The sequence below is a fragment of the Microcaecilia unicolor genome, chromosome 6 (genome assembly GCF_901765095.1).
Source record: "Microcaecilia unicolor chromosome 6, aMicUni1.1, whole genome shotgun sequence".
NCBI lineage: Eukaryota > Metazoa > Chordata > Amphibia > Gymnophiona > Siphonopidae > Microcaecilia > Microcaecilia unicolor.
In genome coordinates, this window is record NC_044036.1 from 336,304,035 (window position 1) to 336,845,478 (window position 541,444).

Below are 541,444 nucleotides of genomic sequence, written 5' to 3' on the forward strand. Positions count from 1 at the left end.
GAGTTTTAACTGTATGCGGAAACGGATAGGAAGCCAGTGAAGTGACTTGAGCACGTAAAAGCTAGCAGAGCACTTGGCACTATTCCATCAATTATGTGCATATATCTCTAAGGTGCCCTTTTACAAGCCCACTGTGGACTTACCTCATGCCAATCTGGAGATACCGCCAGCCCAACACGGGCGCCGGCGGTAGTTCTACCCCCAGCGCGTAGCATTTTTGGCACTAGTGGAAATATTTAAAAAATATTTTTGCAGGGGATTACCCAGTGGTAATCGAGCAGTGCCGCACACTACCTGGTTACCGCTGGGTTAGCACAGGAGCCCTTACCCACCACCTCAATGGGTGACAGTGTGTGTGTGTGTGTCCCCCCCCCCCCCCCCCGCATGGCCACACGGTAAGACCAATCTTACCACATGGCCATGTTTTTTTTTCAGCGTTTTTACCTGCTGCAGTAAAAAGGACCTCAGTGTGGAGCAAAAACGGCCCCTACCGCTAGCGCAGAGCCATTTTTACCAAAGCTTTGGAAAAGGGCTCATTCACAGAGGAGGGCCTGGACAAGTAACATTTATGCACATAACGTTTAGTGGTGTTTCCCAAGTTGGTCCTGGAGTACCCCCTTTCCAGTCAGGTTTTCAAGATATCCACAATCCGCCGGATTCTGTATAATCACGCCTCACTTTCTGCGCCAGAATCAAAGCATATTCTATAATGATGCACATAATTTAACTGGCTTAACAAACCAATCACCATTTTTAACAGCACTTAACAAGCAACAATGAGCACTAATTGGCAATATTTAGAATTTACGCATATAACTCGCTAAGCATATTCTGTAACGCACAGCGCCTAAATCTATATGCCGATATTTACGCACATTTCCTCGGGTGTAAATTGATACGCGTAGTTCCAGGCACTGGGATAACAATTAAGCGTATTCTATATACTGCACCTAAATTAAGCATCGCTTATAGAATGCGCTTAGGTAGAAATTTATTCCATGCAGATTTTTCAGGCGCCATGTATAGAATCTAGCCCAATACATACGCATAAGACTGATTTGCATACAATAAAGGCAGTGTATGCAAATCAGTCTCTTTCATACATCTTCATTGTGGATATCTTGAAAACCTGACTGGTAAGCAGGTACTCCAGGACCGACTTTGGAAACAGTGCTTTATAAAACACTGTAAAACAACTTAGCAGCCGGCTTCTCCTACATAAGCGCACAACTATGGAATGGGCTCCCAAAAGCTGTGAAAACAATCCACAACCACTTAAACTTCAGGAAATCACTAAAAACCAACCTCTTCGAAAAGACCTACCCCAACGACCCCAAGTAACCCTCTTCACCTACCAACACAGCATGACTATGATCGAACAGGACAACACGCAATCTTCATCCATTCCGACCCTCCACTTATACCTCATACGATCACTATACAACTTTGTTATCCACCGACTGGGCAAACGCCTTTGACGGTACTATGTAAGCCACATTGAGCCTGCAAATAGGTGGGAAAATGTGGGGTACAAATGCAACAAATAAATAAATAAATTCCATGCTTAAGTAAGCTGAGGCTGCCAGCTGGATCTAGCTTCACCCAACACAATTGATTGATTGATTGATTATACGCAAGCACTTGTAGTATTACTTTTATGAGGGAATGCAAGGGGAGGAACCCAGGACTGGATCAACCCTGTGGGGCGAACCTGGATTCAGCTGGCAGCGTTGACGTTGAGTTACCCTACTATTCTATCGGACAGTGGTTCCCAAATCTTGTCCTGGAGGCACCCCAGCCCGTCAGGTTTTCAGTATATCCACAATGAATATTCATGAGAGAGATTTACATGCAGTGGAGGCAGTGCGTGCAAATCTCTCTCATGAATATTCATTGCGGGTATCCTGAAAATCTGACGGGCTGGGGTGCCTCCAGGACCAGGTTTGGGAACCACTGCTATAGGAACACTTAGGTTAAGGCTGCCAACTGGATCCTGATTCACAGGACAGGGTTAATGCAGTCCTGGGTTTACCCCAGCGCATGCTAGGAATTGTAGTCTTGCTTTTCGTAGGGAATATAATGGGAACGTCAAGTTCCTGCGTGCAAAGGGGTAAACCCAGGACTGATCGACCCTGTCTGGTGAATCTGGATCCAGTTGGCAGCCTTAACTTAGGTGCGTAAGCTTTCTTATAGAATATAGGCTCACATCCTGTGTAAAGTGGGCACCTAGTTATAGAATTGCCCCAATAGTCCATAAAAATAAAGTAAAACAGCAGCAAAAAGTATCCATTGTGCTCAATGGATGTGGAGGAGTGGCCTAGTGGTTAGAGTGGTGGACTTTGTCCTGGGGAACTGGGTTCGATTCCCACTGCAGGCACAGGCAGCTCCTTGTGACTCTGGGCAAGTCACTTAACCCTCCATTGCCCCATGTAAGCCGCATTGAGCCTGCCATGAGTGGGAAAGCGCAGGGTACAAATGTAACAAAAATAAAATAGATACTATTGGAGATTCTACATGGAATGTTGCTACTATTGGAGATTCTATACGGAATGTTGCTATTCCACTAGCAACATTCCATGTAGAAGGCTGCGCAGGCTTCTGTTTCTGCACGGCCACACTGGTGATCTGCAAGGGCCGACTTCTACATGGAATGTTGGAATAGCAACATTCCATGTAGAATCTCAAATAGTAGCAACAGTGGAGGAGTGGCCTAGTGGTTAGAGTGGTGGACTTTGGTCCTGAGGAACTGAGTTCAATTCCCACTTCAGGCACAGGCAGCTCCTTGTGACTCTGGGCAAGTCACTTAACCCTCCATTGCCCCAGGTACAAATAAGTACCTAAGCCGCATTGAGCCTGCCACGAGTGGGAAAGCGCGGGGTACAAATAAAAAAAAATAAAGTATTTACAGTGCTTGATCTCCTGTGAGATGTGCTCTCTCCTCTATTCTCCTGCATCTCTTGGGTGCCTTCACTGGAGAATGGGTTTTGAACCCCCTCTGCTCCTTGGTAAATGCCTTTTCACTGTCAGCTTTTAGGCCATAAGATACCCCGTCTCCAATCTCTGACGCTCCTCATGGGCTGTGCAGTTTTTTAGTGCTTAAGCGCAGTGGCGTTCCTAGGGAGGGCGGTGGGTGCGGTCCGCCCCGGGTGCACGCTGCCGGGGGGGGGGGGGTGCCGCTCGCGCCTATCCTCCGTTGTTCCATGCTTCTTCTATGCCCCGGAACAGGTTACTTCCTGTTCCGGGGCAGAGAAAAAGCATGGAACAACGGAGGACAGGCACGCGCGATATATATCTCGCCGATGCACCCCACCCCCCGGCGAAAGGACACCCCTGCGAAGGAACACCCCCCCACCCCGCCGGGTGCACGCCGCCAGGGGGGGGGGGAGAGGGGGGGAGAGAGAGAGAGAGAGAGAGAGAGATCTCTCTCTCTCTCTCTCTCTCTCTTCCCCCCCCCCCCCCCCCCGGCGGCATGCACCCGGCGGGGGGGGAGAGTTCCTTCGCGGGGGTGTCCTTTCGCCGGGGGGGGGGGGGGGCCGCGCTGCATCGGGGGGGGGCACTGCACCCGGGGGGTGGGGCGCATCGGCGATCCGCCCCAGGTGCCAGCCCCCCTAGGAACGCCACTGCTTAAGCGAGTCCCTTCACTCCTCTCTAGGACTCGAAACTCCTCAACAATTTGCTCCCCATGCTCAACCTTTCTGGACTTGAAAGCAGGATGTACCCAGGATTTTGAGTCCCACCTCCTATCACACAGGCTTCCAATCCTTTCTGCACTTCCGATGTGGAACTAGTCTGTGGTCTTGGTGGGAATCTCTCTCTCTCAGGACAATACGACATCTCCCTGATGATACCTCCTTTCTCAGCTGGATTTCAGACTTCCAATCCCTCTCCTCTTTAGGAACAGGCCCCGCTCCTGGTCTTTCCCTTCTCCGCTTTTCCTCCTTTGTCTCTTGGGTTGAAGACTATCGTTCTGATAAGCCACCACCATCCTGTATACTACATTTTTCCTCCTTACTGGACTCCTCTGTTAGAAGAAGACAATGCTTGTTTGTATACTTCCCTGCAACTCTTAAGGATCTACAGATATTGGGCTACATCCCCCAAAACAAATCACCCCTTCATTGTGTTGACTAGAGCAGGACCCAGAATGTTTCTCGTGTCACTGCAAGGCACATTGTGGTGCCCTGATAGACTATCAAGAGAAATCGAGCTTTCAAAGACCTATTGGTAGCTCCTTGTAACTTGGACAAGTCACTTAATCCTCCATTGCCTCAGGCAAAGACTTAGATTGTGAGCCCACAAGGGACATATCTACTTACTGAAAGCAACTTGCCGTGAGCTACAACCGAAAAAGATGTGATCGATAAATGAGTGATTAGCCTACTTGACGGGCCTTAATTCCAAACAATTCTATTTGATATTTATATTCTGCCATTTTAGAAATACTATCCACGAATTATCTTGGGCAATTCACAAGCTAATGCTGTGTACGATTCGCATTTCATACAAGCAGTGTGCCTCAGTGATAATTTGCACTGCCCTATACTGTCCAGAAACTATTTCCAAAATCACAATTTAGCTGTAGGTTTGAGATGAAGCTCAATCAAATTTTCACACCCATTCCTTGAGGGCTGGAACACACAGCAGGTCAGAAAATGTGTTGGCTTTTGTTAACGCTGTCCTGCTGGTGGAACGAGCGTGGCAAAATGCACATGCAAGCAACAGCCATAAGGCAGTGAAATTGGCAAAAGTAAGAAACTTGCAGGGGAATGAGGAAAATGGGGGGGGAGGGGGGGAAGTGCTATGGTTCAAAAGAGCATTACCACATCCTCCTCTGGGAGATCCTCTCCGATGATTAAATATGACTTTTTTCCCAGGGTCGCCTTGCTTAAGCATCCCCAACTTAAATAAACTTCAATGAGATCTTATGATATCTTTCTTTCTTCTTCCAAATCTCCCTTTCACAGGCTTCACATTTTGGCACCATGAAACTAAAAAGGTTATTATCGCATGAAATGCTGTTTCTACTTCATGGATTATTGTTTCCCCAAATATTCAGAAGACAAGTCAGCTTCCCAGAATCCTTTTGCCCCATTCTTCACTGCTCTCTCCTCGATTCCTAATCTCACACTTTCTGTCCAACCGGTTCTGTACTGTGTATTTGTTTCCAGATGGATTATCACCATGGTGATGTCCGAGTGACTACGAGCTTTAATCTTTTTAAGATGTGTCAGAATGTGGCAGGACGGCTACAGCAAGCAGAATGTAAGAACGCAAGAAAAGCCAGACTGAGTCAGACCTAGATCCATCATGCCAAGCATCTTGTCTCCAGCAGTGGCTTTACGAGCTCACAAGTACCCTGCTTGGCTAATAAATATGTATAGACTTTTTCTCCAGGAACTTCTCCATTTTCTTTTCAATCCCTCTATAGTGGTTGCCTTGATCACATCCTCCAGCTAACAGATTCCACAGCTTAATTATGTTTTCTATCGTGTAGTCATTAATTTCATGGAGGGTCATCTTGTTATATTTGAAAGATTAAAAAGCAGCTCCTTATTTAACTATTCCATGTTCCACCCACTCAATGATTTTATCAACTATCATGTTCCTTCTCAGTCACCGACCAAGAAAGGGATCTCGGCGTTGTTGTTGTTGATACGTTGAAACCCTCTGCTCAGTGTGCTGCGGTGGCTAAGAAAACAAATAGAATGTTAGGTATTATTAGGAAAGGAACGGAAAACAAAAGTGAGGACGTTATAATGCCTTTCTATTGGTCCATTGTGCAACCGCACCTCGAATATTGTGTTCAATTCTGTTCACTGCATCTCAACAAATATATATAGTGGAATTAGACAAGGTACAGAGAAGGGCGATGAAAATGATAGAGGGGATGGGACAACTTCCCTATTAGGAAAGGCTGAAGTGTCTAGGGCTCTTTAGCTTGGAGAAAAGACGGCTGAGGGAAGATGATAGAGGTCTATAAGATAATGAGTGGAGTTGAATGGGTAGATGTGAATCATTTGTTTACTCTTTCCAAAAATACTAGGACTAGGGGGATGCGATGAAGCCAAAAAGTAGTAAATTTAATACAAATCAGAGAAAATATTTCTTCACTCAACGTGTAATTAAACTCTGGAATTCGTTGCCAAAGATTGTGATAAAGGCGGTTAGTTTGGTGGGCTTTAAAAAAGGTCTGGACGGCTTTCTAAAGGAAAAGTCCATAGAGCATTATTAAATGGACTTGGGGAAAATCCACTATTTCCAGGATAAGCAGTATAAAATGTTTTGTACTTTTGGGGATCTTGCCAGGTATTTGTGACCTGGATTGGCCACTGTTGGAAACAGGATGCTGGGCTTGATGGACCTTTGGTCTGTCCCAATGTGGCAGTACTTGTGTACTTATCTTTTCTCCAAGTTAGCCTCTCTTGATAAGGGAGGTGGCTCCAACCCCTTTACGATTTTTGTCACTTTTGTCTGATCCTTTTCTAAGTCCACTAGAACCTCCTTGAGAAGAGGTGGCAGGAACTGTACACAGTATTCAAGATGTAGTCAACCAGGGACCTATACAGAGGAATGATTTAGTTCGGCAAAACCGTCTTCTTCCATCTGTTATGGCAAAAGAAAATAATTGACTATAATATGACAAGAAAAAATTAAGAGGACATTTCTTATTTGACTACATTAATATTAGGCATTCTTCAAATGTTCATCAGTATGGTTTAAGTTCAGAGTTGGGTGTTGGTTCAGTTGCAAAGGAATGAAATACAAAGAAGCTTATGCTACTACCTTTGCGTACAAAAGTACACAGTTATGGAACGCACTACCTATGGCACTGAAAACCATGAATAATTTAACCAGCTTTCGCAAATCTTTGAAGACACATCTCTTCAACAAAGCCTACAAAAGACACCCTTAAGGATATAAATCACCCCTTAAACTACCCAAACACATCAAAAACACCTCTCATACGACATCTCCATCTAACCCACCTCATACCCTTCAGTTCAGTATTTAAGATCATGTAATGTATCTAAGAACATGCAACGACTGTATCATAACAACACTCTGTAAGCCACATTGAGCCTGCAAAAAGGTGGGAAAATGTGGGGTACAAATGCAATAAATAAATAAATAATTAATTAAAAGTTTATGTACATTAAAAAGTTTTTTTTTTAATTTCCTGTATAGAAGGGTCTAAAAATTAGCAAGACCACAGAATGGCAAAGTGTGATATTCGGGTGCCAGGCAAGAGAGGACGACGATGTGGCCTGATGCATTGTACTGTCACTGTCCTTCTCGTAGGTAGTGTGAGAGAACTATGATGAGGAAGGAGGGTGGTAACATCTACCCACCACCACATGTTCGGCCTAGCACCCGAGTCTACTATGACAATTCCATGGGACGGGCCAATTCTACAGAATCATGGTAGACCAGTAAACCTGATTTTGTGGTTATCTTCGTTATTCTATGACAATATATCTGCTGAATGTCTGGACAGGCCACATCTAAAAACCAGATATATCTAACAGAGGCCAGTGTGCCTCTCTCAAAAATTCCCTGAAACTTGAAAAGCACACGGGAAGATATAGGTCCCTAATATTCAAAAGGAAATAACCACCAACTGAATATTTACCAGAAAGTTATTACTTTTTTTTAATAGATAAAATCCTATTTAATAGTTTTCACTTTTATCAGTAAGAAATATGGAACCGATACGTTTAATACATTTTTCATTCAGTACAGGGTAAATAGCTGGCAATATTATACTATACTCATTGATTACACATAAACTCCAGTATCTCTCTATATAAAAGGCACCACCAACGTTCTATGAAGCCTCCAGCCGGAAGTGTGAAGGGGGAGAGATATCCGGTTTCCCCATGAGTGTCTGCCCCGCCCTCACTCTCTCTGTAACACAAACAGTGAAGGAAAACACAGCAAAGCACGAAATCAAATCGCTCTCTCTGTAACAGTGAAGGACTCAGAGGGGGGAGGGGAGAGAGGGCAGAGGGCAGGGACACACACACTCCCACATGCACACAGAAGAAAACCTTGCTAGCCCCCATTTCATTTGCATCAGAAACGGGGCTTTTTTACTAGTATTTTAATATATACAAAATATCTTTATTGAAAAAATGTGCCTTTAACCATTAGCACTTATCCTACCTAAAATCAATACTACAATCATTCATTCGCCAATCACTCGTACTACGAGTTGATCGGGTAGATGTGAATCACTTGTTTACTCTTTCCAAAAATACTAGGACTAGGGGGCATGGAATGAACCTACAAAGTAATAAATTTTAAACAAATTTCTTTATTCAACATGTAAGTAAACTCTGGAATTCATTGCCAGAGAATGTGGTTAGCTTAGCGGGGTTTTAAAAAGGTTTGGACAGCTTTCTAAAGGAAAAGTCCATAGACCATTATTAAAATGAACTTGGGGGAAATCCACTGCTTATTTCTGGGCATAAACTTTTGTACTTTTTTGGGATCTTGCCAGGTATTTGTGACCTGGATTGGCCACTGTTAAAAACAGGATGCTGGGCTTGATGGACCTTTGGTCTGTCCCAGTATGGCAATACTTTTGTACTTATGCCTCTGTTTTTGACTATCGTCTTCAACTCTCAGTCTCAGGGACAGTGAATTCCAAGTATTATCTAAGAGAACTATTAACCTCATTGAACCTATATAACCTGTAATTCTATTTACTTTTAGATAAACGCAAACCACACTGAACCTACCATTACGCTGAAAAATGTGGGGTACAAATGCAGAAAAAAAAAACAAGCCAGCAAGGAGTAGCCACTGCATCTGCTTGCGACTCTGGGTAAGTCACTTAATCCTCCATTCCCCCAGGTACCAAATAAGTACCTGTATAAAAATAAGGCAGCCAGCCTCATCATGATCAATAATACTCAATGTGGAAACTTAAACGCGTGAAACCATTCTTCCCGAGGGCAACATTTCGCAACCTGATACAATCAATTGTACTAAGTCACGTGGACTACTGCAATGGAATCTATGCAGGATGTAAAGAACGAACATTAAAGAAACTTCAGACCGCCCAGAACATGGCAGCCAGGCTTATCTTTGGAAAACCCCGATTTGATAGCGCAAAACCCCTCTGCGGAAAACTACACTGGCTCCCAATCAAAGAACGTATTGCTTTCAAAATCTACACAATGGTTCACAAAATTATCTACGGTGAAGCCCCGGGATACATGACAGACCTGATTGACCTACCGACCAGAAATACTTCAAAATCAACACGAACGTACCTAAACCTGCACAGGACTCAAATACAAATCAACTTACGCATCCAATTTTTCCTACATAAGCACACAATTGTGGAACGCACTTCAAAAAGCCTTGAAAATTATGTACAACCACTGTCAGGAAGTATTTTTTCACGGAGAGGGTGGTGGATGCTTGGAATGCCCTCCCGCGGGAGGTGGTGGAGATGAAAACGGTAACGGAATTCAAACATGCATGGGATAAGCATAAAGGAATCCTGTGCAGTAGGAATGGATCCTCAGAAGCTTAGCCGAAATTGGGTGGCGGAGCAGGTGGGGGAAGAGAGGTTCGTGGTTGTGAGGCGAGGATAGTGGAGGGCAGACTTATACGGTCTGTGCCAGAGCCGGTGATGGGAGGCGGGGAATAGTGCTGGGCAGACTTATACGGTTTGTGCCCTGAAAAAGGCAGGTACAAATCAAGGTAAGGTATACACATATGAGTTTATCTTGTTGGGCAGACTGGATGGACCATGCAGGTCTTTTTCTGCCGTCATCTACTATGTTATGTTACACTTCTGGAGAACAGTAAAAACTTGTTTAAAAAGACATACCCTGCCAACCCAACATAAAAGCCTGACCGCTGCAACACAACACAAGCAAAATACAGTATGGACACAACACAATTCTTCCGTGCACGACGCCCCTATGTGGCTAGACCACACGAAGCTTATCTTATCTCAACATCACTCTGTATTTGTTTACGCAGGAGTCTGCAATCGCATCTCCGGCACTATGTAAGCCACATTGAGCCTGTAAATAGGTGGGAAAATGTGGGATACAAATGTAACAAATAAATAAAATCAAACAAACAAACTCTTGGTTCAATATAGACAAATGTTGGCTTCAAGTGACCAGAGATTGTTAATACATAAAGGTGAACACAAGGGGGAGAAGTGTATCTTCTCTTTCCTTTCAATACCCGAGTTTATCCGCGCGTCCCCTGATTTTCCCCCTAATAATTACTTTTTGAAATCGTAAACCATTTAGATGTCTAGGTATGTATTAGTGGTATAATCAAATAAAGTTGAACTGCAATATGTAATACTGCTCTGCGCCCAGGCTCTTCTGGAAGGCGCTCAGATCTGAGCAGATAGAGATCCATAAATGTTTGGCACAGCACAGTTCATCGTCACAAAAGGCTGGGACAGAATCATCTCTGTGCCTGAGAGATTTGCTCCCCTGCATTGTAAATGTATCACACAGAGGATGTGCTGTATTTCATGATGTGTTAAATAATGGCAAGCTCTACAAATATGCGTACCTATTTTCAAATAACGTTTTCCCTGCATTCATTAATCAAAAGATTGTAAAAACCACATCAATCCCTGTATGACCATTAAAGGCTGGAACAGCCCTTCTCAGAGCCGTGACCTCATCTGAATCTTAATTAGCTTTTTTGAAAAGACTCCAAAACTTATAGATAGAAATGAAGAAATCTGGTTCTCTTTGCATTCCAACAAACTAAGCTCCCGTTTGCCCAGATTTTCCACATCAGTAAAAAGCCTCATTACTAATTAACACATTCCCACTTAATTAGAGCAAAAGGAGGAAGTGAAAATCAATTCTGGATGAGTTTCCCAGTGCTTTCCAAGAAGACCCTATTAAAAATGCCTCCCACCCCCCACCCCAAAAAAAAAAAACACTCACTCACATGCACACACCCATCGGAGTAAATTCCAACCATGGACTGATCTGAGCCCTACAACTCACCCCCAATTGATCTACTGGGTGAAAAGCTTGCTTCTGAAGGACTGATTCAATCATTACACAAGCATTCCCCCCCCCCCCCCCCCCCACCCATTACAGTGAAAAATGAAGAAAAGTCAAGCAAAAATCACCTGTCAAAAGTTTTGGAAAAAACCCAGTAAGGGGTTCTTTTACTAAGGTGCACTGAAAAATGGCTTGTAGCAGTGTAGGCGTGGGTTTTGGGCGCACGCAGGTCCATTTTTCAGCACGCCTGTAAAAAGTGTCATTTTTTTAAAATTTTTTGCCAAAAATGGTTGCATGTCAAAAATCAAAATTACCACGCGTCTATTTTGGGTCTGCGACTTTACCGTCAGCCATTGACCTAGCGGTAAAAAGACTCGTGCGGTAACCAGGCGGTAATGAGCTAAGGCTGCTACGCGCATCAAGTGCCACTTGGCGTTCATCCGATACGTGTGTCCGAAAATAAAAATAATTTTTTTGGACGCACATATCGGACGAGCGCCAAAAATGAAATTACCACAAGAGCCACGCGGTAGCTGGACAGTAACTCCATTTTGGCGGCTTAGTAAAAGGGTCCCGAAGGGACAATTTTATATGGTGGTGCCTGGAGGGAGGAGCTATAAATTGCCAGTTAGGCTCCTATGGCCACTGGATGCTATTCTATGACGTAGCACCCAGGTGCCATAGTTGCTTAAACTGCAAGGGGGGGGGCATACTGTACGCCTGGGTGGAGCAAGGATGGGCCACAGATCTGTCTCCCAGTCTCACATGTAGTTTAGAGAATACAATGAACTACATAAGTACATAAGTACTTAAGTAATGCCATACTGGGAAAAGACCAAAGGCCCATCGAGCCCAGCATCCTGTCCACGACAGCGGCCAATCCAGGCCAAGGGCACCTGGCAAGCTTCCCAAACGTACAAACATTCTATGCATGTTATTCCTGGAATTGTGGATTTTTCCCAAGTCCATTTAGTAGTGGTTTATGGACTTGTCCTTTAGGAAACCGTCCAACCCCTTTTTAAACTCTGCTAAGCTAACTGCCTTCACCACATTCTCCAGCAACGAATTCCAGAGTTTAATTACACGTTGGGTGAAGAAAAATTTTCTCCGATTTGTTTTAAATTTACTACACTGTAGTTTCATCGCATGTCCCCTAGTCCTAGTATTTTTGGAAAGCGTGAACAGACGCTTCACATCCACCTGTTCCACTCCACTCATTATTTTATATACCTCTATCATGTCTCCTCAGCCGTCTTTTCTCCAAGCTGAATAGCCCTAGCCTCCTTAGTCTTTCTTCATAGGGAAGTCGTCCCATCCCTGCTATCATTTTAGTCGCCCTTCGCTGCACCTTTTCCAATTCTACTATATCTTTCTTGAGATGCGGCGACCAGAATTGAACACAATACTCAAGGTGCGGTCGCACCATGGAGCGATACAACGGCATTATAACATCCTCACACCTGTTTTCCATACCTTTCCTGATAATACCCAACATTCTATTCGCTTTCTTAGCCGCAGCAGCACACTGAGCAGAAGGTTTCAGTGTGTTATCGACGACGACACCCAGATCCCTTTCTTGGTCCGTAACTCCTAACGTGGAACCTTGCATGACGTAGCTATAATTCGGGTTCTTTTTTCCCACATGCATCACCTTGCACTTGCTCACATTAAACATCATCTGCCATTTAGCCGCCCAGTCTCCCAGTCTCGTAAGGTCCTCTTGTAATTTTTCTTGCATTAGTATTCTATAAGGAACACTGGCACAAACCGCATGGCACTCCGGAGCCTAGACCAAGGCACTCATTTATAAATCTGCCTCTAAATCCCAGCCTTAGCAATTGATTTTGTTCTCTAGCGTATCCACGTTCTGTATTGATGCATTAAAACTGTTCAGATGTTTCGCAATGGGCGTGATATCAAATTATTCTAAGCCATAAAATCATAAATAAAAAAAGAAACGCCTCTACGCTGAGTGAAAGCAGGTGGAAAAGCACATAGGACCAAGAGACTGGAACTCCTGAGTTCCAATCCCTAATCATTTGAACAGCTCAGGAACAAAGTCACTTCATGTCCCAGTACTTTCATTTACCTATCCAAATGTGGCTAATAATATTTCTCCCTCCCTCCCTCACGCCAAAGCTGTGTGCTGCATAGGGACCAGCTCTGTGGGTCCTTGGGTACCCCCAATACTCAGCAATATTGTGTCCATTGGCTTTAGTGCCCCCAATTGTGTTGAAAATTTGGCTCCTATGGTGTGGAATTCAAACTCTGAATTCCCCATGGAAATATAAATATCTTTATCACAATAGCACTGGTTTATTAAAAAAAAACTGGGCTTGAAATCTCATTTCCTTACTCGTAGACCGGTTGCATCCGTGACCAGCCCAAGCCAGAGGGAACTGAAGTTAAATAAGCCCCTGGACACTTTGACTGCCCAACAGGAAGGATGATGGTCCCTGCAAGGTCAGGGCAGGGGATCACCTGAAAGTCAGGGAGGGAGGCCTGGTATGTTCACAGTTTGAAATCCAAAACAAAAAGATGGTGTGGGGGGGGGGGGGCGGAATCTGGAACCTTCAGCACCATGGATCTTCTGATACACTGTAAAATATTACTCTCATTTCCACATTTATTTATTGGAATTCGTGGAGAGATTCACTCATCAAGGTGGTTTACAGCAGGTACAGCTTAACATAAACCTTAACATTTTGTTAACAGCTTATTCATGAAGTAAACTTTTGCCCTTCAAGACTAGATCCACACATAAGGTATCATCGCTCGGTTGGCGTTTGGAGGGGGTTTTCTCGAGGGCCACAGCAAGATCATAGAATCCACCCCAAAGCGGTCCCGAGCGATTAATCTGTGAATCATGTGCTGAGAGAGAAAAGATCCTGAAGCGCCAAGAAATGCAGTTCGAGAACAAGAAAATATGCCAGAAAGATACAAAAAATATATATATATTTCCTGTCATTTTGGATGCCACAGGCTAAGTTTAAAAGAGCTTCCAAACACACCTGGATAGGTTGCTTATAAACATTACGTCTTGCAAACTCCAGAGGGAAGCGCTTTGTACAAAGCAAGTTTTAAGGTAAACATTAGAAGTAACTTTGGGTGATTGCGATCATACTCCAGATGCCCTGAGTTAAGAGTGAGGTTCATTTCTGTCCTGGTATTCATCACACTAATCTATTTGGAGAAATTGCCCCACCACCCCCTCCCCCAGAATTACTTCACATTTATACATTGTACAGATGTATGGAGGCAGTATTCAATGCTAGTTAACCGAGAGGGAGAGTCTGGTACCCAGTTACCTAGTGCTGACCAGATCTCAAACAGGATATTCAGAGGTACATAAGTATTGCCATACTGGGACAGACCAAAGGTCCATCGAGCCCAGCATCCTGTTCCCAACAGTGGCCAATCCAGGTCACAAATATCTGGCAAGATCCCGAAAAAGTACAAAACATTTTATACTGCTTATCCCAGAAATAGTGGATTTTCCCCAAGTCCATTTAATAACGGTCTATGGACTTTTCCTTTAGGAAGCCGTCCAAACCTTTTTAAAACTCTGCTAAGCTAACCGCCTTTACCACATTCTCTAGCAATGAATTCCAGAGTTTAATTACACGTTGAACGAAAAAAAAGTTTCTCCAATTCGTTTTAAATTTACTACATTGTAGCTTCATCGCATGCCCCCTAGTCCCAGGGCCGTGCCAACCCAGTAAGCGGGGTAAGCACCGCAGGGGGGCGCCTGCCTTCAAGGGCGCCGCTGTCAATCGAGTTGTATTTCAAAATTTAAAAAAATAAACCATACCGCGTTGGCACGTCGGTGCCTATGCGCATGCTCTGCTGCCTTCCTGCGTGCAGCGCTCGGGCTCGGCTCTTCTCCCTCACTCCCCATCAGCACCTAGACATGTCCGCCTGCGAGCTCTACACCCGGGTAAGTGAAGCGGGGAATCTATCTCTTCAGCTGCTCAGCGAGTGGCGGGGTTAGGGGCGCGTTGAGAGAAAGGAGATGCCACACGGGGGGGGGGGGCGCCAACTGATAGTCTGCAGGGGGGCGCTAACGACCCTAGGCACGGCCCTGCCTAGTCCTAGTATTTTTGGAAAGCGTAAACAGACGCTTCACATCTACCCATTCAACTCCACTGGTAGGTAACCAGACAACGCCAGTGAATATCCTGTTAGTGGCAAGGGGGTCTAGGGGTGCCGATATTCAGCAACAGTACCCGGATAACTATCTGCTTAACTTTTTTTTTTTAACTGGTGTGTCACTGGTTTGTATTTTTCCTTTTATTTTTTTTATTTCTAAGATTGATTTACTATTTTACATTCCTTTCTTTCTTGTTAAGTTTTGTCTCAGGTTTTTTTTGTTGTTGTTGTTTTGAGTAGGTATTTGTTAAAGCATCTTGATGCGTGTGAAAGGCAGTGTATTAAATTTGGCCAATAAATACCTTATTGCAGAATATCACTACTAATGAAATATAGACTTGCAAATCATTTCAAACAGCTCCTGTCTTTCCTGGAACTTTTTTTTTTTTTTTTGTGGGGGGAGGGATTGAGTCAGGGACAGACCTCACCTATATATATATATTCCTATTGAACTAGCTTTCACAGCATGCCATTGACTTCAGTGTAACTGGGTAGGTCTGGCACACTGCCCCGAGACAGGAGGGAAGACACTTCACACTTTGGGCAGAACCGGGGGAGGAATGGCACCTCTGTACCTAGCCAAAGTTTCCCCTGCTTCAGCAATCACTGGTCTGGCTATAAAGGTCAACATAGGTGGGGCATTACAAAGCAGCTCTTGTCAGAGACTGAAAGCTCTCTTTTTTTTAATTCTCCTTTTTCCACTGAATGTTGAAATAACGGACACCGAAAATATTTCCTCCTGCCTCTTCTCCGTCTCTGTCTCCCCCTCCTCCTCTCCTTGTAAAAAGTGGGAACACCTTCAATATAGAAACTTTTAATCCAAGTATGAACAACAGTCAAGGTCTGGGAAAAGGCGATTATGTTTTGAAACCTTTGGTACCCCGAGGAGAAGACGAACTCGGGAACAGCGACATTAACAGGCCAGCTTCAGCAGTTTAGAACAGGAAACAAATCATCTGAAGTGAAAGAATACGAAATGGTTAATATAATCCTGCGGCTCTCCTGCTTTTTCGCCAGAATAAATCTAAGGGTGTTTGGGGGGGGGGGGGGGGGTTGTGCTGTTCAGCATTAGAAAACCGGAGGCAGCACCGGCCCCTAAACTTGCCCAGGATAAATACAGGTAATTTTGAACTGAAGCAGAGAGAGTGGGACAAGAGGTTAGGAGCAAGACCTGTTATGGATGGAATTTCAAAGAGAACTAATTTTTAGGCTTTTTACTTAAGGGCCCCGGTTCACTAAGCCACACTGGCGGCTTAGTAAACAGGGCTAAAAATTAGTGCACGCTAACGCTAGACATGTGATAGTAGATGATGGCAGAGAAAGACCTGTACGGTCCATCCAGTCTGCCCAACAAGATAAACTCATATGTGCTACTTTATGTGTGTATCTGACTTTGATTTGTTTCTGTCATTTTCAGGGCACTGCCCAGCACTAGCCCCGCCTCCTAACCACTAGCCCCACCTCCCACCACCAGCTCTGCCACCCAATCTCCGCTAAGCTTCCGAGGATCCATTCCTTCTGAACAGGATTCCTTTATGTTTATCCCACGCATGTTTGAATTCCGTTACCGTTTTCATCTCCACCACCTCCCGCGGGAGGGCATTCCAAGTATCCACCACTCTCTCCGTAAAAAAGTACTTCCTGACATTTTTCTTGAGTCTGCCCCCCCTTCAATCTCATTTCATGTCCTCTAGTTCTACCGCCTTCCCATCTACGGAAAAGATTCGTTTGCGGATTAATACCTTTCAAATATTTGAACGTCTGTATCATATCACTCCTGCTTCTCCTTTCCTCCAGGGTATACATGTTCAGGTCAGCAAGTCTCTCCTCATACGTCTTGTAACGTAAATCCCATACCATTTTTGTAGCTTTTCTTTGCACCGCTTCAATTCTTTTTACATCCTTAGCAAGATATGGCCTCCAAAACAGAACACGATATTCCAGGTGGGGCCTCAGCAATGACTTGTACAAGGGCATCAACACCTCCTTTCTTCTGCTAGTCACACCTTTCTCTATACAGCCTAGCAGTCTTCTGGCTATGGCCATCGCCTTGTCACACTTTCGTCGCCTTCAGATCCTCAGATACTATCACCCCAAGATCCCTCTCCCCGTCTGTATATATCAGACTCTCACCACCTAACACTCTTTGGAGTTGTATGGGGTGCATGCTGCAGAGCCAATGACTGAGCTAAACTGGTTAGAAGCAGAGGCCACCTCCATAACAAAATAGAAACCTACCCCTGTACCCCCACCCAACTGTGATAAAATCTGCAAGAGTTTACATAGAGAGAGGGGGGGTAATACTTTGGAAGTCAGAATCCTTCTTCTGTTGGATGGAGACCACAGGGTCAGCCCCACCACAGAAATGCTGGGGAGTCATGAAAGCAGCAGGCCATCAGGGTCACCAAGAAGGGGGAGGGAGCAGGGGGAAAAATTCCCAGGGCCCGGCCAACAAAGGCGCCCGGCCCTAGCATGGCTCTCCTGCTCCTGTGTGCCACAAGGCAGAGTTAAGCCCCTCACTACCTCTCTACCCTCATCTCCCCTTACGTTCCCGCCTGAAACCTCCGCTCACAGGACAAATCCCTCCTTTCAGTACCCTTCTCCACCACCGCCAACTCCAGGCTCCGCCCATTCTGCCTCGCCTCACCCTATACCTGGAATAAACTTCCTGAGCCCTTATGCCAAGCCCCCTCCTTACCCATCTTCAAATCCTTGCTCAAAACCCACCTCTTCAATGTTGCCTTCGGCACCTAACCTTTATACCTTTCAGGAAATCTAGACTGCCCCAATTTGACTGCCCCTTCTTGATTGACTGTACACTTGTCCTTTAGATTGTAAGCTCTTTGAGCAGGGACTGTCCTTCTATGTTAAACTGTACAGCGCTGCGTAATGTAGCGCTTTAGAAATGTTAAATAGTAGTAGTAGTAGAGTTATCACGCTAACTCTGCTCTGCCAGTCGCAGGTCCTACTTCCTGCCACATCCCGCCTCCTGTGAAAAGTACTTCCTGTTTGGATGTGGCAGGAAGAAGGACCTGTACAGCAGAGAAGACAAGTAAGCAGGCCTGGGCTGGGGTGCTTGCACCCGATGCAGAAGTAAATAAAAGAGTGCTAAAAAGTTTGATTTCCTTCCAGGGTTAAAGGCGTGGAGGGTAGAGTTATGGGTTTTTCCAAGTGTGCTGGGTAAAAGTGAGTTGCAAAAAAAAAAAAAGCAAGGGGAAGTAATAGAAAAAAATAAAAATGTCCTAAAAGCTCAGTGGGACTGAAGTTTAGTGTAGTTACTAGAACTTTATCCTACCATATCTAATTTCATTTAGGCCCTTACAAACACACAGAAGTCACAGAGTGGAGGAGTGGCCTAGTGGTTAGGGTGGTGGACTTTGGTCCTGAGGAACTGAGTTCCATTCCCACTTCAGGCACAGGCAGCTCCTTGTGACTCTGGGCAAGTCACTTAACCCTCCATTGCCCCATGTAAGCCGCATTGAGCCTGCCATGAGTGGGAAAGCGCAGGGTACAAATGTAACAAAAATAAAATAGATACTATTGGAGATTCTACATGGAATGTTGCTATTCCACTAGGAACATTCCATGTAGAAGGCCGTGCAGGCTTCTGTTTCTGTGAGTCTGTCGTCCTGCACATACGTGCAGGATATCAGACTCACAGAAGCAGAAGCCTGCGCGGCCACATTGGTGATCTGCAAGGGCCGACTTCTAGTGGAATAGCAACATTCCATGTAGAATCTCAAATAGTAGCAACAGTGGAGGAGTGGCCTAGTGATTAAGGTGGTGGACTCTGGTCCCGAGGAACTGAGTTCGATTCCCACTTCAGGCACAGGCAGCTCCTTGCGACTCTGGCCAAGTCACTTAACCCTCCATTGCCCCATGTAAGCTGCATTGAGCCTGCCATGAGTGGGAAAGCGCAGGGCACAAATATAACAAAAATAAAATAGATACTATTGGAGATTCTACATGGAATGTTGCTACTATTGGAGATTCTACATGGAATGTTGCTATTCCACTAGCAACATTCCATGTAGAAGGCTGCGCAGGCTTCTGTTTCTGTGAGTCTGACGTCCTGCACGTACGTGCAGGACGTCAGACTCACAGAAGCAGAAGCCTGCGCGGCCACATTGGTGATCTGCAAGGGCCGACTTCTACATGGAATGTTGCTAGTGGAATTGCAACATTCCATGTAGAACCTCAAATAGTAGCAACAGTGGAGAAGTGGCCTAGTGGTTAGGGTGGTGGACTTTGGTCCTGAGGAACTGAGTTCGATTCCCACTTCAGGCACAGGCAGCTCCTTGTGACTGGGCAAGTCACTTAACCATCCATTGCCCCAGGTACAAATAAGTACCTGTGTACAATATGTAAGCCGCATTGAGCCTGCCATGAGTGGGAAAGCGCGGGGTACAAATGAAACAAAAAAAACTTTATCCTACCGTATCTAATTTCATTTAGGCCCTTACAAAAACACAGAAGTCTATAAAGATATTCATAAAAGCAGGAAGAAGAAACACTGGGCCTCTCCGCTTCCTTCCGGAGAAGCTTGCAAGAACTTTTGTTATCCTGATACTTGCAGAAGATTTGGTGTGCTGTGTGAAAAAAAAATTATTTTTTTTTTTGGGGGTGGGGGGTGGGTTGATGTTGCTGTTGGAATGCTGCACACACTGAGGTGACAAATCTGCATTACTCATTTCTTACTCTTCTTCAAACCCCATGACCCCGGTCGATGTTTTCCTCACATCCTCACCCTTTTTTGGTTTTCTTGGCAGGGTAAATCGGAGCCTTGGCTGGGGCCCAGAGTCTCTGCTAGGCTGTGTTCCTGCCGTACAGACACCTCCGTGGGCAAACAAGTGGTGACACACAAGACTGATGCCGGACACATGATTACTCAGATGCCAAGGGCCCTTCGCCAGCAGGAGAGATAGAGCAGGTGGCACAGGGCAGGGAAGCCGAGTTTTAAAAAGGAAAAACAAGCTTGGCAGGTCAGGCAACTGGGAGAAAGTCTCTGCAGAGAAGGCTATCTTAGGATGAATTTATATACAGTACAAATGAAAGGTAACCTTATGCAATCTGATTGGGCCAGTACGGAGCAGCACCAGAACCAGCACATTGTTCTTTGTGTAGCCTGTAATTTCATCTTATGGTCATTATCACTATTACATATTTTTTTTCTCTTTCCTTTTGTTTTAAACCCCTGGAGTGGAGGAGTAGCCTAATGGTTAGTGCAGTGGACTTTGATCCTGGGGAACTGACTTTGATTCCCACTGCAGCTCCTTGTGACTCTTACTTAACCCTCCATTGCCCCTGGTACAAAAGAAGTACCTGAATATATGTAAACTGTTTTGAATGTAGTTGCAAAAACCTCAGAAAGGCGGTTTTATCAAGTCCCATTTCTCTTTCCCCCTTTCCCTTATGACATCACAATATCAGAAGTGAGCCAAGCCATTGAGACATCACTGATGAGGTTGGCTCTTATTGGTGGAATGAGTGGAGGAGTAGCCTAGTGGTTAGCGCAGTGGACTTTGATCCTGGGGAACTGAGTTTGATTCCCACTGCAGCTCCTTGTGACGCTGGGCAAGTCACTTAACCCTTCATTGCCCCAGGTACAAAATAAGTACCTGTATATACATAAACCGCTTTGAATATAGTTGCAAAAGCCTCAGAAAGGCAGTAGATCAAGTCCCATTTCCCTTCCCTTATGACATCACAATATCAGAAGTGAGCCAAATATCGGGCAATCAAGCCATTGTGACATCACTGATGAGGTTGGCTCTTATTGGTGGATGAGGTTGGCTCTTATTGGTGGAATGAGTGGAGGAGTAGCCTAGTGGTTAGTGCAGTGGACTTTGATTCTGGGGAACTGAGTTTGATTCCCACTGCAGCTCCTTGTGACTCTGGACAAGTCACTTAACCCTCCATTGCCCCTGGTACAAAAGAAGTACCTGAATATATGTAAACCGCTTTGAATGTAGTTGCAAAAAACCTCAGAAAAGGCGGTATATCAAGTCCCATTTCCCTTTCATGTATTGTTTTGGCCTTTGTCAAACCAGTGAAATTTCCTGAATTTGGATCTGAGTTTCCTACGGCACTTAGGCCTCGTCTTCAGAAATCCTCTAGTTACAATGCCTGTTGAGGAGTGTACCACGTCTTTACTGGTACGAAGTTTCAAAGAACCATGCTTGTATTGCTTCTATTGAAAGGATGCTACCCCATATGAGAACGTCAACTGGTTTAGGATTTGTAATTTTTAAAGTCCCCCCCTCCCCCCAGAGGTGGTCAGCTCAGCTGGAATACACCCCAGTTGAAGATAGAGCACAGTGCAGTCCTTTTTAACTTGTTGGATTTCCCTCCCTCACTCCCATTTTATGCCTTCTCCCACATTCCTGCCCCCCCCCAAAAAAAAAAAAAAAAACTAGGCCTAATCACAGCAATACAATGGGTTGTGCTGTTCCTTACAACTAGGGCTTTTCCCTGGGGATGGAAGCTCAGTCTCTTCAACATCCCCAATAGCTCTTCAGTTGATAATCGGAATTGGGGCCCGACTCTCCTGCCTTTCTAAATCTCAGCTCAAGATGGCTTACAATCATAGTAACATAGTAGATGATGGCAGATAAAGATCTGTACAGTCCATCCAGTCTGTCCAACAAGATAGTAAGGGTTTACAATGTAATATTGTTAATATAAGTTGGCACTTCTTAGGCACCAAATATGTAAGCAGGTCATGGAATACTAGTTACTTACTTACACGGGTCATTGGTGCCAAGTTCCTGGAGGAAAATTCCATATAGTCTGCTATTGAGACAGACATAGGGGAAGCCACTGCTTGCCCTGGGATTGGTAGCATGGAATGTTGCAACTATTTGAGTTTCTGGCAAGTACTTATGACTAGGGTTACCATATTTGGTCCCCCCAAAAAGAGGCCACATGCCCCGCCCCCACCACACCCCCACACCCTTTCACACCCTCGTTCCGCCCCCTGTCACATATTCCCCTCCCCCTGTCACACACCCCATCACCCCCTCTACTCCCGTCCCCCCTCTTCCCTTGCCTTACTCTACTGCCCTGGTGGTCTAGTGACCTCTTCAGGGCAGGAAAGAGCCCCTTCTTTGCTGCCCGGAGCGCTGCCCTGCATCCTGTTGCTTATCTCGGTGCTGATTCAAAATGGCCGCCGAGAGTTGAAGTCTCACGAGGTCGCTTCAACTCTGGGTGGCCATTTTGAATCAGCGCCGAGATCTGCAACAGAATGCAGGGCAGCGCTCCGGGAAGGAAAGAGGGGGCTCTTTCCTGCCCCGAAGGCGGAAGAGGTCACTAGACCACCAGGGCAGTAGAGTAGTAAGTTAGGAAAGGGGAGGGCGGAGAGGCTAGCATAGGACGGCCCACCCTCCAGCCTGCCCGTTTGTCCAGAAAGCCCCCTCTTTCCTGCCCGGAGCACTGCCCTGCATACATCCTTCCTGTTCGTGATCTGAGCACCGATTCAAAATGGCCGCCAAGAGTTGAAGTGACCTCGTGAGACTTCAACTCTCGGCGGCCATTTTGAATCGGCGCCGAGATCAGCAACAGGAAAGATGCATGCAGGGCAGCACTCCAGGCAGGAAAGAGGGGGCTCTTTCCTGCCCCGAAGAGGTCACTAGACCACCAGGGCAATAGTAAGGTAAGGGGAGGGGGTGATGGGGAGGGGAGGGCGACAGGGTGTGTGACAGGGGGGAGGGGAAAATGTGACGGGGCAGAGCGTGTGGTGGGGGCAGGGCATGTGTCCTCCTTTTTGGGGGACAAAATATGGTAACCCTATGTACACCAGTATTCTATAAGAGCTGTTATAGCCGCATTGTGGCAGTCTATATTGAGGCACTAAGGTTATAGAGCAGGGGCATAGCTAGGTGGGGCCACGGGGGCATGGGCCCCCACAGATTTAGCCTTGGCCCCCTCTACTTTCAACCCCCCCCCCCCCCCGCCACTGACCCTACCACGCCACTTTTGATGCCCCCTCCCGCCGCTGTCAGGTAACTTTGCTGGCAGGGATCCCCAACCCCCGCCAGCTGAAGTCTTCTTCAGCACCAGTCTCCGGCGCCTTCGCTGATCTGTTTCTGTCAGTCCTGACTCCTGACGTCCTGCGTGCACGTCCTGTATGTAGCCCCGTGCAGGACCTCAGGAGTCAGGACTGACAAAAACAGGTCAGTGAAGGCGCCAGAGACCGGTGCTGAAGAAGACTTCGGCTGGCGGGGGTCGGGGACTCTCGCCAGCAAAGCTACCTGGCAGCGGCGACGGGGGAGGGTTGGTGGCGGGAGGGGTGGGCTAAACTGTGTCCCCACCCCACCTCAGGCTCTGGACCCCCCTCCTGCCGAGGTCTGGCTATGCCCCTGTTATAGAGTTGCCCTACAAATCTGCTCCTGAGTCCTGAGACAATGGAGGGCGAAGTGACTTGCCAAAGGCATCAGTAGGAGAACTGGGATTGGAGTCCTGGCTTCCCTTCTTCAGTAACAAGTCAGCTACTATACTAGCCCAGAGAAACTGCTGAGCCATCAAGGTACCCTCTTGAATTTATTTCATTTCTGTCCTCTACATACGTTTTGCCACTTGTAAAATGGATTTTTATTTCACTTTAGCTCCCACCCTCTCTTTCTTTTTAAGCAATAGTTCACGGTAAGCTACATTCAGTAAATATTTTCCTGCCCCTGGGGGGCTCACAATCTAATTGTGTACCTAAGGCAATGGAGGATAGAGGGGCCCTTTCACTAAGCCGCAAAGGCGTCTTCGTGTGCCGAACATGCGCCAAATTGGAGCTACCACCCGGTTACCGGCTGGCCCTTGCGGTAATTTCAATTTTGGCGTGCGTCTGCTACGCGCGTCTGAAAAATAATTTTTATTTTCTGGTGCGTGTAACAGGCGCACGCCAAGTGGCATTTGACGCACATAGGTCATTACTGCCCAGATTCTTTACCGCTAGGTCAACAGCTGGCGGTAAGGTCTCGGACCAAAAATGGACGTGCGGCAATTTCGATTTTGCCACACGTCCCATTTTCGGCAAAACACAAACATTTTAAAAAGAGGCCTTTTTCTACAGGCTCGCTAAAAAATGGATTGTCATGCACCCAAAACCCGCGCCTACACTACCGCAAGCCATTTTTCAGCGCGCCTTTATAAAAGGACCTCTAAGTGACTTGCCCAAGATCACAGGAACAGCAGTGGGATTTGAACGAGATACCCCTGGATGTGAAGCCTAGTGCTTTACTCAGTAAGCTACTCCTCCGTACTACAAATAACGGAATGCACTTCATGATTAACAGTCAAAATGCTAATCAGTGGCGTAGCAAGGAGGGCTGCCATCTGGGGCGGTTCGCCGTTGCACCCCCCCCCCAGGTGCAGCATGATGACACCCCCCCTCAGCGCATCAACACCCCTCCCCCCCGACCCAGTGCCTACCCTCCTCAGCTCCCTCCAACCAGCTGAGTGAGCACCCTAACTTTAAAGAAATTTCGGAAGCCGTGGAGAGGCGAGGCGCAGTGCCTCGCACCTGCAAGTAAAAGAAGCGAGGATCGTCATCGGGCCTTCCCTCACGCTGTCTGTCCCCACCCTTGCGGAAATAGGAAGTTGCGTCAGCGGAGGGGCGGGACAGACAGCGTGAGGGAAGGCCCGATGACGATCCTCGCTTCTTTTACTTGCAGGCGCGAGGCGCTGCGCCTCTCCTCTCCACAGCTTCCGAAATTTCTTTAAAGGTAGGGTGCTCAGCTGGTTGGAGGGAGCTGAGGAGGGTAGGCACCGGATCGGGGGGGGTGTCATCGTGCTGCACCCGGGGGGGGGAAGCTGGCAGGGAGCACCCACCCCCCCCTGAGCTGACACCTGGGGCGGACCGCCCCTCCCGGCCCCCCCCCCTTGCTACGCCACTGATCCTAATATGGAACCAGGTCCACCCAAGGCCTGAAGTCCAGCAGGTCCAGGCCAACTCTTCAGGCTAACATTTATTTTCATGAGCTGCCTTGTGACTCAAAGTTGACAATCCTCATTCCATTCTGGGGAGTGGAAACTTACAGTGTGCAAGCTTCTCCTTTTCCGCTAGTGTCCGGGTGCTGAAGAGAATCCCTATGACTAAAATAAGATGAGGTGGGGGGAGGGGGAGGGGGGGATTATGAATGAGAAGGACAGTTTCCTCAGCTGATAAACATAGAGCAGCCTGCTGAAACCTGCCAGCACTAAAATCAACATAAAGTATGAGGCAAGTACTGAAATAAACTCCACACCAGTAGCCTAGCCAGACAGCAGATTTTGGATGGGGCTAAGGGGGAAATGGTGGGTACTAAATGTACGCTCCCATCCCCCTCGAGCACTCCCCTCCCCCCCCCCCCCCGACTCAAGGTTTAAAAGAAATTAGAAGTACCTGGATTGGTGGGGATCCCCAAACCCTGTCAGCTGAAGATCACCCCGATCAACATTGGGAGAATGAGACAGGTTGATCATGTTCCCAGCAAGTGAACTAATAAAATAATTAAATTTTAAAAAAAAAGATGCTTCAAACATTTCTCTGAATTCCAAAAGTTTACTTTCAAACCTCAGCATAATGTTGCATCATCACTACCAGAAGAGAAACAGGAGAGGAAAAATGTTCTGCGAGAGACAGCCAGGAGGATAACGTCACTGGTGCTACACTCTGCTTAGGAATTATATATATATATATATATTTTTTTTTTTTTTTACATTTGTACCCTGCACTTTCCCACTCATGGCAGGCTCAATGCGGCTTACATGGGGCAATGGAGGGTTAAGTGACTTGCCCAGAGTCACACCAATGTGGCCGCGCAGGCTTCTGCTTCTGTGAGCCTGACGTCCTGCACGTACGTGCAGGACGTCAGACTCACAGAAACAGAAGCCTGCGCAGCCTTCTACATGGAATGTTGCTAGTGGAATAGCAACATTCCATGTAGAAACTCCAATAGTAGCAACATTCCATGTAGAAACTCCAATAGTAGCAACATTCCATGTAGCATCTCCAATAGTATCTATTTTATTTTTGTTACATTTGTACCCTGCGCTTTCCCACTCATGGCAGGCTCAATGCGGCTTACATGGGGCAATTGTCATCATTACCTCCATCAGCTGGTGCCTGGTGTCATTTTTGATAAGAAGATTGGCAGCTAAAACAATAGCGCATCAGTTCTCTATGTGGTCGTCTTTCATGATGGCAGGAAAAAAAGCGCCCATTATGGCCTATCCACACCCACTGTTCCCCTGTATAATCACTTCCTCTCCCCCAGAGATCCTCTGTGCTTGTCCGATAGGGTCAAGATATGGAAACTAGAGAATGACACGGGAACAAAAAAAGAGGACATGTCCGGGTAAATCCGGACATATGGTAACCCTAGGGAGGGGGGGCAGAACCCAGGGGGAGGGGACCCATTTTGGCCTGCCTCCCCTCTGCCCCCCCCCCCCGCTGGAAGATACGTTGGCTGGCGAGGATCCCAACTCCTGCCAGCTAAAGCATTTGTCCCGCGCTGGTCTCACATATTTCCTGATGGCCTGTTCTGTATTCAGTGCCATGCACCTCTTTTAACGAAAATGAGCATGCGCGAGCGTGCACAGCGCTGAAAACAGACAGAAGCCAGGCAATGTAAGACCAGCGCGGGACAAACGCCTTAGCTGGCGTATACAATAAGACAAACCAAAAGAGCATACTACAAAACCAAAAATAGGACCAGACTACAAAGACGCACATAAATTCTACCAACTCGTGAATAAACTTTAGACACCACACAGGTGACCACAGCCAGCACAGACACCTCATCGGCAGACCAACTTGCCAAATACTTCAATGAGAAAATTATAAAACTTCGATCCACATTACCACACAATACCACTGACCATGAAAAATGTATGGATTACCTGGACCCGACTCCCGGTGAATACCCAGCAGACGTCGAAGAAACCATCATTCAAGCACTCAACAAATTCTCCAAAACCCACTCCAAACTGGATATCTGCCCCAGCAGCCTAATAAGGTCCGCCCCCAAACGCTTCATAACTGACCTTACATCACACCTGAACTACATGCTACAACACGGACTTTTCCCCAAGAACAAAGGAAATATACTACTTACACCCATACCCAAAGACTTAAAGAAAAAATTAAATGACACAACCCACTATCGACCACTGGCATCCATCCCCCTGATAGTAAAACTAATGGAAAGTATGGCAACCAAACAACTCACCGATTGCCTAAACAAATTCACAATACTACATGAATCACAGTCAGGATTTCGATCCAACCATAGCACTGAAACAGGGCTAATCACTCTCATAACCAAATTTAAACAACTAATTGCAACTGGAAACAATGTGCTACTCCTACAATTCGATATGTCCAGCGCGTTCGACATGGTTAGCCACCAAATACTCATGAACATCCTAGACTACTTCGGGATTGGAGGAAACGTACTAAGATGGTTTGAAGGCTTCCTAACAGCAAGAACTTATCAAGTGATTTCTAACTCAAAAACGTCAACACCATGGAAACCTGAATGCGGAGTACCACAAGGATCACCGCTCTCACCAACCTTTTTTAACTTAATGATGACACCTTTAGCCAAATCACTATCCAACCAAGGACTCAACCCGTACATCTATGCAGACGATGTCACAGTATACATCCCGTTCAAACAAGACATAACCGAAATCACAAATGAAATCACACACAGCTTCCAAATAATGAACTCATGGGCGGACGCATTCCAACTAAAGCTAAACACAGAAAAAACACAATGTCTCATCCTGTCCTCACAATACAACACAAACAAGCCCAATACCATAAACACCCCAAACTACACCCTTCCGGTCTCAGACAGCCTGAAAATTCTGGGAGTCACAATTGACCAAAATCTCACACTCGAAGACCATGTGAAAAATACAGCAAAGAAAATGTTCTACTCAATGTGGAAACTTAAAAGGATCAAACCTTTCTTCCCAAGGGAAATATTCCGCAGCCTAGTACAATCAATGGTGTTAAGCCATCTAGATTACTGCAATGCCATCTATGCCGGATGCAAAGAACAAATCATTAAGAAGCTTCAAACCGCCCAAAACACAGCAGCCAGACTCATATTTGGGAAAGCGAAATACGAAAGCGCCAAACCCCTAAGAGAAAAACTACACTGGCTCCCATTAAAAGAACGAATTGCGTTCAAAGTTTGCACCCTGGTCCACAAAATCATTTACGGGGAGCCCCGACCTATATGTCAGACCTTATAGACTTGCCTACTAGGAACGCAAAAAAATCATCACGCACATTCCTCAGTCTCCACTATCCCAACTGTAAAGGGCTAAAATATAAATCCACACACGCGTCCAGTTTCTCATACGTCTGCACGCAGCTGTGGAACGCACTACCGAAGGCCATAAAAACAACGCAAGTCCTAACCATCTTCGAAGGCTACTGAAAACAGATCTTTTCAAGAAGGCATACCATAAACATCCATCTTAAAAACCAAATAATAACACTATACACGATATATACAAAACCGATATCTTATCTCATGAATGATTAACCTCTTTGCTATCAATGATCAAACACTACCACCTTAAACCTTATGTCAAACAGGGTCTCGTGGCCTAGTGCTTAGGGTGGTGGACTTTGGTTCTGGGGAACTGAGGAACTGAGTTCGATTCCCACTTCAGGCACAGGCAGCTCCTTGTGACTCTGGGCAAGTCACTTAACCCTCCATTGCCCCATGTAAGCCACATTGAGCCTGCCATGAGTGGGAAAGCGCAGGGTACAAATGTAACAAAAATAAAATAGATACTATTGGAGATTCTACATGGAATGTTGCTATTCCACTAGCAACATTCCATGTAGAAGGCTGCGCAGGCTTCTGTTTCTGCACGTACGTGCAGGACGTCAGACTCACAGAAGCAGAAGCCTGCGCGGCCACATTGGTGATCTGCAAGGGCCGACTTCTACATGGAATGTTGCTAGTGGAATAGCAACATTCCATGTAGAATCTCAAATAGTAGCAACAGTGGAGGAGTGGCCTAGTAGTTAGGGTGGTGGGACTCTGGTCCTGAGGAACTGAGCTCGATTCCCACTTCAGGCACAGGCAGCTCCTTGTGACTCTGGGCAAGTCACTTAACCCTCCATTGCATTGCCCCATGTAAGCCGCATTGAGCCTGCCATGAGTGGGAAAGCGCGGGGTACAAATGTAACAAAAAAAAAGTGTTACAATCCAATTTACTACTCAGGAACCTTCATGCAATACCATCATGTATGTATGTACATGGTATATATATACCATGTTGTGTTCCATATATGCTATGTTCCATGTATGTTACCATTTGTAATTCTGTTATTGAAACTGGCAACCGCCACTATGGCAAATGTAAGCCACATTGAGCCTGCAAGTTGGTGGGAAAATGTGGGATACAAATGCTACAAATAAATAAATAAAACTGGGGGCCCCAGGCCCCCCCGTAGCTACGCCACTGCCTCAGTGTCCCAAATAAGCCCTTTTAAGCTGCGATAAGCGCGTGCGAGTGCTTACTACAGTTTAATAAAAGGAGGCCAGAGTGTGTATTTGCAAGGGGGCTACACATGGATCAAACTCCCACCTACACAAGTGATTTGCACAATACTATTGCAAATGTACAGACGTTCAAATATTTGAAAAGTATTAATCCGCAAATGAACCTTTTCCAGAGGTGGGAAGGCGGTAGAACTAGAGGACATGAAATGAGATTGAAGGGGGGAAGACTCAAGAAAAATGTCAGGAAGTATTTTTTCACGGAGAGAGTGGTGGATACTTGGAATGCCCTCCCACGGGGGAGGTGGTGGAGATGAAAACGGTAACGGAATTCAAAAATGCATGGGATAAACAAAGGAATCCTGTTCAGAAGGAATGGATCCTCAGAAGCTTAGCACAGATTGGGTGGCAGAGCCGGTGGTGGGAGGCGGGGCTAGTGCTGGGCAGACTTCTACGGTCTGTGCCAGAGCCGGTGGTGGGAGGCGGGGCTGGTGGTTGGGGGTGGGGCTAGTGCTGGGCAGACTTCTACGGTCTGTGCCCTGAAAATGGCAGGTACAAATCAAGGTCAGGTGTACACATAAAGTAGCATATCTTGTTGGGCAGACTGGATGGACCGTGCAGGTCTTTCTCTGCCATCATCTACTATGTTATGTATGTTACACGTCTCCAACATTTAGGCACAAGCATTTGTACCGGCTCTATGGCTATGTGTATACTCAGCTGGGGGCTAGAATAGGCTCCTGCCAGGGGCTCTGCAGGCACCCTGTTAAAATTGCCTTTAAGAGTTTCCATGGGAGGCCCGAAATCATGGCTGCAAGCTGTGCATATCTAGAATAAAATCTTCCATACATGGAAGAGTTTTCTGCGAGATCATTTCATACCATTTGCACAGCTGACAGGTGATAAAGCATCCGACTGGTTGATATTATTCAGGGAAGGTTTCTCAGGTTTCTACTACAGATATTTGCCATAAATGTTGGGAAAAGGAGGACTTCATGGGCCAGCGAAGTCTGCCAAGCTGCCTCTGTCTACTGCGACGCTGCCAATACTGATCCGATGCCAGGCCTTCCTGTCCTCGCCCACCTCACCAACTGCTACATCTGTCTGAGGCCAGGCCCTGCATGTTGCCAGTTTGCTCGATTCCACATCTAATCAGACTTAGCACTGTGCCGTTTTTAAATATTTGGGGTTTTTGTTTGTGTCTTTTTCTATCTGAAACTAAAACAAAGATGTTTCATTTCTGCATTTTAAATATGCACTAAATTTTAGAACTAAAACAATTTAGTAAACAAATATAAAAGTGTGGTTTCCCCCATGCACCAGGGGCGTAGCCTGACAACAGATTTTGGGTGTAAGAAGTGGGTGGGCACCAAGTGTTCTCCCCCCCCCCCCACACACACTAAAAAAATATATCTGCTGGTAGGAAAATGGTTCTTTCCATCTTGGCAGTCTGCAGCAGGCATGCATTGAAAACCGAGCATGCACAGGCACTGGTATCAGGACTGGTCTTAGCAATTGTGGGGCCCTGTGCAGACCGGTTCAGTGGGCCTCCCACCCGCCCGCCCGTGCCCGGCTTCCCCCGCCTGTGCCTGCCACCATAAGACATAATTTATCAGTTTAAAAGGAGGTTTAGAGATCTCGGAACCTCACCTCACCCTATACCTCGATATGCATCCGCCACGTTTCAGTAAAGAGCGGCAGACAGCGGCACAAATTTTCATATCCCGTCAGCTGCCGAGCCCAGAGCCTCCTCGCTGCTGCATCCTGCCCTTGCGGAAGCAGGAAGTGACATCAAAAGGGGGCAGGATGCAGCAGCGAGGAGGTTCTGGGCTCAGCATCTGACGGGATATGAAAATCGCTGCCTGATGCTCTCTACTGAAATGTGGATTCACATTAAAGGTACGGAGCAGGGAGGTGTCCTGAGACAGGAGGACAGACGTGCCAGAGATGCGGGGCCCCTAGGAGCGTGAGGCCCTGTGCGACCGCCCCTGTCGCCCCTGCCTGGTATCGTGGAGAGTAGCATTTTTGTTACCATCGGGGGGGGGGGGGGGAAGTCTTCAGTTGGCGGAGCTTGGGATCCCCACCAGCTACTGCTAAACACGTGCTGCTCTTGGGTGGGCCTGAAACCTAAGTGGGTGGGCCCTGGCCCACCCAGGCCCACCTGTGGCTACGCCACTGCCGTCCACTTCACCACCCTCCCAGCAACAATTATTTCCTCACAATTTCCCTATTGCCTACACATAATTTCTTTTTTTTGGGGGGGGGGGCAGCAAGGCAGGAACAAACACTTTGAAAACCTGCCCTGATCATGCCCAAGTTACAGGCCTTTCAGTCTATATATTCTGAGGTGCTACACTTCCAGGTTACCAGAGTTTTGCTCACTACAGAAGTTAAGCCGATTAGTGTATAGCAGGCCCACACCCTCCTTGTTTCCACTTGCATCTACACCCCTCCTATCCCCTGGAACCTGTCCAGTCTGCAAAGACAAGTAGGACACAGCTGGGAACAGTACGACCAGCACTTCCTGGCACTCTGGAGTGTATCCTTATGTACAGATATGTACAAATAGGTTTGATAGTCCCAATCATTTATCATCCTCCCCTTCCTCCAAATACTTAGCAGTACAACATTACTATTTCCGCTTTCTCCTGAACCCCCAACCCCCCTCCTTCGTTTTGCAAAAGGTCCCCTTTTCTTTGCTTGTTTTTTCACCTTTTGGAGTAGACGAGTAGCCTAACGACTATGGTCTGAGAACCAGAGGAACTGGGTTCAATTCCACTGCAGCTCCTTGGTAGGGTTACCATATGTCCGGATTTACCCAGACATGTCCTCTTTTTGAGGACATGTCCGGGCAACAGGGCGGGTATTGCCAATCTGCCCGTTTGTCCAGAAATCCGGACAAACGGGCACATTGCTAGCCTCCCCTTCCCTTACTTACTACTGCCCTGGTGGTCTAGTGACCTCTTCCGCCTTTGGGGCAGGAAAGAGCCCCCTCTTTCCTGCCCAGAGCGCTGCCCTGCATGCTTCCTTCCTGTTGCTGATCTTGGCGCCGATTCAAAATGTCCGCCGAGAGTTGAAGTGACCTCGCGAGACTTCAACCCTCGGCGGCCATTTTGAATCGGTGCCAAGATCAGCAACAGGAAGGAAGCATGCAGGGCAGCACTCCAGGCAGGAAAAAGGGGGCTCTTTCCTGCCCCGAAGAGGTCACTAGACCACCAGGGCAGCAGTAAGGTAAGGGGAGGGGGGTGACGGGGAGGGGGGTGATGGGGTGTGTGACAGGGGGGAGGGGAAAATGTGACAGGGGGCAAGGCATATGTCTTCCTTTTGGGGGGACAAAATATGGTAACCCTACTCCTTGCGACACTGGCCAAGTAATTTAACCCTCTACTGCTCCAGGTACAAAATAAAGTACCTGCATATAACTTGCAAGTCACTTTGATTGTAACCACAGAAATGTAGTATATCAAATCCCACCCCCCTTTAATTGTAAACGACTTTTATTCAGGATCAAGCATATCCAACATCTAACAACAAAATATCAAGTCTAGACAAGATCTTCAATCAAAAATAGCAGAACAATAAATCAAACAACAAAAAGCTGGATAATATTTGATCCCATTTTTGTTTTATGAGAATGTGCCCCCTACCTCCCTCCTCATTACCCTAGTCCTTGGTCAAAGCAACAGTGTGTGTTCAAAATCACCCCTCTCCACCCTCCAACCTCAGGGCCGCCGAGAGACTAAGCCAGGCCCAGGGCAAGGCTGCCCTGCCGCCCTCCCGCTCCGAGGCCACCAGTGCTGCAGTCCCAAGTCTCCACCCACCCACCCCCAGCCCCGTCGACAGCTCCCCCTCCATCTACCACCGGGCCCCCTGCATTGAAATCAGCAGCGCCTCACTTCCGTATGAAAGTGGCAGATCGCCTCCCTTCAGGTCTTCCCTCACTGTGTCCCGCCCTCGTCTGATGTAACTTCCGGTTTCCACAAGGGTGGGACACATGGAGGGCCTGAAGGGAGGCGATGCGCTGCCAATTTGAATGCAGGGGGCCTGGTGGCGGACGGAGGGGGGCTGTCGACGGAGCCGAGGGCGGGCAGGCGAGACCGGGGACTACAGCGCTGGCAGCCTGACCCCGGGCCCGGGAAATTTTGTCCCCCCTGCCCCCCCCCCCCTCTCGGCGGCCCTGTCCAACCCTACCACCCTAAGCGTAAACGAAGACTAAGATGACCTGGTATCTGGACTCTTATGATATCCCATCTCCCTTTAAATTTGAGGACGAAAAATGTTCTCTCCTCTTTTACTGACTTTGTATAACTGCTGGACTGGCAGTAGCCTTTTCGGTTTATTGCAAGCCACATTGAGCCTGCAAACATGTGGGGTATAAATGTGATAAATAAATAAAGAGGTACAAAAGCTCATTCTGCCTCGCCTCACCCTATGCTTGGAATCAACTTCCTGAGCCCTTACGCCAAGCCCCCTCCCTACCCATCTTCAAATCCATGCTCAAAGCCCACCTCTTCAATGTCGCCTTCGGCACCTAACCTTTATACCTTTCAGGAAATCTGGACTGCCCCAATTTGACTGCCCCTACTTGACTGACTGTACATTTGTCCTTTAGATTGTAAGCTCCTTGAGCAGGGACTGTCCTTCTATGTTAAATTGTACAGCGCTGCGTAACCCTAGTAGCGCTTTAGAAATGTCAAGTAGTAGTAGTAGTAGTAAGTGTGATTTATGACAATTACAGCTCAGCATGGTCTTCCCAAGTCCATCCAACAGCAAGTTCCAGAGACAACGTTTATGAAATCACTTCCTCCTCCTCTGGTCAGCTCCTAATCAAAGTTTATTTTATCCACAATATCCAAAGTTGTAGGCAGGACACAGAAGAATTAAAATGGGTGCATAAAAGAGAAAAGACGACACTGGGAACATATAATAAAAATTGTCCTTAAACTAATAGACAGAACGCCACATTCACGTCAGCAGGTAAGAGATCAGCCATTAAATCATCTGGATTAAATGGAACGGTCCCAGCAGATCTTAATGGAGTACACGAGCGCAGATAGATGTATGGTTTTATTTATATATACGTAGAAATGTATAAACCTCAATCACATCACACTCAATACATGATGGATTAACGCTAGCCTTTTACACTTAAAGCTTTAGATATTAGCAGCACAGAACTGGAGAGAGGCCATCGGAGCAGTGAGCCAGCCGGCATATTGACAGCCTCATTTTGAACAGCCTGCACACCTGGCACACAGGCAGCTAGTCCAAAAGGAGACCTGAAAGAGGAACCTCAGGCAACAGGAAGCAGGTAGGTCAGGATGTTCTTAGCACAAAGCAAAAATCAGATACCAGAGGAAACAGGAACCATATGATCATGTTTCCAACCTGACACCTGAAGGTAATGCTTTCAAGACGACGCCCTTCTCAGCGGATTGCATTAAAAAAAAAAAAAAAAGTTATTTTTGCAAGTTTAAAGAACTGCATGTCAACCCTACCTTTTTAAAGAGAGTCAGGCATTTCCCATTCTTATTCTGGAACATAAGACAATCCTCACTATTACAGACATCTGGGGCCCAGCAAAGGCTGGATCAAAGTCAGATGATGCCCCTCAGCTCAGCCCAACAATGGAGCCCCTCAGCCCTTCCATTGCTCAAGTGAAAAGACATTAAAACTAAGTGCGGAGAAACATCATTATTATATGAAACAAAACATTTATAAATGATTAGAAAAACACAAATTCATGTTGGCGAATGGGCGTGGCAGACCCAGAGTTAAAGGCATGATAGCTGGGGGGTGGGGTGGGGGGAGACTGTGGTGGCAGAGCAGGTGGGGGGAAGAGGGGTTGGTGGTTGGGAGGTGTGGATAGTGGAGGGCAGACTTATACGGTCTGTGCCAGAGCCGGTGATGGGAGACGGGACTGGTGGTTGGGAGGCGGGGAATACTGCTGGGCAGACTTATACGGTCTGTGCCCTGAAAAAGACAGGTACAAATCAAGGTAAGGTATACACATATGAGTTTATCTTGGGCAGACTGGATGGACCGTGTAGGTCTTTTTCTGCCGTCATCTACTATGTTACTACTATGTGGTGCCCTAAGCACGTGCTTATTTTGCTTAACTCAATGTGGATGCTCAAACGAGTGAAAGCTTTCTTCCCGAGGGAAATATTTCGCAGCTTAGTACAATCCCTAGTACTAAGCCATCTAGATTACTGCAACGGAATCTACGCGGTATGTAAAGAACAAATCATAAAGAAACGCCAAACTGCTCAAAACACAGCAGCCAGGCTTATATTCGGAAAAACAAGATTCAAAAGCGCCAAACCTTTATGAGGAAAAACTACACTGGCTCCCAATCAAAGAACGTATTGCGTTCAAAATCTGCACCCTGGTTCACAAGAACATCTACGGCAATGCCCCGGGATACATGATAGACCTCATAGACCTACCAACCAGAAACACAACAAAATCAACACGAACATACCTAAATCTCCACTACCCAAGCTGCAAAGGACTCAAATACAAATCAACCTATGCATCCAGCTTCTCTTATATAAGCACGCAACTGTGGAACGCTCTTCCGACCGTCGTGAAAATAACATACGACCACTTAATCTTCCGGAAACTCCTAAAGACTTACCTGTTCGAAAAGGCATACTCAAACGACCCAACCTAAATGCCTTAACCCCGCAACACAACAATATAAATGTTCATATTGGACATAACCTACTCTTCCCCTTGACCCCCAATATGTCCATCAATTCTAATCATTATTCTGTCATAACCTCACTCTGTATTTGTTCATACCGGTATTGGCGATCGTCTCTACGGTACTATGTAAGCCACATTGAGCCTGCAAATAGGTGGGAAAATGTGGGATACAAATGCAACAAATAAAATAATGGTTAATTCAAGGGTGGGCCTAGCTGACCATCATATTTAAAGAAACCCCACTTGACCACTCTACTGCATTTCACCGTCTTTAAAGATCATGTCCTTCCATTGATCCCCTAATCCCTTTCTCAGGAGCTTTCAAAGCTATTGGCAAGGACTGTTCAATCCTTTAAGCTGCTTTTATAAAACATATTTAAAAGTAGATTGTAACTTCAGATAGAATAAAGCACATATCCCAACATATTTAACCGCTCTGGGTGCTTGGATGTCAGCGTCTCTGCTTCTGAAGGGTCACAGCTGGGGTCTAGGTCTGAGAGCAGCAGGATCACTGTGATGTACCCTGCATTGCCTGCCCTGCTCTCTCTTCCCCCTCACGTCCTGCACGCTCCTTTTAGTGAAATCCAGTTTCACTTAAAGGAGCGTGCAGGACGTGAGGAGGAAGAGACAGCAGGGCAGGCAGTGCGGCAGCGCCGGAGAAGGCTTCAACTGGCAGGAGTTGGGGACCCCCGCCAGTCAAGGTCCTTTGCTGCAGCAGTGGCTGGGGAGTGGCGAGAGCAGCGGGAGGGCGGCAGACTAAAATGTGTCCCCCCTCCCCACCTCGGGCTCTGGCCCCCTCCCCACTGTGAGGTCTGGCTACGCCCCTTAAACAGTATCCCATAAGAGTAAAACATAAAAGTGTAACTATAAGTCAGATTATTTCTCTCTCACATAGGTCTGAAACAGTAGCACCTTGAAGCCTTTCTTGGTAATATTTCTAAGATTAATTGGTATAAAGTTCCAGAATTTTGCAGCCTGAAAAGCAAAACAATTAAAAAGCTTCTTTGAAGTAATATTTTTAGGACTCGGGAAATCAAATAGTGCAGATTCACAGCTTTATTACCTTATAAAACATACGTCTAGCATACATCTTCACAAACTTCATGGTACAATGCACAAAAAGAGAATGCATTGCTGTGTCTTACCATCCCTCCCTCTCCATCATGCAACTTGATGCAACATTCTCTATGAAGAAACAAGTTCAGAATATGATTTCTAAAGTCTTCTATAAACTTAAAATAGACATATTAGATCTCCCGTCACAGTAGAAAACCTTTCCCAAGGTTGTCCAATCAGTACTTTGTCAGAGTACTGTAACGGTTTATTTTTAGGAATTTAGAGTAGCTCGTTGAAAGCTTTACAGGTTGCTCAGAACTGCATCGCTAGAGTGATCATGGGGAAATCACAGTACGATCAAGTTACTCCCATTTTGAAGTTTGCACTGGCTTCCTGTAAGGTTTCGCATTGAGTTCTAAATGTTATTATTGCGTTTTTAAGTATTGAATGACTGTATTTCTTAGTTCCACCTAAGATATTATCAACCCCGTGCTCTTAAGATCATCTCAAAAGCAGTTACTTGATGTTCCATCTTTTAGGCAGGTTCACTTAGAAGAGTAGAAGTCGTCTATATTTTACGTTAAAGGCCCTAAATTATGGAACAACTTGTCTACGTCATCGGTCCTTGCAGAACATTGTTCAGCTTGAGAGAATTAAAAACCTATATGTTCATTCACGCATACGGATCATGAGTTTAATACTGTATTGTTTAAGTTGTAGTATGGTATTAGTTTTATATGTTTTTGTTTGTATTGTTATATTTTACTTTGTATGGAAGTTAGGAGTTACGGATCAAGAAAGGGATCTGGGTGTCGTCGTCGATGATACGCTGAAACCTTCTGCTCAGTGTGCTGCTGCGGCTAGGAAAGCGAATAGAATGTTGGGTGTTATTAGGAAGGGTATGGAGTCCAGGTGTGCGGATGTTATAATGCCGTTGTATCGCTCCATGGTGCGACCGCACCTGGAGTATTGTGTTCAGTACTGGTCTCCGTATCTCAAAAAAGATATAGTAGAATTGGAAAAGGTACAGCGAAGGGCGACGAAAATGATAGTGGGGATGGGACGACTTTCCTATGAAGAGAGGCTGAGAAGGCTAGGGCTTTTCAGCTTGGAGAAGAGACGGCTGAGGGGAGATATGATAGAAGTTTATAAAATAATGAGTGGAATGGATCGGGTGGATGTGAAGCGACTGTTCACGCTATCCAAAAATACTAGGACTAGAGGGCATGAGTTGAAGCTACAGTGTGGTAAATTTAAAACGAATCGGAGAAAATTTTTCTTCACCCAACGTGTAATTAGACTCTGGAATTCGTTGCCGGAGAACGTGGTACGGGCGGTTAGCTTGACGGAGTTTAAAAAGGGGTTAGATAGATTCCTAAAGGACAAGTCCATAGACCGCTATTAAATGGACTTGGAAAAATTCCGCATTTTTAGGTATAACTTGTCTGGAATGTTTTTACGTTTGGGGAGCGTGCCAGGTGCCCTTGACCTGGATTGGCCACTGTCGGTGACAGGATGCTGGGCTAGATGGACCTTTGGTCTTTCCCAGTATGGCACTACTTATGTACTTATGTACTTATGAATTTTGTTCCCAGCTTAGAATGGCTCAGATGTAGCAGGCTAGAAATAAAGTTGTTGTTTTTTTAATTATTATTATTAATCATCATTATCTTCATCTCCCCCATCACTACCAGCTTTTCAGGGAAAGTCAGTGGCAAGGGTATTTGCCTCTCTCTCTCCTGCCTCTCTTTTCTTTACAATGATTCAACATATAATCTTATCAGGGTCCATATCTTTGAGAAATGACTACTACTACTATTACTTAACATTTCTAAAGCGCTACTAGGGTTACACAGCGCTGTACAATTGCACAAAGGAGGACAGTCCCTGCTCAAAGGAGCTTACAAGCTAAAGGACAAAAGGTACAGTCAATCAATTTGGGGCAGTCTAGATTTCTTGAATAGGGGTATAATGGTTAGGTGCCGAAAGCGACATTGAAGAGGTGGGCTTTGAGTAAGGATTTGAAGATGGGCAGGGAGGGGGCTTGGCGTAGGGGCTCAGGAAGTTGATTCCAAGCATAGGGTGAAGCGAGGCAGAAAGGGCGGAGCCTGGAGTTGGCGGTGGTCGAGAAGGGTACTGAGAGGAGGGATTTGTCCTGTGAGCAGAGGTTACGGGTAGGAACGTAAGGGGAGATGAGGGTAGAGAGGTAATGAGGGGCTGCAGATTGAGTGCATTTGTAGGTTAGTAGGAGAAGCTTGAACTGTATGCGGTATCTGATCGGAAGCCAGTGAAGTGACTTGAGGAGAGGGGTGATATGAGCATATCGGTCCAGGCGGAAGATAAGACGGGCAGCAGAGTTCTGAACGGATTGAAGGGGAGATAGATGGTTAAGTGGGAGGCCAGTGAGGAGTAGGTTGCAGTAGTCAAGGCGAGAGGTAATGAGAGATTGGCAATGAGTTTTGTGGACAGTGTGTTTATCTAAAATGCATTGTGTGCCTCTTTCCAAGATCTTAAAATTGCACGTGTAGCTACATCAGTCCGAATAGAAATCAGTGCCCAGTGACTCGTTTCTCTCTACAAAGTTCCCCCCTCTTATATATTTCCCATGTTAAGCACCATCTTCCTCTCCTCGATGTCCTCACTCTCCCCCCCAACCCCCCATCATCCAGGCTGGCTCCCGCCAGCTCCCATTTTGTGTTCTACCCCGCAATCCAGCTGTTAATCTAGTACTACCAACCCATTGCTACTGATCTTCTGGAAGGAGAACTCAGAATTGGAGTATAAAGAGAGAGAACACAAGATGGAAAGGAAGGGAAGGAAAGGAAGAGGTTGAGATGATCCAGGAGTGAGGAAGATAGGTCTGGATATAGATGAGATATAGGGGGGAGGGAGGGAGGTTACAGGATAAAAATGGAGAGAAAGAAACTGGGTAAGGATGTATCAGAGGACCAGGGCGGGAAAGAAGGAAACCAAGGTGGAGGAGTGGCCTAGTGGTTAGGGTGATGGACTTTGGTCCTGGGGAACTGAGGAACTGAGTTTGATTCCCACTTCAGGCACAGGCAGCTCCTTGTGACTCTGGGCAAGTCACTTAACCCTCCATTGCCCCATGTAAGCCGCGTTGAGCCTGCCATGAGTGGGAAAGTGCGGGGTACAAATGTTAAAAAAAAAACCAATATAAGAACGCCTACGCCTGGAATAAACTTCCTGAGCCCCTACGTCTTGCCCCATCTTTGGCCACCTTTAAATCTAGACTGAAAGCCCACCTCTTTAACATTGCTTTTGACTCGTAACCACTTGTAACCACTCGCCTCCACCTACCCTCTTCTCTTCCTTCCCGTTCACATTAATTGATTTGATTTGCTTACTTTATTTATTTTTTGTCTATTAGATTGTAAGCTCTTTGAGCAGGGACTGTCTTTCTTCTATGTTTGTGCAGCGCTGCGTACGCCTTGTAGCGCTATAGAAATGCTAAATAGTAGTAGTAGTAGTAACAAGAGAAGAGGAACTGGGAGAAGATAGCAGGAAGGCAAGCCTAGAAAATGGAGAATAAAAGGAACAGAGTAGGAGAATGAGTTTGAGGGGGGGGGATGGAGTATTAAGGTATGCACTGTTAGAAGAAGAGGAAAGAAAAAGAAAGCTCCTAAGATTAGGAGACACACAAAGTCCTACTCAGTTCTTCTCACCTTGATTTATACATGAACTGTCAGGAACCAAGACAGATCTGCACCCAAGGGATGATGCTCTTCTTCCACCGTCACCAGAGCTGTCAAGTCCCTCGGTTTTCAGAGACCATTTTAGACCAGTCCCAGACAACCCCACCCTAATGAACTGTGGACCTCTGTGGCAGTGATTTCAATTAGCAGAATCATGGACTACAACTCCCGCAGGATGGCCAAAATGTCTCCAGGTTTGCTATTGACTGAGGACCTGGGAAATCCGGCCATCTAAATTCACACAAGACAAGAGAAAAAGGACCAGACATGGCTAACAGGGGGTGGGCGTTGGGGGGGGGGGGGTGTACTCATGAGGTACAGCTTTGCAGTGGTTGAGTTTGGGTTATCACAGAAACAAATATTTGGGCAGAAACAGCAAGATATGCTACACTTCCAGATCAGTTTCCTTCCTGCCAATTTCTTAAAGACGGAACTGCGATTGTACCCCTGACAAGACGTTGCATGGCTTCCTAATCCTGCAAAGAGATTAACTTTTTATTTGGAATTCTTTTGCTGAAATGTAGCAGTTGAAGCTTTCTTCCCCCAATCATACTTTTGGCACACAGAGCAGAACTTGTTCAAGTGGGCAGGAGATGTTTTGTTTAGAAAACAGATGAATTGAAAAGGAGGTGGCTCTTTCGTAGAAAAACTGAACGCCTGTCCAACGTACCCCGGGTACACCCACATATATATAGACTGGAATGTAACGTGTACTAGGTGAAGATGCAAATCTTGATACAGGGATTAAAATAATAGGATAAATAATGAAAGAAAAATAAAGTAGAAACTTAAATTAGAATTATATTTCCCTGACCGTTACAATGGAGACTGGTTATAATAAACCATCTCCTCTTTCTTTCAAAGGTCATGCAATGAGGTGTTGATATTCAAATAATTTAAATGGTCAGAAATGGCTTCTGGCCATTTAAAATCACTTGTCTGGGCATATTCAGCGGCATTAAACATATAACATAGTAACATAGTAGATGACGGCAGAAAAAGACCTGCACGGTCCATCTAGTCTGCCCACGATAAACTCATATGTGTATACCTTACCTTGATTTGTACCTGTCTTTTTCAGGGCACAGACCGTATAAGTCTGTCCAGCAGTATTTCCCGCCTCCCAACCACCAGTCCCGCCTCCCATCACCGGCTCTGGCACAGACCCCGTATAAGTCTGCCCTCCCATATCCTAGCCTCTCAACCACCAACCCCTCTTCCCCCCGCCACCCAATTTCAGCTAAGCTTCTGTGGATCCATTCCTTCTGCACAGGATTCCTTTATGCCTGTCCCACGCATGTTTGAATTCCGTTACCGTTTTCATCTCCACCACCTCCCACGGGAGGGCATTCCAAGCGTTCACCACCCTCTCTGTGAAGAAATACTTCCTGACATCTTTCCTGAGTCTGCCCCCCTTCAATCTCATTTCATGTCCTCTCGTTCTACCACCTTCCCATCTCCGGAAAAGATTCGTTTGGGATTAATACCTTTCAAATATTTGAACGTCTGTAAACTGGACAGTGCAGCAGAAAACGTGGACATTCTGGCAGGGGCGTAGCTAGGTGGGGCCACAGGGGCATGGGCCCCCCTGCAGATTTAGCCCTTGCCCACCTGCTTTCACCCCCCCCCCCCCCCCCGCCGCCGACCCTCCCCCACCACATTCGACCCCCCCCCCCCCTCCATCAGGTACGTTTGCTGGTAGGGGTCCCCAAGCCCCGCCAGCCAAAGTCTTCTTCAGCGCCAGTCTCCTGTGCGTTGCTGATCTGGATTCTGTTTCTGCGAGTCCTGACGTCTTGCACGTTCCTACGTGCAGGTCGTCAGGACTCACAGAAACAGAATCCAGATCAGCGAATGCGCCAGACTCGGAGACTGGCGCTGAAGGGGACTTCAGCTGGCGGTGGTGGGGGGAGTGTTGGTGGCAGCGGTGCCAGGAGGGGGGTCTAAAATGTGCCCCCTCACCTCGGGCTCTGGACCCCCCTCCCGCTGAAGTCTGGCTACGCCCCTGCATTCTGGGGGCGGAGTCAGCACTTAGCCGGTTAAGTGCCAATATTCAGCCCTTAAGAGCCTTCTATAAAGGTTACGTTTCTAAAATTACGCTGCTAAAAGTTATGCTCCTAAACTTATGAGCCTAATCTATGCTCCAAGATAATTTAGGAGCATAAATTTAGAGCATAGCTTTTATAGCATAAAGCCCTAACCGGTTAAGATAACCGTATGAATAGACACACACAAAACACAGTCCTATCTTTATAAGGTTCATTATAGCTGAATATCGCACTTGAAGGCTATGTTTTTTCTGGCCATATATGCCCGGTGCCTAGAAACAGCCTAACATTGAATATCCAGGAATAAAGATGGCGGTGCTCAGCACAACGCTGCCCACCGCTGGTTGAATATTGACCTCTGAGATCTTAACGTCTATCCTCAGATGCTTTATGATCAAAACCACTGATTTGAGTAGCCACCCTCTGAACCAGCTCCGTCTTTCCATATACTACTACTACTACTTAACATTTCTAGAGCGCTATTAGGGTTACGCAGAGCTGTACAAATTAACAAAGAAGGACGATCCCTGCTCAAAGGAGCTTACATATCCTTTTGAAGATGGAGTCTCCAGAACTGCAAACAGTAACTCCAAATTCTGCTTATGAAATTGTTTTTTTTAGGCCTATTTGCTCCATGGATAATCAGTCGATATTCTCAACTTTTACTGGGATGAAATGTAGGGGTCTGTTTACTAAACCATGCCAAGCAGTTAGCACGAATGACTATCCATTCTAATAAAAATCCCATGCAAGCTGCTCAGTATGAGCAAGGATGGGATTCGGGCTGGTTATGGGGTTGAGATGGGACATGGCCGCCTCCCCGACAGCTAGTGTACAGGACCAATAATCCCGCTAAGCCGTGCAAGGCTCTTCCACCTACTTTCTTGCCTGTGATTGCAGTGGTTCAATGCCACTCCAGAGGACCTGCCTGTCTTTAGCGACTGCAAGCACAATATCGAAACATCACCCCACCCCCCCCCCACCCCCACTAGAAGAAATGAGATTGGAGGACTGCTGCACAGCTTAGAGCTAACAAAAGTACAGCCATGCTAGTGGAAGTCCTGACGGGTAGTGTGCAGTAAAGTGACTTCAAGAGGTGGTGTTAAGCGTAGCACAGTACCAGCAGGCAGGTAACATGGCCATGGCCCTGAGGGGGGAGGGGGAAGCCAGTGGTGTGCTGGAGCGGGCTCTCACGGGCTCGCGAGAGCCCTTTGTTAAGTTTTTAAGAATTTTGGGAGCCGGTTGTTAAAGTAGGCCTCCCCATGGCTACTTTAACAACTGACTCCCAAAATGTGGGCTTGGGCCCCCTCCTGAATTCTCTTTTACTTTGCTGGCAGTGACGCTGGCCCCACCAGCCAAGTAAATAGACTGCTGCTGCTCCCTGCTCCTTGTTTCTGACTCTGAGCATCAGGCTGGGACTTTTCATGCAAGCGCAAGAAGGCTCCATCATGCCGCTCAGAGCCAGAAACAAGCAGCAGAGAATGGTGGCAGTCCATTTATTGGCTGGTGGGGCTCGGCCAAGGTATGCCTAGCGTGCCCACACAAGGGAGGGGAGAGAGAGGCATGTATTCTCCCCTCCCCCCAAATTTCAGGGCGGGCTATGTCCGGAGAGAGAGCCCGTTGTTAAAAATTTACCAGCACACCCCTGGGGGAAGCCATCCCGTCAAAACCAATATCCACCCAGAACTTCAACTTGTCTATAAATTTTGACAAACTCCCCCTCAGACACTTCCCCCAATAAGCCTCCCCTTTATTTATGACAGAGTGAACTCCTAGATGTAGTACTGCGAAACTACCACAAGGAGTCACAGATGTCATTTTGACCACCAGTGGCTACAGGATAGGAGCAGAGGGGGATCGCTCCCACCTCGTCCAGTAGATTGCAGTTAAATTCACTTATGCTGTCCTAAGTTAACCAGCTGTCTGGGACGCATCCCTGAATATCAGCAGTTCCTGGTTAACTCTTGGCAGGACACCAAATGCCAGATACTCGGTGTCAAATATCCAGATAGGCGTGAAATATCCAGGCATGTTAAAAAGGTACCGACCATAAGGTCTTTCCTAAACAGAAGAGAATGGTCAATTAAGTCAGTTTCTGTATTCCGTAGGGTGCAGCAACCGAGTTTCCCACAAAGCAGATGGCGGAAAAGTAACTCCATTGAAAAAGCACTCATTTTGCACTGCTATGCGAGCCCAGAATAAGTCAAGAAATTGCAGGTTGTTTTGCAACGTGCCGTAGGGTAACCAATACAAGCAGTGCTACGATATCCCAGGACGTTCAAAAGTTTCTTTTGAGTCTGACGTCGCTGCACGTTGTACGTGCAGGACGTCAGACTCAGAAAATGTTTCTGAGTCTGACGTCCTGCACGTACAACGTGCAGCAACGTCAGAGTCAAAAGAAACTTTCGTCGGCGCCAGCTTCAATGGACAAATGAAAGGACCAAAGGCAGCCGGCAGTGGCAGCGGCAGCGGCAGGAGGACGCGGACCTCGGCTGGCGGGGGTTGGGGTCCCCCGCCAGCGAAGGTAGGCAAGCAACGGAGGGGGAGGGTTGGCAATGGTAGCGGCTGGGGGGAGGGGGATCGGCAATGGCGGTGGCGGGGGAGGGCTATAATGTGCCCCCTCACTCTGGCCCTGGCCCCCCCTACCGCTGCAGTTCAGATACGCCCCTGATCAGTAGCTGTAACAACTTCATGCTGTTCCTATGTGTTTAAATCTTCAGTGTGGCACCGAGACCCTGAAGCAGCATTGCGAAACGCTGGCCACCGTCGGCTCGGGGCTTAGAAGGTGAAGACAGCACAGCATCAGTTGTGGCAACGCGGTCCAAGAGTACCACCTTTAAAGATAAGTGTTGGTACCAACATTACGTGTGATGTAACATAAGTAAGTATAAAAATCGATAAACACAGTTATTTAGATACTATCAATACTGCAGGACGCTATCAAACATATAAATGGCAAGTGACCGACTCACCTGCAAATGCGCAGTAGAGTCAGAATGCTGAGAGTGTAGAAGTCCAAACCCTGCCTCCCCCAGCAGTACAGCCCAATAGGGAGGAGGGCTTGGACATGGGCGTGGAAATCGGAGGAGGAGGGACCAGGGAGGGAAGGAGGGGGCGTTTCTGTCTCGATACACACGCAGAGGAGCAAGCCTTGCACACGGTTCTTTCGGACCCTTGTGACCTGCGACACAGCCGCTGAGCGCCGAAACGCAGCCCGTGCCGGATCATTCTTTGAAGATTGTTTCCCAAGTTGTGTGATTAAAGCAATTTTGTCCCGAGTTTGAAGGCTCCTGGGGCTCTCTCTTTTGCTGTTTGGACTTTTGTTCCCTCTCTTTGCTGTGCTGTACATAAGGCTACCAGCAAAATTGACCAAGAGACCACAGGCTCTTCAGAATGCAACAGCACGTCTGGGGTTGGAGAGGGGGTAGAAACATGTGCTTGCCAGTTGGTGTAACAGTTGGTTGCCAGTAATTAAGAGGGTGAAATTAATGTATTTATTTGTTGCATTTGTATCCCACATTTTCCCACCTATTTGCAGGCTCAATGTGGCTTACATAGTACCATCAAAGGCGTTTGCCCAGTCGGTTGATAACAAGTACAAGGTTGAAATGTGATCGTATGAGGTATATGTGGAGGGTCGGGAAGGATGAAGATTGCGTGTTGTCCAGTACGATCAAAGTTATGCTGTATTGCTGGGTGAAGAGGTTTACATGGGGTTGTTGTGGTAGGCCTTTTTGAAGAGGATGGTTTTTAGCGATTTCCTGAAGTTCTGGTGGTCGTGGATTGTTTTCAGGGCTTTTAGGAGCCTTAGTCCCGACATTTAAAGTCTTGCATACAGTTCAGCCAGTATACCTTAGGAATAGTATAACGTGGTATTATTCTAGAGCAGTACCACTAAATAGTAATCAATGGGTGGGCTAATCTAACAAGACTGATGTAATAGGTGGTCTTTGAAATTGGTGGGAAGTATGGAGGTGCCCCAGGACCTTCCTTCCCTTAAGAAAGTCCTACGACAGCGTTTCCCCAAGTCCACTCCTGGAGTAGCCCTTGCCACTCAGGTTTTCAGGATATCCTCCAATCAGCTTGGAGAAGAGAGGGCTGAGGGGAGACATGATAGAATCATATAAAATAATGAGTGGAGTGGAACAGATGGATGTGAAGCGTCTGTTCACGCTTTCCAAAAATACTAGGACCAAGGGGCATGCGATGAAACTACAGTGTAGTAAATTTAAAACAAATCAGAAAAAATGTTTCTTCACCCAACGCATAATTAAACTCTGGAATTCGTTGCCGGAGAACGTGATGAAGGCGGTTAGCTTGGCAGAGTTTAAAAAGGGGTTAGACAGTTTCCTAAAGGACAAGTCCATAAACCACTACTAAATGGACTTGGGAAAAATCCACAATTTTGGGAATAACATGTATAGAATGTTTGTGCGTTTGGGAAGCTCGCCAGGTGCCCTTGGCCTGGATTGGCCGCTGTTGTGGACAGGATGCTGGGCTCGATGGACCCTTGGTCTTTTCCCAGTGTGGCATTACTTATGTACTTATGAATACGTATGAACTTGATTTGCATGTACTGCCTCCATTATATGCAAATCTCATTCATGCATATTCAATGTGGATATCCCGAGAACCGGACAGGCAAGGGCTACTCCAGGACCGAACTTGGGAAACAAAATGACCTCCAATTCAGAAAGGAACTGAAAAAAAAACATTTTTTTTTCAAGAAAGCTTAGGACTAATCTCAGGCGCCAGTAAAGTACTCACCTACGCCAAATGTCCTGACCCACCCTAACCCCTCTACTAATTTGCAAAATGCTTTTGTGATTTGATGATCATCTTGTGTCCCTGGTTTTTCCGACGCCTTCTTCAACTTCCCAATGTCATTTGCCGTCTAGGCTCTATGTGGGATTCCTTTCGGTTTTCTTTTTGTTTCCAATTCAGAACCAGAACAGGGAGAGGTTAGGGGCAAGGCACTGCCCTGCCATGCCCTAGGCCAGTGAAGGTGAACCTTTCAGACACCGAGTTCCCAAACAGCAACCCAAAATTTATCGCAAAGTGCCCACAGGGCAATTTAACAGGTGGTGCATTCCCCCCTCCCCCTCCCTCGTCCCCCCTCCCCCTCCCTCGTCCCCCCTCCACCTGCCTCCGAGTTCCAGGGCCCTCTTTCCCTCCCTTCCTTTGAGTTCCAGGGTCCCCCCTCTGTTCGAGTTCCAGGGTCCCCCCCCTCCCTCCCTTTGAGTTCCACAGTCCCCCCTCCCTCCATCCCTCCCTTTCGAGTTCCAGGCCCCCTCCCTCCAAATTTTAAGTCATCTACTTTACCTCGTTGGGGTTAGGGCGGCAGCAGTGGTAAAAAGCATGCAGGCTCGGCCCTTAGTTCCGTTTTCCCTTCTCTCTCAGCTCTGGCCCCGCCCTTGCGGAAACAGGAAATGAGGACGGGACCAGAGCTGAGAGAGAGAAAAGGGAAAACGGAACTAAGCACCGAGCCTGCATGCTGCCGCTCTAACCCTGACTAGGTAAAATAGATGACTTAAAATTCGGAGGGAGGGGGCCTGGAACTCAAAGGGAGGAGGGAACGAACTTCCAGTGGGTGAGGTGACGGCGCACGTGCCCTCTCTGGCACGCGTGCCATAGGTTCGCCATCACTGCCCTAGGCAGACTACCCCCTACCAAAGTAGCTATTCATTACTGCAGCAATTCATTACGTCTACTGGTTGCAAAGGTTAGCCTAGCACACACCTCATGCACTGAAAATATCGCTTATCTTAAAGGTCAACCTGGGAACCCGCAGTCTACATAACCAACTACTGGCACCAAGTAGAGCCACACAAGTAAACTAATAGAGACCACCAACTGCTAATTTACTAATAAATGAAGTATATCTTCAAATGCCACCAGGGCAGGTGATGTTTTTTTTCCAGTGGTAAAAACCGACAAGAGTAATTACACAGTGTTTTCAGTACCAAGTTAAAGTTGAATGTGTAATTAAAGGAATTTAGAACACTCCTGAGAGCCGATTTAGCAACAGGGAGCAGCCCCTTCCCACCTCAGCCTCGACTCATGTGGCTTTTTAAGATACAGGTCTTCAGGCAACATCAAGAAACTTTGTTTGAGAACCATGAAAGTATTAATCCTCTAAAACATTACTAGAACTTTTTAAGCTAGTGAGCAGGAGTATGGAGTGGTCCCTTGAAGAAGGTAAGGATTCTGACGAGCTCCGAAAACTTTGGTCTTAAAATTTGGACAATGGCAACTGGGAATTGTACAGCACAGTAGATCTGAGAGGTGATCAAGAAAGGGTCCTTAAGACCCTCGTTAAACTGTCAAAACTTCAACATAAGCCTAGCTCAGTTGCGTTAATATGCATTTTTACTTTCTGTAATCTCTTATCCATAAGGATTAATATGGATATGGCCCCCACAAGTCTGCCAGAACAATGAAAGTTATATGAAGTTTGTTGCCCACGATAAGAACATCTCACAATAATTACCATTTCAGTCTTATTTTTATCAGCATCATTTTAGGGTGTTAGTTCAGTCTTTGGTGTTGACTACTGTAATTCCTTATGTGTTGGATCATCAGTAAAACTTGTGAGGAAATTGTGTTCAGTCCAGAATACAGCTACCAAGCATTAAATATGACCACGTAACACCACTGTTTTTGGATCTGCACTGGCTCCCAGTGGAACTGTGGATTAAGTTTAAGCTGTGTTTAGTACTTAAACCCTATATGGAGATGTACCTGATAATTTTCCTTTTTTAAAAATCAATCTGTTGGGTGGGCAGGTTGGAACTTGTAACCGTGACAAGGTATCAGGTGAGTTCCCACTCACCAATTCCCCCAGAGACAATTCCCACTGGCCCCCCCACCCGGGACATTTCCCACCTAGCCTGTAGCTTCTTTCTTGGAGTCTGAAACACAGAGGTTAGAGCAGCATACAGATGTGCACAGAGGCAGTGCATCTTTTCTAGCAAAAAAGGTGCCGGTACTCAAATGCCAGGCCACCCTTCAAGGATGAGGGTGATCACTGAGGAACCCACCCACAATAGCCAGGCCTCCTGCAACCAGTCACAGAATCTATGACAAGGCAGAATTGTTGTGTAGAGCCTGAGCTCTTTCATTAAAGCTTGTGGTCCATGGGTCAATTTTAGCAGACAATGGAAAAGGTGCCGGTACTCAGTACCCCCAAGTACCCCCTCAAAAAAAGCCCTGCACAGAGGACATATAATAACAGAATACATTTTCATAGGTAGAGTAGTAATTTGTTATAAATCGTAATCGGTGTGTCATTTTGAGGGGCTGAATTAGGTTGAAACCTAGTGTGGGGGTGGGGGAAATTGCCCCCCCCCCCCGGGATGTGTAAAAGAATGTAAGGTGGGGGGGTGAGGGTGTATTGGCCACCAAAACGATGTGGAAGAGAAAAGGGAGGTTTGTCCTACTGGGATTTTTTGGGTTATGGCTGGGAATTGTCCTCCCTGGTGTGGTGGGAATTGGATCAGTGGAAATTGACCTAGAACCCGTGACAGATTGCTTTTCCATCATGTAAAGTATCAAGTATAAAAATGTGGTTCAAGGCTCTTATTGCACCGTTGGAACCTGGAATTCTCTGCCTCTAAGTATTAGTCAGTTTCTCATATATTGCTTTTCGTTAGAAAGTTAAGACATGGCTGTTTGAGGTGTCATTGTAATTAGATTAATTATAGGATGAGATGATTGTATGTTACTTTTTTTTTATGATTTTATGTAACCTGCTCTGAACCTGGCTAAGAGATTTAGCGGGATATAAAACTTCAGTACTATAAAATATATTATAATATCATTTACCTAACCACAGAGTGAGTTGGAAATACACTTGGTCAGATCAGTTTTGAAACAATAAAACAGACTTTGAGGCATCAGATGACCAAAACAACGGTGCAGAAAAACTCATTTGAGAGAGAAGTAAAATAAGGGCTGAACAACAAATGAAAAAGGAACGCTGAAAAGATGCAAATTCCCAATTCCTCCTCCGGCTTGCTCTGCCTTATTCAGCACAATTTGCTCTCATGTAACTGTGTTGTACAGTGCTGTGTATCCTAAATCTGCAGAAGTGTTCTCTGCTTGCTTAAAAATCAAAGCATCACATGCAGAGGCGTATCTGGACTTCGGCGGGGGGGGGGCCAGAGCCAGAGTGAGGGGGCACATTTTAGCACCACCACCCCGGCGCCGCCGACCCCCCCCCCCCACCACCACCACCATTGCCGGACCCGCCCCCGGCCAACGACCCTCTCCACCCCCCTCCCGCCGCCAACCCTCCCCTGCCGCCGTCGCCTACCTTTGCTCAGCCGAGGTCCTTCCGTTGCAAAGCTGGCGGGGGACCTTGGCTGGCGGGGGTTGGGGTCCCCCACCAGCTTTGCAACGGAAGGACCTCGGCTGGCAGGGGTTGGGGTCCCCCGTCATTAAAGATAGGCGACAGTGGGTTGGCGGCAGGAGGGGGGTGGATAGGGTTGCCCAGGGCCAAATCTACGGGGCCCAGGCCCCCGTGGCCCCATGCAGATACGCCCCTAATCACATGCTCTGCATCTCCGCTCCTGGTAAAGGCACAATCTCCGAGTCTACTACATTTGGAAGCCGCTGCAGTGCATGCAACCTTCACAAGTTTCTCCTCTCCAAATCGCATTGAAATGGCTGGCAGCCAGGCCTCAGGTAAGCACAGGCTTGCAATTATAGTTGGCCCAAATCCGAAACAAACACTGTATCAAAATAGCCCTTAGTGCGTCTGCGAACAGCCTGTGTAAATAAGGGCGAAAATCTGGCCACAGATGCTGCTTTCAAACACGTTCTAACAAAATAATCTCTCTTTTTTTTTTTTTTTTTTTCCACCAGAGTCTCATCAGTGAGGCCTGCCTGTCCTCCAAAAGAAGGAAGGCAGGAGAGGTTACCTGAAACCCCCCACTGGAGGGGGAGGTTACAGCTACTGCCTTTGCAGCACAGGGGGCAAGAAAAAAAAAAAGCAAGCTTGTTCTCAGGAACTCGGCAACTGGAAAATTCACTTACATTAAAGAGCTACAGTCTTAGGCTAGATTAACCTTTGTGTGGCTGACATTGCAAACATCCCTTACACAGGGTGCTGTGTATTTGTTCAAACAATAGTTCTGTTTCATTCGACAGCGTTCATGTTGTTGCATCTTTAACAGTAAATCTCTTTTCCAAAAGCTGGAAAAGCAGTTAGAAATCAGAAACCTGCCCTGCACTATGCTGAACTGGAAAAGAAGTTAAGTTGCCTTTTCTTAAAACAGTCTATGACCGACAATAAAGTCTAAAACTGTAAAGACCTGCCGGTTAAGTTCAAGTTTTGAAGAGAATCCCAAGATTTAATGAAACTTGTTAGCTGGCAAAAAGAAATTCTGTGCTGTCAGACAGTGCCGTAGCAGGGGCGGCTGGCACCCGGGGCGGGTCGGCGCCGCGCACCCCCCCCCCCCCCGGGTGCAGCACGGCGCCCCCCCCTCCGGTGCGCACCCTCCCCCCCCCCCCCCAGAGCGCATTGTAACTAACTTACTTTGGCAACGAGGGGCGGGCGGGAGAACCGATCCGCCTCCGAGCCCACGTTGCTGGGAGCTGCGTCGGCTCCATTGGTTCCTTGCTCTCTCTGCCCCAGAACAAGAAGTAACCTGTTCCGGGGCAGAGGGAGCAAGGAACCAAAGGAGACGACACCCCCCCCCCCCCAGCGACGTGCGCTCGGGGCGGACCGCCCCACCGCCCCACCCTTCCTACGCCACTGCTGTCAGATTATCATGTAATAAAAGACTGGTTTGAAAATCCTGGGGTGGTAATTGCACCCCCACTTTTGCAACTACCACTGGATTGGTTGAGTATCAGGTGAATTTTCGAAACAGAAGGGCGCCCATCTTCCGACACAAATCGGGAAATGGGCGTCCTTCTCGCCAGGGTCGCCCAAAATCGGCATAATCGAAAGCAGATTTTGGGTGCCCTCAACTGCTTTTAGTTGCAGGGATGACCAAAGTTCACGAGGGCGTGTCAGCAGCGTAGCGAAGGCGGGACTGGGGCGTGCTTAAGAGATGGGCGTCCTTGGCTGATAACGGAAAAAAGAAGGGTGTCCATGACAAACACTTGGGCGACTTTACTTCAAAAAGGTGCCCTAACTGACAGATGACCACCGTAGGGAATCGGGGATGACCTCCTCTTACTCCCCCAGTGGTCACTAACCCCCTCCCACCCTCAAAAAAAATCTTTAAAAATACTTTTTTGCCAGCCTCTATGCTAGCCTCAAATGCCATACTCAGGTCCATCGCAGCAGTATGCAGGTACCTGGAGCAGTTGTAGTGGGTGCAGTGTACTTCAGGCAGGCAGACCCAGGCCCTTCTCCCCCTACCTGTTACACTTGTGGTGGTAAATGTGAGCCCTCCAAAACCCACCAGAAACCCACTGTACCCACATGTAGGTGCCCCCCTTCATCCGTAAGGGCTATGGTAGTGGTTTACAGTTGTGGGTTTGGGGGACTCAGCGCCCAAGGTAAGGGAGCTATGCACCTGGGACCTTTTTCTGAAGTCCACTGCAGTGCCCCCTAGGGTGCCCAGTGCACTACGAATGCTGGCTCCTCCCATGACCAAATGGCTTGGATTTGGTCATTTTTGAGATGGGCGTCCTCGGTTTCCATTATCGCCGAAAACCAGGGACGACCATCTCAAAAACGACCTAAGAACGACCATCTCTAAGGTCGACACAAGTTTCAAGATTTGGGCGTCCCCAACCGTATTATCGAAACAAAAGATGGACGCCCATCTTGTTTCGTTAATATGGGTTGCCCCGCCGCTTTACGGTGCTGTCCTGCAAGGACGTCCTCATGAAAACTTGGGTGCCCCGTTCGATTATGGCTCTCTATGTGAACTCCATTGGCATGATAGGATGGAATTGGAACCAGTTATATATCGGGCTTCTGAAGAACGTCAGGGGAATCAGCCTACAAGTTACTTATTGGCAACTGTGCTAACGGACTACTGATGGCAACCATCTCCTCTTGAGGTGGCAGTAGGATTGGCTTCCGCTATCAGCAGTACGGACAGGTCAACGCCTAGTAAAGACATATGTACATAAGTAATGCCACACTGGGAAAAGACCAAGGGTCCATCGAGCCCAGCATCCCGTCCACGACAGCGGCCAATCCAGGCCTAGGGCACCTGGCAAACTTCCCAAACGTTAGCTGTCACAGCTGGCCACACCTCCTCCCACCCATCACACCCAAGCCCAGCCCACTCCTGTCTTAGGCAGCTAAGGCAGGATTTATACTGCCAAGGCCTCTGTTATAGGGGGGATGTGGTAACAGCAGTTAGTATATCTGGGTTAAAAAAAAAAAATTGGACAAGTTTCTGGAGGAAAAAGCCATAGTAGACGCGGGGAAGTCACTGCTTTGGTAGCGTGTTGTGTGCCAAAGTGGTAATTCCCAAACCTGGTCTTGGAGGCACCCCAGACAGTCAGGTTTTCAAGGATATCCACAATGAATATTCATGAGAGGAGTTTGATAGAATGGAGGTAGTGCATGCAAATTTACCTTGCGCATATTCTGAAAACCTGACTGGCTGGGGTGCCTCCAGGACCAGGTTTGGGAACCCCCAATTTAGCACATAACATGGTTTAATTAAAAGGCCCCATAGAGCAACAGACAGTAGCCCAGGCCTGCTTTACTGTCCATCATGCCAATGACATCACGTTAGCAGCTTAATGCCCTGTAGCAAGATCTCCGTACCTTACTCACCTCATCCAACCTAAGCACCCCCCCCCCCTCTAAGTTAAAAAGGAGTACACACACTGAAAACGTCCCAAACCTGGTGCTCAAACAGCCAACTTAACTTGGATAAATGGTTTCCGATAGCTGCCCTCCTACTATATCTACAGACAAGTTACAGAAATCTCATTAGAAGAACTTTGTTCCACGTAGCTCTGCTAATCCAGGATTTGTTCTGCTAGAAACAGCAGTGAATTTAATCATGTGAACTCCTACCAGGCTTTTCTTGGGCTGGGTAGATCCAGGGATTATAGAGAAAAAGCTAGATTTACCTCAGCCTAACCTCAGCACATAATTTATTTAGAGTGAAGGCTCCTGTGACTGAGCTCATCTATACAAAAAAAAAAAAAAAAAAAAAGATACAAACTAAGCTTAGTAAACAGGGCCCTTGAAGTATAATGGTTACAGGTTTTGAACCGATAAAAGGCGACATGTAGTTAGTTCAGTTTTGACCTACTACTACTACTATTTAGCATTTCTATAGCGCTACAAGGCATACGCAGCGCTGCACAAACATAGAAGAAAAACAGTCCCTGCTCAAAGAGCTTACAATCTAATAGACAAAAAATAAAGTAATCAAATCAATTAATGTGTACAGGAAGGAGGAGAGGAGGGTAGGTGGAGGCGAGTGGTTACAAGTGGTTACGAGTCAAAAGCAATGTTAAAGAGGTGGGCTTTCAGTCTAGATTTAAAGGTGGCCAAGGATGGGGCAAGACGTAGGGGCAAGTACCTGGCAGAAACCCAAATAGTAGCAACATTCCATGTAGAACCCCAAAGAGTAGCAAGATTCTAGAATTCTAAAGAATAACAAGATTCCATGCAGAATTTCAAAGAGTAGCAAGATTCCATTCAGAATCCCAAGTACATAAGTATATAAGTATTGCCATACTGGGACAGACCGAAGGTCCATCAAGCCCAGCATCCTGTTTCCAACAGTGGCCAATCCAGGTCACAAGTACTACTACTACTACTACTATTTAGCATTTCTATAGCGCTACAAGGCGTACGCAGCGCTGCACAAACATAGAAGAAAGACAGTCCCTGCTCAAAGAGCTTACAATCTAATAGACAAAAAATAAAGTAAGCAAATCAAATCAATTAATGTGAACGGGAAGGAAGAGAGGAGGGTAGGTGGAGGCGAGTGGTTACGAGTCAAAAGCAATGTTAAAGAGGTGGGCTTTCAGTCTAGATTTAAAGGTGGCCAAGGATGGGGCAAGACGTAGGGGCTCAGGAAGTTTATTCCAGGCGTAGGGTGCAGCGAGACAGAAGGCGCGAAGTCTGGAGTTGGCAGTAGTGGAGAAGGGAACAGATAAGAAGGATTTATCCATGGAGCGGAGTGCACGGGAAGGGGTGTAGGGAAGGACGAGTGTGGAGAGATACTGGGGAGCAGCAGAGTGAGTACATTTATAGGTTAGTAGAAGAAGTTTGAACAGGATGCGAAAACGGATAGGGAGCCAGTGAAGGGTCTTGAGGAGAGGGGTAGTATGAGTAAAGCGACCCTGGCGGAAGATGAGACGGGCAGCAGAGTTTTGAACCGACTGGAGAGGGGAGAGGTGACTAAGTGGGAGGCCAGCAAGAAGCAGATTGCAGTAGTCTAAACGAGAGGTGACAAGGGTGTGGATGAGGGTTTTGGTAGAGTGCTCGGAAAGAGAGGGGAGTTGGCCGGTGTTCTGTTTGACTAGGTGGAGTCTTCAGGAAAGAATATTCTTTTAAAAAGTAGGCTTTCAGGTGTTTGCAATAAGTTAGATAGTTGTTTATTGATTTTAGGTCTTTTGGTAGCGAGTTCCAGAGTTTGATGAAGATATAAGCAGTGGCATAGCTAGGTGGGGCCACGGGGGCCTGAGCCCCCCCCAAAAAAATTTGCTCTAGGCCACTGATTGGCTGGTGGGGGTCCCCAACCCCCACCAGCTGAAGACTTCATCCAGCACTGGACAAAGTCTTCAGCTGGCAGGGGGTTCAGGACCTCCGCCAGTCAAGGTATTTGCAACAGCGGTGCTTCAGTTGGCGAGGGTTGGGGACCCCGCCAGCCAACATGTTTACAGCGGCAGCAGCGGGCGGCAATCAAAATGTGCCCTCCCACCTTGGGCTCTGGCCCCCCTCCCACCTCGAGGTCTGGCTACGCCCCTAGACACAAGTGAAGCTGGTCAAGTGTGTAGATTTGTATTTTAGACCTTGGCATCTGGGATAGTGCAGGGTGATGGGAAAACAGCATACGCCTACACATTCCCTCCCGCGGGAGGCGGTGGAAATGAAAACGGTAACGGAATTCAAACATGCATGGGATAAACATAAAGGAAACCTTTTCAGAAGGAATGGATCCTAAGGAGCTTAGCCGAGATTGGGTGGCAGAGCCGGTGGCGGGAGGCAGGGATTGCTGCTCGGCAGACTTATACGGTCTGTGCCAGAGCCAGTGGTGGGAGGCGGGACTGGTGGTTGGGAGGTGGGGATGGTGCTGAGCAGACTTACACGGTCTGTGCCAGAGCCGGTGGTGGGAGGCGGGGCTGGTGGTTGAGAGGCGGGGATAGTGCTGGGTAGACTTATACACCCTGAAGAGGACAGGTACAAATCAAGGTAGGGTATACACAAAAAGTAGCACATATGAGTTTATCTTATTGGGCAGACTGGATGAACCGTGCAGGTCTTTTTCTGCCGTCCTCTACTATGTATGTTACTATGTATGTTACATTCGTGTTTGAAAATAGGGAAAAGGTGGAGCTTGAAGATCACAGATAAATGCAGGAGCAGTACAAAGCATAGGGAAAAGCTGGAGAGGGGGGGGGGGGAGATAACGTGATCCCAAAGAGATTTCCAGGGGCAATTTAAGGACAGATAGGGTCACTGTTCCCATCCTTGTCATGCTGTATAGTTGGGGGAGGGGTGAATTAAGCTTTGGGTAAATTTGCACACCTTCACTCACTTCTACAGTGCAAGTTCCTGATAAATTTTATATTCTGAAAAGTCTGCAAGGTGTGGAGGAGTGGCCTAGTGGTTAAAGCACCGGTCTTGTAATCCAGAGGTGGCCGATTCAAATCCCACTGCTGCTCCTTGTGACCTTGGACAAGTCACTTAACTCTCCATTGCCTCAGGTACAAACTTAGATTGTGAGCCCTCCTGGCACAGAGAAATATCCAGAGTACCTGAATGTAACTCACCTTGAGCTACTACTGAAAAAGGCGTGAGCAAAATCTAAATAAATATATGGAATATTGCTACTATTTGAGATTCTAGATAGAATGTTGCTAGTGGAGGAGTGGCCTAGTGGTTAGAGCACAGGTCTTGTAGAGGTGGCCAGTTCAAATCCCACTGCTGCTCCTTGCGATCTTAGGCAAATCACTTAACCCTCCATTATCTCAGGTACAAACTTAGATTGTGAGCCCTCCTGGGACAGAGAAATATCCAGAGTACCTGAATGTAACTCACCTTGAGCTACTACTGAAAAAGGTATGAGCAAAATCTACATAAATAAATAAGACACAACAGATGACCAACGAAGCTACTTCTGAACAGAGGTGAAAAATGGAAGTTGAAAGCTTTGAAACCAAGGTTCAGACTGGTTATTCTTCTTACGTCCTGGGTGGAAGTACGAGGTCCATTTAGATAATCCGAAATCAGTGGTCAGTCTGCATGGCTACAGACACCCGATGCTATCAGGGAATGCATAAAAACACCCCTATGTACACCAGTCCGAGTCATTCCAGACTGGAATTAGCATACCCAGGGCTTTCCACTTCCTGTGGTATTGGTTAATAAAACTCACAGTATGTACCAAAGTGGCTTAAAATCGTTACCCAAATGAGAGCTTTAAAATATTCCCTATAGTAAATGATTTACACACACAGAAAGAAACATAGTTCTTTAATACATAAGTGTTGCCATACTGGGACAGACCAAAGGTCTGTTTGTGCTTTTTGTGCCACCAATGAGAAGTGGAAATTTCTCTTTGTCTGTACATTAATTCTTAGATATTAGATACTTAGCAGCACTGAAACTGCTTGGTTCAGGCCTTCATAAGTACAATGTACACCTCCACCAACAGGTCCATCAAGCCCAGTATCCCGTTTCCAACAGTGCCCAATCCAGATCACAAAACAGTACATAAGTACATAAGTAAGTACATAAGTAGTGCCATACTGGGAAAGACCAAAGGTCCATCTAGCCCAGCATCCCGTCACCGACAGTGGCCAATCCAGGTCAAGGGCACCTGGCACGCTCCCCAAACGTAAAAACATTCCAGACAAGTTATACCTAAAAATGAGGAATTTTTCCAGTCCATTTAATAGCGGTCTATGGACTTGTCCTTTAGGAATCTATCTAACCCCTTTTTAAACTCCGTCAAGCTAACCGCCCGTACCACGTTCTCCGGCAATGAATTCCAGAGTCTAATTACACGTTGGGTGAAGAAAAATTTTCTCCGATTCGTTTTAAATTTACCACACTGTAGCTTCAACTCATGCCCTCTAGTCCTAGTATTTTTGGATAGCGTGAACAGTCGCTTCACATCCACCCGATCCATTCCACTCATTATTTTATACACTTCTATCATATCTCCCCTCAGCCGTCTCTTCTCCAAGCTGAAAAGCCCTAGCCTTCTCAGCCTCTCTTCATAGGAAAGTCGTCCCATCCCCACTATCATTTTCGTCGCCCTTCGCTGTACCTTTTCCAATTCTACTATATCTTTTTTGAGATACGGAGACCAGTACTGAACACAATACTCCAGGTGCGGTCGCACCATGGAGCGATACAACGGCATTATAACATCCGCACACCTGGACTCCATACCCTTCCTAATAACACCCAACATTCTATTCGCTTTCCTAGCCGCAGCAGCACACTGAGCAGAAGGTTTCAGCGTATCATCGACGACGACACCCAGATCCCTTTCTTGATCCGTAACTCCTAACGCGGAACCTTGCAAGACGTAGCTATAATTCGGGTTCCTCTTACCCACATGCATCACTTTGCACTTGTCAACATTGAACTTCATCTGCCACTTGCACGCCCATTCTCCCAGTCTCGCAAGGTCCTCCTGTAATCGTTCACATTCCTCCTGCGACTTGACGACCCTGAATAATTTTGTGTCATCGGCGAATTTAATTACCTCACTAGTTATTCCCATCTCTAGGTCATTTATAAATACATTAAAAAGCAACGGACCCAGCACAGACCCCTGCGGGACCCCACTAACTACCCTCCTCCACTGAGAATACTGGCCACGCAATCCTACTCTCTGCTTCCTATCTTTCAACCAGTTCTTAATCCATAATAATACCCTACCTCCGATTCCATGACTCTGCAATTTCTTCAGGAGTCTTTCGTGCGGCACTTTGTCAAACGCCTTCTGAAAATCCAGATATACAATATCAACCGGCTCCCCATTGTCCACATGTTTGCTTACCCCCTCAAAAAAATGCATTAGATTGGTGAGGCAAGACTTCCCTTCACTAAATCCGTGCTGACTTTGTCTCATCAGTCCATGTTTTTGTATATGCTCTGCAATTTTATTCTTAATAATAGCCTCCACCATCTTGCCCGGCACCGACGTCAGACTCACCGGTCTATAATTTCCCGGATCTCCTCTGGAACCTTTCTTAAAAATCGGAGTAACATTGGCTACCCTCCAGTCTTCCGGTATTACACTCGATTTTAGGGACAGATTGCATATTTCTAACAGTAGCTCCGCAAGTTCATTTTTTAGTTCTATTAATACTCTGGGATGAATACCATCAGGTCCCGGTGATTTACTACTCTTCAGCTTGCTGAACTGACACATTACATCCTCCAAGGTTACAGAGAATTTGTTTAGTTTCTCCGACTCCCCCGCTTCAAATATTCTTTCCGGCACCGGTGTCCCCCCCAAATCCTCCTCGGTGAAGACCGAGGCAAAGAATTCATTTAATTTCTCCGCTACGGCTTTGTCCTCCTTGATCGCCCCTTTAACACCATTTTCGTCCAGCGGCCCAACCGACTCTTTGGCCGGTTTCCTGCTTTTAATGTATCTAAAAAAGTTTTTACTATGTATTTTGCTTCCAACGCTAATTTCTTCTCAAAGTCCTTTTTTGCCCTCCTTATCTCCGCTTTGCATTTGGCTTGGCATTCCTTATGATCTATCCTGTTACTTCAGTTGGTTCTCTTCTCCACTTTCTGAAGGATTGTTTTTTGGCTCTAATGATTTCCTTTATCTTACTGTTTAGCCACGCCGGCTGACGTTTAGTCTTTTTTTCCCTTTTTTCTAATACGTGGAATATATTTGTCCTGAACCTCCAGGATGGTGTTTTTAAACAGCATCCACGCCTGATGCAAGTTTTTTACTCTGCGAGCTGCTCCTTTCAGTCTTTTTTTCACCATTTTTCTCATTTTGTCGTAATCACCTTTTCTATAGTTAAACGCTAGCGTACTTGATTTCCTAGTAAAATACATTTTATCCTGCTTATCCTAGAAATATACAAATACAAAATCAATGGCTATGTTTTGTTCCCAAGGGGGCTCTGTATGAATACACAACAATAGTAGGACAAAACTTGTATGTGGCAATATATATCTTATAGGCTGTAGAGGTTATCTCATAGCATTTTTAGCGACTGTGTATATCAGCGTATCATATGCCTCACACGTCTGCAATTGTAATCATAGACTACCTCCAGCCAGCCAGTAGTTTCGTGTTATATTTAGACTTTTAATTGAAACGTACTGCTGTCTCAAAAACTTAACATTATTGCACACATAAAAAGCAAATAATGCACCAATTCGACTTAACTTAAGGGCTCCAGACTTTATGTGTTGTCTTCGGTAGTGAAAGTTCAACAGTTTGAATCCCAAATTTGTGGAGCCCTTATAGGCAACTCCGTTGTTGTGGTAAGCCCGACAGGACCCTGTTTCGCGGTCTCAAGCTTTGTCAAGGGCAAAAACCTCTATAAAACGGAGAAAACATATTTAGTTAAAAAACATCCGACTTAACATAACTTATTTGCTAGAAAATACAGGCGTATGGACTTACAGCAACAGTGTCTTCTATCTGAATCGCCAAACTAAAAATGGCGTTGGCGTTCATATTATATCTGTCATAAGCTCCACCTATCGACGCTACGTCTCAAACAGCTGATCCGTGTAGCGGAAGGAATTTAAAGAGACAGGTCTAATAAAAAATAAACATTTAAACCTTATAGTTCTCATTTAGACAAAAAGATAATCAAACCCCATACTGTTCCTTTTGGAACACCATCTCTTGATACTGCATCTTGAACCGCTCATTATTGTGGCGAATATAATTAAAAGAAACAATTCCAATGGAGATGAGCATTCAAACCTTATGGTTCCAGTGTGTTCAGATTAAAAATCCATTGTGTTTCTTTTTGTAATAATAGTCTGTTGATATTACCCCCGCGGGAACTTAAGGTGACATGATCAATCGCCATACATTTCAAAGATTCACAAGAATGTTGTTGTGTGATGCAATGATGAACAAGGGGGGCTCCAATGTTACGGGCTGAGATTCTTGATCTGTGTTCTATCATTCTTTCATTAAGAGATCTGTTTGTTTTCCCAATATATACCTTGTTACAAGGGCATATAACATAGTAGATAACGTGTGGGGTCCGGCAGTTTGTTTGATGTTTAAGAGAAATAGTCCGGCCATTATGATAAAAATCAGTGGTCTCTATGGTCAGTGGGCAAGTTTTGCATCCATTTCTATTGCATTTCTTGTGTCCACCCTCCATATTAGAACCTATGGTGGTGCAAACTGACAAATCTGCAGGGCTTAGAATTTCCTTAAGATTACGTGCCCGAGAGAAGGCCATCCTGAGGCGGTGATCTTCAAAAACAGGGTGAGCTCGCATAATGTCCCAATGTTGTCTTATAATGTGAGCAGCTGTTTCACCACCTTGCATATATCTCATAATGAAAGTCATGGCTGGATCTTCTTGTGCATCCAATGTCTTTTCTTGTAAAAGTAAGTCCCGATTTAGGTATTTGGCTCTTGTATAGGCATTTTTTAGAACCGCTTTGGGGTAATTGCGCTGCAGTAGTTTGGAACCCAATGTGTTAGCCTGTTGGCGAAAATCGTGTTCATCAGTGCAAATTCGTTTGAAACGTAAAAATTGCGAAAACGGCAAACTGTGTTTAAGATTTTTAGGGTGACAACTGCCATACTCCAACATCGTGTTTCTATCAGTTGGTTTGATATGTACTTTCGTTTGAAAGCAGCCTGCTCTTAAAATGATTTCTGTATCCAAAAAATGGATATTCGTCTCAGAGAAAGATGCAGTAAATTGAATCCGTGGGTGGCACTTATTCAACCATACCTGAAAATCCATTAGTTCACTAGAAGTGCCCTTCCATAAAACAAAGATGTCATCAATGTATCTACGCCATATTATGATGTTATGTCTGTGTGGGGAATATAACACGAAACTACTGGCTGGCTGGAGGTAGTCTATGATTACAATTGCAGACGTGTGAGGCATATGATACGCTGATATACACAGTCGCTAAAAATGCTATGAGATAACCTCTACAGCCTATAAGATATATATTGCCACATACAAGTTTTGTCCTACTATTGTTGTGTATCCTAGAAATAAGCAGCGGATTTTCCCAAGTCCATTTTAATAATGGATTGTGGACTTTTCTTTTAGGAAGATAACTAAACCTTTTTTAAAACCTGCTAAGCTAAGTGCAACGAATTCCAGAGTTTAATAACGCGTTGAATGAAAACATATTTTCTCCGAGTAAAGAAGCGATTCACATTTACCTGTTCCACTCCACTCATTATTTTATAGACCTCTAGCATATCTCCCGTCAGCCGTCTTTTCTCCAAGCTGAAGATCCCTAGCCATTTCAGCCTTTCCTTATAGGGACCCTCAATCAGTTCGTTCTGCATCATTTCTTTCTTTTTTGGATGATATTTACCTCTGTCAATTAGTTAAATCTCCTACTCCTGTAGGAGGTCATTTTATTTTATTTTTGTTACATTTGTACCCCGCGCTTTCCCACTCATGGCAGGCTCAATGCGGCAGGCAATGGAGGGTTAAGTGACTTGCCCAGAGTCACAAGAAGCTGCCTGTGCCGGGAATCGAACTCAGTTCCTCAGTTCCCCAGGACCAAAGTCCACCACCCTAACCACTACTAGGCCACTCCTCCACTGTTGCTACTATTTGAGATTCTACATGGAATGTTGCTATTCCACTAGCAACATTCCATGTAGAAGTCGGCCCTTGCAGATCACCAATGTGGCCGCGCAGGCTTCTGCTTCTGTGAGTCTGACGTCCTGCACGTACATGCAGGACGTCAGACTCACAGAAACAGAAGCCTGGGCAGCCTTCTACATGGAATGTTGGTAGTGGAATAGCAACATTCCATGTAGAATCTCCAATAGTAGCAAAATTCCATGTAGAATCTCCAATAGCATCTATTTTATTTTTGTTACATTTGTACCCTGCGCTTTCCCACTCATGGCAGGCTCAATGTGGCTTACATGGGGCAATGAAGGGTTAAGTGACTTGCCCAAAGTCGCAAGGAGCTGCCTGTGCCTGAAGTGGGAATCGAACTCAGTTCCTCAGGACCAAAGTCTACCACCCTAACCACTAGGCCACTCCTCCACTGTTGCTACTATTTGAGATTCTACATGGAATGTTGCTATTCCAACATTCCATGTAGAAGTTGGCCCTTGCAAATCACCAATGTGGCCGCGCAGGCTTCTGCTTCTGTGAGTCTGACGTCCTGCACGACGTCAGACTCACAGAAACAGAAGCCTGCGCAGCCTTCTACATGGAATGTTGCTAATGGAATAGCAACATTCCATGTAGAATCTCCAATAGTAGCAACATTCCATGTAGAATCTCCAATAGTATCTATTTTATTTTTGTTACATTTGTACCCTGCGCTTTCCCACTCATGGCAGGCTCAATGCGGCAATGGAGGGTTAAGTGACTTGCCCAGAGTCACAAGGAGCTGCCTGTGCCTGAAGTGGGAATCAAACTCAGTTCCCCAGGACCAAAGTCCACCACCCTAACCACTACTAGGCCACTCCTCCACTGTTGCTACTATTTGAGATTCTACATGGAATGTTGCTATTCCACTATCAGCCCTTGCAGATCACCAATGTGGCCGCGCAGGCTTCTGCTTCTGTGAGTCTGACGTCCTGCACGTACGTGCAAGACGTCAGACTCACAGAAACAGAAGCCTGCACAGCCTTCTACATGGAATGTTGCTAGTGGAATAGCAACATTCCATGTAGAATCTCCAATAGTAGCAAAATTCCATGTAGAATCTCCAATAGTATCTATTTTATTTTTGTTACATTTGTACCCTGCGCTTTCCCACTCATGGCAGGCTCAATGCGGCTTACATGGGGCAATGAAGGGTTAAGTGACTTGCCCAAAGTCACAAGGAGCTGCCTGTGCCTGAAGTGGGAATCGAACTCAGTTCCTCAGTTCCCCAGGACCAAAGTCCACCACCCTAACCACTAGGCCACTCCTCCACACTAGAGCTGATCATATTGCATGTCGATTCCATTAACACACTAGTTTTTAGGTTTATACGAACGTTATCTTTACCCTGGACGGACCACTTTCTGCTACTTTCTACTTTTCAGTTTCATACTCCTCCTCAACTGCCAGACCAGAAATGTTCCTCACCTTTTCCCCCCAAATTTGTGTATCGAGATCCAGCCGCTACTGAACCGCTAAATTCTTTGTTTCCAGAGGCGTAGCCAGACAGCAGGTTTTCTCTACAGCCCCAACACTGCCACTTGCTCCAAACATTTATTCATTTGAATTTGGATTTTGCTCACACCTTTTTCACTGGGTATTTCTCTGTCCCTGGAGGACTCGCAATCTAATTTTGTACCGGAGGCAACGGAGAGTTAAGTGACTTGCCCAAGACCAGAAGGAGCGGCAGTGGGATTTGAACCAGCCACCTCTGGATGTCAAGACTGGTTCTCTAACCACTAGGCTATTCTTCCACTTCATTATTTTTTATTTATTTATTTATTAGGATTTATTTACCGCCTTTTTCAAGGAATTCACTCAAGGCGGTGTACAGTAAGAATAGATCAAATATGAGCAGGAGGCAATTAGAGCAGTAAAAATATTTGAACAATAATACACAGTATGGCATGGTATACTACTTGCAATGACAACACAATGTACTAGAACATTATAATTGGTAGTGAGGGATAAGGCAAAGTTGTAACATATAGATGAGTAAGAAAGTAGGAAGAATTAGAAAGTAAGGTGATTGATCTGAAGAAAGTTGCACATGAGGTCAGAGAGGTGGTTAAATGTTATCAAAGTCCCTTCAGCAGGGCCGCTGAGGTGGGGGGCAGGGGGGACCGGTGCCGCAGTCCCCTCCACCCGCCCCCCTCCGTCCACCACCGGGCCGGGCCCCCCTGAATTCAAATCATAGCGTCTCACTTCGACTTCACTCCGTGTGAAAGAAGCACAGCAGCGGAAGTCTGCAGATCGCCTCCCTTCGGGCCTTCCCTCCCTGTGACCCCGCCCTCATATGACATAACTTGCGCGAGGGCGGGACACAGGGAGGGAAGGCCCAAAGGGAGGCGATCTGCAAACTGCCGCTGCTGCGCTTCTTTCACACGGAGCGAGATCGAGGTGAGGCACTATGATTTGAATTCAGGGGGGCCCAGCCTTGTCCCGGGCCCGGCCCAGTCTCTTGGGCGGCCCTGCCCTTCAGTGCTAAATTCAAAACCTGCCTGCTGAAACCAAGCAGTGGCTCCAAGTACCAACCTCTCTTTGGCTAGTACATACTCAGTAGCCACACCTCTGTGCGCCTCTTGGCGTATCACACTTCCAACTACACTTTGGATGTAAACAGCCAAATCAAGAGGAAAAAAAAAATCCCTCGACTTAGTCAACCTTTAGAGGAAACAGTTAAGAACGCTAATAAATATTATCGACAGTCCTTGTGCTACTCCAAGTCTGACACTTTGAATTTGTTCTGTCTGTGCATGATAGTTTAATAATATACCAAAAGTTGGTTAGGATTAGTGAAAGATTTAAAAAAAGAAAAAAAAAGCTCTTACAAAAGAGTCAAAGTCCATAAAAAGTGAAGTAAGCCAATATTTATTGAGAAACAAAATCAATTAACGTTAAAACGGAAGTGCGTTAGGACCCAACATGCCAAGTTTCGGCAGCGCCTGCCCCAGGGCCCAACCGAGGCACTCCAAAAACAAACAGAATGGGCAAGATTAAATATGCAGTTTACAAGGTAAATGCCGTATTAATCATTAATTAAAAAGTAGAACATTGCTTAGAAAGCAATCGTATGTTTGAAATTTTTCGAAAACTTCTTTGCAACGCCATTACCAAAAGTGTCTTGGAAAGGAGGTAATGACGACATGAAATTGCTTTAGATTCAGCAGATTACAGTTTTCAATTACATACTGATTTTACAGTTTTATATAAGATTATTCCCACTCCTATATTTTCCCCCATCTGTTTCTCATTATTGGTCTGAAGTCAAACTCATCACATTCTTATTTCTTTTTGGGGTTTTTGATCCTCCAAGTTTCCTTATTAGTTTTCTTATCGTCATTTACAGGAACTTAAGAACAAACCGTCTCCCACAAGAGAGATTTAAAGCAAAAGTTCAGCATCAACCAACCAGGTTATAAGTACATAAGTGTTGCCACACTGGGACAAAACCAAAGGTCCATCAAGCCAGCATCCTGTTTGCGACAGTGGCCAATCCAGGTCACAAATACCTGGCAGAAACCCAAGAGTAGCAACATTCCATGTAGAACCTCAAAGAGTAGCAAGATTCTAGAAACCCAAAGAGTAGCAAGATTCCATTCAGAATCCCAAGTACATAGTATTGCCATACTGGGACAGACCAAAGGTCCATCAAGCCAGCATCCTGTTTCCAACAGTGGCCAATCTAGGTTACAAATACCTGGCAGAAACCCAAATAGTAGCAACATTCCATGTAGAACCCCAAAGAGTTGCAAGATTCTAGAATTCTAAAGAATAACAAGATTCCATGAAGAATTTCAAAGTGTAGCAACATTCCATGTAGAACCCCAAAGAGTAGCAAGATTCCATTCAGAATCCCAAGTACATAAGTATTGACACACTGGGACAAACCAAAGGTCCATCAAGCCCAGCATCCTGTTTGCGACAGGGGCCAATCCAGGTCACAAATACCTGGTAAGATCCCCAAAAAGTTCAATACATTTGATGTTGCTTACCCCAGAAATAAGCAGTGGATTTTCCCCAAGTCAATTTAATAATGGTCTATGGACTTTTCCTTTAGGAAGCCGTCCAGACCTTTTTTAAACTCCGCTAAGCTAACCGCCTTTACTTTTTATTTTATTTTGTAGCATTTGTATCCCACATTTTCCCACCAATTTGCAGGCTCAATGTGGCTTACATTTGCCATAATAGTGGTTGCCATTTCCGGGTAACAGAATTACAAATGGTATTGCATTAAGGTGCATACATACATGGTAACAACCATGGAACATAACATAAATGGAACAGATCATGGTATACATATACACATTATATGCATACATACATGGTGAAGAAGAGTAAATTAAGGTAGTACATGAAGGTTCCTGAGTAATAAATTGGATTGTAACATACATAAGGTCATCGACTATAGAGAGACCCTATTCAACATAAGGTTTAACGTGGTATAGCTTGATCATTAATATCAAAGAGGTTAATCAGTCATGTGATAAGAGTTCGGTTTAGTATAGATCGTGTATAGTGTTGTTATTTAGTCATTAAGATGGATGCTTATGGTATGCCTTCTTGAAAAGATCTGTTTTCAGTAGCCTTTTGAAAATGGTTAGGTCTTGCGTTGTTTTTATGGCCTTCGGAAGTGCGTTCCATAGCTGCGTGCAGATGTATGAGAAACTGGTCGCGTATGTGGATTTATATTTTAGCCCTTTGCAGTTAGGATAATGGAGATTGAGGAATGTGCGTGAATCCTTTTGCATTCCTAATAGGCAAGTCTATAAGGTCTGACATGTAGGTCGGAGCTTCTCCGTGAACGATTTTATGGGATTTTACCACATTCTCTGACAACGAATTCCAGAGTTTAATTACACATTGAGTGAAGAAACATTTTCACCGATTTGTATTAAATTTACTACTTTGTAGCTTCATCACATGCCCCCTAGTCCTAGTATTTTTGGAAAGAGTAAACAGACGCTTCACATCTACCCTTTCCACTCCCTCATTATTTATAGACATCTATCATATCTCCCCTCAAGATCACCAGGTCCTCCCCAACTATATTTTGGGCTCTTCCTGTAATATTTCTCATACACTACCGTTTGCTTTCTGTGCAGGGAGGGGGGGGGGGTTTGGTGAACGGTGAAGGAATCTTAGTTGGGTGTTCACCGTTAAACTCGAGGGCCCTTTTGCTAAAAAGGTAAAGGGCTACTGCTCGGGTAGAACGCGGCAACACAGCATCGCCACAGGCACGCCCAGGCACCCTGCAGTTTTGTTTTGCCGTGCACCGTTTTCCGTACAAAAAAATAATTTTGTATTTTCTAGCACAGGGGGAGGGGAGGAGGCATGCCTGGCGGTAAATCAGGTAGCGCCATGTGTGTGATGGGTTAGCATGTGATCCCTTACCACTTACTAAATAGATAGTAAGGGCTCAGGCAGTAAATGGCCACACACTGATTTTTTTTTTTTTTTAGTGCATGGCCATTTACAGCCTCCATATTGAAAATAGGGGTTTTTTTCTGACATGGAAGTTAAGTGTCCTTGGCACATGACAATCCCACGTGCCCATGCTACTCAGGCCACTTCCTACTACAGCTTAGTAAAAGCTAGGAACCAAATGGTACATAAGTAATGCCACACTGGGAAAAGACCGAAGGTACATCGAGCCCAGCATCCTGTCCCCGACAGCGGCCAATCCAGACCATGGGCACCTGGCAAGCTACCCAAACGTACAAACATTCTATACATGTTATTCCCGAAATTGTGGATTTTTCCCAAGTCCATTTAGTAGCAGTCTATGGACGTGTCCTTTAGGAAACCCTTTTTAAACTCTGCCAAGCTAACCGCCTTCACTTCTAACCACCCAAAATAAGAAATCTATGGGAATACACTAGATTCCACAAAATCCTCAAATCATTCCTATTCAAACAAACCCTCACAAAGAACGACCATATCTCAAACAATTAATTATTACCTGAATTGGTTATTACTCTATTTACCATTAACTTTCTCTTTGCTTCATGTACAATTTCTCATTCATAATAAGATTTTCTAAATGTTAAACATCCATAGCTATACGGTCTGTGCTGGGGCTGGTGGTTGGGACCCGGGACTAGTGCTGGGCAGACTTATACGGTCTGTGCCAGAGCTGGTGGTTGGGAGGCGGGGTTGGTGGTTGGGAGGCGGGGATAGTGCTGGTCAGACTTATACAGTCTGTGCCAGAGCCGGTGGTGGGTGGCAGGGATAGTGCTGGGCAGACTTATACGATCTGTGCTGGGGCTGGTGGTTGGGAGGGGGGACTAGTGCTGGGAAGACTTATACGGTCTGTGCCGGGGCTGGTGGTGGGAGGCAGGGATAGTGCTGGGCAGACTTATAGGGTCTGTGCCAGAGCTGGTGGTTGAGAGGTGGGGTTGGTGGTTGGGAGGCGGGGATAGGGCTGGCCAGACATATACGGTCTGTGCACTGAAGAGGACAGTACAAATAAAAAAGTAGCACATATGAATTTATCTTCTTGGGCAGACTGGATGGACCCTGCAGGTCGTTTTCTGCCGTCATCTACTATGTTACTATCTCATTATACTCAACTTCACATGAAATACGTCCTTATTCAAACACAGTGGTCTAATTAATCAAAGGCGCTTTAATAGGATCGTCAGATCAGTGCGTCTGCCTCTATAGTGGATGAGCCAAGCATGTTTAGGAGGCAGTACCGCAATCCTCATCGACCCCAATGTTTGTTTGTTTTTACTTATTTTTTCATTATAATATTCACTTTTATCATTTATCCCAATTTTTCCACACTTATTGTCATCTTTAGATTCCAAATTAGTACTTAGCTTTTCAGCTTCTGTAAATAATACATAATGGAGATCCGATGTCACCGACATAGATCCATAGACCGACAAAGTAGATAGACTAACGGCTTATTTTCTAAGTGTAGTAAGCATTTGCAATTATTCCAAAAATGAACATGCAGTAGCTGCAAGATCTGTGTTAACCTTTTGGGGATGCTCCTGGCATCTTCCTGTACACTTAAGAGACACCTGCCTTAATGCATGTGACCTGGGCAGCAACTAACGCAGTGCAGTTAGATTGCAACCCCTGTCCAGGTGACATTAATTGTGCTGTGTTATCTGCCATGTGAGCAGGTTAATATGTAATAAATTAGCTCTGTGTTAACTGTAAAAAAGACAGTCCCCAGCCATTTTCCACCTCATTCCACATTAGCTGTTAGTGTGGAAATTAGCTTACATTAAAACTGCTGAGGCACCCTGTTAATAGCTAACATGTTAGAAACTAGGCCTTACCGTCTTATTCTTTGTCATTTTTGTCATACTGAGCTTTTAAGCTTCAGTTATTGTTAATGTGTCCATTTCTTGAAAGTATTCTCAGATGTCTTTCCATTTTCTTGTTCTTCCATTTTCTTGAAAGTATTCTCAGATGTCTTTCCATTTTCTTGTTCTTCCGTTCTCTTGTTCTACCAACACCACTAATTGGGAGGTCAACAGAATCCTGATGTGAAAATATCCCGTTGTAGACAGGGGCGTAGCCAGATGGCTAATTTTGGGTGGGCCTAAGCCCAAGGTGGGTGGGCATGCAATTTGCCCCCCCCCCCCCTCCGGTTTGCTCCTCTCTCCACCCCTCCCTGCCCACAAACCCCAAATATTAAATAATTGAGCTGGTTCCCCAAACCCTGCCAGCTGAAGATTTTCTCCTCTTCCTCAAGCAACCAGCACTCTTCCAAACAGCAGCCGGCAACACTTGCCTCAAACTGATGTCGCTACTGGCAGACCATGCATGCTCAGTGCTTTTGCATGTACAAAAACTGAGTATGTGCAGAAGGGCTGGTCTCAGCGTCAGTTCAAGACAAGAGCTGCTGGCTGACATTTGGAAGAGCGCTGGCTGCCCAAGGAAAGAAAATCTTCAGCTGGCAAGGTTTTGAGATCCCCACCAGCCACAGCAAGAGTGTCACAATTTTGGGTGGGCCTGAGTCCAAAGTGGTTGGGCCCTGGCCCACCCAGGCCCACCTGTGGCTACACCACTGGTTGTAGATAAAACGTAAGAATAGCCACACTGGGTCAGACCAGTGGTCCATCTAGCCCAGTATCCTGCTTCCAACAGTGGCCAATCCAGGTCACAAGTACCTGGCAAAACCCAGATAGTAGCAACATTCCCTGGACAAGCAGTGAATTCCTCCATGTCCATCTCAACAACAGACCATGGGCTTTTCCTCCAGAAACTTGTCCAAACCTTTAAGCCCAGATATGTTAGCCACTGTTACCACATCCTCCGACAGCAAGCTCCCGAGCTCAAAACTATTCTTTGAGCGATGTCCACCAACTTCTTTTCCTTCCCGACATAAAAATAAAATCAGACCTTATAATTTCAGTATCCAAATTAACCCACAATAGTAAATCCATATTTGGAAAGATGAACTTCTGAGCCCGGCAATTTTCTGAGCCCCCACTGAGTAACAGTATCACATGCTTTCATTGACAGCTAGCTAGAGGGCCTTGCTAGTCACTTCCAGCCCTGAAGGAGAATACATACCAATGATCTAGGTGTTTCCCTATGTTACAATCCCTCCTGCTCTTCTAGCCATGGTCCTTACCAGGCGTCCACATACCACAGCAGCTCCAAGAACCCACGAAGCCTGCACCCAGAGACCAACCATTCAGTGCTGCTATTGAGACTAGTTAGCTTAGGTTTGCCAGAAAGTTTGAAACTGATATCATCCAGGCTCAGAACATTTTCATATGCCGGTCCAAGCTTACGGAACCCCTTGCTACTCACATGAAAAGAAAACAGGGGCTGGGGTTTTTCTTTAAAATGTGTGCATCATTCGTATTCTTTAGTACGAGTGTTTTATTGTAAATTTGTAGTGATGTCATGCATTAAACTACTTTGGGAGTTTTTTTTATTGGAAGAGGCGGTCTATAAATATGGGAACTACATTATGGATAACTGGGATTCCCTCCCTCCCTCCCTTTCACCTAGGTGTCTGCAGCACCTCCAGCCAAGTCCAAGCAGGGAAGCTGGCCTCAAGAATCAAACCCAGGTCCCCTGGCAGCATTTACCCCCGAGCCAGCAGGTCGGCCCTTCTGAAACTTTGGAAATAGCACTTTGTTCAATAAATGAGCCACTGAAGGCGAGGTATTGTACTGAAGAGCAGAAATGGCCATTTAAGCTAAGACAGGCTGTCTAACACAAACAGAGTAGAGTACTCTTCTGAATGTAATTGGGCACCTTTCCTGCTAGGGAATCTTCCAGAAGGAAAAACAGCAAGTTTCCCTCACTTGGCCACATGAAAATGTTCACTGGCAGGGCTCAGATAATATTTGATATCCTGCAATCAAAGCATGCCGCCGTCGCTCCTGTGACATGTGCCGCTCCCAGGTGCTAAAAGCTTTCTAATACAACAGATATCGCAGCTGTTGGCCACAGCCCAGGTAGAGAAAAAAAATAAAATAGTTCCTCACAGGTGTTAAAAAGCTCTTTGCTCCATTTTATTGCGAACAGTTGAGATCAATGCTAGAGATAAACCCGTTCGCAAGAGGCTTAGTTCTATCCTCCCTGGGATCCACCAAGAGGGAGTTCCTCACCAGGAGTCTGTGGGAGTAACAGATTTCAAAAGCATAAGTACATAAGTGTTGCCACACTGGGACAGACTGAAGAGCCATCAAGCCCAGCATCCTGTTACCAACAGTGGCCAATCCAGGTCACAAGTACCTGACAAGATCCCAAAACAGTACAATACATTTTATGTTGCTTATCCTAGAAATAAGCAGTGGATTTTCCCCAAGTCAATTTAATAATGGTCTATGGACTTTTCCTTTAGGAAGCCATCCAAACCTTTTTTCAAACCCCGCTAAGCTAACCGCCTTTACCACATTCTCTGGCAACGAATTCCAGAGTTTAATTACATGTTGAGTGAAGAAAAAACAATTCATATTAGATTTACTACTTTGTAGCTTCATCGCATGCCCCCTAGTCCTAGTATTTTTGGAAAGAGTAAACAAATGATTCATGTCTACCCGTTCCACTCCACTCATTCTATCATATCTTCTCTCCAAGCTGAAGACAGGGGCGTAGCCAGACACCCAAATTTGGGTGGGCAGAAAAACTCTGCCTTGTCCTACAAGTGATTTGGTCTCTCCCTCTCTTGCCTGCATCCATATGGTCTCTCAAACATCCGCTCTTCCCTGAATACCTTTTAAATAGCAGATTTTCACCAACAGCGAGCAGCAACGAATACACACTGCTCATGCTGGCCCCACAGCCTTTCTTCTGATGCAACTTCCTGTTTCCGCATAGGCGGGAATACATCAGAGGGAAGGCTGCGGGGCCGGTGCGAACAGTATGTATCAGTCGCTGCTTGCAGCAGGCAAAGATCTGCTATTTAGAAAGGTATGCAGGAGGGACAGTTGGGAGTTTTCGGCTGGTGGGGCTTGGGAATCCCTGCCAGCCACATTATAGATGTGCTGCTACTGGGTGGGCCTAAACCCAAAGTGGATGGGCCTGGGCCCACCCGAGCCCACGCCACTGGCTGAAGAGCCCTAGCCGCTTTAGCCTTTCCTCGTAGGGAAGTCGTCCCATCCCCTTTATCATTTTCGTCGCCCTTCTCTGCACCTTTTCAAATTCCACCATATCTTTTTTGAGATGCGGTGACCAGAACTGAACACAATATTCAAGGTTCGGTTGCACCATGGAGCGTTACAAAGACATTATAACGTCCACATTTTCCTAATACTAAACGTTCTATTTGCTTTCTTAGCCGCCGCCGCACACTGAGCAGAGGACTTCAATGTACCCTGTTTCCCCAAAAATAAGACATCCCCTGAAAATAAGACCTAGTAGAGGTTTTGCTGAATTGCTAAATATAAGGCCTCCCCCGAAAGTAAGACCTAGCTCCAAATTGTATCTTCTGCCTCCCGCCCCCCGGCTGAGCCCGCCCTCAATTCCCCGACATATTACCTTCCATTCCGTTCCAGACACGCCGCCCTGCGTTTAAAGCTCAGCTGTTATTTTAAGTCGCTGCGGCAGCTTGAGCCCAGTCTCTCCCGTCAGTGTCCCGCCTTCCTCTGATGAGGTATTTCCTGTTTCCGTGAGGGTGGGACATTGAAGGGAAAGGCTGAAGTCGAGCCGCCGCTGCCCTTCCCCACAGACGTTTGGCAGCCTCCTGACATCTTTAAAACTGGGTGAGTGTCCCAAAAGAAGGTACATGGGGGGAAGGGGGAGAAGGGGGAATTAGGAACCCTAAGGACTAAGCTTACTTAGAATGCTGTACTTATCTTACGGTAGGTAAATGGAGATTCTGTGCACTGTATTGCTCAGTCTCCTTCTTTTTCGTTGTAGGAGGATTGTTGTGCCAACTCATGTTTCACCAAGCTGTATCAAGGCTTCCCCTTAATTTACTTAATGCTGACTTCTTGTCCTGCTGCTGTGAAATTAAAAAGGCTGCTGAAATTCTAGGAAGCTACTGCTAAAAGTTGCAGTGGCCATTTTACTGTAGTAAGGTATTTTGAACAGCTTGTAGCCTCTGCAGCTGATATTGAGGTAAGCTTTGGAGTAAAGAACTGCAATAATCCAATCATGTTACCGTGTTTCTCCGAAAATAAGACAGTGTCTTATATTAATTTTTGCTCCCAAAGATGCGCTAGGTCTTATTTTCGGGGAAACAGGGTATCTTCAAGCAGGTTTGTCAGCAGTGCTGTGGCCAGTAGAAAAGAGGAGGTGATGCTTGCCTCTCTATAAGACTCCGATGAGACCTCATTTTGGCTCCTATGCTCAAAAACCTCTGGCACTGTATGGAACAGTGCCGGACCAGCATGGGGAAAAAAATGTCCTGATGCTCAACGCTAATGCTATGCAGATCGGTGCGCTGTTAGCATTGAGAATTAGGAAGTTAAGCGGGAGGACTGTGCCGAGCTGTCTCTCGCCGATACCTTTGCTTGTTCTGATAATATAAATTTGGATGTTCTACAGAAATAGTATGGGTTTAATTCCTGCTTATTGAGCTCGCCAAGATAATAATTAAATTATTAGGGCTTGCTGTCTTTCAGCGCATTTCGACTACAGGACAATGAATGCAACAGAGCCCAGCTGTTGAAATTTACATGAGACACATACTCTGCCAAGTTCCTTTAGAGGTCCATATGGTTTGCAATAAGACTAACACTGGGCATTCCCAGAGAGCTAAAGATTCATAGTAACGTAGTAGATGATGGCAGAAAAAGACCATCTAGTCCGCCCAACAAGATAAACTCATATGTGCTACTTCTTGTGTATACCTTAACTTGATTTGTATCTGCCATTTTCAGGGCACAGACCGTAGAAGTCTTGCCCAGCACTAGCCCCGCCTCCCAAACACCAGCCCTGCCTCCCAATCTCGGCTAAGCTTCTGATTCAATCTATATATGCTATTATTACTTATTGAATAACTGAAAAATATGTGGCGCCCAACGGGGACCATGCAGTCACTTGAAACAAGAACTTTCACATCAAACTCATTTGAAAACAGATAGTGTTCCTTAAATCAGGTTAAAGGAAAACCCGCCACCAGGTTTTTATGGGTTTCTGAGCTAGATTAGTCCACATTCATAACAAGTGAAGGAAAGGGCTCGGCAAAATCCAAAGAGATACATCTTTGAACTCCTGCGCACACACACTTTTTGAGAATATTCTCCTCGAGCATTAAAATACTTCCACCCCTGTGCAATGCAATCCTGAACCACCAGAGAAACTTGGGCTTCTTTAGGTTCTACTGCCGAGCTTGTCCTTCAACCACCCCAGGAAGCCTGCAGAAGTCTCTCTCCCGCATCCAAAAAGTTACCTTGCCTGTGGATACTGCTGTCGGGGCGAGTTTCTATTTCTCTTGGCTTGGGACATGTTCATTCTTTACACTCCTGGAACTCTCCTAATGGGTGAGGAAGCCCCCCCTCCCCACCACACACACACACACTCCTGCTCTTCTGTGCTTTCCTTGTGTCCCACACCATCTTGACTACCGTTCTCTGTTCCTTGGTCAATCACAAAACCCCAAAAGAAGCCTCTATATCCTTCTACCCCATCACCGGTAAAGGGGCAGCACTGTTACATCACTCAACAGAAACCCTCCCTGATCCAAAAACTTGTTTCAACATTCACATCCTGTGCTGGAGCTGGTCACATACAGAAGAAGCAACAGCGAGTCTTCCACCTTGAGTGAGTAAGGAGGGGAGATTTTCATGTGATAATAACATTTAATTTTGAACAGAAAGGTGGGAGTGGAGGAGTGGCCTAGTGGTTAGGGTGGTGGACTTTGGTCCTGGGGAACTGAGGAACTGAGTTCGATTCCCACTTCAGGCACAGGCAGCTCCTTGTGACTCTGGCCAAGTCACTTAACCCTCCATTGCCCCATGTAAGCCGCATTGAGCCTGCCATGAGTGGGAAAGCGCAGGGTACAAATGTAACAAAAATAAAATAGATACTATTGGAGATTCTACATGGAATGTTGCTACTATTGGAGATTCTACATGGAATGTTGCTATTCCACTAGCACATGGAATGTTGCTATTCCACTAGCAACATTCCATGTAGAAGGCTGCGCAGGCTTCTGTTTCTGTGAGTCTGACGTCCTGCACGTACGTGCAGGACGTCAGACTCACAGAAGCAGAAGCCTGCGCGGCCACATTGGTGATCTGCAAGGGCCGACTTCGCTAGTGGAATAGCAACATTCCATGTAGAATCTCAAATAGTAGCAACAGTGGAGGAGTGGCCTAGTGGTTAGGGTGGTGGACTTTGGTCCTGGGGAACTGAGTTGGATTCCCACTTCAGGCACAGGCAGCTCCTTGTGACTCTGGGCAAGTCACTTAACCCTCCATTGCCCCATGTAAGCCGCATTGAGCCTGCCATGAGTGGGAAAGCACGGGGTACAAATGTAACAAAAATAAAATAAATCTACAATGGATTACTTCGAAAGACTGGTATGACAATTTCGTGACCCTTTATGCCAGGTGCGGAGGGTATAAAAGGTCTGCATGAAACTCTTGCCACTTCTGCTCTGAATTCTCCTCCGCTCTCCACATGATTGCCTGCTTAGATCAACATGGGTGGAATATTATCTGTTAACCTGTCAAAATTGCTTTACACTTCCCTTTCATCTCAGGCCCTATGGAATTTCCCTAGTGCAACTTCTGCCTTCTCTCACCTTCTTCCCTTCCCCCCCCCCCCCCCCCCCCTCACCTCTTCCTGCTCCTGAGATCTGTAATTAAATATTGGTCGGGGTTCTGTTACCTCATGGCACTGCTGTTTACAGAGCAAAGACTAATAGGCCAAGGACATGCCCACTGCAGGTTGTGTGCTTAGGGATGAAGGCTGAGCTGCCCTCGCGCCGAAGGAAGAAGTACCGCTGGGTACATAATGATAAAACCTTTATGTACCATCAAATCCCATTAGCACAGGTCGATGTACACAAAAGACAACAAAGTAATTCAATCCACTTGACCTATATAAAACCATAATTCATTAACATTAAAAAGAACCTAGCTTTTTAAAAATATTTTTATTGAGTTTTTCAAAAATACAGCAAACAAAAGACGAAAAAATATAAGAGGAAAGAAAACAACTTGTACCATACAATACATGATATACATTAAGCTGAGTTCAAACATTAGTCGATACAGCTAGACTACTGATAAAAGAAAGAGGTCTAAGGTTTTCCATTTCTGAGTAGCATTATTGGGCCCAGGTATAATATTTAAGGACAGTTGCTCACATTTTTTGTACAATAAGACCCAATTCCACCAAAGAATAACATTAACTGGAGAGTTATCTTTCCAGTGCGATATTATTAATTTCAACGCAATAGAGACTAAGAAGTCAACTAACAGTTTGGCGCTCTCCGAAAAAATAAATGGGGTACGAGTGGACTTCCAGATTATATACTTTGGTAGAAAAGAATCCTGAAACCCAAAAATCCTTTGTAACTTATCCCAGACGTCAGTCCAGAATAACCATGTGACTGACTTTCGAGATATTTCTACAGGAAAGAGGTTTCACAGGCTGGGGAGGACCACATTAAACAGTTTTTTTTTTTGAGAGTTGAAACTAAACAGGTAAATCAGTAGGGAGCTCAAATTTATATATTTTCAACAATATTTAATAAGATGGGCAAATCCCATTGAGTATCTTAAAAGTGAGAGAGAGAAGTTTGAATTCAACATGGAGCGGCCACTGGCAGCCAATGAAGACTTCTCAAAAGTGGAGTAATGCACTCAAACATTAGATTTATATAGAACTAGCCGTTATGCCCGTTAAAACGGGCGAGATTTCCAGCTACCCTCCTCGCCAGGTCGCCGCCGCCCCTCCCCCCCCCCCCCCCCCCCCCCCCCCCGAGGTCGCCGCTACCGTTCCCCCCCCCCCCCCACCAGAGTCGCCGGCCCGGGCCCTCTCTTCGCGATTCAACTTACAGCGCCGAAACCGCAGCAGGCAGATCAGCTGAGATGCCGTCGGCCTTCCTTCTCTGCCTGTGTCCCGCCCTCGTGTGACGTAACGTCGGCGAGGGTGGGACAGAGGCAGAGAAGGAAGGAAGGCCGACGGCAGCTCAGCTGATCTGCGTGCTGTGTTTTCGGCGCTGTAAGTTGAATTGCGAAAAGAGGGCCCGGGCCGGGTGGAGGCGGCGGTAACTCCTGTTGGGGGGGAGCGGAAGCGACCTCAGCGGTTCCCTCCCTCCCTCCCCTTCGCGGTTTCTCTCTCTGTTCCCCCCCCCCCCCCCCGTCATCACGTATTGACGCGGGAGCGGGACAGAGAGGGAAAGTCTCTACTGCGCATTTGCAGGTGAGTAAGGTCACTCGCAATTTATATGTTTGATAATCTTGTCTTACCCACAGTTTATCTCTTCTAAGTGTCCTGGGACAATTGAATCAAAGTATTTCTCCCTCCTTTTCCTTTTTTATATCGGGATCAACCGAAGCTGCTTCAGATGTTTAAAAATATTTAGATACTGGAATAAAAAGCTAAATGCAGAGGACGCAATAACCTCCAGGCATCATGCAAATTCAGATCCTCCATGAGCTTCAACAAGACTGGTCTACATTTAGACGAGGAAGCTATGCAAGTGGATTTCCTGTCCAACATAGAACTCAAAGTAACACTGAAGTCTCCACCTATCAAAACAGGCATACGAGGGTAATGAACTATAGTTTTTCAGCAATTTTTGTAAAGAAATGTGGGTCATCAGTAGTTGGGAGCATAGACACAACCAAAAAAAAATTTGTTTAGTCCCAAGTGAGGAGACAGGATGCTGGACTTGATGGACCCTTGGTCTTTTCCCAGTATGGCGGTGCTTATGTACTTATGACCATCTTCCTTCTGAGTCCGAATTAGAGGAAATAACAGAGAAAGGTACTGAAGAGTGGAGGAGTGGCCTAGTGGTTAGAGTGGTGGACTTTGGTCCTGGGGAACTGAGTTTGATTCCCGGCACAAGCAGCTCCTTGTGACTCTGGGCAAGTCACTTAACCCTCCATTGCCCCACGTAAGCCGCATTGAGCCTGCCATGAGTGGGAAAGCGCAGAGTACAAATGTAACCAAACTAAAATAGATACTATTGGAGATTCTACATGGAATGTTCCTACTGTTGGAGATTCTACATGGAATGTTGCTATTCCACTAGCAACATTCCATGTACAAGGCTGCGCAGGCTTCTGTTTCTGCGAGTCTGACGTCCTGCACGTACGTGCAGGACGTCAGACTTGCAGAAGCCTGCGTGGCCACATTGGTGATCTGGTGATCTGCAAGGGCGAACTTCTACATGGAATGTTGCTAGTGGAATAGCAACATTCCATGTAGAATCTCAAATAGTAGCAACAGTGGAGGAGTGGCCTAGTGGTTAGGGTGGTGGACTTTGGTCCTGAGGAACTGAGTTCGATTCCCACTTCAGGCACAGGCAGCTCCTTGTGACTCTGGGCAAGTCACTTAACCCTCCATTGCCCCATGTAAGCCGCATTGAGCCTGCCATGAGTGGGAAAGCGCAGGGTACAAATGTAACAAAAATAAAATAGATACTATTGGAGATTCTACATGGAATGTTGCTACTATTTGAGGTTCTGTTGCTACTATTGGAGATTCTACATGGAATGTTCCTGCTATTGGAGATTCTACATGGAATGTTGCTATTCCACTAGCAACATTCCATGTAGAAGGCTGCGCAGGCTTCTGTTTCTGTGAGTCTGACGTCCTGCACGTACATGCAGGACGTCAGACTCACAGAAGCAGAAGCCTGCACGGCCACATTGGTGATCTACAAGGGCCGACTTCTACATGGAATGTTGCTAGTGGAATAGCAACATTCCATGTAGAATCTCAAATAGTAGCAACAGTGGAGGAGTGGCCTAGTGGTTAGGGTGGTGGACTTTGGTCCTGGGGAACTGAGTTCGATTCCCACTTCAGGCACAGGCAGCTCCTTGTGACTCTGGGCAAGTCACTTAACCCTCCATTGCCCCATGTAAGCCGCATTGAGCCTGCCATGAGTGGGAAAGCTTCAGACTAACACTAAGACTTGAACTCAGCTTTGTGTATTTTATTATGCTGTACTATATTTGTTTTTGATGTATCTTTAAAATCCAATAAAAATAATGTAAAAAAAAAAAAAAGCTAAGTGCTGCCCTGAGTTTTCTCTGCCTCCGTCATCTCCTGAGTAAGGGGTAAATTGTCACTGAAAGTTAGGCGGCAGGATGACGCATGCTAAGCGTGAACCCTATAAACGGCAGTTGCGTGCAGATACTAGCATAAGCCTGCATTTATGTGTAACTTTACTACTACTACTTAACATTTCTAGAGCGCTACTAGGGTTACGCAGCGCTGTACAAATTAACGAATAAGGATGGTCCCTGCTCAGAAGAGCTTACAATCTAAAGGACGAAATGTCAAATTGGGGTAGTTGAGATTTCCTGAGAAGAGATGTAGTGATTAGGTGCCGAAGGCGACATTGAAGAGGTGGGCTTTGAGCAATGATTTGAAGATGGGTAGGGAGGGGGCCCGGCGTATGGTATCGGGGAGTTTGTTCCAAGCATGGGGAGAGGCGAGGCAGAAAGGGCGAAGCCTAGAGTTGGCGGTGGTGGAGAAGGGTACTGAAAGGAGGGATTTGTCTTGAGAGCGGAGGTTACGGGTAGGGACGTAAGGGGAGATGAGGGTAGAGAGGTAAGGAGGGGCTGCAAATCGAGTGCATTTGTAGGTGAGTAGGAGAAGCTTGAACTGTATGCGGTACCTGATCGGAAGCCAGTGAAGTGACTTGAGGAGAGGGGCGATATGAGTATATCGGTCAAGGCGGAAGATAAGACGTGCGGCAGAGTTCTGAATGGACTGAAGGGGCCCGAGCTCAATGACTGGCGCAAGTGCTTGGGCCTAACATGATTCCATAACCCATGCACGTAACTGCCTGATGGGCCCCCAACCTGCCCATACATCCCCCACGTTCACACCCCCTGGAAGTTTCATGGTCTGGAATTTTTCAGTGCAACTTCTAGAATAGCAACTAAGGGCCGTTATACACACACAATTGCTTTTTTTTGTGCCAATTAAGGCATATTATAGCCAATAATTAACAGGGCCAATCAGGCAGGGGCGGTCACACAGGGCCTAGCACTCCTAGGGCGCGCCCCCCCCCCCGCCCCCCGCAACTCTGGCACCTCTATCCTCCTGTCTCAGAACACCTCCCTGCTCTATCCCTTAATGTGCATCCACATTTCAGTAGAGGGCAACGGCAGCAATTTTCATACCCCGTCAGCTACTGAGCCCAGAGACTCCTCACTGCTGCATCCCACCCCCCTTTTGATGTCGCTTCCTGCTTCCGCAAGGGCGGGGATACAGCAGCAAGCAGGTCTCGGCAGCCGATGGGATATGAAAATCCCTGCCGCTGTCTGCCGCTCTCTTCTGAAATGTGCTGGACGCACATCAAGATATAGGGTGAGGTGGGGTTCTGAGAGCTCCAAAAACCTCCTTTTAAACTCTGATAAATTATGACTTATGGTAGCGGGCGGGCAGGCGGGCAGGGGGCCCCACTGAATTGGTCTGCACAGGGCCTCACAATTGGCCCTGGCTGTTGACTCCAATTTAACAGCCAATTTCTGAAGTAACATGTGCATCTGACCTTATTTACATAAAACTTTGGGGGTACAATTTGTGCATTAGGTGGAAATTTGAGTGCACACGTTTGTAGAATTAGGGGATAAAAGGATCTGAAATGTCTCAAACGCTCGCATCAGCTTCCAATAAAGCAGCTCTGCGTTTTACTCTGAACCAGTGTGCGGCGGTCAAAAAAGCAAACAGGACGCTAGGAATTATTAGGAAAGGGATGGTGAATAAGACCAATATTATAATGCTTCTGGTCAGGTATACACAAAAAGTAGCACATATGAGTTATCTTGTTGGGCAGACTGGATGGGCCGTGTCTCTGCCGTCATCTACTATGTTACTATGTTATGTATCGCTCCACGGTGTGACCTCACCTTGAGTATTGCGTTCATTCTGCCTCGTCTCACCCTATGCTTGGAACAACCTTCCTGAGCCCTTACACCAAGCCCCCTCCCTGCCTGTCTTCAAGTCTTTGCTTAAAGCCCACCTCTTCAATGCTGCGTTCGGCACCTAACCCTTACCGTTCAATGAATCCAGACTGCCCCAATTTGACTGCCCCTATCGGACCGACCGTTCACTTGTCTATTAGATTGTAAGCTCTTTGAGCAGGGACTGTCTCTCTTTGTTAAACTGTACAGCGCTGCGTAACCCTAGTAGCGCTCTAGAAATGTTAAGTAGTAGTAGTTCTTCAGCTTGGAAAAGAGACGGCTGAGGGGGAATATGATTGAGGTCTGTAAAATCCTGAGTGGTGTAGAACGGGTAGAAGTGAATTGATTTTTCACTCTTTCAAAAAAGTACAAAGACCAAGGGACGCTCAATGAAATGACATGGAAATACTTTTTAAAGAAATAGGAGGAAATATTATTTCACTCAAAGAATAGTTAGTTAAAGCTCTGGAACTCGATGCTGGAGAAATGTGGTAACAGCGGTTAGTGCATCTGGGTTTAAAAGGAGGTTTGGACAAGTTCCTGGAGGAAAAGTTCAGAGTGTTATTGAGATGGACGTGGGGAAGCCACCACTTGCCCTGGGACTAGTACCATGGAATGTTGCTACAATTTGGGTTTCTAAGGAAATAGAGTGGGAAGTGGACCAATGACTTCAGGACAAAGAGACTGAGATGATACTCATGGAGCAAACTTTATTGTAGACTCGACACGGTACTGTGTTTCGGCCACAGGCCTGCCTCAGGAGTCTTTAACAGTGTACAAATGCTGTTTAATAGGTTGAAGAAAGAGGTAACTTGTCGTTACACTAGTTTTGAGCTTCACCAGGGGCGTAGCCAGACAGCAGATTTTGGGTGGGCCTAGGCAAGAAGTGGGTGGGCACCAAGCGTTCTCTCCCACCATCAAAAAAATCTCAGCTGGCGGGACAATGCTTCTCTCCACCTTGGCAGCCTGCAGGAGACATGCGCCGAAAAATGAGAATGCGCAGGTGCCAGTACCGTGGAGAGCAGCGTTTTTGTTACCATCAGAATGAAGTCTTCAGCTGGCGGAGCTTGGGATCCTCAACAGCTACCGCTAAACGTGTGCTACTGTTGGGTGGGCCTGAGCCCTAACTGGGTGGGCCTCGGCCCACCTGGGGCTACGCCACTGAGCTTCACGATCTTTAAAGTCCATTTTGAGACCAAAAAGCATTGGATATTTCTGTGGTAATCTCCCTTGTGCATTATCCAAGACGGACAACCTATTAAACAGCATTTGTACACTGTTTAAGACTCCTGAGGCAGGCCTGAGGCCGAAACACAGCACTGTGTCGAGTCTACAATAAAGTTTGCTCCGTGAATATCATCTCAGTCTCTTTGTCCTGAAGTCATTGGCCCACTTCCCACTCTATTTTCTCGGATTTTCTCCTCCTGGGATTTAGTGTTCATCCACTCCTGTGGAGACTCTACCCCACGATTTGGGTTTCTGCCAGGTACTTGTGACCTGGGATTGGCCACGGTTGGAAACGGGATACTGGGCTAGATGTCCATTGGTTTGACCCAGTATAGCTATTCTTACATTCTAATGTCATCCGAATTCTACAGAACCCTCATCCAGAAAAGGGCTGCCATGCAAACAGAGATTGGAGGGTGGGGTGTCTTTTCCACATGTTACATAGTAACATAGTAGATGACGGCAGAAAAAGACCTGCATGGTCCATCCAGTCTGCCCAAGACAAACTCATATGTGTATACCTTACCTTGAATTTGTACCTGTCCTTTTCAGGGCACAGACCATATAAGTCTGCCCAGCAGTATTTCCCGCCTCCCAACCACCAGTCCCGCCTCCCATCACCGGCTCTGGTACAGACCGTATAAGTCTGCCCTCCCCTATCCTCGCCTCCCAACCACCACCCCCTCTTCCACCCAATTTCAGCTAAGCTTCTGAGGATCCATTCCTTCTGCACAGGATTCCTCTATGCATATCCCACGCATGTTTGAACTCAGTTACCGTTTTCATCTCCACCACCTCCCACGGGAGGGCATTCCAAGCGTCTACCACACCTTGTTGAATATTGCTATTTGAAATGTTACAGCTCTGATATTGAACCAATCACCTCTACTCTTATACCAGTATCAAATCATAAATCAGATGAATAATCTTCGTCCCATGACAACCTTCTGTAAGGCACCCTGTGCGCGCCGCGTTCCAAGTTATTGATAAAATGTCCCAGCAGTTTCTAAATGAAATTAGAAGTTAAATGCCAGCCCTGGGGAACTCCTAAAAGCCGTGGAAAAGAAATATATGGAGACACGAGGAGTCAGTGCGTCTCCAAAAGTTAAGTAAAAATCTGATTGGACTTTATACAATTTGCAGGGAGGTTTTTTTAGCCAATGAGGACTGCATGAACTTCCAGAATTGATCGGCTTCTGTAGCCAAGGAGGAGGCAGTTGAGGCCCTTTCCTCCCATTTTTAGTAAAAATAAGTTTGATCGGCCAAAAAGCTGACAAATTTTTTGGAAGAGGGTTACAGTTTGGAGTTGTAGAAAAACTCTTAAAAGCAGTCAGAAAAAAAAAGGCCAGATACACCAGAGCTCATCTAGAAATTTCAATGTCGATTACCTAAAGCTTCACAAACAGATTAAGGCTCCTTACAGAAAATTCAGCCACTCGCTGCCACTCCCTTGTTTGCTGCATTTTTAATTGTATTTTAGTTTCAGATTTTATGTTGAAATAAGCGATCATTAGTGTACTTGTTTTTATATGTAATTTCTTTTTTATGGACAAGTCACTTAACCCTCCATTGCCCCATGTAAGCCGCATTGAGCCTGCCATGAGTGGGAAAGCGCAGGGTATAATGTAACAAAAATAAAATAGATACTATTGGAGATTCTACGTGGAATGTTGCTACTATTGGAGATTCTACATGGAATGTTGCTATTCCACTAGCAACATTCCATGTAGAAGGCTGCGCAGGCTTCTGTTTCTGTGAGTCTGACGTCCTGCACGTACGTGCAGGACGTCAGACTCACAGAAGCAGAAGCCTGCGCGGCCACATTGGTGATCTGCAAGGGCCGACTTCTAGTGAAATAGCAACATTCCATGTAGAATCTCAAATAGTAGCAACAGTGGAGGAGTGGCCTAGTGGTTAGGGTGGTGGACTTTGGAACTGAGGAACTGAGTTCAATTCCCACTTTAGGCACAGGCAGTTCCATGTGACTCTGGGCAAGTCACTTAACCCTCCATTGCCCCATGTAAGCCGCATTGAGCCTGCCATGAGTGGGAAAGCACGGGGGGGGGGGGGGGGGGGTACAAATGTAACAAAAATAAAATAGATACTATTGGAGATTCTACATGGAATGTTGCTATTCCACTAGCAACATTCCATGTAGAAGGCTGCGCAGGCTTCTGTTTCTGTGAGTCTGACGTCCTGCACATACGTGCAGGACATCAGACTCGCAGAAGCCTGCACGGCCACATTGGTGATCTGCAAGGGCCAACTTCTACATGGAATGTTGCTACTATTGGAGATTCTACATGGAATGTTGCTACTATTGGAGATTCTACATGGAAGGTTGCTACTATTTGAGATTCTACATGGAATGTTTCTACTGGAGGAGTAGTCTAGTGGACTTTGATCCTGGGGAACTGGGTCTGATTCCCGCTGCAGCTCCTTGTGACTCTGGGCAAGTCACTTAACCCTCCATTGCCCCAGGTACAAATAAGTACCTGTATATAATATGTAAGCCGCATTGAGCCTGCCATGAGTGGGAAAGCGTGGGGCACAAATGTAACAAAAAATAAAATAAATTATATGCTCTTAGAAATGTATAAAATTTAAAAAAAAAAGCAAGAGAGCTTACATGACTCAGTCAAGGTCCACAGACCCTGCCCAGTAGAGATTGAGTTTCACTACTCTGCTGCCTTCCAGTCTAACGCCATGGCCCAGGCGCGTTTACAGTCCTGGAATATTCCTGAATCTCAGCAGGAATTCCAGTTTGCCTCTCAGTAATGCTGCATTCCGCAGCCTAATACTCAGGAGCTCAGCCAATCGTCATTAAGGCAAAACACTTGCATTCTCACAGGAGAAGCAAGACTCCTGTGGAAAGTACAGAACTGGGTCTATGATGCCTCAGGGGTTCCTCCTGCGTATTAAGGACAATGACTGGGTCCTCAGAAGCTGGTTGAATAAGCAGAAGGACTGGGCCCGCAGGGCTTCCCACACTGCAGTAAGGGCAGGGACTCAGCTCCGGCTACATGAAATATTTCTCATAGCTGCAGGTTGATGTATCACTTTGTACACAGACACTGTGCAAATATTTATGTTACACCGGATACTCGGATGCTGAGCAATCAGACTGCCTGCAAAACTGGGCGATAATCCCCTAGTGACAACGTTACAGACTCTGAACGGACTCCCAGCTCCGAGCAGAAGCACTAGAGTCGAGCACTAGGTTGCCAGTCACTTCAAAGGCATTTCCTACATAAGGAAAGATTTAGGTACAGAACTGCAGTTTTTGAAAAACCGCTCAACACATACATGCAGAGAACTATGCAGATGTAGCTGGTACATGAAACAGAATAATCGGCGGATAGAGACCCTACGGTCATACCAATTACTGAGCTGTGCTACCCCTTCCTCTCCCTAAGAGATCCTGGGGGGCTGGTGCATTCACTCTGCAGCTCCTCAGTATCTCTCCACTCATCTCTCCCTACATTCCTCCCCGGGAACTCCGTTCACTGGGTAAATCTACTAGTACTACTACTATTTAGCATTTCTATAGCGCTACAAGGCGTACGCAGCGCTGCACAAACATAGAAGACAGACAGTCCCTGCTCAAAGAGCTTATCTGCACCCTTCTCCTCCACTGCTAACTCCAGACTCCGTTCCTTTTATCTTGCCTGGAATAGACTTCCTGAGCCGGTACTTCAAGCTCCATCTCTGGCCGTCTTCAAATCTAGGCTAAAAGCCCACCTTTTTGATGCTGCTTTGAACTCCTAACCCTTACTCGCTTGTTCAGAACCCTTATTTTAATCATCCTCACTTTAATATTCCCGTATCTCGTTTGTCCTAATTAGATTTGTAAGCTCTGTCGAGCAGGGACTGTCTCTTCATGTTCAAGTGTACAGCGCTGCGTACGTCTAGTAGCGCTTTAGAAATGATAAGTAGTAGTAGTAATTCAGATACAAATCTCCACCAGGAGGCTATTCCAAGAATTCAGCACCTTTTTCATAAAAGGAGAATTTCCTTAAATTGATCTCGAGTCTACCTGCTTTCACGTTCATCCTACGTCCCCTCATTCTAGAGCCTCACGTCAACGAAAGACCCACAGAGGTATGTAAGTGTATCATAACTCTTCCTACCTATCTAAAAGTATATGGGGTTAAAATTGAGACTACAGCAGTCTGCTGACCACCGCAGGCAGATTTGGAGACTGGATTTTCAGTGCTGGGCCAAAGCTGTAGCTGCCTGAAGTTAACCGGGTCTAGCCAATGTAGCTTGTTCCGCTGGAGCAACTTCATCCTGTTTGAATCTTTTTGTAGATGTGGTCTCCAAGTTTATAAAAACACCATGGTCTCTTTTTTGCTAGCCATTCCTCTCCCTGTGTACCAAAGCTGTTTGGCCACATTAAGATGTTGAGATATGATCACCCTCCCTCCCCAAGTCCCACTTTTCATTCTTGCACAGAAGTACTTCAACCTCTATACTTCTCCCCTGGGGTTTTGCAGACCAAATGCACAATCCTACACTTTTAAGCATGAAATCTTAGCTGTCAAATTTGAGACCAAGTAAGAGAAAGCTTTCAAAAAGCTTAACTACAAGAGGTCTCCCTGAAATAAAATGAAACAGAATTCTTGTGGGGAATTTTACCAATCTTATTTCACTGTCATCTGAACTATCTGTAGTTAAAAAGAAAAACACACTTTTCCACAGTAGTTAAACAGGAAATGAGTAAAATATGAACCACTGAAAATGTCTGGCGCTGTGAGATGGAGGCGAGCAGCATCCCAGGCCAGGGAGAGGAGGGGCAGGTTCCAGGTGTGTGCAGTGCTGCTTCCCTCAGAGGCAGGAGAGAGAGAAGGAATGAGTGGAACAATACTGCCATCCTGAGGCCAAGACATACAAGTTCAGGCGGCAACTATGATCCCAGAGCAGAAGGTGCGGTGCATGAGGGAGAGGAACAGATCAACAACAGACTTTTGCCAAAACCTCCACAGCTGTAAACTTGAAATTAACAGTAACTGTCATATTACAGAGCAGACAGTCTTACATCCCTTAGGAATAAAATGATATAATAACTTTCTTTAAGCTCCCTCTTGGAGTTGCCTTCATTTATAGGCTGAACACGTAATTCTGCAAACTTGTGTGCTCAAGTTTCCACTAGCATGCAAATTTTCAAGTGCAAGTTATAGAATACGATTGATTGGATTCAATTGTGCAAGTAACCCCTGAATCCAATAATTAGCTGTTAATTGGAGGTAGTAGCCAACCAATGGCTATAATTTTCCATAATTATCAACCAGGTGCATAACTGCCCTCAATTGCTATTCTATAAGTTGTGCACTCAAATTCCAGAATGTGCAGCTTCAAAGGGAGCGTGGATCTGGGAGGGGCATGTGCGGGTCAGGAGGGGGTGTCAGAGGCATAGCAAAGGCATGGACGTCCTTCTCACAGAAACATCCACCTTTTGGATGTCCTCCACTACCGTCGCAGGGACGGAGGCGAAGGACATCTTTCACCCATACTCAAAAAAAAAAAAAAGCCATACCTGATGAGCACTTGGACGTTTTCACCTGGACTTGTGTTTTTCTAAGGTTGTAGATGGCAATTTAATTAAGGTTGTAGACGGTTACTATACACGCAGCTTGTCTGCATGTATGAAGCCATCTTTGGCATGCACAGAGCAGCCACACATAACGCTTGGCTGCTCTGCACTGGCTTCCCCTCCTTAGGAAGGAAATCGTGTGCAAATGAGCTAAAAGCGAGCAGCTCATTTGCATGCGATTTCCTTCATGCATGCCCGTTCCTTTCCAAATCACTAAGGGATCGGTAAGGGAAGGGCTTTTTCTGTTCAGTTAGTGGGACCAGTGCACTACGAATGCTGGCTCCTCCCATGACCAAATGGCTTGGATTTGGTCGTTTCTGAAATGGGCGTCCTCGCTTTCCATTATCGCTGAAAATCAGAAATGACCAAGTCCTAGGGACGACCATCTCTAAGGTCGACCTAAATTTTCTGATTTGGGCTTCCCCAACCGTATTATCGAAATTAAAGATGGCTGCCCATCTTGTTTCGATAATACGGGTTTCCCCGCCCCTTGCTGGAGCCGTCCTGCGAGGATGGCCCCAGGAAAACTTGGGCGTCCCTTTCGATTATGCCCCTCAGTATCTAGTTTCGGCATTCCTCCATCATCTCAACTCTTGCTTAAATCTCCTATACATTTGGCATTTCTTCTATCAAACACGTTTACCCACTCCTACCCTAGCTGAGATCATAATTAACCATCTCTCCGACCTCATGTGCACCTTTCTTTAAATTAGTCACCTTATTTTCTAACTCCTCTTACTCTCTTACCTATCTGTATGTTCCATCTTTGCTTATTCCCTACACTGTCAATTAAAATATTCTATTACATATTGTGTTGACATTGTAAGTAGTAACTATGCCATACCTTGTATTATTTGAATATTTTTACTGCTGTAATGGTCTTATTGCTCATGTTTGATTTATTCTTATTGAACACCGCCTTGAGTGAATTCTTTCAAAAAGGCAGTAAACAAACAAATCTCTTCATGCATGTCCCTCTTTCACCCCCAGCCGTGCAACATATCTTGTGTCATCCCCACCCCCACATCAACGTCATAACTTTCCATTTCAGAGAGACAGGACTGGTACGAGCCACCAGAGGCACACACAGGACCAGTGCCGTAGCGAGGGCTAATGGCACCCGGGGCGGGTCGCCGCTGTGTACCCCCCCCCCCCCCCCCCCCCCGGACCACATTCTTACCTGCGGGAGGGCCAATCCGCCCTGAGTGCATGCCACCCGGAACTGCGTCGGCCCCGCTGGTTCCCTGCTCTCTCTGCCCCGGAACAGGAAGTAACCTGTTCCAGGGTAGAGAGAGCAGGGAACCAGCAGGGCCGGCACCCCCCCGAGCGCGTGCACCCGGGATGGACCGCCCCTCCCTTCCTACGCCACTGCATAGGACAATGGGCCCATGCCTGATCTGTTTCTTTGCAGCCACAGAGTCAAGGAGGCAACAGCTGAGTGGGTGAACAAGCAGCTGGGCAGCAGGACAGGGAAGGTAATGGTTGTGCGGCAAGACAGCGAAGCTGCCTCAAGGATGAGAGGATAACATTCCAATCAGTAAACACAGTTTATTACAAATTGTTCTAGACTCGACACAGCTGTGTTTCGGCCGGGTAGGCCTGCGTCAGGAGTCTATTAAAATAAACATATAAAAAACTAACAAGTACAAGGGTACAACACAATATAAAAATGAAATATAAAATATAAAAAAGTTAAAGTTAAAAACCTTGACACTGTTCTTGAGATTAGCAATCCATGATAGCAAAAATAATATAAAATGATACATATCTAACTATATAAAAGAGGTGACCAACTCACCCGCAAACGCGCAGTAGAGAGCAGCTGTTCTGCACATGCGCAGCACGTCACAGGTCTCTCCCGACGTCAGCTGATCATAACCACAACACCTACTAATTATTTCTAAAGCGCTATACTAAACGTACACAGCGCTGTACAGCAACCCTCCTCTCCCCCTGCCCCCTCCAGGCACCCATGTCCAGCGACCCTCCTCTCTCCCCTGCCCCCCTCCAGTCACCCATGTCCAGCGACCCTCCTCTCCCCCTGCCCCCCCTCCAGCCACCCATGTCCAGCGACCCTCCTCTCTCCTGCCCCCCTCCAGTCACCCATGTCCAGCGACTCTCCTCTCTCCTCTGCCCCCCTCCAGTCACCCAGGATGTCCAGCGACTCTCCTCTCTCCCCTGCTCCCTCCAGCCACCCATGTCCAGCGACCCTCCTCTCTCCCCTGCTCCCTCCAGCCACCCATGTCCAGCGACCCTCCTCTCTCCCCTGCCCACCTCCAGCCACCCATGTCCAGTGACCCTCCTCTCCCCCTGTCCCCCCTCCAGCCACCCATGTCCAGCGACCCTCCTCTCCCCCTGCCCCCCCTCCAGCCACCCATGTCCAGCGACCCTCCTCTCTCCCCTGCCCCCTCCAGGCACCCATGTCCAGCGACTCTCCTCTGCCCCCCTCCAGTCACCCAGGATGTCCAGTGACTCTCCTCTCTCCCCTGCCGCCCCCTCCAGCCACCCATGTCCAGCGACTCTCCTCTCTCCCCTGCTCCCTCCAGCCACCCATGTCCAGCGACTCTCCTCTCTCCCCTGCCCCCCTCCAGTCACCCATGTCCAACGACCCTCCTCTCCCCCTGCCCCCCCTCCAGCCACCCATGTCCAGCGACCCTCCTCTCTCCCCTGCCCCCCTCCAGTCACCCATGTCCAGCGACTCTCCTCTCTCCTCTGCCCCCCTCCAGTCACCCAGGATGTCCAGCGACTCTCCTCTCTCCCCTGCCGCCCCCTCCAGCCACCCATGTCCAGTGACTCTCCTCTCTCCCCTGCTCCCTCCAGCCACCCATGTCCAGCGACCCTCCTCTCTCCCCTGCTCCCTCCAGCCACCCATGTCCAGCGACCCTCCTCTCTCCCCTGCCCCCTCCAGCCACCCAGGATGTCCAGCGAATTCTTCGGGGCAGGCAGGAAAGAACCCCAGTCTTGCCTGCCTGCTGCCGGCACTGACTCTCCCCCGCTGCCGGATCGCTCTTCAAAATGGCCGCTGAGACTTCAGCAAGAATTAGCACATCTAAGTGGTTTACAATCCTTAACGGAACAGCAGGACAAAGGAAAATTGGTATAGAACACAAGGAAACCTATGTCGAGGGCACCCAAAATCAATATGTGGCCAAAACGTGCTGCTCAGTTTCAGCCAGAACCAAAGCCGAAACTGAAACTATAGCCCTGCCCCCTGCAAGCCCATTTCCCCCCCCCCCCCCCCCCCCCCCCCGGCCAGCCTGCCCCCTGAACAGAAAATCCTCCTAGGCTGCCCTCCCCTTCAAAAAGTCCTGCTGCATAGTGACCTCTCCTGCCCTGTCTACTGTGTAGTCAAAGGGCCAGCCATGACTTCCTGTGGCCAGCCTCACGAGACTGCCGCAGCTTAGGGTTACCATATGACCGGATTTACCCGGACATGTCCAGGCAACCGGGTGGGTTTTGCCAATCTGCCCGTTTGTCCGAATTTCTGGACAAACGGGCAGGCAGACGCCCATTTGTCCAGAAATCTGGACAAATGGGCAGATTGCTAGCCTCCCCTCCCCTTGCTTACTACTGCCCTGGTGGTCTAGTGACCTCTTCCGCCTTCGGGGCAGGAAAGAGCCCCCTCTTTCCTGCCTGGAGCGCTGCCCTGCGTGCAGCCTTCCTGTTCGTGATCTCGGCACCGATTCAAAATGGCCGCCGAGAGTTGAAGTGACCTCGCGAGCCTTCAACTCTCGGCAGCCATTTTGAATCGATGCCGAGATCACGAACAGGAAGGCTGCACGCAGGGCAGCGCTCCAGGCAGGAAAGAGGGGGCTCTTTCCTGCCCCAAAGAGGTGTATAATTATGGTACAGCCAGAGACCCCTCCACTGGAATGGTGGAGGGCCCAGTCATAGAGCTCAGGCCATTACAGACCTTGGCTGAGTCAGAAATCTGATGGCTGACATAACTGGGAGCTTCCTGGAAAAGTATGGCCTAGTTTGTAGCCCAGATTGAGGCCTAAAAGTTAAGTCAATAGATATGGAAACAAAATGGAGGATTTCAACACAAAATGGAAGCCCGTATCTGTTACAAAGTGGAATTTTCTCTAATGTAAGTTAGAAAAACAAGTTGAGAAATAAGTGAGTCATAGCAGGTGCAAAGAAAATAGGGAACTAGCTGTTCCAGAGAGGAGGGAGACTTCCTGTGAGCAGGATTGTGGTCAGCTGGTGTGAGAAAGGAAAGGCGTAGCAAGATAGAAGCTACTCATTAGCATGAGCCAATCAGTGACAACCATGACATTAGCATAGATCCAATCAGGTATATCTACTGTCATATTATCCATATCCTGAGGGCGCCTATAAAATTCAGGGTAGTTCCTGGTTTAAGTTAGAGAGAAAAGGGTTGGCACTCTCTCTCCAAGGGAAACCAATGTGTCCAGCAGAATTGACAAATTACCTAATTGCTTTCCCTTGTAAAACCTCTAATTGGTGAAAGAAATTATAAAACATTAGCAAATAATTAACACCTGTTTGCAGCTTATTATATTCCTATAATTAATTGATTGTACATGCCTTGTCAATCACTGATTTGACTTATACCTTGGCAAATAAACTCCTCATTCCAAATGATGATTCGTGGGCTTCACTTAATGATCAAAGGCTGTAAGTATAAATGCATTGTATAACTTGTAATCTAAATCCAGTTTGTCATAAGGCTGGTATCTTTTCCTTAGACCTAACGTCTCCCTTAGAGGCAATAACTCCTTGAGTACCCCAGTATTAGTGCTATTTAGAGATGGAGTCAGATTTAAGGTCACTCCAGCCTTCTTGGGGGGCTCGGGACCCCTAATTTCTCAACAGAGGTCACTAGACCACCAGGGCAATAGTAAGGTAAGGGGAGGGGGGTGGAGAAAATGCGACAGGGGCAGAGCGCGAAAGGGGTCGGGGCATGTGTCCTTTTTGGGGGACAAAATATGGTAACCCTAGGTTGAAGTGAATCAATTTTGTACTCTTTCAAAAGTACAAAGGACTAGGGGACACTCAATGAAGTTACACAGTACTATTTCTTTTTAAAGAAATGAGAAAAAAAATTTTTACCCAATATTTAATTTATTTGGATTTAATAACCACCTTTATGAAAAGATTAATTCGTTGCTAGAGAGGGTGTGATATAAGCAGTTTGTGAATCTGGGTTTAAAAAAAAAAAAGTTTGGATAAGTTCCTGGAGGAAAAGTCCATAGTGTGCTATTTGAGATGGACATTGTCCCTATCTCTTAATCTTTCCTCCTCACTCTCACTGCTTTGTTTTCCCTTCCTTGAGTTTCCCCCTCTTCCCCTTTCTGATTTTATTTATCCCTACGAAAAAAAAAAAACTCTCTCATGGTAAGAGTTTCTTCTCGATTGCGTGGCCATCTTTTCCTAACTCAAATTTCTCATTCCTTTCCAGTTACCAGGTGTTTTAGACCGTAAATCACTTTGAACTGCTAGCAATGGCAATACAGTGAATGCACAAGCTAAACTAAACATGGGGAAGCCACTGCTTATCCCTAGGATCAATAGCACGGAAACTTGCCATACTGGGCTAGATGGACCTTGTCCGAGCCAGTATGGAAGTTCCTAAGTTCTTGTAGGTGGTCTTATGACGAAAGAGTTTTGGGACAGAAACTGAAGATATGCCAAAGATATGCAGTCATCCTTGTATTCCGACAGTAGAAATAAATAGTCCCAAGACAAGAAAACTAGATTAGTATAACTGTCTGTGCAGCAGGTTAAAAGTCCTGACCGACAGGGTGGGCACCTGAATGATGCAGGGGGCGTGACTTGCTTTATAGATCCTTTGATCTCTAGGCTACCAGTTCAAATCTCAGCTCAGGTGGACAGACATATAAGAGGCAATTTACAGAAGGTGAGCCTTTCACATGAAGGTAAGCTCTGGAATGAGAGGGCATGAGATGAAGTTAAGAGGTTATAGGCTTAGGAGCAGTGACGTAGCAGTGGCGGTCCTAGGGTCGGCTGCCACCCGGAGCGGATCGCCTGCGCACTCCCCCCCCCCCCACACACACACAACCGGGTGCATTCTTGGCTGCTGGAGGGTGCAGAGAGCAGCCGCACGCCTGTCGGCTCCGCTGGTTCCCTGCTCCCTCTGCCCCAGAACTGGTTACTTCCTGTTCTGGGGCAGAGGGAGCCCGCGAAGCCGACAGGCGCGCGCACCTGCTCTCTGCACCGTCCAGCAGCCAAGAATGCACCCGGGTGTGTGTGGGGGGGGGGGTGCGCGGGCGATCCGATCCGCTCCGGGTGGCGGCCGACCCTAGGACCGCCACTGCTTAGGAGTAATGTAAGGAAATATACTTTTTCCACAGAAAGGGCGGTGGACGTGGAGAGACAAAGTATCTGAATTCAAGAAGTATCCCAAGATTTCCGACCTGTGATTTTAGGGGGAGTTAATACTTCCCAAAAAGTATTTTGAAAGTCAGGTATTTGTCCACTTGTGTTTGTTACCCAAAGAATCTCTGTTTTGTTTGGATTCATGCAAAGTTTGTCGTTGTTCGCCCATTCCTGAGTTGCGGTAAGGCAGGCAGCCAGTTTACATGGTTCAATGGGCAGAAGGAGTTGTACATCATCAGTACAGATGTACAATTTTGTGTCCATCGACCGAAGCAGCTCAGCCAGAGGCTTGAGGTAGATATTAAATAAAATGGGAGACAGGATGGATCCCTGTAGCATCCCACAGTTCAGTGCTCAAGGTCATGTGTTGTTGCTGAACTGATTGTTGTCTGTCTGACAAATAGGATTTGAACCAAGTACTGTGTCACTGATACCTGTGTTTCTGCCAGTCTTGTAAGCATGATGGTATGATCCATGGTGGCAAAGGTCAACTGAAATGCTAGACTTTGCACATAATTTATAGTATTGTATAAGGTACATGTGTAAGTGGAGCCCCAGCCAAGGCTCTGTCTCTGTACACCCACTTTGCAAATATGAGCGCTACGGGTAGACATGAATCGTTTGATTACTCTTTCCAAAAATAGAAGGCCGAGGGAGCATGGAATGAAGCTACAAAGTAGTAAATTTAAAATGAATCGAAGAAAATTTTTCTTCACTCAACCTGTAATTAAACGCTGGAATTCATTGCCAGAGAATTTGGTAAAGGCAATTAGCTTAGCAGGGTTTAAAAAAAAGATTTGCCCAGCTTCCAAATAGAAAAGTCCATAGACCATTATTAAAGTGGACTTGGGGAAAATCCACTGCTTATTTCTGGGATAAGCAGCATAAAATGTATTGCACTGTTTTGGGATCTTGTCAGGTACTTGTGACCTGGCTTGGCCACTGTTGGAAACAGGATGCTGGGCTTGATGGACCTTTGGTCTGTCTCAGTGTGGCAATACTTATGTACTTATCAGAATAGAGCTTAAAGTGGACCTGTTGGCACCTTCACACATATATGTTACTAGGCTTAATATTATCCTCCAGATTCTAGAAATGGTGCCCAAATTTGCATGTGACCCTGAGATCTGCATGCAAATAAGTTAGCTAACAATTGATGTTAATTGGCTCTAATTTTAATTTGTGTGCAGATCCGGCTGCAAATGATTCTATAATCCACACCCTATAATCCACACCCAAATCTTCTTGCATGCAACCCAGAAGGGGGACCCTCCATAGCCAACACTGCAAAATTAAGTAATAATGTACTCTGAGTTTTGAAGATTGGAAAAAAATAAAAAGATTATGTTCATAGAAAACAATTTGATAAGGGCCAGTGACTATATTGGTGATGGTGTGTGGTAAAGAATTAAACCATCTGATCCCCACCTTGGAGATCTGTAAAAATTAATTCATTATAGTATATGCAAGCTTGTCTTTTGAAATTGATATATGTCCATCAAGCTTATGAATCAGCTTTTATAGTTTGCTGTTATATATATATTGCTGTTATATATATATATATATATATATTCTTTTGTTACATTTGTACCCCACGCTTTCCCACTCATGGCACGTTCAATATGGCTTATATATACAGGTACTTATTTGTAGTTGGGGCAATGGAGGGTTAAGTGACTTGCCCAGAGTTACAAGGAGCTGCCCGTGCCTGAAGTGGGAATCGAACTCAGTTCCCCAGAACCAGAGTCCACCTCCCTAACCACTAGGCCACTCCTCCACGATTGATATTCTAAATAAAGCATGTGTGAATGTCGGTGCCTGTGTTTTGGCTCCTGTCTTATTCCTACTGCAATACACACTGGGGCTCAGCATCTGTGACTTCACTAGACTACACACATTTCAACCAATAGTGCCTCATTTTGCTGCTTTCCCCTTGAAGCAGTCCACACAAAACTTTAATCTGAGGTGAGCTCACACACAAAAGCCATTGCTAGGAAAGGCTCCATAACAGAGCTGCCCTGTTCTAGGAGCAAGGGAAACGATGGGGCGAGCAAGGCGCTTCACTGGAAAGCCAACATTTACCTAAAAACTGAATTCAATTTCTATGCCCAAAGTTCTGGAAGTCTGTTCCATTTATTTAGTCAAGTTACTAGTTCCCAAACCTGGTCCTGGAGGCACCTCAGCCAGTCAGGTTTTCAAGATAGCCACAAGATATTTGCATGCAGTGGAGGCAGTGCATGCATCCCTCTCTCAGGAATATTCATTGTGGAGATCCTGAAAATGTGACAGGTTGAGATACCTCCAAGACCAGGTTTTTTTTTTTTGTTACATTTGTACCCCGCGCTTTCCCACTCAGGGCAGGCTTGGTTGTGGGAACCACCAAGTAAAAACATCAAAACCCCATCTCAGGAGCGAAAAGCATTAGTGCGATGTTTAATAAGTACATAAGTAGTGCCATACTGGGAAAGACCAAAGGTCCATCTAGCCCAGCATCCTGTCACCGACAGTGGCCAATCCAGGTCAAGGGCACCTGGCACGCTCCCCAAACGTAAAAACATTCCAGACAAGTATACCTAAAAATGCGGAATTTTTCCAAGTCCATTTAATAGCGGTCTATGGACTTGTCCTTTAGGAATCTATCTAACCCCTTTTTAAACTCCGTCAAGCTAACCGCCCGTACCACGTTCTCCGGCAACGAATTCCAGAGTCTAATTACACGTTGGGTGAAGAAAAATTTTCTCCGATTCGTTTTAAATTTACCACACTGTAGCTTCAACTCATGCCCTCTAGTCCTAGTATTTTTGGATAGCGTGAACAGTCGCTTCACATCCACCCGATCCATTCCACTCATTTTATACACTTCTATCATATCTCCCCTCAGCCGTCTCTTCTCCAAGCTGAAAAGCCCTAGCCTTCTCAGCCTCTCTTCATAGGAAAGTCGTCCCATCCCCACTATCATTTTCGTCGCCCTTCGCTGTACCTTTTCCAATTCTACTATATCCCAAAGAAGAGACAACCCACAAAAGATGATGCAATATTAAATATGGGTAACAGCAAGAGAAAAATTCAGAATTGCATGACACCGGCACAGGGCACATGCTATGTCATCGTGACCTAGGTGAACACGTCACAGAAGGAAGAGATTATGTGTCTGCCTTACAGTTGGTCAGTGGGAGTAGTTGACAGTGGGAACATTCTCCCTTGGAGTCTCTTCTGCTCCTCTTCTCTGGTAATACAAATGCTAAGCTGTGGCTCATTTGTTCTGGGATTTAGGCTGTTGTGGCTGACAGGGGTTGGGCAGCTTTAGCTCTGTACAATGGATTCCCCTCTTGCACTTTTGTCTGCCTGTCTGTTAACCCAGCCATGATGTTCTGTTGCTGTCACAGACAGGAGAGCTGGACAGTGTGAAAACAGGTGCCTTTTATTAAATCTAATAAAACCTACTTAGAATATCAAGGTGTTATTGAAGTCCCCCATCTTTTTAAATTTCTGTCACTAGCACCTACAGACCAAAGATCCCTCGGCTGTCAGGATAACAACATGGGATAAGAAGAAATCAAGTTCATAAACTCAGTTCTTGCATAAATTAAGGGTGGAGAGAGAAGAAAGTGTGGCAAAAATTTCAATTCTACCATTATGTGGACTCTGCAGTGCTATCCTACCTTACCTTCCATAAATCTGCAGAACAGCAATTGGACACTAGATGGCAACCATGCACTACAAATGGAATTACATTTGGGCAGCTCTTAGGATGTTTTAAAAGACAAACCAGACTATGTTTGAAGACATCTGCAGGTTACCTCCACCATGCCTTCTTTGGGGTCGATGGACATCGGCACCCGTTAAATATGGGTGCTATGGGAAAATTTACCGGATGTGACCAATGCACAAAGGGGATCACATGCAAATGAGATACGCAGATCCCTCGTTTGAGTGTAGGTCACTGTTTGCAACTTGGAGCTGTCAAATACATTTCACAGGACTGCCCAGTGTACTTGACAGCTTGCCACGGACAGCCCAATCAGGGGTTTTGTTTGTTTGTTTGAGCTGTGGGGGTGGGGGCTTGAGGAGGAGTTTTAATGGAGTCCAGCATGCCTTCGTCTCGAGCCCCTAGCACAGTTCAAAATTCCCTGGTGGTCAAGTAAGCCCACCCCCACACACACACACACACCTCTTCCCCTTCCAACAAATAATCCCTAGTGGTCCAGTGGACCCAACCCCCCCTCCCCCAGCAAAGATCTACCCTGGTGGTCTAGTGTCCCTCCTCCCCTCCCTGTATCTTAAAAAAGTTGGGAGGCAGAGAGGTCCACTAGACTACCAAGGAATTATTACTTTGGGGGGGGGGGGTCAACATCCACTGAACCACCAGGGAATTTTTTTTTTTTTTAAGATTTGGGGGTGTTGTGGGTAGGGTCAGGAGGGGAGAGGTAGGGAGCACAAGCAGACAACTTTTGCAGCTGCCCGTTTGTGTTTCCCTCCTCTGACAGCTCTAGAGCAGCCATATAATTAGCTCATTGAAGCTAGGCACTCTAGAGCTGTGCATTGCCTGGAATGCTCAGAATACTAATGAGCTCATTGTAATATATTTGCATGGGGTTGTCGGTGGCTGCTAATGGCACACATTAGAACCATGGAAAAGGCCTTCGTGCATTACTCATGAAATTAACATTTGCTTTAGACTGGCGAACAACTAGTCTAAAGTAAAATGTTGACACCACAGTAAGCTTTGTGCATGGGGCCTTTAGAGGTACAACAATCATTTTCGGAGCTGTTTTGAGGGGAGGTGCTCTGCTTGGTTTCCATGCTCCTGCTCTTTAGAAATCCACTACATCCTGCTCCCATTTGAATCACTACCAGTTTTACCCCCACCCTTTCTACTGGGAGGACTTATAGGCAGCTACTAGACTTTCTTTGACAAGTATTTACCAACAGCTCTTTTGATTCTACCATCTTGTAATTTATATAAATGGTCTGAACCAGGGGCGTATCTGCGTGGGGCCACAGGGGCCTGGGCCCCCGCAGATTTTGCCCTGGACCCCCCTACCACCATCAACCCTCCCCCACGGCCACGGAGGACGAAGAAGAACTTTAAAGACCTCGGGTTGGCTGGCAGGGGTTGGGGTCCCCCGCCAGCTGAAGAAATATTTTTAAAGGCAGCGGCAGGTGGAAGCGGATCTCGGCTGGTGGGGATTGGGGTCCCCTGCCAAAGGTAAGCAACGGCAGTGGGAGAGGGTTGGCAGGGGGGTCTGGCAATGGCACAGGGGGGTTCGGTGGGGGGCTAAAATGTGCCCCCTTCCTCTGGTTCTGTCCCCCCTCCCCCCTTCCACCAGAGTCCAGATACGCCCCTGGTCCAAACATTTTCATCTTTCTTGATTCAGATTAAGTAGAGGAGTGTGGTAGCCGTGTTAGTCCACTCTTAAGGTTATCAATAGAAATCAAACAAAATAAAACATGGAAAAGAAAATAAGATACCTTTTTTATTGAACATAACTTAATACATCTTGATTAGCTTGTTGGTCAACATTTTACAGGACCAGGACACTGTACCAGTGATTTCACAGTGAGAATCCTCAAAGGTAACTTTAAAACCATACAAGAACGTAAGACCTTTGAAGTCAGAATGATTGAATATTTTAACACCCAACAGAAAGGACTTCAAGGATCTGGGGTTCCTAGCCCATTATAAACCATAAAGCTGTATGTCTCTGTTGATCACCCTCCCCTCACCTATCCACACCCACCCTGTTAGAATATCAATGATATGCTTTGATGTCCCCATGCATACCTCCGACCCACCCCCATCCTCTCACCCTGTCAGACTGTCATAGTAATGCTTGAATGTTTTCACTTATATACACTGTGCTTATTTCCGATCTGAGGAAGAAGGGCAACCTTCGAAAGCTAATCAAGAAATGTATTAAGTTATGTCCAATAAAAAAGGTATCATCTTATTTTCTTTTCCATGTTTTATTTTGTTTGATTTCTATTGATTCAGATTAAATGAGCAATAATTGAAAATGTACCAAACAGGAAGGCTTTGCTTCTCTCCCATATAATTCCAGTTTTATAGAAAAAAATGCACGTCTTACTGAAATTTTTTTTTCCCATTTGTGTTAATGGCACTCAGGTGCATGTTGACCCTTTGGGGATTCTTGTCTTGTCTTGTCTGATCTCTGCAGTTTTACTTTATTATCAACGTTTCTTATGACTGCTTGCAATGAACCAGAATGAACACCAGAGGGCACGAGCAGCTACAAAAACAAGAAACCCATAGAAATCCGATTGAGCTGGGAGAACCACTATGCAATTGTATATGTACATTTCCAAACTGCTTCCGCGGTCTAGCTTGTGGGCTTAGTAGCACCAGTCATGAAGACAGACCAGTGATGTAGCCATGGGTGGGCAAAGTCCCACCACTTTGAGCTCAGGTCCACCTAGCCGTGGTACAGCTGGTTTGCAGACAACGGGGGATCCTCAACCCCCACCAGTTGAAGACTCCTGGTGATGCGGCATCTCATCTTTCTCCAACCCCCTGCTTCAATAACTTAAATCCTTCAGTGCTAGCAGCGACTCATACCAGCCAAGTCTTCCCTCTGATGCAGTTCCCTGTTCGCAAGGCCAACAAGTGACAAATGGAAGGCTCAAGATCAGCTCAACCAACTGGTATGAGTTGCTACTCGACATAGGTCCAACACTGAAGAATTTAAAAAGGTAAGGAGGGTTTAGGGGAGCGTGAGATGCCGGGTGAGGGGCAAGGTTCCTGTACACAACCACTTGAAGCTCAAGCCCACCCAAAATTGAGTGGCTGGCTATGCCCATGAGGCAAACCTAATCAACGTGGAGTGGAGAAGTGACCTAGTGGTTAGAGCACTGGTCTTGCAATCCAGAGATGGCCAGTTCAAATCCCACTGCTGCTCCTTGTGATCTTGGGGAAGTCACTTAACCCTCCATTGCCTCAGGTACAAACTTAGATTGTGAACCCTCCTGGGACATAGAAATATCCAGAGTACCCGAATGTAACTCACTTTGAGCTAAGTTGGCATTATGATGGCACAATTGCTGTTTGGGCACCCAAGTTTAGTTCAGTCATAGTACAAAGGCTCTGCATCCTTTGGGCAATGTGCTATCATGGTGGCGAAGAAGACTATTTTGACAGCTTGGCTCTCCCTTGAAGGCCCCTCTACACAACAGCAGAGAGGGCAGATGATACACTTGATGAGAATTGAAAGAAATGGAACTGAGCTCGCAAATGCTGATAAGAGCTAAGTAGAGGAGGGTGGTAGCCGTGTTAGTCCACTCTTAAGGTTATCAATAGAAATCAAACAAAATAAAACATGGAAAAGAAAATAAGATACCTTTTTTTATTGGACATAACTTAATACATTTCTTGATTAGCTTTCGAAGGTTGCCCTTCTTCCTCAGATCGGAAATAAGCAAATGTGCTAGCTGACAGTGTTTATTAGTGAAAACATTCAAGCATTACTATGACAGTCTGACAGGGTGGGAGGATGGGGGTGGGGCAACCTTCGAAAGCTAATCAAGAAATGTATTAAGTTATGTCCAATAAAAAAAGGTATCATTTTCTTTTCCATGTTTTATTTTGTTTGATTTCTATAGATTCTACATGGAATGTTGCTATTCCACTAGCAACATTCCATGTAGAAGTTGGCCCTTGTAGATCACCAATGTGGCCGCGCAGGCTTCTACATGGAATGTTGCTAGTGGAATAGCAACATTCCATGTGGAATCTCCAATAGTAGCAACATTCCATGTGGAATCTCCAATAGTATCTATTTTGTTTTTGTTACATTTGTACCCTGCGCTTTCCCACTCATGGCAGGCTCAATGTGGCTTACATGGGGCAATGGAGGGTTAAGTGACTTGCCCAGAGTCACAAGGAGCTGCCTGTGCCTGAAGTGGGAATCGAACTCAGTTCCTCAGGACCAAAGTCCACCACCCTAAGCACTAGGCCACTCCTCCACTGTTTCTACTATTTGAGATTCTACATGGAATGTTGCTATTCCACTAGCAACATTCCATGTATAAGTCGGTCCTTGCAGATCACCAATGTGGCCGCGCAGGCTTCTGCTTCTGTGAGTCTGACGTCCTGCACGTACGTACGTGCAGGACGTCAGACTCACAGAAACAGAAGCCTGCGCAGCCTTCTACATGGAATGTTGCTAGTGGAATAGCAACATTCCATGTAGAATCTCCAATAGTAGCAACAGAATCTCAATAGTAGCAACATTCCATGTAGAATCTCCAATAGTAGCAACATTCCATGTAGAATCTCCAATGGTATCTATTTTACTGTCATAGTAATGCTTGAATGTTTTCACTTATATACACTGTCAGCTAGCACATTTGCTTATTTCCGATCTGAGGAAGAAGGGCAACCTTCGAAAGCTAATCAAGAAATGTATTAAGTTATGTCCAATAAAAAAAGGTATCATCTTATTTTCTTTTCCATGTTTTATTTTATTTGATTTCTATTGATAATGATAAGAGCTAGAAACTTTCAGCATTGCTAGAATCCTCTTTGGTTGACGCTGACACCGGCAGCTAGAGGACATTTAATGAACATTTAAAGTTGCGAACAAACAGGTTGGAGGTCTCTAACAGTGTGAATCCTGAGAGTGGGGGGAAGGGGGGAAGAAAATGTAAAATGTTGATGAAGAGAAAAAGTTGTATCTTAAAAGTTCTGTTTGGTGAATTGAATCTGTCCCTCTTCAATAAAATATATTTAAACATAAAACTCACCTTGAGCTACTACTGAAAAAGATGTGAGCAAATCTAAGTAAATAAATAAAAACCTAGGATTGTGTGTGCTACATTTTGAATCCGATGTATATACGGCTTGCAAATCAGTGAGGTCTGCCTCCAGGGAGCCTGAGAGCTGACCCCTCATAGTATACAGAGCAAAAGGTTTAAAGCCCTGGTAGGAGTGATGAAAAGCAGCCAAAGAGATGCACTAGGTGGTGAGAGAGTTCCAAACCCAAAAAAGCTGACACTGCCCTTGAACAGAGTGATCAGAGCTGCATGGTAGAGATGGGGGGGGGGGGGGGGGGGGGATAAAGGATAGACTAGGATGGAACAGTTGTGCTCGGAGTAGACCAAAATGCAAATGTTGGGCCAGTGGTCATCCCGATTTAACGTACCGAACCTTTTTAAAAGACCTGTGTGATTGACATAACCGTCTATGCAGGATCATATACGCACTATTATAAAGAGGTTTTGTTTGTTTAACTAAGAGTGGTGAGGCTTTTGTCATCTGTCCTTAGTTTGACTGATTGTAACAGTTCGTTAACGGATGTTCCAAAATAAGTTCTAAGGCTGTACAATCCTATATAATAATTCTCACCACCAATGTGGGACTGCCTGTGTCCATGGCTCCTGGAGTTGCTGAGCTAGGCTCCGTAGCCAGGATGACATCACTAGTACTCCTCCCCCTGCCTGGGAATCAGCTGTCAGTGCGCTGCTCCCTGCCACTTCAGAGCAAGTGGCAGGGAGCAGCGAAACAAAAAACTAAAAGCACAGCACCACAGAACCCTCCTCCTCGGCGCATCACCCAATTCCCCCCCCCCCCCCCCCCCGGGCACATCAAATCCCATCACCACCCGCAGATACCAGTAGTAACGCTTTCCAGCCGCTGCTGCTTCTCCTGTTGAGCAGCAGCGGCCGCTACAAAAAGAAAAGAAGTGATAAATGTTTTTAAACCCAGCCCAAATCATTCGCAAATGCTCGAGTCTTACAACGCAGTCTCTGCAGCCGCTCCTCCTCTTGCCTGTCACGTCACTGCGCTCCTTCGGGGTCTTGCTCCAGGGGCAGTGGCATGCAGGCGAGAGGAGGAGCGGCTGCAGAGACTGCGTTGTAAGACTCGGGCATTTGCGAATGATATGGGCTGGGTTTAAAAACATTTATCGCTTCTTTCTTTTTGTAGCGGCCGCTGCTCAACAGGGGAAACAGCAGCGGCCACACACCGTTACCCACTGCCAGCTGCGGGTGGCGAGGGGGTTTGATGCGCCGGGGGTGAGGGGGGTCCACACTCACTCACTGTCTCTCACATACACTCTCTGACCCACTCCCTATCACACACACACAGTCACTGTCTCTCACACACACTACATCTCTCTGTCACACACACACACAGTGTCTGTCTCTCTCTCTATGACACACACACACTCCATCTCTCACACACACTCTGAGGAAAACCTTGCTAGCACCCCTTTCATTTGGGTCAGAAACGGGCCTTTTCTACTAGTTTACACAGAATGCAACCGTGAGATTGATTACTGGGCATTCTAGATGAGAACATAATTGCACCTGGTTTGATGGCACTGCATTGGTGGCCAATTGAATTTTGGATACATTATAAGATAGTGTTGTTGGTGTTGAAGGTTGTGATAAGATTCCTCCAGCTGCATCATCTACTTTGCATTTGCATCAACCCTCACGTACTCTGCGGTCAGCAGTTGCTTATTTGATGGATCAGCCTTATTTTTGTACGATACGTACCTTGAAGAGAATCGATCAATCGATCGTCAATATTTTATGTAATGCGACTCAAAACGTGGAATGAATTACCACTGCATATTTGCTCTCTAAGGGACATGAAAGATTTTAAAAAGTTTCTTTAAAGACCTTTATATTTGGTCAGGCTTTGTCTGCATGTTTGACTTATGAACTGATACAGTGAATCTTAAATTATGAATCTGTGGGTTAATGTACTGTATATTTTGGTATGTATTAGACTGTGAATGTTGATCTGTAGTCTGCCTAGAATCCTAAAGGTAATGCGGAATAGAAATTTTGAAAATAAAAAATACGTTTATATTGCTCACATTTTACAAAATGTGCATGTGTAAAATATTAGCAATAACTCTTCCCCTCCAGGTAGCCTTATGCACATCCATTACTGGAACAGGTTTCCCAAAATGTGTGTAAATACCCTAATTCGTGCAAGAGGCACTGTTTTAACTGGAAATCCCTTTTAAGAATTACCCCTTTTCACCTTCTGAATCTCGTTACTCGAGACCCATTTTCTGCAGATACCATTTCTGTACACATAGCACTGTAACCGCTAATCAAGTTTAAGAAAAAAAAAAAAAAAAAGTCTACCCACAATACTATTTAGGCGATCTGGGGGGGGGGGGGGGCAGAGCAAGGGCAGGGTTTGAACTTGTGCAGGCTTTTAGATGTTCAAAGAGTACTTACAATTTCTTCTAAATTGCATGATCTTAACATTAGGTGCAAATTGTGTGTGTTAAGTTCTGGGTTAATTGGTACCTCCTGGTACACTCAGGGGTAAATTCAATATAGGTCACTAAAGGTCAAGCGCCAAAAAACTAGACACCAGCCTGATAGTCTATAATTGGCAGCGTTGTCCACAGTTATGCGCCAAACTTTAGACGTGACACCATGTCTGTGGCTGGTGAAAATAGTGGCACTTTATTACAAACATTACATAAGTATGTAAGTATTGCCATACTGGGAAAGACCAAAAAGTCCATCAAGCCCAGCATCCTGTTTCCAACAGTGGCCAATCCAGGTCACAAGTACCTGACAAGATCCCAAAACAGTACAATACATTTTATGCTGCTTATCCTAGAAATAAGCAGTGGATTTTCCCCAAGTCAATTTAATAATGATGGTCTATGGACTTTCCTTTAGGAAACTGTCCAAAACCTTTTTTAAACTCCGCTAAGCTAACTGCCTTTACCACATTCTCTGGCAACAAATTCCAGAGAATTCCTACCCATCCCCACCCTGTTAGTCAATGAAATGCTTGGATGCAGTGGCGTTCCTAGGGGAGGGGGGGGCGCCGCATGTGCCTGTCCTCCGTTGTTCCATGCTTCTTCTCTGGCCCGGAACAGGTTACTTCCTGTTCCGGGACAGAGAAGAAGCATGGAACAACGGAGGACAGGCACGCGTGGCACCCCCCTGGCGGCGTGCACCAGGAGGGGGGGGGGTTCCGCGCTGCGGTGATCCGCCCCGGGTACCAGCCCCCCTAGGAACGCCACTGCTTGGATGTTTTACTTATATATACTGTTATCTACCACATTTGCTTATTTCCGATCTGACGAAGAAGGGCAACCTTCGAAAGCTAATCAAGAAATGTATTATGTCCAATAAAAAAAGGTATCTTATTTTCTTTTGTTTGATTTCTATTGATTACCTTTAAAAGTGGACTAACACGGCTACCACACCACTCTACGTTGAATGCTACTACTACTACTTATTTCTATAGCGCTACCGGACGTACGCAGCGCTTCACACTTGAACATGGAGAGACAGTCCCTGCTCTATAGATTTACAATCTAATTCATTTTCTCAGATTCATTTTAAATTTACTATATTGTAGCTTCATCGCATGCCCCCTGGTCCTAGTATTTTTGGAAAGCGTGAACAGACGCTTCACATCAACCCGTTCAACTCCACTCATTATTTTATAGACCTCTATCATATCTCCCCTCAGCTGCCTTTTCTCCAAGCTGAAAAGCCCTAGTCGCTTTAGCCTCTCATAGGGAAGTCGTCCCATCCCCTTTATCATTTTTGTCACCCTTCTCTGCACCTTTTCTAATTCCACTATATCTTTTTTGAGACGCGGCAACCAGAATTGAACACAATATTCGAGGTGCGATCGCACCATGGAACGATACAAAGACATTATAACATCCTCATTTTTGTTTTCCATTCCTTTCCTAATAATACCTAACATTCTATTTGCTTTCTTAGCCACAGCAGCACACTGAGCAGAAGGTTTCAACACATTGATGCAGTATGTGCAGGAAGTCGGAATGCCCCCCCGACATGCCCCTTCCGCATTTGCACACACGAAGTCATGCGCACTAATTATACAATAGAGACATAACATTTATGCATGCAACTGCAAATTAGTGTCTTTAGTGCTTGTTAATGGCAATTACGTTAGGAGCACGAAACCCTGCGTATCCAATTGCATGCCTAATTTGACCACCATTTATGGAATTGGGGTGGTTACTGCACACAATTGGCAGCCCGTTACAAAATCATTTTCTAGATCAGTGGCTCCCAAACCCGGTCCTGGAGGCTCCCCAGCCAGCTTTTCAGAATACCCACAATGAATATTCATGACAGAGATTTGCATACACTGCCTCCACTACATGTAAACCTCCATCCTGAAAACCTGACTGGCTCGGGTGCGGGAACCACTGCTCCAGGCGATGAGGGCCAGAGGTGCCGCCATCACTTTTGCAGGATGTGGTACCCTCTGTGCATTTACTGTGGTGTAGGATAACAGATCACTTTGAGGGCGAGGGGGTGGGGACAAGGGATTTTTTGGGGAAAACATTGACCGCCTCCCAGCACATTGCTATGCAGGCATCTACCACCCTCCACCTAGACCCTGCCCATTAAGTCAAAGGAGCCAACTGAATGCTCCCTGCAGCTAGTGCTGGGGAACAGTTTAGGGGGTGGGGGGTCAGGAGTAGTTCTGGGAGACCCATCTTTCACTGAGTAACTTAAAAGGGGATTTTTTTTTTTTTAATGCCAAAGGCACTGACACAAGATGAGATCACCTCCCATCGGAACACTTGGTCTATATTCACCCTCAAATCCTGCTTTCCCTCCCTCAAGCTCGCTGTATCTGTGCCAGACCTACCTAAATTCTGCTCCTGTATGAGATGACTGAATGGTAACCCCTGATAACTGGAGATATTGGACTGAAGGAAAAGGTGCCCTGGGTTTTACCATGACCACCTTGCTAGGAATACGGACCTGAACTGAGCAGACATCCTGCTGGGTCTAAACTCTTGCAGCATGCGGCTCATTCTTCCCGGCGGGAGACCTCTTTCCCCTGGGATGTTGGTACTTTAGAGCTGCACGAAGAGAACATGAAATACAACACACAGTTCCAGCTTCCCTGTGTTAATCAATGTGATGAAGTTTTGTCAGTAAAGGCTTTGGAGTAACAGAAAGCAAAATATCACCCTGAAAAATCCTCAAACCAAAGACAAGGTGGTGAGCAGCATCCAGGTAACCTTCAAACATCTTAGAGGCAACTGTAGGCAACAGAGTTCACCTGCCCATAAAATGTAGGCAGTGGTTTATCTATTGCCTGCATCACATACTGGCAAATGTGTAACAGCTGCTGCCAAAATATACAGACTATATACAGCTGTTATACACACCTGGAAATATTAAGCAGACAGATGGAGAACTTAGCTAACAGAGAAAATGGGCCAGAACTCTGCACAGGAGCGTATTCACATTAGACACCATCCTTTCAGCTGTAAAACAGCAAGAGACTTAGCAGCTGTGTCGACTTGTACAGAGCCATTTTATCTCCTGCATCCAGTTCTGCTTAGGCCACAAATGTGTATTAGCAGGCAGTTTTCTGGAATTCATTATCAGAGAATGGGGTAAAGGCTGTTAGCTTAGCAGGGTTTAAAAAAAGGTCTGCACAGCTACCTAAAGGAAAAGTCCATAGACCATTCGTAAATTGACTTGGGGACAATCCACTGCTTATTTGTGGGATAAACAGCATAAAATGTATTGAACTTTTTCGGAATCTTGCCAGGTATTTGTGACCTGGATTGGCCACTGTTGGAAACAGGATGCTGGGCTCAATGGACCTTTGGTCTGTCCCAGTGTGGCAATACTTATGTACTTAAGTGTAAGTCTCATAAGACCTTTTTATACGTGTTCAAAGCACTCCTGAGTAAAATGACTAGGGATGAAACCAAAAGCTGACTATCCCCCTTCTTTGCCTGCCATAGTTGTATATGTGCCAATGTCAAATTAAGCTTACTCTCAAAGGCATTCCAGAGCCTATCTGGGTAACATGAAATGCTCTTATGTAGCAGGACACAAGCGCCGATGCTGGGGGGGGGGGGGGGGGTAGGACCAATACTCCAATTTGTCCCTTGGAAGTAACCAGGACAACGTCCCTGTTACCGATTCCCTGCCCACTGGAGTGATGTGGTCCATGTCTACCTCACTAGCGTTAACAGACCTGTTTTTTGCAACTTGTCCAGACCACCATTATTTATTTATTTAGATTTTGCTCACACCTTTTTCAGTAGTAGCTCAAGGTGAGTTACATTCAGGTACTCTGGATATTTCTCTGTCCCAGGAGGGCTCACAATCTAAGTTTGTACCTGAGGCAATGGAGGGTTAAGTGACTCGCCCAAGATCACAAGGAGCAGCAGTGGGATTTGAACCGGCCACCTCTAGATTGCAAGACCGGTGCTCTAACCACTAGGCCACTCCTAAGCTATTAACTTTGACCACATCTTCATCTTCCCATAATCGATGCTGTAGCTTAAATCGTGCACTGGCTGGAAAGTTTGTTTTTAGCATTCCCGTAAAACGTTAAAAAGAATTTTTAAAATTGTTCCAGGGTTTTAGTGACTGTGGGAGAGGAAGAACAGATTAACTTTCTTCTGCCACATTCTCTCTGTAGTATGGGAGACAAGATTTGTAATCGGTTCATTTTCTGTAGTTTAATATATTATAGAAGACGAGATCTCACGTCAGTATGAAGGGACAGGACTGAGCGTATGACCTCATGTGTTACGACTGCAGGGGACATCCAACACAACATGAAGGCATCAGGTATTGTACAAGCTGCCCAGCCACTGGCTCGTTTCCCAGCCCTTATGTAAGGCAAACTCGTTAGGATACCTAAACCAGCCCTGGGTACCTAAATTTACCAAGCTTTGTCGCCACAGCATCTGTGCAGTAATCCAGTTTATTTTCCTTAAAAACACCTCCGTTTCATTTTATATATTAACCACTCAGCAATTCCTCCTTCTTGAGGTTGTGCCACCAAGGAATTGATTTTTTACTAACTAGAAAGATGACTGAGCACTGGGTACTCACCTTCCAAGCAGTGGCGTAGGAAGGGGGGGTGGGGCGGTCCGCCCCGGGTGCACGCGCTGGGGGGGGGTATCGGCTCGCTGGTCCCCTGATCTTTCTGCCCGTGTTCCGGGGCAGAGAAAGCAGGGAAGCAGCAGAGCCGACGCAGCTCCCAGTGACGTGCACTGGGGGGCGGATTGGCCCTCCCGCCTGCCCCCCCCCCCCCGCTGAAAGGTAGGGTGCGTTTCAGCGGGGGAGGGGGTGTGCAGCGGCAACCCGCCCCGGGTTTCAGGCACCCTCGCTACGGCACTGCTTCCAAGACAGAAACCAGATCAAACACAAACTACAGGTCAATAGCGGATCGAAGATGAACCAGAGATTAGAGGAGGTTAATAAAGAGATCGAGCAAAATCGGAAAGGAGAAGCAGCAAAACTGAACCCCAGGGGAAAGCGACATGCACAATTTGCTACCGGGCTGTCACGGTGCCCTATGCAGTGAAGGGGAGAGATCAGAGAAACCCCGCAGGTGGCATGCAAAAGATATTGGACTTTTCAGCCCCATGTAGAGAGCTCTGAGCTATCCCTGTGTCTGCGCTGTGAAAGGTACAGACCCAAGGCTTTACCCCAGACATTGGACTTTTTGTTTTCCCAGACAGTGAGCTGACTGACCCCCTGTGACTGGCAAAGGTAGGAGCAGGCTGAAAGGACGGCCTGTTTTTACTTCTGAAAGGTGGCACTGGAGCAAGGGGAGGTTACAGTGAAGCATTGTACAGTGTGGGGGGTGGGGGGCCCAGGTGGTCACCAGACTGGACGACTTACAGGGTACCACCAATCGGATCCCTGTGCTCACAGGGACAGTCTCAGACACTCCACAACCAAAAAAAAAAAAAAGTATTCATGGAAGGTGAAAGCTATGAATGCACAGCTGGATGTATCCTTGAAGTAAAAAAAAAAAAAAAAAAAATTTAAGGAAATGAACAGAAGGAAACATGCAACTTGAATGTTAGGACTATTGGAGAGAGGAGGACAAGACCGAGAATATCATTTTGTCTGTGTAGGCTCTTGATGTGTCCACCCCTTGAGGATTATGGAGAGTTCTGGTCACCCCATCTCGAAAAGGCTCAGAGAGAGGCAACAGAAGTTATCAAAGGCAACGACACCCCCCCCCCCCCCCCCACACTACTTATGGAGAATGACTAAACAGGTTAGGGCTCTTCAGCCTCCAGAAGAAACAAAAGGCTGAAAGGGGATATGCTGGAAGTTTACGAACTCATGAGTGGTATGTGTGGAACAAGTGTTTAACCTGTCAAACACAAGAACAAGAGGGTTTTGCATGAACTAATCACTGGCAGATTGAAAAACCACAAATGTTTTTTTCCCCACATAGCACATTTAAGCTGTGGAATCTGTTGCCGGAGGATGTGGTCACGGTAAACAATATAACAGGATTTTAAAGAAGTTTTTAAGACAACTCCTGGCAGAAAAGTCCAGAAAAATTATTAGCCAGGCAGACTTGGGAGAATTACTTCATCTCTGGGAAACATCTACTGTTTGGGTTGTCAGGTACTTGTGCCGGGCTCCATGGCTTTCCTTATGCAATGGTGGTGGGGGGGGGGGGGTGGTTAGGCACAGCCGGTGAGGCACACGCCAATTGGACTAACCCAAAGAAGTACTAGTAGCTGCTGCAGTAGGAACCCTCACCCCCACCCACCCCCCACCCAACATCCCCAGTATGTGAATCATGTATTAAGTGATGGATGACTTTTAGTATCTGAGACACTAGACACAATGGGCCACATTTAGTATACGACTGAAAAGTCAGAGCTGTTCTATAGACTGCTCTGGGATCTGTGCCGGGCGAGGATTCCCGCACCCAACTTCAGGCACGAGGACCGACGCCACCTGAAACCTGGTGTAAATCTCAGCATCAGCATACAAGTTGGGTGCAGGGTCCCCAATTCTATAAAACGTGAGCGTTATCTTTTGAGAATGGCCCCTCCCCATGGCCACACCCACTTCTGTATTATGCACTGTGGAATTTGGGCGCCCAGGCTTACGGAATAGCACGCAGCCAGATGTGTGCGCAACCTCTAAGCGGCACCAATTAACATCAGTAATTGGTAGATCCTTCAAGAGGTAGTGTGTCATGATTTAGGCTCTAAAACCCTTTCTGATGATTTGGTGCCACTTCAGGAAGGCCAATACACAATCTCTCCACTGCAAAACACTATACACAAACTTGTGCAAAAACACACTCATAACCTTACCAAACCATAACAGTACTAATTCCAAGGACAGGACAAACTACAACCTTATGCATGGAAAGGCAGCACTGTAATTACACCGGGCTCTAACACACCAGTACACAACCTAGTGAAAAAAAAAAAAAAACACAAAAAGGGCTGCAAATACTACACGCTAGCAGAATACTGCACCTTGATCACACATGAAAAAAAAACCAACAGATATGAAGGCAAAATACTGAACCGGAAAGTTACCTCAAGAAGTCAGACTCAGCATGCAGCAATACAAGAAAAACAAACTTACATGCAAAATATCACAGATGCACATTTGTAAGAACTATTTCTGGTTTGCTAAGCAATTCTATCTCCAGACACAAGGAGTGGCGATGGAGGCCACCCTAGCTCCACCTGTAGCTACTCTATATATCGCCCAAATGGAATCAAGATCTATTTATTTGTCTCCCTATTTCCAATACGTGAGGCTATGGAGACGCTTTTTGGACGATATATTTTTCTTGTGGACAGGCTCGAAGCCAGCTTTATTGGAGTTTGTGAGCTGGCTGAATACAATTGGATGTTAATATCTCTTTTACCTTGCCTGTTCAGAGTACATCTATAGAATTTCTTGATCTTATATAAGGCAGGGAATAGATTGCATACATCCCTATATCGTTAACCAATTAAGTAGGAATACACTTCTCCAATTTGGTATCTTTCATCCCTTTCATTCAAAATATAATCTTCCAGTAAGCCATTTTTAAGAGCCAGGAAGGTATGCTCTACGTTAGTTGAGTTCAAGAGACAAGCTGCTGATCTAAAGGAGAGATTATCCTAGATCGGCTATAAAGAAAGCATATGTTAGAGCTAGGTTTGCCCAGAGATCACTTTTATTGAAAGAGAAAGTGTGGAAGAAGATCGTTTGACATGCATATTACCTTTTACAGACATCAGTAAAAAGATCTCAAGTGATTAAAGATCATTGGCACGTGCTCCAACTGTATGCATGTTTTGTAGATCCACCCTTGACGTCTTTCACTAAAGGCAGAACACTGGAAGAACGTCTAAGTAAAAATAAGTTTATGGATTATAGAGCTAGAAGTACTGCTCAGGGGGGTCAAACTAGCTGTGGACATTGTCAGTGGTGCTCACTAGCCATTATATTATTGGTGATAATAATGAGAAGTACATCAGTGACCAATTGTGAGAGTAGTAATGTGGTATATGCAATCGTATGCCCCTGTGATCCGATATATATTGGCAGGAGTGCTCGCTCTATTAAGATCCGTTTGAATGAGCACAAGTCGAGGATACAAACTCAGAATGTGCAAGCATAGGACTGAAGATATTAGAGGGAGGATTATTGAATGTTTAGATGATCGGGAGGAGGGTGGGTCCATGAAGAAACTCAAACTTTAGAGAACAACTTAACATCTTTATGTTACAGTTACCCCGAAGGGTTTGAATGCAGAAATTGAATGGGCAACTCTTATCTTAATTAATTTCCAACTTACCACCGATAGCATTGAAGGGAGGAGGGCTATCGGTGGAATGCCATGAGGGGTTGGGGCTTTAACTGTCGATACATCATAGAACAGCCGATATTTAATTAATTTGAAAAGACGCTGGCACCATCTTGGCTTTTGAATAACTTTTGCTGAGCGGAAGCTAATAAGATCATAGGGTAAGTTTGGGGGTTTTGGATTAAATAATGACGCTCTCTAGAAATAGGTTAACTGCTTGGGTGTGGAGTGCAGTTAAAAATGAAGTTTCTTGTGTTGTAGGGGATGTTCTTGAGACAGCTCATTTCGGAGCAAAACGTGCATGTCGGGCAGCTGAACCCCTGGGTCTGATAAAATTAAAGAAAGAAGATAAGTTCAAATTTAAATTATGGGCGTGAATAAATAGAACGAACAAGTTAAGAATATTTAAATGAGCCAATGAAGAGGTTGATGTTTGCTAATATCACCAGACTGAAAAATTGCTGGTGATTGAACATCACTGAGGTTCATGGGAAATATATGTTATTATACTGAAGATTTGAAGAGTGTTGTTGCGTATTGAATATTACATACAAATTGATTTTGGACTGGATAGTAAGAGCCTATATATGTGTGGCATTTTCCAATTAATAAATTCTAAATAAAATACTTTTTTCTACCTTTGTTATCTGATCATTTAGTTTTTCTATTCGCTTTGGTCCCAGTGTCTTCTTTCCATTTGATATTTTTTCTCTCACCATGTCCACCATCCTCCTGTGTCCTTATGCGTCCTGTCTACCATCTGTAGCCCTGTCCCTATCCTTTCTCCAGTTTCAGCATCTGCCTTCAAAGTGTTCCGATCCAGCACTTAAACTCAGCAATTTTCCCTCCATCCATGTCCAGCATTTCTCCTCTCTCCCTTTCCACTCCATCCGTGTGCATCTCCTTCGTCTTTCCTTCCCTACAGCCTAGTCTCCTGTGTGCTCTTTTGGCCACTGCCGCACAATGGTTAGGAGATTTCAGAGTACTGTCAACAATGACACCTAGATCCTTTTCTCGAGGGCTGGCTCATAAGCTGGACCCTATCATCAGGTAACCAATTCGGATTGTTCTTTCCAATTGCACCTCTTTGCATTTGTCCACATTTCTACATGAGATATTTGCATACCAATCTCTCATGCATATTTATTGCAGATATCCTGACAACCTGATGGTGTGCCTGGGTCGAGAAGGCCTGAACTAGGTGCTCACATTGCTACATGTTACACAGATAAACATATAGAACTTTAAAAAAAAAAAAAAAAAAGATGCACACACACACTTCGCCTGGATAAGCCAGTATATCGCTTAAGCATGATTCTGTAAATACACAATGATTTAGCATCATGCACACATGGGTGAGAAATAAGCAGGGCTTCCATTTATGCCTGGAACTTACAATATTCTGCAAGACATCCGTGTTCCTGCCGCATTTAGGTGCCTGAACTCATGCAGTCTGACTGCGCAAGTGCCGACACCCAGTGGCGTAGGAAGGGGGGGCGGTCTGCCCCGGGTGCACGCTGCTGGGGGATGTCTGCTCCACTGGTTCCCTGCTCTCTTTGCCCCAGAACAGGTTACTTCCTGTTCTGGGGCAGAGAGAGTATGGAACCAGTGGAGCCGACGCAGCTCCCAGCGACGTGCACTCAGGGCAGGGAGGTCTGCCCGCCCCATTTGGTAAGGATGCGCGCAGCGGTGAACTGCCCTGGGTGTCAGCCGCCCTCGCTACAGCACTGCCGACACCTGGATGTTAGGCTCTGGGTTACACTAATATACAATGAGTAACAAAGTGAAGACTGCGCAAAAAGGATCTCAGGAAGTCTTTAATATCAACAGCTCAAAAACGACCCGACATGGCCGTGTTTCGGCACACAGGCCTGCATCAGGGGTCTATTGTATCTCTTGTGTTGTGGCTGATAGCTTAACCAAGAGGGGTATAGCTGTGTGGCTTCCGTACGTTAAAAAGAGCTCAATGCTGCAGAACACCGTGATGGCGAAACTCTGTGACGTCAATGAAGTAAACAATTTGAGAGATCCTTTGTGCGTAGGCCTCACTTTTTTACACATTGCTTTTGTAATGTAATATAACATTTATACCCCCGTACTTTCCCACTTATTAGCAGGCTCAATGCGGCTTACATAATATAATACGAGAACACAAAAAATAAAACAGCTAAATATCCGATATAATAAAACGCACCTCCAACATTCTGAAGCTGACTGCATGGCTGAGGCGTTCCTGCTCTCCGTATCCATCTCCTGAATTGACATCACGTACTTCCAGGTTCGTCACAAGCAGAAGTGACCAACCACACAAGGTTTCTCGGCTTCAGAATGTTGGAGGTGCATTCTATTAAATAGGATTGGTCAGTTCCTTGAAGCACAGCCAGAGCTCAGCGTCCTGCACAGTAACGCTCAGACACCAGAGAGAGGGAGGAAGGGAGGGAGGGAGGGGGGGCCTGACACCAGAGAGGGAGGGGGAGGTATCTCTGTCACACTCTCTCTCACAGTCAGTCAATGTCTTTCTCTCTCTCACACACTCTGTCTCACACTGTATCACATTCACTCTCTATGTGACACACAGTCACTCACACACTCTCTCGCACACTGTGTCTCACATATGCACCTGCACACACTAATTCTCTCTCTCACAGACACATTCACACCCAGACTCACACTCTCACACACACATTCACACCCAGACTCACACTCTCACACACAGTCACTCTCAGGAAAACCTTGCTAGCACCCATTTCATTTGTGTCAGAAACGGGCTTTTTTTACTACTAATATATAAAGAGGTGAACAATAAAAGTGGGTAATATGGGTAAAGGAGGAAGGTGGTAGAGGAGGGAGTGGGAAGAATGTGTAAATTGGGATAGTGTGTTGTAAATTAAGGAAGAAAAAATAATGATGGTTGGGAGAGGGATGAATTCAAAAGGATAAATGAGGAAGCATATTTCAAGTTCAGTCAAATAGTCAGATCCGGGTATCTCAGATGGGATTCCTAATTTAAGTTAAGTCATTTGTGTAGGCTTGCTTGAAAAGGTGAGTTTTTAGCAGCTTCCAGAAGGGTAAATGGTTATTGACTATTCAGATCGATCTTGGTAAGGCGTTCCAGAGCTTGCTGCCCAAAACGGAGAAATTAGATGCATAATATGTTTTGTACTTGATTCCTTTACAGTTGGGAAGACGTAAGTTTAGATAAGTTCGAGAAGATCTAGAGCGATTCCTGGATGGAAGGTCGATTAGATTGTACATGTAGGCTGGGAATTCTTCGTAGATAATTTTATAAATCATCGTGTAGACTTTGAAATGTATACGTTCCATAGCAGGGAGCCAATGAAGTTTTAAACAGATAGGTGTTGTGCTCTGAAACCGCGACTTCCCAAAAATAAGTCTGGCTGCCGTGTTCTGGACAGTCTGGAGTTTGTTGCACGTGAGGGTTTTCCTCTTACACTAACCTAGAATACGATCCATAGATCGTACCATCTGCCCTCAGGACACCTAAATGGAGGCATTCAGTTACAGAACTGTCCTCATACCAAGAGATAGCAGGAAGTCTCTAAACATTGATAGAAGAAAACCTTCCCAATACAGGTCTAAATATCGCCAGAGCTTGAAAATGGTGAAGTGTCCTATGTCAACCACAATAGCTCTTCCAGTTCAGAGTGAGCCCTTTGTTGTGGGTTTTGGAGCGGGACGGGTGGGGTCGAGAGGCGGACGTTCAATTTAAATAGCTGAACTGGCTCTCTAATGGAGGAGTTACCTCATAGTTGAGCCCTCCCAAAATTCTACCCACCTTTCCCCAACTAACCCAATGCTTTTGCTCTGGCACAAATTCAGATCAGGAGAGTTGACAGTTGGCAGGTGCAAGAAAGATGGTGCTTGTCCATTTGCTGCTGGTATGGGAAAGTTATTGGGAGCAGAGGAATTCATGACCCATCTATCTCGTGTAATCCACGTAGAGCAGCAACTCATTTTGATTTCCTTAGGATTCAAATAAATCCAGCAAACAGATGAACTGTTACCCTCAGCTATACGCAGGAGTGGCCAAATGGACAATTATATAGCTTTTCTGTGAGAAAAACATACAAGAGAAGGGAACATGGAAAGGGTCTCTTACCTACCCCTGACACTTCTCAGCTCCGCCTGCCACTTTCCCATCTGAGACATGGATTTTTTTTAACCACTACTACTGTACTCCTAAAATCTAGTAGTGGTATCACCTAATTTTTATTTATTTTTGTTACATTTGTACCCTGCGCTTTCCCACTCATGGCAGGCTCAATGCAGCTTACATGGGGCAATGGAGGGTTAAGTGACTTGCCCAGAGTCACAAGGAGCTGCCTGTGCCGGGAATCGAACTCAGTTCCTCAGTTCCCCAAAGTCCACCACCCTAACCACTAGGCCACTCCTCCACTGTTGCTACTATTTGAGATTCTACATGGAATGTTGCTATTCCACTAGCAACATTCCATGTAGAAGTCGGCCCTTGCAGATCACCAATGTGGCCGCGCAGGACGTCAGACTCACAGAAAGAGAAGCCTGCGCAGCCTTCTACATGGAATGTTGCTAGTGGAATAGCAACATTCCATGTAGAATCTCCAATAGTATCTATTTTATTTTTGTTACATTTGTACCCTGCACTTTCCCACTCATGGCAGGCTCAATGCGGCTTACATGGGGCAATGGAGGGTTAAGTGACTTGCCCAGAGTCACAAGGAGCTGCCTGTGCCGGGAATCGAACTCAGTTCCTCAGTTCCCCAGGACCAAAGTCCACCACCCTAACCATTAGGTCACTCCTCCACTCAGACTGTAGGTCATGACCCTGTCCTCACTGTTGTCTATGGCTCTATTTAACACTAGACTGATTCTGGGTGCCTCCTTCCTCCTAGAATGCAGCAGGGCGTGAATTCTAACAAATATAGTACTTTCCCCATGACTGATGGGTTTCAAAGGGACACTCTCTGTGAAAGATTCCCAGCTATCCCTCTCTCATTACCACTACTGCTGGTCACAAAACAGGGTAGGGTTCAGCTTCAATGTTACCGTTTGGGTTTTTGGGGGGTAGTAGGGAAATACACGTAGGGTCATCCATTTGGGCTGCAAAAACCCAATGGAATGATATAGTTTAGGGGGTGAAGAACTTTTGTGCATGAAAGAGGAGCGGGACTTGGGTGTGATCGTATGCGATAAGTTGTCCAAACAGGTAGAACAGGCAACGGTGAAAGCTAGAAGGATGTTTGGGTGCATAAGGAGAGAAATGGCTAGTGGGGGTGGGGTGGGGAGAAGGAGGTGATGATGCCCCTGTACAAGACTCTGGTGAGACCTCATTCAGAATATCATGTACAATTCTGGAAACTGCACCTTCAAAGAGATAGAAACAGGATGAATCTGTCCAGAGAGCGGCTACTAAAATGGTCAGTGGTCATCATGAAGTGTACGGGGACAGGACTTAAAAGATCAATACGTATACTTTGAAAGAAAGGCAGGAGAGGGAGATGGCTTATCTCAACTACAGAGGAGGCCAGTCTTCCAATTGAAAGGAAGTTCTGGAATGCGTGGGCACAGGATGAAGGTGAAAGGGGGTGGACTCAGAAGTAACCTGAAGAAATGCTTCACAGAAAGGGTGCTGAAGTTGTGAAACGGCCTTCCGGTGGAAGCGGTGGACATGAAAACAGTATCTGAATTCAAGAGAGCTTGGGACAAGTCCGTAGGATCTCTAAGGAAGTGATAGGGAGAGTAGGTGGCATGGATGGGCAGACTGGATAGGCCATATGGTCTTTATCTGCCTACATTTTTCTCCGTTTCCCCTGGGTGGACTTCTAAGGTCTGTGTCCCAAATATGAAAGAGTAGACATAGCCGCTGTCCCAATTATGGAAAGATGGATTTAGATGGGCTAGAGTGGGCTTTGACGTCAACAGCACCAGCGCCAGGCAGACTATGGTCTGACCTGAGAATAGCAGGGAGATCAGGAACAAGCGAGTGTTGTATCACATTCGTATCACATGCTGTTGAGTATCTGAGGGGGGAGAGGAGACACCTTAAGGTTAATAGTGAGTAAAATATTGTTGGTTTAATCATGTATTGGTAAGGAGTGTGACTGCCCTATCTGTGGTGCCAGAAGTTGATGGAGTATAACCTACACAGACTGGAAGGGGAAGCTCTGGACCCCTTATTGGGTAGGCTGGATGGACGATGCAGGTTTTTATCTGTCATATTATATTACTAGGATTACAGCTGGATTAAGAATTTTGGGCATGTTTCCCGTACTACTTTGATTTTGTCGGAGGATGGCACGGTCATCCCTGGTATAGCCACACAGGAAAAACAAGGGGCATGAAAATGAGAAACGCTGCAAGAGATTACAAGAAGGCTGCTGGGCCTCTGTTCTCTTAACACACATTTAAAAAAAAAAAAAAAAAACGACATCTTATTTCTCTGAACGCCTTCTGTTCTTTGAAAAGCCCTCTCAAATTGGTGGGGGGAGGGGAGAGAGAAGAAAGATCCTGTGTCTTTAAGAACTGCTTCTATTGTCTGCTCAGGACAGAGACCCTTCTGTAAGAATCTATAGTGGGGGCTGGGGGGGGGGCCCTCCTTTCCGATGCCCTCCCTCACCCATTAAAAGACCATCAGAACAAACCCCCCATTCTCTCCTGGAGAGGGTCCCCCCTGTCTAAGGCCAAGTGACTCTTAAGGCTCGCCATTTATCCATGGCCACTCGGTTTACAAAGAGCCCTGAAGTGTCAAACAAACTCCCTCAGACCCCAAACTGGAGACAAACCTCCCTTTGTCACCCCTACAGAGAGACAGACTGTGTTGAAGAGCGGGGGGGGGGGTCTCTCCAGTTTCGGAGGGTAGAGAGATGCAAGTTCTGTATTTCCCCTGCTAGGGCAAACTTGTTCATTTAAAATGGGTCTCTGTTCTGCTTTTTGAGGAAACCAATATAGAAAACTAAATGCAACAGAAAATCAAGGCCAGCATTAGAGCCTCAAAAAAAAAAAAAAAAATAGATAACTAACCCTATCCCAGCTAGCTGAAGTACAGGACATTCATACTACACAAAGCAAGTAGAAGCATTACATTGAAGGAGTGGCCTAATGGTTAGTGTGGCAGGCTTTGATCCTGGCAACCTGGGTTAGATTCCCACTGCAGCTCCTTGTGACCTTGGGCAAGTCACTTAACCCTCGTAAGCTATTCCCCTACAGTTCTACTGAAGCCCTTGGAGTTGGCATGGCTGGAGGTAGCACATGTTCCTTTAAACAGACAGGAGCTGACAGGTCTGATCTACAAGGTCATTGTGACATCACTGTAGGTGAGGACCAGACAAAGGCAGTCGTTCTGACGAGAGGTGGGAGATTTTGGAGCAGGGGCATAGCCAGACCTTACGGTGGGAGGGAGCCTGAGGTTGGAGACACATTTTGAGTGCTGCCTCCCCCCGTCAGCTGAAGCCTTCTTCAGCGTTGGTCTCTGGTGCAGCCGTGTTCGCTGCCCTGCTCTTCTTCTTGCTCCTCCTGTGCATGCTAACGCTCCTTGAGGAGCGTCAGCGTGCACATGAGCAAGAAGAGCAGGGCAGCGAACGCGGTAAAGGAGCATCAGCGTGCACAGGAGGAGCAAGAAGAAAGAAGAGCAGGGCAGCGAACACGGCTGCGCCTGAGACGGCGCTGAAGAAGGCTTCGGCTGGCGGGGGTTGGGGACCCCTGCCAGCCAAACCAGGGGCCCGGATGAAATTTGCAGGGGCCCAGGCCCCCTGTAACAATGCCCCTGTTTTGCAGATACTATTTAAATAAATGCTTAGCAGTTTTAATTATCCCAGCAGCATGCTCACTCTGGGTTTTAGGGTCAAATTGGAAACAGGCCCTAGTGCAGCGGTTCCCAAACCTGGTCCTGGAGGCACCCCATCCAATCAGGTTTTCAGGATATCCACAATGAACATTCAGGAGAGATTTGCATGCAGTGAAGGCAATGCTTGAAAATCTCTCTCGTGAATATCCTGAAAACCTGACTGGATGGGGTGCCTCCAGGACCAGGTTTGGGAACCGCTGCCATGAGCGGATTTTTTTTTGTTTTAATATATACTAAAAAACAGATCGATTCCAGCAACTGGTCGCAGGAGGCTTGGACAATTCCCTTTCTAAGCCAAAATGCGTTCATTCTGAGCCTGCATAAGGACTGAAATCACCTTGAGATGGCAGAGCACTAGAACAACAGGGTAGCCAAAGTGTGTGCAAGACACACTAAAGCATTAGGGCATGAGGAGCGATTTCAGTGGGAGGAAATAAACCGACTCTCTTATGAAGAACTTCCAGAGGTAGTTCTGGTAGTTTGCAGTGGTAAAATGACAAGAGGCTGGTGAAAACTCATACGCCAACTTCTTTGACTCGTAAGCTTCAGCACAGGCGAACACTTCCATCGCATGCTTCATTTTAAAGAGATATCTCTAGGCAGCATCAGCCTTATGTATTTTTATAAACTTGTAAAAAAAAAGTGGCAAGACCAGTAGAGGGAACTCACCGTTTCCGATGAATCCAGCTACCAAGGGAGGAGTGGCCTAGGGGTTAGAGCACCGGGCTTGCAATCCAGAGGTGGCTGGTTCAAATCCCACTGCTGCTCCTTGTGATCTTGGGCAAGTCACTTAACCCTCCATTGCCTCAGGTACAAACTTAGATTGTGAGCCCTCCTGGGACAGAGAAATATCCAGAGTACCTGAATGTAACTCACCTTGAGCTACTACTGAAAAAGGTGCAAAATCTAAATAAATAAAGATTCTAGAATTCTAAAGGATAACAAGATTCCAAGCAGAATTTCAAAGTGTAGCAACATTCCATGCAGAACCCCCCCAAAGAGTAACAAGATTCTTTGGGTTGGAGTGGCGGCCTAGTGGTTAGAGCACCAGTCTTGCAATCCAGAGGTGGCCAGTTCAAATCCCACTGCTGCTCCTTGTGATCTTGGGCAAGTCACTTAACCCTCCATTGCCTCAGGTACAAACTTAGATTGTGAGCCCTCCTGGGACAGAGAAATATCCAGAGTACCTGACTCTAACTCACCTTGAGCTACTACTGAAAAACGTGTGAGCAAAATCTAAATAAATAAAGGGCAATGCACTAGTGCCAAAGGTTTTAGTTGTAAAGCTGGTTCATGCATTAGGTGTGTGCGATGGTAGGTAGGGTATATACAGAAATCTCAGTGGAGCTCAGGGAGTCCCAGGATCTCTACTTTTTAATATGAAAGATTTTTTAAAAATTTGCATATACAAGGTCAGTGGTTCTCAACCCAATCCTCGGGACACACAGGTATCCATAATGAATATGAATTCAATCTAAGAAAGTATTTCACAGAAAGGGTGGTGGAGGCGTGGAGTCGAGGTCTGTGTCAGAATTTAAAAAGGCATGGGATAAGCACGTGGGATCGCTTAGGAAAAGGAAGAGAGAGTTTGAGGTTACAGAGGATGGGCCATTTGGCCTTTCATCTGCCATCATGTTTCTATGTAGGATATATTTTCACCTCAAGGAGGTAGTGCATGCAATTCTCTCACGCATTTTCATCGTGAATATCCTAAAAACATGACTGACCGTCTGGCTGTTCACCAAGGAACGCATTGAGAAGCACTGTACTAGGTTTCCAGTTATATTCATGATAGATAACCAGGTTGGCATCGAAACTCCAGACACAGGTTTGGCAGGTCCTGAAGTAGGATGTCCAGTTCTACTTGGGCACATCGGTAACTGCATGGAAAATAGAACAGTGGTTCTCACCGCAATCATATTTTATTTATTACATTTGTATCCCACATTTTCCCACCTATTTGTAGGCTCAATGTGGCTTACATAGTACCGGAGAGGCGTTTGCAGACTCCGGTGAGAACAAATACAATGTGATGTTGTGGTTAAGTAGTTCGATAGAGTTAATATGGTGCAACCACATTGGGTATCCTGCAACTGAAGATGTGTGTCCAGTCTGTACCGTGATTTAGTTACGTTGTGTCGCAGAGATCGGGCATTTAGGTTGGATCGGTGGGGTATGCCTTTTTGAACAGGTGAGTTTAGGTTTTTCCGGAAGTTTAGGTGGCTATTCGTATTTTTCAAGGCTCTTGGGTAATGTGTTCCACAGTTGTGTGCTAACGTAGGGAAAAACTGGACACGTATGTTGATTTGTATTTGAGTCCTTTACATCTTGGGAAGTGAAGATTTAGGTATGTTCTTGCCGATTCGGATGTGTTTCTCGTCGGTAGGTCGATCAAGTATCCCGGAGCTAGACCGTGGATTAATTTTATGAACCGGTGAGCAGATTTTGAAAGCAATTTGTTCTTTGGTTGGAAGCCAGTGTAGTTTTTCGCGGAGGGGTTTCGCACTATCAAATCATGTTTTACCAAAAGATAAGCCCAGCTGCCCTGTTCTGAGCAGTCTGCAGTTTTAGGATTTGTTCTTTGCATCCCGCGTGTATTCCGTTGCAGTAGTCAGCGTGGCTTAGTATCATTGATTGTATCATGTTGCGAAATATTCCCCTCGGGAATAAACGTTTCACACGTTTTGAGTTTCCACATTGTGTGAAACATTTTCTTTATTGTGGTTGTGGCTCGGCTCTCTAGTGTTAAGTTGTGGTCAATGGTAATACCGAGGATTTTCAGGCTGTCTGAGATGGGGAGGGAATGAGACAGTGTGTTTTTTCTTTATTGAGTTTTAGTTTGAACGCCATTGCCCAGGAGCCAATGACGTTCAAGCTGATCTTGATCTCGTTGGTGATATCTGACTGTTTAGATTTGAAAGGTATGTATGAAAGAATATTTAATTTTAAACCTTCATGTTTCAGAACACATTTACTAGAATAGTTCAAAAAGAACGAGGCTCCCATATCTAGGGTTTTCTCTCTCATACTCAAAAACAATTTTCTAATTTCCTGTGTCTGCTCAGTGTGCTGCTGCGGCTAAGAAAGCAAATAGAATGTTAGGTATTATTAGGAAAGGAATGGAAAACAAAAAATGACTTATATGGTCTGTGCCAGAGCCGGTGGTGCAGTGGCCTAGCAAGGGGGGGGGGGGCTCCCTGCCAGCTCCCCCCCCCCTCGGTGAATCGACACCTCCTGCACCCTACCTTTAAAAAGAATATCGGGAGGCGCTGCTCCCTGCACATAAAAGAAATGTAGACCGTCGGGTCTTCCCTCGCTGTCTGTCCCGCGTCCGCTGACGCAACTTCCTATTTCCGCAAGGGCGGGACAGACAGCGAGGGAAGACCCGACGGTCCACATTTCTTTTATGTGCAGGGAGCAGCGTCTCCCGATATTCTTTTTAAAGGTAGGGTGCGGGAGCTGGGAGGGGGGTGTCATTGTGCTGCACCCGGGGGGGGGGGTGCAATGGCGAACCGCCCCGCCCCGGGTGGCAGCCCCCCCCTGCTACGCCACTGCGGTGGTGGGAAGTGGGACTGGTGGTTGGGAGGCAGGGATAGTGCTGGGCAGACTTATACGGTCTGTGCCCTGAAGAACACAGGTACAAATCAAAGTAGAGTATACACAAAATTACTACATATGAGTTATCTTGTTGGGCAGACTGGATGGACCGTGCAGGTCTTTTTCTGCCGTCATCTACTATGTTACTATATGTTATAATGCCTTCTTACCACATTGCTATTAATGAACAAGTACCATTACTTTAATCTCATGTCGAAAATTATTTCTTTGTAATTAATGACCTAACATATGTTACAAACCATGTATGAATGCACCTTAATGCAATACCTTTTGTAATTTTGTTAACCGGAAATGGCAATCGCCACTACGGCAAATGTAAGCCACATTGAGCCTGCAAATTGGTGGGAAAATGTGGGATACAAATGCTACAAATAAAAAAAATAAAATAAAAAATTTGTATCGCTCCATGTTGCGACCGCACCTCGAATATTGTGTTCAATTCTGGTTGCCGCATCTCAAAAAAGATATAGTGGAATTAGAAAAGGTGCAGAAAAGGGCGACGAAAATGATAAAGGGGATGGGACGACTTCCTTATGAGGAAAGGCTAAAGCGGCTAGGGCTCTTCAGCTTGGAGAAAAGGCGGCTGAGGGGAGATATGATAGAGGTCTATAAAATAATGAGTGGAGTTGAACGGATAGAAGTGAAGTGTCTGTTTACGCTTTCCAAAAATACTAGGACAAGGGGGCATGCGATGAAGCTACAATGTAGTAAATATAAAACGAATCAGAGAAAATCTTTCACTCAACATGTAATTAAACTCTGGAATTCGTTGCCAGAGAATGTGGTAAAGGCGGTTAGCTTAGCGGAGTTTAAAAAAAAGATTTGGATGGCTTCCTAAAGGAAAAGTCCATAGGCTGATATTAAATGGACTTGGGGAAAATCCACTATTTCTGGGATAAGCAGTATAAAATGTTTTGTACATTTTTGGGATCTTGCCGGGTATCTGTGACCTGGATTGGCTACTGTTGGAAACAGGATGCTGGGCTGGATGGACCTTTGGTCTTTCCCAGTATTCTTATTTAATACATTTACACCCCACATTTTCCCACTACTTGTAGGCTCAATGTGGCTTACACAAACCTTAGGGTAGGCTATGGTTCTGAAAATATCATTAAACATTGTAGTAGTAGTAGGTTATTAGCATATTGGTAACATATAAAACATACAGATAACAAAAGATAGTGAAGGATTATGCAATGTAATAAAGTCCATGGATTATGCTGAAAACAGGTGGAAGTACATTAGGTTGAGTCTGTAGGGTATGCCTTCTTGAACATGGTGGTCTTCAATAGTTTTCTGAAATTTTAGATAGTTCTGTGTTGATTTTAGATTTCTAGGCAGTGCGTTCCACAGCTCTGCGTCTATGAAGGAGAAATTGGATTGTACTTAAGGCCACTGCAATCTGAAAAGCCAAATACTTGGTTATCAAAATCCTTCCAGATATGTAAAAATGCAACCCGTTCTGCACTGGAAGGGAGACAGCACAGAGAATGCAACGGCTCCTTTCGCCCGATACCAGCAGCCGTATTTACTATTCACGTCCAATAACCGATGCAGAAAAGAGAAGTTAGTGTTCTCACAAAGAAAGATTAACCTGCTTCAGTGATTCTCAGTTTCAAAATATAGTGAATCCATCTAATAGGTCATTCTACCCTGGGGAGGACTGGGTTCATTGCAGGCAGGTTGCCAGAATTTTATGACGCCAAGTACAAGTGTTTCCCCGACATGCTACCTTGAACGCTCATGTATCTTACAACATTGGTCTTTTATGCCGGATAACTCACCTTTGTCAAAGATGTTGTGACAAACTGGGGTGAGGCAGTGAAAGGAGAAGGGAGCAAGAACTGGATATAACCTTTTTCCTATAAAGATTTGCATTGCACTCTAACAGAAGAGAGTTTCAAGCCATGGCTTTCACCACAAATGCACTCGATCTGCAGCCCCTCCTTACCTCTCTACCCTCATCTCCCCTTATGTTCCTACCTGTAACCTCCGCTCTCAAGACAAATCCCTCCTTTCAGTACCCTTCTCCACCACCGCCAACTCCAGGCTCCGCCCTTTCTGCCTCACCTCACCCCACGCCTGGAATAAACTCCCTGAGCCCATACGTCAGGCCTCCTCCCTGCCCATCTTCAAAGCCTTGCTCAAAGCCCACCTCTTCAATGTCGCCTTCGGCACCTAACCACCATACCTCTATTCAAGAAATCTAGACTGCCCCAACTTGACATTTCGTCCTTTAGATTGTAAACTCCTTGGAGCAGGGACTGTCGTCCTTTGTTAAACTGTGCAGCGCTGCGTAACCCTAGTAGCGCTCTAGAAATGTTAAGTAGTAGTATTACATACAGCAGTGATTTAACCAGAGCTGAGATTGTGATGTCATAATGCCTCATTCCACCAATGCCTAAGAGCCAACCTCATCAGTGATGTCACAATGGCTTGATTGTCCTATATTTGTCTCACTCTTATCTATTAGATTGTAAGCTCTTTGAGCAGGGACTGTCGTCCTTTGTTAAACTGTGCAGCGCTGCGTAACCCTAGTAGCGCTCTAGAAATATTAAGTAGTAGTAGAAGACAATACGGGCTACACCTAAAGAGAGTTAAAGCTCCCACAGCGATTAGGTCCTAGGCATTGGCCTAGAAAGAAAATTTCAGTATGGGACACAGGTTACAACTTAAACCTTTAGTTGTTTTTCCACTTAAAAAAAAAAGTCCCACTCACTGTGGCTCATTTAAATTATTACTGCAGACAAAGAAAGCCCATCCCTCCAATATTCAAAACCATTTAACTGGCCAGGAATGGCACCTGGCTGGTTACGTGGTACATAGTCGGCTATCTGGCGATATTCAGTGGGGGATAACCAATTATCTCCCACTGAATATTGGTGGTTAGTGGCTATCGATTTTTAAAGCCGGTTTAGTGGCGGCTAACTGAGGATGTGGTCCAGTTGATATCCGGTGCTACTGAATATCCCTTGACAAAGCTCGGAAGCAAAACAGGCACCTGTCGGGGTCCAGTGAGTTCAAAGCACACCGGAATCTACTATAATAAAACTCACCCTCAACGTTCTGAAGTCACTCAGTCACTCCCTGAAGGGTTCATGGATTCATGGTGGTGAAGCCACAACACTGACCATGTCTCTCTGCCCCGCCCTTGCATGACGGACCAATCAGAAAAAACACCCTCAACATTCTGAAGACAACATTCTTTTTATTTATTTATTTATAATTTCAACATATTATACAAGCATTCAATCTTGTTCCAGAAAAACAGAGCATATATAATACTTTTAGGAAACAACATAACAATTAAATCTCTTTCTTAGACCACCTATTCAAAAAGGGGGGTTAGGTATAAGTGGTGGAAAAATAACAGGAAAAACAATTTTAACATAGATGGCCTGGTTAACTTCACGCTACTATAATATTAATCCAGATTTTCTCATTGGTCAGAAACTATCTGGTTACTTTCTTCATGTCAAGGAAAACTTTTAACTGTTCCGATTCAAAGAACACATATTTTTTATCTAAGTAATTTATCAAACATTTGCATGGATAAGACAAAATAAATCTTGCCCCCAACAGTCTAGTTTCTTCTCTATAGGCTAAAAAAGCCTTTCTTCTATCTTGTGTGGTTTTCACCACATCTGGGTAGATCCATATCTTATCTCCAAGAAACAATTTAGTTGCATTTTTAAAGTACATTTTCAATATGGCATTCACATCCTGTTCAAAGACTAATGAAACAAGCAAAGTCTTCCTGATTAGGATTTCAGTTGTTGATTGTTCTAAGAAGGCAGTTAAATTTTGTAAATCTCCAGGAGCCTTCAATTTTTCTCCCCTTTTTAAATCTGGTAAGTAATATATTTTATTAACTGGGGGAATCAATTCTGGGGAGTATAGAAGGTTTTCCATCAGAAACTTTTTAAACAAATCCTTCGCATTGATTTCAGAGGAAACTGGAAAGTTCAAGAACCTTAAGTTTAAACGTCTGTTATAATTTTCAAACTGTTCTATCTTTCGATGGATTACCATTTTGTCCTTTATAAGCAAATCAGATTTTTCTTTCAAAATCGATAATTCCTGTTGAACAGCTATATTAGTTTTTTCAGATTCTTTTTTAAAAGTATCCAACGCTGAAGTTACCAAATCTAGTTTACTTACAATTGGGGTCACAACAGAAGTCAGCGTCTGTATCGCCTCCCAAATAGTATCCAAAGTTACCGCCTCAGGAGTCTTAAGCTCTACTTTGTTCTGTTCTCCCAGCGCCTCATCTTGAATTCCGGTGGACAGGTCATCTGTTGCGCCATCTTCAGACGCCTCTAGACGGCCTAATCCACTTCTAAGGCCTGCTGGACAGGGCGGGGGATTAATCTCCGGCGAGGATAATGATGTCTCCACTCCCCGTGGGAAAGACGCTCCACCCGCGTCTCCCAAAGCGGGAGATTGACTCAAGCCGGTCTGTCGTGGAGTGCTGGTTACATACTTCATCGTCGTCTGCACTGGGGCAGGTTCGGAATTCGCCACCGGTAAGCCCCTTACTACCCCTTTCCTTTTGGTGTGTGGCATTTTAGGTAGGTTTTGCGGTAATCGTCTTCACCTTGGGAAAAGTCAGCGACGGTGTTCAGCGTCTACCAGTCCGTCCGCCATCTTGACACGCCTCCCTTTTGAAAACAACATTCTGAAGTCACTCAGTCACTCCCTGAAGGGTTCATGGATTCATGGTGGTGAAGCCACAACACTAACCATGTCTCTCTGCCCCGCCCTCGCATGACGGACCAATCAGAAAAAACACCCTCAACATTCTGAAACACAAAGGACCATCACAACACCGTTCCCAGGCAACACTAGGCAACGTAAGACGGACCAATCAGAGGAAACTACGTGACAATAAGGGAGGAGCATTCCCCAGCAGAATGGCTCATTATCTGTGCAGCACGGAGAGCACAGAACCACCGCTAGAAAAAACAAAACAAAAAAAAAAAAAAAAAAAAAAAAAAAAAGACAACAACCTGCACACACACCACACCCTCACACACAAAATAACTCTGACACACACACACAAAAAAAAAAGCCGCATGCTAGCGCCCGTTTCATTGGTTTCGGAAACGGGCCTTTTTTACTAGTATTCAGATAAGTGACCACTTTAAGCCTGCCATGGTTGGCACAGTGATGTGAAGATTGATTACTCTCACACACACATATTGCACAAAAATAAGTTCACTCAAGAAGCATCTATCTACCGCTTATCCTAGAAATAAGCAGTGGATTTTCCCCGTCCATTTTAATAATGACTTATTGACTTTTCTTTTAGGAAGCTATCCAAACCTTTTTTTTAAACCCCGCTAAGTTAACTGCTTTTACTACATTCTCTGGCAATGAATTCCAGAGTTTTAATTACACATTGAGTGAAGAAATATTCTCTCAGATTTGTTTTAAAATGTACTATTGTAGCTTCATTGCCTGCCGTCTAGTACTAGTATTTTGGGAAAAAGTAAACAAGCGATTCAGGTCTACCCATTCCACTCTGCTCATTGAATAGCCAAGTTTATTTTTGGCTGGTTGGTTTAAAGATAACCAGCTAAGCCAGTATTCAGCATTAGCCAATTATCTTTAAACTGGCCAAAGATGACACATTATCATGTGGCTTTAAAAATGTATAGATAGCCACTAACCAGCAATATTCAGTGGGAGATAACCAGTTATCCCCTGCTGAGTATTGCTGGATAGCAAGCTATGTACCATTTAACCGGCCAGGTGCCATTCCTGGCCGGTTAAATGGTTTTGAATATTGAAGGAAGGGGGTGAATATCCAGGCTTAGCCAGTCTAACTCCTGTAATCTGAATATCAGCCCCCACGTTTTCTGCAAGATTACTCTAAATGTGGCCACTTGACGGAGGTCAGGCAGTGGTCTTAGTGCTCATGTTTATCCTGTGTTGCTCAATCTTCAGCTTTGCCTTTATTGTTTAGGGCCGAGTCTTACCATCAAGGTTTTGTAGGGTGCCAGGCCTAGTTATCTTGCTGCTAAACTAATCCAGGGGTGGGCAGAGTCCGAAGGCCACAACCCAGTTGTGGAAACCTTGAAAACACAATGAAGAAGCAGGAGATTCACTTGCATACAACAGAAGTGGTGCATTAGGTCGTGTAAGAAAGTTTGCGATCATGTTACCCCTACTGTATTTAACACCTCATTGTTACCAATATCCAGTGCAATTTTTCTAGCAAAAAAAGGTGCCGGTACTCAAATGCCAGGCCACCCTTCAGGGGTGGGGTGATCACCGAGGGATCCACCCCACAATAGCCAGGCCCCCTGCAACCAGTCACAGAATCTATGACAAGGCAGAATTGGTGTCTTGAGCCTGAGCTCTTTCATTAAAACTTGGGGATCATGGGTCAATTTTAGCAGACAATGGAAAAGGTGCCGGTACTCAGTACCCTCAAGTACCCCCCCTGCCAATATCTTTTGGAAGTCAGTTTAAATTGCTAACTATGGTACAGAAAACATACTATGATCAACCATCTTATTTACAGTCTATACCGTACACACCCTCAAGGGTGTTACAATCGCTGCATGAAAACATAAGTACATAAGTAATGCCATACTGGGAAAAGACCAAGGGTCCATCGAGCCCAGCATCCTGTCCACGACAGCGGCCAATCCAGGCCAAGGGCACCTGGCAAGCTTCCCAAACGTACAAACATTCTATACATGTTATTCCTGGAATTTTGGATTTTTCCAAGTCCGTTTAGTAGCGGTTTATGGACTTGTCCTTTAGGAAACCGTCCAACCCCTTTTTAAACTCTGCTAAGCTAACCGCCTTCAGCACTTTCTCCGGCAACGAATTCCAGAGTTTAATTACACGTTGGGTGAAGAAAAATTTTCTCTGATTTGTTTTAAATTTACTACACTGTAGTTTCATCGCATGCCCCCTAGTCCTAGTATTTTTGGAAAGTGTGAACAGACGCTTCACATCCACCTGTTCCACTCCACTCATTATTTTATATACCTCTATCATGTCTCCCCTCAGCCGTCTCTTCTCCAAGCTGTATAGCCCTAGCCTCCTTAGTCTTTCTTCATAGGGAAGTCGTCCCATCCCCGCTATCATTTTAGTCGCCCTTCGCTGCACCTTTTCCAATTCTACTATATCTTTCTTGAGATGCGACGACCAGAATTGAACACAATACTCAAGGTGCGGTCGCACCATGGAGCGATACAACGGCATTATAACATCCTCACACCTGTTTTCCATACCTTTCCTAATAATACCCAACATTCTATTCGCTTTCTTAGCCGCAGCAGCACACTGAGCAGAAGGTTTCAGTGTGTTATCGACGACGACACCCAGATCCCACCCACCCAGGTTGCCAAGGGTAAACATAATACAAGTTTTTTTTTCTTTTATGGGGGGGGGGGGGGGGGGGGGGGGGGGGGGAGGGGGGGTTGGCACCGGTTATATGGAATACTGTTCCAAATTATAGTTGAAGCTAATTTTTAAAAATATAATTTTTTTTTTAATAGGTGGGGAAAATGTGGGACACAAATGTAAAATAAATAAAAAAGTGTTAACCACAGAGGTAAATGAGGGCAAGAAGATAGATCAGTGGTCCTATTAAACAAAATGAATACGTTTTATTTTGGGGTTTTTGTGATTTTTTTTTTTTTTGAGAGATTGTTTCAGGCTTTCCTCCTATCAAATGGATTTTACTACCAAAAAGTGCATGTTATCTGCAGCAGGGCCCTTAGGAATAAAGTATGCCCTGTGGAAGATAACTCATGATAATCATTAGTAAAAGACCCCCTTAATAAGTACATAAGTACATAAGTAATGCCATACTGGGAAAAGACCAAGGGTCCATCGAGCCCAGCATCCTGTCCACGACAGCGGTCAATCCAGGCCAAGGGCACCTAGCGAGCTTCCCAAACGTACAAACATTCTATACATGTTATTCCTGGAATTTTGGATTTTTCCAAGTCCGTTTAGTAGCGGTTTATGGACTTGTCCTTTAGGAATCCGTCCAACCCCTTTTTAAACTCTGCTAAGCTAACCGCCTTCACCACTTTCTCCGGCAACGAATTCCAGAGTTTAATTACACATTGGGTGAAGAAAAATTCTCTCCGATTTGTTTTAAATTGAGTTTTTTAAATTGTTTTTAGATCTGTATAACAAAAATGCATGGAGAAAAAAAAAGTTGACATTTTGTAAGCATCTGACCCTAATTCAGCTTTTTAAGTTAGTTATTTTTACTTGACCAGGTCTTACATTGCAAATACATTGATGTAATTTGTGTATTACTTATATTCGACGTTTGCATAGTAGCACTTTGGACTTTATATATTTTGTTTATGGGACCTTCTGCAGCTACTTACCTGTTCAAAAAGGCATACCCTACCGACCCAACTTAAATGCCTGAACCCTGCAACACTACGAAACCAAAGCACGTAATGGACATAACGTAACTCTTCCTCTCTACGATTCCCTAATGTGTCTGTTCCACATGAACCTCATTCTACCACCAACATCACTGTGTAACTGTTTATACCGGAGTTGGCCAACGCCTTGACGGTACTATGTAAGCCACATTGAGCCTGCAAATAGGTGGGAAAATGTGGGATACAAATGTAATAAATAGAGGTCATGACTGCTCTGCATAACGACAAGAAGCACAGCAGCCTCTACCTTGAGAAAGCCAGATGTGGGGAAAGTGTCCCTGCAGGATTTCCATGGGACAGACGCAAATACGCTGCAATAAATATGGTTTAGATAGGGCAGAAAATGAGTTTCCGGAAATGTAGCAATTTCCATGGCTTGTAAGAGGTCACAGTATCTGCATCTGTGCACAGTCCAAAGAAAAGGAAAAAGGAGGAAAGACTCAAGACCTCACAAATGTGTAAACATAATCCACCATTAAATGGTTTACTACCTTTCAAAAGCCAGTGTTGATTAGTATAAAGATGTACAAGAGAGCTCACAAGGCAGACAGACGAGGTAAGAAAAGAATCTTTAGTGAAATCAGCCTCCCCCCCCCCAATAACCTGCCCCTTTCCCTTTAGTATAGGTCAGACCGAGGTATTACCCCCCCCCCAATAATCTGCCGCTTTCCCTTTAGTATACATCACCCCTCCCCCAATAACCTGCCCCTTTCCCTTTAGTATAGAACAGACAGTCAAACTGAGGTAGCACCCCCCTCCGCCCCCCAATACTACTACTACTTGACATTTCTATAGCGCTACTAGGGTTACGCAGCGCTGTACAATTTAACAAAAAAAAGGGGCAGTCCCTGCTCAAAGGAGCTTACAATCTAAAGGACGAAATGACAAGTTGGGGTAGTCTAGATTTCTTGAGTAGTGGTTAGGTGCCAAAGGGGACATTGAAGAGATGGGCTTTTAGCAGGGATTTGAAGATGGGCAGGGAAGGGGCCTGGCGAGGCAGAAAGGACGGAGCCTGGAGTTGGTGGTGGTGGAGAAGGGTACTGAAAGGAGGGATTTGTCTTGAGAGCAGAGGTTAAGGGTAGGAACGTAAGGGGAGATAAGGGTAGAAAGGTAGGGAGGGGCTGCAGATCGAGTGCATTTGTAGGTTAGTAGGAGAAGCTTGAACTGTATGCGGTACCTGATCGGAAGCCAGTGAAGTGATTTGAGGAGGGGGGAGATGCGAGTATATCGGTCCAGGCGGAAGATAAGACGAACTGAAGGGGGGGGATAGATGACAAAGTGGGAAGCCAGTGAGGAGTAGGTTGCAGTAGTCGAGGCGAGAGGTAATGATAATCTGCCCCTTTCCCTTTAATAGAGAACAGACACAGTCAGACCAAGGTAGCAATCCATGCCAAGAGGTCATAATGCAGTCACGTCACAAGGCACCGAGATGACTTGGTGAAAACGGTTTTGGGAAGGAGGGAGGGTTTGTAGACAAACCTAGCAAAATACTTTCTAAGCATTGCTTTCCTAGTAATGGTAACTACATCATGGTATCCCAGTGTGTGGCAGGTGCTAACTCCTTCCCTCTCCATGTCCTGAAAGTTCTCAACGTCAGTTGAAGAGCTAAGAGTCTATCCTCAGCTCCAAAAGGATGCAATATTCTGGTTTCCTCATTCTGAAGTGATTTCCCTTTTAGATTTTACAAAGACAGAAGAGGCATTCCAGTCCCATTGGATTTCTCCTAACAGTAGCCCAGCATAGAGGCCAGGTAGAAGCTTGGCACCAACTCAAATAATGATTTTTGGGGGGGGGAGGGACCTTCAACAATTCTTCAGAACTGAAAATGTGATTTTAAATTACTGGATTTTATTCAGAATGCTTTGAACATCTTTCTGCAAAAAAAAAAAAAAAAGATAGATACACACACACACACACAGGGATCCTTCTTCTGGATGAGGTTTAACCTGCAGTAGTTCCTCCAATCCCAAAGTCATCCCCACCTCCTGAAATTATAATGCACCTCTAAATAGAAAACGAAACCGACACAAACTTAGAGAGATAGATGCTTTTCTGTCTTAAGCCCCGTTATAAAGTTCTAAATGTCAGCTTCACAAAAAGAAAATGAGTAGCGATTGGAGATTTTAAAATAGGGATGCAGCTTTCTCCGAGTTAATCACCCATGTTTATTTCTCTCCCTGGTTTACCCTGCTAGGGAGGCAGTGCCAGTGTGCCAGACAGCTCCCATGACTGGGGGTGGTCCTTGTTGTAGGACTTTTAATAAGGAGACCATTCATGTTTGTCACAACTCGTACAACACTACCACTGTACATCCCTGCATCATGGACCCTCTCGTTAGCTTTCCACTCCAGTTCTAAAATTGGTATTACTCTGGTACCAGGATCCGGAACAGAGCCACCCTTTACAGGAGCCGACGCTAAACTGGTCCTGGTTCCAGTCTCTCAATATTATGCCAAAACCATGACTAGACAGTAAATATTCAAAAAAAAAAAAAAAAAAAAGAGCTTGCTATGTTGAAAATCCATCAGGTGTCAGGATGGCGATGTTTATATCCCTTTTAGGTAAGCTTGTTCAGGTTTGTTGACTCACCTGGGAATCCAAACATGTCTAATTAGGGGTGGCAGGAAGGAGTTGTTTTAGAAGGCCAGCTGAATAGGAGCATTCAAACACAAATACTAAACCAGTACCTCCAGGCTGTACAGACCCTGAGAAACGGCCCCATAGTGTGGGGTGGAAAATCCCAGCAGCTTCAAATCAAGGTTTCCAGATTCCTTTTACAGAAATGCCATTGCTATCACCTCTTTCAGTAAATCCCCAGGCACGACATATTAACATTTGAAAGCTCCAGTTGTGATCTCTGAAGGATAGGAGTGTTAAGGTTACACTGGCATCACCCAGACATATTTACATGTACAGCAAGTATATTTTTCCAGGTACATTGGGCAAGACAATCTTCAGATACTACAGACGATTGTATAAGAACATAAGAATAGCCATGCTGGGTCCGACTGAAGGTCCATCCAGTCCAGTATGGCTCCATTTGCATGGAGTCAGCCATTGGGGCAAGTCACTCAAGAGATGCCAAGTCAGGTCAGGTCAAAGTCCCCAGTTAAGGTCCAACGTTTCCTGAAAGTAGACCTTAGCCAACCTACATCAGCTCAGCTGAGCTGTGGCTTGGCTTTATCAAACTAATTCCTAGATAATCAGACCTATCAATAGCCACTTTTAGTTCCAGTACCGTCAATTCCTACCACTCCCAAGTCATGGGCTTATTTTGTCTGCGACATTCTCCCAAGTTCTATAAATGGTGCAGAAAGGTAGGTGAGCAATTGGACGCTCGGTTATAGAATAGGGCAAGTTACACATGCTCAGTACTAAATCGGCAAATCATTGGTGATAAAAACCAATCAACTGGTATCAGCTAGCACCAACTGCCACTAATTTGTAGTTGTCCATGTAACAGACGCAAGACCCCTTCCCTGACAAACAGTACACCTAAATTCTCACATGCAAATCAAAGGGGGTGCATTAGTGTAGAAGGGGCGTTCATACTATTCTAGCATCTACTGCTAATGATTTCTGTAGCGCTACTAGACAAGACAGCACCTACGAGACCATTTCTTCTCAGAGCTTGTAATCTAATCAAGACAAACAGGACAAATATGGGATAAGTGAATTACTAATTGTGGGAATGATTAACAGACATAGCTACAAACCCAGCTGCTTTCATAGTAACATAGTAAATGACGGCAGATAAAGACCTGTACGGTCCATCCAGTCTGCCCAAGAAGATATACTCACTTTACATGGTATGTGATACTTTATATGTATACCCGAGTTTGATTTGTTCTTGCCTCTCAGGGCACAGACCGTAGAAGTCTGCCCAGTACTGTTCTTGTACTAAGTTCTGAAGCTAACATCGAAGCCCCTTAAAATATACACTCCAGCCCATCCCTATCCAGTCACGATCAGGGCATAGACCGTAGGTCTGCCCAGCTCCCATTTTGTTTCCCAATTACCGGCATCACCACCCAATCTCGGCTAAGATTCTATGGAACCGTTCCTTCTAAACAGGATTCCTTTGCATTTATCCCACGCATGTTTGAATTCCATTACCGTTTTCATCTCCACCACCTCCCGCGGGAGGGCATTCCAAATATCCACCACCCTCTCCATGAAAAAATACTTCCTGACATTAGTCCTGAGTCTGCCGCCCCCCCCCCTTTCAACCTCAATTCATGTCCTCTAGTTCTACCGCCTTCCCATCTCCGGAAAAGGTTCGTTTGTGGATTAATACCTTTCAAATATTTGAACGTCTATCATATCACTCCTGTTTCTCCTTTCCTCCAAGGTATACATGTTCAGGTCAGCAAGTCTCTCCGCCTAGGGTTTGCAACGCAAAGCCCATACCATTTTCGTTGTCTAAGCAACACCATTTTATGACACGGCATAAGTGTTTGCACGAGTTACACTTCTATTCTAACACTGTTTAGTGCATTTCTACCGTTACATGATACTAGCTTAGCCCCAGGTTTTGGCACCTTTAAGCAGGGGCATAGCCAGACCTTGCAGTGGGAGGGGTCCACAGCCTGAGGTGGGGGGGGCACATTTTAGTCTGTGCCCCGCTGCCACCCCCCCCCCCCCCCCCCCACCGCCTCACTGCTCTCCCCGCTGCCCTCCACAACTGCAAATACCTTGACTGGCAGGGGTCCCTTGCCAGCAAAACCAGGGGCCCAGATGAAATTTTTTGGGGGGGGGCTAGGCCCCCATGGCCCCACCTAGCTACGCCACTGCCTTTTTTGGAAAGCGTGAACAGATCTTAAGGATGTCGTCACTTAAACCACCATTGCTTCAGCAACAAAGATTGTGAGCCCACTAGGAACCGTAGTATCTGAACATCTCACATTGAGTTACTATTGAAAAAGGCCCAAGCCAAACCCAAAATCTTCTCTTCTGGAGAAATAGCTAACACAGGATACAGTATAGAAGCACAACAGCTGGCGACCTGGAACACTGATACCAGGTACACCACCAAGGAGCACAATGCAGTTAATGGACTCAGGCCCAGATGCATCAACCATACGTAAAAAAAAAATCTAAAACGTTAAAAGTCCTTAACGAATTTGAAAAAACGAAGCATGCACCAAAAAAAAAACACAAGTTGCACATGTTCGGTGCGGTATTGGAAAGTACAATGTATCAAAGATTCGTAATCCCTGTCGGTAATCCACCCCTAAAGCATGCGCAGAGCAGCCAAGAGTTATGCTGGCTGCTCTGCGCATGCCACAAACATCCAAAACAGCAACAACAACAACAAAAAAAACACAAACGCGTGGCTCCCCGCTTCCCCCTGCATCAAAAATAAAAACACACATCAAAAAAGGATCTGGAGGGGGCAAAGGCACTCGTCAGAAGCGTCCAGTATGGACGGCCTTGCCCCCCCCCCCCCAAGGTCGCCGCTTCCGCTCGTATAAAATAAAAAATTAAAACAAAACTAAAAGGTTTAGCAGCCCTGGTCCCCCTCCCTTCCTGTCTCTCTCTGTACTCCTCCCATAGCGCCACCTCCCGGCATCCTCCGCCCCCATACCCCGCCCCCCTGAGCTTGTCACCACCGCTCCCCCCTCTATCGGACCCCCCCCTCCGCCTTACCGGCCCACGCAGCGCCTCTCACCTCTGTGTGAAGGCGCTGCACGGAATGAAACAGCTGATCGGCGATCACTGCTGCCTCCTCCGACATCTGTCTGTTCTTCCTGGGCCCGCCCTCCTCTGACATTAGTTATCTACGTAGGTAACTTACGTCAGAGGAGGGCGGGCCCAGGAAGAATAGAGAGACGTCGGAGGAGGAAGCAGTGATCGCCGATCAGCTGTTCTTGCCCGTGCGCCTTCACACAGAGGTGAGAGGCGCTGCGCGGGCCAGTAAAGCGGAGGGGGGGTCCGGGGGTGGAGGATGCCAGGAGGCGGAGCTATGGGAGAAGGAGTACAGAGAGAGACAGGAAGGGAGAGGGACCGGGGCTGCTAAACTTTGGGTTTTTTGTTTTTATTTTTTTTTATTTAATACATGCAGAAGCGGGGAGCAGCGGCGACCTCGGGGGGGGGGGGGGGCAAGGCCGTCCATACAGGACACTCCTGATGGGCACCCTTGCCCCCTCCCAGTCCTTTTTTGATTTTGTTTTCGTTTCATTTGTATTGTATGCAGAGGGAAGCGGGGGGAGGGGGGGAGCCACATGTTTGTGTTTATTTTGTTTTTCCAACGTGCCAGCTTGGAATTTTGAGGTGCAGGGGGAAGCGGGAAGATGACAGCTCAGGCCATTGGAGCCGACTCTGTGGGTGCTTGAGCACCCCCAATATTGAGAAAATTCCTTTTGTGTGTCCAGGGAGGGGTTATTTTCATTGGGCTTAGCACCCCCAATAATTTTGAAAAGTTGGCTCCTATGGCTCAGGCCTTTACGACTGCTCTGACCATACCTTTAATATGTCACGGTAAATGATTCGGTGTAATCGTCCGTATGGTTAGTGCATCCCGAATCACCCACATTACAATGGTAGTTACTCTTTTGTATTCCATTTTCGTTAGCTGCTTGCTTTGTCGGAAAAAGGCCTTTAATGCATGCAACAGTTAGGAATTTCTTTGTTAAAGGGTTGTTAGAGGGTCGTTAAGGTTAAGTGCATCTGGGCCCTCAGTGCAAACACTTTACAGTAGCTCATTGCAGGTTCAAGCCCCAGACACTGCAGTCTTACCATAACTTTGTGTGTTCTTTCTTCACAGTCATTACTTTACTAGATTACTTTAAGAGCCAGATGCACAAAACCTAATGAGCCCAGAACTTGCGTTTTAAACTGGTTCCCGGCGCTGCTCACCTTCTGTAGCAGCGAGAAGGGTATTGGGGACCTGCGAGTCGATCCGGAGTTCGGGACGTCCCTTTCCATTATGCTCCTCTTCCAGGTCTCTTCAGCCAGAGTGTGTGTAGCTGACACCAGCAAGCTAGATGCGCTTTGATTGGCTGAAGAGACCCAAGAAGAGGAGCATAACCGAATGGGACATCCCGATTCTCTGACTGGCTACCAAGGTAATGGTGAATGCAACGGAGCTACAACGGAGTAGCTCATTTGCATTCCCTTTCCTTAGTGGATTCCCATTCCCTACCAATTCGCTATGGAATCTGTAGGAAACGGGAATTACCGACAACTTTAGTGCATCTTCCTCTAAGTATAGGAGTAAAGGGAACTGGGACTTGCAAAAACCTCAGAAAGGTGGTATATCAACTACATTCAAAGCGGTCTACAAATATTCAGGTACTTATTTTGTACCAGGGGCAATGGAGGGTTAAGTGACTTGCCCACAGTCACAAGGAGCTGCAGTGGGAATTGAACTCAGTTCCCCAGGATCAAAGTCCACTGCACTAACCACTAGGCCACTCCACAATGACTTTTTATGAGCATATATATTCATGTTTTTTTTATATATTTTTTATGTTTTTATACAGTTCTTTGCTTTATGTTTAGCTGCATTTGTATGCAAAGGCATTGTGCAGAAGCCCAGCTCGTGTTTGATGCTGTGGTTTTGGTGTCTTCCATGCCTTTTTATTTTTATTTTGGTTACTCATACCATAACTCCTACCATAGCCAACCAACATTTCAACTGCAAAATAGCCACTTCCCAACACAAGCTGTTTTGAAGCCAATCCAACTCTAACCTAGAAAAACTGTACTATTGATTTTTTTTTTAAGTGCAGCCAGGGGAAGGAAGAGACACTATAATAGTGTGGTTCGTCCTCTGGCTAATTGGGGCTAATATTGCCAAGAAATGCAATGAGCCATTCTTCCAGCACCAGCTAAGCCAGATCATTAACGGGTGGAACTGGGACTGCCTTACTTATGACTATCAATCTTCTCCCACCCCTGACCATCCCCTTAAGCTGTATTCCTACATTAGTAAATACATTGAACAGTACAACAATTAGAAGTATAAAAGTCACAACTTTGTTTAATAATTTATAAAAATGCCCAGAATCAAAACCATTACACCCCAAGCTACTCAGAAATATTGTTAAAACAAACCTCTCCCCCCCCCCCCCCTTCTCCTCACCTTGTCAGCTAAGTAGCCAGTCCACCCACCGCTCCATATCTGACAAAATCTTCAATCCTCCCAGCCCGGCCTTGGCTCCATTAACCATATCATGAACATACCATGACATCAAGTCTTGATCCCTTCTTCGATTATGGCTCATCCCCTATGAACCAGAACCCTACAGCTTGGGTGTCCACCCGTTGCGACAGCCACAACAGTAGGAAAAGGAGTACCTTAACCTCCCAACAGGAGCTAAGCCGTTAGACCAAACCTTGAGGGTGGTGGGAGGGTAAGCAACCTACAAGGCGCAGGGAAAAGCCCTGACCCTCAGTCTAGACTTGTCTTAAGCAAGTTACTTGGGCAAACCCACCTCACTTGAAGATCCATCCAATGAGGACCAAACCTTGAAGGTGGTGAGAGGGTAAGCAACCTACAAGGTGCAGGGAAAAGCCCTGACCCTCAGTCTAGACTTGTCTTAAGCAAGTTACTTGGGCAAACCCACCTCACTTGAAGATCCATCCAATGAGGACCAAACCTTGAAGGTGGTGGGAGAGTAAGCAACATACAAGGCGCAGGGAAAAGCCCTGACCCTCAGTCTAGACTTGTCTTAAGCGAATTACTTGGGCAAACCCACCTCACTTGAAGATCCATCCAATGAGGTCCAGCGGATGTGGTACCTATAAAGAGGCCAATCCAGTTGCCTGGATCCACATACCAGTTAGAGAAATGACACAGGGATGGGGACAGAAACTTTGTAGCCATATCATTTGCTACTTGACGCCTGTTAATGAACCGGCCTGTTATTTATGTTTGAGTGATGCAGAGGACGATATTTTGATTTTTTTTTTTTTTAAACAAGCAAACTAGCACAATTTGCATGGGGGAACCTGTACATTCCTGCTACCAGCGCATTTTCTAAGAAGACAAGTTGCTCGTTTTTATTATTGTTTTCCATTTGTAATTTATACACAGTTGCACAGCATACTGTTCCTGTTTATAAATAAAAAAAGATTTAAATATAAAATAAGTGTTCCTGGCTTCTGCAGCTAAGGACAGTGCCCACGGGGATGGGGTGGGGGACAGGGCCAAACTTGGTCCCCGTGTCATTCTCCTTCTCCCATCTAGAAACTTCCTTCCCACCTCAGCTGGGATATTGCTTCCCAGGTAAGTAGCCCAGTCCACGCCCACATCCATCTCTTCCATATGCTCAATGCCAAGTATGTATCATTTTTTTTGCAACCCCATCCCATTTCCCCTACCCAGGATAGCGCCCCCTCTGCTAAACTGAAAGCTATGTCCACCACGGGGTGACTAGTTACTTGCGTTAGGGTTTCTTCAGTCACTACCAACTTTACCTTTGTAAAATCGCTTGGGGGAATTCGAGGGATGAAACTAAGTCGCAAAACAGCAAAAAAAAAAAAAAAAGTTACAGGCGTGAAGCAAAAAGTCTGGGGGAGGGGTTGGGACTTTTACATGTCTAGCCCTCACGCAGGTAGTACCCCCAGGAATAACTTACCATACAAGTTTGCATGTCGGGCCCCCTAAGGAGTACCCAAAAGAACGGCATGAAACTATACAATACACGCACAGATCTACCTTTCCGGCTGACTTTAACAAGGGGGCAGACGAAATGTGCTTTATTAGACACGCAACTCTCGTTTTGACTTTGGGTTTTTGTTTTGTTTTAGATTTTTCTACCCCTCCCCTCCCCGGGGAATACAACTGTCACCATCTTAAGGATTGTAAGACCCTATACCTTTCAGGAAATCTAGACTGCCCCAATTTGATGACCCCTACTTGACTTTGTCCTTTAGACTGTAAGCTCTTTGAGCAGGGACTGTCCTATGTTGAATTGTACAGCGCTGCGTAACCCTAGTAGCGCTTTAGAAATGTTAAATAGTAGTAATGCGAAAGCCAGCCTAAACTGAAAAAAGAAAAAAAGAAGGCAACCAACGATCCCACTTCCCCCACCAAAACCCTACGCTGTCTCTCTAACCCAGTCTAAAACGGGTCCGTTGTTCCTTTTCTCACAGGGCTGGAGGCTTCTCTGAAGCAGCGCGAAGGGGTTAAAGTATGCGGGTCACAGGCCTTCTGGATCGGAACCTTTTTCCTATTACATTCTGCAAACTAACGGGACGTATCCAATTAGAAATAAGTGCAAAGAGGTACAATTTTTCATTAAAACACAGTCAACCGGACCAATATTAAGTTAAATTCGAAAGAGTGAAAGTGACTATTGCTTAAAAACAAAACACACAGGTTGGGGGGGGGGGGGCACCTTTTTACACGAATTCTTCATTCTGACACGTTAACAAACCTTTAACGTGTGAAAAGGGTTATTAAAACGAAAAAAAAGAACGATGCATACCTGAGGCAAACTTAACCCTGACTGGCACCTGTCACCCCTTATGTACTATAAGAGCTTGCATGGGGGGGGGGGGGGAGAAATTATTATAAATCCACTTACCTTCAGAAATACAGTCACATAAGCCCCCGCAAATGGTATTCCACAGAAACTAAAAATCCAGGTTTCCAAAGTTGCATCTTAGCACCGGGGCCTCGGAGGGGTTTAGCACCCAAAGTTGCTGGTGCCGATTCATATTCCATCATAAAGCAGGTCGACCCGGGCTCCAGGTCAGAACAGACTATCCCTCCCTCCATTTCCTTTAACTACGGGCGATGACCAGACATAAGGACAAGAGGAGGTTTCCCCAGACTTCACGTAACCCTAAATATTCCTCTGCCGCTTCCCCCCAGCTAGTTCCCCTCTTGCATCCTGGTGGGATTTCAGGCTGCCCAAGAGCCACGCTTCAAACCCCCCGCATGGCACCGGGAAACCGACCTGGATGAAAGCTGCCAATCATCCCGTTTAAAAGATCAAAAAATTCCCAAGAACAACTGAAACATACAACCTCCTTTGGACGAGAAAAAAAAAATCCATAAAAACAGTTGCACCAGAGATAAAACATCCAAACTCGATCAACCACTAAACCCAGGGGAAAAAAGATCCAGGACAGGCTTAAACTTGCCGTGCAGACAATCCCAGGGAGCCACCAGTGCAACCTGTGATTAGCCTACACACCGTCTGCTGTGCCCTAAAGCCATTCCAGCTTTATATAGCAGCGCCTGCCCCGCCCCCTGCCGCTCAACCTCCTGGGAAATGTAGTACTGTGAGGGCGGAGGGAGCACCTGTTCCATTATTAAAGGAAAGGAAAGGATCGGCTACCTGGAGTGGGACTGGAAGGCGCTCGCTCTGCCTCAAATCCCCTCCCATGTCCTTAATTCAGCCCCAAAGGGAAAGAGCCTAAACACCAGCAAAAGACAGAGGCAGAAACCTAAAAGAAAAATCAGAGCAGAGAGGGGAAAGACTAGCCACTGAAATATTTGACCGGTCCAGCCGGGTTTTCCCAACCAGAAATTCATCTGTAAGAGAAAAACAAGGTGAAAGTTGCTGCTTTTAACTCCTAAACCTTCAACTGTCCCCTATCCCTGATGTGTCCTGTCTGTCCTAACCCTTATCCCTTACTTGTCCTGTCTGTCTGTCTGTCATAATTAGATTGTAAGCTCTATCGAGCAGGGACTGTCTCTTGTGAAGCGCTGCGTACGTCCGGTAGCGCTATAGAAATGATAAGTAGTGAAAGTAGCAAATGACGCCTCCCTTACAGAAATCACCAGCAAACGGTTTAAATCGAGCCTTGAACCAAAAAGGTTTAGGGGGTCACCATCAAGGTTGTTATTGCCCCACCTCACTATTGACAGGTCCATATTTCCCTTAACATGCAACAGTGAACGCCTGGACATGGTGGGATCCTTATTTCGCTTTTTGAAAAGTGCAGAAAAGCAAACGCGGGCATCTGCTCCCCACAGCCCCCCCCCCCCCCCCCCCCCCAGAATCTCCACTCTATCGCTATCCGGGTAACCCACATTCGTCTAAGTTGCGCGCGCATCCAGTGGACTGTGCTGCTCGGATGCCCAGTCAGGAGAAGTTAACATCTGCAAATAATCGGCACAGCTGGGCTGATCAAATGAAAAAAAAAAAAAAGCGAGGGGGGAACTGCAGTTCAGAGAAAAGCCATTACTAAAAAGCTGGCAAAGCCAACGTGTTCCGGGCACTATATAGTGGAAAATACTTCACCGACTTAATTGCTGTGAGAGGCATTTATTCTTTGAGCCACAGAGCGTTCGGTGTGTAATACTCTGCTTGTCTTGGCCAGATTTTAAGAATAAAACGAGGTCACGTTGGCTGAGAAGGTCTGAAAGTTATTTTCTAGGAGGTTTTCTTCTCACGACCTTCGCAGCCCCATAGCTCCCCTAGAACAAATCCCAGTTCAGGAAATGCTAGCACAGCTGAGATCAGCAAAAACTGTTTCAGGACAGTGGATAGCAGGTGTAGGTAGGAAGGATGCTCATCCACCACTGAGCTGTGGAGCTGCAATCACATACAACCACAGTGCAAACTGTACTTAAGTACATAAGTATTGCCATACTGGGAAAGACCAAAGGTCCATCAAGCCCAGCATCCTGTTTCCAACAGTGGCCAATCCAGGTCACAAGTACCTGGCAAGATCCCAAAACAGTGCAATACATTTTACTCTGTTCATCCCAGAAAGAAGCAGTGGATTTTCCTCAAGTCATTTTAATAATGGTCTACGGACTTTTCCTTTAGGAAGCCATTCAAACCTTTTTTTTAAACGCCGCTAAGCTATCCGCTTTTACTACATTCTCTGGCAACGAATTCCAGCGTTTAATTACACGTTGAGTGAAGAAATATTTTCTCAAATTTGGTTTTAAATTTACTACATTGTAGTTTCATCGCATGCCCCCTAGTCCTAGTATTTTTGGAAAGCGTGAACAGACGCTTCACATCTACCCGTTCAACTCCACTCATTATTTTACAGACCTCTCTCATTATCTCCCCCTCAGCCACCTTTTCTCCAAGCTGAAGAGCCCTAGCCGCTTTAGCCTTTCCTCATAGGGAAGTCGTCCCATCCCCTTTATCATTTTTGTTGCTCTTCTCTGTACCTTTTCCAATTCCACTATATCTTTTTTGAGATGCGGTGACCAGAATTGAACGCAATATTCAAGGTGCATTGGGAGCCATTTAAGAAAAAAGGCTCAACCAATTTCTGGCAAAATGTGAAGCAGAGGAGAAGGAAACCCATTCAATATCTGTATCATTACTGGTCAATGACTGGGTTTGCCCCAGTATACTACATAGGCAACTGGGATAGCCCCCTCCCGTCTCATTCCCATATAATCTCAAATGATGACCAACACATATACAGTGCAATCTGCTTAAGTGCAAGGGTCTGAGACCAAAGAAATGTATGCAGTTAACCGGAGCGTGCACTTAACCGTTGTGACCCAAAGAAGCTTGACATCTAATAAACATATGTACAGTACTGTTTATTGTTATACGTACAGTATACAGTCTCCGTTAACTGACGTTAGGCTTACTTGAAGTAATCAGTTATAGTCCTCTGTACACTATTGGGTCTGTGAGTGCCAGAGTTTCTTCCCCCTCCGTCCAAATCATAAAAATGTCATCGATGTACCTATAGTATTTTAGAGGTTTGGTCTGGTATGTATTCAGAAATGTCTCTTCCAGCTCAGCCATAAAAAGGTTGGCATATTGGGGTGCTGTCATGGTAACTTTAAAACAATACAGGAACGTAAGACCTTTGAAGTCAGAATGATTTAATATTTTGACACCCAACAGACAGGACTTAGCAAAGATCTGGGTTTTCTAGCCCATTATAAACCATAAAGTTGTATTGCTCTGTTTATCACCCTCCTCTCTCTTATCCACACCCATCCTGTTAGACTATCTCTGAAATGCTTTGATGTTCCCATGCATACCTCCTACCCATCCCCACCCTGTTAGACTGTCAATGAAATGCTTGGAAGTTTTTCTTATATATACTGTCATCTACCACATTTGCTTATTTCCGATCTGACGAAGAAGGGCAACCTTCAAAAGCTAATCAAGAAATGTATTAAGTTATGTCCAATAAAAAAAGGTATCATCTTATTTTCTTCTCCATGTTTTATTTTGTTTGATTTCTATTGATTACTTTTAAGGTTTGAAGGTCCCTTCTCATTGTTTCTACTCCCTCCAAGGTATCCACTCTATTGGCTATTTTCGTGTCATCCGCAGAAAAGCACACCCACAAATATATTGAACAGAATAGGCCCCAGCACCGACCCCTGAGGAACTCCACTGCTCACCTTCCTTTCCTCCAAGCAGATTCCATTTACCACCACCCTCTGCCACCTGTCGGTCAACCAGTTTCTTATCAACTACCTTTCGTAAATCCCTCAAGACATATCTCTTCAACAAAGCATACAATGAAAACCTAGAACCTTACTAATCCACTGCTGAAAACCTACTGTTCACTATACCTAATAAACGCCTCCCTTCTACTCTCTACGTCTCCCTTAACTAACCTCTGTACTACAATAATTGTACCTGACATCCAAGAATAATTGTGTTACAAAACTATGTGAGCCACTTTGAGCCTGCAAATAGGTGGGAAAAGGTGGGATACAAATGCAATAAATAATAATCCAGTTTACCACTTTCGGTCCTAAGTTCAACCCTTTCAACTTATTCACGAGTCTTCTGGGAGGGACCATATCAAAGGCTTTGCTGAAGTCCAAGTAGATTACATCTAGCGCACGGCCTTCATCCAGTTCTTTGGTCACCCAGTCAAAGCAGAGGCGTAGCCAGACAGCAGATTTTGGGTGGGCCTAGTCAAGAAGTGGGTGGGCACCAAGTGTTCTCCTCCACCCCCCCCCCCCCCCCCATGCGATGAGGCCAGTATCAGCAGCTTAGGAAGCTTAGACTGCTGAAGTGGAGAACAGTGCTTTCAGCACCATCAGGGGGAGGTCTTCAGCTGGCGGAGCTTGGGATCCCCACTAGCTAGCACTAAATACGTGCTGCTGTTGGGTGGGCCTGAGCCCTAAGTGGATGGGCCCCGGCCCACCTGTGGCTACGCCACTGAGTCAAAGAAGTCAATAAGATTCATTTGGCAGGATTTTCCTTTGGTAAAGCCATGTTGCCTCGGGTCCTGTAACCCATCGGCTTCTAGAAAGTTAACTATCCTTTCTTTCAGCAGCAACTCCATTAGTTTTCCTACCACCGACGTGAGACTTACCAGTCTGTAGTTTCCCACTTCTTCCCTGTCTCCACATTTGCGAAGAGGGACCACATCCGCTCATCTCCATTCCCGCGGAACCTCTCCCGTCTCTAAAGATCTATTAAATAAATCTTTAAGAGGTCCTGCCAGGACCTTTCTGAGCTCCCTCAGTATCCTGGGACATATCCCATCCGGCCCCAAAGCTTTGTCCACCTTCAGATTCTCCAGCTGTTTATAACCTCTTTCTTCCGTAAATGGCGCAGTATCTACTCCATTCCAAGATGTTCCCTCGGCAGCCGACCTCGGTCCTTCTCCAGGATTTTCCTCCGTGAACACCGATGAAAAATAATTGCTTGTGCGGTTTGAGGATTATGCCACTGTTGGGTGGGCCCTGCCCACCCATGCCCATCTGTGGTTATGCATCTAGATGTAGCTAAATAAAATCTTGACTGTCCTCAGCACAGTGTAAACTCCACATGAGGAAGCGTATTCCAGGGGAGCCTGTTCTGGGATGGCTAAAACAATCCCAAGGGTTTATGTTTATTTGCAGGAGAATGCCCTGTTGAAAATTAGAACCCGTTAATTAGGAGATCACTAGAGAGTGCTGGAAAGGAAAACTGTTTTCCTATTTAATTACTCTTCTGTTCTACGTTTCAGTTGATTGGATAAATCTGCTCGCTGAACAAGGGAAGAGGATTAACTACTTGTGAATGGATGTAAACAGATGGGGCATCCTTCTGGCTTTGAGGTCACCTTTTCTACCTATTTGGCCACCTTCAGATCATGAGACACAATCAACCCCAAGTCCCGCTCTTCTTTCGTACACAGAAACACTTCAACCCATAAACTGTACCGTTCCCTTGGATTCTTAATAGAAATCAAACAAAATAAAACATGGAAAAGAAAATAAGATGATACCTTTTTTATTGGACATAACTTAATACATTTCTTGATTAGCTTTCGAAGGTTGCCCAAGTTCTTCTTCGATTCGGAAATAAGCAAATGTGGTAGCAGATAGTATACATAAGAGAAACATCAAAGCATTACTTTGACAGTCTGACAGAGTGGGATGGTGGTGGTATGCATGGGGACATCAAAGCATTTCACTGATATTCTAACAGGATGGGTGTTGGTAGGTGAGAGGAGGGTAATAAACAGAGAAATAAACAGAGAAATACAGCTTTATGTTTTATAATGAGTTAGAAAACCCAGATCCTTATTAAGTCCTGTCTGTTGGGTGTCAAAATATTCAATCATTCTTACTTCAAAGGTCTTACGTTCCTGTATTGTTTTAAAATTACCTTTCAGTATTCTTACTGTGAAATCACTGGTGCAGTGTTCTGGTCTTGTGAAGTGTTGGCCCACAGGGGTGGGGGCCTGACTGGCACCGGCTATTTTCATGTGATGTCTGTGCAGATTGAATCTTGTCTTAAGCATCTGGCCTGTTTCTCCAATATAGCATCCTTCGTTACATGTTTTACACTAAATGATATGATATATATATACCACATTGGAAGATGGATTCTTGTACTCCAAGTGCATGAACCTGCATTCTTAGCATTAAATCTTAGTTACTATTGCTTCCCCACTCCCCCCCCCCCCCCCCCCGGAAATATCCTATGAGAAATATATCTACTTTTGGCATCTGCCAGGTACTTTCACCCCAGATTGGTCGCTGTCGGAGACTGGATGCTGGGCTCGATGGACCTTGGTCTGACTCAGAATGGCTTTTATGTTCGTATGGGGCACATTGTCCCCCATCAGAGGGTCTCAGAACTCTCTCTTTCCTCCCCTGTTATGGGTAAGAATTCTTGTGTCTGTCTCATGTTTAAGAGCCAGCCAGGACTATGCAGTTAATCACAGGGCTTTTTTTTTTTTTTTACTAACCTCTAGGATTCAGCAGAACATTCCGGGGTTGGAAATAAAAGTAGCAAAAAAAATCTACATTTCTGCATTTCACAATCACAAAACCCCCAGGCAGCTGGCAAATGCGGATGGGTGTGAAGATGTATCAGCAATTTAGAATGAGAGACATTCTTAATTTATTTATTTATTTATTTATTTATTTGTTTGCATTTGTATCCCACATTTTCCCACCTCTTTGCGGGCTCAGTGTGGCTTACAATAAGATATGAATAATGAGAATACAGTTGTTACACATTGGTTATGGGTTACATTGTACAAGTTATGCGAGATAATCGAATTATCATTAGGAATATCACAATGGGACATCAACAGGGAGACTTTGGGAGGAGACAATGGGAAGCTTAAGGGCAGTGTTAAGACACAGAGGCGCATGGAGTACATATTCCTGTAAGTATATGTATGAGTAATGTGGAATTAGGGGGGATGAGCGATCATAAGTGGATGTGTGATGCATTGATGTAAGTGAGTGTGGACTCTATGTGTTTTGTTTTTTTCCGTAAATTGTCTCAAACAGATGGGTCTTCAGTAATCTGCGGAAGGATGCTTGTTCGTGGATCGCTCTTAAGTTGCATGGCAGTGAGTTCCAAAGCTGCGTGCTCGTGTGAGAAAAGGTTGACGCGTGTAGCGTCTTGTATTTCACGCCCTTGAAAGTAGGGAAATGGAGGTTGAGGTATGTTCGGGAAGATCTCCTAGCATTTCTGGGTGGTAGGTCAATCAACTCGGACATGTAGGCTGGGGCTTCGCCGTGAATGATCTTGTGGACTAGTGTCCTCTGTGTCCTTGCTACACAGATTAAAATGAATTAGGGGAGACACAAAGCTGAGCAAGGCGCTGCCAAAGGGAAATAGGATCGCCTCCCTGAAATAAATTTGGCAAGAAGTTATGGACCTTGACAAAGATCACAGAGAAAGGGGGAACCCCTTTACTACCACCGGCCCAACTTGTTCCACCTGCAGCGCACATCGGCAGTAATCGGGCAGCGTCGGGCACTGCTCGATGATCAACGGGTTAGCACGGGAGCCCTTACCACCTCCCTCAACGGGTAGCGGTAACCGCTCCTCCCGAAATGGCTATTTCTTTTTTCAGCCTTTTTACCCGCTGCGGTAAAAGGGGCCGCCCTGGTGCATGCAAAAGCACCCACTGCCGCTAGCGCATGGCCCCTTTTTACCACAGCTAAAAGGTGGCACTGGCAGTTTTAACGCATGGGTTTCCCGCATGCTCCGGCTCCTTTTTAGCGCACCTTTAAAATGGCTGAATTTCAGTTTCTTCCATTAGTAGGCCACACGCTCGTTTCCAAATCAGCGAGTGGCCATTACCGCTTCCAGTTTAGCAGGTGGTAAGGGCTGATGCGCCACTCGTGCAGTAATCAGGCAGTATTTTCTAACACAGGAAATGGCATGTGGCAAACCCAGGACTACTGCAGGGTGCCTGGGTACGCCCAGCGGTAGCTCTGTTTTGCCGCACTACACCCGCACGGTATCCCTACCATGCCTTCATAAAAGGGCCCCTATATTTGGTCATTTTACTGTTGTTTTGCCGTAACAAAATTGTCAATTTTATGTTAAACCAGGGGCGTAGCCAGACCTCGGCAGGAGGGGGGTCCAGAGCCCGAGGTGGGGGGGCACAGTTTACCCCATCTTCCCCTCCCGCCACTTTCAATCCCCCCTGCTGCCACCAACCCCCCTGCCACTTGACCCCCCCCCCCGCCACCGACCCTCCCCCGTCACCGCCAGGTACCTTTGTTGGCAGGGGTCCCCAACCCCCGCCAGCCGAAGTCTTCTTCAGCGCCGGTCTTCGGCGCCTTCGCTAATCTGTTTCTGTCAGCCCTGACGTCCTGCGTGCACATCCTGTATGTAGCCGTGCAGGACGCACATGCAGGACGTCAGGAGTCAGGACTGACAGAAACAGATCAGCGAAGGCGCCGGAGACCGGCGCTGAAGAAGACTTCGGCTGGCGGGGGGTTGGGGGCCCCCACCAGCAAAGGTACCTGGCGTCGGCGGGGAAGGGTCTGTGGAGGTGGGATTGAAAGTGGCGGGGGAGGGTCGGTGAAGGGGGTGGGTCAAAAGTAGAGGGGGCCAGGGCTAAATATGTGGGGGCCCATGCCCCCTTGGCCCCACCTAGCTACGCCCCTGTGTTAAACTATACCTGCTGTACACCGCTTTGGGTAAATCTCTCCATAAAGGTGGTTAATAAATCCCAATAAATAAATGAATAAAAGCCCTGTGCGGAGCTGCCAAGTTACCCTTTCCAGGAAGGAGACTTTCTGGCTGGTTCTGGAGTTCTGCCAACCTCATCCTGGTGCATTATGGGACCTGCAGCACTGATTTCAATGGATAGAATCATGGACTTCAAATAGTACACTGCATTGGGATGTAAGTTTAAAATCAGGACTGGCCAAAAAGTCTCCCTCCTGGAATGGGTAACTGGGCAGCTCTGCCTGTGCCATATTCTGGGATTCCCCAGCTCCAGTGACTCTATGGGTTCTGCTTTGCACAGATCTGAAAAGCTTTAGAAAGCCTGAGCCACATACTTTGCATGGCCGCAGATCCATTCCAAAACAGAAAGCCAGTGTGTCAAAGCCATTCTCTCTCCTCCTGCCCCTCCCCCCAACTTCCTTGTACCAGGACAACATTCCTGAGCCTCTGCTGAGTTAATAAATCAGATACACCAGACCTTAAAGGCAGGAGCAGTAACTGAAACAGTTCAGCAGCTGAAAAGAGGATGCAAGTTCACAGGCTTCAGAAACAACTCTACTACTACTACTATTTAGCATTTCTATAGCGCTACAAGGCGTACGCAGCGCTGCACAAACATAGAAGAAAGACAGTCCCTGCTCAAAGAGCTTACAATCTAATAGACAAAAAATAAATAAAGTAAGCAAATCAAATCAATTAATGTGAACGGGAAGGAAGAGAGGAGGGTAGGTGGAGGCGAGTGGTTACAAGTGGTTACGAGTCAAAAGCAATGTTAAAGAGGTGGGTTTTCAGTCTAGATTTAAAGGTGGCCAAGGATGGGGCAAGACGTAGGGGCTCAGGAAGTTTATTCCAGGCGTAGGGTGCAGCGAGACAGAAGGCGCGAAGTCTGGAGTTGGCAGTAGTGGAGAAGGGAACAGATAAGAAGGATTTATCCATGAAGCGGAGTGCACGGGAAGGGGTGTAGGGAAGGACGAGTGTGGAGAGATACTGGGGAGCAGCAGAGTGAATACATTTATAGGTTAGTAGAAGAAGTTTGAACAGGATGCGAAAACGGATAGGGCGCCAGTGAAGGGTCTTGAGGAGAGGGGTAGTATGAGTAAAGCGACCCTGGCGGAAGACGAGACGGGCAGCAGAGTTTTGAACCGACTGGAGAGGGGAGAGGTGACTAAGTGGGAGGCCAGCAAGAAGCAGATTGCAGTAGTCTAAACGAGAGGTGACAAGGGTGTGGATGAGGGTTTTGGTAGAGTGCTCGGAAAGAAAGGGGCGGATTTTACGGATGTTGTAAAGAAAGAAACGACAGGTCTTGGCAATCTGCTGGATATGAGCAGAGAAGGAGAGAGAAGAGTCAAAGATGACCCCAAGGTTTCGAGCCAGATGTGGCCCTTGAACATTAGAGTCTGTTACTTCCGCCACAGACATCTTATAAGCAATGAATAATAAACACTGGAAATTAAATAAACACCTATAGGAAATCACCAGACCAGACGTGTGGGGTGGAGTAAATCAGGCCACAGCCTCATTTATTAATAAGTGTTGTTGTTTTTTTTACCTGAGTTAATACAATACAAAATTCTTATATCACAACAAAAACCTGGACTGCCTGCCATCAGCAGTTAGAAGTCCGACAGGCTTATTTTCGAAAGAGAAGGGCGCCCATCTTTCAACACAAATCGGGAGATGGGCGTCCTTCTCTCAGGGTCACCCAAATGGGCATAATCAAAAGCCGATTTTGGGCGTCCCCAACTGCTTCCCGTCACGGGGACGACCAAAGTTCCCGGGGGCGTGTCGGAGGCGTAGCGAAGGCAGGACTGGGGCGTGCCTAACAGATGGGCGTCCTCGAGTGATAATGGAAAAAAAGAAGGGCATCCCTGACGAGCACTTGGCCGACTTTATTTGGTCCATTTTTTCTTATGACCAAGCCTCAAAAAGGTGCCCGAACTGACTAGATGACCACCGAAGGGAATCGGGGATGACCTCCCCTGACTCCCCCAGTGGCGACTAACCCCCTCCCACCCTGAAAAAAAACAACTTTAAAAACTTTTTTTGCCAGCCTCAAATATCATACTCAGGTCCATCGCAGCAGTATGCAGGTACCTGGGGGGGGGGGGGGGGGGGGGGGAGGAGTGTGTCTGTGTCAGCGGAGGCACAACAAAAGCATGGACGTCTTTCTTTCAAACATTTTGGGCATCCTGAACTGCAGCCCCCCCCCCCCCCCCCGACAGGGACAGTCAAATTTCAAGGAAGTGGAGGAGTGGCCTACTGGTTAGAGCACTGGTCTTGCAATCCAGAGGTGGCTGGTTCAAATCCCACTGCTGCTACTTGTGATCCAAAATCCAAATAAATAAATAAAGGGGGTGTCAGAGGCACAGCAAAGGCATGGAGGTCCTTCTCACAGAAACATCCACATTTTGGACGCCCTCAAGGACGGAGACATAGCAAAAGCGCCTAACACTTGGACGTCCTTCGCCCATACTAAAAAAAAAAAAGATGTCCCTGATGCAGTGGCGTACCAAGGGGGGGGCAGTGGGGGCGGTCCGCCCCGGGTGCACGCCGCTGGGGGGGTGCCGCACGCCTGTCGGGTCTGCGCCTGTTCCGGGGCAGAGGGAGCATGGAAACGAAGAGCCGACAGGCGCGCGGCAACCCCTATCCCCAGCGGCGTGCACCCGGGGGGGGGTTCTTTCACCGTGGGGGTCGCACTGCACCCGGGGGGTTATTTTGCCGGGGGCGGGGCGCATCGGCGATCCGCCCCGGGTGTCAGCGCCCCTAGGAACGCCACTGCCTTGACGAGCACTTGGACGTTTTCACCTGGACTTGTGTTTTTTTTATGGTTGTAGGTGGCTATTATACACGCAGCTTGTCTGTGTGTATGAAGCCGTCTTTGGCATGCGCAGAGCAGCCACGCATAATGCTTGGCTGCTCTGCACTGGCTTCCCCTCCTTAGGAAGGAAATCGTGTGCAAATGAGCTAACAGCGAGCAGCTCATTTGCATACGATTTCCTTCATGCATGCCCGTTTCTTTCCCAAGGGAAGGGCTTTTTCCATTCAGTTAGTGCATCAGTTAGTCCACTGCAGTTCCCCCTAGGGTGCCCGGTTGGTGTCCTGGCATGTCAGGGGGACCAGTGCACTACGAATGCTGGCTCCTCCCATGACCAAATGCCTTGGATTTGGTCATTTTTGAGATGGGAGTCCTCAGTTTCCATTGTGGCTGAAAATCGGGGATGGCCATCTCTAAGGCCAACCTAAATGTTGAGATTTGGGCGTCCCCGACCATATTATCGAAACGAAAGATGGCCGCCCATCTTGTTTCGATAATACGGGTTTCCCCGCCCCTTTGCGGGGACGTCCTGCGAGGACGCCCTCAGGAAAACTTGGGCGCCCCGTTCGATTATGCCCCTCCACATGTCACAGCATTAGAAAATGATCTAAATAATATCCTGCCATAAGCGTTAGACCTAATGACAGGCATATACCTCCACGAGTTCCAGAGCTTGGGAAATAGCTCTGGAAGAGGAGACACATTGATACGTTCTCACTTTTGGAAGGGTTGCAAGAATAGGAAGAAGGCAGCAACAGGATCAAAGGTAAAAATATTGATACATGCGTTTAGCTCAGGGGAATAGGTATGGGGGGCCACGGGGGCCTGGGCCCCGCAAATTTTATCCAGGCCCCTGGTTTGGCTGGTGGGGGTCCCCAACCCCTGCCAACTGAAGTCTTCTTCAGTGCGGTCTCTGGCACAGCCGCTTTCGTTGGCTGCCCCCTGCTCTTCTTTCTTCTTGCTCCTCTTGTGCACGCTGACGCTCAGCGGTCTCCGGCACAGCCGCGTTCGCTGCCTGCCCCCTGCTCTTCTTTCTTCTTGCTCCTCCTGTGCACGCTGATGCTCAGTGGTCTCCGGCGCAGCCGCGTTCGCTGCCTGCCCTCTGCTCTTCTTTCTTCTTGCTCCTTGTGCATGCTGACGCTCAGCGGTCTCCGGCACAGCCACGTTCGCTGCCTGCCCTCTGCTCTTCTTTCTTCTTGCTCCTCTTGTGCACGCTGACGCTCAGCGGTCTCCGGCACAGCCACGTTCGCTGCCTGCCCTCTGCTCTTCTTTCTTCTTGCTCCTCTTGTGCACGCTGACGCTCAGCGGTCTCCAGCACAGCCATGTTCGCTGCCTGCCCTCTGCTCTTCTTTCTTCTTGCTCCTCTTGTGCACGCTGACGCTCAGCGGTCTCCGGCACAGCCGCGTTCGCTGCCTGCCCCCTGCTCTTCTTTCTTCTTGCTCCTCTTGTGCATGCTGACGCTCAGCGGTCTCCGGCGCAGCCACGTTCGCTGCCTGCCCTCTGCTCTTCTTGCTCCTCTTGTGCATGCTGACGCTCAGCGGTCTCCGGCGCAGCCACGTTCGCTGCCTGCCCTCTGCTCTTCTTTCTTCTTGCTCCTCTTGTGCATGCTGACGCTCAGCGGTCTCCGGCACAGCCACGTTCGCTGCCTGCCCTCTGCTCTTCTTTCTTCTTGCTCCTCTTGTGCATGCTGACGCTCAGCGGTCTCCGGCACAGCCACGTTCGCTGCCTGCCCTCTGCTCTTCTTTCTTCTTGCTCCTCTTGTGCACGCTGACGCTCAGCGGTCTCCAGCACAGCCGTGTTCGCTGCCTGCCCTCTGCTCTTCTTTCTTCTTGCTCCTCTTGTGCACGCTGACGCTCAGCGGTCTCCGGCACAGCCGCATTCGCTGCCTGCCCCCTGCTCTTCTTTCTTCTTGCTCCTCTTGTGCATGCTGACGCTCAGCGGTCTCCGGCGCAGCCACGTTCGCTGCCTGCCCTCTGCTCTTCTTGCTCCTCTTGTGCATGCTGATGCTCAGCGGTCTCTGGCGCAGCCACGTTCGCTGCCTGCCCTCTGCTCTTCTTTCTTCTTGCTCCTCTTGTGCATGCTGACGCTCAGCGGTCTCCGGCGCAGCCACGTTCGCTGCCTGCCCTCTGCTCTTCTTTCTTCTTGCTCCTCTTGTACATGCTGACGCTCAGCGGTCTCCGGCACAGCCATGTTCGCTCCCTGCCCCCTGCTCTTCTTTCTTCTTGCTCCTCTTGTGCATGCTGACGCTCAGCGGTCTCCGGCGCAGCCACGTTCGCTGCCTGCCCTCTGCTCTTCTTGCTCCTCTTGTGCATGCTGACGCTCAGCGGTCTCCGGCGCAGCCACGTTCGCTGCCTGCCCTCTGCTCTTCTTTCTTCTTGCTCCTCTTGTGCATGCTGACGCTCAGCGGTCTCCGGCGCAGCCACGTTCGCTGCCTGCCCTTTGCTCTTCTTTCTTCTTGCTCCTCTTGTGCATGCTGACGCTCAGCGGTCTCCGGCGCAGCCACGTTCGCTGCCTGCCCTCTGCTCTTCTTGCTCCTCTTGTGCATGCTGACGCTCAGCGGTCTCCGGCACAGCCACGTTCGCTGCCTGCCCCCTGCTCTTCTTTCTTCTTGCTCCTCTTGTACACGCTGACGCTCAGCGGTCTCCGGCACAGCCGCGTTCGCTGCCTGCCCCCTGCTCTTCTTTCTTCTTGCTCCTCTTGTGCACGCTGACGCTCAGCGGTCTCCGGTGCAGCCACGTTCGCTGCCTGCCCTCTGCTCTTCTTTCTTCTTGCTCCTCTTGTGCATGCTGACGCTCAGCGGTCTCCGGCGCAGCCACGTTCGCTGCCTGCCCTCTGCTCTTCTTTCTTCTTGCTCCTCTTGTGCATGCTGACGCTCAGCGGTCTCCGGCACAGCCGCGTTCGCTGCCTGCCCTCTGCTCTTCTTTCTTCTTGCTCCTCTTGTGCACGCTGACGCTCAGCGGTCTCCAGCACAGCCGTGTTCGCTGCCTGCCCTCTGCTCTTCTTTCTTCTTGCTCCTCTTGTGCACGCTGACGCTCAGCGGTCTCCGGCACAGCCACGTTCGCTGCCTGCCCTCTGCTCTTCTTTCTTCTTGCTCCTCTTGTGCATGCTGACGCTCAGCGGTCTCCGGCACAGCCACGTTCGCTGCCTGCCCTCTGCTCTTCTTTCTTCTTGCTCCTCTTGTGCATGCTGACGCTCAGCGGTCTCCGGCGCAGCCACGTTCGCTGCCTGCCCTCTGCTCTTCTTTCTTCTTGCTCCTCTTGTGCATGCTGACGCTCAGCGGTCTCCGGCGCAGCCACGTTTGCTGCCTGCCCTCTGCTCTTCTTTCTTCTTGCTCCTCTTGTGCATGCTGACGCTCAGCGGTCTCCGGCGCAGCCACGTTCGCTGCCTGCCCTCTGCTCTTCTTTCTTCTTGCTCCTCTTGTGCATGCTGACGCTCAGCGGTCTCCGGCACAGCCGCGTTCGCTGCCTGCCCTCTGCTCTTCTTTCTTCTTGCTCCTCTTGTGCACGCTGACGCTCAGCGGTCTCCAGCACAGCCGTGTTCGCTGCCTGCCCTCTGCTCTTCTTTCTTCTTGCTCCTCTTGTGCACGCTGACGCTCAGCGGTCTCCAGCACAGCCGCGTTCGCTGCATGCCCTCTGCTCTTCTTTCTTCTTGCTCCTCTTGTGCTCGCTGACGCTCAGCGGTCTCCAGCACAGCCGTGTTCGCTGCCTGCCCTCTGCTCTTCTTTCTTCTTGCTCCTCTTGTGCATGCTGACGCTCAGCGGTCTCCGGCACAGCCGCGTTCGCTGCCTGACCCCTGTTCTTCTTTTTTCTTGCTCCTCCTGTGCACGCTGACACTCAGCGTCAGCGTGCACAGGAGGAGCAAGAAGAAAGAAGAACAGGGGTCAGGCAGCGAACACAGCTGTGCCAGAGACCGCGCTGAAGAAGGCTTCTGCTAGTTGGGGTTGGGGACCCCCGCCAGCAAAGGTATTTGTTTGTCAGGGGGTGAGGCAAGGTGGTGGGGGGGGTCGAGGAGGTGAGGCGTGGCAGTGGGTGGGTGGCGGCACTCAAAATGTGCCCCCAACCTTGGGATCTGGCCCCCTCCCATCGTGAGGTCTGGCTAAGCCCCTGGACTTTAGCTTATGCCTTTTTCCAAGGCGAGTTACATTCAGGTAGGTATTTTCCCAGTCCCAAGAGCAGAGCTTCCCAAACTGTGGGTTGGGACCCTAACTGGGGTTACAAAACCTGCCTTTGGGATCACGACCTAGGTGGCGGCTCTCTATAGCTGCTTCATCATTACTTTGCACCTCTAGAGGGTCACACAATTGGACAAATATCAAATATCACATAAATATCAACAACTGGACCCAGGCCTTCATGGTATGTTCTAGCATAGACTAGTTGAGTTCACGTCCATAATATCAGATCTGTCAGGCCACACATACATGATTATCGGGAATTATATGGACCACGGGGGCTGGAGGTGGTGAAACTACGATGAGAAATTCTGCCAGCATGAGGGGGATGAGAAAAAGCTTACTGGAGCGGAAAGGACAGAATCCTGTGGATGAGAGAAATGGAGAGGGAGAGTAAGGACCACGTTTGAGAGGGAGGCAAGGCCTACAAAGTTGTTAAAGCAGGTAACATGGAAGTCAAGTGGGATAAGCTCTGGGTGAAGGTCTAAGACAGATCAGGAGAGGAAAGGGGTGCATCTAATCCTGAGACCAGCCTCTCTAGTAACCTGCCTGGTAAAGAATGCACAATGGCAGATGGACTCAGGAAGGGGGTCTTATCTTCCGCCTGGACCGATATACTCATATCACCCCTCTCCTTAAATCACTTCACTGGCTTCCGATCAGGTACCGCATACAGTTCAAGCTTCTCCTACTAACCTACAAATGCACTCGATCTGCAGCCCCTCACTACCTCTCTACCCTCATATCCCCTTATGTCCCTACCCATAACCTCTGCTCTCAAGACAAATCCCTCCTTTCAGTACCCTTCTCCACCACCGCCAACTCCAGGCTCCGCCCTTTCTGCCTCACCTCACCCCATGCTTGGAATAAACTCCCTAAGCCCATACGCCAGGCCCCCTCCCTGCCCATCTTCAAATCCTTGCTCAAAGCCCACCTCTTCAATGTCGCCTTCGGCACCTAACCACTATACCTCTATTCAAGAAATCTAGACTGCCCCAACTTGACATTTCGTCTTTTAGATTGTAAGCTCCTTTGAGCAGGGACTGTCCTTTTTATTAAACTGTACAGCGCTGCGTAACCCTAGTAGCGCTCTAGAAATGTTAAGTAGTAGTAGTAGTAATACACGAGGTTGACTCCCCTTTGACCAGGTTTCAGCTTGCAGCAGTCCATTGGATTGGAGGTTGGTGCCTTCCACATAGGGGCACTGAGTGAAGCAGCCAGGGGAGGGGGACAGCCCAGGACTACTATGCAGAGAACTGGGAGATGGTAATACTCTGCAAATGTATCCTATTGTCAGGATGAGCAGGGGATACCCTGTGACCCCTACATCAATAACACCAGTCCAGTTTGTTATGATTCTGCCGGTTTGGCTGAGGGGGAGGGGGGACGTCTCTTCTGATTGGCTGCCAGGGGTTGTGCTGACGTCAGGGGATAGTACTTTAGCCTGCAGCTGAAGAGTTTCTCTGCTTTTGCGTTACTTATTTGGTGGTAACAGGAAAGCCTGATAGGTTTCTCTCAGAACATGCTGTAGGTTCTGACAGGGATCTGTGTTGATTTAGAGTATTCTTTTCCTTCCCTCTGGGTTAGCTGCTGCTGTGTGTGTGTGTGTGCGTCAGGGTTGCCAGGTAGAAATTTTTTTATCCAGCCCAATCCGGGCCAGAAACCAGCCCAAAACCCGCCCAAACACAAACCCCGCCCCTGACACCCCCCACCCCCCGCGTCACCGGCCCCGCCCCCCGCCATCACCGGCCCCGCCTCCCACGTCATCGGGCCCGCCTCCCCGTCATCAGCCCCGCCTCCCACGTCATCGGGCCCGCCTCCCCGTCATCAGCCCCGCCTCCCCGTCATCGGCCCCGCCTCCCACGTCATCGGCCCCGCCTCCCACGTCATCGGCCCCGCCCAAAACGTCACTAACCCCGCCCAAAAACGTCACTAACCCCGCCCCCCGCGGCCGAAAAAAATCAAAAAGCCGCCCAAAAAGCCGCCCGGAAGCCTAAAAAACCGCCCAAAAAACCGCAACCCGCCACGGGCAAAAATTTCCCGCGGCGGGTCGCGGAAAACCGCCCAATTGGGCGGTAAAACCGCCCACCTGGCAACACTGGTGTGCGTGTAGCTCTGTAATCAGGGTCAGCTGCTCGTTTGTTTAGTGGGGGCTGGGCATTGCTCAGCCTCCGGGGCTCTGGGCTGAGTGAGAGCCTTCTCCTTTGTTTGTTTGTTTGTTTTAAGGATTTCTCTTCCAGGTGAGTTTAACTCTTTGTGTACAGTGTGTTTGGATGGACCCCACTCCCTCTCGGGAGGGGAAGCGTTCTCTCTGATTGTTTGTTGATTTATGGCACTCTCTCTCTGCTGGCTCTACAAGCTTAACCCTTTGTGTTCTGGGTGCCTCTGTCTACAGTGGGGTTGAGGCAAAGGCTTTCTGCCTTCCTTTTGTGTTTGGTTCCTCTGGCTTCTGCCTGGGGCTCCTACCCTGGTGGGGGGGGGTTGCTGTGTTAGTTTCCCTGTCCTGCGCTAGTCCCCTGCGTGGGCGTGGCCCGCTCTGGTCCTTTGTTTCCCCCTCTGCCCTATTGCTGGTGTTCAGCGCGTGTCTGGCCTCTTGGGGCCCTCTGGGTTCTTTCACCCCTCCCTGTGTGTGATTGGGTTCCAGTTCAGCCGTGAGGCTCGCACGAGTGGCTCTGTCTGCGTGGGTTCCGGTTCGGCCGCGAGGCCCGCCTGTATGCCTATTTCCCTTCTTCCTGAGGGACTGTGGGGAGGGGTAGCTTAGGGGGTATTGTGTAGCTGGGGTGTGCGGTGGTGGGTCGGTCTCCCCTTGGCCTGGGTCGGCGCCCTGCTGGCCTCGGCCAGGGCCCAAGGGCTCACGACCAACCCAACAGATTACACAGTTGTCTCTCTGCATGTGCAGTGTCAGCAAAGCAGATGTGGGCTGTGGTCACTCTTCCTTCTGGCCTGTTGGAGATCTCAGAACAGAGCTTATTGTCCACACCTGGGCTTGATAACCAGAGAATAAGGGTGGAGTGGCCTGAGAGGAGCAGCTGACTATCGCACTGCCAAGGGACATAAACTGGGACTTGACAATCATGTTTCCAGCGTACCCGCCATAAGATTTGTACAATCCAACATTATACCCTGGCCGCAATGGAGATCCAGCAGGCATCTGGAGCACACTCGACCGAAGGTCAGCACAATTAGTGACTTTGTTAGCCAGAGGGATGGGGACACCATTCAACACCAAATAATGATAGTGGACACAGGAGGGCTCTCCCACCTAGGTGGGGATCATTTGTCAGACATTGTTGGTAACAACATCTTCAATATGACACTGCAAGATGCAGTTGAGAGGATGAGGGCGAGATCTAGGGGAGGGAAACCACTTCTACCACTTACTGCCGCTAGTGTTATACCTTCCATAAGAACATAAGAGTAGCCATACTGGGTCAGACCAGTATCCTGTTTTCCAAGAAGTGGCCAAGCCAGGTCACAAGTACCTGGCAGAAACCCAAATTGTGGCAATATTCCATGTGGAACCTCAAAGAATAGCAAGATTCTGGAATCCTAGAATGACAAGATTCCATGCAGAATCTCAGAGTAGCAACATTCCATGTAGAACCCCAAAGAGTAGCAAGATTCTGGAATCCTAAAGAGTGACAAGATTCCATGCGGAATCTCAAGGAGTAGCAACATTCCATGTAGAACCCCAAAGAGTAGCAAGATTCTGGAATCCTAAAGAGTGACAAGATTCCATGCAGAATCTCAGAGTAGCAACATTCCATACTACAAATCCCAGGGTAAGCAGTGGCTTCCCATGTCTGTCTCAACAGCAGACTGTGGACGTTTCCTCCAGGAATTTGTCCAAACCTTTTTTAAACCCAGATACGCTAACCGCTGTTACCACCTCCTCTGGCAAAGAGCTCCACATGAGGATGTTCGGAATAAGACTGGGTGGAAGGAGAGGATCAAAATCAGGGGAGGGGGCTTGAAAGGGGGTGGAGGACTTCTACGGTCTGTGTCCTGAAAATGGCAGATATAAATCAAGGTAAGGTATACACAACAAGTAGCGCATATGAGTTTATCTTGTTGGGCAGACTGGATGAACCGTGCAGGTCTTTTTCTGCCGTCATCTACTATGTCAGATTAGCTATGCAGGTGCCAATATTGAGTGCCGGCACAAGCATAACTAAATGGTCAAAGACAAGACGGTCTTTTGTGTGGTCCTATCCGGCCACTTAACTCTCGCTTGAATAAATGTCGACTCCTCTCCGACACTGCCCCACCACTGCCTGGATTGAACCTGGGTGGTCAGAGACAATATCCAGTGGCACTGCCCGGTTAACTGTCACTAAATATCGGTTGCTGGCCAGCTCAGGAGCCTCCCCTGCCCACTTAAACCATGCTGAATAACAACTCCCCCCCCCCCCCACACACACATACTTATATTACAACTGGGTGGGGGGCAGTGCCCTTGTTTGTCTAGGTCACACCAAAGTATTGGTTCTGCCCTGACTGGAGCCCTGAGCCAGCTGCCTTCTCCCCAGGAAGGACTTGGATTTTAAGGCACGAAATGCACAAGTTGACTTAAGTTTTCTATTTCATTTGCAATCCCGTTTCTCTAAGGGCTTTTTAGGCATTCTAGAAATCACTGTGCTGTAAAAAGATGATTGCATTTCTGGGGTATAAATTAGGCATCTTTCACTATACTCCGTCAAAGATAAAAGATTCATTTAACCTTGAATAGACAGGGAAACTTAGAGCCTATTATGAAGGGAAGGCGAGATAGGAGTGGAATGATTTAATGTCTTTCCCACATTCTTGCACTGCAGCACAAGGACCCATTGAGGCTCTGAAGAACAAGCACTGCCTTATGGAGCTTCACAAGGTCTGGGTCAGTCGCTGGGAAGCAGCTGCCTTCATAGCACGCTATGGTTACTCATTAACTGGGTTCCCATGGCAGGGAGGCAAGGAGCAAACTTATGCCATCTTAAACAGCCCTCCAAGGTCTTTCAGGTGTCCCAGGGAAGTAAGAGTGCCAGACAGAACAGGTACCACTGGCATCCTGATCATTTTCCCTCTCTGTTTGCCTTCACCCTGGCAGAAGATGAAAGGCTGGCCTTCACCCTGGCGACCACTCCTGGAAGGCAGTCTTGCAGAGAGAGAGAGAGAGAGAACGCGAGAGGGAGCAGATACCTTAATCCCAAATGTGACTAGCTTTCCTTTGTGCCCAAGGGCAGTTCTGCACAACTGCAATTTCGCTCAGTTAATGAAGAAAAACTTCTGCAGCTAGATCTCAACTTTGTAGGAATTTGGTTTTGTATCTGTTTAAATAAAATTAGAAAAGGTACAGAGGAGAGCGACAAAAATGATAAAAAGGATGGGATGACTAAAGCAGCTGGGGCTCTTCAGCTTGGAGAAGAGACGGCTGAGGGGAGATATGATAGAGGTCTACAAAATAATGAGTGGAGTGGAACGGTGAATTGTTTGTTTACTCTTTCCAAAAATACTAGGACTAGGGAGTACGCAAAGAAGCTACTAAGTAGTAAATTTAAAACAAATGATAGAAAATATTTCTTCACTGAATGTGTAATTAAACTCGGGAATTTGTTGCCAGAGAATGTGGTCTGCAGCCCCTCCTTACCTCTCTACCCTCATCTCCGCTTACGTTCCTACCCGTAACCTCCACTCACAGGACAAATCCCTCCTCTTAGTATCCTTCTCCTCCACCGCCAACTCCAGGCTCCGCCCTTTCTGCCTCACCTCACTCCGTGCATGGAACAAACTCCCTGAGCCCATACGCCAGGCCCCCTCCCTGCCCATCTTCAAATCATTGCTCAAAGCCCACCTCTTCAATGTCGCCTTCGGCACCTAACCACTACACCTCTACTCAGGAAATCTAGACTGCCCCAACTTGACATTTCGTCCATTAGATTGTAAGCTCCTTTGAGCAGGGACCGTCCTTCTTTGTTAATTAGTACAGCGCTGCGTAACCCTAGTAGCGCTCTAGAAATGTTAAAGTAGTAGTAGTAAAAGCAGTTAGCTTAACAGGGTTTTAAAAGGTTTGGATAATTTCCTAAGTCCATAAGCCATTATCAAGATGGACTTGGGAAAATCCACTGCTTATTTCTAGTCTAACCAGCATGAAATCTGTTTTACTCTTTTGGGATCTTGCCCGGTACTAGTGACCTGAATTGGCCACTGTTGGAAATAGGATATTGGGCTTCATGGACCTTTGGTCTGTCCCAGTATGGTAACGCTTATGTTCTAAATCCAATCCAAGTCCCGAGCCCCATGTGTCAGAAACTGGAAGCCATGCTATGGGTCCCAAAGGCAGGGAGACATGTGAAAGATTTAGAGGTGCTTTTAAACGCAACGACTACGGATGCATCTAGATTTGGAGATTAACCATCCTGTGGCTTTGTTCATAACAATAGATTGTCCTTAAAGACAGATGCAAGAGCTTGGCTTAGGTGGTCCTTCCACTCTACCCTCCTCCAAGCTCATAGACCTGCTTTTCTATGTTCATGAAAATAACGAGTCTGTAGAAAGAGAGGATAACTAATATAACACTTCAAATACTCTATGAGACATGGATCCAGAGTGTGCCCTATGGTTGTGTGTGTGTATATATATATATATATCATTCAGTGTGTCACCGTGGATTTCATGTGTGTTTTATTTTGTACAATGCCCAGAGTTGTAAGATAGGCCTGGTTAAGAAATATCCTATATAATAATTTTCACCTCCAACGTTCTGACTTGCTGCCTGGGACTGTGGCTCATTCCGAGTTGGTCTGCTAGGCTCTGTAGATCAGGCTGACATCACCGTAGCCATTATGTTATCAACTTCAAAACCCGGGGAAAAAAAAAAACATGCCTCACAGCTGATCCATGTCCTGAGGAGGATCGCTGGAGATGGGTGGCTGGAGAGGGGGGCAGGGGAGAGAGGAGGGTTGCTGGACATGGATGGCTGGAGGGGGGGGGCAGTGGAGAGAGGAGGGTCACTGGACATGGGTGGCTGGAGGAGGGGCAGGGAAGAGAGGAGGGTCGCTGGACATGGGTGGCTGGAGGGAGCAGGGGAGAGAGCAGGGTCGCTGGACATGGATGGCTGCAGGGGGGGCAGGGGAGAGAGGAGGTTCGCTGGACATGGGTGGCTGCAAGGAAAGAGGAGGGTCACTGGACATGGGTGGCTGCAGGGGAGCCGAGGAAAACCTTGCTAGCGCCCGTTTCATTTGTGTCAGAAACGGGCCTTTTTTTACTAGTTTTAAATAACTAAATAATGGCGGGCTATATCCAGGTTTATGCGGCTGGCTCTCTCTTATGCAGTTAAGTACAACATTCAGCACTTAACTGCCTAAGTTACACCTTATTTAGCCGTGCGCCAATCTGGAACTACCATAGAAGCCCGGCGGTAGTTCTCACCCCCAGTGCGTGCTATTTCTGGCGCTACAAAAATATTGTCTATTTTCGTAGCGCTGGTGCTTACTCAGTGGTAATTGGTAAGTGCTCCCACCCCCTGATGTGGTTCACTTAGCGCATGGCAATTTCTTTTTTGAGATAAAAAAAAAAGACAGCCTTTTACCCGCTGAAGTAAAAGGAGACCTCAGCGTATGTCAAAAACACTCGCCGATGCTAGCGCAGGCCCCCTTTTACCGCAGCTTAGTAAAAGGGGCACAAAGATAGGACTGACTTTTATACGATCCGATTTGGTCACTTAAGGGCCCCTTTTACAAAGGCGCATACACGTGTCCAACGCACGTAAATTGGTACTACCACCCAGCTACCGTGTGCCCTGGGTACTAATTCCATGTTTGACGTGTGCCCAAAACACGCGGTAAAAATATTTTCTATTTTCTACTGCGTGGCGCTTACCAAGCAATATTCAGGAATTTACGTGCGCAGTCCACTTAGCACCCAGTTAGCGTGTGAGACCTTACCGCTAAGTCAATGGGTGGCAGTAAGCTTTCAGCCCAAAAATGGAGGCACGCTGGTTTTAATTTTGCCGCACGTCCATTTTCCGGCACAAAAAAATGCATTTTTTTCCAGGCGCGCTGAGCAAATGGACCTGCACGCATCGAAAACACGTACCTAAACCAGCGAAGGCCACTTTTATGCGCACCTTAGGTGGTTAAGTGCCAAGTTTTTCACCTAACCACATAAGTGTTAACTCCACCCACAGACTGACCACAAAATATCTGGCTTTCACTTTAGCAGTCTGTGGTGAATTCGGTAACAGTAACCAATTAACTGCCATTGATTATCCACAGACAGCCCCTGCCCGGGCACAAGCAATTCAACCAGCCAAGAGCTGTGTCTGGCCGTTAAATCACTTTGGATATCGACCCCTAGATGTTAAAACCACAATGTTAAAGGTCTGTCACTCCTTCATAGGAGGCCAATGTCATTGAGTCAAGGATCGAAATGCACTTGTTCTCCTTCTGCCCTTCGTCAAAAAATGTAGCCACTGTATTTTGTGCTGCTTGTACCTTCCGTAACAATTTACAAGGTAAGTCAACATCCAGGTACATTTCAATAATCTGAAGAGCAGATACATGAATGAATTGTTTGTGCTTTGCCTGTCAAAATAGCACTGCCAAAAAACGACAAATAAAGCAGTTTGTAGAGTCGATTCTAAAACATTAATAAAAAACAGCAATGCTGAAAGAAGACAAATTCTGAATAAGAACCATGGGAAAAGAAATGAAAAGCCAAGTCAACCAGGGACATGAGAATAACGAAAGACAGAGTTATTCTACGTTCAGAATACCAAAGACCTGTGCGAGCCTGACAATCCTTCTTCCAAGACGCATCAAAGTTCATTTAGGGAGTTACCCTTTGCTTATCACTGTCAGCTGTAGGCAATAATATTTACTCTAGGCTTGGTCTCACCATGGAAAATGTTAACAAATGTTGTAATGGTCACACAAATAGCCAGAATAAGAGAGCTGTAAGTCTGGCAGTAGGGTGCTAGAAGAAAATGCAGCCATCTTTTTCAGGGCACATGCACCTCACACTTTGGAGATTCCAAGTAACCCTCAGAAGTATGAGGAGAAGGATCTGGCATCATGGAAACAACAGAAAAACTATAAATACTTGCAATACTGATGACAACACCTTGGGAGAAAACATCGCTAACTCGTTACTCAGAAGTTGCAGCTCGGTATTTTCACGTAAAACAGACGGGTGGAAATTCACTAACTGGGCATCACAATTTAGACACTCAGATAGGCATGTTGAACGCTAACCTATAACGGAATCTGGGCACCAAATTCCATTCCAGAATGTTAGCATGACTCGGCGACTTCCTCTGACGCCATGCCAAAGGGGGTGTTCCTAGCATTTACACACGTTGTTATAGACTGAGGGGATATGTTCGTAATTCAGTTGGTGCGACTCCTGGACGTAAACACTATTCTATAAACCACACCTAACTGAGGGCCCCTTTTACTCTACTCCTTCCACTTGGTGCCCTTTTTCCAGTAGAGTATTTTGCCTTCTGGTAGTTCCGAGTTGCCATGTGGCAACCCTTTAGTAAAAGGGTCCCTCAGATTATAGTTACACATCTAACCATTATAGAATTTATGCTTACACACAGTTTAGGCATATAACTTTAGGTGACCTTTTGAGAATTACCCCCCCCCCCCCCAACTCATACACTAATTGGAAAGAATCTTCCAGTGCAACCCAAATAGAGAGGTTCGGTCTACTGTAGATATGTCCAACTTTGGTAAATGCGATCTACTGAATCTAATTTTCTCTATTAAAAGAATCTTTCAACTCAGAAGTAGATGGGTCAACCACATCAATTAGGGGCAGGTATTTGAAGATTACAAGAATTATTAACCTCTTTGCTTGATTTGTTTGTAATAAAAATTCATTTTAGCTAAAATTCTCACTTTTGTACATCTTTACAATCTCTCTCCATTTCAACTTATCATTAGCATCGTTGAGTTAGCTATTTGGTAGTGTCTTAGGCATGAAAGTTCAGTAACATGCATCTTGTTGACTGTTCAGATACCACATAAAGAAAATCTGTCTGCTTTTAGTCTCCAGATATCATAGTTTAAAGACGAAGCCTTAAAACTAATCATTTTCTTAAAAAGAAAAAGAACCGGATTTCGGTGCCCATCTGGAATGGACTCTAGGCCTAGCCCCAGCAATATGGAGATCACATCACTCTTTCATTTCTGATATGAATGGATGTCCTGGGAGTCTTATTCCAACAGAGAAACATTTTACAGGACTGCTTTTCTAGTTCGGACATGGGGCCATTACATCAAAACACATGAGCAGGAGAGTGAGCAAGAAACCCTGAAAGATGTAAAAGAAAGATGGCATCAGCCTTTCCCCGGATCACAGTCATCTTCTAGTGCTGTGCCAGCCCAAATAAAGAGAGTGCCAAAACCATCACACATGAAGCTGCCACCCACAGGCTAGCATAACCAACCCTGCAGGCACAGCGACCAGCCGTCCTCCCGCATAACTGGAATTATGAGAAGAGAGATTGTGATAATTCTGTGATATAAGGGAAGAAAACAGATGTGCCCTTGGATTTAGATTTTCCCAAAATGCTAAACATCTGGAGGCAGAAGGTACAAGGAAGCCTTTGTATCCTGGTAAAACTGAAATAAAACAGGGTTTGTTCTACAATAAGAGACAGGAGCGGGAGAAGGTCAAGCAAATGAGAGAGAGAAAAGATGTCGTGGAAGCAATGAAAGATACAGTAATCGAAAGAGGAATACGTTTATCTGGTTGCTTTCCGATTACTTCAAACAGCCCAGAATACAGCAGCCAGACTCATCTTCGGAAAACCAAAATACGAAAGGGCAAAACCCTTACGTGAGAAGCTGCACTGGCTCCCACTCAAGGAACGTATCACCTTTAAAGTATGCACCTTAGTCCACAAAGTCATCCACGGTGAAGCCCCTGCATACATGTCTGATTTAATAGATCTACCACCCAGAAACGCTAAAAGATCATCCCGAACTTTCCTCAATCTCCACTTCCCTAACTGCAAAGGCATAAAATACAAAGTACTGCATGCATCAACCTTCTCTTATATGAACACGCAACTCTGGAACACATTACCACGCAACCTGAAAATGATCTACGAACTAACCAACTTCCGCAAATGATTAAAGACTTATCTCTTTGAGAAAATTTATTGCAAGGATCAAAACACATGAAGTCCACACACACTAACAGAAATGCATCAATACACTTTCTTCTAAATTCTCTTACCCCGAATACTCCACCCACATATAAAATTGCTATACCTTAAGGTTTTCGTGCTATTGTTCTATCGCCCTATCTTTTCCTCATTATAACATTCCATAGTTTCTACGCTCCAAATGTTGTTTTGACTTGACTTTGTCTTCCCATAACTCCTCATAATGTAACCCATAATTGTACTGTAACACATTGTATTTCCATCATTCACAATGTACTGTAAGCCACACTGAGCCCGCAAATAGGTGGGAAAATGTGGGATACAAATGCAATAAATAAAATACTAAAATTTCCTGACAAAAAAAAGAAGCTACTTTTGAATTTACAGTAACAAAACAGAAACAACCACAAAAGTGGAGAAACTGGATCCGCTACGAGGGAAAGCACAGAAGTAGAGGAGTAGGCGTGATCAACAGGACGCTTAAGGAATAACAATGTTCTTTAATAGTAGAAGATAAGACTTGACAAGGCACAGTGTTTCGGCCAGAAATGACTGCCTCAGGAGTCTGTATACGGTAAACGCCAGTAAGTGGAGCTGAACCAAATCAAGCCTGTACAAAGACTAATGATTGGTGGATGTGCAGGATATGTTGGTAGAAAGCACAAGCAAAACTGAAAGGAGAATCGTGTCCATAAAAGTGTCGCTGTGTCAGCGTATCCTGCATATCCACCAGTCATCAGTCTTTTTAAAGGCTTGATTCTTTGGAAGCGTCCTGTTGATCACGCTACTCCTCTGCTTCTTTGAATTTACAGTCTCATGGTGGCATTATCTTCACTTTACAGTACAGTAAAACCTTGGTTTTCGTCGATAATCCGTCCGAAAAAAGAATCGGCGAAATCCGAAACCAACGAAAACCGAGGCAATAAGAAATTTTTAAAAAATGAATACAAAAGACTAATGAAAAGAATAAATGAACATTTGACATGGCATTTACCTTTCTGAAGACTCTTCTTGGCGTATGGAAGACGGAGAGAGAGGTGCAGATTATTATTGTTTGGAAGGGGGATCCGCCTCCATAAGGACCCTAGGTATCAAGGCACTATCTGGGGTCAATTCCCTTCTTGGTCTTTTGGCACTAGGACGAAATTCAATCCACAGTACAGGCAATGAACCAAGAGAGCAGGCAGTGATCATACAACGAGAAAGAACGCCCCAGAAGAACGCCGCAGGAGAACGCAAAATTAGCAGCGTGGGCACGCCGACGAAATCTGAGGCAACAGACGAAAACCGAGACAAATGTTTTGCAAACAAATTCGACGAAAACCGAAAACGGCGAAATCTGAAGTCAACGAAAACTGAAGTTTCACTGTATAATTAAAGCTGAAGTTTGGTTTTAAATGAGGCATCCTTGGAACAGATGTAGAAGCTTCGAAACCTGTTCAAGAAGTTTTGAAGCGAGGAGGAAAGAAGTGCAGAGAAATGGCTAATCGCTACACGCCGACATGTGAAAATAACGCAACGAAACAGTAGAGGCAGTGCTGAAATGGGCCTCCATGCCTGGTAGCCCAAGAGAAGTCCATTCGACTATGAAATAACTATATATTTTTTTCTGAAAAGTAATGAGTTAGGATTTGATTACAGTTGATGGTCACCCTAAACTGCCCATGACTTCCCCTCCCCCACTTCTGGGCCCGCTTTTTTGGGATGCAGATCCTGTGCCTAAATTTATACATGTAAATGCAAATTAAGTCTAATTAGTGCCAATATCTGCTTATTTAAAAAAGTATAGGTGCTAATTAGCTTGTTATTCAATTAAATTGTGCGTGCAATTTTCGATAACTTTTATACAATTAGGGGGTAAATGTTTTTGTTTCTGGGCTGTTGTTTTTTTAAGCACAGAATTCATCCTGGTTCATGGAGAAAGTAAAAAGGTCCCCCCCCCCCCCCCCAGTCTAATTGGCTGCCGTGCAGAAACCCAGAACTACCAACGGCCCAACGCAGTCTCCTGCCAGTAGTTCTGCCTTAAGCGCACGCCATTTCCAGCGCAACAAAAAATATTTTGGGGGTCCTTTTACCAAGCGGCAGTAAAAGGGCCCTGCAGTAGCAGTGGGGGCCGTTTTGCTCAGGTGCCAGATAAAAAAAAATGGCCATGTGATAAGATTACTCTTAACGCGTGGCCATGCAGCGGGGAGAGGTTTTAACTGTAGCTATTACTTGTAATTCCTTGCTGTTTTTCAACAACAACTCCTTACAACTAGGACCAATCATTGGCCAAAAAACCTCCAATTTTTTGTGTATAAATTTTTACATTACTCTACCGCATACTTTTTTGGCTGCCGGCCTGCGCGGCGCTAAAAAAAATTCCAGTTTTGAAGAATTTCCCTGATGAAGCCTCTGGTGAAACAAGTCCCCATCGGGATCTCCAAGAAAGAGCTAGGTGCTTCCGATTTTTTCCCGCCGCACTATTCTTTTTTTTTTTCATTTTAAGTGAGCAGAAGTTTGAGGAAGAAAAGTTTCTCTCTCAAAAAAGTATGTGCTAGAGTAATGTAGACATTTATACACAAAAAATTGGAGGTTTTTTGGCCAATGATCAGTCCTAGTTGTAAGGAGCTACTGTTGAAAAGCAACGAGTGATTGCTGCAGCTAAAATCTTTGACTGCCGAGGCCTTTTTTCCCTCGTATAAAATATAATACAAGTCTATATATATAGTGTTATGGTATAAGCCAATCATCAGAATTAAATGTGTAGCATGATGTTGTGTTGGATCAGATACATATATATACACCAATATATTTGTGCAGCTTTTAAAAATACACTGCAGCAGAACTGGCTTTCATTCCAAAAGCCCTCTTCCCTCTCCCTTTGGGGAATATTTAAAAGACAAAGGTACTACTGACCTCACCTCCCCCTTTAACAAAAGACTCCTCAAGTAAGAGACTGCCTCAAGGCTAAATTGACTCTCTTCCTCTGATCAAAAAAGCCTGGCTGATCAACACAACAAATATAAAAGGTATCCAGTAGAGGCAAGGAGATAAGCAGGTGGGAAAGGTATGAAATACAGCTACTAAAAATAAAGGACACCTGCTGGCTGCCCCAGACAAATCTTATCAGAGGAATATCTATCACAGAGAATCAAGCAGGAAGCCCTGTACATCAAAAGACCATTTGTCAGCAAGATCCAGACAGCAAGTCTTGTGATGTCATAAGACATGAGACCAAGATATCACAATGCTTTGCAAATGCCCAAGGGTCGTGGAAACCAGGAAACCAGGACAAAGATCCACATGGCATATCCTCCTGCAGCTTGCAAGATATAAAAGCAAAAGCTGTTTCCCCAAGATTCAGATTCTCTTCAGCTGCAACTGCAAGCAACTCAGATGATCCACTCACTGCAGAAGCCCTGTTCCTGTCCTAACCATGTGCTCATCAATCAGCTGGACCACAGCATGCTTGTAACAAGGACTTGTAAGTTAACCTACCTGCTACTTTGTTCTATTTTATGCACAAATTCTCTGTTCTAAGATCCTTTTAAAAACCTACCTCTCGTGTGCAATTGTATATTAAATCAACCTTTTTGAAGCTAAAAATACGGTCTCTTTGTGTTCTGAGTATATGGTATCTTTTATATATACTTAATTTATTTAATCTATTGCAATTATCACCTTTGGTGATTGGTGGAGAAATTAATATCCTAAAACTTATAAATACAGCACCTGCTCTTAAATTATAAACAGTAGCGAGTGCTCTAGAGCTCTTTCCCCCAAGATAAATCATTTCTTGTAACATATAGGACATGTATATATTGAAAAAGAGATACGATGTGCTAGAGTGTTTATCCTTCTAGTACTGGTGATTTGCTGAAGCAGTTTGTTTGGTGGAAAGTAGGTTCCATTATTTATTTATTTGTTACATTTGTATCCCACATTTTCCCACCTATTTGCAGGCTCAATGTGGCTTACAAAGTTTTATTATGACATTGTCGTTCCAGGATTTCAGATTCAATTAGTGATGTGCAGAGATCAAGTAAGGGAAGAAAGAAGGAAGTGATTAGGGGGTAAGTATAGAAGGTGGCAGGCCCGCCCAGCAGCAAAGTTCCTGACGGCGATTCTACTCGCAGGCTCCGCTCGCAGTCGCAGCGATTCCCACACGCTGCCTTCCAGTGCCGGCTGCCGCTCAATCTCCTTGCGCTACTAAGCGCTAACCCGGAAGTCTTAGTAGCGCAAGGAGATTGTTGAGCGGCAGCCGGCAGGCAGCGTGTGGGAATCGCTGCGACTGCGAGCGGAGCCTGCGAGTAGAATCTCCGTCAGGAACACTGCTGCTGGGTGGGCCTGCAAGGATGGTGAGATGCTGCAGCTGCACGGGGGGGGGGGGGGGGGGGATGATGGGGAAAGATGTCACATGGGGGAGGGAAGACGGAAAGATGAGGCTTGGTTGGTGGGTGAGGGAGATGCAGCAAAGGGGTGGAGGGGTGAGGAAGGGAGAAGTCTTGGCTGTGTATGAGGTGGAGGGGAGGGACACATGCTGCATACAGAGGGGATAGGTGGGGAAGGGGAGAAATGGTAGGCATAGGGGTGGAGAGGAGGGAGAAATGGTGGGTTTAGTGGTGGAAGGAGGGCGGAGCAGAGAAAATTTTGTGCCCACCCACTTTGGGCTCAGGCCCACCCAAAACTGGCTGTCTGGCTACGCCACTGGAAGGTGGACTTTCATAACTGGGTGGGTTGGTGAAGTGGATTAGTGTTTGCACAGAAGAAACAAATCCTCGCAGGATAGGACATGATTCAAGAATAAGCAGACGATGCTTCAGGTCTAAAGGTTTATTGTAAAACAAAGGAGACTCAACAAAGCTGTGTTTCGGCTGACAACGCCTGCCTCAGGAGTCTCTTGGATTGTAGTGAATCTTCCACTTGAAATAGTGTCTGCAGCCAATATGAAACCGCAAGAAACAAATCGCTCTGCACGCCAAAACAGTCACTAGCTCACTCGAGCTTCTAAACTCGTTTTTTTTTTTCGTTTTTAAACAACGAGCTATTGTTCAGAGTTTAGAAGTTTGTGTGACCTAGTGACTGTTTTGGCGTGCAGTGCGATTTGTTTGTTGCGTTTTCCCGAGGCAGGCCTTGTCGGCTGAAGCACATAAGTATTGACGTACTGGGACAGACCAAAGGTCCATCAAGCCCAGCATCCTGTTTCCAACAGTGGCCAATCCAGGTCACAAATACCTGGCAAGATCCCAAAAAAGCTCAATACATTTTATGCTGCTTATATCAGAAATAAGCAGTGGAATTTCCCCAAGTCCATTTTAACAATGGTCTATGGACTTTTCCTTTAGGAAGCCAGCCAAACCTTTTTTAAACCCCGCTAAGCTAACCGCCTTTACCACATTCTCTGGCAATGAATTCCAGAGTTTAACAACCACGCCCACTTCAGAGATTCACGTGGTAGAATTTACGCACACCAATTTATAAAATATGCATAGCAAGTTGTGTGTGTAAATTCTAATTAAAGCCAGTTCGTGTCAATAATTTCTTCTTGTGGCAATTATTGGCGCTGATTGGCTTATTAACCCAATTAAGTTGTGCATGCAATGAGTGGAGGAGTGGCCTAGTGGTTAGGGTGGTGGACTTTGGTCCTGGGGAACTGAGGAACTGAGTTTGATTCCCAGCACAGGCAGCTCCTAGTGACTCTGGGCAAGTCACTTAACCCTCCATTGCCCCATGTAAGCTGCATTGAGCCTGCCATGAGTGGGAAAGCGTGGGGTACAAATGTAACAACAAAAAAAAATCCAGAATACAACCGGATTTGTGCGTGCAACTCAAGTTGCACCATATAGAATCCGGGGGTAAGGACATAATTATTAAGCTGTGTCAAGCTCATTTATTTTTCAATATACCTTTAGATCATCTGAAGCATCGTCTGCATATTCTCGAGTAATCTTCGGTGTTGTACTGTATAATTCCATTAGTGTTTAACATAAAGCTTCTATATTCCAATTGGCCACAGGGAGAAATCAGTTATTGGAGGGTTTTAAGATGATTTAAGGATCTGTCTCTGGATGGGTTAGGTACAGTGGATCCTGCAGGGGGTTAGACAAAATTACCTTTTGACATCCCTTCCAAATGTAGAGGTTGCCTTTAGAAGCCCACAAAAATATATCTTGGATCCTATGGAACTCATGCCTGTCCCTAGGGTCACATTACCAAGAAATGCAGTCTGAGACTATGGGGTCCTTTTTTGTAAGGTGCGCTGAAAAGTGACCAGCGCTGGCGTAGACGTGTGTATTGGACATGTGCAGGTTCATTTTTTAGCACACCTGCAAAAAAAAAGGCCTCTTTTTTGGCTGAAAATGGATGTGCAGCAAAATGAAAATTTGCACGTGTCCATTTTGGGGCTGAGACCTTAACCGCCACCCATTGACTTAGTGGTAAGGGTCTCACACGTTAAGTGGGCAGTAATTATCAGCACGTGTACAATGCAGATTACCGCCAAGTTTATTTATTTATTGCATTTGTATCCCACATTTTCCCACCTATTTGCAGGCTCAATGTGGCTTACATAATTCCGTAATGGCGATCGCCATTATCGGAATGAGAAATACAGATTGGAATTGCATTAACGTTCATAAGTAACAGAGTACTTTAAGCAGTCAGGTATAGAGAGTTCATTTCCGGAGTAAGAATTGCGTTAAAGATCAATGGTGACGGAGTAAATTAAGCAGTCAAGTATAGAGGGTTTGGTTTTGTCCAGTTCTGGTATAAGTTTCGTTATCTGGTATTTAGGATAGATCATTATGGTATGCCTTTTTGAACAGGTTGGTTTTTAGTGATTTTCGGAAGTGTATTAGGTTGTGCATTGTTATGTCGTTTGGTAGTGCGTTCCACAGTTGCGTGCTAATGTAGGAGAAGCTGGATGCGTATGTTGATTTATATTTTAGTCCTTTGCAGCTGGGGTAGTGGAGATTCAGGAATGTGCGTGCTGACCTTTTTGTGTTCCTGGTTGGTAAGTCTATGAGGTCTGTCATGTAGGCCGGGGAAACAACGGGAAACTGATAGGGCTACAAACAACAGTAGGAGAACATTCGGTATAACATTCTTCTGTGAGTAAAGGTATAAATGTGGTAAAATTTAAGGGGGATGAGAATTCAGAAGAATGTAGGGTAAGATATGAACGGGAGAGTCCAAATGTATTCCGGAGAGGTAGGATAATGAGATCAATCCCATGTAGCCCCAGGTACCTCACCATATAGGATTTTGTGAACTAGAGAGCAGAGTTTAAAGGTGTTAGCAGTACATTTCAGAGACTGAGATTATACTCCACATACCCTGGTTTAGGAGTGAGGTTCAGTCTGGTCATGGTATGAGCAAAGCTAACCCACTTGGAGGAATTGCCCCCAAAGCAAATGCTACCCCATGGATTAAGTAATGTGCATTCCCACAGGGTCTGGGCATTGGAATTGGAAATGAAGCTGACAAAGCGAAGAGTTCATTAGCCAGTCCTTGAATACAAATGTTTACATTCTTCTTCCTGGAACCGCCGTCTGTTTTTCTCTGTGAATTAATTTGTAAGTTCCTAGACTCTGGGATGCCACAAATGCTCTGCTACATTTAAGCAAGGAACAGATTCAAACCACTAATTGGAAATTAATTTCCCCAAGTCTTCACCTTTTTTTTTTTTTTTTTAATAGATTGTCTTCATGGCTTGGCAACTCGTTTTGCAAGTTTCACATGTGAAAACGATCTCTCTAAGAGTGGAGCAAGTTAATAAAGCTTTTTCCACATGTAAAGGTTTTTGTTCAGGCAGAAAAGGGCTTTTATCAAATTGGGCAAACACAGATCCATGTAAAAATGGGACAGAAGGATCTGTGACTTGTCATTGTTTTTCCTGGGGGCGTAGGTTCGGCAGAACGCAGCTGGAGTTGTGATGTATAAATATGTTTTAGAGCACCGCTTTTCAACCAGTGTGTCATGACACATTGATGTGCTGCAGGAGTTGAGGCTCATTTATTAACTAGTAAAAAAGGCCCGTTTCTGACACAAATGAAACGGGCTCTAGCAAGGTTTTCCTCGTAGTGTGTATGTGAGAGTGACTGTGTGTGAGAGAGAGAGTGAATGTGCGAGTGTGTGTGTGTGTGTGAGAGAGTGAGTCTGGGTGCGAGTGTGTCTGTGAGAGAGAGAGTGTGTGTGTGAGAATGAGAGTGTGTGCAAGTGCGTATGTGAGACACAGTGTGAGAGAGAGTGTGTTTCACACAGATACAGTGTGTGCGAGAGAGAGAGTGTGTGTGAGACACATAGAGAGTGAATGTGATACAGTGTGAGACAGAGTGTGTGAGAGACAGTGTGTGAGAGTGAGGGAGAGAAAGACATTGACTGTGAGAGTGAGAGAGAGTGTGTGTATGTGACAGAGATACCTCCCTCCTCTCTGGTGTCAGCCCCCCCTCTCTCTCTCTGGTGTCTGAGCGTTACTGTGCAGGGCACTGAGCTCTGGCTGTGCTTCAAGGAACTGACCAATCCTATTTAATAGAATGCACCTCCAACATTCTGAAGCCGAGAAACCTTGTGTGGTTGGTCACTTCTGCTTGTGACGAACTCGGAAGTACGTGATGTCAATTCAGGAGATGGATACAGAGAGCAGGAATGCCTCAGCCATGCAGTCAGCTTCAGAATGTTGGCGGTGCCTTTTATTATATAGGATAGGTCCAGCTTAATTTGTGCTGGAACGGAGTGTACCTTTTAAAAGTTTCCTCATCTCTAGCAGGGCCGCTGAGAGACTAGGCCGGGCCTGGGGCAAGGCTGCCCTGCCTCTGCCCCCCCCCCCTTCGCTCCCCCTGCCGCTGCAGTCTGTGGTCTCATCTGCCTGCCTCCACGGCTCCGGGCCCCCTGCATTCTGGGCGGCAGTCGGAGATCGCCTCCTTTCAGGCCTTCCCTCCCTGTGTCCCGCCCTCGTCTGATGTAACTTCCGGTTTCTGTGAGGGCGAGACACAGGGAGGGAAGGCCTGAAGGGAGGCGATCTGTGACTGTCGCATCGAATGCAGGGGGCCCAGAGCTGAGGAGGCAGGCAGGTGAGACCGGGAACTGCAGCACTGGCGGCCTGACCCCAGCGCCGGGCTCTCCTTGGAGGCCCGGGTCCGGGGAATTTTGTACCCCCTGCCCCCCCCCCCCTCTCGGCGGCCCTGGTCTCTAGCTATCAGTGCCAGCGAGAAGCGATTCATACAGCCTGCTTGCGCCAAGCTTGGCGCCTTCTCTCTGATGTAACTTCCCGCTTCTACGTAAGTGGGAAGTTAGGTCAGAGATTCAAGAAAACTTTTAAAAGGTATACGGGGGGGGGGGGGGGGGGGGTCAAGAGAGACAAGGGAAGATGCCTGTTTGTTGGCTGGAGAGGGAACAGGAGGGAGAGATACAGGACTATTTGTGAGGATTGGGGGGGGGGAAGAGAAGGTAAATGCTAGACTATTTTTTTTGGGGGGGGGGAAGAAAAGGTAGGACCATGTGAATGGGGGGGGGGGAGTAGAAGGAAAATGCTGGACCATGTGTGGAGGTGTGCCTTGACAATTTTAGCACCATGTATCTGTGCCGTGAGACGAAAACGTTTGAAAATCTCCGTTTTAGAGAATGCACATGGAGAGTACACGCTAACGTCTACCCCTTTTTTGGAGCAGATGTAAATTTATGCATTGCAATTTAGGTGCTATTGAGGCTCATTCTTTAAGGGATGGGACTTGATATGCCCCCTTTCTGTGGTTACAACCAAAGCAGTTCATATATTATATTCAGGAACATATTTTGTACCTGGGGCAATGGAAGGTTAAGGGCCCCTTTTACAAAGGGGCAGTAAGCCCAACGCGGGCTGACCGCTTACTAAAAAGGAAGTACCAACGGGCTATCGCAGCAGCCTGGCAGTACTTCCCACCCCCAGCGCACCGTCATATCCTAAATGGGTGACAGTAAGGGCTCCCCCCCCCCCCCCCGAAATGGCCGTGCAGCATAGTTCTTTACTTTCTGCATGGACATTTCCTGCAGAAAAGCAAGATCTACTTTTTACCCGCTGCGGTAAAAGGGGGCCTCAGCGCACGTCAAACACACATGCCAACGCCAGCTCAGGCACCCTTTTACCACAGCTGGGTAAAAGGGGTCCTAAGTGACTTTCCCAGAGTCACAAGGAGCTATAGCGAGAATTGAACCCAGTTCTCCAGGATCAAAGTCCGCTGCACTAACCACTAGGCTACTCCTCCACTAGCAACATTCCATGTAGAATCTCAATAGTAGCAACAGAATCTCAAATAGTAGCAACATTCCATGTAGAACCTCAAATAGGGAAAGGGGCCTGGTACTTGATATACCGCCTTTCTGAGGTTTTTGCAACTACATTCAAAGCGGTTTACATATATTCAGGTACTTATTTTGTACCAGGGGCAATGGAGGGTTAAGTGACTTGCCCAGAGTCACAAGGAGCTGCAGTGGGACTTGAACCCAGTTCCCCAGGATCAAAGTCCACTGTACTAACCACTAGGCTACTCTTCCATTCCGGTTGTGTATTTTAAAAAGGTACAATAGACATTTATCCTTACTTTATACAATAGACTTGAAATAGGCACCTTTTCTGGATTTCTCACACAGGAAAGCTGTTATAAAGTTACTCCTCATTATTTTATCTCCACATTCTGAGTTCATCAGAAAAGCTCTACATGAATCAGGCACTCAGTAATTCTCCAGTTCATCTTAAGTACATAAGTATTGCCATACTGGGAAAGACCAAAGGTCCATCAAGCCCAGCATCCTGTTTCCAACAGTGGCCAATCCAGGTCACAAATACCTGGCAAAATCCCCAAACAGTACAAAACATTTTATACTGCTTATCCCAGAAATAGTGGATTCTCCCCAAGTCCATTTAATAATGGTCTATGGACTTTTCCTTTAGGAAGCCATCCAAACCTTTTTTAAACTCCGCTAAGCTAACCGCCTTTACCTCATTCTCTGGCAACAAATTCCAGCATTTAATTACACATTGAGTGAAGAAAAATGTTCTCCGATTTGTTTCAAAATTTACTACATTGTAGCTTCTTCGCATGCCCCCTAGTCCTAGTATCTTGAACTTGGCTCACACACCTTGCATCTTCCTGTCTATTGAATAACAGTGAGGTTTTATATCACAAAACAGACCATTGACACTGGAGGTTTCAACCTGAAGAAGGGTATTGGGCAAGTGAAAGCACATCCTTTGGAAGTTGCTGCTCCTGTGGTTCAATTTCTTCCTCTATTGAGTGTTTCTCGAGAAGAAAATGTCATTGAGTGTTGCTGTTTACGAAACATTCAAGCTACCAACATGCCATTATTTTTAGTTGTTGGCATTCTGAAGGATGTTTGAGCACTTTGAGTAGTTGTCGCGTCCCGCGCTCCTACCTGCTCCTCCGCCGCGGGGGGCGGGAGCCAGCGTCCTCCGCGGCGAGGGGTAGTGGCCCGGAGGCCTCGGCGGGGAGTCAGGGGCCGCCGCAGTGATGGCCGTTCCGGCTGGGACCGAGGCCGGAGGCTGGCGACTGCGGCCGCCGGTCTCTCGGTCGCCGGATGTGGGGGCTACGTTCGCGCCGCCGAAGGAGGCGGCGCCGAGGCACGAGGGTCAATGTCTTCTTCCCTCCTGGGCAGGAGGGCCCGGAGCTACGCCTCGGAGGTGCAGGATTGGGAGGCCAAGTTGGTGGTCCCGCCTGGGAAATCGGACAGAGCCAATCGGAGGGGCTCTGCCGATGCCCAGGGCCGGATTGGTCGGCTGTCTCTGCGGGGGCGGGGCGGCTGATGTTGTGCTGTATTTAAGGAGGGGAGCTGAGCTAGCACTTTGCTTCAGGTTCTGTACCCGAAGCGAGTCTCCGTGGTTCCTGTGTTCTGTCGTTTTCCTGGTTTTGCTGATTCTGGAATTTGGACTGTTTCCTGGTATCTCTGCCTAGCTGCCTGCCTCGACCTCCAGCCTGACTTTGACTTCTCTACTAGCCGCCTGCCTTGAACTCTTGCCTGACCTCGACTACGCCGTTAGCTGCCGGTCCTGATCTGCTGCCAGTGTTTGGACTTGTCTTTCCTCCAGCCCGCTTCTCTCCCGGTTCCAGCCGAGGTCAGTCCGGTAACCCCGCGGTTCCTGAAGTCCCGTTGACCGCCTGCAGCTGGGGGCTCAACCCTTGGTGAACGGCGGTCGCCGCGGGTGAAGACTTGGGGTTGCGCGGCTGTCCTTTGAGGTCCTTTTGGGCCTTGCGGGACCTAAGGGCTCACCCTCTTTGCGGACAAGACAGTAGTCCTGCTTCAAAACAGGTGAGGGAGGGGAAGAAGGGGCTGTGTGTTTTTCTTCCTGTCTCCCCCCCCTCTCCCCAATACACACTTCTGACTCCCATCATCATTTTAAGTGCTGATAACAAGGGTGATGGAGATTTGTGATACACAAGTGATGATTATTTCTAGGAATTAATTGGACCAGCTCAAAACGGCGAAGAGGGTTGGTAAAGGACAAAAAGCATTCTGGAAAGAACTTGAGGCAGGTTGAGAAAGGGAGGAGAGGGGATTCTCCACACAGCTGTCTTGAACAGACTGCATGAATCTACCGTCAAGCTTCAACACCTTAGAACACTATTCCCTAACCATCAGAAGGTAGTTCAGTCATCCCGTGACTCCAGCAAACACTTGTCCCAGGCCTCAGGTATAGCAGTAGCTTGGCAGGCAGAGACCTGCTCAGCTGAACAATACCATCCATTGTACACCACAGCAGTTCCTTCAGACTGTGAAGCCCAATCCCTCATCACCTGTCAATGCAAACCGTACTGCCCCGGGCCTCCTCTCCCCAGCCCTCTCTAACACGCAAGGTGTCAGTCAAAGCCATAATCTGATTGAAAGGAACACGTCCACCAATTGCCATGCACTTAAAAAGCACACTTAAGTGTGCATTAACAGAGGTGTCTAATCCTTTTTTGTAAAGGTGCTGTCCTCACCTCTCCTGGAGATGAGGAGGAGGGATTTGGCTGTTCTTTCCTTTTTTAATATAATTTTCTAACTCTGTGCTCATAAATTTGCATTTTGATGCCCAGCTCCTCCAGTCTCCTAAGGTCCTCTTGCAATTTAACAACTTTGAATAACATAATTGAGCCTTCAATGAAGTTGGTAGCAGGGTGTTAACTCTGCCCCCCCCCCCCCCCTCATCTTTTACAGATGCTTAGCCAGCCATAAGTACATAAGTAATGCCACACTGAGAAAGACCAAGGGTCCATGGAGCCCAGCCTCCTGTCCATGACAGCAGCCAATCCAGGCCAAGGGCACCTGGCGAGCTTCCCAAATGTACAAACATTCTATACATGTTATTCCCGGAATTGTGGATTTTTCCCAAGTCCATTTAGTAGTGGTTTAATGGACTTGTCCTTTAGGAAACCGTCTAACCCCTTTTTAAACTCTGCTAAGCTAACCACCTTCACCACGTTCTCCGGCAATGAATTCCAGAGTTTAATTACGCGTTGGGTGAAGAAGAATTTTCTCTGATTTGTTTTAAATTTACTACACTGTAGTTTCATCGCATGCCCCCTAGTCCTAGTATTTTGGAAAGCGTGAACAGACGCTTCACATCCACCTGTTCCACTCCACTCATTATTTTATATACCTCTATCATGTCTCCCCTCAGCCGTCTCTTCTCCAAGCTGAAAAGCCCTAGCCTCCTTAGTCTTTCTTCATAGGGAAGTCGTCCCATCCCCGCTATCATTTTAGTCGCCCTTCGCTGCACCTTTTCCAATTCCACTATATCTTTCTTAAGATGCGGCGACCAGAATTGAACACCGTACTCAAAATGCAGTCGCACCATGGAGCGATATAATGGCATTATAACATCCTCACACCTGTTTTCCATACCTTTCCTAATACCACCCAACATTCTATTCGCTTTCCTAGCCGCAGCAGCACACTGAGCAGAAGGTTTCAGTGTATTATCGACGACGACACCCAGATCCCTTTCTTGGTCCGTAACTCCTAACGTGGAACCTTGCATGACGTAGCTATAATTCGGGTTCTTTTTCCCACATGCATCACCTTGCACTTGCTCACATTAAACGTCATCTGCCATCTAGCCGCCCAGTCTCCCAGTCTCGTAAGGTCCTTCTGTAATTTTTCACAATCCTGTCGCGAGTTAACGACTTTGAATAACTTTGTGTCATCAGCAAATTTAATTACCTCGCTAGTTACTCCCATCTCTAAATCATTTATAAATATATTAAAAAGCAGCGGTCCTAGCACGGACCCCTGAGGAACCCCACTAACTACCCTTCTCCATTGTGAATACTGCCCATTTAACCCCACTCTCTGTTTCCTATCCTTCAACCAGTTTTTAATCCACAATAGGACATTTCCTCCTATCCCATGACCCTCCAATTTCCTCTGTAGCCTTTCATGAGGTACCTTGTCAAACACCTTTTGGGTCAAGTGGGTCAAGAAGGAACCATTCTCAGCTCATAGCACTGGTTCTGTACCTGGATTTTAGCCAAAAAGTGATCTGTTGTATTTTTCACTATTTGGGGCCCTTTTACTAAGCCGCGTAAGCGTCTACACACGCCTGTGTGCCAAAATGGAGTTACTACCTGGCTACCACATGGCTCTTGCAGTAATTTCATTTTTGGCACACGTCCGATTCGCACGTCCAAAAAATAATTTTTATTTTCGGACGTGCGCCAAGTGGCATTTGACGTGCGTAGGTCATTAGCGCCCGGTTACCGTGCAAGTCTTTACCACTAGGTCAATGGCTGGCAGTAAGGTCGCAGACCCAAAACGGACATGCGGCAATTTTGATTTTGCCGCACGTCCATTTTTGGCAAAAATGTTAAAAGAAGGCCTTTTGTACAGGCGTGCTGAAAATGGATCGGAATGCCCAAAACCCGCGCCTACGCTACCGCAAGCCATTTTTCAGCGCACCTTAGTAAAAGGACCCATTTATTTGTTAAAGCCGGTAATAATTGGTTGGTAGAACAGACGCCTTCTCCCATGTTTGGTCTGACATTTACCTGTTGCCGCAGGTCCCACAGAAATTTCAGTCGCTTGTAGTTTTTCTTGTTCACATTTGTTAAGCTGTTAGGTACTTGGGGTAGGTTTACTAAGCAGCGCTATGGGCGTTAGCGTTTTTAATGTGCGTAAATGGTTTACGCGCGTTAAATGCTAAAAGCACCCATAGACATGTATAGGCAAGTTAGCGTTTAACGTGCCTTAAATTTACAGGCGTGTTAAAAACGCTAACGCACTTTAGTAAACATACCCCCTGGAGACTTCACAGAGAGAATTTAAAATATTTACAGCTGACCTATTCCAGCCTAAAGACAAGGCAAGAATTTTATTAAACTGAGTAGAAGTTGGGTGAAGGGGCCAAGGGTGTGGCAGAGCTCTCAGAGGCCTGAGGCGGGAATCACCCTCCTGCCTTGCTGGTAAGATGCTGGACTGTATTTAAAATCTTGCAGGAGAATTACTCTACTCTTCTTCCAGTTAATAGCTTATCCAGCCTTTTCGGAAAAATTCTCCTTTCACTGGGGTTACGGTCTGTTAAAAAAGTTAGTTACAAAAAGTTCTTGGTGGCTCTTTTATTTATCAAGCTAGAAAATGATGCGAAGGAGGTAGAACGAGATGACATGAAATGAGATTGAAGGGGGGCAGACTCAAGAAAAATGTCAGGAAGTATTTTTTCACGGAGAGTAGAGGATGCTTGGAATGCCCTCCCGCGGGAGGTGGTGGAAATGAAAACGGTATCGGAATTCAAACATGCGTGGGATAAGCATAAAGGAATCCTGTGCTGAAGGAATGGATCCTCAGGAGCTTAGTCAAGATCGGGAGGTGGGGGCTGGTGGTTGGGAGGCGGGGATAGTGCTGGGCAGACTTATACGGTCTGTGCCAGAGCCGGTGGTTGGGAAGCGGGACTGGTGGTTGGGAGGCGGGGATAGTGCTGGGCAGACTTGTACGGTCTGTGCCAGAGCTGGTGGTTGGGAGGCGGGGCTGGTGGTTGGGAGGCGGGGATAGTGCTGGGCAGACTTATACGGTCTGTGCCAGAGCCAGTGATTGGGAGGCGGGGCTGGTGGTTGGGAGGCGGGGATAGTGCTGGGCAGACTTATACGGTCTGTGCCCTGAAAAAGACAGGTACAAATCAAAGTAGGGTATACACAAAAAGTAGCACATATGAGTTTATCTTGTTGGGCAGACTGGATGGCCCATGCAGGTCTTTTTCTGCTGTCATCTACTATGCTACTATGTTACTATACCTGAACGAATTTGAACGCTTTTGGATATTTACAATTTCATAAAGGGTTGAAGGCTTATCTTTTTAGTAAACATTTGGATAAATAATATAATAGAGTTATCAGTATCTTTGTGTGTTTTGAACATTGTGTAACCCACTTAGATTCTTTACTGATTGTAGCGGGTTATAAATACCCAGAATAGAATAGTGACAACAAGGCTGAAAACCTCAGCTTACATTCTTCAGACACAGCCCAAAAGATCAAGGTACGATTTCTTCACCTCACTGTGGCCATGTACTGAAAACCCGTTCTGCTGAGTGTGGTGATGGCTTCGATCATGTGGACACTCGTCCACTGAGAGGAGGACCAGGACCACTGACCATGTATTTAATTTCTTAATATACTGTCCTTCATAAGACACAATCAGGGCAGCGTAAAAACAATAATACCAACTCTATAAAGGGCACAATATACAGTATTTAATAAAAATATTTATACAAGGAAGGGAACAAGAACATAAGAATAGCTATACTGGGTCAGACCAATGGTCCATTTAGCCCGGTATCCTGCTTCCAACAGTGGCCCAGGGCCGTGCCTAGGGTCTCTGGCGCCCCCCTGCAGACTATCAGTTGGCGCCCCCCCCCCCCCCCCCCCCCCCGTGAAAATGATCACGCCCCCCCCATGAAAATGATCGCTCACCACTTGCCACACTGAAAGGAACTGTCAGCAATATTCTTAGAAACAAATTGCTATACATTGCAAAATAAGATAGCAGATGTAAATTCTCAAAGTGGACATATTCCAAATGCTAAAATGAAATAAAATAATTTTTTTCTACCTTTGTTGTCTGGTGACTTTCTTTTTCCGATCATGCTGGCCCAGTATCTGAGTCTGCTGCTATCTGTCCTCTTAACTCCATTTCCAGGGCTTCCTTTCCATTTATTTCTTTACTTTTCTTTCTTCTTCATTTCTTGCTCTATATCCATTTCCAGCAATTTCTCCTCTCTCCCTGGGTCCTGCCCTCCCATCCATGTCCATTCTTGTCCCTCTCTGCCCTTCCCTCCTCCATCCATAGCCAGCAAGCCTCCTCTCTCCCCTCCCCTCCATTTCCAGCAATTTGTCCTCTCCCTGGGCCCCCAATGTCCATCCTTGGCCCTCTCTGCCCTTCCCTCCTCCATCCATAGCCAGCAAGCCTCCTCTCTCCCCTCCCCTCCATTTCCAGCAATTTGTCCTCTCCCTGGGCCCCCATGTCCATCCTTGTCCCTCTCTGCCCTTCCCTCCTCCATCCATAGCCAGCAATCCTTGCCTCCTCTATCCCCTCCCCTCCATTTCCAGCAATTTGTCCTCTCCCTGGGCCCCCATGTCCATCCTTGTCCCTCTCTGCCCTTCCCTCCTCCATCCATAGCCAGCAATCCTCTCTCCCCTCCCCTTCCCTTCCAGCAATTTGTCCTCTGCCTGGGCCCTGCCCTCCCATCCATGCCTCTCTGCCCTTCCCTCCGCACCCTGGGGCCTTTAAATCTTTTACTTCCGGTCGCAGCAGCGTCAGTGAAAGCGGAGCGCTGCCGACGTCTCCCTTCACTTTGCGCTCTTGGTTCCCTCAGTGTCCGCCTTCTTCTGACGTCAGAAGAAGGCGGGACACTGAGGGAACCAACGAGTGCAAGGGAAGGGAGACGTCGGCAGCAGTGGCGTAGCTAGGGTTGTTGACACCCGGGGCCGGTCATTGTTTAACACCCCCCACCCCAAATCCAGTACTAGGCATACCGAGAATACAAAACACTCACGACCTATAGAGCAATTTTACCATACCATAAGCAGTCGTTTCTACGAGTCACACAAGGAAAAGGAAAGCATCTTAAACACTACAGTGAGCACTAGAACATCAATTCACCTATTGTAAAACGAAACCAGACAGAATAGTACAGATCGTAGATCCTGCACAGTCAATGCCAACTGAAAGCCATGTCTTTTTCAAACACAGATACACCCTAATCCACTATAGGATAAGTAATCATAAACTTTCTATTTAGACAAAAATTAAACTGAACCCCCGATGCCAGACTCTGCATACAATGCAACACCACAGAAACAGAAAATGTCCCCTAGTACTGTGCAAAATATAAAGACAGCAGATGTAAATTTGAAAAAACTAACAAATACAAATCACCACTTTACAAATTAACAAATAGAAATAAAACATATACAGAAAATAAAATAATACCATTTTATTGGACTAATACATTTAGCTTCCAGAGGCCAAAATCTCCTTCCTCAGGTCAATACAGTATAGTGCTGTTACAGTATCCTATCCTGATCTGAGGAAGGGGGTTTTGTTCTCTGAAAGTTAAGTCAAAATGTATTAAAATTAGTCCAATAAAAGATTACCTTATTTACATGTTCTATTTATAAACATTTATTAACACAGCTAAAATACTATATCCTAAAGCAAAATAATAAAAATATATATTTACAGTTTGTTGTCTTTGGTTTCTGCTTTCCTTATCTTCTTTTCACCGTCTTCCTTCCATCCAGCATCTGTCTTCGCTCTCTCTCTGCTCTCCAGTGTCTGCCCTCTCTAATGTTCCTTCCATCCACATCTGCCCTCTATTTCTGCTCCTTCCATCCACCATCTGTCCCAGTCTGCCATCTCTCTCTCCCCCTTCCATCCACCATCTGCCCTCTCTCTCTCCTTTCCCTCTAGCATTTGCCCTCTATCTCTGCCCCCTTCCATCCACTGTCTGCTCTTTCACTCCCTTCTATCCACTGTCTGCCCTTTCTCTCTGCTCCTTCGATTCACCATTTGCCCTCTCTTTCCCCCTCCCATCCATTCAGGGTCTGCCCTCCCTCTCACTCCCCATTCCATCCAGGATCTATCCCCCATCTTCTCACTGCCCCCTCTTTTCGGCTCCCAGTTCCCACCTGCGGCTGCCCCTAGTTCCAGATCCATTGATTCTCCCATCCACCCCTGCCCCAGGCATGACCCCATTCTCCCTCCTGCTCACTTTCAGACCCAGTTCCAGCTCCATGCCCCTTCTCCCATCTGTCTCCCACCCAGTCCCTTCTGCCCATCTGAGTCCCCCTCACCCCATCTGTCTCCCTCCCAGTCCCTTCTGCTATCCAAGTGCCCCCCACCCTCACCCCATCTGTCTCCCACCCAGTCCCTTCTGCCCATCCGAGTCCCCCTCACCCCATCTGGCTCCCACCCAGTCCCTTCTGCTATCCAAGTGCCCCCCACCCTCACCCCATCTGTCTCCCACCCAGTCCCTTCTGCCCATCCGAGTCCCCCTCACCCCATCTGTCTCCCACCCAGTCCCTTCTGCCCATCCGAGTCCCCCTCACCCCATCTGTCTCCCACCCAGTCCCTTCTGCCCATCCGAGTCCCACTCACCCCATCTGCCTCCCACCCAGTCCCTTCTGCTATCCAAGTGCCCCCCACCCTCACCCCATCTGTCTCCCACCCAGTCCCTTCTGCCCATCCGAGTCCCCCTCACCCCATCTGTCTCCCACCCAGTCCCTTCTGCTATCCAAGTGCCCCCCACCCTCACCCCATCTGTCTCCCACCCAGTCCCTTCTGCCCATCCGAGTCCCCCTCACCCCCATCTGTCTCCCACCCAGTCCCTTCTGCTATCCGAGTCCTCCCCCACCTTCACGGTCACCCCATCTGTCCCCCACCCTCACCCTGCCTCGTCTTCTCCCTGCCACCCGTCTTTAAAAAGAAATTGTTTGCCGACGCGATAGCGAGCGCAGCACCTCGTGTGGAAGTAAAAGAAGCGAATCCGATCATCTCATTGGGCCTTCCTGCACTGTCCCGCCCTAGAGGAAATAGGAAGTTGCGTCAGAGGAGGGCGGGACAGTGAGGGAAGGGCCAATGAGATGATCGGATCCGCTTCCTTTACTTCCACACGAGGTGCTGCGCTCACTATTGCGTCGGCAAATAAATTTAAAGGGCTGGTGCGGGGGGGGGGGGTGCCAGGATGAAGAGCAGCGGGAGGAGCGGCGGCACCCCCTTTCTGGTGACACCCGGGGCGACCAAAAGATTTAAAGGCCTCGGCGGGGCGAGGGTAAGCACCGCGGCGGCGCCCTCCAGAGGTGGGCGCCCCCCTGCGGCGCTTACCTCGCTTACCGCATCGGCACGGCCCTGCAGTGGCCAATATAGGTCACAAGTACCTGGCAGAAACCCAATTAGTAGCAACATTCTATGTAGAACCCCCAAACAATAGCAAGATTCTATTCAGAATCCCAAAGATTGGCACCATTCCATACAGAACCCCAAAGAGTAACAAGATTCCAATCAGAATCCCAATTAGCAGCACCATTCCATGCTACCAATCCCAGGGACAGAAATAGCTTCCCCAAGTCCATGTCAATAACAGACTATGGATTTTTCCTCCAGGAACTTCTCCAAACCTTTTAAAACCCAGATATGCTAACCGCTGTTACCACATCCTCCAGCAGCGAGTTCCAGAGCTTAACTATTCTATGAGTGAAAAAAATATTTCCTCCTATTTGTTTTAAAAGTATTTCCATGCAATTTCATTGAGTGTCTGTCCCCTGGTCTTTGTAATTTTGGAATGAGTGAAAAACTGATTCACTTCTACCCATTCTACACCACTCAGGATTTTATAGATCTCATTCACATCTCCCCTCAGTCACTCAGGTCAAGGAAGCAATGCTCCATTGTCTAAATACAGGCACCGTACATGTATGGTTTGAATAGGGCCACAGCGAGAGGCAGTGGCGTAGCAAGGGTGGGGCGGTGGGGGCGGTCCGCCCCGGGTGCACGCCGCTGGAGGGTTGCAGAGACCAGCCGCACGCCTGTCAGCTCAGCTGTTTCCCTGCTCCCCTCTGCCCCGGAACAGGTTACTTCCTGTTCCGGGGCAGAGGGAGCAGGAAGCCAGCGGACCCGAAAGCCGCGCGGCTGCTCCCAGCAGCCAAGAATGCACCCGTTGGGGGGAGGGGTGTTGATGCGCTGGGGTGGGGGTGCGCATCGGCGATCCGCCCCGGGTGGCAGCCGACCTAGGAACGTGACTGGTGAGAGGAAAAGGATCCAGTTTCTAGACTACAATACCATTCATGCTTACAGCATTTCAAAGTGCTTGAGAAATACCACTAAAGACAAGATCTAGCCACATGTGGTGTGGAAGCAAGTCTGTATCTAAACTTGGAACCCTTTATTGCATCCTCCACACAGAGGAGTAGCTAGGTGGGGTGCAAGGGGAGAAGCCACTCTCTCAAAGAGATTTTGAATAAAAAGGCACCTATGCACATATTTCACAAAAGGTCTGCTCCCCTGACATCACAACCAGGCTACACTTCTGCCTCCCCACCAGACGCCCCTGAAGAGCTAGAACAGGTGACATCACAGGTAATTGGGAATCAAAGCCAGTGCTGGGCAGACGTCTATGGTCTATGCCTTGAAATTGGCGGGGACTAATCAAGATCGGGTGTACATATGGAGTATTGCAACATCCCAGTTTCACCTTTGTGCTAATACAAGCATCACCAACCTCTGGAGAGCAGCCACCCCCAGCTTTGTCTTTCAAGATAACCGAAATGTGCAAATCCATCACGCTCTTTTCCAATTGTTTTCAAATACATAATAACATAAAAGAGTAGCCATACTGGGTCAGACTAAAGGTCCATCTAGCCCAGTATCCTGTTTTCCAACCAGTGGCCAAGTCAGGTCACAAGTACCTGGCAAAATCCCATGTTACAAATCCCAGGGCAAGCAGTTGCTTCCCCATGAATGTCTCAATAGTAGACCATGGACCTTTCCTCCAGGAACTTGTCCAAACCTTTTTAAAACCCAGATAAGCTAACCGCTGTCACCACATCCTCCGGAAAAGAGTTCCAGAGCTTAACTATTCGTTGCGTGAAAAAAATATTTCCTCCTATTTTTTTTTTAATTATTTGCATGTAACTTCCTTGAGTGTCCCCTACTCAGTGGCGTCGCGAGGGCAGCTGACACCCGGGGCGGGTTGCCGCTGCGCACGCCCCCCCCCCCCCCCGGGTGCAGTGCGGTGCACCCTCCCCCCCGAGAACATACCTGGAAGGCGGTGAGGGCGGGCGGGAGAGCCAACCCGCCGAGTGCACGCCGCTGAGGGGTGTCGGCGCCTCGCTGGTTCCCTGCTCTCTCTGCCCCGGAAAAGGAAGTAACCTGTTCTGGGGCAGAGAGAGCAAGGAACCAGCGAGGCGCCGACACCCCCCAGCGGCGTGCACCCGGGGCGGACCCCCCCCACTGCCCCCCCTTCCTAAGCCACTGCCCCTACTCTTTGTACTTTTGGAATGAGTAAAAAAATCAATTTACTTCTACTCATACTACATCACTCAGGATTTTGTAGACCTCAATCATATCTCCCCTCAGCCGTCTCTTTTCCACGCTGAAGAGCCCTAACCTCTTTTGCCTTTCCTCATACAAGAGGACAGTGGCGATCCTAGGTCGGCTGACACCCGGGGCAGATTGCCACTGTGCACTCCCCCCCGGGTGCAGCACGACACCCCCCCGGTGAATCAACCCCCCCTTCCGGCGCATGAACTCCCCCCCATCAGCGCATCAACACCCCCCCGGCGAATCAACCCTCCCCCTTCCGGCGCATGAACTTCCCCCCTCAGAGCACCCCCCCCCCCTAGCAAATCAAACCCCCCCCCCTTCCAGTGCATCAACTCACCCCCTCGGCGCACAAACAACCCCCCCCCCCGGTGCCTTCTTGGCTGCTGGGGGGGGGGGGATGCTGCGCGTCTGTCATCTCCGTTGGCCCTGCTCCCTCTGCCCCGGAACAGGAAGTAACCTGTTCCGGGGCAGAGAGAGAGCAGGGAACCACGAAGATGACAGGTGCGTGGCACCCCCCAGCAGCGTGCACCCGGGGCGGACCGCCCTCCGCCCCCCCCTTGGTACGCCACTGCAAGAGGAGTTCCATCCCCATTATCATTTTGGTTGCTCTTCTTTGAACTTTTCCAATTCTGCTATAACTTTTTTGAGATACGGCGACCAGAACTGAACACAATACTCCAGGTGTGGTTGCACCATGGAGCGATACAAAGGCATTATAGTATTTTCGGTCTTATTCATCATCCCTTCCCTAATAATTCCTAGCATCCTGTTTGCTCTTTTGACTGCCACCACACACTGAGCAGAAGATTTCAGCATATCTACAATGACACCTAGATCTTTTTCTTGGGTGCTGACCCCCAAGGTGGACCCTAGCATCAGGTAACTATAATTCGGATTATTCTTCCCAATGTGCATCTCTTTGCATTTGTCCACATTAAATTTCATCTACCATTTGGATGCCTAGTCTTCCAGTTTCCTAAGGTCTTCCTGCAATATTTCACAGTCCGCACGTGTTTTAACAGCCTTGAATAGTTTTGTGTCATCTGAAAACGTAATCACCTCACTCGTTGTTCCGATTTCCATATCATTTATTAATATGTTAAATAGCACCGGTCCCAGTACTGATCCCTGTGGCACTCCACTGTTCACCCTCCTCCATTGAGAGAAATGACCATTTAACCCTACCCTCTGCTTTCTGTCCAATAACCAATTCCTAATCCACACCAGATCCTTACCTCCTATGCCATGACTCTTTAATTTTCTCAGGAGTCTCTCATGAGGGACTTTGCCACATGCTTTCTGAAAATCTAGATACACGACATCAACCGGCTCATCCTTATCCACTTGTTTATTCACGTCTACAAAGAAATGAAGCAAATTGATGAGGCAAGACTTCCCTTGGCTGAACCCATACGGACTCTGTCCATGTTTATGTGTTCCATTATTTTATTCTTTATAATAGTTTCCATTATTTTGCCCGGCACTGATGTCAGTCTTACCAGTCTGTAATTTCCCAGGTCACTTCCTGTTTTCACGAGGGCGGGGCCCGAAGGGAGGCGATCTGCCGCCTTCACACAGAGGTGAGGTGCTGCTGATTTGAACGCAGGAGGCCCAGTCACGGTGGCGGATGGAGGGGGGCTATCGACGGAGCCGAGGGCGGGCAGGTGAGACCAGGGACTGCAGCGCTGTACAAATCATATGCAGGTACTTTCTCTGGCCCTAGGGGGGCTCACAATCTAAGTTTTTTTTGTACCTGGGGCAATGGAGGGTTAAGTGACTTGCCCAAGGTCCCAAGGAGCTGCAGTGGGAATTGAACCCAGGTTGCCAGGATCAAAGACCACTCCACTAACCGTTAGGCTACTCCTCCGCTCCTAGTGGTCAGTGCAGCGGACTTTGATCCTGGGGAACTGGGTTCGATTCCCACCAGAGCTCCTTGTGACGCTGGGCAAGTCACTTAACCTTCCGTTGCCACAGGTACAACCTGTTTTAAATGTAGTTGCAAGAACCACAGAAAGGCGGTATATTAAGCCCCATTTCAAAATCTGTTTGGGAGAGCGGCTGCTCCCCTTGCACCCTACCTAGCTACGCCTCCGCATCATCTATCCCAAACGACAAACAACAAAATTTTTAAAAGGGTGCTAAGTACTTCAATTTTAGTTGCTTAACCTATGACAGCACATTTATGGAGGAAGACATTTTATATGTTTGTTCCCGAGTTTACCTACGTCAGAGGAGGGCGGGCCCAGGAAGAAAGAAGGGACGTCTGAGGAGGCCTTCTGACTCGCCGATCAGCTGTTCTTGCCCGTGCAGCAGAGGTGAGAGGTGCTGCACGGGCCGGTAAGGCAAAGGGGGGGGGGTCGTTGGACGGGGGAGCGGCAGCCACGACCAAAGGGGGGGTGGCGGGGGCGGGGCACGGGACCGGAGCATTGCAGGAGGCGGAGCTAGTGTGGGAGAATACAAGAAGGGAGGAGGGCCGGCCCGGGGCTGCTAAAATTGGAAATTTTTCGTGTGGGGGAGGGGGAGGGGGAAGCGGGGAGCAGCGGGGGGGGGGGCAAGGCACACTCATGATGAGTGCCTTTGCCCCCTCCCGAAACACACGTGTTTGTGGGGGTTTTTTTTGTTTGTTTTGACAGCTGGGCCTTTGTGGCATGCGCAGAGCAGCCAGCATAACGCTTGGGCTGCTCTGCGCATGCTTTAGGCGCTGATTAACGACGGGTTTAACGATTCTGTGATACATCCTACTTTGCAATACCGATCCGAACATTTCTGGAGTGTTTTTGTAGTGCATGCCTCGTTTTTTAAAAAATCGTTAAGCACTTTTACGATTCTTATTTTTTAACGTTTGGTTGATGCATCTGGGCCCCAGTGATTCCAAAGGTTAATTGTTAAACTCACCAAGTACAACAGTGTTTACATTATCACTGACATCTTCCTTTGTATTTTCCTTTCCTTTTTCTAGGGAGGAGAAATTGGAGGGCTTTGGATGCAATGACTAAGGTGATCCGTTTGACATGTTCTGTGCTTTGTGGTGTGTGATTAGTGTGTTAACTACCACAATGGTACTATGCTTGCCTTGCGTGCAAAGCTCCTGCATGGGCTCAGAGTCCCCGCCTGCTCCTGGAAACCACAATTGTACCTGGCTGCACCCTTCCCCGTTTTGGGCAAGTAAATATTCAGTGCCCACACGCAATCTCCAGCCAAGACAGAAGCAGAGACACAGAGAGTAGCAAGGCTGCTGAGGGCGGCAGTGACAGGTTGCATTCTTCAGCCCTGACTCAGCAAGCAGCAGGCGCTGAGTCATGCTGGCTGAGTTGCAACTGCTTACCTGGATTAAAGTTGTAGCATCCCACTTCTCTGCAAACAGGGTCACCACAGATACAATTAGGTTTGGAGTTAGACCCCTAGGGGCACAGAACCGAAACTTGGAAATGGGTCAGCCCGTACCATGCACCATGGAGCTCTACCTCAGTGACCTCACTCTGCTTTGCCAACAGGGCTCCACTGCCTTGTTTGCTTCCTACCCACTGATCAGTTAGGCTAGGGGTTCTCAGCCCAGTCCGCAGACAAATTTGCATACAATGGGGGTAGGGCTTGCAAATCTGTCTCATGGATATTCATTGTAGGTATCCTGAAAACCTGACCTGCTAGGCGTGTTCCGAGGACTGGGTCGAGAGCCTCCGGAGTTAGAGGTATGTCTCCCTTATGGCTTGAAACCCTTTCGTGTCCTGCAACCAGAGCATATTTTTCTACTGGGGGATTGGGCGTCCAAGTGGCAGATGACATTCAATGTTGACAGGCGCAAAATGATGCACGTGGGTAAGAGGAACCCGAATTACAGCTATGTCATGCAAGGTTCCGCGTTAGGAGTCACAGACCTAGAAAGGGATCTGGGAGTCATCGTTGATAAGACGTTGAAAACTTCTGCTCAGTGTGCTGCGGCGGCTAAGAAAGCGCACAGAACGTTGAGTATTATTAGGAAAGGGATGGAAAACAAACACGAGGATGTTATAATGCCGTTGTGCGACCGCACCTCGAGTATTGTGTCCAATTCTGGTCGCCGCATCTCAAAAAAGATATAAAGGAATTGGAGAAGGTGCAGAGAAGGGCGACGAAAATGATAAAAGGGATGGAACGACTTCCCTATGAGGAAAGGCTGAGAAGATTAGGGCTCTTCAGCTTGGAGAAAAGGCGGCTGAGGGGAGATATGATAGAAGTCTACAAGATAATGAGCGGAGTAAGCGGACAGATGTGAAGCGTTTGTTTACACTTTCAAACAATACTGGAACCAGGGGACACAAGATGAAGCTAGAAAATGGTAGATTTAAAAAAAACAGGAGAAAGTTTTTCTTTACTCAGCGTGTAGTTAGACTATGGAACTCGTTGCTGGAGAATGTAGTGACAGCAGTTGGCCTTATGGAATTTAAAGGGGGTTTGGACAATTCCTGAGGGAAAAGTCCAATGAACATTATTAAAAAATTATTTTTGGGGGGGGGGGGGGGGGTTGCCGGGTTCTTGAAGCTTGGATTGGCCACTGTCGGAGACAGGATGCCGGGCTTGATGGACCCTTGGTCTTTTCCTAGTATGGCGGCGCTTATGTACTATAAATGTCACCAGACAATAAGGTTCTTTTCCCTCTGAAAACATCACCCCAAGTCAGGAGCAGCAAATTTATATCTAGCCTCATTCCCAAGCTCTCTAATGGCTGATGCTGCCTTGGCAAAAAATTGGTCAGGCCACGGCCTCATGGTCCACCTCATGCTTCTTAGCACATATTTTCCAGGTCACTAACCTGCTGATATTTCTAAATGGTGACAAACTGTTTCCTTTCTCCACTGAAATGGGGGGGGGGGGGGGGCAGGGTACATTTGCTTCCACATCATCTTCCTTTAAGAGAAAACTTAACAAGGTCGCATGGATGGAAACGTCCTTGAAAGACATCTGGAGTAGAGAATGACACGGGAACGGGTAGTCACGGTAATCTGCGGTTACACAGCAGAAACAGTATCGTTTTTCCATGGTTTACCATGGACACAAACAGCACCCTGCAGAAGCGGTAATAATCCGTGTGGACACCTACCTTTTACTGCTGGGTAACTTCCGACCATAATCCAGCCTCCTCTCCGTCCCATTCTGCTCCTCCCTGCCTGCAGTGGACGGTCGCACGCAGGCACGCCTGCATGTACACAGTCTTTCCCGAACTCCTCTCTGGAGTGGAGGAGTGGCCTAGTGGTTAGGGTGGTGGACTTTGGTCCTGGGGAACTGAGTTCGATTCCCGGCACAGGCAGCTCCTTGTGACTCTGGGCAAGTCACTTAACCCTCCATATAAGTACATAAGTAATGCCATACTGGGAAAAGACCAAGGGTCCATCAAGCCCAGCATCCTGTCCACGACAGCGGCCAATCCAGGCCAAGGGCACCTGGCAAGCTTCCCAAACGTACAAACATTCTATACATGTTATTCCTGGAATTTTGGATTTTTCCAAGTCCGTTTAGTAGCGGTTTATGGACTTGTCCTTTAGGAAACCGTCCAACCCCTTTTTAAACTCTGCTAAGCTAACCGCCTTCACCACTTTCTCCGGCAACGAATTCCAGAGTTTAATTACACGTTGGGTGAAGAAACATTTTCTCCGATTTGTTTTAAATTTACTACACTGTAGTTTCATCGCATGCCCCCTAGTCCTAGTATTTTTGGAAAGCGTGAACAGAAGCTTCACATCCACCTGTTCCACTCCACTATGTTTGTGCAGCGCTGCGTACGCTTTGTAGCGCTATAGAAATGCTAAATAGTATTAGTAGTAGTGTACCCTTATCCTTCTTCCCATTTAATTTTGCTGAAACAGGAGTTCAAGATGGAACAGTGAAATCCTGCAGTCATTTAGAATGGAGCTTCCTAAAACTGGTCCAGACCGGAGAAAAGGTCCCCTTTAAGTATCTGTCACACTATAACAACATTCCTTCTACATCCTGAAGGGTTACACAGGAGAGGCGTCTGTGTGCACAGATCTTGTTCCACTTTCCTCTGACAAATTCTCAGTGTATAAAGTGATTGGCAGGTAGGAAAGACCTAGATCAGGTCACGGTGCCAAACTTCCTCCAGGCCTAGATTTTTCTCTCGCTCTCCTGGCCAGGTCCAGAGGTCTGGAGATTGTGTGTTAAGAGGAAATGTTTAATCCTGCTTTGACCACAGCTGGAGTACTTCTGTGTTTTATCTTTCAATTGTTTTTATTCTGTCAGTTGACAACAATTCCAGCAATATCTACTACTACTATTTAGCATTTCTATAGCACTACAAGGCGTACGCAGTGCTGCACAAACATAGAAAAAAGACAGTCCCTGCTCAAAGAGCTTACAATCTAATAGACAAAAAATAAAGTAAGCAAATCAAATCAATTAATGTGAACGGGAAGGAGAAGAGGAGGGTAGGTGGAGGCGAGTGGTTACAAGTGGTTACGAGTCAAAAGCAATGTTAAAGAGGTGGGCTTTCAGTCTAGATTTAAAGGTGGCCAAGGATGGGGCAAGACGTAGGGGCAAGTACCTGGCAGAAACCCAAATAGTAGCAAGATTCTAGAATTCTAAAGAATAACAAGATTCCATGCAGAATTTCAAAGTGTAGCAACATTCTATATAGAATCTCAAAGACTAGCAAGATTCCATTCAGAATCCCAAGTACATAAGTGTTGCCACACTGGGACAGACCGAAGGTCCATCAAGCCCAGCATCCTGTTTCCAACAGTGGCCAATGCAGGTCACAAGTACTACTACTACTACTATTTAGCATTTCTATAGCGCTACAAGGCGTACGCAGCACTGCACAAACATAGAAGAAAGACAGTCCCTGCTCAAAGAGCTTACAATCTAATAGACAAAAAATAAAGTAATCAAATCAATTAATGTGTACAGGAAGGAGGAGAGGAGGGTAGGTGGAGGCGAGTGGTTACAAGTGGTTACGAGTCAAAAGCAATGTTAAAGAGGTGGGCTTTCAGTCTAGATTTAAAGGTGGCCAAGGATGGGGCAAGACGTAGGGGCTCAGGAAGTTTATTCCAGGCGTATAAAGAACATTTTACGTTAACACTGAACCCCTTTTTCCCCCCGGCTCTTCCCTTTATCCATCCTCTATACACTCTTTCACCATAACATTTGCTTGAACAAGATTGTCTTTCAACCCCGTAACATAACAATCCTCCCCCCACCCCATCTACTCCCCCCCCCCCTTTCCCCTTTACTGCAGTATGGCTTTTTCCACTTATTGCAACTATGGGGTAAGGGATGGGGGAAGGGCAACTTAGGAGGCACCTGTGCAAGTGTGTTGCCAACACATCACTCCTTATAACACAAAAATAATTTTTATGGGATCCTCAGAGATTAAGACAACAGTCAGCTCAGTTGCAGATTCAGAAAGCAAGGAAGGGCACTCTCTCAATTTGTCAGCGATCCAGTAATATTCTACTGCCTTACATATGTTCCTTTTTTTCCTCCCTACCTCTCTGCCCTCATCTCCCCCTACGTTCCTACCCGTAACCTCCGCTCTCAAGACAAATCCCTCCTTTCAGTACCCTTCTCCACCACCGCCAACTCCAGGCTCCGCCCTTTCTGCCTCGCCTCACCCCATGCTTGGAATAAACTCCCTGAACCCATTCGCCAGGCCCCCTCCCTGCCCATCTTCAAATCCTTACTCAAATCCCACCTCTTCAATGTCGCCTTCGGCACCTAACCACCTCACCTCTATTCAGGAAATCTTGACTGCCCCAACTTGACATTTCGTCCTTTAGATAGTAAGCTCCTTTGAGCAGGGACTGGCCTTCTTTGCTAAACTGTACAGCGCTGCGTAACCCTAGCAGCGCTCTAGAAATGTTAAGTAGTAGTAGTAGTTACATATGTTCCTTTTTTTCCAGAATTCACAAAAATTTAACTTAATATTTTCTTTATCCATGAAGCCGAGATCAAAAGAAACCAGGGGGCCCTTTTAATAAGCGTGCCCAACGCCAGCCAAATTGGAGTTACCGCCCGGTTACCACGTGGCCCTTGCAGTATTTTCAATTTTGGCACGTGTCCGCTACGCACTTCTGTAAAATTTTTTAATTTTCTGGCGTGTGACAGCTACGCGCGTAGGCCATTACCGCCTTTTTACCGCATGAGACCTTACCACTAGGTCAATGGCTTACGCTAAGGTCTCAGACCCAAAATGGACGCACTGCAATTTTCATTCTGCTACACGTCCATTTTCAGAAAAAAAGGGGATTTTTTGTAGGTGTGCTAAAAAAATAATTCTGCGCGCGCCCAAAACACGTGTCTACACTACCGCAGGCCATTTTTCAGCCTTAGTAAAAGGACCCCCAAGAGTCTTACTCCTGCTCAGGGGCATAGCCAGACCGGCGGGAGGGGGGTCCAGAGCCCGAGGTGAGGGGGCACATTTTAGCCCCCCCCTGGAGCTGCCGACCCTCCCCACCATTGCTGAACTCCCCCTGCCATTGCTAACTCCCCCCACCACCAACTTTGACCCCTCGCCATTGCTGACCCCGACGACCCCCCCTCCCGCCGCCTACCTTGCAGGCGGGGATCCCAACCCCTGCCAATTGAGCCGAGGTCCTCTTCTTCCCAATCCTATGCAAGGCTTCGTTCTAGTCTGTCCCGGACGTTGTACGTGCAGGACATCAGACTCACAGAAACAGAACGAAGCCTTGCAAGATAGCTTCGTTCTGTTTCTGCGAGTCTGACGTTGACTAGAATGAAGCCTTGCATAGGATTGGGAAGAAGAGGACCTCGGCTCAGCTGGCGGGGGTAGGGGTCCCCCGCCAGCAAAGGTAGGAAACGGCGGGAGGGGTGGTTGTCGGGCCGTCAGCACGGGGGTCCAGGGGCAAGTCTATGGGGGCCCCATACTGGCTACGCCCCTGCTCATTGTTTTCTGTAACACATACTAGTAATTCCTTCCACAATTACTAGAAAAGGGGCAGAGCAAGGCTCTGTGGTGTTAACGATGCATCACCCAATGGGGAGGATGTGCCCAGGTGTGGGAAGAAAATGCTACTATCATCAGCTGGAGATTTTAGATCTATGTATTTTATATATGGTGTCCGGAAAAAAAACCCAAAAACCAGGAACCCCCAACATTTTTCCCCATAAGCCATGAACATCCTACTGCAGCAGAAACTTCTGCCTGAAATTCCAGACATTTCCGAGTACTTTATCTTTCGACAGGATGGCGCTCCGGGGCCTTCGGTTTGCAAAACAGTTGCGCTCTTAATTAATGAAACCCCAGAATTCAATGAGCCAACAGCTCAGTGGCACGGAAGACTTCGTGAAAGTGTCAAGGCTGAAAGAAGCCATTTTCAACATAAATTATGACGCAAGGAAAAAAAAAATAACATTACACTAATGTATTTTCAAATGTCATACTAAATGTTTAAACAATTGCGAAGTATTCTGAAACTACGTAAGGGGTTCTGTTTTTTTTTTTTTTTTCTGGGCACCGTGTATTTTTGCAATTTGACCCTTTTACTGAAACAAGCCAGTCTGAGCCTTTGCAGAAAAGGCTGGACAAAATATCTGGGCGGCAGATGGGCACCTCAGTATCCCTCAGAAGAGAATCACCAACCAGGACTACCTTTGGTTCTTACTGGCCACCGATCCAGCAGCTTTGGGATTCTTAACAACAACAATTTCTAAAGCGCTACTAGGGTTACGCAGCGCTGTACAATTCAAACATAGAAGGACAGTCCCTGCTCAAAGAGCTTACAATCTAAAAGACAAGAGAACAAACTAAAGACAAGTGAACAATCCAGAGGACAAGTGAACAGTTAATCTGATAGGGTGGATAGATTGGGGCATTCTATATTTCTCGAGCGGTTAGGCACCGAAGGCAGCATTGAAGAGGTGAGTTTTAAGCAGAGATTTGAAGATGGGTAGGGAGGGGGCATGGCGTATGGGTAAAGGAAGATTGTTCCAGGCATAGGGTGAGGCAAGGCAGAATGAGCGGAGCCTGGAGTTGGCAGTGGTGGAGAAGGGTACTGAGAGAAGGGCTTTGTCCTGTGAGCGGAGGTTGCGGGCGGGAACATAGGGGGAGATGAGGGTGGAGAGGTAGTGAGGAGCCCCGGCCTGAGTGCATTTGTAGGTAAGGAGGAGGAGCTTGAATTGTTGTTTCCTCCTGTTCTTGAGATATTTTCAGCTCTTCTACCTCCAGGGCTACAAACCGGTGTTGATTTTGCAGGATCTGGTGATCTGTGTCTAGCTGCCCTCTTTCTGTACATCTCCTATCCCAATGCCTTGAGATGCATTTCCAGGATGGATTTCTGGTTGTCACAGATGCTTCTTAGTCTTGCCACCTTCTCTCTTAATCCTTGTACTTCTTTCAACAGAGATTCAATGTGCATAAATTACAGAGGTAGTTAGCTAGAGAATGAGGTTTTCTAATCCGGGAGCTGACCAGGTCTGGGGAAGCTGTACAGGCAGTGCATTTTCAGGGGGGGGGGGGGGGGAGAGGAGAGGGAGGAGCAGGGGAAAAGGGAAGGAGTTGAAGTCCTTGCATAACACTGACCCCTTATGAGCAGAGCCAGGACCCAGGATAGCAGGGTTCCGGAAGCTGACCTGGCCCATGGCTCCCAGTCAACGGTTGTTGCTTCAATCACTGGGCTGAGGTAAACTTATGATTGTCAATGAAGGTTCATGGCTCCAGATCCTGGTCTTGGTTTCCAGAAGAGCTGTGTGTGGTAGCCGTGTTAGTCCAATAGAAATAAAACAAAATAAAACTTGGAAAAGAAAATAAGATGATACCTTTTTTTATTGGACATAACTTAATACATTTCTTGATTAGCTTTCGAAGGTTGCCCTTCTTCGTCAGATCGGAAATAAGCAAATGTGCTAGCTGACAGTGTATATAAGTGAAAACATTCAAGCATTACTATGACAGTAAAATAGATACCATTGGAGATTCTACATGGAATGTTGCTACTATTGGACATTCTACATGGAATGTTGCTGCTATTGGAGATTCTACATGGAATGTTGCTATTCCACTAGCAACATTCCATGTAGAAGGCTGCGCAGGCTTCTGCTTCTGTGAGTCTGACGTCCTGCACGCACGTGCAGGACGTCAGACTCACAGAAGCAGAAGCCTGCGCGGCCACATTGGTGATCTGCAAGGGCCGACTTCTACATGGAATGTTGCTAGTGGAATAGCAACATTCCATGTAGAATCTATAGAAATCAAACAAAATAAAACATGGAAAAGAAAATAAGATGATCCCTTTTTTATTGGACATAACTTAATACATTTCTTGATTAGCTTTTGAAGGTTGCCCTTCTTCCTCAGATCGGAAAAAAGAAGAGCTGAAAATCCAAAGAGGACGACGACACTGGTAAAAAATAATAATAATAATAACTGCCACCCCGAATCCTGGAAAGGGTTATTGGTTATACTTCACTCTATTTGTCAAGGGCTTTAACGAGTGACAGGAAACTGAAATAATACAAAGAACTAGACAGGAAGCCATTTTAAAAACTGTTTATTCAGAAAGAATTGCCAAGTTCACGCCCACTAGAAAACAGCATTGAACTATTATTATTAAACCGTATTTTAAAAAAATATTTCCACAACAAAATTATCAACTTGGGTACTGTGATGTCAATCCCAGACCCAAGCAACCCTGTAACTACAACAGACAGCTTCTTGAGGACTTCAGACACAGGGACGAGATTGTAGAATGCATTAATTCTGCAGGACTGAGGAAGTCTGTGCTTCTCTCAGGGGATTTTGAACTAAAATCAGATTTCTGCCTCCTCCTTTCGAAAATAAGACCTAGGTAGCCTGGGAGGCAGTGGAACCAAAAGCCCATGAGAAAACTAGAAATGTAAACAGCAGTAATGGACTCAACCTTGCTGACATGAGTGGTAGACTACAATACTGGCCAGGCCTGTAGGGCTACTGAAGGGATCCCAGACTAGCCTTTAGCAAGTTCCCTGCCACACAGGTCAGATGCAAGTAAGTGGCTTTGTTCACATATACTATCAAGACTGAGGAATTTACAGACATCTGTTCTTAGGAACGAGCTGAACTGCTTGCTCTACCAGGCAGTCAGTGTGAAGAGGTACAGTTTAATAGATACAGCAGTGTTCATGGAAGCCCTTACAATTTCAAGTCAGGGAATGCTAAGCGTGGAGGTCAGCCTGTGTTTCCATTTAACATAACCTCTGAGCTACATGTGCACCCCCTCGCAGGGCAGCCGAGAGACAGAGCTGGATCCTGGGAAGGGCCGCTGCAGGCCCTTCCACTTGGAATGCAGCCGCCGCACCTCGCTCGCTTGGGCCACCACTGCAGCCCACCCCCCTTACCTTCCTACATCAGTGTGTCTGCTCCTCCCCAGCCTACAGGGAGGGGCCTGGTGCCAGGGTCCGTCTCTCTCCTGCTTCTGTGTGCCAGGACCGGGTTATATCGCTTTAACGAAATCACCCAGGTTCTGACAGGGGTAAGCGAGAGACAGACCCCGGGGGAATGCTGCCCCCCCTCCCTGTCCCTCAGATCTTCTCCCCCTTTCTTATGAGTTGTATTTCCGCTGTTTCAAGAACTAGTATAAAATGCTTTTCTGGAACGCTGAGGGGACATACATTTCGGATGGTCTTTTCCTGAAGCAGGTCTCAACTGGTTATTGCATATTTGGGTGCGGTGGTACAAAGAGTCCCCACATGAAGCTGCCTTCATGTGTTGACCTCTGCCCATGTCCTTGGAGAAGACACGGAGTATGGCAAAATCTGTATTCCAAGACACTAAGGTTTGGTCCCATTTCTGCATTAACTGAAGGCCTCCAGCACTAAATTGCTGTTTGTGCCCTTACATTTGATGGTTCTTATTTAAATACTTCGGAGGGCTTCTGGGTCTTTGCATAATTAGTGACCTGATGAATTATTCAGTACTGATTGATAGCATGTTTCCTTAGACAGTGGAGTTATCTGGTGATCAGGTGTACATGGACTATGTCCCAGTGGCGTACGAAGGGGGGGGGGGGGGGGGGGGGGCGGTCCGCCCCGGGTGCACGCGCTCGGGGGTGCCGGCCCCACTAGTTCCCTGCTCCCTCTGCCCCGGAACAGGTTACTTCCTGTTCCGGGGCAGAGAGAGCAGGGAACCAGCGGGGCCGACGCAGCTCTCAGTGACGTGCACTCGGGGCAGATCGGCCCTCCCGCAGATAAGAATGCGGTCCGGGGGGGGGGGGGGGGGGGGAGGTTTCGCTCCGGAGGGGGGGGGGGTGCGCCGCAGAGAGGGGGGGGTCGCGCCGTGCTGCACCCAGGGGGTGGGGTGCACAGCAGCGACCCGCCCCAGGTGTCATTAGCCCTCGCTACGGCACTGCTATGTCCTCATCTGGAGATCTTGTGAAAGCTTAGAATGAAAGAAAAATAGAAACAAATTCCAGGGGGTGGGGGGGGGATCTTATACTCAAAGACTGAAAGTATAACTAATGGACTTTTTTCCCCTCAAGGCCTTTATATCTCTAGACATGACGGACTCTCCCCACTCGAAGCATCAAATGTCAGACTTTGGCAGCACCCCCCCCCCCCCCACCTTTTACCATGACGTACAATGAATTCTAGGATTGGAATCTGTTTTCTCACAGAAATTAAGGCTACCCCTCCCCCATCTGCTGCAGATGCTGTTCATTTCTCTAGAGAATATATTTAATATTCAAATTCAATTTAAGTATAACTTTACGTAAGCGATAACTGAAAAACATAGTAAGAAAAGGACCAGCGCAGTGGCCTAGCCAGACAGCAGATTTGGGAGGGGGGCCCAAAATTTTTTAATTGCCACCTCCCTCCCCGGCGCTGCCCCCCCCCCCCTCAATTCAAAGAAATACCTGAGCTGGCAGGGATCCCACAAGCCCAGCCAGCTGAAGACCTCCTCGCTGAAGGGACTCCTAAACTTGGGCTGCCGACTTCCACCCATTCGGAAACTGAGCATGCATGGGGGGGGGGGGGGGGTGCAGGGGAGCAGGAGGACATCATTAGTGGCAGCCAAAGTTTTAAGAGTCTGTTCAGTGAGGAGGGGGTCTTCAGCTGGCAGCCACACTAAGGGAGCACAAATTTTGGGTGGGGCCTGGCCCACCCCTAGACCAATGCCAGAGTGATGCTGGGGTGAGTGGGACAGAAGAAAGAGGCAGAACCCAGAGAACAAAGGATGTGATAATGCCTCTGTATGGGTCACAGGTGACTTCTCATCTAGATAATTGAGGGAAATCTAGGGATACAGAACTTATTTGCACCGAATTGTGGCTGTTTAGGTAAAAAGCATATATCGTCCACTCTGCATGAGATCTTAGTGCAGGAGCACTCTGGGTTTCACCAGGGCAAGCTTGGCCGATCCTTTTTAAATATTATTTTTATGTTTTGTTCTTGATTCAGGGGTGACCAAAACAATCCCCAGAAAATGTTCATGTAACATCAGAGCTCACCCACCCCAGGCCCTAACTAAGAGCGAGAGTGGGAACAGCAGCAATACACACCACCGAAAACGTTCAACGTGCCAGAAGCATGAAGAAGGGAATGTCAAGCATGTGGGCAAAGCATTTGGGTGCACATACGGGATTTCGCCTCCTGGGTCTGCACCTTGCCTTCCATCACATTAGGGAAACGTTAGCTGAGTCACATCTTGTGTGTTTGCTCATAGAGGTAGATATTCAAAAGGCAGAACTCGGCGTCTTGCTGACCACTGCCGGCGTTATTCCCCAGAAATTCAACGCTGGGTCATGTCTGGGTTACATGTGATATCCAACACTTAAGTGGACTGCATAGCGATAGGACTGTGTTTTATCTGGTGAAATTTATGCAGTAAGTACTGAACATCAGCACTTAACCAGCTTGACTGCCGACTCCACCCTGGGAATGCCCACAAAACAGCTGGTTCTCGCTTAGGCACTAACCGGACATTTTCAGTGGCACAGTTAAGAGCCCATCAATATACCCGGTCAACTCTGGACAAGCAATTTAAATGGTCAGAAGCTTCTGGCTGTTTAACTCACTGAATACCAGGGGTGGACTGACCACTCTGCCCGGCTGCCCGCACATTGCAGCCCTTCCTGGTCTTACCTTGAAGGGCCTGGTGATCTAGTGGCCTCTGGGGGGGGGGGGAGGGGGCAGGAAAGAATCCACTCTTTCCTGCCTGCTGCTACTACTAATTTGCATGGTGGTGCCGGCCAGGGGCATAGCTACGTGGGGCCACGGGGGCCTGGGCCCCCGTACATTTGGTCCTGGACCCCCCTCCCGCCGCCAACCCTTCCCCGCCGTGGCTACCTTTGCTGACGGGGGACCCCAACCCCCACCAGCCGAGGTCCTCTTGCTTCCCGCGCAAGGCTTCACTCTGTTTCAGGATGTCAGAAACAGAACGAAGCCTTGCGCGGGAAGCAAGAGGACCTCGGCTGGCAGGGGTTGGGGGTCCCTCGCCAGCAAAGGTAGGCGACGATGACGGCGGCGGCGGGCGAGGGTTGGCGGCGGGAGGGGGGTGTCGAGAGGGTCGGCGGCGGGGGGGTGGGTCGGCAATGGTGAGGGGGGTCGGCAGCGCGGGGGGGGGGGGGCTAAAATGTGCCCCTCACCTGGGCTCTGGACCCCCGTCCCGCTGAAGTCTGGCTACGCCCCTGACGCCAGCACTGCCATGTTTTAAAAATGGCTGCTGAGACTACCATAAGTTTCGGCAGCCATTGCGGTGGTGCCGCCATGGAGAGTAGCAGCAGCGGGCAGGAAAGAGTGGGATTGTTTCCTGCCCCGAAGAAGCCATTAGACCACCAGGCTCTTGGGAAGGCCAGATGCAGCGGTGCAGGAGGGGACGGCGGCGGGCAGTGGTCAGGGGGGCCCCATTGACCTTTACTGCCTGGGGGGCCAACCACTTGTCAGTCCACCCCTGCTAAATACTGACCCCAGGTTGTTCAACCTAGAGTTGATTCGTGCTCAGAACCCTGAAAAATGACAGGCCTGTCACATTTCATACTTTCCTTCATGACAAAAATTGTAAACAATCCTCTTAGGATGTCACCAGGCAAAACGTGAATAACTGGCAGACTTAGGGAATACTATTTACAAAGGCTCAAGAGTCCGCAGACCAGAGGACACAGAAAAGCTTCGACTGCTACTTGTCCGTTGACTCGCTGTGTGCTGATCACATGGTCACATGCTACCAATCAGCCTCTCTGCTTCAAATCATCACGGTGTAGGAAATAATCACATTTCGGGATGCATTTACTAAAGCGTTCTAAGGGTTTAGTGCTAAACAAGCATCAACAGGCAAAAGTAGGGTATGACCTTGACAACTCTGTGGCAACTGTTACAGGGGCATTTTCAGAACCCTGGGGAAGATAGCCGGGATCACTGCCCCGGAATTCCTTTAGCTACACCACTGGAGAAGCAGTTAACAGGTCCACGATGCACAGGCCACGTACTGTGTGTTAACTGCAAGGCACATTGCTCCATTTCTAATAGGGATTTCCACATTAGCATCTGGAGTATGGTGGGAGCTGTTTAATGCGAGTTAAAGCTTGCATTAAAATACCTGACGCTGATGAGTAAATGAGCCCCTTGGGGCACAGCAGTAAAAGAGGGTTGATGAAGGGGAAAGTCAGCAACTTTTCATCTGGGCATCCCCCTTGCATCTAGTTCAAGTACAGATCACAGTCAACAGTCTTGCTGCTTTAACTATGTGGATGCTAAGGCAGCCTTCAGAAGGCCTTGTCACCACGATAAGTTAAGACCATGGAGGGAGGACAACAGACTAAAAGCTTGACACTTCAATCTCATCCTTACTACACAGTTCTCTCCTTTACAGTCCATTAAGAAAAAAAAAAAAAAAAAGTCAGCAACTTGGTGGCAGCCTATCACCTAAGAGTTAACACAACTTTGGGGAAAGACACAATAGAACATGAGGAAAAACAGAAGAAAATAATTAAAAAGTTTTCCCAGTTATACTCCAAGACAAGCGCTGCTCCCGTTAAAATGATCCCGGGGCTTCTGGAAGGAGGATTTCTCACTAGCCCAGGCCCACGTCCAATGACATCATTACCACAAAGCCTAGAATCGAAGTCCAAGAAGCCAGCTTTCCATTTCCACTGCAAAGAGAAAGAGAGAGTTTTCCAAAGACTCGGCCACAGTGTCAAGATTTCAAGCTGAAAGACGGGACGGTCTATACGTTATTAAGTTCTATGAATTACAGACACCCTAGGTCTCATCTTTAAAGAAAAGGTTAGCCCAACAAATATATCAGGTGGAAACTTCCTTTGAACGTTTATTATAACAGCACATTAAGACCTTTGGGTTCATCCAGTCTGACTTTTTCGCCCTTTTTGTTCTCGCTTCATCTCTCACCCTTGCTCTTGGCCAAGGCCCTAGTGTATCTCCTCCAAGGTGGCTTGAAGGCTTTGTAGGTTGTCTGGAGAGAGCCGGTGTATAACACTGGAAATAAATAACTATGCCAAACAGTGCTGGGATAGGGTTTGGGGGGGCTTTACTATTTTGTCCACTAATTTGTAGAGCCGTATTTTCACACATTTCCTCCAAACCCACCTTCTTTTGAGTTCATGTTATCTGCTTTCCTTTCTATGAAGAATGGACCCTCTTCCAGCTTCTACAGAGGTTTGCTATATACAGGGCCGGTCTTAGGCGAGGCGACCACATAGGGCCTCGTGCTCAAGGGGGCCCCACGCGGCACGCCTGAATTTCGCCCCAACCGCCTGAGTTCCAGTCCCCCGTCCCTCTGAATTTGAAAAGTCATCTAAGTTACCTCGTCGGGGTTACGGCGGCAGGCAGCAGCAGTGAAAAGCGTGCGGACTGCTCGGCACTTCAGGAGCCTTCCCTTCCCTCTCTCAGCTCTGGTCCCGCCCTCCTGCCCTTGCGGAAACAGGAAATGAGGGCGGGAGGGCGGGACCAGAGCTGAGAGAGAGAAAGAAAGGCTCCTGAAGCGCCGAGCTCGCACGCTTTTCACTGCTGCTGCCTGCCGCTGTAACCCGATGAGGTAAGATGATTTTTAAAATTCGGAGGGAGACCCCTGGAGCTGGGAGGGAGGCCTCGGAGGGAGGGGAGCCTTGGAGCTGGGAGGGGAGCCTTGGAGCTGGGAGGGAGGGCGGGAGGGGGCCTTGCAGCTGGGAGGGAGGGGGCCTTGGAGCTGGGAGGGGAGCCTTGGAGCTGGGAGGGGGCCTTGGAGCTGGGAGGGGAGCCTTGGACCTGGGAGGGGGCCTTGGAGCTGGGAGGGAGGGCGGGAGGGGGTCTTGGAGCTGGGAGGGAGGGAGGGAGGGGGGATGGTCCTGGAACTCAGAGGGAGGGGGGTTGGTCCTGGAGCTCGTAGGGAGGGGTGGCCGGCCCTGGAGCTCAGAGGGAGGGGGCCCCGGAGCTTGGAGGGGTGGAGCTAGGGTGGGGTCCTGGTCTGCACAGGGCCCCACATTTGCTAAGACTGGCCCTGGCTGTATATTTAAGTTTTTCTAGCATATGCCCTTCCCTTTCTCTCTGCTAGCGAGCAATTTTGATAGTTTTAAACCTGAGTAGGCTCTGATTCCTAGGTCTTCTCTAAACTGCTTCCCTCAAGGCAAACGTCCACTCAGTCTTCCAGCTAAAAAATAGATTTAGCTCACTCTATTGCAATCTGAGACATGTATAAAGTAATTCTCATCTTTTTAACATTGGTCATTCATTCATTTGACTGATTCTATACCGCTTAGACCTAAGCAGTTTACAGCTTCACATTACAGGTACTGGGTCTGTCTCTATTGGGCTCACAGTCTAGGTAGTACATTGTACCACTGCTGTACCTGGGGCAACGGAGGGTTAAGTGACTTGGCCAGGGTCACGTGGAGCTGCAGAGGGACTTGAGCCTGGCTCCCCAGGAACTCAACCCACTGCCGCCCATCAGGCAGCAGCGGGGAATTGAACCCAGTTCCCCAGGTCCACAATCGGCTGCACTAACCATTGGGCTACTCCTCCACTCATCTACTGGTCTCAATCTATTCAGGGTACAGCTTGGTTGCAGGAGATCCTTCCATTCACAGAAAGCAGAAACCTTCATACCTGGTTTGCGCTTCCGGGATGATGTCGTCCATGACCACGTAAACCATTGCCCCGGCCGCAAAAGCCAAGGCATAGGGGAGGAGCGGCTCAGCCAACACAATAGCGAACGCACCAAATATCCCAGCCAAAGGTTCCACCATACCGCTTAACTGGCCGTACCTTTGAAGAAATTGAGGTAAGAAGCAATAGTTAAAACATGGAAGCACAGCCATTATTTACTGAGCAGGTCACTATAAAGGTGCAACTCAGGGATTCATGGCAGGGAGTAAAGAACAAAGCAAGGTTGTGATCTTCTGGGACAGATGTAAAGAGATGGGCAAAAGAAAAACCTGGAAAATGTTGAAGGGACAGCTATATGCTCAGCGGTAGTCACTGACGGACAGACCGGGGAGCATAGCTGCCGAGAGAGGGGGGACAGGGGGGACAAAATTCCCCGGGCCTCCAAGGGGGGCCCGGCGCCACAGTCCCACCCGCCCTCCGTTGTTGACCGTCTGCCACCGGGCGCAACCCCATGCATTGAAATCACAGCGCCTCTCACCTCCGTGTGAAAGCGCTGCAGGCAGCAGATGGCCTCCCTTCGGGCCTCCTTCCCTCCCTGTGTCCCGCCCTCGTCTGACGTAACTTCCGCAAGGGCAGGACACAAGGAGGGAAGGAGGGCCGAAGGGAGGCGATCTGCTGCCCTGCTGCCTGCAGCGCTTTTACACGGCGGTGAGAGGCGCTGTGATTTCAATGCAGGGGGCCTGGCCCGGTGGTGGACAGAGGGGGGGCGGGTGGAGGGGGGAGCGGCGAGCGGCAATGGCAACCTCGGGGGGGGGGGGGGGGGGGGCAGGGCCAGGGCCCTGGGGGCGGCCTTGCCCTGTGCCCGGCCCAGTCTCTTGGCGGCCCTGCCGGGGAGGTGTATAAACTTAAATCATTTTTTCATAAACACAATTCCCACTTAAGGCTCATACACAGACAGACTGAAGAAATGGGTGGACACCTGGCTTATCTTTTCCTAGCCCCGTGTCCTTTTCAATCTTTCTGGGCCTGTTTCCAAACCAGCCACTTCCCTGCAAAAACCAGAAGCTGCCTTTTGCTAGAGGACTTTGCATTGAGTTTGAAAGAGAAAGTAATTTGTTTCCCCTTTTGATTTTCCTTCAACAAGCAGGATGAAGTCAGGCACACAAGTGAGTGACATCATCCAACGGCACCTGGATGAACTGCTCTCCCTCAGCTCGGAAATTAATGTACAGTTCTGAGCACACGTGGCCCTTCCCAGGCGCGGCTGTCTTCTCAGCAACTCAGTTTTGTTTTTTCTGCGCTCAGCTAGCGGGCACAAAACAAAGCTCTCCCCCTAAGATTTCAAAACAGTTCCTGCTTTGTTATTTTCCAAAACTTATTAATGTTGCTGAAGTTCGAATTTAGATCTTGGTCAAGATGCGACAGAAAGATTCAGAATTTTACCACTGAGTCGTGTGCTTGGTTCCTGATCATAAGCAAAAGGTGTGCTTACGTTGTTCTCGAATGTTGCTACGATCAAGGAGACAACTTCTAAATCACCTTTGCAAACACTCTGAAGCTGAGAAAAAAACATTAACTGCACAAGAAGGAATCCTCTCTACATATCAGTAAAGAATTTTACACGGAAAGACCATCAACTTCATGGGATGGTGACCTTAAGAATCCAGATTTATTATTTAACATATTTATTACCTGCACAATCCAAAGAACTTGGCGGTGAACAAATCAATATGCATAATAAAATCACGAAACAAAGATACATCACACCACCACGTAATAAAAACTTGACATACAAAAAATATACTCATCAAACCATAAATGTAATGCTCCATTTCAGTGATATCACTGCTCAAAACCCCAACGCTTCATAATAGATCTCACATCCCCACTTAAACTTCATGTTACAACAAGGTATATACCCTCAAGAAAAAGGCAACATCCTGCTCACCCCAATACCAAAAGACACCAAGAAAAAACCCCCCGAATGATATTACCAACTACCGCCCAGTAGCTTCTATCCCTTTAGTAGTCAAACTCATGGAAGGACTGGTGACCAAACAACTCGACTACATAAACTATACTACATGAATCACAATCAGGATTTCGACCCCTACACAGCACCGAAACAGTACTACTCACTCTCCTAACCAAATTCAAGCAGGAAATAGCAATAGGCAAGAGCATTCTCCTCCTCCAATTTGACTTGTCAAGTGCGTTCGACATGGTCAACCATAACATACTGCTAAGACTCCTAGAATACTTCGGTATCAGTGGTGGCACTCTGAATTGGATTAAGGGCTTTCTAACCACAATAACTTATCAAATGAAATCAAAAACAAACATATCACCGTGGAAACCAGGCTGTGGAGTTCACCATCACCGATCCTCTTCAACCTCATGATGACCCCACTAGCCAAGACCCTATCCACCCAAGGCCTCAACCCATTTCTCTACGCTGATGACGTTACATTATACATACGTTATGTAAATGTGTCTCTTTGTTATTAGAGAATTCAATCACCAAATTATTTTCTTCTAAATTAATCAACAAGGAACCTCAAAGCTCCTAATAGGGAAAATATCAAAAGCATTTGTCAAACCCCTATTAAAATCAGGAGTAGAGTACTATCATAGATCCCAGTGAAAGGAGCAAAGGAGAGAAAAAGACCAAACGCAAAAAACTCAAGTATACGTGAGAAAAACGAGTGATCTAAAAAAACTCACTATCTCCTTCACTAATTGTACTAATAGACAAAGAGAGACAAAAATCACATAGTCAAAAAAAAAACGCCCCCCCCCCCCCCGAAACCTACTCACGAATCAACTTATGTTAACTAAGGATCCTCCCCGCATTCACCCTAATACAAAAGCCTCAACCTTCCCCTGCCACCTAGGGCCTGCAGTCCACAGCCGTGCTGCTTTTCATACAAGAATGATAATTACGTTATATAGAAAATCATTCACTTATCCTTAGTGCTTGGCTCATGGCGACAGTATCACTCCGCAGTCGGACTATTCACTTTTATCCCACTGATCAGCAGAAATAGGTAACTTCTTCTGCACCATATGGTCCTTTATAAATCGGGCTATTCCTGGTGCAATCGGGGAATGATCCAGTTATTCACCATAGATTCCTGACACCATCTCATGTCACATGATAAAAGTGACAACCCACAAACATTAACACCCCAGGCTACACCCTCCCTGTCTCAGACAGCCTAAAAATTCTCGGAGTAACAATCGACCGTACCCTATCACTAGAGACCCAAGTGAAATCCACCATAAAGAAAATGTTTTTCTCACTGTGGAAACTCAAACCATTCTTTCCGAGGGAAATATTTCGTAACCTGGTTCAGTCCATGGTATTAAGCCACACAGATTACTGAAATGGAATCTATGCGGGATGCAAGGATCAAATCATAAAGAAACTTCAGACCACCAAAAACACAGCAGCCAGGCTTATATTTGGAAAAACACGCTTTGACAGCGCCAAACCACTCAGAGAAAAACTGCACTGGCTACCAATCAAAGAACGCATCACTTTTTTAACGGTACTATGTAAGCCACATTGAGCCTGCAAAAGGTGGGAAAATGTGGGATACAAATGTAACAAATAATAATAATAATTAACCTACCCATTCCATTTGCTTCTTAACCTAACCTCCAAAGGCCTGTTGAAATAAACAAGTTTTCACGCTTCATCCCATAGGGACCTCCAGACAATCGTCAAGGTGGACACAGTACCCCCCCCCCCCCCCCACACCCCGAGGTTTCCAGGCTCACAGTGCAGCCTGAGGAGAAACTGATGATGACGCATATGCATTCCAGCATATTCACACCTCCTACTAAAAAGAGGGGCTGACTTATCTTCTGTGCAAAATGGCTCAGCCTTAGCACCTCTTCTGTGGAGCAATAGACAGGTTCAGTGCAGACTATTTACTGAATTTCCAGACAGTAATTTTGAGGGCAGGGGGACAGAGGTTAGGTTTGATGTCTAGCAATGTGCACATGCCTCACTTATGCCCGCTGAAACCTGGTATAAATGCTGGCAACCAAGTTGGGCGAGCTGACCCAGTATTCTATAACTACGCACACATTTTGGAATGCCCTTGACACGCCCCATGCACCTCATATGGCCACACACCCCCTTCTAGAATAGAGCGCAGCCAGATGTGCGTGCAAATTTTAATGACTGCCAATTAACATCAATAATGGTGGCTAACAGCCAAGTGTTGATGGTTATCAGCTCATTATTCAATTATTTTGTGTGCTCATCTCAGGGGCAAGAAATAGAGAATCCGGGGTAAGTCAATAATTCACTTTTTAAATGAAATTTCATTTTTGCACTGATGGATTTTCTGGTTTAATTTCTCTCCCTGCATCAGACCCTGGACACTATTTTGCTGATACAGTTTTGAACTTTGGGATCTTAACTGGACCAAATCAAGATCTCGGACGGGGAGATTTGCTACCTAACTTATTTATTTATTTTGTTACATTTGTACCCCGCGCTTTCCCACTCATGGCAGGCTCAATGCGGCTTACATGGGGCAATGGAGGGTTAAGTGACTTGCCTAGAGTCACAAGGAGCTGTCTGTGCCTGAAGTGGGAATCAAACTCAGTTCCTCTGGACAAAGTCCACCACCCTAACCACTAGGCCACTCCTCCACTGTTGCTACTATTGGAGATTCTACATGGAATGTTGCTACTATTGGAGATTCTACATGGAATGTTGCTATTCCACTAGCAACATTCCATGTAGAAGTCGGCCCTTGCAGATCACCAATGTGGCCGCGCAGGCTTCTGCTTCTGTGAGTATGACGTCCTGCACATACGTGCAGGACGTCAGACTCACAGAAACAGAAGCCTGCGCAGCCTTCTACATGGAATGTTGCTAGTGGAATAGCAACATTCCATGTAGAATCTCCAATAGTAGCAACATTCCATGTAGAATCTCCAATAGTAGCAACAGAATCTCAATAGTAGCAACATTCCATGTAGAATCTCCAATAGTAGCAACATTCCATGTAGAATCTCCAATAGTATCTATTTTATTTTTGTTACATTTGTACCCTGCGCTTTCCCACTCATGGCAGGCTCAATGCGGCTTACATGGGGCAATGGAGGGTTAAGTGACTTGCCTAGAGTCACAAGGAGCTGTCTGTGCCTGAAGTGGGAATCAAACTCAGTTCCTCTGGACAAAGTCCACCACCCTAACCACTAGGCCACTCCTCCACTGTTGCTACTATTGGAGATTCTACATGGAATGTTGCTACTATTGGAGATTCTACATGGAATGTTGCTATTCCACTAGCAACATTCCATGTAGAAGTCGGCCCTTGCAGATCACCAATGTGGCCGCGCAGGCTTCTGCTTCTGTGAGTATGACGTCCTGCACATACGTGCAGGACGTCAGACTCACAGAAACAGAAGCCTGCGCAGCCTTCTACATGGAATGTTGCTAGTGGAATAGCAACATTCCATGTAGAATCTCCAATAGTAGCAACATTCCATGTAGAATCTCCAATAGTAGCAACAGAATCTCAATAGTAGCAACATTCCATGTAGAATCTCCAATAGTAGCAACAGAATCTCAATAGTAGCAACATTCCATGTAGAATCTCCAATAGTAGCAACATTCCATGTAGAATCTCCAATAGTATCTATTTTATTTTTGTTACATTTGTACCCTGCGCTTTCCCACTCATGGCAGGCTCAATGCGGCTTACATGGGGCAATGGAGGGTTAAGTGACTTGCCCAAAGTCACAAGGAGCTGCCTGTGCCTGAAGTGGGAATCGAACTCAGTTCCTCAGTTCCCCAGGACCAAAGTCCACCACCCTAACCACTAGGCTACTCCTCCACTCCACTTCTAACAGTGAGGCAAGGAATGATAAACCTCATGGGAATGGCCTACAACTGTGAGCAGCGATGTCCTGAATTTTGACTGGATGACACTAACATTCCATTTACATCTGGAAACACCGAGTAACGCTTTCAAATTATTTACAAAAGGAAAGATGTTACAGAGTTGCAGTAATCCACAGCTCATTGCTAAATGTCACCTTTCTGATTGGCTCAGGCACTAACAGGAAGGGTAACGTTAAAAAACCAAAAGAACCTGTGGGCAAGCATTCTGCAGAACTTTGCATCAGCCCCTCACTCGCTCCCCCCCCCCAACCCAATGCCCTGACAAGCCTGTCCTAAACCAGACACCTGTTCCGTTTCCCCCCCACTCACCCCTCTATCCCCTGAAAAAATATCCCTGTCTAGCAGCACCTCCCTCCCTCTGGGCATGACCAATCCCTCCCTTCCCAGCCTGACCCCCTCCCCCCCAAAAAATATCCTTGGTTTCTAGTGGCACCCCTCCATCTCCCCCACCTGACCCAACCACAAAGAACAAAGTTCCTGAAGTCTAGTGGGAACACCCTCCTGGGGACCCCTTCCCAAGCCCCGCCTCCCCAAGACCCCATATTCTAAAATGAAGCAGGAGCAATGCCCACTCACTTCAGCCTCCAGCACCATCATCTTCAGAATGGTGGCACCCTTTCCCCGGCACGTATCCTGAGGTGTACCCGGGTGGGGTTAGTCTGCCACATTAGGGAATTTTTCAGGAGTCGGGACGGGATGGGGGTGGGTGACGCAAGACACCAGGGACATTTTTCAAAGGTCAGAGCAGGAAGGGAGTTGGTCATGTTGGAGGGGGAAGGACACCAGAAGCACAGACAGGCAAGCTTGTAGCGATTCTCCTTACCAAAAGGCTCTCCATGTGGAAACACCAGCCCCATGTAAAGGGAGGCTCACCGCCAGACCTTCCGGAAAATTCTGAATTCCAATTCCTATTGCTAGATTCCTAAAAACAAACAAACCATGAAAAATTAATGACAGAATTTTATTTCTTATCGCAATGTTAGCTGCATTATACATTAAACAGTTGTCGTGCAGCAATATCACACTGTTTTGTACTATCCCAAGAAACTTTTAACTTCACTAAACAGAAAAAGACCAGACGGCTTATCCAGGTGCCTTTCCAAAATAGTCCAATCTCTTTAGCCTTGATAAAGGCAAAGGTGGCTGGCTTAGAAGGAACCAAATCCCTGGGCTAGACAAGAGGCCAATTCTGCTTGCTCTAGGGCTGTGATATCTGAACTCTGGGTAGGAATCTCCTCTCCTCACTGGTCTTCATGAATCCGGCCCTGCACAGAAGCTCTACAATCCTTTCATCTCCCGAGATCCACAATGCTTCTCCCATCCTTTCCTGAATTCACATCCAGTTCATCTCCACTACCTCAACTGGGAGGATATTCCACATATTTATTTATTAGGATTTATTTACCGCCTTTTGGAAGGAATTCACTCAAGGTGGTCTACAGTATTCCACTACCTTTTCCATAAGGCAGTGGCGTAGCCACAGGTGGGCCTGGGTGGGCCAGGGCCCACCCACTTAGGGCTCAGGCCCACCCAACAGTAGTACATGTTTAGCGGTAGCTGGCGGGGATCCCAAGCTCTGCCAGTTGAAGACTTCCCCCCTGATGGTAACAAAAATGCTGCTCTCCACGATACTGGCACCTGCGCATGCTCAGTTTTCAGCACATGCCTGCTGCAGATTGCCAAGGTGGAGCGAAGCATTTGCCCACCAGCTATTTTTTTGGTGGGGAGGGGGGGGGGGGGGGAAGAACACTTGGTGCCCACCCACTTCTTGCCTAGGCCCACCCAAAATCTGCTGTCTGGCTACGCCCTTGCCTTAAGGAAATATTTCCTTGCATTCCTCCTGAGCCCACTCTCATTTTCCACTGAACCAGACCCACCCGTGGAAAACTTGAAAAAGGATCTGCATAAGCTAGAAGAATGGTCTAAGGTTTTGGCAATTAAAATTCAATGCGAAGAAATGGAAAGTGATGCACTTAGGGAGTAGAAATCCATGGGAGACATATGTGTTAGGCGGTGAGAGTCTGATATGTACAGACGGGGAGAGGGATCTTGGGGTGATAGTATCTGAGGATCTGAAGGTGACGAAACAGTGTGACAAGGCGGTGGCCATAGCTAGAAGGTTGCTAGGCTGTATAGAGAGAGGTGTGACCAGCAGAAGAAAGGAGGGGTTGATGCCCTGTAATAAGCCGTTGGTGAGGCCCCACCTAGAGTACTGTGTTCCGTTTTGGAGGCCGCATCTTGATAAGAATGTAAAAAGAATTAAAGTGGTGCAAAGAAAAGCTACGAGAATGGTATGGGATTTGCGTTACAAGACGTACGAGGAGAGACTTGCGGACCTGAACATGTATACCCTGGAGGAAAGGAGAAACAGGGCTGATATGATACAGACGTTCAAATATTTGAAAGGTATTAATCCGCAAACAAACCTTTTCCGTAGATGGGAAGGCGGTAGAACTGGAGGACATGAAATGAGATTGAAGGGGGGCAGATTCAAGAAAAATGTCAGGAAGTATTTTTTCACAGAGAGAGTGGTGGATACTTGGAATGCCCTCCTGCGGGAGGTGGTGGAGATGAAAACGGTAACGGAATTCAAAGATGCGTGGGATAAACATAAAGGAATCCTGTTCAGAAGGAAGGGATCCTCAGAAGCTTAGCCGAGATTGGGTGGCAGAGCCGGTGGTGGGAGGCGGGGCTAATGCTGGGCAGACTTCTATGGTCTGTGCTCTGAAAATGGCAGATCCAAATCAAGGTCAGTTATACACATAAAGTAGCACATATGAGTTTATCTTGTCGGGCAGACTGGATGGACCGTACAGGTCTTTCTCGGCTGTCATCTACTATGTTAATATGTTACTATGACAGTATTTTAATATCTCACATATGTTCCCTGTCATGGTTTTCCTCCAGGGCGGACACTGTTAAACCTTTAAGCGTGTCCTCATATGCTTTATGATGAAGACCACATAAACGTTTTGGCGAGATATGTGGCCCCACGTAGCTACGCCACTGCTATGTACACATACAGTGACGTGAAAAAGTCCTCCCGTCCCCTGTTTCTCCCTATTATTGCACATATCTCACACTGATCTTTAAACAAAATGTAATATCAGACAAATGGAACCTGACTAAACACATCACACAATTTTAAATTATTATTTAAGGAACAAAGTTACCCAACAGCATTTCATCCCCTAACCGTCTCTTAACTGTAATAACTGGTTGCACCACCTTTAGTAGCAATAATTACAACCAAACCTTCCTATAATTTAATATCAATCTTTCACATCGCTGTTGAGGAATCTCAGCTCACTCTTTGCAGAACTTATTCAATTCATACACATCTGTAGGTTTTTGCGCATGTACTGCTCATTTCAGGTCCTGTAACAGCACCTCTATTGGATTTAAGTCGGGATTTTGACTAGGCCAATCCAGAATAATTTTTGTTTCTCCTCAGCCATTCTGATGTTTTGGATCATTGTTTTGCTGCATAACCCAATTACACTTCAGCTTCAGGTCAGACAGACAGACAAGCCAAAATTTTCTGGTACTGTGCAGAATTCATGGCTCCTTCAATAATGACAAATTTCCCACACGTCACACTACCATTACCACCATTTGACTTTTGGTACATAAGAATAGCCATACTGGGTCAGACCAACGGTCCATCTAGCCCAGTATCCTGCTTCCAACAATGGCCAATTCAGGTCACAAGACCCTGGCAGAAACCCAAAGAGTAGCAACATTCCATGTAGAACCCCAAAGAGTACCACGATTCTAGAATTCTAAAGAATAACAAGATTCCATGCAGAGTTTCAAAGTGTAGCAACATTCCATGTAGGACCTTAAAGAGTAGCAAGATTCTAGAATTCTAAATAATAACAAGATTCCATGCAGAGTTTCAAAGTGTAGCAACATTCCATGTAGGACCTTAGAGTAGCAAGATTCTAGAATTCTAAAGAATAACAAGATTCCATGCAGAGTTTCAAAGTGTAGCAACATTCCATTTAGAACCCCAAAGAGTAGCAAGGTTCCATTCAGAATCCCAAGTATGTACGTGTTGCCATACTGGCACAGACTGAAGGTCCATCAAGCCCAGTATCCTGCTTCCAACAATGGCCAATTCAGGTCACAAGACCCTGGCAGAAACCCAAACACTGTATGTGGTTTACTGTGGAATGCTCTATTTGCTTTACGCTAGACATTATGGGACCCGTGTTGTCCAAAGTTTACTCATCTAGCCATAGAACATTATCCCAAAAAGCTTGGGAATCATGCATGTGTGTGTTTGAGACAAGTATTAATGTTACTCTTGGATAGCAGGGGTTTTCACCTTGCTACTCTTCCATGAATCCGATTTTTGCCCAGTCTCTTTCTTAATGTGATGTCATGAACACTGAGCTAAGCTGAGGCTAGAGAGGACCCAGCGCATTTGAGTCCTTCACAGGGTTACGTAATCCCTTTGGGACAGGATCCCATAGCTTGCAGTATCCTCTGTTCCTCGAGTACACTCAAAAGTAAACACGGGAAGATCCCAATTACCTGATTCTCAGTTCTTTGACTGGTATAGACTACAGCAAGAAATTAAACAATCACACCTTAATATTAAAATTGTATCAAATTCCCTTCCATTAAAATCATTTTTTAATCTATTTCCTACTCAAACTTCAGCCTCTTCATTTTATATATTTTTTTCATACTATGTCTAAAAAAAATGTAACGTTTCTTCTCAAAAAGCATAGGAAGAAAATACTAGTGAACATTTGTCAAGCAAACAATGGTCTCTCTTCTGGTTAAATAGTCCAAGACCCTTCCTCTCCTTACAACACAGAGCTCATTGGACTCTTATTAAATCCTTTAAAAGTAAATTATCTCCCAATGATTTATGTTGGTCTTGCTCCAATCAGAAGGGTACACTCAAACATGTATTGCTTGAATGCAATAATGTCTATACATTTTGGCTGGATATTTGGCCTAAAATATTAGATATCTTGCAACGTTCTAACTATATCATCGTTACCTATATCATTTAAGCATATAGTTTGGAAATCTATGCCATTTCATTGATATTTACAATTCGGCTTACCTTATTACACTGTTTTTGTACAAAAGCTCAATAAAAATGATTTAAAAGGGAATTAGAAGCCCTGGAGTGTCAGACTAGCACCGGCATATACCTGCGCAGAATGTTCAGAGGCCCAAAGAGCGAGAGCGAATAAGCGTGCAGATGAACAGTGTAAGTAGCATGCTAACGTAGTCAAGCTCATGAAAGAGAAAGGGAAGGGAAACGGAAATGGGACTTGATATATACCGCCTTTCTGAGGTTTTTGCAACTACATTCAAAGCAGTTTATGTAGTATATACAGGTACTTATTTGCACCTGGGTCAACGGAGGGTTAAGTGACTTATCCAGAGTCACAAGGAGCTGCAGTGGGAATTTAACTCAGTTCCCCAGAATCAGAGTCTGCTGCACTAACCACTAGGCTACTCCTTCACTAGCAACATTCCATGTAGAAGCCTGCCCTTGCAGATCAGCAATGCAGCCGCGCAGGCTTCTGTTTCTGTGAATCTGACGTCCTGCACATGTGTACGTATGTGCAGGACATCAGACTCACAGAAACAGAAGCCTGCGCGGCCGCATTGCTGATCTGCAAGGGCAGGCTTCTACATGGAATGTTGCTAGTGGAATAGCAACATTCCATGTAGAATCTCAAATAGTAGCAACAGAATCTAAATAGTAGCAATATTCCATTTAGAATCTGAAATAGGGAAAGGGAAGTGGGACTTGACATACTGCCTTTCTGAGGTTTTTGCAACTACATTCAAAGCGGTTTACATATATTCAGGTACTTATTTTGTACCATGGACAATGAAGGGTTAAGTGACTTGCCCAGAGCCACAAGGAGCTGCAGTGGGAATCAAACTCAGTTCCCCAGGATCAAAGTCCACTGCACTAACCACTAGGTTACTCCTCCACTCATTCCACCAATAAGAGCCAACCTCATCAGAGATGTCACAATGGCTTGGTTGCCCGATACTTGGCTCACTTCTGATATTGTGATGTCATAAGGGAAGGGAAATGGGACTTGATCTACCGCCTTTCTGAGGTTTTTGCAACTACATTCAAAGCGGTTTATGTATATACAGGCACTTATTTTGTACCAGGGGCAATGGAGGGTTAAGTGACTTGCCCAGAGTCACAAGGAGCTGCAGTGGGACTTGAACCCAGTTCCCCAGGGTCAAACCACTAGGCTACTCCTCCACTCATTTTGTATTCCTCCCCAACGCTCAGAAAACAGCGCCCAAAACAAAACTATATTACCGTTGCAAAAAAATAACGCCAAGCCAGAGCAGGCTTTAGGGTGTTGGAGGAGAGGATTTTTCATGTTTCCTTCTTCAAAATCTGCCAGCTTTGATTGCTTTTGAAAGCAGAAGGAAGCCCGTGCAAGCCCTCAAGAGCTGGTCGTGAGGAACGAGTATCTGCAAGTCACAGTAGACCCAAAAGTGAAAGCGCCCATTGGCGTGTTTCCTGCGTTTAAATATATCATCATCCAAGCTAAAAAAATTTTTTTAACGCTTATATTTAGACCGCAGAAAACAGACTCCAATATGTGCTTCATATTTGGGTTTTTGCCAGGCGCATGCGCACAGGAGCCGAGCTTACACAATCCTCCCACCAAACTCCCTAATGCTCAACGCTATCAGCGCGCCAATATTTGCATCTCATTAGTGTTGCGCATTTTTTTTTTACAGTATTTTTATGGCGCTGTTCGGAAGAGCGCTAGAGTTTTGAGCATTTGGGCCACTGTTTATTAGTTTCAGCTAAATCCAAATTTTCTTACCTTCTACCTCCCCTGTACACAAACACCACACTTCCTATTCAGCACAGCCCTATCAATAAGCACTTGAAAGACTCCTGGGCTGCCCTTTGTCTCCTTTAACTGTGATAAGTGGGTCAACGCCTCTGCCTCCAGTAATGTGATGCTCCAGCTTTTGAAGTATTTCACCACTTTTTAGTCAAAAGCTGAGCAATTATGCTCACACTGCAGGGCACAAGACATCCTCAACCATTCTGCTTGCAGAACAGGGAACATCAAGGGGGGGGGGGGGGGGAAGGAGGGAGAAAAAGAAAGAATGTATGGATGTAAGCAGGGGGGTGGAAAGAGGAAAGAAAGATGATGGCTAGAAGGGGACAGAGATCGGTGAGACACTGGATGGAAGGAGGAAGAGAGAGGAAATGCTGAATTGAACAAGGAGGAAGAGGGATGCACTAGTGACTAGAGGGGTGAGGGGGGGGCAAACGGAGATGTTGGATGAAAAGGGGAACAGACAGAAAGAGAGACACAGAGGGAAGGCAGCGGATGGAAGGGGGAGAGAGCGAGAGGGGGGGGGAAGACCCTGGATGGAAGGGGAAGGGAGACAGAGAGGGAGGGAGACAACGCTGGATGGAAGGGGAAGGGGAAGAGGGGGAGACGACACTGGATGGAAGGGGAAGAGGGGGGAGACGACGTTGGATGGAAGGGGAAGAGGGGGGAGACGACGTTGGATGGAAGGGGAAGAGGGGGGAGATGATGCTGGATGGAAGGGGAAGGGGAAGAGGGGGGAGACGACGCTGGATGGAAGGGGAAGGGGAAGAGGGGGGAGACGACGCTGGATGGAAGGGGAAGAGGGGGGAGATGACGCTAGATGGAAGGGGAAGAGGGGGGAGATGACGCTAGATGGAAGGGGGAGGGGGGGGAAAGACCCTGGATGGAAGGGGAAGAGGGGGAGATGACACTGGATGGAAGGGAAAGGGGGGGAGATGACACTGGATGGAAGGGAAAGGGGAAGAGGGGGGAGACGACGCTGGATGGAAGGGGAAGAGGGGGGAGACGACGCTGGATGGAAGGGGAAGACGACGCTGGATGGAAGGGGAAGAGAAAGAAAGAGAGAGAGACCCTGAATGGAAGAAAGATAGAGGGGGGGGGGGGGAGACCCTGAATAGAAGGGAGAAGGGGGGAGACCTTAGATGGAAGAGGGAGAGAGAGAGAGAAGAATGACAAATGGACAAGAAACCCTGGTAAGAGAATTAAGAGGAGACAGAGGAAAGCAGAGATTGGGATCAACATAATTAGAAAAATTAAAAAAGAATTTTATTTTTAATTTTGGATAAAGTGTTGCAGTCATGATATCCTACTCTATTCCACTTTCTTTAAATTAGTCCCCTCATTTTCTACCTCCTCTTACTCTCTTACCTATCTAAATGTTCCATCTTTGTTTATATCTTACACTGTCAATTAAAATGTGTCCTATTACGTATCGTGTTGACATTATAAGTAGTAACTCTGCCATACTTTGTATTGTTATTTGAATACTTTTACTGCTGTAATTATCTGTTGCTTATGTTTGATTTATTCTTACTTGAGTGAATTCCTTCAAAAAGGTAGTAAAAAAGCCTAATAGACAGTGGCTAATCCAGGTCACAAGAACCTGACAGAAACCCAAATAGTAGCAACATTCCATACTACTGATCCCAGGGCAAACAGTGGCTCCCCCCCCCCCCCCCCCCCCCCCCCCATGTCTATCTCAACTAACTTGATATATATGTTACTTACTAGCTTTCAGAAGCCACAAGCTCTCTGCACAGGTCAGGACAGCGTAAGAGCAGCAAAGTGTCCTGATCTGAGGAAGGAGGTTTTGGGCTCTGAAACCTAATTAAAAAACGTATTACATTAGTGCAATAAAAATACATCACCTAATTTCCACTATTTGTTTTATTTTTATTTGATAATTCATCTTCGACTCCTCCCTCTCCTTCTCTGCGCATATCCAACAGACTGCCAAGACCTGTCGCTTCTTCCTCTTCAACATCAGCAAAATCCGCCCTTTCCTATCTGAGCACACCACACGAACTCTCATCCACGCTCTCATTACCTCTCGCCTTGACTACTGCAACTTACTCCTCACGGCCTCCCACTTAGCCACCTATCCCCCCTTCAATCCGTTCAGAACGCTGCCGCACGTCTAATATTCCGCCAGAACCGATATACTCATATCACCCCTCTCCTCAAGTCACTTCACTGGCTTCCGATCAGATACCGCATACAATTCAAGATTCTCCTCCTTACCTACAAATGCACCCGGTCTGTGGCTCCTCACTACCTCTCCTCCCTCATCTCCCCCTATGTTCCCACCCGTAACCTCCGCTCACAGGACAAATCCCTCCTTTCAGTTCCCTTCTCCACCACTGCCAACTCCAGGCTCCGCTCATTCTGCCTTGCCTCACCCTTTGCCTGGAACAATCTTCCTCAACCCCTACGCCAAGCCCCCTCCCTACCCATTTTCAAATCTCTGCTTAAGTAGAGGAGTGTGGTAGCCGTGTTAGTCCACTCTTAAGGTTATCAATAGAAATCAAACAAAATAAAACATGGAAAAGAAAATAAGATTATACCTTTTTTATTGGACATAACTTAATACATTTCTTGATTAGCTTCCTAGCCCATTATAAACCATAAAGCTGTATGTCTCCGTTGATCACCCCACCCCTCACCTATCCACACCCATCCTGTTAGAATATCAATGATATGCTTTGATGTCCCCATGCATACCTCCTACCCACCCCCATCCTCCCACCCTGTCAGACTGTCATAGTAATGCTTGAATGTTTTCACTTATATACACTGTCAGCTAGCACATTTGCTTATTTCCGATCTGACGAAGAAGGGCAACCTTCGAAAGCTAATCAAGAAATGTATTAAGTTATGTCCAATAAAAAAGGTATCATCTTACTTTCTTTTTCATGTTTTATTTTGTTTGATTTCTATTGATAACAAATCTCTGCTTAAAACTCACCTCTTCAATGCTGCTTTCGGCACCTAACCTTTTATGAATTATAGTATTCCCTATCAGACGGACTCTATACTCTATACTTGTTTTTAGATTGTCTTCTAGATTGTAAGCTCCTTGAGCAGGGACTGTCCTTCCATGTTAAATTGTACAGTGCTGCGAAACCCTGGTAGCGCTTTAGAAATGTCAAGTAGTAGTAGTAGTAGTAATGTGATTGGAGTATGTTCGTTTTTGAAATTTTACACCTGCCGTCGTTACATTTTGCACAATACAGGAAGCCACCTGTCACTGTTTTCTTGCTCTCTAGTGCTGTGTAATATGCAGAGTTTGGCTTCTTGGGGGTTCAGTTTAATTTCAGAAGTTTGTAAAACCATAATAGTGTATTTTTAAGAATAGGAGTTGAAGAAAATGTGATTTTAATACTTTATACTTGACTGTACATCAGAGGCAGGCCTAGTTATATTGCTGTAATCCACCTTGACCCTCCCCATGTGCCACTGACCGCTCAGGAAGCTTCCACAGACTGCCGAGGTAGAGATTAGCTTTTTTGGTGCCGGGGGGGGGGGGGGGGTCTTCATCCAGTGGGGCTTGGGATCTCTGCCAGCTCAAGTATTATTTTGTTTTTTTTAACTTGAGTAGGGAGGGGACAGTTGTGGGTGGGTGGGGGTGGGAAGGAAGAACTCCAAATCTACCTTCCCACCACCCTGGTCCATAAAGTTTCTCAGCCAATTTGCCAGTTCCTGAGTCCAAAAAGGTTGGGAAATGCTGCACTACCTGGGATTCTTTTTGGGATGGAGAGGAGGGAGGGAGGGGACCTACCAAACTACCAAGGAATTTGTGTGTATGTGGGGGGGGGGGGGGGGGGATGGGAGGCCGGGGGAGCCACTAGACCACCAGGGCTTTTTTTTTTTTTTAATATTAGGATGGGGGTTGGGTATATGGGGCCGGGGCTGAATGGGTGCTTCTAGATACTAGGGGTATTTTTTTGGCAGGGGGGAGGTCATAAGAGGTGTGTTGGGCGATGTTTGTTGGGGCTCGGGTGAAGGAGGGGCTGATGAATGCCCCAGCATGCTTGTATGTGTGTTGTTTTTAAAAATATATATATATCAACCCATCCCTTCAGTGCAGAGCCAATCGTCTCTCACACACCAACAGGAAAGCTGACATTTAGCAAACAGCCTGTGCATTACTGCTGCGATTGTAATGCAACTGTAATTTCAATGCCAAAGAACTTTTGTAGCACTAATTTTTCAGTGGCGTGAAGACTAACTCAAGGCTTTGTGCATTGGCCCCCAAGTTATTAATGCAGGAAACCACCAGCATCTCCTCTGTCCACCCTGAAACCCAGATGTTTTCTTCACTGTCCTGTAGCTCTCGCCATAATATTCTAACTAATAAATTGCAAAAATATTTTGCTGGCACTGAAACAGCACCGCAATAACCTGGCAACTACAACCAAATGCACTGAGTGAAGAGTACACTGCATGGTAATATTGACAAATGGCCAGTTCAGCAAGGAGCATACACTGCACAGAACACTGAAAAGGAGTGCACACTGCACAGATAAGACTGAAAAGGAGCCAGTTTACCAAAGGAGCACACACTGCACAGATAAGACTGAAAAGGAGTGCACACTGCACAGATAAGACTGAAAAGGAGCCAGTTTACCAAAGGAGCACACACTGCACTGATAACACTGAAAAGGAGCACACACTGCACAGATAAGACTGAAAAGAAGCACACACTGCACTGATAACACTGAAAAGGAGCCAGTTTACCAAAGGAGCACACACTGCACAGATAAGACTGAAAAAGAGCATACACTGCACAGATAAGACCGAAAAAGGGCCAGTTTACCAAAGGAGCACACACTGCACTGATAAGAGTGAAAAGGAGCCAGTTTATTAAAGGTATATACTCTGCACTGATAATGCTGAAGAGGAACTACTTCCCACTTTTTTTTTTTTTTTTTAACTGATCCTGGGGAGGTGCTGGCTGTTGAGGACACAGGAGTTTATAGCTGCAGAAGAGTAAAAGCAACAGGCGGCAAGAAAATGACACTTTATTTTCTGCTCTTGTGCTTTGTGTAGGGAACACTACAGAAGAAAGCAGGCAAATCTTGTTCTTTCAGAAGAAGCAGAGAAAAACGCTGCCCTGGGGACTCCTCAGGCCAGAGCTATGGTTTATGAGCCCAGCCTCATCTCTCTGGCACCCAACCAAAAACCTGCCCTCAGAACTAAATGATTTATGAGAGCTCCTCACCAAGTCTTGGAGAACAGCCTAAGGTGTTGGTGGGTGTTGCACATATGCACAGCAGGAGACATTAGTGGAGAGATTCCCCAGGGTGATTTCAGTCGGTCTGTACCAGTAGCGTAGCCAGAGTTCAATTTTTAGATGGGCCTGGAGGTGCACTGGGTGGGCACGGGCCTCGCATTTCCTCTCCACCCGCTGCCCTCCTTCACCCCACCCCACAACTGTTTCAAACACAGGGCATTTGGCAGTGTTCTTCCAGATGCCGACAGCTCCCTGCACATGGTCAGTTCTGGTCATTTTTACTGGCCTGAAGCGCCGTTCTCCCTACAGCACCGGCGATTCCCATAGCCAGCCTTCTGCCAGTGTGCATCATCGGGGCCTCTCCTCAGGCGCGCGTCCCACCTTTGCGGAAAACAGGAAGTTGCAGAGTAGGCGGGATGCGCCTGAGGAGAGGCCCCGACGACACACGCTGGCAGAAGGCTGGCTATGGGAATCGCCGGTGCTTCAGGGCAGTAAAAGTGAGCAGAGCACACGGACGGGGAGAGCGGGCAGAAGAGGCAGGAAAAGATTGGAGCCTCACTTGGGAGAGCTACGCCACTGGTTGGGTTGGGGCTAGTTATGGTGGGTGGGCCTGGAGCAAAAGTGGCTGGGCCTGGCCCGTGGCTACGCCCCTGGTCTGTACCATTCAGTCCAGTGCACCTTGCTGATACCCAGTTCCCACTGTTAGAGAGGCAGAGTAAAAGACTGGTCAGGGCGCAGCTATGCTTCATCTTCTCATCGATTGCCTCGGTCAGGGGCCCTTTTACTAAGTCGCATAGCTGCCTACAAAGGTCCAATGCGTGCCAAATTGGTAGTTACCGCATGGCACCGGCAGTATTTTCAATTTTGGCTTGCATCCGCTATGCGCGTCTGAAAAATATGTTTTATTTTCTGATGCGCGTAGACCTTTACTGCCCGGTTACCGCGTGAGACCTTACCACTAGGTCAATGGCTTGCGGTAAGGTCTCAGACCCAAAATGGATGCGCGGCAATTTTCATTTTGCCGCATGTCCACTTTCGTCAAAAATTTTAAAAAAGGCATTTTTTTTGTAGGTGCATTAAAAAAAATCCTTCTGCGCACGCCCAAAAGATGTATCTACGCTACCACAGGCCATTTTTCAGCGCACCTTAGTAAAAGGACCCCTCCATCCTCAGGTTGATCAATGGATGGCAAATGAGCTGGCACACTCGGACGTCGCTGCATTTACAACAGATTTGAGTAATGTTGAATGAAGGTAGCATTATTCGTTCTGTGTGCCCCTATATAGGGTTACCATATTTTGTCCCCCCAAAAGGACACATGCCCCGCCTCCACCACACACCCCACCCGCCCCCTTTCACGCCCTCGCTCCGTCCCCTGCCACGCCCTCGCTCTGCCCCATCACATTTTCCCCTCCCCCCCTTTCACACACCCCGTCACCCCCCTCCCCTTACCTTACTACTGCCCTGGTGGTCTAGTGACATCTTCGGGGCAGGAAAGAGCCCCCTTTTTCCTGCCCGGAGCGCTACCCTGCATGCACCCTTCCTGTTGCTGATCTCGGCGCTGATTCAAAATGGCCGCCGAGAGTTGAAGTGACCTCGCGAGACTTCAACTCTCGGCGGCCATTTTGAATCGGCGCCGAGATCAGCAACAGGAAGGAAGCATGCAGGGCAGCGCTCCGGGCAGGAAAGAGGGGCTCTTTCCTGCCCCGAAGGCGGAAGAGGTCACTAGACCAGTGGCGTAGGAAGGGGGGGGCGGTGGGGCGGTCCGCCCCGGGTGAACGCCGCTGGGGGGTGTCGGCGCCTCGCTGGTTCCTTGCTCTCTGTGCCCCAGAACAGGTTACTTCCTGTTCCGGGGCAGAGAGAGCAAGGAACCAGCGAGGCGCCGACACCCCCCCAGCGGCGTGCTCTCGGCGGATTGGCCCTCCCACCCGCCCCTCACTGCCTTCCAGGTATGTTCTCGCGGGCGGGGGGGGTGTTGCGCTACGGAGGGGGGAGGGTGCTTCGCGCTGCACCCGGGGGGGGGGGGGTGCGCAGCGGCGACCCGCCCCGGGTGTCAGCTGCCCTCGTGACGCCACTGCACTAGACCACCAGAGCAGTAGTAAGTAAGGGGAGGGGAGGCTAGCAATCTGCCCGTTTGTCCGGATTTCTGGACCGTGTGGGCTCTGGTTCCCAGTGAAAGCTATTTCAATGTATCAGTTATTTTAATACTATCCGCCCGATATTTAGTACTATTTAACCGCTCAGAACGGATGCTGACCAGTTAAATAGCGGGCTGGTTTAAAAGTAACTGGCTATGTCTGAATATCAACATAAACAGGAAAAAAGGAGGAAAAAAAGCTCATGGAAACGTGAGCGACGAACAAAGAAGTGATACGGGACTGAAGGAGGAAGTCTTCAATGTAAACAGCATAAAAACGACCCGACACGGCCGTGTTTCACCACAAAGGCTCTGCCTCAGGTGTCAAGTGAATCTCTTGTATCATGGCGGAACTGCTTAATTCATGAGTAAAGTCAAAGTTCTGGCTGTTGAATCTCTGTAAAACCCTCAGTACAGAAGACGCTCCAGGGGTACCATCTTTCCACTGCTCACCTGAGATGAGAAAAGGGTAACCAGTGTTGTTCCCTTGACATCTCTGCACCTCCTGAGGACTCTTGCCCCTCCCCCCACAGGGGGGTAATCCTGTCTCCGGGGGTAAGGGCACACTACCGTGAGATTTCCAAAGGAATGGGGTGCTACCGTGCACAGGAAGGGCCTCATTCCAACCATCTATTAGTTGGCAGAGGGCTTATGAAACTCTTTGTCTGGAAGATTCTTAACCCAAATTTATCAATAGAAATCAAACAAAATAAAACATGGAAAAGAAAATAAGATGATACCTTTTTTTATTGGACATAACTTAATACATTTCTTGATTAGCTTTCGAAGGTTGCCCTTCTTCCTCAGATCGGAAATAAGCAAATGCTGAGGAAGAAGGGCAACCTTCGAAAGCTAATCAAGAAATGTATTAAGTTATGTCCAATAAAAAAGGTATCATCTTATTTTCTTTTCCATGTTTTATTTTGTTTGATTTCTATAGATTCTACATGGAATGTTGCTATTCCACTAGCAACATTCCATGTAGAAGTCGGCCCTTGTAGATCACCAATGTGGCCGCGCAGGCTTCTGCTTCTGTGAGTCTGACGTCCTGCACGTACGTGCAGGACGTCAGACTCACAGAAACAGAAGCCTGCGCAGCCTTCTACATGGAATGTTGCTAGTGGAATAGCAACATTCCATGTAGAATCTCCAATAGTAGCAACATTCCATGTAGAATCTCCAATGGTATCTATTTTACTGTCATAGTAATGCTTGAATGTTTTCACTTATATACACTGTCAGCTAGCACATTTGCTTATTTCCCATCTGAGGAAGAAGGGCAACCTTGGAAAGCTAATCAAGAAATGTACTAAGTTATGTCCAATAAAAAAGGTATCATCTTATTTTCTTTTCCATGTTTTATTTTGTTTGATTTCTATTGATAACCTTAAGAGTGGACTAACACGGCTACCACACTCCTCTAACCCAAATTTAGAAAGCTCTGAAGATGTATTTTCTCACAGAGGCTTTTGGTGATAGACTGGGGGGGGGGGGGGACTGGGAGGTTATAACTCCCATCTCTTTTTCCTTTGTTGTAGCGGTGTTCCTTTCATTATTTTCTTTGATGGCGATGTTATTATAAACCACTTTGGTTTTCTATAAGGAAAAGTGGGATATCAAATAAACCATAACCACAGGTTCACGTAATAGAGGTTACATATATTCAAAACAAGTTCTCCATTGACAGCAGCTTTCGGTTCCCTGTGACTGTGTGTCCCCCTCTTGCTAGGACTTGCAGGGCCAGCTCAGGCACACTGCTCCGATTGTTATCGCCCCGCTATGAAAGGGCCGATTGTTGAAGCACTGCCTGTGACATCAAGGCTTCTCACTGACGAGGTGTTTGATCAGCCTGCAGGTGACAAGGTCTATTCTCTGCTTACAGCAGGGCCCTCAGCGTTTCCTTATATGTCCCCTGTTATAAGTAGCTGGCTTAACACTCGAGGGACATGAGTTTTATCAGGGCCTCTCATGTGGGGATAGAGGGATGATGGTAAGTAAATAGAGTTGCTTTGTTTATGGTTTCCGATCTGAGGAAGAAGGGCAACCTTCGAAAGCTAATCAAGAAATGTATTAAGTTATGTCCAATAAAAAAAGGTATCATCTTATTTTCTTTTCCATGTTTTATTTTGTTTGATTTCTATTGATAACTTTATGGTACCTAAAGCTACAGTCAGAGTTAATTTACACCTAGCGGTAAGGAGGACTTAGGACCAAAAGCACTGGGGGGTGGGGGGGGGGGTGTTGTAAGGAAAGCAAACAACAGGTTCTGACAACCAGACAAACTCTAAGAAACAACAGGACGGAGGGTGGGCAGTTTTCAAATAACCCCTTTTCCCAGATTATGCCGAGAAGGGTGCTGTTGGGCTGATCATGATTGTTGTGTGTGTGGGGGGGGGGGGGGGGGGGGGGGAGAGAAGAAGCTTAAAAGCTAATTGGGGGAGGGGGCACAAGGCTGGATGCTTGGTTAGGGTACCTGGCAGCAGCCCTGAGTACTCAAGGACTTCTGCCATTTCCAAGTGACCCTCAGGATCTCCTGCTTCTTTCAAAAGGTCCGAATTAATGGAGCTGATTAATTTATATCAGGGAGCTCTTTACAGGCTAAGTAACAGGTGCGGATGGGGAGGGCAGAAGAGAGGGGATATATTGGGCAAATGATGAGAAAACAGACAGTAGGGTGGAAGATGAAACCATATCTCCATTAAGTACCAGAGATGGTCACTTCCAAAGATATTTCCACAAGTAAATGCCAGGAAGTATTTTTTCACGGAGAGAGTAGTGGATGCTTGGAATGCCCGCCCGCGGGAGGTGGTGGAAATGAAAACGGTAACAGAATTCAAACACAATTGGGATAAACATAAAGGAATCCTGTTCAGAAGGAATGGATCCTAAGGAGCTTAGCCGAGATTGGGTGGCAGAGCCAGCCGGTGGCGGGAGACGAGGATAGTGCTGGGCAGACTTATACGGTCTGTGCCAGAACCGTTGGTGGGAGGCGGGGCTGGTGGTTGGAAGGTGGGGATAGTGCTGGGCAGACTTATACGGTCTGTGCCAGAACCGGTGGTGGGAGGCGGGGCTGGTGGTTGGAAGGCGGGGATAGTGCTGGACAGACTTATACGGTCTGTGCCCTGAAGAGGACAGGTACAAATCAAAGTAGGGTATACACAAAAAGTAGCACATATGAGTTTATCTTGTTGGGCAGACTGGATGGACCGTGCAGGTCTTTTTCTGCCGTCATTTACTATGTTACTATACCCATAAGAGAAAAACCTCACCATAATTCTTCCCTCTCAGTGCAGGTAAAAGTCCCATTCTCTAAACTGCATCCCATAAAGTGCAGGGGAAGGGGGGGGGGGAGGAGGAGGAATCCACAAGACCTTTCATTTTGAAAGGCCTGCATGAACTTTCCCCAAATATGTTGCAGCTCCTGTTCCCCTGCCAATTGGAGTTTCAAGGGGGAATCCTGCAGGGAGGGGGTTTCCCTCTGAAAATGTAACCACAAGACTGCAAACCCCATGCTACCGTAATCTGCCAAGGATCGTAGATTGTGCGGAGTAGATCTTTTTAAAAGAAATAAATAAATGTTGAGTTTAATAACTGCCCCATTTATATTCATTTTGAAGTATTGCTTTGTTTCATTTCGTTTTACAAAAATTGATCTCAGAGGCCAAACCCAGATTCCCAAGTTTAAGTGGAGGAGTGGCCTAGTGGCCTAGTGGTTAGGGTGGTGGCCTTTGGTCCTGGGGAACTGAGGAACTGAGTTCGATTCCCACTTCAGGCACAGGCAGCTCCTTGTGACTCTGGGCAAGTCACTTAACCCTCCATTGCCCCATGAAAGCCGCATTGAGCCTGCCATGAGTGGGAAAGCGCAGGGTACAAATGTAACAAAAATAAAATAGATACTATTGGAGATTCTACATGGAATGTTGCTACTATTGGAGATTCTACATGGAATGTTGCTATTCCACTAGCAACATTCCATGTAGAAGGCTGCGCAGGCTTCTGTTTCTGTGAGTCTGACGTCCTGCACATATGTGCAGGACGTCAGACTCAGAGAAGCAGAAGCCTGCTTGGCCACATTGGTGATCTGCAAGGGCCGACTTCTACATGGAATGTTGCTAGTGGAATAGCAACATTCCATGTAGAATCTCAAATAGTAGCAACAGTGGAGGAGTGGCCTAGTGGTTAGGGTGGTGGACTTTGGTCCTGGGGAACTGAGAAACTGAGTCCGATTCCCACTTCAGGCACAGGCAGCTCCTTGTGACTCTGGGCAAGTCACTTAACCCTCCGTTGCCCAATGTAAGCCGCATTGAGCCTGCCATGAGTGGGAAAGCGCAGGGTACAAATGTAACAAAAACAATAAAAAATAAATTAGACTGACTTTGGCAGCTCACACACTTTACAGCTGAGAGGCTGCTTGAGCCCCCCAAGCCTTTGTGCCCCTCTGCTGAGGCTACTAGCTACAATCTTGATTCCTGTGTTTCGTTTTTAATGACATATAGACACTTGTCCACAAGAAGCCTGGCTAATATTACGGATTTATTTCCCACAGGCCAGCAAATAACTTTCGGGTGCTTATAGCTAATCACTTTTGATCGCCTCTGAGCTGAGCCAGATGTGAGCCTGATGTGGTTTCTGCTGGTGCTGGGTTTGTAGGGAAGAACAGGACCCCTCGGATCTGGCCACCGAGATACATGAACAAAGCGTGTAGGTAGAACAGGGCGATGCCTCTGGGTCCACCCTCAATGGGGAGATGAAACCTAGAAAACCAAAGCGAGGGAACTCGGACACGGAACCCTTCATCCTCTTCCCGATGATGTCAGCGGCAGGCAGCCTACTTGCCTTGGCGCACGTTTTCAAAACCAGGGACAGAGCCAGAGAAGCCCCATCAGCATAGAAGTTCCTACAGTGTCTGAGTGATTTATTTCAGTGGTTTGGCGATTGCTGCTTTCTTATCTAAACCTCTCCTTTACAGAAGAGATCTCCCTTTGTCTGCAAGCCATGAATTCATACTGCTCCTGCCTCATATTCTTATCTGTGCCGTGACCCAATGATATGTATAAAACTGTTTGATTTATGAGTCACTTGCACACAGGTGAACAGTTCAGTGTCTCTCCTCCTCCTGGACAGATTTCGGCAGCCCGCCATTCTCTCCTTCCGGTTTGTGGTTCTGAATTCAGCAGTCTTGAAAGACATGTGCAGCTGACCTTAATTCTCTGACTGTGGTTTAAGATTTTAGCCTTTTCACTTATTTAGAGAGATATCTTTTGACCTTATTTCCAGTTCATCTGCACCAGTTGTCGTGAACCCCAGTTTTCACTGAAGTGACAGGGGTGATCCTTGGGTTGGGAGCTGTGCATTAGGGTTCATTCTGCAGGTTGGAAATCATGAGCTCTGAAGCCAGCCACTAGGGGTCACCCTTAAGCAATGACCTGGACGCCCTCCATGTTGATTTCCCTTCTGCTGCTCTGCTGACCGCCGCAGCATTCCCTGGCTCCACTCAACCCGCGTTGCTGAATTCCCGATTCAGGGGTCAAACAGGACCTTCCATATGACGCTATGTAGCACTTCGCACCCGAGTCACTAGGCGTGCAACTCTGCTTTTCATTTAACCCTAGACCTTAAAATAACAGAACCACACAAATATATGGAATGCAGACAAACACTTCTCCACAGAGTGTGCTCAAGCGATTACGGGAACGCAGGTGTCTCTCGTGGGAAAGGAACACACAAAAGAACTTGGTACACAGACAGGTGCAGTTTAACAAGCCCATCCTTAATAATGCAGCTGACTGACTATACTGCACAGATCTTTAACCAGCAAAGCACATAAAAGGCAACCCTATACATAAACATTAGTAGACCCCAAAATAAAGACAATTTCAATTCACGGTCTTACACAGATTTGTGAACAGCAGCTCTTGTAACTGTAGCTGAATGTTTTAGTATTGTACTGGGACTATGAAACTGTTTGATTGTTTCTGTGAATACTGTCATGAGCAGGAGGAAACTGACCTGGCTTAGCTCTCGTTTTGCGTATTTCTCCCCCTCTCAGACACAAGGAACAGTTCTTAGAAAAATACCCAGGTGCTTTATTATAGACTAGCCGTTAAGCCCGTAACAACGAGCGAGTTTTTTGTTTTCCTATGGCCTCCCCCCATCCAGCAACCCTGCTCTCTCCCCTCTTGTCCAGCAACCCTCCTCTCCCCCCTCCCATCCGCTCCATCCACCCGTGTCCATCAACTGTTCTCTTCCCTACCCTCCATCCTCGGGCTCCCATCCATGTCCACCCATCTCCTAAGTGTACCGCAATTGTGACCTCCTCTGCCCTGCCGTCCCCTCCGCCGCCATTTCACATCCCCCCCCCCTTTGACCCCCCCGGCGTCACTCCCCCCTCTTTCCGCCGTCGTCGTGTCCTCCTTCAGCTGCTTTCGTTACCTCCCGTGATTCCTCCTGTCGTGTCGTCAGTTCTCCTCCATTGCTGTGTCCGTTTCCCTCAGTTCCGCCCCCTCCTTCCTGCCCTGCTCCCTCCTCCTCCGATTTCTATGTCCTCCTCCCTATTGGGCTGTACTGTTGGTGGAGGCGGGGCTTGGACTTCTGCACTCTCAACGTTCGGTCTCTACTGCGCATTTGCGGGTGAGTCGGTCACTTGTCATTTATATGTTTGATCTCTACATAAAACACAGCCTTCACTTTGGCAGATATATTCTCTCTCTCTGCAGTTTCCAAACAAACACAGCTCTGGCAATTCTCTTTGCAGTTGCTCAACCAAAGCCCTCAAACATAATATTCTGTGCAGTCCTGTTCTTCTTCTTCCCAGCAGAGTCCAAACAAATTACAGCCCTGGCTTTCAGCCATGTGGGCTGAGCAGCCGGACCTCACCTCCTTCGTCCTTCCTCAGCTTCCTGGTCCAGCATCCTGTTCGGGATCCTCCTTGCCCCGAGCTGGGGAAACCCGTTTACTCCTGCTGGCTACCAGTGTCCACAGCTTCTTGGTCCAACCTTCACTTTGGGGTCCTCTTTGCCCTGGTTTGGGTAGCCCTGTTGGCCATTTGCCATGAGGGGGCTCCTCTTCCTGGGCTGGGGCCAATGATGTTGCCAGATGGCGAAAATATTTCCAGCCCCAAAATAGCACAATAATAATATAAATATTAATAAAGTTCATATGAATATTTTTAAGGTAAATATAAATATTAATGTGATTGTAATCATAATCATCAGACATCACAATTAAGCATAATTAGCACAAATTCATAATCCATGCATCCAGCCACCCACAAAAGGAGCAAGTTCCCACAACAAACCATTTCTCTCTTTTGATCTAGGCACAGGGCAAAAAAAAGATTTTATATGCTCCCAGGGTTCAACCTAAATCATGTTTAATACAGGATATAAATGTTGTAAATAAGTAAATAGACAGAAACTCAATGTTGAGCACCTGATTTTCATAACATGATGTCTGTTTTAGTGGCCCTTTGCCAGGAGAAAAACAGCTCCGTCACGATATAACGCAAGCTAGGGTGTCCCTATAACCAGCCCCTCCAAATGACACACTGATTACGACGATTTATAACAAATTACTACTCTACCTATGAAAAACTTATTCCGTTATTATACTTCCTCCGTGTACATCCATATGCCGAATAAGCTGGCATGTTTGAAAATATAAGAAAGATTAAATAAAAACACTGCCAACAATAAAGAACGACAACGTGGACAAGTACATATAAGTACATAAGAATTGCCATACTGTGACGGGCCGAAGGTCCATCAAGCCCAGCATCCTGTTTCCAACAGTGGCCAATCCAGGTCACAAGTACCTGGCAGAAACCCAAAGAGTAGCAACATTCCATGTAGAACCCCAAAGAGTAGCAAGATTCTGGAATCCTAAAGAGTGACAAGATTCCATGCAGAATCTCAAAGAGTAGCAACATTCCATGTAGAATCCCAAAGAATAGCAAGATTCCATTCAGAATCCCAAGTACATAAGTGTTGCCATACTGGGACAGACCGAAGGTCCATCAAGCCCAGCATCCTGTTTCCAACAGTGGCCAATCCAGGTCACAAGTACCTGGCAGAAACCCAAAGAGTAGCAACATTCCATGTAGAACCCCAAAGAGTAGCAAGATTCTGGAATCCTAAAGAGTGACAAGATTCCATGCAGAATCTCAAAGAGAAGCAAGATTCCATTCAGAATCCCAAGTACATAAGTGTTGCCATACTGGGACAGACCGAAGGTCCATCAAGCCCAGCATCCTGTTTCCAACAGTGGCCAATCCAGGTCACAAACACCTGGCAAGAAGCAGCTCATAGCTCTGATCTGGCTCCTTCCCCCTCCCCCTCCTCCCGGACTCATTCACTGAACTTTCTGCCTCCCTTCTCCTTTCTGGTGGCGACCGACCCACCGACCCGTGGGTCCCCCTCTCCTGATGATCTGCTCTCTGATTCAGAGAGCAGATCAGGAGGGGACTCGCCACCACAGTCAACACTGTCCCTCTGTCTACTGCCCCTCGCTTCCTCCGACCTCCAGCTGAGAAGCGCGGCCGCGGATGCAAGTCACGTGGAGACAGAGAGAAAAAATAGATAGGTGATGAAGCATTTAAAACAGGGCCAGATCTCGCCCGCATGTTCTGCACAGAGTGGCAGTTACAATCTTAAACAAAGACACTGAGGAGGGCAGCCTGTATGTTCTGCTTGGAGCGGCAGCTACAATCCTAAACAAAGACACTGAGGAGGAACCTGCATTGTTCTGCACAGAACGGCAACTACAATCCTATACAAAGACACTGAGGAGGGGAGCCTGTATGTTCTGCTTGGAGCGGCAGCTACAAGCCTAAACAAAGACACTGAGGAGGCGAGCCTGTATGTTCTGCTTGGAGCGGCAGTTACAATCTTAAACAAAGACACTGAGGAGGGAACCTGTATGTTCTGCTTGGAGCGGCAGCTACAATCCTAAACAAAGGCAGAGAGGAGGCAGTGGCATACCAAGGGCAGTGTTGCCAGGCACTCGGCCCCGAAACCCGCCCAAAAAGTTCACACCCCACCCCCGCCGTCATCAACCCCGCCCCCGCCGTCATCGACTCCGTCTCTTCTGTCACCGGCCCCGCCTCCTCCGTCACCGGCCCCGCCCAAAACGTCACTACCCCGCCCAAACCGGCCCGAAAAACCGCACAAAAACCACTAAAAAAACCCAAAAACCAGCCCAAAAAAACGCGACCCGCGGCGGGCAAAAGTTTTCCTCCGCGGGTCGCGGAAAACCGCCCAATTGGGCGGGAAAACCGCCAATTGGCAACCTTGACCAAGGGGGGGGGGCGGTGGAGGTGGTCCGCCCCAGGTGCACGCCGCTGGGGGGTGCCGCGGCGCGCGCCTGGTCTGAGTTCGCTGACTTCGCGCGTTCGCTGCAGCTCCCTCTGCCCTGGAACAGGTAACTTCCTGTTCCGGGTCAGAGGGAGCTGTAGCGAACGCGCGAAGTCAGGGAACTCTGAGCAGGCGTGCGCTGCGGCATGCCCCCCAGAGGCTTGCACCCGGGGGGGTCCGCTGCACCCGGGGGGCGGGGCGCTGCCCCGGGTGTCCGCCCCCCTAGGAACGCCACTGTGAGGAGGGGAGCCTGTATGTTCTGCTTGGAGTGGCAGCTACAATCCTAAACAAAGACACTGAGGAGGAACCTGCATTGTTCTGCACAGAGCGGCAACTACAATCCTATACAAAGACACTGAGGAGGGGAGCCTGTATGTTCTGCTTGGAGCGGCAGCTACAAGCCTAAACAAAGACACTGAGGAGGCGAGCCTGTATGTTCTGCACAGAGCGGCAGTTACAATCTTAAACAAAGACACTGAGGAGGGAACCTGTATGTTCTGCTTGGAGCGGCAGCTACAATCCTAAACAAAGGCAGAGAGGAGGCAGTGGCATACCAAGGGCAGTGTTGCCAGGCACTGGGCCCCGAAACCCGGCCAAAAAGTTCACACCCCACCCCCGCCGTCATCGACTCCGTCTCCGCCGTCATCGACCCCGCCTCTTCCGTCACCGGCCCCGCCTCCTCCGTCACCGGCCCCGCCCAAAACGTCACTAGCCCCGCCCAAACCGGCCTGAAAAACCGCCCAAAAACCACCGAAAAAAACCAAAAACCAGCCCAAAAAAAACGCGACCCGCGGCGGGCAAAAATTTTCCTCCGCGGGTCGCGGAAAACCGCCCAATTAACAACCTTGACCAAGGGGGGGGGAGGTGGAGGTGGTCCGCCCCAGGTGTATGCCGCTGGGGGGTGCCGCGGTGCGCGCCTGGTATGAGTTCGCTGACTTCGCGCGTTCGCTGCAGCTCCCTCTGCCCTGGAACAGGTAACTTCCTGTTCCGGGTCAGAGGGAGCTGTAGCGAACGAGCGAAGTCAGGGAACTCTGAGCAGGCGTGCGCTGCGGCATGCCCCCCAGAGGCGTGCACCCGGGGGGGGGTCCGCTGCACCTGGGGGGGCGGGGCGCTGCACCCGGGGGGGCGGGGCGCTGCCCCGGGTGTCCGCCCCCCTAGGAACGCCACTGTGAGGAGGGGAGCCTGTATGTTCTGCTTGGAGTGGCAGCTACAATCCTAAACAAACACACTGAGGAGGAACCTGCATTGTTCTGCACAGAGCGGCAACTACAATCCTATACAAAGACACTGAAGAGGGGAGCCTGTATGTTCTGCTAGGAGCGGCAGCTACAAGCCTAAACAAAGACACTGAGGAGGCGAGCCTGTATGTTCTGAACAGAACGGCAACTACAAGCCTAAACAAAGACACTGAGGAGGGGAGCCTGTATGTTCTACTTGGAGCGGCAGCTACAATCCTAAACAAAGACACTGAGGAGGAACCTGCATTGTTCTGCACAGAGCGGCAACTACAATCCTATACAAAGACACTGAGGAGGGGAGCCTGTATGTTCTGCTTGGAGCGGCAGCTACAAGCCTAAACAAAGACACTGAGGAGGCGAGCCTGTATGTTCTGCACAGAGCGGCAGTTACAATCTTAAACAAAGACACTGAGGAGGGAACCTGTATGTTCTGCTTGGAGCGGCAGCTACAATCCTAAACAAAGGCAGAGAGGAGGCAGTGGCATACCAAGGGCAGTGTTGCCAGGCACTCGGCCCCGAAACCCGCCCAAAAAGTTCACACCCCACCCCCGCCGTCATCGACTCCGTCTCCGCCGTCACCGGCCCCGCCTCCTCCGTCACCGGCCCCGCCTCCTCCGTCACCGGCCCCGCCCAAAACGTCACTAGCCCCGCCCAAACCGGCCCGAAAAACCGCACAAAAACCACCGAAAAAAACCAAAAACCAGCCCAAAAAAACGTGACCCGCGGTGGGCAAAACTTTTCCTCCGCGGGTCGCGGAAAACCGCCCAATTGGGCGGGAAAACCGCCCAATTGGCAACCTTGATCAAGGGGGGGGGGCAGTGGAGGCGGTCCGCCCCGGGTGCATGCCGCTGGGGGGTGCCGCGGTGCGCGCCTGGTCTGAGTTCGCTGACTTCGCGCGTTCGCTGCAGCTCCCTCTGCCCTGGAACAGGTAACTTCCTGTTCCGGGTCAGAGGGAGCTGCAGCGAACGCGCGAAGTCAGGGAACTCTGAGAAGGCGTGTGCTGCGGCATGCCCCCCAGAGGCGTGCACCCGGGTGGGTCCGCTGCACCCAGGGGGGGCGGGGCGCTGCCCCGGGTGTCCGCCCCCCTAGGAACGTCACTGTGAGGAGGGGAGCCTGTATGTTCTGCTTGGAGTGGCAGCTACAATCCTAAACAAAGACACTGAGGAGGGAGCCTGTATGTTCTGCTTGGAGCGGCAGCTACAAGCCTAAACAAAGACACTGAGGAGGGGAGCCTGTATGTTCTACTTGGAGCAGCAGCTACAAGCCTAAACAAAGACACTGAGGAGGAACCTGCATTGTTCTGCACAGAGCGGCAGCTACAATCCTAAACAAAGACACTGAGGAGGAACCTGCATTGTTCTGCACAGAGCGGCAGCTACAATCCTAAACAAAGACAGAGAGGAGGGAACCTGCATGCTCTGCAGGGAGCAGCATGTAGGACTCCAACCACCTTGCTGGGTTGACAGGAGGGATCAGGCTGGTCTTTTATCTGCCATCTGTTACTATGTTACTCCACATCACAGCCTTATATCCCCCACTGGCCGCCCCTGAATACTTGTAGGCAAAAATACACAAACCAGATGTGAGAGCAACATTCTTATGGAAAAAGAGATGGGGGGGGGGGGGGGGGGGGGGAGACCTCATAAGTATGTGTTGCCAGTCAAGGGAAAGGCATGTCCTGCTAGTGATATCACATTCACAACTTGACAGGAGGCCATGTAGGGCCGTTAACTTGCCTCTAAGAACAATAGGACACTGTTTGTCTCTTTGCTCCAGTACCTCCAGTCTGCAGTCTTTTGTGGTTTACTGGTTTGAGCACTGAATTAGAAGGCAGAAAACCTCCTGAAGCTTGTGATATGGAATCCCCTCTGCTTCTTCATCCACCCACCCGCCTCCCCTCCACTCCCTTTGAAGGGCGGCATGTAGTCCACATCCTGAAGAAAAAGCCTGGGGAGTAAATTCCACTTGGTCACCCCTCAGAACCAGAGGTGCTGTGGGGGGTTCCTCCATTATATGCCTGAAGGAAAGAGATCTGGATTTTGGCTCACGCTTTTTCAGCAATAGTTCAAGGCAAATTACGTTCAGATAGAGAAGGTATTTATTTTCCTGTCCCCTGGAGGGCTTAAAATCTAACGGGCCAATGCTTAGAACTCGGCGCTATCTGGAACAGCGCCCGATCAATGCCGCGGGAGCAGCGCAGAAAAAATAGCTCCCCGATGCTCAACTGTAAAAAGATGCGAGTGATATGCACGTCGTTTGATTGAGAGCAAGGGGAGGAACACGCCTGGTACACGCGCACGAGAGTTTTACGGTAAGCGCAGCTCTTGTGCGCCTGCGCCAGGCACACCCAGAAGCATCGCACACATGGACCACTGTTCCTTCTGCGCTTAAAATACAAGGTTTTCAAAAAAAAAATTTTTTACCTGAAATATTTATATTTAAGTGCAGAAAACAGGCACAAACGTGTGATTTCACTTTCAGGTTTGCTCGGACTTGCACACGTTTTGTCTCACTTCCACCACTTAAGGCCCTGTTTACTAAGCCATGTTATGGGTGCATTAATGTTTTTAACGCACGTTAACTGTGTTCGCGCCAACAATATCCCTATAGGCGCCTACACAGCGCGTTCGCTAATTGTAGGCGCGTTAAAAATGCTAATGCATAGGTAGGTAAGTGTTGCCACACTGGGACAGACCAAAAGTCCATCAAGCCCAGCATCCTGTTTCCAACAGTGGCCAATCCAGGTCACAAGTACCTGGCAGAAACCCAAAGAGTAGCAACATTCCATGTAGAACCCCAAAGAGTAGCAAGATTCTAGAATTCTAAAGAACAACAAGATTCCATGAAGAATTTCAAAGTGTAGCAACATTCTATATAGAATCCCAAAGAGTAGCATGATTCCATTCAGATTCCCAAGTACATAAGTATTGACACACTGGGACAGACCAAAGGTCCATCAAGCCCAGCATCCTGTTTCCAAAAGTGGCCAATCCAGGTCACAAATACCTGGCAAGATCCCAAAAAAGTTCAATACATTTTATCCTGCTTATTCCAGAAATAAGCAGTGGATTTTCCCCATGTCATTTTAATAATGATCTATGAACTTTTCCTTTAGGAAGCTGTCCAAAACGTTTTTTTAAACCCCGCTAAGCTAACCGCCTGTACCACATTCTCTGGCAACGAATTCCAGAGTTTAATTACACGTTGAGTGAAGAAACGTTTTCTCTGATTCGTTTTAAATTTACTACTTTGTAGCTTCATCACATACCCCCTAGTCGTTGCCAGAGAATGTGCTGACCACAAAGCCTTGTGTGAACGCATTCGGCATATGTAACCACTCGCCTCCACCTACCCTCCTCTCTTCCTTCCCGTTCACATTAATTGATTTGTTTTGCTTACTTTATTTATTTTTTGTCTATTAGATTGTAAGCTCTTTGAGCAGGGACTGTCTTTCTTCTATGTTTGTGCAGCGCTGCGTATGCCTTGTAGCGCTATAGAAATGCTAAATAGTAGTAGTAGTAGTAATGCTCCCCCTATTTGCCATAGGATTTCTGTGCATAAAATTTGCTTATAATTACCTTCCTGCATTCTGCAGTATTAGGCTCCTGGTAAAAGTCAGGTCTGTGTGCGGCTCTGCCATAGAACTTCCTGTATCGGTTCCTGAAACAGCAAAAGTTCCAAACATCTTCTATCAGCCTTCCAGAGCAAGGGTGGAGGATAGGACATTACCAATACCGAGAGCATCTTTCAAAATCCATAAACATTAGAACAAGAACAAGAACGATGTGGTTGTGGGAACAGGTTCAACGACGACAAAAATCACTACCTACTGCCTGAAAGTAACCTAAATTAAAATAACAGTAGTATAACTGTTCATTAATGTCTTACTATCCATTAACTAAGTGTCAGTTCTCCCGGGATCTCCCTCAGCAGACAACGCTCAGAAACCGTAAACAAAGCCGCTTTTCTTTGTTGGATATAAGCCGGAAACTGGAAGCGACTTCTTACCCTGCCCAGCACCTTAAGAACTCGCAACACAACCCAGAACAGGATGAAGAAATGACTGAGGAGAAAACGGCACCTCAAAATGACCAGGTGTCTGAAGAAATACAGGATGGGGCTGACACCCAAGGATTCAGGGCAAAGAATCCACTGGCGTAGCCACAGGTGGGCTTGGGTGGGCCAGGGCCCACCTGCTTAGGGCTTAGGCCCACCCAACAGTAACATGAGTTTAGCGGTAAGCTGGTAGGGGATCCCAAGCTCCGCCAGCTGAAGACTTCCGCCTAATGGTAACAAAAACGCTACTCTCAACGATACCGGAACCTGCGCATGCTGTTTCCAGCACATGCCTTTGCAGACTGCCAAGGTGGAAAGAAGCGTTTTTCCTGCCAGCTTAGATAATTTTTTTGGTGGTGGTGATGGTAGTGGGGGTGGGAGAACACTTGGTGCCCACCCACTTCTTGCCTAGGCCCACCCACAATCTGTTGTCTGGCTACGCCCCTGAAAGAATCACTGCTGGCATTAAGGATAGGTGTCAGCTTTACCACTTCAGAAACAATTTGATCCTTTCAGACATAACTCACCACAGATAGACCTCAGCAGGAAGGTAGGAGCTTGTAATGTTCAGGTCCTGTCAGTGGTACAAATAGGGGCAGCTTAAGGAAGGATGATTTTGATAGCTTTAAAGTCCTTTCCGAAGCAACTAGAACCAGCTTAAAATTTAACTAAAAATTTCTAGTGATTCTTTATCATAGCAACATGGGAAATGACTAAGTACCCAGATCAATTCGCCCTTTAGGTCTGCCCGTTTATTCCATTTTACGCTGCCGAGCTGGGCACCACAGAAGCTTCAGCATCAGATGAATTTTGGTTTCTTCATGGATATCTGCCCATCGGAATAGATGCGGGGTACAAGTTCCTGTTCCTAACCCAGTCTCCTCTACCCCTTTCAAAAATATTCAGCCACTTATCATCCCATGACACTTTGGGCTTTGTTCGGACCCGTGCACGCTTGTTGCTGTCCGCGTTTAAAACTTGCACGGGGTTCCTTCCGCTCACAAAACAAGACAAAACCGGCACTTAAATGCGAAAGTTTGCCATGAAACCCTCTTGGCAAAACCTTCTACGCCGCCCTTGAGCTGGTGAACAAATTCTCACGTTTTGCATGCGTCACAAGGGGGCGGCCTACTCGGTATTGCACAAAATACATTAATTAGCTTGTTAGCATAGATTTTAATACAACCTGTGCTGTGTCTTCCCACATGAAATAACACCTGGGCACAATTAGCATGTAGAAATTGCATTCAACTCACGATAACCCTGCAGCTAAATCCATGGTTGGATAAAGCTCAACCATCACTAAACTTCAGACATCAACCCAGCTGCTTTCTGGGAAGTCGTAAGAGCCAATTTTTCAGAATCAATGGAGGTGCTAAACCCAGTGGAAATGACCTCTTTCTGGACAAGGTTAAGGAGTTTGTTCAATGCTGGGGGTGCTCAAACACCCACAGAGCTGGCTCCTACGTGGGAGGTATCAATCTGCTGGGTCCACTCAAAGCTACACTTTGGCCTACGGGGGGTCGCTAAATTATGCTTTTTTTTTTATCCAACCTCTATCTAGCAGAAGAGCGACGATGACTCAAGAATCAGTGGACGATGCTCCAGATGAAAAAATGTTTATTAAATGATGAACATAACCAGAGACAGCAGGGGCGTAGCCAGACAATCAATTTTGGGTGAGCCTGGGCCCAAGATAGGTGGACAGAAGAACTCCACCCTGTCCCTCAAGTGATCTGGTCTCTCCCTCTCTTGCCTGCATGCCGTATGGTCTCTCAAATATCTCCCCTTCCCTGCATACCTTTTAAATAGCAGATTTTCACAGGTAACAAACAGCAACTAATACACACTGCTCATGTTGGCCCCACAACCTTCCCTCTGATGCAACTTCCTGTTTCCACATAGGCGGGAATACATCAGAGAGAAGGTTGTGGGGCCGGTGCGAACAGTATCAAGATCTTCTATTTACAAGGTATGCAGGAAGGACAGCTGTTTGGAGTTTTCATCTGGTGGGACTTCAGGATCCCTGCCAGCCACATCATAGGTGTGCTGCTACTGGGTGGGCCTGAACCCCCCCCCCCCCCCCACCCTTGGCTATACCACTGCGACACAGCTGTGTTTCGGCCGACTAGGCCTGCATCAGGAGTTTCCTGTACTAAATAAAAGCACCCACTTTAGGTATCTGTCATTGTTATGAATAGATAAAAAGCTTCATGCGCTGAAATATAGCAAAGGCTTTTGTGGTAGAGTGAAAACTGCGAGCGTCGTCCACTGATTCTCGAGTCATGTTCGCCATTCTCCTAGATACTGTGTATTATTGCGGAGATTTGTTTCTTCTGTGTTTACATCGATCTTTTATCCAACCCCCCATTTGTCACTTTCTTTCTTTGATACAGGAGTGGGGCGCACAGCTCCCGTGATATGAATCGTATTTCCCTGTGGGGGCTATACTGAAAGGGTGTCTTATTCTGGTTTTTGGCACAGAGCGTCCAAAGGGGAAAAACCTCAATGTTGCCGTCAAAGAACTTCACCAGTGACGTATCCAGGTGCACGTGCTGTTATGGGGAAGAATTAGCCGCTAAATTTAAAAAAAATGCAAAACATGAACCTTATAAGGACACAGAAGAAACAGGAAGTGGGCAAAAAAGCAAAGAATCCCAATGACTACAGTGAAACCTCGGTTTTCGTTGACGTTGGTTTCGGATTTCGTTGATTTTTTCGACTAGAAATTCGTCTCGCTTTTCATCGGTTGCCTCGGATTTCGTCGAAAAAGAAGGACGTCCATCTCCCAATTTGTATCGGAAGAGGGACGTCCTTCTCTCGATTTTGGGCGTCCTCGTTAATTGCCTCGGTTTTCGTCAGGTTTCTGATTTCGCCGATTGTTTTCGGAGGGATTATCGACGAAAACCGAGGTTTCACTGTACTGCTACATGAAGAGTTTGACTGTGGTTTCAAATGCTGGGTTGAAGTTGAGTATTAGAAATTAATTTCAGATACAAAAACCCAGCAAAGGGGATGCCATTTGAGTGTATAAAGAGCTCATTCTTCTTCAAATGGTGTTAGAAAAAAAAAAAAAAAAGAGATTGAAAAGGATCCAGCAGTAGAATCAAAATAAAATATTCTCTCTTTTCTTTAACATCTGAAATAACATTTTGATTTTTGCTAAGCTTTTGGCCATCTGGGCAATTGTGAGCTAATCAAGAATCCATTGATGCAGACAGCTGAACCAACAGCCCCTGATGAGTCTCTCCGGGACACTGGCCCCCCCCCACCCACCCCCGTGCCATATTCAATTTGTGGACGGACTGAGGACAGTTTGGGTTTTCACTGAAGAAAAGGGGGAAATTTTGACCTCCATCTTTAATTGGAAGAACTCTTACCTCAAACCTGTGACTAAGCAATATTTTGCTGCTTGGATTAAACGGTGAGCCATTCCTAGTGGATATATCAACAGGTACATTTTTACACAAGCTAGATTAGGATCTGTACACGCAAAATAAGGAATTACATGAGGCATTTTTGCTGAATTATGCTTAGGGGTCCTTTTACAGAGTGGCGATAAGCCCAATGCGGGCTTACTGCTCGCTCTTCTGGGGCTACCGCTACCCCAATGCGGCGGCGGCCGCCGGCGGTAGTCACACCACGAGCGCGTGCCATTTCCCGGGGATAAAGAAAACCTCCCGGAAATGGCTTTCACGGCGATAAGCTGGTGGTAATCAGGCATTCAAATGAATAAACTAGTTTGTGTTCTACCATATTCCCAAGCCTCGGGTGCAGCGACACGGGCCATTCATTAACACTGGCATGTTCTTCAATTGGATGCATGTTTCTCTGACCATCGTATTACAGCCTTGCAACGTGGTAAAAATGTGGGTGAATTGATTAAATATAAACCAGATAAAATGAAAAAGAGATCTATTTACATGAAGTGGAAGCAGTGACGTATACATATCCTACCTTGTACTATGAGTTTATCTTTTTGGGCAAACCGGATGGACCATCCAGGTCGTTACCTGCTGTCATCTACTATGTTACTATGTATGTAATGCAAATAGATCTCATGCATATTTGTTGTGGAAATCCTGAAAACCAGGCTGGTTTGTGGACCTCGAGTACTAGATTTGAGGACCCCTACTCTAGAGTCAAATTGAGGAGGCTCGATATAACATGGGATCTCACGCCCATACTGACTTCATTCACTTCAAATTCATGCTATCCTCCTTCCAATCCTCCCTATTCCTCGCTAAACAGGACTATTACACCCAACTGACTAATTCCCTCAGCTCTAACCCACGTCGTCTCTTCGCCACCCTCAAAACTCCCTCCTCAAAGTGCCCTCCGCTCCCACCCCCCCCCCCTCACTCTCTCCCCAATCTCTGGCCGACTACTTCCGTGACAAGGTCCAGAAGATCAACCTCGAATTCACCATCAAACCTTCTCCTCCTCTTCATCCTATAACCCACTCTCTCAACCAACCTACCCAGGCCTCCTTCTCCTCTTTTCCTGCTATCACCGAAGAGGAAACCGCCCATCTCCTCTCCTCCTCGAAATCCACCACCTGTTCCTCAGACCCCATCCCCACCAACTTACTTAACACCATCACTCCTACTATCACCCCCACCATCTGTCATATCCTCAACCTCTCTCTCTCCACTGCAACAGTCCCGGACACCTTCAAGCATGCTGTGGTCACACCACTCCTCAAAAAACCATCACTTGACCCTACCTGTCCCTCCAACTACCGCCCCATTTCCCTCCTACCCTTCCTCTCCAAAATACTTGAACGCGCCATTCACAGCCGCTGCATTGATTTCCTCTCCACTCATGCCATCCTCGATCCGCTTCAATCCGGCTTTCGCCCCCTACACTCGACAGAAACGGCACTATCTAAGGTCTGCAATGACCTGTTCCTCGCCAAATCCGAAGGTCACTACTCCATCCTCATCCTCCTCGAACTATCCGCCGCTTTTGACACTGTCAATCACAACCTACTTCTTGACACACTGTCCTCCTTTGGGCTCCAGGCTCTGTCCTCTCCTGGTTCTCCTCTTATCTCTCCCATCGTACCTACAGAGTACACTCTCATGGTTTGTCCTCCTCCCCTATCCCGCTCTCTGTTGGAGTTCCTCAGGGATCTGTCCTTAGGCCCCTTCTTTTTTCAATCTACACCTCTTCCTTAGGCTCCCTGATCTCTTCTCATGGTTTCCACTATCATCTTTATGCTGACGACACCCAGCTTTATCTCTCCACACCACAAATCACTGCGGAAACCCAGGCCAAGGTATCGGCCTGCTTATCCGACATTGCTGCCTGGATGTCCAACCGCCACCTGAAACTGAACATGGCCAAGACTGAACTTATTGTTTTCCCACCCAAACCCAATTCTCCTCTCCCTTCACTCTCTATCTCAGTTGATAACACCCTCATCGTCCTCGTCTCATCTGCCTGCAACCTCGGTGTCATCTTCGACTCCTCCCTCTCCTTCTCTGCGCATATCCAGCAGATAGCCAAGACCTGTCGCTTCTTCCTCTATAACATTAGCAAAATTCACCCCTTCCTCTCCGAGCACACCACTCGAACTCTCATCCACTCTCTCATTACCTCTCGCCTTGACTACTGCAACCTACTCCTCACCGGCCTCCCACTTAGCCATCTATCCCCCCTTCAGTCCATTCAGAACTCTGCCGCACGTCTTATCTTCCGCCTTAACCGATATACTCATATCACCCCTCTCCTCAAGTCACTTCACTGGCTTCCGATCAGATACCGCATACAGTTCAAGCTTCTCCTACTCACCTACAAATGCACTCGATCTGCAGCCCCTCCTTACTTCTCTACCCTCATCTCCCCTTACGTCCCTACCCGTAACCTCCGCTCTCAAGACAAATCCCTCCTTTCAGTACCCTTCTCCACCACCTCCAACTCTAGGCTTCGCCCTTTCTGCCTCGCCTCACCCCATGCTTGGAACAAACTCCCTGAGCCCATACGCCGGGCCCCCTCCCTACCCATCTTCAAATCATTGCTCAAAGCCCACCTTTTCAATGTCGCCTTCGGCACCTAATCACTACACCTCTTCTCAGGAAATCTCAACTACCCCAACTTGACATTTTGTCCTTTAGATTGTAAGCTCTTCTGAGCAGGGACCGTCCTTATTCGTTAATTTATATAGCGCTGCGTAACCGTAGTAGCGCTCTAGAAATGTTAAGTAGTAGTAGTAGTAGTAGGATCAATTATCCTACTGTGCCTGAATGCAACTTGCCCTTGAACTAAATCCAAAATACCTTCCCTTATAACACCGTCAAGGGTTGGATCCCCCCCCCCCCCTTTTTTTTATTATTTCTTCTTAACTGTACATCACACTGTAGAGGTAGTAACAAACATAACATAAAAAAACAATAAAAACATATTTGAACAAGCATAACACTGTTGATCATCAGCAAACATCCATGGCCAGAGCACAAAGTTCTCTATGGAACGGCCCAATGAATCTTACCTTAAGATATAAAGGTTGGTGATTGCTCGGTACGGATTAGAATCTTAAACGGCAGCCGTTTCTATCTAAATAAGCTAACCAGGGGGAAAACAATCTCCCTTCAAAAACATGCAACAGTCTTCTAGATAACTTGACGTCTTCACATTAGTTTCACTAGACACCCAACGTACAGGGGACCCTACTAATCTACGACACTGATCAGTATGGTCTGCGTTAGAGAATGAAGTACATACAGCTCTAAAAATGGGTTCATCTGTGTCCCCACACAAAACTAACAGCGTACCTGTTATGCTACTAACGATATCTGCGGCACTGTCGCCTTTAATCTCTGGCCCGAGTACAGACCCACCTAAACCTTTACCGAGACGATTCTGTAACTTGGTACCTCAACTTAGGCCCAAAGGGCTAGATTCTATGTGTCATGCCTAAAAATTTGGCGCTGAAAAAAATATACATCTAAGTGTATCTATAAACCATGACTAAAGTTAGGCGTGGTTTACAGAATATGCCTAAATCAAGGTGTAGTTAATAGAGTACGACCAGCGTCCTTTTCCTGCGACTATATTTAGTAATGGGCATTTACGGTAATGAAAACATGGTATAAATGTTGATGCCTAAATTATGCGTGTAACGGGCATATTCTATAACACTGCGCAAAAATTAAACCCGCGTATGCCCCTCCCAAGGCTATGCCCTCTTTAGACTCGCATCATTTTATAGAATATGCTTAAGACAGTTATGTGAATAAATTCTAATTATTGCCTATTAGTGTCAATAATTGCTTGTTAAGCTAATTGTTTTGTGCGCAAATCCAGAATTCTACTGGATTTATGCATGCAACTTTAAATCACACTATACAGAATCCAGGGGAAAATAGGGCACATTTAGCACTAGTTCTGTAATGGCACTATGAAAGAGTGGGTGACAGGGGCGTAGCTAGGTGGGGCCACAGGGGCATGGGCCCCCGCAGATTTAGCCCTGGCTCCCCTGCTTTTACCCCCCTCCCGTCGCCGTCAGGTACCTTTGCTGGCAAGGGTCCCCAACCCCCGCCAACTGAAGTCCTCTTCAGTGCCGGTCTCCGGCGCGTTGCTGATCTGGATTCTGTTTCTGTGAGTCCTGACGTCCTACACGTAGGAAACAGAAACCAGATCAGCGAACGCGCCAGACTCGGAGAATGGCGCTGAAGGGGGCCTCCGCCAGCAAAGGCACCTGGTGGCTGGGGAGTGTTGGTGGTGGTGGTGGGGGGGGGGTCAAAAGGGACAGGGGAGGGGCAGCGGCGCTGGAGCGGGGTTAAAATGTGCCCCCTCACTTTGGGCTCTGGACCTCCCTCCTGCCGAAGTCTGGCTATGCCCCTGGTGGGTGGTATGAGGCAGGGTTTCCTTTGGAACACTCGCTCACTGAAACAGAGTCACTTTAAGAATGAGTGTGTTCAAGGAGGTTTGATTGACAGGAGACGGCACCACGTGAAAGGCTGAAGCCGTAGCCGCCATCTTGATACATTCAACCAAAGTAAACGATTGGTCCATGCCAAGCCATGCATAGATGGTCCTTATTTCTAATAAGCGTTTGCTATTGAGTGACTCAATATGGTGGCAAGCTCCGCCTACTGACTTCAGGCCAGATAATGAGCCAAGCATGTTCCTGCAGACTCCTGTCACTTAAACTTTCTTGGGGTATTTTAGTCTATCTGGCCAGGAGGGCGGGGCTCAAGCAGAGAGCAGGAAGTTAAAAGCCCTCTGGCAGAACAAGATCAGTGAGGCCATGAGTGAAGATGTCTCCAAGGAAGCCACTCTGAGTGAAGAAGACCTCCCAGCATACCTGAGGGAAGTGCCAGGAAGAAGAGTAGCCTGAGCCTGTTTCCCTGGAGTGGGAAAACTGGTGTGTTGAACTCAGTCTCCAGGAGTTAATTATACCTGTAAGGAAGATTGCCAACGTAGGAGATCACCTTAAAGGAAATTCATAGGGTACCTGAATTTGGGATACACTAAAAAGGGGGTCTAAGACATGTTTGGGCCTGGCTAGGAGCCAACCCTTTTAAGAGTATTACCTGTGAGGGGGGAGGGAGAGAGAGAGAGAGACTAATTACAGGACTAAGCCTGTGAAGTAACAGAACCCCCTCTTTCCTGCCCGGAGCGCTGCCCTGCATGCATCCTTCCTGTTGCTGATCTCGGCGCCGATTCAAAATGGCCACCGAGAGTTGAAGTCTCACGAGGCCGCTTCAACTCTCGGCGGCCATTTTGAATCCCGAGACCGTCACACAGCAACAGGAGGATGCAGGGCAAGGGCAGCGCTCCGGGCAGGAAAGAGGGGGCTCTTTCCTGCCCCGAAGAGGTCACTAGACCACCAGGGCAGTAGATAGTAAGTAAGGGAAGGGGAGGAGATGCTAGGATAGGTCCGCCGCCCGCCCCTATGTCCAGAAATCCGGACAAACAGGCGGACTGGCAAAACCCGCCCGGACACCCAGACATGTCCTCAAAAAGAGGACATATCCGGGTAAATCCGGACGTATGGTAACCCTATGCTTAGAGCACGTGGCAAAAACAGCGATGGATTCCTTTCAGTAAACTAATTTACAAGGGGGAGGGGGGACAGAGCTGTTGAACAGGGCAAACATCCTGACTGGAACATGGTTAATACAGCAATAAAATCAAACACCTGTTTGGTCGATGGTGGAAAAGACCCAGCTTTTGGCAAGAAGCAGATCCTAGCTGGAGGGCAGGGGGGCATTGACCTCTTGAGGTACCTTCCTGCCCTTTCTTTCAAGGATTCCATGATACAGTGAACCACAGCTTCAAAAGCTACAGGCCACACAAAAGAGAAAATATTTTCTCCCCTTTAAGAAGTCCAGAAGGCATGCTGTGGGAATGAAAGCAGAATTCAATGGTTTATTCAGCTTCTGCATTACCTAAGACCTGGCAAACAAGGCTTTATTAACAGCTGTAGTTACAAAGGTCTATTATTATATTCTGAACAGTAACAATGTCTTCATTCAAATTGTTTTCCTCCTTGGAGAAATGATTTTGCAAACTGTACTTGCCAAAGGGAAGACTGCCTTGGCTGTAAACACAAGTTCCCCCCCCCCCCCCCCCCCCAATGCCTTGTTGAACACAAGCTTTGTTTTACTGTTGGCTCCATAGCCAGAAGTAAACCAACAAGGATAACATGTTACAAGGCAATTTTATTGCCAAAGGGAGGAACAGGGAACTGGAGTTGTCTAACTATGAAGGAATCGGGGAGAGAGAGAGAGAGAGAGAGAAAATGCAGAGAAAGATACAATACCTGGTAACAAAAAAAAATGTTAGGGAAAAGAGGAATAAATGTAGATCAAATGAACCCCAAATCCGTCACCAGAGACATGATCGACCTCCATCAGTAAGCGTTTACCCTATGCTTGGAATCAACTTCCTGAGCCCTTACGCCAAGCCCCCTCCCTACCCATCTTCAAATCCTTGCTCAAAGCCCACCTCTTCAATGTTGCTTTCGGCACCTAACCTCTATACCTTTCAGGAAATCTAGACTGCCCCAATTTGATGACCCCTACTTGACTAACTGTACATTTGTCCTTTAGATTGTAAGCTCTTTGAGCAGGGACTGTCCTTCTATGTTGAATTGTACAGCGCTGCGTAACCCTAGTAGCGCTTTAGAAATGTTAAATAGTAGTAGTAGTAGTAGTAGTAGAGTTTAGCTTTCTTCTTACTTCATTGGGTCTCCAGACTGGATTACTGTAATGCTCTCTACGCTGGTTTGACGAGAAAAGATTTTGCACCAGCAAAAACTGATTCGAATGCCACATCATATTTCGGGAAAAATAAAATTCACGGGCTACTGGGGCAATTCTAAAAAAGGATGCCTAGAGGCGGGGGCCACTTATGCACCTCAAAGGAGCCATTAATTGCCAGTTAGTTGCCTATTCTACAAGGTAGCTCCTAAGTGACACACGGCCTAAATGTGGGGGGGAGGGGGGCTATGAGCAGGTCTCCCAGTTAGGTGTGTAGCTCACTGGGTACTGTCATTCATGTGGCATAAGAGGGTGTCTAGGGTGTGCCAATGCCAAACTTACAGAATCTGGTGTCAACGGCATTGGGGTGCCCATTAGGTTTCATCTTCAAGGCCCTTAAGGGCAACAGGCCAGAGTACTTGAAGAACAGGACCTCCTTCTACACCCCCCCCCCCCCCCAAGGTCACTACACTCCTCCCAAGGAGTATCACCAACCACACCCTCTCCAAAGGGCATCACAAGATATGGCATCCGCCAAGGAGCCTTCTTTGGAGTAGCCCCCACACTCTGAAAGGCTTTTGCTCAACACAAGTTTCTCTCTACTTCAGGAAGCAGGTGAAAGTTCGTCTCTTCTCCCAAGTCTAGCTAGCCACACACACAGGGACCAACACCAGCTGCACGGTTCTAGGTCAGTTCCCACCACACCAGGGAGGACAATTCCCACCCATAACCTCAAAAAATACAAAATACAATAGGACAAAATCTCCCTCCGTTTTCTCCAGCATCCCCTCACCCCCCCCCCCAACATTTGTCTTTTACACATCCCAGTGGCGTTCCTAGCGTGGATGGCACTTGGGGCGGATCGCCGATGCACCCCCCCCCCGCCTGCGAAATGACACCTTCCCCCCTCCCGGCAAAATGACACCCCCCCGGGTGCATGCCGCTGGGGGGGGGGGGGTGCCGCGGCATGCGCCTGTGGGCTCTGACTTCGCGAACTTCGCTCGTTCGCTGCAGCTCCCTCTGCCCCGGAACAGGAAGTAACCTGTTCCAGGGCAGAGGGAGCTGCAGCGAACGAGCGAAGTTTGCAAAGTCGGAGCCCACAGGTGCGCGCCGCGGCACCCCCCAGCGGCGTGCACACAGGGCGGACCGCCCCCACCGCCCCCCCTTGGTACGCCACTGACACATCCCTTTCTCCTTCAAGACATGCAGTTCACGTGGAGGGGGGGGGGGGCAATGCCGCCCCCCACACCCCCAAACTAGGTTTCAACCTAATTCAGCCCTCAAAATAACACACTGATTACGATTTATAACAAATTACTACTGTACCTATGAAAAGTTATTCCGTTATTATACTTCCTCCGTGTACATCCGTATGTTGCTCTAACCTGCTTGTTCAGATGCCGGGACAGAAAGAAGCTACAGTCAGTTAAAAAAAAAAAAAAAGGCTAGGGAGGGTGGGAAATGTCTGTGGGGGGGGGGGGGGGGGGGGGGAAGAGTTGGTGAGAGGCGGGGCTGGTGGTTGGGGGGCGGGGATAGTGCTGGGCAGACTTATACGGTCTGTGCCAGAGCCGGTGGGAGGCGGGGCTGGTGGTTGGGGGGCGGGGATAGTGCTGGGCAGACTTATACGGTCTGTGCCAGAGCCGGTGGTGGGAGGCGGGGCTGGTGGTTGGGGGGCGGGGATAGTGCTGGGCAGACTTATACGGTCTGTGCCAGAGCCGGTGGTGAGAGGTGGGGATAGTGCTGGGCAGACTTATACGGTCTGTGCCAGAGCCGGTGGTAGGAGGCAGGGCTGGTGGTTGGGGGGTGGGGATAGTGCTGGGCAGACTTATATGGTCTGTGCCAGAGCCGGTGGTTGGGAGGCGGGGCTGGTGGTTGGGAGGCGGGGATAGGGCTGGCCAGACTTACACGGTCTGTGCCCTGAAAAGGACAGGTACAAATCAAGGTAAGGTATACACAAAAAGTAGCACATGTGAGTTTATCTTGTTGGGCAGACTGGATGGACCGTGCAGGTATTTTTCTGCCGTCATCTACTATGTTACTATGTGTAAATCACTCAGATAGTAGAACAAGTAATGAATAAACTCGAAACTTGTAAGGAAAGGACATAAAAACAAGAGGAAACCGATACGGTTCGCCAAAGAAGTGGATGCAAAAATAAAGCCAAAACAGGTTGTGTTCACAAAATACCAAAGATTGTAAAAGCAACAACACAGGGGAAAAAACAAAAAATCTCAGACAAAGATGAAGCGATAATGAGAAAAATCAGGTCGGCAAAAGAACACAGAGAAGAAAAAAAAAATGTAACGTGAGACGAGGAGACTTTTCAGGTGTATCAGGCAGAAGAGGAAAAAGTGAAAATGCTAAACGAATACTTCTGTTCATGGAAAAAAAGAATCCCAGAGAGAGACTTTAAATGAGTGACAAACCAGCTTATTTTCGAAAGTGATCGCCGGCCATCTTCCGACACAAATCGGGAGATGGCCGGCCATCTCCTGAACCTGGCCAAATCGGTATAATCGAAAGCCGATTTTGGCCGGGTTCAACTGCTTTCCGTCGCAGAGACGGCGAAACATCAAGGGGGCGTGTCGGTAGGGTAGTGAAGGCGGGACGAGGGCGTGCTCACGAGATGGCTGGCTTCGCCTGATAAGGGAAAAAAAAAGCCTGGCTTGACGAGCATTTCGCCGGCTTTACTTGGTCCCTTTTTTTTCACGATCAAATGACCACCGGAGGGAATCGGGGATGACCTCCCCGTACTCTCCCAGGGGTCACCAACCCCCTCCCACCCAAAAAAAAACTAAAACTTTTTTGCCAGCCTCTATGCCAGCTTCAAATGTCATACCCAGCTCCCTGATAGCAGTATGCAGGTCCCTGGAGCAGTTTTTAGTGGGTGCAGTGCACTTCAGACAGGTGGACCCAGGCCCTTCCCCCGCCCACCTGCTACACTTGTGGTGGTAAATGGGAGCCCTCCAAAACCCACTGTACCCACATCTAGGTACCCCCCTTCACCCCTTAGGGCTATGGTAATGGTGTAGAGTTGTGGGGAGTGAGTTTTGGGGGGGATTTGGGGGGCTCAGCACCCAAGGTGAGGGAGCTATGCACTTGGAAGCTATTTTTATTTTTAATTTTCAGAAGTGCCCCCTAGGGTGCCCGGTTGGTGTCCTGGCATGTGAGGGGGGACCAATGCACTATAAATGCTGGCTCCTCCCACGACCAAATGCCTTGGATATTGCCGGGTTTGAGATGGCCGGCATTATTTTCCATTATGGCCGAAAACCGATGCCGGCCATCTCAAACCCAGCGAACTCTGACATTTGGCCGGGCCCAACCATATTAGTGGAAATACAGTTGGCTCCACCCACTTACGGCGCCAACCCCGAAGATGGCAGGCGCCTTCGATTATGCCCCTCCACGGCACATTTGAGAATAGATATCAGCCATTCAAGAAAGAAAGTGTTTATTAAGAACTTGCAGAACTAAAAGTGGGCAAAGCCATGGGGTGGGATAAGAAAAATCCCAGGATACTCCAAGGGATTCTGGTGGGTCCTCTAAAGGATGTATTTTGGGGGGGGGGGACAGAAGAAGAGAAGGGCCAATGTTCTCCCTGTTCATAAATGTGGTAACAGAAAATATAGGCCTACAAGCCTCCATTGGTGGGAAAAGTCATGGACACACCTGCTGAAGGAAAGAACAGAACTTTCTAGAATCAAATGGGTTACAAGATCCAAGGCCACATGATTTTATCAAAGGAAGATCATAACTAAATGAATCTGATTGACTTTTTGACCAGGCGACCTGAGGGGAGAGGTTCTGGAAGCCAAATTTAGGCTCTTAGGTAGGAAGCTCAAATCCAGAACCTCTAGGGTACCAGTCCTTAGTGGAGAGCATCACCTGGTGCAGGAGGGTAATGGTGCTGGGGCTGCTTGATAACAGTGATCATAATATGATCAGAATTGATATCGGCTTTGGAGCAAATACACACAGGAAATCCAATACGTTAGTATTTAACTTTCAAAAAGGAGACTATGATAAAATGAGAAGCAGCTGCAAAGGTCCAAAATTTACATCAGGCATGGATGCTATTCAAAAATACCATCCTGGAAGCTCAGACCAGATATAATCCATGTATTAAAAAAAGAAGGAAGGCCAAACGACAGCCGGCACAGTTAAAAAGTGAGGTGAAGGAAGCTATTAGAGCTAAAAGAAAATCCTTCAGAAATTGGAAGAAAGATCCAACTGAAAAAAATAAGAAATGGCAAATCAAATGCAAAGCGCCGATAAGGAAGGCAAAAGGAACTTTGAAAAAAAGATTGCGCTTCAGGCAAAAACTACTACTACTACCACTTATCATTTCTATAGCGCTACTAGACGTACACAGCGCTGTACACTTGAACATGAAGAGACAGTCCCTGCTCGACAGAGCTTACAATCTAATTAGGACAGACAAACAGGACATATAAGGCATAAGGACAAAGGGTAGCAAGATTCCGGAATCCTAAAGAGTAGCAACATTCCAGAACCCAAAGAATAGCAAGATTCTGGAATCCTAAAGACTACTACTACTTATAATTTCTACAGCGCTACTAGACGTACGCAGCGCTGTACACTTGAACATGAAGAGACAGTCCCTGCTCGACGGAGCTTACAATCTAATCAGGTCAGACAAACAGGACAAATAAGGGATAAGGGAATTAATAAGGTGGGAATGATAAAACATACATGGGTACAGTACAAGTGAATAGGGGGCACGCAATGAAGGTACGAAGTAGTAAATTTAAAACAAATTGGAGAAAATATTTCTTCACGCAACGTGTGACTAAACTCTGGAATTCATTGCCAGAGAATGTAGTAAAAGCAGTTCGCTTAGCGGGTTTTAAAAAAAGGTTTGGATAACTTCCTAAAAGAAAAGTCCATAAGCCATTATTAAGATGGACTTGAGGAAATCCACTTGTTATTTCTTGGTTAAGCAGCATAAAATGTATTCTACTTTTCTGGGATTGAAGGAAGAATGCAGTGATGAGGAGGTTGTGTGGTGGAATGAGAGGTAGCACCTCACCCCATTGATAAAAGTTTAAACGTTTCATCTGCTGCCCCCTTGCTGGAGGCAAGAGGAGCCGGGGGTGCTGCTCGCCGCTCCTGACCAGGTCTCCCTGATCTGCTAAGGGTGAGGTGCCTAATTGGTGACCCGGTGGAGAGTCAAGAGGCCACCAACGCACGCAGCCTCAGGTGGATGCAACCCCTGGAGGCCGAGGAACCAGCGGCACCGCAATGCTGCTTCTGACCAGGTCCCCATGATCTGCCAGGGATGGAGCAACATCATCTTCCTGCATAGACAACAAACCAGGAAGCGACTAACAGTGGGTGTGGCTGCCAACAGCGGCACCTTCACAGGGGAAGTCCCTGGGAACAGAATCGATGACGCCAATCACCGCTTCAGACCCAGTTCGCAGCCACAAGGGGCTGCCCCTGAGCATGAGCCTATGATGGAAGCACAGCATGGCCGACTACAGGACAGCTTGCAACACGTTGCACCTCTGTGGACCCCCATAGGAGAGGTCAACTGGATCCTGATGTGCCCAACACCAGACTGCCTGGACACAGCTTGCTGGAGTCGCTCAAGGTAAGGAGAAGGAACATGCACGGCAAGAGAGGCCCCACTCAGCTCAAAGGTAGAAACTCTTAGAACCTCTGATCAAGCCGCACTGGAAAATGCGTTGCGCTAGTCCAGCACTAGCGACCTTTAGCATCCACATTTACCTTTGATCAGTGCATTTTTTCTAGCAAAAAGCCGGTACTCAAATGCCAGGCTACCCTTCGGGGTGGGGAGATCACTGAGGAACCCACCCCACACTAGCCAGGCTCCCTGCAACCAGTCACAAAATGTATGACAAGGCAGAATTGGTGTGTAGAGCCTGAGCTCTTTCATTAAAATGTGGGGACCATGGGTCAATTTTAGCAGAGAATGGAAAAGGTGCCGGTACTCAGTACCCCCAAGTACTGCCTCAAAAAAAGCCCTGCCTTTGATCATCGGGGCATGAGATTCTTGTGCAAACCATGAAGCATGAAAGCTGCCCTTGAAATCATTTGCAAACTCCATTTCTTTATGGACTGATAGGGCGCCAGAGGCCGGGGCAGTATTCAAAAATTACAAGAATCAATTGTAATGGGTTCATTTGTAGTGATGTGGATCAGTCACCCCTGTGAATTTAGGGCACTTCTGAATTTCTATTAACTCTATTACAATCATTATATGTGAACCTGTACCTCTTCTGATAGACAAGTGACAGCTGGACATGCTGGCTAGGGCTCTTCAGCTTGGAGAAAAGGTGGCTGAGGGGAGATATGATAGAGGTCTATAAAATAATGAGTGGAGTTGAACGGGTAGATGTGAAATGTCTGTTCACACTTTCCAAAAATACTAGGACTAGGGGGCATGCGATGAAGCTACAATGTAGTAAATTTAAAATGGATCGGAGAAAATTTTTCTTCACTCAACGTGTAATTAAACGCTGGAATTCGTTGCCAGAGAATGTGGTAAAGGCAGTTAGTTTAGCGGAGTTTAAAAAAGGTTTGGACGGCTTCCTAAAGGGAAAGTCCATAGACCATTATTAAATGGACGGGGAAAATCCGCTATTTCTGGGATAAGCAGTATAAAACGTTTTGTACATTTTTGGGATCTTGCCGGGTATTTGTGACCTGGATTGGCCACTGTTGGAAACAGGATGCTGGGCTCGATGGACCTTTGGTCTTTCCCAGTATGGCAATACTTATGTACTTATTAAAACACCCCCACACCATCCTGCCCCTAATGACTGACTTAATATCCAAATATCAGCCTGGTGTCAGTTTTGTGTGCTCCGCACCGACTCTCTTGTGTTCTAGCCCAACTCCGAGCAGGCTCTGAAGTCTTAGCGTTCCCAGAGGCAGAACACATGCCACAGCCTTGTTTGCAACCTCTGTGCCAAATCCTAACTGCAGATGCCAGGGTGTAATTTGCCAACAGCACGCGTTGATCTGCTTTGATCCTTGCTCGGGTTACTCACATCAGTTTGTGCAATTTTGTTTTCTGGGATACAGACATACTGCCAGTTGGACCATCTAACCCTCCCCCCACTGGTGCTGGTAGAATAACTATTACATAATATGATTGCGGCACACCTGGGTCACATCCTGAGTTCAAATGATTACCAAGAAGTTATGAATGTTTGTTACTAGCTGTTGGCACTTGAAACTAAAGGTGTGCAGGAGACATAACCTGGTCCCTATCCCCACCCGTCCCCAGTCAATTCTTTTCCATCCTCACCCCATCCTTATCATATTGCTACATCCTCTCACTATCCCCACGGTTTTCTTTCCCATCAGCATTGGAGCCGACTCTAATACTACTACTTAACATTTCTAAAGCGCTACTAGGGTTACGCAGCGCTGTACAATTTAACATAGAGGGACGGTGCAAAGAAAAGCTTCGAGGATGGTATGGGAGTTGCGTTCCAAGACGTATGAAGAGAGACTTGCTGACCTGAACATGTATACCCTGGAGGAAAGGAGGAACAGGGGTGATTTGATACAGACGTTCAAATATTTGAAAGGTATTAATCCGCAAACGAACCTTTTCCGGAGATACGAAGGCGGTAGAACGAGAGGACATGAAATGAGATTGAAGGGGGGCAGACTCAGGAAAGATGTCAGGAAGTATTTCTTCACGGAGAGGGTGGTGAACGCTTGGAATGCCCTCCCGCGGGAGGTGGTGGAGATGAAAACGGTAACGGAATTCAAACATGCGTGGGATAGGCATAAAGGAATCCTGTGCAGAAGGAATGGATCCACAGAAACTTAGCTGAAATTGGGTGGCGGGGTGAAGAGGGGTTGGTGGTTGAGAGGCTAGGATATGGGAGGGCAGACTTATATGGGGTCTGTGCCGGAGCCGGTGATGGGAGGCGGGACTGGTGGTTGGGAGGCGGGAAATACTGCTGGACAGACTTATACGGTCTGTACCCTGAAAAAGACAGGTACAAATCAAGGTAAGGTATACACATAGGAGTTTATCGTGGGCAGACTAGATGGACCGTGCTGGTCTTTTTCTGCCGTCATCTACTATGTTACTATGGTCCCTGCTCAAAGAGCTTACAATCTAAGAGACAAGTGAACGGTCAGTCCGATAGGGGCGGTCAAATTGGGGCAGTCTGGATTTACTGAACGGTAAGAGTTAGGTGCCGTTAGGTGCTGTGGGTGCTTGAGCACCTCCAATATTGAGAAAATTCCTTGTATGTGTCCAGGGAGGAGTTATTTCCATTGGGCTTAGCACCCCCCAAAAATTTTGAAAAGTTGGCTCCTATGCCCATCAGCATAACCAACCCACGTTTGTAAATTCAAACAAAATATAAAATGTGCCCCTATCACTTGTTACATTTTAACTTAAAACAATAGATATTACTTTCTTAAAAATGCAAGATTTAAAAAAATGTTTTAGCTGAGGGTTTCAAGTTTCTGAGTTGAGGTGAGTAAGGGGACAATCTGGTCCCCATCCCCACGGTATCAACGATTGTTCTGTCGTCCCCATCCCATGCACAAAATCACCGATTTCATAAGTACATAAGTATTGCCATACTGGGAAAGACCAAAGGTCCATCAAGCCCAGCATCCTGTTTCCAACAGTGGCCAATCCGGCTCATAAATACCTGGCAAGATGCCAAAAAAGTACAACACATTTTATGCAGCTTATCCTGGAAATAAGCAGTGGATTTTCCCCAAGTCCATTTTAATAATGGTCTACGGGGAGGAAGTGACGTCATCGAGCAGAATGGCCGCCTAACAGCTGAGCTCCCGCTAGCCCACAGGAACTTTTGAGCGAAACCCAGGCACCTTGCGTTAAATTTACGAGAGAGGAGCAGAAGGTCAATAACAAAGTCGATAAGCTTGACGAACGATGAGTTTGCGGCAGGAGGCGGTGGACTTCTCTCGATTTGCCTACCCCGGTGGGAGGGGGGCGCAACAAGGAAGCATGCTGGAGGCCACGACGCAGCACAATCTCTGGGAATTCTTCCCAAATAGACTTACCTACCTCAGGAAAAGAATCGGAGGTGGCGATTCTCCCAGATCTGAAGGAGTGGCTGCAAGAAATCAGGTCAGACTTAAAAGCGCTTTGGGCTGACCTGGCGACACTCGGGGTGGACCTTCAGGGGGAGATACGCGAATTGGGATCCAGGTTACAAGATGCGGAAAATCATATAGATGTGCACTCAGAGGCAATTGGAACTCTAGATCAGCAGGTAGTGGATCTCCAGACAGGTCAACAACAACTACTGGATAAATTGGAGGATTTAGAAAATCACAGCCACCAGCGCAATCTGCGATTCAGGGGTCTTCCCAAAACTCCTACCTACCAAGATTGCGAGTCGGTAGTTCAAAAGCTGGTAAGCGATCTGTTGGCCGCGAGCGGGGTCACGCTCGAACCCACAACTATCCTATTGGAAAGATCTCATAGAGCGCTTGGCCCACCGCGAAACAATCTATCTAAAGATATTATCGCATGCTTTCAAGACTATAAACTTAAAGAACAAGTTATGAAGGCGTCGGCGTCGTCAGATCCAGAACTTTCAGTGGGACTCTTACAATATAGAAATATACCAAGATTTGGCAGCCACACTTAAATGTCGAGCGGAGTTAAAACCAGTCACCAGGAGGCTTCGTGAACTAGACATCCGCTACAGATGGCGTCATCCCTTTGCACTAGTTTTCTATAACGATGGGAAGATGCATCAAGTTAAATCGATATCAGAGGCCCAGGAGATTCTTCCAGAAGAGGGCCCCAACAGCGATACCTACACCCTCAGGCCTTGGAAAGATCGCTCCTTCTTTGGCACCCCCTCCTAAATGGCAACGAGTGAAGAAGGGCCCTAGACGACTGAAGCCAGCAATCTGCCACCCGGGTCACCTGACTGGTTTGAACTTTAGCGAAATTCTTACCTGGCTATACTGGCCATAACATATTACCTGGAGGCGGGTAACAAGCATGCCTTTTAAGGTGGTTTGCTCGAGGGTTTGAGGTGTATTGTGAGGAGCGCCTTTGATGTTGCATTATTCAGGGTTTCACAGATGTTCTATGTATAATATTTAAGGCTGTCTTGTATAAATGATAGCCAATTTTTTGTTTACTGTTTCTGTGGGCTATAAGGTGGGTGGGTATTTAACTCGTACGTCCTCTGTTGACAACCTTCCGTATTCGGATGTGGGAAATGGGAGGGGGGGGAGGGTTTGGGAGATGAATGGGAGGAGGTGGAATGAGCGAGGGATTTGGGGGACGATGGATGCATGGGGTTCTCTGGAGGTGAGTAGAAGGAGGACATGCATTGATCAAGATGTCTGATATTACATTGTTGCTTCTGAATGTTAGGGGGCTGAATATACCTAGGAAGAGGCAGCTCCTTTTTCGGGAGTTGCTCTGCTTTCGGGTGGACGTGGCCCTAGTGCAGGAGACCCATTTAAAACCAACCCATGAGCATCTGTGCCACCACCGAAGGTACTTCTAAAAATAGGGGCGTTTTGATTGCTTTTAGTGATTCCAAGCCATGGGAAATTTTGAAAGTCGTACGAGACGGGGGAGGGCGATACTTACTAGTGGTTTTCACACTTAGGGGTCATGTCTACACTCTAGTGAATGTATATGGCCCTAATACTAACCACAAGGGGAATGTTTTTCCAGCCTAGATCAGTGATGAGGAGGTTGCTAATTACGCTGACTCCAGATATTCTAACTTGAAATATGCCACCGGCTAAGCCAAGTCCCAAAGCCCTGCCCCAGGGGCATACGTTTGAGGTTAAATGATGCACTCAAGGCCCAAGTCATGGAAAGACCTGCAGTCCACTGTCCCATCTACAGAAATATAGAGAAGACATTCAGGAGATACAGAGGCTGGAAGGGAGCCGGGAGGAGGAGGAATATCTGAATTTTTGTCCACCTGAATTGCCAGGAAGTCTCTGGACTGAAGACGTGCCCTTCTCCGCTGGTCAGAAATTTAAGCCTAACTCTTACCTACTGGCAAGTGATGAGGGCCGATATCCAACAAAAAGGATCAAAGTACACAGCACAAATGATCCAGACAAAAAAAAAGCCCAAAAGACTCTCAAGAATGGAACAAGTGGGCCTTTATTGGTGACGCTCAGGGCCGGTCTTAGGCAGAGGCGACCAAGGCGGCCGCATAGGGCCCCGCACTTAAGGGGGCCCCGCGCCTCAACTCTGCCTCTCCGACCGACCCCTGCTCGGACCGCCAGTGGCATCGCGAGGGCAGCTGACACCCGGGGCGGGTCGCCGCCGTGCACCCCCGCCGGGTGCAGCGCGACGCACCCCCCCCCCCGCGAGAAAACGTACCTCAAAAGGCGGTCAATCCGCCGAGTGCAGCCACTGGGGGGTGTCGGCGCCTCGCTGGTTCCTTGCTCTCTCTGCCCTGGAACAGGAAGTAACCTGTTCCGGGGCAGTGAGAGCAAGGAACTAGCAAGGCGCCAACACCCCCCAGCGGCGTGCACCCGGGGCGGACCGCCCCACCGCCCCCCCCCTCCTACGCCACTGCGGACCGCATCATGACTTGATCCCGCTCGGCCGCTCCGCTCCCGCCACCAGTCCAGTACCTACCCCTCACTGAGCCCGCCGTCAGCTCCCGCCTCCCCGGATCCCGACAGTTAACTTGCAGCGACAGCCCGGCCCCGACACACAGTTGCAGGCTTGCAGCGACGGCCCCGGCCCCCAACAGACAGTTGCAGCGACGGCTCACCCCAGCTTTTCACTTCCCGCTCAATGTCCTGCCTTCTGATGATGAGGTATTTCCTGTTTCCGCGAGGGCGGGCGGGAGTCACTGAGTGGGAAGGGAAAAGCCTGGTTGGAGGTGAGCCATCGCCATCGCTGGTGTGAGTGCGATGCAAAATAAAATAAAGTGAAGTACGTGGAGGAAATCAGCCTTTTATTTTTTAGCACCTTCTTTGTTGAATAACCTGCCCTCGGAACTTAGATCTGAGCTCTTCCTTCCATGTTTTAAAATCCTGTTGAAGACCAAGACCTATTACTTTCAACTGACTTTCAGTTGGCCTCCGGATTGAGCATTTTGTTGCCCCCCCCCCCCCTGTAATATAGAGCAATTGAAGCTTTGCTACTTATAATTTTAACTTATTGTATGATTTAATCACTTGTTGAATTTGTCTTTCCTATCCTAAAATGGAGTTCTTTTCCTTGCTATATTCTTGTTATTATTGTTATTGTAAACCCCTTTGACCTTCTTAGACAAGTTGGTATATCAAGTACCAATTAAACATTGTGGTCCCACAAGGAACTCAGCTAGATTAGTGGGTCCCTGTAGAAAGGTTAAGCTAAGCAGATCAGGGTGCACCCTTGTGCTACAGCTTCATTTGTCTTTATTTGAAATTTCATAAATAAAAAATTTTCTAAAAATGGAATAATCTTTTCAGTGGACTGGAGCTAGGGTAAGGGCGGAGCTAGGGTGGGGTGGAGCGGAGCTAGGGTGGGGTGGGGCTAGGGTGGGGGCGGGGCTAGGATGGGGCCCCACCAAATTGGTCTGCATAGGGCCCCGCACTTGCTAAGACCGGCCCTGGTGACGCTCAACAATATAGAAAACCCCCCAGTGGAATAAATCACTATATCAATAAGAAAATACTCTCTCTGTATATTCCTTAAAAAAAAAAAAAAAAGACCGATATCAGAGACGTATAATAATGATATAAAAATATATATACAATTGTTTAATAGTTGGGTCCTTGGTGTAAAAATTCAAACTGATATAAAGAGACAAGTGCTTTTCTCAGATAAACAGCTGTGTGAGACAATGCTCGCTATCACAGATGAAACTTCACACTATCATTGGACGCAACTATGTGCGAAATGAAAATGCTATCACGGTGAAATCTAGTCAAATATAAACAAACATAATTTAACCGCCAGGTCTCTGTATAGAGTGTGACCATCCCAGCTCATAGTACACATCAAGCTTAGCCCAAATCAAGCTTAACACACTTATCTTAGACAATCAAACGGGTACGCAGACGGGATCCAGGGAGCTCCGTTTCGGAAGTCTCTCCATCAGGAACCCCTGAACTGAACACCCAAAAAACCCTCTGCGCACGAACGCGCTGCTTCTTAAGATGGCGACATCTTGAAGAGCAGCGTGTTCCATTTGCAGAAGTTCTTTTATTGGTGACCCGACCCGGGCCGTGTTTCAGCGTAACATACGCCTGCCTCAGGGGTCAGTTCCATCAGACAGCTTAGAATATTTAAGTTACAGCCAGGGGCGTAGCCAGACCTTGGCGGGAGGGAGGTCCAGAGCCCAAGGTGGGGGAGTACACCGGCGCTGAAGAAGACTAAGGTTGGCGGGGGTTGGGGACCCCCGCCAGCAAAGGTACCCTGTGGAAGTGGCAGGTCAAAAGCGGCGGGGGAGGGTCGGTCGGGGGGGTGGGTCGAAGTAGAGGGGGCCAGGACTAAATCTGTGGGGGCCCATGCCCCCGTGGCCCCACCTAGCTACGCCCCTGGTTACAGCACAGGGTACATAATAATATGGCACAACGGTAAATATAGCTCCCTCTTATAGGAAAACTGCTGAAACTGAAGAGTTCACAGGAATCACTTCAGCCCTCGCATCCCCGTTTCGGGTCACCAATAAAAGCACACTTGTTCCATTCTTGAGAACCCTCTGTGCTTTTTTTTCTGGATCAAGTGATGATGATTAGCCACCATGAGATCCAAAGATGCAGTGGCGCACTGAGGGCGGGGCGGTGGGGGCGGTCTGCTCCGGGTGCATGCTGCAGGAAGGGTGCTGGGAGCAGCCGTGTGGCTGTCGGCTCCGCCGGTTCCCTGCTCCCTCTGCTGTTACTTCCTGTTCCGAGGCAGAGGGAGCAGGGAACCGGCGAAGCCGACAGCTGCATGGCTACTCCCAGCACCCGAGCAGGTAAGAATGCACCTGGGGGGGGGGGAGGGGAGGCAAGGACAATGCTGCACCCGAGGGGTGTGTGCGGCAGCGAATCGCCCCGGGTGGCAGCCGACCAAGTAACACCACTGCAAAGATGATCCATTTGTTTGGAGTACTGGACAGGTTTGCTGTACGTAATCGTTGTGTAAGCTTCCAATTTATGCAGCTTTTCTTCCTTCTCCTAAAGGGAGCATTTCAAGAGATTTAAAAAAAAAATTATACATGTATATGAAAGAATTGTGTTAAGTACTAAGGCATGAGGTTATGAAGGGATTTCTGGGCTCAGTCCCAGCACAGATGACTGGTTAGTGCGAGGCCTGAAACTCTGGTCAGAATTAAACTCAAATGATACATGTGATGAAATATAAAAGGCCCTTCAACATTACCCAGGTCTTGAAGAATGCTGTGGTAAAAATCAGTTTTGTTTTCTGGCATGAAGTGTCCCTTGTGACTGCATTTAGCCTCACACCATGACAAAGGCTCCTTTCTTGTCGAGTTTAATAGCTCTGGTCCGCCTGCAGCAATGGAGAAGGATCTCCAGAACTTTCCCGGCACATCCCTGGGAAGGAGACCTAAGGGAACAACGGGCAAACTCGAGCGCTGCGGCTTCATGAGGAGCAGAAATGAACTTTAGCTGAGGCTGTCGCTGGAAACGTTTCATAGTGCCTCAGCCACTATCAGCTGAGAGCTCAGCAAGAGGAACTGAAAAGTGCCCTTTCTCTATTCTGGGGTGCAACTCCTTATCGGTCTGATATTTAAAAAGGAAAAAAAAAAGCCCAGTTCCCGAGGGGCCCTTTTACTAAGCCGCTTAGGTGCCTACGCATGGCCAACACACGCCAATTTAGAACTACCAGTGGAGAAGTAGCCTAGTGGTTAGTGCAGTGGACTTTGATCCTGGGGAACTGAATTCTATTCCCACTGCAGCTTCTTGTGACTCTGGGCAAGTCACTTAACCCTCCATTGCCCCTGGTACAAAATAAGTACCTGAATATATGTAAACCGCTTTGAATGTAGTTGCAAAACACCACAGAAAGGCGGTATATTAAGTCCCATTTCCCTTATGACATCACAATATCAGAAGTGAGCCAAATATCGGGCAATCAAGCCATTGTGACATCACTGATGAGGTTGGCTCTTATTGGTGGAATGAGTGGAGGAGTAGCCTAGTGGTTAGTGCAGTGGACTTTGATCCTGGGGAACTGAGTTCGATTCCCACTGCAGCTCCTTGTGGCTCTGGGCAAGTCACTTAACCCTCCATTGCCCATGGTACAAAATAAGTACCTGAATATATGTAAACCGCTTTGAATGTAGTTGCAAAAACCTCAGAAAGGCAGTATATCAAGTCCCAGTTCTCTTTCCCTATTTGAGATTCTACATGGAATGTTGCTACTATTGAGATTCTGTTGCTACTATTTGAGATTCTACATGGAATGTTAATGTTGCTATTCCACTAGCAACATTCCATGTAGAAGCCTGCCCTTGCAGATCAGCAATGCGGCTGCGCAGGCTTCTGTTTCTGTGAGTCTGACATCCTAGGACTCACAGAAACAGAAGCCTGCGCGGCCGCGTTGCTGATCTGCAAGGGCAGGCTTCTACATGGAATGTTGCTAGTGGAGGAGTAGCCAAGTAGTCAGTGCAGCGGACTTTGATCCCGTGGAACTGAGTTCAATTCCCACTGCAGCTCCTTGTGACTCTGGGCAAGTCGCATAACAAAACATAAGAAACTTCAGACTGCCCAGAACACAGCAGCCAGATTGATCTTTGGAAAATCAAAATTCGAAAGTGCAAAGACCCCTCCGTGCAAAACTGCATTGGCTTCCCATCAAAGAACGTATCACCTCTAAAGTTTGCACTTTGGTCCACAAGATTATTTACGGCGAAGTTCCTGGCTACGTGTTGAACCTAATAAATTTAGCACCCAGAAACAGCACCAGTCAATCCCGAACTTACTTAAACCTGCACTATCCAGACTGCAACGGACTTAGATACAAATCTACTTATGCTTCCAGCTTTTCTTACATCAGTACACAACTATGGAACGCCCTGCCCAAAACTTTGAAATCTATTCACAACCATCTTATCTTCAGGAAGTCATTGAAAACCATCTTATTTAGAAAAGCCTATCCTTTGGACCCAAATTAACGTCCTACTATATGCGACTTGAATTGAATTGAATTTGTACCTGTCCTTTTCAGGGCACAGACCATATAAGTCTGCCCAGCAGTATTTCCCGCCTCCCAACCACCACCCCCTCTTCCCCCCACCTGCTCCACCACCCAATTTCAGCTAAGCTTCTGAGGATCCATTCCTTCTGCACAGGATTCCTCTATGCATATCCCACGCATGTTTGAATTCCGTTACCGTTTTCATCTCCACCACCTCCCGCGGGAGGGCATTCCCTTTTATCACCACCCCTCCATATTTCACTGTTGCTTTATACTTCCACTTTATATTGTATAAGCCACATTGAGCCTGCAACTATGTGGAAAAATGTGGGGTATAAATGTGTTAAATAAATAAATATGTACCTGTGTATAGTATGTAAACTTATGTACTGCCTGGTGATCCGCCCCTTCCTTTCTGAATACGCTACCAGAACCATTATCCAAACCCTTGTCACCTCTCGCTTGGACTATTGCAATTTACTTCTCACTGGTTTTCCACTCAGCCGTCTCTCTCCTCTCCAATCTGTCCAAAATTCTGCGGCACGACTTATTTTCCGCCAGAATCGTTATACCCACACTAGCCCACTCCTCAAATCGCTTCACTGGCTCCCCATCCGCTTCCGCATTCAGTTTAAACTTCTCGTACTGACCTTTAAATGCATCCACTCTGCAGCCCCTCCATTACCTCTCCACTCTCATCTCTCCCTACATTCCTCCCCGTGACCTCCGCTCACTGGACAAATCTCTCTTGTGGTCCCCCTTCTCCTCCACTGCTAACTCCAGACTTTGTTCCTTTTCCCTCGCGGCACCTTATGCCTGGAATAGACTTCCTGGACCTATACGTCTAGCTCCATCTCTACCTGTTTTCAAATCTAAGCTGAAAACCCACCTTTTCACTGCTGCTTTTAGCTCCTAGCCACTACTCATGTGCCCTCCCCTTGTCCCTTCCTTCTTTCTCACCCTTTACTTCCCTCGCCCTTAATTGTCTTGTCTGTCTGTATTTTTAGATTGTAAGCTCTTTTGAGCAGGGTCTGTCTCTCTGTGTCAGTTGTTCAGAGCTGCATGCGTCTGGTAGCGCTATACAAATGCTAATAATAATAATTTCAGTTTTTACGCACGTCCACTACACGTGCTGGAAAATTTACGGCACACGGCGCTAACCAGTGTACGTGCACTGATGATTACTGCCCGGTTAACACGTCAGACTTTACCGCTAAGTCAATGGGTGGCAGTAAGGCCTCAGGCACAAAATAGAGGCACGCCAATTTTTTATTTTGCCGCAAGTCCGTTTTCGGCCAAAAACAAACCAAATAAAAAAGGCCTTTTTTGCAGGTGCGCTGAAAAATGGACCTGTGCACGTCCAATACACGCGTCTACACCAGCGTAGGCCATTTTTCAGCGCACCTTAGTAAAAGGACCCCTAAATGTATGCTCCCAAAATCCGTGCCCTATTTTCAGCCAAGCTTAACAGCCTAACTTTTCAGCTGAAAATTCTTCTTAATTTACCAGTTTGAAGTTATGCTCATAAATTTAAACCTACATTTCATTTGCCCAGATTTAGGAGCCTAATTTCTGAGCCCGGAGCTGAAAATCAGTGCTAAGCTCCTAAACCATTCCCCACCCTAAATCCGCCCCTGATGCCACTAACTCTTCATGCTCCTAAACGTTGGAATTTAGTGAAATTCTGAGTATAAATTCATGCAATTAATCCTTGCAAATTTTTAGTAGATGCATAAGCAGTGTTGGACCTAGCTTGGATGCCACCTGGGGCCAAGTAACCCCCTCCTCCGAGCAAGGGTGTGTCCCCTGCTCTGGAACAGGAAGTTGATAGCAGAGGGGGCAGGGGACCGGAAGAGGGGACGGCCACATGACTGCTCAGCGCACCACCTTGCTGCCTGCATCTGGGGCGGACCCCCACCACCCCGCCCTTGGTTCGTTAGAGTGCATAAGTCTTACAGTCAGGAGCATAAATCCTTTGAATATTGGGTCCCCTATGTGTAGTATAAGATGTAAAAAAAACCTATTGCATCTTCCATCTTCTAAACTCCTAACACAGCACCGCTGTCCCATACGAAAGCCCTCTGCACGCTCTTCGAACGTTAAGTGATACAATATGTGCATCTCCGCTGCGATTTGGCTTCACGATGGTTTCCGTGCAAATGCTATGCACATGTCAGAAGAGTGAGCCAATTAAATACAAAGGGCACCTGTGTTTTCTAGTCTGATGGCCTGGCTTGCTCCCCGGCTAGTCCTCCATCAGAACAGGCTTTCCCTGCCAATTTCTGCTTTAGCCGTACAGAACCCATTCACTCAGCTCCCTGGTGTGGGGCACGGTGAAGTTCAGGAATGCAGGTTTTGATCCCGACTGCTCCAGCATCATCTGGTTCCTTTTAATCAGTCGCTCCAGGTGGAATTCTCTCCCCTTCCTTGACTTCAGGGGTAGATCAACACACTGAGCCGTGGCTGCCCTTACTCTCACCTTCCTGCTTGGAGCTCGGCCAGGGGCCAACTCGCAAGGTACCTTGGCTCACAGCTGGCCGTGCAGTGTGGAGTGAACCCAGCCAATCACTGTGCTGAGCCAGCCACCTTGGGGGTAATTCTCTACAGGTTGCCGAAAGTTAAATGCCAGGATGATGGGCGTCACGAGCGAATTCCAGGTTGGCAATTACACGCGAAATAAATTGCTGTTCTAAAAATGTTAGCACAAGTCTGTAGTTACAGGCCAACCTTTAGGCTCGGCCACGTAACACCGTGTCAATGGCCTGGTGGAAATCTCCGTAACTAAATGTTATAGTTGTGCGAATAACTGTTGGTATTCTGTAACCTTAGTGAATAAGTGCTGTGCACACACTTCTGACCCGCCCATGCACCTTCCATGTCCACACACCCCTTGCACTTACGCACTATACAATTCCGACAAAGGGGTGGGGGGTGGGGGGGAAGTCATCAAACACCGTTATGGCTTTAAGTGACGTTAATTGGCCTTTAACACAACTTAAATAATTCTAACATCGCTTTTCTAAAACAACCATGGTGATATTTAAGTCGCCGTGCGTTAATTAGTAACGAGATGCAAAATATGCAAATGCATGTTTTATATCTCAGTACTATGCAAATACCCTAACGCGAGTTGCGGTGATACATCAAAAGTCGAGTTAGAGTCCCAAAAACCATGCTAAGATAACCTTGGGGGTCATATTCCATATAAAGAAATATTTCCTTATATGGAATATGACCCCTAATGGTAGCAGCGCAATACTACCGCTAGGGGCACCATTTTGAAGGTGGCGCTGGACGGGGCAGGAGCGACTGGGCATTGCTCCTGCCCAAAGAGCCCACAGGACCCTGGAAGAACCCCGGAATACCCCCCCCCCCAACCTAGACCATCAACCTTTTAGGTGGGAGAGGGGGAGTGGGGGCTTCAACTCTGGGGGGGGGGGGGTTGTAGAAGTCTGGGGGAACCCTTAGCTAGTGGCCCGGGAGCATCGGGCTGCTGGAATAACACTGCTTGCAAGGTGGCTCACTGCTTCCTGTAAGGCAGGATTCAGCAACCAACGGTACCAGGATCCTTCAAGCTGCTGAATCCTGCGGGAAATTTTAGTGTAAAACTACCCTGGGAGATTCTGTTTGAATTGATCAAGCCATGGAAAGCACAAATAAAGCTACATGGCATATTCCCTGCCCCTTTTGAAAGAAAAGACGCATAAGGAAAGGGTTAAATTACGTACAGGACGGTATCTGCCGCCTTGCCTGTGCTCTCCACTGGGTTCCTGCAGCCCATCACCCACTACCACAGCTCCAACTGAGGTCACCAATGACCAGGAGTCCAGTGTCCAGAGCTGTAAAGCTGCCCGGCTAACTCATACCTGAATTTACTTATAGATAGGGCTACACAGAAGGGGACTTCCAAAACTTTACACTCACTATTACTGGAATGGGCACGTGATATGCTTCATTGGTTCCTTGATTGCTTAGACAGGGCTTTATTTAGATTTGATATTTTAGGAGTAGCCTAATAGGCTAGTGAGGTGGCCTGGGTACCGGGTTTGATTTCCCAGTGCAGATCCTTGTGACCCTGGGCAAGTTACTTAACCCTCCATTGCCCCAGGTACAAAATAAGTACCTGTATATAATATGTAAACCGCTTTGATTGTAACCACAGAAAGGCAGTATATCAACCCCCCCCCCCCCCCCCCCCCCCCCACCTTCCTCTTTCCCTTGTAATGCTGAGGTTTTGCAAGGATGTGTGGAAAGACTGCACAACTGAACATAACCACTGGGTGGCACTAGAGAAGCACAAACTGAACTCACATCTGCCCAAGGGCTGTCTGCACTTTCCGGGACCTGGGGAAGGTATGGAAGATGTCTGCGAAAAGCCCAAACAGTCAGCACTGAATAAACAAAACCAGACCTATAATGATTCCATCTTTGCATAAGATCTGCATAAGGATGTTCAAGCAAAAGTGTAATAAAGCTGAGCAGAGCCAGTCATACAGCAGACTGCTGCTGTATTATAAGCTTCCTGATAGGACTATTCCAGCACTGAGACCCCCACCCAAAGCAACTCTGCAGCACAGGGGCCATCACACACAGCTCTGCCAATGCACCTCACCCCAGCCCTGCAGCATCCCCTGCTATTCTGGTACCGAGACCCCCACCCAAAAGAACTCTGCAGCACCCCCTGCTATTCCAGTACCCAGACCCTCACAACATCTGTGCCAGTGCACCTTACTCCAGCCCTGCAGCATCCCCTGCTATTCTGGTACCGAGACCCCCACCCAAAAGAACTCTGCAGCACCCCCTGCTATTCCAGTACCCAAACCCTCACAAACATCTGTGCCAGTGCACCTTACTCCAGCCCTGCAGCATCCCCTGCTATTCTGGTACCGAGACCCCCCACCCAAAAGAACTCTGCAGCACCCCTGCTATTCCAGTACCCAGACCCTCACAAACATCTGTGCCAGTGCACCTTACTCCAGCCCTCAGCATCCCCTGCTATTCTGGTACCCAGACCCCCACCCAAAAGAACTCTGCAGCACCCCCTGCTATTCCAGTACCGAGACCCTCACAAACATCTGTGCCAGTGTACCTTACTCCAGCCCTGCAGCATCCCCTGCTATTCTGGTACCGAGACCCCCCACCCAAAAGAATTCTGCAGCACCCCCTGCTATTCCAGTACCGAGACCCTCACAAACATCTGTGCCAGTGCACCTTACTCCAGCCCTGCAGCATCCCCTGCTCTTCTAGTACGGAGAACCTCACCCTCGGCTGTGCCAGTGCACCTCACTCCAGCGCTACAGAATCCCCCGCTATTCCAGGATTGAGAATCCACACAAAGTTGTCAGTGTACCTCATTTCTACCCTGTAGCACTTCTGCTATTCCAGCACAGAGACCCTCACACACAGCTCTACCAATGAACCTCAATTGCATGCAGCCCCCCTGCTATAAGAATGCACAGAGACACACAGACAATTTAGTACATTTCCCAGCTGGTTTTATGCACGTGTGAACATTTCATACAGTGTACGAGTAAATCCCAATCACTCCTCTACCCATGTCCCTGGGAATATCTCTATTCAGTCTGCATAAAGAGTGTTTATACAGGTTGTCAGCACCTGTTCTTACCCCTATATAGTCTGGGCAGTTTTAAAAGAAGCCACTTCTGTCTTATGTGTGAAAATGGCCATTAAAATAAAACTCTACTATTTAGCATTCCAAACTGCAGGTCCTCTAGAGAGACTTCCCAGAGAGTGTCTCGTGTGTGTTACATGTGAGAGACACTGACAGGAGTCACTCATGCCGCTTCCTGAAAATGGAGGGGCATTTTACCCTCCTCCCAAGGTATTCGCAGCCTTTAAACGTCTCCTTGCACTGAAGAGCCATCTTTCATCTTCCTGACTTCTATAAGCTGAAATACCAGCCTCAGCTACAGACTGCTTCACTCCAGGCCTTGGCTGAATTTCTTCGATTTCTTGTTTACCCTGTCCAGCCACTGCCTCCAGCTCAGCTTTTATCCCCATATCACCATCGGTTATTAACAGAGCCTCAGGTACCTCTTATTAAATTTATTACCTCTCGTGTTTCAATGGGTGGACCTACACAAGCGAAAATATCGTGCCACTTAAGACAAATATTTCTTTTTTTTTAATCAGCGCAAGACAAGGGGAGATAGATTGACTCATACAGAGGGGCCAATGCCCCAAACTATTGCCAGGGTTAAAATGTTATTTGTGCCAAATGCTCTAATGGCTTCAGCGTGGGTATTAACTGCAGACCACATGAAAATGCAGCTATGCTTACAAAAAAAAGTCTCACATGTGTTTAGCATGGAAAACGTTTTGACAGGTCTAGGCAGCGTAGAAGGGTTGGTGAGAGGAGCAGGTGTCTAATGGCAACCTCTTCTCTCCCTCCAGTGATTGGCTCCATCCTTACCTCTACCCCAGCTGAGCCTGACTCCCCCTCAATGTTAAAAAAAATTCCCACATAGTCTAATGACCCCCCCTCTCTCCTACCCACACGAATCCCTAGCAATCTAATGGTCATCTTCCACCCTCCAAAAACAAACAAACCTCCCTTGTAGTTTAGTGGCCCCCACTCTCACCCCAACCCAAGCCCCCCCCCCCCCCCGACCCTCACCCCAACCCCATACCTGGAAGGAGGCAGGAATGATGGCCACTCGCTCCTGCCTGCAGGCTCTACCATCTGCAAAATGGTGGCACCCCACCCTGAGCAGTGAATCCTGGGATGCACCAAGTTGGGCCTGCCTATGATATATGGAGTGGAGGAGTGGCCTAGTGGTTAGAGCACCAGTCTTTCAATCCAGAGGTGGCCAGTTCAAACCCCACTGCTGGTCCTTGTGATCTTGGGCAAGTCACTTAACCCTCCATTGCCTCAGGTACAAACTTCGATTATGAGCCTTCCAGGGACAGGGAAACACTCATTGTACCTGAATGTAACTCACCTTGAGCACTGAAAAAGGTATGAGCAAAGTATATATAAATATAAGGGAATTTCTCTACCGCAAACCTATTGAGCATCGGCCTCAGAGTTGGGCGGAGCTGGGATTTCAAGTGAGGCACATGGGAGACAGTGACTTGCTTAGGGTCACAGTCAGGAGCAAAGTAGGGATTAGAAAGAGAGACAGGTTTGCATTTAGATCTTAGAGTTTTCAGAGGGGAGCTCCAGACAAGACATACAGAGGTGCAGCAGGACAGTACTTTCCCAGCACTGTCTGCCTGATTTGCTAATACTCTTTAACACAATTTAATGTGTGTTAAATAACGAAACCCCATTAATTTCAGTGATGCCTATTTATTTAACCATGCATTTAACTCCAGTTAGAAAACAGAGCCCTAAGACTTGTACCTGAGGCAATGGAAGGGTTAAGTGATTCACTCAAGCTGATGGAATAAGAGAGAGGCAGGATTTGAACCCTGGTTTCTCTGCTTCTCAGCCTTCTGTCCCCAGGGAACCAACGACCTGCTCAAGGTCACAGACAGAAAGGGGCTTCAGCTCATGTCCTGCCTTGTTGCCCAGTGCCCTGAGCATGGGAGATGTTTCGGAGGCAGATACAAAGTTGGGGGATTGTGTCTGTGTGCGCGTGAGCATATCTGCACATGTATGTGTGTGAATGCATTTATCATATGAAGATGACCGTCTTTCAGTGTCAGGCCATTCCCATGGTCCACAAACTGCTGCCTGTATGCTCTTAGGGCGGCCTTTCAGACTCGCTGTGGATGCTGTTGAAAGTTCAAGGGAAAAGCCCTGCAGAGTTTGTCTTTGAAATCCACCCAGAGGGTAAACTGTGACCACAGGCACGGTTTCAGGTGGGCATGCGGGGTGCCTGCCTCCAGTGGCGTAGGAAGGGGGGGCGGCCCGCCCCGGGTGCACGCCGCTGGGGGGTGTCAGCTCCGCGCTAGTGCACTGCCCTCTCTGCCCCGGAACAGGTTACTTCCTGTTCCGGGACAGAGAGAGCAGTGAACCAGCGCGGAGCCGACACACCCCAGCAACGTGCAGTCGGGGCGGATCGGCCCTCCCGCCCGTCCCTCGCCGCAGGTATGCGCTCCGGGGGGGGGGGTGCGCAGCGGCGACCCGCCCCGGGTGTCAGCTCCCCTCGCTACGGCTCTGCCTGCCTCTCTAAAAGTTGCGGATGCCAATATGGGTAACTGTTTCACAATGAACACACAGCCTGCATTCTTCCTCTCTCCACCTAGCTGCACCCTCCTTTACGTGTTTACTTGTGTATACCTGTCGTTTCTTTCTCTATAATATCAGCAAAATTCGCCCTTTCCATTCTGAGCACACTACCAGAACCTTCATCCACGCTCTTATCACCTCTCGCTTAGACTATTACAACTTGCTTCTCACAGGTCTCCCACTGAGCCATCTCTCTCCTCTTCAATCTGTTCAAAATTCTGCTGCACGACTAATATTCCGCCAGGGTCGTTATGCTCATATTAGCCCTCTCCTCAAGTCACTTCACTGGCTTCCTATCCGTTTCTGCATACAGTTCAAACTCCTCTTATTGAATAATGAATTAGATGAGTAATATCTGGGGATAATCAGGTTAATACCATGTTTTCTTTTTTCTGTTTACTGTTTAATTGATCTCTTTGTCTTATCTCACTCTCCCTATTTTTCTTCACTTTGTGGTCTAAGAAAGAGAAAGATTGTATATAATCCATATAGCTAGTTGGGATTGTTTTCTTCATATATTGTATTAATGTGCAGTCATCTCTGTATTACTGTTTGCAAGTGACCCTTGTAAAATGAAAAATTATAAATAAATCATTTAAAATTTGAAAAAAAAACAAACAAACCTCCTCTTATTGACCTATAAGTGCATTCCCTCTGCAGCTCCTCAGGACCTCTCCACTCTCATCTCTCCCTACATTCCTCCCGGGGAACTCCGTTCACTGGGTAAATCTCTCTTATCTGCACCCTTCTCCTCCACCGCTAACTCCAGACTCCGTTCCTTTTATCTTGCTGCACCATATGCCTGGAATAGACTTCCTGAGCCAGTACGTCAAGCTCCATCTCTGGCTGCCTTCAAATCTAAGCTAAAAGCCCACCTGTTTGATGCTGCTTTTAACTCCCAAACCTTATTCACTTACTACTACTACTACTACTATTTAGCAGTTCTATAGCGCTACAAGGCGTACGCAGCGCTGCACAAACATAGAAGAAAGACAGTCCCTGCTCAAAGAGCTTACAATCTAATAGACAAAAAATAAATAAAGTAAGCAAATCAAATCAATTAATGTGAACGGGAAGGAGGAGAGGAGGGTAGGTGGAGGCGAGTGGTTACAAGTGGTTACGAGTCAAAAGCAATGTTAAAGAGGTGGGCTTTCAGTCTAGATTTAAAGGTGGCCAAGGATGGGGCAAGACGTAGGGGCTCAGGAAGTTTATTCCAGGCGTAGGGTGCAGCGAGACAGAAGGCGCGAAGTCTGGAGTTGGCAGTAGTGGAGAAGGGAACAGATAGAAGGATTTATCCATGGAGCGGAGTGCACGGGAAGGGGTGTAGGGAAGGACGAGTGTGGAGAGATACTGGGGAGCAGCAGAGTGAGTACATTTATAGGTTAGTAGAAGAAGTTTGAACAGGATGCGAAAACGGATAGGGAGCCAGTGAAGGGTCTTGAGGAGAGGGGTAGTATGAGTAAAGCGACCCTGGCGGAAGATGAGACGGGCAGCAGAGTTTTGAACCGACTGGAGAGGGGAGAGGTGACTAAGTGGGAACCCTTATTTCATCATCCTCACTTTAATATTCCCTTATCTCTTATTTGTCCTGTTTGTCCTAATTAGATTGTAAGCTCTGTCGAGCAGGGACTGTGTCTTCATGTTCAAGTGTACAGCGCTGTGTATGTCTAGTAGCGCTTTACAAATGATAAATAGTAGTAGTAGTATAAAAGTTTGAAAACTGTGCGTACATAAGGGCATCCCTTTTCTAAGAATATGATAATGGGCCTAAAGCCATCCTCCCATTACCTGTAGAGAAGTGCATTCTCTTCATTAGCACGAGTCACAGACCTTTCCCACTAATCCCCCCACACAGAGTCACAGACCTTTCCAAATAACTCCCCCCCCCCCCCCCCACACATACACACATCCACGTAGTCACAGACCTTTCCCACCAACTCCTGGATTCTATAAAGATCGCTCAAATTTGGGCACCGATTCCAGTTAATGAGCCATCAATCAGTTATTGATGTTAATTGGAACTAATTAGTTCTTACGCACGGATCTGAATGCTGCCGAACCTTAGGTGCCCTTTACTGAATCAAATGCCTGCAACACACAAATAAGCTTTTAACTGCTTTCTAAACCCTACACTATTTCTGACTTGTTGCAACACCAGATGTGGTTATCGCATTCCATCGAGTCCACTACTGAAAAGGCAGAATCTCAAGGTCTCTACCAAACATACCTTCAATAACGGTAGGGAAACAAGTGGGAACAATCCCTTCAACCTCAGCGTGCGGTGCCAATTCTACAGCAATTCAAAAAGCCATTAAAAACTCATTTTTTTCTACAAGCTTTTTGTTGATATTGATGGTGTCTCAATATATTTGTTACATTTTAATGTGTTGGTTTTATGTTGGATTTTTATATATTTTTAAATAAACACATCCCTAGTGTACCTGAATCTAACTCACCTTGAGCTACTACAGTACTGAACGTGTGAGCTAAATGCAAATAAACAAAATCACTGCTGGCCATAATATACAGTGGTGTGCACTGTTCCCTCTAAGCTGAACGGGTGTCCTCCAGCTGCATTGCTACCACTAGGGGGCGATTGTCACATCCGTTGCTCCCTCCGGCTGCTCCTCCGCGGGATGCAAGAGCCAGCGTCCGCCACGGCGAAGACCGGCTTTCTTGAGGCCGCGGCGGGGAAATGGGGCTCGCCGTGGTGATGGCCGCCCAGTCCGGGGCCGAGGGCCGGCGATCGCGGCTGCCGGACTCTCGATCGCCGGCTATGGGGGCTGTGCTTGCGCCAGTAGGGGAAATGGCGCCGAGGCGCGATGGCCGGCGTCTCCTTCATTCTCGGGCGCGGGAATCCGAAGCTCCGCCTCAGAGGAGTTAGATTGGGAGGCCAGTACTGCGGTCCCGCCTGGGAGGTCGGACAGAGCCAATCAGAAGGGTTCTGTCGATAACCAGGTTCTGATTGGCCGGCTATGTCTACGGGGGCTGGGCGGTTGAATGCTGACAGTATTTAAGGAGCGAGCCTGAGATAGGACATTGCTTCAGGTTCTGTTTCCCGAGGCCAGTCTCCACTTGTTCCTGTGCTCAGTTGGTTTCCTTGTGCTTCTGGTTTTGACTTTTGGACTGTTCCTGGTTTTCCCTGCTAGCCGCCTGCCTTGACCTTTTGCCTGATTCTGACTACGCTGTTAGCTGCCTGCCCTGAACTGTTGCCTGTTCTTGGACATCTCCATTTCCATCTGCCCTCTTTTCTCCTGGTTCCAGTCTGGGTCAGTTCGTCAACCCTGCGGTTCCAGAAGTCCCGTTGACCGCCTGCAGCTGGGGGCTCAATCCTTGGTGAACGGCAGTCGCTGCGGGTGAAGACTTGGGGTTGCACGGCTGTCCTCTGAGGCCCTTCGGGGCCTTGCGGGACCTAAGGGCTCACCTTCCTTGTGGACAAGACAGCGATGCTGGAATGGGAGAACCAGGTTCCCTGGAGTCCTGCAGAGATTGTCTGTCCCTCACTACTCAAACAGCACCTCCTACTGGCAGTAGTGTAATTGGAGCACTTAGAGGAAACAGGGGTGGTGCGAGTATTTTTGCATTGAGGGGGCCCTTTTACTAAGTCGCGTAAGCGTCTACACGTGCCAAAATGGAGTTACCGCCCGGCTACCGTGTGGTTCTTGCAGTAATTTCATTTTTGGCACACAGCCGATACGCACGGCCAAAAGTTTTTAAAATTATTTTATAATTTTAATTATTTTATAATAATTTTATTTTCGGACGCGAGTATCGGACACGCGCCAAAGTGGCATTTGACGTGAATAGGTCATTACTGCCCCAGTTACCGTGTGAGACTTTACCGCTAGGTCAATGGCTGGTCCATTTTCGGCAAAAAATTTTAAAAAGGCCTTTTTTACAGGCACGCTGAAAAATGGATTGGCGCGCGCTCAAAACCCGTGCCTACACTACCGCAAGCCATTTTCAGCGCACCTTAGTAAAAGGACCCCTGAATTTTTGTATTAATTGTTATTATTAAAACAAATGTGTGAAACGAACCAAACTACCAAAAATTAGGAAAAAGTCCAAATGAAGAAACACGAATGAAAATGTTTGCTCTGTGCGTATTCCTATTGTCGTAATGGAACAAGCACCACAGATTCAACCTGCTCACGTAATAATGTCACTGCTACCGTACAGCCAAAAGCTTCAGCCAGGACCTCCCATTTCAGCAGAAGAGACAGAGGAAGCCAAGATATACAACTGCTATCAAGAAAATCATTTCCAGTCCATAATTAAAGATGAGCACACCTTTGCAGCAATCAAAAATGGACTAGGGCAAAAGACAGAATATTTCCTGCATTTTTCAATTTCTCTCTGTAATTAGATGTGTGGAAGCCGCCAGGGCCCGGGGGCCGGCTGAGACAAATGGTAGCTGACACAGCTTGTCTCACTAGACCAAAGAACAGCATAGATCACTATGGCAGCATCTGTCACACATGTATCACAGCCTACGTGTAGTATAGCTGAGCTTCAGCGTGATAAGGGATGTATCCTAAGGGACTAGCGGTCACCAGAAACAAAGGGCATCCAACTGAACTTACATTTGTTTTCCATTTCGTACTTTTTTGTGTTAATTGTGGTTGATATGTTTTGTTCAATTGAAATAAAATTAAAAATGGAATGGAAAAATACAACAAAACATAGTAACATAGTAGATGACGGCAGAAAAAGCCCTTCACGGTCCATCCAGTCTACCCAACAAGATAAACTCATATGTGCTACTTTTTGTGTATACCCTACCTTGATTTGTACTTGTCCTCTTCAGGGCACAGACCGTATAAGTCTGCCCAGCACTATCCCCGCCTCCCAACTACCAGCCCCGCCTCCCACCACCAGCTCTGGCACAGACCGTATAAGTCTGCCCAGCATTATCCCCGCCTCCCAACCACCAGCCCCGGCACAGACCGTATAAGTCTGCCCAGCACTATCCCCGCCTCCCAAACACCAGCCCCACCTCCCACCACCGGCTCTGCCACCCAATCTCGGTTAAGCTCCTGAGGATCCATACTGGGGCCAAGTTCAGCTCCTCCCTAATTGAAACAAGCGAGCGCCATTACATTTGGAAAATGGGATAGGAGCAATCTACAGTCATTTTTGCCCTTCTGGTGGACCCAGGAGCCCCCCCCCCCCCCTCCCCACACCCCCCCAAAACAATCCATTGGTGATCCAGCGGGCTGCACTCCCCTGCATCCCAGCAAATGAATCTGGCGGTCCCCAGTACCTTAAAAAATTAGGCAGGAGGGGTAGCAGCAAAACCTCCTCCCTCGAGTCTCGCTGCTTTCAAAATGTCGGTGCCCAGCTCCTGCCTGGTGCATTCTGGGATGCACTGGGTGGGGCTAAACACCATATAAGTTCTCCTTATATGGTGTTTAGCCCTGCCCAAAGCATTTGACAGCTTTGAGTTGCAAACAGCGACCGAGGCACTAAGGGGGAATCCGTGGTACTCATTTGCATGTCATCCCATCTTTGTGCATTGGTCGCTGTTTGCAACTTGGTACATTTTAGTAAAGCAGCCGTATTTTACAGCTCCCTTTTCTGCATCGGGTCCTAAGTCCCTTAACTGAATTACCTCCAAATAATCTAAACACAAGCCACTTAAAAGACTGTCTCCATCCTCTGATCATCTTGCCTTCGTTTCTACTGTTGCTGCAAGATGTACAGATCATCGTACACGATATAGAACAGAGAGTCCTTGCTTTATGAACCCTCCAATCTAATTAAGAGACACAGAAAAGATATATAGTAGATATCAATCAATCAAGTGGGTTAATGCAACAGCAAAGAGAAAAAAAAATGTTGCCTTTTAAGCCATACTAACATGGTAGATGACGGCAGATCAAGACCTGTACGGTCCATCCATTCTGCCCAAGATAAACTCCTAGCATAAGGTACGATGTGATACTACATATGTGTACTTGATCTTGATCTGTCCTTGACATTTTCAGGGCACAGACCGTAGAAGTCTGCCTGGCACTGGCCTCGTTCTCCTGCTACTGAAGCTGAATCTGCCCCAGCCGTCAACACGACACAGTCAAATATTTATCTTTCTGACCCCTCCAGACTCTCTGCCATCCTTTTGCAACTCTCTTACTCCTCTCACATTGCTCAGCTCCCCACCTTTTGCCATGCACTGTACTTCCTTAATGGTCTACAGACTGTCACATCAATCCCCTGTTTCTCCAAGTGGCCTTCTTGGTTATACACACATGGGGTGGAAGTATAGCATCAAAGCAGTAAAAATTCATCTTATTTATTTTGACTGTCCTTTCTGATAACTACAAAATAAGAACATAAGAATAGCCATACTGGGTCAGACCAATGGTCCCTCTAGCCCAGTACCCTGCTTTCAGCAGCGGCCAAACCAGCTCACAAGAACCTGACAGAAACCCAAATAGTGGCAACATTCCATGCTACCAATCCCAGGGCAAGCAGTGGCTTCCCCCCATGTCCATCTCAATAACAGACTATGGACTTTTCCAAACCTTTTTTTAAACCCAGATATGCTAACTCCACATCCTCCAGCAACGAGTTCCAGAGCTTAACTATTCGAGTAAAAAAAAAATTTCCTCCAATTTGTTTTACAAGTATTTCCATGTACTTTCATTGACTGTCCCCTTGTCTTTGTATTTTTTAAATGAGTGCAAAATTGATTCACCTCCATACCACTCAGGATTTTGTAGACCTCAATTATATCCCAAGCTCAGCCATCTCTTTTCCAACCTGTGCGTATAAAGTGACATTTTAGAAAGGATGACGAGACATCCAGGTAGGGACTTGTGTAGTTCCACTAGTATTTTCGGACAGGATCTGATGACCCTAAAGCCTGTTCTAAGATACACTGAGAAATGGATATCTATGTGCCAGTTACTGGCAAGATCATACATTTTAGAACCATAAATATATCTAAAATTATCAGTGGGGCCAGAACAGGGACAGGGTCTCCCGCTCAGTCATCTCTCTCCTCTCCAGTCTGTCCAAAATTCTGCGGCACGACTTATTTTCCGCCAGAATCGTTATACCCACACTAGCCCACTCCTCAAGTCACTTCACTGGCTCCCTGTCCGCTTCCGCATACAGTTCAAACTTCTCTTATTGACCTTTAAATGCATCCATTCTGCAGCCCCCCATTACCTCTCCACTCTCACCTCTCCCTACATTCCTCCCCATGAACTCCGCTCACTGGACAAATCTCTCGTCATCCCCGTTCTCTGCCACTGCCAACTCCAGACTTCGTTCCTTTTCCCTCAAGGCACCTTATGCCTGGAATAGACTTCTTGAGCCTGTATGTCTGGCTCCATCTCTACCTGTTTTCAAATCTATGCTGAAAACCCACCTTTTCACTGCTGCTTTTGGCTCCTAGCCACTACTCAATTGCCCTCCCCTTGTTCCTTCTCGCCCAGTACTTCCCTCCCCTTATTGTCTTGTCTGTCTGTATTATTTTTAGATTGTAAGCTCTATTGAGCAGGAACTGTCTCTCTCTATGTCAGGTGTTCAGCACTGCGTGCGTCTGGTAGCGCTATACAAATGTTATTATTATTATTATTATTAATAATAAATGTTTACTGTATCTAAGCCAGCCATTCCCAACCCCATCCTTGGGGCACCCCTAGTCTCATTGGGTTTTTAGGATATCCATAATGAATATGCACAAGATAGATTTGCATGCAAATCTAACTCATGAATATTCATTGTAGATATCGTGAAAGCCCAATGGAACTAGGGGGTGCCCCGAGAACTGGGTTGGGAATGCGTGATCTAAGCTGTCACAAGCCTGACACCCTTTGGCAGTTTTGCATTCAGGAGGTGTGTTGGGGGGGGGGGGGGAACAGCAACCTTCGAGGCATTAAGGGGGTGACCTCCTCTGATCCTTCCAGTGGAGCGGTGCAGAAAATGAAGATCTATCTGAAACCTAGATGTCCCTGATTGTGGGTATAAAATCCGAAGGCAATCTTTTCGCACACAGATGTTCATTCTCTGTATGAAATGGGGACTACGTAGGGTTGTTGTTTTTTTTTTGGCCCACCCTAATACGCTCAGACCGGACCCCCTCTCCAGATAAATGTTTCTCAGTTTTACACATATGCATCCCAGTTTTGTAAAATTTGGATTTCCGAAACAGCTACGTTGGCGGATTAATTTCAAAGTTGCTTCGTTGTTTTTTTCAAATTACTGCACGATCGATCGCCAGCCTGTTTATACGCCTACCTGTGTAAGGAGATCCCAGAATCAGAACTCGCTTGAGGTATCGTCCTCTCGTTGAGCGAGACTAGATATATTTAGGGAGAAGGTACTTATGATTCTACAACCCAGATTGTGGAACAGTTTGCTACATCAACTGCAATTACATACATAGTAAATGACGGCAGATAACGACCTGTACGGTCCATCCAGTCTGCCCATATCATAGTCCTTTATAGGAAACCCTTAAAAGCTTTTTTTTTTTTTGATGCTGTACGATTCTGTTTTGCTGATCTGGATAAATTATTCAGTTTTTATGATGCTTTTGTTGTGAATGTTATTACTGAAGTGCTTATTTTGATAAAATTATGATTGTTATTTTGTAAACCGCTTAGGATAGTAGATGATGGGGGTTATACACTTTATAACTGCCTAAGTGCTGGTTTATAGACATCTGAAAGGTGCTTTTAGAAGAAGCCGTGAATTGCTGACACCCATTACGTGTTCTGTGTCCTTCATGGTGTTTTGACTGCAGATTCTGCTCATGTGATTAACATCTCTTTAAATACACCACAAACACTGAATTCTGCTCCTGTATTGTGTAGCGCTGAAGCTTTGACTGGACAGGGAAAGCGCTTCTATCTGCAGACTGCATCCCTCCAGGTGCCCTTTTCTCTGGAAAGGTTAGTGTCTAAGAGCACTCAGAGATGTTCCTTTGATCGATCCAGATGCCAAGCTGGTACTTCACACACCCCTTGAAACTCTAGTCTTAAATGTGGTGCAGAACTTCTTTCGCACTGCCTCAGAAGTATGGAAATGGACACTGAGGAACAAAACTCGCAGAGGCAGGCGATGAAGGTGGAGGAATTAGTGCCTCGCGATGGCTGCAAGTGGAAGCGGGTGGGAGCAGCTGGATTTGGGTAGAGGTGTTCTGCCTGAGACGGAGATCAAATCAAATTAAAGCGCTCATATCCCCTTTCCAGGGTTCAGTGAGGTTTACATTCTAGGTGAGACAAAAGTCAAGTTAGTGTGAGGTGTTAGAACGATTATGGGCCAATGATCAGAAGCAAACACAGGCACTAAAGGCTGTTAGCGCCATCCTAGCGCCTGCGTTTGCTACCGCCCCATGATCAGAGCACCCGAGCATGTGAAACAACACGTTCGCAGGCTCTGAATGCAAGTAGAATGCAAATGCATGCAAAACTGGACTAAAAACGTATTCATCCCCAATGATCAGCGGCCAGCATGCCAAAGATTGGCTCGCTGGCCGTGGCAAACCCTATGCCAGCTCGGCAGCTGGCGTTAGGGCTTTCACTTTCAGTTTTGTTCAGACTTGAGAACCAGGGGCGTAGCCACGGGCGGGTCCAGGCCCAGCCACTTTTGCTCCAGGCCCACCCACCCTAACTAGCCCCAACCCAACCAGCGGCGTTGCTCTCCCAAGCGAGGCTCCAATCTTTTCCTGCCTCTTCTGCCCGCTCTCCCCGTCCGTGTGGTCTGCTCACTTTTACTGCCCTGAAGCACCGGCGATTCCCATAGCCAGCCTTCTGCCAGTGTGCGTCATCGGGGCCTCTCCTCAGGCGCATCCCGCCTACTCTGCAACTTCCTGTTTTCCGCAAAGGTGGGACGCGCGCCTGAGGAGAGGCCCCGACGATGCACACTGGCAGAAGGCTGGCTATGGGAATCGCCGGTGCTGGAGGGAGAACGGCGCTTCAGGCCAGTAAAAATGACTAGAACTGACCATGTGCAGGGAGCTGTCGGCATCTGGAAGAACATTGCCAAATGCCCTGTGTTTGAAACAGTTAAGGGGGGGGGGAGGGTAGCGGGTGGAGAGGGAATGTGAGGCCCGTGCCCACCCAGTCCACCTCCAGGCCCATCTAAAACTTGAACTCTGGCTACGCTACTGATCTGAACCTGTTTGTTACTGGCTTATCTGCCTATAAACCTTCCACAGGCTTCCTTCGATTTGCATAACAAGACAAAACCAGTACTTAAAGGTGAAAGACTGACAAGAAACTTGCTCTGCAAAACCTTCTACGCTACCCTGGATCCTGATGGAAAAGTTTTTACGTTCTGTACGTGTCGCAAGTGCGCATTCAACTAAAGTAGCTCATCGGCATACAGTTTAATGCAACTCGCGGCTGTGTTTTCCACGTGAGTTAACACCCACGCACAAGTCCTCTCTGCATTGCTCGGCGCGTAGAACCGGCGTTCAACCGCCGATAATCCTGTGGCTAAACCCACAGTTGGCTTTCTGCATCTGTCCCTAACAGCCGAAGTGTGGCTTGAGAAAATGTTGAAAAAAAGGGAGAGGAGAAAGGAAGAAAGTGAGATTTCCCAGACTGTCAATCCTATTAAATGAAATAAATGACAGGCAGATGTTCCCAGGTGTAAGTGCTCGCGTTTACCAGCGCTGGATGTTCAGAGGCCCAGAGCGCAGGATCGAACGAGCGTGGGAAGGAATAACACAATGAGCATGCAAATGCATGCCGACTGCCTCACAGGCTATTTCTTCCCCAAAGCTCAGCAGGGAGCGCACCAAAGAAGGGCATTCCTCCCGTTGCAAACCCTATATGCCAGCTCCGAGCTGGCGTTAGGGTTTGCAATGCAGGCTGGCCGATCCTCCACCCCCTTCAAACACTTTAAAACCACGGTGGTCCAACGGAACCCCAGCTTCCCCCATCCCCCAAAATGTCAAATGCCCTGGAGCTTCCCCCATCCCCCAAAATGTCAAATGCCCAGACCCTTAACCACCCCCCAAAAAAATAAAGTCTGGCGGTCCACTGGAACCCTTGTAAAGCATCCCAGGATGCACTAGGCAGGGCACTGCCATTTTGAGGAGGCGCCCTGACCCTCCATACCACCTCGGGTAACATCTGTGCGTTCCAGCCACAAGATTTACTAAACTTACTAGAAGTCAATAACCGGGCAGTGCCCCTGAATATCAGCACTGACTAGCCATATTGGAAGTGGGTTTGAGCGGGGCATTACAGGGGTTAGATAGAGGGAGGACCCCCAGAGTTTTCTGGGGACTGACAATATTTCGTGCCGATGCCCCAAATAGCTAACCGGGCATGTAGGACTGCATGAAGGGAAACTTGGTCCTAACTTTTCTTGGTTAAGTATACGGATATTGGTATTGTATATCGGCCACTCCTCCCCTTCCCCCACTGTTTATCAGCCAGCAACTACTGGGGTTGTGGCCTGAAGCTGCTCTGCCCTCCCTCCTGCTCCCTAAACAGTCTGATCTCTCTTCCCTCTCACACCTGTGAACACAGTCCAATCTCCCCTCCCACCCCCAAACTGCAGCAGTCCGTCCCCCCCCCCCCCCCCCGGCCTATCTTAATAGGTCTAGTGGTGGTTGGGGTTTGAATGAACCCCCCTCATCCTGCCCCCTGGTGGCTCCTGTTGAAAATGGCCTCTAGCAGTTGTACATGACGGTAAGACAGACATCACGGTAGCCATTTCCAACAGGAGCCACTAGGCACAAGAGCGAGTGCAGTTTGCTCCTGCCTCGACCTCCACTTGGCCACGAGGGGGCCTCCTGCAATTCACAGGGAGGGCTGGGAAGGGAATTTTGGGAGTCCAATTATGTGGGTTCTGGCTGAATATTGGCAAGGACCCACCTAGTTCTGGCAGTCAGAAGAAGTCCAGTAAGAGCGGGATCTTCAATGCCAGTGGCCAGACGTGGCTCAGCATTGAATATTTGGGCCAATTTAGCTGGCAACAGTCAGCATTTTAAAAAAATGCTGAACACCAGAAGCTGAATATTGATCAGACCACAGCTTAGTAAATCTCAGAGAAATTAAGTTACAAGTACATAAGTAATGCCACACTGGAAAAAGACCAAGGGTCCATCGAGCCCAGCATCCTGTCCATGACAGTGGCCAATCCAGGCCAAGGGCACCTGGCGAGCTTCCCAAACGTACAAACATTCTATACATGTTATTCCTGGAATTGTGGATTTTTCCCAAGTCCATTTAGTAGTGGTTTATGGACTTGTCCTTTAGGAAACCATCCAACCCCCTTTTTAAACTCTGCCAAGCTTAATGTGGTGTATTAATACCGTTTTAACACAGATTAGTCAACGGGCTTGAAAGTCTGTGTGAAATTCTTCGATGCCCTGGTGATCCACAACTCTGGCCCTTCATCAGCACCACCAGAACTAGTGGGCAGGATTCCACTATACATAGCTATGAGTTCGATTTCCACTTCATTTTGCTTAATTTGCACACATACCGAGTGACCCAGCGTCCCAAATTCCCTCCTCCCTTTGCCCAGATCCTACCTGGCATTTTCAAAGGTTGCAGAAGCTGTTTTTCCAACTGCGCCAAATCCAACACCAACAGCCAGACCCTCTGAAACCGAAAAACACAGAAATAAGTTAAAGAAGGGAAGCGCAGAAAAACAGAGGGGCAACTGGAACATGACACCTTAGGCTCAGCCCTGCCAGGATTATTTCCCTTATTTGTTTATTTTTGTTACATTTGTACCCTGCGCTTTCCCACTCATGGCAGGCTCAATGCGGCTTACATGGGGCAATGGAGGGTTAAGTGACTTGCCCAGAGTCACAAGGAGCTGCCTGTGCCTGAAGTGGGAATCGAACTCAGTTCCTCAGTTCCCCAGGACCAAAGTCCACCACCCTAACCACTAGGCCACTCCTCCACCCAGTGCATCCCAGAGCAGTAGGACATAGGCATCTTTCCCTCCTACCAGGTATGAAAGGGTCAGGTGGGTTGGTCCTGTCTTGGGGTCCCACTGGAGCAATGGGGGCCTTTGGTGAGGGGCTAGGAGGGGTCCATTGGACCACCAGGGATTTTATTTAAAGGTCAGGGGGGTTCTGCCCGATGTTGGGCAGAGGGATGCAATGCTTGGTCAGGCTGTTTTTTTTTTTTTAATGTATTAATGGGGAAGGGGTTGGGGTAAGTGACATCATGGCATTTTTTTTTTGTTTTTCTAAATGTCAACTTTACTGAGCTCAGGCGCTGACAGGAAAATTAGAACAGAATAATGAACAGCTAATTAATACTGCAATTTTAATATGGCATTAATTTGCATGCTCATTATTCTGAGCATGCAGCGGCACTTTTGCTGCGCTAAGTTCACGGTACAATTTGATTCTACCACAAACCTTTCAGCATCAGCCCAACAGCATCCTGTCAAAGTGAGCTATTCCCTTTCTTTTTTCTACAGATGAACATCTTCTTGTCATCTTTTATAGGGTGGACAAGTGGTTAATTAGCTCTCTGGGGGACAGCGGGACTCCCAAGACTCAGATGCCAGGAGCTCTCTGACCTCTACTCCAGTGACTCCCATTAGGGAGCCCAACTGGAAACAGAGAAAGCATAATTTCCCCCTGAAAATTAGATAATTCTGTGCTAATTCTAGATATCTTAAGAGGAAATGTATCAACTATATCAGTTTTCTCTTTGATTTATCTTCACATTGCTGGAAAATATCCTTAACTCTGTCTTGAGAAACTGTAGAGTTACAATGATATTGTGATGCTCTTATATTGTTCTGTTTGTGGTTTTTATTAAATTTACATACGTAATTAAAAAAAAGTTACCCCTGAAATCACAGAATAAAAGATTTAGGTATAAAATACAGTCTGGCCAGATCTACACACATGCTCTTGCTGATATGGCTAAACGCTGGAATACTTTCTGGTGGCAGCCCCTGGGCAGTAACATGCCTCAGGGATACCTACCTAGGGCCTTCGAGGGAGGTCTGTTTCTTCAGCACCTCAGAACCCCCTCGGCCACACAAGCTAACTTACAATGAACTATTCACCCTTGAATAAATTCTGGACTTGCTCCTCTGTGGGGGTCAAAGTGGCTCATGGCAATTTACATCGAAATGCCCTGTGCCCAGACACCAAAAGAAACAAGCTGCCCTGGTGAAATCTGGCAACCCTCCCTCCCTCCCTCCCAGGAAAACGATTCCATCATTCTTAGCAACAGACAGCACTTGAGAGAGAGAGAAAAAGAAACACATCCTATGGGCCAGAGAATGACACCACGACAGAGCCAGAGGCCGAACTGGCCTTTTACAGCAATTAAATTCTAACTGTTACTGAGATGAAATTAGAAAAAAGTGCACAGTGCAGAAAGACACGCAAACAACATGACAGTAAGAAGCCTGTAATTAACCATCTAGATAAGGCTGGGGGGAAATTGACAGAGGTAATTTTCAAATCCCAGGGAGTTGGACAGTTGACTTAAAATGAAACCCTCTGCAAATTTGACTGGGTCACCTCCCCCTCCTCCCCACTGTATATCAACCGGCATCCGCAAGACTACCTGGTTGTGGCCTCAAGCTGCTCCCCAAACACAGTCTGATTTTCCCTCCCTCTCGCCCCCAACAGTTTTTACCTTAAGGATAAGCATCTGACTTACCCATGGAAGTGCCCTGTGAAAAAACTGCCCCATAGCAGGAATTGCAAATAAGGCAAGAACGAACACTGCAGAGGGTACACAGTCACCCTCAAAGACAGCTCAGATACATTTGATTATTAGTATTGAATTTAGAGACTTCGGTGTACATAGCACTGTACAGTGCCACGTCAATATGTAATTTTTACTTTTATCTACGAAACCCGGGAATGTGGCAGTTCAGCAGGAAGAAAGAGGCTACCGAAATTGCGTTTTAAAAGCCTTCACTGCCGTACCAAGGGTTACACATAAATATGGAGAGGTGCAAAACTCCTCCAAGCCTAGGGTTACTATATTTTGTCCCCCAAAAAGGACACATGCCCCGCCCCTTTCACACCCACCCCACCCCCTTTCACACCCTCGCCCCGCGTCACATTTTTACCTCCCCCCTGTCACATACCCCGTCACCCCCTCCCCTTACCTTACTACTGCCCTGGTGGTCTAGTGACCTCTTCCGCCTTCGGGGCAGGAAAGAGCCCCCTCTTTCCTGCCCGGAGCACTGCCCTGCATGCATCGGTCTGTGCCACAGCCGGTGGTAGGAGGCGGGGCTGGTGTTTGGGAGGCGGGGATAGTGCTGGGCAGACTTATACGGTCTGTGCCAGAGCTGGTGGTGGGAGGCGGGACTGGTGGTTGGGAGGCAGGGATAGTGCTGGGCAGACTTATACGGTCTGTGCCCTGAAGAGGACAGGCACAAATCAAGGTAGGGAATACATAAAAAGTAGCATATATGAGTTTATCTTGTTCGGCAGACTGGACGGACCATGCAGGTCTTTTTCTGCCGTCATCCTGCTGCTGATCCTCGGTGCCGATTCAAAATGGCCACCGAGAGTTGAAGTCTTGCAAGGTCACTTCAACTCTTGGCGGCCATTTTGAATCGGCACCGAGGATCACCAACAGGAAGGATGCATGCAGGGCAGCGCTCCGGGCAGGAAAGAGGGGGCTCTTTCCTGCCCCGAAGGTGGAAGAGGTCACTAGACCACCAGGGCACTAGTAAGTAAGGGGAGGGGAGGCTAGCAATCTGCCTGTATATCCAGAAATCCAGACAAACGGACACATTGGCAAAACCCGTCCGGTTGCCCGGACATGCCCTTAAAAAGAGGACATGTCTGGGTAAATCCGGACATATGGTAACCCTATCCCAGCCCAGTATCTCATTGGCAGAGGTGAAGGGGGCACAGTTGGGGTAAGTTGCAAGGGGCACAACTGGATCTCGGTACAGTCCTGAACCTTGTCTCTCTAACTCATTCCCCAAGTAAGGCTGGCAACTAGATTCAGATTCGCCCAGAAGAGTTGATTCAGACCTGGGTTTAACCCATTGCATGCAGGGAGTTGTAGTACTAATTTCCCCGCTGCATCCCTAAAAAAAAAAAAAAAGCAAGACTACAAGGGCAATGGGGTAAATCCAGGGCTGGACCAACCCTGTCAGGTGAATCTGGGTGGAGATGTTTTGTTTGAATTTATAAGATCTTTTAAATGCGTGTTGGGTACGGAGATGGGGAAAGGAAACTGAGGGGATAGTGAGGGGACGGTGCAATCTGATGGGGACAGAAAAAAATTGATTCTATTATCTGCGCAGTTAAGATGCGGTGTTAAGAGAATATTGCCATTTCTGTGTCTAACTGCCATTAGTTGGGCGTGAGCATTTACATGAGCGCTTGCGCCCAGTTAGACGTGAAATGCGAGCTAAGCTCGTATTCTGCGCATAATGACCTTTATGGAATGCTACCGTAGTGCAGATCATCCCGGCGCCTAGCTTCGGTCGACCTATACAGAATTCTCCCCAGTTTGCCTACTTTTTATGCATGTAAATTGCTTTATACGTGGAAAGTGCTTCATACAATTAACCTCCTAATGCGATTATTTTGCCAGCAATGAAAACCCGACCTAGTTGAGGGTCCAGATAAGCCACGTTTTAGCAAACCACTGGCCCGGAACTGCAGACAAAACGGAGACCCAGAACGTAAGAGCTGCCACACTGGGACAGACCAAAGGTCCGTCAAGCCCAGTATCCTGTTTCCAACAGCGGTCAATCCAAGTCACAAATACCTGGCAGAAACCCAAAGAGTAGCAACATTCCATGTAGAACCCTAAAGAGTAGCAAGATTCTAGAATTCTAAATAATAACAAGATTCCATGCAGAATTTCAAACTGTGGCAACATTCCACGTCGAATCCCAAAGAGTAGCAAGATTCCATTCAGAATCCCAAGTACATAAGTGTTGCCATACTGGGACAGACCGATGGTCCACCAAGTCCAATATCCTGTTTCCAACAGTAGCCAATCCAGGTCACAAGTACCTGGCAGAAACCCAAAGAGTAGCAACATTCCATGTAGAACCCCAAAGAGTAGCAAGATTCTAGAATTCTAAAGAGTAACAAGATTCCATGCAGAATTTCATAGTGTAGCAACATTCCATTTAGAACCCCAAAGAGTAGCAAGATTCCATTCAGAATCCCAAGTACATAAGTGTTGCTATACCGGGACAGACCGATGGTCCACCAAGTCCAATATCCTGTTTCCAACAGTGGCCAATCCAGGTCACAAGAACCTGGCAAGATCCCAAAAGAGTAAAACAGATTTTATGCTGCTTATCCTAGAAATAAGCAGTGGATTTTCCCAAGTCCATCTTAATAATGGCTTATGGACTTTTCTTTTAGGAAACCTTTCTTAATCCCTGCTAAGGAGAAAACAAATGGGTCTCACCCAGAGCCTTGCCCGTTTTCCACTGAAAATAAAAGCAGCATTTGAGAATTAGGCCCGGCATCCCCTTTGAATTAGCAGTAACAACAGATCAACTTTGAAGCGTCAGCGTGACCAGGGCTGCCAAAATCAAGGCTTTAAAAATACCAGTACAACCTACTTCGTGGTACACTATGGTCTCTCCAGCCATCTGTGGTGTGGCCTTGGTTTGATAGCAGACGTTATTCCCTGTGTGTGATTCTGTAACACAGAGCAGAAACCCTTCCCTCCCTCCCCTCAAAAAAAAAAATATGTGACTTACCCGGAGGAACCTTTTTTTTTTTTTGTTAAGTAAAGCAAGAGAATGATCGATGCTCAGAGTGTAACACGATGTTAATAATAATAAAAAAACAATGGGTCTGTTCTCGGAAAATAAGGGAAGTATGAGTGCGAAGTATTGTACTTCTTGGTAATGAAGATGGATTATAACACAGAGAATGAGGAGCAGCTATGATGGACATTTTCCTATTTTTAACACCTGCAAGAAAAATGCTCCACTCTGAAGATGTCCCGTCCCCCCCCCCCCCCTCTTTTTTTTTTTTTTTTTTTTTACCTTTGTGCCTTTTTCCTGTTCTAGTAACTAAGCAACCTGGCTTTATTTTATGAAACCACCAGATAAATCACAAAAGCAGACAGTTGCAGCCAGAGATTTAAAGGGGCCCTTATCGAGCAGACTGAGGGAAGAGCATAGTAACATAGTAAATGACGGCACAAAAAGACCTGCATGGTCCATCTAGTCTGCCCAACAAGATAACTCATATGTGCTACTTTTTGTGTATACCCTACTTTGATTTGTACCTGTCCTCTTCAGGGCACAGACCGTATAAGTCTGCCCAGCACTATCCCCGCCTCCCAACCACCAGCCCCGCCTCCCACCACTGGCTTTGGCACAGACCGTATAAGTCTGCCCAGCATTATCCCTACCTCCCAACCACCAGCCCCGGCACAGACCGTATAAGTCTGCCCAGCACTATCCCCACCTCCCAACCACCAGCCCCGCCTCCCAATCACTGACTCTGGCACAGACCGTACAAGTCTGCCCAGCACTATCCCCGCCTCCCAACCACCAGTCCCGCTTCCCACCACTGGCTCTGGCACAGACCGTATAAGTCTGCCCAGCACTATCCCCGCCTCCCAACCACCAGTCCCGCTTCCCAACCACCGGCTCTGGCACAGACCATATAAGTCTGCCCAGCACTATCCCCGCCTCCCAACCACCAGCCCCCACCTCCCGATCTTGACTAAGCTCCTGAGGATCCATTCCTTCAACACAGGATTCCTTTATGCTTATCCCACGCATGTTTGAATTCCGTTACCGTTTTCATTTCCACCACCTCCCGCAGAAAGCGGTGGGTGCCAGAAACTCACCCCACTCCCCTCTTGCATGTCGGACACGACTTGAGGCATTGACTAGGATTCGGTTAATAGACCTGGCAAGGTTTTGACAGCTTCTGTCAGAAATATTTCCAAAAATTGAACTCAAAGGACTGCTCCATTCTGCTCCGCGTCGGGATCATGTTACTTCTCTTTTACAGAAACCCCATTAGCTGCCTGTGGAGTATCGGAACCAGTTCAAGATCCTTTCCGTGACTTTTAAATCATTACAGACTGGCGTTCCAGACATTCTATCCTGGTTAACTATTCCTTATTCTCCAGCTCGGTGTTTACGTTCTCTTAGTGATTATAGATTATGACACCGGCTGCGCACAAAGCTGCCAAGGGGGTCAGCCTCCCGAGTGGGAGATTTAAAGCCCGTCTATAGCTCCGCCCCAACCCGCACATAGCTCCGCCCTGAACTGCCCACAGCTCCGCCCACAACCACCACAGTTCTGCCCCGGCACAGCCTCCCTTTTCCAGCGACAGCAGGAGACACCTTGTAAAACAATTTCCTGCTGCTGCGAGACCAGCAGCAGAAGGAGATGATGTTTAATGAAGGCATTTCCTGCTGTCCCTGGAAAGTGGAAACGGAGCTGTTCAGCGGAAGATGCCGGCACTCTGGCGGGAGATGACTCGCAAAAGCAGAAGTCTCTTGCTGAAAACGGGAGACCTTGGCAGGTCTGTGCACATATTATAGCAGGAGATTCGGAGGCAGAGCCGGTGGTGGGAGGCGGGGCTGGTGGTTGGGAGGCGGGGATAATGCTGGGCAGACTTATATGGTCTGTGCCAGAGCTGGTGGTGGGAGGCGGGGCTGGTGGTTGGGAGGCGAGGATAGTGCTGGGCAGACTTATACGGTCTGTGCCAGAGCCGGTGGTGGGAGGCGGGGATAGTGCTGGGCAGACTTATACAATCTGTGCCAGAGCCGGTGGTGGGAGGCGGGGCTGGTGGTTGGGAGGCGGGGATAATGCTGGGCAGACTTATATGGTCTGTGCCAGAGCCAGTGGTGGGAGGCGGGGCTGGTGGTTGGGAGGCGGGGATAGTGCTGGGCAGACTTATACGGTCTGTGCCAGAACCGGTGGTGGGAGGTGGGGCTGGTGGTTGGGAGGCGGGGATAGTGCTGGGCAGACTTATACGGTCTGTGCCAGAGCCGGTGGTGGGAGGCGGGGATAGTGCTGGGCAGACTTATACAATCTGTGCCAGAGCCGGTGGTGGGAGGCTGGGCTGGTTGGGAGACGGGGATAGTGCTGGGCAGACTTATACGGTCTGTGCCAGAGCCGGTGGTGGGAGGCGGGGCTGGTGGTTGGGAGGCGGGGATAGTGCTGGGCAGACTTATACGGTTTGTGCCAGAGCCGGTGGTGGGAGGCGGGGCTGGTGGTCGGGAGGCGGGGATAGTGCTGGGCAGACTTATACGGTCTGTGCCAGAGCCGGTGGTGGGAGGCTGGGCTGGTTGGGAGACGGGGATAGTGCTGGGCAGACTTATACGGTCTGTGCCAGAGCCGGTGGTGGGAGGCGGGGCTGGTGGTTGGGAGGCGGGGATAGTGCTGGGCAGACTTATACGGTCTGTGCCAGAGCCGGTGGTGGGAGGCGGGGCTGGTGGTCGGGAGGCGGGGATAGTGCTGGGCAGACTTATACGGTCTGTGCCAGAGCCGGTGGTGGGAGGCGGGGCTGGTGGTCGGGAGGTGGGGATAGTGCTGGACAGACTTATACGGTCTGTGCCAGAGCCGGTGGTGGGAGGCGGGGATAGTGCTGGGCAGACTTATACAATCTGTGCCAGAGCTGGTGGTGGGAGGCTGGGCTGGTTGGGAGGCAGGGATAGTGCTGGGCAGACTTATACGGTCTGTGCCAGAGCCGGTGGTGGGAGGCAGGGCTGGTGGTTGGGAGGCGGGGATAGTGCTGGGCAGACTTATACGGTCTGTGCCAGAGCCAGTGGTGGGAGGCGGGGCTGGTGGTTGGGAGGCGGGGATAGTGCTGGGCAGACTTATACGGTCTGTGCCAGAGCCGGTGGTGGGAGGTGGGGCTGATGGTTGGGAGGTGGGGATAGTGCTGGGCAGACTTATACGGTCTGTGCCAGAACCGGTGGTGGGAGGTGAGGCTGGTGGTTGGGAGGCGGGGCTAGAGCTGGGCAGACTTATAAGGTCTGTGCCAGAGCCAGTGATTGGGAGGCGGGGCTGGTGTTTGGGAGGCGGGGATAGTGCTGGGCAGACTTGTACGGTCTGTGCCCTGAAGAGGACAGGTACAAATCAAGGTAGGGTATACACATAAAGTAGCACATATGAGTTTATCTTGTTGGGCAGACTGGATGGACCGTGCAGGTCTTCTTCTGCTGTCATCTACTGTGTTACTATGTTACCATAGCCAAGATAATGTTTAAGCACCTTTCTGACCTCATTTGCAAAATCTTTAACTAGTCCCTTATTTTCTTACTCCTGTTATTCTCTTATCTATACGTTCCATCTTTGCTTCCACCTTATGCTGTCTATTAAAATGTTTTCTCCGTTTATTGCGCTGATATTGTAATGTAGCAATATTATGCCATACTTTGTATTGTTGTTGAATGTTTTTACTGCTAATTGTCTATTGTTTATGTTTGACTTATTCTTGCTGTACACCGCCTTGAGTGAAATTCCTTCAAAAAGGCGGTAAATAAATCCTAATAAATAAACAATAAACAAATATTACCAAGTGGAGTGGAGGAGTAGCCTAGTGGTTAGTGCAGTGGACTTTGATCCTGGGGAACTGAGTTGAATTCCCACTGCAGCTCCTTGTGACTCTGGGCAAGTCACTTAACCCTCCATTGCCCCTGGTACAAAATAAGTACCTGAATATATGTAAACCGCTTTGAATGTAGTTGCAAAAACCTCAGAAAGGCAGTATATCAAGTCCCAGTTCCCTTTCCCCTTTTGTAAGGCAAATTGGGAATCGAGTGTTTTCTATTTTGTGGCCCCTTTTTTAAACAGATTAACCTACCTTGCTCCATCTCTCTAGAACCCTCCTTTAAGACTTTTAAGGTTATGAATAGGAACCACCTCTCTTTATTACGCCTTTTTCGTGGTCAGGTTCTGGTTGTGTGATGGCCAAGACAAGTCCACTTCCACGCTAAGGGCATGAATGTTGTCCCTCTTAGAATGTCTGTGCAATTTACTATAAGCAAATAGACTTCTTTTCTTTTTTTCTTTCTGATTTTAGTCTTGTAAATCACTTTGAATTTACTGTGTACAAAAAAATGTGATCTAACAAATTTTAATAAACAAACCTAAACACGTCTCCTTTCCTTTAGGATTTGCCATTCCACCTAACCAGTCAGTTTACGACCAACAAGGCAGAAACAGGAGTTGGGATTGTTCAGCACATTCATATTTATGAGACAAGTGATTTTTCCCAGACCCCAGCTGCTAGTAAGGTGCCACCTCAGAAGTAGAGAGTTACACAGGGCAGAAATTTCACACATTCCTGCCTGTCCCCACTGGAATTCTAATGCATACTAACCGGTACCCACTAAGACTCTTTCCATCCCCCGCAATTAATCTCCATTTCCACCCTTTCCTCTACTCCGTTTCCTCCTGACCCCCAACAACCTCCCATCTCTGCAGTGGAAACGACTTCTGCGGGGGTTTTTGGGTGGTGTTCGCTATTCAACCAATGAGTGCTCCAAGCCTCACTCTGGCGCTCCAACAGCCACTCTCAGTGTGTTTCAAGCCTTACTCTGGCGCTCCAACAGCCACTCTCAGTGTGTTTCAAGCCTCACTCTGGCGCTCCAACAGCCACTCTCAGTGTGTTTCAAGCCTCACTCTGGCGCTCCAACAGCCACTCTCAGTGTGTTTCAAGCCTCACTCTGGTGCTCCAACAGCCACTCTCGGTGTGTTTCAAGCCTCACTCTGGCGCTCCAACAGCCACTCTCAGTGTGTTTCAAGCCTCAGCAGACATTTTCACTACACTCCTGCGCATAGGCGTAGTTTGACTGTTTCATTTGGAGGGGCAAAGGAAGGGGCGGGGCATATTAGCATATTCATTTGCATATATGTATATGCAAATTATGCTAATATGGAGGAAGGAAGGGAGCAAGAGCTGGCTTTTTTGGGAATAACCAGTGTTCGTTTGCCAATGGATAGCCACTGAATCAGAGAGGCAGCAGGTTTGGCGACAGGCAGTGGTGTGCTGGCAAATGTTTAACAACAGGCTCTCCCCCCAGTCCCCCTCTGCGCCCCCCCCCAAATTGCAGAGCTGGCTATAGCCGGGGAGAGAGCCTGGGGGGGGGGGTATAAATAAGTAAATATAAACTTTTAATGTTGAGCACCTGATTCTCAAAGTGAACATATAGCAAACACTATAATGAAAATAAAATGATTTTTTTCTACCTTTGTTGTCTGGTGACTGTTTTTCTGATCATGCTGGTGCAGTATCTGATTCTGCTGCTATCTGTCCTCTTAACTCCGTTTCCAGGGCTTCCTTTCCATTTATTTCTTTCTTCCTTTCTTCTTCATTTCTGGTCCTCAGCTTCTGCCTATTTTCTTCATCCATGTGCAGTTTTTCTCCTCTCTTCCTTTTCCCTCATCTCATCTCCTTCCTCACTCTTTCCTCCCCTCCATCCATGTCCAGCATTTCTTTTCTCTCCCCTGCCCTCCATCCACCCAGTCCAACAGTGACCCTCCTCTTCCCTGTCCCCATACCCAGTGGCCCTCCTTTCCCCTGCCCTCCATCCACTTAGTCCAGTAGTGACCCTCCTCTCCCCTGCCCCCATGCCCAGTGGCCCTCCTTTCCCCTGCCCTCCATCCACCCAGTCCAGCAGTGACCCTCCTCTCCCCTGCCCCCATGCCCAGTGGCCCTCCTTTTCCCTGCCCTCCATCCACCCAGTCCAGCAGTGACCCTCCTCTCCCCTGCCCCCATGCCCAGTGGCCCTCCTTTCCCCTGCCCTCCATCCACCCAGTCCAGCAGTGACCCTCCTCTCCCCTGCCCCCATGCCCAGTGGCCCTCCTTTCCCCTGCCCTCCATCCACTTAGTCCAGCAGTGACCCTCCTCTCCCCTCCCTTCATTCCGCCCTCTCCCCGTTCCTTCCCCCCCCCCCCCAGCGAGCCAGTTCTCCTCCCTCCCTCCGGATCCGTCCCTCACCAACGATCTTCGAATTTTTCACCTGCCCGGCCCGCTAGCGCTGACTCTCCACTTCCGGTTCATGCTTCAAAATGGCCGCCGAGACTTCTCGCGAGGCCGCCTCTGAAAGTCTCGGCGGCCATTTTTAAAGCGCGAACCAGCAGGGGAGAGAGCGCTAGCGCCTAGCGGGCAGGCAAAGGATTCGAAGATCAGGTCGGTGAGGGACGGATACGGAGGGAGGGAGGAGAGCCGGCTCACGGGGGGGGGGGGGGGAGGAGAAGGAACGGGGAGAGGGTGGGGTGAAGGGAGAGCTGCCTGTTGCCGGCCCTGCGTTTGGGGGGGCATTGCCCCCCCTCGCCCCCCCAAGTCTACGCCCATGCTCCTGCGGGGAAACTCGCAGCAACTTCTTCCATCCCCACAGGAATCCTGCAAACCCAGAAGTCAAACCAGAATTGTCTTATAACATTTGCTTGTTACACTATCATGTTTTATCATCATCATGTTACCCAAGATCCTTCTATAATACTAAATGTCTATTTTCTTATATATTTCCACCATTCATAATGTATTGTAAGCCACATTGAGCCTGCAAAGAGGTGGGAAAATGTGGGATGCAATAAATAAATCAATAAAATAAAACCCGCGAGATTCCCGTGATCCCCTTTCCTGTGCAGCTCTCTACTCAAAAGTACTCAGTCCTGGGTTAGGAAGCATTATCAGACAGATGCAGAAGCTTCAAGAAAGCAGGAACATGTACACGGTGTTACTGGTTCCTTGCCAAACAAATAAAGCCAGGGCTTTTCCACAGAAGTTTCTTGCCCTGTTTTTTTTTTTTTTTCTGGAAACTATAACTTTCGTATCAGGAGGGGCACAGCAGCTTTAGAAGCATCCAGAACGATGGACTGAATTAGATTAGCCACAATTATTTTTTAATTATGGTTCTCTTTCTGCAAATATAGGATATTGTGCATCAGAAGTTTGATATCTCCCTGCAGCAGGTGGTACACGAGTCTGTGTGACACAAGCTGTTTTCTGAGGCTGTTTCCTATCTACATCCAGAGGATATGTGGAACTGAGCTGGGGCATCCAGGTCAAGCTGTTCCAAGCCTCAGGCGAGGTGACCTTGTCCCACTTCTAGCTGCTTCCACAGATCCTTAGAGCTTCTAGCTCACTATTTTCTCCTTCGGAAATGCCAAAATGGTCTTTATACACTGAACGCAGGTGTCCATGCTGGTGAGCTTGGGCAGAAGTGGCCTGTAAGTTAGAGCAGAGAGCTGAGAACTGGGTCTGTGTTGGATAAGCAGGGGCCCAGGACAGAAACTGAGGGGGGGGGGGGGGCAAAAACTCCTCTTTAGGCCATGCTTCCTTTAGTTTAAGGTATGCTAAGCACCCCCTGTGGCACAGGGGCCCAGGACAATTCCCCTAGTTGCCACCTCCTGGCTGAGAACCTGTCTCTCCCACTGGTGCTTGGCTTGTTACCTTGTGCAGAAACTTACAGCTTCATCCCAGAGTATTAATAGAACTGAAAAATGAACTTGTACAGCTACTGTTAGTACTATGCAATCTATCCCTAAAATCAGGTGTGGTACCGGAAGACTGGAGGGTAGCCAATGTTACACCGATTTTTTAAAAAGTTTTCAGAGGAGATCCGGGAAATTATAGACCGGTGAGTCTGACGTCGGTACCGGGCAAAAAGGTAGAGGCTGTTATTAAGAATAAAATTACAGAGCACATACAAAAACATGGGCTGATGAGACAAAGTCAGCACGGATTTAGTGAAGGGAAGTCTTGCATTTTTTTGAGGGGGTGAACAAACATGTGGATAATTGGGAGCCGGTGGATACTGTGTATCTGTTTTTTCAGAAGGCATTTGACAAAGTGCCTCATGAAAGACTCCAGAGGAAACTGGAGAGTCATGGGATCGGAGGAAGGGTATTATTGTGGATTAAGAGCTGGCTGAAAAATAGGAAGCAGAGAGTAGGATTGAATGGCCAGTGTTCTCAATGGAGAAGGGTGGTTCGTGGGGTCCCTCAGGGGTCTGTGCTGGGACCGCTGCTTTTTAACATATTTATAAAGGACCTAGAGATGGGAGTAACTAGTGAGGTAATTAAATTTGCAGATGACACAAAGTTATTCAGGGTCGTCAAGTCGCAGGAGGAGTGTGAAAGATTACAGGAGGACCTCGCGAGATTGGGGGATTGGGTGTTCAAGTGGCAGATGAAGTTCAATGTTGACAAGTGCAAAGTGATGCACGTGGGTAAGAGGAACCCGAATTACAGCTATGTCATGCAAGGTTCCGCATTAGGAGTCACAGACCTAGAAAGGGATCTGGGAGTCATCGTTGATAAGACGTTGAAAACTTCTGCTCAGTGTGCTTCAGCGGCTAAGAAAGCGCACAGAATGTTGAGTATTATTAGCAAAGGGATGGAAAACAAACACAAGGATGTTATAATGTCGTTGAATCGCTCCATGGTGCGACCGCACCTCAAATATTGTGTTCAATTCTGGTCGCCGCATCTCAAAAGAGATATAAAGGAATTGGAGAAGGTGCAAAGAAGGGCGACAAAAATGATAAAAGGTTGGAACGACTTCCCTATGAGGAAGGCTAAGACAGTTAGGGCTCTTCAGCTTGGAGAAAAGGTGGCTGAGGGGTGATATGATAGAAGTCTACGAGATAATGAGCGGAGTAGAGCGGACAGATGTGAAGCGTTTGTTTACACTTTCAAACAACAATAGAACCAGGGGACACAAGATGAAGCTAGAATATGGTAGATTTAAAACAAATAGGAGAAAGTTTTTCTTTACTCAGCGTGTATTTGGACTCTGGAACTCGTTGCCGGAGAATGTGGTGGCAGCGGCTGGCCTTATGGAGTTTAAGGGGGGTTTGGACAGATTCCTGAAGGAAAAGTCCATTCAACATTATTAAATATATATTTTTTTTTAGGGGGGGGGGGTGCCGGGCTTCTGAAGCCTGGATTGGCCGCTGTCGCAGAAAGGATGCTGGGCTTGATGGACCCTTGGTCTTTTCCCAGTATGGCGGTGCTTATGTGCTTATCTACTAACCTGCATTAATGAATGCTAATATAACAATGTATTTTATCTAATTCAAACCCCATCATCATCAATAGGGCTTATTTATTGGTATCAGGCGAGTTCCCACCTGGACTTTTCCCACCCAACAATTCCCTCTCCCCCTCACCGCGGGACAATTCCCACCAAGGACTCCCCATCTCCCCCCCTCTGGACATTTCCCGCCCTCCCTAGCCTGTTTTTTTTTCTTTACCGACTGCAGCTTCTTTCTTGTATCGGGTCCCAAAAGTTCTGGCAGTGCTTTTTTTTATTACGGCGTCTGAAACAAGGAAGTTAAAGCAGAGGACGTATAATAATGGAATAACTTTTCATAGGTAGAGTGGTAATTTGTTATAAATCTTAATCAGGGTGTCATTTTGAGGGATTGAATTAGGTTGAAACCTAGTTTGGGGATGTAGGGGGGGCATTACGCCCCCACATGAACTGCAAGTCTGGAAGGGGAAAGGGATGTGTAAAAGATAATGTTGTGGGGGGGGGGGGGGGTGAGGGGGTACTGCCCCCCCCCCCCAAACGACGTGGAAGAGAAAAGGGAGAGAGATTATTTGTCTTAGTATGTTTTGTATTTTTGGGGCTTTGGGTGAAACTGTCCGGTGGGAACTGATCTAGAACCCTGCCGTTAGTAATTTGAACTTTCCAGTTTGTAAAATGGGTGTTCATGCTGGATACTTCAAGCACATGGGCATCCATCTCATGTATAAACAGGGAATCTTGCCGTATTTCCCGTTCAGAAATACCTTTGACACGGACGTCCATTTTGGACATTACAACCTGGACGTACCTGTCCTTTTGAAAATATCCACTTTCACCCTCGAGTAAAATCCTGGGAGTCTATTTAGACTAAACTCTTTTCTTTGGATTATCACGTTAATGCTTTAATAAAAAGTTATTAGAAAGGTTGATTTTTTTTCTCTTTGCATAAATATGATCAAATTTGAAATTATTACATGGGATTGCACTGGCTGTCTACTGAGGCTAGGATACAGTTTTAATTTTTCTGGGTGTTGCTTACAGTTTTAAATTGGGAATGTCCAGAATATTTAATCTCACTTCAAATTTACTCCACCTAATAGATCTAAAAGGCTTTGTAACTATTTTTTTTCTTTACTTTTTCACCCACTAAGAGTACAAAAAGAATTAGTCTTCATGATAAACCGTGTTACTTTTCAAGCTATGAAGATTTGGAAATTATTTCCTTCCTGTTTTAATAACTTGTTAAATTATTCTGCGTTTAGGAAAAACCTAAAGGACTTTGCTGTTTAATGGATCTTTTAAGCTATGTTAATCTGTCTGTTTTAGTAGTCAAAGTTATGTTATGTAGTTCCCAAGAGATTTTCTTGGTTTTTCATTATTTTAAACCATTTAGAACCATTTGCCGTTAGCGGTATATCAACACAATGTAATGTAATGAAAATGCTCCTCCACGTGTCCTTATAGAATATTGGCATAAGTCAATTTCAGCACACCTAAATATAGGTCGGCACATTCACACCAGGTCTATGGCTAGTAAATACGGCAATCTGAGCACATAAATGTTACGTGGAGGGGCATTTTCAATATGATGTTTAAATCCAACTTCGGATGTTTTACTAAAAACGTCCAAAATTCAAGAGGAGAATATAGCCATTTTCTGTAATTGGTATTTGCTAGATATTTTTGTGCTCTGTGAGTTTATCTTTTTGGTCCATTTTCAAAGAAAAAAAAGTCCAAGTGAAAAACACACAAAATTAAGCCTTTGGGATGTAGGAGGAGCCACCATGCTTAGTAGACTGGCCACACAGACATCCCAGGAGAGTCGTGGGGAACCCTAGGGGGCACTGCAGTGGACTTCAAATAAATGCTCCCAGGTACACATCTCAGCACTACACCCTTGTCTGCTGGACTCCCCACATCCCCCCCCCCCCAAACCTACTACCCCCTAGGGGGGGTGGGGGGTATACTGCCTGGGAAGAACGAGGTGCACTGGAAGAGTTGTGTGTATGAGTAATCAGTATGGGGCTTCTGGGTGTGTGTGGGGTGGGGGGGGAGGGTGCTGCCTGGCAAGAACAAGGTGCACTGGCAGAGCTGAGCGTACGAGCGTTTGAGCCACATAGGGTGTATATGGGCCAGAAGATGAACTTGTAGGCTGATGGTTGAAGAAGTCAGCATTCATTTATTGCACTAGTCAGTCAGACATATAAGCAGTGTGTTTTTCCTAGCAAAAAAGGTGCCGGTACTCAAATGCCAGGCCACCCTTCAGGGGTGGGGTGAATACTGAGGGACCTACCCCACAATAGCCAGGCCCCCTGCAACCAGTCACAGAATCTATGACAAGGCAGAATCGGTGTGTAGAGCCTGAGCTCTTTCATTAAAACTTGGGATCCATGGGTCAATTTTAGCAGACAATTGAAAAGGTGCCGGTACTCAGTACCCCCAAGTACCCCCTCAAAAAAAGCCCTGCTTTTATCACATGTAGCAGTGATTTTGATTTCTACAGGCATTTCTTTTTCATTTAGGGGGCTTATCAACATGAGCTATTGTTAAGACATGTTATTTTACTGTTAACTTGTAATTAGCTTGATTGTTCTATACTTGGCTCACTTTTGATAATGTGATGTCATAATGCCTCATTCCACCAATGGCTAACAGCCAACCTCATCAGTGATGTCACAAAGGCCTGATCACCCACACGTGGGTCCCTTTATCCAGTGCGTTTGTTGTAGCAAATGAGGTGCCGGTACTCAAATGCTAGGCCACCCTTCAGGGGTGGGGTGATCACTGAGGGACCCACCACACAATAGCCAGGCCCCCTGCAACCAGTCACAGAATCTATGACAAGGCAGAATCGGTGTGTAGAGCCTGAGCTCTTTCATTATAACTTGGGGACCATGGGTCAATTTTAGAAGACAATGGAAAAGGTGCCGGTACTCAGTACCCCCAAGTACCCCCTCAAAAAAAGCCCTGCATATAAGTGACCCTGAAATGTCACTTACTGCTCAGCATTCATTCTGATAAAAGGAAGGACTCGTCCCTCTTTCCTGTCCCAGGAAGGCAGAATCATGCCTTTATCCAGACCAAGCTATGAATCGAGACTATTAGTCAACAGACTTCCACTTCCAAAGCCTGTGGGAATCATCACTCCGAATAAAGCATCAGCCTCACTAACACACAAACCAACCAACCCTCTATCAAGCCCAATTTATATATGGGCTACACCAGATCAGGCGGCCTATGTGAACTGAAATGATGGTGTTGGTGCAGGTCCAGTGGCAGAAGCATAGTAACATAGTAGATGACGGCAGAAAAAGACCTGCATGGTCCATCCAGTCTGCCCAAGACAAACTCATATGTGTATACCTTACCTTGAATTTATACCTGTCCTTTTCAGGGCACAGACCGTATAAGTCTGCTCAGCAGTTTTTCCTGCCTCCTAACCACCTGTCCCGCCTCCCATCACCGGCTCTGGTACAGACCGTATAAGTCTGCCCTCCCCTATCCTCGCCTCCCAACCACCACCCCCTCTTCCCCCCCACCTGCTCCGCCACCCAATTTCAGCTAAGCTTCTGAGGATCCATTCCTTCATAGCAGATTCATACTGTGGCCCCTGCCCAGTCTCTATGGGTACACAGACTCCACTGCCCCACCTTAAGGACTTAGGCACATAAGTAATCGAAGTGCTTATTTCCCAAACTCTCACGTCCAATAGAACTAATAAGGATGAAGCAGGTTTTGGAAATCAGCCTTTCAATTCTGCTCTTGTAACAATCCTTCTTGAGTGAAATATCACAAGCGCAGCTCCGTTAGTGACAAGCAGGGGAAAGATATAGGCAAACATCAGTTTATCGCTGCCGCCAGTCCCCTTCCTCTCATAATGTCCTTCTCATAAAATGTTCCAGTACAACCGAAACCTCAGAGTTGATTAAAGCAATAAGCCCCACATGGACAAAGAGATTTAATATCGGGTAATGCCCCATCTGGATTCATTTCTTTCACGGGGCATGAGCTGCCAATAATCTTTCTTGCCTTGCTTTTTTTTTTTTTTCTCTGCAGCAATTTCTGCCAGGATCCTGGGGAAAGAGCTGGAAAGCCTGAAGGTTTCTCTTGCACAGTAATTTACTGACGCTTAATCGCAATCACAGGAACACTGGCTGAACACCAGATCTACATATGATCTGCTCCACGGATTCTGAAAATGCTTTTTTAAAAATAAAGTATGGGTTTAAGCTCATGAAGCTCATTGTAATTTGCAGTACTTCTTTCTACTCCCCCGTAAGAGCAGGGAAGCATGACATGCTTCTAGTTCTTTCTGGTTATTGCCAAATGAGATTTACTGCAGAGCGGCAAAGGCCCGTCCAGCCCTCGCAATGTGTATCTTCATCTGTCACAAGGGAGAAAGTGACAGCAGATTTCTGAACAGAAAACTTTGGCAATGAACGGTTGGCTGGGGGTCTGACAATCTTGGTCTCTTAGCACCAAAGCTAATGTGGTCCGGAGGTGGTCAGTCAGTGGGGAAACCCTTTAAAAATAGGGCCCTAGGGACAGCACTGTCTGGGGTAGGAGCACTAGAGGTCATGTCTCACGGAGCATGTTTCCGGCTGGGGATGCTCCTGCAAATGGTTTATATATTAGATATAGGTACTGATTTTGTACTGTAGTGGGAAACAAACCCAGTTCCCCAGGATCAAAGTCTGCTTCACTAACCACTAAGCTACTCCTCAGCTAGCAACATTCCATGTAGAATCTCAAATAGCAGCAACAGAATCTCAGATAGTAGCAACATTCCATGTAGAATCTCAAATAGCAGCAACAGAATCTCAGACACTAGCAACATTCCATCTAGAATATCAAAAGAATCTGAAATAGTAGCAACATTCCATGTTAGAATCTGAAACCGTAGCAACATTCCATGTAGAATCTCAAATAGTAGCAACATTCCATGTTATAATCTGAAATACTACTACTACTACTTAACATTTCTAGAGCGCTACTAGGGTTACGCAGCGCTGTACAAGTTAACAAAGAAGGACGGTCCCTGCTCAAAGGAGCTTACAATCTAAAAGAGCGAAATGTCAAGTTGGGGTAGTCTAGATTTCCTGAGTAGAGGTGTAGTGGTTAGGTGCCGAAGGCGACATTGAAGAGGTGGGCTTTGAACAATGATTTGAAGACGGGCAGGGAGGGGGCCTGGCGTATGGGCTCAGGGAGTCCGTTCCACGCATGGGGTGGGGTGAGGCGAGGCAGAAAGGGCGGAGCCTGGAGTTGGCGGTGGTGGAGAAGGGTACTGAAAGGAGGGATTTGTCCTGAGAGCGGAGGTTACGGGTAGGAACGTAAGGGGAGATGAGGGTTGAGAGGTAAGGAGGGGGTGCAGATCATTTGTAGGTTAGAAGCTAGAATCTGAAATAGTAGCAACATTCCATTTAGAATCTCAAATAGTAGCAACAGAATCTCAGATAGGGAAAGGGAAATGGGACTTGATCTACTGCCTTTCTGAGGTTTTTGCAACTACATTCAAAGCAGTTTACATAGTTTTATTTGTACCTGGGGCAATGGAGGGTTAAGTGACAGAGTCACAGGGAGCTGCAGTGGGAATTGAACCCAGTTCCCCAGGATCAAAGTCCACTGCACTAACCACTAGGCTACTCCTCCACTCATTCCACCAATAAGAGCCAACCTCATCAGTGATGTCACAATGGCTTGATTGCTCGATACTTGGCTCACTTCTGATATTGTGATGTCATAAGGGAAAGGGAAATGGGACTTGATCTACTGCCTTTCTGAGGTTTTTGCAACTACATTCAAAGCAGTTTACATAGTTTTATTTGTACCTGGGGCAATGGAGGGTTAAGTGACAGAGTCACAGGGAGCTGCAGTGGGAATTGAACCCAGTTCCCCAGGATCAAAGTCCACTGCACTAGCCACTAGGCTATTCCTCCACTTCAGGGATAATATAATCAGGGCCAGCCCAATCATTAGGAAACTAAATGACCACTTAGAACAATGATCATAATTTCTGAAGGAGGCGCCACATTGTTAAAAGGACTTCGCTATATGAGCCAGAACCATTGACGGATACAAGAGTAGATTTATATGCTTAATTTTAGGAATATCTATCTACAAGACAAATATTTACTTGTATTCATTTTAGATTTACAACTTGCCTGCTCTCCAAGATCCACAGCAAGGTAGCGTAAACAAGCAGCCATCAAACAGAGCTCAGAAATGTAAAGACATCACCGATCGCATTTCATCAACACACAGTTCTAAAGCTCAAGGGCAAGAGTTCTGTCAGGTACGAGGGGGGGCTGTGCTACCCAAAACATCAGTGGTGCTTGGGCCATAGTGTGGGGAGGGGGAGGGGAGGAAGAATCTAGCATATCCTATGAATTTCAGATTCAGTTTTGGTGCTGAAACCGACCCGAAATCCAAATTCGGTCTTCTTTTGCTTTCAGTTGAAAATGCAAGTGTGTTTTTGGCAGACACAAACTCTGGTGCCGCCCCTGTTGCCCCCTTCTCTCTCTCCCTCCGCCCACACCAAACAGAAGCAGCTCCCCACCGAGCCGCCTCCCAAGACCAAACGTAGCTCCCTTCCCTGCAGGGGTGTAACCACACCTCAATTTTTTAGGGAGCGGGCTAAGCCCAAAGTAGGGGGTGGGGGCATTTTTTGCCCTGCCTCCATGGTGCTCTCTGCCCCCACTGCAACCCCATATACTTGGGCTGGCAAGGGTCCCCAAGCCCGACAGCAGAAGCCTTCTTCCAGAGATGCTCACCACCGCGTTGCCTGCCTTGCTCCCCCCTCGTGCACATGCTCAGTTTCATTAAAATCGAGCATGCACATGGGGGGGGGGGGGGAGCATGTGCCTGTGGGAGGGCGCAGAGCAGGCAGAGCGGCAGTGGCAAACATCACTGGAGGAAGACTTCTGCTGGCGGGGCTTGGGGACCCCCGCCAGCCAAACCAGCAGACTTTGGGGGGGGGGGTCTGGAGGCCCCCAAGGCCACCCCATGGCTATGCCATTGCTTCCCAGACCACCACCACCATCACCAGTAGCCCAGCTCAGCCCTCCCTCTGCTCCCAGGGCCTATCCCCTCCCCCACCCCTGCTGGCTCCACTGCTAAAATGGTTGCCATGACTTCAAGCATCAGTCTCACAAGACTGCCACAAGAGGCTGCAGTAGCAGGTTCGGTTTTGCTAGATGTCTTCTCATGTTCTAGATAGGTGAGTAAGGCAAGGGTAAGTAGTCCTAGAAGACGCAGGTTAGGTCCCCCGATTGGTGGGCTTTCCTTCGAATCTTCTATGGTGCAAAGAATCATTTATGGCTTAGGCCAGTTCCTACTCCTTGGAAGTGACGCTCCCACTCACCCTTCTTCCCTCTCCTTGTTTTCTTTTCAAGTGGCGGGGCACAAGTGGGTACTCCCCCCCTCTTTTCCCCATCAACACTTGTTCCCAGGATGCGGGCTGTTGCAGCCGATGGTCCCCTGAGCTATTTTGGCTCTTGATGGGTGGGTGGGATTTTGGTGAGATTCTTAATTTTCTCTCGGCGGTGAAAATTAAGGCCCTATTTGTGGGTCACTTGACCTGGCAATTTGGCAAAGAAGTCTTTGACAGTTCCCCAAGCATTAGTTTTGAAGAGCGGGTGGTGGCAGGTACGACACCAGTCTGTGGACGGCTACTTAGCTGTTATGGCAGGTAGCGCTGTGCGTCTGTTGCGTTTTTTTTTATTGTTTTAAGTCCTGCACTAAATCCACCACTGCCTTCCCTAGAGAAAAATTTGCTTCTTATATTAAGAGTTTCATTCTTTGTTCATAATTCACATATTCTAAAGCAGTTTCTTAGAATTTTTCTTTTCTCCCGTCTTCTCCGTTGCCTCTTTATATGGAACGTGATTTCTGGGTTCAAGTTCTGGTACAAGAAAGGGAGTATTTTACAAGGTCAGTAGGCCCATTTATATGCACTTCATCCAGATATATTATTTTAGACTTTTGTTTTTATCTCATATTCATTTTTAATTCAGCTTTTAGAACTTCCATGTATATCTGTTTAGTAACCATGTTTGTTCCTGTTTCTGCTATATAGCCTAACATATTTATTTACATATAGATTTATACGTTTGATATATTTTAAAAAATAGAATTATAACATATATATATATATATATATATATATATTATTTTGTATTTTATATACAATTTTATATTTGTTTATATATGTGACCATCTTTTGTTTTATATGTGATATTACTGTATCAATGTTTTTAAAAATATATTTCATTTTCTAGACGCCTGATGAAGGTGCGCTTTTGCGCCGAAACACAGCTGTGTCGAGTCAGAGTCAAGTATGTCAGTGTTTTCAATTGAATAAAGATTTGACTTTCTACATACGTCGTCTCCGGTTCCTTTGGAAGAGCCTACCTTTCCTACTCCCTTTCTCGTGCATTTTTTGCGTAGGACTTCAGTGTACCTCCAACCTTGTGGTGGTTTTTTCCTTTCAAGTTCTGGTATACACAACTTTCTACCTTCAGCTCGGCTGTTCGTGGATCATCTCACCGTGACCTTTTTTGGTCCTGTTTACAATAAATACAGCTGTGGCCAATTAATTCCACATTGTTGTGAGTGTTTTCTTTCTGTTAAAAGACTGTTACCTGGATCTGTTACCGGGGAGGTGGGGGGGGGGGGGGGGTGATACAAGAGAGAGTAGGAGTTATAATGGGGTACCCAACACAGGCAGTCTCAGCTCCCCATGTTATAATTCAGTTGTCTTCAAATTACAGACCTACAGGAGATGAGGGTAATTTTATAACCAAGCTTTGTCCCTGTGTCATTCTCTAAAAGCTTGAGACTAGCCTTAAACAGGTTGTTCCAACTAGATGGAACTGCGTCTATAAAATGCTAATCTCAATATGTAAACACTTAACACATCTTAGACAACTGGCAACTGAAGTCAATGATTTAAAAAACTGCAGATGCCCGCTTTTGGATCTAAATGAAGCACTGTTAAATGACATCATTTGTGTCCTCCTCTGCCTTTGATGTGGCAACAAGCAGGGGCGTAGCCAGACTTCGGCGGGAGGGGCGGTCCACAGCCCGAGGTGAGGGGGCACATTTTAGCCCCCCCCCCTGGCGCCGCCGACCCCGCCCCGCCATTGCCAACGCCCCGCCCACCGCCAACTCTGACAACCCCTGCCGACGACCCTCTCGACCCCCCTCCTGCGGCCAACCCTCCCCCGCCGTCGCCTACCATTGCTGGTGGGGGACCCCAATCCCCGCCAGCCGAGGTCCTCTTCTTCCCGCGAAGGCTTCATTCTGTTTCTGACGTCCTGCACCTTGTATGTGCAGGACGTCAGACTCACAGAAACAGAACGAAGCCTTGTGCCGGAAGAAGAGGACCTCGCTGGCTGATCTGCAAGGCTTCGTTCTGTTTCTGTGAGTCTGACGTCCTGCACATTGTACGTGCAGGACGTCAGAAACAGAACGAAGCCTTGCGCCGGAAGAAGAGGACCTCCTCGGCTGGCGGGGATTGGGGTCCCCTGCCAGCAAAGGTAGCTCACGGTGACGGCGGGGGAGGGTTGGCGGCGGGAGGCGGGGGTCGAGAGGGTCGTCGGCAGGGGGGTTCAGGGCCAAATCTACGGGGGGGGGCCCAGGCCCCCCCTAGCCCCACGTACCTACGCCGTTGACATCAAGAGTCTTGTCTGCTGATCAGACTCCTCCCATCTGCAAGGTGATGAAGCATCTTACTGTAATAGATTCAGCCATTGTTTCTGGAATCAAGGAGCATTTTACTGCGTAAATGGACACGCCTAGAGTTAGGCGCAGGCATGGCCGCTAGGCGTATTCTAGTAACTGTACCTAAATCTAGGCACAGTTTACAGAATATGTCTAGGTGGGAATATTATCGGCACTGACATTTCAGGCACCATATATAGAAGTGGATGCACCCCAGCCAGTCAGCTTTTTGGGATCCCCACAATGAATATTCATGAGAGACATTTGCATGCACTGCCTCCACTGAATGCAAATCTCTCTCATGAATATTCATTGTGGATATCCCAAAAAGACCTGACTGGCTGGAGTGCCTCCAGGATCAGGTTTGGGAACCACTGAGATATTTAAAGTCCTGTATGCCGACCACCATGCTCATGGTCTCTCCATCTCAAAAAAAAAGACATAGTGGAATTAGAAAAGGTACAGAGAAGGGTGATGAAAATGATAAAGTGGATTGGACGACTTTCCTATGAGGAAAGGATGAAGTGGCTAGGGCTCTTCAACTTGGAGAAGAGACAACTGAGGGGAGATATGATAGAGGTCTATAAAATAATGAGTGGAGTTGAATGGGTAGATCTGAAGCGTCTGTTTACACTTTCCAAAAATACTAGGACTAGGGGGCATGCGATGAAGCTACAAAGTAATAAATTTAATACGAATCAGAGAAAATGTTTCTTCACTCAACATGTAATTAAACTCTGGAATTCGTTGCCAGAGAATGTGGTAAAGGCAGTTAGCTTAGTGGGGTTTAAAAAAGGTCTGGATGGCTTCCTAAAGGAAAAGTCCACACCATTATTAAATTGACTTGGGGGAAGTCCACTGATTATTTCTGGGATAAGCAGCATAAAATGTATTGAACTTTTTGGGGATCTTGCCAGGTATTTGTGAGCTGGATTGGCCACTGTTGGAAGCAGGATGCCGGGCTTGATGAACCTTTGGTCTGTCCCAGTGTGGCAATACTTATGTACCACTGGTGTTATCCACAGAAATTCAATGCCAAATCATGCCAGGCTCCAGCACTGAATTTCCAGGTATTCGCAGGCAGCAAAAACATAGCTGGTTAAGTGCAATATTCAACACTCAAGCAGTTATAAGTACTGAATACTAAACTTAACCAGCACTGTGCAGACTCCACCCCAGGAATGCCCAGAAAATAGCCGGTTTCGGCTTAGGTGCTAACTGGGCATTTTCAGTGGCACTGTCCACTTAAGTACTGCTATGCCTGGTGGACAAGCAATTTAAATCGCCAAAAGCCATTTCTGGCCATTTAAACGGCTTTGAATATCAACCCCTAGATCAGTGATGGCAAACCTTTCAGAGACTGAGTGCCCAAACAGTAACCCAAAATCTAATTATTTATCGCAAAGTGCCAACAGGGCAATTTAACCTGAATAACAGAACTTTAGAAGCATTTGGCATGCTTTTGAATAATTAATGTGATTTCTGCTGTTGCATGCATGCTGCTAACTCCCTTTCCCTCCATCCATGTGCATCTCTGTCCTGTCTTCCCTTCCCTCCATCCGTCCAATTGCCCTCTCCTCCATCCATCCATGTCCAGCAACCCTCCTCTCTCCTGCCCTCCCCTCCATTCACCCATGTCCAGCAACCCTCCTCTCTCCCCTGCCCTCTCCCCATGTCCAGCAACCCTCCTCTCCCCTGCCCTCCACTCCATCCATCCATCCATACCCAGCGATTCTCTTCTCTCCCCTGCTCTCCCCTCCCGTTCCCATCCATGCCCTGCATGTAAATCTTTTTTATTACCTCCGTCGAAGCAGCCGCGTCTTTGAAAGCCCTGCCCGTCTCTATCCTTCCCTTCGTGAGTTCGTTCCCTCAGAATCAGTCCCGCCCTCGCGGAAATGATGTCAGAAAGCGGGACTGACTCTGAGGGAACGAACTCACGAAGGGAAGACTAGAGACAGGCAGGGCTTTCAAAGACGCGGCCGCTTTGACGGAGGTAATCAGCGCCGGCAGGGAGGACATGCGAGGGGATGTTTGGTGCGCAGGCCTGGAGGGAAAGTGGCTGGGCCTGGGCCCATCCAGGCCCGCCCCTGGCGACGGCGCGCGTGCCAACAGAGAGGGCTCTGTGTGCCCTCTCTGCCACGCGTGCCATAGGTTCACCATCACTGCCCTAGATGTATATATTATATAACCAGCCACCCAATAGGAGAAAGTGTGTGCTAGCTACCTTTAACACCAAAAATAAGACCCCGTATAAAATTCTCTCTTCTAATGGGAGCTAATGAAATTGCATTAAACTTGGAATTAATGATCATATCTTGATTTCCACAATTAGTGCTTAAGTGGATTAGGGGAGCAGGTCTTCTCTCTGGAAGCAATTTGATTTCCTAGTATGTGTTTAGGCATTAAATTAATGAATTGTTCCTTTGAGAGCAAACTGTGACATGACAAAAGAAAGCCTAAATATACACACCCCCTTCTATCCACTGCTCCTACACACCGGCATTTAAGCCTTTAATTAACGATTAAATCTCTGATCCTCTTAAGCTCATGATTTTAAGGGCATGTCTTGCTTGCAGACACTGGGTGAGTGTACACCACGAGCAGTCTTACCACGACATTAATTTAAGTTCGAGTACGTGCGGAAGAGACACAGCAGGTAAGAGGGAATTAGAAGCCTGTAATAACACAGGGAGAATCCAGTGACATCATTAAATTAGGACTTAAAATGGGCAAGGTTATTTAAAGAATAAGTTAGCCCTTGACACACTTTTGAGACCTCCAAGTTCCTCTCAAGGATCATCACTATCTGTACCTTCGTCAAAAGAAGTACATAAGTAATGCCACACTGGAAAAAGACCAAGGGTCCTTCGAGGTCGGCATCCTGTCCACGACAGCGGCCAATCCAGGCCAAGGGCACCTGGCAAGCTTCCCAAACGTACAAACATTCTATACATGTTATTCCTGGAATTGTGGATTTTTCCCAAATCCATTTAGTAGTGGTTTATGGACTTGTCCTTTAGGAAACCATCTAACCCTTTTTAAACTCTGCCAAGCTAACCGCCTTCACCACGTTCTCCAGCAACGAATTCCAGAGTTTAATTATGCGTTGGGTGAAGAAAAATTTTCTCAGATTTTTTTAAAGTTTGCTACACTGTAGTTTCATCGCATGCCCCCTAGTCCTAGTATTTTTGGAAAGCGTGAACTTGTACGCTGTGATACCCACCAGTGAACCTTCTAAGGTGTAGCCCCCACACTCTGGCACTTACTCCCAGAGGGGTTACGTACAACTCGAGACTACCTGTACCTTTAGGAAGCAGGTGAAAGTCTGGCTTTTCTCTCAAGCCTTTAATACAAAGGGTGACTGACTATTCCAGTGCTATCAAATGTATATATTTTGATACTGTTTCTTGGTAGTCCTATTATTAGGTTTTAATTTGCTGTTTTCAAATTGACCTCATTTAATGTATTTATGTTTATATTTGGTTATTTTACTATTGTTATGCTGTAAACAAAATTGTAAGCTTGATGTTAAACTGGACCTGCTATACACAATCTCTTCATAAAGGCAGTAAATAAACCCCAATAAATAAATAAAATAAAGATGAACCACATTTTTCAGCCTCACTCATGATTATCCTGTTGAACATGTTTGATTCTGTAAGGATGATGCTGCATGCCAATTACAAAATTATGAAGTGGTATCTGACAAGCCAATCAGCACCCACTTCATTAAGGTAGACCTGAGGAAAACCAGAGCTTATCCCTGAGGTAAAGTAGTATGGAATCTTGCTACTCTTTGGGGTTCTCTTTGTGATTCCGGAATCTTGCTACTCTTTGGGGTTCCGGAATCTTGCTACTCTTTGGGGTTCCGGAATCGTGCTACTCTTTGGGGTTCTCTTTGTGATTCCGGAATCTTGCTACTCTTTGGAGTTCCAGAATCTTGCTACTATTTGGGGTTCCGGAATCTTGTTACTCTTTGGGGTTCTCTTTGTGATTCCGGAATCTTGTTACTCTTTGGGGTTCTCTTTGTGATTCCGGAATCTTGCTACTCTTTGTGATTCCGGAATCTTGCTACTCTTTGGGGTTTCTCTTTGTGATTCCAGAATCTTGCTACTCTTTGTGATTCCGGAATCTTGCTACTCTTTGGGGTTTCTCTTTGTGATTCCAGAATCTTGCTACTCTTTGGGGTTCCGGAATCGTGCTACTCTTTGGGGTTCTCTTTGTGATTCCGGAATCTTGCTACTCTTTGGAGTTCCAGAATCTTGCTACTATTTGGGGTTCCGGAATCTTGTTACTCTTTGGGGTTCTCTTTGTGATTCCGGAATCTTGCTACTCTTTGTGATTCCGGAATCTTGCTACTCTTTGGGGTTTCTCTTTGTGATTCCAGAATCTTGCTACTCTTTGTGATTCCAGAATCTTGCTACTCTTTGTGACCTGGACTGGCCACTGTTAGAAACAGAATACTGGGCTAGATGTACCCTTGTTCTACAGTAGGGCAACTCTTATGTTCTCACCTTAGGCTGGCTAATACGTGGGGTTTTTGGAGCATTTCACAATAGGCAATAGAGCCTGTTACTGAGGGTTCATCCATCTATCTGTCAATCCATCCATTTGTACTCATGTGCTTGTGCATGCAGAAATATGTGTTCAGGGGACCACAGGAGCCAACTTTTCAAAATTATTGGAGGTGCTTAGCCCAATGGAAATAACCCCTCACTGGACACATACAAGGAATTGTCTCAATATTGGGGGTGCTCAAGCACTCACAGAACCCACAGAGTATGCAGGGGACTTGGAAGGGGAATGAAGGAGCAGCAAGGTATGGAAAACAGGCGTGAGGATGTTATAATGCCGTTGTATCACTCCATGGGCGACCGCACCTTGAGTATTGTGCTCAATTCTGGTTGCCGCATCTCAAGAAAGATATAGTAGAATTGGAAAAGGTGCAGCGAAGGGCGACTAAAATGATAGCGGGGATGGGACGACTTCCCTATGAAGAAAGAATAAGGAGGCTAAGGCTTTTCAGCTTGGAGAAGAGACGGCTGAGGGGAGACATGATAGAGGTATATAAAATAATGAGTGGAGTGGAACAGGTGGATGTGAAGCGTCTGTTCACGCTTTCCAAAAATACTAGGACTAGGGGGCATGCGATGAAACTACAGTGTAGTAAATTTAAAACAAATCGGAGAAAATTTTTCTTCACTCAACGCGTAATTAAACTCTGGAATTCGTTGCCGGAGAAAGTGGTGAAGGCGGTTAGCTTAGCAGAGTTTAAAAAGGGGTTGGACGGATTCCTAAAGGACAAGTCCATAAACCGCTACTAAATGGACTTGGAAAAATCCAAAATTCCAGGAATAACATGTATAGAATGTTTGTACGTTTGGGAAGCTTGCCAGGTGCCCTTGGCCTGGATTGGCCGCTGTCGTGGACAGGATGCTGGGCTCGATGGACCCTTGGTCTTTTCCCAGTATGGCATTACTTATGTAACAACTGCTTAAGCTCACAAGATCTCATGGACAACAGCTCAACTCAGCCTTTCTATTTCATAATCTTGGGGCTCAAAGTATGCCTGCAGTAGCCAAGAAACCTATAATTTGAAAGATGCAGAAATGATCTCTCAGAAGCAGCTCAGGCAGACTCTGGAACGCAAGAGAAATAATACCAGATAGAATGAAAGGGAGGCAAAGTTTGAGAGAAAAATCATCATTCCTCAAACTCTGTCCGATACTTCATTAAACACACACTACTTATCTTCGTTATATTTTCCTCCTCGTTTGCCCTTCATGTCATGTCTGGATACATCCAGAACCTGGAGCTGACGTGTGACTGCTCTTCCCCGTATGGCTCAAGACAACTAATGAAGAACTGGAAAGGCACAAGAGAGAAGAGGCCGCCTCACGCCTGACGTCCTGTCAGATTAACAATGACTGTCAAAAAATATAGATATATATTTTCCTGGGGTATGAATTCAATCTTTTTTGGCACTTCAGTTCCTTCTCTATTACTGGGTAGGAGACAACCTCAAATTATTCACATCTATGGGGCTGGCAGAATTCACGTTCCAGATAAAGAGGCAACGGCAGAGAAAAAAATGTGAATTATGAATAAAGAATGAAACTCTATTAATATAAGACGCAAATATTTCGCTAGAGATGGCAGTGCTGGATTCAGTGCAGGACTTAAAACAATAAAAAGACACAACAGATGCACAGTTCATTATTAACATTATTCTACAGATTTCCAGCAAGCTGAGACTTATTTCACACGTGGCATAAACCTGAGCATCAGTGTCAGATTGCCCTTTAATTTTAGGCATGAAATTAATGCATTGCTTGGAAAGATAGGCTATAAATGAAATGAAAAGAAACAGTCACTACTTTTATCAGCTCAGTTACACAGCGGGGCATCTGCCACTGACACTGAGTTAACCAAGGAAACCTGCACGTTGCCTGGGCCCACCTCCTCAAAATTTTTATTTCTAAACCAGAGTTACAGGTATAGAGAACGTCCGGGCTTCAAGGGGCTGCAACATACTTTGGGCGGTGGCTTTGCAAGGACTGTAGGACATTCATTCAAGTCCCAGTTCAGTTTTGGTTCATGAAAATTGTCCGGAGATCCAGCCTTGTATTCTTTCTGTTCTGTAAGTTTAGATTAAGGGTTAAATATAATTATTTGATATTCTGCCTTTCATCTACCAGTTAAAACGGAAACAAAAACCATACAAAAACAAGAATGTAAACTTCATATGCAAACACTCATATAACATAGATCAAAAACTTAAATATAACAACATAACATCAAGATCATCACGAACATACCTAAATCTCTACCACCCAAGATGCAAAGGACTCAAATACAAATCAATCTACTCATCCAGCTTCCCTACATAAGCACGCAACTATGGAACGCATTGCCAAGCGCCGTGAAAACAACATATGACCACCTTAACTTCCGGAAACTACTAAAAACCAACCTGTTCAAAAAGGCATACCCTAATGATCCAACTTAAACGCCTTAACCCTGCAACACAACATCGTATTGGACATAGCTTAACTTTTCCCCCTTTATAATTCCCTAATGTGTCTACCACACATGACCTTTATTATACCATAACTTCACTCTGTAATTGTTCATACCAGTACTGGTGATCGTCTCTCTGCTACTATGTAAGCCACACTGAGCCTGCAAATAGGTGGGAAATTGTGGGATACAAATGTAACAAATAAATAAATAAGTTAAATTCTCTTCCAAGTGAAGTGAGTAAATTTCCAAAATCCAGTTCAGGTCCACAATGATCAAAAATCATTATCACCTGAAAACCACTCTGACCTGTGTGAATTATATGGCTGGTTTTAGTCCAGGACATTTGTGGAAGAAACCAAACAAAACCCCACATCATGACCGCCACATCGTGGTTCCAATTTCTCTGAAAAAGCCCTGAATTTAATACACAGCCTAAGGAAGAGGTGGAAAAGAATAGTCTAAACAGATTTCTATCCTGTCCGAGGTGGTGAGACTAAGTCCTGGGCCACAAGGTCTGGAAGTGCCTGATGAGTCACGACCTCTGCTGAACTGCCTCATCCCCCGAAGGCTTCACCCATCCAGACAGAGCCTCACTCCTAAGGTCACAAGGTTTTCCATCTCTGCCCTATGGGACGTTTACCTACACAGCACGGCCGAGATCCACTGGCACAAACCATGAACTTCAAACAGCGGGCAGATCTGACGGAAGAAGATCAAAGTTCTCACTGTCTACTGCTCTTTGGGATCACATTCCTGACAGACAGCATTGAATACTGTTCACTTTCTTTAAGTTTGTTATTTCAGATTCATTTTCCATTGATTGGTGCACATTGCATATTATTGTAAGTTGTCCAGAGCAAAATGCCATCCAAAATTGTTATTAATTAGTATTATTTGGCGTTCAGAGCTGTCAGTCACACATAGGGTTACCATATTTTGTCCCCCAAAAAGGAGAGCACATACCCCGCCCCCTTTCACACCATACCCCACCCGCCCCCTTCCACGCCCTCACTCCGCCCCCTGTCACACACCCCATCACCTCCCCTCCCCTTACCTTACTACTGCCCTGGTGGTCGTGACCTCTTCGGGGCAGGAAAGAGCCGCTGAGGGTTGAAGTCTCGCGAGGTCACTTCAACTCTCGGTGGCCATTTTGAATCGGCGCCGAGATCACCAACAGGAAGGATGCATGCAGGGCAGGCTCTTTCCTGCCCCGAAGGCGGAAGAGGTCACTAGACCACCAGGGCAGTAGTAACTAAGGGAGGGGAGGCTAGCAATCTGCCCGTTTGTCCGGTTTTCTAGACAAACGGGCAGGCTGGCGGGCGGGGCCGTCCTATAGGAAATCCGGACAAACAGGCAGATTGGCAAAACCCGTCCGGTTGGCCGGACATATGGTAACCCTAGTCACACAGGATCTTTGACTACCATTAACATTCACACAGACAGAAAGAGACAGCAGGGTTGGAAATCCCCAGCACAGCTCTGAAAAACAAAATTAGAGGACAGAAAATCAACACCCCCCCCCCCCCCCCCCCCCCACCACCAGGAAACAAGGCTGCCTTCCCTGGACAAACTCATACATTTCAGCCAGCCCTGGCACATTCATTTCTAGAATCAGTTCCTTAAACCATTTCCCCCACAATGATTTCAGATAATAGGGCACAGGCACCTCCATAGGATTGATGGGGTCAGTTAAGCGCCTCTGGCCTTCCAGCTATGATGAGTTCAAAGGATGTGAACAGATCAATACACTCATAAATTGTAATGACTGTTACCAAAGTAATGGAAATCGTTCTCCAAGTTAAGGGCAGATTATGAGGTTATTATAAGACAATGTAACAAGTTACTGTGACTTGTCCTTGTCATCACTGGATGTTATTTTATTTAACACTGGAAAAAAAAGGCCCATTTCTCCAAGAAATGAAACGGGCGCTAGCAAGGTTTTCCTTGGAGTGTGTATGTTTGAGAGAGTGTGTGTGAGAGTGACTGTGTGTGAGAGAGAGAGAGTGAATGTGCGAGTGTCTGTGTGTGACAGAGGGAGAGTGAGACTAGGTGCGAGTGTGTGTGTGAGAGAGAGACTGTGTGTGTGAGATTGAGAGTGTGTGCCAGGGGCCCCCCTCCCTCCCTCCCTCCCAGTTCCAGTGTCCCCCCTCCCTCCGTGTTCCAGGGTTGTCATCCCCCCTCCCTCCCTCTGTTCCTCCGAGTTCCAGGGTCGTACCCCTCCCTCGCAGTTCCAGAGTCATCCCCCTCCCTCCCTCCGAGTTCCAGGGTCGACCCTCTCCCTCCCTCCCTCCGAGTTCCAGGGTCGACCCCCTCCCTCCCTCCGAGTTTCATGGTCCCCCTCCCTCCCTTCTTCCCTCCGAGTTTCAGGGTCCCTCCCTTGCAGTTCCAGGGTCCCCCATACCTCCCTCCATCCCTCCTTCCTTGCAGTTCCAGGGTCCTCCCTCCCCCTCCCTCCCAGTTCCAGTGTCCCCCCTCCCTCCATGTTCCAGGGTTGTCATCCCCCTCCCTCCCTCCGTTCCTCCGAGTTCCAGGGTCATCCCCCCCCCTCCGAGTTCCAGGGTCGACCCCCTCCCTCCCTCCGAAACCCAGGGTCGACCCCCTCCCTCCCTCCGAGTTTCATGGTCCCCCTCCCTCCCTCCTTCCCTCCGAGTTTCAGGGTCCCTCCCTTGCAGTTCCAGGGTCCCTCCCTTGCAGTTCCAGGGTCCCCCATACCTCCCTCCATCCCTCCTCCCTTACAGTTCCAGGGTCCTCCCTCCCCCCTCCCTCCCAGTTCCAGTCCCCCCTCCCTCCATGTTCCAGGGTTGTCATCCCCCCCCTCCCTCTGTTCCTCCGAGTTCCAGGGTCACCCCCCCCCTCCGAGTTCCAGGGTCGACCCCCTCCCTCCCTCCGAATTCCAGGGTCAACCCCCTCCTTCCCTACGAGTTTCATGGTCCCCCTCCCCTCCGAGTTTCAGGGTCCCTCCCTCGCAGTTCCAGGGTCCCCCATCCCTCCCTCCATCCCTCCGAGTTCCAGGGTCGACCCTCTCCCTCCCTCCCTCCGAGTTCCAGGGTCGACCCCCTCCCTCCCTCCGAGTTTCATGGTCCCCCTCCCTCCCTCCTTCCCTCAGAGTTTCAGGGTCCCTCCCTTGCAGTTCCAGGGTCCCCCATACCTCCCTCCATCCCTCCTTCCTTGCAGTTCCAGGGTCCTCCCTCCCCCCTCCCTCCCAGTTCCAGTGTCCCCCCTCCCTCCATGTTCCAGGGTTGTCATCCCCCCTCCCTCCCTCCGTTCCTCCGAGTTCCAGGGTCATCCCCCCCCCCTCCGAGTTCCAGGGTCGACCCCCTCCCTCCCTCCGAAACCCAGGGTCGACCCCCTCCCTCCCTCCGAGTTTCATGGTCCCCCTCCCTCCCTCCTTCCCTCCGAGTTTCAGGGTCCCTCCCTTGCAGTTCCAGGGTCCCTCCCTTGCAGTTCCAGGGTCCCCCATACCTCCCTCCATCCCTCCTCCCTTACAGTTCCAGGGTCCTCCCCCCCCCCTCCCTCCCAGTTCCAGTCCCCCCTCCCTCCATGTTTCAGGGTTGTCATCCCCCCCCTCCCTCCGTTCCTCCGAGTTCCAGGGTCACCCCCCCCTCCGAGTTCCAGGGTCGACCCCCTCCCTCCCTCCGAATTCCAGGGTCAACCCCCTCCTTCCCTACGAGTTTCACGGTCCCCCTCCGAGTTTCAGGGTCCCTCCCTCGCAGTTCCAGGGTCCCCCATCCCTCCCTCCATCCCTCCGAGTTCCAGGGTCGACCCTCTCCCTCCCTCCCTCCGAGTTCCAGGGTCGACCCCCTCCCTCCCTCCGAGTTTCATGGTCCCCCTCCCTCCCTCCTTCCCTCCGAGTTTCAGGGTCCCTCCCTTGCAGTTCCAGGGTCCCCCATACCTCCCTCCATCCCTCCTCCCTTGCAGTTCCAGGGTCCTCCCTCCCCCCTCCATGTTCCAGGGTTGTCATCCCCCCTCCCTCCCTCCGTTCCTCCGAGTTCCAGGGTCGTCCCCCCCCTCCGAGTTCCAGGGTCGACCCCCTCCCTCCCTCCGAATTCCAGGGACAACCCCCTCCCTCCGTACGAGTTTCACGATCCCCCTCCCTCCGAGTTTCAGGGTCCCTCCCTCGCAGTTCCAGGGTCCCCCATCCCTCCCTCCATCCCTCCTCCCTTGCAGTTCCAGGGCCCTCCCTCCCTCCTCTCTCCAAGTTCCAGGGGCATCGTCCCTCCCTCCCTTCCAGTTCCAGGTCCCCTCCCTCCGATTTTTTAAAGTCATCTTCACTTACCAAGTCAGGGTTACGGCGGCGGCCAGCAGTGGTAAAATGCGTGCAAGCTCGGCCCTTCTCTCTCTCTCAGCTGTGGTCCCGCCCTTGCGGAAACAGGAAATGAGGGTGGGACCACAGCTGAGAGAGATGGGCCGAACCTGCACGCGTTTTACCGCTGCTGCCGGCCACCGTAACCCTGACTTGGTAAGTGAAGATGACTTTTAAAAATCGGAGGGAGGGGACCTGGAACTGGAAGGAAGGAAGGGAGGGACGACGACACCCTCATGCGTGTGGCGTGCCCTTCCCTCTCACTGTTCCGCCCTCGACGTCATCACGTTTTGACGCGAGGGCGGGACAGAGAGAGATGGTGACAGACTTACGAACGCTTCAATTCAAGTGTGCCACGGTCAGCTTCAGAACGTTGGAGGTGCTTTTTATTATAGTAGATTTTTAACATATTGTTATGAACCTGATCTATTGGGATAATATGGGATATAAATGAAATAAATAAAGGATCTTGTTTTACTAAGATGCATTCGTGTTTTTAGCAAGTTTACATTTAGTGCGTGTGCTAACCACGTAGGCACCTATAGGGATATTGTAGGTACGTACATGGTTAACGCGCGTTAAAAACATTAACACGCCTGTAGCGCTGCTTAGTAAACAGGGTGGAAAGTACTGAAGTCAGGAGTAAAACACAGCAAAGAGATAATATCACTCAAAACACAACACTTTACATCAGTGGCGTAGCTACGTGGGGCCGGGGGGGGGGCCTGTGCCCCCGTAGATTTGGCCCTGGACCCGTCTGCCGACGACCCTCTCGACCCCCCTCTCCCGCCACCAACCCCGCCGTCGCCTGCCTTTGCTGGCGGGGGACCCCAACCCCTGCCAGCCAAGATCCTTCTCACAAAAGGCTTCCTTCTGTCCTGCAAGCAGGCGACAGCGGGTTGGCGGCGGGGAGAGGGTCGGCGGGAGCAAAGTTCGTGGTGGCGGTGGGGTCGGCAATGGCGGGGGAGGGTTGGCGGCGCCGGGGGGGGGGGGCTAAAATGTGCCCTCTCACCTCGGGCTCTGGACCCCCTCCCACCAAAGTCTGGCTACGCCCCTGCTTTACACAATTAAAATAACTAAAAACTAAGAGCCTGATATTCAAACAGGACAGAGTGTCTCATGAGGACACTGAAGTTAGGCACAAAGTTTAGACACTCATATTCTGAAAATAAAGGGCACCTTAAAATAATGTTCTGAAAATAGGCGTCTTCATTTTCGGTGCCTTAAATGGAGACTCCTAAATTCAGAGCTGTGATGGGCTCACCTAAGTTAAGATGCCAAAGTTTAGGTCCTCAGAACAGAAAATCAGCACCTAACTTAATTCACCCCCCCCCCCCCCCTTTGTTTAAAGAACTTCCGTTTAGGAGCCTCACGATATCAGGTGCCTCCATGTTAGCAAATTGTCAAATTCAAAAGTTTAGGCATCTAATTCTGGAAGACCCTTCTGGATAAAGTAACGTGATTCGAAAGCCGGCCTCAGAGCACATGGAAAGTACATTTTACAACCAGGTGACTAGATTAAGGCAGCAAAATTGTGCTTATTTTATAAAAGTGAAACTTTGCCCTTCACTATGGCTTTACGTATAGAAGTCTAATTCAGCAACCACTGTATATACCAAACTTTTATATTTCTAACTCCAACTGTAACATTTGAAAGCGAAGGTCTATGATTTTAGGGAGGAAAAAAAGACTTCAGACACTCGATAAATCAACTACTGATTTAGTAGCGGATATCGTGCTGCTCAGTGTTTGTCATTGAAAATCAGTTTTTCTTTATGCAAACCTCCTGGCGAGCATCCTCATGAGTCTCAAAAAAACCTCCCATTCTAAACCATAATCTCGCTTTTTTTCAAAAAAACTTTTTTAAAGGAATATTTCAGCACTTATCTTATACGCTTAAGACTACTGGGTAGTCTTAAGGGGTTGGAAGGTTTCCTAAAGGACAAGTCCATAAACCGCTACTAAACGGACTTGGGAAAAATCCAAAATCCCAGGAATAACATGTATAGAATGTTTGTACGTTTGGGAAGCTTGCCAGGTGCCCTTGGCCTGGATTGGCCGCTGTCGTGGACAGGATGCTGGGCTCGATGGACCCTTGGTCTTTTCCCAGTGTGGCATTACTTATGTACTTATGTCCTCTACTTGGCTCACTTTTATTACATAGAGCAGTGGTTTAACCTATTGTGATGTCATAGTGGCTCATTCCACCAATAAGAGCCAACCTCATTAGTGATGTCACAATGGCTTGATTGTATAGAATGTTTGTACGTTTGGGAAGCTTGCCAGGTGCCCTTGGCCTGGATGGGCCGCTGTCGTGGACAGGATGCTGGGCTCGATGGACCCTTGGTCTTTTCCCAGTATGGCATTACTTATGTACTTATGACAGCGAGCGCCTGTTTCATGGATTGCTTCATAAGGAGCGGGTTCCCTTCGTCTTTGTTGCTCTTTCTATCCATTTTTCTTCCGTCTTAAGTGGCTGAAAACACACTTTTATTTGAGACACAATCACTTACGCCAACCCTACAGTTGACCGTGCCTACAATTAACAAGGAGATAGGTACAACATCAACGTAGCTATGGGTGGGACTAGGTGGGAACAGGCCCCACCCGTTCTTGTCTCAGGTCCATCCAACGGCATCTCACTCCTCTCTCTTCCTCTGCCCCCACTCTGAATCTCCCCGGTGTACCTCAGAGGTATCCTAGTGGCCACAGCGATTCATCTGCTCTGTGTGCACTGGCCCCTGCAGGCTTCCCTCTGATTCGTCCCTCCCTCACTGATGTCATTTCCTGTTTCCTCACTGGTGGGACGCAGCAGAGGGAAGCCTGCGAGGGCCAGTGCACACAGCGAAGATGAATTGCTGAGGCCGCCTGGTTGCCTCTGAAGCACACTGAGAAGGTTCAAGGAGGGGACAGATGCTGGTCTTTGGGGGCAGGGGAGGACGGAGGAAATGATGAGCTAAAGGGAGCCGGTGGTTGGAAGGGCCCACTCAATTTAACTGTGGATCCACCCAAAATAGTAGGTCTGGCTATGCTGCTGATGTACAATTATACTATTCTATAATCCACATGTCTACTTCCTGGCACTGCCCAGGCTCTGTCCAAACTCCACCCATGTGAAAGTACACAGCATGCAAACGATGCACATCATTTACACTGGTTGGCATTTTAGAAGGGGTCATTTACACACATGCAAATGACTAAAATACCAATATTTGCATGCATTGTTCACGTCAAACTAGGTGCACCTTACAGAACTACTACAAATCATTTCTATAGCGCTACCAGTCGTACGCAGCGCTTCACAATTGAACATGAAGAAAAGACAGTCCCTGCTCAAAAGAGCTTGCAATCTAAATCAGGACAGACAGACAGGACCAATAAGGATAAGGGTAGGACAGACAGAAGGACACATAGGGAAAGGGACTATTGAAGAGAGGAAGACAAGATAAAGGTTACGAGCAGGTGACAAGTTCGGAATCAAAAGCAGCATCAAACAGGTAGGCCTTTAGCCCGGATTTGAAAGCGGCCAGGGATGGAGCTAGACGTAACGGCTCAGGAAGCCTATTCCAGGCATAAGGTGCGGCAAGATAAAAGGAACAGAGTCTGGAGTTAGCGATGGAGGAGAAGGGTGCAATTAGGAGAGATTTGCCTAGTGAACGGAGTTCCTGGGAAGGAGTGTAGGGGGAGATGAGGGTGGAGAGGTAGTGAGGGGCAGCAGAGCGAATGCACTTATAGGTGAACTGCAATCCATAGCATAAGATTAATACATAAATATAAAAGACAAAGAAATAAAGTTGGAAAATAACGCAAGTAATGCAATTAGGAAGTTATGGCACACGGAAATAGTCAAGATCGCGGGAATTCTGGCAAAGACAGATAATTCTCTGGTTGAAATGTCTCTTAAGGAAGGGAAATGCAACGCGAAGGCATAAATAAATAAAGGCGCCCTTTTACCAAGCTGCGACAAAAAGAGGTCCTGCGCTAGCGGCAGCGAGTGTTTCTGCCTTGCGCCGAGGCCCTTTTTACTGCAGAGGGTAAAAAGGCCGATAAAAGACATGGCCGCGTGGTTACGTTCGCACTTTCCACACAGCCATTTCAGGGGGAGAACTAATCGCCAGCACCGAGATGGCGGTAAGGGCTCCCGCGCCAACCCGGCGATAAAAATACAAAAATAAAATTTGCACAGCACTGGAAATGGTGCACGCTGGGGGCGGAATCACTGCTGGGCTGCTGCAGTAGCCTGGTTGGTAGTTACGGATTGGCACATGGCAAGCCTACTGCGGCGCGGCACCCCTTTCGTGAAAGGGCCCCAAAGAGAACGTTCTCAGGTCCTCGTCAATTTAACTTCCTTCACTTTCCACTCCACGGAGCAGCTCCCCAGTAGGATTCTATGCCGAGGAGATCCCAGCAGAAAAGTAATCCTTCTTAATACTAATTACAGCTTTATTACAAGTTACAGAATCTATATATCAGTTTAGTCAAAACGTCTACCAACATCTTTTTTGAGGCTTTTTTTTCTGTTGCATCATCCAGATTTCCTCTTAGAACCAAGGAGAAGATTGAGACAGAAATTTTTAAAAAAACTATTTTTCAGGGCCAATCTGATCAATGGATCTCTTCAATTCGGAGCTCCACAGATCCACTTGCTTAGCAAACCTCCAATGCAGAAAACAGAACCTCTGCTAACCTGAGTGGTGCAGAACGAGTAGAAGTAAATCGATTTTTTTTACTCGTTCCAAAAGTACAAAGACTAGGGGACACTCGAGGAAGTTACATGGAAATACTTTTAAAACAAATAGGAGGAAATATTTTTTCACTCAACGAATAGTTAAGCTCTGGAACTCTTTCCCAGAGGATGTGGTAACAGCAGTTAGCGTATCTGGGTTTAAAAAAGGTTTGGACAAGTTCCTGGAGGAAAAGTCCATAGTCTGCTATTGAGACAGACATGGGAAGCAACTGCTTCCCCTGGGATTTGTAGTAGGGAGTGTTGCTACTGTATGGAATCTTGTCATTCTAGGATTTCAGAATCTTGCTATTCTTTGAGATTCTTCATGGAATCTTGCTATTCATCATGATTCCGGAATCTTGTTACCCTTTGGGGTTCTAGAATGTTGCCAGGATTTGGGTTTCTACCAGTTACCTGTGACCTGGGCTTGGCCACTGTTTGCAAAACAGGATACTGGGCTAGATGGACCATTGGTCTGACCCAATATGGCTACTCTTATGTTCTAATCACCAGCCGACGGCGCCTGCACTGCACAGATCAGAAGGACCCACCAGTCCAGCTCACTATCTGTTCATTTCCAGTCTGTGTTAGCTGAAGGACTGCTGTACGGGATGTCATTCACTTACACGCAACCCTCCAGTGGCACTAACTTAAAAATGCAGCTGTTCATTAACTAGAAAGAGGTGACCGCAAAAGGAACTGACCAGCTGCTGAATCTCTGCACAGGAGACCACATGTACCTGTGCTTTCTCTAACCATAAAACAAGGCATCAATGATACCCATCATCACTAGGATGCACTTGACGCATTCTAACAGAACTGCAGGCGACAGAGAAGGGTTTTTTCCAGTGCCAAAAGCACAACAAAGAAACCAATCAGCCACAACTAATACTGCAGACAGCCTCTAATGGATTTTCTAGAGGAGCATTCGCACAAATCATTTCCTGTTCCAGCAGAGGTTTGATGTCATATAGATCATTCTCCTGCCTTAATCTCCCCAGGCAGCCTTTTTTCCCTAAAGAATCACAACCAGATTTACCAAGCAGGCTCTTCCTCGAAAAAGCAAGCACTGGGCGACTTCATACATAGTAACACAGTAGATGACGGCAGAGAAAGACCTGCACGGTCCATCCAGTCTGCCCAACAAGATAAACTCATATGTGCTACTTTTTGTGTATACCTGACCTCGATTTGTATCTGCCATTTTCAGGGCACAGACCGTAGAAGTCTGCCCAGCACTAGCCCCGCCTCCCAACCACCAGCCCCGCCCCCCCCACCAGCAGCTCTGCTGGTGAGATGGCTTGGTGCCCCTACGCAAGGTTTCATCTTTTCACTTGTTGCCTCCGATCAGCCTGGGACTCTCAGGACTTGCTCTTTGCCCATTTTAGGCGTGAACTAAAAACCTGGGCTCTTTTTCAGGGGATACTTATAGGTACTGAGTACCGGTACCTTTTCCGTTGTCTGCTAAAATTGACCCATGGTCCCCAAAACAGCTCAGGCTCTACACACCAATTCTGCCTTGTCATAGATTCTGTGATTGGTTGCATGGGGGCCTGGCTATTGTGGGGTGGGTCCTCAGTGATCACCCCACCCCTAAAGGGTGGCCTGGCATTTGAGAACCGGCACCTTTTTCACTAGAAAAAAGTACACTGCTAAAAACATTATCGCGTCTTAGTAAACAGGGCCCATGGTATTTTTTGGGACTGTCTTCCAGACAATTCCACTGGAGTCTATCACAGAGGACTCTTTTGTGAAGCAATGAGTGCCAAGAATGGCAAAAGTTCAACAGAAACTGGGTACTGAAGTAATCGTTATGAGGCTCAACCCTCTGTTCCAACTCGTTCATCACACTATCAATGGGTAGGTAACCCTGTAGTCCTGGCCCAGGTTTGCTTTGCAAGGTTGACGAGACATTTAAACACACTGCTTGAATATTGTGGAAAAGGTCTGGTTTGGAGCCAAGTTGAATAACACCTCGACTTGGCATTGCTATTCGCTTAGCTGAACTACATGGAGATAGGGATAGAGCAAGCTTAATGCTAGTTGACTGTAATTTCTGGAAAAAAAATTACTGCTGAAATGAAGAGAGGAACGTTTAATACAGCAACAACTGCATTACACAGGCGAGCTGTATGCATTTAACAGACTGGTGGATATTTCCCACTGACAAACTCTGCTTCCTGCAGCACGTAGTTAAATGTTTTCAATCACATTCGAAGATAATTATTACCCCAAAGAGAATCTTTTGTTTTTTTGGGTGCATGTTATTCCTTGTTGCATTCAAGAAACAGATCCACATGGAAATGTTGTGATTTATGCCTAGTTCAGAAAAGTTGACATACTTTTATAACCCAGCACATGGCATGGAAGGGGGTAGGATAAGGAACTCAGCCCTCAATCTCTCCTTCTTCGGGACATAACTGACACTCCATTCCCTTCTACCTTTTTAAAAATTCTTTTATTATTTTAATTCACTTTCTTTTCACTTGGTTGTAATTGCAAATTCAGCTGTATTTAAAGAATAAACAAAGTTAAAGTTGAACTAATTATACATGGATATCCACACCAAGTACAGATCTCATAAGAACATAAGAATAGCCATCCATACTGGGTAAGACCAATGCAGGGGCGTAGCCAGACACCCAATTTTGGGTGGGCCTGGGCCCAAGATGGGTGGGCAGAACTTCGCCTTGTCCCATAAGTGATTTGGTATCTCCCTCTCTCACCTGCATGCCATATGATTTCTCAAGTATCTCACTCCCCCGCATGCTATATGATTTCTCAAGTATCTCACTCCCCCGCATGCATTTTAAATAGATTTTCACTGGCAGTGAGCAGCAACTAATACACACTGCTCATGTTGGCTCCACAGCCTTCCCTCTGATGCACCTTCCTGTTTCCGCATAGGTGGGAATACATCAGAGGGAAGGCTGTGGGGTCAGTGCAAGCAGTATGTATCAGTCGCTGCTCGCAGTAAGTGAAGATCTGCTATTTAAAAGGTATGCAGGAAGGACAGTTGTTGGGAGTTTTTAGCTAGTGGGGCTTTGGGACCCCTGCCAGCCACACATCATAGGTGTGCTGCTACTGAATGGGCCTGAGCCCACCCAGGCCCACGCCACTGGACCAATGGTCCATCTAGCCCAGTATCCTGCTTCCAGCAGTGGCCAATCTAGGTCACAAGTACCTGGCAGAAACACAATTAGTAGTAACATTTCATGGTACCAATCCCAGGGCAAGCACTGGCTTCCCCCATGTCTGTCTCAATAGCAGACTATGGACTTTACCTCCAGGAATTTGTCCAAACCCTTTTTAAACCCAGATACGCTAACCGCTGTTACCAGATCCTCCGGCAACGAGTTCCAAAGCTTAACTATTCTTTGGGTGAAAAAATATTTCCTCCTATTTGTTTTAAAAGTATTTCCACGCAATTTCATTGACTTTCCCCCTAGTCTTTGTAATTTTTGAAAGAGTGAAAAATCAATACACTTTTACTCATTCTACACCGCTCTGGACTTTATAGACCGCAATCATATCCCCCCCATCAGCCATCTCTTTTCCAAGGTGAAGAGGCCTAACCTTTTTTTGCCTTTCCTCATATGGGAGAAGTTCCATTTCAAAGGGGCGAGGCTTGGGCGGGATGGCAGTCACACACCTATTCCCCGTTTTACAATGTGCCCGATACCTCCGTGTGGAAATGGTCAAGTCTGTTCCATTCCTTTTTTTTCAATATATCTTTGCAAAATGGCTACTCCCTCTGCACATGCTGGCTGACACACATGCACTCCCAGGTATGTTAGAAAAGACACTGCATTGTCAGATCCTTTTCTTAAATATTTATTTAAAAAAAAAATTTTCTATTCTGCTCAACCTGAAATTCTTGTAAGATCACAAGATACCACTGCAGATGAGAACATCCCAATCTGGATGCTTCAAGTTCAATCTCTATGTTCCACGTAAAACAAGGTTCTAAATGTGTTTAGGATTATAAGAACATAAGCGTTGCCATACTGGGACAGACAAAGGTTCATCAAATCCAGTATCCTGTTTCCAAAAGTGTCCACTCCAGGTCACAAGTACCTGGCAAGATCCCAGAAGAGTAAAAGCGATTTTATGCTGCTTATCCTAGAAATAAGCAATGGATTTTCCCAGGTCCATGCTATTAATGGCTTATGGATTTTTCTTTTAGGAAATTATCCAAACCTTTTTTTAAACCCTGCTAAGCTAACTGCTTTTACCACATTCTCTGACAATGAATTCCAGAGTTTAATTATACACTGAGTTAAGAAATATTTTCTCCAATTTGTTTTAAACTTACTACTTAGTAGCTTCACTGCATGCCCCTAGTCCTTACTTTTGGAAAGAATAAACAAGTGACTATTTCTTGCCCCAAGATTTAATTTAATTTTTGTTACATTTGTACCCCACACTTTCCCACTCATGGTAGGCTCAATACGGCTTACATATTGTATACAGGTACTTATTTGTACCTGGGGCAATGGAGGGTTAAGTGACTTGCCCAGAGTCACAAGGAGCTGCCTGTGCCTGAAGTGGGAATCGAACTCAGTTCCTCAGGACCAAAGTCCACCACCCTAACCACTAGGCCACTCCTCCACACAATAGCAAAAGCCGTAAAACACATGAATAACTACAAACCCTTTTGAAAACACCTGAAAGCCCACTTCTTCTGAACACCAACTAACACACCACGATGCCTAACCACCGACAGAAACCGAGTAAGGCACGCATCTTCTCTAAGCGGCAATGTAACAGGTATAACAAAAGTAAACTGTAAGCCACCTTGAACCAACAACTGGAATGGAAAACGTGGGGTACAAATGCAGAAATAAAATAAATAAAAATTGCCCTGAAAGGGCCATAAATCCCCACAGTGCTGAGTAAGTCTTAAATGCGGCTATATTACCAGGAAATATCTGCCGGTAATGTCCTGTTCACCTAAGGGTTAAAGAGAGGCTGGTCTGACTCTGCTGGCTGAGATGGTAAATGCTGTGCATTTCCATGCACAAAGTTCCCAATTTGATTCCTGGGTTCCCAGTTTGGCTGGGGATGTTGATGCTGTAAACGCAGCATCCATAGCACCCGATGGAGAGTGTGGGGGGGGGGGGGCAGGAGTTGCAGGTATTATGTAAAAAAGAGATAGTTGATGGAGAAATTCGAGGCTCACTGCTGCCAGGCTCCAATGGGAGCCAAACCACGAATCCTTCAACCCGACTGCCCAGCTGCGAGTCTTTGTGTGTGTTCATATGTGCATAGGGGTGGGGGGAAATATAAGAACAGGGGGAAAAAATCCCTGTTCCAACCTGTTTGCAACTGAGCTGGACGATCAGGAGAGAAGTTATGGGTTATAAAAAGTTTTACTGGGCTCTCTTTCTCAGGAACAGCATGCAGAACGATCATGGATCCTTGATATTAACTGCTCTTGGCAACCCATCGGTAACAGCATAGAGAAATGGACGGCTTCTACCCATTGGAAACCAAATGATGAATTAAAGTAGCTGGCAGAAAGAAAGGGGAGCAAATGCCATCAAGCTTTTAAAAGGCCAAGAAGCTGATTTTTCACCACGTTTACAATGTAGTGTAAAGAAAATTACTGTGGAGAACAGAGTTTTGACAGGATACAGACCACAATTTATACCTGGATTCTGAAGGCATGTAGCAAGCTGCATTTTAATGACTATCTGTGTTAGGCTTCTCACGGAAACACTGGGTTTGTGAGCCCACGGCAGTGGCAGGCAAAACCACCCCCAAACCAGAGACAAGGCAGAACAGGACTGGAACCCCGGACTGGAGTTGCAGCTGAGGCAAACAAGCTGGAACAGGCAGAGCAGGAACAAGTAGACTTCACCTGCGCTTGACCGCCGTTCCCCAGGAGTTGAGCCCCTGGGTGCAGGCGGCCGGCAAGACTTACAGGACAGGGCAGGAACTGGATACCAACAGGATACACACAGGGTCTAGAATACACAAGGGAGGCTAGGCAGAATACTAGACTAGGACTCTCAGACAAACAATACCACACTAGGGAGAAAGCAGACAGGCTCAAGAACAAGGACTAGAAACTGGACTAGGCAGAAGTGCACAGAGCACACCAACATACCAGGGACCTTAGACGATGCAAAGGCAAACACAGAAGTTTCCAGGTGGTTAATAAAGCCCATCAGCAGATGAAGTTCAGCTGCAGGAATCACAAGGCAGCTACGGGTGCTGTTCAGGCACAAACAAGAAAAGCAAGTCTGGCAGCCAGGAAGATCCGGACCGGACTGGGCTGAAGTCTGGAACGTGTGACAGTCCATAGTAGCCACCGCTTCTGGCCACCAGAGGGCGAGGTGAGCACAGACAAGGAAACAGTCACCATCGTGACAATCTGCACAATGGACGGCCGAGCCTGGCCAATGGGGCTACAACTGTACTAGAATACATACATGTGCAAAACAGAGGGAGAATTAAACACAGATTATCCATCATCGAAAGCAAAGAACATCCCTTGTTGACCTTGGCACAATCACTCATCGTTCCTATTTACGTCTATGTTGATGATATACAATTCCTTATCACCGTAGACACCTGCTCCCTCCCCCCCCCCCCCCCCCCCTCAATGAGATCTTAACTGTTAACCAGAAACTCTCTCAGATATCAGATTTGGCTTAAGCAACACAAATTGGTCTTAAACCCAGCTAAGTCCAAATCAATTTTGTTTCAGGATAAAAGATGCCCCACTACTCCAACACCCTTAATCCTATCTAGTACCCCAGTGCCCCAAGTAGAGACGGTCCATATTCTTGGAGTGCTTTTGGATTCCAATCTTTCCTTTCTTCCACAAATCTTTAATAAACTCTGATTCATCAGCTCTATCCGTTCTCTTCTCTTTCCGGCAGCTCTCAGGGGGTCTTTTACTAAACCACGGTAGAATTTTTAGCTCAAGGTAGAAATCAGCTGGTGGTAAACACCAAGACGCCCATAGGAATATGAATGTCTCAGTGTTTACTGCTAGCTGATTTCTACCATGAGCTAAAAATGTTACCACAGTTTAGTACATAAGTATTGCCATACTGGGAAAGATCAAAGGTCCATCGAGCCCAACATCCTGTTTCCAATAGTGGCCAATCCAGGTCACAGATATCCGGGAAGATCCCAAAAATGTACAAAACATTTTATACTGCTTATCCCAGAAATAGTGGATTTTCCCCAAGTCCATTTAATAACAGTCTATGGACTTTTCCTTTAGGAAGCCGTCCAAATCTTTTTAAAACTCCGCTAAGCTAACCGCCTTTACCACATTCTCTGGCAACAAATTCCAGAGTTTAATTACGCGTTGAGTGAAGAAAAATTTTCTCCGATTCATTTAAATTCATTGCATGCCCCCTAGTCCTAGTATTTTTGGAAAGCGTGAACAAACGCTTCACATCTACCCGTTCAACTCCACTCATTGCCCATTTGCACCCTATCACCCATCGCATTACTTTTAAAATCTTGTTGCTCGTATTTAAGATGTTGTCTTCTGGACAACCTCTCTATCTTTCCTGTTATCTCATCCCGTATAGCAATGCACGAACACTCAGGAACACTCAACACAACCAACTGGTAGTACCTAGTTATCGAGAAACAATCCACAAACACACACGGCATACTATCTTCTGTGTTCAGGGTCCCCAGCTTTAGAATTCCCTTCCCATCCCCCTTCGCTTGCAGACTTCCCTTGACAAAGACAAATCTCAAAAGCCATCTCTTCAGAGATGCACTTCATTAGAACCCTTCTTTTTATGCCTCCAACAAGCTGGGGGGGGGGGGGAACCCTGGAAATATTAGTAGCACTCCTTTTGTTTTACTCTCCCCCCCCCCCCCCCATAGTTTTACCCCTCTATCTTTTCTGTATCCTGTATCGGCCCTCACAAAACTGTGTGCACATATCTATTTCAACACACTTTTGCAAGTTAAACATAAGGAATAAGGTAAAAACGGAAAAGAAAAGGAAAAAAGCAAATGAATTCCTCAAACTCAGGAGCCAAATATTTCAGCATGGAATGTTGCTACTAAATGGGTTTCTGCCAAGTACCTGTGACCTGGATTGGCCACTGTTCGAAGCAGGATACTGGGCTAGATGGACCACTGGTCTGACCCAGTATGGTTGTTCTTATGATATGGCTCACATATGCCTATATCGAAGGTTTGGATTGCTTCCTGAAGGAAAAGGTCATTGAATGTTATTAAATGGACGTAGGGAAAAATCCACTATTCCTGGGACAAGCAGTACAAAATGCTTTGCTCCGTGGATCTTGTCGGGTGATTGTGACCTGGATTGGCCACTGTCGGAGACAGGGTGCTGGGCTAGATGGACCTTTGGTCTGTCCCAGTGTGGCGATGCTTATGTCTTATATGCCTCCTGAAGCTCCCCAAACTCCCTCATACTCCCGTCCTCCAAGAAGTCTCGAAAGCTACACAGCCCTTTGTAGATCCACTCTTTGAAGACTCCCCCCTCTCTACCCGTCTGAAATTCAGGCTCCAAGGTAATCTGGGCAAACTTGGAGATATTCCGGGACCCCCAAAGTTTGATCTTTTGCATGCCCCACAATCTCAGAAGGTGGGACACAAACGGATTAGTCTTTCCTTTGACAGCTATACATCTCCCTTGACTCTCCATATAAATCTGTTCCTTTTCAAAGTGAACCCCATCTCTAATATAGATTGCCAATCCCCCCTTTTTTCCTCCCGTAGGGTCCGCCAGTAAAAATGTTCCCCCTAATCCCTTCTACTTTAACAACCCCATATCCTTCTTCTGGACATGTGTCTCTTGTAACATTACTACATCCCACTGCATTCTACGTAACTCTCAAGATAACACTCTGCTTTCCAGGATTATTTAGACCGTTAACGTTCCAAGACCCTACTCATAGCCCTCCCGGTCCCCCCTTCCCCCCCCCCCCGTCCCTCCCTCCCCTTCCCCTTATTCCCCAACAACTGACTGCTCTCTCCTCCAGCCAGTTAGTTCCCTAAGGATGTGAGACATCACTGGACACCCGCTTCCCATCATCTCTCCCCGGAACTTACCCCTCAAGTACATCCATTCCACAAGCACTCCCCCACTCACACAGTTTCTCCTATTGGTATATGTATAATCCCTTTACTGATTGTCAGCTCATTATCAAATGCTCAGGCTCGAGCGGGAGGTCAATGCTGTATCTGTATCTAGTATCTGGGAGTAACTAGCGAGGTAATTAAATTTGCTGATGACACAAAGTTATTCAAAGTCGTTAAATCACGACAGGATTGTGAAAAATTACAAGAGGACCTTACGAGACTGGGAGACTGGGCGGCTAAATGGCAGATGATGTTTAATGTGAGCAAGTGCAAGGTGATGCATGTGGGAAAAAAGAACCCGAATTATAGCTATGTCATGCAAGGTTCCACGTTAGGAGTTACGGACCAAGAAAGGGATCTGGGTGTCGTTGTCGATAACATACTGAAACCTTCTGCTCAGTGTGCTGCTGCGGCTAAGAAAGCGAATAGAATGCTGGGTATTATTAGGAAAGGTATGGAAAACAGGTGTGAGGATGTTATAATGCCGTTGTATCGCTCCATGGTGCGACTGCACTTTGAGTATTGTGTTCAATTCTGGTCGCCGCATCTCAAGAAAGATATAGTAGAATTGGAAAAGGTGCAGCGAAGGGCGACTAAAATGATAGCGGGGATGGGACGACTTCCCTATGAAGAAAGACTAAGGAGGCTAGGGCTATACAGCTTGGAGAAGAGACGGCTGAGGGGAGACATGATAGAGGTATATAAAATAATGAGTGGAGTGGAACAGGTGGATGTGAAGCGTCTGTTCACGCTTTCCAAAAATACTAGGACTAGGGGGCATGCAATGAAACTACAGTGTAGTAAATTTAAAACAAATTGGAGAAAATTTTTCTTCACCCAACGTGTAATTAAACTCTGGAATTCGTTGCCGGAGAAAGTGGTGAAGGCGGTTAGCTTAGCAGAGTTTAAAAAGGGGTTGGATGGTTTCCTAAAGGACAAGTCCATAAACCGCTACTAAACGGACTTGGAAAAATCCAAAATTCCAGGAATAACATGTATAGAATGTTTGTACGTTTGGGAAGCTTGCCAGGTGCCCTTGGCCTGGATTGGCCGCTGTCGTGGACAGGATGCTGGGCTCGATGGACCCTTGGTCTTTTCCCAGTATGGCATTACTTATGTACTTATGTCTGTACATCCCATGTCCGCTAGTGCCTTCCAAGCTCCTACCGGATGTTGCAATTTCTGAGACTTACTCCTCACTGTGACTTGTAATCCACCTGGATAGAGCCAGCGATACCTAAGTCCCATTTTTTTGCAGGTACGTCATTATTTCTTTAAATTCTCTCCGTCGTTGGAAAGTTCTCCTTGCCAAGTCCTGAAACACCTGTACTTTGACATTCCTCCAAATGATCTCACCCATGATTCGTGCTTTCCTCCAAATAGACTCCTTCATCGTGTACTCGTGGAAACAAGCTATGACGTCTCTGGGAGAGTCCCCCCTCTGCGGTGCGCCCTATCCTCCATCACTTTTATCGGGTCTTGGGATTCCCATGCTTCATTTCCCTGCTGCAAGATAAATGCACTCAGTTCTTGCACTATTTTCCCTGCATCTTTATATTGATCGTCTTCTGGAGTTCCCTTGAAGCGCAGGTTGCAACGTCGCGATCTATTCTTGAGATCTTCCATCATCAATTCCACATCTAATCGCATCTGGTGGTCTTTTTTGAGGCCTGCTTTCAGAACCCGCACCTCCTCCTCCAAAGCCCCCACTCTCTCCTCTGTCTCCGCAACCTCGTTGCCAATTTCCTTCACCTCTTCTTGGAGCTCAGCAACAGCCGATTGGTTACTCTTTCTGGTTGTGATCATTTGAGATTTTAACTCTCTGAACCAGCGGGCAATATCACTCTTCTGAGTCTCTACTATCCCCCCCATGCGCGCCTCCTCTGGAATAGTACTGAACAAATTGCTCCCGGATATCCCCATCTTGATGATAAATGCTATCCCCGGGACCTTTTGTTTTTGTGATACTATTAGATTGTCGCTGACGGAGACTACACGCCAGCATACTTCCTGCCGTTACTAAACTCAACGATCTCAGAGTCTGTATCCGCAGACGCCACTTTGGCCCGTCTCATCAACGTGCTCGGAAGTGCACTTCTCGCCGTTCCCGCTTTCACTGCAGTATATTTAAATTTCGCCAGTTTCTTTCGAGCTGCCATAACTTCAAGTAAGTAAATGCTCTTATTGAGGGAGCTTACCAATACAATTTCCCGGGTTTTCCCCCGTTTTTGACTCAGTCTCCAGCGGAGCTCCGCTATTAGGCGGCCATCTCCCAGCGATGACGTCACTTCCTCCTATGATATATATTTCTTGAATAAAACAGTTTTTATCTTCTTCCGAAACAAAGGTAGAGAAACATAGACACATGACGGCAGATAAAGGCCAAATGGCCCATCAACCTCTAACTCTTATTTATTTATTTATTGCATTTGTATCCCACATTTTCCCACCTCTTTGCAGGCTCAATGTGGCTTACAATACATGAATGGTGGAAATATATTAGAAAATAAACATTTAGTGTTACAGAAGGATCTTGGTCAACATGATAATGATAAAACATGATAATAGTGTTACAAGTAGATATTGTGGGATAGTCCTGAATATATGTGAGGAGTTGTGAGTATTCCAGTACCATCTCTATGCTGATGACACCCAGCTTTACCTCTCCACTCCCGACATCACAGTCGAAACCCAGGCCAAAGTCTCGGCCTGCCTCTCAGACATCGCTGCCTGGATGTCCAACCGGCATTTGAAACTGAACATGACAAAGACTGAGCTCCTTGTCTTTCCACCCAAACCCTCTTCTCCTCTTCCCCCACTTTCCGTCTCTGTTGACAATGCCCTCATCCTCCCCGTCTCTTCAGCCCGCAATCTCGGAGTCATTTTCGACTCCTCCCTCTCCTTCTCTGCCCATATCCAGCAGACAGCTAAGACCTGTCGCTTCTTCCTCTTTAATATTAGCAAACTTCGCCCATTCCTCTCTGAACAGACCACCCGAAGCCTCGTCCACTCGCTCGTTACCTCTCGTCTTGACTATTGCAACCTTCTCCTCGCTGGCTTCCCGCTTAGCCACCTATCCCCCCTTCAATCTGTCCAAAATTCCGCCGCACGTCTTATCTACCACGTGAACCAATACTCTCATATCACCCCTCTCCTCAAGTCGCTTCACTGGCTCCCGATCCGCTACCGTATACAGTTCAAGCTTCTCCTATTGACCTTCAAGTGCACTCAATCTGCAGCCCCCCATTACCTCTCTACCCTCCTCTCCCCGTATGTTCCTACCCGTAACCTCCACTCTCAGAACAAATCACTCCTATCTGTACCCTTCTCCACCACCGCTAACTCCAGACTCCGCCCCTTCTGCCTCGCATCACCTTATGCCTGGAACAGACTTCCCGAGCCCATACGCCATGCGCCCTCCCTGCCCATTTTCAAGTCCTTACTCAAAGCCCATCTCTTCTCCCTTGCTTTTGGCGCCTAACCACCTTCCCCATTCATGATACCTACACTGACTACATAGTTTGTTGCCTTTAGATTGTAAGCTCTCTTGAGCAGGGACCGTCCTTCCCCATGTTTAAACTTGTACAGCGCTGCGTAACCCTGGCAGCGCTATAGAAATGCTAAGTAGTAGTAGTATTCACATTGGTTGGTCTTTGTGGTATTCCTTGTTAAAGAGATGGGTCTTCAGTAGTTTGCGGAAGCTCGTTAGTTCCTTTTCCTAAGCGATCCCACATGCTTATCCCACACCTTTTTAAATTCTGACACAGTCCTCGACTCCACAACCTCCACCGGGAGGCCATTCCATGCTCCACCACCCTGTCAGTGAAATAATACTTTCTTAGATTACTCCTAAGCCTATTCCCTCTCAACTTCATCATGTGCCCTCATTCCAGAGTACCAGCAATATCTTTCCAAAATCCAGCTGAGATTTATCAAAAAGCACTAGTTCTTACCCTTAACTAAAGGGAAAGTAAAAAAAAAATTAGTAAAACCTCTCCTAATTCTAGAGGAAGGCAAAACAGAAATATGGCAATAGATAGCTAGGAATCTGCCCTTGTAATATTTTTAAAAGAAAACAAGCTAGTTTGACGAAAACTCTTGCCTCAATGGGCATCCAATGAAGATTAATATAAAAAGAAGAAACACTGTCAAATTTAGATAAACCAAAAATTAATCTTATTGCCGTATTTTGTATGGGTTGGAGCTTCTTCAATAACCCCTTTGTACAGCTTAAATAAATCAAATTGCAATAATCAAGAGATGAAAGAAGTAATGCATGTACCAACCATTCGTACTGGCTAGATTCAAAAAAATTTCAGAATAGTACGAAGCCTCCTCATTAAAAACAAACAAAAAAAATCTTTTGACCAAAGCATTAATTGTGCCTCCGAAGAGACAGACCAATCAATTTGAACCCCTAAAATCTTAATTGGAAAGAGTGGAAAATCAACCTTATTGATGGTAATCATCCTGGGGCTTTGTTCTCGCCTCGAACTGAAAAACAAAAATTTATTTTTTTTCCATATTAAGTTTTAAACTTATGAACATTCATCCATTTTTCTAACAAATCTATGCAATGTTGAACTTTAAACACATCAATTTTGAGCATGGATTGAATAGGAATATCACCTGCATAAATGTAATGAAACCATTTTTTCTATCTAACAAAGAACTTAAAGATTGCAGAAAAACATTGAATAATACCGGAGAAAGGAGAGAGTCCTGCGGGATTCCACACATATTAATCCAATTAAAAGATAAATCCTTGGGTAAATTTAACCACTTTAACACATTACCAGCAATTCCCAAATCATCGTATGGTCTACTAAATGAAAGGGGGTGTGGCCATGGGACGGCCATGGACAGTTCAGGGGCAATCCAATCATTTGCACGGAGTGTGATAGAATAAACAGTAACGGAATTCAAACATGCGTGGGATAAACATAACGGAATCCTGTTCGGAAGGAATGGATCCTCAGAAGCTTAGTGGAGATTGGGTGGCAGCACTGGTGGTGGGAGGCGGGGCTAGTGCTGGGCAGACTTCTACGGTCTGTGCCCTGAAAATGGCAGATACAAATCAAGGTCAGGTATACACAAAAAGTAGCACATATGAGTTTGTCATGTTGGGCAGACTGGATGGACCATGTAGGTCTTTCTCTGCCGTCATCTACTATGTTACTATGTAATAGCGCAATTTATACACCCAAAAGCCACGAGTTGGCCACTGATATTTACACCAGGTTTCTGCTGGCATAAACACTAGTACCCAAATTTCAGTGCAGGAATTGGTGCTCAGCCGGGACAGTGTCGTTTACTGAATCTGGCCCCGTGCTTTTAAATAAGCTTCATTGGCTCCCTATTAAAGAACGCATAAACTTCAAGGTTCATACACTGATTCACAAGATCATCCACGGAGAACCTCCGAGCTACATGACCAACTTGATCGACCTACCCACCAGAAACACTTCGGAATCCTCTTGGAATTTCCTCAACCTGCACTGCCCTAGCTGCAAAGGGCTCAAGTATAAATCCTTGTAGGATTCCAACTTCTCCTTCAAAGGCAGTCAACTCTGGAACGCCCTACCCAGACCCATTCGCTCTATTAAAAACCACCTATCCTTCAGAAAATTGCTGAAAACCCATCTATTCAAGAACTCTTATCCAAATGCCATAACCTAATCCTACGAGTCCACCTATTCATCACCTGATCCTACGACGGCAATGATTCAGACTAAGCCTCCTCCAATTGTTTTTCCCTATGTTCACCCTGACCTTATCCCTTGATTATCTCAATCTAACCTAAAACCAACACCTCTTTCCACCTCCTCTACTCCCTCTTCCTTATTATATTACCTATCCACACTTCCCCATTGCTATGCTAAGCTTAGCCAGTTTTCTCTGCACTGTACTTTGTATTCCTATTACTATGTAAGCCGCATTGAACCTGCCATGAGTGGGAAAGTGTGGGATGCAAGTGTAGCAAATAAATTAATTAATGGGTAAAAGGGATATTTGCCACCCAGGGATGCTAAAAAATCATCCCGCACATTCCTTAATCTTCACTACCCCAACTGCAAAGGTCTAAAATATAAACTAACCCATGCGTCAACCTTTTCCTACCCAAGTACACAATTCTGGAACGCGCTGCCGCGCAACTTAAAAACGATCTACGAACTAACTAACTTCCGCAAACTACTGAAAACCCATCTCTTTAACAAGGTATACCACAAATATAGTTGGGGAGAGGGGTAGTTAATGAGAGTAGGATGGAGATAGTGGCACCATACAGATGCGATGTGATTCTCCTGCTAAGTGGGTGATAACTTGCTGACTGGCAGAACCACAGTATAGCAGAGCAATGGAATAAAAACTAAGCACACAGAATGGCACCAGTGATTTACATTTATTTTTAAATTTTGTTGCATAATGTTCAGGTTGCTAGTTGATGCATTCCAAAAATCACAGGCAGATTTATTGATAATAGTTATGTACAACACTTTTGCATGCATATGCCATTGTTAATTAATATAGTAATACGGAGGGGGGAGGGGAGGGTGGGGGGAGAAACAAAAAAAGAAAAATTGATGATAGCAGTTTCGCTGTATTAGTACAGGTTTGCAATGTTAACTGCCTGAGTTATCTTGTTTAACATGGAATTGTTTTATCTCTGCATTCATCAATAAAAAATTATTAAACCTAACAAGGTACACCACAAAGACCAACAAATGTGAACTCCTACAAATATACCCCAGAATTGTCTTATAATTTCTGCTTGCTATACTACTACTAGTAAAAAAGCCCCATTTCTGATGCAAATGAAACGGGGGCTAGCAATGTTTTCTTCTGTGTGCATGTGGGAGTGTGTGTGTCCCTGCCCTCTGGCCTCTCTCCCCTCCCCCCTCTGAGTCCTTCACTGTTACAGAGCCAGCGATTTGATTTCGTGCTCTAAAAAGCCCCGTTTGTGATGCAAATGAAACGGGAGCTAGCAATGTTTTCTTCTGTGTGCATGTGGGAGTGTGTGTGTCCCTGCCCTCTGGCCTCTCTCCCCTCCCCCCTCTGAGTCCTTCACTGTTACAGAGCCAGCGATTTGATTTCGTGCTCTGCTGTTTTCCTTCACTGACTGTGTTACAGAGAGGGCGGGGCAGACACTCATAGGGAAACCGGATATCTCGACCCCTTCACACTTCCGGCTGGAGGCTTCATAGAACGTTGGTCTTGCCTTTTATATAGAGAGATAGTAAAGAAGCCCCGTTTCTGATGCAAATGAAACGGGGGCTAGCAATGTTTTCTTCTGTGTGCATGTGGGAGTGTGTGTGTCCCTGCCCTCTGGCCTCTCTCCCCTCCCCCCTCCCCCCTCTGAGTCCTTCACTGTTACAGAGCCAGCGATTTGATTTCGTGCTCTGCTGTTTTCCTTCACTGACTGTGTTACAGAGAGGGCGGGGCAGACACTCATAGGGAAACCGGATATCTCGACCCCTTCACACTTCCGGCTGGAGGCTTCATAGAACGTTGGTCTTGCCTTTTATATAGAGAGATAGTAAAGAAGCCCCGTTTCTGATGCAAATGAAACGGGGGCTAGCAATGTTTTCTTCTGTGTGCATGTGGGAGTGGGAGTGTGTGTGTCCCTGCCCTCTGGCCTCTCTCCCCTCCCCCCTCTGAGTCCTTCACTGTTACAGAGGCAGCGATTTGATTTCGTGCTCTGTTGTTTTCCTTCACTGACTGTGTTACAGAGAGGGCGGGGCAGACACTCATAGGGAAACCGGATATCTCGCCCCCTTCACACTTCCGGCTGGAGGCTTCATAGAACGTTGGTGTTGCCTTTTATATAGAGAGATGTTGTTTTAATATCACCATGTAACCCAAGATCCTTCTGTAATACTAAATGTCTATTTTCTTATACATTTCCACTATCCATGATGTATTGTAAGCCACATTGAGCCTGCAAAGAGGTGGGAAAATGTGGGATACAAATGCAATAAATAAAATAAATAAATAAAATTTGAAACCTGCCTATCCTTCCTGCAGGAAAAAGCATGCATTGATGGTTGAGTTTGTGTGGCTGCCCAGATCTGCTTTTTGCTCCCCTCCCCCTCCAAGTTGCTGCCCCAGGCAACCGCCTAGTGTTGCCCACTGGTTGGGCCGATCCTGCCAGGGAAGCAAGAGGGCTTCATACGAAAGGCAATCCAAACATCCTACGGGCCGAGTCCTTCACTTCTATCTATAGCAGCAGATAACGTTGGAACAAAATCTCCTAAAAATTAGGCAAACGCTAACAACAGAAGACAGCCTGTATCTAAGTGAAATTAAATAAGAGGCAGAAGAACATTGGTATCCTCGTTGCTATGGCAGCGTTATATTTTTCTTTGTTGCAGCTCTGGATGACCGAGAATCGGTTCCCATTTCTATAACCAGAAAGGAGACACTGAAGACAAATTTCGGCTTCCCACACTTCAGCTCATAAAGGAGATTCACTGCCTTTTAAGATTCCTTGGCACTAACTCTCCCTCTAACTAGTCTATTCACATATAGAGTTCCCCTCGTTTTTCTTTATTTTCTTCTCTAACTTAAAAAAAAAAAAAGCTTTCCATTTTATTTCTGTTATGTAAACCACCCTAAACAATTATCCTCCAGAACGGTGTATGGATTTTTATAAACCTGAATTATTCCTGGGCTCGGGAAGGGTTTTCACTAGAAACGTCAGACATGAGAAGAGCCAATACCATTTCCCGCGTCATTTCATATCATTTTAACCTGAAATGAGAGGAAAAGGGTACATTTGTTATCTTAAGCCAGAGTAACATAGTAGATGATGGCAGAAAAACACCTGCACGGTCCATCCAGTCTGCCCAACAAGATAAACTCGTATGTGTATACCTTACCTTGATTTGTACCTGTCTTTTTCAGGGCACAGACCGTATATAAGTCTGCCCAAGTGGCCGTAGCTAGAAGATTGCTAGGCTGTATAGAGAGAGGAGTGACCAGCAGAAGAAAGGAGGTTTTAATGCCCCTGTATAAGACATTGGTGAGGCCCCACCTGGAGTATTGTGTTCAGTTTTGGAGGCCGTATCTTGCGAAGGATGTTAAAAAAAATGGAAGCGGTGCAAAGAAAAGCTACGAGGATGGTATGGGATATACGTTCCAAGACGTATGAAGAGAGGCTTGCTGACCTGAACATGTACACCCTGGAGGAAAGGAGGAACAGGGGTGATATGATACAGACGTTCAAATATTTGAAAGGTATTAATCCGCAAACGAATCTTTTCCGGAGATGGGAAGGCGGTAGAACGAGAGGACATGAAATGAGATTGAAGGGGGGCAGACTCAGGAAAGATGTCAGGAAGTATTTTTTTCACGGAGAGGGTGGTGAACGCTTGGAATGCCCTCCCGCGGGAGGTGGTGGAGATGAAAACGGTAACGGAGTTCAAACATGCGTGGGATATGCATAGAGGAATCCTGTGCAGAAGGAATGGATCCTCAGAAGCTTAGCTGAAATTGGGTGGTGGAGCAGTTGGGGGGAAGAGGGGGTGGTGGTTGGGAGGCGAGGATAGGGGAGGGCAGACTTATACGGTCTGTACCAGAGCCGGTGATGGGAGGCGGGACTGGTGGTTGGGAGGCGGGAAATACTGCTGGGCAGACTTATATGGTCTGTGCCCTGAAAAGGACAGGTACAAATTCAATTCAAGGTAAGGTATACACATATGAGTTTGTCTTGGGCAGACTGGATGGACCATGCAGGTCTTTTTCTGCCGTCATCTACTATGTTACTATGTTACCTTGCAGAATCCAAAATACTGTACACCATATTGTGCTACTACTGATAACAGAGTCTGGGGCCAGTCTCCCGATGTGATGCTGCCCTTTCCAGCACATTTCATAATTATTCAAGGCAGTCATCGTGCAAACAAAAGCAGACTAGTATGAAAGACTTAACTCCCATTTTTCATTACCCTGTTATTTCAACCAACACTTTATTGGTGCTTTTACAAATGATGGTCCTTCCACTGGCAGGAAAAAGAGACACTTTATCATAAGCTGACACACGGTAGGACAGTGAGAGACAAGTCCAACCCTGTACTTATATTGTTTGGGGGAGGGAGAAAGGGGTTTTGTCAGTTTCACCCAACTGATGAGATCCAAGACTGAAATTATCTTCAGAAAACGGAGACAACTTTCACCGCGATAAAACCATATTGTTCCCACATCAGCCTGTGGATAACTCTACCCCCCTGAGATGGGAAAAGGCTGAGTTCAGCTCCAAGCATGGGCCTGTACTCCCTCCAGCTGATCCTGAAGAATTCCAAATGCAGAACCTTTTCCAAACTGCCGATCCTCAGCTGTGTCATTTCCCAGTTATTCCATCCTTTGACAGGTTTTGTTTCGGCATCCAATGAAGGGCATTAGGGAACATGGAATAAAGCTACAAAGTAGAGACTTTAAAACGAATCAGAGAAATTCTTTCTTCACATGTAATTAAACTCTGGAATTCATTGCCAGAGAATGTGGTAACGGCAGTTAGCTTAGCGGTGTTTAAAAAAAAAAAGGTTTAGACGGCTTCCTAAAGGAAAAGTCCATAGACCACTATTAAAATGGACCTGGGGAAATCCACTGCTTATTCCTGGGATAAGCAGCATCAAATTTATTGTACTTTTTTGGGATCTTGCCAGGAATATGTGACATGGATTGGCCATTGTTGTAAACAGAACAGGATATTGGGTTTGGTGGACCATCGGTCTGTCCCAGTATGGCAACACATGTACTTATTTATTTATTATTACATTTGCACCCTGCGCTTTCCCGCTCAAAGCAGGTTCAATGCAGCTTACATAGTAATAGGGATTACAGATTATTGATAGTGAAACTTGATAGGGAAAATATAAATTAAGTAAAGCAGAATAATAAAAGATATAGGTGTTGGGTAAATGGGTTCATAGGATTAGTTTGGTTCATTTGGGTAGGCTTGCTTGAACAGATGGGTTTTTAATGATTTCCAGAAGGGTAGATAGTTCCTGATTGATCGGATAGGTCTGGGGAGGGCATTCCAGAGTTGGCTGCCTAAGAAGGAGAAGTTGGATCCATAGTAGGTTTTGTACTTGAGTCCTTTGCAATTGGGGTAATGTAGATTGAGGTAAGTTCGCGAGGTTTCAGACATGTTTCTGGTGGGAAGGTCAATCAGATTGAGCATATAATCCGGAGATTCACCGTGGATAATCTTGTGGATTAATGTGTGGACCTTGAAGTTGATTCGTTCTCGGATAGGGAGCCAGTGAAGTTTTTGTCGAAGAGGTGTTGCACACTCAAATCGTGGTTTGTCAAAAATGAGTCTTGCTGCTGTATTTTGGGCAGTCTGAAATTTTTTCAGGATATGGGTCTTGCAGCCTAAGAAGATACTATTATAGTAGTCGGCGTGGGTAAGTACCGTGGATTGTACCAGGTTCCGGAATGTTTTCAGGGGGAGATATGGTTTTACGCGTTTCAGTATCCACATCATGTTGAACATTTTTTTTGTTGTGGATTTTGCGTGATTTTTGAGCGAGAGGTGTTTGTGTAATGTCACTCCGAGGATTTTCAGGTTATCAGATGTGGGGATTGTGATGTCGGAGGTGTTAAGATTAGTTAGGAGGAGTGCGGAGTGTTGAGATGAGAGGATTAGGCATTGTGTTTTCTCTTTGTTCATTTCCATCATGAAGGCGTTGGCCCAAGAGGTTAAGATGCTCATGCCCAAGGATATTCTGATTCTGAATGGAATGGAATCTTGCTACTATTTGGGGTTCTACATGGAATGTTGCTACACTTTGAAATCCTGCATGGAATCTTGTTATTCTTTAGAATTCTAGAATCTTGCTACTCTTTGGGGTTCTATATATAATGTTGCTACTCTTTGGGTTTCTGCCAGGTACTTGTGACCTGGATTGGCCACTGTTGGAAACAGGATACTGGGCTTGATGGACCTTTGGTCTGTCCCAGTATGGCAAACGCTATCTACTTATGGAAGCAAATGAAGAGCAAACTAAGCTGTAAACATAGTTCATCAAGAAATACGAGTCCCAGAGGCATCTGCAAACCACGCATGGAACTAGCAGTATTTAGTTTGTTTAAACCTTAGGGTACAGCTGCATCTTCTGCTCAAGGGGTGAATATGACAGTATTTGGTTCACAAATGAGAAAGGCGAGAGGGGAATATAATAAAAACAGAGCAAATTACTTGAGGCTGGGCAATGAAAGTCATATGAGTACAGAATATGAAAAGCAAAACGAAGAGGGACTCCCTCCTCTATCTCAGCTTGGAGTTCACATATTATGAATATCCTAGCCTCGTATTATCACAACAGAGCTGAAGTGAAAGGAGCTTAGCACTGAAATTGCTCATTAGATTTATTCACAGATCCGGCCAACAGCAAAGCAAAATAGCTTCTCTCTGATAAAATACTCCGACAGAATGCCAGGCACAGGGAAAGCCCATATGTACACTAAGAAAATATCTTCCAGCCCTGTTAGACACAAATCAGGAACACACACTTTAATGCCAGTACATCTACATCACCAATACCCAACCTGCAGTCTACAGACCCCTGGGGCTTTGTGAGACCATTACAGGGAGTCCAGAGGACACAGTGAAGAGAAAACAAGCTTTTCATAATGCCAGAATCCCTGCAAGTAGATTTACAACAGCTGCGGTAGAGGCAATTGGTGTGGGGGCTGATTAAAGGCAGCAGGAGAATCAGGACCACCATCAGCCTGCAAGGTCTGGAACAGCAGTGCAGCCTCAAGAGGTGAGGAGAGGAAGAGAGACTAATTTGGGACTATCTGGAGGGAAAAAGGAAGACAGACTGGTGGGGACTGTTTTGGGGCACAGGAGAGAGAATAGCTGGTGTAGACTGACTGCAGAGAGACAGAGAGAGAGAGAGAGAGAGACTAGTGGAGCCAGAAGGTGAAGGGAGAGACCTAGTGGGGGACAGGCGTGAAGAGTGGTGGAGGAAAACTGAGAAGGGTCTGAACCTTTGGAGCTTAACAAGGGGTGCATACAACCAAAAAGGTTGGAAACTGCTGGTCTAGGTCTATTCGGAGCCTTCCAGTGGATTGTGAAAGCCAACAGAGGAAGCTGTGGGGGCACCCTTCACAGACCAGGAAGGCAGGAAGTCAGTACTCACTGCACAAGGGTGGCCAATTTAGGCCCCGTGATTAAGAGTCCTGGTGGGCACAGACTTTGCCAGGGCTGGTTCTGCTCTGACTGGGTTAAGTTGGGAGACGGTATAAAGTGGGGTGGGGGAGGGCAAAACATTCATGGAACCAGATTCATGCAGCAAAACCATCAAGCATTAAAATATAGAAACAAAATGCGAGGGCAGATGTCACAAGCTGACCCTAAGTTAGCTCTCTGGGTCAGAACTCAACTTTCCCTTTTCCACACAGGTGGATTCTCTACATGCTTTATTTACAGAATTAAATGAGTTTCTAAGGAGTAACTTTCATAGCTAGCACGAAGCTTCAGGCATAACGTAATCTAAAGTAGAATTCCAAACAGGTAATGAGCATTAGCTGTGTTGGTGAAGGTAGTAGAGAGTAACTACAATCAGAAAAGCAACAAACAGAAATAAGAAATCAACATTCAGTAAAGACAGAGGCCAAATCACGAAGAGGATTCCACCAAGACCACTACTGGATATATTCTGACAAACGTTTTACAATGCCAGCGATTCAGTAACAGGATTAACTGAACCACGCTGGACATGACGCTCACTCTCTGTGTTTGCAGTGGTCCATTTGTCCAGCTCCCTGTGGTCATGTGATGGAGGGTATGGCTTGCAGCCATCACACTCACAGGGTCGCATGCAAAAGGGAAAACATTATTGCTATGATTCAGAACGTGCACACCTGTTACTTTAATCCAGCACTAGTACAATGTCTTTATTTCTCTCTGTTTCTTTCACAAATCAGTCAATAGTCTCTTCCTGGGGCTGGCTCCTAGCCAACGCAGTGGCCACTAATGCCGTCTTGGGTCCCATCCGGACACACCGAAAAGTCAAACACTCTCTGAATACAATTCAAGGTATCTCATAGTAACATAGTAAATGACGGCAGATAAAGACCTGCACAGTCCATCCAGCCTGCCCAACACGATAAACTTATTTTACATGGTATGAGATACTTTATATGTATACCCGAGTTTGATTTGTCCCTGCCTTTCTCGGGGTACAGACCGTAGAAGTCTCTTGTACTAAAAGTTCTGAAGATTCTGGAATCCTAAAAAGTTACAAGATTCCGGAATCCCAATTAGTAGCAACATTCCATGTAGAACCCCAAAGAGTAACATAGTAACACAGTAAATGACGGCAGATAAAGACCTGAACGGTCCATCCAGTCTGCCCAACAAGATAAACTCATTTTACATGGTATGTGATACTTTATACCCGAGTTTGATTTGTCCCTGCCTTTCTCGGGGTACAGACCGTAGAAGTCTGTCTAGCACTGTTCTTGTACTAAAAGTTCTGAAGCTAACGTTGAAGCCCCTTAAAATTTACACTCCAGCCTATCCCTACCTATTCAGTCATGATCAGGGCGTAGACCGTAGAAGTCTGCCCAGCACTGGATTTGCTTCCCAATTACCGGCATCGCCACCCAATCTCCACTATGATTCTGTGGATCCATTCCTTCCAAACAGGATTCCTTTGCGTTTATCCCATGCATGTTTGAATTCCATTACCGTTTTCATCTCCACCACCTCCCGCGGGAGGGCATTCCACATATCCACCGCCCTCTCCATGAAAAAAATACTTCCTGACATTACTCCTGAGTCTGCCCCCCCCCCCCCCCAACCTCAAATCACATCCTCTAGTTCTACCACCTTCCCATCTCCGGAAAAGGTTCGTTTGCGGATTAATACCTTTCAAATATTTGAACGTCAGTAATGATGGTCTATCAAACGTTCAATAAACAAACATCTTACCCTCTTCCCTCATTCCGCTCTGTAGTGCACCTTAATACCTCCAATCAGACTATTACAACCTCTTTTTCTATTCTTCCCCTGGTGTCCGTTCATGTATTCATTTCCCTCGTCTCCCTGCACTTTTAGCTTTGAAACCGCTAAGATTTTTTTTTTAGTGCAATTTCATTTTTGAAACAGGAAATAATGTACTTCTACAAATGTACAACAAAGGAGCCTATAAATAAAGTAAAACAGAAATCCATTATATGAGCCCACAATAGGAGAAGGGCCAAGTGCACAATTACAAGCAATCGTGTAGGAAAAGTACGATTAAACCTTATCAAACAATCCCAGCTCATAGTGACTACTTATGGTGATGATGCTCCTGCATTCACAATCCCTTTATATCAAGAAAACAGAACCTGCAACTATGACAGATCACAGAACACGCTGGAATTATTCTCTAAAGAAATAACAACGCATTTGAAAGGATATCTAAACTGACATTGTCCCCATTTAGATAGCTCAGGAAAACGAGAAATCTTCCCGCTCAAGAAATTGCAGTCTGTAGATCAAAAACTGCACTATATTTTCTATTGGCAGTACAGGGAAACAAAACTAACTTTATAATTTCAATCTAATCTGAACGTTTATAATCCGCTTAATCCCTGGTTAGATTCAAAGCGATTAACAAATGAAAAAAAGGAGACACTGAAATGAGCAATGCAAGGCCATTCCAGACCGGAACAGTCTGAAATAGAAAGGGACCTTCCAGAATCCTTTTCATATGTAAACATTTAAAGGAAAGATAATTCGGCACGAAAGGGTCTGCGGATCTAAAATATATGACTTGTAGAAGGAAAGGTGATCAAATTAGAAAGAATAGGTGCAGGACCATATAAAATCTTTAAAACAAAGCAAATTCATTTAAAATCAACTCTGGCATGAACAGGCAGCCAATGAAGTAATCTACATGGTGGGAATAAAAATATATATATTTATTTTTGTTACATTTGTACCCTGCGCTTTCCCACTCATGGCAGGCTCAATGCGGCTTACATGGGACAATGGAGGGTTAAGTGACTTGCCCAGAGTCACAAGGAGCTGCCTGTGCCTGAAGTGGGAATCAAACTCAGTTCCTCAGATCCCCAGGACCAAAGTCCACCACCCTAACCACTAGGCCACTCCTCCACTGTTGCTACTATTTGAGATTCTACATGGAATGTTGCTATTCCACTAGCAACATTCCATGTAGAAGTCGGCCCTTGCAGATCACCAATGTGGCCGCGCAGGCTTCTGCTTCTGTGAGTCTGACGTCCTGCACGTACGTGCAGGACGTCAGACTCACAGAAACAGAAGCCTGCGCAGCCTTCTACATGGAATGTTGCTAGTGGAATAGCAACATTCCATGTAGAATCTCCAATAGTAGCAACATTCCATCTAGAATCACCAATAGTAGCAACATTCCATGTAGAATCTCCAATAGTATCTATTTTATTTTTGTTACATTTGTACCCTGCGCTTTCCCACTCATGGCAGGCTCAATGCGGCTTACATGGGGCAATGGAGGGTTAAGTGACTTGCCCAGAGTCACAAGGAGCTGCCTGTGCCTGAAGTGGGAATTGAACTCAGTTCCTCAGTTCCCCAGGACCAAAGTCCACCACCCTAACCACTAGGCCATTTGTTACATTTGTATCCCACATTTTCCCACCTATTTGCAGGCTCCATGTGGCTTACATAGTACCGGAGAGGCGATCACCAACTCCATTCCTACTGCACAGGATGTGCATAAAGGAATCCTGAGAAGCTTAGCCGAAACTGGGTGGCGGAGCAGGTGGGGGAAGAGAGGTTGGTAGTTGGGAGGCGAGGATAGTGGAGGGCAGACTTATACGGTCTGTGCCAGAGCCGGAGATGGGAGGCGGGACTGGTGGTTGGGAGGTGGGAAATACTGCTGGGCAGACTTGTACGGTCTGTGCCCTGAAAAAGGCAGGTACAAATCAAGGTAAGGTATACACATATGAGTTTATCTTGTTGGGCAGACTGGATGGACCATTCAGGTCTTTTTCTGCCGTCATCTACTATGTTACTATGTATGAACAAATACAATATGATGTTGAGATAGGGTAAGGTTCATGTGGAACAGACACATTATGGAATCGTAAAGTGAAAGAGTTATATTATGTCTGTTACGTGCTTTGATTTTCTAGTGTTGCAGAGTTCAGGCATTTAAGGTGGATTGGTGGGGTAAGCCTTTTTGAACAAGTAAGTTTTTAGTGATTTCCGGAAGTTTATGTGGTCATACGTTTTCATATCATTTAGAACCCGCTATTAACTAGGCGAGTAACAAAAAAACACACACATTAAAATACATAAAACATGGCAAACAACAAACAAATTACAAATCATATATAAAATCTAAAGCTAAAAACAGAAATCAAAATAAACCCTTTTTGAAGAATTTAATATCGCAGCATCGTAGAACCAGCCCTAAGACTTCTTATTCCATAAAGGCTTGAATAAACAAAAGGGTTTTCAACTTTCTCTTAAATTTTGTAACAGATGTTAACATCGGAATACTTCCAGGAAGTTTGTTCCATAGACCTGGAACAGCCATAGTACATAAGCACCGCCATACTGGGAAAAGACCAAGGGTCCATCAAGCCCAGCATCCTGTCTCCGACAGCAGCCAATCCAGGCTTCAAGAACCCGGCACCCCCCCCCCCCCCCCAAAAAAAAAAAAAAAATTAATAATGTTCACGGAGAAAACACCATTACAAGTATCATCAAGATATCAAAATAAAGGTTGCACCAAGGAGCGAGCTGGTACATAGTGCTTCAGAGTATTCTTCAAATATTCAGGAACACCCCTGGTCTAAGTCTTAAAATAACCATCAGTACTGTAAATGTTATTCTGAAGTTCACAGGTAGCCAATTAAAAAACTTCAAAGAAGATATTAACAGGCTCAGTGTGTCGTAAACTCACAATCAGCCGTACAGCAGCGTGCTGTACAACCTGTAATGCTTAGGAAAAGGAGAAACCCTCCACTCAAACAGCAAGTAAAAAAAAAACCCAAAACAAAACAGCAGAAGTGTTTCAGGAAAGAAGGACATGACCAAGAGTTCACACACAAGACATTTCTAGGATCGCTCGTCAACAAAAGTCTGTGTCTGAACTCTTGGTTGTTTCCTTCTTTCCTGGACAACCTCCGCTGTTTTCTTTGGACAACCCGTAATGCTTTACAGCAAGGTTGAGATAAACCTAGGTAAAGACTATTACAAAAATCAATCTAGACAAAATTAAACTCTGGTGTTAAAGAACCACCTTGTAAAAACACTGCATGGCGATTCAAACTGTTCAAAAAAAATTCAGAATCTGGGAGCTTTTTTTGTATTTTTAAAACATTTTTAGAAGTGCCCCCTGGGGTTCCCGGTTGGTGTCCTGGCATGTCAGGGGGACCAGTACACTACAAATGCTGGCTCCTCCCATGACCAAATGCCTTGAATTTTGCCGGGTTTGAGATGGCCGGCATTTTTTTTCCATTATCCCTGAAAAACAAAACCGGCGATCTCAAACCCGGCGAACTCTGGCATTTGGCCGTGCTAAACCGTATTAGCGGAAAAAAAGATGGCCGGCCATCTTTTTCGATAATACGGTTCCGGCCAGCTGTTACGCCGCCGCCAAAATAGATCGCCGGCGACGTTCGATTATGCCCCTCCACGTTACTATTTGATGACTATCCGTGTTGTACATGTTAGCCAATGTCTCAATATTGGAATTTGTTTTTAACCAACGTTTGGACGGTCGTATTATTCAAGTCATCAATAAAAATTGTTGAAAAATAACTTCCCCTTCTAGTAGACTGACAGTTCGTTCTGCTTCCTTTTGAAGAATAGGTATTCCTTCTGTCAAAAATGTGCGATGTAAAAGTAGACACGATAGTTATTTTGCTTATCAATCTTGCAAGATTTGGATTCTTCTTCTCGTCTTTATTTGAACAATTCCAAAGTATTTAAAGTTTAGGAAGGCTTTGCAGCTCTAATGGTTTGATAGGTATTAAAAATGGGTTGGGTTTTTTTTAATTAACAGTATATCCTTTTGTAAACCACTTTGATTCCTTGGCTGATTTAAGCAATATATAAGCCACGGAACGGAAATGACTGGATTGCCACAAACAATCCATTTAACTGGTCGGTGGCTATTTCTGGCTGGTTAAATCCATTTAAATACTAGTAAAACATGCCCGTTTCAGGCGCAAATGAAATGGGCGCTAGCAAGGTTTTCCTCCCGAACCCCCCCCCCCCACTCACCCCTTCGGCGTTGTGAAGGCACTGACCGCCATTGTTGCGGACCTCGTCAACGCACGCCAACGCCACCTTCAATGTGCTGAGTCGTCGGTTGTGAAGCCACTGACGCCACTGCTCCGCCCTCGACGTCATCACGTTTGACGCGAGGGCGGGGCCCCAACACAGTGATTTCGGTGGCTTCACCACCACGAGAACCCTTCGAACCGGAAGGAAGTGCCCGGAGGAACTGACAGTGACGTCAGTGTCTTCAGAACGTTGAGGGTGAGTTTTATTATATAGGATCAGCCAGACTGGGATTATGATTACAACATTAGGTATGAGGAAATATAGGACTACAGACTCATTTCAGATTTGCAGAGATCATGCACTGAAAAAAAAAAAAGAAAAAAAAAAGGATTTGCTACAAAGAAAATAACACAGTATAAATATTTCAGCGACAGTCAATGGAGAAGAATCACTAGTCGTGCTCAGACACAGCGGCTGCGTCCTGTAATTGCTCCAGATGATGAAATGTGCGCCACAATTTCTTATTATGTGATCGTAAAAAGGGTCGAGACAAGGATATTTCATCTTCACGGAGACAAAGAAAGATAAAGAAAACAAATCGAGGCAAATCTACCTTTAATGAACCAGTGGGAATCATTGCAGACCATCTCATTTTAATGCCAGAACTACAGCACAATAACCTGATATAATTAGCATGTACTAAAAAACATCCATTTCCAACCATCCAGCTCCCCTGTAGACACATTTTTCTATAATTTTGAAATTCATGAAAAAAACATTAGTAACTTGGCTGTCTCACTGTTAGCAGATGCAAAGAACTCATCTGCAATCGGAGGTGACGGAAGAGAGCAGCAAAACACAGGCCGCGGTGGGCAAAGCCTAACGCAGGACGAACGACAGCCAGAAGTACCAGGCGCACCTCTAGTAATATGCAAGTCAATTACTGGATATCATTTGAACAATTAGAAAGGGGCTATTAAAAAATACATTTCTCTCATAGCTAAAAGTAGGGGGTCACATGATTCATGGGAACTAGGATGATGCAGAAATGAGTAACTCCAGTAAAAGCTCAAACACACCCCAAAAAACACTACACAATAAGTTGCAAAATACTACACCCCTCCTTGAGGAGCCCTTTTATTAAGCCATGTAGGCGCCTACGCACGCCAAACACGCGTCGATTTGGAGTTACTTCCAGGCTACCGCGTGGTCCGTGCGGAAAAAGGATGAAGACCTGCATTTGAGGCTTTTCCTTCTGCTTTCGCCCTTATGAGACTACTAGGAAAGAAGGCCCGTTTCTGGAGCAAATGGAATGGGCGCTAGCAAGGTTTTCCTCCCCAAACCCCCCCCCCACCCCTTCGTCGTTGTGAAGCCACTGACGCCATTGCTCCGCACCTCGTCAACGCACCTTCATCACCTTCTTCATTCTGAAGCCACTGACGCCATTGCTCCGCCCTCGACGTTATCGCGTTTGACGCGAGGGCGGGGCCCAGAGTCTTGGTGATTTCGGTGGCTTCACCACCACGAACCCTTCATGAAGGAAGTGACGTCAGTGGCTTGGCTTCACTGACGTCAGTGTCTTTAGAACGTTGAGGGTGAGTTTTATTATAGTAGATATTGAACACTAATTCAAGTGAAGCGTTTGTATGGCTTGCCCTAGTGATTAACTTTCCTGCCTCTTCGAGTTATTTGCGGTTCACTAAATAATTGGACAACATGCTAATGTTGCTGCTCTATTAAAAATATTATACACAAAATATAAAAAGAAGATACTTAACAGCAAAATGGATGAGATGCAGGTGGTCAGGCTTGTTAAGTGGCAAAGGGCAACGAAAGGTGGTGACCACCAGGCTGACGTAGGCAAGTTGCAGATTGGCTGAATCACACTGTCTCATTCGCCAACGAGCACTGTGATACTAGGTAAAATGGGTTTTAGAATTTCTGGTCGCCGCATCTCAAAAAAGATATAGTGGAATTAGAAAAGGTGCAGAGAAGGGCGACGAAAATGATAACGGGGATGGGACGACTTCCCTATGAGGAAAGGCTAAAGCGGTTAGGGCTCTTCAGCTTAGAGAAAAGGCGGATGAGGGGAGATATGATAGAGGTCTATAACATAATGAGAGGAGTGGAACGGGTGGACGTGAATCGTTTGTTTACTCTTTCAAAAAATATCATGACTAGGGGGCATGAGATCAAGCTACAAAATAGTACATTTAATACGAATCGGGGAAAGTTTTCTTCACTCAACATATAATCAAACTCTGGAATTCATTGCCAGAGAATGTGGTAAAGGCAGTTAGCTTAGCAGGGTTTAAAAAGGTCTGCACGGCTTCCTAAAAGTCCATAGACCTGGGCTTGGGAAAATCCACTATTTCTGGGATAAGCAGTATAATATGTTTTGTACTTTTTTGGGATCTTGCCAGGTATATTGTGACCTGGATTGGCCACTGTTGGAAACAGGATGCTGGGCTTGATGGACCTTTGGTCTGTCCCAGTGTGGCAGTACTTGTGTACTTATCTTTTCTCCAAGTTAGCCTCTCTTGATAAGGGAGGTGGCTCCAACCCCTTTACGATTTTTGTCACTTTTGTCTGATCCTTTTCTAAGTCCACTAGAACCTCCTTGAGAAGAGGTGGCAGGAACTGTACACAGTATTCAAGATGTAGTCAACCAGGGACCTATACAGAGGAATGATTTAGTTCGGCAAAACCGTCTTCTTCCATCTGTTATGGCAAAAGAAAATAATTGACTATAATATGACAAGAAAAAATTAAGAGGACATTTCTTATTTGACTACATTAATATTAGGCATTCTTCAAAATGTTCATCAGTATGGTTTAAGTTCAGAGTTGGGTGTTGGTTCAGTTATTAAAAGTTTATACATAAGAATTATAAGGTTCAGAGAAGGGCGACAAAAATGATAAAGGGGATGGGACGACTTCCTTATGAGGAAAGGCTAAAGCGGCTAGAGCTCTTCAGCTTGGACAAAAAGGCGGCTGAGGGGAGATATGATAGAGGTCTATAAAATAATGAGTGGAGTTGAACAGGTAGATTGTCTGTTTACGCTTTCCAAAAATACTAGGACTAGGGGGCATGCGATGAAGCTACAAAGTAGTAAATTTAAAACGAATCAGAGAAACTTTTTCTTTACTCAACGGGTAATTAAACTCTGGAATTAGCTGCTAGAGAATTAGGGGGGGGGGGGGTTAAAAAGGCCTGGATGGCTTCCTAAAGGAAAAGTCCATAGACCATTATTAAGACTTGGGAAAATCCACTGCTTATTTCTGGGTTAAGCAGCATAAAATGTTGAACGTTTTCGGGAACTTGCCAGGCATTAGTGACCTGGATTGGCCACTGTTGGAAACAGGATGCTGGGCTTGAAGACCCTTTGGTCTGTCCCAGTGTGGCAATACTTATGCACTTATGTAGAATTAATGCAATGAATATTTTCTTCAATCAATAGGATGATAATCAGCAGACAAGCAAAATTCTGCTCGACTACACCCAAGAGGCACAGAATATGTAATAAATGCAATTAAGTCTATTAATTACATGCTTCCTGGTGATCGCAGGACTCTGAAAGAAGATGCAGTCCTCGTCCTAATGTTCTTTGGAGCACCTCTGCCCTTTCTACGTCTCTGTCTCCATTCCAGTGTGTATCGGCCGGGCCTCTGTGTGCTAGAAGGCCGTTCTCCTTTGCATTATTTACACGGTGGCAGCTGGATTCTGTTGTAGAGGTAATCTATTTGGGCACGTTCTGGAAGAGTAACTGTAGGGCATGAAAATTAACACACAGCACAAACCGCACCACTGGGAGTAACCGCCTTTCCCAGTCTGGAAATGTAACTCTTTTCCTCACCGTGAGGCAAATAACCACAGAGTCACATAGCGATATAGTAAAATGACATCAAATAAAGAACAAAACAGCCCATCTGGTCTACGCACGTTGAGATTAATCCACTTTGGGTAGGTAAGACTATTCATTCCAATATACAATCCAAACCCCACCTCCCTCTACTGTGGTTGCTGTATGAAGAATCTAAAGCTATGTTTTCCAGAACCTCTGGGTGTACAGAGAAGCAAAGCCAGGCCAGGCCAGGCTATAGGGTGAATAACCACCCACACTGCTTTTCGCTGTACGGTTCCCTGGAGTTTCGCTGCAGTTTTCCCAGAGGTGGTGAAATTTTCTCTAACTCAGAAACCAGCAGGTCTTTTCTTAACAGAACTGAAAATAAATACCCTTTCCCCTCTCGTCCGTCCTACATGACTGAAGCTCAGGGTATATGCTGTGCATTTATAGAGATGGTAAAAATAAATAAATGAAGCCAAATGCAGAAGAAAGGGAGGCAGCAGAACCACTGGGCAGAAACAGAAGGAAGAAACGCAAAGTTCTTGTTATGTAGCACCGAAAGCTGGTGATTTTAAAAGCATCCATACAGGTTAATAGTGGCACTTACAGGTCTAAAACGCAATTTCAGAAAGCTGCTATTCATACATGGCAGACTGGACTTTTCCTCCATGAACTTGTCCAAATCTTTTTGGAACGGAGGAGTAACCTGCTAGTTAGTGAAGTGGACTTGGTGCAGTGGGAATCAAACCCAGTTCCCCAGGCGCATTCACTTAACCCTCCATTGCCCCAGGTACAAAGAAGTATCTTGTTGCAAAAACCACAAAAGTCCCATTCCTTTTCCCTTTATGGCGATGATGTTTCTCCAGTTCACAAAAAGTGGGAGAGCGACCAAGGATACCAGAAACTGGAAGATGTTCTTCAAAACAAAGATTTATTGGTGGTTTGAAGACTCAACACAACGTCGTGTTTCGGCCGTCAGGCCCGCATCAGGAGTCTGCTGTGCAAGGTGCTGCAGAAGAGAGATTTTTTAAAACGCCTTGAAAATGTCACAGCAGTCTCTTGCACAGATAGTGACTCGCTGGTGATGAGGATGATTCTTCAAACTATAACGTGGTAGTCTTGAGAAAGACTGCTTAAAAAGATCGCGTGGTCTCGTCAAACCGCTACATGCGCTGCTTATAATACAGGTACATGAAAAGACTCCTGATGCAGGCCTGACGGCCGAAACACGACGTTGTGTCGAGTCTTCAAACCACCAATAAATCTTCGTTTTGAAGAACAACTTCCAGTTTCTGGTATCCTTTGGTCGCTCTCCCACTTTTTGTGTACTGTTGTCTTTACCGTGGGGCGTTTGAGTTCTCCGCTTGCTGGATGATGTTTCTCCACCAGGAGGCCATTCCGCATGTCCACCACCTTTTCCGTGAAAGAGTTATTTCTTAGATTCCTCCTAAGCCTATTTCCTCTTAACTTCATCCTATGTCCTCTCATTCCAGAGTTTTCCTTCCATTTGAAAAAGGCTCACCTCCTGTATATTAATGCCACTGACGTACTTAAACGTCTCTGTCGTATCCCCTACCGCCTCTCTTCCAGGGTTCCAGAGTTGTCGCACAAATCGCATAAAACTCAGTCCTATTTATGCAGTTACCTTGGCCAGTGGCGTTCCTAGGGTGGCTGACACCCGGGGCAGATTGCCGATGCGCCCCCCCACCCCCGGCGAAAGGACACCTCTCCCTGGCGAAAGGACGGACACCTCCCCCCGGCGAAAGGACACCCCCCGGGTGCATTTTAGCTGTTGGGGGGGGGGTGCCCTGCGCCTGTCGGCTTCGCTCGTTCCCTGCTCCCTCTGCCCTGAAACAGGCAGTAACCTGTTACGGGGCAGAGGGAGCAGGGAATGAGTGTTGCCGACAGACGCGCGGCACCCGCCCAGCGGCGTGCACCCAGGGCGGACCGCCCCCCTTGGTATGCCGCTGACCTTGGCTGGTGAAGTGCTGAGTATCAGCACTTAACTGGACAAGTGCTAGCTCCGCCCCCCAAAATAGCCGGTTTTGAGAAAGGCACTAACTGGTTAAGTGTCAAAGGAAAGGAGCAGTTAAGCCTGGAAAACACGATTTAACTGTCCAGGAGGCCGGTTAAATTCACTTTGAATATCGACCCGCTAGTTTATATGCTGAAGGTACTTTCCAAAATTACATTTAAGTTTGACATCAGCAAAGAGACGCACAACCCCTCCCCCCCCCCCCCCCCCCCCAGAAATTATACAAAGCAACAAGGACAAATGAAGGCCACTCGTTTTTGATGTAATACGAGGCTGATTTAAGCACATTTCTTTTATTATTATTTTCTGATAAAATGGAAATCTGCAAATGCTGGATCATCATCCTGGCATGAACAGGAGTCAGAGTTACTTAGCTCACCCCACGTTATAAGCCAGGATTGTTTCTACCCAATTCGTTGTACAGATGTCTTGTTCTCTATTGTTTCTAGCCAAGATGGCGCCAGCTTTATTTAGAGCTAATTAAATAGACACTACGTTATGACGTTTGAAAGTTTTAAAGTTTGTAAGCCCCGCCCCCCAAGGCGTTCCACCGGTAGCAAAAAAAACAGTAATGCTACCGGTGGAAGACGGGTGTAATTCAAATAAGAGATGTCCATTCGATTTCAGCGTTTAGTCCCTTAGGAAAAACAGTTTGAAGCGTAAAGATGTTAAATTGCTCTCTATAATTCAACAGTTTCTTAATTGACCCACCCTCCTCCCGATCATCTAAACATTCAACAATCCTCCATCTTATATCCTCCCATGTATGATGTTTCTGAAGCCAATGATCTACCAGAGGAGCTTGCAGATTTTGTGTTTGAATTTTTGACTTATGTTCATTCAGGCGTGTTTTAATAGATCTAGAGGTCCTACCAATATAGACTAAGTCGCAAGGGCATATAATGGCATATATCACATTCTTGCTTTCACAGTTAGTTTTTAAAATACTTTTCATAGTCCTATCTCTATCTGGTACTGACCAGCTTTCCCCAGTTATCGCAGACGGGCACCACTGACAGTGTCCGCAAGCAGTTTGACTACCCTGCATGTTAGCTATAGGACGTTTCGTGAAGAATTTATTTTTACTAAGGCGTTCTCCCAATGTTTTACCCCTAGTAAAAGAGATAAGAGGCATATCTTCAAAGCATGAGTACAGTCTCATAATATGCTTTGAAGATATGCCTCTTATCTCTTTTACTAGGGGTAAAACATTGGGAGAACGCCTTAGTAAAAATAAATTCTTCACGAAACGTCCTATAGCTAACATGCAGGGTAGTCAAACTGCTTGCGGACACTGTCAGTGGTGCCCGTCTGCGATAACTGGGGAAAGCTGGTCAGTACCAGATAGAGATAGGACTATGAAAAGTATTTTAAAAACTAACTGTGAAAGCAAGAATGTGATATATGCCATTATATGCCCTTGCGACTTAGTCTATATTGGTAGGACCTCTAGATCTATTAAAACACGCCTGAATGAACATAAGTCAAAAATTCAAACACAAAATCTGCAAGCTCCTCTGGTAGATCATTGGCTTCAGAAACATCATACATGGGAGGATATAAGATGGAGGATTGTTGAATGTTTAGATGATCGGGAGGAGGGTGGGTCAATTAAGAAACTGTTGAATTATAGAGAGCAATTTAACATCTTTACGCTTCAAACTGTTTTTCCTAAGGGACTAAACGCTGAAATCGAATGGACATCTCTTATTTGAATTACACCCGTCTTCCACCGGTAGCATTACTGTTTTTTTTGCTACCGGTGGAATGCCTTGGGGGGCGGGGCTTACAAACTTTAAAACTTTCAAACGTCATAACGTAGCGTCTATTTAATTAGCTCTAAATAAAGCTGGCGCCATCTTGGCTAATAACTTTTGCTGAGCTGACGCTAAAAGAAACACGGGGTGAGTTTATCTTTAGTTTTCTGGGTACTCTCTGAATGTAGGCTTACTACCAATATTTGGGGAGACTATTAATTAACTCTTATCTATATTGCAGGGGAATGTCCTTGAGACAGCCCACTATGGGCGAAACGTGCATGTCGGGCAGTTGATCCCCTGGGTCCGACAAACTTTGAAAAATTGAAAAGATAAGTGATAAATTCTAAAATTTATATGTATTGAATACGAAATTTAGAAATTTAGAAAGAAAATAAAAGAACCAGTGAAGAATTTGATGTTATTAAATCGACTCTATCTAAAGGATGGCGATTTACATCACTGAGGTTCAGAAAAAATATATATGATTAACTTTTGATGTTGAAGTATCTACGCTATAAATTGTGTTTGTGTAAAAAAGATTTTACTGTTCTTAAAGATTAAGAGGGCATAAAGAAAATTTAAACTGGACTATACTACTATCCATTGCTATTTGTTGAATATCCGGTTTTTAAAAAAATCAAAAAAAATTTTTGTTCTCTATTGGACACACTCAGCTGTGGCTGCCTGTGGGGGAGGGGAAGAGGCCCCGAAAATGTATGTCTCTGTTGATCACCCAACCCCTCACCTATCCACACCCATCCTGTTAGAATATCAATGATATGCTTTGATGTCCCCATGCATACCTCCGACCCACCCCCATCCTCCCACCCTGTCAGACTGTCATAGTAATGCTTGAATGTTTTCACTTATATACACTGTCAGCTAGCACATTTGCTTATTTCCGATCTGAGGAAGAAGGGCAACCTTCGAAAGCTAATCAAGAAATGTATTAAGTTAAGTCCAATAAAAAAAGGTATCATCTTATTTTCTTTTCCATGTTTTATTTTGTTTGATTTCTATAGATTCTACATGGAATGTTGCTATTCCACTAGCAACATTCCATGTAGAAGTCGGCCCTTGTAGATCACCAATGTGGCCGCGCAGGCTTCTGCTTCTGTGAGTCTGACGTACGTGCAGGACGTCAGACTCACAGAAGCAGAAGCCTGCGCAGCCTTCTACATGGAATGTTGCTAGTGGAATAGCAACATTCCATGTAGAATCTCCAATAGTAGCAACATTCCATGTAGAATCTCCAATAGTATCTCTTTTACTGTCATAGTAATGCTTGAATGTTTTCACTTATATACACTGTCAGCTAGCACATTTGCTTATTTCCGATCTGAGGAAGAAGGGCAACCTTCGACAGCTAATCAAGAAATATATTAAGTTATGTCCAATAAAAAAGGTATCATCTTATTTTCTTTTCCATGTTTTATTTTGTTTGATATAAATTGTGTGCAATCATAGTACAGGACAGGGGGTTCTCAACCCAGCCAGTCAGACTTTCAGGATACCCACGACGACTATGCAGGAGACAGATTTGCACACAGTGAAACCAGTGCACACAGACTTATCTGATGCATAACCGTTGTGGATATCCTGAAAACCTGACTGGCTAGGTGTGTCCCGAGGGCTGGGTTGAGGACGTGAAAGGGAGTTTACACAGCAATTATTCAACTGCAGTTCCCGCTTAGATATGTTGGGTAGGAGGGATATAAATTTGATAAATAATAAAAATAAAAGACTTAAGAGCACCATTATCAGGTTACTTTTAGGAGAGCTGATCATGCAGCATTGCAACCAGAAAGGAAAGAGAAAGCAGAGGCCACGGTCTCCGTTCTTAATTAGCAGCATGGATTTGGGGATTGTCTTAACTGGTTGGTCTTGCAGGTAGCTGGACAGTGATGAGAAACTATTTTTTTTAGCAGCTGCTACAGAATATCAAAACATCTAGCATTACACCAGTGAAGGGATGACGTCTGAGGCACAATTCCATTTTCCAGTAGGAGTCTAGATTCTCTGGTGCCAACAGAAATGATTCTGAAGGTGAAGTTTGGGTATTTCTACCAATGGACTGACATTATTGAGCTCAAAACCATCAGCTGAACTTCATTTGATGTATCTCAATATTCAGCTTCTCTTCAATGATGGGTTCCCACCAACCCCACCTGTGTAACCCCAGTCTTGATTGGGCCCTCACTGCTGTTAAGTCAGGAGAGAAACTGGAGAGCTTAAGATGGTGCACACCCTGCACCCTGACTGGCAAGAAGTCAATTCGTCTCGAAATCTTACCTGGAATGTTGTGGATAGTTATAGCCAAGATGAGAAGCATAATTCTCCGCCAACTGCGATCCTGCTTTTGGATATTTTCTGTGGACCTAGAAGGGGAGACTATCTCCTCATGAACGTTTGCTGGTGTCCCCTTCCTCCGCTGGTAGGCCTCCCCATTTTCAATTTTATCTAAGGGCAAACACAGAATACAACAATTCAAATTTCACCCCATTATAAATTGGCCTACAGAGCTACAAGCAATGAATCAGAATACCTTAACAAAATTCTACTGACCTATCTACCTAATTTCTTACACAGTAATATGTTAAATTAGACCATACCATAGACTTTTGCAATCTGCTTCTTGCTGGCCTCCCACTTAGTTACTTCTCCCCTCTCCAGTCTGTTTAAAACTCTGCTGCCCGTCTCGTTTTACTCATACTACCCCTCTCCTCAGGTTGCTTCACTGGCTCCCTATCCGTTTTCGCATCCTGTTCAAACTTCTTTTACTAACCTATAAATGTACTCACTCTGCTGCTCCCCAGTATCTCTCCACACTCGTCCTTCTGTACACTCGTCCTTCCCTACACCCCTTCCCGTGCACTCCGTTCCATGGATAAATCCTTCTCATCTGTTCCCTTCTCCACTAGTGCCAACTCTAGACTTCGCTCCTTCTGTCTCGCTGCACCCTATGCCTGGAATAGACTTCCTGAGCCCCTACGTCTTGCGAAAAGAAAAAAGCAACACTGGGCCTTCAAGAATGGGACAACAGGAGTACTTTATTAACCAAAGACCCGACACGGGCCGTGTTTCGGCGCCCAAAAGGCGCCTGCCTCAGGGGTCAAATTTGTAAATATGGCGATCGTTCAGAATTGAGGTTGTAAATGCCTGAAAAACTGAGTGGGCAAACGAGACGAATCTGAGTAATCCAGTAAAACTCACAGCAGGTACGAATGAATGGAGGGGAAGAAGAGGGAAGGTGCTGAGTCAGCACCTTCCCTCTTCGTACCTGCTGTGAGGTGCTGAGTCAGCACCTTCCCTCTTCTTCTCCTCCATTCATTCGTACCTGCTGTGAGGTGCTGAGTCAGCACCTTCCCTCTTCTTCCCCTCCATTCATTCGTACCTGCTGTGAGTTTTACTGGATTACTCAGATTCGTCTCGTTTGCCCAAATTTGACCCCTGAGGCAGGCGCCTTTTGGGCGCCGAAACACGGCCCGTGTCGGGTCTTTGGCTAATAAAGTACTCTTGCCCCATCCTTGACCATCTTTAAATCTAGATTGAAAGCCCACCTCTTTAACATTGCTTTTCACTTGTAACCACTTGTAATCACTCACCTCCACCTACCCTCCTCTCCTCTTTCCTCTACACATTAATTGATTTGCTTACTTTTTTTTGTCTATTAGATTGTAAGCTCTTTGAGCAGGGACTGTCTTTCTTCTATGTTTGTGCAGCGCTGCGTACGCTTTATAGTAGTAATAGCTCTTACTCTGTTTATGATTATACCTTTTGCAACATAGCGTAAGCCACAATGAACCTGCAAATAGGTGGGAAAATGTGGGGTACAAATGCAGCAAATGAATAATAAATAAATAAATAAAAAGGTGAGGAAAAAAACCCCCATCAATGCACTTGACTTTCATATCTTCTGGGTATACGAGAACACATACATCTGTGGCATATATATATATATATATATATATATATATATATATATATATATATATATATATATATATATATATATATATATATAATATATATATATATATATATAATTTTATTTCTTAACTAATGTCTGAAGGGTTAGAAGGTAAAGTTTGCCTTTTTGCGGATGATACCAAGATTTGTAACAGAGTAGACACCCCAGAGGAAGTGGAAAACATGAAAAAGGATCTGCAGAAGCTTGAAAAATGGTCTGGCAATTAAAATTCAATGCAAAGAAGTGCAAAGTGATGCACTTAGGGAGTGGAAATCCAGGGGAGACATATGTGTTAGGCAGTGAGAGTCTGATATAGCGCTGCGTACGCCTTGTAGCGCTATAGAAATGCTAAATAGTAGTAGTAGTAATATACACAGACAAGGAGGGGGAATCTTGGGGTGATAGTATCTGAGGATCTGAAGGCGACGAAACAGTGTGACAAGGCGGTGGCCGTAGCCAGAAGGTTGTTGGGCTGTATAGAGAGAGGTGTGACCAGCAGAAGAAAGGAGGTATTGAGGCCAGGGCAGTGAGTTAGGCAGTCAGCTGGGAGCCTCAGCGCCTGGGACGGAGGAGCGAGCCGGCCGGAGGACACGAGACATGAGACGCTTAGGCAGTTAGGGTACTCACTTGCCGCAACCGCAAGGCGCACTGGCGCACACGCAGGGTGCCGCAGGGGAGGGAGGCATCGTCTCGTGACATCGAGTGCAGAGGAGCCGCTGGCCAGGCTGGAAGGAGACTAGCAGCGCCGCAGAGGTGTAAAGCGTGCGCGCCGCCGCGTGCATTACGGCGGGAAGTGGAAGCGGGAAGGCTGTCGAACAGCTGGGCGGGCCACGGGAGCCGGCGCCCTTGAAGGCAGGCGCCCTCCTGCGGTGCTTACCCCGCTTACTGGGTTGGACCGGCCCTGGCCGCAGGCAGGTCAGGCTTTCAGGATATCCACAATGAATATGCAGGAGATAGATTTTAATACCAAGGAGGCAGTGCTTGCAAATCTATCTCCTGCATATTCATTGTGGATATCCTGAAAGCCTGACCTGCCTGCGGCGCTCGAGGACTGGAGTTGGCTACCCCTGGTCTAACCACAGTCTAATGGCGTACTGACACGATCCACGTCCTTCCACAAACCCAATAGACATCACTCTTGAAATAAAATACATTTCCTCCCGACCACAGCGAGGTGACTGGAAAAACTCCTAAATCAGCAGCATGCAGCAAAAGCTCAGGAAACCCGAGCCCGTCGGTACCACTACCAGAACTTAAGGTCTGCTGAAACTTAATTCTAACAATCTTTAAAACAGACAAACAAAACTATGTCACTGTATGGCAAAATGTGAAGCCCAATGAAGTTTAAACCAGCACCTGAAATATGGACGCATGCGACTTTAAAAAACGCAATAAAAAGTTCAACCCACGAGGGAGAGCTGGAAGAAAGTGCCTCGTAAAAATAGCTTCCAGAGAAGTCACTATGCCCTAGTTTACGACACAAACTAGTGGAAAAAATACATAACACTTCACACTATATGCTGCTCTTTCTCTCTTCCTGTGTTTGCCATCCATAATGATGCCTTTTTCTATTAAAGTATATTTTTGCCACACCAGGTACTCAATTTAGAAAGAATAATGCTTTTTTTTTTTTTAAGGCCAATTACTAGTAATGCAGAATCACCTTTTCAAAATGACATTTGGAATAGGCAGCCAGCCAGCAGTATTGTGAACCCCAACTTACATCTGTTGATTCTGGAGAAAGGAGGCCAGACATAAAGCTACACAGAACATGATACTAAGCACAGACAGCACTAGATGAATGAGGAAAAGTCCCCATGCTGGTTCCAGTGGTTCCAGTAGCAGATGGTGCTGTGTGCAAAGACTGTCCTCATTTTTTTTTTTTTTTGAAGGATGGTAGTGTTAACTGGATTTTCTGTGTCTGACAAACAATTGAAAAGTTCAGGAGAAACTGTTTTGATTTACTGTCAATTACCCTGTATGCAAACTGACTGGAAGTAATGATAAGCTGATCTAACAATGCATGAATTTTGCATCTCAATAGCAATTAAGCACTCTTATCATGGAAGGGAATGGGACTTGATATACCTGTGGTTTTTTGAAACTACATTCAAAGCGGTTTGCATAGTATATACAGGTATTTATTTGTACCTGGGACAATGGACAGTTAAGCGACTTGCCCAGAGCTACAAGGAGCTGCAGTGGGAATTACACCCAGTTCCCCAGGATCAAAGTCCACTGCACTAACCACTAGGCTACTCCTCCACTGGCAACATTCTATGTAGAAGCCTGCCCTTGCAGATCGGCAATGCGGCCACGCAGGCTTCTGTTTCTGTGAGTCTGAAGTCCTGTGCAACAGAATCTCAATAGTAGCAACATTCCATCTAGAATCTCCAATAGTAGCAACAGAATCTCAATAGTAGCAACATTCCATCTAGAATCTCCAATAGTAGCAACATTCCAGAATCTCAAATAGGGAAAGGGAAATGGGACTTGATATACCACCTTTCTGTGGTTTTTGCAACTACATTCAAAGCAGTTTACATAGTATATACAGGTACTTATTTGTACCTGGGACAATGGAGAGTTAAGTGACTTGCCCAGAGCCGCAAGGAGCTACAGTGGGAACTGAACTTGGTTTCCCAGGATCAACTTCTGCTGCACTAACCACTAGGCTACTCCTCCACTAGCAACATTCCATGTAGAAACCTGCCCTTGCAGATCAGCAACGCGGCCGCGCAGGCTTCTGTTTCTGTGTCTGATGCCACTACTCCACTCCATTCCCTTGAATTTGGCCGTCCCTGTGGGGGGGGGGGGCAGTTCAGGACGTCCAAAATGTTTGAAAGAAGGACGTCCACGCCTTCGCTATGCCTCCGCGGACACACACACACACCTCCCCTCCCAGGGACCCGCATACTGCTGCGATGGACCTGAGTATGACATTTCAGGCTGCAAAAAAAAGTTTTTAAAGTTGTTTTTTGAGGGTGGGAGGGTGTTAGTGACCACTGGGGGAGTAAGGGGAGGTCATCCTCCATTCCCTCCGGTGGTCATCTGGTCAGTTCGGGCACCTTTTTGAGGTTTGGTCGTAAAAAAAAAATGGACCAAGTAAAGTCGGCCAAGTGCTCATCAGGGATGCCCTTCTTTTTTCCATTATCGCTTGAGGACGCCCATCTGTTAGGCACGCCTCAGTCCCGCCTTCGCTATGCCTCAGACACGCCCCCGGGAACTCTGGTCATCCCCACGACAGGAAGCAGTTGGGGACGCCCAAAATTGGGTTTTGATTATGCCGATTTGGGCGACCCTGAGAGAAGGACGCCCATCTCTCCATTTGTGTCGAACGATGGACGCCCCACTCTTTCGAAAATAAGCCTGACAGTAACACAGTGGATGACAGCAGATAAAAACCTATATGGTCCATCCAGTCCCCACTCCAGCCCATCAGAGGTCTGCGGTCACTGGCCTACCTGTGCCTGGCACCAGCCTATCTGACTGAATGGCAATGCAAAGACACCTAATGACACCTAAGGCACTCTTTCCGTTCATAAAGGTACTTTACATACAGAATTTCCGATGAGTTTGAACCAACAGCCTGCTTCAACAGCTTTCTCGGACCCTCCCTTTGGAATTCCCTCCCACCACACATCCATTTAGAACCCTCCTATCCCAAATTTAAGGTTTTACTCAAGACACATCTGTTTACTGAATCGTTTGGTTCCTTCATATAACCCCCCCCCCCCCATGTATCTGTTCCCCAATTGTTTTTATCTTATAAACCGCATAGTTGCCATATCGACGATTTGCAGGATATCAAGCGCTGAAAATAAAATAAAATACGGTAGCTGAGATCAGTTGCACAATTTTCTTCTGGCTATGTAGACTCCTGTTACTCTGTCTTATCTTCCTGTTACTCTGTCTTATGTGTCTGTATGTTCCACCTCCATTTCTCCCCTCTGCTGTCTATTAACATGTTTTAAGATTTATTGTGTTGATATTGTAACTAGATACTATGCTGTAACATGTAGTGTTATTTGACTATTTTACTGTTATAATTATTTATTGCCTATGTTAGGGTTATGTTACTGCACACCGCCTTGGATCAACTTCTTTTAAGAGGTGGTAAATAAATCCTAAGAAATAAATTTAATCTTGCAACAATAAAAACCGAGGCTGACTATATATTTTACTGATGCTTTATACTCGAAAAGTTCTTAAAATCCAATGAGGCGGTATGGGAAAAACACCTCCAATATGAATGATTTCAACAGCAGTATTGATTAAGTACATTAGTGCATATCCCACACCCCCATCTCCATTCTGCCCTGTAGGAAGACACAGTCCATCCAGTTGTAAATTTTATTTACTTATTTTATTTGTTACAATTGTATCCCACATTTTCCCACCTATTTGCAGGCTCAATGTGGCTTACATAGTACCGTAAAGGTGATCGACAATTCCGGAATGAACAGATACAAAGTGATGTTGTGGAAGAATGAAGTTCATGTGTAACAGTCCCATTAGGGAATCATAGGGAGGAAGAGTTAGGTTATATCCAGTTCGAGCTTAGGTTTTGTTGTGTTGCAGGGTTCAGGCATTTAAGTTGGGTCGGTAGGGTATGCCTTTTTGAACAGGTAAGATTTTAGTAATTTCTGGAAGCTTAGGTGGTCACACGTTGTTTTCACGGCGTTTGGTAATGTGTTCCATAGTTGTGTGCTTATGTAGGAAAAACTGGATGCATACATTGATTTGCATTTGAGTCCTTTGCAGCTTGGGTAGTGGAGGTTTAGGTATGAGCGTGTTGATCTTGTTGTATTTCTGGTTGGTAGGTCTATGAGGTCTGTCACGTATCCCGGGGCTTCGCCGTAGATGATGTTATGAACCAGAGTGCAGATTTTGAACGCAATACGTTCTTTGATTGGGAGCCAGTGCAGTTTTTCTCGGAGGGGTTTGGTGCTTTCGAATCACGTTTTTCCAAATATAAGCCTGGCTGCCGTGTTTTGAGCTGTTTGAAGTTTCTTTATGATTTGTTCTTTGCAACCCGCATAGAACACCCCCGTCACTGTTGGGCACAGCCTTGGCAGAACTGACCAGTTTAAACATTTGCCAAGTGGGAAAACTCAAATTACAACGGGGAGCAATGATCAATTGGCCAAATTCCAATTCTTACGCCACAATTTATCAAACTGGGTGCAGGATGTTTCAAACAAATATTCTGGCAAACTCCAACAACCTGTAGACTCATGGATTAAAATAACGAATATAGCACCGCAGGTCTTCCATCCGGGATGAGAGCAGAACATTAGGAGAAGGGAAGCAGCCACCTGCAGGCTTAAGCCGGCCTCGCATCAACTGTGCAAATCTTGGAGCTGTGAAATCTTGGAGCTGTAATCATTCACAAGCCTTCTGTTTCTAAATGACATAAAGGCAATTTTATGACTCTGTTAAGGTAAACAAGCCATCTCCCAATTACACCCTGCTACTGAAACAAAATCGCTTCAGCCTCCCAAGAGTATCTTAAGCTGTGGTTTAAGCAGTGCCTCTTTTCATGTTGTGTTATATCGTGTAGGAAAAACAATGTGTCATGCCTCAGGGTTTGAAGTATAATATTCTCCAGCAGTTAATGGTGTAGAACAGGGTTTTCTTCCAGATCTTCATTTATTGGTGCTGTTGGGACCCAGTAATGCATGGACTGAACATGAAGCATCCAGGAAGTAGCTAGCTTGCAGATTTCTGGATGCTGCAGTGCTATTCTCCAAAGAAGCAGGGAACCAGTACATTCGGATTCTGTTCAGACGTCAGGCCTGCAAACCCAGGAGATGCTCATCTGTGGGCTGAATCGAACCAAACAGAACTGACTTGTTCTAGTAACCAGATGCCCGCTGTGATACTGCGTCCAGTGTTACATATAAGTTCAGTGGTATCTGGTTCAAGAACCACCTCTCACTCTATCCCCTAATCAGCCCTGCTGGAAGCCACGGCTTGTCTGGGGCTCGAAGACTACAGGGGACAGAACTACTGTATTAATGGGAGGGCAGGGGAAAGGACGAGCTTGTTCAACAGAAGAAGTTAAACAACGCCCTTCTAAGGATTCCTTCTGCAATTTGTACCATGTGCATTATTCCCTCCTCAATTCCAGATCTAGGATTTTACCATAAGTGCAAAATAATCTCAACAAGCATATGTCGAAATTAGCACACTGGGGGGGTCCTTTTCTCAGCTCTAGGTGATCTCTAGGGAAGGTGGAGAAAGGCAGGGGAAAAGGGAAGATGGAGAGTCAGCCTCCATGCAGTGCCCAGTAGCTTCTGTGGCGTTAATGAACCCATTCACCATACAACCGGGGTCAGTAATTCAAGACTGCAGGTGAAAAATGAGCAACTTATTAGGGACAGGAGGATGTGTGAGGGGAAAAATCTGCCTTTTGCTAAGTATTTGCATGTTTATATGAACATGAGAAAGGTGCTGGAAGGTGACTGCCATCCTTCCTTCCCACCCCCCACCCCCCCCCCCAACTCCCACCTCAACTTCACTGTAAGGCTGATGTCTGTTCTGTACTACAAGGGGTTAATAAAATTGTTCCCTAAAACTTAAAAGGGCAACAGAATTCCTTGACTGGCACCTCTCGATATTTCAACAAAATCCGAGAACCTTGTAAACATTTTAAGACCCTGGGACCTTCCTCCAGCTAAAGGAACTCTGACTCTCCCCATCACTGGCCTAAATTGTACAGATGTGCATGAAGTGTTATGGGACAGCCAGATTAGAAAAGCCAGATGTGGGCGATTCTGTAAATGTACAGAAAACAGCTGTAAAACCTCAGGAGTAAGGACAGACAGGAGGTTACACTGTATAATAAGTACAGGTTCCAAAAGGTTTCCCTTATGTTGTTTTGAAGAAAATCATGACGTCAATATTCAAAGTGGATTAACCAGCCAGAATCGACTCCTGACCAGTTAAATCACTTGATCGGGGCTAACTGTTCATTTTCAGCAGTACTTAACCGGTTAATGTCACTGAATATCACCACAGACAAACTCAAAGCCGGCTATTTTGTGGGAGTTATGGGGTGGAGTTAGCACTTAACCGTCTAAGTTTAGCGGTTAAATCAGAATGCAAAAAAATCAGTCCTATCTTTATGCGTTGTTGCTGATTTATTTATGATGACATTTGTATCCCACATTATCCCAAACATAGTTCAGGTTCAATGTGGCTTACAATCCAGTTATAAGCAGGTACTATCTCTGTTCCTAGACGGCAAGCAATCTTGGTTTTTGTACCTGAGGCAATGGAGGGTTAAGTGACTTGCCCAGGGTCACAAGGAGCTGCAGTGGGAATTGAACCCAAGATGCTTGGATCAAGGTCCGCTTCACTGGCCTAGTGCTTATGCAGTTAAGAGTTGAATATTGCGCTTACTGACTACTTAAACAAATTCTCAACATTACATGAATCACAATCAGGATTTCGCTCCAACCACAGCACCGAAACAGTACTCATTACTCTCCTAACCAAATTCAAACAATAAATTTCAACTGGCAAAAGCACAGTTCTCCTACAATTCGACATGTCTAGTGCGTTCGACATGGTAAACCATAAAATACTACTATATATCCTAGAATACTTCGGGATCGGTGGAAGTGTACTAAGTTGGATCAAGGGTTTCCTAACTACAAGAACATACCAAGTGATATGAAGAGTACCCCAAGGATCACCATTATCACCAACCCTTTTCAACCTAATGATGGCCCCACTAGCCAAATCCCTATCCAAACAAGGCCTTAACCCCTACATCTACGCAGATGTCACGATATACATCCCGTTCAAACACAATCTAACAGAAATCACAAATTAAATCTTACTCAGCCTCCAAATCATGAACTCATGGCGGGCAGGTGCACTTCAACTTAAACTCAACGCAGAAAAAACACACTGTCTCATCCTCTCATCCCAATACAACACGAACAAACCCACCAATATAAACTCCCCAGATTACACCCTTCCTATTTCAGACAGCCTGAAAAATCTCAGTTACAATTGACCGAAACCTCATGCTAGAAAGCCAAGTGAAAACTACAACAAAGAAAATGTTCCACTCAATGTGGAAACTCACGAGTAAAACTTTTCTTCCCGAGGGAAATATTCCACAGCCTGGTACAATCAATGGTATTAAGTCACCTAGACTACTGCAATGCAATCTATGCCGGATGCAAAGAACAAATCATTAAGAAACTCCAAACTGCCCAAAACACCTAGACATGGCCTGGCATCAAATATTCGGGAATACCACCACCCCTAGCTAAAAAATGCTCACCAACGTCAGCTGAGTATCAACCTCCATGTGTTTAAAAATTCCCTACATGTCGAAGATAAAAGAAAAGTCAAATAGTCTAAGAAGGGACCAAACTGGCCTTGAAAGGTGACATCCAACATCTTTGAATATCTTCTGGTACTTTAATAAAAGCTGCCACAACTTTCAAAGAATCCAGTTTTCTCTATGGAGAAATACAGCTACTAGAACTTTGGGTACCAACATCATGAGCGAGCAGCTCATACCCTCCCAGTCCAAACTGAGCAGCACAGTTACAGGGGAGATAAAAATTCAGACAAAAAGGGAAATACATTATGCTTGTAGCTTTCTAGGGTTGTTAAAACACTCATCTGGATTTCAGGAGCTCAGAGACCATTAGACTGTGCTTGGAAATGTAATGGGGTTAAAGCACAGAGGATCTGTTTAATGATCTGTCTGTGTAGTGCAACCTTATAGAGATTAATCCATCACTAGGGGACAACTCCTGCATCACATTCAACACAAAAGTCCAATTAATATTTCTACAGCTTAGTCTCATTGGGATGGGAAGTGGATATCTAGTTGCCAGACTCCTGTGTCTACTGCTAACGAGATGTTTCCCTAATTTTAGATACGAGAACATACAAATTATCCTCCCCCTACCCCCTCCTCAAAAACTAAAATCTAAACCATAAAGCCCCTTTGGAAGAACCTACACAACATTCAACTGGCCTTCGAGGTGAACCATCTTAGGTATTTAGGTAAAGAAAGCTCTCTCGGTTCAGGACAGGACTCCCATTACAGCTGTCCTTGTCAGACAGACATGGGAAGCAACTGCTTGCCCAGGGATTTGTAGTATGGAATGTTGCTACTCTGAGCTTATGCGTGGAATCTTGTCACTCTTTAGGATTCCAGAATTTTGCTATTCTTTGGGGTTCTACATTGAATCTTGTCACTATTTAGGATTCCAGAATCTTGCTATTCTTTGGGGATCTACATAGAATGTTGCAACTCTGAGATTCTGCATGAAATCTTGTCACCCTTTAGGATTCCAGAATCTTGCTATTCTTTGGGGTTCTACATGGAATGTTGCTACTTTTTGAGATTCTGCATGGAATCTTGTCACCCTTTAGGATTCCAGAATCTTGCTGTTCTTTGGGGTTCTACATGGAATATTGCTAGTCTGTGAGATTCTGCATGGAATCTTGTCACTCTCTGGGTATTCTTTGGGGTTCTATATGGAATGTTGCTACTCTGAGTTTCTACATGGAATCTTGCTATTCTTTTGCAGTTGTACATGGAACGTTGCCATGATTTAGGTTTCTGCCAGGTACTTGTGACCTGGCTTAGCCACTGTTTGGAAAACAAGATACTGGGCAAGATGGACCACTGGTCTGACTCAGTATGGCTACTCTTATGAATTTAGTTATCCTTTAAGTTTAAAGGAGTACTTCAGTTAACCACTTGTACGAAAGAACAGATATCAGCTCTACAGGTTTGTGAAAAACTGGGGAGGGGGGGGCAGTTGCCTTCCAGTGCTTAACTCCATGGTAAAACATTTCTACAGATGTGTGTGAAGGACCAGTGAGAGGGGGAGGGAAGAGTTGTCTGTTACCTTTTAGTACTTACATGTGGTTAAATTAAAAGAGTTTAATTCAATATTCCAATGTCCGTAAAAACAAATCTAATTTATCAATTTTAGTAAATGGGAAAGGGAAATGGGACTTGATATACCGCCTTTCTGAGGTTTTTGCAACTACATTCAAAGCGGTTTACATATATTCAGGTACTTATTTTGTACCAGGGGCAATGGAGGGTTAAGTGACTTGCCCAGAGTCACAAGGAGCTGCAGTGGGAATTGAACTCAGTTTCCCCAGGATCAAAGTCCACTGCACTAACCACTAGGCTACTCCTCCATTCATTCCACCAATAAGAGCCAACCTCATCAGTGATGTCACAATGGCTTGATTGCCCGATACTTGGCTCACTTCTGATATTGTGATGTCATAAGGGAAAGGGGAAATGGGACTTGATATACCGCCTTTCTGAGGTTTTTGCAACTACATTCAAAGCGGTTTACATATATTCAGGTACTTATTTTGTACCAGGGGCAATGGAGGGTTAACCCTAGAACGCATGACGTTAAAAATATACATATTAACGTCATGGGGGCCTTTTAGGCCCCCATGCACATAATGTAGAAAAACACACTTAAATAACTTTCACAAGTTTATTTCAAAATTGCTCAATAAAATATGAATAGTGGACAACATTTTAATTATAATTTTTCACAGAAAACACCAAAAAATCTTTTTTTCCCCAAATTTCACGCAAAGACATGAAAACACACAAAAATGCATAGAAATCTATAGCAAACTAGCTGCAGCTACATTTTTATTCTAACTTTCTTTTCTATTATATTAGTCTTCCAAACAATTCTGACATGTTATTTTTCAGAAAGTGTTCTTTGCAAACAGTTTCCTTACAAGTGGAACAATATCGCTCAGTTTTCCTCTCTATGTTTCTTGGACACATGAAACAACGCTTTCGTTTTCTTTCTCCTGGCTCTGGAGTAATCTGAAACTGTACGCCACACCGTTTCATTGCTTCTTTAGTTTTCTTTGGCAAGCATTTCAAGTCGCTTCGCTCTATCATGTGAGGTATTACAAGTTCATGACAAAGGTCCTTCAAGAATAAGCGTCTCCTGTCCTTCCTCTGTGCATGAAATTCAGGATGAGTTTCTGTATAAATAATGAATGAATTTAGGGCTGCTACATCAAGCATATTTGAAAATAGTACTACAGGCCATCGTTTTGTTTGCCTCTTACACGAATATTCTCCCACCATCTCATCCATTTTATCTACACCTCCTTTTGTTGCATTGTAATGCAGGATGATTTCTGGTTTCAATTTTTGGTTATTGCTGTCAACACTGCAATCGTGATGCATGGTACTGAGTAAAATTACAGATTTCTCCTTCTTTGCCTTGTAAGATACCAAAGTCGCTTTGTTATTGAATCCAAAGACACTCTCATAAAGTGCTCGCTGACGATTGTGTTTGAGTGCTGCTGGAATTTCTCATCTGTTTTGCTTTATAGTACCAACAAGTGTAATAGCTTTTGCAAGCAGAAAATTGCCTAGTTCAACATTGGTGAAATAATTGTCCATGGTGATGTTTCTACCTGAATTGAATATTGGAACAGCAAGAGTTTTGACTATTTCAGACCCCAGATCCTTCTGTACTGGTGCACCAACCTCTTTGCCACAGTAGATTACGCCATTTATGCCATAATAATTTGCAGAATCACACATCCAGAAGATTTTTATACCGTACTTGGCTGGCTTGCTGGGCATGTATTGTATGAATTTGCAGCGTCCTCTGAACGGTACAAGTTGCTCATCTACAATAACATTAGTACTAGGATTGTAAAGTTTTGTGCAATTTTTTATAAATATGTTCCAGATATAACTGATAGGGGCTAATTTGTCTGTTTCAAACCTCGCTGCACGAGTTCGCTTATCATCAAAGCGAATGATCCTTCTAATTTCCTCATATCTGCCCACTGACATTGTCGCCTTATAGTGTGGATCAGAAAGTGGGTCCAGAAATAATTCTCGTATTGGGACATCATACGATTTTTGACTCCCTGCCAGCAGGAAAAGTCCAATATATGCATAAAGTTCCTCTTTTGAGATATTTTTCCAGGACTTATTTTTTGCTGAAGCGATACGTCTTCCTTCTAGGTTTGAACATAATAGGACCTCTTCTGCAATATTGTCAGAAAAATAAGTACAGAATACATCTTTAGGGGTAAAGTAACTGGGACTTCCCACAGCTCCTTGAGCCTGTCTCACAATATTGTGTATTGGAGTACGTCCGACTAATGTAGGATTACTGTCCCAAAAAACATTCGTTTTGGATGTTCTACTTATCACTTCTTGAGGATCCACTAGATTCACTTCTTCATCATCAGAAGAATCACTGGATGAGGATGTTTGATTAGCTGGTGGCAGATATTCTTCATCAGACAAAGATAGTTCACTTTCATCATCGCTTTGAAACATAATCGCTTCAATCTCTTGGTCAGTCAGACACTTGGAGGAAGACTGTGCCATTGCTGACTAGATGTTAGAAAATGAAAACAGATTTCCTCTCAACAGCTTATCTTATCACAGGTCCTTCAGCAATTAGCTCACAGTGTATACTGTCCTCAGTGTTCAGAGGACCTGAGGTGATGTCATGGCCTTATCACTCCCTCCAAAAATCACATGACATCCTCACATGTTATTATCCACACCCTGGCCCCTCCACCAGCATTACTGAGTACAAATAAAGTAACTTGAGACACAAACACTTCTGAGAACATGATAAAAACAGTGGGGGCCTAAAAGGCCCCCAATTCGTACAGATGTAGTTTTCACCAAACAAGCATTGTTACACCATAATGCCTATGAAAAAAAATTATATGAACAACTGGATATTATCAACAATGACATACTTGAGTAATACCTTGAGTTTCAAAATTCTAACTAAAGTAATTTTGCAGATAATAGCAAAAATATAAGCATGGGGGCCTAATAGGCCCCCAATATGCGTTCTAGGGTTAAGTGACTTGCCCAGAGTCACAAGGAGCTGCAGTGGGAATTGAACTCAGTTCCCCAGGATCAAAGTCCACTGCACTAACCACTAGGCTACTCCTCCACTCCACAGTAAACACTTTGTACAGCCTGTGCTGCAAAGCTGAACATGATAAACAACATCATGCAATCTCTAAATATTCTGGAACAAATCAACAAGAGCTGTCAACTTGAACATGTATGGATGCAAGAAGCAGCCTTTGCTCACAGGGGTCACAGAAGGAATTAAGGTGCACTCTCTCACACAGCTATGGAGACAGTCTATTAAAATAAAGGAAAATGTCAATTATTGCAAACGAAAGCTTATGGCGCTAGGATTCCAGTACTGGCTTTGACTGAGCTGGAAAAATCAAGGCGAAAAGAAGAAGATGTCAGCCACATTGAGCCTGCCATGAGTGGGAACGCGCAGGGTACAAATGTAACAAAACAAAAAAAAAAGAAGGAACAGAGATAGCAGAAAGAGACCGATAATGCCAGACTGGGAAATTCTAGTAGATTTCTGTAACTGCCAGTGGCTAAGAAACAGTCGGGAATGCAGCCAGAAGAGAAGACGCTTCGGGGGAGAGCTGTGTACCACACTCCAGGGCATCCCAGCTAGTCAATTTTTCAAAATATCCACAGTGAATATGCATGAGATAAATTTGCATACACTGGAGACCATGTATATGCTAATTTATCTCATGCATTCTCATTATGAACATCCCAAAACCCCAAATAGGCCAGAAAAGTCCCAAGGACAGGGTTGAGAAATCCTAGGAGCAGAAGAGTAGCTTTGTTATGGTCACCAGTATTTTTGCAGGCATAACCCACTCAGGTTTCCCAAACATTAGTGATGAATATGCAGGAGAAATATTTGCACATAACTGAAGCGGAATGCATAAAAATCTTTTTCCTGCATATTGATCAGGAGTACAGAGCTAACAAGAGTGAGCCATCCTGAAGAGTGATAACGTACCCACTCAGAGAGCGAGACTGTTTCAGACACTCCCCAAATTCAGTATAGGTCGCCCAAAGTCAGGGGTGCAATTTTGGATGCAGGTCGAACGTACGTGCACAAAGAAAATGGGAATGGGACGTGATATATCACCTTTCTGTGCTTTTGCACCTACATTCAAAGCGATTTACATAGTATATACAGGTGCTTATTTGTACCTGGGGCAATGGGGGGGTTAAGTGACTTGCCCAGAGTCACAAGGAGCTGCAGCGGGAATCAGACCCAGTTCCCCAGGATCAAAGTCCACTAGGCTACTCCTCCACTAGAAGTATTCCATGTAGAATCTCAAATAGTAGCAACAGAATCTCAAATAATATCAGATAGTAGCAACAATCCATGTAGAATCTCATCCTCCACTAGCAACATTCTATGTAGAATCTCAAATAGTAGCAACATTCCATGTTCCACTGCACTAACCACTAGGTACTCCTCCACTAGTAACATTCCATGTAGAATCTCAAATAGTAGCAACAGAATCTCAAATAGTAGCAACATTCCATGTTCCACTGCACTAACCACTAGGCTACTCCTCCACTAGTAACATTCCATGCAGAATCTCAAATAGTAGCAACAGAATCTCAAATAGTAGCAACATTCCATGTAGAATCTCAAATAGTAGCAACATTCCATGTTCCACTGCACTAACCACTAGGCTACTCCTCCAGTAGCAACATTCCATGTAGGATCTCAGATAGTAGCAACACAATCTCAATAGTAGCAACATTCCATGAAGAATCTCTAATAGTAGCAACATCCCATGCAGAATGTGAAATAGGGAAAGGGAAATGGGACTTGATATACTGCCTTTCTGTGGGGTTTTTTTCAACTACATTCAAAGCAGTGGCTAAATTGGTGATAATCAATAGTTGGCCTTTACAAGCACTAATTACTGGTTATATGCATATCTGCTCGGTGCCTCTATTCTATACCCTGTGCACATGATTCATCTTGTGTGCAATTCCAAAGGTGGTGTGACCAAGGGAGGGGCATAGGTGGGTCATGGGTGTTCCCAGAATGTAGGTTCAGATTTAAGGAATACTTCCATTTCCACACCTAACAGACTAACCACACATCATTCTAGCACCTAACGCTAGGCGCCTATACAGAATTCCACCCCCCCCCCCCACCCCGCATGTCAACTGTATAAATCTAGAAAGATAGATACAAAAGAAAGAAACATCAAAATATTTACCCAAAAGGATTCAGAATGCAGGCAATATGGGGAGAATCTTCAAAGGAATTTGCCCTGATAAGTAAATAGTCACCCAAGAAAATTCTCCAGGCTGCAAGCAGGATGGAGAGGCTCTTCAGACCCACACTATTAGCAGGAACAACAAACAGCAAATTCAACACAAATATATTAAAATAATATTTTTTTTTAAAAATCACCTGACATAGTCCATATTTCGCTCGTACAGGGGCTGCTTCAGGCAGCCTGTGTTGTTGTGCTGGTGGCACACCGAATAACCACGGCCAGACTTCTTGGGCATCTCGAGGCTGATTTTCAGACCGCCGGAGTTAGACTGCCTAACTCATGCAGTTGGCGCTGAGAGCCAATATTCAATGCCAGGTTGTTTATGGTGGCTGACACTGAACACCCGGTTTAACTCTGGCCAGTCAGACTTTAACTGGCCACGTTGATAGTCAGTGCTGGTTGGTTAAAGTCAGACTGACAAAGGTATTCCAGGGTTTCACGCGGCCAAATATGGCCACCAAACTTGGCCGGTCTGACTTTAAAAATCAGTGGATAACCAGTTATTTCGCATTTAACTGGCCAGGTGCCGATCCTGGCCAGTCAAATGGGGCTGAATATCGTGGGGCTAGTGCTTTGCACTGTACTAGCTGAAAAACCATCCTCATACTTGGCCCTTTCGTAATTTGCAATGCTCTAGCTGGACTGTACCCCTGAAGCAGCCCCTGTACGGGCGAAACGTGGACCACATCAGGTGAGGTTTTAATAAAGACTTTTATAATATATTTGTATTGATTTCTCCAAGCTGAACACAGTACTCTGTTCAGTGGCTAAAAGCACTGGCATAGCTTCCGGTGGGGGGTGGGGGGGAAAGGAATGAAGGGGGATTTGATTCTGAAATCTCCACTTGGACTTTGCGGGCAGATGAGACATCTGCAGCAAAGTCGAAGAGGCAGACACACGCACATGTACAAAAGGAAATAAAGAGAGACATAAGCAGAGACACTACAGATGGAAACAGAGGTAGGGTAAGATGCCTGTAAGATGGAGAGGGAAGACATACACAGGGGTAAGTCAGACCGACAAACCTAACTCTTCAAAAACTCTACGAATAACCACACAACTCCACATTGCACAACTCTATTTAACTCCACGAAAATGTAAATTGTGAGCCACTTTGAATCGAAACTTGTTTTGGGGTAATAGTGGGATACAAGAATGCAGAAATAAAATAAATAAATAAATGAGGAGGAGAAAGACATGTAAGAACATAAGAGTAGCCATACTGGGTCAGACCAATGGTCCATCTAGCCCAGTATCCTGTTCTCCAAACAGAGGCCAAGCCAGGACACAAGTACCTGGAAGAAACCCAAATTATGGCAACAGTCCACACTAAAATATGGAATACATAGGGGTCTTTCTGCTCAGCTCTCCTTCCTCACCTTCTGTAGCCTTAGTAAATGCTGCTCAGAGTTTTACCAAGTGCGTAACCTCTAATTCCTTGTGTACTTGATTAGAAGCAATGAACAACTGGCCAAATTCTAATTCCCACTCACGAATTTATTAAACTAATCAGCCACCAGTCAGGAAGGTGATTTCTACAGGTGGGCCCACCTGGATTTTCCCCTCTTAAGACTTCCCTCTCACAAAAGCAGTGATGAGGCTCCGAGGAGTAACAGAAGTGGCTCAAAGAGTGTGAGAATGAGACACACTCCTACCGTACGAGACCTGGCATCTCTGAGAAGAGACAAAACCCTTAGCGGACAGATGTCCACAAGGGCTGAAGGTTGCCTAACCCCTGTTCTGCAATTTGAATAGTAACACAGAAATTTCAGGCAGGGTTGTTTTTTTGTGGGGTTTTTTTTTTGCTGGATGGATGAATCCAGTTACCCCACAACCTCTAAACTAAATCTGCAGCTGGGAGACCGACCGCCCCCCCCTCCCAAAATCAATCACCACTAAAAGTGACAGCAACGAAATCCACCACACACTGTCACTGCCACCAAGGCTGTTACAGTGGCGTAGCCACAGGTGGGCCTGTGTGGGCCAGGGCCCACCCACTTAGGGCTCAGGCCCACCCAATAGTAGCACATGTTTAGCGGTAGCGGGTGGAGATCCCAATCTCTGTCAGCTGAAGACTTTCCCCTGATAGTAACAAAATTCTACTCTCCACAATACTGGCACCTGCGCATGCTCAATTTTCAGTGCATGCCTGCTGCAGACTGCCAAGGTGGAAAGAAGCATTTTCTTGCCAGCTGAGATATTTTTTTGGTGGTGGTGGTGGTGGGGGGAGGGGGAGAACATTTGGTGCCCACCCACTTCTTATCTAGGCCCACCTAAAATCTGTTGTCTGGCTACGCCCCTGGGCTGTTATACAACCAACCTGTCCTCATAATTACCTGCAGGACATTATCAGCCACTCAGAATATTTAAAATCTCCATTAGCTCCTGGAGCCCAAAGGGGTGTGAGGTTAAAGACTTCATCTAAGAATGCTTGATCACACTTCTGCTGACATTTAGAAGGAGTCCAATACAATGTGGTGTGTTTAAAAACAGCGGCTCAATCTCCTTTTCATTACCTTCACTCCAACCCGCCCCCGTGGCCTGAGGAAGACATCCCAGAAACCAAGAAAATTCCAGACAGCAGCAAATGTTTCAACCCTAAGCAGGTAGCAGGAGGGAGTGTGTAAGAAAGGCACAGTAGCTCATCATGGTTTCTTTGAATTCTTCACGCAGCTCCACTGCGATTCCCCAGACGCTCACTTCAGTAAACACTGCTTAATTGAAGTTGGACACGTTCTTGCATTTTAACATACCACAGTTGTGTCCAGATTTTTGCACAGAATAGAAATAGAAAGATTTCCTCCTTGGGCTTTCATGGGGCTAAGAGAAAAATGCAGAAAACTTCATGGCATTTTTTAGCTGGCCAAATTTTGTCATAGTGCAGGGTGATAAGGTATTAGTCGACCAAATTTGGAAGTAGCGCAGGGTGATAAGTACATAAGTATTGCCCCACGCTAAGGGGGATCGGAAAACGGTAGTGCATCGCATCGCATACACATTATAATACTAACTAGTAAAAAAGGCCCATTTCTGGCACAAATGAAACGGGCGCTAGCAAGGTTTTCCTCGGAGTGTGTATGTTTGAGAGAGTGTATGTGACAGTGACTGTGTGTGAGAGAGAGAGTGAATGTGCGAGTGTGTGTGTGAGAGAGAGAGAGTGAGTCTGGGTGCGAGTGTGTCTGTGAGAGAGAGTGTGTGTGTGTGAGAATGAGAGTGTGCGCAAGTGCGTCTGTGAGACAGTGTGAAAGAGAGAGAGTATGTTTCACACAGATACAGTGTGTGCGAGAGAGAGACAGTGTGTGTGTGAGACACAAACTCTCCGTTAGACTGAGTGTATGAGACCAAGAGAGTGTGTGAGTGACTGTGTGACACATAGCGAGTGAATGTGATACAGTGTGAGACATAGAGTGTGTGAGAGACAGTGTGTGAGAGTGAGAGAGAGAAAGACATTGACTGTGTGAGAGAGAGAGAGTGAATGTGCGAGTGTGTGTGTGTGTGAGAGAGAGAGAGAGTGAGTCTGGGTGTGAGTGTGTCTGTGAGAGAGAGTGTGTGTGTGTGTGTGTGAGAATAAGAGTGCGTGCAAGTGCGTATGTGAGACACTGTGTTAGAGAGAGTGTGTTTCACACAGATACAGTGTGTGCAAGAGAGAGAGTGTGTGTGAGACACAGACTCTCTGTGAGACTGAGTGTATGAGACCAAGAGAGTGTGTGAGTGACACAGTGTGAGACAGAGTGTGTGAGAGTGAGAGAGAGAGAAAAACATTGACTATGTGAGAGAGAGAGAGTGTGTGTGACAGAGATACCTCCCCCCCCTCTCTGGTGTCATGCCCCCCCTCCCTCTCTGGTGTCTGAGCATTACTGTGCAGGACGCTGAGCTCTGGCTGTGCTTCAAGGAACTGACCAATCCTATTTAATAGAATGCACCTCCAACATTCTGAAGCCGAGAAACCTCATGTGGTTGGTCACTTCTGCTTGTGACGAACCCGGAAGTACGTGATGTCAATTCAGGAGATGGATACAGAGAGCAGGAATGTCTCAGCCATGCAGTCAGCTTCAGAATGTTGGCGGTGCGTTTTATTATATAGGATTTGCTTATCTGCATTCCGTTTTCGTTAGCTGCTACCGTGACAGGACAATGCCCTTTTGTGCATGTCCCGGTTTACTACTTGCGCGTTAAACTGGCTAGAACCAGTTTAAAACCCATGTTGCTGGCTCGTTAAGTTTAGTACATCTAGCCCTCAGTCAGATTAAGGGTCCATCCAGTCTAGTATCCTGTTTCCAACACTGACCAATCCAGGTCACAAGTACCTGGCAGAGTCCCAAAGAGAAGCAAGATTAAAGAATCTCAAAGTGCAAAGTGATGCATGTGGGAAAGAGGAACCCGAACTACAGCTACGTAATGCAAGGTTCCACGTTAGGTGTCACCAACCAAGAAAGGGATCTCGGCGTCGTTGTTGATGATACGTTGAAACCCTCTGCTCAGTGTGCTGCGGCGGCAAAGAAAGCAAATACAATATTAGGTATTATGAGGAAAGGAATGGAAAACAAAAGTGAGGACATTATAATGCCTTTGTACTGGTCCATGGTGCGACCACATCTCGAATATTGCGTTCAATTCTGGTCACAGCATCTCAAAAAAGATATAGTGGAATTAGAAAAGGTACAGAGAAGGGTGACGAAAATGATAAAGGGGAAGGGACGACTTCCCTATGAGGAAAGGCTGAAGCGTCTAGGGATCTTCAGCTTGGAGAAAAGACGGCTGAGGGAAGATATGACAGAGGTCTATAAAACAATGAGTGGAATGGAATGGGTAGACGTGAATCATTTGTTTACTCTTTCCAAAAAAACTAGGACTACGGGGCATGGGATGAAGCTACAAAGTAGTAAATTTAATACAAATTGGAGAAAAGTTTTCTTCCCTCAACATGTAATTAAACTCTGGAATTCGTTGCCAGAGAATGTGGTAAAGCTGGTTAGCTTAGCGGGGTTTAAAAAAAGGTCTGGATGGCTTCCTAAAGGAAAAGTCCATAGACCATTATTAAATTGACTTGGGGAAAATCCACTGCTTATTTGTGGGATAAGCAGCATAAAATGTATTGAACTTTTTCGGGATTTTGCCAGGTATGTGTGACCTGGATTGGCCACTGTTGGAAACAGGATGCTGGACTTGATGGACCTTTGGTCTGTCCAAGTGTGGCAATACTTTTGTAGAAAGAGTAGCAAGATTCCGGAATTCCAAAGAGTAGCAAGATTCCATGCTACTTAACCTCGGGGATAAGCAGTGGCTTTCCCCAGGTTCACCTTAACAACAGTTTATGGACTTTTCCTCCAGGAATTTGACCAAACCTTTTTTTAAACCCAGTTATCGAAACTGCTTTTACCACTTGCCTTGAGAAAGAGTTCCAGAGCTTAACTAATATTTTCTCCAATTTGTTTTAAATGTGCCACTACGGAAATGTATTAGACCAACATAGGAGTTTATGCGAGAACATTGGTGCACACAAGCTTCCGAAATCGCATCTGCAGAAGACAGGCCCCTCACCTCCATCAATCATCGCCTAACACGGGTAATCCTCTGATGGGAATATCTCCTTAGAATTCAGCATTAGCACACTGCTTACAAATCCAGCGCACAGTAAGCAGCTGTCCGCTAATTACTGTTTTGGCAGCTCATGAAATTTCCATTAAAAACAATCCTTTTATCCAATCAGTGCAAAGACCGTCCTGCACTGCAACTCACCTGCTGCCAGGAGAAATGTTTGCCCACCTGCAGGAGGTCCTAACCCCTCTCTCTTTGCACAACCAACATACTGGCCACCTGCAATGGAAACCAATTTGAGACCAAAAAATGCCCCCGTTCTGAACGGCAGAGATAGCAAAGCTTCCAGTTTAGTAAATATTTGATGAGTGGCAATTACATCTGGAAGTGGGAGATAAACGAGGTGCCACGTGAAAGGCCTCGGCCGCCCAAAAGACAGAACATATCTCAGCTGCAACCTACACGTAAGACACACGGCACTCGTATCACACCAAGACAATATTTGTCGGCCTTCTACTGTCCTGTGCGGCAACACACCCACGCTTTGCTGTCCAATGTATTAAAGGTGTTCTCCCCTGTGTAGCAGAATTGCAAAGCTTTCACAGATCAGGCTGTCCCCGAAAGGCAGGTGCATATTAGCTTTTGACTAGGACCCTGCCGACAGTGAAGAGGGAGAGCTGAGCAGAAAAAAAAAGATTTATTTCCCAATTTATGTGTCTTGCTGCTCCTTCATCCATATGTACAGCTTCCCTCTCCATCCATATTTCAGTCTGTCTGCATCTCTTTAGCGTTTATGGTTTCGTTTATTTGATAGAGTGCCTATAAAAGAGGCATGTATAATAATATCAAAGAATAAAATCAATAAAACGGGGGAACAGAGATGAGGGCAGAGCACAGGAGGCGGCCTAGTTACAGCAGATTGTTCATAACTGAGAGATACTCTTGAGACACAGCAGGAAGGTTGGGAATTAAAAAAAAAAAACCCCAGTGCACCAGCGAACAGGGAGGGAGAAAGAGAGTGGGATAGGAGGGTTCAGTCATTAAAGCTGAAGGGAAAGCCAAAATGAGATATTTCTATCTCTGCGTCTCTCTCCCAGGGGCGGACTGACCATTGAGATAATAGGGCAGTGCTCGAGGGTCCACAGCAGCAGGGGCCCACTGTGCCCTGACTTCTAATTGAATCACTTTTGAGAGGTGGTTGGGGGCTCATGACCCTTTTTCTGGCCCTGCCCAGGTCTTTCCCTTCATCTCCGTGTATACACATGTGTTCACTATCCATCCTGGTGCCTGTCTCTTTTCTGCAGATGCCGCACACTAAGTCCAAGCAGAACCTTCAAAATCCCCATTCACACCCTCCCCTGCCCCCCTCAAATCTCTTTTCCTTGCTAGTAGAAGTCCAGGTCCTGTGAGCAGAGGGCACTGTTCAGCCTGGAGAACTTACTTGGGAGACTAGTTACCTGGGCGAATTCCTTTGAAATCTGTCCTCACACAACCTCTATTCAGGTAAATATTTAATGTCCCTTCTGTGACACTTAAATCTTTCTAGATGAACAAACTGGACTCAGTGTCTGAAATGCTCTCTCTCTCTCTCTCTGAGGCGGTAGATTATCACTCTTCAGGATGGTGCAGGAGAGAGATTTTTATGCACTCTGCTTCAGTTATATGCCAATATTTCTCCTGCATATTCATCATTAATATTCGGGAAACCTAAGTGGATTGGTGTCCATGAGGTCTGGAGGTTGCTATCCCAGCAATAATACTAAAAAAATCTCAATGCAACTTTCTCACCCCACCCAGGAAAAAGTGATCAGGTCTGCCGAGAGGGGAGGGGGGGGGCAAAATTCGCTGGGCCTGGCCTCCAAGGGGAGACCCGGCGCAGGCAAAATTTTGAGGGAGCACTAGAAGTTTCTGCCTGCCTGCTTCTACATAGTAACATAGTAGATGACGGCAGAAAAAGACCTGCATGGTCCATCCAGTCTGCCCAACAAGATAAACTCATATGTGTATACCTTACCTTGATTTGTACCTGCCTTTTCAGGGCACAGACCGTACAAGTCTGCCCAGCAGTATTTCCCGCCCTCCCAAGCACCAGTCCCGCCTCCCATCTCCGGCTCTGGCAGACCATATAAGTCTGCCCTCCACTATCCTCGCCTCCCAACTACCAACCTCTATTCCCCCACCTGCTTCTGGGTCTGTTTCTCTCCCTGTTCCAGCGTGCTAGAACCCGGATGACTGCATCAACGCTATAGCCCGGGTTATCACATGAATGCAATCATATGGGTCCCTGAACACAGGAGCAAGAAAAGACAGAGCAGGAGAGGAGCAGTCAGATACAGGTAGGTAAGGGGGGTGGGGGTGGTGGCAGCCTGAGTGGGGGGGGGGGGGCAGTGTGGGGGCGGTCATGCCCCGGGCCCAGCTGTGTCTCTTGGTGGCCCTGCAAGTGGTCATATCATTGCACCAATACAACCTGGCAGGGACCATTTTGCACTGTTCTAAATGAAGAAGGATGTTATGAACTGCCCTACTATGGGAAGTGGGGACATGCTGGCATCACTGGTATTCTGTGACCACAGAACAAACTGGATGGTCCCAGTAGTGGCAGGGATTCTTTTGCAAGAAAATGCGATGATAAGGCAGGCATTCTCACCTGGAGGAGTGGAGGAGTGGCCTAGTGGTTAGGGTGGTGGACTTTGGTCCTGGGGAACTGAGTTCGATTCCCGGCACAGGCGGCTCCTTGTGACTCTGGGCAAGTCACTTAACCCTCCATTGCCCCATGTAAGCCGCATTGAGCCTGCCATGAGTGGGAAAGCGCAGGGTACAAATGTAACAAAAATAAAATAGATACTATTGGAGATTCTACATGGAATGTTGCTACTCTTGGAGATTCTACATGGAATGTTGCTATTCCACTAGCAACATTCCATGTAGAAGGCTGTGCAGGCTTCTGTTTCTGTGAGTCTGACGTACGTGCAGGATGTCAGACTCACAGAAGCAGAAGCCTGCGCAGCCACATTGGTGATCTGCAAGGGCCGACTTCTAGTGGAATAGCAACATTCCATGTAGAATCTCAAATAGTAGCAACAGTGGAGGAGTGGCCTAGTGGTTAGGGTGGTAAACTTTGATCCTGAGGAACTGAGTTCGATTCCCGGCACAGGCGGCTCCTTGTGACTCACTTAACCCTCCATTGCCCCATGTAAGCCGCATTGAGCCTGCCATGAGTGGGAAAGCGCAGGGTACAAATGTAACAAAAATAAAATAGATACTATTGGAGATTCTACATGGAATGTTGCTACTCTTGGAGATTCTACATGGAATGTTGCTATTCCACTAGCAACATTCCATGTAGAAGCCTGCGCGGCCACATTGGTGATCTGCAAGGGCCGACTTCTACATGGAATGTTGCTAATGGAATAGCAACATTCCATGTAGAATCTCCAATAGTAGCAACAGTGGAGGAGTGGCCTAGTGGTTAGGGTGGTGGACTTTGGTCCTGGGGAACTGAGGAACTGAGTTCGATTCCCACTTCAGGCACAGGCAGCTCCTTGTGACTCTGGGCAAGTCACTTAACCCTCCTTTGCCCCATGTAAGCCGCATTGAGCCTGCCATGTGTGGGAAAGCGCAGGGTACAAATGTAACAAAAATAAAATAGATACTATTGGAGATTCTACATGGAATGTTGCTACTATTGGAGATTCTACATGGAATGTTGCTAGTGGAATAGCAACATTCCATGTAGAATCTCAATAGTAGCAACAGTGGAGGAGTGGCCTAGTGGTTAGGGTGGTGGACTTTGGTCCTGAGGAACTGAGTTCGATTCCCCTTCAGGCACAGGCAGCTCCTTGTGACTCTGGGCAAGTCACTTAACCCTCCATTGCCTGCCGCATTGAGCCTGCCATGAGTGGGAAAGCGCGGGGTACAAATGTAACAAAAATAAAAAAATAAAATATGAACAATATAGTGAAATCTTCTGTTCAGTGTGTGGCAGAGGCCAAAAAAGCAAAGAGAATACTGGCCTCTGTATTGCTCTATGGTGTGACCAAACCTTCAGCATTCTGTTCAATTCTGCTCACCACATCTCAAAAAAAAGTTATAGCAGAATTAGAAAAAGTACAAAGAAGGGCAACCAAAATTATACACGGGGTGCATTAACTCGCCTATGAAGAAAGAGGTCAGGGGTCTTTAGCTTGAGGAAGAGACAGCTAAGGGGAGATATAAAAAGATCTATAAAATCCCGAGTGAAATACAAGTGAAGTCTAATTAATTGTTTACTCTTTCAAATAGTACAAAGACTAGGGGATATGTCATACAGAGGCTCATTTTCAAAGCACTTAGCCTCCCAAAGTTCCATAGAAACCTATGGAACTTAGCCTCCCAAAGTGCTTTGAAAATATGCCTCACAGTATTTCTTTTACAGTTTTTCATTCACGTATAATTAAAACCCAGGAATTCATTGCCAGATGATGTGGTAAAAAGAGTTAATGCAGCTGGGTTTTAAAAAGCATTAACAAGTTCCTGGAGGAAAAGTCCATAAACCGTTATATTAAGAGTAGATTTGAGAGAATCACCGCTTATGTGAAGGGTAAGCAGCACGGAATATAGAAACATACCTCTTCCAAAGATGTAGAGACAGTCTCGCTGGTCTCCCACTCAGCCATCTATCTCCTCTTCAATCTGTCCAAAACTCTGCTGCGTGTCTTATATTCCGCCAGAGTCGCTATACTCACGTTAGCACTCTCCTCAAGTCGCTTCACTGGCTCCCTATCCGCTTCCACATACGGTTCAAACTTCTCATTTTGACCTACAAGTGCATCCACTCCGCAGCTCCTCAGTACCTTTCCGCTCTCATCTCTCCCTACACTCCCCCCCGTGAACTCCGTTCGCTGGGTAAATGTCTCCTGTTGTCCCCCTTCTCCCCCACTGCTAACTCCCGGCTCTGTTCCTTCTATCTCGCTGCTCCCTATGCCTGGAATAGACTCCCTGAGCCGGTACGTCAGGCTCAGTCTCTGGCTATCTTCAAGTCTAGGCTTAAAGCCCACCTCTTTGCTACTGCTTTCGACTCCTAACCATGACTCTCTTACTCAACACCCTCACTTATCACCCCTACAATTTCCCCACCCCTAGCTGTCTGTTCGTCTGTCCAATTTAGATTGTAAGCTCTGTTGAGCAGGGACTGTCTTTTCATGTTAATTTGTACAGCGCTGCGTAAGTCTAGTAGCGCTATAGAAATGTTTAATAGTAGTAGTAGTAGGTAGACTTAAGAACAACATCAGGAAATAATTTTTCACAGAGAGGATGGTGGACGCCTGGAATGCCCTTCCAGAAGAGGTGGTAGAGTCAAGGACGAGCAAATTCAAAAATGTGTGGGATAGACACAGGGGATGCCTAAACAGAAAAGGGGTGGAAATACAACGTGGCTGTTGAGGTGTCATGTTGGGCAAGAGTAGGAAGAACTAAAGCCGAAGCTGGACAGGCTTCTACAGTCTGTGTTCCACAAATGGCAAAAGACTGTATGTATATTATATATATACATATATATATATATACATATATATATATATATATATATATACACACACATGATTGGAGTCTTATATATATACTAGTAAAACATGCCCGTTTCTGGAGCAAATGAAACGGGCGCTAGCAAGGTTTTCCTCCCGAACCCCCCCCCCCCCCACCCCCCCCTTCCGCGTTTTGAAGCCCCTGACCGCCATTGTTCCGGACCTCATCAACGCACACCACCTTCATCTCCCGAGTCCTTATTTGTTGTAAAGCCACTGATGCCGTTGCTCCGCCCTCGACGTCATCACGTTTGACGCGAGGGCGGGGCCCAGACACAGCGATTTCGGTGCCTTCACCACCACAAACCCTTCGAACCGGAAGGAAGTGCCCGCAGGTACTGACAGTGGCGTCAGTGTCCTCAGAACGTTGAAGGTGAGTTTTATTATATAGGATATATAATTTGGAAGTTTCTTTCGAAAATGCCCCTCCACGTCAACCATATAGGCAGCCAAACATGATTGGAGGGGCGGGGACAAACTTTGTCCCCGTGTCATTCTCTACTTACATGTGCTACCTCCAGTGACCCTCCCTCCCACCCCAATGTCTCCTGCTCATCATTCTCTAATCCCGTGAGCTCTCTAATGCTGAATGAATTTTTCTACTTGTCTGGATCATCTGGTGTCACCTCTGTCATTGCAATTTCTCTTTTTATTTCATTTGTGTTTAACTTGGATGAATACGTAAACATCAGCAGCAAAAAGTGGAAGGTTGGTGATCAAATCTCATTATGATCAACCTCCCGACCCAGAAGTGAAGCAATCCATGTCTCTCGCCTACCAATCTACCAGTGCATTCGTATAGCCTTATTTTGAAAGACTGTCAAAATGTCACTTGAATGCAACAAACAAGATACCTGGGGCTTTTAACTGAATGTGCCACACATCAATTTATCCAACCTCCATGCTCTCTCCCCTTTTCCATTAAAGCCTTGCTTTTAATGGCAACTTCTAGCAGTTTGTTTCCCATGGAAACCAAATATCCTTTCCAGGGGAGCGAACTGACAAAAATATCCAAGCCACACAGTGTACTCCTCATCTGGAAGAGACGGAGGCAAAGCAGACAAAGCACAGGCTCATGGAGATCTATCCATTAACTCTGGTGCTTTCATGTAGTTACACAGGATTAGATTTTTTTTTCCATCAGCCCAGGGAAATCAGACCCTGAATGATATGGTCAACAAGCCTTAAGTGGGGTCTGTCTGGTTGCTCAGCAACAATGCTGCACACTGTCATGAGGGGGACATTGGTTTGATCCCAAGATCAGGTCATCCAAGCAGCCCCGGGAATGAGGGGAGGGGGGTATTCTTATCACTGCTCAATGTTGACACCTAGTGGTAAGATTTTGAGCCTACAATTGTAGGGTTCTTCATAGAGAAGTGGCATGTGGTCCCTGAGCAAGGGCTCTTGCTATGACGGCTGAACTTAGTAGCGGGGAGATATAAAATAGGGGAAAACTGAAAGGTAGTTATGCATGGTATAATAGTATGCATTATGACAGGAGAGCAGGGATTGAGTTGTATGATTTAAGGATGCATGTTATGGAATTTTATAACATTTTATATACATAGTAACATAGTAGATGACGGCAGAAAAAGACCTGCACGGTCCATCCAGTCTGCCCAACAAGATAAACTCATATGTGCTACTTTATTTGTATACCCTACCTTGATTTGTACCTGTCCTTTTCAGGGCACAGACCTTATAAATCTGCCCAGCACTATCCCCGCCTCCCAACCACCAGCCCCGCCTCCCACCACCGGTTCTGGCACAGACCATATAAGTCTGCCCAGCACTATCCCCGCCTCCCAACCACCAGTCCCGCCTCCCACCTCCGGCTCTGGAACAGACCGTATAAGTCTGTCCAGCACTATCCCCACCTCCCAACCACCAGCCCCGCCTCCCGATCCTGACTAAGCTCCTGAGGATCCATTCCTTCGGCACAGGATTCCTTTATGCTTATCCCACGCATGTTTGAATTCTGTTACTGTTTTCATTTCCACCACCTCCCGCGGGAGGGCATTCCAAGCATCCACTACTCTCTCCGTGAAAAAATACTTCCTGACATTTTTCTTGAGTCTGCCCCCCTTCAATCTCATTTCATGTCCTCTCGTTCTACCACCTTCCCATCTCCGTAAAAGGTTCGTTTGCGGATTAATACCTTTCAAATATTTGAACGTCTGTATCATATCACCCCTGTTTCTCCTTTCCTCCAGAGTATACATGTTTAGTTCAGCAAGTCTCTCCTCATACGTCTTGTAACGCAAATCCCATACCATTCTCATAGCTTTTCTTTGCACCGCTTCAATTCTTTTTACATCCTTAGCAAGATATGGCCTCCAAAACTGAACACAATACTCTAGGTGGGGCCTCACCAACGATTTATACAGGGGCATCAACACCCCCTTTCTTCTGCTGGTCACACATATATATGCATTGTATTTAGTTGTAAATCAGGTTTAATTCATAAATATAAAATCCAATAAAATAAAGGCTTGTAGTCCAACGGAAGCCCAACAGAGAAAGAGAAAACAGCTGGGTTAAAAAAAAAAAACAGCAAGTGAAAAGGGATAAGAGCAATCAAAAGATGATCCAGTTGGATCTCCAGGAAGAGAGACTTCCTGAAGTACAAGGTCAATGAAAGAATGCGCCTCGGAGGTGGCCTCCTCTCACACGCTGAATGAGTAAGAAGATCTGACCTGCCTTTTGCATAATTGTATTGGGGCAGCAGGCAAAGAGGCAGAGAGAGGAAAAAAGTACAATGGAAAAGAAAGGGGTAAACAGCTCTTACAAATCTGAACGTTCAGTATGTCACATTCGGAAACTGAATGTACTAAAATAGGAGAGAAAAAACATACAATATTTCTTCATACTGAAAGATTAATATCATTTCATGCGGAAGAGATGGCATCGTAGAAAAGCTGCTGCACACAGTGTTTATCACGCTGATTGGGTAACGGTACTGGCCAAGAAAGAAATTCATAGCACATCGTAAAGCCTTATGACCTCTCTTCTACTTGAGAGGCCAAGGAATTCTGAATTGTGATGTGAGTCGAGAGACTGGAGCTTCTTCCATAGCCTTTCGTTCTGTACGCAATCAATGTTTTCCCACTTCTGCAGCATCTTTCAACCAGCTCCCTTCAGCATTCCTGGCAAGAACCTTTCCTCAAAATATTCAGCCAGTCTAGATTCAGTCACAAAGGATGTCTACAGGGAGTCTGATTATGGATTAAACTGTAGCTGAGATACTACAGCCGGGAGATATGTGAACAACGAACAGATGTACAGAAAAGAAGGGATCAAAAAGCATGGTGAACAGAGCACAGCAAAAAAATAAAAATAAAAATATGCACAACAGGCCCCAAGAATGGATGTGAAAAACACTCTTTATTGAAGGACCTGACACAGGCCGTGTTTCGGCAGATTGCCTGCATCAGGGGTCCGTAAATCAACTGTCCATCAAAAATCAATTGCACTGTTCATTCAGAATGATTGGACAAATCCAACAAATATATTGATGAGGTCACATTCAAGTAACTAATTTATGGAAGCCACATAAACAAATCAAACGGCAGGACCAGAAAGGTAGAACTGTCTCCCAAAATTTGTAAGGCTGATGACTGATACATATGCCTTTAAGAAACAGCTTAAGGCTATTTTACTTCCATTAGCATATGGACTAGGTAGTTAAGAAGAAACATCTCAACTGTTGATACGCTACAGGTTGTTTATGCAGCAGAGAGAGCGGGTTGCAAGATTTAACTATGTGTAGGATTCCTATTAAGTACATAAGTACATAAGTAATGCCACACTGGGAAAAGACCAAGGGTCCATCGAGCCCAGCATCCTGTCCACGACAGCGGCCAATCCAGGCCAAGGGCACCTGGCAAGCTTCCCAAACGTACAAACGTTCTATACAATCAAGCCATTGTGACATCACTAATGAGGTTGGCTCTTATTGGTGGAATGAGCCACTATGACATCACAATAGGTTAAATCACTGCTCTATGTAATAAAAGTGAGCCAAGTAGAGGACATAAGTACATAAGTAATGCCACACTGGGAAAAGACCAAGGGTCCATCGAGCCCAGCATCCTGTCCATGACAGCTGCCAATCCAGGCCAAGGGCATCTGGCAAGCTTCCCAAACGTACAAACATCCTATACATGTTATTCCCGGAATTGTGGATTTTTCCCAAGTCCATTTAGTAGTGGTTTATGGACTTGTCCTTTAGGAAACCGTCTAACCCTTTTTTAAACTCTGCCAAGCTAACTGCCTTCACCACGTTCTCCGACAACAAATTCCAGAGTTTAATTACGCGTTGGGTGAAGAAAGATTTTCTCCAATTTGTTCTAAATTTACTACACTGTAGTTTCATCGCATGCCCACTCCACTCATTATTTTATATAGATAAAATACATGTATTTCTGTCTGATGAATGCCTTACGATTAAGCACCATTTTGGTGTACCTCCATCTAGAAATAGACAGGTTATAAACGTAGTACAGGTCAACTACCTTTTATCCAAAATTCCAAACGCCAAAATATTTTTTGTAACATTAGTGCATTACTAATATGTACAAAAAAAGCTCACTTTTTGGCATCAAAAGGTAAAACACGACCCCAAAATCACCTTAAAGAATTCACTCTACACCGACATTAGTTCAACTGTTTGTCGTTCCTCATGTTATTACCTCACACTGCCATTTCATTCAGCATTTTATTATTACAACACAAGATGAATAAATCACACTAATATCATTCCAAAAGCCCAAAAATGCCATAAACTGAAAGGTCTACAGTCCTGCGCATTTCAGATAAAGCGAAAGGATAAAACCCAATAAAGGATATGCCATAAGGAAGGTCTCCACCATGGCCTCATGTCATACTGCCTTAGGTTAGAAAGAGAAGAAAGGCATCATTGGAGATGTGGGAAGGGGAAACCTCCGTTTAAAAAAAAAAAAAACAGCTGAATGTTCCTGCAGGCACTTTCCGAACCCACTTGTAACACACTACGTTCTGAAGAAGCACAATCCAATCTACTCCCCAAATGCCCTATCTAGAAATCCAAAACCAATTAACATAATACAAGTGGTGTACCAAGGCCACAGCCTGTGCATCCGTTTCATAACGCTATGACGTATTTAACGACACATTATTGGCTTTGCATTGATGCAAAGACTTCCAGCCCGAGTCTTGAAAATGACATAGTGAACGAAATGAGAGAAAAGGAAGAAGCCGTGACGACACTGGTCTTCTCTGAAGATGGCTTACTGGATGGTTCCATGTGAAAAAGTGGAGACGTTACCGCTCCACATCCTTCTAGACAAGTCCACTAGATGTAAACCATCCCAGCCAAACATTAGATCAACCTGGCTTAAAATAGTTATGTTTCTTATTTACTCATCTTTTGCTCACTCCTGATTCTATAAACCTCTACCACATTCCCTCTCAGCTGTCTCTTTTCTGAGCATAACAGCCCTAGAGGACCTGAGCCAGTGTTGATCTCCCCTGATATCTCACTTGCAATTAAGCCCATTAACTCTTGTTCTTTCCTTGGGGAATATGGAGAATAGCTAATTCTCTGTGATTATTTTAACCTCCCACCCCCATGTATCTTAACACTGCTATCAAGTCTTTCTTTGACCAGACTAAATGAAGCCCCTTCATTTAGTACATCCTCACAGATCATTACCTAGCCATTTAATTAGTTTTATTACTGTCCTCTGGGCTTTCTGCAGCTTTTCCACATCTTAAAAGCCTTGGGCCCAGAAAGAAAACATAGCAATGGCCTTATCAATGCTAAACAGGGTAGGCAAACTACAGCATACGCTAAGACTCTATTTAAATTATGGAAGAGGACCCAATATTGCGAGATTCACGACAAGCGCGGACTTTCCAAACAGCTGTTTCCCCAAATTTTCTTTGTTTTATACACAGCGGAAACTATTTGAAAAGCCGCAGAAATTTAGGCCAACACTGTAAAGTATCAAAGTGGATTCAACCAATCAAAAAAATTCCAATGACACTTCCAGCTCTGAATCAGTTTCCATTGCACAGGAAACAAGTACAACGTTTCAAGATAAGCTGGCATGGAAGGCACTGGACAAATCAAGAACATTCCTATATGCTCTGTCCAACATGAAGTAGATGCGAGTTTGTAGAAGAAATGCAACATACGATGTCTACTGTAATGTTGCAGGGATCCTTACTGTGAGGTTCTACCACAAGCCTGCAGAGGGGCTCAGCTCCTGGGAAAGTCTGACTGGGGTGAAGTTATGACCACCTACCAGTTGGGGTCAGTGTTCCTCACCAGACAGTCTGGCCATGTCTGTTTTCATCAAGATGCTGTTTCCCGCCAGAGGCTATTTTTTCCCCCGTCTAAATTCTTATATAAACCTAATCACTGCTTGGTTTCCTTACCAGAGTTTGGTCTGTACCAGGGTCGGTCTTAGGCAGGGCAACGGGGGCAGTCGCACATGGCCTCACACTCCCAGGAGTCCCGCGGCGGCAGCCTCGGCATGTCCTTCTCTATCCTTTCCTCCCAGCTACTCTGCCGACCGCGATTAAGGCACACTACCGTGGCCGGCATGGGGGCCTTCCCTCTGCTGGTCCTGCCTGTGCAGAAACAGGAAGTTATGTCATGGAAGGCAGGGCCGGCAGAGAGAAGGCCCCAACGCCGGCCACAGTACTGTGCCTTAATCGCAGTCGGCAGAGTAGCTGGGAGGAAAGGAGAGATGCTGGATTCAAACTAGAGAGAGATGCGAGAGAGGGACATGCTGAGGCTGCCGCCGCGGGGCTTCTGGGAGTGTGAGGCCCTGTGCAACTGCCTAAGACCGACCCTAGTGCAGACCAAACTCTGGTAAGGAAACCAAGCAGTGATTAGGTTTATATAAGAATCCAGAGGGGAAAAAAATAGCCTCTGGCAGGAAACAGCATCTTGATGAAAACAGACATGGCCAGACTGTCTGGTGAGGAACACTGACCCCAACTGGTAGGTGGTCATAATTTCACCCCAGTCAGACTTTTCCAGGAGCTGAGCTCCTATGCAGGCTTGTGGTAGAACCTCATAGTAAGGATCCCTGCAACGTTACAGTAGACATCGTATGTTGCATTTCTTCTATAAACTCGCATCTGCTACTTGGTAGGCAGAGCATATAGGACTGTTCTCATGCAGCTTCTTCTGATCCCCTTAACTACTGCCCAAATACCACAACTTCCTTTTCTCTCTAAGCCTACTGAAAAAACTGTGGCTACCCAGTTACCGTCATTTCTGGATAAGACCAAGGCTCTTCGCCCTCAACAAACCAGTTTTAGGCAGCACTTCTCCATAACACACTCTTCTTGCACTAACAAATTTGATTTATATCACTTTAGACAATGGACATGAAGGTTTATTGACTTTATTGGACCTCTCAGCTGCCTTTGACCTCATACACCACCCTATCTTAATCCACTGACTTAAGCCTCTTGGTACTTCTGGTACTGGAGTGGAGGAATAGCCTAGTGGTTAGTGCAGTGGACTTTGATCCTGGGGAACTGAGTTTAATACCCACTATAGCTCCTTGTGACTCTGGGCAAGTCACTTAACCCTCCATATATTATATAAACCGCTTTGAACGTAGTCGCAGAAACCTCAGAAAGGTGGTGTATCAAGTCCCATTTCCCTTTCCCTATTTCAGATTCTAAATGGAATGTTGGCTACTGTTTGAGATTCTGTTCCTACTAGTTGAGATTCTACATGGAATGTTGCTAGTGGAGGAGTAGCCTAGTGGTTAGTACAGTGGACTTTGATCCTGGGGAACTGAGTTCAATTCCCACTGCAGCTCCTTGTGACTCTGGGCAAGTCACTTAACCCTCCAGTGCCCCTGGTACAAAATAAGTACCTGAAGACATGTAAACCGCTTTGAATGTAGTTGTAAAACCTCAGAAAGGCGGTATATCAAGTCCTATTTCCCTTAGTCTGGTTATTTATTTATTGCTCTTGTATCCCACGTTTTCCCACTTCTTTGCAGGCTCAATGTGGCTTACAAAAAACCTGTCATGGCATCACCATTACAGGGTACAGAGATACATTTGGAGATATAGAGGTATCGGTAATAACAAGGCTAACAGTCAATCTGTTCAATTAGTTATAGAAAGAAAACGATCAAAGTAAGAGGAAGTGTTGATATGTTGTAGCTGTTATGGATTTTCGGGATAGGCTTTAGTGAAGAGATAGGTTTTCAACGATTTACGAAAGTTTGTTATTTCGTTAATTGTTTTCAAGTGGTTTGGGAGAGCATTCCACATCTGTGTGCTTTTGTAGGAGAAGCTAGATGCACGTGTTAGTTTGTATTTTAATCCTTTGAGCTGGAGAAATGCAGATTAAGGAAAGTGCGAGAAGATCTTTTGGCATTTCTAGGTGGGAGGTCTACCAGGTCAAGCATGTAAGACGGGGCTTCTCCGTGAATAATTTTATGAACAATCGTGCAGATTTTGAAGGTGATCCATTCTTTAAGTGGAAGCCAGTGCAGTTTCTCTCTTAGGGGCTTTGCGCTTTCATATTCATCATGGTTCTGTTCCTACATACAGAAAAGACAGCTTAAAGTTACTTGATCAAATTCTCACTCCAAACCAAACCTGCTTTGCCACCATTACAAAAAACGTATTCCTCGTTTCAACCTTCCCAACAAAATGTAGATTTCTCAGACGCTGGAAACTTCATTATCAAAGGCGACAAGGTCGTGAAATATTGGTTGCCTCCTTTGTACTTCTTCGGGATAAAGAGACAATCTTAAGATTGTACTTTAGACTTACCAACTCTAATTTTATAGGTTCAAAATTTTCCTGACATTTCAAAATGGACAATTTAGATGGAAGACGTTTTGGGCTTTGTGACAGGAGACTAGTTCCCTGGGAGCAACCTTTCAAATACCGAGTGTACCTGAATGTAACTCACCTTGAGCTACTACTGAAAAGGTGTGAGCAAAACCCAAATAACATTTCCCCTGTAAATGTAATATTAGAATGTGTGTTATATATTCTATGAACCTGAACAACTGAGATAGTTTTTGGATTCAGAGAGGGCCTCCTAATATCGGTTGCGTTCGACTTATTCTGAGCTATTTAGTTTTGAGTGAGAGTTTACTACTCTATTTTCCTGTCCTTTTTTTTTTTCTTTTCTTCTTTTAATCCAGCTTCCTATGGAATGTGTCATCTTGGTTCTCTCCGACTTGCAGACTATTAGAATAGTTTAAGCATCTTTGTTATATTTTCTTTATAATTAATTTTACTTATTTTCATGTCGAAGTTTATTCTTCAACTCTTTTTGAAAATTTATAAAAATAAACAAATATAAAATAATTCTTACTCCAAAGCACATGCCTTAGAATGAGGAGTGTCTCAGGGCTGATAGACCCTAAGTTTGTTTTCCAATTTTTCTGGACCCTTGAGCTCTTATACAGCTGACACATCTGTTCACGTTCGCTTTTCATTCCCTCTCCTCCTTCTACGGCTTTACTTGTTAAATTTTCAAACTTCCTCTATTGCAATTTGTAACTTAAGCCTCTGTCTGTATTCTTTTCTTATCTTCCCCCATATTTATCTATGATTTTACTATGAACTACCAGGTTATATGTGATATATTAAATAAATGTGAAATGTATCTCTTTTGTTTTTGTGATTTGAAATTTATCACCTGTTTCAGGTTTATGTTGCATGTTATTTTACGTTCTGTCAACAGAAAGGTTTCTTGAATTGGTAAAAATTAACTGTCTGTAAAATGAAATATGAAAGTGCTAAGCCCCTACGAGAAAAATTACACTGGCTCCCACTTAAAGAACGCATCACGTTCATAATCTGCTCCCTAGTTCACAAAATCATTCACGGAGAAGCACCAGCCTACATGTCAGACCTGATAGACTTACCACCCAGGAATGCCAAAAGATCATCCCGCACATTTTTTTTTGTTACATTTGTACCCCGCGCTTTCCCACTCATGACAGGCTCAATGCGGCTTACATGGGGCAATGGAGGGTTAAGTGACTTGCCCACAGTCGCAAGGAGCTGCCTGTGCCTGAAGTGGGAATCAAACTCAGTTCCCCAGGACCAGAGTCCACCACCCTAACCACTGGGCCACTCCTCCACTGTTGCTACTATTTGAGATTCTACATGGAATGTTGCAACATTCCATGTAGAAGTTGGCCCTTGCAGATCACCAATGTGGCTGCGCAGGCTAATACATGGAATGTTGCTAGTGGAATAGCAACATTCCATGTAGAATCTCCAATAGTAGCAACATTCTATGTAGAATCTCCAATAGTATCTATTTTTGTTACATTTGTACCCTGCGCTTTCCCACTCATGACAGGCTCAATGCGGCTTACATGGGGCAATGGAGGGTTAAGTGACTTGCCCAGAGTCGCAAGGAGCTGCCTGTGCCTGAAGTGGGAATCAAACTCAGTTCCCCAGGACCAGAGTCCACCACCCTAACCACTGGGCCACTCCTCCACTGTTGCTACTATTTGAGATTCTACATGGAATGTTGCAACATTCCATGTAGAAGTTGGCCCTTGCAGATCACCAATGTGGCCGCTCAGGCTTCTACATGGAATGTTGCTAGTGGAATAGCAATATTCCATGTAGAATCTCCAATAGTAGCAACATTCCATGTAGAATCTCCAGTAGTATCTATTTTATTTTTGTTACATTTGTACCCCGCGCTTTCCCACTCATGGTAGGCTCAATGCGGCTTACATGGGGCAATGGAGGGTTAAGTGACTTGCCCAGAGTCGCAAGGAGCTGCCTGTGCCTGAAGTGGGAATCGAACTCAGTTCCTCAGTTCCCCAGGACCAAAGTCCACCACCCTAACCACTAGGCCACTCCTCCACTCCATTCCTTGATCTGCACTTCCCTAACTGCAAAGGTCTAAAATACAAATTAATGTACGCGTCAAACTTTACCTACTTGAGCACACTGCCACGCAACTTAAAAGCGATCTACGAACTAACGAACTTTCGTAAACTACTGAAGACCCATCTCTTTAACAAGACATACCACAAAGATCAACCAATGTGAATATACATCACTCCTCCACACATAGTTAGAACTGTCTTATAATATCTGCTTGTTTATTCAAATATTATGCTTTATCATTATCTTGTTGCCCAAGATCATTCTGTAACACTAAATGTCTATTTTCTAATATATTTCCATCACTCATGATGTATTGTAAGCCACATTGAGCCTGCAAAGAGGTGGTAAAATGTGGGATACAAATGCAATAAATAAATAAATAAATATGTGTAGATATCGGAAGTGACACACGGTGAAAGAAGGTGCTCAGTGGCTGCTATGTTTTCCCACAAGCCATCTGAGGACACAGAATACGCTTTGTCTTGTAAGACTTGATTATAAACATAGCACACTGACAAAACATGTTACAATACGTAGGTAATGAAGTTACATACATTATACTCTCTGCTATAGCTGGAAACATTAATTACTACCCTTAATAACATACATTATAGGTGCTAAACACAGATGAATAGCTGACAAGTGTAGGAGGGATGTTGACATTGTACTGGTTGTATTTAATTGTTCTATATTTATGGAGCAGAATTAAGAGTCTTAATTTTAGGTTGCTTCTTTGATGGTCTACATTTACCTTCCTTAAACGTTGATATAAAATTGTAATATAAATTTGTTGAAGAGTGCCTGAGAAGGAAAGAGAATGACGTTGTTCAACGCTGTTTTATCAACAAAAGAGCAGATCAGAGCCATCAAGCTCTGATTTTAGTTCATAGGAGGTTGAGTTACATAGAGGGGCATAATCGAACGCAAACGCCTATCTCCATGGGCGTTTATCTCCGAGAACAGGTCCGAGAAGGGGCGGGCCGAAACGTATTTTCGAAAAAATGGACATTTTTGAGCTGGGCGTTTGTTTTTTTTAGCGATAATGGAAACTAAAAACGCCCAGCTCAAAAACGTCCTAATCCGAGCCATTTGGTCGTGAGAGGGGCCACGATTCGTAGTGCACTGGCCCCCCTGATATGCCAGGACACCAACTGGGCACCCTAGGTCAGTGTGGTGGACTTCAGGAAAAGCTCCCACATGCACAGCTCCCTTACCACGGGTGCTAAGCTCCCAACCCCCCTCCCCCAAAACCCACTACCCACAAATGTACAACACTACCATAGCTCTTAGGGGTGAAGGGGGCACCTACATGTGGGTACAGTGGGTTTTGGAGGCCTCCCATTTACCAACACAAGTGTTACAGGTGGGGGGGGAGATGGGCCTGGGGCCACCTGGCTGAAGTGCACTGCGGTACCCACTAAAAGTGCTCCAGGGACCTGCATACACGCAGGCCTCTAGGACTTGTTACTGCTGTATAACATTGGCACACCAGTTGACACCTGAAGACTAATCTCTCCGAAAACGTCCTTTATTGGAATAAGCACGCTTACTCACAGTTAACTGCAGATCAGAGGTTGTGCCCCACCACTGGCAACGAGTCTTCCTGGTAGTGAGATTAGCAGGTCAGAGCTGGCAGAATGTTGTACAATGCCCTCTTTCAGCCACATTCAAGGTAAGAACTAAGTTCTCTAACGTGGCTAACACAGGAAAGGGAACTAAAACTGGCTTACAAAAATGGCCACTACCGCATGGACTACAACAGGAAACACAACAGGGCACACTCTGACCCAGTAAGCAGGGGGAAAAGCACCATGGGACAAGAGCCTACCAACTACCAACATCGTGAGACTGTAACACAAGCTAATGAAATCACGGAGCCCAATACCCTACACCCACCACAATGCAATGCTGATGTGACCCTGTACTGCACCCGAGAGCCACATCTGACCCAGAGAAAGGCTGTGACAGGATCAAACACATTCTGCTGTCATGGAGGTGGGTACGGCATTTGAGGCTGGCATACAGGCTGGAAAAAAAGTTTTTAAAGTGGGTTTTTTTTTGGTGGAAGGGGGTTAGTGACCACTGGGGGAGTCCGGGGAGGTCATCCCCAATTCCCTCCAGTGGTCATCTGGGCAGTTGGGGCACTTTTTTGGGACTTGTTCGTGAGAAAAAAAGGGTCCAAAGAAAGTGACCCAAAATTGCGGTCAAAACGCCTTTTTTTTTTTTTTTTTCGATTATCAGCTAAAGACGCCCATCTCTCCTCAGCTGATAACCACGCCCCAGTCCCACCTCCAGCACACCTCCAACACACCCCCATCAACTTTATTCGTTTCCGCGACGGAGTGCAGTTGGAAACGCCCAAAATCGGCTTTCGATTATATCGATTTGGGCGCCTTTGCAAGAAAAACGCCCATCTCCCGATTTGGGTCGAAATATGGGCGTTTTTCTTTTTCGATTATAAGCTGGATAGTATCATAGTAAATGACAGCAGATAAAGACCTGTACGGTCCATCCAGTCTGCCCAACAAGATAAACTCATTTTACATGGTATGTGATACTTTATACCCGAGTTTGATTTGTCCTACCTTTCTCAGGGCACAGACCGTAGAAGTCTGCCCTGCACTGTTATTGTACTAAGTTCTGAAGCTAACGTCGAAGCCCCTTAAAATTTATACTCCAGCCCATCCCTATCTATTCAGTCACGATCAGGGCGTAGACCGTAGAAGTCTGCCCAGCCCCTGTTTTGTTTCCTCAATTACTGGCGTCGCCACCCAATCTCCGCTACGATTCCATGGAACCATTCCTTCTAAACCGGATTTCCTTTGTGTTTATCCCACCCATGTTTGAATTCCGTTACCGTTTTCATCTCCACCACCTCCTGCGGTAGAGCATTCCACGTATCTACCGCCCTTTCCAGGAAAACATACTTCCCGACATTACTCCTGAGCCTTCCCCCCCTTCAACCTCAATTCATGTCCTCTAGTTCTACCGCCTTCCCATCTCCGGAAAAGGTTTGTTTGCGGATTAATACCTCTCAAATATTTGAATGTCTGAGTTCTGGGCTGACTAGGTTTACCAATTCTGCAGAAGCAGATCTTACTGTTCAAAAATAGTGGAATAGGATAGTAACTGCATTAGGCTATTTTCTATGACATGATAGCACTGGTGATATAGAGAATGTACTATAAATTTATTTATTTAGATTTTGCTCAGACCTTTTTCAGTAGTAGCTCAAGGTGAGTTACATTCAGGTACTCTGGATATTTCTCTGTCCCAGAGCTCACAATCTAAGTTTGTACCCGAGGCAATGGAGGGTTAAGTGACTTGCCCAACATCACAAGGAGCAGCAGTGGGATTTGAACTGGCCACCTCTGGATTGCAAGACTGGTGCTCTAACCACTAGGCCACTCCTCCACTAGCAACATTCCATCTAGTACAAATGCACACAGTCTGCCGCCCCTCACTACCCTTCTACCCTCATCTCCCCTTACGTTCCCACCCGAAACCTCCGTTCACAGGACAAATCCCTCCTCTCAGTACCCTTTTCCAACACCGCCAACTCCAGGCTCCGCTCCTTCTGCCTCGCCTCACCCTATGCTTGGAACAACCTTCCTGAGCCCTTACGCCAAGCCCCCTCCCTGCCCATCTTCAAGTCTTTGCTTAAAGCCCACCTCTTCAATGCTGCGTTCGGCACGTAACTCTTACCGTTCAGTAAATCCAGACTGCCCCAATTTGACCGCCCCTATATCGGACTGACCGTTCACTTGTCTTTTAGATTGTAAGCTCATTGAGCAGGGACTGTCCCTCTATGTTAAATTGTACAGCGCTGCGTAACCCTAGTAGCGCTTTAGAAATGTTTAGTAGTAGTAGTAGTATTACATATAGCAGTGATTTAACCAGAGCTGAGATTGTGATGTCATAATGCCTCATTCCACCAATGCCTAAGAGCCAACCTCATCAGTGATGTCACAATGGCTCGACTGTCCTATACTTGGCCCACTTCCCCCCCTTAGTGTGAAGAGTTTCAGTCTCTGGTATCCAGAGCTGAGATTGTGATGTCATAATGCCTCATTCCACCAATGCCTAAGAGCCAGCCTCATCAGTGATGTCACAATGGCTTGATTGTCCTATATTTGTCTCACTCTTATCTATTAGATTGTAAGCTCTTTGAGCAGGGACTGTCCCTCTATGTTAAATTGTACAGCGCTGCGTAACGATAGTAGCGCATTAGAAATGTTAAGTAGTAGTAGTAGTAATAGTAGAATCTCAAACAGTAGCAACATTCCATATATTTATTTGGATTTTGCTCACACCTTTTTTCAGTAGTAGCTCAGACGAGTTACATTCAGGTACACTAGGTAGTTTATTTATTTATCTTAAAACCTGCTGCTATAACAGTGTCTTGATTAGACAATGTCCTGATTACACAAGTTGCAGCTGACAAAAGAAAAGCAAGGTGCAGTGCCCCTCCGGTGCACGGAGCAGACATTAACATGGCGCCATGCACCGATGGGCCTGCAAGCCCGAAGCAGCGGGGAGCGAGCGAGGAGGGAGGTCAGGACCCTGCCTCGCAGGTGCTCCCCCGCTGAGAGGGGGTGGAGGAGTGGCCTAGTGGTTAGGGTGGTGGACTTTGGTCCTGGGAAACTGAGGAACTGAGTTCGATTCCCACTTCAGGCACAGGCAGCTCCTTGTGACTCTGGGCAAGTCACTTAACCCTCCATTGCCCCATGTAAGCCGCATTGAGCCTGCCATGAGTGGGAAAGCGCAGGGTACAAATGTAACAAAAATAAAATAGATACCATTGGAGATTCTACATGGAATGTTGCTACTATTGGAGATTCTACATGGAATGTTGCTATTCCACTAGCAACATTCCATGTAGAAGGCTGCGCAAGCTTCTGTTTCTGTGAGTCTGACGTCCTGCACGTACGTGCAGGACGTCAGACTCACAGAAGCAGAAGCCTGCACGGCCACATTAGTGATCTGCAAGGGCCGACTTCTACGTGGAATGTTGCTAGTGGAATAGCAACATTCCATGTAGAATCTCAAATAGTAGCAACAGTGGAGGAGTGGCCTAGTGGTTAGGGTGGTGGACTTTGGTCCTGAGGAACTGAGTTTGATTCCCACTTCAGGCACAGGCAGCTCCTTGTGACTCTGGGCAAGTCACTTAACCCTCCATTGCCCCATGTAAGCCGCATTGATCCTGCCATGAGTGGGAAAGCGCAGGGTATAAATGTAACAAAAATAAAATAGATACTATTGGAGATTCTACATGGAATGTTGCTATTCCACTAGCAACATTCCATGTAGACGGCTGCGCGGCCACATTGGTGATCTGCAAGGGCAACAGTTGCAACAGTGGAGGAGTGGCCTAGTGGTTAGGGTGGTGGACTTTGGTCCTGGGGAACTGAGGAACTGAGTTCCATTCCCACTTCAGGCACAGGCAGCTCCTTGTGACTCTGGGCAAGTCACTTAACCCTCCATTGCCCCATGTAAGCCGCATTGAGCCTGCCATGAGTGGGAAAGCGCGGGGTACAAATGTAACAACAACAAAAAAGGGGGGGTTTAAAACCCCTGGGCTGAGCTTGGACGGCCTCTTTGGCGTCCGAGCACCAGCCAGCACCCGCCCCCCCTCCCCGAGTGAATATGAATTTGTACGAGGTTGCCTATGTTAAGAACAGTTTTGGACATGGCTGCAGGTTTTTTGACTATGTTAACCTTTTGGCCTAAGTGAAGGCATTCAAACTAGCCATAAAGAGGCATCTGACATGCAGTGTGTTTTCAGCTTACACAGAGCACAACAGCCTCCGCTTTAAGTGTCACCAACACCACAGAACAACCAACTAGGGCATTCCATCACTGGCGTCTTCTGTGATCAAACATGTAGCAGTAATGGCAGGCATACACAGCCCCTGAGGAAGAACCATCAATGACAATCTCCCCGTGCATGTAGTTCTGTCAACTGGCAGAAATCTGGACAGCTTTACATACTGCACAAATCCGACTGCCTCCCTGTCTGCTCTTCAGCTATCAGAAAAGAAACCTTAGGAAGTCAAAATGCAAGGAGAGAGAGAGCCATTACCATATGCCTATTTCCGATCATTTGCTTATTTCCGATCTGACGAAGAAGGGCAACCTTCGAAAGCTAATCAAGAAATGTATTATGTCCAATAAAAAAGGTATCATCTTATTTTCTTTTCCATGTTTTATTTTGTTTGATCTCTATTGTTAACCTTTAAGAGTGGACTAACACGGCTACCACACCTCTCTACATAACAAAGTGACTTTGAAAGCTGATATCATCTTGTAGATCCACCCTTTGTTGGGACCTTATGAATAGTGTTCGTAGCTATTGTGTTTGTACAGCGCTGCGTACACTTTGTAGCGCTCTAGAAATGTTAAATAGTAGTAGTAGTAGTAATTACTACTATTTAGCATTTCTATAGCGCTACAAGGCATACGCAGCGCTGCTATAATCCTACTCATTGCAGACACATCTTAAAAGACAAATGAATGACCAGAAAAAAGCAAGACTTGGCAACTGTGGAAGGATCTTTCCTCAAAGTGTGAAGGATTTTCACAAAGAAAGTAGCGATCTTGTGTGGTCAGCCCGATAGTTGACTTATAAACAAGTGGAGGACATATATTCTGGTAACAGAGCAAACTTAAAAAAAAAAAAAAAAAAAAGAGAGAGACAGAACACAGAAAGGTGCGTGAGATTCTGGAGACAACACCTACGGAAAGATATAAACAGGATGAAGTTGGTCCAGAGAACGGATACAAAATTAGTAAGTGGTCTCTGTCATAAAACATATGGGAACAGGCTTAGGAACCTCAATATGTATCTGCTGGAAGAGAGGCGAGAGAGAGGGGATATGATAGAGATGTTTAAATACCCGCAAAACACAGAGGGGGTTCACACTTTCCACAAAAGTTCAGCAACACAAAAAAAGCGGAAAAGAAACCAACTTCAAGAGATCAGACCAAACGCAAGAGTAAGATGCTCCCAAATCAAATCTGAAGCCTGCTATGCTGACAAAGGGGACAGTGTGCACAACTGGAGATTTGGCCCACGCGGACAACTGAGCAGTGGAGTGAGAGGAAACTTTGCTTACGCCCACGGACCCCTGATGAAGGCTTGTCGCAGCCGAAACACGGACCGTGTAGGGTCCAAATGAAGTTTGATTTGGGAGCATCTTACTCTTGCGTTTGGACTGATCTCTTGCAGTTGGTTTCTTTTCCAGTTTTAGAGATGTTTAAATACCTCAGTGGTATCAATATATAGGAGGCGAGCCTTTTTCAAATGAAAGAAAACTCTGGAATGAGGGGGGCATACAATGAAGTTACTTTCTAACTCAGGATATCTCTAAGCTATGATTGCCAGAAACCAAGATGGTGAGAGTGGACAGACACAATTTCTTACACAATCCTCTGTTTGCCTTTGTCTTAAAGTATACTGGACTGAATGGTCTACTAGACTAATCCCATCTGTGAGGTCTTGTGTTTTCAATCACCTAACCTTCACATCCAGGAGCACCAGAAATCCACCAAAATTAAAAATAAAAATAAGATGTAGCAAGAAATGATAATCACTTTGCAAAACACATCCATACTTGGGCAAGTCACTTAACCCTCCATTGCCCCATGTAAGCCGCATTGAGCCTGCCATAAGTGGGAAAGCGCAGGGTACAAATGTAACAAAAATAAAATAGATACTATTGGAGATTCTACATGGAATGTTGCTACTATTGGAGATTCTACGTGGAATGTTGCTAGTGGAATAGCAACATTCCATGTAGAATCTCAAATAGTAGCAACAGTGGAGGAGTGGGGTGGTGGACTTTGGTCCTGAGGAACTGAGTTCGATTCCCACTTCAGGCACAGGCAGCTCCTTGTGACTCTGGGCAAGTCACTTAACCCTCCATTGCCCCATGTAAGCTGCATTGAGCCTGCCATGAGTGGGAAAGTGCAGGGTACAAATGTAACAAAAATAAAATAGATACTATTGGAGATTCTACATGGAATGTTGCTACTATTGGAGATTCTACATGGAATGTTGCTACTATTGGAGATTCTACGTGGAATGTTGCTAGTGGAATAGCAACATTCCATGTAGAATCTCAAATAGTAGCAACAGTGGAGGAGTGGGGTGGTGGACTTTGGTCCTGAGGAACTGAGTTTGATTCCCACTTCAGGCACAGGCAGCTCCTTGTGACTCTGGGCAAGTCACTTAACCCTCCATTGCCCCATGTAAGCTGCATTGAGCCTGCCATGAGTGGGAAAGTGCAGGGTACAAATGTAACAAAAATAAAATAGATACTATTGGAGATTCTACATGGAATGTTGCTACTATTGGATATTCTACGTGGAATGTTGCTAGTGGAATAGCAACATTCCATGTAGAATCTCAAATAGTAGCAACAGTGGAGGAGTGGGGTGGTGGACTTTGGTCCTGAGGAACTGAGTTCGATTCCCACTTCAGGCACAGGCAGCTCCTTGTGACTCTGGGCAAGTCACTTAACCCTCCATTGCCCCATGTAAGCTGCATTGAGCCTGCCATGAGTGGGAAAGTGCAGGGTACAAATGTAACAAAAATAAAATAGATACTATTGGAGATTCTACATGGAATGTTGCTATTCCACTAGCAATATTCCATGTAGAAGGCTGCGCAGGCTTCTGTTTCTGTGAGTCTGACATCCTGCACGTACATGCAGGACGTCAGACTCACAGAAGCAGAAGCCTGCGCGGCCACATTGGTGATCTGCAAGGGCCGACTTCTACATGGAATGTTGCTAGTGGAATAGCAGAATCTCAAATAGTAGCAACAGTGGAGGAGTGGCCTAGTGGTTAGGGTGGTGGACTTTGGTCCTGGGGAACTGAGGAACTGAGTTGGATTCCCACTTCAGGCACAGGCAGCTCCCTGTGACTTTGGGCAAGTCACTTAACCCTCCATTGCCCCATGTAAGCCGCATTGAGCCTGCCATGAGTGGGAAAGCGCAGGGTACAAATGTAACAAAAAAAAAAAAAGAGAGAACTATCCAGAGTACCTGAATGTAACTCACCTTGAGCTGCTACTACTGAAAAAGGTGTGAGCAAAATCTAAATAAATAAACAGATAAATACAGAACTGCACATATTACAGCCACACAGAATAGGATTCTCAGGGTATATTTTCTCTTTTAGTAATTGCCATCTATCAAGATTAGTGGATACAGTTTTCCAGCCACAGACACTGCGCCTGCTGTCAACCTCACACCATCAGGTAAAGCTCTTGTTCCCATGTTCAAGGTCTTGTTTATTTCCTGCCACTCATTAACTTAGAATCTGCATAGCAAAGGTTTCACGGCAGCTGTTTAATGCCAAGGGAATGTCTCCATAAAGCTGCAGCATTCTAAGAAGGGAAACTGCCTTCTGCTCAGCAGCCAGTCTCCGGAGCTAACCCCAAAGGACAGCGGCTGCTTTGCAATTCATGAACAGAACTGTTAATGCACCAGTGTTCTTCCTGCAATATTCATGACCTGCTCATCCTGAAGATGTCCTGGAGTTCGCAAGGTCAGAAAACAATAAAAGTCAGCTGCAGACCAATGAAATAGAAAAATGTACAATGAGACATTCAAGACCTTATGTTAGTATGAGTTCAAAGTTCAGTTTTCACGCTTCAGTATTTTAAAATGTTAACAACAACAAAAAAGCTGCAAACATGCACAAAGTGGTCTTCTCCCAGCTACTTATTACTACTACTACTACTATTTATCACTTCTATAGCGCAACAAGGCATATGCAGCGCTGTACACCGTACATGAAAAGAGTCCCTGCTCAATCTAAATATGGAATGTTGCAAGTGGTATAGCAATATTCCATGTAGAATCTCAAATAGTAGCAACAGAATCTCAATAGTAGCAACATTCCATCTAGAATCTCCAATAGTAGCAACAGAATCTCAATAGTAGCAACATTCCATGTAGAATCTCAACAGCAACATTCCAGAATCTCAAATAGTAACAACATTCTATGTTCCACTGCACTAACCACTAGGCTACTCCTCCACTAGCAACATGTAGAAGCCTGCCCTTGCAGATAAGCAACGCGGCCGCGCAGGCTTCTGTTTCTGTGAGTCTGACGTCCTGCACATACGTGCAGACTCACAGAAACAGAAGCCTGTGCGGCCACGTTGCTGATCTGCAAGGGCAGGCTTCTACATTACTACTACTACTACTACTTATCACTTCTATAGCGCTACAAGGCATACGCAGCGCTGTCCACCATACACGAAAAGACAGTCCCTGCTCAAAGAGCTCACAATCTAAATAGGACAGGCAAACAGACAGAACTAAGAGGTAAGGGAATTAAAGAGGTGGGGTACAGGGCAAGTGAGTAAAGGTTAGGAGTCAAAAGCAGTGTCAAATAGGTGGGCTTTTAGCCTGGACTTGAAAACAGCCAAAGACGGGGCTAGACGTACAGGCTCGGGAAGTCTATTCCAGGCATGAGGTGCAGCGAGATAAAAGAACAGAGTCTGGAATTAGCAGTAGAGGACAGACAAAAGAGATTTATCTACAGAGCGGCGTATCCGAGGGGGGGTGTAGGGAGAGACAAGAGTGGAGAAGTACTGGGGAGCAGCGGAGTGAATGCACTTATAGGTCAGTAAGAGAAGTTTGAATTGAATGTGTAAACGGATAGGGAGCCAGTGAAGTGACTTACCAGGAGGGAACGCCTTGCTTCCCAGATGCAAAAATCCAAGAAAACGGGGAACACTTTGCCAACCACAGTTCAAACATCCCTCTGCATAAGAATCATTCTGCCATCACCCCTATCCTCCACCACTGACAAATGAGATTAATTTGGTATCACAGCTGACCAGCAGAACTGAATTGAGCCAGACCTCGGTAATTAAAGAGGGGTCAGAATGTGTATTGCGGGGAGGGGGTGTGTGTGGAAGAAACTAACCATGGCTCCTCAATTCCAGTTTGGCTTCTGCCTCTGAAACAGCAAGGTGCCCAGGGGGCACATTAGAGAGGTAATTATGATGCCAGTTGCAGTGCCCTGTGGAGGCCAGGAATGACATCCTTCCCTTTCTAATTGATTCTCTGCAATCTGATATTGAGCTCATGGAAGGCTTCAGATGTTTATAAAGAACTTACTGAGGCCACCGACACACATACAATAAGTAGATTAAGATTCATCAAATCTTAGTTTGGTAAGAAATTTAAATTAAAAAACAAAGAACGGCACTTGGAGGAAATCCTCATTAAAATTAACCAATCCCTGCATGCCTTTATACAGTGCCTCCGTTAAATACATTTACACCTCGGCTTAAAATAAATATTCTTTTTTTCATAAACAGCAGAATGTTCCATAGGTGTACTACTACTATTTAGCATTTCTATAGCGCTACAAGGCGTACGCAGCGCTGCACAAACATAGAAGAAAGACAGTCCCTGCTCAAAGAGCTTACAATCTAATAGACAAAAAATAAAGTAAGCAAATCAATTAATGTGTACAGGAAGGAGGAGAGGAGGGTAGGTGGAGGCGAGTGGTTACAAGTGGTTACGAGTCAAAAGCAATGTTAAAGAGGTGGGCTTTCAGTCTAGATTTAAAGGTGGCAAAGGATAGGGCAAGACGTAGTGGCAAGTACCTGGCAGAAACCCAAATAGTAACAACATTCCATGCAGAACTCCAAAGAGTAGCAAGATTCCATTCAGAATCCCAAGTACATAAGTATTGCCACACTGGGAAAGACCAAAGGTCCATCAAGCCCAGCATCCTGTTTCCAACAGTGGCCAATGCAGGTCACAAGTACTACTACTACTACTATTTAGCATTTCTATAGCGCTACAAGGCATACGCAGCGCTGCACAAACATAGAAGAAAGACAGTCCCTGCTCAAAGAGCTTACAATCTAACAGACAAAAAATAAAGTAAGCAAATCAAATCAATTAATGTGTACGGGAAGGAGGAGAGGAGGGTAGGTGGAGGCGAGTGGTTACAAGTGGTTACGAGTCAAAAGCAATGTTAAAGAGGTGGGCTTTCAGTCTAGATTTAAAGGTGGCAAAGGATAGGGCAAGACGTAGGGGCAAGTACCTGGCAGAAACCCAAATAGTAGCAACATTCCATGCAGAACCCCAAAGAGTAGCAAGATTCCATTCAGAATCCCAAGTACATAAGTATTGCCACACTGGGAAAGACCAAAGGTCCATCAAGCCCAGCATCCTGTTTCCAACAGTGGCCAATGCAGGTCACAAGTACTACTACTACTACTACTACTATTTAGCATTTCTATAGCGCTACAAGGCGTACGCAGCGCTGCACAAACATAGAAGAAAGACAGTCCCTGCTCAAAGAGCTTACAATCTAACAGACAAAAAATAAAGTAAGCAAATCAAATCAATTAATGTGTACGGGAAGGAGGAGAGGAGGGTAGGTGGAGGCGAGTGGTTACAAGTGGTTACGAGTCAAAAGCAATGTTAAAGAGGTGGGCTTTCAGTCTAGATTTAAAGGTGGCAAAGGATAGGGCAAGACGTAGGGGCAAGTACCTGGCAGAAACCCAAATAGTAGCAACATTCCATGCAGAACCCCAAAGAGTAGCAAGATTCCATTCAGAATCCCAAGTACATAAGTATTGCCACACTGGGAAAGACCAAAGGTCCATCAAGCCCAGCATCCTGTTTCCAACAGTGGCCAATCCAGGTCACAAGTACTACTACTACTACTACTATTTAGCATTTCTATAGCGCTACAAGGCGTACGCAGCGCTGCACAAACATAGAAGAAAGACAGTCCCTGCTCAAAGAGCTTACAATCTAACAGACAAAAAATAAAGTAAGCAAATCAAATCAATTAATGTGTACGGGAAGGAGGAGAGGAGGGTAGGTGGAGGCGAGTGGTTACAAGTGGTTACGAGTCAAAAGCAATGTTAAAGAGGTGGGCTTTCAGTCTAGATTTAAAGGTGGCAAAGGATAGGGCAAGACGTAGTGGCAAGTACCTGGCAGAAACCCAAATAGTAACAACATTCCATGCAGAACTCCAAAGAGTAGCAAGATTCCATTCAGAATCCCAAGTACATAAGTATTGCCACACTGGGAAAGACCAAAGGTCCATCAAGCCCAGCATCCTGTTTCCAACAGTGGCCAATGCAGGTCACAAGTACTACTACTACTACTATTTAGCATTTCTATAGCGCTACAAGGCATACGCAGCGCTGCACAAACATAGAAGAAAGACAGTCCCTGCTCAAAGAGCTTACAATCTAACAGACAAAAAATAAAGTAAGCAAATCAAATCAATTAATGTGTACGGGAAGGAGGAGAGGAGGGTAGGTGGAGGCGAGTGGTTACAAGTGGTTACGAGTCAAAAGCAATGTTAAAGAGGTGGGCTTTCAGTCTAGATTTAAAGGTGGCAAAGGATAGGGCAAGACGTAGGGGCAAGTACCTGGCAGAAACCCAAATAGTAGCAACATTCCATGCAGAACCCCAAAGAGTAGCAAGATTCCATTCAGAATCCCAAGTACATAAGTATTGCCACACTGGGAAAGACCAAAGGTCCATCAAGCCCAGCATCCTGTTTCCAACAGTGGCCAATGCAGGTCACAAGTACTACTACTACTACTACTACTATTTAGCATTTCTATAGCGCTACAAGGCGTACGCAGCGCTGCACAAACATAGAAGAAAGACAGTCCCTGCTCAAAGAGCTTACAATCTAACAGACAAAAAATAAAGTAAGCAAATCAAATCAATTAATGTGTACGGGAAGGAGGAGAGGAGGGTAGGTGGAGGCGAGTGGTTACAAGTGGTTACGAGTCAAAAGCAATGTTAAAGAGGTGGGCTTTCAGTCTAGATTTAAAGGTGGCAAAGGATAGGGCAAGACGTAGGGGCAAGTACCTGGCAGAAACCCAAATAGTAGCAACATTCCATGCAGAACCCCAAAGAGTAGCAAGATTCCATTCAGAATCCCAAGTACATAAGTATTGCCACACTGGGAAAGACCAAAGGTCCATCAAGCCCAGCATCCTGTTTCCAACAGTGGCCAATCCAGGTCACAAGTACTACTACTACTACTACTATTTAGCATTTCTATAGCGCTACAAGGCGTACGCAGCGCTGCACAAACATAGAAGAAAGACAGTCCCTGCTCAAAGAGCTTACAATCTAACAGACAAAAAATAAAGTAAGCAAATCAAATCAATTAATGTGTACGGGAAGGAGGAGAGGAGGGTAGGTGGAGGCGAGTGGTTACACACATTCATAGCCAGAGGGCAGCACCAACGCCTGCACTCTAGGCAGGGCCTAGCGAATGCCTCGGAGAGGGACTGGAATTCTGGATCAGCAAATCAATATAAATTTATTTCACACAATACTGAAAATGTCCAATATAGAAATGTTCAGAAAAAAATGTCTTAATATGGAGCCAATTTAAAACAAAAGATGGCTTAATTTAAGTGGTATGTTCTCTATCATCCATCTACCTGCTTCTTGTCCCCCATACAAAAGTCATTTTGGAAAAAAAAAAAAAATGAACATCCATTCACAAAGCCTGTCTTAATTATGCAAATTTCTTAACAGGGATGAAGTAAAAAAAAAAAAAAAAAAAAAAAACCACAGAGGGCAGCTATTGACTTACATATAGCCGTAAATCTATGAGAAAAATCAATTAACTTTCAAAGTATAGGGTTCTGGAACAGCCTACATTTGATTTACACTTATTTTTTTCTTTTCCAAATCAAAACTTACAATTTTTAATTATGTCATTCTCTTATCCCTCTGTTTCCTAAGCCACACGCTAATGCAGACACAGCCCATTCACTTAGTAAAAAGGGGGGGGAGTTACTGTATTGTTTCAAGTTGTATGTAAGCTTCTTCTGAACGCAGAATTTTATTGTTGTAATCTGCTTTGCAATTTGCATTAAAGGCAGAATAGAAGTAAATAAACACAATACAATATAGAGCACAGTTTTACTGTATTTCTGATCCCGAGACAGGGGACTAAGAGCAGCTGCAATGTACTGTAAATTACTTAAGAAATGAAAGAGAATGGGGAAAGGAGAATTGGATATAAGCCGCATTCCGCAAGGACAGATAGCTGCAGAGCTAATCAATTCCAACAGGGAAAAAGCAGTGGATTTTTCTCAAGTCCACCTTAATGACAGTTTATGGACTGTTCTTCCAGGAACTTGGCCAAACCTTTTTTTAAACCTTGCTATGCTAACCGCTTTTACCACATTCTCTGGCAACAAATTCAGGGGATCATTTACTAAGGCGCGCTAGCGTTTTTAGCTCGTGCTAAATGCCAGAGACGCCAATGTATTCCTATGGGCATCTCTAGCATTTAGAGCGCGCCTATTTTTAGCACGCGCTAAAAACGCTAGCACGCCTTAGTAAAAGACCCCCTCAGAGCTTAATTATACTTTGAGTGAAGAAATATTTTCTACGGTTTGTTGTAGACATTTTTGTTTCTTTGTTTTTTTAACTTTTGAAGATTTATGGATGCATAAGATAAGAGAACACTGTGGGCTTATGTAAAAACAAACAAACAGATAAATAAACAGAAGTAATGTGCAATGACAGAGCGCTTTTGTTAATGCATTAGAGCTGTCACTGTGTCAGTAACAGTAGTACCAAACACATTTCCCTGTCACTTTGGATGGATTTTCTTTTGTTATTGGTCATTATACATTTGCATCAGTCTTTTACCTCTGTTAATTTGGACCTTCTGGAACAGTAACAAACCCCTCCAGGGAACATACCTTTGCCTCATCATTTTGTCTTCTTGATCAGGGCCTCTCAGACTAGTCCTCGGGACACACTCAGCAGGTACATTTCCAGGATATCCACAATGACTATGCATGCAGCACCATCTTCTTGGTATGCAAATCTATCTCATGTATCATCATTGTGGATATCCTGAAAACCAGACTGGCAGGATGTGCCATGAGAACGGTGTTGAAGGCCACTGTTCTAGATTAAGGGCTAGATTTACTAAAAGACACTACCAAGTTCGTGCACACGAACACACTTGAATGCATATTATTATTATAGATCCCATTTTATTTAGGGGCCCTTTTACAAAGCGGCGGTAGGGCTACCACGCATGCAGTGCACCAAATTGACACTACCGCCCAGTTAGCGCACTCATCCGGCAAAGTTGCCGCACGCTGTTCCCCATGGTAGAAATAATTCTCTTATCCCTTATTTGTCCTGTTTGTCTGTCCTAGATTGTAAGCTCTTTCGAGTAGGGGCTGTCTCTTTATGTCCAGTGTACAGAGTTGCATATGTCTAGCAGCGCTATAGAAATGATAAGTAGTAGTAGTAGTAGTCTTTGGGATTCCGGAATCTTGCTACTCTTTGGGATTCTGCACAGAATGTTGCTACTCTTCATCCTTATCTCTTATTTGTCCTGTTTGTCTGTTCTAATTAGATTGTAAGCTCTGTTGAGCAGGGACTCTCTCTTCATGTCCAATGTACAGCACTGCGTATGCCTAGTAGCACTATAGAAATAATAAGTAGTAGTAGTAGTCTTTGGGATTTCGGAATCTTGTTAGTTTGGGATTCTACACAGAATCTTGCTACTCTTTGTCCTTATCCCTTATTTGTCCTGTTTGTCTGTCCTAACTAGATTGTAAGCTCTGTTGAGCAAGGACTGTCTCTTCATGTCCAGTAGCATTATAGAAATGATAAGTAGTAGTAGTAGTCTTTGGGATTCCACACAAAATCTTGCTACTCTTTGGGATTCTGGAATCTCGCTACTCTTTATCCTTTTCTCCTATCTGTCCTATTTGTCTGTCCTAATCAGATTGTAAGCTCTGTCGAACAGAAACTGTCTCTTTATGTCCAGTGTACAGCGCTGCATATGTCTAGTAGCACTATAGAATTGATAAGTAGTAGTCTTTGGGATTCCAGAATCTTGCTACTCTTTGGGATTCCAGAATCTTGCTACTCTTTGTCCTTATCCCTTATTTGTCCTGCTTGTCTGTCCTAATTAGATTGTAAGCTCTGTCGAGCAGGGGACTGTCTCTTACATGTTCAGTGTACAGCACTGTGTACAACTGGTAGCGCTATGGAAATGATAAGTAGTAGTAATAAATTTAAAAGTTCAGTAACTGTAACTCCATGATGGGTGTGAACATCGGAATTTTGAAGCAACCTGGACAGGATGACAAAGGTGTTTATAACTGTTGTTGGGCACAGTGCTTTCTTGGTCTAACCCAGCTTGGCACTTTTTTTATCTTCTTATGTCTTGGTTAAGCACTGCAGTCTTTCGTGTCATGCCTGCTTCTCATCAAATACCCCAGTCGCAATCAACGTACATATGCCGGACATTAGTTTCCTAACAGAGCCCAAGCCTCAGCTGTGCTACTAGACTTAATACCAAAAGCAATTCTGGCTTCAATTACAAAATGGATCTTTGCTGCTTTATTGCTAGAATACAGAATTAAATCTTAAGTCTAGCTGAATCAGTTACAGATAAATCAATTGTCACACATGGCAAAGTTAAGCTGGCAAGGTTTAAAAGCATCATGTCCAAGGACCTATCAGTAGACCACCGATACGATGCAGGGAAGTACAGTCCATCTCAGTATTTATACCACGTTACAAGCCAAGACCAGACTATCTCTGGAGGACACAGTGCATTTGGTGGTTGACTGCTACATCTTTACAGTTGAGTGACCTAAAGTGTAGAGCAGTGGGTTGAGAACCAGGAAAGAAAGGGTTCAAAAACCCCACTGCCGCTCCTTGCGATTTGGGGAAAGTCACTCATCCCTCCATTGCCTTAAGCAGAAATGATAAGCCCTCTCGAGACAGGAAAATACCTACTATGCATTTGATAAACAGTAATGGAATATGATGACAAACCCCACGTCTCCAATCACAATCTAATTTCTGACAATTTTTTCATGATGCATCTGGGAATAACTTTCCATCCTGATATCAGGCAACGCTTGTGTGCCTATACGATTCCATCAATCTTCTGAGGAGTCTCCAGTTGCTCAAAGTATTTTTTAGAAACAGCGGCTTGATGCCTTGGTGAGAATGTTTTCCTTCAACAGCAGCTTCTGAAACTGCCCTCCCCCCCCCCCAAAAAAAATTCATTGAACGATACAATTACTTGAACACCGCCCTTGCCAGTCTATCCTTTTACTGCAGCTGTCGAGGTCTTCATTGTAACAAATTGGTTCCTAATACTTCTATCGAGCAGAGGGCTTGAATTTCATCCACCTTCGATTTCCAGGGATAATAACTTTACTGTGTCAGGTGTTATTGTCCGGACTGCCCATTCATGTATTGTTGAATTCTTGTTGGCTTCAGCAATAAAGGTCACTTCACTTCTAACCCCTTTACATGCTCGTTATGATGCTCTAATTGGCCTTAAATTGTAACAAACAGGCAACAGATCAACCATTTTGTTTGAAGGGCGGTGAATGTCACCAGGGAGAGCTCAGGGTCTTCTCTCGTTTATCTTCCTTTTAGTCAGCCAAAGCTCTAATCTATGCAAGTCTATTCTCTCATCACAGAAAAAAATTAAAAGGCAAAGGGGAACCCTGGACTTGAGGAGGAGAAAGAAGTGAAACCAATGACAAATATGTATTAATCTGTAAGAGGGCAACTTTCAAAACCATTTCCAAGGGTAAAATAATATTATACCTATAGAAAATGGATTTTATAAACTTTGCATCTTATGCACAGTGAAATCCTATTCTGTGATGGTCCGGATTCCATTATGGAATGCTAACCCGACATCGGCATACTGTACATTCAGGTGCCTGCAGTTATGTCTAATGTATGGTTGATGTAACCGTGGGTGCCCAAATGCAGCAAGACTGCAAGTTACTGTATTCTGTAAGTTGTGTGTGTACGTAGCAACCCCAACCATGCCCCTCCGAAGCACGGTAGGGATACCCGCTCTGCCACAAACACTACTTGATTTGCATCCTGAACACCTTCAGCTAGGGGTTGTTGCAGAGGTAGATTCTGGTATAAGAGCCAATGGTTTAGGGGAGGTAAGCGAGGGGGCCATGTGGCTTCCCCCAGATGGACCAGTGGAAGTTTAGGTGTCCATTGGAGTATTGTGTTCAGTTTTGGAGGCCGTAAAAAGACTGGAGCTACGAAAATGGTATGGGATTTACGTTGCAAACCGTACGAGGAGAGACTTGCCAACCTGAACATGTATACCTTGGAGGAAAGGAGAACCAGGGGTGACATGATACAGGCATTCAAATATTTGAAAGGCATTAATCCACATATGAACCTTTTCCCGAGACGGGAAGGTGGTAGAACTAGAGGACATGAATTGAGGTTGAAGGGGGGCAGACTCAAGAAAAATGTCAGGAAGTATTTTTTCATGGAGAGAGTGGTAGATACTTGGAATGCCCTCCCGCGGGAGGTGGTGGAGATGAAAACGGTAATGGAATTCAAACATGCGTGGGATAAATACAAAGGAATCCTGTTTAGAAGGAATGGATCTATGGAATCTTAGCGGACATTGGGTGGCGATGCCGGTATCTGGAGAATAAAATATGTACAGGTACCTTTCCTGGGGAACATTTACAAAACAGATACTTGTACATGCGTTCACTTTGAAAATCCGGCAAAGTCCATGCACTGAAAAGTGCCCCTGTAATCTTGCATTAATTCATGAGATGCACCACGACAAGAATTGTAAATTTTGCAGGTGTTCTCTCTTGCTGTTTAAGAAGCATAGTGACCCTGACTGATTTATGCATTTCTGCTCCATCTAAGGGTCTGACGTTATTAAACTGCATGAAAACACTTTTTACCCATTTTTTTTTCTCGTACTGAGAGCAGAAGCGGATGATTCCACAGTATCCATTTTTGATACTTGTGAGCCTGAACCATTTCAGCAGACGTAATAAAGAAGAAGCATTTTATTTTATATTACGAAAGAAATCACTTCTTCATGCTAGCTTAGACTGACAAAAGCAAAGATGAATGTGATTTTCCATTTTCTATACAGGTTATTTACATTCCTCCCTCTATACTGTGGGGTGGGGGTGGGGCTTCTGCACACATTCTTTTCAGCTGAGGTAGTGTATCAATATCGTGGTCTCAACTGCGCGGGAAAGAGAAAGGGTATGAGATTTGACATATCATCTTTCTGTGTTTGCTATCAAAGTGATTTATTAAATACAGGTACTAATTTGTGACTGGGATAATGGAGGGTTAAGTGACTTGCCCAGAGTCACAAGGAGCTGCAGTGGGGAACTGAACACTGCACTAACGATTTGGCTACTCCTCCACTCCCCTGGGAGTCCCACAGAACCTTCTAGATCCTGAGAACTGAAACTGCAATATTGATGCGTCATCCTCACCAGTAGGAGCACAGGCAGAGGAGAGGACAGCTCAGAGGGAACGTTGCTTGTATGATCTGTATGCCCACACCAATAGGGTGGAGTGCGCATATGGTGGCAAAACTGTTATCAATATCCAGTTGTCAAAAGGAGATAGGATGTAAAAAAAACCCAATGGGGAATTGAATTAACCTGCACTGTATAATGTTTCAGGAAATGGGCTCAGAGTATAAGTGCTAGATTCCTATTTTCAGGTACTGAAGTTTATTTACAATACAGGTATTGCAATAATTTTAGAAGGCAGTTTAGGGATTTTACACAAGGGAAACGTGCCACAAGGTAAATATTGTTAGCAAGGAAGAATTATTAATTATGCTAGATTAATAGTAACTCACTTCGATTGAGGCTCAGATGAATTTTTTTCTACTGCTGGTTGGGGGTGATGAAGGAGGTCTTCTTTCTGTAGCTTTGATGGTGGATCCTTTGCTGGGGAAAGAAGTTTTTTTTGTTTTTGCAAATTTGTTAGTAGTGGAACCTGGAAAAAGTCTGATCTTGGGTGTGTGTGTGGCGTCCAGCGAAGGTCCAGAGAGAGAAGTGAAGGTCCAGAGTCCAGAGAAAATGCAGGTCCAGGGTCCAGAGAAAAAAAAAGAGTGTGGAATTCAGTGGATGTCCAGTTTTTAAGATAATCCTTGCTGGACCATGAGGATTGATCAGATAGCTGAAACTGGTTATTTCTGGTTTTTGAGATGGAGACATGAAGAAGTTGATTTAGCTGGTCACATGTTTAAACTAAATCATAAGGGTTTCTGGATGACCAACTGCTGTAGTACACACCCAAGATACTTGACAAGATTAGGTGGGTCATAGTCTAGGAGTTTCAGGTAGATGGGCTTTCTTTTGTTACATCCAGCTTCTGTGATTGCCATCAATATACAGATTATGTTATTTCGAGAATGTGGTGATTAATCTTCCAGTATCCATCCAGCCTGTTTTTGTTACACACTGATTGACTCTACTGTTCCAGAGTATCAGTGGTCTGAAAGGGGGAGGATGGAGCCAATCTGCTTTCTGAGCAAGTTACTTTCAAAAAGTCTTTGCCAAACATTTTATATATATACTAGTGGAACCATGCCCGTTTCCTCAACAATGCCCTAGGAAGGCTTTCATGTAAGCTTTATTTTTTTCTCTCTCCCCTGCCCTCCCCTCCCTTCCATGTCCTGCGATTCTCCTCTTCCCTGCCCTCCCATCCGTGTCCTGCGATTCTGTCCTCTACTGTCCTCCCATCCCATCCATGTCCATCACTTCTCCTCTGCCCTGCCCTCCCCTTCCTCCCTCCCCTCAATGTCCCGCGATTCTTTCCTCCCCTCGATTTGTGCCTGAACATTCTCTAGCTGGCGCTGGCTTCCGTTCCGTTCATAACATCCCTCCTGACGTCAGTTCACCTCCAGCGTTCCCTCTCACTGTTCCGTTTTCTGTCATTACGTCTTCACGCGAGGGCGGGACAGTGAGGGGGAATAGAACGCTGGAGGCTGGCTGACGTCAGGAGATGTTACGAACCCAGGCAGCCAGACATGGAACGTTGGAGGTGCAAATCATTATACAGTAAGAACTGTCATAGCACTGACATCCAGTGGCCTCCAGATAGGCCCGCACGGTGTTGAGACTCTCCAGCGCTCTTGCAAAAGTGACAGGAGGTTGTTGAATTTTGTCAGCATGTGCCTCGCTGCTCATTTCATCATCAGTCGTTGTTGCCTGCGTGTAGGCGCATATCTGGACATCAGTGCTGTCGTCAGCTGTTTGTAGACCATAATCAACAGCTATGTAATGATGAAAACTCCTCTTCAGTAACACCGGCTGGAACGTCAATAGCCTGTTCAACTGATGAGTTTGCAACAGCTGCATCTCTTTCGTCCCTCTCCACATCCCTAACAAAACTTGCCCGCTTGTAGCAGTTCACAATGGTTGCCTGTGTAACATGATTCCAGGCTTCATTCTGCATATGTAGGGAATCCAACAGTGATAGATTACGAGCCACTTCAACAACACGCTTATCCTTGCCAGTCTGGTCATCCATAACCCTCATCAGACGACGTAGCACAAGAGCCCGATAATGTTGTTTGAAATTGGCTATTATGCTCTGATCCATAGGTTGGATCAGAGAGGTAGTGTTTGGTGGCAGGAAGACCACTCTGACGCTTAACAGCCTGACATCATCACTGTGTGCAGCACAATTATCACAAAGCAACAAAATCTGACGCTTTCGTGCCCGCATTCTAGTGTCTAACTTCTTTAGCCACTGCTTCCAAATTTCCCCAGTCATCCATGAATTTGCGTTACCTCGTATGACACAGGAAGTCGCTTAACATTCTTGAAGCAACGGGGCTGTTTGCTCTTTCTAATGATGAGTGGTTCCAACTTCTCACTCCCATCCATATGGATGGGCCTCATGCAGTCCTTGTTTTTTTTATTTTCATGAGAGAAAATGGGACCTGAAACCCACAATTCATATAGTGAAAACAAAAACTGACTCCATTTAACCTACGATTTGATTCAATTGATAACCTCATTCATTGGCTATGTGTCCATCCTGCTCCGCTTCTCAGTGGCTGCTCTACCATTTGCAAACTTAAAATGGATTTGTCAACAGAGAAAGAGCCATAGTTCAGAAAACGGATGTGAAAAATATATTCTGAAGAAAAACAACCTGTCAACTCTCCACGTGAAAGCATCCATTTGCAGTAATTTCTAAGATGTTAAGGATGCTTCTTCAGTGCCTGAAACAAACATGGCTAAAGAATTTTCAGCCAATTATTTCACCGCAGCTGGAGAGGTCCGAGTGCTGGAAACACTGATCCTTGACTTCGCAGAACATAAAATTCTGTTTTCATCAGTTAAATTAGCAACAAAGCCTGATGTCCAATGAAGAAAAATAACTTTTTCAACATATGCTCCGAGGCTCTAATTAAACTCGGTTGCTAGCCCACAATCTTCTGCTACAGCATATTACAATACTCAGAAGTTTAGGGCTCATGTTCTCTTTAGAAAAACCCCCATAGTGCTCACTGGAAAAGTTCTTCCTAAGGCTGTAATGGATAGGTTTTAATAAATGCATGAATTCACTTGGTTAAAAACGCTCAATGGGTTCACTTTAAATGAAAAATGAAATTAATTTTTCCATGCTGATATACAAAAAAAAAAAAATCCTGTTTTAGTCCCTTATACAATTGCTTTAGCTCTGAATCCCTGACCCTGGCACTTGTTGCCATGGAGAAGAGGGGTCTTTTTTCAAAAGAGCTGAAAAGCACTAGTTCTTGGAATGGACAGTGCCACATCACCTATTAGAAACCTAAGAGACATAGCTCCACAAACATCTCCAGACTATAAAATTCAGGAGCAAAATAACCCCACCTCCCTCCCCACTGAATTGTCTTTTCTTTCTTTGAATCAGCAGACAGATGCAGCTACCTCCACAACTCCAGCTTCCATCCTTCACATACAAAAAGATCCATCATTTACAGCCAAGCCACAAGATACCACCGTATCTGCTCTGACCCAGGGGACAGAGAGACACCTTAAAAGCCTGACTGCATCCTTCAAACAGAAAGGCTACAACCCCAAAATAATCTCCAAGAATATTGCCTCCTCCCTCAAAACACCCAGGGAGAATCTGCTACAGTACAAGGAGAAAAAGTCCACAGATAGAATCCCCCTTGTAGTGACATACAATCCAGAGCTGGAAAAACTGAGGAAAATCATAAGAGATCTACAACCTATACTCCAGGAGGATGAATTACTGAAAGAGATATTCCCATCCCCACCAGTACTGGCCTTCCGACAGCCACCCAACTTAAAACACAAGCTAATCAGAAGTAAACTTCCATCACAGACTGAAAAGGAACAGAAGGGCACACTTCCCTGTAATTTATCCAGTTGCAAACTATGCCAAAATATTTCACAGGACCCCAAAGTCATCCACAAAGGAAAGATATTCAACATAAAGGGATCTTTCACTTGCTCATCTTCCAATGTGGTATATATCATTCAGTGTAAAAAATGTAACGAAGGATGCTATATTGGAGAAACAGGCCAGATGCTTAAGACAAGATTCAATTTACATAGACATCACATGAACAATACTGGTGCCAGTAGGGTTCCCACACCTGTTGGTCAGCATTTTACAGGACCAGGACACTGTACCAGTGACTTCACAGTGAGAATCCTGAAAGGTAACTTTAAAACCATACAAGAACGTAAGACCTTTGAAGTCAGAATGATTGAATATTTTAACACCCAACAGAAAGGACTTAACAAGGATCTGGGGTTCCTAACCCATTATAAACCATAAAGCTGTATTTCTCTGTTGATCACCCTCCCCTCACCTATCCACACCCATCCTGTTAGAATATCAATGATATGCTTTGATGTCCCCATGCATACCTCCGACCCACCCCCATCCTCCCACCCTGTCAGACTGTCATAGTAATGCTTGAATGTTTTCACTTATATACACTGTCAGCTAGCACTTTTGCTTATTTCCGATCTGACGAAGACGGGCGACCTTCGAAAGCTAATCAAGAAATGTATTAAGTTATGTCCAATAAAAAAAGGAATCATCTTATTTTCTTTTCCATGTTTTATTTTGTTTGATTTCTATTGATAACCTTAAGAGTGGACTAACACGGCTACCACACTCCTCTACTTTGAATCAGCAGAAACTACAGAATCATAGAAGTCGATTCAACGTGGTTTAAGCATGGAGGAGAACATAAGAACATAACAGTAGCCATACTGGGTCAGGCCAATGGTCCATCTAGCCCAGTATCCTGTTTTCCAAACAGTGGCCAAGCCAGGTCACAAGTACCTGGCAGAAACCCAAATCGTGGCAACATTCCATGTAAAACCCCAAAGAATAGCAAGATTCTGGAATCCTAAAGAGTGACAAGATTCATGCAGAATCTCAAAAGTGTAGCAACATTCCATGTAGAACCCCACAGAATAGCAAGATTCTGGAATCCTAAAGAGTGGCAACATTCCATGTAGAACCCCAAAGAATAGCAAGATTCTGGAATCCTAAAGACTGACAAGATTCCATGCAGAATCTCAAAGAATAACAACATTCCATGTAGAACCCCAAAGAATAGCAAGATTCTGGAATCCTAAAGAGTGACGATTCCATGCAAAATCTCAAAATAGCAATATTCCATGTAGAACTCCAAAGAATAGCAAGATTCTGGAATCCTAAAGACTAACAAGATTCCATACAGAATCTCAAAGAGTAGCAACATTCCATGTTACAAATCCCAGGGCAAGCAGTTGCATCCTATGTCTGTCTCAATAGAAGACAATGGACTTTTCCTCCAGAAAATTGGCCAACCTTTTTAAAACCCAGATATGCTAACCGTTGTTACCACATCCTCCGGCAAAGAGTTCCAGAGCTTAACTATTCGTTGAGTGGAAAAATATTTCCTCCTATTTGTTTTAAAAGTATTTCCATGTAACTTCCTTGAATTATATGCAAATACCACCCTCTTCTTTCTCTGTCCCCTAATTTACGTGCTTTTGGAACAAGTTAAAAAAAATCAAATTACTTCTACTCAGGATTACTTCTACCCAGAATTTTCTAGACCTCAATCATATCTCCCCTCAGCCGTCTCTTTTCCAAGCTGAAGAGCCCTAACCTCTTTAGCCTTTCTTCATATGAGAGGAGTTCCATCCCCTTTATCATTTTGGTTGTTCTTCTTTGAACCTTTTCTAAATTCCGTTATATCTTTTTTGAGATATAGCGACCAGAACTGAACGCAATACTGCTGTCCGCATAAACCATGTGCCACTAAATATCATCTGTAACTGCCACGACACTGGGCGGAGGTGGCCCTTAACCTATCAGCTCGATATTCAATCCGCTAACTAGTTAAGGAAGTACATAAAGGGCAATGTTTACTAAGACGCACTAGAGGTGTGCTAGTGTTTTTAGCGCACGCTAAACATTAGCGCGCACTAACCGTGCAGATGGCCATAATATTCCTTAATAAACAGGACCCAAAGTTAGGACAATAAGGGGGGGGGGGAGTTATCAACGTGGGCTACCATTAAGATCTGTTACTTTACTGCATTTTATTTTTAGGCCCCTTGTATATCCAACGATTTACCCCCATTGATCCATAGTGAAGAATCGTTTATTACATATAACATAGTAACATAGTAGATGACAGCAGAAAAAGACCTGCACGGTCCATCTAGTCTGCCCAACAAGATAACTCATATGTGCTACTTTTTGTGTATACCCTATTTGATTTGTACCTGTCCTTTTCAGGGCACAGACCGTATAAGTCTGCCCAGCAGTATCCCCACCTCCCAACCACCAGCCCCGCCTCCGGCACAGACCGTATAAGTCTGCCCAGCACTATCCTCGCCTCCCAACCACCGGCTCTGGCACAGACTGTACAAGTCTGCCCAGCACTATCCCCGCCTCCCAACCACCAGCCCCACCTCCCACCACCGGCTCTGGCACAGACCGTATAAGTCTTCCCAGCACTATCCCCGCCTCCCTACCACCAGCCCCGCCTCCCGATCTTGACTAAGCTCAATATTCATTGAAAGCTTCTTTTTTTTACTTTGGCATCTGATTCATAACTGGGGTTGAGATATCTCGCTGGTTTGCTGAATATTCTTTAAGTAGTGCCATACTGGGAAAGACCAAAGGTCCATCAAGCCCAGCATCCTGTTTCCAACAGTGGCCAATCCAAGTCACAAATACCTGGCAAGATGTCAAAAAAGTACAAAAGTGCTTGTATTATTATTATTATTATTAGCATTTGTATAGCGCTACCATACACACGCAGCGCTGAACACCTGACACAAAGAGACAGTCCCTGCTCAAAAGAGCTTACAATCTAAGTAATACAGACAGACAAGACAGTTACGGGTGAGGGAAGTAATAGGTGAGAAAGAAGGAAGGAGCAAGGGGAGGGCAATTGAGTAATGGCTAGGAGCTAACAAGCAGCAGTGAAAAGGTGGGTTTTCAGCATAGATTTGAAAACAGATAGAGATGGAGCTAGTCATATAGGTCCAGGAAGACGATTCCAGGCATAAGGTGCCACGAGAGAAAAGGAGCGAAGTCTGGAGTTAGCAGTGGAGGAGAAGGGGGATGACAAGAGAGATTTGTCCAGTGAGCGGAGTTCACGGGGAGGGATGTAGGGAGAGATGAGAGCGTACTGAGGAGCTGCAGAGTGGATGCATTTAAAGGTCAGTATAAGCTTCTATAAAATAAGCTCCCAGAGAAGTACGCATTGATTTTATATGAAACGGCAAAACAGCACACTCCTGTAGATCTAGTGGAGGAGTGGCCTAGTGGTTAGGGTGGTGGATTTTGGTCCTGGGGAACTGAGTTCGATTCCCACTTCAGGCACAGGAAGCTCCTTGTGACTCTGGGCAAGTCACTTAACCCTCTATTGCACCACGTAAGCCGCATTGAGCCTGCCATGAGTGGGAAAGCGCAGGGTACAAATGTAACAAAAATAAAATAGATACTATTGGAGATTCTACATGGAATGTTGCTACTATTGGAGATTCTACATGGAATGTTGCTATTCCACTAGCAACATTCCATGTAGAAGGCTGCGCAGGCTTCTGTTTCTGTGAGTCTGACGTCCTGCACGTACATGCAGGACGTCAGACTCACAGAAGCAGAAGCCTGCGCGGCCACATTGGTGATCTGCAAGGGCCGACTTCTACATGGAATGTTGCTAGTGGAATAGCAACATTCCATGTAGAATCTCAAATAGTAGCAACAGTGGAGGAGTGGCCTAGTGGTTAGGGTGGTGGACTTTGGTCCTGGGGAACTGAGGAACTGAGTTCGATTCCCACTTCAGGCACAGGCAGCTCCTTGTGACTCTGGGCAAGTCACTTAACCCTCCATTGCACCATGTAAGCCGCATTGAGCCTGCCATGAGTGGGAAAGCGCAGGGTACAAATGTAACAAAAATAAAATACATACTACTTGAGATTCTACATGGAATGATGCTACTATGGAAGATTCTGTTGCTACTATTGGAGATTCTACATGGAATGTTGATATTCCACTAGCAACATTCCATGTAGAAGCCTGCGCGGCCACATTGGTGATCTGCAAGGGCCGACTTCTACATGGAATGTTGCTAGTGGAATAGCAACATTCCATGTAGAATCTCAAATAGTAGCAACAGTGGAGGAGTGGCCTAGTGGTTAGGGTGGTGGACTTTGGTCCTGAGGAACTGAGTTCGATTCCCACTTCAGGCACAGACAGCTCCTTGTGACTCTGGGCAAGTCACTTAACCCTCCATTGCCCCATGTAAGCCGCATTGAGCCTGCCATGAGTGGGAAAGCGCAGGGTACAAATGTAACAAAAAAAAAATCTCTGATGCTCTGCCGATGCCAGGCTCACCAGCAACCCACACCACACAAATTACATCCCCTGGAACCAGTAAGAAGATACTTGAGCTGAGGGGGGGGGGGGGGGGGGCATGAACAGCTGTGATATTTCACACATATTCTGGTGCTATCTCACAGGACACAACCGCACTTCCTCTGTCTAAGAGGTTGCTAGAATTATGTTTTCCTTCTTTTAATTTTCCATTTAATTACATTAGATTTTGCATTTATCACCATCCGTCATCAGCGTTTGCATTCTAGCAACACAAGTATTTTTCTATTACAGCTACGAAACGTCCTTATTTCCAATTATCTGTGTATAAGCAACGGACCACAGAGCAGACGACTGCGCCAGATAACATTTTCAGTGGCTCGCCATGTACTGGCAGGTCCTTTCTAGGGAATGAAAGATACAGCAGCATGAAGTGCTGAAACCTTTTCATTAAATCCCACTGGAAAGTGACGTTTATTAAATAGAAGGAGAGGGGCAGAGGACTGAGAGAGCAGCCAGAGCAAATTCCACCAGCCACCGATGCTCTCACAAGCAAACAAGTACAACTGGAATTCTTTGCAGCTTGTTGCCGTTAATAAAAAATGAGTTAAAGACATCTTTATTTCGTCAAGCATACAGCAAGGTCTGAGCTGGAGTCTTGTGAGAATTGTTTGGGATAAATCTGGCAGAGTAGTTGTCATTTTTATTTTAGAAGTGTATTTTATGTATTTTTTAAAAAAATTTGGGCTTCTTTTACAAAGCCGTGCTAGTGAATCCCTCACAGCGAACGAGAGGAAGCCCATCCTAACAGAAGGAGATAAGGGCAAAATAGCTGATCTAGTCCAGTTTATCCTATAACCAGACAGGGGCGTATCTGCGTGGGGCCACAGGGGCCTGGGCCCCCCGCAGATTTCGCCCTGGACCCCTCTACCTTTGCTGGTGGGGGACCCCAACCCCCCGCCAGCCGACGTCCGCTTCCTCTAAAAATATTCCTTCAGCTGGCGGGGGTCTTCTGTTCTTCTTCGTCCTCCGTGGCGTGCTGTTCATTCAAAGAGCTGCCTGCAATCCAGTTTCGGAGTCTGACGTCGCTGCACGTTGTACGTGCAGGACGTCAGACTCACAGACTCTTGTTTCTGAAGGAATATTTTTAAAGGCAGGAGGAAGCGGACGTCGGCTGGCGGGGGGGTTGGGGTCCCCCGCCAGCAAAGGTAGGTGACGGCGTCGGGGGGGGGGGGATCGGCAATGGCGGCGGCAGGGGGGTCAGTAATGGCGGCAGCGGGGGGGGGGCTATAATGTGCCCCCTCACTCTAGCCCTGGCCCCCCTACCGCCGAACCTCAGATACACCCCTGTAACCAGATACTAAAGAGAAGGATTCTATAGAAGTAAGGAGAGCATGGAGGGATTTTAATGTAGTATACAGGGGAATACCATCTTCATATAGTGATAGTTTTAATTCTTCAGTACCAATGCAGGCACCTCAAATTTCACACATGGATTTGAATAATGTCACGTTAGCTTTGAACTCAATCTTTGATTTTCACAGTCCTCAGACAAAATGGACCAGAGTACTTCAAGAATAAGTTAGCCCATCAAAAACTTACGAGACCTCAGATTCTCTCAAGGAGCATCACCATCCGTACCCTTGTCAAAAGAAACTGCATGATGTGATACCATCAATGAGCCTTCTTCTCAGCAGTAGACCCTCACATTCTGGAATTCACTCCCCAAGAGGCTACTCCAAACTGGAGACTACCTCTACTTCAGAAAGCAGGTGAAAACCCGACTCTTCTCCCAAGTGTTTAATACGTGTAGTGACTGACTATCCACTCATTCTGCTCCCAGACTAGCTTGCTTCATACCCTGTAACTAAGAACAGTTCCTCAGATCTTATTCGACTGTATATATAGTTTGCTTTCAGTTTAGCAATTCATCGATTTATTCCAATGACTGTGTCCTACTCATTTGGTTTGTCTGTCAATTGTACTTGCCTCTTGGCTGCCTTGGGTGAACCTCTTCATAAAGTCGGCCAATAAATCCCAATAAATAAATTGTACTGTATGAACAGCGTAAGCATCATATCTATGTTATCGGAAGCCTCTAATGTGTGTCTACCAAGGCATGTCACTAAGATCCTCCCAAGGACTCACTAACCACACCCTCAGCAAAAGACATTACACAATGTAATACCTGCAAACGAGCCTTCTCCGGAGTAGCCCCCACACTCTGGAATGCATTGCCTGAAAGGCTCCGCTGAACACGACTACCTCTACTTCAGGAAGCAGGTGAAAGCTTGGCTCTTCAACCAAGCCTTTAATGGAAGAAGTAACTAACTTGTTAGTCTCACTCAAACACAGAAGGAGTGACCCAGGTTGCACATACTGCAGTGGGACATGTTGATCCACTCCTACCCTAACTGAGATAATATTTAACCATCTATCTGACCTCTTGTGCAACTTTCTTTAAATCAGTCACCTTACTTTCTAACTCCTCTTACCTATCTATATGTTCCATCTTTGCTTATACCCTCACTATCAATTAAAATGTTCTATTACGTATTGTGTGGACAATGTAAGTAGTATAATATGCCATACTTCGTATTGTTATTTGAATATTTTTACTGCTGTAATTGTCTATTGCTCATGTTTGATCTACTCTTACTGTACACCGCCTTGAGTGAATGTCTTCAAATAGGCAGTAAATAAATCCTAATAAATAAATAAGGTGTGTCATTTCTATCAAGCTAACATTGTGTTTATCACATCTGCATTATTTAAATGTCCTATGGTGTCTTAAAGTATTTCATTTGTATTGTGCTGATATTGTATCAAAGGTATATTATAGGAATGTTCTTCCATGCTGCCCATTACGGTCTATATTTCTGTTACGAGATTGTTCTACTGTTTTAATGTGTAAATTTGACACTGTATCATGTTATTCCTATTATGAGGATTCAGCTTGTCATTCCAAGTCTACCTCACTGACAAACATAACGTTTATATTTGGTCATTATCCCCCTAATTCTATAAAAGTCACTAAATATTGCACACACAAATTTGGGCACGAACAATTTAATTGAATAATAAGCTAATTAGCGCCAATAACTGACTTTTTAACAAGTAATTATGGGCTCTAAGATTTAATGTACGTGCTTAAATTTTGCACATGAGACAAAGAGGGTCATGGGTGGATCAGAGGCGGATCGGAGGCATAGCCGCCGAGAGGGGGGAGGCAGTGGGGACAAAATTCCCCGGGCCTTCAAAGGGGGCCCGGCGCCGCAGTCCCATCCGCCCTCCATCGCCGATCGTCTGCCACTGGGCCGGGCCCCCTGCATTGAAATCACAGTGCCTCTCATCTCCGTGTGAAAGCGCTGCAGGCAGCAGATCGCCTCCCTTCGGGCCTCCTTCCCTGCCTGTGTCCCAACCTCGTCAGGAGGGAAGGAGGCCCGAAGGGAGGCGATCTGCTGCCCTGCTGCTTGCAGCGCTTTCACACGGAGATGAGAGGCGCTATGATTTCAATGCATGGGGCCTGGCCCGGTGGCGGGTGGAGGGGGGAGCGGCGGCGACCTCGGGGGAGGTGGAAGGGGGAGCGGCAGCGGTGACCTCAGGGGGAGCAGAGGGGGGAGTGAAGGCGGCGACCTCAGGGGGCGGCGGAGGCAGCCTTGCCCCGGGCCCGGCCCAGTCTCTCGGCGGCCCTGATCGGAGGATCTCCTATAAGGTATGTGCATAGTTACAGAATAAGGGCATCCACGCCTAAATTTATGTGTAAGTATTTGCACCATGTTTTAGTTGGTGTAACTGGTCGTGCCTAGAGTCAGCTGGGATTCCCAGGCATATGCTCTATTCTATAAACCGCGCCTAACTTTAAGCCTGGTTTATAGAATAGCACTTTTTTTGGCATCACATACAGAATTCACCCCATACCATTTGGTATGCTGTTTTATGTCAAGCTATATACCACTTCGGGTGAATCCCTTCTTAGAGGCAGTTAATAGATTCCAATAAATAAATCTCAACATTGAGAGAAGGCACTTTCTGTGAAAACACCACTTCTTGCCGAGTGAAAGAAATTTTGCCAGGTATAAAAAGGGACTGAACACTCGCTTGTTCCATGTTATTTATAGCTGAGGGCCTAGGGTGGGTTATGAGTCAATATGGGTTCATTTATAGTAAAAGATTACAGTGATGCATTACAATTAAACAGGAAATGTTTTTTTTTCAACTCAGGGTTTGTTCATCATGTTCCTGTTTATAGTACAGGCAGAAATATTTTTTTGGTAAAACATTAACTTTTTTGCTTTACAGAAGCATGCATGGAGGCTAATTTTGTATAACATTTTGCACATGTAATGCATGTTTAACATGCAGAAACTGAATATTACAAACTTTGCATGGGAGTCAGGACTGTGTCAGCACATTTTTACCAATTCCGACTCCAGCTTCAAAACAAAAAAAAAAACATTATAACATATGTTAAATTTAACATTTTATACTTATATACACATATTTGTTCCGGATCAAAAGTAATGGTAAATAAGTTATATTTACCAGTACTTTAGATCCAGAACAGAAAATTTAAAACCTAATATCAGTAGGAGTCGCAGTGGGAAGGTGGAAAAATAGAGGTGTCGGAGTCAAAGGGACTAGAAGCCCAGAAGATCATATGCTCAGGCATTCCCAGAGGTGTAGTCTGAATGGAGCCAGGAGAGAGTTCAGATGTATGCGTATATTTTATAAAATTAACACCCAGTCAAAGAACAAAGTGTGGCATAACAAAATAATAGAAATATCTCAAACACTACACCAAAACATCAAAAAAATAAACATATTTCTGCCAAGACCTTCTGAGATGGACCCATAGAGGCTCTTACCACTTTTTAGATATCTCAAGTAGAGGAGTGTGGTAGCCGTGTTAGTCCACTCTTAAGGTTATCAATAGAAATCAAACAAAATAAAACATGGAAAAGAAAATAAGATGATACTTTTTTTATTGGACATAACTTAATACATTTCTTGATTAGCTTTCGAAGGTTGCCCTTCTTCGTCAGATCGGAAATAAGCAAATGTTCTAGCTGACAGTGTATATAAGTGAAAACATTCAAGCATTACTATGACAGTAAAATAGATACCATTGGAGATTCTACATGGAATGTTGCTACTATTGGAGATTCTACATGGAATGTTGCTATTCCACTAGCAACATTCCATGTAGAAGGATGCGCAGGCTTCTGTTTCTGTGAGTCTGACATCCTGCACGTACGTGCAGGACGTCAGACTCACAGAAGCAGAAGCCTGCGCGGCCACATTGGTGATCTACAAGGGCCGACTTCTACATGGAATGTTGCTAGTGGAATAGCAACATTCCATGTACAATCTATAGAAATCAAACAAAATAAAACATGGAAAAGAAAATAAGATGATACCTTTTTTATTGGACATAACTTAATACATTTCTTGATTAGCTTTCGAAGGTTGCCCTTCTTCGTCAGATCGGAAATAAGCAAATGTGCTAGCTGACAGTGTATATAAGTGAAAACATTCAAGCATTACTATGACAGTCTGACAGGGTGGGAGGATGGGGGTGGGTCGGAGGTATGCATGGGGACATCAAAGCATATCATTGATATTCTAACAGGATGGGTGTGGATAGGTGAGGGGTGGGGTGATCAACAGAGACATACAGCTTTATGGTTTATAATGGGCTAGGAACCCCAGATCCTTGTTTCTTTTCCATGTTTTATTTTGTTTGATTTCTATTGATATAGATATCTCAAAAATGAGCATGCACCTGCTATTTTCATCAGGTCATCAAATAACTCTGCAATTCACCTATCGTTAGGAATTCAATTTTCTTGTAACAATTTCTTGCAGAAAAATGGAATTTTATTGGTTTATTTTTATTTGCTGCATTTGTATCCCACATTTTCCCACCTATTTGCAGGCTCAATGTGGCTTACAATATAATACAACAACAATCACATTAATGGGATAAGGAAATCTGAGTATAGATAACAAATAAGGTGCATGAGAACATCATGGCAATCATTTTAACGGAATTTACCTTTAGAAATTATCTTTCATGAGGGTAAAGAATCATAGGGGCCCTTTTACTAAGCTGCGTAAGCGTCCACGCATGCCCAACGCGTGCCAAAATGGAGTTACCGCTCAGCTACCGCGCAGTTTTCCCGTTGGTAATCGGCAGCGAGGCCACATTGCCTGATTATTGCACGAGTAGCACGTGAGCCCTTACCGCCATTTAAATAGGTGGCAGTAAATAGCTGCACGCTAATTTTATGTATTTATTCAATTTTCAAATACGTATCTCAGCAATGTCATTCTTCATAATACTGCCCCATGTGGTCAGTTATTTCTTGCGACCCCTGACGCAGGGCGCTGGGCACCGAAACACGGACCGTGTCGGGTCCATTTAAGTTTTGTCTCATTAACGTATACCATTAAAGACTTGATCCCCTTTCCTTTGGAGGCCCTTCGTGCTTTTTGTTGTGTTTGACAACTAATTCCTGAACATATAGGCAGGCGGGCGACAGCAATTGGAGGGAGCATCTACCTGTATTAGGAATTATATTTCTTTAACATAGTAACATAGTAGATGACGGCAGAAAAAGACCTGCATGGTCCATCTAGTCTGCCCAAGATATGAGTTTATCTTGAATTTGTACCTGTCTTTTTCAGGGCACAGACCGTATAAGTCTGCCCAGCAGTATTTCCCGCCTCCCAACCACCAGTCCCGTCTCCCATCACCGGCTCTGGTACAGACCGTATAAGTCTGCCCTCCCCTATCCTAGCCTCCCAACCACCAACCCCTCTTCCCCCCACCTGCTCCGCCACCCAATTTCAGCTAAGCTTCTGAGGATCCATTCCTTCTGAACAGGATTCCTTTATGTTTATCCCACGCATGTTTGAATTCCGTTACCGTTTTCATCTCCACCACCTCCCGCGGGAGGGCATTCCAAGCGTCCACCACCCTCTCCGTGAAAAAATACTTCCAGACATCTTTTTTGAGTCTGCCCCCCTTCAATCTCATTTCATGTCCTCTCGTTCTACCGCCTTCCCATCTCCGGAAAAGATTTTTTTGCGGATTAATACCTTTCAAGAATTTGAATGTCTGTATCATATCACCCCTGTTCCTCCTTTCCTCCAGGGTATACATATTCAGGTCAGCAAGTCTTTGGTCATACGTCTTGGAACGCAAATCCCATTCCATCCTCGTAGCTTTTCTTTGCACCGCTTCCATTTTTTAAATTTCTTTAGAAAGATTATTTCTTCTATCTTGGGTTCTTAATTTCCTGATTAGTGGATGAAAGGTTTATATCTATTTTCCTAAAATTATTGGAGTGTTTTTTCTCATTTTCTGATGTTTTCTGATTATCTCTGACATTGCTGAAATATGTATTTGAAAACTGAATAAATAAAATAAATACATACATACATAAAATTAGCGTGCGGCTATTTACTGTCACCTATTTAGATGGCGGTAAGGGCTCACGTGCTACTCGTGCAATAATCAGGCAATGTGGCCTCGCTGCTGATTACCGACGGGAAAACTGCGCATGCCAACTTCAGAACTACTATCGGGCGCCAAACCGCAGGTTAGTAAATGGGCCCTTAAGGTTTAATAAACATGACCCCGACAGCCTAATATCAACCATGTATCTCTATCACTGTATTTTCATTTTCTAACTCACTGAACATACAATGGAATAAAAACACCTGTACAAAAATTTGATCTAAATTCATACCGTCTAAAAATTTCTCCCAACCACCTTCAGCTATAACTGAACACATCATTCAAGAAGCAACCAGATTTCCAGTTTTCAGTAGAAAGACAAACGTTATCCTCCAAACTAGACATAGCATGACAAAACTCGAGTCGGGAAGAGGGACAAAGATTGATGGAATGCTTTGGGAAAAGTACGATAAGTGTCAGTTTTTATTTGAACTGATAAAAAATTTTAAAAAATAATTAAACACACTAGGAACAGAAGGACAGGACTAATGATTATAAATTGGAGGGTCCCAGTACATTTTTCCACATGTCTACTATTGACTTCTTTCATCAGGCATAAATTAGGTAACCTGTTATGAAATCATCTCTATTATATGTGCTTAACAAGTGCAAGTCAAGGAAGTCTTCCAGTTGAGCTCTTGCAACTCATGAAAAAGGGTCTTGACACAGCAGTTTAAGGACCAACTGCAAAAGTCAGGTCTCCTTTAACATCTTCTTGGCCTCTTTTTGGCCAACAGATTAAGTGTAGGACCCAAGTCATGAGCTATGATATGTTGACCCTTCTTGATCTTTAGGCCAAGACAAAGATAGGGAATAAGATGAAGACTAGGAGGGAGTGAACAAGTTAATGCTCCGTCACCAACTCCACTGAGGATAGAATGCTGTTCCAAAACTGACCCAACAAGGAGAATTAAACCTTCCTCTCCCTACTCCCCACCCCCCCCAATAAAAAATAATTCTAAAGAAAATGAATTCTATTACATGTCCAGATGACGTTTCACTGAAGCGCAGGAGAGCAAAGTGATGGAAATCAGAGATCATAACAAGCCAATGTCAAACAACAACATTCCTGCCAAAAATCTGCACGGATGGATGAAAGTTATCGGCAAAACCTTTATAGGGATGGACTGGTTTGTTTTATATATTTTTAATGTCATGACAGCAGCTTGTAAAAAGTTTAGACACGCTCAGGCTGTGACTGACTGCATATAAATGTGTTCCCTTTTCAAAGGCAATTAAACCACAAAGGAAAAATTCTGCAATAAATGAGATTACTATTATTCCAAACTAGTTTGCATAATGTTTTTAATTGTGCTGTCGAAGAAGGAGAAGATACCTGTGCTGCTGAACGTTCTCTCAGTGCATGCCAGTATTCACGACTACAATTTTATTTTATCTTATCCTTGTTCCCTGAGGAATGCTTACTTTCCTAGCAAATCTTGGCACTCTTTTCATAAAATGAATTAAATACTTTTGGTTTCCGTAAACTGCCTGGACTCGTACATCAGATTAGGTGGTGTAGCAAATTTGAAAAACAAACACGGGGCCCTGTTTACTAAGGTGCGCTAGAGTTTTTAGCGTGCGCTAAACACTAGACACATCCATATATTCCTTTGGGTGTCTCTAGCATTAGCCAGAGGCGTAGCTACAGGGGCCACAAGGTCCAGGGCCCCCATAGATTTGGCCCCGGAACCCCCTGCCGAAGACCCTCTCGGCCCCCCTCCCGCCGTCAACCTTTGCTGGTGGAGGACCCCTTCTCGCACTTTGCGATTCACAGAAACTGAACGAAGCCAAGCGCGGGAAGAAGAGGACCTCGGTTGGTGGGGGTTGGGGTCCCCCGCCAGCACAGGTAGGCGACAGCGGGGGAGGGTTGGCAGCGGGAGGGGGAGTTGAGAGGGTCATTGGCAGGGGGTGGTGGTGGTGGCGGCGGAGCGTCAGCGGCTCCAGGGGGGGCTAAAATGTGCCCCCTCACCTCGGGCCCTAGACCCCCCTCCCGCCGAAGTCTGGCTACGCCCCTGGCATTAGAACGTGCTAAAAATGGTAGTGCGCCTATAGCTCAGCTTAGGAAACAGGGTCCATATGCTCCACAGATATTTCTAAATTAAATAGAGTACGGGATGTTTTTTGGGGGGTTTTTGTTTTCTATTTCTCTGGAACTGTGAAAAATAAAACCATTTTAAAAGTTACACATAAAAAAATGGAAGAAAAAAAAAAGGATAACATGGAAACTGATGTAAAAGTTTGGCGATTTACTAAACTATGATTATGTTGCATTAATTACCAGGATTTATTTATTAGGATTTATTTACCACCTTTTCGAAGGAATTCATTTGAGGAGATGGACAGTAAGAATAAATCAAACCTGAGCAATAGACAATTACAGCAGTAAAAATATTCAAACAACAATACAAAGTATGGCACAGTTCACTACTTACAATGTCAACACAATACGTAATAGAACATTTAATTGACAGTGAAAGATAGAAGCAAAGATGGAACATATCGATAGTAAGAGTCAGAGCAGTTAGAAAATAAGGTGACTAATTTTTACAAAGCCGCGTAAGCATCTATGCACGTCCAACACGTGCCAAAATGGAGTTACCGCACGGCTACCGTGTGGCTCTTGCGGTAATTTCATTTTGGCCGAGCGTCCAATAGGCACGGCCGAAAAATAATTTTGTATTTTCTTCCGCGCTTATCGGACGCGTGCCCTGTGGGATTTGGCGCGTGTAGGTCATTACTGCCCGCTTACCGCATGAGACTTTGCCGCCAGGTCAGTGTTGGCGGTAAGGTCTCAGACCCAAACTGGGCACGCGGCAATTTTGATTTTGCCTCACGTCCATTTTCGGCAAAAATGTTAAAAAAGGCCTTTTATTTTTTTACAGGTGCGCTCAAAAATGATTCTGCGCGTGCCCAAAACCCGCGCCTACACTAGCGCAGGCCATTTTTCAGCGCACCTTAGTAAAAGGACCCCTTAAAGAAAGGTGCACATAAAGTCAGCGAGATGGTTAAATAAAATGGTGCGTGATGTACAATGATGATTGATGTTGGTTTGGAAAGTTAAGCAGGGATCAGTGCAACTGATTTTGCTCTATCCAAAGATGCCGTTATGTGGCCACTTGGATTTTATATTCTTCTAGTCAAAATCTGCTCCAGGTTTTGGCACTGCTATTGGTTAAATAAGTAGGTGTACCCCCCCCCCCCCCCAAAAAAAAAAAAAAAAAATAATACTTTTGGTGGCTGGTCTTAGGCTCTAAAACTCATTGCCAGAGTTGAAAAATGATAATGATTTCTTGTCATTCCAGCAGAAGTTAAGGACTTTTTAATTTAGATTAACATGTCTAATAGCTGATAGGGAACGACTGAGGGACCCTTTTACTAAGCCGCGTAAGAATCTACGCGCACCCAACATACGCCAAAATGGAGTTACTGCCCGACTACCGCATGGCTCCTGCGGTAATTTCATTTTTGGCGTACATCCGATATTTTTTATTTTCAGGCGTGCATAACGGACGCGTGACAAGAGGCATTTGACGCGTGTAGGTCATTACCGCCCGGATGTCTCAGACCCAAAATGGATGTGTGGCAATTTTGATTTTTCCGCACGTCCATTTGCGGCAAAAAAAAGAGGCCTTTTGTAGAGGCGTGCTAAAAAAAACGGATCGGCGCGCGCCCAAAACCCACGCCTACACTACCGTAAGCCATTTTTCACAGCGCCTTAGTAAAAGTACCCCTCAGTGAGTGAGGCTAGTTGATATGGTTAAGTGAGGAGTGATTCGGGTTTTTATATGCTTTACTTTTTGTCTATTAGATTGTAAGCTCTTTGAGCAGGGACTGTCTTTCTTCTGTGTTTGTACAGCGCTGCGTACACTTTGTAGCGCTCTAGAAATGTTAAATAGTAGTAGTAGTAGTAGTATATTGGGGTTTGTGTGACGTCTGTTATGGTTGGTTTCTTTTTATTTCTTTATGCTCAGTTGTAATTCACTTTAAAACAGTGTGAATGGTGGACGATAAATGTTTCAAAATATAATACATTGATAGAAAACACGTCCCACTGTCCAAGACCTAGCTGATCATTTCTCCAATAAGATCTCCCAAATTAGGTCTGAACTATCTAAGGCTACTCCAACAGAGGAAAATAGTCCAACCCCTAGTTCATCCTCAATCGCCGGAGATCCTACAAACCAAAGACTCAAAATGGACCAAAACTTGGAATCCTGTCAACCACTAACTGACCATTAGGCTTCTCCCCCAAGCCACAAGTGACCTGTCATGGATGCCCTATAATAAGACTTTGAATTGTTTGCAACCTCAGCCACATGAACTGTCAAACTCATGCAGCTAGCAAAACAACGACAATATAAAACTCGAACTCCCATCTATTTTTGACCCTTTCAGGCTTCCTTGGTTCCCGTCTGTTTTGAATATCAACTGAATATCAAATTGAATACACAGTGGCAACCCCACTGCATTGGAGGGACACCGCAAAAATCGGAGGACTGTAATCCACTACGTCATCGGAGGACTGTAATCCACTACGTCAACAGATACCAACAAAGGAGTAGCGTGATCAGCAAGGCTCTCCCGTGACCCGACACAGGACTGTGTTTCGGCATAAAGCCTACATCAGGGGTCTGTACACAAGAACTCTGAAGGGTACAGGAATCTCTGGATAACAATCTTGATAAATGATAGTGGGGTCAGCTTGTTACTTCTGTGTCACAGAACATTTCACTGCTGATCAAAAAAAGCTGCCTTCATGCTCTCTTAGCTTGAGAGAATATGGCCAACAGAGCCCCCCCCCCCCCCCCCCCCATCAGCTGTAAACGTCATTAGTCATGCAATAAATGAATTTTCTACTGCTTTGCACTGGTATATCCAAAACAATCAAATTAAGGAAGTGGCAGATGCAGATGTTAAGGATCCCACTATAAATAATTACAAATTATGTAAATTAATTTTAAACCAAATGGAAACAGGAGCGCAAATACGCAGTCCAAACCCAAGTTACAACAGTCACTAGTCCCTTCATCATCTCAAATAATAAAAACAATCACAAATCATAATACTCTATCTGCTACTGTAACATTCCCAGCAAAAGTCAATTTATTAGAAGGACTCCAGTCATAACATCTTCAAAAATGAAAGAAACAGTCCATTGTCTGAAGAATAATGTGTGCAAATGAAACTCTAACAGAAAACATCTCCAGGTTGCCATGGTAATTTTCCGTCTTTCATTTTTCATTAGTACTAATGAGAAGGCTCATTTTATAGCAGAAATAAAATGCCCCGAGTGGAGACCTGCAGATTTATACTTTTATTAACATTAAAAAGGTTACTTGGAGGAAACTGTTTTGGGGGATTTTATTGTTTTTTTCCAACTGACAGGGGAAGGGGGGGGGGGGGGATTTCTAGTGTCAAATTAAAACCGCAGATGATGGTCCTTGAATTATTTACATGTATCCCTTTCCATAGGAGCCTCCCTATGTAACCATGGTTTATGGGTCATTTCGATTTGCTATACCACCCTTCCCGTAGGCATCACAGGGCGGTGTACAATTAACAAATACAATCCTATATAATAATTCTCACCTCCAACAGGATGTGCTTGGGACCGTGCCTGCCGGAAGTGGTCTGCTAGGCAGGCATGCTCTGACCTCAGTGACATCAGTGACAGACAATTTGGCAAAGCAAAACAATCTGAGTGCTGGCCATTAGGACACAGGATTGATAGGAGAGTTTTAAAAGACTGAAGGAACCGAAAGTGTTAAATGGGGGGAGGGGGGGAGTTCTGAACCACTGAAAGACATGAACATTTGGGAACAATCTGAATGCTGGCCATTAAGACACAGGGTAGATAGGAGAGTTTTAAAAGACTGAAGGAAACAAAAGTGTTAAACTGGAGAAGGGGGGGGGGAGTTGTGAATGACTTAAAGACATGCAAATTTGGGACAGGAAAATAATCTCAATGCTGGCCATTAGCACACAGGGTACATAAGAGAGTTTTAAAAGACTGAAGGAACCAAAAGTGTTCGGGGGGGGGGGGGGGGGGGGGGGGGGGGCAAGTTCTGAATGAATGAAAGAAATGAAAATTTACGAGAGGAACACAATCTGAATGCCGGGCATTTGTACACAGGGTAGATAGGACACTTTTTTTAAAAAATGAAGTACGTGAAAGTATTACATCTTGGGGGAGGGGTGAGGAGGAAAGCGGTGGGGTATCCGGATACTGGGCGTTAGGGCCACGGGGGTATATAGACTTTTGAAAGCCTTAAGAAACCCAAAGTGTGGGAAGGAGGAGGAAAAGGAGGGGAGGGAATGGGGTGAGGGGCATTAGGAACAGGGGAGGGGGCCCTGTCACACACTTTTTCACACACACACTGTCACACAGACAGTCTCACTCTGTCATACACCTGCACTTTAACTCTGGCTCTCTCTCTCAAACATACACACTCCCAGGAAAACCTTGCTAGCGCCCGTTTCATTCCTTCCAGAAACGGGCCTTTTTTACTAGTTAAATATAAATAGAAGCAGAAAGGAACACCAAATATAATAGGAAAGTACATTCATGCATGCAAAGAAAAAAAAAGCCTAGCCAGACATGTCCATAGACAAGTTATTTCACATAATGAGGGGTCAACGGCATAGGTGTAGTTTTCCTGCTTATTTTGGTGGAGAAGCAAATGGTATAAAAGTCAAACTGACCACTGGTGGGCCCGAGGACCAATTTAGCATCAGCACCCCTCAAGCCCACCCCAGACCACACCTATGCCAAGAGGCCATCTTCAGATGCTACAGATCCAGAGAAAATGTGCTGCAATCCCAGGAAAATGGTCATTCAAAAGGGGAAGTGGAAGGGCATTTTGTCCTAGACCAACGATGATTAGTAGCCTGGTTACTCAAAGTTCTCATACAAGAGGTGGTTTAACCACAGTAATAACAAGTTTACTGACACAAACAGGTGAAATCAATTTAGAGCCGGAAGAAGGAAAAAAAAAAAAACAGTCCTCCGAAGTTTCAATAGACCAAGAAGGAAAATTTAAGAGGCAGTTTCTGGAGAGCATCAAGCAACAAACTGCAGTGATGACAATTCCCTAAGATCGTCTAGGTCTCCTTGCATCTACATGACCTTTACTGTTCAGGACGCTATCTTGTTGCTGCAGCAGTAGCTTGAATGGGAATCCCTTATTGCCTGGATTGTGATGATTGCTTTCCTGATCTACTGATATTGATATGACATTTCACGGAAAATAACCATCACTGCTGTATGAACACAAAGAATTTTCACCTATGACGTAGATGAATTACAAATCTTTCCATGAAACAAAGTTCAAGGATCAATCCAGGCCCCACCTGGAGTATTGTGTTCAGTTTTGGAGGCCATATCTTGCTAAGGATGTAAAAAGAATTGAAGCGGTGCAAAGAAAAGCTACGAGAATGGTATGGGATTTGCGTTACAAGACGTATGAGGAAAGACTTGCTGACCTGAACATGTATACCGTGGAGGAAAGGAGGAACAGGGGTGATATGATACAGACGTTCAAATATTTGAAAGGTATTAATCCGCAAACGAACCTTTTCCGGAGATGGGAAGGCGGTAGAACAAGAGGGCATGAAATGAGATTGAAGGGGGGCAGACTCAAGAAGAATGTCAGGAAGTATTTTTTCACGGAGAGGGTGGTGGATGCTTGGAATGCCCTCCCGCGGGAGGTGGTGGAGATGAAAACGGTAACGGAATTCAAACATGCGTGGGATAAACATAAAGGAATCCTGTGCAGAAGGAAGGGATCCTCAGGAGCTTAGCCTAGAATGGGTGGCAGAGCTGGTGGTTGGGAGGCGGGGCTAGTGTGGGGCAGACATATACGGTCTGTGCTGGGGCTGGTGGTTGGGAGGCGGGACTAGTGCTGGGCAGACTTATACGGTCTGTGCCGGGGCTGGTGGTTGGGCGGCGGGGATAGTGCTGGGCAGACTTACACGGTCTGTGCCAGAGCTGGTGGTTGGGAGGCGGGGTTGGTGGTTGGGCGGCGGGGATACTGCTGGGCAGACTTACATGGTCTGTGCCAGAGCCGGTGGTGGGTGGCAGGGATAGTGCTGGGCAGACTAATACGGTCTGTGCCAGAGCTGGTGGTTGGGAGGCGGGGTTGGTGGTTGGGAGGCGGGGATAGTGCTGGGCAGACTTACACGGTCTGTGCCAGAGCTGGTGGTTGGGAGGCGGGGTTGGTGGTTGGGCGGCGGGGATACTGCTGGGCAGACTTACATGGTCTGTGCCAGAGCCGGTGGTGGGTGGCAGGGATAGTGCTGGGCAGACTTATACGGTCTGTGCCAGAGCCGGTGGTGGGTGGCAGGGATAGTGCTGGGCAGACTAATACGGTCTGTGCCAGAGCTGGTGGTTGGGAGGCGGGGTTGGTGGTTGGGCGGCGGGGATACTGCTGGGCAGACTTACATGGTCTGTGCCAGAGCCGGTGGTGGGTGGCAGGGATAGTGCTGGGCAGACTAATACGGTCTGTGCACTGAAGAGGACAGTACAAATAAAAAAAGTAGCACATATGAATTTATCTTCTTGGGCAGACTGGATGGACCGTGCAGGTCTTTTTCTGCCGTCATCTACTATGTTACTATGTAATCTTAGGGCTTCATTTACTAATGCATGTTAAGCAGTTAACACGTCTTCTCACTGGAGCCTAGTTGCTAACTATGCGCTTCACTCGAACTAACACACATTAATATTAGTACATAAGGCCCTTAGTTTGTTGAAATGCCAATAAGAGATGTTACAGGTCCTTGCAAAAGTGCTTTCACAAAACACTGAGCCTGACTGTCAGTTAAACCAGAGTATAGAATATCACTATGAAGGCTCAGAACTGTTGAACCAAAATCTTCTTTAATGCAAAATCAAACAAAGGAAGTCAGTTCTAGAATGTTGAACAAGAGTTTCTGCCCAGCAGATTGTAGTTTGTTTTCAACTAGTTCACTCTGTATACGAAGAGAAGCCAAGAGACCTCAGCACCAAGCTGAGAGAGATGTTGCAAATACTTTTAAACTGGTGAAAATTTGATGTTACAAAGGCTCATGCACCAAGATATAGTGTTAAACTACGGTTCATAGAGAAGCATGCTGCAGACAGAAGAACCCATCACAGATAACTACAGAATGACAAAGGAGGTTGGATTAACAGGAAATGGCATGATGTCAAAATGTTGAAGGTGGTTCATCTGACAGCAGACATCTTGGTTTGTCCAGAACAATAGCAAACATCATTGAAAACAAACTAGATTTTGCATTCTCTCTGTTAGGGGGGGGGAGATAAAAAGAGAGTTGGGGTGGGTGGGTGGGTTGGAAGCCTTCAAGGGATCTGTGAAGGGGGGAAGCAAACAAACTGCTTCCCACACTGCCACAGTCACCAAGCCCCCCCAACTCCCCTTACAGCCCTTCTTCTCCCCGATCCCCCCCATCCCTCCTCCCCCCCCCCCCCAATCCGCTCCTAACAGAACGTAAAATCTAGTTTGCTATTGTTTTCAATGTCATTTGCTTTCTCTGTGGGACAAACGAAGTTGGTGGCAAGTTCTGCCCACTGGCTTCAGTCCGTATAATGGGCTACATATGTTCATGCCATCTCCTGTTAATCCAACCTCCTTGGTCCTATCCTATTTAAAAACTGGCTATAAGCAATGCCTAATATATACAAATAAATCAAAATCAGGTATACATATGATGTATCACATCACACCATATGTAATGAGTTTATCTTGTTGGGCAGGCTGGATGGACCATACAGGTCTTTATCTGCCGTCATCTTACTATATAAACGGGCAGCCTGCTTCCTTTCAAATAGGAGCAGAACATGAGATGTCTCTGAAGACATTCTTCTTCAACAAGGCCTACAATGAGAACCTACAGCCTCACTAAGTCACCTCACCAACCCACTCAATTATGAACGCCCAACTCTATAACTACCCTAATCACTCTCTTCCTTCTTTTCTCTTCCCTTCCTAATCGCTACACATTACTAACTGTATCTGATCTGATATCCTGTAATGACAATGTTAACAAATCTATGTGAGCCACATTGAGCCTGCAAATAGGTGGGGGAATGTGGGATACAAATGCAATAAATAATAATAATAATAAAGATGAGGACATTATCTTTCCTCTGGAATTTTACTTTAGAACAGAGAGATCTGGCCAGTTGTGTGGCATCAGACTTTCCCCTGATTTAGCAATAATTAAACTTCAACTTCAAAGAGTCCTGATTTTGTCTGCAACAGGATCTCCCACCCAGTATTCCACTGGTAGAGACCTATGGAGTGGAACAGGTGGATGTGAAGCGTCTGTTCACGCTTTCCAAAAATACTAGGACTAGGGGGCATGCGATGAAACTACAGTGTAGTAAATTTAAAACAAATCGGAGAAAATTTTTCTTCACCCAACGTGTAATTAAACTCTGGAATTCGTTGCCGGAGAAAGTGGTGAAGGCGGTTAGCTTAGCAGAGTTTAAAAAGGGGTTGGACGGATTCCTAAAGGACAAGTCCATAAACCGCTACTAAACGGACTTGGAAAAATCCAAAATTCCAGGAATAACATGTATAGAATGTTTGTACGTTTGGGAAGCTTGCCAGGTGCCCTTGGCCTGGATTGGCCGCTGTGGTGGACAGGATGCTGGGCTCGATGGACCCTTGGTCTTTTCCCAGTGTGGCATTACTTATGTACTTATGTCCTCTACTTGGCTCACTTTTATTACATAGAGCAGTGATTTAACCTATTGTGATGTCATAGTGGCTCATTCCACCAATAAGAGCCAACCTCATTAGTGATGTCACAATGGCTTGATTGTATAGAATGTTTGTACGTTTGGGAAGCTTGCCAGGTGCCCTTGGCCTGGATTGCCCGCTGTCGTGGACAGGATGCTGGGCTCGATGGACCCTTGGTCTTTTCCCAGTGTGGCATTACTTATGTACTTATATGCAACTGACTGAGATTTTTTATTCTTAAAATCAAGTATAATGTATATTATATGATGTCTACTGAAGGGGACACATTAAATCTCGCCTTCTCATGCCAGACAGACAACATGTATCTTTTCACATATCTAAGAAACAGCTTTCAGCACCAAACCTAATTAGCTGGTGCAGGGAGCATATGTCGTTACTAAGGGAAAAAGTCCCTTCCAGTACAATGCAAGTGGTGACCTCCCTCTTCTCAAGTTGACTCTGCTAATGGACGAGGAGGCTCTAGAGACTTGGGTTTGGTGTCTGCCTCTTCATTTGATGCACAGAAAACACATTCTCTTTGACAAGAGAGTCTTGAATTACCAAGTTAGAAGGTAAGAATTGTTCCAAGTGTGAGCTAGAAACTGTATAAAACCTCAACACAGGTCAACAAGCAACTCTGAAACAATAACCTTTCAAAAATTAATTTTAGCTAATCCTAACTCAATTTTCCAATCTATAACAAAATCTCGCACTTCAAAATAAAGGTGTATCTACATATAGGCAGTGGTACAAACGGAACTGAAAGATCTTTGTCAAGGCTGACCTTGGTCAGGTGGCACTAGCACTATTTTGCATAACAGGGGGCAGAGGAACACCTTTTAAGTTTGGGGGAGGGGCAAACAAACCGATCCAAGAATCCATTCAGAATCCCAAACAGCAGCAACATTCCATGTAGAACCCCAAAGAGTACCAAGATTCCATTCAGAATCCCAAACAGCAGCAACATTCCATGTAGAATCCCAAAGAGTACCAAGATTCCATTCAGAATCCCAAACAGCAGCAACATTCCATGTAGAACCCCAAAGAGTACCAAGATTCCATTCAGAATCCCAAACAGCAGCAACATTCCATGTGGAACCCCAAAGAGTGCCAAGATTCCATTCAGAATCCCAAACAGCAGCAACATTCCATGTAGAATCCCAAAGAGTACCAAGATTCCATTCAGAATCCCAAACAGCAGCAACATTCCATGTAGAACCCCAAAGAGTACCAAGATTCCATTCAGAATCCCAAACAGCAGCAACATTCCATGTGGAACCCCAAAGAGTGCCAAGATTCCATTCAGAATCCCAAACAGCAGCAACATTCCATGTAGAACCCCAAAGAGTGCCAAGATTCCATTCAGAATTCCAAATAAGAACATAACATAAGAACATAAGTAGCCATACTGGGTCAGACCAATGGTGCATCTAAGCCCAGTATCCTGTTTTCCAAACAGTGGCAAAGCCAGGTCACAAGTACCTGGCAGAAACCCAAATGTATTCATTCTTTTTGACATCACCTGAACGCTCGTTTGTTTTCCCAATATCTATTAAGAAAATATTCTTATGTTTTAGTTCTCCTTATAGATATATATTTCTTGTATTGTGATCTGCCTTGAGCCTTAATTGGTTAAATAGAATAGAATTGGTCAGATTCAATTAAACACATCCAAAGCCCCTTTCGTTTGTGCCAATTCTGATACCTATCACCGGCCCAACACAAGAATGATGCAAAGATACTCTCTGCACAAGCTTTTCAGACTACATGGGTCCTTTTTTCTTAAAACGTAACAGACTTTATTCTTCTGCCTTGACATGCAAAAAAAAAAAAGCTTTCTCCAGGCCTTCCACAGTACTGCAATTTTTAATCACATGTATTTTCTTCTTATCTTTTCATGCTGCATCTAACAGCAGTCAAATTTGTTGGACTGCGCCATTAATTATGACTGTCAGGGACACACAACTAGGTACAAGAAAAGCAATGTCACAGAGGCACTTACTGCCAAGGCGAAAAACCACTTCAAACACAGCGTTCAATTCTGTCCCTTCCTGAACTAAACTGAACTCTTTCCTCTGCTCTTCACATCCACCACTGCCAAGTGTTCAGATCAACTTCTCAAGAGTCACTTTACCACCATTTCAGAACTCTCTACATTTTAATAAGCCCTTTTTCACACTAAGAGCTCATCCTCTGATATCTACAGAAAATTTTAACTCCTTTGGGAATTATTTTTTATGTTTAAACGATTTTTATTGAACATCACACCGAACAAATCAACAAAGAACACATTTTCACAGTTTGTACATGAAACCCACCCCCTCCCCCAAACAAGAAGCCAAAGATAAATCCTCCGAAACCTCCCTTGCTTACCCTCCTCCCCAGTGTCCCACATTACGCATTCTCACACTTCGAAATATAATGAAATCAGTCTTGAAGGGTCTGGGCTCTGATGGTCGTCAGAGCCACAATCTAACCAATAAGAACATGAGATACACCAGCTCCCCCCCCCCCCCCCCATGCAAGAAAGTGGACTGAACAGCAGGAGGAAATCAATATGTTATAAGCTATTAAGGATCAAACTTCAGCTTCGGGGACCAAAAGCCTGCAGGTAGGGGTTTCAAATCAAAGTGAAATGTTCCTTAACTTTTGAGAGACCCCCACGCTTCCTTAGCCTCCCAAGACACCAAAAGGTGTAGTTGATTCCTCCAACGCCAGTAAATCGGAGGTTCAGGCGACGTCCAGTATTGTAAGATGCATTTACGTGCTACTAGAGTTTAAGCATCAACATGGTATGACTTTTTCATAAGCCCTGAAAGGATTCTGGTATACTTTAGGAATTTTTTTAAAAATCCACCTAGGTCAACAAAGTAAATCCTTTTTTTTTTTTTTGTAACACATTTCCTAGGCAAGTTCCACCATTAAGACAAGTACATAAGTATTGCCACACTGCAACTAAGACCGAAGGTCCATCAAACCCAGTATCCTGTTTCCAACAGTGGCCAAGCCAGGTCACAAATACCTGGCCAGATCCCCAAAAAGTTCAATATATTCTATGCTGCTTATCCCAGAAATCAGCACTGGATTTTCCCCAAGTCAATTTAATAATGATTTTTCCTTTAGGAAGACGTCCAAACCTTTTTTTAAACACTGCTAAGCTAACTACCTTTGCCACATTATCTGGCAATGAATTCCAGAGTTTAATTACACGTTGAGTGAAGAAACATTTTCTCTGATTCATGGTAAAATTATGTATAATCATACCTGATAATTTTCTTTCCATTAATCATAGCTGATCAATCCATAGACTGGTGGGTTGTGTCCATCTACCAGCAGGTGGAGATAGAGAGCAAACTTTTGCCTCCCTATATGTGGTCATGTGCTGCCGGAAACTCCTCAGTATGTCGATATCAAAGCTCCATCCGCAGGACTCAGCACTTAGAGAATTACACCCACAAAGGGACATTCTGCCCAGCTCACCACCGCCGAAACGGGGGAGGGGAAGTAACCCAGCTCATCCCCACACAAGTGGGGGAGGGGAATCCGTCCAGCTCATCCCCGCGGAGCGGGGGAGGGACACCACACCCGCCGATGCGGGGGGATCTGGCTTATCCTGCAACCGCGGGAGGAGCTGACTGACCCAAACACCGCCGAAGCGGGAGGGGTACAAAGCTGCCCTACAGCCGCACGAAGCGGGAGGGAGTGCCGGCAGAATTTAAATCTCAATCCAGCCCCGTAAAACGGAGGGGAGAGGAATGCAGCAGCTCACTGTAACACAAACTCGTCTCAACTCTTGAAGAATCCAAGTGAAGGAAGAACTTGAACGCGAAGTCTTTCTGAAGTAACTGAAGACTAAACTTGAACCTGAAATGCAACCAGAATAAAAACAGTACAGATATCTGGGAGGGGCTATGGATTGATCAGCTATGATTAATGGAAAGAAAATTATCAGGTATGATTATACATAATTTTACCTTCCATATCATCAAGCTGATCAATCCATAGACTGGTGGGATGTACCGAAGCAGTACTCACCCAGGGCAGGACATTGAAATCCCTGACCTCAACACTGAAGCTCCAAACCGGGCCTCCGCCCGTGCAGCCACCGTCAAACGGTAATGCTTGGAGAATGTATGAGCCGAAGCCCAAGTTGCCGCCTTGCATATCTCTTCCAAGGAGACGGATCCGGCCTCTGCCATCGAGGCCGCCTGAGCTCTCGTGGAGTGAGCCTTCAGCTGGATAGGCGGCACCTTCCCCGCGGCCACATAAGCCGCTGCAATGGCTTCCTTGACCCATCTTGCCACTGTAGGCTTAGCAGCCTGCAGACCCTTACGAGGACCTGCAAACAGGACAAACAGATGATCCGATTTCCGGAAATCATTGGTCACTTCCAAGTATCTGATGATGATTCGTCTCACATCCAGATATTTAAGAGCAGAGTACTCCTCTGGGTAGTCCTCCCTACGAAAGGAAGGGAGACAGAGCTGCTGATTCACATGGAAGCGAGAAACAATCTTGGGCAGGAAGGAAGGCACTGTGCGAATAGTCACTCCTGCCTCAGTGAACTGCAGAAAAGGCTCTCGACATGAGAGCGCCTGGAGCTCGGAAACTCTTCTGGCTGAAGTGATAGCCACCAAAAAGACTGCTTTCAACGTCAGGTCTTTCAGAGATGCCCTCGACAAGGGTTCAAAAGGGGGCTTCTGCAATGCTCTTAGCACCAGGTTGAGATTCCACGCAGGCACCACTGAGTGCAGAGGAGGGCGCAGGTGATTAACTCCCTTGAGAAAGCGCACCACATCTGGCTGTGAAGCCAGGGAAGCACCCTTCAGGCGGCCCCTGAAGCAAGCCAGAGCTGCTACCTGGACTTTAAGGGAACTGAGCGACAGGCCTTTCTCCAGACCTTCTTGCAGGAACGCCAACACTGAAGCAATTGGAGCAGTGAAGGGAGAAAGTGAGCCTGCTTCACACCACGCTGCAAAGATACGCCAAACCCTGGCGTAAGCAGTAGAAGTAGAGCGCTTCCTCGCTCTCAGCATAGTGGCGATGACCTTGTCTGAGAAGCCCTTCTTCCTCAGACGCTGCCGCTCAATAGCCAGGCCGTAAGACCAAAGGGGGAGGGATCCTCCATCACCACAGGACCCTGATGTAACAGGCCCTGCTCCACTGGCAGCCGCAGAGGATCGTCGACTGAGAGCCTGATCAAGTCCGCATACCAGGGACGTCTGGGCCAATCCGGACCCACCAGGATTACCCTGCCGGGATGCTTTGCCACCCGGTCTAGCACCCTGCCCAACATGGGCCAGGGCGGGAACACATAGAGGAGCTCTTGTGTCGGCCACTGTTGGAGAAGAGCATCTACTCCCAGGGATCGAGGGTCCCGTCCTCTGCTGAAGAAGCGCGGCACTTGGCAATTGGCCGATGACGCCATCAGATCTAGGCTCGGCTGGCCCCAGCGCTTCGTGATGTCCAAGAACGCCTGAGCCGATAGCTGCCACTCTCCGGGCTCCAAGGTATGGCGACTGAGAAAGTCCGCCTTGACATTCATTACTCCGGCAATGTGGGCCGCTGAAAGCTGCTCCAGGTTCGCTTCCGCCCACTGGCAAAGATTCATAGCCTCCTTGGCTAGAGGGGCGCTCTTGGTACCTCCCTGGCGGTTGACATAGGCCACAGCCGTGGCATTGTCCGACAGTACCCGTACAGGCTTCAACACCAGTACCGGGATGAACTCCAAAAGCGCCAACCGAATGGCTCTGAGTTCCAGGAGGTTGATAGACCACTTTGCCTCTGCAGGAGACCAGAGCACCTGCGCTGTCCTTCCCAAGCAGTGGGCTCCCCAGCACGACAAGGAGGCGTCCGTCGTGACGACAATCCACTCTGGGGTCACCAGAGGCATTCCCGCAGACAACTTGTCTGTCTGCATCCACCAGCTCAGCGCCTTGCGCACTGCTGGGTCCAAGGGAAGTCGCACAGCATAATCCTCCGACATCGGAGTCCAGCGCTGCAGCAAAGAGTGTTGAAGTGGTCTCATATGAGCCCTGGCCCAGGGCACTACTTCCATCGTGGCCGTCATAGAGCCCAACAGCTGCACATAGTCCCAAGCCCGAAGAGGAGAGGCTACCAGGAACTGGTCCACCTGAGCCTGAAGTTTGACAATCCGATTGTCTGGCAGGAACACTCTGCCCACTTGGGTGTCGAATCGAACTCCCAGGTACTCCAGGGACTGAGTCGGGCGCAGCTGGCTCTTCTCCCAGTTGATGATCCATCCCAGGGAGCTCAAAAGAGCAACTACCCGGTCCACAGCTTTGCCGCACTCTGCATAAGAGGGGGCTCGGATCAACCAGTCGTCCAGATAAGGATGGACTTGTACCCCTTCCTTTCGTAGGAAGGCCGCGATGACCACCATTACTTTGGAAAAGGTCCGCGGAGCAGTAGCCAACCCGAATGGGAGGGCTCTGAACTGGAAGTGTCGTCCCAGGACTGCAAAACGCAGAAAGCGTTGATGAGGAATATGCAGGTACGCTTCCTTGATGTCCAGGGAAGCCAAGAACTCTCCTGCCTTCACTGCCGCTATAACAGAGCGGAGAGTCTCCATGCGAAAGTGCCGCACTTTCAAGGCCCGATTGACCCCTTTGAGGTCGAGGATAGGCCGGACAGAACCTCCTTTCTTTGGTACCACAAAGTAAATGGAGTAACGTCCCTTGCCAAGCTGACTTTCTGGCACAGGAACGACCGCGCCCAGGCGGATCAGATTGTCCAAGGTCTGCTGCACTGCCACAGCTTTGACCGGAGACTTGCAGGGGGAGAGTACAAACCCGTCTTTTAAGGGTCGGCAGAACTCTAGCTTGTAGCCGTCTCTGATGACTTCCAGCACCCACGCGTCTGAAGTTATTGTGGTCCACTCGCCCAGAAACGAGGACAGCCGTCCTCCAATCTGCACTGGGGGGTGGACCAAGGCCCCGTCATTGGGTACGAGACCCTGGGGGAGGACCGGAGTGAGCACCTCCGGGACGGCGGTCTCTGCGAAAGGAATGCTGCTTGGGGGAGAAATTCCTCTTGAAGGAAGAGGGGGCAGAGGAACCCGACTTGCCCGGGCGATACCGACGGGCTTCCTGCAACCGTCCTCTGGAGGTACCGGGACGAGTACTAGCCCGAGCCCTGACCTCTGGTAATTTCTTGCCCTTAGACGTGCCGAGATCGGTCACGATTTTGTCCAGCTCGACCCCAAAGAGCAGCTTGCCTTTAAAAGGCAATCTAGCCAGGCGGGATTTAGAGGCGTGGTCAGCAGACCAATGTTTCAGCCAAAGCCACCGCCGCGCAGAGATTGTCTGAGCCATGCCTTTAGCTGAGGCCCTCAAGACACCATACAGCAAGTCTGCCAAATAGGCTAAGCCCGATTCCAGGGCCGGCCAATCAGTCCTCAAGGAATGATCCGAGGGGGAAGCCCGCTGCACCATAGTCAGGCACGCCCTGGCCACATAGGAGCCGCAAACTGAGGCCTGCAAACTTAAAGCAGCCGCCTCAAAGGACGACCTTAAGGCCGCCTCCAATCTTCTGTCTTGGGCGTCCTTTAGGGCCGTGCCACCTTCCACCGGCAACGCCGTTTTCTTAGTCACCGCAGTGATTAAAGAATCCACGGTAGGCCACAGATAGGCCTCACGTTCACTCACAGCCAAAGGATAGAGGCGGGACATAGCCCTAGCCACTTTAAGGCTCGCTTCCGGGACATCCCATTGAGCCGAAATTAAGGTGTGCATGGCATCATGCACGTGGAAGGTTCTAGGCGGGCGCTTCGTCCCCAGCATAATGGCAGAGCCAACAGGGGCTGAGGGAGAGACGTCCTCCGGAGAGGAAATCTTCAAAGTGTCCATGGCCTGTAACAACAGGTTGGGCAAATCCTCTGGGCTAAAAAGCCGCGCTGCAGAGGGGTCATCCGCTCCATCCGAGCGGGGATCCGTCTCCTCCAAGGAATCCGCAAGGGACCGTTGGGAGACCTCAGACACGCTGCCCTCATCTACATCGGAGGAGACAAAGTCCTCCAAGGCCTGGGAATCAACCCGAGGGCGTTTACCTCTGGGAACCTCAACCTCTTTACCAGACGAGGGAGCAGGGGCAGCATTTTGCATGAGGAAAGCCTGATGCAGCAGCAAAACAAACTCGGGGGAGAAACCCCCCAGACTGTGCACTTCCGCAGCCTGGGCAACAGCCCTAGACGCACCCTCAACCGGCGCTCGCAAGAGCGGGGGAGAGACATGCTGCGCATCCAAAATGGCGTCCGGCGCGACACTCCGCGAAGGAGCCGCGCGGGAAGAACGGCGCTTAACTTTAGCCGCTTTTGTGCCGTCGCCCAAATTAAGGGCGTTCATGGCATTAATGTCTCCAACCTCAAGGGCGGCCCACGAAGAAGCCGTCCGAGCCGCGTGGCCGGCCAAGATGGCGGAGGCGAGGAGCGGGGGATGGGCGTTTATGGCAGGAAAAACCGCCACGCCGGAGGAAGGACCGGGACATTCATCGGTCACGAAACTGTCACCCAACAAGGGCGAATCAGGCTGTAAGACCCCCGCATCCCCTCTAGAAGCGCTCAAGCGATCCGGGGAGCGACCCTTTGCGCCCTCGCCCTCCGACGCCATATGCCACGAGGAGAAGAATCGGGGAACCCCCTGCCCGCTATAAAAAGGTAAAAATTACCTGCTGTCCGCTCCGAGCTGTAACGAACTGGTGTCCCAGTGAGTAGCTGCAATGAACGTTTAAATAAACGTCGAAATAAACGCCTTTAAGGACGTTTAAAATTTTTTTTTTTTTTTTTTTTTTAACGGAGCCAGCGGGAGGGGGGAGAAAAGGAGGGACCTGGCACCACCAGGTTTGCACTTGCTCAAAAGAGCCCTCAACCCCAGGCACTCAACAAAACCTAAAAATTAGGCTTGGAGGCCTAGCCAGAGCTGCTGCTGTGTGTGACCACCACCTGCTGAGATAGAGAACATACTGAGGAGTTTCCGGCAGCACATGACCACATATAGGGAGGCAAAAGTTTGCTCTCTATCTCCACCTGCTGGTAGATGGACACAACCCACCAGTCTATGGATTGATCAGCTTGATGATATGGAAATTAAATTTACTACTTTGTAGCTTCATCGCATGCCCCCTAGTCCTAGTATTTTTGGAAAGAGTACACAAACGATTCACGTCTACCCTTTCCACTCCACTCATTATTTTATAGACCTCTATCATATCTCCCCTCAGCCGTCTTGTCTCCAAGCTGAAGAACCCTAGACGCTTCAGCCTTTCCTCATAAGGAAGTCATCCCATCCCCTTTATCATTTTCGCCACCCTTCTCTGTACCTTTTTCTAATTATATCTTTTTTGAAATGCGGCGACCAGAACTGAACAGAAGCTGCTGTTAAAATCCACAGGAAGGCTCGTAAGAGCACCTTCTCTTTAGTGCTTCTGGGGAAAAAATATTATGTGTGTTTTTAACACAGCCTCAATGCAGGTCTAGGGGACTCTGACTTAGCTGTATTTAGACTTCGCAGAAAGTCATTCTCGCTAACTACAGCTCCTGTGCGGCTCAAAATGAAGTCTGACTTCACTTGTATAGGAGATATTGGAAGCTGTCGCTCTTAGCTACTGTTCTCAGAGTGGCAGTTGTGAGGAAGTCTGGAACTGGATTGCTCGTGCAAGAAAAGCAGCCACTGAGCTAAATCCCAGAACCACAGATCCTTCAGCAGTGGACGTGGAAATCTGGGGGCCAAAGCATTAAAATTCTGCCAGGGTTCAGTGGCATGTGTCCAATTTAAAACAGCATTGTAAGTTACCACTTAATTACTGAAAACCATCACTACATTTCTATGTTTCTATCAGATTCTCTAAAGAGAGGAAGGGATGGTAGATGGTATAAGACAGGCAGACTGATAGGCCTTCCTTTTTCTCTGTTCCTATTACACATGGAAAGAAAGTGGTTATTTTGCCAATTAAATGGAAAATGAAGTTTATTTCCAGAAAGAACATTTGTTCAGAAGAGAGACTGTATGTCACTTGTAAACTGAGTGACAACACTACTACTACTACTATTTAGCATTTCTATAGCGCTACAAGGCGTACGCAGTGCTGCACAAACATAGAAGAAAGACAGTCCCTGCTCAAAGAGCTTACAATCTAATAGACAAAAAATAAAGTAAGCAAATCAAATCAATTAATGTGTACGGGAAGGAGGAGAGGAGGGTAGGTGGAGGCGAGTGGTTACAAGTGGTTACGAGTCAAAAGCAATGTTAAAGAGGTGGGCTTTCAGTCTAGATTTAAAGGTGGCCAAGGATGGGGCAAGACGTAGGGGCTCAGGAAGTTTATTCCAGGCATAGGGTGCAGCGAGACAGAAGGCGCGAAGTCTGGAGTTGGCAGTAGTGGAGAAGGGAACAGATAAGAAGGATTTATCCATGGAGCTGAGTGCACGGGAAGGGGTGTAGGGAAGGACGAGTGTGGAGAGATACTGGGGAGCAGCAGAGTGAGTACATTTATAGGTTAGTAGAAGAAGGCATACTGTTGGGAAAGAAAGACTGTGCCTTCTTTAAACATTGTGGGCAATCTGAGAAGAGGGTGTGCATTGTTATCAGCAAATAGCATTTCATTCCTATAAATTACACCGGCAAACATGGTAAAAATGAGAGCACTCTAGGATCATCATGCTGATTTTATGGAAGATTGCAATCATGGTAAAAGCCATTATTTTTCACTTTCACACTGATATTAAACTTAGAAATGCTGAGGGTCAGCCCAGAGGTAGTGATGGACACTAATGTACAAAAGATAGCGATCTCATTCCAGAGCTCAGTTCATGTTCCTCAGCCAGCGGAAGCTCAAGATATACTGCAATGTCAACTGAAATCCAGCCACTGCTAAATCTTAACACCTACTATTCAAAGGAAGGAGAGCCCTGTACTGAGGACTATCAAAGACGGCTGGGTTAAATGAAAAGAAGATCAAAAATACAATGCATGACCCCTGCCCCCCCCCCACACTCCCCCCTCCCCCCCCCAGGTACTTGTGAATGAAGACACCTGGTGTGACAGATCCAACAGAGGTCAAAATTCAACAGAGCCGAAACCTCAAAGGGTCAGGGATAGATTTTTTTCAAATGGCAAGGCTGGTGTGGTAGTTAGTTCAGAGCACAGTGGGTCCTGCCAGAGTCTCTTTGTTCCCTGGGCCAAATAGAGGTAGATATACTACAAAGGCAGAGCTCAGAGCCCCTATCAGTAACAAGTGTCCAACATCATTCAACAGCAATACAAAGGAGAAACCTATAGAGGAGCCCATAAAGGAAAAAGTCTATACAGGGGCTCATAAAGGAGAAACCTATATAGGGGAGCAGAAGGGAGAAATCTATACTTGGGAAACACAAAGGAGAAACATGTATAGGAGGAGCCCATAAAAGAAAAGGTCTATACAGGGGCTCATAAAGGAGAAACCTATACAACACAAAGGGAAAAATCTATATAGGAACCCATAAAGGAGAAACCTATATAGGGGAGCAGAAGGGAGAAATCTATACTTGGGAAACACAAAGGAGAAACATATATAGGAGGAGTCCATAAAGGAAAAAGTCTATACAGGGGCTCATAAAGGAGAAACCTATACCACACAAAGGGAAAAATCTATATAGGAACCCATAAAGGAGAAACCTATATAGGGGAGCAGAAGGGAGAAATCTATACTTGGGAAACACAAAGGAGAAACATATATAGGAGGAGTCCATAAAGGAAAAAGTCTATACAGGGGCTCATAAAGGAGAAACCTATACAACAAAAAGGGAAAAATCTATATAGGGGCCCATAAAGGAGAAACCTATATAAGGGAGTAGAAAGGAGAAATCTATACTTGGGAAACACAAAGGAGAAACATATATAGGAGGAGCCCATAAAGGAAAAAGTCTATACAGGGGCTCATAAAGGAGAAACCTATACAACACAAAGGGAAAAATCTATATAGGAACCGATAAAGGAGAAACCTATATAGGGGAGCAGAAGGGAGAACTCTATACTTGGGAAACACAAAGGAGAAACATATATAGGAGGAGCCCATAAAGGAAAAAGTCTATACAGGGGCTCATATTTTTAGGCACCATGAAGGCGGCTATTTGGATACTATTCCATAAGGAAAAATAGATGCCTACTTTCCTTTACAGAATACTAACGCAACAGGTCAATTAGGTGCCTGTATTTTAGGGCATGACCACTTATGCCAACCTTGCGTCTAGATTTTTAAAGAACGCTCATACATTACAGAATGTTATGTACGTACAGACATCTGCCACACCCCCACCATGTGACTACCTCCCTGCAAAGTACGCACCATCAAACACTGGTACCTACTTACAGAATAAGGTGCGGCTTGGAAATGATCATTTATGCGCATACGTGACAAATATGCACATACGTGACTTGAATCCTGCCATTTCTATGTGTTCTTGTGGTCTTAATCTAGGCAGCTCCTCACAGAATTACCCCCCATCGTGCCTGGACGTAGGGCCTACATTGGCAGATTTTCTAGGCTGAAGCCTAAGCCTGTTGCTGCCATGACTGGACCGAGTTCAGAGGGAAAACTCACTGGGTAACTGTACACGAAGGCCTTGTGATCAACAAAGGCCGCTTCCAAAGAAACATGAGGAATCTGCTGGCCAGAAACAAAGACAGCCACAGGGGCTGCGTGTCAAGCAGAGTAGAAATGATTTAAACAGCAAATTATGGCGGGCACACAAGTTCGGTCTCAACAATCAATACCAGTATTTGCAAGCATTTCCTTTAGGAAAAAATCCATACACAGAGCTACGCGGAAGGCATGTATCACCATCCTCTGTCATATACCATGCTATTAAGAAGTTGATACAAAAATATTTTTTATTGTGGTGAGGGGGGGAATGAATTCAAAATGAGCACATAGAATTAAACCTTAGGTCAAGAACCGGGAATCAAAGCCAGGCCCCCAAGGAGCCCGCCTGCAGCAACACTTTCCAAAGGTTAGAATAAGAAAACGGGCAGTTTGCTTATCTGTTTCCAGCCTGGAACGCAAAAGTACATTCCTTTCCTCGTGCATGCAATGCGCAACCTTACAGGATGCTACCAATCCCGCTAAACGTTGCTTCATTGCCCACCCTCCCTTGCTTGCAATTTACATCCAACTTCAAATGAAAACCAGAACCCAGGAAGCCACAAAATGCCAAAAAAAGATACACAGGCAACGAAGAAATATAACTAAAATCTTATTTCTTGCTCTTCCTTTGGAAGAGAGGGATCAAATCTGTGCATTTAGGGGGAAGACGAGATAGAGGGATGGATGGGCCAAACAGCCTTTATCTGCCCTCATTTTCTCTGTTTCTAGTTCCTCCTCTTTCCCTCAAAAATAGTTTTTTTTAAATTATATTTCAGTACAAAATTAAGAAAACATTTCGGCATTTCGAGATCTGGATTCCCTCTCGCCCTTTCAAATTGTAAAAAACAACAAAAAGAGAAAACAAGTGGAAACTTGGGGGGGGGGGGGGAGGTAAATTCATCAAGGGGGGAAGAATCCACCAGGGTGATGAACAACAAAATCCCATGTAACCAACAAACAGAAAAGTGGAAAGTGGACCAATGACTCCAGAGACTGGGACTACTGGGTGAAAATGGAAAACTTTATTACGGACTCGACACAGATCTGTGTTTCGGCCACAGGCCTGCCTCAGGAGTCTCTGTAGTATGCGTACAGATATCACTGAATAACGGGGGAGTCTTTAGAAAGACCTTGGCACTTGAAACCGCCGTCGCATGTGAACGTAGCTACGTTCACGCGCGACAGCAGTTTTTCAAGTCCCCACGGTCTTTCTAAAGACACCCCCACCCCTCCTCTCCCCGTTATCCTGAATATGTATAGAATTGGCTTTTATCATTTAGTGAGCACTATATTCCTTTAATGTGCATTAAGGACATAACGCTGCATGGCAAAATCCCCCCCTCCCCCCGCCCCAAATCTAAAGACCTAAGGTGGAAATGGCTCGAGTAACCACAGCCCCGCTCGATCCTCCACAAAAAAAAATGAGGAAGATACCATTAGAGCACATAAAATATACCAGAGCTTCCCAAACTAAGTCAGGAATCCAAATGGTGTCACAAAACCTGCCATTGGAGTCAAGACCTAGGCGGACTCTCCATAGGTACGTCTTTTTCTGCCGTCATCTACTACGTTACTATGTTATTATGCTGCACCTCCAAGGGGTCACAGTTCTATTTGCCCGCAATCGTGGGGTCACAGCACTGTTATATACAACTAAAATGTGCTGCCTCCTCCATCCCCCACCCAAATTCCACTTGTATTACTGGTTCCAACCAGCGTCAAACCAGTAAAGAGCAGATCTATACTGTGTGGAAGAGACACAGTCCCGCAATCCTACGCTTGGCTTTGATGCTTCTTGCTGTTGTCCTAGGTCACATGCCTTCAGGCACTTCCTAACAAGTGTGCTTGTCCCACTTGGAGGGAGATCACTTCCTAAGGGCTTTCACGTCAGCGTTGCTGCAGGTGGAGACAGCTTGCAATCTGGCTTTAATTCTCATCCGGTATCTTTCAAAAAGAAGAATCAGGGGTTCCCCAAGAATAATTCCGAGATCACCAGAAGTGCTGCAGGGTTCACTTCTGACAAGGTGCATCAGATGCCCAGTTACGAACATTTTACAGCCAGATAAAGAGACAGACAAGGGCTCTGAGAGAGCGAGAGAGAGAGAGAGCGCCATGCAATCGGAGAGGCAGCCAGCCAGCACGATTAGAAATGAGAAACAATTGCATGATCAGTTTAGGTTAAATCATTTTTATTGATGACAAGCCAAAAAAGCCAGTATCACGTAAACATTGAAACAGATACCATCAAAGAAATTTTGAAAGGATTATTCTCCCATAGCCTCCTCTCCCCTTCGTTTACCCAATATGCTCCCCTACTTTGTAAAGCAAAAAGCTTGTATTTGTCTAAATGCATGGATCAGTTTAAATATCTAAATACATCAGTCTAACCCAGTTTTTTTTTGTTTTTGTTTTTAACTCCACCTGTTGACTTTCGTCATTGTGCTCAAATATCACTAGACTTTGGGGTAGGAAAAACATACGGCACACTGTGGAGCTCACAGTGGAAATATTCTTATCAAAATAAACTGTTAGGCTGATGTTTAACGGGACAAGCTCCTACCTGGATAAATCCTGCCGACCAGGTCATACCTAACCTCGATTTCCCGCAGCATTTACCTAGATAGTGCTACTGAAAATCCAGGCGGTTCAGGGGTGGAGTCTGTGGCGCCAGGAGTTACCTAATTGGAAGCAATATTCAGTCACTAACTTGCTAACTATGCAGACAAATTTAGGATAGCAAAAAGGCCGACCTAACTTTACCGGGTAGTTCGAGTCCCGGTCTGAATATCGGTGGTAAACTGACGAGTGCCAGTGGCCATCAAATAGCTGAATATTTAATGCCGATATCCTGATATGGCCTAGTGCTGAACATCCGGGCATTTAAAAAATAGGCAGACCGCTGTGGGATGAACACTGTCCCGTCTGTAAAGGAAGTCCAGGTATTTTTTTTTTTTTGTTACATTTGTACCCTGCGCTTTCCCACTCATGGCAGGCTCAATGCGGCTTACATGGGGCAATGGAGGGTTAAGTGACTTGCCCAGAGTCACAAGGAGCTGCCTGTGCCTGAAGTGGGAATCCAACTCAGTTCCTCAGTTCCCCAGGACCAAAGTCCACCACCCTAACCACTAGGCCACTCCTCCACTGTTGCTACTATTTGAGATTCTACATGGAATGTTGCTATTCCACTAGAAGTCGGCCCTTGCAGATCACCAATGTGGCCGCGCAGGCTTCTGCTTCTGTGAGTCTGACGTCCTGCACGTACATGCAGGACGTCAGACTCACAGAAACAGAAGCCTGTGCAGCCTTCTACATGGAATGTTGCTAGTGGAATAGCAACATTCCATGTAGAATCTCCAATAGTAGCAACATTCCATGTAGAATCTCCAATAGTATCTATTTTATTTTTGTTACATTTGTACCCTGCGCTTTCCCACTCATGGCAGGCTCAGTGCGGCTTACATGGGGCAATGGAGGGTTAAGTGACTTGCCCAGAGTCACAAGGAGCTGCCTGTGCCTGAAGTGTGGGACCAAAGTCCACCACCCTAACCACTAGGCCACTCCCCTTTGTGTCCATTGACCGAAGCAACACAGAGAAAGGCTTGATGTTGATATTAAATGAAACGGGAGACAGGATGGATCCCTGTGGCACCCCACAGGTCAGTGCCCAATCTAACGATGTGCTGTTGCTGAACAGAACTGATTGTTGTCTGTCTGACAGACAGGATTTGAACCAAGTAAATACTATGCCACTGATAATTCATGGGTTAGGATAGGGATATACAGGAGTTTCAGACCCCGAGTGCCACAGACAGGCCAGATTTTCATCCTGGCCATAATGGATATGCATGCATGAGAAGATCTGCATGGATGCTAGCTCCACTGTACGCAAATCTCTCTTGTGCATATTCATGAGGGATATCTGAAAAACCTGGCCTGTTTATGCACTCAAGTGCTGAATTCCTGCATCTCTGTTTCAGGCTTCTGATCCTCTATTTCTGCTCGACTTCACCCTGGCGGCCCTGGATTATGTGTTGGATAATGTGGTGAGATGGTCAGTGGAGGAGATGGAGATGGAGTGGAGGAGTGACCTAATGGTTAGGGTGGTGGACTTTGGTCCTGAGGAACTGAGTTCGATTCCCACTTCAGGCACAGGCAGCTCCTTGTGACTCTGGGCAAGTCACTTAACCCTCCATTGCCCCATGTAAGCCGCATTGAGCCTGCCATGAGTGGGAAAGCGCGGGGTAGAAATGTAACAAAAAATAAAAATCTATACTGATGATGTGCATCTACTCCTACCCATTGAACCAGATCTACCCACAGCTCTGAGTAAACTGACTACCTGCCTAAGCACAACTCAGGAATGGGCGAACAACGACAAACTTTGCCTGAACCCAAACAAAACAGAGATTCTTTGGTTACCAAACTCAAGTGGACAAATACCCAACTTCAAAATACGTTTTGAGATGTATGAATTCCCCCTAAAATCACAGGCCAAGGATCTTGGGATACTGCTAGACTCATCACTCACTCTGATCCCACAAATTCAAACAACCTCCCAAAATTGCCTCTATCACCTAAGGTAACTTCGAAATCTCTCTGCAAATACTGAAAGATGAGTCTGACCACAGTGGTCTATGCCGTGACAACACCACGACTAGGCTACTGTAATGTCCTGTACACTGGCCAAACCAAAAAAAGTTTGTTTCCGCTCCAACTAATTCTGAATCCTGCAGCATGACTGATAGAAGGCTGCAAGTGGTGTGACCACATCACACCCTTCCTGCAAAAGCTACACTGGCTACCAGTACCTTACAGGGCTAAATTTTAAACTCTCTGATTTTCAAAGTCCTCAGACAAAATGGGCCAAAGTACTTACACACCTTTAAAACCTCTAAGGTCCTCTCAAGGATCATCACTATCTATACCTTCGTGAAAAGAAATTGTACGATGCGATACCCACTAGTGAGCCTTCTCAGGAGTAGCCCCCACGCTCTGGACTTTACTCCCGGAGGGGTTACCTTTAACTCGAGACTACCTCTACTTCAGGAAGCAGGTGAAAGCCTGGCTTTTCTCCTAAGCCGTTAATACATAGGGTGACTGACTATACAACCATTCTGCACCTGGACTAGCTTGCTACACACACTGTAACTTACATCAATTCCTTATCTCTTGCTTAACTCTACAAAGAACTTGCCTTGAGTTTAGCTAACCATCAGATTATCCCAACTGACTCTGTACCATGCATCTCGTTCCCATCATATATCTGCTCTTGGACCCTCAGCTATATGGGAAGCCATATTGTAGAAACTCTTTAGCATCATATCTATGTTAGTTGAATGTTCTAATGCTTATTAAGTGTATCATTAGTATTATGTTAACATTGTATTATATCTCGGGTATTTGAATTTCAGTTCTGTTAAATGTGTATATTTTTATACTGTTTCACGGTAGTTCTATTATTAGGTTTCAATTTACTGTTTTCGTCATTTATGTTTATTCTTGGTTATTTTACTATTGCTATGTTAACAAAATTGTAAGTTTTATGTTAAACTGTACTTGCTGTACATCGCCTTGAGTAAATCTCCTCATCAAGGCAGTTAATAAATCTCAATAAATAGAACAACGAAATAAGCAGGACTAGGGAATGTATAATTCTAAAATGCGGAGTAAGAAAACACTCCCTGTGCCCGTACCTGGAATACAGGTTTTTTTTCACTTGATGGTCCACAGATTTGGAATGCTCTACCTGAGGTTTGAAGACTGTGTAGCCGTATGACATCTTTTCATAAATTGCTGAAGACGCACTTGTTTGTGCAGGCAACGGGGCTTAACACATTCATTTTGTATACTGTAATTTGAGTTTTGTGTGTCTGATTTTTGTATTTTGAGATTTGAATTATTATGCATGTTTTATTGTAATCCACTTAGTTCTAGGCACAATATAAGTTTTTAAGTAAATAAGCGGGTCAGAAACCAAGGCCCTGCACCCAACTGCATGTAGAAATGTACACACTGACAGGGAGGAAATAAAACCATCAGGCAATGACAGGTGACTTGTGAAACTTTCTTTAGCGAAAGTTGGTTAATAAAATTGTCGAGAAGTGGAGACTGCAGCTGGGAGGCAAGTGAAAGTCAAACTTATTTTTTCAAAGAAATCTGGAACACAGGAAGGAAGCAGAAAGGTGTTTTTATCCTCCTGAAGGCACCCAAGTAGAGTAACCCAATGGCCAAGAGAAGGTTTAGGCAAGAGAAAATGTCACTGCAGCTTGCTGGATAGCAATTAACAGAAAATGGAAGCTCATCTTTCTCCCACACTGCCTGAACTGCCAAGAACACTCAGCTCTCTTAACACGTCACCGTTTCATCACAGAACGCATGTGACATCGCCCACTTTGGCTAGTTCAGAATCATTTTTATAGGAACACTCAGCTCTTCTGCAAAGTCATATTAATTTCCCGGGAGAGCTGCCACGGAGCTTCCCCACTGCTAACATAAAGCCACACTCTGTCTGTCTACAAAGTCAAAGGAAATCTGTCTGCTGAAGCCCAAAAGGTGACCACTGGGAGCTTCAAGAATTTGGGAAGCATGTTCCGAAAGATTTTTGCAGGCTGCCAACAGGTAACTTCCAGTTGCAGATGTAGGTGTTCCAAGACCTGAATGTCAACTAGATTTATCAAACCAAACTGGAACTGCAGAATAATTTGAATTTCCAAGGTTTTCTTCCTTCTCACAACCTACAAAAAAGGAACTTTTCAGTGACGAGCTAAAATGCCCACGTTCATGGTCCACAGTCTGGATATGTTTTAATATTTGTTTTAATAATCGACATCAGCCACAGCACTAATTACTGCGAACAGAGCTTCAAAAATGACGTCGGTACCGTTTCCTTCCAGCACGTTTCTTATGGCTGCCCCTCCTGAGTCCAGTGACGAGATCAGTCTTCCGGCACTCGTACGTGAACAGGATGGCAAAAAGACAAGTCCCTCTCCAATCAAGTGTGTGTTCAGTTCTGCATATGACCATCCTCTAATGTGCATACATGTAGTTTTAACGAGCTGCACGGAACTAAAACCATCTCGCAATCCGCAGTACCCGGCAACAGATGGACCACTTTCCTACATAATCCAAATCCACATACATAAACAGGGCCCCTCTGCAGAACGAGGAGGAAGTTGTTAATTGATTTACACAGGATCACAGAACTAATTGTTCCTAACCTCTCACCATTACTACTCAATCCAAAAGGCAATTATTACTCAGAAATGCCACATTCACAAAGTAGCTCCTTGCTGAAATACAGCAGGCATGTAAGAGGAAGGAAGCGCTGTCCACAATGTTGCTAGACAAGAAAAAAAGCAAAGATTGATCGAGCTTTTTTTTTTTTTTTCTAATGACCCGTTGAAAAATTCTAGCCAGGGTTCATTTTCAAAATGGTTAAGTGCAAAGGCCACACGTACTTTTTAACCTGTGAAGTCTGCACTCATTTTCAAAAGGTTGCTGTATATTTTTTACTTTCAAAAACCGCCTAAAGATAGAAGACTGGACCAGATTTATACCAGTCTGTGCGTATTTGTTCACAGAAAGCCCACTTCTGTTTACCGAGCACCGTTATCACTGAACATGGCTTTTTAAACTGCCTTCTTCATTGATTTGTCTACTTGGGGGAAAGGGGAGGGGGGAATTTTCAGAGATAATCATGCCCGAGTACTGATAGATTTTTTTTTTCATTTTCTTTTTAGTTATTTGATGATTTGCTGCTCCTATAGTTCATATTGCTATGCATAAGTCTTTATTTTCTTTCCCCCCCCCCCCCCCAATATTTGCCTGTATGTTTAATACTTTTCATAAATATTTTTTTTTTAAACAGCCTTCTCCATGCTCTGAGCTAATGCTGCTTTTCCTTGGGAAATCAAGACAAAACTGCTTCACCAACAGCCCAAAATCTGAACTAGATCAGCCAGTCCTGGAAAAACTGGAATCGGCTGGTAACCCCAGGAAGCAGTCGCCTCTTCAGAGCCTTTCGTCTACCTCAGGGTACATCGATTACAGGATCATTTCATACGGCAGATGGAGACTCGCAGCTACCGGCAGGAACGACCCTTCGGTATCCCAGTAACACAGGACTGGAGAGGACACACGTTCCTTCGCCTCCTTTTCAACTCCTATGGGAAACTTAACAACACAAGGATTTTATGGGCCAAGTGCAACAGAGAAAGAAATCAGCTCACTTTTCTGTGTGGATAACGTGGCCCCTCTCCTCCAGGAGCCTCAATAAAGAAAAGGCACGGTTCTATGCGAGACGACTGTTTACTGTTTAATTCTTAGTGATTTACTCCACCTAGATCTACGATATCAAACTGATAGCCAGTCACCATGTCCACCTCTATTCGCCAGCAACTGTATAAGACTCCAATCACATCACAAGCAATCAATTCTCCAGTTTTTTTAATATGATCCCAATCACGTAACTAGTTCATATTGTGATGAAGCAGGAATAGTGATCCCTGCTAGGAGGAAAGAAATTAAGAAGCCCAATCCCCTAGAAAACCCTTGGGATTCTAAATGCAAGAGAGAGACGAAAGACCCAGAGCGTACTCCGGGGAGGGGGGGGGGGGAGGTAGGGAAGCACAAGGAAAACCCTTTGGAGATAGGATTGCAATTACCAAAGCTAAATCTGAGCTTGTGATTGTCTCTGTCTCCACGTAAGTTTTTATGTATTTTAACCTGTTACCCGCTTTGGATAAAATAAATAAAGCCCAGTTCCCGTGGACAAAGAGACAATATGTGATCCCTGCTCTCTGGGGAGAGGGGAAGGAGGAGTTCCTCTCAGCCCAGCTCAAACCGGAAGAGGCTAGTGACTTTCTGAGAGCTGAAGAACTCATAGACTACACAGAGGATGGCATGAAAATGCCCCTAGAATCAGATGGGAGTGGGAGGTGAGCTGCAGACCTTCCCAGTGGCGCAGCTATGGGGGGCCACGGGGGACTGAGCCCCCTGGTTTGGTTGGTAGGGGTCCCCAAACCCTGCCAGCTGAAGCATTTGTCCAGTGCTGGTCTCCATTGCATTGTCTGTCCTGATCTTCCCCTCACGTTGCGTGCACGTTCATTTTAGTGAAAAGCATGCATGCAATGTGAGGGGAAAAGTAGGGCAGGAAATGCAGCGGAGACCAACGATGGACAAACGCTTCATCTGTCGGGGGTTGGGGACCCCCGCCAGCCAAGGTGTGTGAGTAGGAGGCGGCGGGGCAGGCCAAAATGGAGTGGAGGAGTGGCCTAGTGGTTAGAGCACAGGTCTTACAATTTATTTATTTATTGCATTTGTATCCCACATTTTCCCACCTATTTGCGGGCTCAGTGTGGCTTACAATACATTGTGAATGATGGAAATACAATTTGTTACAATTCAATAATGGGTTACATAGTGAGGGTTATGGGAAGACAAAGTCAAAATATCATTAGGGGAATAGAACAATGGAATGTAACAATGAGAAAATGATAGGGCGATAGAACAATAGTAAGAAACATTCGGGTATAACAATTTTATCTGTGGGTAGTGTTTTAAATGTGGTGAGAGTACGGGGGAAGAGAATTCAGAAGAGAGTGTATTGATGCATTTCTATTAGTGTGTATGGACTTCATGTGTTTTGATCCTTGCTATAAGTTTTATCAAAGAGATGAGTCTTCAATAGTTTGCGGAAGTCGGTTAATTCGTAGGTCGTTTTCAGGTGGCCAGTTCAAATCCCACTGCTGCTCCTTGTGATCTTGGGCAAGTCACTTAACCCTCCATTGCCTCAGGCACAAACTTAGATTGTGAGCCCTCCTGGGACAGAGAAATATCCAGAGCACCTGAATGTAACTCACCTTGAGCTACTACTGAAAAGGTGTGAGCAAAATCTAAAAATAATTAAAGATTCTAGAATTCTAAAGAATAACAAGATTCCATGCAGAATTTCAAAGTGTAGCAACATTCCATGTAGAACCCCAAAGTGTAACAAGATTCTTTGGGATGGAGAAGTGGCCTAGTGGTTACAGCACTGGCCTTGGAATCCAGAGGTGACTCATTCAAATCCCACTGCTGTTCCTTGTGATCCTGGACAAGTCACTTAACCCTCCATTGCCTCAAGTACAAACTTAGATTGTGAGCCCTCCTGAGACAGAGAAATATCCAGAGTACCTGAATGGAACTCACCTTGAGCTACTACTGAAAAAGGTGTGAGCAAAATCTAAATAAATAAACAAACAAACAAATAAATAAATAAATAAAATGTGCCCCCCCCCCCACACTTTGGGCTGTGTACCCCCTCCATATTGAGATCTGGCTACGCTATTGGCCCTTCCAGAGGGAAAGGGCTCACTGACAGGACCACAGTGTTTTGACGTGTTAAACTTTGCAAACTGGATACACTGTGAGAGGATTGTTTTCCATGGCTGCAATGACTTTGAGGATGTTTCTTTAGAGATCTGGATTAGTTTTCTTTTATTCTGGTTAAATTTTATCATGGATTGAAAGTCTGGAATCTTGTGCTGAAAATAAAGAACTAGAAACCAGGACCTGTTCATTTTACTACCCTGACCTGATCTGTGCTGCAAGACAAGCCTGAGGGCGTGAAACGGCTGCCCAGAGGGCTGCGAGTGGCTCTGAACCTCGGGTTATTACACCATGTACACTGTAATCCTGTTCTATGTAAGAAGACACTTTATTAATTCTTAGTTGATTGTACTCTGCCTAGAACTTAACGGTTATGTGGACTATAAATGCCCAAATTAAATTAAAGCTCCTGCAGCCTTCGGTCACATACGGAAATCACTTTCCCCTGCAGCCTCTACGCACTCACAGGGCACATTCGTACTGCTCCCATGAGACGCTAAATCATCTCTAAAATGAGTCTTCTCTCTCAAGAACTGTGCACAGACGGGAGATTCTCCCTCCAGCCGCGCCTAGTACAACTAACTCAGTCGGAAAACGGAGTCTCCTCCCGAAATTTCCATCGTGCAGCAAGCAGTTATTTTAAGGTGAAGCATCCAATCTTTGAAACGGTTCTCCAGAGCAACCTGTTTGGTCTGAGTTATCTACCTTGATGTGACGAAAGGTTCACTGTACACAGAGGGGGCCAATGCAATAAAGGACCCTAAAATTTAGACGCAGAGCTAGTGTTCTCAACGGCACGTTTGCACCAGAATACTGGCGTAAAAACGCAGTAATATGCCCGACTTTAGGCGCCACCACTTATGCCAAGCCTACAGCTGGTGCAAATGGTGGCACCTAAATGTGGCAGTGCCTGAGTAAATGTGAGTATTCTATCAAGCGTGCACACTACCAGAACCCTCATCCACACTCTTATCACCTCTCACTTAGACTATTGCAACTTGCTTCTCACAGGTCTCCCACTTAGCCATCTCTCTCCTCTTCAATCTGATCAAAATTCTGCTGCACGACTAAAATTCCTCCAGGGTCGTTATGCTCATATTAGCCCTCTCCTCAAGTCACTTCACTGGCTTCCTATCCGTTTCTGCATACAGTTCAAACTCCTCTTATTGACCTATAAGTGCATTCACTCTGAGGCTCCTCAGTACCTCTCCACTCTCATCTCTCCCTACATTCCTCCCCGGGAACTCCGTTCACTGGGTAAATCTCTCTTATCTGCACCCTTCTCCTCCACCGCTAACTCCAGACTCCATTCCTTTTATCTTGCTGCACCATATGCCTGGAATAGACTTCCTAAGCCGGTACGTCAAGCTCCATCTCTGGCCGTCTTCAAATCTAAGCTAAAAGCCCACCTTTTTGATGCTGCTTTTAACTCCTAACCCTTATTCACTTGTTCAGAACCCTTATTTTATCATCCTCACTTTAATATTCCCTTATCTCTTGTTTGTCCTGTTTGTCTGGCCTAATTAGATTGTAAGCTCTGTCGAGCAGGGACTGTCTCTTCATGTTCAAGTGTAGAGCGCTGCGTACGTCTAGTAGCGCTTTAGAAATAATAAGTAGTAGTAGTAAAATACTGGAAACGCCCAGGCCCCTCTCGTGGAAACACCCCATTTGCAGTTACACGGGAAAACACTTAAGTGCCCAGTTAAATAATAGTAGGGCTGCCAAGAGACAGAGCCGCCATAGCTGTTGCCCCACCCCTTACCTTCCTGTGTCCACTCCTCCCCCAGTCTGTCACAATCCTGCTTCCTGTGTGCTGGGACCAGGTTATTGGTTAACGCAATCACCCGGGTCCCGACAAACAGGAGCAGGAGAGAGACAGGTGCCAGGCCCCCCCTTGGAGGCTGGGTCCATGGAATCTAGCCCCCTCCATGCCCCCCCTCTCGGTGGCCCTGAAGAATAATAACTAAGTTCACTTACACGCATAACTGCTGTTTTACCCCCGTTTTGGCACTCAACTACCTCTATCTTCTGTTTTGGCACCTAACTTATGATGCCCTATATCAAAAATACCACTACCACCCCCCCCCCCACCCCCACAGACAGAGTGTCTTCACAGAGACCTTGCCCTTGAATAGAGGCGAGCAAGAGCAGACAGAGGCAATGGAAAGAGTAAACAAACCAGCCAGCCTTAACATTTCCACAAGAAGACAGCGGATGAGCCACCCCTTACAGCCCCCAACGCAATGCTCAAGGTCTCCCTGCACGCTTGTAGGTCACTGGACTTCATGTGCAATCATTTTCAAAGCTGTCTTCTTCTGGAAATATGGGAGCAATTACCAAGTGTGAAAGACAAAAGGCAAGAAAATCACTGAAGAGAATAAGCCTGGTATCGATTTGTTTTGTTTAGCCCCGGGGAAGAAAGAGTCATCAGTATCTTTAAGCACCTACCTTCCTCAAAACCACTTCCATATCCTTCTCTCATCCACACAGACCCACTGCACTTATGCGATGCATCACAGACCATCACAGATCAAGGAGGATGTTCAACTTTGGATGACTCACCCCCTGAGGGACTCTCAAGGGAAAGTGGCTGCCACAGTCTGGGCCTGTGACCCTTGATCTCCCTCTGGAGATGATTCAGTTCCTCCCCTCACCCCCTCCCAGGCCAGACTGGAGATAGATTTTAGATTTACATTCATTCCCCCCCCCCCCCCCCCCCAAATACTCATTTAACCCTTTAGCTGCTTAGATTTGCAATATCTGAACAATATCAGATTGCGTTCAAATTAATTACACAGCTTAAGGGTTACGTTTTCACTCTGAAATGCAGGTAAGACTTCCACTGCCAGGCAATGAGGCACTGATGTAAATTTAAAAAACGGCCTTCTATAACGGTGACATGTGTATCAGCAATAACATGAAAGCTTACAATATAGAGACATTTTGCAGGCGTCAGCATAGTAATTCTATAATGCAGGGCCTCCGAGAGACAAAGCCGGGCGAGGGGCAAACACCACACCCCACGGCCCGCACGCCGCCCCCACCCCCCGAGCCTGCTTACTTGCTTGTCTTCTCTCCTGCTAGCTCTGCTCTGCTGCACAGGTCCTTCTTCCTGCCATGTTCAAACAGGAAGTACTTTACCCAGGAGGCGGGACACGGCAGGAAGAAGGACCTGTGGTCAGCAGAGCAAAGTGATAACTCTGCTGTGCAGCATACAGGAGCAGGAGAGTCATTGCTAGCGCCAGGCGGGAGCAGGAGAGTCATTGCTAGCGCCAAGCGGGTGCAGGGCCCTCCTTGGAGGCTGGGCCCTGGGGAATTTTTCCCACCCCCCCACCCCCTCTCAACAGCTCTGATATAATGGGGCGTGACCGCCTGGAAAAGGTGACTAAAGTAGGACTTGGGCTTCCGAGAAGCGCCGGGGAGGTGGTCTTCTGTACTCGTTCCAAAAGTACAAACTCTAGGGGGGACACTCGAGGAAGTTACATGGAAATAAATAGGAGAAAATATTTTTTCACTCAACGAATAGTTAACAGCAGTTAGCATATCTGGGTTTTAAAAAGGTTGGACAAATTCCTGGAGGAAAAGTCCACAGTCTGCTATTGAAACAGACATGGGAAGCAACTGCTTGTCCTGGGATTTGTAGTATGGAATGTTGCTGCTCTGAGATTCTGCATGGAATCTTATCACTCTTTAGGATTCCAGAATCTTGCTATTCTTTGGGGTTCTACATGGAATGTTGCTGCTCTGAGATTCTGCATGGAATCTTGTCACTCTTTAGGATTCCAGAATCTTGCTATTCTTTGGGGTTCTACATGGAATGTTGCTGCTCTGAGATTCTGCATGGAATCTTGTCACTCTTTAGGATTCCAGAATCTTGCTATTCTTCGGGGTTCTACATGGAATCTTGTCACTCTTTAGGATTCCAGAATCTTGCTATTCTTCGGGGTTCTACATGGAATCTTGTCACTCTTTAGGATTCCAGAATCTTGCTATTCTTTGGGGTTCCACATGGAATGTTGCCACGATTTGGGTTTCTGCCAGGTACCTGTGACCTGGCTTGGCAACTGTTTGGAAAACAGGATACTGGGCTAGATGGACCATTGATCTGACCCAGTATGGCTACTCCTATTTAAGTACTGGATTCAAACTGTTGAGAATGGCTGATGTTTCCATAGGCAGCCTGAAAACGTTACGTCTGAAGTTCCATAACTTTTTGATTTTTTCGCATAAAAGGATGGGATTTGGACTGTTGTACTACAAATTGTTTGCTTTAACAAAACTCATTAAAACCTCACTTTTTGTTTCCGGTGCCTTTAGTCACCTTTTTCCAGAGATGGTCACATATGTGTCTCCTTACATTTAGGGTAAACCCTGGGACGCCTCAAGCTGCTTTGGAACAGGCTGTATGTATGGCCTGTAAAGTTCACCAGGCCTGACAACACACAAAGCAACCTCAGTGTCCAGGAAATCAGATTACAGCTGACATCTTTTGGCATTCCTGTTTAAAAAAGCAGGAGGTTCAGCCTAGTGACATGAATGGCTGAACATCTAGGATTTTTTAAGCTTAAGGGGTTTATTAAAAAAGAAGATGCTTGAGCAATCTTTTTCTTACAAGGTGGCTTCATTTTGGAATGCTCTTCCTGAGTCCATTAGGTTTATTGATTCATAATTTGTACTCAGAAAAGGTTTGAAAAAGTATAATATTTTAGTGATAATTGAGGCTATTTTGCTATTTTTATTCTTAAGTTTTTATGAGTGTGTATTTCTTTTTTGATCTTACTTTTCTGAACCACTTTGGGACCTTTTTAAAAGTAAAAGTGGTATTTAAGATCAATGACTAGCATAGAATAGAGCATTTATCAAGAGCTTATCAGTCTGGAAATCAGAATGTCCACAATGAATATTCATCAGAAGACCTGCATGCACCGCCTCTGTACAGGTATATCTTTCTTATGCATATTCGTTTTGGATATGCTGAAAACTGTAGTGCAGTGGCATAGCTACATGGGTCCACGGGGGCCTGGGTCCCCCCCCCCCCCCCCAAAAAAAAAAAAAAAATTTCCTGTGGGCCCTTCTATTTGCTGGCAGGGGTCCCCAACCCCAGCAAGCTGAAGCGTTGTCCAGCGCCAATCTCTGGCACCACTAAAAGGAGCTTGCAGGACGTGAGGGGAAGTCAATGCAGCGGCACCGGAGACCGGCGTTGGGGACCCCTGCCAGCCAAGGTATTTGCTGCAGCAGTGGGTGGGGAGCGGAAGGCGGCGGCGGTAGGGCGGCAGACCAAAATGTGCCCCCCCACCTCGTACCCCCTCCCACTGCGAGGTCTGGCTACGCCCCTGCCGTAGTGGTCAGGGAATCATCTAAGATACTGCTGCACATCAAGGCCTGGCAAAGGAAGTGCCCCTCTATGAAGTGGAGTGGGGAGCAACACCCACCAGCCAAAAAATACAGAGTGTAACAAAACAAGGATTCACAAGAACGACCCTCCCAGGGTGACATCTTCTCATCTGGGGCTTCTATTTTTAATTAAGATTCTAATTGCTATTAATAAATTGAAGAGGCGGTGTGGAAATGGTTTTGAGACAAGGTCAAGGGACTGAGGGAACAGCCTGCCAACGCTTTGAGCAATTCGAGAGGGGGAAGACGAAGAAGAAAGGGAAAAAGTGCGTTGCTTAAATGAATTCAAAATTTCAGAAAAATGAAGGGACACACGTTCCAAATCTGAGAAAAACAGACTTTGGCTTGGTATATGACAGCATGCTTGCCTGCAGAAAGTCCAGTTCTACCTATCCGGATGGAAAGTTCGGCGCCTTCGGCTTGCAAATGAAGCGGCTCACTCTCATCCTTTTCCTTCGCGGGCCTGGGGATGTGCTGCGATGCGAAGGTTGCATGGGGGTCTTTCCCGACACCCTGAAAAAGAAGACCAGAGGAGAACGTGTTTGGAAGAGACACCTTTTCACTTTCACATGTGAGTTCTGACAGCGGACTACCCATGCGACGAGAGAAACATGATGTTATCTGTTGCTATGTAATCCTTCCTTACAATGTATAAGAGGAAAACTGAGTCAATATGCAAAGACAAATTAGACAGGTCGTTATGCCCATCCACAGTGGTTAAAAATTGATTTCAATCCTTCTGTCTTAAATCTATGGCAGATATAGAAGTCATCCGTTATACAGTGCACTGATACGAAATGCCTGTCTCCTAGAAACCAGAGCTGTGAAGCTGCCTACTTAAGATGGCTTGTTGTCTCCCCCCCCTCCCCCCCCCCCCCCCCACTTTAGCAGAGAAATGCACATTTGTCCAGGGAAGAACAAGACAGAAAAAAAAAGGTCAGGCTGCTACAGTAAGATTAAGCCAAAAAAAAGCAAAACTTGGAAAAATTCAGCCCTCCGCTGCTTGCTCGCTTAGGGCCCCCTTTTACCAAGCTGCGGCAAAAAGGGGGCCTGCGCTGGCGTGTGGTTTCGATGCACGTCGAGGCCCCCTTTTACTGCAGCGGGTAAAAAGGAAGTCTTTCTTTTCTGCAGGAAATGGCCGTCTGGCAAGTAAAGACTTGCCGCCGCACGGTCATCTCGGGGGTGGGTGGGAGCCTTTACCGCCACCCATTGAGGCGGAAGGCTAACCTGGCAGTAACCAGGCAGTGAGTGACACACTGGATAGGGAACTACCGCTGGGCTCCTGCGGTAGCCTGGTGGTACTTCCTTTTTAGCAAGCGGTAAGCCTGTGTTGTGCTTCCCACTTCTTTGTAAAAGGGCCCTAAAAGAAGGGGAGCATGTCCCTGCAGTGCTACTGAAGGGACTCTACGGGCTGGGGAGTTTCCGGAAGGCTCACATTAGCCCTCTCCTCAAGTCACTTCACTGGCTCCCTATCTGTTTCTGCATTCAATTCAAACTTCTCTTACTAGTGCATTCAGTCTACCGCTCCCCAATACCTCTCCACTCTTGTCTCTCCCTACGCCCCCCCTCGGGTACTCCGTTCTGTGGCTAAATCTCTCGTCTGTCCCCTTCTCCTCTACTGCTAATTCCAGACTCCGTTCCTTTTACCTCGCTGCACCTCACGCCTGGAATAGACTTCTCGAGCCTGTATGGCTAACCCCATCTTTGGCCGTTTTCAAATCCAGGCTAAAAGCCCACCTCTTTAACGTTGCTTTTGACTTCTAACCACTACTCGCTTGCCCTGTACCCTTTTATCCCCACCTCTTTAATTCCCTTACTTCTTAGTTGTTCTGTTTGTTTGACTGTTCTATTTAGAATGTGAGTTCTTTGAGCAGGGACTTTTTCAATGTTTGGTGTACAGCGCTGCGTATGCCTTGTAGCGCTATAGAAGTGATAAGTAGTAGTAGTAGTAGTAGTAGAATCTGAGCTACATTAACACAAAACGCCTTATAATACCTACTTATTTTTATAGCACTACTGGTTGTACAGTAGGGATAATATTTAGGTACAGTTTGACCTACCCCAAAGAGCTTGCAGTCTACAAGGCACCTGAAGCCATGGGAGATCAAGTAACTTGCTCCAGGTCAACTTTATTTATTAATTAGGATGTATTTACCGCCTTTTTGAAAGAATTCACTCTAGGCGGTGTACAGTAAGAATAAATCAAACATGAGCAATAGACAATTACAGCAGTAAAAATATTCAAATAACAACACAATGTATGGCATAGTTACTACTTACAATGTCAACACAATACGTAATAGAACATTTAATTGACAGTGAAGGATATAAGCAAAGATGGAACATATCGATAGGTAAGGGTAAGAAGTGTTAGAAAGTAAGGTGACTGATTTAAGAAAGTTGCACATGAGGTCAGAGAGATGATTAAATGTTATCTCAGCTAGGGTAGGACTGGATAAACTTGATAGACACCTACTTGGCTCAATGTCTACTCTCCTTTACACAATACAAGCATAACCGAATAAATATGCGCACATGCAATTAGATGGGAACTGTTAGGTTCAGGAGCGGAAGTGGCGTCACCGAGGCGGGATTGGAGAGAGAGAGGCAGAGGCAGGCTGAAGGAGGTTTGTTTAAGGATAGAAGACGGCGTAAGCTAAGGCGGGAGAACGAACCCCTGAGGAAGGCCTGCTGGCCGAAACACAGACCGTGTAGGGTCCCATTAAACTTTTCTGGCGCTCTTACTCCCTTGGTTTTTGGTCTGTTTTGGTTTATCTTCCGCCATTTTTTGTGGTTTGTTCTGTTTTCACGGGAGATTTGGACCCCCCTTTTTTGTGTTTGACAACTGTTAGGTCAGCCATAGAGCTGATGTAAAATGTTTACTCCTAGATGCCGGAGATACACCTGCAATTTACAGTATTCTTCAAGTTACAGGTAGACGTGTGAGCCCCATCCGTTGGTAAAATGCGCACTAAGATAAGCGTGTATTTACAGACTAGCCCATGGCTAGATGTTTGGCATTTATACATCTATACGTCTTCTTTATAGAATTTCTCCCAAGGCGTGACAGAAGTGAGATTTTGACTCTGGCTTCCCTAGTTCTCGGCCAATAGGTCTAATCACTATATCGCTTCCCTTCCTCAGTGCAGGGATTCTCTACGGGATGGAACATCTTATTTTATGCAAACTATTTGTCCACATCTTTTTGGTATTTCGCCCTTAGAACTTCCCCTCACGACATGCTGGGCAAGTCTATAAGCTGGAGCACAGAGGTAGGCCCAAGGAAACACAAAGGCGAACGGTTTGCAAGATCCAATATGGGTATCAACAAAAAGAGCAGACTGGTCGAAATGTGCAGGCCTTATGGCTCCCAGGTTTTATATATACGCACCTGACATGGCCGTGTTTCACCAAAGAGTCTCACTACATGAAAACTCAGGTCAGAGATACAGTTTTTACCTGTTTGCTGAAGTCTGGACTATTACACCTACTCACTGTTCCCTCTAAGCTCAGCGGGAGTCTTCCAGCTACAGTAGAGGGCGCTGTTTCACTACCACATTTTCAATAGTGAGGGACAAGCAAGTTCTGCAGGACTAGGGTTACCATATTTTGTCCCCACAAAAGGACACGTGCCCTGCCCCCACCACACCCCACCACGCCCTCTTTCACACCCACCCTGTCCCCTTTCACGCCCTCGCTCCGCACCTTGTCACATTTCCCCTCCCCCCTGTCACACACCCTGTCACTCCCCCTCCCCCCTCCCCCCTCCCCTTACCTTACTACTGCCCTGGTGGTCTAGTGACCTCTTCGGGGCAGGAAAGAGCCCCCTATTTTCTGCCCGGAGTGCTGCCCTGCATGCATCCTTCCTGTTCCTGATCTCAGCGCCGATTCAAAATGGCCGCCGAGAGTTGAAGTCTTGCAAGGTCACTTCAACTCTCGGCGGCCATTCTGAATCGGCGCCGAGATCAGCAACAGGAAGGATGCATGAAGGGCAGCGCTCCGGGCAGGAAAGAGGGGGCTCTTTCCTGTCCCGAAGGCGGAAGAGGTCACTAGACCACCAGGGCACTAGTAAGTAAGGGGAGGGGAGGCTAGCAATCTGCCCACCCAGTTGCCCCAACATGTCCTCAAAAAGAGGACATGTCCGAGTAAATCCGGACATATGGTAACCCTATACAGGACTCTAGAGAACCTAGTGACTGAGAACACAATACTGAAGCACCGCCTCCTACTCCGGCTCAGCTCGGAGGGAATTGTGCACCTGCTGGTATCCATTCACCCCTGAAGCAGCACCATTGGCGAAACATGGCCATGTCGGATGTGTGTGCAGAAAACCTGGGAGCTAAAGTTGTGAATAAAGCTTGCAAGTTTCATATGGTCTGCCTAGAGCTAGGTGCCAAGTATGTGCGTCACAGGGCCCATTAAATTAATAGTTAGATACCTATGTGCGCTCTATCAGATAGGTGCTATGGTACTTAGGCGCTAACTGAAGGGGGGGGGGGAGATGTACACATGGGCAGAGCATAGGTGGGTTGTGGGCGTGTCTCCCAGTTATGCACTTAGTTTAAAGACTACTACAAATTACGTGCTCCACTTGGCGCAGTTAAGTGCACCAACTTACGCCTGCTATTGACATGGCATAAGAGGGCATGCTAATGCCAACATACGTTGATATACTATAACGGAATCTTGCCGCTAATATGCAATCATAGAATTGGCGCCGAGAACGCAGCATTGGGGCACCTAATCTGAGGCTCCAATTTATAGAATTGTCCTCAATATCCCTTCCTACCTCCCTCCCTCTCTCAGCAAATCCTTCACGGACAAACGGGGTATGGTCATAAATGAAAAATAAATATTCAAATACTAACAAGGTGGCAGGTTCCGTAAGAAAAAACAAACAAACCTCAAAGACGATGGAAGGAGGAATATTCAGATGAAATGTGAGGAAAAGAAAGCTTTACTGAGAGGGCCATAATATAAACATCCAGTATCGCCACCGGCAGGGGAGGGCAGAAAGACAAGTGGCGACGGAATTTGTGCATGTATGTGACAGATAGCGACAATGGAATCGGGGGGGGGGGGGGGTTGGGGGGAGGGAAGAGTGACTCCGGGCAAGTCACTTAACCCTCCTTTGCCCCATGTAAGCTGCATTGAGCCTGCCATGAGTGGGAAAGCGCAGGGTACAAATGTAACAAAAATAAAATAGATACTATTGGAGATTCTACATGGAATGTTGCTACTATTGGAGATTCTACATGGAATGTTGCTATTCCACTAGCAACATTCCATGTAGAAGCCTGCGCGGCCACATTGGTGATCTGCAAGGGCCGACTTCTAGTGGAATAGCAACGTTCCATGTAGAATCTCAAATAGTAGCAACAGTGGAGGAGTGGCCTAGGGGTTAGGGTGGTGAACTTTGGTCCTGAGCAATTGAGTTCGATTCCCACTTCAGGCACAGACAGCTCCTTGTGACTCTGGGCAAGTCACTTAACCCTCCCATTGCCCCATGTAAGCCGCATTGAGCCTGCCATGAGTGGGAAAGCACGGGGTACAAATGTAACAAAAATAAAATAGATACTATTGGAGATTCTACATGGAATGTTGCTGCTATTGGAGATTCTACATGTAATGTTGCTACTATTGGAGATTCTAAATGGATTGTTGCTATTCCACTAGCAACATTCCGTGTAGAAGGTTGCACAGGCTTCTGTTTCTGTGAGTCTGACGTCCTGCACGTACGTGCAGGACGTCAGACTCACAGAAGCAGAAGCCTGCGCGGCCACATTGGTGATCTGCAAGGGCCGACTTCTAGTGGAATAGCAACATTCCATGTAGAATCTCAAATAGTAGCAACAGTGGAGGAGTGGCCTAGTGGTTAGGGTGGTGGACTTTGGTCCTGGGGAACTGAGGAACTGAGTTGGATTCCCACTTCAGGCACAGGCAGCTCCTTGTGACTCTGGGCAAGTCACTTAACCCTCTGTTGCCCTGCATTGAGCCTGCCATGAGTGGGAAAGCGCGGGGTACAAATGTAACAAAACAAAAAAAAAAGCCTGGAGCAAGCAGAAGCTGCAGTCAGAGAGACGAATCCATGCAGAACACATTACCAGTCCAAATAACACACAAATAACTCAGCACCTCCCATCACCCCTGGAGCCATGAGACAAAGCAGCTTTGTAACCACTGGAGAAAAGCAGAGCAGTCACTTTTATCAAATAATGTCCTGAACAATCAAAGGCAGTAATGAGAAATTCTTAATTAAGAATAGGAGCAGATAAAAAGGCCAACAATCAGTAAATCATTCCCTTTTTCTCATTTGCATAATTTATTTTGACCTGACCTATGCATACTAATTGCCCATTTGACACACGTTTCTAAAAGAACATAATGAAAGCTTCTGCTCCCCCATTAACCCAGTCAGCAGATGCTGGACTGAAGAGAAGACAGCCCTTTGCTAAAAGGCAAATTGTGTTTTTTTAATAATAATAATATTATTATTATTATTATTAACTGCCAGGGTTTGGTATTTTAATTTCTCACACATCCTCCATCAGAGGAGCTACAAATATGATCGACACCCCCAAACGACTCTAAGAAAACAATCACGGACCTGTCTTTTCTGAGCAGCGAGGGGGACTGCGTAGAATGAATACTGGAATTAACGACTGCCAGACACTTTCACTTCATTTATTTATTTATTTACTAGCTGTTGAGCCAGTGAAAACGGGCTACTTTTGGAATGGGGGGGTTTCGAGCCCCCCCCCCCCCCGGAGTCTCCGCCGCCCCTCCACCCGGCTCGAGCAGCACTGTAAACTTACATCAGCAAGCACGCAGCAGCAGGCACATCAGCAAAGCTGCCGTCGGGGCGGGCTTCCTTCTCTGCCTTTGTCTCGCCCTCGTGTGACGTAACGTCGGCGAGGGCGGGACAAAGGCAGAGAAGGAAGCCCGACGGCAGCTTTGCTGATGTGCCTGCTGCTGCGTGGTGATGTAAGTTCACAGTGCTCGGGCCAGATGGAGGGGCGGCGGTGACTCCGGGGGAGGGGGGAGGGGGAGCGGTTCCGACGTCTGCAGCATGCCAGTAGAGACTTCCCTCCATCATCACGTATTGAAGCGGGGGCGGGGCAGAGAGGGAAGTCTCTACTGCGCATTTGCGAGTGAGTACGGTCACTCGCCGTTTATATGTTTGATATTCAACCTGAAGCCACATCTCATAGTTTAAACATTCTTAACGAAACTATGTATTATAACTTAAAAGCAGCCATTAAAACAATAACACAATATCACAATCATTACACACACAATAAAACCGTATTCTAAAATCTAAAGCAAACTGTTAGCCAACATCCATAACATCACCAAACAGCAATTTGGCACATTAATGATGTAGGTCCACTGCTCTCCCTCCTCCTATGCCACTGGAGCCGTTGTTATGTTTTTTAATTACTCCTATCTGCCCAAATGCTATCAACCTTGCAACTTTGTCAACATCTCCCCATCATGACTCCAGTTGCGGCCTCCCTCCCCTCTCTGCCCTAAAGCAATTCCAAGGAAATAGCTCTTCAACTTGTCTTTTAAACTTCCCAGTATCATTTTACCTTCTCATTTCTGTTGGAAGTGCGTTCCATTCCTTTGGTCCGGCAATGGAGAAAGTGCACGGCCTCGTTTCCTCAAAACACACTGTCTGTAAAGATGGAACAGAAAGCTACGCAGCCCCTTAGGACCTCAATAGTCTATTTGACTTGCGTATTTTTAGACGTGAGGTAGTGCGACGCATTTTGCTTAATTAACAAGACCTTGAATCGAATCCTAAATTCTACTGCTGACCAGTGAAGGTCTATCAAAGATGGAATGGTGTGGCGATGAGGATGGCCAACCAATAAGCCCACAGCTATGCTTTGACCTACTTGGGAACCCAAGATTGAGCGAATTACAGTAATTCAATTTCGAGAGAATCATGCTCTGTAAAGCCAACCTAAAGTTATCTGCTGGGATAATTGTCTTCAATTTGCTAAGAAGTTGTAATTTAAAAAGGAATCATTTACTAAAGTCCTAAGCTATGGCTTTACGGATCGTTTGAAATCTAACAATAGCCTGAAGCTAAGCACTTGTTGTACAATCCTTATTCTATGCCTTCCACAAATATCTGATCTGTTATTATGCTGTGAAAACCTATTGGTGATTATTATTTCAGTCTTGACTATATTTAAAGCAACTCTATTCTGCCTGAACCATGCAGCAATGGTAGAAATCACTAGCTCTCACCCACATCTTTCTCTGGAGGGTCATCAAAAGAGAAAAAAAACTGTACATTATCTACATACATACAATAATGAGTGCTGAGTGCCTTTAGTTTCTAAAAAGGTACCAAACAGAAATCCCACTGCAGGAACCATGTCAATAGGAAATTAAGTACATAAGTATTGCCACACAGGGACAGACCAAAGGTCCATCAAGCCCAGCATCCTGTTTCCAACAGTCACCCATCCAGGTCACAAATACCTAGCAAAATCCCAAAAAAGCTCAAAACATTTTATGCTGCTTATCCCAAGAAATATGCAGTGGAATTTCCCCAAGACTATTTTTAATAATGGTCTATGGACTTTTCCTTTAGGAAGCCATCCAAACCTTTTTTTTTTAAACCCTGCTAAGCTAACCGCCTTTGCCACATTCTCTGGCAACGAATTCCAGAGCTTAATTACACGTTGAATGAAGAAAAGGTTTCTCCGTTTTAAATTTACTATATTGACCCTCGTAGCTGCTCCTCTAAGTTATTTTTTTCACCGTTCTTCTCATTTTATCGTAGTCTCCTTTTTGAAAGTTAAACGCTAAGGTATTGGGATTTCCCGTGTATACTTATTCCAAAGTTAATATCAAATCTGATCATATTATGATCACTGTTATCAAGCGGGCCCCCATCACCATTACCTCCCAACCCAGATCACGCGCTCCACTAAAGACTAGGTCTAGAATTTTTAATCCGTCTGATCTGCTAAGTCAATAATGAACCACTCGGGTAGATTTTCAGACAGAAAGACTGACATGCCATAGCTAAATGTAGCCCCTGGAATTTAAGGAACATTTTGTCACTGGACAGCTCTTCTAAAAGCACACCTGAAGGCAGCTGCATGTTTTCCACTCCTCTCCCCAATTCTTTATATAGTTTTAAAGCTTCTAAGGTGAGGGAAAAATGGACTTGTAAATGCTAGGAGAGAGGGGCAAAATGATACAGACCTTCAAATTCCTCAATGGTACAAACAGTGAACAAACAGCAACACTGGTCAGGGGAAAGGAAATTCTAAAAGATTCAAGAATGACAACATAAGTACATAAGTATTGCCATACTGGGAAACACCAAAGGTCCATCGAGCCCAGCATCCTGTTTCCAACAGTGGCCAATCCAGGTCACAAATACCCGGCAAGATCCCAAAAATGTAAAAAAAAAAAAAAACATTTTATACTGCTTATCCCAGAAATAGTGGATTTTCCCCATGTCCATTTAATAACGGTCTATGGACTTTTCCTTTAGGAAGCCATCCAAACCTTTTTTAAACTCCGCTAAGCTAACCACCTTTATCACATTCTCTGGCAACAAATTCCAGAGTTTAATTACACGTTGAGTGAAGAAACATTTTCTCCGATTCGTTTTAAATTTACTACATTGTAGCTTCATCGCATGCCCCCTAGTCCTAGTATTTTTGGAAAGCGTGAACAGACGCTTCACATCTACCCGTTCAACTCCACTCATTATTTTATAGACCTCTATCATATCTCCCCTCAGCCACCTTTTCTCCAAGCTGAAGAGCCCTAGCCACTTTAGCCTTTCCTCATAGGGAAGTCGTCCCATCCCCTTTATCATTTCCGTTGCCCTTCACTGCACCTTTTCTAATTCCACTATATCTTTTTGAGATGCGGTGACCAGAATTAAACACAATATTCGAGGTGCGGTCGCACCATGGAGCGATACAAAGCATTATAACATCCTCATTTTTGTTTTCCATTCCTTTCCTAATAATACCTAACATTCTATTTGCTTTCTTAGCCGCAGCAGCACACTGAGCAGAAGGTTTCAATGTATCATCAACGACAACACCTAGATCCCTTTCTTGGTCCGTGACTCCTAACGTGGAACCTTGCATGACGTAGCTATAATTCGGGTTCCTCTTTCCCACATGCATCACTTTGCACTTGCTCACATTTAACGTCATCTGCCATTTAGACGCCCAGTCTCCCAATCTCATAAGGTCCGCTTGTAATTTTTCACAATCCTCCCGCGATTTAACGACTTTGAATAAAAACGGCAGAAATGTCTTCATGAAAGACAGGAAGAGAATCCAGTAAGATCTGGGATGAGCACAGAAGTTCCTCAGTCCTGAACCAAACCTCTCAGGATCAGCTACAATCTCCAGCACTGCACAACAAAGCAACGTGTGCGGATTAGATGGGTTTTACAGGCCTTATCAGGCTGCATGTTCTCTGTTTCTCTGTTATTTTGAGCCACAATCACCTGAACTTCCAAATCTCCTTCCAGGCTTCCTAAGCCAAGTTGATACTTCAGTGTTGTTTATTTTACTTTCTATTTAATTTCTTATATTCTGCCTGCAATCTCGAAAGCTATTCAAGCAGTGTACTTTCAGGTACAGTAGGTATTTGCCTGTCCATGGAAGGCTCACAATCTTAGTTTGTACCTGAGGTAATGGAGGGTTAGGAGATTTGCTCAAGATCACAAGGAGCTGCAGTGGGATTTGAGCTAGGCTTCTCAGACTCTACTCCTCCACTCCACTAGAAAACATAAGAATAGCCATAGTGGGTCAGACCAATGGTCCATCTAGCCTAGTATCCTGGTTCCAACGGTGGCCAATTCAGGTCACAAGTATCTGACAGAATCCCAACATTCATGCTACTGATCTCAAGGACAAGCAGTAGCTTTCCCCATGTCTAGCAATGGACTTTTCCTCCAGGAACGTGTCCAAACCTTTTTTTAAACCCAGATATACTAACCGCTGATACCACATCCTCTAGTAATGAGTTCCAGAACTTAACAATTCATTGAGTGAAAAAATATTTATTCCTGTTCATTTTTAAAGTAGTACAATGTAACTTCCTTGAGTGTCCTCTAGTCTTCGTGCTTTTTGAAAGAGGAAATAAAAAAATCGATTTACATTTACCCGTCCTACACCACTCAGGATTTTGTAGACCTCAATCATACCCCCCCCCCCCCCTCAGCCATCTCTTTTCCAAGCTGAAGAGCCCTAACCTCTTCAGCCTTTCCTCATATGAGGGAGGTTTCATCCCCTTAAATCATTTTGGAGTGGAGTAGCAGCCTAGTGGTTAGTGCAGCGGGTTCGATTCCCACTGCAGCTCCTTGTGACTATGGACAATGTAAACCGCTTTGAATGTAGGTGCAAAAAAACACAGAAAGGCGGTATATCAAGTCCAATTCCCTTTCCCTTCCTTTCTTTGAACCTTCCTAGAGTGTTAAGTTTATTTCCTTCAGAGGAAGAGTTTCCTTCTTGACGGTTTATTGTGGTGGAGACATGTAACTCAGTGTTAGCTGTGTACTACTATGTGCAAGCACTTAACCTCAACTTCTAGGCCAGGCCAGGCCTTCCACTCCCAGGCAACAAGTAAAGGGAGTTCTAGTTACCGATCTATGGTAAAACCTGGTGGCCACATCTTTGCAAAGGGACCACTGCTGCAATGACTAGGCTGGATGAGCTGGAAGTGAGACAAGACATAAGGAAGAAACCCTGGCTAGTTGTGAAGGAAGGCTGATGGCACAGTACATCTACAAAGGCCAGTTCCAGTTGAGATGGAAGCCCAAAAAAATCAGAAGGACACTGCCAGGGCAAAAAAGAAGTCACAAATCATTGGTAAACAAACATTTTTTTAAAACTTTATATTTATTGGATTTTATAATATATCATCCATCACATAATAATGAAAGAAAACACATTAACATATATAATCATCTAAATATTTTCCCTACAGCGATCGCTTTCAACCACGAGATTCAACAAAGAAAATTTAGGCCAAGATCAAGGAAACAATTGAAATAAAGAAAAATTCAAATCAACTCAATACAGATAGGAAAGAGGTTTTACATCAGCCAGAACTAAGCAAGAACATTGGGGACAGTAGTCGTTGATACCATGGGCTCTTCGTTTGACATAATCAACTGCAACAATTAGGATCAAAAAATAAATACTTGTTTACCCCCACAAAAAATAAAGCATCTATAAAGAAAATTCAAAGTAAACGTAGCACTCAAGGCTTGGGCTGCTGGTCGCAAGGCCAAAAAGTCTTTATGGCTCTTCTGAAATATCTGAGAAAAATCAGGAAAAATCTGTACCTTTGATCCAAAAAAATTGCACATCCATTTTCTTGAAATAGTTTCAAAACCATGTTGTGGACAGGTTCCGGAACAAAACATTATCAGCGTTGTTTTCTCAGTCACCTCTTCCCGAGAGATTTCCAGAAATTCAGTTAAATTTGACATATCCACCAATCTCTCGTTCCAGTCTAGAAGATTTAGCTATACTAGACTTTATCCCGGCAATATACTGAGCACGAACAGTAGGAGGCATGTTATCTGAATTAGCCCCCAAACCTTCCCTAATCTATTTCTGAGCCATTTCAGAAGCAGACAATACTGAAGACTTAGGGAAGAAACCTAAGATTGTAATTTCTTTGTTGATTGTCTAAATATTCTAGTTTCCTATATAATCGGTTCTCTTTCCTGCATCTGGGTATTAGAAATCAACTGCAACGTTTGTAAGCTCTCTTCTATAGAGGCTATCTTAGTAGTATGAGAAGCCTGAATTATTGCCTGACCGACAATGTCAGTCACTTTACCCGCAAAAGCCAAAAAAAAAAAAAGACTCCAGGTTTTTGATTGCGTTCTAAACGTTTGTCCAAGTCACCTCTGCGGACTTCACCTCCAACTGCCGCTCTGGTAGAGAAGTCCTCTGCTCCTTCAGTGCAGCCACGCCACTGCTAGATAGTAAACTAACGATAGTCAAGCATGCCATGGGATCTTCCTCCTTCCCTGGCTTAGGGGTCAAAGCAGGGATTCCTACGGCCGAGACACTTATGGGGCGTGGAGGAGCCGCTCGATGTTCAGGGCTGAAAGGCACTCCCTCTGCGCTTCAAATCTACTGGAGCTGTCCCAAAGATGGGAACCTCTTTACTAGATACTATCCTGAAGGCTTCGAGGGTTGGCTGTAAGTCTGCGGTTGCTTGGGCAGGTAAGGAGAAATACACTGCCCGTTTAGCCTTCCTCTGACCCACACTGGGGCTGCACCAATCATTTCTAATCGAGCCAAATTCGGAAACCGCTACCACATATCCATACCAGATGCTGTCTTGGACGAACGTACAATACTTTTGCACAGATACGTCAGCAGAAATGTCGCACCCTGGGCCTCGACTCATTCTCTAAAATCCAAGACGGATTTACGCCTACCTTGAGTAGTTTTAGTTATATCAGGGTAAACCCACAATTTAACCGCAAAATTATTTCTGAGAGTTTTTGAAATAAAGTCTCATTACAGCATTCAGATCTTGCTGAAAAAAGAAATGAAACTAGTAATGTAGCTTTCTCAGTAATGTCAGAGACTGAGTCCTCCAAAAACTGCTCAAAGGTCTGTTAACTCATCACCCTTCTGGTTTTGCTCTCGATTTCCCTGGAGCTGAGCCTCACCCAAAGCTTTTTTTCATAGGCAGAAAAGAAACCTTATTAAAAGGCGAAATTTGTTCAGAGGAAAGCATGAACACAAATGTTAAGATGATTTTAAACAGACCGATAGATAAAAGACAGCGTAACAGTGTGAAGGACTTCCAGCATGAATATGAGAATTTGAACATTACAGTATTAGTTATACAATTCGAGGCCAGACATCTAAATAAAATTACCCATTAGCTCCTTCCTCCCTGCACAAAGAGGAAGAAAATTAAAAGCCTGGAGCACTGTAGAAATGTATCAGGCTTATACAAACTGAGAAATGAAGAGAAAATTAAATCTATTCATGCAAAGCTCAATGCACCCAGATTAGAAACTTAAGACAAATTTTGCCTGAAAGGTATTTGTCAACATCAGCGAACAGAGGTAATCACATTCCAAGTTTACAAAGTGCTTTATCAGTACCTCCTTTCATCAAAGAGGTGCGTTCCCCTCACGTACAACACGCTGCAGGTTTCAATAAGTGCCATGTTTATTCTACACGAAACACCTCCAAGCATTAAGGGGCGTAAGGGATTGTTCAAAGACTGGTCATTTCAGTTAGGTTAAGGCAGTATCCGAGCTTCATAAGAACATAAGAACCACCACACTGGGTCAGATAAATGGTCCATCTAGTCCAGTATCCTGATTCCAACAGTGGCCAATCCAGGTCGCAAGTACCTGACAGAAACCCAATTAGTAGCAACATTCCATGCTACCAATCCCAGGGCAAGCAGTGGCTTCCCCCATGTCCATCTCAATAAGAGACTATGAACTTTTCCTCCAGGAACTTGTCCAAAGCTTTTTTTAAACCCAGATATGCTAACCATTGCTCCACATCCTCCGCAGCGAGTTCCAGAGCTTAACTATTATTTGAGTGAAAAATATATTTCCTCCTATTTGTTTTAAAATTAGTTCCATGTAATTTCATCGAGTGTCCCCTGGTCTTTGTACTTTTTGAAAGAGTGAAAAATCAATTCACTTCTACCTGTTCTACAACACTCAGGGTTTTACAGACCTCAACCATATCCCCCCTCAGCTGTCTCTTTTCCAAGCTGAAGAGCCCTAACCTCTTTACCCTTTCCTCATATGGGAGAAGTTCCATCCCATTTATCATTTTCGTACATAAGTATTGCCATACAGGGACAGACCAAAGGTCCATCAAACCCAGCATCCTGTTTCCAACAGTGGCCAATCTAGGTCACAAGTACCTGGCAAGATCCCAAAACAGTACATAAAATTTTATGCTGCTTATCCTACAAAATAAGCACTGGATTTCCCACAAACTACATTTTAATAATGGCTTATGGACTTTTCTTTTAGGAAGCTATCCAAACCTTTTTTTAAAACCTGCTAAGCCAACTGCTTTTACTACATTCTCTGGCAACGAATTCCAGAGTTTAATTACACATTGAGTGAAGAAATATTTTCTCCGATGTGTTTTAAATTTACTACTTTGTAGCTTCATTGTGTGCCCCCTAGTCCTAGTAATTTTGGAAAGAGTAAACAAGCAATTCACGTCTGCCCGTTCCACTCCACTCATTATTTTATAGACCTCTATCATATCTCTCCTCAGCTGTCACTTCTCCAAGCTGAAGAGCCCTAGCCGCTTTAGCCTTTTCTCATAGGGAAGTCACCCCATCCCCTTTATCATTTTCGTTGCCATATATCTCTTTTGAGATGCAGTGACCAGAACTGCTCACAATATTTGAGGTGCGATCACACCATGGAGTGATACAAAGGTATTATAACATCCTCAATTTTGTTTTCCATCCCTTTCCTAATAATACCTAACATCCTATTTGCTTTCTTAGCAACGATGACACCTAGGCCCTCATGATCAAAAGCAAACTCTGGCGCTAGAGGCTGTTAACGCCATACTAGCGCCAGAGTTTGCAGCCGACCCATGATCAGAGCCCTCGAGCGCCTGAAACAGCGCACTCGAGGGCTCTCAGCGCAAGTAGCATGCAAATGCATGCTAAACAGGGCTTCTAGCGCAATTAGCTTGCAAATGCATGCTAATTGGCGCTTAACGCATTCATCCCCAATGATCAGCGACCAGCGCGCCAAAGATTGGGTCGCTGGCCACAGCAAAATCAACGCCAGCTCCGAGCTGGTGTTAGATTTTGCGGATCATTGGGGAGGAATGGTGAGCAGTTGCATGCTGGCAGGCCCCCCTTCCCCACCAAGGCAAACTCGAACGGGGGGCTGGAGGTCCGGTGGACCTTCGGTCCCCCCCCCCAAGTTCACGGTGGGTCTCCAGCACCCCCAAACCCACGCCGCCTCCCAAAAAACGCTATCCTACCCTCCCACCCACCGACGGGGGGGGGGGGGGGGCTGGAGGATCGGTGGGTCTCCAGCCCCCGAAACCCCCAGAAATCGTTGATTGGCCGCCTCCGGCCAAAGGATCTCCCACTGTGATCCATCGACGGGGGAGGGGGGGCTGGAGGTCCGGTGGACCTCCAGCCCACCCCAAATCCTCCCCCCAGCGTTGTCCTTAGATTTCCTGGTGGTCCGTGGTGTGCTATGGTGTCGTGACACCCCCCCTCCCTGCCCCCCCTACCTTTTGTTGGAGGAGGGACGCAGCCTGCCTGCCTCCCTCCTCTTCCAGTCAGTCGACGCCCAAAATGGCAGCGCCCAACCCCACCCATTGCATCCTGGGATGCACTGGGCGGGGCTACAGACCATGTAAGGGAATCGCTCCCTTACATGGTCTGTAGCCCCGCTCAGTGCATCCGCCGTCGGTGGGTGGGAGGGTAGGACAGTGTTTTTCGGGAGGCGGCCACTTAAGGATTGGGTTCGGGGGGGGGGCGAGGATGCTGGAAACCCACCGGACCTCCAGCCCCCCCCCCCCCCCCCGTCACTAGACGGTTTGCGCGGCGGCGGCGGCCTCGTTGTTCGGCATGCTGTTTGACAGGTGCATGCTCGGCACAATTCTCCCGCAATTTAAACATGATAATCAAAGATAATAGCGCTGCTTAGATTTGCATGCATTATCTTTGATCATCGATGCAGAAAAGCCCTGCGCTGTCCCGGCGCTATTTTTTAGGGCGCTGTTTGGAACAGCGCAGGGCTTTTGATCATCTGGGCCCTAGATCCCTTTCCTGGTCGGTGACTCCTAATGTAGAACCTTGCATTATGTAGCTACAGTTCAGGTCGTTCTTTGAACTTTTTCTAATTCTGCTATATCTTTTTGAAATAAGGCAACCAGAATTGAACACAATACTCAAGGTGAGATCGCACCATGGAGCAATACAGAGGCATTATAATATTCTTGGTCTTACTTTGCAGCCCCTTCCTAAAAATTCTTAACATCCTGTTTGCTTTTTTGGCCGCTGCTGCGTACTGGGCAGAAGATTCTACACAGACATCTAGATCTTTTTCTTGAGTGCTGAGTCCTAAGGTGGACCCTACTATTAGGTAACTAAGATTCAGATTATTCTTCCCAATGTGCATCAATTTCCATTTGTCCACTTTAAAATTCATCTGCCATTTGGGTGCCCAGTCTTCCTGCAATTTTTACAATCTGCATGTGTTTTGACAACTTTTAATAGTTTTGTGTTATCTGCAAATTTAATCACCTCACTCGTCGTTCCAATTTCCAGATCATTTATAAATCTGTTAAATAGCACTGATCCCAGTACAAATCCCTGCGGCACTCCACTGTTCACCCTCCTCCACTGAGAGAAATTGCCATTTTCCCTACCATCTGTTTTCTGTCCAATAACCAATTCCTAATCCACAGAAGAACTTTGCCTCCTATCCCATGACTTTTTAGTTTTCTCAGGAGTTTCTCATGAGGAACTTTGTCAAAAGCTTTTTGAAAACTTAGATACACTACATCAACCAGCTCACCTTTATCTACATGTTTATTTATGCCTTCAAAGAAATGAAGCAAACTGGTGAGGCAAGACTTCCCTTGACTACACCCATTCCGACTCTATCCCATTAAACCACGTTTGTCTATGTGTTCTGTAATTTTATTCTTCATAATAGTTTGCACTTTTTTCCCCAGCACTGAAGTCAGGCTTACCAGTCTGTAATTTCCCGGATTACCTCTAGAACCTTGTTAAAAATAGGCATTACGTTGGCCACCCTGCAATCTTCAGGTACTATGGACGATTTTAATGACAGATTACAGATCACTAACAGAGCAGCAATTTCATATTTGAGTTCTTTCAGTATCCTAGAGTGCATGCCATCCGGTCCAGGTGATTTATCACTCTTTAACTTTTCAATTTGGCTCAGTACATCTTCCAGGTACATTTAGATTTTTTTCAGTTCCTCTGTATCGTCACCCTTGAAAACCATTTCCGGCACAGGTAGATAGATATCTTACATCTTCTTCCGTAAGGACCGAAGCAAAGAATTCATTCAATCTCTCTGCTATTGCCTTGTCCTCTCCAAGTGCCCCTTAGCTCCTTCATGACTTAACGATCCCACAGATTCCTTCACAGGCTTTCTGCTTCTGATGTACCTGAAAAGGGTGTTACTATGAGTTTTTGTCTCCACGGCCAGTTGTTCTTCATATTCTCTTTTAGCCTTCTTTATCAATGCTTTGCATCTAGCTCGACACTGCTTATGTTGCTTCTTGTTTTGTTCATTTGGATCCTTTTTCCATTATTTGAAGGATGCTCTTTTGGCTCTGATAGCCTCTTTCACTTCACCTTTTAACCATGCTGGCTGTTGTTTGCTCTTCTTTCCACCATTGTTGGAGGAGTGGCCTAGTGGTTAGGGTGGTGGACTTTGGTCCTGGGGAACTGAGGAACTGAGTTCAATTCCTGGCACAGGCAGCTCCTTGTGACTCTGGGCAAGTCACTTAACCCTCCATTGCCCCATGTAAGCCGCATTGAGCCTGCCATGAGTGGGAAAGCGCAGGGTACAAATATAACAAAAATAAAATAGATACTACTGGAGATTCTACATGGAATGTTGCTACTATTGGAGATTCTACATGGAATGTTGCTATTCCGTGCAGGACGTCAGACTCACAGAAGCAGAAGCCTGCGCGGCCACATTGGTGATCTGCAAGGGCCGACTTCTACATGGAATGTTGCTAGTGGAATAGCAACATTCCATGTAGAATCTCCAATAGTAGCAACAGTGGAGGAGTGGCCTAGTGGTTAGGGTGGTGGACTTTGGTCCTGGGGAACTGGGTTCGATTCCCACTTCAGGCACAGGCAGCTCCTTGTGACTCTGGGCAAGTCACTTAACCCTCCATTGCCCCATGTAAGCCGCATTGAGCCTGCCATGAGTGGGAAAGCGCGGGGTACAAATGTAACAAAAAAAATGCTGCTACAGTAGATTTCTTTAGTGACTTCAGCTCAAATTTGTCATGTTATGATATCAGCTCAACCATTACTAAGGAGTGAAATAGTGGCACCATTATCAGTCATTGACTTTTTTGCTCATTGTTAAGGAGAAGAATGGAGAAATTTATAGCACTATAGATATTTGCTGGCTGGGAATGAATGGAGATCAACAACTTAATCCCCAAATGTCACCCACATACTACTTCCATCTTTCATTGCAACCTTTCATCTCCACCTACAGCTCCTGCTCTGATCAGCAAATCCCAGTATTTATTAGTGCAATAGCTCTTTTTAAAAATTGAAAACAAAAAAAAAACAAAAAAAAGGTTTGCAACAGACAAAAGCTGAGCCCCAAGTAGCCTCACATGTAATCTTAGCACACACTGAAATGTTAAAATATCTTTAAGAAGATTAAAACTACAATTTCTAACATAATAGCCAGCGTGGGAATCTTCTCTGAAACGCAGTAGCTTTGTATCATCATGAGAATCTGACTCAGTCCTGGATTTTCCAGGTCTTATCTCAAAGGCTTCTAAGTTGCTGCCTGCCAGCGTAGCAGGGTTCAGAAGATCCCTGGCCGGTTTTGATTTTTATCTTCCATCGGGTGGTCTTCTGTTGCTCTAAGAAAATCTGCAACTGTTACTAATGACAGTGTTCACATCTATTAGAAAACTGTGAGACTCACACAATATGGCCAAGACTAGAGCAAGCAAATGTCAAGGAATGGAGGCACTGCTATTCAAATCTGTGACGGGAAAGCAGAGGACTTAGCGGTTACCACCGCAGGCCTCTCTTCCCCAATATCAAGGTGCATGAGGACAGAAAGAGGGTAATTTTATAAAAGGGCATATAGGCTGTATCTTAAAGAGGCTGCGTAGAGCATTCGCGAAGTGTACCCCCCCCCCCCCAGCTCAAAAGCCGTTCTGAAGCCCCCCCCCCTTGCTGAATCTTACCCCAAAGACTTCCCTGAGTATGCAGTTGCGTCCCATGTCTGTCTCAATAGCAGACAACGGACTGTTCCTCCAGGAATTTGTCAAAACCTTTTTTTAAACCCAGATAAGCTAACCGCTGTTAACTATTCGTTGAGTGAAAAAACATTCCCTCCTATTTATTTCCATGTAACTTCCTCGAGTGTCCCCCTAGTGTTTGTACTTTTGGAACGAGTACAGAAGACCGCCTCCCCGGCACTGCTCGGAGGCCCAAGCTGAAGAGCCCTAACCTCTTCAGCCTTTCCTCATACGGGAGGAGTTCCATCCCCTTTATCATTTTGGTTGCTCTTCTTTGAACCTTTTCTAATTCTGCTATATCTTTTTTTGAGATACAGCGACCAGAACTGAATGTAACACTCACGGTGCGGACGCACCATGCAGCGATACAAAGGCATTACAGTATTTTTGGTCTTATTCAACATCCCTTTCCTAATAATTCCTAGCATCCTGTTTGCTTTTCTGGCCGCCGCACACTGAGCAGAAGGCTTGTATTCCCCTTATTCTGTAACATGTGTTAATTTTAGGAACGCCCCCGTTACACACATGACACTCCCATTTCTGCACCCCCTTTTTCAGACTGCACGTAAATTTTAGGCACAGATCCTACACTTAAATTTACACACGTAAATGCCAATTAAATCTAATTAGCACCAATAATTGCTTGAAAAGCCAATTATTGGCATTAATTAGCTTATTTTTATTTATTTTATTTATTTATTGCTTGCATTTGTATCCCACATTTTCCCACCTATTTGCAGGTTCAGTGTGGCTTACAATACATTTTGAATGATGGAAATACAATGTGCTACAGTACAATTATGGGTTACATTATGAGGAGTTGTGGGAAGACAAGTCAAGTCAAAACAACATTTAGAGCGTATAAACAGTGGAATGTTACAATGGGGAAAAGATAGGGCGATATAACAATAGCACGAGAACCTTAGGGTGTAGCAATTTTATAAGTGGGTGGGGTATTAATTGTGGTGAAGATACGGGTAGGAGAATTCAGAAGAGAGTGTGTTGATGCATTTCTGTTAGTGTATATGGACTTCATGTGTTTTGATCCTTGCAGTAAATTTTCTCGAAGAGATAAGTCTTTAATCGTTTGCGGAAGTCCGTTAGTTCGTAGATCGTTTTCAGGTTGCGTGGTAGTGTATTCCAGAGTTGCGTGCTCATATAAGAGAAGGTTGACGCGTGCAGTACTTTGTATTTTATGCCTTTGCAGTTAGGGAAGTGGATTACATAGTAACATAGTAAATGATGGCAGATAAAGACCTGTACGGTCCATCCAGTCTGCCCAAGAACAAACTAATTTTACAGGGTATGTGATACTTAATATGTATACTCGAGTTTGATTTGTCCTTGCCTTTCTCACGGCACAGACTGTAGAAGTCTGCCCAGTACTGTTCTTGTACTAAGTTCGGAAGTTAACGTCGAAACCCCTTAAAATTTACACTGCAGCCCATCCCTATCTATTCAGTCATGATCAGGGTGTAGACTGTAGAAGTCTGCCTAGCACCGGTTTTGCTTCCCAATTACCGGCGTCGCCACCTAATCTCCGCTAAGATTCTGTGGATCCATTCCTTCTAAACAGGATTCTTTTGTGTTTATCCCAAGCAAGTTTGAATTCCATTACCGTTTTCATCTCCACCACCTCCCGCGGCAGGGCATTCCACAAATCCACCACCTCCCACGGCAGGGCATTCCACATATCCACCACCCTCTCTGTGAAAAAATACTTCCCGACATTACTCCTGAGTCTGCCTCCTATCAGCCTCAATTCATGTCCTCTAGTTCTACCGCCTTCCTGTCTCCAGACAAGGTTTGTTTGTGGATTAACACCTTTCAAATATTTGAACATCTGAATCATTTATTTATTTATTTAGATCATTTATACCCCGCCTTTTACCACGGTTGTGCAGCCTCAAAGCGGCTTACCCCTGTTTCTCCTTTCCTCCAAGGTATACGTGTTCAATTAAATTACACATGCCCAAATTTACGCAAACAATTTTTGGTGACTTTTATAGTGCAAAAGTAGCCTAATGGGTTGTGCAGTGGCCCAGAACCAGGGGAACCGGGTTCAATTCCCACTCACTTAACCCTCCATTGCCCCAGGTACAAAGAATTACCTGTATATACTATGTAAACTGCTTTGAATGTAGTTGCAAAAACCACAGAAAGGTGGCATATTGAATCCCATTTCCCTTTCCCTATTTGAGATTCTACATGGAATGTTGGTACTATTTGAGATTCTGTTGCTACTATTTGAGATTCTACATGGAATGTTGCTAGTGGAGGAGTAGCCTAGTGGTTAATGCAGTGGACTCTGATTCTGGGGAACTGGATTCAATTCCCATTGCAGCTCCTTGTGACTCTGGGCAAGTCACTTAACCCTCCATTGCCCCAGGTATAAATAAGTACCTGTATATAATATAAAACTGTTTTGAATGCAACCATAGAAAGGCAGTATATCAAATTATATCCCCTCTCCCCCCCCCCCCCCCCATTTAAGTTAGCCCCATATGACAGTAACTTGAAGGCAATAATCCAAACCAAACTGCTGCATCCAGTCACTGCAGTATATTTCTTTGAAGAACATCGTCTACAATTTACCCCAGATGAGTACACAAAAAGGAGACTATATAAAATGAGAAGAACAGTGGGGGGGGGGGGGGGGGACTTAGGAGCAGCTGTGAAGGTCCAAAAATTACATCAGGCATGGATGCTGTTCAAAAATCCCATCCCGGAAGCCCAGCCCAAATATATTCCGTGTATTAAAAAAAGAGGGAGGAAGACCAAACGACAGCCGGCATGGTTGAAAAGTGAGGTGAAGGAAGCTATTAGAGCTAAAAGAAAATCCTTCAGAAAATGGAAGAAGGGCCCGACTGAAAGTAATAAAAATCAGCATAAGGAATGGCTACTGTTTTAGGATCTTGCCAGGTACTTGTTAGCTGCATTGGCCGCTGTTGGTAACAGGATGCCGTTATATTTTTCCTTTTCTTATTTTTATTGCTTCATGTTTACTACCGTATTTATTTTATTGCACACCTCTTTGTTGAAACAAACTGCACTGGATACGCGACGGACTGTGTAGAGTTTTCAAAACAACCAACCAGTCTTGGATCTGGACTGTATTGTATTCCCATGAAGATAAGAGTACACCACCATGGATATGAAGATTAATGATTATGGTAATGGGTAATTTGCAGCTACATTATGTTATGTTTCCTGATTATTTTTATTTGGACATTCTGGCTGCTCAGAAATGTCGTATCTTCTTATAAAGATCATTTATACTGCTATTGTTTGTTTGTTTTACCAAGACTGTTGAATAAAGAGAGTTGTTTTAAAAAACGGTCAACCTCAATTCACTTCAATTTAGATCTTGTATATACGCAACAACCCCTGTTTAGGGTTCAGTACAGTTTACATTGTTATTGGAAACAACAGTTACAATATGATAAGTAGGACACTAGGTGAATACAGTGGATATAAAGCATTATAAGATGTGACTGTAGTCAATGGACGAATAGCCTAGTGGTTAGTGCAGCAGACTTTGATCCTGGGGAACTGAGTTCAATTCCCACTGCAGGTCCTTGTGACTCTGGGCAACTCACTTAACCCTCCATTGCCCCTGGTACAAAATACGTACCTGAATATATGTAAACCACTTTGAATGTAGTTGCAAAAACCTCAGAAAGGCAGTATGTCAAGTCCCCTTTCCCTTTCCCCCCCTTTCCCTTATGACATCACAATATCAGAAGTAAGCCAAGTATTGGGCAATCAAGTCATTGTGACATCACTGATGAGGTTGGCTCTTATTGGTGGAATGAGTGGAGGAGTAGCCTAGTGGTTAGTGCAGTGGACTTTGATCCTGGGGAACTGAGTTCAATTCCCACTGCAGCTCCTTGTGACTCTGGGCAAGTCACTTAACCCTCCATTGCCCCTGGTACAAAATAAGTACCTGTATATACGTAAACCGCTTTGAAAGTAGTTGCAAAAACCTCAGAAAGGCAGTTTATCAAGTCCCCTTTCTCTTTCCCCCTTTCGCTTATGACATCACAATATCAAAAATGCAAACAGGAATTTTAGCAAAGGAATAGAGGATAAAATGGAGAATATTATAGTGGAGGAGTAGCCTAGTGGTTAGTGCAGTGGACTCTGATTCTGGGGAACTGAATTTGATTCCCACTGCAGCTCCTTGTGACTCTGGGCAAGTCACTTAACCCTCCATTGCCCCTGGTACAAAATAAGTAGCTGAATATATGTAAACCGCTTTGAATGTAGTTGCAAAAACCTCAGAAAGGCGGTATATCAAGTCCCATTTCCCTTTCCCTATATTTGATAGTTCTAGAGTTCATTAGGGGATCCACGATCAGTGATTGTCATGTAGCTGTGTTATAACTGATAGTTCTGGAGTTTGTTAGGGGATCAAAGATCGGCGATTTGTTATGTAGCAGTCTTTGGGAAGAAGTTTTTTTGATACTTTCAGAAGCTGCGGTAGTTGTTCCCTGATCTAATAGCCAATCCTTGGGGGGGGGGGGGGGGGAGTTGTTTGTTTGTTTGATTTTTTATTTATGCAATTAAGTTTACAAAGACAAGATACATCTTTGAAAGAGAAAAAATACCAAGCTATAAAAGAAAAATATCAAAACACTAATTTACAAAAAGCACAAAGGAAAAACTTGGCTAAGTAGTCCACAAATATGGAGGATCCATTACAGTGTTCCAAGGGAAGCTGGATTAAAAAAATAAAGATTATAAAGAAGAAAGGACAGATAGTCTTCCCTCAATTATATCTTTGTCAGCTGAACAACTGGGGTATAGCCCGAGCTACCTTGTGAATTCAAAAAGCTACATAATTGGAGAGGTTTAAAAAAAAACGTATCTTTAAAAAGAAGAATACATTCACAAGGAAAATGGAGCTGAAAGCGAGCTTTTAATGATAGCACTTCTTGTCTCACTCCTATAAACGTCCTCCTCCTTTCTGGAGTCCATTTAGAAACATCAGGGAAGATCTGAACTTTTCCTCTTAGTCCTCCTAGAAAGGTAGGTTGAGTTTTTTTGAAAGTATAACCTCAATAAAGCTTCTTTATCTTGTAAGAACAGAAAAGAAACTAGGAGTGTAGATCTAGTTTTAACTTCCTCATCCGTCTGTTCAATCAATGTAGAAACATCCAAACTGTCCGATGATACATCTTGTGAAGGTTCTTCCGCCTGCTTTTCCTGTTCTAACTTTGATGGAATAGTCAGGATATAATAAAGTTTTTGAACTGGTGGAATTCTCTGAATACTTAAAGTTCTCCTTTAAGAATCTATGAAACATATCCCTAGGTGAAAAATCTTGAATATGGAAAATTAAGTATTCTTAGAATTAAATTTCTCATTGAATTTTCCAGATTTTCCGCCTTTCGATGAAGCAAGAGTCTATCTCCTACAAACTGAGCTTGATTCTCCTGTAATTTAGTCACCTCAGCTTTCAAGCTAGTCTGCTTGGGAGGAATAGTTTCAACACAATTTTTTACTTCTCTAATTTGCATAGCATTGTTTAAGGAAACAAACAAAAGAAGTACAAACCTTATGCAAGGTTTCAAGGGCTGTCCATATTGATTCCAATGATATCTCTTGTGGTCTCACTAATGGCTGAAGTGCAGAAGCACAAAGGCCAATCCTTGTTCTTTCCTTCCATAAAGTTATCATCTAACAGCCTGATTCATCGTCTTCATCCCTCCGGTCCTGGTCACCACACATACTGCTCTCTCTCCATGCCAGACCTTTCCTACAGCATCCCACAACCTGTCCCCAACTGCTAAGGACATCTCAGTCTGTTTTCTTTATTCTATCTATCCATATTTTTAAAGAATAATTCTACCACCACATCTATTCATTAAGCGGTTTGAAAACTCTACTTATTTATGTTACATTTGTATGCCACATTTCCCCACCTATTTGCAGGCTCAATGTGGCTTACATAGTACCGTAAAGGCGTTCGTCAATTCCGGTATGAACAAATACAGTAATGTTGTGGTAGAATAAGGTTCGTGTGTACAGACACATTAGAGAATCGTAGAGAGGAAGAGTTATTATATGTCCATTACGAGCTTTGGTTTCGTTGTGTTGCAGGGTACAGGCATTTAAGTTGGGTCAGTAGGGTATGCCTTTTTGAACAGGTTAGTTTTTAGTGATTTCCGGAAGTTTAGGTGGTCGTACGTTGTTTACACAGCTTTTGGTAATACGTTCCATAGTTGTGTGCTTATGTAGGAAAAGCTGGATGGATATGTTGATTAGTATTTGAGTCCTTTGCAGCTTGGATAGTGGAGATTTAGATATGTTCGTGTTGATCCAGATGTGTTTCTGGTTGGTGGGTCTATGAGGTCTGTCATGTATCCCGGGGCTTTGCCGTAGATAATTTTATGAACCAGGGTGCAGATTTTGAAAGCAATACCTTCTTTGATTGGGAGCCAGTGCACTTTTTCACAGAGGGGTTTGGTGCTTTCGAATCGCGTTTTTCCAAATATAAGCCTGGCTGCCATGTTTTGAGCGGTCTGAAGTTTCTTTATGATTTGTTCTTTGCATCCTGCGTAAATTCTGTTGCAGTAGTCTACATGGATTGATTGTATTAAGTTGCAAAATGTTTCCCTCAGGAAGAATGGTTTCACACGTTTGGGTTTCCACATTGAGTGGAACATTTTCTTTGTTGTGGATTTCACTTGGCTCTCTAATGTAAGATTACGGTCGATTGTGACACCGAGGATTTTCAGGCTGTCTGAGATAGGGAGGGCGTAATCTGGGGTGTTTATATTTGTGGGGTTGTTCGCATTGTATTGGGATGAGAGGATGAGACAGTGTGTTTTTTCTGTATTGAGTTTTAGTTGAAATGCATTTGCCCATGAGTCCATGATGTTCAAGCTGAGCTTGATTTCGTTGGTGATTTCTATGAGATCATGTTTGTAAGGAATGTATATTGTGACATCTTCTGCATAGATGAAACGGTTGAGGCCTTGGTTAGATAAGGACTTGGCTAGTGGGGTCATCATTAGGTTGAAAAGGATCGGTGATAGTGGTGATCCTTGAGGCACTCCGCAGCTCTGCTTTCCATGGTGATGATATGTTTGAATTTGATTTCACTTGATAAATTCTAGTGGTTAGGAAACTCTTGATCCAACTAAGTATATTTCCACCAATCCCGAAGTAATCTAGGAGTCTTAGTAGTATATTATGGTTTACCATGTCGAATGCACTAGACATGTCGAATTGGAGGAGAAGGATGCTTTTACCTGTTGCTATTTCCTACTTGAATTTGGCTAGGAGAGTAATTAGTACTGTTTCAGTGCTACGGAGGGGGCGAAATGCTGATTGTGATTCATATAATATTGAGAATTTGTTTATATAATCAGTGAGTTGTTTGGTTACCATGCTTTCCATCAGTTCCTCTCTCCCTTCCATGGAGAATTTCAGCAAAGCAAATATTTTGCAGGTCTATGTAACGTTGACCTTGTTCTATTGTGTAGATCTATTTAAAGCCACCCAACAAAAACTAGGATAAAAGAGAAAGTTTAGGAGAAAAAAAAATCATATAAACCTCACTGTAGCTTTCCTGAGATTTTTAGGCTGCTTTAAAATTGAACGGAGTGCTTAAACAAATGTTCTCTCTCAATACCTTCTCGATTCTCACGTACTGAAGGATTCGTAGTTAAAGTCTATCCATCTCTACTCATGGCCAAAAGCAGTATGAGAATCACTTGGAAAAGATCAAAGACCGCTTATAGCTGATAAACTTTGAGAGCCTCATTTTTAAAGTTTTCATTTTCAGCCACATAATGGTTTTGTTTTGTATGAAACTAAGCTCATCCCTCAATCTGTCAGCTATAAGGATTCGAGATCTTCTGAGATTGTTTACCTCCGGCAGGATATGTCTTGAGAAAACACTTAATCCTCTCATCAATTTAAAATTTAGTGGCTTCGATTCCGCAGCCACTAACAATATTCATATAGATTCCAAGATTGCTCAGTGTCTATTAAGTAACTAAATTTTCTGCATCTCATTTCAAAAGCAGCAGGTAAGCAGAAAAAATTACATTTTTCAAAAATAGTTAAGTAATTCAGCTACTGGATAAAGCAAATAGAAACAAAAAAATCATTAGTAACTCCGTTTGCTCTGATTTCATTTCGGTATTGAGGAAATGTAGTGTCTGAAGTCCTTGAAAAGCACTTCTTGGTTAGTTACTCCAACATTTGGAATCTATGTAAAGCAGGAAGGAAGGGAGCGGAGTGCGAACAGGCTGACCCTTTCCAGAACTCAATATAAACGTTAATAAGATACCTCTAACGCAGAATACTGCACTGGAAACCAGAGTGGATGTAGAGAATAAGGGTCGGGTCATAATCGATCTGCTTGAGCCTTTTATTCGAGGAAAGTATCCAAAGAGAAAAGTAAAAAAACAACCCCACCCCACCCCTTGTTTACAAAGCCATGTTAGTGAATGGGCCATGTTGGCAGTACTGCACCACCAGCAGGGCCAAAGTTTGATAATTTGAAGAATTTGTCTAGGGAAAGGGGTGGACATATTCTTCATATTTAGGGAAGGAATCCGAGAAAATATTTCTTCACTCAATGCGTAATTAAACTCTGGAATTCATTGCCAGAGAATGTAGTAAAAGAAGTTAGCTTAGCGGGGTTTAAAAAAAGGTTTAGATGGCTTCCTAAAGGAAAAGTCCATAGACCATTATTAAAATTGGGGAAAATCCACTGCTCATTTCTAGGATAAGCAGCATAAAATGTATTGTACTGTTTTGGGACCTTGCCAGGTACTTATAACCTGGTTTGGCCATTGTTGGAAACAGGATGCTGGGCTTGATGGACCTTCGGTCTGTACCAGTGTGGCAACACTTATGTACTTGGGATTCTGAATGGAATCTTGCTACTCTTTGGGGTTCTAAATGGAATGTTGCTACTCTTTAAAACTCTGCATGGAATCTTGTTATTCTTTAGAATTCTAGAATCTTGCTACTCTTTGGGGTACTGCCAGGTATTTGTGACCTGGATTGGCCACTGTTGGAAACAGGATCCTGGGCTTGATGGACCTTCAGTCTGCCCTAGTATGGCAATACTTATGCATTTATAAGCTATGTTAGGGCAACAACCTGAATTCTTTGCCCCTTAATGCGACTTAGAGGTCATTAAAGCAGGTTGTCTTGCTCCAACACAGCGCTAGTTAAGTCACCGCAGGGTAAATAGTAATGAAATGCAAAACATGCAAATGTATGTAAAGCAGCTCACTACTGGGTAAATGCCACATCATAACTTGCAGCACGCACTGGATGCAACCACAAGACACAGTATAGTCAGTAAAATAACCCCCATCTAAAAACTGGTGTTCTTTACGCTAGGCTGTGACCCTATGCTCCTGGGCCCCAATTCTCAAACGTAAATTCGGGCGATAGAGGCCATTAGAGCCCACATCTACCTATGCAGAATGTTCAGAGGCCCAGAGCGCGGGAACCAACTAGCGTGCATATGAACAGTGCAAGTATCATGCTAATGTAGTCAAACGCATGTAAATGAGGTCATTTTGTATTCCTCACCAATGCTCAGAAAAAAGAGCGTCCAAAACAAAGCTGACTTACCGCTGAAAAAAAAAATTAATAAGGGAAGAGAGGATTTCTCACGATTCTTTCTTCAAAATCTGACGATTTTGATTACTTTTGAGGCAGAAGGAAGCCCGTGCAAGCCCTTAAGCACTGGTCGTGAGAAACAAATATGCGTGGGTCACAGCAGACCCAACAGTACATAAGTACTGCTGGGACAGACCAAGGGTCCATCGAGCCTAGCACCCTGTCACCGACAGCGGCCAAAAGAACAAGCAATTTGTCCCGCCCATCCTAGAAATACATTGGCATCTGTTTCCAGAGTTCAAATAAGCGTCCAAGTTTAAAATGCTTATATTTAGGCCGCAGAAAACAGACGCCAATGTGTGCTTCACATTCGAGTTTTCCCAGGCATATGTGCGCGGAAGCTAAACTTACCATGGAACTTCTCTGCGCATGGCACCAAGCACAATCCTCCAGCCAAACTCCCTAATAATCAATGCCTGAGATTTTTAACCCATTATAGAAGACGGACCACAGGAAGTTCTGGGCTCTCTCTTCTGTGGTGGATGATCCAGCACTCAAGGTCAGGTTCTCTGGGTTTGGAGAGGGAAGGACCCTGAAGCAACCGGAAAAGGCTCAGTGCAGGACGTCAGACTCACAGAAGCAGAAGCCTGCGCGGCCACATTGGTGATCTGCAAGGGCCGACTTCTACATGGAATGTTGCTAGTGGAATAGCAACATTCCATGTAGAATCTCAAATAGTAGCAACAGTGGAGGAGTGGCCTAGTAGTTAGGGTGGTGGACTTTGGTCCTGGGGAACTGAGGAACTAAGTTTGATTCCCACTTCAGGCACAGGCAGCTCCTTGTGACTCTGGGCAAGTCACTTAACCCTCCATTGCCTGCCGCATTGAGCCTGCCATGAGTGGGAAAGCGCGGGGTACAAATGTAACAAAAAAAAATCAATGTGGTCAGCTGGATTATTGTCTCTTTAGCCTACTCTCAGTGTCATAGTAACATAGTAGATGACGGCAGAAAAAGACCTGCACGGTCCATCCAGTCTGCCCAACAAGATAAACTCACATGTGCTACTTTTTGTGTATACCTTACCTTGATTTGTACCTGTCCTTTTCAGGGCACAGACCGTATAAGTCTGCCCAGCACTATCCCCGCCTCCCAACCACCAGTCCCACCTCCCACCACCGGCTCTGGCACAGACCTTATAAGTCTGCCCAGCACTATCCCCACCTCCCAACCACCAGTCCCGCCTCCCACCACCAGTTCTGGCACCACTGAAAAAAAGGGCATGAGGCAGTGCACAGATGTACTTAGGTGGGATTTGGTGTCAGGAGGATCGGCACTCATGGGGAGGGTCAGGAGAGGGAGTGGAACTCTTGGTGGGGGAGTCAAAGGGGTATGGGGGGGGGGGGCATTAGTTTGGGAAGTATACCAGCATGTATTTTGGAGCTCTGGAGAGAGTGTGCAGTACACGGAGGGCAGATGCTGGGCGTGCTGTCTGCATGCACAACACAGGCTTTGAATTTACCATGTTACATTTTGTTATAAGTGTACAGTTACTGGTCCTTCCAAACAGGGACCCCTGGATGTCCTAGGTAGCCCGTCTAACTCTTGAAATATATCATTTTGGACATGAACAATCCTTCCCCTTTAAGCCCACCCAAGTTCCACCCAAACATGTCCAGACCACACCCACTAGGCCAGAGGCCCGTTCTGTAGTTTTAGACAAGCGTATCCTGCCTTTGGAAATCCATGTAACGTGAATGACTAAGTATCAGTCTATGAACAACTAAAATAGGAACAGTCCTCCTAAAATCAGCCCTATGGTGTCCTAGGAATACAGCCATGGCAGTCAACATTTGCCACTGAAAATAAAAATTTAAATTTAAAATTAAAAAAAAAAAAAAAAAAGGAGGAAACTGTGCTTTTCTGTAATAACCACAGACCAGACACCGTCACACACACTCCAACCAACAGAAAAACAAAGGAAGAAAGGAAAGAACATCAGAACTAATCAATTATACAGTCTACAAAGCAATAATTAATTTTAAAATAATAATGAGGGACCACAGGCATCTAAACAGCAGTGCAATTCATCTTTTCAAACAAATTATCTGACAAGTCAAGACTACCAGAGAACCCCCAAATTCATTCAGCAGCCAGCAGGCTGATCAGACCTCTTTAATTGCCGAGGTATTTTTTCATTGTATGAACTGTTAGGAATGTGAAGCTCCTTAATTAATTCTCTGACCTTTTAAAAACTCATTTTCTTTGATCTTTCGATTCCATAATCAACAGAAGTGCCAAGGACTTGTCCTGTATGGGGAAGGGGAGATAGGCTAAGTCAAGCAGCCCAAGTGAAAGATAGTAAAGAGAAAAGAAAACTAATTTATCACCTAAAGGCCTGGAAAGATCCCACTGCCTGGTCCTGCTAGCAGATATCCTGGACAAATTACATACTACAGGAAAATGCTGAGTAAAATAAAAAGAAAAACACCAAAGGCTGCTGTTAACTCATTTTTATGCTGTTCCAGAGGGTCATAACAATGCGACGAAGCGACAATGTAGTAAATTTAAAACGAATCGGAGAAAATTTTTCTTCACTCAACGTGTAATTAAACTCTGGAATTCGTTGCCAGAGAATGTGGTAAAGGCAGTTAGCTTAGCGGAGTTTTAAAAAGATTTAGACGGCTTCATAAAGGAAAAGTCCATAGACCGTTATTAAATGGACTTGGGGAAAATCCACTATTTCTGGGATAAGCAGTATAAAATGTTTTGTACATTTTGAGGATCTTGCCGGGTATCTGTGACCTGGATTGGCCACTGTTGGAAACAGGATGCCGGGCTCGATGGACCTTTGGTCTTTCCCAGTATGGCAATACTTATGTTCTTATGTCCTCCTCAGCCGAAGGGGAACAGAGCAGCAACAAGGAGAACGTATACAGTACTCCGTAAATCTGTATGCCAGAAATGCAGACTACCCGAGAATCTGGACCCTTTCAATTTGCATGCCAACAGCCAGAGAATCTAGACTTCCTTCCTCCCGGACCCCCCCCCCCCCCCCACAAAAAGGCAGGCGTCTCAACCTAACCTCCCCCCCCCACTTCTCTCCTCGCACAGTCCAGAAGTCTTTGGTCCTGCAGCGCCAACAGCAGCCTCTGGCATGCATCGGGTTTTTTCCCTCTGACACATCCGGCCCTTCCTGCGTCAAAAGGGGTGGGACAGGTCAAAGGGGAAAGGCCATGTTGCATGCCAGAGGCAGCCAATAGGGAAGGCTGCCGCTGGCACAGCAGCACCAAAAATTTCTGGACAGGTCAGAGAGCAAGCAGGAAAGGCGGGGTTGTTGTCTTTACAAAGAAAAAGTTTGGGGGGGGGGGGCTTGGAGAATGGGACGTCCTTATATTGTATATTGAGCTCTGCTCGTGCAGTTTGTCATTCGGCACCAAGGAACAGAACACCTTCCATTAAATTGCTGTTGCATAAGAGCAAATGTCCTTAAATTTAAATCTTTAAAAACTGCCTGAGAATCCAGAAAACTCAGACTGACTCGATCGTCGAGCAGTCCGATTTTCTGAACTTCTACTGTACCAGAGGACCAGAGCCAGCTGTCACAGCTCCAGGAGTTTCTCTGTCCCAGGCCCCCCACTGATTCTCTTCAGCAATGTGACTTACCCCATCCCTGCATTTAATCAACAGCAACCACAATAGCTGTTTGGGGGGGGGGGGGGGGAGGGAACTATGGAATTCTTTGGGGGAGTAAAACAAAGGAAATCATACACTGTCCTTTTTCCATTTACTTTCCTAAACCTTTGTCTAAAGAGAACAAGGAAAGATGTTGCAAGTCTCTTGTTGACGTCATCTGTAAGTCAAGACAAGCTGTTGATTGTCAAAAGTGCATGTAGATGCTACATTGGTAATGTGCAGCTTCCAAAATCTGTCCTGGGGACCCGTCAGCCTCAATGACTACGGGTGGGATGAATCTTCATGCATTGGAAACCCAGTATATGCCTCACGCATAAACTAAGTTTAGAACAAACGTATCTCAGAAAAAGATTAAAAACAGCAGCATCGGACCCAAGAAACAAAGTTCATGACTTCAATGCATGCCTCCTTTTTTATAGCTCAGGCCACCATGCAGTACTTAAGAAAAGCATTTAGGCCCAGCATCCCAGAACCAGCTGCATGCCTGCTTCTGAGATTACATATCCAGCTACCCAGGTTAATAGAGACATTTTGAGTACAGCCATCATAATATGAACTCAACTACTGCCATACGTGCATTAGTCACCTGGTGTATTAAACTACATAACCAATAAAGAAAGCTTTGAAATTATATTTTGGAAAATCAGTTTACTTTAAAAGGTCAAAGGACTGGCACAGCTAGCTGCCACTTAAAAAAAAGTCGCCTGATGAGAAAAGCTCAACTGAAAAGAATAAGAAGCACTACCCTTCTCTTATCATTACGCCTGGATATCTTATTAAGGCATTTGGCAGCAGGATTCAAACAGAAGACACTGTGGGAAAGCGCCTTCCAGTGGGCAGCAAGAAATCAATTTCGTTGACTTGTTTATTTATTCATTCATTTGCTCATTTATTTTATTTTTTTATTTGAAGTCTTGTTTCATCTTAGAAGCAGCATGACCAGAGGTGCACAATCCAGATCGCAAACAAAGCCAACTGTAGAGCAATGCCTCGAATGCTAGCGAAACCCCAGCACAGCTTTTGATATAACACTTCTCTAACTTCAGTACCGTGGACAGCTCCAGATCCCACAGGGCCAAGAAGGGAAGGCAAAGCCAAAGATCAAAGGTCTAAAGCAGGAGTGGGTGACTCCAGGCCCCCCCCCGGAGACCATGGAAAATATACACAGTAAACATCATTAACCAGAGTTTCAGTGATTTTAGATACTGTGTTTTACAAATATTTCCGGATTAGGCACTCTAGCAGCTTGTTTTTAATCATTTTTAGTTACATTATTTATTTATCACAAAAGGTCTATGGAGCTCTGTGCATGTCCAGTTCCGAAATTATGTAATACTAGTAAAAAAGGCCCGTTTCTGGAAGGAATGAAACGGGCGCTAGCAAGGTTTTCCTGGGAGTGTGTATGTTTGAGAGAGAGAGCCAGAGTGAATGTGCAGGTGTATGACAGAGTGAGACTGTCTGTGTGACAGTGTGTGTGTGAGAATGAGAGTGTGTGGCAGGGCCCCCTCCCCTGTTCCTAATGCCCCTCACCCCGTTCTCTCCCCTCCTTTTCCTCCTCCTTCCCACACTTTGGGTTCCTTAAGGCTTTCAAAAGTCTATATACCCCCGTGGCCCTAACGCCCAGTATCCGGATACCCCACTGCTTTCCTCCTCACCCCTCCCCCAAGATGTAATACTTTCACGTACTTCATTTTTTTAAAAAAGTGTCCTATCTACCCTGTGTACAAATGCCCGGCATTCAGATTGTGTTCCTCTCGTAAATTTTCATTTCTTTCATTCATTCAGAACTTCCCCCCCCCCCCACCCCCGAACACTTTTGGTTCCTTCAGTCTTTTAAAACTGTCCTATGCACCCTGTGTGCTAATGGCCAGCATTGAGATTGTTTTCCTGTCCCAAATTTGCATGTCTTTCAGTCATTCACAACTACCCCCCCCCCCTCTCCAGTTTAACACTTTTGTTTCCTTCAGTCTTTTAAAACTCTCCTATCTACCCTGTGTCCTAATGGCCAGCATTCAGATTGTTTTCCTTTCCCAAATGTTCATGTCTTTCAGTCGTTCAGAACTCCCCCCTCCCCTCATTTAACACTTTCGGTTCCTTCAGTCTTTTAAAACTCTCCTATCAACCCTGTGTCCTAATGGCCAGCACTCAGATTGTTTTGCTTGCCAAATTGTCTGTCACTGATGTCACTGAGGTCAGTGCGTGCCTGCCTAGCAGACCACTTCCGGCAGGCACGGTCCCAAGCACATCCTGTTGGAGGTGAGAATTATTATATAGGACTCCAACCTGCCAGGGACAGTACCGATATTCATGCAGCCCTCCGTGTACAAAGGTTGCTCTCCCCTGGCCTAATTCATTTGCTCTTTGCATTTAAGCTGTGTATGCTTTGCAGACTGTGTCCAATGCTTGTTCCCGTGGACTTCCATTCAGTAGCGCAATCTACAATTCTTTTAGTTTTAGATCACTCTAGTCTCACACATGCGGACCTGCCTGTTTCTCCGAGACCTTTACAGCTACTCCAAAAGATGACAGCCCGGGTATTACTAATAGTATCCTGTATTCTCTACTGGGAGAACTGTTCCAGCAGTTGGTAGTGGAATTCACATGGGCTGGAGCCATAGTGGATTTGGTGTTCACCAAGGGAAAAGTGTTTCTGATGCAACTGTGGACAATCTGGCATCTAGTGATCACTGGATAGTATGGGCCAATATTAAGACACAGATGGGGGGGGGGGGGTTATTCCAAAATATAGATCCTAGACATCAAGAAAACTTTGTCAAAATGGAGGGGAGGGATACCTCGAGGAACTGGTAGCTATATGGGATCATGTGGAGAAAGTAGAAAAGCAGAGAGCTAAACTGAAAGGAGCTATTTTTAAAGGCATCTAAACTTTTCGCTAGGAAAGCAAACAAAAGCAACAGAAAAAGAAAAGCATTTTGGTTCTCAAAAGTAGTAGCTGAAAAGATAAGGCAACTAGGTTAAATAGCAAAAAGTGGCTAGGGGGATAATGATGTCACTAGAGCAACACTGGATTATAAAATTTATTGTTGACCTGACCTGAACCCTTTAGTGTCCAATGTTCCCGTAATAAGCCATATGGGAGCAGATTGATGGGAACATTGGACACTAAAGGGTTAAGGAAGAGAGGTTAGCCTTCATAAACTACAAGAGATCGCATCAATAAAAACTATGAATTGAAAAAAAGGGTCAGGAGGAAGTTCAAAAGTAGCACTGGGGCATTGGTGAGGCTCAAAGATAAAGGGGAGCAATATGTAGAAGCTGATAAAGATAAAGCAGAATTGCTTGGTCTGTGCTCACAGATGAAGGGCAGAGAATAGGACTACGGAAGACAAACACAAATAAGAATGAATGTGTGCTAGACCTTGACCAGTTTTCAGAAGACCGCTCATGAGCAGCTAGCTAAACTAAAGGTGAACAAAGTTATCAGGTCCCAGTGGGATACATCTAAGATTATTGAAGGAAACTTAGGCGTGCTCTTGTGGCTCCACTTTCTGACCCGAGTCTGGAGTGATCCCAGAGGGGTGGAGAAAGACAGATGTGGTTTCCTCTCCACAAAAATGGAAATAAGTAGGAGGCTGGGAACTACAGGCCAGTTAGTCTGATCTCTGGGGAGAGTAAATAAATGGAAATACTTCTGAAATACAGGATAGCGAGAGTTCCGGAATCCAATGGCTTGCAGGACCCAAGGTAGCGTGACTTTACAAGAGGTAGGTCTAGTCCAACAAATTTGATTCATTTCTTTGACTGGGTGACCAGAAAGTTGGATCAAGGAGAAGCACTAGATGTAGTGTACTTAGATAGTCTTTGACATGAGTGGAAGACAACAAAGGGTAATGGTAGATGGAGTTAACGCTGAGGAAATGAACATATCAGTGGGGCGCTGCAAAGATTAGTTCTTGCCCTGGTTCTTGTTAACATTTCTGTAAGTGATATTATAGAAGGGGTGACACCAAAATATGCAACAGGGTAGATACTTCTGATGGTGTGCATAACATGAGGAGGGAACTAGCGAAGCTTGAAGAATAGTCCAAAATTTGGCAGCTAAGATTTAATGCTAACAAATGCAGGGTCAGGCATTAGAGCTGCAAAAAACACAAGCGAGAGGTACAGTATTGGGGGGGGGGGGGGGGTGACGTGCATGAAAGAAGAGTGGAACTTGGGAGTGATCATATCTCATGATCTTAAGGTGACCAACCAGTTAGAAAAGACAACAGTGAAACTCGGAAGGATGCTTGAGTGCACAGGGAGCGAAATGGCCATTAGGAAAAAGGAAGCGATGCTGCCTCTAAATAAGACTCTGGTGAGATCACATTTAGAGTACATTTACAATTCTGGAGATCGCATCTTCAATATCAATAAGATTCCTGTTGACTGCTATATCCCCAGAATAAGGGTCCGCAATGCAGTTTACAAAACAATAATTAATATCACATATACAATCCATCAAAATAAAACTCCAGTTGGCCTAGAACATATCATAAAATCATAATCTATCAAAAAATGTTTTAATTATTTTACGAAATGTAATAAATAGAAAGAAAACAAAAACATAGAAAAGACAACAAAGACAAAACCTTTTTTAATTGAACTAACAATACAATTTTTGATTAGGTTTCAAAGGTAACCCTACATAAGTACATAAGTATTGCCATACTAGGACAGACCGAAGGTCCATCAAGCCCCGCATCTTATCTCCAACAGTGGCCAACCCAGTTTACAAGCACCTGGCAAGATCCCAAAACAGGATAATACATTTTATGATGCCTATTCTTAACCCTCCTTCCTCAGATCACAACTCAGGGTTACCTTTGAAAGCTAATCACAAAATGTATTACGTTAATCCAATAAAAAAAGGTTTCATCCTATTTTCTTTTCTTTTTGTTTATTTCTATTTATTACCTTTAAAAGTAGACACAGCTACCACATCGCTTTACTTTACGAAATGTGAAATAACTCGTCTCGAATCCCGATAACAAGAGAAAGAGAATTCCAAAAAGACACTGCTAAAGACGAGAACATAAACAGGATGGAGTTGGTCAGTGGTCTTCATCATTATGCGTATAGGGACAGACAAAGATTTGGAAGAAAGGCGGGAGAGGGGAGATATGCTAGACATTTTAAATACTTCCATGGTATAAATATACACAGGAGATGAGTCTCTTTCAATTGAAAGGAAGTTCTGAAATGAGTGGGCATAGGATAGAAGTGAAAGGGGATAGACAGGAATAATTTACTCTTACGTTCCTCACCTGGTTCCAGGCCTGCACGGCCGATTCACCGGCGAGGCGCAGTCCGGCAGAGATAGCCGGCTATCTTGGTGGTGTTTCTCCAGGATAGGTTGGCCATCTATGGGATGGGCATCTCAGCTTGTGGCGGCCATCTTGGGGTTGGCCGGCTGCAGGAAGGAAGCCCATATTTGGGCGTTGGGCTTCTCTGCTGATGGGGGGCAGCCATCCTGGATCAGCTGCACATGTTTGAGATTGATTCCTACACTATTTAAAGCCCTGCCTCCAGTCCTTCGTTGCTTCGGCCTCATTTGTGTTTGAGATCCACGCCAGTGCTTCTTGTCTTCGGATCCAGTGTTCCAGACCTCGGCTTGTTTTGCTGCCTGCCTTGACCTTGGACTGTTTTTGACTACTCTTTGCCCTACGGATTTCCTGGCTCTTGAACTGTGTCTTTTCTGCTTGCTTGCCTGGTCAGCGGTTGCGCAACCCCCTGGTTCCAGAAGTCCTGGTGGCCGCCTGCACCTGAGGGCTCAACTCTCAGGGAACGGTGGTCATCTCCCAGGTGAAGCTTGGGGTTGTCTGGCTGCCTGACCGAGTGCGGTGTCACTCCATCTTCGCCGTGCTCAGTCGGGCACAGGGGCTTCACAGTTAACAGATCCTAACATCTACAGAAACACTTCTGTATGGAAAGGGGTGGTGGATGCATGGAACGGCCTTCCCAGTGAAGGTGTGGCGATGAAGGCTGTATATGAATTCATGAAAGCATGGGACAAGTACATAAGGTCTCTAAGGAGAGGATGAGATAGATGTTAAGAGTGGGCAGACTTGAAAGGCCATATGGTCTTTATCTGCTATCATTTTCTCTGTTTCCATTTGTGACCACATTATTCCTTCATTATTCAATTGACATTGCCTTCCTGTTCAGTACTGAATACAATTTAAATTATTTGTATTGGTTTTTAAGGTTGCGTATATGGAACATCTGGCCGATTTACATTCTCAACTTTGTTAACACACGCTTCGTTCACATCACTAGGCTGTAGTGTTGAACTGTTCAAGTAATTCGTTTAGTTACCATATGGTCTCATTTTTTTTCAGTACCTGGCCATAAACTTTGAAATAAACTTCCTGTTGATCTGTATCATTCGTGTGGTTATAAGAAGAGAGGGAGTGAGGGAATCAACCGAGTACCTACACAGTCAAATGCCACAACCACGAACTCATCATTTTTGAAAGAATTCTGCCAATACACTCATAATCAGGACACGTTTTATACAGCCCACGAGTCAGAGGTACAGTGTACCCAACAAGCCTACAAACATATTTTCAAAGGGAAACTCTGCCTAAGACTTTCCTTCAAAAGGGAGACAGTAGGCCTAATGTACCCAAAGAAGCAGGGCTGACATTGGGGGGGGGGGGGGGGAACGGACAACAAACAAGGCAACTGTTCTGGGCCCCCATGCTACAGGGACCCCTCTCAAAGACTAGCTGAAGAAGATACAACCTGCTAACGGGCTCTGGGGACCCCTCCCAGATTTCTGCCCTAGGCCCCAGCATGTTTAAACATCAGCCCTGCCAAGGAAGGTCTACACAGGATTGTTAAAATGAAAGTCCCATGCACGCTCTGTCTTCCCTGACCTCTCTCCATCGTTTCTCTGCCTCTTTTTGACATGGGTTCTCTTACTCATGGGGGAAGGAGGGGTGCAATTTTGAACATGGTTGTTACACTCAGAAAGCTTTGAAAATTTCTTTCCTCTACACATTAACAGGATCACAGGCAGTATCCATATATACTTGGAACAAAGATTTGTATATTGTGATAAAGTTACATCCAGGATAGTTGGGTTAACGCAGTGTTAGCTTGAAATACAAGTTCCAGAAGGCAATGCAGGCAAGAAGCCAGGGGGTGAGATGAAGAACCCAGACTGGACTCCTAGCTGCAATGGGGGAAGACATGGGGGTAAGCTGGCAGGACGTATAGATGGGCTGCCACTAGGGGGAAAGAGAATTAGGAAACCCTGTGTGCAGGAGCTCATCATTAGTCTAATGCTTAACTCAGCTGGTATGGGTGTGGGGGAAGCTAAAATACTGAAGCAGGGGAGAGAAGCAGAAAGAGAGAAGCAGTTGCAGGCTGAAATCCCTTGGGTATGAAGAGTCCCTAAAGTATTGAACTCTCCTGAAGGTAAAGAGAGTAGAAGGTAGAAACTGCTGCTTTGTGATTTAACTGTGATGATGAACTAAATGAACTGCTTCTATTTGGAATTGAACTACTGTTATTGTGCCCTGGATAAAGAGCCCAGACTGGAGCTGACTGTTAGCCTGTATTGAATCCTGGTATGTGCTGATAGCCTACTGCTTAAAGGGGACTATTTGCCACACACTTGCAGGTGGCTTATATGTGTTTTAGATTGAAGGTGAATGTTGCTGTTGGAACTGTGTATCAGGTCTACTAGAAATCTGCATGAAATAAAGTCTTTAAGATTGAAGTTGCGGGTGGACATTTATTTCTTGACTGTACCAGGAGCCTGTGGCTAGAGGAGATTGTTCTATCCTTGGCTGCACTTAGAGGTACCTGGTTACAATATGCATGTCTTAAAGCTCAGAAGGCAGAGAGTAAAAGACTAAATTGTACTAGTTAAGCACCTTAGACATTCATACAGTTTTATACATCCACTCTGTCGCTTCTGAAGTATTTATCCTCTACTGCCACTGCGCAATGCAGGACCTAGTGATCCGGGAGCATAACTTACACACGGCTGATAAACTGTGATGGCCTTAAGAACTGGGTTATACTGGTACAACCAGTCACTGTGGGGAGCTCAGACCACCAGGCAAGTAGTCTGGGATCAGCCTCTCAGTTTAAAAAAAAAGAAAAAAAAAAACAATGTTTTATTAAACTTGAATTAATTTAGAGAACAGAGCACATATGATTGGAGCAGGGTCACAGTCTACAATTCTTTCTCACAAGGCCTGTGGGGGTGAAGCTGCCATGACCCAAGAAGGCTCGGGAAAGGAAAGTTTAACTTCTTAAAATACAAAATATGTCAAAATATCCAAAACTGCTCCACCGTATCCCGATTTAGAAAAAGGTCATGAACATTTACCTGCACCAATAAGGAGCCACGTAAGGGAAGTTTCATTTTCCTAACTTCTAATTTTAAAATCCCTCAGGGAGCTTTCACACCAAAATTTCAAAGAGAAACACCCTGAAGTTTCCCTTAGAAAATCTGGGGCTGACCAGCATATGGGAACATCAGTACCTGTTGGGCTTAAATCCCAATTTGTATCGTATGCAAAGTCCGTACCATAAATCATGTAAGGAGGGGGTGTCGAAATAAAATTCCCACACACTGCCTGCTGGCTCCACCCTCCCCACATGCGATAGGAAGTATGAGTGGGAGGGGGGGCTACTTTCCAACCCGACATCCAGATATGACTTACCTACCAAGATAAAATCTTTAGAAAAGCTACGCTTAAAAAAAATTACACACAACGGGTGATAGCAGTTCTACCCGGACAGATGGTTTACCAAAGGTAAGGTATGTCTGTCTCTGCCGAAACAGCTATTTCCAATCACAGATTACGAAGCAAGATCAACAGCAAACGGGATCTAAGATGGGTCACAAATACCTGGCAAGTTCCCAAAAAAGTACAAAACATTTTATGCTGCTTATCCCAGAAATATTTTCCCCAAGTCCAGGTTAATAATGGTCTATGGACTTTTCGTTTAGGAAGCCGTCCAAACCTTTTTTTTTAAAACTCTGCTAAGCTAACCGCCTTTACCACATTTTCTGGCACGAATTCCAGAGTTGAATTCAATACAATACAATGTAACCAAGCTGCTCCCTTCCATACTGATTTGTAATAAGGAGATCACACACAAATATTTAGTGGACTATAGGGTATGGTGGGATACAGTGGGCCTGATATCCAGTCAGCAGAGTGACCCGAATAAGCTAAATGTACATTATGAGTCTGAAGGGTCATGATCCATTTCCAGATTGGCAGGCCTATTCAGCATCTGAAATCATCTTTATAACTAAGAACAATTAACAGCCTAACTGGGATGCTCAGTAAAGACACCAGGACAACAACTTCATGGATACAAAGGTGCATCTCGTAACCTTGGGTGGAGGGGGGGACGCTCTGGTGTGCAGCTTAGGCACATGGAAGAATCTTATACTGCTCTCAGACATATAATCACTGAAGTGCATCACGCCCCTTTCCAGCTTTTCCAGCAGCAATCATGCATCGTGCCCTCTTCTGTTCCACATGTATCCAAGCTGTGGGGTGGGTTCAATCAATCAATCAATCATCTCCAGTTAGAGAATCTTGGTCTCCAATCATCTCTCCTCCCCTCTCCACCTCCCCCTCCATTTCTGTACCTCTACAATTACACAGGTCATTTCATTCTGATTACACAGTAGTTGGTAGGACAAGGCACTCCAAGAGACCAGAGAAGTCGGCAAAATGAGAGTAATTTACAGCTCTCTCCGTGCCCAAATAACAGGGCTGAAATATCTGCTAGTTAAGACTCTGTCAATATTTCTATTACTAACATTATTTTTAAGGCTGTAAGCAGTTAGGTTTAATACGCTGACGGTGCAGGTTTCCAGCCTGCACGCACGAGCTTTCATCTGACATTTTTCATAGCTGTAAAGGTGACCATCACCAAAATTATTTTCCCGGTCAGACAGCGGCAAAGAATAAAAAGGAATTCAGTGATTGGCACAAAGGAATTCCACCAGGAAGAGAGATTTGCCTTTTTTTTTAAGCAGAATGAAGCAAGCAATTAGTTGTCTTAACGAAGGACAGAGAATCTCTTGGAGCCCCGATGCCAGTTTCTCTGGCTCAGAGGCCATGTCCCACTTTCAGCCCAGCTGCTGAATGCTATTCAGGACAACAGCAAGAAGTAGAGCCCGAGCTCAGGAGGTCCAAATCAGCCATATCACAGATGGTAGCTTCCAGGGCAAAGCATGTGCCACCCAATCATACCCAGCACCAATTACTCAGCACCATCCTCATTCTTCTTGATCTTTCCGCTGCTTTTGACACTGTCGATCACAGCATACTTCTCGATACCCTGTCCTCACTTGGATTCCAGGGCTCTGTCCTTTTCTGGTTCTCTTCCTACCTCTCCCTCCGCACCTTTAGTGTTCACTCTGGTGGATCCTCTTCTACTTCTATCCCTCTGCCTGTCGGCGTACCTCAGGGTTCTGTTCTTGGTCCCCTCCTCTTTTCTATCTACACTTCTTCCCTTGGTTCATTAATCTCATCCCATGGCTTTTCCTACCATCTCTATGCTGATGACTCCCAAATCTACCTTTCTACCCCTGATATCTCACCTTGCATCCAAACCAAAGTTTCAGCGTGCTTGTCTGACATTGCTGCCTGGATGTCTCAACGCCACCTGAAATTAAATATGACCAAAACCGAGCTTCTCATTTTCCCCCCCAAACCCACCTCCCCGCTCCCCCCGTTTTCTATTTCTGTTGATGGCTCTCTCATTCTCCCTGTCTCCTCAGCTCGAAACCTTGGGGTCATCTTTGACTCTTCTCTCTCCTTCTCTGCTCATATCCAGCAGACCGCCAAGACCTGTCGTTTCTTTCTTTACAACATCCGTAAAATCCGCCCCTTTCTTTCCGAGCACTCTACCAAAACCCTCATCCACACCCTTGTCACCTCTCGTTTAGACTACTGCAATCTGCTTCTTGCTGGCCTCCCACTTAGTCACCTCTCCCCTCTCCAGTCGGTTCAAAACTCTGCTGCCCGTCTCATCTTCCACCAGGGTCGCTTTACTCATACTACCCCTCTCCTCAAGACCCTTCACTGGCTCCCTATCCGTTTTCGCATCCTGTTCAAACTTCTTCTACTAACCTATAAATGTATTCACTCTGCTGCTCCCCAGTATCTCTCCACACTCGTCCTTCCCTACACCCCTTCCCGTGCACTCCGCTCCATGGATAAATCCTTCTTATCTGTTCCCTTCTCCACTACTGCCAACTCCAGACTTCGCGCCTTCTGTCTCGCTGCACCCTACGCCTGGAATAAACTTCCTGAGCCTCTACGTCTTGCCCCATCCTTGGCCACCTTTAAATCTAGACTGAAAACCCACCTCTTTAACATTGCTTTTGACTCGTAACCACTTGTAACCACTCGCCTCCACCTACCCTCCTCTCTTCCTTTCCATTCACATTAATTGATTTGATTTGCTTACTTTATTTATTTTTTGTCTATTAGATTGTAAGCTCTTTGAGCAGGGACTGTCTTTCTTCTATGTTTGTACAGCGCTGCGTATGCCTTGTAGCGCTATAGAAATGCTAAATAGTAGTAGTAGTAGTAGTAGAGTCATCTCAATACCATGGCGTGAGACTATAGCAAGAATAAGCAATGAAGGGTGTCGGAGGATAATCTGGTTATACGACATCAAGTGCACTCAGCGAGAAAATAATCTCCATCAATTCATAAGTGGTATCATAACAACTTCTAATTTACCAGCGTGAGGTCTCAATGGGCCATAATTCACAAGAATGATGCACATTGGGGTTTGGAGGTCATGTAATGTTGCTTTAATTCCTTCCTGTAATTTACCATCTGGTAATTCACAGCACGTTCTCAATTCTTCTATATGTAAATGTAACAAAGAGCACATGGTATGCAACTATCAATATAATGTCAGGCTAGTGGTTTACAATTTATGTTACAGACAAGCGCTGTGCGAGCGAAGAAATATGGAGGGTTGCAAAAATTCCTCCTAGTCAGTCTCCTCTTGATGATGGTAGCAGAAACGATGCCTTTCGACAGCAAAAAAATTTTTTTTTTTTTTAAAAACCAGTTATAACCATTTACAAATGACTCGGATACCTTGGCCTGTGCCGAGGGTCGGAGGTTAAGCAACCCTTGTTAACAGAACCTCATCTGGAAAGTGACGCGGCACAATCAACAAGATTAAACAAGAGAAAGACCCAAAAAATATTTCCTGGCATTGCTCCTACGTCTCCCATCCTACAACCTCAACTCATGACCTCTAGTTCTACCGCTTCGCCATCTCTGAAAAAGATCAGTTTGCATATTAACACCTTTTAAATATTTAAACATCTGTATCATATTCCCCCCCCCCCCCGAATCCCAAGATTAAACAAGAGAAAGACCCAAAAAGTATTTCCTGGCGTTGCTCCTACGTCTCCCATCCTACAACCTCAACTCATGACCTCTAGTTCTACCGCTTCGCCATCTCTGAAAAAGATCAGTTTGCATATTAACACCTTTTAAATATTTAAACAACTGTATCATATTCCCCCCGAATCCCTCCTTTTCTCTAGGGTATAACATATTCAGGTTTTCAAGTCTCTTCTCATACATTTTTTTTGGCTCAAGCCCCATATCATTTTTGTCTAGCAGATTGAAAATAAATCATAGCAAGCTTTTTTTTTAACTAAGGACAATTAAGCTTTGAATCTGTTGCCAGAGAATGGTGCTCAAGGAGACTGCTACAGTGAGATTCAAAAGAAGTAGGAATACATTACCGGAGAAAAAGTCCATAAAAAATTATTAGCTAAGCAGGCTCAGGAGAGTCCGGATTTATGATGAGAAATGAAATCTACTGTTTGGGAACTGCTGGGCACCTGTGGCCCAGGCTGGCTACTGCTGAGAACCAGTGATCCTGGTCTGACTGAGCACAGCCTATCTTATGTTCGTGGAAAAAAAAGAACGGGGTGGCCAGATGGCATCACACAGCATCTATTAATACTTTTGCCAAGGAGAAACTACAAATTCAGAAAAGAGTTTCTCTTCTGCCAGGAAGAAACTGTGTTTCTTGACACAGAATGGCCAACTTTTAAATTCCATGTTGGAACACATACTGGGATGTCTGCTGGGAAACAAGAGATACGTGATAATGCCATAACCGCGACAAATCATGGATCTGCCCAACGCTGGGCAGTTGCTTCCCACCATGATCAGTTCACATTTGCTACGTTAATAATCAACTGTATGTGATCAAAAACCAGTGACTCTATACATTCCTTCATGCTGTATAGACTGTCTGTCTATATTATATATATTCTTCTTTAACATTCAAGGGTATCCATTGTATTATATAGGATCCTTCAGATTGTCACCACCACGCAGGCTAATAATGTAAGCCAGGCACTTTTATGATGGGCAGATATTCTTCATTTGATCCATATAATTTAATTCTTTTAAATACACTTTTTTCATATTTTTATCTTTTTATCAGCCGCATTGAGCCTGCCATGAGTGGGAAAGCCGGGGTACAAATGTAACAAAAATAATATATATATTGAATACAAGCACTTAGCTTCAATTTGTAACATCGCTATGGACTCCTTCTTCTCGTTTCAAAAACTTTAGTAAAACTGATCACTCATCTCGGAGAAGAAGGAGTCTGTAGCGACATTACAGATTGAAGCTAAGTGCTTGTACATAAGTAATGCCACACTGGGAAAAGACCAAGGGTCCATCGAGCCCAGCATCCTGTCCATGACAGCGGCCAATCCAGGCCAATGGCACCTGGCGAGCTTCCCAAACGTACAAACATTCTATACAATCAAGCCATTGTGACATCACTAATGAGGTTGGCTCTTATTGGTGGAATGAGCCACTATGACATCACAATAGGTTAAATCACTGCTCTATGTAATAAAAGTGAGCCAAGTAGAGGACATAAGTACATAAGTAATGCCACACTGGGAAAAGACCAAGGGTCCATCGAGCCCAGCATCCTGTCCACGACAGTGGCCAATCCAGGCCAAGGGCACCTGGCGAGCTTCCCAAACGTACAAACATTCTATACATGTTATTCCTGGAATTGTGGATTTTCCCCAAGTCCATTTAGTAGCGGTTTATGGACTTGTCCTTTAGGAAACCGTCTAACCCCTTTTAAAACTCTGCCATGCTAACCGCCTTCACCACGTTCTCCGGCAACGAATTCCAGAGTTTAATTATGCGTTGGGTGAAGAAAACTTTTCTCCGATTTGTTTTAAATTTACTACACTGTAGTTTCGTCGCATGCCCCCTAGTCCTAGTATTTTTGGAAAGCGCGAACAGACGCTTCACATCCACCTGTTCCACTCCACTCATTATTTTATACACCTCTATCATGTCTCCCCTCAGCCGTCTTTTCTCCAAGCTGAAAAGCCCTAGCTTCCTTAGTCTTTCTTCATATATTCAATATATAAAAAGATAAAATAATGAAAAAGTTTATTTAAAAGAATTAAATTATATGGATCAAATGAAGAATATCTGCCCATCATAAAAGTGCCTGGCTCACGTTATTAGCCTGCGTGGTGGTGACAGAGGAATCTGAAGGATCCTATATAATACAATGGATACCCTTGAATGTTAAAAAAGTTGTTAAAATATGCTGAGAGCTAGGTAATGTATTGTGATATATAGTAATACCCCTTCTATTGAAATAGTGATACCATATTCAGTGTATTATATATAACATTAATCTACTACATCCCAGAGATGGGAAGATGGTACCAACTTGAGGACATGAATTCAGGTTGCGGGGGGGGGGGGGGGTGGGGGGGGGCAACTCTGGAATAATATCAGGAAGTACTTTTTCCATGGAAAGGGTGGTAGATGCCTAGGATGTCCTCTCCCGGGAGGTGGTGGAGATGAAAACGGTAATGGATTTCAAAAGTACATGGGATAAACACAAAGGAATCCTGTATTTATTTATTAGGATTTATTTACCGCCTTTTTGAACTCGCTCAAGGCTGAGTACAGTAAGAATAAATCAAACATGAGCAATAGACAATTACAGCAGTAAAAATATTCAAATAACAATACAAAGTATGGCATCGTATACCACTTACAATGTCGACACAATACGTAACAGAGCATTTTAATTGACAGTGTAGGGTATAAGCAAAGATGGAACATAGAGATAGGTAAGAGAGTAAGAGGAGTTAGATAATAAGGTGACTAATTTAAAGAATGGTGCACATGAGATCAGAGAGATAGTTAAATATTATCTCAGCTAGGGTAGGAGTGGAGAAACAAGCTTAGCGGCAATTAGATGGCAACACCAGTAATTGGGAAGCAAAGCCAGTGTGGGGTAGACTTCTACGCTCTGTGCCCTGAAAGTGGCAAGGACAAAGCAAGATCAAATAGATGAAGCTAGAATATAGTACATTTAAAACAAACAGGAGAAAGTTTTTCTTTACTCAGCGTGTAGTTAGACTCTGGAACTCGTTGCCGGAGAATGAAGTGACAGCAGCTGGCCTTACAGAATTTAAAGGGGGTTTGGACAGATTCCTGAGGGAAAAGTCCATTGAACATTAATAATTTGGGTGTTGTGGGGGGGGGGGGGGCGGTTCCGGGTTCTTGAAGCCTGGATTGGCCGCTGTCGGAGACAGGATGCTGGGCTTGATGGACCCTTGGTCTTTTCCCAGTATGGCGGTGCTTATGTACTTATGTAGTATTGCATCATACCTTATGCTATGAGTTTATCTTGTTGGGCAGACTGGATGCACCGTACAGGTCTTTTATCTGCCGTCATCTAATACTTTACTATGTACGCACTTGTACAGAGATAGTGGAGCCTTTGAAAGCATACACATGAGAACCACTGTAACGCAAAGCTATCGAGTAACTCTGCATGGGAAGCGCAGCCTTTCAGGGTCCCTGGGTAATGCACTGTCACAAGCATTTCGGTTCAAAGATCGATCAGCATCCCCCTTCCTCCTAAAGGGCTGAAGCAGACAGCAGCCTCGTCTCAGGCATCACGCAGGGACAGCACAATATTCTCATTAGACATTAGGGAGCATCACTCTGCCTCGCTCACAGTGGCAAGAGACATATTTTAACAAGTTGCTCTTGCACCACACACTTGTTTCGAGGGGGCAGCAGTTGAGAGGGTGCCAGCGTCTTGGTATGAAGTCTGTACCACACTGTGCTGTCCTCGCATCAGATCGATCTTGCTCTGTCTTGGTTGCCATGGAAACCTTGTTATCTGGCATCTGCTGCACTCTCCATCAATTTCAGATACTGTCTAACCCTAGTGTGATCCTTACGATTTCCCAGGTCCTCCGTAAGATTTCCGCTCCCACCCTCAGAAGTCATTTCTCAGCTGCCCAGTTGCCTCTTCCGCGTTTACAACAGAAGAGAATAGGCCCAAAGATTTCCCCACAGGCAAAGGAAAGCAAACTCCACCAGGCAATGGCGGATCAGTGTCGGATGCTAGCTCAACGTCTACTGAAAGCTGCTGTTACTACTACTTAATGCTTACTATAGCATTACTAGGTGTTTAGTTTTTAAAGCGCTTCATAAATTGATTTCACCTACGCTTGCCTCGAGCGTGCGACTTTATCAGCCTGTCAGAGCTCTTCGTTCTTGCAGACAGGACTTGCTTGAGGTTTCTTCTTTTCATCTAATTGGGTTGGATGTGTACAGAAGATCTATGTTTAGACTAATGGGTCCCAAGTTTTGGAATGAATTACCTGTATTTTGTCGTATGATTACCTCCTTTTCTCAGTCTAAGAAAGAGCTTAAGACTGCTATTTCAAGAAACATAATAACCAGAATGTGCATGTGATCAGTACGTTTTTTGGGTTTTTTTGGGTCTGGCTGTTATTTTGTGAGTAAATCTGATTTTAGTCCTAATCAAGATATTTAGTAGTTTTGTATGTGGATGGGAGAACGGAATAATTTTTTTTCTGTATTGTTTAATTACTGTGTATTAATCCATCCATAACTTTGAATGGAGCGGGATATAAATTTGATAAATAAATAGGCGCACAGGTGGACAGCCCCCAGTCTTCGGAGCTTACAATATAGTCAAGATACGCAGACAAGACAAATTTCTAGTAATCACTGAAATATGACTGTCTTACACAGTTAATGAGAGAGGTTCAGGGAGGTCAATATTCAGGAGTAAGAAATCCACTTAAAGAGATCACTTATCCAGTTAACTTTTAAGATTTTCGGTTGACTTATAGTAACATAGTAGATGACAGCAGAAAAAGACCTGCACGGTCCATCCAGTCTGCCCAACAAGATAATTTCACGTGTGCTACTTTTTGTGTATACCTTACCTTGATTTGTATCTGCCATTGTCAGGGCACAGACCGTACAAGTCTGCCCAGCACTAGCCCCGCCTCCCACCACCGGCTCTGCCTCCCAATCTCGGCTAAGCTTCTGGGGATCACGGTCCATCCAGTCTGCCCAACAAGATAATTTCACGTGTGCTACTTTTTGTGTATACCTTACCTTGATTTGTATCTGCCATTGTCAGGGCACAGACCGTACAAGTCTGCCCAGCACTAGCCCCGCCTCCCACCACCGGCTCTGCCTCCCAATCTCGGCTAAGCTTCTGGGGATCACGGTCCATCCAGTCTGCCCAACAAGATAATTTCACGTGTGCTACTTTTTGTGTATACCTTACCTTGATTTGTATCTGCCATTGTCAGGGCACAGACCGTACAAAAGTCTGCCCAGCACTAGCCCCGCCTCCCAACCACCAGCCCCAACTCCCACCATTGGCTCTGCCTCCCAATCTCGGCTAAGCTTCTGGGGATCACGGTCCATCCAGTCTGCCCAACAAGATAATTTCACGTGTGCTACTTTTTGTGTATACCTTACCTTGATTTGTATCTGCCATTGTCAGGGCACAGACCGTATAAGTCTGCCCAGCACTAGCCCCGCCTCCCAACCACCAGCCCCGCCTCCCACCACCAGCTCTGCCTCCCAATCTTGGCTAAGCTTCTGGGGATCCGTTTCTTCTGAGCAGGATTCCTTTATGTTTATCCCACGCATGTTTGAATTCCGTTAACTACTTATGTAGTTAACTTTAGAACCACATTCAGTGGATCGATGTACAGGGATGAGCAATCTGATTAACTTAAGCCAGCTATCTGTGAGGTTAAGTGCGTAATATTAACTGGATAGGTCTGACCATGGCATTATCAGGCCCCTCCTACTTTTATCAGCATAAGTTTTGGAGTGGAGGCGTGGCCTAGT

General features: G+C 46.0%; 1 protein-coding gene and 1 long non-coding RNA gene across 2 annotated transcripts; one reads left to right on the top strand and one right to left on the bottom strand.

Annotated features, from left to right (window-relative positions):
• Positions 1–19,215: 19,215 nt before the first annotated feature.
• LOC115472319 lies at positions 19,216–37,069 on the top strand. Its single transcript, XR_003942502.1, has 3 exons — positions 19,216–19,230; positions 19,732–19,736; positions 36,968–37,069. It is a non-coding gene; the product is annotated as an uncharacterized LOC115472319 (long non-coding RNA).
• A 174,890-nt stretch (positions 37,070–211,959) lies between these two features.
• On the bottom strand, positions 211,960–486,984 carry LOC115473506 (zinc transporter ZIP11-like). Its single transcript, XM_030208527.1, has 6 exons — positions 486,943–486,984; positions 375,686–375,853; positions 297,248–297,317; positions 222,152–222,250; positions 215,400–215,558; positions 211,960–213,451 (listed from the first exon to the last, which is right to left on the bottom strand). The coding sequence occupies exons 1-6, from the start codon at positions 486,974–486,976 to the stop codon at positions 213,373–213,375; spliced, it is 609 nt and encodes a 202-aa protein (XP_030064387.1). The 5' UTR covers positions 486,977–486,984; the 3' UTR covers positions 211,960–213,372.
• Between the last annotated feature and the right edge of the window lie 54,460 nt (positions 486,985–541,444).

What these genes read in the sequence shown, in the direction of transcription:
- LOC115473506 (XM_030208527.1), bottom strand. Translation starts at nt 486,976, where the DNA reads ATGAGAGAAGGATATGGAAGTGGTTTTGAGGAAG. An exon ending in TGGAAGTGGTTTTGAGGAAG is followed by an intron (nt 375,854 to 486,942) that starts GTAGGTGCTTAA and finishes GTTTGCCCTTAG; the next exon opens with ATAAAATTGAAAATGGGGAG. An exon ending in TCCACATGGAGAGCCTTTTG is followed by an intron (nt 215,559 to 222,151) that starts GTAAGGAGAATC and finishes ATTTCTTCAAAG; the next exon opens with GTACGGCCAGTTAAGCGGTA.